Source organism: Pongo abelii, chromosome 10 (genome assembly GCF_028885655.2).
Source record: "Pongo abelii isolate AG06213 chromosome 10, NHGRI_mPonAbe1-v2.0_pri, whole genome shotgun sequence".
NCBI lineage: Eukaryota > Metazoa > Chordata > Mammalia > Primates > Hominidae > Pongo > Pongo abelii.
This window is the reverse complement of record NC_071995.2, coordinates 99,265,706-99,842,421: the sequence shown is the minus strand read 5'-3', so window position 1 is coordinate 99,842,421 and position 576,716 is coordinate 99,265,706. Positions and strand designations below refer to the sequence as shown.

General features: G+C 39.2%; 2 protein-coding genes, 2 long non-coding RNA genes, 1 other non-coding gene and 1 pseudogene across 13 annotated transcripts; 4 read left to right on the top strand and 2 right to left on the bottom strand.

Moving 5' to 3' along the window:
* Window positions 1-30,564: 30,564 nt before the first annotated feature.
* SLC5A8 (solute carrier family 5 member 8) lies at window positions 30,565-85,648 on the top strand. The gene is made up of 15 exons (XM_024257031.3): window positions 30,565-31,305; window positions 36,211-36,276; window positions 38,562-38,613; window positions 45,600-45,667; window positions 46,983-47,137; window positions 50,135-50,275; window positions 53,218-53,347; window positions 56,513-56,601; window positions 57,819-57,931; window positions 60,635-60,702; window positions 72,930-73,016; window positions 74,413-74,618; window positions 79,032-79,135; window positions 82,710-82,789; window positions 83,677-85,648. The coding sequence occupies exons 1-15, from the start codon at window positions 30,955-30,957 to the stop codon at window positions 83,800-83,802; spliced, it is 1,836 nt and encodes a 611-aa protein (XP_024112799.2). The 5' UTR covers window positions 30,565-30,954; the 3' UTR covers window positions 83,803-85,648.
* Window positions 41,380-41,486, top strand: LOC112135887 (U6 spliceosomal RNA). Its single transcript, XR_002917121.1, has one exon. It is a non-coding gene; the product is annotated as a U6 spliceosomal RNA (small nuclear RNA).
* A 19,412-nt stretch (window positions 85,649-105,060) lies between the features above and the next one.
* On the bottom strand, window positions 105,061-535,410 carry ANO4 (anoctamin 4). 9 transcript variants are annotated; one of them, XM_054527543.2, is made up of 30 exons: window positions 535,072-535,410; window positions 518,819-518,902; window positions 512,636-512,887; window positions 345,294-345,488; window positions 318,690-318,794; window positions 301,577-301,713; window positions 298,514-298,672; window positions 269,599-269,699; window positions 266,116-266,160; window positions 253,452-253,583; window positions 214,966-215,072; window positions 198,466-198,521; window positions 195,539-195,660; window positions 193,141-193,275; window positions 191,978-192,074; window positions 187,203-187,263; window positions 154,495-154,577; window positions 149,910-150,050; window positions 146,935-147,099; window positions 139,401-139,437; window positions 137,044-137,155; window positions 135,981-136,038; window positions 135,744-135,841; window positions 133,966-134,108; window positions 123,180-123,332; window positions 122,028-122,175; window positions 116,926-117,045; window positions 113,091-113,196; window positions 106,610-106,816; window positions 105,061-105,839 (listed from the first exon to the last, which is right to left on the bottom strand). In XM_054527543.2, the coding sequence occupies exons 1-29, from the start codon at window positions 535,184-535,186 to the stop codon at window positions 106,625-106,627; spliced, it is 3,459 nt and encodes a 1,152-aa protein (XP_054383518.1). In that variant the 5' UTR covers window positions 535,187-535,410; the 3' UTR covers window positions 105,061-105,839; window positions 106,610-106,624. The 9 variants fall into 9 exon arrangements, with proteins under 9 accessions (XP_054383518.1, XP_054383525.1, XP_054383517.1 ...); XM_054527542.2 differs by having other exon boundaries at window positions 105,070-106,816; XM_054527546.2 differs by lacking the exon at window positions 193,141-193,275 and having other exon boundaries at window positions 105,070-106,816.
* Window positions 165,982-168,977, bottom strand: LOC100436553 (sorting nexin-5-like; annotated as a pseudogene).
* On the top strand, window positions 196,537-210,401 carry LOC134759530 (uncharacterized). Its single transcript, XR_010135820.1, has 3 exons — window positions 196,537-196,577; window positions 196,692-196,857; window positions 210,285-210,401. It is a non-coding gene; the product is annotated as an uncharacterized LOC134759530 (long non-coding RNA).
* Window positions 386,162-393,313, top strand: LOC129049205 (uncharacterized). The gene is made up of 2 exons (XR_008512092.1): window positions 386,162-386,505; window positions 392,863-393,313. It is a non-coding gene; the product is annotated as an uncharacterized LOC129049205 (long non-coding RNA).
* Window positions 535,411-576,716: the final 41,306 nt, after the last annotated feature.

The following is a 576,716-nucleotide window of genomic DNA, read 5'->3' as shown; positions in this document are numbered from 1 at the left end:
TATACCATTCAGCCAAAGCTCCCTTGTTAACTAGAACCACCCTAATTACAAGATAATTTAATGAATGACTGTGTTACCTGAACACACCCTTCAGAGACCCCACCACTTGCATGAGTCAGAGCTCTATGGGCTTCAAGTGACAAAATCCATTCTAATTAGCTTAAGTAAAAAAGGGATTTGTTGACTTACATACCTGAGAGGCTAAGGGTGTACCAAGCACCCTCAATTTCAGATCTACTAAAAAGGACTCTGACTGGCCCTTTTTAGATACATGCTAATATTAGGACCAATCATTGTGTCTAGTTGGATAGAGTTCTCTGAGTGGTTGGCTTGGGTTTCATGCCTACCCTTGTAGTGGGGAAGGGGAGAAGAACATTACATTTGAAAGCCTCATCATGTAATATACAAATAGTTATCCAAAGAAAATTTCTTTTTTTTGCTCTAAAAAGGCAAGAATGTACACAGGGCAGGCAGGCAAAACAACAGCTGTCTACTATACTGCCTACTACCCAGCTGGGAGACAAAGTGACTCCATCTTGGATGCTAACCTGCCATGTTGACTTCTGATTAGCCACAATTCTGTGAATATCTCCTGATTCCTACTTTATTTACTGTTTGTGTGTAAGAACATGTCAACCTTGATGTTATCACACACATTTTTGGCTGTTTGGGAGGGTCACCTTTAATTGTCTTGCTGGAGCATGTATACCATTTTCCTGTGGTACTCATATATAAGCCTTGGGTCTGCAGAGTAACAGTGCAAAGATTTACCTGTCTTGTGGCTGCCTAAGACCATACTTCTATCTGTAAGTTCCCCCAATAAAACACTCTTTGCCAACAAACTGGATTTGTCTGTCTTATTCTTTGGTTTCTCAGCTCCTTTGGCATTTGAGGGCCAATTTGTATATATGGCCCTTTCACAGAACATCAGCATCTCATGAAAATATTGCTTCCCATCACATACAAACTTCTCTTCCAAAGACATTCTGGTAAATGTGGAATATTGGGTCTCTTTAGAATTCCAGTGATTTTAGAAATTTTTTATTGAATTATATAATATTCACATATCCTAACAGTACAAATAGATGAATTTTCACAAACTGAGTTCATCTTAAACCAGTATCCAGATGAAGGCACATTACTGTTATGGGATCTTTGGGATGTCGCTTTTCTGGCTGGTTACCTCTGTGGCCGTTGGTGCCTTTGCCTGAGTTCTTGTCCTGCATCCAGGAAGAATGAAGTGTGCAGACAAGTGGAGGGTGAACAAGATAAAGAGGAGCTTTATTGAGTGTGAGAACAGCTCAGAGGAGACCTGCAGTGGGTAGCTCCTCTCTGTAGGCAGGCTGTCCCACCGAGTGTTCGGCTTTCAGCAGAAAGGAGGCCCTGGAGAGGGTGGCCCTTCTCTGCCAGCAGGTCATCCTGTCATCTCTGCAGCTCTTAGCAGAGAGGGTAGCTCCTCTGTGCATCTGGTCAACTCATCATATCCAGCTATGAGTAGAGAGGGTAGCTCATCTCTGTAGAATGGTCATGCCATCATCTCTCTGTTCTCTGCCCTGCTCTGGCTGAGCCTGGGGTTTTTATGGACCTCAGAGGGGAGGAAGTGCACAGCAACTGGTCCATGGGCAACCATGGATGGGCCAGAAAAGGCACCACAGATCCCCACTCTGGTACGTGGGTCTGGAAGCCCTGCCCTAAGCCTTTGGGCCCTCCCTAGTCTGAAGGTGGAGCCTTATGGAGGACCCGTCTCCTTCTGCCCAGGAATCTGTCTGCCTCCTGCTGCTGTTCATGGCTGCCCAGGCTCAGCCCCAACATTGTTCCAAGATTGGAGCCAGGACCAACAGCACGGAAAAACCAGGCAGCAGGACAGGTGCTTTGGAGCCTGCAAGGGCAGGGGGCCTTCCTAGGCCCACAATAGTGCAGGGATGCCTGAGGCTGCAGCCTGGCCCAGGAGGGTGGGGGTCCCACCTGCCCCATGGAGTTGGAGGCTTGGGTCTTCAGCGGTGGTTTGGGTGGCTGCAGCGGCACCCCAGGAGCTCCTGCCCTAACTTGCAAGGGGTGGGGCTCCTGCCGACTCCATGGAACATGCAGCCCCAGGCTGCCTCCCATCTGCAGCCAGTGTGATGGCAGCAGTAAGCCATCTGGAGTGGCCACTGCCATCATTACTGACACCACAGAAGCCCTGCTTTATGCTTCTTTTCTGTTCTTATCCACATCCCTCTCCCCCATTCCAGGATAACCACTGTCCTGACTTCTACCAACATTGGTTAGTGTTTCCTACTTTTATATTTTATATGAAGGGAACAATACCACATTCTCTGTTTTGTATTTGGCTTTTTTGCTTAACATTATGTTTCTAAGTTTCATCCATATTGTTGTAGTTCTAGATTTGTTCACATTTCTGCATAGAATTCCATGTGTGAATATATGACAATTTATTTATCCATTCTACTGTCTATGGGCACTTGGGAAATTTCCACTTGGGGACTATTATTTAAAGTGCTGCTACAAACATGTTAGTGCTTGTCTTTCTGTGAACACATGTATGCATTGGTATACACATATGAGAATTTCTGGGTCTTAGGGATGGCATGTGTTCAGTTTTAGTAGATGCCGCCAAACTGTTTTCCCAAGAGGTTGTATTAACTTACAATGCTACCAATAGCATATGTGAATTCTGGTTGCTGCACATCTTTGTCAAGACTTGGCATTTTACATCTTTTTTATTTTAACCATTCTGGTGGGTAAGTACTAATATCATCTCATTATGGTTTTAATTTGTAATTCCCTGATGACTGACGAAGATGAACACTTCTTAATAAACATTTTAGCTATTTGAATATCCTCTTGTTTTTTTGTAACTCTTTTGGTAATTGTTCTATTGAGTGTCTTTTTTCTTATCGATTTGTAGAAATTCTTTATAAATTCTGGTTAGGAGTGACTCATCTAATATAATTATTGCAAATATTGTCTGCAACTTTATGGTTGCTTTTTCACTCTTAATGGCTTTTGATGAACAGAGTTCTCAATTTTAACATAATCTATACTTTTTTTTACCTTTTATATTTAGTGTTTTATTGTATCCTGTCTAAGAAAATGTTGCCAACTGCGAATTTAATTCCAGTGATGTTTTATCATATCTAAGTGATATTTTAAGGGCCACATGTTCAGGCGACATCAATCATAGACAATAAGACAAGTTGATAGTTCAGTAACCTTTGAAAGAGGCTTAATTTTTAGATTTACATATAGAACCCAATAGCCAACAAATATGTTTTGGGATGTCACATTTCAGTAAAATATTGCTTTCACCTTACTTATTTTTTTGAGTGAAAACTTAACTGTCAAGTTTAGAGGAAAACTCAAAATGTTCTTTACTCAACTTTTCCTTTCTTTCAGAGACAGCTTGGCCTAAAGAAAAAAGCACCCATTTAGTACAATGGGCTTGTGTCTGATGCTATTCAATAGCAAATCACTTACTGTCTCTGAACAATAGTAACCACGTCTGCAAAAGTTGAAGAATAATTCCTGCTATGTCAATATTGCAGTGCTGTTATGAAAATAACAACAATAACAATAGGATGAAAAAGTGCCTGCAATGCAGTGATACTTTATGAAGTAGTGCACTGACAAGAATGTTGGTGAATAAGAGTGACTATAACACAGAGTCTGAAGCTTATAGCCTATCGGGGTGACAGGAAGGTACCATAACCAAAATTTTCCAGGAGAAAGTTAATCTACCAGAGAATAACTCTTTTGATTATCTCTGGAGAAGTGTTCCTTCTTTTACAGTTCTTCCAAAGCACAGCCAAAGGCTTTGTAAGTTTATATGCAAATAAAATCACACAACCAAATCTGTAAAAGGTTCAGCAGGTGAATGTCAATCTTTAATATGATACTAACATTTATACTGTACACAAACCTATGGCTCTATTTTGTTAGTTCCTGCTCAGAATCTGACTACCTTTCTCACTGATTATTTTGGAAAGCTAACTACTCTTTCAAATCCTGCCTTTTGACTGGGTGCAGTGGCTCATGCCTGTTATCCCACCTACTCTGGAGGCTGAGGTGGGAGGATCACTTGAGCCCAGGAGACTGCAGTGAGCTAGGATTGCACTACAGCACTCCAGCCTGGGCAACAGAGTGAAATTCTGTCTAAAAATAAAAATAAAAATAATAAAATTCTGCCACTGATTAAACCCATTTTCAAAAATTCTTTAAGCATTTCTGTGACAGACAGTTTACAAAACCCATCAGAAAACCTGTCTGTTTACTTTATAGTGTTATTTTTAACCAAAAATGGCATTATCCTTCTTGGCATCAGACTTCACTTTGAAAGACATTAGACTGTGTCTAAAATCACAGCCACCATCCAAGCAAGGTTGGCATCAGTCAAGTTGTTCACATGCAAGTGCACAGGCATAGGGTTTCTGGAGTTAAAAAAAACAAACAAACAACCAAACCACCCCCCTTTTCCATCAAATTCCAGGACACCCAGTTAAATTTGAATTTCAGATAAACAGTGAATAATTTTTCATTATTATTTATGTCCCATGCTTATTCCAAATTCAGATTAACTGGGCACTTGTATTTTGTCTGGCTGCCCGATCCAGGGCTGAAAATAATTCTAGAAGAAGAGTTTCTGAAACTGCTTTGTTAATGGCAGCATTATGAGACTAGAATATAGTCTCTCAAGGCAACAGCCCTCATTTACACATCTAAATTATGAGATCCTTTTTTAGAAGGGGGATCACCTGATCTTTCTGTAAGACTTCATTACATTATAGTCAAGAAAAGGACACATTAGCAGGATAGCAAGAAAAAATATATGTGAATTTCATTAGTGTTCATTATTACACCTTGACCAGTCTCTTAAATTAGCAAATAAGCAGTTCCTTATAACCTTTCCAAAATCTACCTATGTTTATTTGAGTCAGATCAACTGGTTTTACTTGAATATCATAAGGAACAATGAATAAAACAAATAGAAAAGTTATACTACCACAACAACAAACAAAAACGGAAATTCCCCATTGAAGATTGGCCTGTGGGGACCACTTCCTGGTCTTAACTTTGCTTCCTCTGACTCCATTGGTAGAGAGGTACGCGAATTTCTAAGGGAGCACCCTAATGCCTCATAACTCTGTGGTTTAACCATTATCTAGCAATAGCCACCTGTCATTAAAAAACCCAAGCAGTGAAACACTGCCAACACATGGAAGGCATATATAACTGAGAAGGCTGAGGCTGTCAGGCATGGGAACATGTATTTTTGTATCCTTTCAAATATTTCAGTAGTGCTTATTATATAGTCAGTGTCTTCCTGACACAATATGCCTTCTATTCTCAACATGAATTTCCTTAGAGTCCCTTTTCTTTGTGCTTTCGGTAGTTTCCAGTTTTATTTTTAAAAGGGAAAACTTACCTTTCTGTAAAGGAACATAAATAGAAGAATTTTGCCAGAAAGCAAGAAATGCAATAGAGAGTCTTTTCTCATTCTGTCAATGGAAATGTCTTTTTAAAAAAATACACAGGCTTTCTTTGATTAGCCAATTTTTTCCCCCAAGAGTTGTATCTCACTGAGTACAGTTTTTTAATTCAAGAGTTGTATCTTACAGTGAGAAAGAAAGAAAGAAAGAAAAAAAAACTTGAAAGAAAGAAACTTGAAAGAGGGTTGAGAATTGTTACTGATTTGCAAATCTTGAGTTTTGGCCTGAGAGTGGAGAGTAATTGGAACATTGAAGATGAAAAAATTTCTAAGAGATTCAAAAAAAAAAAAAAAAACAAGAAAAGAAAAAAGAGAAGAGAGAGAAACAACTATTAACTCTAGGAAAAGCAGAAGATTACATAAAAAAGCCAATTTCTTCTTAACACATTATGTGACTTAGCTGTGAATAATATTTATATAATCAAAAATAAAATATGTGTTGATTATTTAACAAAAAATTACAACTTACCTCTCTTGGGGAATTATGGAACGGGAAGTATATGTATATGTGTGTGAAGGTAGGGAAAGGAGGCAGCTAGGTAAGAGAGCTAAATTTCCCTAGCAGGAAATTAACAGAAAATACCTAAGCTTTAAAACAACAGGAAATAGCTGTCATACATAGATATGTAGAAATATGGTGGTCAATATTAAAAAGAAACAACTAAAATAATATTTTTTGTTTTGTTTTGTTTTGTTTTTTGCTGGTGACTGGAAATCAGAGGTAGGGACACTATTGCTGTTTTGGTTAAAAGCCTTATAGCCTTACTTGGCTCTTTTGCTGATATACACATATTAGCCTAATACAATTAAAATTTTAATAAAATCAGAGACCCTTCCAAGAAACTAATATTCAAAAAAGCAAATATCAAAATTAAAAAATAATAATAAAACAAGAGGAAACAATTGTCTGGGGCCAGGGTAGGGTACTACTCCTAGTTCCAAGCAAGTTTTTAAATACATGGAGTTTAGGAACATAACCTGTTCATAAGGATGGACTTTCCACGTTTCAAACCCAGTAATGGTAGAAGATCTGCCTTAGGAGATTCTAGATACAGCCTTTCTTTCCCCCAACTTTCCCCACTGTTCGACTGTTTCTCATTATGCTGGGGGTGAGCAGCATCCTCTTGGATGCTTGTAAAGCAATGGCCTGAACAGAGCTAATGTTTTTAGGTCCATGTAACTCCATTTTCCTAGACATAAACTTGAGAGTTAAGTTTTGAGACCTAATGGTCTCTTTCCTAATCTGAGAATGGGTTGGAAAGCTCAGCTCTCCTTCCTTTCTCTGGGCTGCTCCTTTCCAGGTGAAAGGGTTTGTGACGTCGTAAGCGAGGAGATTTGTCAGATTAAGCACACAGGGTGCCATGGAAGATAAATTAAATTGACAATAGATTCAGCTTAATGAGACTTGCAAACTTTCCAAATTCTTCAGTCAAGCTTCAAATTTCCAGGGAAAAGTGAAAGCTCTTAATTTACTGGGTTTAGGTTGGTCTGCCCATGTTTTCCACTTGAGTAGTAAAATCCCTCCAACTTCTAGAATTCGAAGAGCAGCCAGGGCTGAGCTGGGAGCATTTCTCCCATCTGTGATAGGCCAAGCTTCTCAGGAATCAATTATCCTTCCTTTGGCATCAAACACCCATTAGCCAATGACAGTTCCAACATAACCACCTGGTGCAGGTAGCTACACTTAGGAGAAGAAAGTAGCGGGTAGGGGGAAAGACCCCCACAGTGCCTTTGAGCAGAGCTCTTGCAATGTGAAGAGATACTTCTTGCACCTTTAGAGGAAAGGAAATTCCGAACATTTGCTTTCTGCTATTGTTTCTTCTTCTCATCTTAGGGGTTCTGAGCCCATTTGCTTCAGTATAAAGATAGTTCTATGCTGGTTCAGTCACAGAGAGGGCTGGACTAGACCCTTGCCAGAATCTCCAGAGACAAGTGCCCATGCCACACAGGGCCCAAGAGGTAAGAATACCCTTACTACTCTGGTGCCACATTGATATGACATCTCCCTTAGGCATTCCTTAATCCTTGCAGTAGAAGAAGCACACCTTATCTTAAACCTGACATGCAAAAACTGAATGATAAAGTAAATTAAAAAATGAGTATCTGTTTTGAAATATGATCTTTACAAAAGGATTCACCAAAGACTGCTTAGATTATTAGATTGATCAAAAAATCCATTTATGATACATCTTTTTTAGATGCGTATTATATAAAACAAAAGTGCTAAGACTGGGTATAATTGTTAGCAACAACAATACAAGTAGCTAGAACCAAAAGCATACACCACCATGCCCAGCTGATTTTTTTTTTTTAATTTTAGAGATGGGGGTCTCACTATGTTGCCCAGGCTGGTCTCAAACTTCTGGACTCAAGTGATCCTCCTACCTCAAGCCTCCCAAAGTGCTGGGATTACACACAGACACATAATTTGCTTTTCTCATGAGCCTCGTCTGCATGATTAGAATATAAGATCCATGAAGTCAAGACTGGTGTGACCCATTTCTTTTTATCTTAGTCCCTGATACAGTTTGGATGTTATCCCACCCAAATCTCATATTGAAATGTAATCCCCAATGTTGAAGGTGGGGCCTGTTGGGAGGTGATTGGATGAATGATGGGGGCCGATCTCTCATGAATGATTTAGTATTTTCCGCTTTGTACTGTTCTCGTGATAGTGAGTAAATGCTCACAAGATCTGGTTGTTTAAAAGTGAGTGGCACCTCTCCTCAACTCTCTTGGTCCTGCTTTCCTCATGTGATATGCCTGCTTCCACTTTGCCTTCCACCATGATTCTAACTTCCCAGAAGCCTTCCCAGAAGCTATGCTTCCTGTATTTGCCTTCTGCCATGATTGTAAGTTTCCTGAAGCTTTCCCAGAAGCTGATGCAGAAGCTATGCTTTCTGTACAGCCTGCAGAAGCATGAGCCAATTAAACCTCTTTTCCTCTTAATTACTCAGTCTCAATTATTTATATTAGCAATGCAAGAACAGACTAATACAGTCCCTAGCCCAGATCTTACACATAATAGGTATTCAATGTATACTGTGTGTTGATGATATTCACAAATTACCTCCTCTCTTTCTACAAAATGTTGAATAATACCTCCATCAGAAAAACCTGGGATAAAGTAAGGGTATTTTTGTCTATCTGCAAAAAGATAAGCATATTCTAATTTTTCTATAATGACTGCAGGTAGAGATAATCTCTGCCCTCAACAACACTCTTCCCTCCTAGAGGGAAATGAAACTAAAAATGTATTTGAATATAATAATAGTGAAGGAAATAATGTATGCTGTGGTCCGTTTCCAAGACAAAGTGCCTTGAATCAGTTTAGGTCAGCAAACCACAGAATAAATAGAATATACTAGGCCCCTGCTTGGATAGCCAACGCCTGCTTGTCACCACTTCCCCTTAGTTGCCCTCACCCAAACCAAAGAAGTTTAGTCTGAAATGAAAGCTTACTAGCCTGCAAAATAGCTCATTTTTTCTGTTCTTATTAGCCTACCCAGCTACTTAGGTCATACATCAAATACTTGAGTCCCTAAGCTAACTAGGATTGCAATGTATTGTGGGCTGCAACAAAATGCAGCAGGACAACCCTAAAGAAAACACCTAAAGCCACTACCCAACAACCGATAGGCAATGTCCAGGAAGACTGTGACCCCATAGTACTCCGCCTGTGAGGAACTGGGGGAAGGGACCTGTGCATTAGGGAATAAATTGCTTGTTGTAACTGTGCTGGGTGTGCCTGCCCACCAGACACCCAATCTTGCAAGACCATCACGAAAAAATCTCAATTTTACTGTTCTCTGGGTCTCTGAGTCCATTCTTTGGGCTTGGATGGTGAGTTTGTTTCTCACAATAGCAACAAATGCAATAACAACAGAAGCTAATTTTTATTGGGCACTTACTATATGCCAGGATCTGCTTAAAGCACTTTACATGTGTTAGCTTATTCAATCCTAAAAATGATTCTTCTAATCACATGCCTCCACATTGTCTTAAGAAACTCATCCTGTGTTCAAAAGCTGGATTATTTTCCAATTTTACAGAATCAGGTTGACATACTCTACAATCCTAGTCAGCATGATAAAGTGACACTCGTACATTCATTTGAAAGACTTTAGGGACATAGTTACTACATTGGCACAGAGGTGTGGTGCCTCAACTCTGTCATGAAATTAGGACATGTATGTGTTACAAGAAGATGTGTGGATGAACTAAAGAAATTGTTTCTATGAGTAGAGATTTTGAAACAGAGTCCACTGGATCCCACGTCACTGCTGTGTGAACTCACTCACTACACGGGAATTCTCCAAGTACCATCTTGCCTAACTCATTCATCTTATGAAGCACAGAGTGATCACACATGCCCCTGAAATGACTGTATGTAAAGTAAATTCAGGCTGTAACACACAAAGTTTTCAAGGTTGGCCTCATAGCACTGTAGATTCCCCCAGCAGATGGGCAGAGGAAGGAAGCTTACTCTGTCTGAGATTCTCTCGTATTTCCAGGGCAACAAATCATGTGTAGTGAAAGCAAAGCAAAGTCAGTACCAGCCCAGGGCCAGCCATCAACCCACCCAAACCAGAAGGGCAGGAGCCTAATTCATGAAATGTGCTGTGCTTCTTCCTCCGGCCAGCCAGGCTCGGGGTTTCCTGATGTGTTCCTGGAACCAGAGCTAATGGAATCAGGAAAGCATGTTACTTTGCCACTGCCAGTCATTGCAAGTACAACAAAATATATTGCTTTAAAGAAAATTATCATAAAGACAATTAGTAATGAAAACAGTTATGCCTTTCTTTGTTTTTGAGACAGGGTCTCACTCTGTTACCCAGGCTGGAGTACAGTGGCACAATCTCTGCTCACTGCAACCTCTGCCTCCCCATTCAAGCAATTCTCCTGTCTCAACCTCCTGAGTAGTTGGGACTACAGGTACGCATCATCACGTCTGGCTAATTTTTGTACTATTTGGTAGAGATGGGGTTTCAACCATGTTGGCCAGGGTGGTCTCGAACTGCTGATCTCAAGGGATCAGCCCACTTCAGCCTTTCAAAGTGCTGGGATTACCAGCGTGAGCCACCGTGCCCGACCCAGTTCCACCTTTCTAAATTGGCCTCTTAATATTTTAGAACATTTCATCCCTCTGGCCTTGAGTGAAGAATAGAAACTACAGAGGGAAGTATTTGGAGTGGCTAATGTTGGCAGAAGCAAGAATCAGAATTATGGAACTGTGAAGTCCTATGACCTTCCATTTACTGAAGAGGAAGCAGAGGCACAGCAAGAGTGCTCACGAGACTTACCTAATGCCACACCACACAGTAAGTACTGGAATCCGGGACTTGGACTGCCAATTCCATGTGCTTTCATTTGTGACACTACTTTTTTTTTAAAAAAAAGAACAATGTAATGTTTCAATAAAATTTAAAATTTTGGTTAAAAATCACCTATAATCATAACCTTCTGATAACTATTATCATTCTTGTATATTTCCTTCCAACAACATTATTTTCATACATTTAACATAATCATAGCCATTAACCATATGTGTTTCTGTTTTTTTTTGAGATGGAGTCTCGCTCTGTCGCCCAGGCTAGACTGTGGTGGTGTGAGTTTGGCTTACTGCAACCTCGGACTCCCAGGTTCAACGGGTTCAAGCAATTCTCCTGTCTCAGCCTCCCGAGTAGATGGGACTACAGGCACCTGCCACCACACCTGGCTAATTTTTGTATTTTTAGTAGAGACGAGATTTCACCATATTGCTCAGACTGGTCTCAAACTCCTGACCAAAACGAAGTGTTTTCTCACCTACAATTTAAGTAAATGTTTAATGTTTACTCATATTTATTTATTAAATGTTTACATTCACCAGGCACTATTCTAAATAAAAAAAAGTTACCATCCTCACAGAATGAAGATTCTGGAGGGGTCAACATAGAATACGTACATAAACAAGTAACGTACAATATTCCACCATGATGAAGATAATTTGTTCCTAAATAAAGCTCCTTGTGGGTGAATTCTCATAGGCTGAAAATATACCTAACATTCGTTTTGACAGAAAAGACACTCTTTTTTCTTGAGCCCCCAAATTAACACCCATTTATGTTAAAATAACTTCAATCCCATTAAAATAGGTACAATTATCTCAAAGGTAAATGGTTATCATAGGACTGATGTCTGGGCCCACAAAGCATCAAAGCAACCATATGATTCTCCGTGTTTATGTAATTAAATGTTTAATGAAAAAACAAAAACAAAAACATGAGCTCTTTTTTGTGGCACCTTGGAGGCAATTAGCTGCTTCAGGATGAAGCTAAATATCTCCTCTCCAGCCACTGGCTGACAGACACTCATTGGATTGGACAATGAATGGCAATTTCGTACTTCTTATGAGAAGCATATGGCTCAGAGGTTGCTGCTGACACTCTGGAAGGGTTACGTGGTCTGAGTCAGTGGTGGGACCAACGAACAAGGTTTCCTCATGAAGCAGTGTGCCCTGACCCATGGCTGGGTCTACCTACTGCTACTGAGTAGGGGCATTCCTGTTATAGACCAAGGAGAACTGGAGAAAGAAAGTGCGAATCTGTTTGGGGTTTCATTGTGGATGCCAATCTGAGCATTCTCAAGTTGGTTATTAAAAAAAAAAAAATGGAGGGAAGGATACTCCTGGACTGACTGATACTATGCTGTCATGTTGCCGGGGGCCCAAAAGAGCTAACAGAAATGCAAACTTTTCAGTCTCTCTAAAGAAGACAATGCTCCCCATCCATATGTTGCCAGAAAGCCCTTAAACAAAGAAAGTAAGATATTGAGGACCAAAACACCCAAGATTCAGCATCTTGTTACTCTACATGTCCTGCAACACAAACGCTGGTATTGCTCCGAAGAAACAGCGTACTAAGAAAAATAAGAAAGAGCCACAAAATATGTTAAACTTTTGGCCAAGAGAATGAAGGAGACTAAAGAAAAACTCCGGGAACAGATTGCCAGAGACACAAGTTGTCCCCTCTGTGAGCTTCTACTTCTGAGTCTCGTCAAAAATAAGATTTTTTGACTTACTTAACAAATAAGTAAGATCATACCGCCCCCCGCAAAATAATCAATAAAGACTAAAGACATTGATGAAAATGATGGAGATGATGACTTCCATGAGCACTTTAAAGGAGAAACTTAAAGCAACTTGTATAATTTTTAAGACTGCAGAGATGACATGTGGTAACTTATGCGGAATCTGCTCAGTGGCTTCCCACACCCCCAAATCTGAATCACATTCCTTCAATGTGAAGAATGCCTCATAAGCTAAAGTTGAGGAACTAAATAAACTTATTAAGTCTCTGTCTTATGACACCTTCCACCCCCTATCACAGTTCTATCCAGGGCAGCATTGACTAGCATGATAGCAGGATGTGATATGTGGTAGGACAGATAGGATGGGGAGGACAGGGAATGATGTTAGGTGGAGATGGGGAAATGACAAGGAGTCTGGTGTGAGGGAGCCCACTGAGGGAGGGCTAGGTGGTAGAAGCTATTGCTGGCCAGGTAGCCAGGTGCTAGATTAGAGAGCACCTTGCAAGCCACACTGAAGACCTAAGTACTTTGGAAGCCAGTGGAAGCTTCTGAGCAAGGAGTGACACAATCAGACTCATATGTGAGAAGGAGACTGTGGGTTAGGTGACTATCATGGGGTTCAACTGAAAGAGGAGGTAAAAGCATGGGTCAGGGTTACAATGGTGCAGACAGAGAGAAATAGTTATAGTTTATCTGTAGTTTGAATATAAAACCAACCGGATTCCCTTTGAATTGAATATGATACATCAGGGAAAAAGAGGAATCAATCTTAATGCATACTCTATGTCAGGCCTTGTTCCTATGTTTTACATATATTCATAACAATAACAATAATATCAAATGCCTTTCTAATACCTTCCCTATGCCAGATTCTATATGCTTTAATCTCCTTTCACCCACATCACCCTTACAGCAATCCCATAGGGTGGGCACTATTATCATCTCCATTTTCTGATGAGAAACTGAGGCACAGACAGGAAGGGTGATCCACACGGGAAATGCTGGAGCTGATTTTAGACCCCAGACATTCTGGCTTGCAGAGTTGAAATTCATAATCACTGCAAACACTGCATTCCATGGTCACAAGGTTTTGGTCCGAGCAGCTGAGTGGGTGATGTTGCTATCGACTGAGACAGGAATACCTGAGGCAGAGCAGGTTTGGGGGAGTGGATAGCGAAGGCCTGGGTTTTTGGCCATGCTAAGTTTGGGATGCCTGTTAGACCTCTAAGTGGAAATGTTGTGTGGCCATAGGGTGTGAAGAATCTGGAGTTTAGGAAAGGAGCCAGAACTGGAGATAGCTGAGCTATATGGAATGATCAGCTCATGAACAGAATTTAAAGCTGTGGGACAGGATGAAAGTACTGAGGAAGACTAAGTCCTGGTCACTCCAGCATTTACAGTCCAGAAATAGGAGGAGCTCCAGCAAAAGAGATTGGGAAGGAGTGACCTGTAAGGCTGGAGGAAACCAGGAGAGTGTGCTGGTAGGTAAACAATTTCTAGGAGGGAATGCTCCACTCTGTGAAATGCTGCTGAGAAGTCCAGCAAAGGGAGGATGCTGCCAGATGTCATGATGCTCAGTTTAATTGTTGCATACAACTTCTTCAAGTGGAAGAATTCTCTTTTTATCTACTCTTGCATTTTCAACTCCTTCACATATAGCTCACAAAGTAGAGGAATAGAGCTCATCTAATTTCAATGTGAAGTTGTTAATTTGAATTCAGTTTAAATATTTGTTGGGTCTCAGGTATGGTACTAGGCCACAGAGATTCAGGGGTAAGTGAATCACAGAGTTCTTGCTTTTTTTTTTTTATTTTTTAGACAAGGTCTCGCTGTGTCACCTAGGCTGGAATACAGTGGCAATCACGGTTCACGGCAGCTTCCATCTCCTGGGGCCCAAGCAATCCTCCCACCTAAGCCTCCCAAGTAGCTGGGACTATAGGCGTATGCCACCACACGGGTATTTATTTTATTTTTTTGTAGAGATGGGGTCTTGCAATGTGGCCCAGGCTGGTCTCTGACTCCTGGCCTCAAGTGATTTTCCCACCTTGGCCTCCCAAAGTGCTGGGTTTATAGGCGTGAGTCACTATGCTGGGAGGGTTCTTGCTCTAGACAATGGACTAAGCAATGAGAAGGAGGAGGGGAGGGAAAATAAGAGGAGGAGAATGATGAGGAGGGGTGCTGGGGAGGAGGGGAAAGGAGAGGAGAGGGAGAAGGAGAGGAAAGGGAGAAGGGAGGAGGAGGAAGTGGAGAAAGAAGAATACCATGACAATATTAATGATATTAACATTTGGAGGTTGCCTAATGAACTCAGCCAGAACACCCCATAGAAAAGCCCAGTGGTTGACACACCTCCACCTAACAGGCCATAAAGTACTAGGGAGAGAATAAAGGCTTTTTCACACACGCTCATTCTCAAAATAATGATCTCCTGTGCATGCTTTCTCAGGACGCTACTGGATGATGTGCATGGCCAAGACAAGGGAGTATCCAAAGAAGAAACATGAGATTCAGGCAATAAAGAATCAGTAGGATACAAGCCAGAATATTCCCACCATATTTTAAACTGAGATCCCAAGACAACCACTGTGCACCAGGTCTAGATAACAATCAGTCCACATTGATTACCTGATTTTCAAAACATATTAAGTGAAGGTTTACACTCTTGGGGAAGAGTTTGGGAAGGAGATTATGGGGGAAGGTTGCAGGGGGTGTTTCATTTTTGATTTTGTTTCTGAGTATGTAGACATTCCCTTAGTTCCCCAGTGTTCAATACAGGGGCCGCCTCACAGTTACATCTGTGTTCTCCATCCTGGGTCTCCCTGTTAAGTTATGTGAGTAAGACTTCAGTCTGCTGCTAGGCTAGGGGAGGGACAGTTGCCCAGCTGCACAGGGTAGGCAAGGGGATAGGTGAAATGTCTCTTCATACAGATTTGCAACCAACTCTGTTTTTTAAGTCTCTATCCCAACATAGGCCCTGCTTCAAGAGCTATCACAACGTCTAATTCCTGATCCTTTTGGGGCTTCTGAGGTGCAAATAAGCCTGCTTCTAAGACCTTCTCATGCTGCTGGCTTGAATTTCAGCTTTCTCTGCTTTTCTAAGTGAGTCTCTTCTTATTCACCTGCTTTTTGGATCCCAGAATTATATGACTGTGTTTTGTTTTTTGTCTCTTACTCTCTTTATCCTTATGACTAGAGTCATTTTTGTGAAGTTAGGAAGGGAACAAAAAGTAAAATATGTGCTCAGTCTGCCACACTGTTTAAAAAGTGGTTTTCTTTTTAAATTACAAAATATATGCGTACAGTTTAATATATATTATAAAGTGAATGATCATTAGCCAACACTCAAATCAAGAAATAAACATTGCTAACTTCCCCAAAGCCCCCCATATGTCCCCACCTGATAACAACTAGTTCTCTCCCTTTAAATGTGACACGATCCTACCTTTTATGATTACTGCTTCCTTCTCTTCCTTTATGGTTTTACCACCTATCTATCCATTGTGAAACAACTGAGTTTAGCTTTGCCTGCTTTTGAATTTTGTATAAATAGAGACATATGGTGCATATTCTTTTGTGTTTGGTTTCTTTTACTCAGCTCTGTAAAATTCAACCACATCATCATCACATACATCCACTTTGGTTATACATGGATACCACAGACTATCCATGTTACTGTGGGCATACTTTTAGGTTGTTTCTAGTTTGGAGTAAATCTTAATGCTATGAATATTCTTGTACATACTCTTTGTGCACATATACACACGTTTCATTTGGTATGCCACAAGAAGTGGAAATTGTGTGGCACCGTGCATAAACATCTTCATCCTTCTAGATATTATCCATTGTTTTCCACAGTGCTTGTACCAACAGTCTATGCAAGTTCCCAGTGCTCCACATTTGTGCCAACATTGGTATTGTCTGACTTCAGTGTTTGCCAGTATGGTGGCTGTACAACCTGACGTGTTCAGCTGGAAATACCTTGTTAAGTTTTCCATGTACCTTCTATTGCTTCATCACCACACTTTTAGAAAGAGCTTCTAAAACTCCTTTCTTATGGCGGGCAGACCCATAAGGCAACCTACATGTTCCATTGTTTTTTCTTAGAGAAGATTTCAGGTAGAGTTTCTGACAACCTGCTCCAGTCGGGACTAGCTGCTCACTAATTCTGCCTCGATCATCCGTTTCCTGAATCTCATGTCTTTTTTTTTTTTCTGCATTTTTCCCCTGTTTTCATACAGCACATCTTCCAGAAGCTTCATGAGAAATGATGTGTAAGGAAATACTATTTTTGAGACCTTGTATATTTGAAAATATCTTTATTCTCCACTCATAGTCAGTCAATAGTTTGGGTAGAGAATTTTAGGTTGGAAATAATTTTTCATAAAAAACTTTGAAGGCATTTTTATTTTCCTCTAGCTTTCAATGTTGCTGTCGAGAAGTCTGATGCCATTCTGATTTCTGATCTTTGTATATGACCTATTTTTTTTCCCTCTCTATGGAAGATTTTAGGATTGTCTCTGTGTTTCTGACGTTTCACAACAGAAGTGAATTGTTAAATTCACTACACACTTGGTGAGCGCTTTCAGTATGAAGAATATGTTCTTAAGATTTTTGGAAATTTTCCTGAATTTTTCTTTGATAATTGCCTTCCCTCCACTCTTTCTGTAGAATTCCTAGAATCATGTTTTCAACCTCCAGGACTAAACGTCTAATTTTCTTTTCTTTCTGCTTCTATTTTTCATCTCTGGGTATTTTTGTTCGACTTTATAGAAGGTTTCCTCAATTTTATCTCCTAACCCTTCCATTAATTCTGCTCCTATATTTTTTAGTTTCCAAGAACTCCTTCTTATTCTTTATATGTGACATTTTAATAGGGAACTCTTCACATTTCATGAATGCAAAATTGTCCTCCTTTTCTTAGAAAATGATAACTAGTTTTTAAAGGTTTTCTTTTGCTCTCTGCATTTACTGTTTTCTCAATGTTTCTTTTACAGTTTATTTTGGACTCTGTCTCTTATGTGAAAGGTTTTTTCCAAGTGGCTAGTGATCCCTAACTGACCAATTCAAGTGAAGGGGAGAGGCACCATGAGCTAATCAGAAACTTATGTGGAGGGGGGACATACTGATTACAGTGTCTCACTTTAGGATAACCAGGTGGGAGCCCTGTCTTTTTATAGCCTCTAAATGCCAGTTTTTGTTTTGTTTTGTTTTGTTTTGTTTTTTGTCTATTCTTTTGGGCTGCTTGTTTTTTCCAGAAAGGAATTCTCTCCAATCCTGCCTAAAATAGTGTAGTCTGGTATTTAGCATGCTGGGAGCCTGGTAGGGGAAAGGGTGGATGGGTCAGGGATGGAGGAGTGTTGTCTCACTCTTCATTAGACAAACTTCTCTAATTTTTATTTTCCAGTAAAATGCCTTGCTCTAGCCCTTAGCTGTGACTGGTGCCCTCAAGCCAGAGTTTTTTGGTTTTTGTTTAGTTTAACCTCTCCCAAAAGGGTATCTTTAGTTTTCTGTCAAGAAGGGAGGAGCAGTTACCTGGCTGTGCAGTCTAGGAGAGGGGAAAGGATGTGGTGTCTAAGAACTCCGTATATGAGTCCTCTGGTTTTTCATTCTACCTCATGTCTCTGCCTTCAGAGGTATACAGCATATCTGATTTTGGATTCTGTATATGCTTGGCGGGGGGGTATTAGTCCGTTTTCACGCTGCTTATAAAGACATACCCTAGACTGGGTAATTTATACAGAAAAAGAGGCTTAAAGGGCTCACAGTTCCACGTGGCTGGGGAGGCCTCACAATCATGGTGGAAGGTGAAAGGCAGGTCTTACATGGCCCCAGGGAGAATGAGAGGGAAAGAGAGAGAGAGAGAGAGAGAAATCAAGCAAAAGGGGTTTCCCCTTATAAAACCATCAGATTTCTTGAGACTTATTCACTAACATGAGAACAGTATGGGGGAACTGTCCCTATGATTCAATTATCTCTCACCAGGTCCCTCCCACAACATGTGGGAATTATCGGAGTTACAATTCAAGATGAGATTTGGGTGGGGACACAGCCAAACCATATCAGGGAGCACTATAGCACAGATTGTTTTGTTCTTGTTGCCTTTCATCTTTTACGGTATTTAACAAATGAAGAAAGCTAAAATTGAAGTCAATTTCCACTTGTTTATCTGCATTCATTCTTCCAAAATTGTATTGAATGCAGTCGATAAATTGTATTTATCTGCAGTCACCCCTTGTCTCCTTCTCTTTGTCCCTATAAGCTAAACACCTTTTTTATTCCTTTAATGCCATTTTAGTGGAGTATATACAATCCATACATTTTCCCAGGTATTTTTCTTTCTTTATTCACAACTTTCTATATCCAAAAGAGGATTTGAGCTTGTTGCAATAAAATATACATATGCAAAAAAGGTTGAAATTTGGGAAAAGTAAAAAATATCAAGTAGCAAAAGAAAGGAAACACTTGTGGCAGAAATCTAGGCTAAGGATAATAGGCCGTGACTGTACAAAGGTTGGCCCTTACTAAACACCTTGGCAGTTCTGCTAAAAGGAGGAATAGGAGGAATTTCACAGCCCTCATTATCTAACAGGAGGCACTCTGGGGCATCAGATAAAACTTCTACTAAGTTTATTGAGTGAGTTGATTCTGTAACTGAATAAAAGTTCTTGGTGCTCCAATTTGGAATTGATTCTACTGAAGAGATTAGAGTGAGACCCAGATAAGAAAAATAAATAAATAAAGATAGATGTGAGGGGTAGGGATGCTAAGTCTTGATTGATTGGCACCTTTCCCAACTCAAGCACTGTGATGACACCATCTGTTGTTACTCACTCTATATTCCCAGTTTACTCAGGGTTTCTAGGTGGAAGGACATGAAGAAAGTACCCTGTAGAGGAATTCTTATAGTTTTCTCTTTCTTTTCCATTTCAACAGGATATTCTCAGAGCCCTCTAGCAACTGTGACTGTGATTTCAAGGCAAGAAGCAAACAGACAGTAGGGAATTATGTTAGGAGTATATATTCCTTTACTTTTCCTCTCAAAAAGAAAGAAAATAGGCTATTTTTTTTTTTCCTGATAAGAAAGTGTATGAGTAAGCCTAGATTCAGGGCCCAATAAGATCATGCTCAGATTTTCAAATTACAGTTTTAGAAATTTTGGGGAAATTCTTGATGCCAAAAGGCATTGTGAAGTAGTATCAATACAATTGCAGGTTTAGCATTTTCTTTATGCAATAAACAGTACAGGGCTCTGGGGCTTTACAAAGATGAGCAAGCAACAGTCCCTTTTCCCAAGGAGCTTACAGTGTCTCACAGGAGATAATAAAATGACACAACTGATTAATAGAGGAGACAGCTTCAGAATGCCTAGCCAGCTACACATGTCTAGCCACCTGCCTACATGGAGACCCAGTCCCCTTTTCCCACACACAAGGTGAATCTGGGAAGCCACAAACAGGAACCCTGCCCTTCTAACTGCAGCTGATTAAATTAGAGGTCAAGAGATACGTGACCTAAGCCAAACCAATTGGATTTCCTCTCCAAAAGATTTAAAATTAGAATTCAAAGGTGCTAATCAGTCTCTGCTGTCCACTGATTTAAGGGCATAGAAGCACTGGCTTGGATATTTCTGACCAGGCACCAGTGGCAATGCAGAGAAAACACATCTGGAGAGAAAGAGGCATGCAGAGTGGCTTTCCAGTCCTTCTTTTGGCCTCATGGGATCCATGAGATACTCCCATATTAAAAGTTTTGATTCAAACAACTGTAATACAATACTACTGTGAAGACTAAGAAATATATGCTAAGGGGGCTCAAAGAGGGAGAGACAGCACATATTGTTGTGGAGCAGGTGGGATTAGAAATAGTGAAATATTACATGAAAAATTTTGACAACTGAGTTCACCTTAAATGATGGGTAAGATTCTAACAGGAGGAGATAAGTTGAGAGCATTAATTAGTGAAAGAACCATGTTGGGGAGAGAGAAACTAGGTATGTATGTTCCAAGATGCCTGGGGGTGGTTAGGTTTTATGATGAAAATTAAATAGCTCTTGGAGTAGATTCTATCTTTGCATCAACTATGACACAGATCAGCATATTCTAGGTCCTTTCTCCACTTGGAAAGAATTACTGCCAATTATCAGTCCATTTCCATTGGCTTCCCTCAACTACTTTGCTTCAAAAAAAAATGAAAAGTTCATTTATTCCTATAGTTCTATAAAAGAAATCTACTCCAAAAAGATGTGAAATGACTTATAATGCAATACTGTAATTTTTGATATAAACTTCATCTTTGTTTCCTTGTTACAGGATAAGTGGTAAGTAAATATTGCCTAGTAATGTGACGTGAGTAACAGAAAATACAAACTTATTTTCGCCCTAGGGAAGCCTGCTTACTTCTGTTGACCCTCTTCTCAATATCTATCTATAATCTTCAGATATAGCAAAGGGTCAGCAACCACTTTTCTGGGAAAAAAAGATATTTTGCCAAACTTTAAAAATACATGGGACTGAAAAATAGTGCATATATACCTATTGAGTGCAGTGGTCTGATCATAGTTCACTGCAGCCTCGAACTCTTGGCCTTAAGGGATCCTCCTGCCTCGGCCTCACAAAATGCTGGGATTACTGGTGCCTTGCTCTATTGTTTAAACTAACATTTTTCATAAAACACTAAATGTGAATATCTTCCAAAACTTGAAAGAACGATGCAGTTATAAAGCATTATAAAAATAGGCATATTAGATATTTTTATATGTTTTTAAGTTCATTGATTAGCGAGAGGAATAAAACTGAACTCAGTAGAAAAGTTTTGGAGAGAAACAAAAAAGTGAGGATTTTTACCTTATAGCTAACATTATCTACATTATTTAGAGAAGGATCTTGTTTTTATACTATAATCCTTTTAGACAACAAGCCAATGAAATTTTAAATTCAAGCAACTCAAATGATTCTTGACAAGGGTACCAAGACTTTTCAACAGACAAAGGGTAGTATTTTAAACAAATAGTGCTAGGAAAACTGAATATCCACATGCAGAAGAATCACGTTGGACCCTTACCTAACACCATATACAAAAATTAACTCAAAATGGATCAAAGACTTTTTAAGACCTAAAATGATACAATTCTTAGAAGAAAACATAGGTCAAGTCTTGAAGATATTAGAGTTGGCAATGATTTCTTGGGTATGACACCAAAGGAACAGGGCACAAAAGTCAATAAATTGGATTGCATAATGATTTAAAAATTTTGTGCATCAAAAGACACTACCAACAGAGGAAAATGATAACCTACCAAATGGGAGAAAATAGTCACCAACCATATACCTGATAAGTGATTAATATCCAGAATATGTAGAGAAATCTTACAATTCAACAAAAAACAATTTAAAATGGGCAAAATACTTAATAAACACTTCTCCAAAGAAGATATACAAATGGCAATAAGCACATGAAAAGGTGCTCAACATCACTAATTATTAGTGAAATGCAAATCAAAACTACAAGATACCACCTCACACCCATAGGATGGCTACTATTTTTTTAAAAAGAACATAACAAGTGCTGACAAGGGTGTGGAGAAATTAGAATGCTTGTGCACTGTTGGTGGGAATGTCAAATGTTACAGCCACTGTGGAAAACAGTATGGCAGTTCTTGAAAAAAAAAAAAGAATTAGTGTATGATCCAGCAATTCCACTTTTAGGTATATGCTCAAAAGAATTGAAAGTAAGGATTTATGAAACATTTGTACATTCATGTTCTAGCAGCATTATTCGCAATAGCAAAAACATGGAAGTAACCGAAGTGTCCACTGACAGATGAATGGATAAGCAAAATGTGGTATATCCATATGATGGAATATAACTCAGTCTTAAAAAGGAAGGAGATTCTGACCTATGCTACAATGTGGGTGAATCTTGAGAGTATTATGCTAAGTTAAATAAACTAGTCACAAGAAGACAAATGCTGTATGATTCCACTTATATGAGGTATTTTGAGTATTCAAAACCACAGAGACAAAGTAGAATGGTGGCTGTAGGGGGTTAGGGGATGGGGCAACGGAGAGTTAGTGTTTAATGGATATAGAATTTAAGTTTTACAAGATGAGGGATTATGGAGATAGACGTTGGTGATGGTCACATGACATTATGAATGTGTTTAACGCTACTGAACTGTACACTTTAAAATGGTTAAGATAGTAGATTTCATCTTATGTGTATTTACCACAATAAAAAATATTGGACATTATGAATGTGTTTAACGCTACTGAATTGTACACTTTAAAATGGTTAAGATAGTAGATTTCATCTTATGTGTATTTACCACAATAAAAAATATTGGGAAGGCCAGGTGCGGTGACTCACGCCTATAATCCCAGCACTTTGGGAGGCCGAGGTGGATGGATCACCTGAGGGCAGGAGTTCAAGACCAGCCTGGCCAACATGGTGAAACCCCATCTCCACTAAAAATACAAAAATTAGCCGGGCATGGTGGCAGGCGCCTGTAGTCCCAGCTATTTGGGAGGCTGAGGCAGGAGAATGGCTTGAACCCAAGAGGCGAAGGTTGTAGTGACCCAGGATCGCACCACTGCATTCCAGCCTGGGTGACAGAGAGAGACTCCATCTCAAAAAAAAAAAAAAAAAAAAAAGGGAAAAAAGTAAATCATATTTCAAAATATACTCAAGAAATATTTTCTTCAAAGGATCTGAGCAACGGAGTAAGGGGCAGTCCACTGTGTCAAGATGCCACACCGTTCTGGTGCACTCTGTGTCTCTCCATTCTGGGTCTGCCTCTGCCTTCCACTTCACCGTGCTTCTGCCTCAGTGGTCCTAGTGCCAGTGGTCTTCTGAGTAGCTCCCTAGAAGACAACAGCTGTTTGCCACAACAAGGGAAAAACTGGAGACCATCAACTTGAAGTAGAGAAGGTAACAGTAGGAACTGGTTATTGTCATAGTGTTTTTAAATCTGAGAACTTTTAACTTTGCCAACTAAGGATGATTGATGGGGAAAGAGTAAAATATCTGGGAAACTGGTCTCTGAGAAAGAAATTTGTTCAGTGCAGGTTGTGGGTGAGATGGATGCGGCAGAGACTGCTACTCTCCCCTAGGTTCCATTCTCTCCTTCTTCTTTAGAAATAGGACCTTCAGTTTTTAGTTCAGCATGTGGTCCTCTGGTACAAAGGCTACATTTCCCAGTCTCCCTTGCAACTACATGTGGCCATGTGACTAAGTTTTGTCTAATGGGATGTAAGTGGAACTGCCTTGTAAAATTGATGGTAAAAGTCCTTAAAGGGCATAGCTATGCCCCATCAACCCTTTCCTTTTTCATACTACAGTGGAAGTCCAATGTGAGGATAGCAGAACTGTTAAGAGAGGAGTTTGAATCCCAAACAACTTTCTATGGCCTCATCCCCTGACCTATTCCAATCCTGGGCTACCTATTTCTGTACTTTAAATTGAAAGATAATACATTTGCATCTTGTTTAAGCTATTGTTACTTTGGTTTCCATCACTCTCAGCCAAACTCAATACTACTTGATAAAATTGGTAAAAAAAAAAAAAAAGATAAATTAGAAAACTGCTTTATGTCTAATGAAGCTTGAAAATAAAAAGTACTTCCTCATATGGGTTCTCTGTTTTCCCTCCAAAATGTCTATGACAACACAGAAAAAGAAGAAATTTACAACATTAGAAATTAGGACCAGTGCAACTTAGTTGAGAGGATTTTATAATAATTCCTTCTTTTGTCTATTCATTTGTTCAGCATGTTTATTAAAAAGTACCCCTCATGTGCTAGGCTGTTCATATAGTGGTGAACAAAACAGATAAAGTCCTTGTCTTCATGGACCTTCTATTCTAGTGGGAGAACAGAGACCACCATCAAGATAAAAAAAATAAATATAATGTCAGTTTGTATATGTAGGTGAAGAAAAACAAAGCAAGGGAAAGGAGTAGAAAATGATAGACACAAATTGTGAATTGAGTGGTCAGAGAGGGCCTCTTGGAGGAGGGTAACATCTGAGCAGACCCCTGAATGAAATGACAGTGGGAGTCCTGGTGATATCTGGAAGAAGAGCATTCAAAGCAGCAAGAACAACATGTGCAAAAACCCTGAGACAGAAACAGGCTTGGCAGATTCCAGAAATGGTAAGGAAGATGATGTGCTCAGAGAAGAGTAAGTGGAGGAAAAGAAGTGGTAAGAAGAGATATCAGAGCTTGTCGGGGCCAGACAGTGTAGGATAAATTGACAGGAGATAAGTGGATTAAAAATCATACTTTGTGTTCACTCTGAAAAGAAAATGTTGTGAAATGATGGTAAGACCTCTTGTCCCTCCATTACAATCTATACTGGGTTCAGAATCATAACATCTACTCTCATGAGAGAGATGGAGGATTAGTCCATTTTCATGCTGCTGATAAAGACCTACTGGAGACTGGGTAATTTATAAAGAAAAAGAGGTTTAATGGACTCACAGTTCCATGTGGCTAGGGAGGCCTCTCAATCATGGTGGAAGGCAAAAGGCATGTCTTACATGGTGGCAGACAAGAGATAATGAGAGCAAAGTGAAAGGGGTTTCCCCTTATAAAACCATCAGATCTCATGAGACTTATTCACCACCACGAGAACAGTATGGGGGAAACCACCCCCATGATTCAATTATCTCCTACTGGGTCCCTCCCATAACACATGGGAATTATGGGAGCTATAATTCAAAATGAGATTTGGGAGAGGACACAGCCAAACCATATCATTCTACTCCTGGCCCCTCCCAAATCTCATGTCCTCACATTTCAAAACCAGTCATGCCTTCCTGACAGTCCCTCAAAGTCTTATTTCAGCATTAACTCAAAAGTCCACTGTCCAAAGTGTCATCTGAGACAAGGCAAGTCCCTTCCGCCTATGAGCCTGTAAAATCAAGAAGCAAGTCAGTTACTTCTTAGATACAATGGGGGCACTGGCATTGGATAAATATACCCATTCCAAATGGGAGAAATTGACCAAATAAGGAGCTAAAGGCCCCATGCAAGTCCAAAATCCAGTTGGGCTGTCAAATCTTAAAACTCCCAAATGATCTTTTTTGACTCCATGTTTCACATGCAGGTCACACTGGTGCAAGAGGTGGGTTCCCATGGTCTTGGGCAGTTCCACTTCTGTGGCTTTGCAGGGTACAGCCTCTCTCCTGGCTGCTTTTACAGGCTGGCATTGTCTGTGGCTTTCTCAGGCACATGGTGCAAGTTGTTGGTGGATCTAAAATTCTGGGGTCTGGAGGACGGCAACCCTTTTCTCACAGTTCCACTGGGCAGTGCCCCTGCGGGGACTCTGTGTGGTGGTATCAACCCCACATTTCCCTTCTGCACTGCCCTAGCAGGTGTTCTCCATGAGGGCCCTGCCCCTGCAGCAAACTTCTGCCTGGACATCCAGACGTTTTCATGCATCTCTGAAATCTAGGCAGAGGTTCCCAAACCTCAATTCTTGACTTCTGTGCACAAGCAGGCACAACACCATGTGGAAGCTGCCAAAGCTTGGGGCTTGCACCCTCTGAAGCCATAGCCCAAGCTGTACCTTGGCCCCTTTTAGCCATGGCTGGACCAGCTAGAACACAGGACACCAAGTCCCTAGGCTAGACACAGCAGGGGGTCCTGGGCCTGGCCCACAAACCATTTTTCCTCCTAGGCGTCTGGGCCTGTGATGGGAAAGGCTGCTGCAAAGGTCTCAGACATGGCCTGGAGACATTTTCTCCATTGTCTTGGAGATTAACATTTGGCTCCTCGTTACTCATGCAAATTTCTGCAGCAGGCTTGAATTTCTCCCCAGAAAATGGGTTTTTCCTTTCTATTGCATCATCAGGCTGTAAATTTTCCAAACTTTCATGCTCTGCTTCCTTTTTAAAACTGAATGCTTTCAAAGTCACCTAAGTCACCTCTTGAATGCTTTGCTGCTTAGATATTTCTTCTACCAGATATCCTAGATCATCTTCCTCAAGTTCAAAGTTCCACAAATCTCCAGGGCAGGGGAAAAATGCCATCAGTCTCTTTGCTAAAACATAGGAAGAGTCACCTTCGCTTCAGTTCCCAACAAGTTTCTCATCTCCATCTGAGACCACCTCAGCCTGGAATTCATTGTCCATATCATTATCAGCATTTTTGTCAAAGCCATTCAACAAGTCTCTAGGAAGTTCCAAATTTTCCCACATTTTCCTGTCTTCTGAGTCCTCCAAACTGTTCCAACCTCTGTCTGTTACCAAGTTCCAAAGTCTCTTCCACATTTTTGGGTATTTTTACAGCAGCACTACACTGTACCAGTACAAACTTACTGTATTAGTCCATTTTCACACTGCTAATAAAGACAAACTTGAGACTGGGTAATTTATAAAGAAAAAGAGGTTTAATGGACTCACAGTTCCACGTAGCTGGGGAGACCTCACAATCAGAAGGAGAACAGTACGGGGGAAACCACCCCAATGATTCAATTATCTCCCACTAGGTCCCTCCCACAACATGTGGGAATTATGGGAGCTACAATTCAAAATGAGATTTGGGTGGGGACAGAGCCAAACCATATCAGTTGGGCAGTCAGCCGTCTGTTGTTGGGTGATTTTTACCAAAGTGCATCTTTCTCTGTACAAACAGAGGCTGCCACCTCCAGAGAATGTATTATCTTAATCCTCTGGCTGGAAGCTTATGGGGATAGAGTAAACTGGCAGTGCACAGTGAATCTTGGGAGGGGTCATCCTTACAAATAAAGCACTAGAGTTTGGTAGAGATGGAAGAACTTCAGATGCAGTGGATGCTGTAACCAATGGCTTTTATGATGGTATTTCATGGTGATAGTGTGAGAACGCCAGACAGAGGGAACAAAAGAGTCATAGTAAATGCAAATTTACTCTGTCCAAAAGAGTCATAGTAAATGCAAATCTGCTTATCATGCTATTGAGTTAGGTACTAAACTTTGCTATGCCATCCAGTTGTAAAACCTAGAGCCCCAAAGAAGAGAATAATAAGATAGAAAACAACACAACTGATCTTTTGGCTGACACTAAGTCTGGAAATTACCCTTCCATTTGAGATGATTGCCAGAAAAATCATCAATATATATCCTATGAAAAACTCCTGGGGGGCAGAGGAATGGGATCAATGCTTCAAAGACTCAGAGAAAGAAAATCATTATAAAAATTATTTGCTCCTAGAATTTAAAACATATTTTAAGAAAACTGCTTGGCTTTCTAAAGGTGAAAAGACTTTAGAATGAGATTAAAGGGAGAAGATTACTTTTAAAAATTCAGCAACATTAAAAATGTAATGACCAAAGTAAAATCTACATCAGGAGTAGGAATGTAGACTCCTGTAGCATTACTATGACAGACACCAGAGTCAATGACATGAAAGACAAACTTAAGATCGCTTCAGGTATGTGGGTAAAAGAAAAAAGGATTCAAGTAAATGACATAGAGGACTGGGGCTAGGCATGGTGGCTCATGTCTGTAATCCCAGCACTTTGGGAGGCCGAGGCGGGCGGATCACAAGGTCAGGAGATAGAGACCATCCTGGCCAACATGGTGAAACCCCATCTCTACTGAAAATACAAAAATTAGCCAGGCGTGGTGGTGTGCATCTGTAGTCTCAGCTACGCAGGAGGCTGAGGCAGGAGGATTGCTTGAACCTGGGAGGCGGAGGTTGTAGTGAGCCGAGCTTACGCCACTGCACTCCAGCCTGGGCAACAGAGTAAGACTCCATCTCAAAAAAAAAAAAAAAAAAAAGAATAATATAGAGGACTGGATAGATTTATTTAAGAATTACACATTTCTGAGGAAGATACTAGGAGAATTAGAACAACAGTAATTAAAGATATCACTTTAAAAAACAAGACCTGACTATTCAAATTGAAAGGACTCTCCATTCTAGATGATAGCAATGAAAAGAGGGCTATTGTAGAAATACCCTGGCAAACTTTTGGGAATGCAAGTATAAAGAAAAAAATCACATCTATTGGTGTTCTGTCATAAAGCAAGTAATTTATGCGGAAACAAAAATCTAGCTGTTCTCAGATAGCTCTCCAATAGGAAATGCCAGAAGACAACAGGAAAAATACTTAAAATTTTTTGAAGAAAAATACTATGACCTAAGAATTTTCTCAGCTGAATTTTTTTTCTCATATGTGAAGACAACAAATGAACAATCCCATATATTCAAAGGCTCAGGAAATAGAGCATTAATGTATTCTTCATGAAAATATTATTTGGAGACATACATCAGACACCTGAAAGATGTGAAAGAAGAATAGGGTATGGATTACACATAGTTCATGGCATTATGTGAATGTTAGAAAGCAAGATGACATAGCTTGGGAAAACAGAAGCTGTGTCTAATAGCAGTACTTCCAAGCCATAACTTATACTAGCCCAATTCTCAATAAATTGGAAGGCAGCTAAACAATCATACAGTGCTAGTATTTTATAGTGTCAGGGTCTATTCACATATAATCTCATTTAACCCATTTTAATTCCGTGAGATAAAAACCAATATCCCCATTTAAGATATGGGAAACTAAGACATAGAAGGAAGCACTTGGCTAACATATCATGGCTCGTAGGTGGCAGTCAAGAGGTCAGTTTGCAGTCTACAGATTTAACCTCAGACTATTCTGCTTCTAACATGACTACAGAAATGTATTGATCATTAGCTGCCTGAAGTTCTGTTCTTAACTCTAGGTGTCCAAAAGGAGATGAATTTTGTTTAGATAGCATTTCCCATATCTAGGGCTATTGGCTTTAAAGAAGTTCCCAGAAGTGAATCCAATTCCTAGAAGGATCAAGCTGGATTCTTTTGTGTGTTATTCTAATAGGTTGCTTTATATATATATATATATATATATATATATAATTTATATAATATATAATTTTATGTATTATATATAAATATGTATAACATCATATGTAATATACAAATATAGTACATTTCACACTGGTAGGACATAGTTCCAAACCACATATTTGTTTAACCAGTTGAATTACTTGGATTTAGCTTCTGTTTCCCTCTTTATTTCCTTCTGAAAATATTATACAAATAACATCAGTTTACAAAAAATAAAATCTGATATAGCTTTTTTATCATACACTAGGCTAGACTAAATGCATTCTGTGGATTGTTTACCTAGGACCAGCTGGTATATTATAAAGTTGTATACAAATGAACAAGGACTGCCTGAAATAGATTGATAACAGCAAATTTGGCTGGAGCGTCTATTTTAGAAGGAAAACCTGAGAATCATATTATTTGAGTGTGATTCATGTGTTAATAGTATTTCAAGACAAGCCACTTAAAATATGTCCTGAGTGGTGATACTGTAAATGATCTTTTCTTCACTGCTTTCAAGTGTCTTCATTTAAGTGTACACATTTTGCCTACCTATAACACTTATCTACACATTGTGATTAAGAGGGCAAACTCTGAAATCAGACCTAGATTAAAGATCTTAATCTCTGCCAGTTGATTGGGCAAGTGTCTTAATCATTCTACAGTAATTTCTGCATTTGAAAATGCCTATCTCAAGGGTAATGAGAATTGCATTGGTTCACCAAAAGAATTACACTGACTAATATAAAATGTGCCAAGCATGTATGTGTCACATGAAGGCTCATTAAAAAGTGGTATTATTGTTAATCTTCCGGTAACTACTATTTCCAACAACAGGCTGAAGGGACTCAGAAATGTCTGTTGAGTAAAAACACAAGTAAACAGTAGCACAGATTTTCTGCTCTCCTTTATGATCGCTGACCTGTCTAAGGACTGTGATCTCGGTTCACTACAGATTGTCACCTGCATTAATCTACTGTCACCCATTAACCTATCAAATAAGGCAGTCTAAAAACTCCAGGCGTCCCTTTCCGTAAGGACCCGGACTGTTGAACTGGAAAGCTAAAATTCAAGGCGTGAAAATTGCCCTTTGTCCCACATTCCTCCTCCGGTCGCCTGCTTATTTAAATGGTGCGTCCCCTCGGGTACCACTTGAACAAAACCTGCGCAGAGCGCTCCCTGTGTAGATTCGCTGGAAGCAGCTGGAGGCTCCAGTTCTCATCTGCTCAGGTGTCCCTGGAGCCTTGGCGAACTCGGCCACTCCAGTTCCTCACCTGGTGAGCGCTCAGGGCAGCGGGCCGGTTTTCCGAGGTCCCATACCTGGGTTTGAGGGGCGCGGCTCGCAGCGGCGGGTGCAGGGACGACTGCCAGCCCTCACCCCGCCTCGGGGTGCGTTCGGAGGCCGACACCTGGAGGACGCCTCCAGTTCCCGCGGGACGCCACGCCTGCGCGCCGGGGATCGGGGATAAGAAGTGCGCGCCGGGCTCCGGCTGCGCGCCGTGGGGCCACCAGTTTGCGCGCAGGGTGCAGGCGACCGTGCGGCCATGGACACGCCGCGGGGCATCGGCACCTTCGTGGTGTGGGACTATGTGGTGTTCGCGGGCATGCTGGTCATCTCGGCCGCCATCGGCATCTACTACGCCTTCGCTGGGGGCGGCCAGCAGACCTCCAAGGACTTCCTGATGGGCGGCCGCAGAATGACCGCCGTGCCGGTGGCTGTGTCCCTCACCGCTAGCTTCATGTCAGCCGTCACCGTCCTGGGCACCCCCTCCGAGGTCTACCGTTTTGGGGCCATTTTTAGCATCTTTGCCTTCACCTACTTCTTTGTGGTGGTCATCAGCGCCGAGGTCTTCCTCCCGGTGTTCTACAAACTGGGAATTACCAGCACCTACGAGGTAAGGGGCAGGGTGGGCTGGGACCATGCAGGGCGCGGGGGAAGGGGACTCTGCAGATCTCTGGAGGCGTTTTCTTGGGGGCAGACTGTCACTGCCACATCGAAATTTCTCCCCGTCTATCATCACCCTCCCTCCACTCCTCCCTGTCCCCCGATCTTCACCTCGCATCTTTCCCTTCTACTGAGAGGTGTCCTCTAAGGGTGAAAAAATCCTTGGGATTTACTCTCTTGGGCTTAGTGAAAAAAAGAGGCTTCCAAAGTGAACGGATTGCAATAGTAGTGCTCGCTATGGTCCTTTCTACATTTAGCATCTTTGATTCCCAGGGAAGAGGAAAGATTTTTGGGGAAGGTAAGTTCTTCAGGCCTCAGGCCCTGCTTCTTGAAAGGAATACTCTTGTTCCAGGTCCTCAGCGCCATTCACTCTTCCAAGATAGTTGGTAAAGAATTTGTGCTCCCCTTCCTTCGCCTTCCACACACACCCGCTTAGTGGCTAAGGTGTACCAGTACCTGTATTTGGGACCAGATTTTACCACTTACTAGCTGGGTGACCTTGGGTGACTTACCCAACCTTTTGTGCCTATTTCCTCAAAAATAAAATAATATCACCTACCTCATCCAGTTGGGAGGATTAAATGAGATGATGCAAAGTGTAGCATTTAGAATAGTGTTTGACACAGAGTAAGTGCCGGATAGGTATTGGCCATAATTACTGTGGTGGTGCTAGTTGTGGTGGTGGTAGTTATCTTGGGATCAGTAGGAAAATTAGGCAGCAAGGTTCTCAAACAGCTCTGCCTTCTCTATGGAAAGATAATTAAGGAAAACTGTCTTTCCTCTATTGCACAGGTCCCCTGGCTATAGGTTTTCTCAAGTTGTCTGCAAGAAAGGGCTTTGAAAAGACGATGCACGTTTAGTTTAAAGAGCTGTTGAATGGGAAGTGGGGGGCGGGATCAAAGCTCAGGGGAGTGGTGGGGCCCAGTTCAGTGCCTTCAGTGGTCTCCCTCACCCAGGCACTGTTCCTTGAGCTCCACGGGACAAGCCTGCAGAAGTTTGCTCTCTATTAGGCCATTACCCAGAGGACTCCAATCCAGAGATTCTGGCAGGTGGTTTCCTAGTGAGGCTGGTTCAACTGGTGCTGGGGACAGGGCCTTAATGGCACAACAAACATTGGTGACACATTCTGCCTGGGCTCTAGTGACATCTTCCAGGGCGAGGCACCCCTGGGCAGCATTGCCTTCCATTCACTCGGGCTGTGTTTTGGAGAGCTCAGTAATTATCCCAGAAGTGAGCAGGATGCAGTTTCTCAGGTTTGCTCAGAAGTGACAAACTGGCGAAATTCCCCAGACAAAATTCAGTTCTGAGTCTTTTTTTTTTTTTACTTCTCCTTATAGTGAGAAGAAATAAAATATAATTTCAGGCTATGACTTCTTTTGAGAACTCAAAAGGCTGGTGACACTGGGACCATGCTCCCTGTGGCCACAGGAACTCTGAGTTTATACCTATTGCTCTCACTCTCTATTAAACTTCTATATTGAGGTCTTATCTTTGTGTTTTCATGGTTACTGTTTTTTTGGTAGAGAAATTTTTATCTGCATTTATGTCTTTATCAAAAAATGTGAAAGGGAAAATGGACAGGGGTAAAGGGATCTCTTGTTTCCAGGGAGATGTAAGAAAACATATATCTTAGTGGGTGGGAGGAATATTCCAACATGTTAATATGTGAACACCTGGCCACTGTCACTTATGTATGTTACCTGATGGAACCTGCAGGCATCTGAGTCTGTGAGCTGTGATCTATAGCTAACCAATTTCCAAACTTGGAAAGGGTTTGAAGAATCTGGCACGAGGACTTCAGTCCCCACACATGAATGCTGCTCTCATAACCACTGACCCATACCTCTTCGGGGCTACAACATTAACTCAACCAGAAACAGATTTCCCTCATGTTTGCAGTGGTAGAGGCTAAGTTAGCAGGGGTTCCAGCTAAAAGTGTCAAAAAGCAAAAGTTCGTTGAATGCTGAACACATGCCAGGCACCGGGCTGCATTGCATGTTTTACATACATTATCTGACTCACATTCAGAACAATCCTTGTGAAGGAAGTACTATCAAGAGCCCCATTTTGTGGACAGAGACTCAGAGTAAGTTAAGCTGCTAGGAATGTGAAGCAGTGTAGACATATGCCTAGCAGCATACTGGCTGTTTCTGAAGGCTCTGATGAGTCTGTTATAACCCCAAGCAATGCTTACGCCAGTGCAGAGAGAACAAGGGAAGCAATACAGGACGCGTGAAGTTGTGGGCACACTGCAGGCATCCACCTCTAGGGTGCCAGGCAGTTGGGAACAGGGAAGTTAGGCAACATGCTAAGACCCTCCCAACTGGTCATGGCAAAGACTTTCCTGTGGAGTATGTTTATTGTTTTATGCTGAGAGGTACAGAATCTATACAGAATATGCAGTACAGTGTTGAGTGATTGATACCCTGGCATTCTTGCTCAAGTATGAAGTCTCTCCCTGTTGACATTTCTTCAGTGAAAATTAGCTATTCACAAGCATTTTTTTTCATCCATCACTGCCTTCAAAATGTAGTCCTGATAGGTGTTTAGCAACTTCCAGACCCAAGTATAATGCAGGAATCCAATTTAATCCACCAATTCTTCAAGATCCTTCTGGAGCCAACTAAATCTGTGTTTAAACTGAGTTGCTTAGACCTCATGTTTGTTTATTATTTATATGTTTATTCATATCAACAGAAGCGATTCAAAGTTCTGAGGACCATGAGAGATCTTGATTAATTTAGGCACCTATCATTACTCTGTAATTATGTCTAGTCATCTTACAAGTATTCCCTAAGGCTGCTGCACAGTGACTTGGGCATCTGGTCCAGTCTCCGGGTATTTCTTCAGCAGCCTAGTAATTGATGGCTGAGATCATAATAGACTTCTTGGTTCTGTCTTGAGTTGGTCCTTGGGCTTAAATCACAGGTTTCCCTGGATCAGCTGATCAACTTACTTGCTTCAGTTTGGTTCAATTTATTTGGGTCTCCAGCAATTTGGATTCATGTATCTAGAAAAAACAAAGACTTCTCTTCTATTGATGTCCATTCACATGTTTAGTGATTCACAGAGATTTACAAAACAAACCAAAAATAAACTTCTAAAGAAATATAATAATACTGCCTTGTTCCCAGGCTTAATAAACTTCTCCAGTCTTCTAAAAAGGCTTCCAAAATATCCTTGAATGATTTTGACACATGTAATTTATTGAGATTCAATTTTCTCCAGGCCCATTGATATGGATACCACTAAGTTCTTAATATCTTACTTTTTGAGTTTACATTTCCCCATCCGTTTATGTCACTGAATAGTCTCCAAACTGCAAAATGAGAGGCAAACAGATTATTATTATGCCCCTCATTTTGAAGAGAAAGAACCTGACATTTGGAGAATGATTGCCACAAGCTAATGGAGTCAGGCGTGGGACTGGGTCAAAGGCTGGAACTCTTCCTCCAGTGTACTACAAGGCACTGTGTATTTGTCACCCATCAGTGATCTGGGAGTGGGGTCTTACTCTGTGTTAATTTCACCCATTCACTTATTGAGTCTTAAATATGTAGTCAGATTATTTACTTATATATGCAGAATAATGTGCACAGATTTTGGCATCAAAGGTTTTAAATGTGTACTGTGTCCCTGGCAAGTTTGCAAGGTTGTCAACTTGATGTTTTCTCTGAGGCCCAGTGTTCTTCTCTCTAACATGGGTTTATACATGGTACCTGGCTCATAGAGTTGTTGGGAGGACCATGCACACAGCAAGTACTCTGTATGTGTTAGCCATGATCATGGGGCAAAAATATCAGATGTCTTTTCCTCTGATTATTACCCAATGCCAGGTTTTCCTTCCTCTTCTTTTCTACTCTGTGAAGATTGTTGTCAGCCTTGAACTTCTTAGTAATTATATTCAAGTTAAAGAAACTCTTAGATATCAGCTCTGAAATTCTATGATCCTAACTCTGTAATATGTATATTATAATACATTATATAACATAGTAGACAAGCAGACTATGTTATAAGACATAGCAGATTTCAAGTAGAATAGGAAAAATTGGCATGGTCATTGGCGCCGAACAGAAACTGACTTGGGTGATTTAAGTTTAAAAAAACAATTGTTAGAAGGACATGGGGGTAGCTCATTGAACAGAGGGACAAGCTGAGTAAGCAAGCCTTGGAAAGGGCAGAAACCAGGGCAGCCTTTTCAGGCCACTCTGTCAGGATCAGTCATTTTTTTTGTCTTTGTATCCTGCCTTTAAGATTCAAATACCCAATGGAAGGAAAAGCTGATTGGCTGAGCTGGGATGATGTGACTTCCTCTTGGTCAGAAGAGGCAGGGCAATTGACTGACTATTCCATCACAATAGTCTGCAGTCAGAAAGGGTTGATACCCCAAGTGGTCCAAGAAAAATGTATGGAGTAGACACCAAGAGAAAGAGAACAACAGATTGCTCGCTCTAAAAATACAGAAAGTAATTTCATTTATATGACATTCTGGAAAAGGTCAAACTAGAGAGGGAGAGCAGATCAGTGATTGCTAGGGTTTGGCAGTGGGGAAGAGGGCTTGATCATGAAGGGGAAGCCCGAGGGAGTTTTCTGGGTGATGGAACTGTCTTGTGTCCTGATTGTGACAGGGGTTACATGAATCAGTGTGTGTTAAAACCCATTGAACTGTACTCTAAAACAAAAGAGTCAATTTTGCTGTGTATAAATAAAAATTATACTAAAATAAAAATACAGAAACAAATCAGTTATGAAGTTGCTTTACATTTCTAAATTTAAATTTTCTTCTTGAGCTGCTGATTTTAAAAAAGGTATCCAGAGGATTTGCATATTTTTTTTTTTTTTTTTTTTGCAACAGTATTTAGAACTTCGATTTAACAAATGTGTTCGTCTCTGTGGAACAGTCCTCTTCATTGTTCAAACAGTAAGTAGCTCTCCATTTATTTTATCTTTTGTGAGCTAAAATGTTTTTAACCATGGCATCTGGATTAAGCTTACCTGGGAATCACATAAAAGACAAAAAAGAGATGTTGAAAATATGAGGGAACAAAAAAGGAAAAACGCTTGTCACTGTACAGCATCAACCCTTAAGATCATCAAACAGTGTTTCAGTAAATGCTTTACTTCCTGGGATTTAAGTGAATGTTAAATATTACACTGATGAAGCAACAGTCGGAAAATATGCTTTCCTTTATCTGACCTCCCTTCACCTCCACCAAGGTGACAGGAATGGCATTACTACATGACAAAGATATTTGTTGCTGACAGTGGGAATTCTAACAAAAGGAAAACAAGTAGCATGTTCACAATATTTCTGTAACATGTTAATAGGTATGAAAAAATTAACTTCCATAAGAAGACAGTAGGAAATAATTTTCTTTGAAATCATACTTTAAAAGTTGGTGCTCTTTTAAAAATTAGACTATAAGAACCAACTAAAGCAGTCCTTAGAGTGTAAGGACAACAGAATCATAAACTCTGGAGGACTCTTTAAAGCCAAAAACTCAATCTAGTAATTCAAGAACATGCACTTATAGATCTACTGATTGACACAAAGGGAAAGCAAGGATTTGCCAAGTGGTCAGTGACAGAGAATGCTTTCCACTGTTCACCGTGCTTCTGGAAGATTGTAATGATCATTGTCATGATTATTTATATACACATTTTCCTCTTGTCAGTTAAGCACTTGAGGGCTGGATTTGCTAATGGAGGTTGTGGAAGAGATTTGCATTCTTGTCTCTAATTGCAATTCCATTTCTCCAATCAAAAGCTACCTAAGGGCCAGCCACGGTGGCTCATGCCTGTAATCCCAGCACTTTGGGAGGCCGAGGCAAGTGGATCACCTGAGGTCAGGAGTTCAAGACCAGCCTGGCCAACATGGTGAAACCCCATCTCTACAAAAATGCAAAAATTAGCCAGGCATGATGGCAGGTGCCTGTAATCCCAGCTACTGGGGAGGCTAAGGTGGGAGAATCGCTTGAACCCAGGAGGTAGAAGTTGCAGTGAGCCGAGATCGTGCCATTGCACCCCAGCCTGGGCGACAGGGCAAGACTCTGTTTCAAAAAAAAAAAAAAAAAGCTACCTTAGGGTTTGCTGCAGTGAGACAGAGTGCCTTTGTAAATTATGTAACTTGACTCCATTTTATATCTTTGCAAATTATATAACTTAAATTTTATCAGTCCTTAACAACTGCAGTGTAAAAGCAAGGAATCCTTTGGTGTCTCTTAGAGACTTGAGCCTGGTAGCTTGCATTCACCAACTGTTCAGATCCTCACTGGATCTTTGTTAGAGATGCCAACAGAAATCAGAAGTAGGGATAAGTGTTAGGAAGGTGGCCTGTGGTCATGTTTTTAAATCTTCAACTTGGACAGAATAATGACTGTGGAAAGTTAGTTCATTTTTGCAAAAAGAGGGGAGCTTTACCACCTCCCATTTGAAAGACTTCATAGCTCTACTCATGTAAATAATCAAACATTCAAAGGTACTGAATAGATTTTTATTTTCATAATATGCTTTTATGGAATAATCATGGAATTTGCTTTTAGGGGATATATTTGAAAGATCAAATGCAATCAAAATTATATTTTGAGAAAAAGACTGTATTTATCTTACTCACTACTGTACCCTAGATCAATAAATAGTTGTTAAGTGTATGAATGAAAATAATGAATCATATTAAAAAGATTGAATGTGGTTTTTGTTGGCTTTCAGGATTTTTTTAGTGCAAATTTATACTTTTGTTTAATTTATGAATAGTAAAAGTTTAGAAATAGCTTTTCCAAGTTTTTACTATTTTCTTGATTAATTATGCAGGGATTAACAGTTTGAAGACATAATTGAGGGGTCATCCTCTTTTGTATTATTATTCTTTCTTTTTTTCTAATTATTTTAGATGTAGGAAATTTTATTTCAAGCTTGAGTTGGTGGATCAGTGACTATTTGCACTAAGCACCATATAAAAGTCCATATTTTTACATAAGCCGGTCACAAAAAAATATTTGTAACTTATGACCGGTCATACCGTAAACAGAAGAATCAACTTTACTTAAATATTTTTCAAGTTACAAACAAATTTTATTAGGTGTTTTGAAACTGTTGTTTTAATTCATAATTGAAGTTATAGGAAAACAATCAATATTTTATAACTCAGACATAATTCATGAATTTTATAATTCATACAATTCATTTGGCTTTCTTTCTTCCCCCTAGATTCTGTATACTGGAATTGTTATTTATGCCCCAGCCCTGGCTTTGAATCAAGGTACATTTTAGAGTTGCCAGTTAGGTAACTCACATTTTGGGGTTCACTTTCAACAAGACTTATTTTCTCCTTGGGGAGATGGGGAGATGGAGGAATGCTTCTAGTAACCTGCATCAGCTTTACTTAGCGGTGCAGGATGGGTTCAGTGTCTACACTAGCTTCTTTGGGTTTTTGGATGGACAGCTCCAAAGTGTCTATAGACCACAGAGGTGGACTTCTCCAGGTGGTACTTTGGAGTACCATCAGCCCATTCACTCCTTTAGAATTAAAGCCCCCTGTAGCCAAAGTCAGGATTGACGGCATCCCCTCCTGTGAATCTATAACCTGGAGCCCATCTCCAGGAAGCTTCCCTGTAATTCTGCTCGGGCCTGTTGTAAAATCTGGCAGGGAGAAAAGCTTTTCTTCTCCACACTTCTAATAAGGCCCAAAATGAAAGAGAAAGAGAGCCATGTGATTTGAATGATCAGACTGCTCCTAGTGACAAAAGGACAGGTGTCTGTAGTGCCCTTACAAATAAATTTAGGAAGATTGTGCTGCTCAACAAAATATCTATACTCTCTAGATGTGGGAAGATAAATGCGGTGAGGCTGGGATAGTTTATTGAAGCAAACGTTCATGCTAGTCATAGTTTCAAAAGGCTCTGGGGAAACGCCATGCCCTTTGAATTCTTATCTATTCGAAGTGAATTTCTCTAAAATGTCCTTGTAAAATGGACATGTGGACTCTGTGATGGGAAGAATGTGGTACAATTCCTGGGGTTAATATGACATGAAGAAAACCTACTAATTCCACACTCTGTTTTCTTGATTTTATGATAGACATGACAGTAGTTATCATCTAAGTTTCTGAAGTAAACAGTATTATTACCAAGAGGAACTTCATGTATAAGGTGCTCTTGAACTCTGAATTCTGGGCATGTTCCACATCAGTATTACCAACATCACAAGTGGATCATCTCATTTGTCGAGAACTGAGTTATAAACTTCATAAGTTACCTATTTAGGCCTTAAGTGTAATTGAACATATTATGGTTTTAAAGTGCAGTTCTGGGAATAACCAGAGGACTGACTTTAATCTGTGAAGTAATCAAGCATTCTGTTCTTATCAGGCTCAAACCACTCCCTGAGAGTAAATTAGAATGAAAGCGAAGGCGTTTTGATGACTAGAGTGTTAATTGTGTGTTTTACTGTGACCAAAGCTGTAGGTACACACATAGACACAGAACTTAATGTGCAATAGATGCTCAAAAAAGCTTATTTAACTGAATTGAAAATTAACATTCTCTAGGTCTAACCTCTTTTTTTCTTTTTTAAATTTTGGAAAACCTCAAACAAATACTAAGAGAGAATAGAGCCCCTTAATGTGCTTATTCATCACTCTATGCTAATATTTATCAACTCATGGTCCATTTTAATTCACTCCCCCTTACCTCTACTAGATTATTTTGCCGCAAATATGTTATGTCATTTCGTCTGTATTTCAGTATGTCCTTTAGAAATAAAGACTTTAAAAACCATAATCATACCATCAATGTATCTAAAATATTAGTATTAATTGCTTAATTTCATATCAAGTCAGTGTTCACATTTCCCTGATTTTTGTTTTCAGTGTTTGTAAGAATCAGGATCCAAATAAGCTTATGTGATTGCAATCAGTTGATGTCTCTTAAGTTTCCCTTTTCTGCTTTTTAAAATTGAAAATCAGTTTTTCTTTCTTTCTTTTTTTCCTGACCACCTGAGGCCTGTTGAGAAAACTAGTTTTTATTGAGGTATAGTTAACATACAATAAAATGCACAGAGCATAGGGAAGTGTACAGTTGGATGAGCTTTAATAGTTGCCTAATAGCTTGTGTAACTACCACCCAGCTCAAGATATAGACTATTTCCATCATCCACTCTCAGGAATTTTCCTTGCGTGTCTTTCTAACAAATCTCCTATGGGCCCATGAAACCATTTTCTGACTTATGCTACCATAAACTAGTTTTCCCTGTTGTTAGATTTTATATAAGTGGAATCATATAGAGCCTTTTTGTGTCTGGTTTCTTTTGCTCAGCAAAATGTTTTGAGATTCATTCATGCTGCTACATATGTATCAGTATATATATCAGTAGTTCATTCCTTTTTTTTTTTTTTTTCTGGTAGTACTTCATTTTATGCCTCTACCAACTTTTTTTTATCCATTCTCTTGTTATAGACTTGGGTTGTTTCCAGTTTTAGCCTATAGTGAAGTAAGGGTGCCAAGAACATTCTTCTAAAGGTTTTGTGCATTTTGTTTTTCTTTTTCACACCTGTTTTCACTTCCATTGGAAATGAAATACATGGATGTAGTATAAAATTAAAAATATAATTCTATTTGGACCCAGCTGAGGATAGAAATATGTGCAAATTTACGAGAAATTGCCAAACGGTGTTTCCAAGTGGCTATATCGTTTTACATGTCCACTACGCAATATGTGAGAATTCTTGTCGTTCCGTATCCTTGCCAACATTTGATATTATTCTTTTTTATTTCAGTCGTTCTAGTGGGTGTTATCTATTATTTTATTGTTGTTTCAATTTTCACTTTCTATATGACTATTACGGCTTAGCTTATTATTAGACTATTATGGCTTAGCTTATTGTCTGCTGAAATAATAAAGTGAATAAAGACAAATAACCTAATAAAAAGTGAGCCAAAGACTTGAACACTTCACAAAAGCAGGTATTCTTCCAATACATTACATGATATATCTATTCATTTACCTAGGCCTTTAAAAATTTCTCTTAGTGCTCACTTTGGCAGCATGTATACTGAAACTGGAACAATACAGAGAATATTAGCATGGCCCTTGCACAAAAATGATATGCAAATTTGTGAAGCATTCCATATTTTTTGAAAAACGAAGAAAAGGAATAATAAAATAAAATAAAATGTCTCTTAGTAATGTTTTGTAGCTTTGGATGTTGAGGTCTTTCACTATTTCTTAGATTTATTCCTAGATAATTGATATTTTTTATGCTATTGCAAATGTCATTGTTTTATAATATTTTTCAATTATTCGTTGCAAGTATATAAAAATACAACTGACTTTTATATGTTGATATTCCATCCTGAGAACTTGCTGAATTTACTTTTTAATCAAGCAGATTTTTGGTGATCCCTTAGGATTTTCATGTTGTTTATGAATAGTGACAATTTTACTTATTTTCTAATCCTTATAGCTCTTAGTTCTCTTTCCTGTCTTATTGCAGTGTTAATGTGGAAAGTTACATTGACTGAATTTTGAATATTAAACCAATTTTTGCATTCTTGGGATAAACCCTGCTTGCTCATAATGTATTATCCTTTTTATATATTACCGAATTCGATTTGCTAACATTTTGATAAGTGTTTTCAAATGAATTGAAAAGTGTTCCCTCCTCCCTTTTCTGAAATAGTTTATATAAAATTGTGTATTTATTTCTTACATGCTTGGTAGAATTCACCCTGAAGGCATCTGGGCCTACTCTTTGTTTTTGTAGAAAGATTTTGGTTTATGGATTCAGTTTATTTCATAAATACAGAGTTATTCATATTTTAAAAGTCTTGTTGGGTCAGTTTTGGTAAATTGTATTTTTTAGGGAATGCTTCCATTTGGTCTAACTTATCAAATTCATTAGCATAAAGCTGCTTATAATACCCTCTTGTTATGCTTTTAATGTTTATAGTATCTATAGTGACATCCCTTCTAATTATTCCTAATATTGATAAATTTTCTATCTTCTTATCTTGATATATCTTTCCAGTATTCTATTGATGTTTTAAATCTCTTCTAAGAATCAACGTTTTGGCTTGTTGATTTTCTTTGTTTTCTATTTCATTAATTTGTGCTATTTATTGTTTCTTTTCTTCTAATCACTTTGGGTTTTCTAGCTTCTTTAAGGTAGGAGCTTAGGTCATTGATTTTAAATATTTCTTATTTTATAAAGCAAACATTTACAGTTATTAATTTTTTTTGAACCACTGCTTTATCTGCAACCCATATATTTTGATACCTTGTGTTTTTATTTAGTTCTCAAAATATTTTCTAACTTCTCCTGTGATTTCTTTTGCCCATGGGTTATTTAGAAGTGTATTGCTTAATTTTCAATATTTGAGGATTTTCTATCATGTCTTTTTGTTATTTATTCCTAAATTAATACTTCTTTGGTCAGAGAACTAATATGATTTTAATCATTTGAAATTTATGGATTTGTTTTATGGCCCAGGATCAGGTCTATCTTGAACATTCCATATACTCTCAAAAAGAATGTATATTGTGTGCTTGTTGGATGTAATGTTCTATAAGGTCAAAGGTTTAGTTGGCTAGTAGTGTTATCACATCTTTGATATCTTTACCGAATTTTTTTTACTTGTTCTATCAATTGCTGAGAGAAGGATGCTAAAATCTCCAAATATAATTATCAATTTTTCTATTGCTCCTGTTTCTCTGTCAATTTTTACTGAATGTATTGTGAGGCTCTTTTAAAGTCTCTTTTTAAATTTACAGTGTCCCTTCTATTTCTTTTCATTTAAATTGCAACATATTTGCTGAAGAAACTGGGTTATTTGTTCTGTCCAGTTTTCCAGATTCTAGGTTTAACAATTGCATCTGTATGGGGTCATTTAATGTTCACCATTCCTCTGTATTTCTTGTAAACTGGTAGTAGTTTACTAGTAGTAGTTAGATCTAGACTCTTTTTCAGACTCCATTTCAACTTTTTGGAAATCATATTTCATAGGCAGTATCTATAAGTTTATTTCCTTCAGCAGTCCCAGAATGTCATTTGAAAAATTATCAGCAGCTATTGATGATCATTCTAGATTCATTATTTCATTGGGGCTTATAAAATGGAGTATTCTAGTTCTGTGAATTCTTCTTCATTAGTTAGATGGAATACTGCTATAAAGAGAAACTTCCTCTTATCAACTATTTGCTTTCTCTGAAAAATAGTTTGTATGGGAAAGGGAGGATAAATGTCAGATTTTTCCCCTTATGAATTTTAAAAATAATAAATTGGTTTCCTACTATCCCCCAAGGGTGACTGAGATTTTTTAAAAATTCTTATGAACTCATGGATTTAAAGGTTTGCTGTTATTTCATAGCATTATTGTTAGTATTATTATTGATGCTCAAATTGTCCCATTTTTATCCAGCCGGAGCCCCCTTAAATTCCTCCTGATTTTAGCCTTGGCTGCATATTGGACTCACTTGTGGGGCGGCTTTCAAAAATATCAATACCTCGGTCCCCATCACCAGAACTCTGAGTTAATTAGCCTGTTGAGTGGCCCAGTAATCAGGATTTTATAAATTTCCTCTGTTGATTTTAATGTACAGTCACAATTGAGAGCCACGGATGTGATAGTTTTAGAATAGCAACTCTAAGCCATAATGAATGATATAATGGCCTAACACAGTTAAAAATATTATTCTTTGTTGTTCTTTTTTCTTAGGTGTATCTCAGTAGGAATGTATGTTAAATTATTGTGTTAAATATTTTGTGACATATTTCCTCTGTGTGGTAATGTCACAAACTTGTACAGTTAGGTTCCATTTATTTCATTTTGCAATTGATTTTGAGGAGTTTTTTTTTCTAATTTAACTTTATAATTATGTGGAATATATATGTGTTCCAAAGTGAAATCTGTACATCAAAATATGTTTAAAGTAGCCTGACTTGTATCTTCTATCTTCTTTACCCTGTTTTCTCCCTCTCCTAGAAGTAATTTTTTGGCTTTGATTTATCCTTTAATTTTAGTGTATGTACTGCTGAAACAAGCACAATTCTGTTCTTTTAAAAAAATGAAATAAAGTCCCCACTTCTTAGATCAATAGGAGCAAATTATAAAGACTTTTCTCCATCTAGATCCCATTTTGGTAGCACATATCTTAGTAATGACTTCTTCAAGGACTGGTGAAATCGTGTGTTTACATGGACACACAGAGGAGAACAACACACAGTGGGGCCTAGTGGAGGGTGGAAGGTGGGAGGAGGGAGAGGATCAGGAAAAACAACAAATGGGTTAATGGGTACTAGGCTTGATACCTGGGTGATAAAATAATCTGTACAAGGAACCCCCATGACACAAGTTCACCTATGTAACAAGTCTCCACATGTACATCTGAACTTAAAAGTTTTTTAAAAAGCATTACCGGCCGGGCACGGTGGCTCACGCTTGTAATCCCAGCACTTTGGGAGGCTGAGGCAGGTGGATCAGGAAGTCAGGAGATTGAGACCATCCTGTCCAACATGGCGAAACCCGTCTCTACTAAAAATACAAAAAATTAGCTGGGCGTGGTGGTGCAAGCCTGTAGTCCCAGCTACTCAGGAGGCTGAGGCAGGTGAATTGCTTGAACCCAGGAGGTGGAGATTGCGGTGAGCTGAGATCACACCACTGCACTCCAGCCTGGTAACAAAGCAAGACTTCGTCAAAAAAAAAAAAAAAAAAAAAAAAGGAATTACCATTACCTTTATTAAATTTCTGAAATCAGATCTGCAATCTGCAATGTTATAAAGATTACATTTGAATCCTTTCGAGTTGTCTTCATTTGAATCCATACATCATAGCAACTTGATATTGTCATTATATTGTCAGTATGATACATTATCCTCAATTCAGGTATTTGCCACATTACATAAAAATAGAGTATTTATTTGAACCGTGTCTAATCGGGAGAGAGATAAGAAATACCCGTCACAGTATCAAGGAGTTTCTTAGCTTAATTATAATATAAATGCCTTTCCATGTATTGAATTAAGCCAGTGTCAGATCTGTGTGTCTGAGAGTAGAAAATTATCAAATACAATTTTAAACTCCATTTGTTTTCGAGACATTTATGAGATTTGGACCTAGTTTTAGCTTTAGGCAAGTGGGTATAGAGGAAGGTGCCTGAAAAATGATATAGCTTCCTTCTCTGATGATTTTTGAGGCTTATTTTTATTGTGCATATTTCACAATTATATATGCATTCTATTTTTTTCTACAGTCACAGGATTTGATCTGTGGGGCGCGGTAGTGGCAACGGGGGTGGTCTGCACATTCTACTGCACACTGGTACGTCCAGGACATATTTCCCTTTTCACTCTACCCACTTGCTTTGCAAAATTGAAAATTCCAGTTGTTGTATACTGCAATCTGGTTTGTCCATACCTACTCTTCTATTCCCCACCTCCCGCAGTGTAACTTTTTTTGTGTGAGAAATAACCTGTAGCATAATTTGATCCTTTGTAGAAAATGGAGCATAACTGAAATTTTTTCTTTTATCTGATCCATTGCAATGGTTCCTAATCTTGTCTCTTGATTCATGTGTACTGTTGCCAAGTTATTATATTTGTGCTCATACTATTCCTCAGCTTAAAAACCTATCATAGGTCATAGGCACAGTGGCTCCCGCCTGTAATACCAGCAACTTGGGAGGCCGAGGTGAAATGATCACTGGAGCCCAGGAATTTGAGACCAGCCTCAGCAACATAGTGAGACTCTGTCTCTACAAAAAAAAAAAAAAAAAAATTAAAAATTAGGCAGGCATGGTGGCATACATGTGTAGTCCCAGCTACTCGGGAGGCTGAGGTGGGAGGATCGCCTGAGCCCAGGAGTTTGAGGCTGCAGTGAGCTGTGATTGCACCACTGCACTCCAGCTTGGGTGGCAAAGAAAACCCTGTCTCAAAACAAAAACAAATGTGTGATAACTTCCCCTTGCTTATAGGTAGGGGTGACAAAATATGCAAAATCAGTATGGCATGGCACTGATATTATTACGTGTGCTGGTCCTCAGCAGTGACAAAATCTTATGGAATCCTTGATACTCTATGTCTTAACCCTTTAGGTGCTGGATCTTGTAGAAGATGGGGCCCTCAGCCAGGTGCTGGTTCTGCTTAGGTCATAGAGAAACTTGGGAAATTTCTTGTGGTGGCTAGTACAGATCATTTATAGTATATAACAGTGGATATGACCATCTGAGTGCAAACCAATTAAATATCAGCTCTGCCTGTAGGATAAAATTCATATTATTTACTAGTAATTTGACTCGGATTTTTCTTCCCAACAATCTCCCGACACCACTCCACTTCATTCTGTGGAATGTGTCTGGTCACATTCAGCATTCCATGTAGTTTCACTTCTTTATGCTTTTGCCCATGCTGTTTCTCTGCTGGGCGGAACCTCCATCTTTGCCTCTGCTTATGTTTGAAGGCTTGATTTAAATATATCCTTCTGTGTGAAGATTCTCCCAACCTGACTGTTTCCCTTGAGTGCACTTCTTGGCCAACATTCATGTTTTTATCATTTTTGTCCAGCATAGTGTATAAGTGTGTAGATGCTTAATAATGTCTAATAGAAGCGTTAATCCTAATATACTTTCCCCTCAAAGGGTGGTCTTAAAGCAGTTATCTGGACAGATGTTTTTCAAGTTGGGATCATGGTGGCTGGATTTGCATCCGTGATTATACAGGCTGTGGTGATGCAAGGTGGAATCAGCACTATTTTAAATGATGCCTATGATGGTGGAAGATTAAATTTCTGGAAGTAAGTGTCTACTACTTGGGTAACTGAACACATCTTTTGTATTCTATAAAAATAATCTCTTTATTGAAATAGTATTTACATTAAAAAACAAACCAACAAATTGCTAAGGATGTGGTGGAGCAAATTGAAGCAGAGAAGTAAATATGTAAGGAGCCTCCCTCTGTTCTTTAAGGGATTAAACCAGTCAGATGGTACTTAGCCACATAGTGCTTAGAGCAATGTTTCCTCCTGAGAAGGGATTTAAAGCAAAAAAAGTGTTTTATTCCGGGTATTAAAGTCCAGAATAGCTTGAAAAGTGGGACAGGGTGATAAGGAAAGAGACAGTGGAAAGTTAAGAAAAGGCAGCTTCTGGCCAGACACAGTGGCTCACACCTGTAATCCCAGCACTTTGGGAGGCCAAGGCGAGTGGATCACCTGAGGCCAGGAGTTTGAGAACAGCCTGGCCAACATGGCGAAACCCCATCTCTACTAAAAATACAAAAAATTAGCCAGGTGTGGTGGCGGGCACCTGTAATCCCAGTTGCTTGGGAAGCTGAGGCAGGATAATTGCTTGAACCCAGGAGGCAGAGGTTGCAGTGAGCCGAGATCACGCCACTGCACTTCAACCTGTGCAACAGAGTGAGACTCTGTCTCAAAAAAAAAAAAGGGAAAAGGTAGCCTCTTAAGAGACAAACACTAGCATATTGGATTAGCACCTGCCATAAAAAAAAAAAAAGAGACAGAGACAGACACTGAAAGACAGTGATTTCATTTTGACAATTCTTTGTTTTAGGCAACTTCGAGTTTCTCTTTTGATATTGCCCTGGCAATCTATAGTATATTAACATATTAGCTTATGATTATGTATTGTAATTCTATGTATGTGTATGTATTATATAATGAACATTATCTAATATTATTTCTAGAGAATTGACTAGGAAAGTTACAGTCTATGCTTCAAATGACAGTACAGCACATGACGTAACATGTTTTAAACAGCTATTCAGTTTTCATAAAGAAAGAACAATGAAGAGACTAGATATTTCATCCCAAGTATATCACACATTTCAAAAGAATATTGAAAACACCTTCCATTTTGGATCAATAGTGTTGTCCTTTTGCAATATGGAAAGGGACCCATGTTGTCTTGAACTAGCCTATCTTCTCTTTGAGATCGCAGCCCCACTTTGAAATAGGCAGTTTGAAGAAAAAAAACCCATTTTGCACTTGGTGGCTCTTTACTGGTCTTCTGAAAATAAGCACCAAAGTTTGAGAAAAAGCTTTTTCAGAAATTGGACAGGGTCAATGTGTTAATTTGCAGGAATAAATTTTAGTGAATCCACTTCAACTATTTTCAATATGTCTTTCCTTCTTTTAGCTCAAGATTCAGATTCTAAGGAAAAGAGCCTCTAGTTGCCTAGCTTGGACCATGCATGGTTCCACTCCTTGGCCAGGGCAGAACAAGATATTTTGACTGATCGTCAATTGAGACTATTTAATGGAGAAATGGTAGTTTCCCCAAGGCAAACCTGGGTTGCTTTTACCAGAACAGGGAGACGGGAAGTCCAGGAAGTGGAAAAAACCAATGACTACTCTTGATTGCTCTCAAATCTCTTCCTGGTAGGCCAGGCTGAGGAGAGACGGTATGGAACCAATCATTTTTCTGCAAGATAGCTGTCACTTTATATAAAGGATACATATATTGGAGCACCGAAGTGATAGCTTATATACATTAGTAAGAGATTTTTTTAAAAAGATTAGACATTTTTATGACCTTAGCTTTGAAAGTCATTAAGTAACAATAAAAAGCCTTATTTGTGTTTCATACTTTTCAAGAGTATCCCTTGTTATTCTGATATGTTTTGAGAATATGGTAGACAAAATATTGCTCAAGTTAAGATAAATGAAGAGAAGAAGGATATTGTATTGGTATTTTCTGTGTTGTCTGCCATTGGCCTATGTATTCTGTATGGCCTAAACCACTAAACTGAGTGTTTTAAATCTTGTCATATCTCCCTCAGATAGCTTACTGACTCCTTTTGGCTCTTCAGTTAGCTAATATAGTAGCTTCTCTCTCTTGGGGAGAAAGGGTCAACACTCTTGAAACTCTTACTCTTCATGTTAGACATGAAATAGAGGCTCTCACGTTTCTATAAGAATGCCAGAATACGCATACAATTAGAGCACTTCACTCAACTGATCTCAAATATAAGATTTGAAATGAATTTGCAAAATTTCATAATTTTAAGGAAGTCTCCATGAAAACTAACTTTGCAGAAAGTTTTCTAGCTCATATTGTGTATCAGAGTTGAACAAAATCATTCCTTCCAATAAAAAAGATTAAAAGATCTTTCAAACATGGAAGTTGAGCTTTCTCTGTGACAATGTTTTGGACTTATGTACATGATGTCATAAAGTGGCTTTAAACTATTAGTAGTTAGCTTGTACACACAGCATTTTAATAAAGCATGATTACAATGACATGCAGTTTTTAGAAAATGCAAAACTTTAAACTGCATTAATTGACTGATTTGTTGAACATGAATATAGATTAGAACTATGATTACATGTGTTGGGAGAGGAATTCTATACACAAAATGTGTTAATTTCGTGTTCATTTTAGTGCCATCTCTACTGCTGTGGTGCACTTAGGAATGTTTTTCTCTTTCTCTTTCTCTATGTTTCATGCTCTTCTCTGATTATATCATGTCAGATTTGTTTAAACGACAGTTTCCTTAGATCACAGGAGAACAATTTATATAAATGCTCAGAATGATTGCAACATTCATTTCCCCCAGTCTCTTCTAGTATTTCCAGATCTCTGAAAATAATATTTTTTATTTCATTGAACTTAAGTTGGAAATATTTCTACCCTTTAAATTAATTAATAAATTTGTACATATTTATGTATGTGCTGTGTATATAAATATACATTGCTTGCTTCCAAATATAGTCTAAGAGAATTTTTTTTAGTCTCTGCTAATAGTTCAGATTTGTTTTCTGTTTCTTGTCATTTAGTTTTAATCCTAACCCTTTGCAAAGACACACCTTCTGGACAATTATTATAGGAGGGACCTTCACATGGACCAGCATCTACGGTGTCAACCAATCCCAGGTGCAGAGATATATTTCTTGTAAAAGCAGATTCCAGGCAAAATTGTAAGTCATACACCATGGTATATGAATCATTAATAACCATCAGTTTTCTTTATGGAAACTCTTCCATAAGTCACGTTTAGCTCCTGTATGTCTTTTGTGTCATGAAATTCCAAGAGATAAATGATATATTTGGTTACAAAAGGACCAAGAACAAATTGGTACTGTATGTTTTAAATCAGCTATTTGAAAATATTTATAGGAATTATTAATGAAAACAAATCAGCATTTGTTTGCATGTGCATCTGTTTGCATAAGAACCTATGGGGGATAAATATATATGGCCTTTGTCTGAAGAAAGTTAACCTCAAATTAGGAAAATACATGCAAGTATGTGAAAAAATAAAATAATACTGGAGATATATAACAGTTTCATGAAACAATATAACAATAGAGAAAATGTTCCAAAGTATATATAGTGCTTTATATTTCATTTTCAGACACAGTCATGGATTTATAACCCTGCTCTAATATTTGCTACTTGAGTGATCCCGGGCACATTCTGCAGTCTCTTTGAGCTGCAGTTTCTAAACTTGTAAAAGGAGCATAAGAAATACTATACACCTCATGGGAGGTGTCATAAAATACCGTGTTTGGCATACGCATGGTAAAGGCCTAGTAAATGTGAGTTCCTTTTTCCACTTCAACTGATGTGATGTGAAGGTGGAGGATGGATGAGAGTGTAGAATGAATATGAAGAATGATCATAATTTGGGCAGGTGGAGAAGAGTAGGAAGGCATTCTAGGTAGGTGGAGTGATTTGGATGAACGCACAGAGGTAGGAAGGACAGCATGATCCAGAACTCTCAAGCCCATCTTGGCTTGAGAAAAGAGTGTGGAATGGTGGCTGTTTCCTTCTCTGGAGGCCTCACATCACTGCAGTGCTCACCACTCCCTGTGCTGATAAGTAGGCTGACTCTGCTCACATGCTTTTAGGGGCTTTAAAGCTCTAAGGAGATTGCATAAGAGTCCAAGGTGAATAGGGTGAGGGAAAGAGGGACAATTCTATTTCTATTTAAAGGAGAAAATGAAAATACTGTGATGTCATATGTCAGAACTCAATATATTGAGAGTAAATTGGTTTAGAGATTACCTAAATCTTTGAAGAACTCACAGTGAAAAATCTATATGAATACGGATATAATAACTGGATATGGGATCCCCCCAAAATGAACTTAGGAATTCTGGTATTTTACGGAATATTGGAGGAATGTAATTTATAGATAGAGTAGTCTATTGTACTTTTAAATCTATACTAGAGCTGATACCTGTCCCAGAGTAATTGTGGACAAGCTCTTCTTCTCTTCCCTTGGGAACATGAAACCCAAAAAGCCTGACTTGATAACTTAAATAACAGCATTAGAGCTTTCTTGATAAAAATCAATTCCCATAAGCATAGTGGATCTCCTGCATGAAGTAGACTCTCGAAACCCAGGGGACTCATTTTCGTCTGCCTTCTCACACTTACGCTATAGTAAGAATGAATCCCTGCTAAAAAACCAAGACCTACTGATATTGATTGACAAAAGACAGTATGAGATGTTGATAAATGATCAATCTGAACAGCATCAAAGTGAAATAAAACAATATATTAAACTCATATATAAGAGAGAGGAGGTGTTTGGGCAAGAGAGTATCTGGGCATAATTTTCTGGTGGTTTGGAGATGAGCTAGCAATAGCAAAACATACTGCAATGTTAGTCAATTAAAGGGAGAAGGATAAATCTGATAAACACCTTTAGTTCTTCTGAAAGCAGACTCTGAGGTTGAGGTTAGCATGGAAGAGTTATCAGAGAATCGCTATATGTAGAAGGTAAGAAAAGGAAACAGGATTGATGAGACGGAGATGCTGGACTGTAAGTAGGCAGTCTGAACAGAGGCCTCAAAGGGAGCTCTAGAGCTAGGGTGGCTCTTCAGACTAGTCCCATGTTAGGGTGAGGGGACTGGGCCTTTAAACCTCTGAATCCATTTGTCATTGGATGCAGACTCCCCAGGGGGGTTGGGAAGAAGGAGGCATGGCTTCAGGGATGGTACCTCTTTTCCACCTAGGGCAGCTCATCACTGTCCACTACAGCACCAGTGGAAAAAATATGTAGCCATCTTAGCAAGAGAAATGTTTACTATTCAACTGATTATTAAGACATAGGATTCAATAACATTAACACTAATACCAATAACTAGTATTTAACAGGGGTTTATTATGTGTAAGTACCATGCTATATGATATATACTGTTTCATTTAGTTTTATAACTTTGTGACATAGGCATTGCTATCCTACGCTTCAGTGAAGAAACTGAAGATCATAGAGGTTGAATTACTTGCCCAGGGTCACTTATGGTACAGCCAGGATTTATGCTCAGGACTGGCTCCAGTGCTGTGTGTAAACTTTTATTCTCTACTGGAGCACACACAGTATATTACAGTGCTGAACATTGTTTGAGTAGATACCTGTCCAAGGAATATAGATTTGCATTCCTACTTAATGTGTGGTCTTATAAACAACATTTAAACAAGTTTCATGAGTTACTGTGTAAATGTTAACAATGTTTAGCAGTTTACAATTGCATTACTTTTAAAAGGAAAATGAGTAATAGTTAATGCTCGATTGACTATTAAAATCTTTATTTCATGACAAGAAGACCTGAAGTAGTATAACTAGGTACCTTTATAAGCTAACAATGCCCCTGGAGCTCTGACCATGAGCATACACTCTTCCATGGGGAAATCCCATCCATTCAAATATTTCCAAATACACTGTCAATTGATTGGTATCATAAGCAGAATATTAGGCTAGAATAAAATAAGTAGTGTTTTCGATAATCAAGAGATAATGTACATTTATTGAGTCTAATCATGAGGATCTCTTTTGTTCATGTAACAGGTTTCCTAATCTTTGGGACAGAAATTACAGTTGTCTTTTGCTGGTTTGTTTTCACTCCTTTAGGTCTCTCTACATCAATCTTGTGGGACTCTGGGCAATCCTCACGTGCTCAGTGTTTTGTGGGCTCGCCCTGTATTCCAGGTACCGTGACTGTGATCCTTGGACAGCCAAGAAAGTGTCTGCACCAGACCAGGTTGAGTACCATGTCTTTCTTACAGGTGGATTAATAATATTCAAAAAGATTATTAGTTGAGAGGAAAGAGCATTCATATTCTTGTAGAGAAACGGAAAGTGAACATGCCATCATCATCTTACATTTCTATAAAACTTTGTTAAGAATTTATTTTAGCAGATACAGCAAGAATGAAGAGTACTGCATCTAAAATTAAAATATGGAAATACCAGGAAAAAATCAAGTAGAGTGTTAAATAGAAATAGCTCAAGGCTGGGAGTAGGAATGTGAACACAGTTTTTTGTTGTTGTCGTTGTTGTTTGTTTGTTTGTTTTTTAAACTACACAAACCATTGTACTATAGAACATTTTGTGGATGTTTGTTAGAGCATTCATTTATAAACAATTTATCTTCCAATTTTTAAATGATGGATAGATGGAGCTAATAAGCAAATATTTACTGAGTACCAACTATGTGGTGAGATTCTGTGCCAAGAGCTTAACATGCTTCATTTAATTCTCACAACCCTGCAATCCTGATTTTACAGGTGAGGAAATGCTTCTCAGAGAGGTTATATAACTTACCCAAAGTCACATGGCTAATAAGTAAGAATAACTATGAGCAGTTATCAAATACCCACCATGGGCCAGGCACTACCATAATGCTTCATATAAATTTCAACTTTTAATCTTCACAGTCACCCTCTGATGTAGGTTCTGTGATTATCTGCCTTTCAAAGATGAGAGAACTCAGGCCTAGAGAAGTTAAGTGAATAACTAGCTAGTAACCTGGAGCCAAGATTTAAAACCAAGCAAGCTGCCACCAGAGTCCTAACTTTGAACCTCTGTGCCATTTATTGTCTTTCAAAAAGGGGAACTAGAATTCAAACCCAGGATTGCCCAACCCTAAAGCCTGAGTTCTTGCCAAAATTATTTTCTAAGACTTGCTTGCGGAACAAGATCCTAGGGGATTCATTAGAATGAAAATAGATTGAATTCCTGTTAATGCAAATGCATCTCATGCTCCCAGAAAAATACAACTTGGTGGGGCTAGAAAATAAAAACACCCTGGAGCTGTTTCTCAATCCTGTCTTAACTTATGCCCTCCTTTTGATAAACACACCCTCCCTGTTCTCTCTGAGAAGGTAAGAATCACGTTTACTATGAAGATGGAGGCACTCTTCTGTTACATTCCCTCTAATAAAGAATATTTTGTGACTGTTATCAATCTGTATTGTCTGTAGTTTGTATCATGAAGACAATAAGGACTTTTAAAAAAAGTTTTTAGTATACTTTGCCTCTACCCTGGGCAAAAAAAAAAAAAAAATCCCTACGACTTCCTACCTTTGAGACATCTTGTAGAATACATTCAGGGTGTCTTGCCTGCACACGCTTAGAGAGTCCGTGAAGGTTTCTCCCCAACTGATATTTCCAGGACTGTGTTAGTTAACAAGTTAATTCAATTAACATTTCACTGGGGATACCATGCAAATAAGACAGTGGAAGATGGTGTCAAAACCTTATCCTCACCCAGTTGCGGTGACTCACACCTGTAATCTTAGCACTTTGGAAGGCTGAGGCAGGCGAATCACTTGAGGTCAGGAGTTCGAGACCAGCCTGGCCAACATGGTAAAATCCGTCTCTATTAAAAATACAAAAATTAGCCAGGTGTGGTGGTGGGCTCCCGTAATCCCAGCTACACAGGAGGCTGAGGCAGGAGAATTGCTTGAACCTGGGAGGTGGAGATTGCAGTGAGCCAAGATCGAGCCACTGCACTCCAACCTGGGTGAGAGAGGGAGACTGCCTTAAAACAAACAAACAAAAAATGAAAAAAAAAAAACCCTTATCCTCAAGAGAGCAAGGATATGTTTCTCTACGCTCTGCTGGCATTTGCCCAGAGGAAGCAGGCCAGTTTCTAGATATAGTTTTACTATTTTCCTCTCCATCAATCCTATTTCATTGGTTCTACCTATACTCGAGGGGGCCACTCAGATACGAAATAATTACACCACAGATTTTTGAGATAGTTGAAGATAGGATAGAGGATTTTGGACCTTTTTATATCACTATAGATGGAATCTACTTTTGCTATTTGTGGGACATTGTTTAAAGTTAAACCTTTATGATATCTTGGAAAACTGGGTCTTGATCTCATATAGGGATAAATGCTATTCCGTTTTTCTGAGAATAAAGAGTGAATAAGCTTTGGAAAAGTTGAGAACGCAGTCCTAAAAGAACTGAAACAATCCTACCGTTGAAACATTTCCTTTCAACCGTGGAGGAAGTTCTTCCATATCCCATGAGCAAGCACACTATTGTTAAATGAAATTGAAGAGGCTATGGAAGGTGATAAAATAGGACATGTCATCTACTCTGTACTGTGGGAGAAGTAATCAATAAGGGTTTAATGCAAATGAGAGGACACTCTTCGAGAAAATTGTCCACTTAGGACTCTTGATTCGGAAACTGATTTTGTAGAAAAACTGCCATGCAACAGAGTCCTGAAGTCACACACTTGATTATCCTAATTTGATATTTATTTTTTAAAATATAAGTTATCAAAAAGCAAGTTAGTATCAGGAAGTTTTTAAAAGAAGCAAGTTTAAGGGATTTCCTGAAGTCGTTCTCCACCCATCATTATGTCTCGTACCTGACGCACCTAAAATTACATCTTCTGTCCTGGGCACTGACTGAAGTTCACAAAATGGCCTTGAGTCCTCAAGTAAAGTTAAGTGGATGCTGCTTACCTAAGCACAGAAGTGTGTCAAATATTTCCTTAAAGGCAACCTATTATTCTCAAGAATAACAACTACTTTGTTTTGAGCATTTATTATATTCCATATACTATACTATGAGTTTTACATAAATTATCTAAATTAACTTTTACAGCAACTCTATGACGTTAGTATTATTACGACTATTTTATACATGAGGAAACTGAGGCTCAGAACTTCAGTTACAAAAGCTGTATCTGTGTGAATCCAAATCCTCTTTACTTAACTACTGTGCTATTCGTTTCTCTAAGTGTTAGTAGTTAAACAGTTTAATTTTAGGTATTTGAAAATTTCAGTTGTGTGGAATAACTCCTTTCAGTTCCTGAAGGAGACAAGATCAATGATAAACTAGGCATTCATTAATTTTATTCAGTAGCGAAAAGTACTTGGAAATAAATTTTGGAATTTTTCAGCTCATGCCTTATTTGGTACTGGACATTCTGCAAGATTATCCAGGACTTCCTGGACTTTTTGTGGCCTGTGCTTACAGTGGGACATTAAGGTATGGACTATGACTCTAATAACACATGATTTTCCTGTCGGGATATTTCTTTTATTATTAGATACTTTAGCAGGATAATGTGGAGCTCTGGGCACGGACACAGATGGCCCAAAGTAGGCAATCTGCTGCATGTGTCCTCTCTGTGGTCTGACTTGTCTCTATGGACTAGCGTCCTGTTGTCATCAGCTCCACTTTTAACTAGGTCCCTGCTCTCTCATACACCATCATACATCCTATGATGTGATAACCTATGGTCACAATAATGATGATCGGTTGATGGTAGCTTTCACTGGTGATCAAAAATGGGTGCCACAGTCTTGATTGAAAACACACATGGGGCTAAAGCATGGTCAACTGGAAAATTAGAATGAAATCTTCCATTTACGTGTTGAATAATATATACTGCCCAAAGAATCTTACCTTTTGTGATCTATCATTGCCCTTTCTTCTTGTGTTTGTTCCAGAGAGTTGTTATTGTCAACATGTACAGTGTATGTTAGTGGGGATTCAGGAAATTAATATTGTTGATATTTACAGCATATGGTAGGGAGGACTTATGACAGTCCTTTCTATGCACAAATAAAAATATGTTTTAAAGTTATGATGTATAGGAATATGGAGTAATCTATGTAGACTCTTTTAGACACTGAGGATTAACTGCAAGTGGAAGCAACACTAACATATCCTTTCTCTTTTACTGTCAAACCTGTAGATATTGCCTGAATATCATTTTTGGATGATAGCAGTTTCCAGAAAGACAGTGCTGTGATTATTAAAAATAGCATAGTACAGCCAGGTGTAGTGGCTCACACCTGTAATCCCAGCACTCTGGGAGGCCGAGGCGGGTGGATCACGAGGTGAGGAGATCGAGACCATCCTGGCTAACATGGTGAAAACCCGTCTCTACTAAAAATACAAAAAATAGCCAGGCATGGTGGCGGGCACCTGTAGTCCAAGCTACTATGGAGGCTGAGGCAGGAGAATGGCGTGAACCCGGGAGGCGGAGCTTGCAGTGAGCCGAGATCGCACCACTGCACTCCAGCCTGGGCAACAGAGTGAGACTCCGTCTCAAAAAAAAAAAAAAAAAAAAAAAAAAGCATAGTAGAAATCGGGTTATATTTTAGAAGTGACAATTTGTTTCCCCCTTTCTCATTCCCACTTAAAGTATTATCAAAGGTAAAATATTATAAATCAAAAGTTTTATTTTCCCTTAACAGCACAGTGTCCTCCAGTATTAATGCCTTAGCAGCAGTAACTGTGGAAGATCTAATCAAACCTTATTTCAGATCGCTCTCAGAAAGGTCTCTGTCTTGGATTTCCCAAGGAATGAGTAAGTTTCTGTTTTCACAATTCCATTTTAGCTCAGAGAGATGATTTTTTGAGACACAAAAAATTCTTTTCCACTGAAGCTACAGAGGAAGAACCTCTGAGTATGAATGAATATCCACATATGTATGCCTATGACAATGCAGATTTTTAAAAAATGTTTGTATCAATGTTTAATGTTACCATATCTGTAATCAAGGTTTGGGAGACACTTCAAACAATTAATTGTCAGTGAACCACAAAGGACAATTTCCAGGGGACCGATTTAGCTGTCCTTTTTTCCTGTGCCTTCGTCCTATTCTAAATTTGTGTTAAAATTCTTAGCCACACACACAAAAAAATTCAACTATTTTCCTTTTCAACTGTAGTCCACAGTTCTGAGAAATATCCCTAGTTTGTAACCAAGAGCCACACTTTTTCTGTTACCTAAGAAGGCACTGTCAGTTTCAGTTACGTAGTCTTCCCATAAACACTTCCCAAATGTTTACAGAGGATTAGATTAAATTAGATTAATAGATTAGGTGAATTGAAGATAAAGAAGCAGAGTGTTATGAATTTTGACTCGTCTTAGTTGTCTTCTGTCTGCTTATGTACACTGTCCTGGAGATGAACTATAAATTTGTGCAAGAAATTCTCAACTTCTGTTCTGTTCAATTGTAGAGCCTCATTAGGGGTTAAATACCAGCTTGAATAGAGTGGTTTAAGCATCTTCCATTCCCAGATATCTCAAATGTAATATCCAACTCAAAGAAATCTTGCCAATGTACTGCATTCTTCATTTTGACACCTTGAAATGAATGACTAACAAATTCCTTTTCGAGAAAGAATCTTTAACCTCAACACAATAACATTAATAGACTGTCAGAGAAATAGTAAATTATACTCTATTAGGAGCCATAATTCTATGTAAAATTGCCACTACTGTAGCCTGGAATGAGTCCTTAATTTATATCCTTCAGTCTTCCCTAAATTTAAATAGCAATGCATCATTTTATTATGTACTCAATTTTAATCCTGGAACATAATTTCAGAATGATGCAATGCTTCCTAAAGGGTTTTTAGACTGGTTCATTGTGGGATTATTGAAGCTGTGTGGTTTAGTAGAATGAATAGATGAATAGATGCTTTTGAAGCCAGACAAACCCAATCTTCCTTTGTTAATTTACTAGCTGTTAACCTTGAGAAAATCCAGTTACCCATACAAGCCTCTATTTCTCTATATGCAAAATGGGCACACAAATACTTTGCAGAATTGGGTTTTGAGATAATGCCTATAAAACAGGAGGCACTGGCTGGTGCTCATGGAATGATGTTGATGAATGACAAATCAACTCTGCTAATATAGATGAGATTTTCATTCATTTTAAAGGGTACTATGAAATCACAATCTTGAAGTACATGCAGTAAGGACATAGAGAAGAATGTGGCAGATGATTTGAATGTGTTTCCAATAACTCTGAATTCCCAGAATTATAATGGTGACTATTCATAACCTATCAAATGGAGAATCAAACCAAATATATTGAAAATATTATTTACATTAAAATTGAGAGGCATAAAAATCATAGCAATGAGAACTCTTCAAAAAATTAATTTAAAATTTTTCATTCAGATGCATTATTTACTCAATACATTTAACAAAGGTATGAGTGCTAAAATAAGATAGAAATAACATAAGGAATATATAAATTTTATGATGGACAAATTTCCCATTCATTTTTTTTCTGTATATTGAGTTTTGCATTTGGGAAATTATATCAACTGATTTCAGGTGACTTTTGCTGAATGGAAGTATTAAAACAAATGTTTTTTTTTTGCATGATATTTCCTATAATTTAAAAGGTAATACATGCACCTGGAGAAAATTTGGAAAATACTGAAAGTCAATAGAAAAAAATATCCCACAATCTGACCACCAGTGGTGGCTTGAAAACTTTTATAAAGAAGTTTGGGCTGAGCGTGGTGGCTCACACCTGTAATCCTAGCACTTTGGGAGGCCAAGGTGGGAGGATCACTTGAGCCCAGGGGTTTGAGGCCAGCCTGGGCAACATAGCGACACCCCATCTCTATGAAAAAAAATTTTTTTAAAGAAGTTTGGGGAAAACAACTTAGCATTAGGGCAGATGTGCTACTTATCCAGAAGTTGCCTTTCTTTGCTAGTTTAATAGGAAGGGCTTGAGGATACTGATGGAGATTACGAGGGGGCTAAAAGTCCTCCAACACCCCATAGTGTCCATTGCCACTTCCCAAGGGAAATGAATGCTTAAAGTCAGAAGAGTCTAATTTCTGTTTATTATTCCCTCTTTCACCTCGTACAGAGCAGAGCTGAATAGTATTCTATTTTTGGCAAGCTGAAAACAGACACCTGAGCCTTTCTTTATATACAAATGTTTATGGAGGATTAGATTAATAACACAATATAGTTCTTAGTTTTAAATCCCTATAGCTAATTCCAGGAATTCTTTACTTATATAACCTACTGTTGTAACTAATCCTGGGACACAATGTAAGGGCTTTGTCCTCTTGCAACACTGCTGATCCTAGAGGAAAATAGCCATTTCCTTTATTCACTGGCTCTGATGTGTGTGGCCATTCTTCACCACAGTCATATTATCCACTTTGAATCAAAGGTGTGGTGGATTATTCTATTGAGAATTCTAATTCTCTGGGTGTGGATTTTACACTGGCTTTTGTGTTGTCCATTTAGGTGTGGTGTATGGAGCCCTGTGTATTGGAATGGCTGCACTGGCGTCACTTATGGGAGCTTTGTTGCAGGTGAGAGCTGGCCCCTGGAGGTTTAAGTCATAAATCACTAAATCTTTTTTCAATGTTGATGTGACCATCCTTCCAGACTTCTCTCAATATATATCAAGTGGCAGGGATGACTACACTTTTTAGTGTTTTTTTTTAAATTAAACTTCGTGTTTTGAGATAATTGTGGATTTACATGCAATTGTGAGATATAATACAGAGAGATCTCATATACTCTTTACTCAGTTTCCCTTAGTGGTAACATCTTGCAGTGGTAACATCTTGATAGTACAGTATCAAACTCATATATTGACATTGATATAGCCAATATACAATTGATATTGATAGTACAATATCAAACTCATATATTGACATTGATATAGCCAAGATACAAAACATTTCTATCACTACAAGAATCCTTGCTGTTGCCCATTTGTAGCCACACCCACTTCCCTTCTGCCACCACTCCCTCCTTAATCCCTGGCAACAACTAATCTGTTTTCCATTTCTATAATTTTACCAGGTCAACAATGCTACATACATGGAATTACATAGAATGTAACCTTTTTCACTTGGCATAATTCCCTGGAGATTCATCCAGGTTGTTGCATATGTCAATAATCTGTCCTGTTTTATTATCAGATAGTATTCTCTGGTAGGGATGTATCACAGTTTGTTTACCTACTCAGCTGATGAAGGACATCTAAATTGTTTCCAGTTTTTGAGTATTACAAACAAATCTGTTACAAACATTACATAAAGGTTTTTGTGTGAGCATAAGTCTTCATTTCCCTGGGATAACTACCCAGGAGTGCAACTGTCAGGTGATTGCTAAATGTCTACTTTTAAAAGAAACTGCCAAACTATTTTCCAGAGCATGTCATTTTTATATCACTAGCATAGACAAATGGCCCAGTTTAAACCTCATTCTTTCCAGCATTTAGTGGTGTCATTTTTTTTTTATATTAGCCATTCCGATAGGCATATAGTGATATCTCATTGTAGTTTTAATTTGCATTTCCCTAATGGCTAATGATGTTGAAAATGTTTTTCAGCGACTTATTTTTCATCTATGTATCTTCTTTCATACATTATCTCATAATGTCTTTTGCTCGTATTCTAATTCAATTGTTTGCTTTTTTTACTGGTGAGTTTTGAGTGTTCTTTATGTATTCTGTATACTAGCTCTTGGTCAGATGTGGTTTTCAAATATTTTCTTACACTGTAGTTTGTCTTTTTATCCTCATAACAGGGTCTGTCCAAGTGCATTTTTTTTTAGTTTGGATAAAGTCTAGTTTATCAATTTGTCCTTTCATGGATTGTGTTTCTGGCGTAAAGTCTAAGAACTTTACCCAGCCCCAGCTTTTGAAGATTTTCTTCTATGTTTCTTTTCAAAGAGTTTTAGAGTTTTACATTTTATATTTAAGTCTACAATCCCTTTGGAGTTAATTTTTGTATAAAATGTGAGACTTAGGTTGACATTCTTTTTTCCTCTATGGATGTTCAACCAGCACCATTTGTTGAAAAGGCTATCTTTCTTCCATTGACCTGCCTTTACACCTTCGTAAAAGGTCAATTAGGCATATTTGTGTGAGTCTATTTCTGAATTCTCTGTTTTCTTTCACTTATTTATGTGTCTGTACTTCTGCCAATACCACACAGCTTTATAATTTGATTATTTTGATTACTGCAGCTTTAAAATAAGTTTCAAGATCAGGTCGATTGATTCCTCTCACTGTATTCTTATTTTTCAAAATTGTTTTAGCTATTCTAGTTCTTTTGCCTTTCCATATGAAGTCTAGGATAATCTTGTCTGTATCTACAAAAAAAATCTTGCTTAAATATTGATAGCCTGAAAGCTGTTTATCCATTTGAGAAGAAATGACATCTTTACCATGTTGAATTTTCTAAAACATGAACATGGTATGTCTCTTCATTTATTTAGCTTTTCTATGCAAATCATATTTTTTATGTTGGTGTCTATGTGTTCAATGCTAAAATATAGAAATAAAATTGATGTGTTCATATTTATCTTCAATCTTGTGACCTTGCTGAGCTCACTTACTAGTTCTGAGAATTTTTTGTTTCTTTGTTTTATGTTTTGGTTTGTTTTGGTATATTCCTTGAGATATTCTACATAAACAGTCATGTCATCTTCGAATGGGGCAGTTTTGTTTCTTTCCTTCAGATCTGTATGAATGCCTTTTATTTCCTTATTGCACTGGCTTCAACTTCCCCATCATGTGGAATAGAAGTAGTGAGAGTGGAAATCCTTACCCAGTCCCCCATGTGAACAGGAAACTCTATTCCTATTCTCTATTCCTATTTTTTTTCTGAGAGATTTCACCATAAATGGGAGTTGAATTTTTTCAAATGCTTTTTCTGTAATCAATTTATATGATCATGTGATCTTCTTCTTTAGCCTGCTTACATGATGGATTACATTGACTGGTTTTTTTAATGCAGATCCAGCCTTGCATACTGGGAATAAACCTTGTTTGGTCATGGTGTGTAGTTATTTTTATATATTGCTGAATTATATGTGCTAATATTTTATTAAGAATTTTTACATCTATGTTCATGAAGGATATTGATCTGTAGTAGTGTGTAGTGTGTGTGCGCGGGTGTGTGTGTGTGTGTGTGTATACTGCCTTTGGTTTTGATAGCAGGGTTATACTAACTTCATAAAATAAATTGGGAAGGATTCTGTTTTCTGTTTTCTAGGAGAGATTGTCTAAAATTAGTGCTAATTATTCCTTGATTATTTGGTAGAATTCTCTAGGGAAAGCATCTGGGCCTGGATTTTTTTTTAGTTTCAAAATTATGAATTTAATTTCCTTAATAGTTACAGAGCTATTCAAATTATCCATTTCATATTCGATGAATTGTGACAATTTACGTTTTTGAGGAATTGTTCCATTTCATCTAAGTTTGCAAATGTATACATGTATAGTTGTTCATAGTAGTTCTATACTATCCTTTTGATATCTGCAGGACCTGTAGTGATAGCCCCTGTTTCATTCCTAATATTGGTAATTTGTGTCTTATTTTTTTCAGTCTTGCTACAGGTTTGTCAATTTCATTGATGTTTTCAAAGAACCAGCTTCTTTTTTTCATTGATTTTTCTGTGTTGTTTTTCTGTTTTCGCTCATTGATTTTTAACTTTTATCTTTATGATTTCTTTTCTCCTTGCTTTGGGTTTTAATTTGCTGTTTTTGAGGTAGGATCTTAGATTATTGATTTGAATCTTCTCTTTTCTATTGTGTGCATTTATTGCTGAAAATTTCCTTCTTGGCACCAGTTTAGCTGTGTTCCACAACTTTTGACATCTTGTATGTTTGTTTACATTCAGCTGAATGTATTTTTAAGTTTTCTTTGAGATATTCTTTTGATTCATGGATTATTTAGAAGTATGTTACTTAGTTTGCAAGTATTCAAAGATTTTCCTGTTATCTTTCTGTTATTGATTTCTAGTTTGATTCTATTGTGATCAGAGAACACACTCTTTATGATTTCAGTACTTTTAAACTTGTTGAGGTCTGTTTTATAACCTAGGATATGGTATTTTGGTATATGTTCCATGAGCACTTGAAAAGAATGTGTATTCTTTTTTTATTAGGTAGAGTGTTCCATAAATATCAATTACATTCTGTTTGTTGATGGTTGCTGATTTTCTGTTTGGTTGTTTTATCAACTGTTGAGAGGGGGTGGTGAATTCTCCAACTATAATTGTGTATTTGTCTATTTCCCTTTTAGTTCTATCAGTTTTTGCTTTGCTTCATGCATTGGGTCTTATTGAAGGATTAACCTTTTTGTTATTATATAATGTCTCTATCTGTCTCTGAGAATTTTTTTTGCTGTGAAGTCTATTTTTTGATATTAATATAGTTACTTCTACTTTCCATTGATTAATGGTTGCATAATATATTTTTCCATTTTTTCACTTTGAACCACCTATGTTGCTATATTTGAAGTGAGTTTTTTTGTAGACAGCACATACTTGAGTCTTTTTTAGAAATCCATCCTGTCAATCTCTGTCTTTTCATTGGTGTACTTAGACCATTCACATTTAATATAATTATTGGTATGTTATGTTAGGGCTTAAGGGTCAGTTTTTGGTTTTCTGTTTGGTATTTCTGTTTTTTGTTTTCTGCCTTCCTGTGAGTTGTTCTGTGCTTCCTTCTTTCTACCATTTCCTTTCTGTTTAGAAAACTTCTTTTGAGTTCATGTCCTTTGTAGGGACATGGATGAAATTGGAAATCATCATTCTCAGTAAACTATCGCAAGGACAAAAAACCAAACACCGCATGTTCTCACTCATAGATGGGAATTGAACAATGAGAACACATGGACGCAGGAAGGGGAACATCACACTCTGGGGACTGTTGTGGGGTGGGGGGAGGGGGGAGGGATAGCATTAGGAGATATACCTAATGCTAAATGGCGAGTTAATGGGTGTAGCACACCAGCATGGCACATGTATACATATGTAACTAACCTGCACATTGTGCACATGTACCCTAAAACTTAAAGTATAGTAATAAAAAAAAAAGAAAACTTCTTTTAGCCATTCTTTTAGCGTTCCTTCACCTGAGAATGTCTTGAGTTTCCCCTTTATCCCCAAAGGATATTTTTGTTGGGTGTATGATTCTGAGTTGCTAGTTTTTTCCCCCCAGGAGTTAAAAAAATATTTTGCTACTTTCTTCTTGTCTCTATCATTTCTGATGATAAATCTGCTACTATTCTAATTGTTTTCCCTTACAGGTAAGCAGTCATTTCTTTCTGGATGCCCTCAGGTTTTTTTGTTTTGTTTTGTTTTGTTTTTTCTTTAGTGTTCAGAAGTTTAATTATCATGTATCTTGGTGTATATTTCCTTGTTTTGAGTTTTTGATGTGTCTTGGCATGTATTTCTTTCTTTTCTTTTCCTATTTTTTTAGGGTTACTCAGCTTCTTGAATCTTGAATCAGCTTCTTTCATAAGTCTGAAAGAGATTTATGTCTCTTGTCAAATTTGAGAAGTTCAGACATTAATTCTTTGAGTACTTTTCCGCTCCATCTTCTTTCTCTTTTCCTCTGGGACTCTCATGACATGAATGTTAAAGTTTTTTGTTATAGTTCTACAGATCCCTGAAGTTTATTTTATATTTCTTCATTTCATTTCTCTCTATTGTTCAGTTTGGGTTATTTCTGTTGTTCTGTCATTCAGTTCACTGATCTTTTTCTCTGTTCCCTCTATAGTGCTATTGCGCTCATTCATTTAAAATTTTTATTTCAGTTATTGTATTTGTTTGGAGTAATAGTTTCATTTGGTTCTTCCTAATATCTTCTTTTTTTCCTGAGATTTTTCTCTCTATGTATATATTTTTCCCTCTATTTTTTCATTAGTTTCAAGTGAGTTCTAATGGTTAAAGCATTTTTTAAATCATGGTTGTTTTAAATTTTTTATCAAATAATTCTGTTTCTGTAATCTTTATATTTAGTTTGAGATCTTCCTGGTTCTTTCTATGAAAAGTTAATTTCCATTGAAACCTGGGCATTTCAACATTATGTGATGAGACTTTGAATCTTACATTCTGTTTTAGCCAGCTTTCTCTGACACTACGTCAGTAGCATAAGGGAGGATGCTGCCTCATTACTTCAGGTGGAGGTAGAAGTCCAGAGGGAGGAGCTCCTTGTTATGCTGGATAGGGGTGTGTAGAATACTATGAGACATATTGTGGCTATAAGATTAATGATAGTGCATAAGGCCCACTGAAATATCTTGCAGGGCTGATACTACATGTCATGTAGGAATTTACAACCCTGGCTCAGGGATTTCCAGGAAAAAAAAGCCACCTCAGCACAGATGCAGCTTTCATAAACCTTAGAACAAAGCTTACTTTTTACAATAATAGCTTAAATACCCTTTATGAAAGAAACACCTGGTAACTAACCTGGACTAAATACAGGTATAAGAAAGGGAGAAGGACCCCCCAAGGTCTGACAATGGTCTCTGGATGAAGACTCTCCGGTCAGTTCATGATCTGACCCCCTGACTGTATCTGGCCCATGACACCAGCTTATTCTCACTATCCATCTTCTAAGAGTGCTGCCAGAATAAACTGATTAAGCATTAGATGGTGCCTAAGACTCATCTTTGATGTGAAGTGAACAGAAGAGGAGACACTGCCCCTGGGGAAGCTGGTTAACTAGGTCCACCTACAACCTCTGAACACAACTGGCATTGAGGATAGGATAAGTAAGTGAGCAATTGGTGAGTAATGGCACCCATTTCTAAGGAAGGACTGGGAAAGGGTGACTGGGGACTGGTTCTGATCAAGAAGTCAAATGGAGCCCTCCAGAACACTCCGTAGTGTGTCTGGTAGTTTTTATTTTACTTTGTGGCCTGTTGCTGCCTTCTACATACACTTTGTCTGTGTCTCTGTGAAACTGCCACCATGAAAAACCTGCCAAAATTATTCTTAAGACCACTCTTGTCCCCAGTAACTGGGGACAGGCTCTAAGGAGGAGGAAGCAGAGGTGGAGGATGCTCCAGCTTGAAGAGCCAACCGCCGGCTGGTGTGTCTCTGGCTCCTGCTGTGGGAGGGTTGCTCCTTGCCCCCAAGGATCTTGGCATCGTGATGCCACAGACCAAGAAGGCAAAGGTGAAGCTTACCTGCTGAAGGGTTATGTGCTGTTGTCCACCAGCTAGGGACTTAGAAGCATATTTCCCAATAGACCCTTGGACTAACACCACCAGTGAAGTCCACAAGAATCATCAAAAGGCACATTGCAGCTGTTCCCAGCCCACCGTGCACTCCAGCTGAGACAGCGTGGCTTCTCAAGGGGTGTGCCCCAGCCTGTGATGCCTGCTGAGTGTTGCTGGCAGCAGCCCACAGGCAACATGCCCAAGTCACGTGGGCTCACCTCAGAGTCGCGTCATTCTGCCTGGCTGATCCAGAGCCCTGTGATCTGTGGAATGATGATCCTGAGTGTGCTGGCTTACCGCTGGCCACATCACAGGTGTCACCAGTCATCACCTGGGCTGAGAAAGCCGCTGCCACCTCCACAGCTGGCTGAGATGAGGAAGTATGTCTTAGACACCATACAAGTCCGTGAAGAGGTTCACCCCTGATGTGGACAGAAATTCAAAGCCTGCTCAAAGACCTGGTGCAGGAACCCAAAGAGAAAGGCACCACCTGGCTGTGCTGTGTGTACCTGACAGGAAGTGCTTTGCAACTCATAGGCTGAGAAATACAAATACAATAGCCCACAGCTATCTTTAAAGATAATAAGATCATTTCCTTATTTCAAGACCCTGTTGAGCTTATCCAGGTACAGAGTGGAGCAGGTAGACATAACTGTCCCTGCAGTCCGCTGCAGTGGCTATTCAGGCCTGACAAATAGCACCCCCAGCATGAGCCTCTTTTCATCAAGGGCTGAAGGTGGCTGGTGTACACTGAGGAAGAAGGGGAGCTACTGTGGCACTTAGGCATGCTCCAGTGAGTTTGCACAGCTGCCACTCCCATGGGACAGGGGCACAACTAGGAGACCTTGGAACAGGCCACTTTGCACCCAGATGGCTTACAAATGTTTTTAAGGAGAACCCATCATAAGCCAAACCAACTCTCCTAGCCCTGATGGCCACAGTCCCTGAAGTTAATTGAGCTCTGTAGGTCCTCACCACCCTGGAAAATGCTGAAGAATAACTAAGAATCCCTAAGAAAACTTAGGGAACTCACCCTGTACCACTCTTCAGGTCCAGGGTCCCTAGTGGGCTGCCTTCTTTGCACCTTTCAGACAGAACCATCCAACAGTGTTCGCAACAACACCTCGCTCCCTACCCACCACCCAGGACCTTGCAGCCAGAGGTCTCACACTGGGCTCTGCTCTCCCTGGCCTTCTCACACCCATCACCCATGGGATGAGGCCCAGTCCAGCTGTTCACAAGGGCAGAGTGACCTCTACTGGCAGTTACGCTGAAGGGTACTTCCAAATTGGCTCCCATCAGGCAACCCTCATGAATTCCTGCAAACCTCCTTAATACCAATGTCGCCCAATCATCCCACCCACTGACCCACCACCCATCTGGATGGCTGAGCATCAGCTTCCACCTTCGGGAAGATGCCTTCACTGCTAACATTCCTGCCCTGTGTCCAGGATACCCAAAGACTGTCCCACCCACTCTACCTGTATCCCTCCCTGGCAAGACCTTTACTGGTATAATTGCCTAGGGGTCTCTTGGGCCACCACTGTTTCTGCAGCCAGTGCCTCCTAGAGACACTTGGTGCCCCAGTTGTGCCTGATAGCCATCTGGAATGGACAACACCTTGAACTTTGGCTTCATTGGGCCATGTTCAAGATCACGATTTTGGATCTTTGACAGCACCTCAGCACACACAGTGTCCCCAGACCTAATTGCTTAGTTCTGTGTCCTCGTTATCCTTCTGTTTCATTTTCACCTGTCATTGCTCTGTAATTAAGCAACTCCAAGCCTGCTACCACGGAGTCCCTTCAACTCCTTTTACCTGCTTACGTAATCGTGTTTCCAAGCCCCAGTGTGCCCGTGTTCTTTTGCTGCTACTCTGGGTGGCCTGACTTTCCACATCCAACTGTGGCTTCTCCAGACCTATTCACCGATTACTCGGCACTGAGGTCACTGACAGCCTCCACCACATTTTGGTCACCCACTGAGCAGCCAACCTTCCAGCCTGCTGGGCACGCCTTTGCTGGCCTGCCACACAACCATTGCTTCCCTTCCAGACTTGGTCGCTACCTGTCCTCCACTCTTCCCTCATCATTGGTGAGTCTGCCCCAAAGCCACAGCTGAACCCCATTCTCATGATCTCCCCTGACTGCTCAGCTGGACACTAGATCTACTCTATCCTCTCTGTGATGATACAGTTCAATTCCAGATTGTTCCAAGGGCGCCACCGACTCCTACTCACCGTCCTACAGAAGATCCGTTTCTCAAGATTTGACTGACCATGGAGCGCACTTTCAAGCTCGGGCTGCCTCTCAATTATTGACCCCGTCAGGGTCAGGGGTGGAGTGTGGTATACAATGAGATATATTGTGGCTATAAGATTAATGACAGGCATAAGGCCACTCAAGCAACTCAGAGGGTCAGTCCTATCTGTCAAACTTAGCAGTATGAAGCAACCTGGCTGGGGATTTCCAACCAGATTTCCAGGAGACCAGGTCACCTCAGCACGATGCAATTTTCACAAACCTTGGAACAAAGCTTACCCTTACAAGCATAGTTTAATCTCTCTTTCTGAACAAAACACCTAGTAACTGACCTGGATTGAATACAGGTATAAGAAAGGAGGAAGGATCCCCTAAACTCTGAGAATGGTCTCTAGATGAAAACCCTCCTGATCTGTCAGTCATCTGACCCGTGACTAAATCTGGCCCATGACACCATCCTGCTCCTGCTATCCTTCTGGTAAGAGCACTGCCAGAATAAAATGCATGAGCATCAGACGGTGTACAAGACTCAACGATGATGCAAAGCCAACTCAAGGGGAGAGGCTTCCCTGGCAAACTGGTTAACTAGGACCACCCGAAACACCGGAGCACCACAGGGTGGAATTCACTGACATCATGGAGTAGGTGGCTTTGTACTGCTGGGCCATGGTGAAAGTCCCGATTCTCCACTAGGCCTCCCATGGCATTGCCAGCAGGGAGGCAAAGGGTGCCTGGTGACAGGCTGGGGGGATGGAATCTAGGCTGGCATGGGTGTGGGTGGGGTGAACAGATTATTCTGTGGTGTTCGGATGGAATGGAGCAGTTGGGGGTCTAAGAGTTTTCTGTCTTCCTAGGCTGCTCCTTTCCTGGCCCTGTGCCTAGAGAGAGAACAGGACTTTGTGAGGGCTTTTTATCTTATTTTATTTTTTTTGCTTGTGTCTGTTGCCATTTCCAGGCTGGCTTGCTTCTTCAATTCTCAGGCTGGGATACAGGAAGCAAAAACAAAACTTAGGGAACTCACCCTGTACCACTCTTCAGGTCCAGGGTCCCTAGCAGGCTGCCTTCTTTGCACCTTTCAGAGTCTTCTTATGTTTACTTTATATGGAATATCAGGATTTTAAATTTTATTAGCAGGAAGAATAGAGAAACATATGTTTATCTTCTCAGAAGTAGAAATACTTCATTTAAAAAAATTGTTTATTTACCTGAAGGGTCTTTCACCTCCTGTGGCGTTTGCTCTTCTGATTAGAGAGCATTTTTGTGTTGGAAAGCTCCCTGCTGTTCCTGTGGAGCTGTGGGCCTGGAGAGGACAGACCAATCTTTAGAACAGTGTCTTCTTCCTGAACCCTGCGGGCACCTCACTGTCTTCAGCATGCAGGCCTTGGCATAGACTTCTCCCTCAGCCTGCAACACCTTCCTCTCTACTTCGTCCACTGCCTAAGCCTTAGTTATTCTTCAGTTTTCATTTTAACACATTACTTATTTAAAGAGACTTTTCCTATTACCTGGATACATTTGCATTCCCTTCTGTTAAATGTTTCTAGAGCACCTTGTACTTTCTTGATCATCTCCATTATCAAACTGTATTACAGTTATTTATTTAATGTCTGTTTTACTGAATAGCCTGTAATTCATGAAGGTGGGGAAGATGACATCATTGTTCAACCCTGTATCAAATATCTGGTGCCTACTGCAGTGCCCAGGACAAAGCAAGACATTAACAACTTTAGCTTGAATGTTAACTGATAATGTAGTTAGGCTCATAAATATCCTATTATCTGATCACCCCAAGTGCTCCTTGAAATTTCCCTGGCCACTTGGGCTGCTCCTCTGGGATCCTGGACCTCCCTTTGACCTAGAAACTTAAAGGCTAATATTGGCAAAGCAGGGGTCCTCCAGGATCTTTCTTCAGTCCTAAGGCTTGGGGCCATTCTGGTTGGTTGTTGTTTAGGACATAGCAGTTGTTAAAATAGTTTGATCTCATCCCTGATTATATGAATGAATGAATTAGATCCAGAAGCTCCAAGCCTGCCCAGCACTCCTAAACCACAGCCAGTCATACAGAATTTGCCTTCTTCATAGTCTGCATTAGTGCCTGGAGCTCTTATTGTGGTTGATTCCCCTTTTTCCATATATCAGCTATGGCCTGATTATATACAATGACATATTCTAGCAAAGTCATCATAACTCCAAGCCAGTTCATCCTTGCTTCATCTCTAGCCAAGGTCTTATTTCCTCTTGTAAATCTTTTTTGAGTGTCTTTGTAATGTCTCCAAAACTGCTCACAGACCACACAGTCGTAACTTGCTTTGTGGGTCATATGACGTCTTGCAGTGAGGTCTATCTCCCTTCTGACTGGACTCTGTGTAAACTGACTCAGGATCACATCCTTGAGTCCGCATCCTTTTAAGCACTAGTTCTCCTCTTTACTCAGTACCACATCCTTTTCTTCTTCCATGAAGTAGGCCTATTTAAAACAACAACAACAACAACAAGAAGCACTATTTCCTCTAATATTTCCCTGACTTGGTATTTTCTCTTTGATTCATTCATTCTGCTCTATTAAACCCCTTTACTTTCTGGACAAACCAGTGATTCCCTGCTCTTCTTTTATAGTTCTGTCCATTCTTAAGAACTGGGCATTTGATTATTGGGAACATATATCTCTTGGAAGCTTCATTTAGTTGCTTTGCCTCATGCGATGTTTGCACTGTAAATCTTTTTCACTATCATGGATTTGGTATCTCTACATCAAAGCAAAGGTTGCAGTTATCTAATTAGATTTTAAATCTATTTCTACATGACTTGATCAGTCTTTTTAAAATCATATTTCTCATTCTAGTTTCATCCTTAGGGAACCAAATCAGGAATGGCAAATGGGTTTCATCCTCCTCTCTGGTCACATAGCAGTACTTGTCCACCGTTATAAGAGGATTTTGAGATGATCAAAGCACAAAGGAGTGCTGTGATTTATAAACACCTGCAAGAGCAATGCTAAGAGGAGAGGTATCATTCATGATTTATACATTCACATAGGCGCTACCATTGTCTCAGGCCTCTCTATCTTCTTTGTGTTATGTGGCTTTTTTTGAGGCTACCTGAAGAAACAGATGGATAGTTGAGTCTGAGATGCAGAAACTTGTAAGTTCTAATGACTTCTTTTCCAGTGACAAGGCTATCACGACTAAAACTATGATTTTCAGAAGGAGGCTGAATACTTTAAATCATTATCCTGATGAAATGACTTTGAAATATTTCAGTTTCAATTTGAGATTGCTAACTGCTGACGTATTATTTTTGTAGGCAGCACTCAGCGTATTTGGTATGGTTGGTGGACCACTTATGGGCCTGTTCACTTTGGGCATTTTGGTTCCCTTTGCCAACTCAATTGTAAGTACAAAGAATGAATATGGTTGAGGATTACTTTTTGAACTATACTAGTAGCTCTACACTTTTTTCTCAGCTGGTTCCTTTGAGATTTGTCATTAGCTACTTGTCTTGATGACTTAAATTATTTCTGTTGACTTTGGTGGAGTGTACAAGGAAGTACTATGTATGGGGACCCTAAATGTGTGAAGCTCAATGGAAACTTCCAGAACCATATAGGGCAATTTTAAATATTCATAATATAACTAAAGGAGCAACATTTTTCTGCACTTACTTACTTATCCTTCTCAAAAATTAATCGCTAGGATTTAAAAGAGATCAATAGGCTCAGAGATGAGAGATTTAAGAGCAGTAAAACTTAGGATTTCTGTGAATAGCCATAGCACAGCAAAGAGAAGCAACACAATCTTACCACCTTGGCCAGGAATTTTCTACTCCTGACATTTAAAGCTATAGCTCCCACAACATGATTTAGCCCCAAAGGGGTGATCATAATTGGGAATATTTTCCTGAAAGAGGTAATATCTCTGTCCTTCTACCTAGACATATCTGTGCTTAGAAGTGCTAACTTTTGTTTGGAATAAATGAGCTAGAAATTATTTCTCTGAAACCCAGAAGAAAGTCCACTGGTTCAGTCTGGCTGTAAGATGTAGTTCAGGAAAAACTGATAATGTATGCACAGTTGCTTCAGATACAGAACAGCCATAGAACTCTGACTTCACATTTGGAATTCTATTTTCCTTATAAGACATTAGGAATTGGTAAGGCAGATATTAATAAGGACTATTGTGGTTATTATTTATTATCCTCAATGAAATGTTATGTGAAAAGCTACTTTTGTAGGAATTAATCACAATGAAAGAGATTTGTTTGTGTCCACCTCAGAATGTTGAAGCTTGGATTAGACTCTTTGCATGATGAAATGCATTGGTTTGTTAAGTATCAGAAAAATGTATTTGAAAATCAACTTTTGATATTTGGCATTTGTTGCTAGCATGTATTTCTTCCAGAAGAGCTGTAGCTGACTAAGCTAACATGTCCTTTTCTGGGGGCGGTAACGGGAGAATAACATACTATTCTTCCTGACATAAACATTATCTTTTTTTTTTTAAACGATGTCCAGGTTTTTCACCAGCAGATTATCTACCTTCCTTCAAAGTGGCCTTTCTCACTCCTTTTTCCCTCCCTGCCTCACTACCTTTCATTCATTTATTCACTTGTTCATTTATTCAATAGATTTTTATGGGCTGAGCACTATCTTGGGAGGAGAGAGCGTTGAATGTTTCTGCCCTTGTGGGTTTTATAATTTTGTGCCATGTTGAACTTGGCTTTCTAATACTAATTTTGACATCAAAGCAAATTGTATTATTTTTCTTTTAAAAGCATTCTTGTTTTACAGGGAGCACTTGTTGGTCTGATGGCTGGATTTGCCATTTCTCTATGGGTTGGAATTGGAGCTCAAATATATCCTCCACTTCCTGAGAGAACATTGCCATTGCACCTTGATATCCAAGGCTGTAACAGCACCTATAATGAGACAAATTTGATGACAACCACAGAAATGCCATTTACTACTAGTGTTTTTCAAATATACAATGTTCAAAGGTATTGAATTAAGTTTTATTACATTATACTTTAAAAAATTTACGTAACAAGTAGAGAACCCCACCTGCTTTTTGTCTTGCTTACAACACTGTGATTTTGCCTAATTCTGAAATGAGTAAAACCCATGTGGTTAGCTATAATGTTTTCTGCAGCAGTAACAAAAAATGTCGTATTTTCATAATTTCTCTAGAAATTTATGCCTTGTCTACAGATCTAAGAAAACTTAAATATTAATGAGAAAATTCTATTATGTGTAAACTCTCCTAAATACCAGCTCTTAGCTGCATGAAGAATTATCTTTGTCTTGGAAAAACTTTTAAAATGGAAAGCACAATTATAAAATAAATATTGCTTATATAGTCTTTGAAAGATAGATTTTACTGACCAAAAGCTACAATTATTTAAACATGTTAAATAACTGCCATTTGTTCAGTTGAAGATTCCAAATCTTTAAAGCATTAGCAGTGATTGCAGCTGTGATCTTCATGCTACAGATTTCAGTCATGCAGTACACTTTGGAGCCTCTAGATGCTGAAGTTGTCTGATTTAACATACTGAAATAGATGGTAGAGGCATGCTTTATTGTATAGTGAATGTGAGGGCAAGACTTTCTTTAGTGGATATATAAATGTCCAGCTTTAAAGCGCAAACCCTGTGAATATGTTCAAGGAATGCAAAGATGATGCCATTGCCCCTAGAGTATTGCCCCAGTGCCAGCTTATCTGGAATGACATCATTATAGTCATACCTTTGGGGTCAAGACATGGCATACCCCTCTTAAAATGGACACACTCCTGGGAGAAGGAACGTGATCATACATATAGCCATTATTAGCAATTTGTGTTCTGGAGAGAATTCAGCTATGAGAAAGCTAGCCAGTAGGACTTCCAGGGGGCGTTCCAGGCAGGTAAGCTGTATATGGTAGAGTGCAAAGGTAGTTCCAGAGCCTGAGGCATATTTGAGGGAAGTTTTACTAGGTGAGGTGCTGTGGAGAGAGGGGCAAGGATATGTGGAAAGCAGTCTGGACAGGCATGAAAGCACTAATGGGAGGGGGCTGGGAGAGTCATCAGAGTCAGAAAGGGTGAAAAGATTAATTGAAGGTTAAGTGAGAAGACACAGGATGTTCTTCTTGTTTTATGATTTTGCTTAGCATTTTCCTAATTATGTAAATATTTGCCCTTAAAAGTCTAAGGCAAAATGGTTATTTGGATTCCTGAAACAAATAAATTAGCTGAAGTTTATTCTATGCCTGGTACCATAATAATTAGTTTTATATGTTAGTTTACTTATCAAATATTTCAGCTAATAAACAAGAATTTTTGAGCGTGGACTATGTACCCAGCACTGTGCTGGCCATTTATTTAGTATCCATGGAAGAAAATCTTCCTCTCCTAGACACTGTTTCCTGCCCTCCAGAAAATTCTAATCTAGCTGGAGGGAATGTGCAAATATACACAAAACAATAAACTCAGTAAGCATGCTAAGTATAAAAATGAGGGCATAGTAAATAATAAATACTTGATACATTTTTGTTAAAAGAGTGAGTACAAAGTTGGAGGGTAAGTTAGCATGAAGACTTCAGAGATGTGCTACTATTTCAAGAATGCATAGGTTTGGCTAGATGAAGGGGAAGATCTGGAAAGTCATTCTTCTCACAGAAAATGACCAGAAGGGAAATTGGACAAGAAAATAAATTAAAACATGCATTGTGGTAAGTAATATTCACAGGGTATCATGGGAGCCAGAAGGAGGAAATCTGCCTGATTGGAGTCAAGGAAACCTTCTTAGAGGAGAATTGCATGGGCTGGAGTTAGTCAGGTGGCAGGATTGAGCACAGGGACACACGGAAGGAGGAGTATGTGTCGCAGAATGAAGAAATGACAGGTGCAAAAGCATGAAGGACTGAAGAATCAGAGCATCTTAGGAAATCATCCTAGTTCCATATGGCTGGAGCACAAGGGTTGTGAGCCACCCAGCTGAAGGTTGAATGTGTGATGCTTTGGTTGCCTGGATACAAATTGTTTCAATTGCCTAGATTCAGTTTTGATTTTTTCAAGTTTACAATATTTGATGGTTACATTGGTAGCTTGCTGTGGTTTTAATTTGTATTTCCCTTATGATTAATGAAGTCAAATACATTTTCATTTGTTTGTTGGCCATTTGGATATTTACTTTTGCGACTTAGTTATTGAAGTCTTTAGTCCATTTGAAATGGATTCTGTGTCTTTTTCTTACTTACATAGGAGTTCATGACATATTCTAGATATGAGATATGTTTTGAAAATATTTTTCTCCCATTCTATGGGTTGCCTTTTTACTCTTTTAATGATACTTTTTTTGTCAGTCAAAATTTCTTAATTTTAATTTATTTCTGTTTCTCAGTTTTTTCCTATATGGTTAGCCCTTTATGTGTCTTGTTTAAGAAATCCTTGTCTACCCTGCAATCATAAAGATATTCCACTAATTTTTTATTTAAAAGCTTTATTGTTAACCATTTCCATTGGGGAAGTGTAATCCACTTTGGAACTGATTTCTGTGGGTGGTGTGATCAAGATTATTTTTCCCCATGTGGATACTCAGTTAACCAAACACTATTTATTGAAAAGACTCCCCTTTTGCCCCATTGAATGCACTGGCAATGAAAACGATGTTAACCAAGTAACTATTTTTCTGTGGGTCTATTTCTCAATTCTCTACTCAGTTCTATTTTGTCTGTCTTTGGCTCAATATCACACTCTCTTAATTTCATTAGCTCACCTCAATGTGTTCCCCTTCTTTCTGGGTTCTTGTCACCTCAAGTTCTCATTGTTTTTTTTGTTTGTTTGTTTGTTTGAGATGGAGTCTCGCTCTGTTGCCCAGGCTCGAGCTCAATGCAACCTCCACCTCTGGGTTCAAGTGATTTTTGTGCCTCAGCCTCCCAAGTAGCTGGGATTACAGGCATGTGCCACCATACTTGGCCAATTTTTGTATTTTTAGTAGAGATGGGGTTTCACCAGGTTGGCCAGGCTGGTCTTGAACTCCTGACCTCAGGTTATCCACCTGCCTTGGTCTCCCAAAGTGCTGGGATTATAGGCGTGAGCCACCGCCCCAGCCAAGTTCTCATTGTCTTGATCTCTCTGATATCTTCAAAAACCTGCCTCCCTCCCCATGCCCCAGGTTTTATATATTGTTCTCAGCAGAATGATTGGTCTAAATCAAGCAGCTATCAAAACTGAAAGTGGAATCCTAGAGCAATCATTGTAGAAATGATCATAGAATGTTCATGTTACTCTTTCACTTAAAACATTGCAATGAGTGCCATTTTCTGTAGAGTAAAATTCCAACTCATGCCCAGTCCCACAAAAAGCCCCCTGCCTATCTTTCATCTTGTAATCACTGTCTTGCTCACTGTGCCTCAGTCAGCTGGTGTTTAGTCTCTGAGATGTTTTCCTCAAGAATATTTTGTTTCTCAGATCTCAGTTCAAATGTCATTTATTCCCAAAGGTTTTCTCTGACCACTCGTAGTGTAGTTCCTCCCTCTTCACCCTGTTAATAGCACATCATCTTGTTTTACTTTCCTTACAGTGCTACTAGTGAAATTATTTTATTTATTAATTTGTTTATTGTATTTATCTCTCCATTAGAGTATAAACTTTATGTGAGCAGGAATCTTATCTACTTTATTTTTAAAAAATAATTTCAACTTTTATTTTAGATACCTGTGCAGGTTTCTTACTTGGGTAAACTCTTGCCTGTCTCTCTTCACCCTCTAGTAGTCCCCAGTGTCTATTGTTTCCTTCTTTGTGTCCATAAGTACCCAATGTTTAGCTCCTACTTATAAGTGGGAACATGTGGTATTTGGTTTTCTGTGCCTGCATTAATTTGCTTGGATAATGGCCTCCAGCCACATCCATGTTGCTGTAAAGGACATGATTTTGTTCTTTTTTTATGGCCGCATGGTATTCCATGGTGTATATGTACCACATTTTCTTTATCCAGTCCACCATTGATGGGCACCTAGGTCGATTACATGTCTTTGCTATTGTGAATAGTGCTGCGATGAACATATAAGTGCGTGTGTCTTTTTGGTAGAACAATTTATTTTCCTTTGGATATATAACCAGTAATGGGATTGCTGGGTCAAATGGTTTATCTACCTTATTTATGGCTGACTGTCCAATCACAAGAGCAGTGCCTGGGACATCATGCAGAACTGAATGAATAAACATGACCTTCAAGTATTTTAGTATATAGTCAAGGTGAAGTTTTACTTTCAATTCCTGATCTGATAAGATAAAATTAGGACAGCAGGTTATGACATTAAAAACATTATCAAGTGTTATATTTTGACCTTGCCATGAGAATCACTGGTATATACTGGTAGTTGCTAGTGGCATTACATGAAATCTTACCGTTGTGTTTTTGCTCTCTTAGGACTCCACTGATGGATAACTGGTATTCTTTATCATATCTGTACTTCAGCGCTGTTGGAACTTTGGTAACATTATTAGTGGGGATACTTGTCAGTTTATCAACAGGTAACTATCTAAACATTAGTATTGTTGTATTTACCTCTATATCAGTTTTTACTGTATCTGTTTTATAACTATTTATGTTATTTTACTATGATCCTATTGACAACTAGTTTAATTATTTCTTCTGTTTTACTCATGGGAAATCTGAAGGCCTAGACTTGAAAGCAGAAGACTCATTTCTATTTGAATCTTGGTTCTGCCCTTTAGGGGCTGCATGAACTTGGGCAAGTCACATAACTGCACTGAGCCTCAGCTTTCTTATGTGTAAAAGGAGGACAATAATAATCAACCTGCCCATCTCACAAGTTGCTGTAAGACAAAAATAAGATGCTTGAAAAGAACTTCATAACTACTACGATGTTAGGGATTTTACACATATTTTTACAATAACCCAATATGCTATGATCTTTACATGGTCCAGTATTCATTCTTTGTGAACTGTAAAGAAGCATACACAGGTTATATCTAAACATAGTGTGCAGGCTTTTTTTCAGATGTTTATCATTTTTTTAAAAAGTGTGTTCATTTTTAAAAAATCAAATTGATACACATAGTATATAAATTGTTCTCTGGGATTGCTATAGAACGGTTATCTTGGGACTCCATTTTGTCCTCATTCTATGAATTCTCTTAGCCCCTGTTCCTGTGTTGGGTTTTCTACTGCCTGTATTCATTACTTCTCATTCTCATTTACTCCCTTAATTGAATGAAACACATCCTATAGCATATTCTCAAGAATGAGTAGACAAAAGAAGAGGTTTTGGAAACTTTGTGTGTCTGAAAAAAAAATTATTTAATCTATCTTATGCTTGATTGATGTTTGAGTAGAAATTCCTAGGGTTGAAAAGAACTTTTCTGTTTTCTGAGAGGATGTCTGAATTTTTTTCTAGCTTGCTATGTTGCTGTTGTGACAGTGCTCTGCTACCAGCTGACACTTTGCATGTGTCCCATTTTCACAATGACTGCCTTGGCCTAGGCCTTCAGTAGGGCCCATTCAATCTGAAGATCCATGTCCTCCAGTTCTGGATGTTTTCTTTTCTTCCTTTTTATTTCTATTTTTAATAATTTTCTGTGTTCTCTCTCTGGGAACTCCTATTAGTCAAACATTTGAATCAGAATCATGGACAGTTCCTCTAATTTTCTCGTTTTCTCTCTGTTTTTCCTCTCTGTGTCTTTTAGGTCTACTATGAGAGATATTTTTTCACTTACTTTTCCAATAATTCTCAAAGGAGTGCTCTGATCCAATTTTGAGAATAGTCTGTAGGGGAACGAGGGCAGGGAAGAGGCTATTGCAGTAACCCAGGTGAGAGATCACAGTGCTGGGGCCGGGGTAGTGCGGAGTTGGTGAAACATGCTGGGCTCCTTGACTCCCTACATCCCCTCACAAGTATGCATCCATAGCAGCCACGCCAGGGGAAGGGTGCACTGCCTCCTTCAACATGTGTTACAACTAGTCAGAAATCATACACTGTGTTCAAGGATGTCTGATGTCTTTGTTTGCTCCATGCTACAAAGCTGCCAGCACTGTGCCACTTTATGGAATCCTGCTATCATTTTCTGTTTTTTGGCACTGAGATAGCACCATCTCTCAAACTTCTGTAACACTTGTATTTATAATTATAAAATTTGTTGCTATTCATTATTTCTCAAACAGTTGTTGGAAAATATTCTTTCTTTTCCAAAAGGACTGTGCTCTTTCTCAAAAACAAAATTCCCAGTACAGTAGGTTTATTAATTTTTTTGGTCCAGTTTGATATATTTTCAGACAGATTTTTGTTGTTGTTGTTGTTGAGATGGAATCTCGCTCTTTTGCCCAAGCTGGAGTACAGTGGTGCGATCTCGGCTCACTGCAACCTCTGCCTCCTGCGTTCAAGGGATTCTTCTGCCTCAGCTTCCTGAGTAGCTGGGACTACAGGCGCGCACCACCATGCCCGGCTAATTTTTGTATTTTTAATAGAGATGGGGTTTCACCATATTGGCCAGGCTGGTCTCAAACTCCTGACCTCAGGTGATCTGCCCACCTTGGTCTCCCAAATTGTTGGGATTACAGGCGTGAGCCACCATGCCCAGTCTTAAGACAGATTTTCATCTTTTCCCAGCAGTTATTCAGTTGTTCAGATCTGGAATACACCTAACCAGTCTCCCTATACTATTTGCCCTTTGGTCCTTATTTAGCTCATTTTTTAAAAGAAAGTGGCGTATCAGAGTAGCTCCTTTGAGTATTCCTTTTTTTATTTTAAATGCTTTGATTCTGAAAAACCATATACAGCTATATCTTTTGATTCAAGAAGTAACGCTCTACCTCAGTGACTGGGATCCAGTAATAGAAAACACTTTAACTTCATTAACTTCACAAATAACTTATTCCTACTTCACAGAAGCAGTGAGTACCTTGAAAACTATCGAGAAGCACACCATTTTGATGTTCCCTGGGAAACAGATTTTAAAATCTATTGTAGTATACTAAAACTCCCATAAGAGTTCAGGCCTTACAGACTTGGTTGGCGTTTCAGCACTCCCCTGATTTTTACTATGCAGAAGGCTATGTTTTCATCAGGAAAAGGGGGGCAAATAGTTTCCTAAGTAGATCACAAACTGTGGGCGCAGAGATTGTTTTGTTTCTCTGTTTCTCTAGCACCTAGCAGCATCTCCAGCACACAGTAGGTACTCAATAACATTGAACGAATTCATTTAAAATTGATTCTATCTCCAGAACAGCAGAGGTTCCCATAATTAAAAGTCTAGTATTTGTACTAAAGTAGTGGTTCTTAAACTTTAGAGGGCATAAGGATCCTCTTGGAAATTTTATAAAAATCAGGCTTCAGGGATCCTACCTGCAGAGGTCCTAATTTGGTCAGTCCAGGCTAGAGTCTGGGAATCTGCATTTCAAGTACATTCCTTGAATGATTTGGGGAAGGGTAGTTTGAGGACCACTCTTTGAGATACACAATTTTTAAAAGCATCCTCTTTGATCCACAAAAAATACCAAAGCAAAATAGAATTATTATTTTTTTTTTTTGTAAAGAAAACCTTAGGGAAGAGGATTTGGATCAAATGTCAGTCAGCATACTAATTTTCATTTAAATAATTTATTCAGCAGTTCCGAATTGCCTGCATTTCTTCATAGACATGTATATTTGTAGCCAACAAAGTGGGGAAAAGCAGCTCCACTGTCTGAAGCAGGGGCAGATGGTTTGATATTTTACTGATGGCATGGAGGGTGCTTTTAAACCAGTTTTCCTACCAGCATTGGGCCAGATGACTGTTTCTCTAGTTGAGTACCAGATGAAACAGTTGGCTTGCGTTTAAGCTCTATCTCACACACATATATATGATACATATATATATAAAAGACTCATATTTATTATAGTGGGAGGCTTTCAAGACCCGGGGCTAACTAAGGAAAGGGGAATTGTGGGCTAAGTGATCAGTGCTTTTAAGTTTCCCTTTCTCTTTGTGTTTTTTGAATGTATGGAGTTGAACGTGAACAAGTTAAATGCCTCTATAATGGAATGTCTCTGTGTAGTTACTGGTGTCCTTTTTAACAACGTAAGTCATGTACATTTTTTTTTTCCAGGAGGAAGAAAACAGAACTTAGACCCCAGATATATACTAACCAAAGAGGATTTTTTATCCAATTTTGATATTTTTAAGAAAGTGAGTTGGCTTTCATTTACCTTGAGTTAGGAAACTGGGCTTTATTACCTGGAGAGAACACTAATTAGTTCTCAGCCTCTTTCTTGAAAAGTGATGGACAAGGAAGGTATAGACCCTATATAATCTGATGATCTACATAGTTGGATAGCTCTCTATCCTATGATGATCTATATCTGTTTTATAGCTCCATATCCTCTGATACGCTATACCTGTTGTTTATCTGTCTATCCTCTGATGAGCTATATCTGTTGTATACCCTCTTTCCTTTGATGATCTGTATCTGCTGTATATCTCTCTATCCTCTGATAACCTGTTATCTGTTGTATATCCCTCTATTCTCTGATGAGCTACACCTGTTGTATATTTCTCTATCTCTCTCTATCCTCTGATAACCTATATCTGTTGTATATCCCTCTATTCTCTGATGAGCTATACCTGTTGTATATCCCTCTATTCTCTGATGAGCTACACCTGTTGTATATCTCTCTATCTCTCTCTATCCTCTGATAACCTATATCTATTGTATCGCTCTATATATCTGTCTATTCTCTGATAATCTGTATCTGTTGTATATCTCTCTATATGTGTCTATCCTCTGATAACCTATATCTGTTATATCTCTCTATATATCTGTCTGTCTTCTGATAATGTAAATCTGTTGTATATCTATTGTCTGATGGGCTATTTTGTATCTATCTTCTGATAACCTGTATCTGTTGAATATCTCTCTGTCCTCTGAGGAAGTATACCTGTTGTTTATTTCTCTCCCTCAGTAGATTAGAAAGCTGATGTAGAGAAATAAAAATAGTAGAAACAATTATTTAGAATTACATGAATGAAGAGCTTCTTTTTGTTCCTCTAATCACCATGTTAACATTTTCTTTTAGAAGAAGCATGTTTTAAGCTATAAATCGCATCTAGTGGAAGATGGTGGAACTGATAATCCTGCTTTCAACCACATTGAATTGAACTTCTCAGATCAGAGTGGCAAGAGCAATGGGACTCGTTTGTGAAGCAGCTCTGATACTAGATGCCCTTAAATGATGTTTCAATTTTATATGTTTTCTAAGATAATTGGATCAGGTTTTCTTTGTGTGTGTGTGTGTGTGTTGTATCATGAGTGTTTGGGGGATAAGTTTTTGTTAAAACAAAGTCTGGACTATCTTCATTTACTACATCATTAATTGATGTTACTCTGGAGTTTAGAATTCTGGCATTGACATTTCCCTCTCTTTCCTTTATTTCGATGAAGCTGTAATTGTGAAAATTATAACTATATAGATGCTGAAAGGCTAATACACACATATGCACATGTATTTGATTGTCGAAGGTATATTCTTAAATTTGGGTATTATTGAAAATATTTTCCATGCCTTGGTGCTAGCACGTAAGTTTGGAAGTTTGCCAAAATCATAATTCATCTTGAAAAGAGCTTCTTTCCCTCCTACCACATACACCATTCTTAGGGAGCAATGAGGTAACAGGTCTGTGTTGTCTAGATCTTTGCTTTTTATCCCCCTATCAGCCCAGGGCATATACTAGCCTGCAAACTGATTCTGAATCAGGAAGGTGGTAATCAATAAGTATTCTTTCTGGGAAAGACCATGGGCCCAATGATCAAAGTCTTCTTGGTGCTGTTCATTAATTCTTGTGCCTTTTGGCTTGTTTTCTAGAGTTTCTGGACTTTGGCTGCTGATACTGCCTTTCTTAGACTGTAATTTTCATCTGCATGCCCAGTTTCTGACTTATCAACTTGGGTTTTGTTGTGCACTCTAACTGAGCTTGTCTTCATAATTTTCTGTTTATTGCCCTGGGCTTGGATATGTCTCAGGACACTCATGTGAATCATGCCCCCCCAAACCCTGGCTTATCAAGTCCCAGACTATAAATTATGAACTCCCATTAGCTTGGTACTAACACATACTCGATGCAGGTATTTATGGACTTGACGATTCAAGAATATTATATTCTTCAAAATGGTCAAACTCCATGGAGTTAGATGACTACACTTAATGCTATTAAGTTGAACTTTTGAATGTCAACTAATTTGCAATCAATTAAACTTAAAGATACATATGCCTAGAAATTTTGAAATTTTGGTATATTTATCCAGTTAAAGAGCTAAGTTATATAAGCAAACACTACTTTTTAAAAAAAATGTCTGGACTCAAAAAAATGCTTTGTTCCATGTTTTAAAATTTTTAAGTAGCAGTCTCAAAGTTGCTTAGCTGTTTATTTTGCTATGTTCCTAGCTAAGAGTTTGGTTATAGGATTTCATCAATAACTTATTTTTTGTACAGTTCCCACATTAGATACTGTTTAAAAGTTCTTTTTCAAACTTCTCAATTTTTTTAGAAACATAAGAGAAATATTTAGATACATACAAATGTTTTTATGATTAAATAATTTTATGCTTATTTTCTGATACGTATTATTTAGGTAATCATGCCCTGTACATTTAGAGGTTGCTAACTGACAATGTTAAGAAAAAAAAAAAAAAAAAAAAAGCCTGGGCATGGTGGCTCATGCTTGTAATCTCAACATTTGGGAGGCTGAGGCAGGAAGATCGCTTGAGGCCAGGAGTTTAAGTCCAGCCTGGGAACATAGTTAGACCTCATCTCTACAAAAATAAAAAATAAAAATAAAAAAACTTAGCTAGGCATGTTGCCACATACTTGTAGTCCCAGTTACTAGGGAAGCTGAGGTGGGAGGATAGCTTGAGGCCAGGATTTCAAGGCTGCACTGAGCTATGATTACACCACTGCACTCCAGCCTGGGTAAGAGAGTGAAATCTTGTCTCTGAAAAAAAAAAAAAAGAGAGAGGGAGATTTATATAACATTTAAATTAACTACATAAACCTGGGCAATGTGTCAAAACTCCATCTCTACAAAAAAATACAAGAATTAGCCAGGCACGGTGGTGTGTGTCTGTAGTCCCAGCTACTTAGGAGGCTGAGGCGGGAAGATTGCTCGAGCCAGAAGGTCAAGGCTGCAGTGAGCTGTGATTGCGCTACTGTACTCCACCCTGGGTGATGGAGCCCTGACTCAAAAAATAAATAAATAAATAAATAAATAATACAAATAAATTAACTATATATTCATGTATTTCTTATGTGGCCATATGTTGTTTTTAAATCACTATATTTGTAAGCAAATATCAAATTTTGGGGAGTCTTTCTACAATGTTTTAATAAGTAGAAAGATATGTTTGTTTTACATGAATGTGTTTTGAGCTATGGTTATTTGTTTAATAATTCTAAATGCATATGTGTGTAAAATGCTTCAATTTTGGAAATCAAAGTCAGGTCATTTTTTTGTCTTACCTGATTGCCAGGGAGTTACGCCATGTATTCTTAATGAGAAACATGATGTTTCCATTCTTGTTCACTTTCCTTTAGACAGAGTATATTTTTGTGACATTTAGAACTATCAGTATTTTAGTTTTATAAACACAGGAGAATGCCTGCTAGAATTCTTAAGAAAGCAATGTAATACTATTAGCTCAAAATAATTTATCTTAATTTCTAAATTTTTAGATAAAACTAAATAAGGGTAAAATGTTAATCCATTGTCACTTAAATTACATAATCTGCTACTCTTAGTTATTTTGAATGACAAAAACACCAGTGGGGGAAAAGCCATACAAATTGTCTGTCAATGTCTGTTTTGCTGTTGACAAGTTGTATACCCTTGAATTGACCCCTAATCTCCTCTAACAATGGTACATAGCACTAAGCTCCTACCTACCTCACAGGAATAATGTCAGTAGAAAAGATCAGTTTGAGCTCTTTGGCAGAATAGCACTTTACTAACTCAAATAGTGTTACTTAATATTTCAGTATGATTGGGAATCAAAGCTTGAGACAAAAGTCATTTGCCAGTTTTAAAAAATAGAGCTGTTAATTTGCAATATCATGATGTAGAGATAGTGCCTTCTCTTAAAAATGTGTGTCATGGAAATATTAAAATATATTTAGGAGTCAGCAGGATTATTCCAATAGAGGGAATGTAAACTTTAAAGAAAAGTATAATTTGGGAGGCTGAGGTGGGTGGATCACAAGGTCAGAAGCTTGAGACCAGCCTGGCCAACATAGTGAAGCCCCGTCTCTACTAAAAATACAAAAATTAGCTGGGCATGGTGGCACACTCCTGTAGTCCCAGCTACTCGGGAGGCTGAGGCAGGAGAATCACTTGAACCTGGGAGGTGGAGGTTGTGGTGAGCCGAGATCACACCACTGCACTCCAGCCTGGGCAACAGAGCGAGATTCCATCTCAAAAAATATATATATAGATATATATAATAGATAAAATATACATATCTATATATATGTCAGTAATATTCACTCCATAGAAAATGAAAATTTTATAGGTAAGATGTAAAACAGCATAAATTCACATTCATCTAATTAGTTGCTTATGCAATCATTTTCTCTCCAGACCGTTGGTTCTCAAAGGGGACAATTTTGCCTCTTAGGGGATATTTGGAAATGTATTTTTGGATGCTGCTATTGGTATCTAGTGGGTAGAATTTAGGGAAACTGGTAAATATCTCTTGAGGCCTGCAAGGGTGCTCTCCTCCTCCACAACAAAAAATTATCCAGCCTAAGATGTCCATAGTGTAGAGTTTGAGAAACCTTGCCCTGGAGAATAAGGTTGATTTTCCTGAAGTCACACAGCCTGGTTGTGTTTCTTTAGGGAAACGGCCTGAAAATTCTATCTGAATGTTCTCATCTACAGGTAATGATGAAAATGCCACTGGCATATCTAATGTTATGATGCAGAACAATGACCATGTATTTTCACAGCATTATGAAATTATTAAGGAGCATAGAATTGTGAATAATTATTTAAAGAAGTCTTAGGACAGTTTAGAGTCTCCACATGGCTTCTAATATTGACACACATTAGGATGAAGGAAATATTAAATACGTACATGTAAAGATTTTGAATTTTTTTTCAATGGAGTGTCCATGATATAAATACAAGGAACAGGGAGAGGGTTGAGATGGGGGAAGTAACTCTGTGTTGATTTTTATAGGAAATTCTGAGTTTTCCCATAAAGACAAAGAGTTCATTGAGTACATGAGCATTTAGTTACTGAAAATTCACTGTATGCTTTTACGTTTAAGTTTTGTGCTTTTTGTTTATGAAATGCTTGAGAAAGTTGAACATTTCAATGTAAAAACATGGTTGTGAATCTGAATTTTCAACTTGCTGATTAAACTCCCTATAAGTTTCTTTGCAGTGTCTGTTTTGGGGGGATAAATGTCAAATTGAATACAGTTAATTTTATCAGCCTTTAAAAAAGATACTTCCACCCTATTTACAACATAAAGGACTATTCCTAAGTGCTGTCTGTAGATTACAAAAAGTATAAACATGTAGAACTTTTGTCACAAAAGACTATTTTATTTTTTAATGAATTAACACCATATTGAAAAATAAAAAGTACAAAAAAGTACAAACTTTTCTGTCCCAATACATTATAAAACATTTTATTTCAATAGCTTTAGAGGTACAGTTTTTGGTTACATGGGTGAATTGTATAGTGGTGAAGTGTGAGAGTTCAGTGCACTAGTCACCTGAGTAGTGCGCATAGTGCCCAATAGATAGTTTTTCATTCCTCTTCCTCAGCCTCCCCACCTTCTGAGTCTCTAATGTCCATTATACCACTCTGTATGCCTTTGTGTACTCATAGCTTAGCTCCCACTTATAAATGAGAACATGTGGTATTTGCTTTTCCATTCCTGACTTACGTCACTTAGAATAATAGCCTCTGGTTCCATCTAAGTTGCTGCAATAGACATTATTTCATTCTTTTTTATGCCTGAGTAGTACTCCATGGTGTGTGTGTGTGTGTGTGTATATATATATACATATATATGTATATATATATATATACATATATATGTATATATATATACACACACACACACACACACATATATATACACATATATATGTGTATATATATATCTCTCTCTCTCACATTTTTTATCCACTCATCGGTTGATAGGCACTTAGGTTGATTCCATATCTTTGCAGTTGTGAATTGTGCTGTGATAAACATGTGCGTACAGGTGTCTTTTTCACATAGTGACTTCTTTTCCTTTAGGGCAGATACCCGATAGTTGTTCCAATCCAATTATTAATTGGGGTAATTTAATCTTTTAAAAGTTGGTCTAAGTTAATTGTTGATAATATCAGGACTTTAAAAGAGAAACAGAACTTCTTAACCTGAGTGTTCTTTCTTTTGAAAAAATATCAATTTGAAGTTTTAAATTTCTATTTTATATCTCAAAGCTATAGTTTTGCTTGTGGGATATAAAATTAAGTGGACAACTAAGACAGAGAACTTAGGTGCCAAAGATGACCATGTTTATACCCAGTCACCCAATTTGGAGCCACAGCATCAAAGAAGCAGTTGCCAGTGTTCCCCCTAGCATGAAGTTTCCACTTCTCTGTTCTGCCTGTCGGTCATCTCATTTAAAGCACCTACTTACTTCCCATCTATTCAAGTCTTGATTAAGCAAAATGCAGATTTTCCATATACAGGAAATTTGGCATAACCTTTCACTTTGAAGGTCAAATCAGGTCTCTATCATTTAAATTCATCAAAGAAAGAATATTTTGAAGTTGTTGACTTTGTTACTCATTCCCATTGTGCAATCACGTATTGTTATTACCTTCTTCAATTAAAAAGGCTTCTTTTGAGCAGCGGTTTGTAGTTCTCCTTGAAGAGGTCCTTCACGTCCCTTGTAAGTTGGATTCCTAGGTATTTTATTCTCTTTGAAGCAATTGTGAATGGGAGTTCACTCATGATTTGGCTCTCTGTTTGTCTGTTATTGGTGTATAAGAATGCTTGTGATTTTTGTACATTGATTTTGTATCCTGAGACTTTGCTGAAGTTGCTTATCAGCTTAAGGAGATTTTGGGCTGAGACAATGGGGTTTTCTAGATATACAATCATGTCATCTGCAAACAGGGACAAATTGACTTCCTCTTTTCCTAATTGAATACCCTTTATTTCCTTCTCCTGCCTAATTGCCCTGGCCAGAACTTCCAACACTATGTTGAATAGGAGTGGTGAGAGAGGGCATCCCTGTCTTGTGCCAGTTTTCAAAGGGAATGCTTCCAGTTTTTGCCCATTCAGTATGATATTGGCTGTGGGTTTGTCATAGATAGCTCTTATTATTTTGAGATACGTCCTATCAATACCTAATTTATTGAGAGTTTTTAGCATGAAGAGTTGTTGAATTTTGTCAAAGGCCTTTTCTGCATCTATTGAGATAATCATGTGGTTTTTGTCTTTGGTTCTGTTTATATGCTGGATTACATTTATTGATTTGCATATATTGAACGAGCCTTGCATCCCAGGGATGAAGCCCACTTGATCATGGTGGATAAGCTTTTTGATGTGCTGCTGGATTCGGTTTGCCAGTATTTTATTGAGGATTTTTGCATCAACGTTCATCAAGGATATTTAGCCATATGTAGAAAGCTGAAACTGGATCCCTTCCTTAATTCAAGATGGCTTAAAGACTTAAATGTTAGACCTAAAACCATAAAAACCCTAGAAGAAAACCTAGGCATTACCATTCAGGACATAGGCATGGGCAAGGACTTCATGTCTAAAACACCAAAAGCAATGGCAACAAAAGCCAAAATTGACAAATGGGATCTAATGAAACTCAAGAGCTTCTGCACAGCAAAAGAAACTACCATCAGAGTGAACAGGAAACCTACAGAATGGGAGAAAATTTTTGCAACCTACTCATCTGACAAAGGGCTAATATCCAGAATCTACAATGAACTCAAACAAATTTACAAGAAAAAAACAAACAACCCCATCAAAAAGTGGGCAAAGGACATGAACAGACACTTCTCAAAAGAAGACATTTATGCAGCCAAAAAACACATGAAAAAATGCTCACCATCACTGGCCATCAGAGAAATGCAAATCAAAACCACAATGAGATACCATCTCACACCAGTTAGAATGGCAATCATGAAAAAGTCAGGAAAACAACAGGTGCTGGAGAGGATGTGGAGAAATAGGAACACTTTTACACTGTTGGTGGGACTGTAAACTAGTTCAACCATTGTGGGAGTCAGTGTGGCGATTCCTCAGGGATCTAGAACTAGAAATACCATTTGATCCAGCCATCCCATTACTGGGTATATACCCAAAGGACTATAAATCATGCTGCTATAAAGACACATGCACACGAATGTTTGTTGCGGCACTATTCACAATAGCAAAGACTTGGAACCAACCCAAATATCCAACAATGATAGACTGGATTAAGAAAATGTGGCACATATACACCATGGAATACTACGCAGCCATAAAAAACGATGAGTTCATGTCCTTTGTAGGGACATGGATGAAATTGGAAATCATCATTCTCAGTAAACTATCCCAAGAACAAAAAACCAAACACCGCATATTCTCACTCATAGGTGGGAATTGAACAATGAGAACACATGGACACAGGAAGGGGAACATCACACTCTGGGGACTGTTGTGGGGTGGGGGGAGGGGGGAGGGATAGCACTGGGAGATATACCTAATGCTAAATGACAAGTTAATGGGTGCAGCACACCAGCATGGCACACGTATACATATGTAACTAACCTGCACATTGTGCACATGTACCCTAAAACTTAAAGTATAATAATAATAAATAAAATAAAATAAAAATAAAAAGGCTTCTTTTACCCCTTACCCTTGTTTAGGCTGCACCACCAAAGGGCATTGGATATCAATGGATGGGATTCACTCCTGGAGCTCCAGACCCACTCACACGTGTGCATCAAGGATTCAGGATTCTCTCCATTTCTGCTTTCCTCAACTTCCCAAAGCCAGACCTTTATTCTCTTCTGTATTAGGATCTGGTCTGTCGCTGGGCTTTTCTCATTCTATTCTAGAGCTTCTTAAACTTCAGTGTTCATCAGAAGCACCTGGGGGGGCTGGTTAAAACACAGGTTTCTGGGCTTCACCCCAGAGTGTCTGATTTAACAGCTCTCAGGTGGGTCCTGAGAATTAACCTTTCTCAAAATTTTCCTGAGGATGATGGTGCTTCTGGTCTGGGAGTCACACTTTGAAAACTACTGTTCCAGTCCACAGTTGTCTCTTTGGAAACTGAATCTGATGATTCACTCCTCTGCTTGAAGATCTCTATGACTACAGAATAAAAGCCTGTCCCTTAGCCTGATGGGCTTCTCAGAAGTATTTATTGGTACCCTCCTTCACGTGTTACATAGACTTGTCACATTGAGCTTCCCATATGTGCTAAATATACCACCCATTTTCTTGCCTTCTTGTTATTTTACATGCTATCCTCTTTGTCTAGGCTACCCATCCTCTGTTTACTTCTCACATCTTTGTTTGAAAAACACCTGCTCAGTTGTTAGAACTCAGCTTACCTATCACTTCTCTAACTCTTGACACATTCCATGGGTGATTGTGATCTTATACTTACCTCTGGCTCTAGTCATTTTGTTGTACTGTACATGTATGAATGTACACAGCTCTTAGGTGGTACATAGTCTCTATTCCTGATGTTTCCATCCGGGTGGGTGAACTGTCCATTAGAGTAACTTTCTGGATCTCTCTCTGCCCCTTTCCTGCTTACTCTCCCTATGTAAACAGGAAGTGACTTTTGTGATCAGTAAGTCTGAGAGAGGAATCAGACGTGTATATCTTAGTCCTTTCCACTTCCATTTCTCTTTGTCATCCGCCTGCTTAAAGAATATGCATGATCTATGCCTTACAACTCCTTGCTGCCAGATCTCTTTGACCTCTATTACTCCACGCCAGGTCTTGCCGTTCCTTAAAAACATGTTCCTACCTCACGGTCATGTGCATTGCTTACAACAGCCTACTCAATATCCACTTGGCTCACTCTTTCAGCTCCTACAGGTCTTTATTCAAATGTCATCTTCTAGATGAGGTATTCTCTGATCTCTATTTAAAATTGCAACTTCCCTCCTCCATGCGCCCTATCCCCCTTGCTTGCTTTATTTCTCTCCCATCTCTATTATCATTGAACACACTATATTTTACTTGTTTGTTGTATGTCATTCCCCAATAAAATAAAAACTCCAAGAGGTGATGATTTTTGCTGGTTCTGTTTAGTAATTTCTCTAGTAGATGTAGAACATGGAAGGCACTCAATACAAATTGGAATACGTGCTTTTGGTCATGAGATAAGGGTTAGTGATAAAAATAGCCTGCTTCCATAGGGATGCTTGGGGTCTTGACACCAGACTGTGACTAGACGTGTGTAATTCTCAGATTTAGTGTTAGGGAAACTTTGTTGACTTGTAGTTAGTCATGTCTTCCAATCATCCATTACCAATAATATTAGTAATATTGTAATAAATAAGAGACTCATCTCTGCCATCACTGAGTTTATTGTCTAATACAGAAAATGGGCAAAATACAAGTAGTTACAGTAAAGTGTTGTAACCTGAACACAGATGTGCCTGCTTTGAAAACTAAACTAAAGAGAGAAGAGAGTTGGTGGGAGGAAATGCAGGTTTATTTGGAGAGCCAGCAGACCAAGAAGATGGTAAACTGTTGTCCTAAAGTACCATCTTAAGTCAGTACAAACTGCAGATTATTTTTATGTTAAGAGCGGGGGAAGGAAAGGTGGGTGGGATCAAGAGGTGACTGACAACTGCAGACATCTGGACACCAACAAGGGTCTAAGGAGGTTGAGAACTTCTACTTCCTTGGTCAGGTCACAATGCTCCTACAAATATTTAACAAAACATAGTTGTTTACATACTTTCCCTTTAATCCCTGAGTTAGTTTCAAAAACTACACGATTGTTTCTTTGCATATGATATGGTTTGTATTTATGTCCCCACTCCAATTTCATGTGGAACTGTAATCCCTACTGTTGGAGAAGAGGCCTGCTGGAAGTTGATTGGATCATGAGGCCGACTTCCCCATTGCTGTTCTTGTGATAATGAATGAGTTCTCCTGAGATCCGGTTGTTTAAAAGTGTGTAGCACCTCCCCTTTTGCTCTTTTGCCTCCTGCTCTAGCCATGTAAGATGTGCCTCCTTCCTCTTTGCCTTCTGCCATGATTGTAAGTTTCCTGAGGCCTCCTCAGCCATGCTTCCTGTACAGCCTGCAGAATCATGAGCCAATTAAACCTCTTTGCTTTATAAATTACCCAGTCTCAGGTAGTTTCTTACATTTAATAGCAATGCGAGAACGGACTAATTCAGCATATTATCTCACTGCTCTAAAATGATCCTAGCCTACATGCAGGAATGGGTAAAGGCTCCTTAAACAAAAATGGAGTTAGATATGTTAGTTCTTTTGCTGTTTCACTGTTACAGTGTGGTAAGTATTGCAGTTGGAGCATTATAACATGTGCTAAGTGACATAAGTATCAAATGAGGGAGTAACAGGGATGGACAAAAAGGGACCGAATCCAGCTATAGAATACTTTCCTGACTAGGTGAGGAATAAGCTCAGATTTGAAAGACGTATAGTCATTAGCTAAGCAAAGGAAAGGAAAAGAAGAAGTTGTTTAGGCAAAGGGAACCACATGTTCTAAAGCCTAGAGGACTGAGGGGTCATTGTGCATAAGAAGAGTATGTATATAGGGTAGAGTGAATGATAACATGGGCACCAGCCAGACTGTGGGAAGTCATGCTCAAGGTTTTAGACTTTATCCTTATGGGGATAACAAACCACTGAAGAGTTGTAAGAAGAGACATATGATACGATCAAATTTGGATTTCTGAAAGCTCAGTTCACGGTAGCTATAAAGTGAAGAATGGATGGGTGGAAGGGAGTAAGCCTGAGGATCAGGAGACTATTTAGGAGTCTGTGTTGTAGTCTTTGTGAGAGAAAATGGTGGCCTGGATTATGATGGTGGTAATGAGGATGAAGAAAGATAGATACATGTGAGAGGATTGAACTGACAGGACTTGGTACATTATTGGAAAGAAAGATGTCAGAAATCATTTATGTTTTTCTGCTTAAGCATTTTGGGTGGACATGGAGCCATTCATAAGGTAGTTACCATAGAAAACTTGGTGTAGGATAGGATGCTCAGTTTCAAACCTATCAGGTTCCAGAAGCAATTCTCAACCTAGGGAAGTTCTTAAAAATAAAATAAATTAAATCTGTGAGTTATTAGTGATACTAAAATAATAAGCAATTTGTAACCATTTCATTTATCCTTTTCTTCTCCTTCTTCTGCTCCTTCTTCATCATTGTCCTCATCTCCTTCTCCTTCTACTATTGTTTTATTCATGTTGGGGTTCCATAGACTACTAGTAGCTGATTATTTGTGGGAAGGGAAGGTATTTGAGTGGCTTACTAATTTTCTTTTATTAGGTTGGTACAAAAGTAATTGCAGCTTTTGTTAATATTATTTTTCTGACATATTTTCCAGAAACTTCAAATTTTCTGCTAAATTTTTCAGAACATTTGTTAATCTGAAAATGTTAGATTAACTCTCATATGACAATTTATCTGGTTAACAAATTTTAGTTTGATAGTTCACCCAACATTTTTAAATATTCTTCCATTATCTTTTAGTATCTAATCCTGATGTTGAGATGTTTGCTGTCTGCCTAGTTGTTATCCCTTGGAGATACAGTAGCCTTCGATATACGTGGATAATTTGTTCTAGGTCTCCCAACGTAACCAAAATTTGCGTATACTCAAGTCCTGTATTCAGCTCTGCAGAACTCGTGTATACAAAAAGTTGACTCTCCATATATGCAAGTTTCACTTCCTGCAAATACTTCATTTTTGGTGTATTTTCTATCTTCATTCATTTGAAAAAAATCCATGTAAAAGTGGAACCTTCCAGTTCAAACCTGTGTTGTTCCAAGGGGCAACTGTAATCTCTCTTTTTTTGTGAATGCATTTAAAATTTACTCTTTATTGTGCTTTTTCTTTAGTTGTGCCACAATGAGTCTAGGTATGAATTTGTTTTTATTTCCTCCTTGGGACTTTTGTTTCTTCAATCTAGAGTCATACCTTTAATATTGGAAATTTTTTTGGTATTATGTCTGAATATTTCCCCTTTCCCATATTTTTTCTATTCTGTACCTTTTTAATTCCTGTTAGATGTATGTTGTGCCTTTTAAATCCTGTCCTTTATATCTCCTAATTTGGTTCATCTTTTCCATCTTTTTGTATTTATGCGATGGATCCTGGGCAATTTTCTCAGATATTTTCTTTCATTCCCCCTCCCAGCTGTTTCTAATCTGCTATTAATTTGTCCATACAGTTCTCCATTTCAGTGACTTAACTTTTTTTCATTTCTAGAGTTCGATATGCTTCTTTTTCAAAATTTGTTATTCTTTAATTCATAATATTGGTTTGGTTTTTTTCATTATCATTTTCAATCATTATTTTATCACTTCAATAATTTTAACCATGTTTATGACCCCTTAATTTTGTTATAGTATCTGAAATTACTGGAGTGCTAGTTCTTTTATTTGTTCATTTGCATACTCTCTGTCTTGGTGGTTCCTTTTCTTATGTAGTTGATCTTCTTTATCTGGGAGTTTATCTTCAGAAGAGGCTGCATTTTTTCTAGTGACAGTTCCTTGGGCTGTGGTTAGTGAAAGAGTCCCTACGTAGTTTTAAATTAGATTTTGCTGTGCCCTAGTTGTTTCAATGGCCTTCAAACAATTTTACATTATCATCTCAGGTTAGGGCTTTTCTCTTAGGTTCATAATATAAATTTGCATCCTAGACCCATGGCACAAAACTTAAGCACAGGGCTTAAGTTTTGATGCCTCAAATAACTTTTGTTTGTTTCCCATCCAAAGAGTTGGCTAGAAGCAAACTTTCTTAATACTTAATTAAGCCTTTTGGTATACTTTTAAAAATCCCCTTTTAACTGATCAGGCAGTTCTTTAAGACATCAGGCTTTTGGTGATACCTGGAATCAAGTTGTAGCTTCTTACATTCTGTAGGCAGAAACCTCATTTTTCCTCCCATGAAAACATAAGAACTCAGCAGATCTACACCTGCACTTATTCCTCAACAACTCCTGGCTTCATTTCTTTGCTTTGATTTCCTTCTCAATTCTGGGGTTGGAGCTTTTCTTTTATTCTTATAAATTTGACTATGCATTAAAATGTTTATTTTGTGACATTGTACCCAGAATTTCAATGGTTTTGTAGCAGCCAGGAAAGTCTAGCTCTCTCGTTATGATTCTTTTAACTTGTTCAATCCTGGGTTGTGGAGGTATGAGGAGACATCTATCACACATGGCAATTTCAAAGCAACATGCAAAATACAATAATGTAAGCGGAACACGTGAAAGCTGAAGGACAGTGAGAGATTTTTGTTTTTGCGTAATAGCTTTACCGAGACATAATTAACATGCGATACAACACACTCATTTATGTGCAACTCAATGGTTTTTGTATTTACAGAGTTGTATAATTATCACCACAATCTTAGAAAATTTTCATTACCCCCAAAAGAATCCCCATATCCATTTGTATTCAGTCTCCATTTTGTCCCATCCACCCCCTTTAGCCCTAGGCAACCACTAATCTACTTTCTGTCTCTGTAGATTTGTCTATTCCGAACACTTCATGTACATAAAATTACATTCTATGTGGTCCTCTGTGACTGGCTCCTTTCATGTAGCATAATGTTTTCAAGGTTCATCCATGTAGCATGTATCAGTATTTCATTCATTTTTATGGCCTAATAATAAAATCATGCACCACATAATGACCTTTTGGTCAATGACAGACCTCACACTTGACAGTGGTCCCATAAGATTATAACGGAGTTGAAAAATTCCTATTGCCTAGTGACATCACAGCCATTGTAATATCATGAAGTCATAAAGCAACTCATTACCTTTTCTGTGTTTAGGTACATACATATTTACCATTGTGTTATAGTTGCCTACAGTATTCAGTATAGTAACATGCTATACACGTTTGTATCCTAGGGACAACAGGCTATATAGCATATAGCCTAAGTGTGTAGTAGGCTATACCATCTAAGTTTGTGTAAGTACACTCTATGATGTTCACACAATGATAAAATTCCTCAATGATTAAATTCTTAGAATGTATCCCAATTGTTAAGTGACATATGATTGTATTCCATTGTATGGCTATCCTATATTTTATTTATGCATGAATCAGTTGATGAACATTTGTGTTGTTTCCACTTATTGGTTATTAAGAAACATGTTGCTCTGAACATTTGTGTACAAGTTTCTATGCGAGCATATGTTTTCAGATCTTTGGGAGATATATTTAGCAGTAGAATGGCTGGGTCATATGGTAATTCTATGCTTAACCATTTTGAGAACTGCCAGACTATTTTACAAAGCAGCTGCACCATTTTACATTCCTATCAGCAGTGTATGAGGGTTCCAATTTCTCCATATCCTGGACAACACTTATTATCTGTGTATTTTATTATGGCCATTCTAATGCATGTGAAGTGGTATCTCATTGTGACTTTGATTTGCATTTCCCTGATGGCTAATGATATTGACCATCTTTTCATGTTTATTGGCCATTTGTATATCTTCTTTGGAGACATGTCTAATCAAACCCTTTGCCCATTTTTAAATTGGCTTATTTGTTTTTGTTAATTATTGAGTTGTAAGAGTTCTCAGAAGTCTTATGTTTAAGACTTGCAATTAGTATATTTAAGATATAATCCCCTTAGATACATAATTTACAAGCACTTTTTTCCCATTCTTTGGGTTGGAGAGGTTTTTTTTTTTTTTTAATTGAAGTTCTCTGAGTTACAGAGAAAAGTCACAGAAGTAAAATATAATGGGACTTTTGAAGTACAGAAATATAAAGCCTCCTATTCATTTAAGTTGCAGTAGAAACATGACATTTTAGTAAATAAGACATACAAAATACAGTGCAATTTATAACAGGACCAGTTGTGGAAGTGGACAGAGAAAAAAAGGAAACAGATGAGAGAGGTGGAAAGTTAAGAGGAGAGAGAAATGCATAGCTCTGCCTTGTTGCTCAAACCAAGGATGGCATCATTATATAACACTGGGTGGAAGCCAGGATACCCAGGAAGAGCAAGACTGAAAATAAATGGTAGGAGAGATTCAAGGAATGCCTTGTTTTATATGCCTTTGGAGAGGCAAGGGTCTGGCCCAATGAGGTGGGAAGGGAGTCTACAAGGGAAGTGATCAACCAGAGAAGAGCGTGAGAGGGTTCAGAGGAAAGTATAGTGGTGGGATATTCGGAGCATTAACCAATGATCCAAAGTCTAGCCTCTTATGTTGACAATAATAAAACAGCTTGGATGGTAGGAGCTAGGTTTCCCAACCCTAAAGTGGAAATGGATTTCCTCTGCTGGGAAAGTTGGAGGGACCAGGTGAGCACCAATGTATTATCAAGTCTCTGAGGCCTATATCCCCACTGGTTCTTTGTGTCCTAACACCATATGCTGAGCTCTGGGATGGTGGCAGCAAACCACCATCGGTTTGTGGAATTTAAAAGCTGACAAAATCTGTTCCCCATCTTTTGGATAGAGCTTACAGTCACAAGACCCCAGGAAAGACACAGCTGAGTGGTGTTTCTAAGCAGGCATAGGGCCTTGGAAAGTTAGAGAGACTTTACCATGTTTGGCGAGCATTAGAAGAAGAAATTGCTGACTGAGGTATCCAGGGGAATAGGTCTTTAAACAGCCTCACAATTTTCCACCACCCATGGTAGTGGAAAAACAGTATAGTGACTTTCAAGCTCCCAAGGGCAGCATGGAGGTAGGGAAGGAAACCTGCACGGCAGCAAAGCTCAATCAGGCTGAAACTGCTTAGGAAATCAAGAAATGCAGAATAGAACATGAATATTATAAGCTGAGGCAATTTTAAAAAGGCGGATGTGGAGTGGTGATGAGAGGAAGAGATACTATTCTTTTATTCTCTTTTTATATCAAATAGTCAATCAATACTGTACCTAATGATTGATTTCAACCTTAATGCTCTTCCTAATTGTTTCACTTCAAGATAGACACCTGTGTTCACTGCTCTGTTCTTAGCATCCAGAACAGAACTGGCTGGCTCAATAAATATTTAATGAATGAACGAATCCATAGGATTCCCACATCTTAGAGTTTTTGTCCACTTTTTAAAAAAAATTAATGTTGCAGGCTTGATTCCCTGGGAAGCAGACTCTAATATGGAGGGTAGTGTGCTTAGCATTTATTTAGGATCAATATCTATGGAAGAAAGAAGAGGGAAGCAGGTTTGGGTAGAGGTGGAGGTTGAGCTACAATGCAGGCTCAAGCAGAGTGTCCCCACAGAGAGCTCTGAAGTGAGCGGGCCCTTCACATTTGTCCTAATATTGCCAGGCTTTCGTATTTGTGCATCGATTAGTCATTGACATGGGCTGCCACAGAAAGGGGCAGGTCTTGGATCAGGTGACCCTCTGCAATGAAACAACAGTCTTGAGGAGCCTGACAGCTGGAGGGAGTCTACAAACAGCACTCCCAAAAGCTTGGGCAAGACATCTTTCACTGAAGAGGGACCTTGGCAGCATACCATGGTGTCCACCCCATGAAGTAACTATATCTTAGAAAACTTAAGTTCTTTGTCTTACACCTTGGATCCAAACTTAGTTTTGTCTGACTCCAGAGCCCACAATCAGAATAGAGTTTCTCTATTGTACATGTTGATGTAAACTCAGTCCTAAACTGGCGAGGGTGCTGGTTGGACTTGGGAAGAGTTATTCTCAGTGTTCCGGGTTAATGCAAAATGCAGGCCAAGTTGAAGGACCTTTGTGTGGCACTGACCCAATCCATCAAGATGAGTTCACGTCCTTTGTAGGGACACGGATGAAGCTGGAAACCATCATTCTGAGCAAACTATCGCAAGGACAAAAAACCAAACACCGCATATTCTCACTTATAGGTGGGAATTGAACAATGAGAACACATGGACACAGGAAGGAGAACATCTCACACCGGGGCCTGTTGTGGGGTGGGGGAAGTGGGGAGGGATAGCATTTGGAGATACACCTAATGTTAAATGACGAGTTACTGGGTGCAGCACACCAACATGGCACATGTATACATATGTAACTAACCTGCATGTTGTGCACATGTACCCTACAACTTAAAGTATAATAAAATAAAACAACAAAAAAAGAAACACCCTATGCTCCACTCAGCTGAGAGGCCTGCTCAGCAGTGATCTGTATCGAATGATATGATTAACTGATAATTGCTACTGTAACTAAGATTACAGTTTGAAATTGCTGCCCACCTGCCTTTCTACCAGGGTGGTAGTTCACTAAAATATTATAAAATCAGATAAAATGAATTAAACTCAGCTTGAATTGTAGAGTATATTAAAGTGATTCAAATTATGGCCATAAGATATTGATTAGATCAGTAGTTTGCAGAATGTGGCCCCCACCCAATAGAATCAACATCATCTAGGTACTTTATCAAAACTGAGATTTCCTGGTCCACCATATACCTACTGAATCAGAAATGGTGGTGGTGGTAGGGCCCAGGTGATTCTAATGTATGGTAGAGTTTGAGAAATACTGGACTACATGAAAATTAGTAGGAAAAAATAAAAATTGGGTTTATAATTAGCAAATAAATAAATAAATGATTCTTTTAAAAATGATTTGTAGAACGACTACTCAAGTCAAGAAATAGTACATTGCCAGCACCTTGGATGCCTGTTTATCCCTTCTCACTCACACCCCAAAGCAAACACTTTGTTTTATTTTATGCTTTTAATATCTAGGAATACATCCCTGAGTACAAGTTTTTGAAGTCTGTGTCAATAAAATAGTAATAAATATTAAAAAATGATTGGGGCCACGCACAGTGGCTCACACCTGTAATCCCAGCACTTTGGGAGGCAGAGGCAGGCATATCACCTGAGGTCAGGACTTCGAGATCAGCCTGGCCAACATGATGAAACCCCGTCTCTACTTAAAATACAAAAAAACTAGCCAGGCTTGGTGGTGGGTGCCTGTACTCCCAGCTACTTGAGAGGCTGAGGCAAAACAATCGCTTGAACCTGGGAGGCGGAGGTTGCAGTGAGCCGAGATCAATCGCGCCACTGCACTCCAGCCTGGCCAACAAGAGCAAAACTCCATCACACACACACGCACACACACACCCACACACACACACACACAAGATTGGACTATTTCCTTTACTTTGTTCATAGAACTTGTTTTGCATAACGGACCTCAGGCTATCCAAATGATCACAACTTCCTAATTAGTAAGGTCTGAATTAATGAAGGTTCAAGATTGCCTCCTTGGGGGCTAATGTGTATGCAAGTTGCGACCCGCTGGTAACAGCTTTACTATTTACTCTTCCCTGCCAGGGGATTAGTGGAATCTAAATTGAACAGTTAAGTATTTAAAACCACTCATGTGGTTTTAACCACTAAAAGGGTTGTTAAGCAAGTCTTCTTTAATTCTTTTTTTTGTTGAAAATATTATAAAATTGGTGTCTAAATGCTGACAGTCAATGGGCAACTTGGGAAATTACTCAATGTCTGTTTTGGGAAAACAGTAACTGGCACTTACATATCACATGTGATCTGAGTAGCTTTAACTCCTTCTCTAGAGTAGAGGATTATATGAAGTTGAGGTCCTACCCTTAATTCTTTCATGTTGAAATATATAGTTACAGGAAAGTGAGTTTAAATTGATTGCATATTACTGTCTCCCTTTTAGAGTCATTTATTTTAAGAAGCACTGAAATGCCGGGCGCGGTGGCTCACACCTGTAATCCCAGAACTTTGGGAGGCCGAGACGGGCGGATCAGGAGGTCAGAAGATCGAGGTCATCCCGGCTAACATGGTGAAACCTCGTCTCTACTAAAAATACAAAAAATTAGCCGGGCGTGGTGCCGGGCGTGGTGCCGGGCGCCTGCAGTCCCAGCTACTTGGGAGGCTGAGGCAGGAGAATGGCGTGAACCCGGAAGGAGGAGCTTGCAGTGAGCCGAGATCGCCCCACTGCACTCCAACCTGGGCGACAGAGCAAGACTCCGTCTCAAAAAAAAAAAAAAAAAAAAAAAAAGCACTGAAAAAACTTGCTTAAAGGCATCACACTCTGTTGGGCAATGGGGAAGGGGAAGGTGGGTTTCTTGCCCTCTGTCACTGATATGGTTTGGCTGTGTCCCTACCCAAATCTCACCTTGAATTGTGATAATCCCCACGTGTCAAGGGCAGGGCCAGGTGGAGATAACTGAATCATAGGGGTGGTTTCCCCCATATTGTTCTCATGGCAGTGAATAAGTCTCACGAAATCTAATGGTTTTGTAAAGGGCAGTTCCCCTGCACAAGCTCTCCTGCCTGTCATCATGTAAGATGTGACTTTGCTCCTCATTTGCCTTCTGCCACGGTCGTGAGGCCTCCCCAGCCACGTGAACCTGGGAGTCAATTAAACCTCTTTCCTTTATAAATTACCCAGTCTCGGGTATGTCTTTATTAACAGCATGAGAACAGACTAATACAGTCACTTACAAGCTATCTGGGGCTATAAGATGGATATGCATGTCCTAGGTGAGGAATACTGCACAGGGGAAAAAGTCTGAGTGAGAAGGGCAGATTGTGCAATGTGAGGCTTTAGGAGAGCCCAGGGGACAAGACTTGGGAGACACATTTGTAGAAAGGTTGGAGTTTTACAGTGATGCCACTGAATTATCAATGGAAGGATACGATTTCCTTCGTATAAGAAATCTGGAAAGTATATGGCACTTATAGACAGGTTTCCACTTAAAAAAATCAGGCAACATATTATTTTGCCAGTTTAAAAGTTAACCCTGCTTGCTTTTTGTTTTGTTTTGAGACAGAGTCTCGCTCTGTCACCCATGCAGGAGTACAGTGGCGTGATCTCGGCTCACTGCAACCTCCAACTCCTGGGTTCAAGTGATTCTCCCGCCTCAGCCTCCCAAGTAGCTGGGACTACGTGCCTGCCACCACACCTGACTAATTTTTGTATTTTTAGTAGAGGCAGGGTTTCACCACGTTAGCCAGGCCGGTCTCAAACTCCTGACCTCAAATCACCCACCTTGGCCTCCCAAAGTGCTGGGATTACAGGCATGAGCCACCAAGCCCAGCCTGGTTGCTAACTATTTAGATAACTGTTTGAAATCACTACATTCCTGAGTGATTCAGATAACAGAGGTTTTTAAAAAAAACTTAAAAAAAAATTTTATCTTAATAGTTTTTTGGGGTACAGGTGGTTTTTGGTTACATAGATAAGTTCGTTAATGGTGATTTCTGAGATTCTGGTGCACCTGTTACCCACACAGTGTACACTGTGCCCAATATGCAGTCTTTTATCACTCACCTTCCTTCCACCATTTCCCCTGAAGTCCGCAAAGTCCATTATATTATTCTTATACCTTTGCATCCTCATAGCTTAGCTCCCACTTATAAGTGAGAACACACGATATTTGGTTTTCCATTCCTGAGTTACTTCACTTGCAATAATGGCCTCCAGCTCCAACCAAATTGCTGCAAAAGACGTTACTTTGTTCCTGTTTGTGGCTAAGTAGTATTCCATGGTATATATACTACATTTTCTTTTTTTTTGAGACAGAGTCTCGCTCTGTCGCCCAGGCTGGAGTGCAGCGGCGTGATCTCCGCTCGCTGCAAGCTCCACCACCCGGGTTCATGCCATTCTCCTGACTCAGCCTCCGTAGTAGCTGGGACTACAGGTGCCCACCACCACGCCCGGCTAATTTTTTTATATTTTTAGTAGAGACAGGGTTTCACCGTGTTAGCCAGGATGGTCTCAATCTCCTGACTTCGTGATCCACCCGCCTCGGCCTCCCGAAGTGCTGGGATTATAGGCGTGAGCCACCGTGCCCGGCTATATACTACATTTTCTTTATCCACTCCTTGGTTGATGGGCACTTAGGTTGGTTCTGTATTTTTGCAATTGTTAATTGCAGACAGCTGAGGTTTTAATGAAGATTATAGTGTTGAAGTAGGATATTTCTAATATTCTAGTCTTATGAGGACTTATAAAATTGGGTAGATTATCAAATCCTCAAATTACGGCATATTCATTTTGGCTTATATTTAAAATATTCCACCATCAAGACTGGGGAAAAAAGTTCATCAGAAACATACGCTGATATTTGGCTATATTGTTTGTTTTTGCATGCATTTATCCAATAAACATCTGATTTCTTGCAAAGTCCCTCAGATATTCTCCTCACATTAAAGATTCCACTTATTCTGTGATTTCTCTTATTCTATGAGACAAAAATACAGCAGAATTTCAGAAGAGCCAGCTGAAAATATTCCATGTGCATAAATTTATTTTAAATATTGCATCACATTATACAAGCATTAATCATGGCTTCATATTGATGACTATTTAAATGTGAAAATTCATTCATGTCAGTACTTTTTGGCTATTTACAAGTAAGGAATTTCTATGTACTTTATATATCTCTGTATTTGTATGTACATATGCAGGAATACATGACTATACATATGTACACACAGAAATACATCTATGGCCATACACATAGCTATAGATATGTCATATATAATAATCTTCTCAGAAAGGTCTAAAATTAAAAAGAAGGAAAGAAAAAGTTGTAAACAGGGTCTTGTCTGTGTTGTTGGTGACATGGAATTAGGACCATATGATGACATTCTAGGAATGTGTGTCCATGTGTCTGAATACACTTTTTAGCCCAGTGTCTGTAAAATTCACATGGGATAGAATGCAAAAAAGGTAGCAAACAGGCTGAAAAACAGGCCCAGTATACAAGTTCCCCTTGATTTTAAAAACTTGAGAATGTAACTGCCCATAATGTGCATGCTTGCTTGGTCAAGAATGGTCTATGGATAGATAGCAATTGTGTGCTGGACTGCAACGTGATTTCACAGCAGTGTGACTCCAACGCCAGTCCTCTACTGGACGGTGACCCTCCTGCAGCCGCCGGTATTTGCAACATGCACTGCGGTTGCATTTTTAGTCATTCACTTGAGTGTGCTTTTGCACAGCCAGGAGAAGTAAACAGAATTCAGGTCCTTGGCCTGGAAAGGGACTATTTTCTGGAAAGAGAAAAGAAGGCATAAAGATCTTATGTATACACATTGCTTTAAAACATGAGGTGCAATGATTTGTACTTACCATGCACCAAAGGCATTCAAAGAATTTGTAACCCCAAACAGAGTCAGGGATGGTATAAATATTTTTATGCTTGCTTTACGGGTGAACAGACTGAGTCAGAAGGGCAGTCTGAAGCAACATCACATCCTGCCAACTATTAGGGAAATAGAAACAGACAGGCAGATATTATGCTTTCAAGCAAAAATTAGAAATGGCCTTTTTGGGAAGAAAGCAGCCAGTAGTGGTGGGGCCAGAAGAAATTCTTCATCAGTTACTGGTCCTGTAGCCCAGGACAGCCCTGTTGCACCTTGGTCTCTGGCCACTGAGGCTTTCAGGAAGAATTCTCTCTGCTAATGTCTCCCACCCACCTAGAAAGAAGGGGCATGTTTCCCTGGGGATATTAAAGAAAACAGCCCAGCTGAAGGAAAAGAGAGAGGAAGCTTTGTTTCAGGGAACTCCTAGGCCAACTCATGAAGACCTTGACTCATAGGCCAGAGTCTGGCAAGAAGGCAGAGAAGTGTTGCAGAAGGTATGTGGGAAGGGAAGATCAAGCAAAATTTGCAATGATTAAAGTAAAAAACAAGCTTCTTTTGGATTGGGAAGCTTCTAAGGAGTTTATTTTGATCCCTGTTACTGCAACAATGGTAAGCTTTGCTTCAGGGAGTTTAAAGCACCCACTCAACCTCGGACTGGCCTCAGACGCTGAGCACACCTCTCGCCTACATGGTCACGGCCACTCGTTGTGGTGTGCTTTTCCGTTCTTCTTCCTCTCCTTTCGTTCCTTCTGGAGACGTTCCAGTTCTGCTTCATACATCATCTCCTGAATCAAGTACTTCTCTCTTCTCATTCGATCCCTTAGGTCTTTTGGGAGGTCTGGGATCAGATATGAAATGAGGTGCTTTATACAAAACACGAGGTGCTAAAAACACAGAGGAGAATGTAACAGAGTCAGGTCTACTGTGCATCCTGAATGAGGTTAGAGAGTTGGCTGAAGAAGGATGTGGACCCTCTGGGGTATGTGGAGAGTGGAAAGAGGCCAGGAGAGGCATGTGTAATGCAAGATGATAGGACAGGTGAGGCCTGAACTGGTCTGATGGCACCACCTAAGGAATAGAAAGAAGAGTCTGGAAGGAAGGTGGGAAAAGAATGGTCAGACAATTAATTCAAAGGAGAGCCAGAAGAATGTATTCTGTGGAGTCAGAAAACCCAGGCTGAAGCTGGTAGCTTTCACTGCTTAAGGGCTGTCTGTCTACCTGAGGTTGAGTTATTTAATTTATCTGAGCCTCATTCCACTCATCTATAAAATGAGTATTGTGAGAATTATGAGAAAATGTTTAAAAATGCCTTGTAGACTGTCAAGTGCTTTACAAATCTTGGTTATAAGAATTATCAGTGGGCCTAGGGAAATGATCATTTCAGGAAGAGGCTTTTTCTTTTTGGTAAACAGTCACAAATTCTTTACTTGAAATACTAATAGCTGGAATTCTAGAATCACTGTCACTTCTGCTCATCTATATAATGGTGACCAATAAAGTACTAGATGACAATTTAAAGGTTATTACAATTCTAAAGTATTAAATAGAGACTAAATCATGTTCAAATGATACTGCTAAGTATTCTTTGTTTTATTTAAAACTTGATAAATTTGGTGATGCATGGATGGCACAAAATTAAGAAGCTTTTCTGCATAGTTCTCATATTTTCAAATAGTTAATAACAAAATATTAAAAGAAAATGGAAAATTCTATTTGAAAAGCCAAATAACTTAAGGCAACCTTTTAAAAAGTTTTGTCTGACAGATTTACAGCTGAATTCTAACAGAGGTACAATGAAGAGCTGATACCATTTCTATGGAAACTATTCCAAAAAATTAAAAAGGAGGGACTCCTCCTTAACTCATTTATGAGGCCAGTGTCATCCTGATACCAAAACCTGGCAGAGAGACAACAACAACAAAAAAACTTCAGGCCAATATACCCGATGAACATTGATGCAAAAAGCCTCAATATCATACTGGCAAACCAAATCTAGCAGCACATCAAAAAGCTTATCTACCATGATCAAGTTGGCTTCATCCCTGGGATAAAAAGTTGGTTCAACATATGCAAATCAGTAAACATCACATAAGCATAAGTAATTCATCACATAAGCAGAACTAAAGACAAAAACCACATGATTATCTCAATAGCTGCAGAAAAGGTCTTTGATACATTTCAACATCCCTTCATGTTAAAAACTCTCAATAAGCATTCCCCTTAAAAACCGGCACAAGACAAGGATGCCCTCTCTCACCACTCCTTTTCAATGCAGTATTGGAAGTTCTGGCCCAGGCAATCAGGCAAGAGAAATAAATAAAGTGTATTCAAATAGGAAGAGAAGAAGTCAAATTATCTTTTTTTTTCCAGATGACATGATCCTGTATCTAGAAAATCCCATCATCTTGGCCCAAAAGCTTCTTAAGCTGATAAGGAACTTCAGCAGAGTCTCAGGATACAAAATCAATGTGCAAAAATCATTAGTATTCCTAACCACTAACAACAGGCAAGCAGAGAGCCAAATCATGGATGAACTCCCATTCACAACTGCTACAAAAGAATAAAATACCTAGGAATACAGCTAACAAGAAAAGTGAATGACCTCTTCAAGAACTACAAACCACTGCTCAAGGAAATCAGAAAGGACACAAGCAGATGGAAAAATGTTCCATGCTCACGGACAGGAAGAATCAATATTGTGAAAATGGCCATCTGCCCAAAGTAATTTATAGATTCAATGCTATTCCCATTAAACTACCATTGACACTCTTCACAGAATTAGAAGGAACTCTTTTAAAATTCATGTGGAACCAAAAAAGAGTCCAAATAGCCAAGACAAGACTAAGCAAAAAGAACAAAGCTGGAAGCATCACACTACCCAACTTTAAATTATACTAAAAGGCTACAGTAACCAAAACAGCATGGTACTAATACAAAAACAGACACATAGACCAATGGCAGAGATTAGAGATCTCAGACATAAGACCACACATCTACAACCAACTGATCTTTGACAAACCTGACAAAAGCAAGCAATGGGGGAAAGGATTCCTTATTTAATAAATGATTCTGGGAGAACTGGCTAGCCATATGCAGAAAATCGAAACTGAACCCCTTCCTCACACCTTATATAAAAATTAACTCAAGATGGATTAAAGACTTAAATGTAAAGCCCCAAACTATAAAAATCCTAGAAGAAAATCTAGGCAATGCCATTCAGGATGTAGGCATGGGCAAAAATTTCATGATGAAAACACCAAAAGCAATTGCAACAAAAGAAAAAATTGACAAATGGGATCTAATTAAATGAAAGCACTTCTGCACAGCACAAAAAAAACTATCATCAGAGCAAACAGCTAACCTACAGAATGAGAGAAAATTTTTGCAATCTATCTATCCATCTAACAAAGGTCTGATATCCAGAGTCTACAAGGAACTTAAACACATCTACAAGAAAATACCAAGCAACCCCATTAAAAAGTGGGCAAAACACATAAACAGACACTTCAAAAGAAGACATTCATGCGGCCAACAAACATATGAAAAAAAGCTCAACATCATTGGTAATTAAAGAAATGCAAATAAAAATCACAATGAGTACCATCTTACGCCAGTCAGAATGTTGATTATTTAAAAGTCCAGAAACAACAGATGCTGGCAAGGTTTCAGAGAAAAAGGAACACTTTTACACTGTTAGTGGGAGTATAAATTAGTTCAACCATTGTGGAAGACAGTGTGGCAATTCCTCAGTGATTTACAAGCAGAAATACCATTTTACCCAGCAATTCTATAACTTGTGTGGCAAAGGACACAAAGAGATACCTCTCAAAAGAAGATATACAAGCAGCCAACAATAATATGAAAAGATGCTCAGAATCTCTAAGGAGATTAGAGAAATGCAAATCAAAACCACAATGAAATATCATCTCATACCAGTCAGTATGGCTATTATTAGAAAGGAATATAAATCATTCTATTACAAACATACATGCATGCATATGTTCATTGCAGCACTATTCACAATAGCAAAGGCATAGAATCAACCCAAATGCCCATCAATGATAGGCTGGATAAAAAAATGTGGTACATATACACCATGAAATACTATGCAACCATAAAAAGGGGTGAGATCATGTCCTTTGCAGGGACATGGACAGAACTAGAAGCTGTTATCCTCAGCAAACTAACAAAGGAACAGAAAACCAAATATCACATGTTCTCACATATAAGTGGGAGCTGAATGATGAGAACACATGGACACATGGTGGGAAACAACACACACAGGGGCCTGTTGGGGGTGGGGGTGGGGGAAGAGAGAGCATCAGAAAGAATAGCTAAGGGATGCTGAGCTTAATATCGGGTGATGGGTTGATCTGTGCAGCAGATGACCGTGGCACATGTTTACCTACGTAACAAACCTGTATGTCCTGCACATGTACCCCGGAACTTAAAATAAAAAACACAAACAAAAAACCCCAAACAAACAACAAGAAGTTTTGCCTGAAAAATTTTAAGGCAGTGATGGGTTTAAAAATATTTTCTTTAAAGAGAGAGTGTGCCATTGGTAAGCTAATTTCCAGGGAAGAGCAGCTTAATATTTTCTTCTCTTGGTTCCCTGGAGTGAAGGAAAAAGCAGTGATAGAATAGTCTTGAAGTGGTCTAGGAAACTTTAGATCCAAGCCAAGAGGCAACCTTGGCTTTTATTAATCCGGCTTTAATATATGTGACAACAGATGAAATTTCCATTTATGACTAGAGTCATAGAAATGCAAACTATTTTTACAGCAATTTTCTTAAACCCTGAAAGAAAATAGATAATATATTTTTATTGACATATAATATAGACAATTGCTAGACAGATTTTACTTTATAATTCCATTTTGAGTCTTAGCTAATAAATACTTACTTGGATGCTTGAATATAAATAATTCTGTGATGATACACAACCAGAAGTACCACTTGTAATACCCAGTCCCACTGGAAAATGCTTATGATCATGTTGGGAAATCCTGATAACTATTTGAAAATCATAAATTAACTATATGAATCAGTATATTTCAATATGTGTGGTAACGATGGCAATAATTGGAGACATTTAGAAAGAGTGAATCTCCAACTTGACAAAAACAAGCAATGGGGAAAGGATTCCTTGTTCAATAAATGGTGCTGAGATAACTGGCTATCCATATGCAGAAGAATGAAACTGGACTTCTACCTATCATCATATACAAAATTTAACTCAAGATGAATTAAAGACTTAAATGTAAGACCTCAACTATATAAACGCTAGAAGAAAACCTAGGAAATACACTTCTCAATACTGGCCTGGGCAAAGAATTTATGGTGAAGTCCTGAAAAGCAACTGCAACAAAAACAAAAATTGCTAAGTCAAATCTAATTAAACTAAAGAGCTTCTGCACAGCAAGAGAAACTATCAAAGAAGTAAACAGACACTGTACAGAATGGGAGAAAATATTTGCAAACTATGCATCCAATAAAGGTCTAATAGCCAGAATCTGTAAGGAACTTAAACAAATCAACATGTAAAAAACAAATAACCCCATTAAAAAGTGGTCAAAGGACACAAACAGATACTTCTCAAATGAAGATATAGAAGCAGACAACAATAATATGAAAAAATGCTCAGAATCTCTAAGGAGATTAGAGAAATGCAAATCAAAACCACAATGAGATACCATCTCACACCAGTCAGTATGGCTCTTATTAGAAAGTCAGGCCAAGTGCAGTCGCTCATGCCTGTAATCCCAGCACTTTGGGAGGCCAAGGCAGATGGATCATGAAGTCAGGTTAAGACCAGCCTGGCCAAGACAGTGAAACCCCGTCTCTACTAAAAATACAAAAATTATCCGGGTGTGGTAGCGGGTGCCTGTAATCCCACCTACTCAGGAGGCTAAGGCAGAGAATTGCTTGAACCCGGGAGGCAGAGGTTGCAGTGAGCCGAGATTGTGCCACTGCACTCCAGCCTGGGTGACAGAGCGAGACTCAGTCTAAAAAAAAAAAAAAAAGTAAACAAATTAACAGATGCTGGCGAGGCTGCAGAGAAAAGGGGACATCTGCACACTGTTGGTGGAAATGTAAATTAATCCAGCTACTGTGTAGTCTGGAGATTTCTCAAAGATCAAAGGGTTTAACTACCATTCAACCCAGCAATCCCATTTCTGGGTATATACTCAAAGGAAAATACAGCATTCCACCAAAAAGACACATGTACTCATGTGTCAATCACAGGACTATTCACAATAGCAAAGACATGGAATCAACCTGGGTGCCCATCAGTGGTGGACCGGATAAAGAAAATGTGGTATGTATACACCATGGAATACTATGTGGCCATAAAAAAGAATGAAACCATGTCCTTTGCAGCAACATGGATGTAGTTGGAGGCCGTTATCTTAAGTGAACTAATGTAGAAACTGAAAACTAAACACTGCGTGTTCTTACTGTATGTACTTAGAGTGGAAGCTAAACACTGGGTACACATGGACATAAAGATGAGAACAACAGACACTGGGGACTACTAGAGAGGGGAGAAAGGGAGGAGACAAGGGCTGAATAACTACCTATTGAATACTATGCTCACTACCTGGGTGGTGGGTTCAGTCGCACCCCAAACCTCAACATCACGCAATGTAACTTTGTAACAAACTTGCACATGTACCCACTGTATCTAAAATAAAAGTTGAAAAAGAAAAAGAAAAAAAAGAATGAGTCTTACTGGGCTGATGTTTTCCAAACGTTTCCAAATTATGGTCCCAGAATGCCTATAGTCAGAATCATTACAGGGAGCTCATGTAAAACAAGTCACAGACATGATATGTCAGAATATCTGGGAATGAGGATGGAAAAACTGCATTTTTGCTAAAGTTTAAGAACTATGGCCCCAGAAAATTACATTTAGGACAAATGAGTTCAGATTTGTCCATTAAAAACCAACTATGGACTTTCAAATATGTCTTGGAAAAACAAATACTTCAATTAAGAAAAAGAAAAGATCAAAAAGAGGTTACATAATACGATACTACTACTTCTGGAAGTATAGATAATCACATTCAAAATCCCCATCACTTATTTTTATTCATTACTCCTACTGACTTCATTATGTCAAAGGAAATAAAGAATTTGGCTGAGGAAACTTACCTCAAAGACAATGATAAAAGCTAATCGAGCAGCTAGGACATGCCAAAACTGCAGTGTGTAGCCATAGGGCACCAATGAATGAGGCGGGTCACGGTAGTCCCGGTATCTATAAAGACACAGGAAAATGTTGCATTCAAACTATGATTTTTCTGATTCTCAAATCTCTTCCATTCTCATTATATAGTCCTCATTCAATAGGAGGGAAGTTTGAACAGTTTCTCTATACTGGATATCTGTTGTTTTGCTTGTCCAGCATTTTTCTTCTGATAAAATAATATCTCTTCTCCTCTGGGGAATCATCTGTGTGGGTTGACTAGGACTTCCCCCTCCACCTGCCTGATCTCAGCTCAAAAGATGAGCCAGACCTGATCAGTGACATCATCAAGATGTCTGCTAGAACTGTCACTTAGTGAATGATCACTAAGCCCACAGAAGGCAAAAGCCTGGGACTCCTGGTGGCCTTGTATGGAGAGAGAGAGCCTGCTTGAGAAGGAAGTCAAGAAAGCAAAGCAGAGACAGCAGAGAGGCAGCATCCTGCTGACACTGCTTGAGGCCTGGGATTCGGCCATTACTGAAGCTCCTATCACCCCTTGACTCTCCCAGTTAACTGAACATTTTTTTGTTGTTTAAGTCAGTTTGCCCTGGATTTCTGCCACTTGCCACTAGAAGAGTCCTTCCTAATGTATCCTCCAGCTATCACTTTTGAGTTGGCATAAAATTCCACAAATGTTTGCTGAATACCTACTGGGGGCCAGACACTATTCAGAGAACTTTAATCCATGTGACTCCATTAAAGTAATACTTTAATAATATAGCATGCTCTCATAAATCCACTATGAAGCCCAAGAACTAAAACTTTACCAGGAACTTACATCAATTGCTTCCCTTACCCTGAATTTCATTTTTATCTTTAACTTATATGTATATGCATTTGTCTGAATATTGTACTATTTAGCTTGTTTTTGAACTTTATAGAAAGGGTACTATACTATATGTAGTTTGCTGGGGCTTGCTTTTTTTACTATTATGTTACTAAGATTCATTCACATTATTGCATGTGGTTTATTTTTATTGCTGTATAATAGACTCTACTGTGACTACATTATGGTTGTTTTATATAGTATATAAGTACATACTTACAGGCTGGTCATTCTTATATTTTCTTTTCTTTTATGTTGAGACAGAATCTCGCTCTGTCACCCAGGCTGGAGTGCAGTGGTGCGAACTTGGCTCACTGCAATCTCTTTCTCCCAGACTCAAGTGATCCTCCCACCTCCCGAGTAGCTGGGACTACAGATGTGCACAACAACGCCTGGCTAATGTTTTTGTATTTTTGGTAGAGACAGGGTTTTACCATGTTGCCCAGGCTGGTCTCAAACGCTTGACCTTAAGCTATCTACTCACCTCAGCCTCCCAAAGTGCTGGGATTACAGGGTGAGCCACTGCACCTGGCCTCTATATTTTCTTTCACTTTCCCTAACCATGGAAAGCTTTGAAAAAGAAAGCTCCAACAATGATAGACTGGATTAAGAAAATGTGGCACATATACACCATGGAATACTATGCAGCCATAAAAAATGATGAGTTCATGTCCTTTGTAGGGACATGGATGAAGCTGGAAACCATCATTCTCAGCAAACTATCGCAAGGACAAAAAACCAAACACCGCATGTTCTCACTCATAGGAGGGAACTGAACAATGAGAACACTTGGACACAGGAAGGGGAATATCACACACCAGAGCCTGTTGTGGGTTGGGGGGAGGGGGGAGGGATAGCATTAGGAGATATACCTAATGTAAATGACGAGTTAATGGGTGCAGCACACCAACATGGCACATGTATACATATGTAACAAACCTGCACGCTGTGCACACATACCCTAGAACTAGAAGTATTAAAAAAAATAAGAGAAAGAAAGAAAAAGAAAGCTCCAGTCCACTCACTTCAGCAAATTCCCTTCGGGTAAAAGTTGGCTGCAATGCTCTGTGTACCACTTCTTTCTGCCTTAGAATACCAAATATTCTTCCCAGGTTATTAATGTATTTGAGAAGGTGTTTTTAAATTTTTCTCTACATGTTTATATATTTTCAGCCCGAGAAATGATCCAGATGCCTCACCTGCTATATGACTGAAAACAAACCTGAAAATATTATTTTACTTGATTTTAATTAGAAATTTAAAAATGTTTTATTTGGGGGACTTTTAAGAAAAATGCTAAGCAAAACAATCATAATTTAACTTAATGGTGCCAGCATTAACAACTCCATTCATATTAATAATTTCTGGAATATACTTTTATGTTACTATGTGAGACAGGCGGGAAGAATTATGAGCCAGGAAGCAGAAGAGGAGAAAGACTATGTATTTTTATCTTATTTTCAAATGATTACAAAGTTTTTAACTCCAAATAATAGTTGGCATTTTATTTTGAAGCATTTCATACTTAGGATCCTGCATATGTCTAACAATGCTTGCTAAATAATTTCATGTATGAAATGGTCTGGGAAAGCAAGTGGAAAATCTACTGAAGAAAGCATCAATTGTTGCTTAATTGCTTGCTTCTCCACCAGACCCCAACAGAGAGTGACACTAGATTATATTCCAGCCAGTCTTTCTCCCCATCTTACTTGTTACTCCATGTGGGAAAGGAAATAAGCCATCTGATGAGATGTGACAGCCAATGAGACCTGGGAACTTGGCATGAGTGTTTAAAGGGGTGGAGGGTATGCTGTCACTGCACAGAAATGGGGAGCCCCTGGCTTCTCTCACCCTCACCTTCTGTAAGATGAGGGACTGAAGTGGATCATTACAAAAGTCCCTATGTCAAAGCATCTAGGACTCCATGGCTGTTCTTCTTTGTGGCTTTGATTACAGGGAGAACATAGAATGTCATGATGGGGAATCTCCAAAATTCTTTGTTTTGTTTTTGAGACAAGGTCTTGCTCCACAGTTTGAATGCAGTGGTGCTATCATAGCTCACTGCAGACTTGACTGCCTGGACTTAAGTGATCCTCCCACCTTGGCCTCCTCAAGTGCTGGGATTACAGGTGTGAGCCCACAGAATTCTTATAACATCAAAGTATTAAGAGAAAAAGGTGCCATCTGGACTCTTCGAGAGCTGTGCACAAGTAATCTCATTGAGCTTTTACTCAATGGTTTTATCATTTGTCAGATGAGATAATATTGCCTAACTTAGAAGGCTGATGTGACGATTAAATGGAGTAACAGTTTCTGGCACAGAGTAGGTGCTCAACAAATTCTCCTTCATGTATGTTTGTATAGATACACATCAAGAGGCATAGTTTAATTAATTTCCTTTTTAGAGGGAGAGAAAGAAAGAGAATGAGCACATGTTGCAGAGCCTACTGTGGTGGAACCTGAAATGAACTGGGCCTCTTTCCACAGGCTTCTGAGTTGTTCAACATTTAGAAATGTGATGTGATATACTCTGGGCAAGAGAGAGAAGCAGAACAAAGACAAGTGCCCTCAACAGCTGTCACTCAACCCCCTTGGGGATTGTCTGTCCCTGAGTCCCTGGAGCAGGGGTATAACCTTCACCACTATATTTTTAGTTTTTCCCTTTAAGCCAGCAGTTCTCAATTCTGGCCTGCACCTGGTTTCTGAGTTCCACCCCCTGACATTCTGTTTTAATTGGTTTGGGTTGTATTCCAGGCAAGAGAAGGCTTGAAAATTCTCCATGTGCTTTTAATACATTGTTGAGATTGACAGTCACTGCTTTAAACACACTCAGCCAGAAGGGGCCTTCAGAGTAAAACCTTCCCACGGTGGAGCCAGCCCAGCTCAGGCAGAGCCACGCTGGGTGCCACACTCACCTGCAGTACTTAAGAGGAGTCCCCGAGAACTCACTGCCATCAGATTCAGGCTCAGATCGGTTCTCAAAGTCAGAAATTTGAAATACAGACAAGCTGGCATTCACATAGCCAACCATGCACCTATAAGAGGAGGCAAATTCTATCATTAGAACACTGATCACCTTCTCTGTATCCAGTTCCCTGAAGACCCTGCTTTCCAGACGTCCCTGCAATTGTAAATGCCTTTAACTGGCCCTTTCTTGTTAACCAGAACTCAGGTTGAAATGTGCTGGAAAGCCCTGGGCATGTTGAATCAGGAACAAGTTGCTTGCTTTGGTTCTCATCCTTTTTCTGCAGAATCATCATATAGAACATCTCTACCCCAATTAATGTTTCAGTGAAATAGGTAAAAAACAGCATTACATGATGGGCAAAAATTATATGTAAGTCACAGCTTCTTTTGTTGATGATACACATAAACACAGTTCCTCATTAATGGTTTTATATATATTTATAGATATTCTCAAAATGTTCCAAATATGATTGGTGTGCATATGATCCCCCCAACTCATATCCCATGCTACAGTCCTGTTAGACTATATTCCCTGAAAGCTTCTGATGTTTTCATGCCTCTGCTTGTTATCTTTTCTGTTAGAATTTCCTACCTCTTCCTTTACAAGTGGAAATAGTATTTATCCTTCAGCAGCCAACTGAAACACCACTCCTTCTAGGAAGACAACCTAATCGCTCCAGTCACAACATCTCACTCCTTCCCCTCTCTCTGTAGTGCCGCTATACTTAGTTCACCATTACCAGATCGCTTGTACTAGAGTTGGCAGCATACATATATGCCCTCTCCTTTGGACTGTAGTTTTTTGGGAGCACGCAGGTATCTTAGGTATTTATGTATCCTGTGACTTAGGACAGTCTTGTGCAGTGTAGGAATCCTGTAAATATTGAATTGATCTGATTGGAGGAAACTAAAGTATGAGATTCTATCAATCATTCTAGATTGAATGGGTAGATAAAATCAAGGATTTAATCATTCTGTCAATAATTCCACTCAAGAAAAAGCCCATTTTTAAAGTATGATAGCAAGTAGCACTCCTAGAAACATCTTTTCTACAAGTCTCTAAACAGTTTTACATATCGAACATTGTGGTGAACACATGCACTTACTGAAATAACAATGTTTGAAACTTTGGGTGAAATTAGCACTTAGATACATCCTGTATACGTTTTTCTTTAAATAGTGTTTTACATACAAAAGCTTGGGTTTTGGGGTCAAATCTTAGTTCTGCTGGTTTCTAGTCATGTAATATTGGCACATTATATAACTTCTTACTTCTTCTTCTTTTTTTTTTTTTTTTTTTCTGAGACAGGGCCTTGCTCTGTTGCTCAGGCTGGAGTGCAGTGGTGCGATCATGGCTCACCGCAGCTTTGCCCTCCCGGGCTCAAACGATCCTCCCACCTCAGACTCCTGAATAGCTGGGACTACAGGCATGTGTCACCACACCCGATTTATGTAACTTCTTAAAGTGACAGAAGTTCCCACCTCATAGGGTCCTTGAGGGGATTATATTAAACGATGAATGTACAGCATGTGATACAAATCTTAGCCTATAAGTAAGGTAAATGTGAGTGGTGATTATTCATTTCATTTATTTCTTGCATCTAGCAGGGGGTCAATAAATAATTACTGATTGAATGAATAAATCATGATCTTCAGATTTTCTTCATTAACAAGTCTGGCATGATTATTCCAAGCTGCTGAACACTAAACCAAAATGATGACATGAACACAGTTCTGAGAACACATGGGTTCTGCGTGTTATCGTGCTCAAGACAAATCACTGGCTTTATCATGGCCTTAAAAAAAATGAACCAAGCTGAAGGACCCATTTGTCAAGTCACTCATGGGTGAAAACAAATGGTCAGGGGGTGTGTAACATGCCTTAATCCAACTGGCAGCAGGCCTCCCCTACTGAAAGGGTAATTCGGAATGATGTCTCCCTTACCTAGGAACTGTGTAGACCTGGACATGAAAATAAATTAGTGCCTTGAGGATGATTAGCTGTCACAGAGAGGGAGTAAGTTTTAGCAGAGTCTTTCTAGAGATCTGAGCTGTGGGAAGGGAAAGGTGTTCTGGGAACTGGTGAAAAAAAAAGGCCCAGCACTGAAATGGAATATTCATAACACCTTCTATACTCTTATCTCGCAGACCAGCCCCGAGGCTTTATCAAGACTAACGCTACTGTCCATTGGTTGTTCTGCTCAAAAACTCCATTAAGAAAATTTAAATTTAAATAAAACACCTGTTTCATGGGCCTATGCATGTAATGACAGTCATAAATCCAAGTTGAAAATGTGTCTTTAGACGGTGGTTACTCCTGAGTGCAAAGCATTAAATGTGTACCTAGTACATGAACACACAGTTATCAGCTGTGTATGTCTTCCTTCCACATCATTCCCATAATGGGGGAAAAGATGGACGGACGGCTAGACGTTTCACTAATTCCTTTCACCTTTTGTAGACTGTTAGCTATTGTCAATATCAAATAGTGGAAGTTGTCATCAATTCAGGCAAGTGAGATTTATCACATTTTGCTGTATAAAGTTCAGCTAGTGGCATGCAAGTGTCAACTCACTGACCCATTGTTATAGCAGGAAGGTCACAGGTAGTACAGACCCCATGTCTATCACTGGGTTTACTGGCAGGAATGCTATATACCCTCACTGTGACCCACCACCAGCTCTCAATGAGACAGAGGGAGATGAGGCTACACTGATGATCAGGGAGAATTGAGAAGTACCAAGAAAAAAGTAACAGATGAATATAAAAAAGTAACTGTGAATATAAAGTCAGTTTTCTTAAAGGAATGGTAGATGGCCTCTGTAGGCACTTCCAAGAAAGATCTAGAAAATGTCTCCTACCGGGTAGTGCCATTTGGATTAGGATGCATATCTCTTCCATGTAACTTCTGAGAAGACCACATACTCATTTAAATGTGAGAATTCTACCGTAAAATCACTCACCACTTATTATTTTCAATCCTTTAATACATAAGAAAGGGATGAGCCAGCAATCACTGTACTACCCCAAAGGCTTATGACTTTCTATACCTTGACAATTCTGCTACTCTTATGAGTTCAATAATTTCTAAAGCATTTCTAAATTGGAAAAAGAAAAAAAATCTGAAAAGTAATAGAGTGGCCAGTGAGGCAGAAAATAAGATTCATGAAGAAACATACATAAATTTAACTATTTGAAAAAATGAAAAATCACTAGTGGATTAGAAAACAAAAGGCAGATCTATAAATTGAAAGTGGCAGAAGGTTCCTAAGTCAAAGAGAAAGGTTAAAAAAGAAAGAAAGAATAGAAAAGCTCTGAAGAGCCCAGTAAAATTGATATAAGGAGGCTATTAGATACACTTTAATCACTGCGGACATTGACTCAAATCTAATAGGTTGTTAAAATTCTAAAGCTTTGATTCACTATCAATTGTGTACAAAGGTTCCCATTTTGTTTTTGGTTCCCCCTAAAACAAGGTAGATTTCACCACATTTGAATTTGGGAAAGAACTGAAACACCACTGCGACAGAAACTCCAGGGGGTTTACTGTTAAGGGACAGCCCCAAGGGCTGTGAGGTGCGGGATGGAGAGTGAGTCGAGGCTCTACCTTCACGTGGGCTCCCAGAGTTACTCTGCCTTGTGATTCTGGACTTAACCTCTTTTAATCTCTTCCTGCTCCTCAAAGTGAAGATTATGATGCACATCCTCCCGGGGCTGTTTTGAGAATCAACTAAAAACATATGTGAAAGTGGTTTGAGTGAAGGTAAGCTTTTTCAGGCTAAGCCAAGCAGAGAATGTCAACGATAGTTGCAATTAGAAAGAAATGCCTGGGAAAAATAATGTGTGTTCACGTTTCTCTTAAAATGGGATGGTATGCTCACTAAAAGTTGCTAGATAATTAGTGTGTCATGGCTACATGCTTATAGTAGTCAAGAACTTTATAGGAGCCTTTTCAAATAACTGGATTGTGAGCTTTATGACATTCCTCAATCATCCATGCCTTGGCCCATTTATGTAGGATTAATAATGAAAGTGGACCCAGGCCAAGTTTGCATGAGTTCAGTTGATTTGATTTGGTGGCACTTAACTCCTTGGGGTCGATCAGCTACAATGGCTGTAGAGGACGAATCAATCTGGCTCAGGCTAGTAAACCAGGGCTGCTTGTATAAGTAGACAGCAGCCCATGGAGGGTGATTTCTGGGTTATTAAGAAGACCCTGTGATCCCTAAACACACCTCACTCTGACCTATAGACATCAAAATCCCATAATAAGAGTTTAATTATTTTGGCTTTAGCAAAACAGGGATTTTTAAAGCATGTTAAGACTTCTTGCCCTTTCTCCAAGGTACAGGAATGAAACTAGGGGATGTTATAATTTTGACTCATCTTTATCTGACCATATATAGAGTGCCCTGGCTTTGCAAACCATTGAGGCAATGCCATAGAATTGATCCTCCCAAGGAGTTTAGTCCACTCAACTTGCTTGGGGTAATATAGACATTGGTCAGGTCAATACCCAGGAAAAAGTCATTCACTTACTTATTTCACAAATACTTATTGAGGACCTACTGGGTACTCAGTACCTAGTTCCGTATTTCCTATGTAAGATCTGCAGAGTCTACACATAATGACACAATGTAAATCAGATTGTAACTGTCCTTTTGCAAGCTCATAAAATGATATAACTATATATACATCATATACTACTGTTTTGGTATACACAATAGCATATCACACATTTCTAAATTCATAGTGGGCAGAGGTCAGGGGTGGGGAAAATGATTAATTGCCACTCTTACATTGGATTCCATCTAAAACCTGTCTGACTTGTATGTCCTCCAACTCTTTGGTAGATGAGGACATGTTTTCTTTGGCTGACAGTGTTATTATTATTATTTATAATAAGTCATAATTCCACCTCCCCTATCACAGGCCTCTCCTTCTGGGCATGTATTCCATATTCTCCAGTGCAAAGTCTTCTGTCTGAGTGTCCAACCTCAAAAAATGGCTAGGAAATAGAAACTGTATAATGGTTTTATAGCAAACTTACTTTTGCCCAGCTTCTCCTTGGCCTGCACAAGGTCCATACTTATAAGCATACACCAAGCGAGGGATAAAGTCAGATGTTATCGCTATGACAAATGCATTTGTAATAACAGAGAGAATTCCAATGCCTTCAAGAATTCCATACCAAATTCCTATTCAAATAGAAGCATTGTATTAGTTCCATACACAAAACAGAGGTAATAATTATGAAAAAATGGAATTTATTTTTAAAAGTCCTTTTCATGGGTCCTTTCTTCATCTTTCCAAATACTGACAGTTGCAACTAGGAGGAAAGATTTGTGCAAACAGCTTGGCATTGAGTGAGTTTCTATGGGAGTGTCTATATGCTTGTGACTTAATAGTCAGGATCAGACATGAGGCAGAGAATTCTGGTTAATGATAAGATACCAAAATACCATCTGATAGGATCAGCACACATAAGGTCAAGCCCCACCAGACTGGGAGCTCCTTAAGGGTATGGATAGGGTCCCTTCTGTTCATCTTTGTGGGCCCTGCCAATGACACACTGACCCAGGGTAGGTGCTCACAGAATGTGTGTTTGTTTCATGTGGAGGTTAAAAGACATCATTAACAATAACATCCACATGCAACTCTCTTCTACACATATTGGCTGGGTGACTGCCTGCTCTGTGCTAAGCACTGAATGCAGAAATGAATAAAAGACAGTCTGTGATCTCAAGCAGCTCTCATGGGAGCTGCATCTGATTCAACTCAGCATCTCTAGTCAAAGACCAAAGTTCATCTCTGCTGTTAGAAAAACTGGATTATACTTCATGTAAATCAGGCAAACATTTAGGAAAGAACAAATCAAGGTTAAGCAAATGGAAGATCTATTTTAAAAAGGATATAAGTGATAATAAATCTAAATTTTAGATTCTAGAATCTTAAGATAGAAATAATCAAATTGAGACTCTATTTAAGCACAAATTCTCTAGCACTGGAAATTATAAACTTCCAAATAGGCAGCTTTACTTCTTGTCTAATATTATTTAAAACTAATATAATTATTCTTTGCAAAAATTAGGTGAATTATCTTAAATGGAAAACATAATTAAAAATCTAGTTTGTGGCTTTTAAAATTTTATCCACCAGGCGTTTAATAAGTTTTTTAAAAACATACCCAAATCCAACTTACCTATGTCTTTGGCCCTTGAAGCTAAAGGTCTCCTCCACTGTGTGACAAATTTGTAAGCATCAAGTCGAATTTCAATTATGTTATTCAGTAAGGCCAGAAGTGGTGCTAGGGGAAAAGCTGCCACAAAGATAGTTGTGAATCCAAACTGAAGAACTAGAAAAGAAAAAAGGAAAAAGAACAGAGAGTATTGGTTTTCTATTACTATTTTCAAAGGGATCATAATCTGAATATGTTATTATCTTAAGTCCCATTTTTCCCAATACAGATGCACGGGGGATATCTCTTCCAGAAAGATGGCCAGGAGACTGGAAAAAGAGGCACTTCCTGGGCCTGGAAGCAACGGAATCCTGGGAGCTATGAGCACACCTAGGATCCAGATCTTGTTTCCTAAATATCATTCTCTAACCAAAGGAATCAGTGTTCCTTGGAGGACGGTTTGATTCCAGAGCTACGGTAGGGACAATACAAGAGAAGCCTGGGACATCTTGTGATGCCAGAAAGGAAGGAAATGCTCAAAAAATGATGGGGACATGCCAATAGGACACAGAACAAACTTGAAGGTACCCCTAATGGCCAAATCTGGAACAATTTGTACGAAACAATATTAATAATGAAAGCATGGGATTATGACCCAAAGACTAAGTATCTAAGTCCAGACTGATGTAAATATATACTTACATAAGTAAGTGATTAAATAAATAAATGGGAGATAAGGGGTGGCTCTTCCTTTTGGTAGAATTCTAATTAATCAACATAGGAGGAATGATGAAAATTTAAAAATCACCATTAGTCAAACATCACAGTAATAATTTTTGTAGGCAAGAAATATCAAAGAATGCTAAAATTAGTAGGGAGAAGTGTATTGAAGAAACTAGGATATTTATAGATTCTCAAAGTATCACCTCACATAATTTTTACTAATTACAAAACAGAAACTTTTTAGCAGAGGAACCTGGAAAACATCTTTTTTGTTTGGGTTTTTTTTTTGTTTTTTTTTTTTGAGACGGAGTCTAGCTCCGTCCCCCAGGCTGGAGTGTAGTGGCATGATCTCGGCTCACTGCAACCTCTGCCTCCTGGGTTCAAGCGATTCTCCTGCCTCAGCCTCCTGAATAGCTGGGATTACAGGTACCCACCATCATGACCAGCTAATTTTTGTATTTTTAGTAGAGACAGAGTTTCACTGTGTTGGCCAGGCTGGTATCAAACTCCTGACCTTGTGATCCGCCCGCCTTGGCCTCCCAAAATGCTGGGATTACAAGTGTGAGTCACTGTGCCCAGCTGAAAACATAATTTCAACCAAGTGATCAAAGTTAATATCACCAGTAACAAGACATAATGATGTTATACACCCCGATATGATGCACTGAGGAGGGTATGACATCACTTAAGTGGTATTCTTGCCAAAAATGAATAACCCCAACCCAATTATGCAAACGCATGAGACAAACCTGAATTGAAGGAGCTTCTCCAAAACCACTGAAAAATACTCTGCAAATATGTCAAGATCATGAAAAACAAAGACAGACTGAGGAATTGTCATTGATTAAAAGAGACTAAGGAGACAACATATCTAAATGCAATGTTGGATCTTGGAAGTATTGTGAACAAGAAAAAAGTTATTACTGGGAAAATGCAAAATTCAAATAAGGTCTGTAGATTAGACAATAGCGTTGTATTCTTAACTTTTCTTGTTTTAATAAATATGTAAGATGTTAACATTAGCAAAAGTAAGGTATAGAAACTACTCTTTTTGCAACTTTCAAAATAAAAATTTTTTTAAAAGGAGGTGGTTTCTGATGCAAAACAACCAGTCATCATAATGGAAAATAAAAAAGTAAAATTTACTGGGCATCATGGACAAAAAGTATTTGGCTGTTTGAATGACAATGTATATATACATATATGACTGTAAAAATAGTAAAAAATACATTTACAAACTTTATTTTAGAAAGTAACAACAACAAAACAATGACTACACATATATAGCATTTTCTATGTAAAAACAGGCATTGTTCTATTTACTTCATATACACTAACTCATTTAATTTTCATGACAACCTTATGTGGTGGGTACTACTATTATCCTCATTTTACAGGTAAGGAAACCAACACACAAAGAGGTCAGGTAACTTGCCCAAAACAAGTAAGTAAGAAAGGACTCTAATCCCAGCGTTGTAGCTCCAGAGCTCTGCAGAGTCCATCTACCTCATCTTGGTTACACTGCCACCTCCAGGTGTCCCCTGTCTTTGGTCACATTCACACTTAGTGCTTGTGCTAGGTGGCTCTTTACCCACCAACAGATGTGGGCATTCCCTTCTGTTTCAACCTCGGTTTTATTTTTCTCCTGCCTTCTCTCTTTCCTTGGTAAGTCCATCTACTCCCATGACTTCATTATTATCTCTCTGATAAGGGTTCTCAATTCTCTATCTCTAACCCTGACTCTTTTCAGGGAATTTCCAGTCGTCTGTAATGCTACAGAAACAGCACTCCCCAAACCAATCTCTGAACCTCATCCTTGAACATATTTGTCCTTTTATGTCCCTTCTCATTTCCTCTCTTCTGAATCAACTTGCATAAAAACCAGGTCTCAGCTAGCTTAGCCTTCAGAACCATTAGCCTCCTAGTCCTGACAATTACTCTTCAAAAACGTCTCTCATTTCTCCCTCCTCTCCACTGTCCCCACTTGAGTTCAGACTCTGATTTTCTAACTGACTTTTTTGCCTCCAAACTTTCAGCTCCCTTCCCTATCATTCTGCTGTCAGTGTGCCTAAAATGTTGGTTCAACCCCATCACTCATCTCTCTACACAAAATGTTTCAGTAGGTTCTCACTGGCTGCAGAATAAATCCCAAACTTTTCACCATGCCATTCAAGGATCTCAATAAATTGACTCCAAGCAAACTTCCAAGCCTCATGTCCAAATACACCCCACACAGAAAACAGGTTTCCCAAACAATCCTCTACTCTGGCCACACTAGTCTTCTGATTTTATGGGGATACAGCATATATGCACCTAGTGTTTCTATGACTACTTTGATGAAGTAGTCATTCTACCTTCAAGAGTACTCAAATGTACCCTCTTGAGTCTTTCATAATTGTAATTAACTACTACCTCCTCTGTAGCTGCCACAGCTCTGCTCACCACCATAAAACTTACTTTGTCTTGATTTTACGGCGTTTTGCCTTTTTCCCCTTTTGCAGTGAGCTTCATGAAAGTAGAAACAGCAACTTCTTTATGTTTCTTTTTCCTACATACTCACTACAGGGGTTTTGTGTATGGCAAGGACTTGTCAGGTACCAAATAATGCTGGTTCAATGACTGACATGTAATTACAATGAAGGCCAGAACACAAAGAAAACCTATCAGGTAGAAATAAAACTGACAGAGATAATTCTTACAATCACTAACAGTACTGGATGTTATGGACAGAAAAATCAACTAGAGTGTAGTTCTTTCAGGTTGTATTTATAATGAAAATAACTGCAAGTTTAAAAAGAAAATGTGTTTAATTCTTCTGTAGTTTTTGTTTATCTGACACCTAATGAGTTTCATTATCTAGTTAAATATTATGGCCTAAAACCAAACCAACCAATCATTTTTACATAGCACAAAGGCGACCCACATGATATTGGTCTTGAAGTGATTAATGCCCATTAACTGCTGCTTTTTTTTTTTTCAAGGGAAGAGACTTGTAGCATAGAGGTAGATTAGTTTTTAAAAATTCTTTGGAAAAAAACTTTTAAATATTGGAAAGCATAAAGAATGATATAACAAACTTCCATATACCCATGGAAGAGTTAGTACTAACTCTTGGTAACATTTTGTCATACCTGCTTAATATCTTTTTATAAATAAAATAAACACTATATAGATAAAACTGAATTCTCCTCTATTTTTGCTCTTGAGTGGTTTCCTCTCCCTTCACAGAGACAATTGCTGACATGAGTTTTGCATGCATCCTTCCAGTTCATTTATATATACATATATATATACACACACACACACACACAAATATCCATATATCAATAAATTATACATAGTGCATATATCATGTAAATAATTTTTTGTACCTAAACTTTACATGATGATATCATTATTTACAATTTTTTTTGCCCTGTTCATATCACATGATAATTTTGAGATATTATCTTGATCTATATATATCTAGTTCAACTTTTTACTGTTTTATATTTTAATATATAAGTTTACCTCCTTTTAATTTACCCTTTCTCAGACATTACTTCTTCAAATATCACTTTTCCTCATTCTTTATTCCTTTCTGGGACTTCTCTTACAAATATTTCAGCCTTTTTGGCTGTTTTGCATGTTTCTTATGTTTTCTGCTCTGTTTTTCTGTTCTTTTCTCTGGGCTTGTTTGGATTTTCTTTTCATTGACTTGTCTTCAAGTTCACTAATTTACTATCTTATGCTAAGTCAATCTGCTAATTTTTCTTTTTCTTTTTTTTGAGACAGAGTTTTGCTCTTGTCGCCCAGGCTGGAGTGCAGTGGCGTGATCTCAGCTCACTGCAACCTCCGCTTCCTCAGTTCAACTGATTCTCTGCCTCAGCCTCCAGAGCAGCTAGGATTACAGGCACGCACCACCAAGCTAATTTTTGTATTTTTAGTACAGACAGGATTTTGCCATGTTGGTCTCAAACTCCTGACCTCAGGTGATCCACCAACCTTGGCCTCCCAAAGTGCTGGGATTACAAGCGTGGGCCACCGTACCCAGCCTGAATCTTCTATTAAACATATCAAATGAGTTCTTAATTCCAGATTTATATTTTGCAATTCTAGAATTATTTTATAGATTTTAATTCTCTTTTAAAAGTCTCCATTTTTCGATTATTTTTGTCAATACTTTCTTCTATTTTTATATGTAAATTGTAGCTATTTGAAAGTCTCTGTGTGCTAAACCCAATTTCTGAATCTTCTTTGGGTCTCCTTTTTCCTCTTGATTATTAGTCACATTTTCTTGCCTTTTTGCATACCTAGTAATCTTTTTATTGTATGCCACACGTGTAGAGGCTCTAGATCAAGGGTCAGCAAACTATGGCCTGTGGCCAAATTTGACCAACCATCTGATTTTCTTTTTTAACCATCTGTGAGCTAAGAATAGTTTTTACATTTTAAATGGCTATATTTTAAATGGCTGTAAAAATGTCTACAAAATAGCCTTGATTTTGCCATTGGCTCAAAAAGCCAAAATTATTTACTATCTAGTTCTTTAGGAACAAATTTGTGATACTCTGCTTTCAGTGATGTTCTTTTCTACCACAAAGAATTCCTCCTGGTGATGTTAGGCAGATAAGAGAAATCACTTAAAGCTGGTCACAGATTAAGCTGGGCTAGTGCTGGCACAGAGTTTTTGTAAAGCTTACTCCACCTTTGATTTGTTCTTGTTCCTTTGCTGTGATTGAGAAACTGCTGGGTCCCTATCTCCTTAGCTCTGAGAGGCAGTAAGAGGCTCAGTTCTGCCCTTTGAAAGGTTTTAAGGTTAGCTCTTCAGCCTCCTGCCCATCACATCCTCAAAGTGTTGCATTATTCAATAATTACTTTACATAATGATAAAAACATCAATTCAACAGTAAGTCAGAATAATTCAACTTGTATATACATAATAACCCAGTTTCAAAATACATAAAGCAAAAGTTGACAGAACTAAAAATAGAATACGACAAATCCACAATCATACTTGGGGATTTCAAGTATGTAACTAGTAGATAAGAGGCACAATATTTAACAAGGACTTAGAAGATTTGAAAAACACAATTAACTAATCTTGCCTAATTGACATAAAAATGTAGACCATTATACCAAACAACTAACTGCAGAACATACTTGAAACATATATCAACATAGACGGTATAAAGGAGCATAAGGTAAATCTTTATATATATGTGTGTGTGTATATATATATGTGTGTGTATATATATATATATATACACATATATAAATAATCAAAAGCCTGAAATAACATAGAGAATATACTCTGATAACAGTGTAATTAAATTAGAATCAATGACAGAGCAATGTATCAAAACTCTTTAGATGTTTTGATACTAATGCATTCCTTCAAAATGCATAGTCAAAAATAAATTACAAGGGAAATGGAAAATGTTTTGCTAATAAAATACAACATATAAAAACTTGTGGGATACAGCCAAAGCAGTATTTATAGAGAACATTATAGCTCTGAATGCCTATATTAGAAAAAAAGAAAATCTGAAAATCAGCATCTTGAGATGCTGAGAAAACAAGTGAAACTAAACCCAAAGGAAGTAAAGGAAGGAAATAAAGATAAGAGCAGAAATGAATGAAGCAAAAGGCAAATGTGTAGTAGAGAAAAATCAACAAAGACCAAAGTTAGTTTTTTTTTGAAAAGATTAATAAACCTCTAAGGTACTGTTTCAAAAAAGGAGAAAAGCACAAACCATGAAATTATAAGTGAAAGAAAGGACATCACTACACACCCTAGATACATAAAAAGTTAATAAGGAGATATATAAACAATTTTATGCTGCTAAGCTTGAAAATTTAGATGAAATGAACAAGTTTCTTGAAAAAATACATGACTAAAACACAGCTTATGAAAACAGATGCTAGAAGAAACCAAAAACTGAAATAGTCCTATATCTATTAAGTAAAATAAATCTATAATTAAAGTTCTTCCTGTGAAGAAAATTTCAAGTCTGCTACTTCATTGTAAATTCTTCCAAGTATGTAAGAAAGAAATAATAGTAATCTTACATAAACTGCTTAAGAGAAAAATAATTACCCAATCATTTTAAAGGGCTATCATAAAAATGATACCCAAATCTAAATGAAACATTACAAGAAAGAAAAACTACACTACAATATCTTCCATGAATTTATATATAAATATCATAAGCAAAATATCAGCAAATTGAACTTGGTAATTAAAAAAATGCATCATGACCCAAGTAGGCATTTTTTTCCAAGTTTGCTAGGTTAGTTTAACAACTTTTTAACAACAAAAAACAATCAATGAAATCCACCATATTAGTAAAATTTTAAAAAAATCACATAATCATTTCAATAGATTCAGAAAAATGACATGATATAATGTAATACTAGTCATGATAATAACCCTCAGCAACCTAGGGATATATGAAAACTTCTTTAAGGAAACAATAAAAAGTATGTACAAAACAATACAGCTAGCACCACACTTAATGGTAACATATTGAACACTTTCACCCTCAGGTCAGAAACAATGACGTCCAGTATCATCAATTTTATCCGGCATTATATAAAAGGTCTTAGTGCATTTAGGCAAGAACAAAAAGATATATATATAAAGACTAAAAAGGAAAATGTAAAGTTATCATTATATGTGGATGATACAATTATATATATACAGGTAGAAAATCTCAAAAAATATATAAGCAACTCTAATTGATATTAGATGCTAGCAAGTTTGCATAAGCAAACATACAAATCACCAATATTTCTATATATTAATATTAGTAACAAAACATTAGAAAATAAAACAATAAAAACATCATTTGCAGTTGCACAAAGATGCCTAAGGTGCCTAGAAACAACTCTAATCTAAATTTTACAAAACCTATATACTAAAATCTACAAAAAGTATTGCTGAGAAAAATGTAAAAAGACATAAATAAATGCAAAGATATACCATTTTCATGGATTGGGGAAACATCAAATATCTTCAAATTGATGTAGGAGTTCAATTTAATCCCAACTAATATTTCAGTAAGATTTTTATAGAAATTAGAAATCTGGTTCTAAAACTTATATGGCAACAATTCTGAAGAAGAACGAAGCTGAAATTTCTTTTCATTTAAAGACACCATTAGGAGAATGAGAAGTCAAGCCAACAACTGAGAAGTGATATTTAATTTTCAACATATATATCTGACAAATGATTGATATCCAGAATATATAAATAACAAATCACTAAGGAAAAGACAGATACCCACAAAAAAAAATGGGCTTGAATATAAATTCACAAGTTTATCCAAATAACTATAAGCATATGAAAAGGTGCTCAGCATTATTAGTTATCATAAAATTTCAAGTTAAAATCATGATGAGATACTGCTGCCTACCAACCCAAAAGGCTAAAATACGAACGCAAGTTTTAGTAAGTTTGTGGAATAACTGGAACTGTTCTACTATTAGCCAGAGTATAAACTGGCACAGCCCAGTTTTGAAGACTATTTTCAAGTGTTTATTAAAGACAAACAAATGCATATCTATGGCCTCCTAACTCCACTCTTATGTAAATTCTTAATAAAAACATCTACGTATGTTAATCAAAATACATGTACAAAAATGTCGTAAAGGTATTATTTATAAGAGCCTAAATTTGGAAACAACACAAGTGTCTATCAGCAGTAGAATGGATGGATAAATAATAGTACATTCTTTTTTTTTGAGATGGAGTTTTGCTCTGTCTCCCAGGCTGGAGTGCAATGGTGCAATCTTGGCTCACTGCAACCTCTGCCTCCCAGGTTCAGGCAATTCTCCTGCCTCAGCTTCCCAAGTAGCTGGGATTACACACACCTGCCACTGCGCCCAGCTAATTTTTGTATTTTTCAGTACAGACGGGGTTTCACCACATTGGCCAGGCTGGTCTTGAACTCGTGACCTCGGGTGATCCACCTGCCTTGGCCTCCCAAAGTGCTAGGATTACAGGCGTGAGCCACCACGCCTGGCCAATAATAGTACATTATTATTCAGGAGCCTAGAAGATCTGCAAACTCACAAAATAGCTCATCTTTTGGCTCACTGATGTCTTCACTTCTACAAGTGAATTTGCCTTTTTTTTTTTTCCCCGACCCAAGCTTGGCAGAGGCTTTGCTTTTGTTAAAATGCAGTTACCTAGCATATTATTATTTAGAGTGCTCAGGAGTACATTTCATGATATGTGGAGGGTTGAGGGATTGATGGTGGTATGGGGGTCTGTGTGCTGTGTCAGGAAAGCAGGGGGACAAAGTTGGGGCTCATCTGGGAGTGGAAATGCAAACAAAACATAACAAACAAAAAAACCCACATGACTAAGGAAAGATGAGGGTGGGTGTCAAAGACAAACTCCTGTTTCATAATTTGGCTCCTGGTCTACATTCTAGGAATACTATACAGCAATAAAATGAAGTTCTACTACCTGTAGCAACATGGGAGAATGTTAGAAAGATGATATTGAATGAAACAAGCCAAATACAAAGGGTATGTACTCTACAATTACATTTAAATGGAGAATAACAAAGGTAAAGTTAATCTATGGTGTTAGAAGTCAGGAAAGTGGTTAGAGAGGGTGCTATAAATGGAAGAGGGGACAAAGAAGTCTTCTTTGATATTGATAATATTCTATTTCTTGATCTAGCTCACTGGATAGCAACATTTTCTAGAAATAAAGAAGGCTTTGCAGACCAGCCACTTTCTGACACAACTACCCAACTCTACTGTTGCAGTGCCAAAGCAGCCACAAATAATATGTAAATAAATGGGAGTTGCTGTGTTCCAATAAAACTTTATTTACAAAAACAGGCAGTGCGCTGAATCTGACCTGCAGGCAATAGTTTGCCAATCTCTCATCTACATATATTTGGTTACATTTGTGTGTAAATTTTCAAAAACTCATTGGTCTCTACACTTATATACACTTTTTCACTATTATACTTCAGTGAATACATTTTAAAGTATATAACAAAGTGGGGAAGTCATTAAGAAAATAGCAAATACAAAAGAACAGAAGTGAGCAGTTAGAACTCATCAGTCTGCTTGTGATACTTCTGAGATTTGTTTTGTGTTGCAAAGATACTTCAGGATTTGGAGCACTACCAAATTCTAGCCACATAAAAGGTTCTTTTTAAGCACTCAATATACCAACGTTATTGTTCATTGTCTTCTTTGTGGGAGAAGAATCCATTAAGGGATCTCAAAGTGGTTAGTTCTCTTAATGAATTCTCTTTATTAAGTTTTATTTTTAATGTCCAAATTGATTTCTTCCCTAGGTTATATCATTCTTCCATTCTATAATTGAAACTCTAAAGACATAAGTAGATACTTGAACAAAAACAATTTAAGACACATTAAGCATCCATTCTACTATTCCTTTAAATTTCAAATCTGACCAGAAAGAACTGCTTCCTTTAGAAGAAATGGATCTTGCCCAGCCCTTCCCTCATTTCCACTCCTATGTTAGAGCTTAAAATGAAAGGAAATATATACATATTCAATTTAATAATGAAAGAAAATATATACATACTTAATTTATCTAAGATATTTTATTTGCCTTTCCCTCCAGAAGACAAAAAAAATAAGAGAATAATAATGATATAAGTAACACGTACCGAGTACATACTGAGCCAGGCATTGCTCTAAGTCATGTTCATGCATTAACTCATTTAATCCACACAAAGACTTTATGAAACGGTTCCTCTTATTATTATTCCCACTTTAGAGATGAGGAAACTGAGACAAAGAGAGATTAAGTAATTGCCCAAAGTTTCACAGTTAATAAATGATAGGGCTGGGATTTGAACCCAGATAATTTACTTCCAAAGCCCACGGTCTTAGATACATGCTAAGAGAAATAGCTTTGGTTTGATTCTAGAGAAATCTGATTCCTTAAATGTAAGTGTAGCATAGTTTAAGCAGGACGTGCCTTCCTCTCTGTTTGGCTTAGGAATCCCTACGCTCTGAGGACCTTGATGATAATGGGTATATGTTTAGTTGAATATATCTGGAGATCTAAAATTTATAATTAAAAAGATAAAGTAGAATATTTCCATACTCATTTCTAAGTATTCATCGAAGAGTCCATAGGCATTCATCGGCTGAAGGTTATAGTCCTTTTCCCATTGTGGGAAACTTATTTTCCTTTCAGATCCATGTTCTTGTCGTACTTTTCTTCTAGTCCACCAATTCTGAATTAACCTGGACAAAAAGATCAATTTCTTACAAAAAATGTAACTGATCATATGACTTAGGTAATGAGAAAGAGGAGAGTCTGAATACAGAAACAATAGTTTGAAAAAATTCAGGACAGGCTATCAAAGAAATAAAGCCTCAGGTTAGGAAGAAAATAACAATGGAGTCTATACTTCAAGTATTTATATTTGCAAGTAAACAGAATGATTGATGAACTTATTTTAATCATTCATGAAACTGTCTCATGTTGGGCATTGCCTATGAGGGTTGAATAGAGGACTGAGAATATCTATAAATGGATACCCCAGTACAAAGGCAACACCAAGATATCTTGAGGAATATCTGGCTTAAGTGGCTTGATTTAGGACCCTTGAGCAGTCTTGCCACATGGGTGCTGAGCTGTATACTCTGACGTCAGGGGCCTAGAGATCTGCAAACCCACAAAATGCTTCCTCTCTTGGCGCACAAACACCTGTGGTTCTACAACTGGACTTGTTTGCTTTTGGCCTGAGCTCTCCACAGGGGCTCTGACTCTCAGTAAAATGCACCTGGCATTGGTAAGGTTAGCACAGGAACCCTTAGCAGTGTTCAGGAGTGCATTTTGTAATATGAGAAAGCATTGAGGAAATGAGAGATTGGAGGCAGGTCTGTGTTCTGTACAGGACAAGGAAAAAGTTGAAGGATATCCAGGAGTAGAAGGGCCAAAAAACAAAACACATGGGAAATGAAGCAAATAAAGGGATGAATATCAAGGACAAACTGCCTACTTTACAATTTTGCTCTATGTCATTATTACCAGAAGATAAAATATAATTCTCTTGATGTCTATGACATTTTAATTGTGGTTTATATCTTAAAGTAGAATATAATGCTGATAATTTTTGTTTAATGTTTTATTTTAAAAAAGTTTTACAGAAAACATCAAATACTTGGAAGAAGATTTCTAAAAATAAATCTAAGAACAGAAAATTACTGGCTTTGGTTCTGACAGAGAGCTAAGAAAAGACTTTCTGAAGTGAACCAAGTTCCCACTAATTGTTCTGGCTGAGTGGTCCTCCCTGAAATCTTGAGTTTTCTTTGTCTCTACAGAGACATTGAGCTGACGTGGAAACCAATAGGTGTGGAATTAAAGCAGAATAGAAGCATTGTTGATTTATGTCCCCATTCAAACTTAACTGACCATAACTGAGCAAACACAGCAGAATTCAAGGTCATCCTTACCAAGCTGATGCAAGGTTTTGCTCATTGTTGTCAACATTTTATCATCAGCCTTACCATGAGGATGGGAGAGTGGAGATGTAGTTAATGTGTCATACATAGCTAAGGACTTGCAATGCTGGAGCCCAAAAGGTCAGAGGTATCATTTAAAGTGGCTCACAAGCAAGTATCCAATATTTAGGGGCCTAAAGAGTCTCCTTAAAGAATATTCACGTTTGTTCATGTGAATTGTGCTAAATCTCCCAGAAGAGCCAATGTTTATGATTTTCATGGCTGCCTTTGGATGTCTAAATGTGAGCACTTAGTTCCAGGTGCACGCACTGGCTTAACTGCTGAGTCTGCATTGCCTATCTTACTTGCCACACCTAGAAAAGCCAATAATCAGCAATGCTGCCTCTCAATTATTGATACTAAGGTACTTACGGGTAGCCAAGTTCCATGAAATTATTCCAGGTCTGCTTTAGCACCATTATAATACCCATTTGCATACACAGATCAATAAGGCATCCACTAGGGTGGCACTGCAAGGTAAGCAAACACAGAAATTCCAGAATCAATGGAGAGGAAGAAAGGGTGTCTGGTTTATAATCTACACAAAGTTGCCCTAAGGCTGTTTAATGCAAGTCTGTTGGAAACAAGGAATGATGGGAGAATACAGACCTCTTCTAGTCTCCATCTGTTTATCAGCCTCAAGTAGGCACCTGGGTGTCCTGTAAATCTTCAACACACAGAGAAAAACAAGCCATTAGAACTCTAGGTCCAAGCTTTCAGTTAATATTACATTTAGTTTAGCACATTCTCCAATGTGAATGACTGCTACTATAAGTAGTAGGTCTGGGGGAATTAGGAAACCCTCCAGATCTGTCATAACCATAGTTTCTGGAATTCTCCAGGGGACATGTCCCTTCTGGCCTTTCTGTCAGGCTGCCTAAAGCAGAAGCCAGTTCTTGCTGCTTGCTGTGGACTTTCAACATTTTCTGCTGCATATAAATTGCTCTGGCCTGTGTAAGCAGAAGTTTTACTCCTGGATTTAAACACATTTGATCTTTCTGAGTAATAGTCATGCTGTTAAAAAAAATTATTGAACTACTTGCCTAGAGTTGTGTGCTGCTGGAATAGCTAGAAATGAAGGAGAGACCGCTGTGTTGATCTCACCAAAACCCTATACCTGGCCCTTCCTGGGTTCCCATCTCCTCTGAAATGCCTCCAGATATAAGGGAATTCATGCGACATTACCACTACCCAGGGAATATTTCCCAAATCCTCTTAACTGCTGGATTTAAAAGTTACCCAGAATCCTCTGGTATCCCGTTTCTGCCCCCTTTCCTGTCAGGATGTCCTTCCATTTTAAGTGAAGTCAGGAATCCAGGACATGCTACAGCCCCCTCCCTGTTGTACCACCTGCTGTCATAGGTGTGAAAGCCAGGAGCCTGATTCAGGTGCAGACAGAGGCCAGAAGTTTTCAATGCATCATTCACATGCACAAACTATTTTCCTCTGCTTATCTTAGCAACAAAAGGTGCACAGGCAGTTTTGAGTGGAGATGATTTCCCTGGGATGCCAGGTGGTTTTGAGATTTGGGAAAGGAAGGGAGGAGGATGCTCTTCCCTTTTTACACTTCGTATAAATCACCCTAAGGGAGGGCTTCTCTGTCCCCATGGGTCAGTGACCTCTAAGTGTTCTGTCCTCAGCTTAGGGAGGTGTGCAGGGGTCAGGTTCTTACCTTCCGAGGAAGAATGCGATGTAAAATGTGGAGCTGTTCAGATTGACAAACTGAAAAAGAAACATTTTCAGGGTGAAGCTGTTCTCCCACTCAGACTCTGTGCGAGGCTGTTCTGTGGACAAAAGGTGAGCAGAGTTTGAGAGGCTGAATCTCATCCCCTTGCAACTCCCTCTCTTCCCCTCCCCGTACACACAGGGTGGGGACACAGGAGTCCTGAGGAGGCTGCAGGAGACTCCAGTTTACCCACGGATGGCGTGTGATGGAACAGACCACTCACAGGATCCTCAAGCTCACAGACCAGACCCAACAAGGGTCTCATGAGAAGTGGCTATGGAAGAATCTGAGAGAACTGAATACCTAGACTGTTCCACTCTTACAAGATACCCAGAGAGCCAGCAGCATAGACAGCCAGGCTGTCGAGGCCTCATTCCCAGTCGTGGCTCTCTGCAGTAGCCTTTTCTTTTCCTCTTAATCTATGCAGGCGTAGTTCCTCCCAGCTCCAAAGATTTCCTTGGTCTCAACTTCTAGTTCTCATATTATACCAACCTACTGCTTAAGAGGGAGTCAAATGCCTATCATAGAATGCTAAGAGCATTTGACTCATTTGCTTTTACTCTTATCCCCCTTTTTCCATTCTCATGGACAAATATCAAGGAGGTGGCATCATCTTTAGAGCTTTTAATTCATATCACCATCTGTGTCTTATAATTTCCTGACCTCAGTCAGGAGTCAATCTCATCTCCATATATTTCAACCTCCATAAAGCAAATGCTCTTTGGACACAATGGTGTGAACCAAAACATGGATCCATTTGCCCTCAAGACCAAACCTCCAGCTAGAAATCTCATGTCAAATGAGCTTATCCTTTCACAGGAGCTACATTGTACGAGCAAGCAATGTCTAAGGAAATATATTTAATACAATAGCATTTTGCCTGCTTCCACATTCCCTGAGCTTCTAATTTCTCATTTAATACTTCACTTAATCAATTCATTTCCACAAATTATAACTCAAAATGCTTTTTGGGAGCATGTCTGAGAAGGGAAGGGAGAATGGAAGTGAATCTGATTTAAAATGGTTTAAAATGTCAGTTTTAGGACAAGGCCATACTGTTGCTGAGGGCCAAAAAGACACAGGATTCTTAAAGGGTTTTTCTTAAAGGGTTTCACTTCTGCTACTGAACTCCTGGTTACATGGAAAGGTCTCCTGGTCACCAGCTAGGTTCCCAGGTGTCCCCACCGTGGATGGACCAGGACTGTACCTCCAATGGCATTTTTGCTAGCCTGGATCAAGCTACCACAGGGTACATTGTCTACCAATGGGCAGTTGTCTCTTCCATGAACATAAACCCCTTTCTATCTTTTTGGGCAAGAACTGGTGGTGATGGAAGATTTCAATGACATTAAAAGAGATAAGGTAAAATGCCTAGCTCTGTATCCAGCATATAGAAAGTTTCAATAAATGCTATCTATTATTATAATGATGACTAAAAATAGGAATACTTTTGTGAGTTTTTTTGTCCTCTGGACAAGCTTCTTATGGAATGCATTAAAGCAAGCTATGGATGGGAGCATGTAATTTTCTCAAAATGCATAGAGCACAATGACCAATACCTTGTTAATAAAATTGGGACAATTTCTTTATTTTGAAAATGTGATAAATGTACAAGTTATTACTGGTTACCAGATTGTTCTGGAGCGTAGCAGCATGATCATGACTTACTGCAGCCTCGACCTCCTGGGCTCAGGCAATCCTCCTGCCTCAGCCTCTGGAGTAGCTGGGACTACAGGTACGTGCCACCATGCCTGGCTAATTTTTTAATTTTTTTGTAGAGATAGGGTCTTGTTATTTTATCCAGGCTGGTCTTGAACTCCTGGACTCAAGGAGTCCTCCTGCCAAAGCTTCCCAAAGTGCTGGGATTACAGATGTGAGCCACCATGCCTGGCCTTCCAGTCTTCAAAGAAACTAATTTTGCTGTGAGTTTATATACCATAAAAACTTGATACATTTTTAATTAAACAAAAATTATAGGCAATAGAAAATGAACACTTTCCTAAATTATACTGGATACTTTATACAAATGTACTTTTGTAATGCTATTTTTTGTGCATGAAAAGAAAATCTACTTTAAATTACATTAGCTCATGACAGATAATGTTTGTGACAGATTTTAAAGCTTTATATAGAAAAATTACTAGACATTTTAAATTATTCTGTTGAAGGCAAAGAAAAAACTTGTTGTATGAATTTTAAAATAAAGGGAATATTTCTTTCCAGCAGTATTAGAGAAAGGAATCTTTGAAACATACCCTCTAGACCACAGTACAGTTCTGTGAAATAGAAAGGATTCCACTCACCTAAATTCGTCAGAAGCAGGGCAACTTTTTCATAGAGCTGTAAAATAAATTTCATGCATTTAATAAATGAACTAAACATGTTATAAAATCTATAATCACAAAGGAAATAGGCAGTCAAATCACGAGTCAAAATAATTTCATTAAGCATCCATTGCTCAACCAATGAAAACATTGTGTATAGACATCTCAGACTCTTGGAGTCCATTGGTAATGGAGATTGGTGTAATTTTCAGGGCAAGAAAGAAATGTACAAGGTCCTATCTAACTATTTATAAAATCTCACTTCTTATTTTGGGGCAAATAATTTTATGGCAATAAGGCCAGCTGCTATTCATTACCAGCTTTCTAGGCAGTGCTGGGCAGTCATAATATTGCTGAGCCTCTGCATCTTGAATGTAAAAATCTCTAAGTCCGCTTCTAATGGTAAGATCCTGCAATCCTATTCTTTATGGACTGCTGTAAACTCTAGACTACAGCATTCAAAAGCACTGAAGTGATTAAACATTACTGGAAATTCCCAGAGCTTATGGTACTCCACTTTTCCATTGGTGGACCAGATGGAAACTCAACGCATCCTTAACTCACCCAGCCATCTGGTCAATAGATGGTTCTGAGGGTGGGGTATGTGTATGCATGTGTGTATGTGTGTTTGTGTGTGCGTGTGTGTACCAAGGAACAGAGAGTATAGTCTAGGGTAAATCCAGCTCTAGGAGATTCCCCAGAGTGGGTATAATTGAAAGATCAAGTGCTGTTTCTAAAACAAAAGACGATAAGTGAAAATGAAAAGGAAAAGTAGTTTAATAGACTGGAACAATATGAAGATTAAGAACACATTTAGATTAAAGTAGTGAAAACACACTGGTTAAAGTTGCCCAGGTTGGAATTACAGCTTGACCATCCAGCAAGCTACAGGACTTGGGCAAGTTCCTTATCTCTTCTTCAGACCATCCTTTTCTTTATATGTGGGCAGGATGGGTATTGAACTCACTGACCTTCCTGTCCTGCTTAATTTTTGAATTCTTTTATCTGAGATTTCTGCTAATTACAGAAATAAACAACATAATCTGTATGTATGACTCCAAACTTTCAGCAACAACTATGGTTTGCTATATTAGGATATATTAATATGGCATAGGACCAAATCTTGTGTCTAGAAATCTCAGGTTCTTGGAGTCCAATGGTAATGGAGATTGGTGTCATTTTCCATAAGAATCCTTGTGACATAGGTTAGTCATACCCATTTGATCATAAAAACAAAATCCTAGTAAACAACAGATAAGAACAGATGTTCTAATCAAATATATTTTAATATTACAATGTATTACGAAGGCACTGTAACATTACAATTATTTAATTATGTAATTATCAGGGAAAATTAATTTGACTGATGAGACAACCTTTCTCAAAAATACAATTCTTGATTAACTGGTTTATCTTTTATGTCTTTCACAATGATGTATACTTGTCACAGTACCTCACTTTGCACACTTGTCTAAAAGGCCCTCGGAGCTGAGGATATGCCTTTGTTATATGGGTGTGAACACTGAAAACATTGTAATTTTAAAAAAAGGAACAACATAAGAGTCAACATATGAGTAATATTAACCTTGTGAAAAATAAGGTAAAGCATACAGGGACACAGTAGGGATCCATGGCATCTGTGACTACTTCATATATATGTTGAAGGATATATATATATATATATATATATATATATATAAGGATATGGACTGTGAGACATTGGACAGGATGCAGGAGGTAAGGGCACACACACAGAGGGACTCACAGCCGCTCAGAGATCTCCACATGAGTGGTTTCTGGAAAAATGTCTGATTTCTCATTAGACGGTTGAGAGATAAACCATGGGAAGTTTGTTCTGCTAAGAGCAGCGGAAAATCTAAGTTTCCAAACTAGATGCTGCAAATTCTCATTGTGAATATCTGTAACCAGCAGAAAGCTTTCTGATCTTACAGATATGTCCAAAAGGAAGCTATGTGTACTTCTACTTTTATCTTGCCAGTCTGATCAATAAATGTGGACTTGCTCTGATGCAAGCTATATTATCTGGTTTACTTTTTTTTTTTTTGGAAGATGAGATGTGTTTATAGTATAATTAAATATCTGATTCAGATTGGCATGGCTGGATAAAAAGGATGATAATAACTTTTTAGTCTATTCCTGGGATATAGCCTTTGTTGGCTTATTTGGCTTGCAATCACCATACTGGGATGTTTTTTGGTCACCAGTGAAGCAGAACAGAATTGAGACAGTACGATCAGGAACAAGAAATTCCATCCTATTCACTTCTATTCTCTCTATCTTTGAAATATTTATTTTTCAAGACATGGAATAAAATGTAAACTACTAAGTGCCCCTTAACCAGCCATTAAGAGGCATAATATTTCATTAGGACCTAGAGGGTTTTCGTAAAATAATATAAATTTTAAAGTAAATACTATATAAAAGTAAACACATATCATCAAATCTATCAGAAACTTGGCATCTGATAAAGATCTGTTATTTTAGTTAGCACTGGACAAATCTAGCAAAAAGTCAGAAATGGGATATGTGATTTATAATAATTATATTATTTAAAAATCAGAGTCTTTAATCTAGCTCTCAAGGTTTTTATATTTAGTTGATAAAAATTATTAATAATTAATGTCTAAATAATGATTACCTTTGGAAGAAAAGTATGGTCAATATTTTAAGTAGTTGAAAACAATAGACAGCTGTAAAAAATCTATATTGGGTCATGATAATATCTCACACTGAGTAATTTCAGAAGCCACTGGAGAGTTTACTTCTGAACTGGTCAAAGCTATATTACAACCATTAGTCTGTCATCCCTTATGCTGATAGAAAGGACTTAAAATTTTTTTAAGATATTCTGATGAAACCATTCCAACTATATTACACATTTGGTTGCCCTCATAATGGTACCCGCGAAACCTCGGGGACAGGAGTGTAAATGTGTGTGCGGTGATGAGATGTCATCACAGATAGCTGAGGAGGGTAAGGTAACCGGCCCCTGCACAAAGAGGTCCTGGCTGATGCTGCTTTTAGAGTTCTTATGTACATTTTTTCTTTTCTTTCCTTCTCTTTGCTATGGCTTGTTATTCCCTGTTCTCATCAGTATTCTTGCGTTAGCAACCTTATGTTATTCTAGTTTGATGTTGGCTGAAAATCAGAGTACCAAAGATGTTCATGTTATATCTAAAATAAATGAAAAACCACAAGGGCATCCCTAAGAATAACATGTGTTAGCTTTAGAGTGTGAACTCTACCTCATCCATGTTGGCTAGTCTAAAACACTCTGGGAGACAAAAGATGTAAAATGTCTAGCAGCCTAGCTCCCAGCATATAGCAGGTGCTTTGTAACATCAGCAACTATGTACTTTTGCCACTCCCTATGCTCCCATCTTCATTTTGAATTTGTTTACTTCCTCTTATCTAGGCTGTGTCTTGAAGTAGATATTGCTGGATCAATGATTTCCAGTTAAATGAAGTGTTTTACTCTGACAACACTGGTACCTGCTTGAAACATATGGGCAAGTGTGTATTTACAGATTCACTTCCTGTACATAGGCATTTCTTTCTTTCTTTTTTTTTTTTAATTTTACTTTAAGTTCTAGGGTACATGTGTACAAAGTGCAGGTTTGTTACATATATATACATGTGCCATGTTGGTGTGCTGCACCCATTAACTCGTCATTTACGTTTGGTATATCTCCTAATGCTATCCCTTCCCCCTCAGCCCCACCCCCGGCAGGCCCTGGTGTGTGATGTTCCCCACCCTGTGTCCATGTGTTCTTATTGTTCAATTCCCACCTATGAGTGAGAACATGTGGTGTTTGGTTTTCTGTCCCTGCGATAGTTTGTTCAGAATGATGGTTTCCAGCTTCATCCATGTGCCTATAAAGGACATGAACTCATCCTTTTTTATGGCTGCATAGTATTCCTTGGTGTATTTGTGCCACATTTTCTTAATGCAGTCTATCACTGATGGACATTTGGGTTGGTTCCAAATCTTTGCTATTGTGAATAGTGCCGCAATAAACATATGTGTGCATGTGTCTTTATAGCAGCATGATTTATAATCCTTTGGGTATATGCCCAGTAACGGGATGGCTGGGTCAAATGGTATTTCTAGTTCTAGATCCTTGAGGAATCGCCACACCGTCTTCCACAATGGTTGAACTAGTTTACAGTCCCACCAACAGTGTAAAAGCATTCCTATTTCTCCACCTCCTCTCCAGCAACTGTTGTTTCCTGACTTTTTAACGATCGCCATTCTAACTGGTGTGAGATGGTATCTCATTGTGGTTTTGATTTGCATTTCTCTGATGGCCAGTGATGATGAACATTTTTTCATGTGTCTGTTGGCTGCATAAATGTCTTCTTTTGAGAAGTGTCTGTTCATATCCTTTGCCCACTTTTTGATGGGGTTGATTTTTTTCTTGTAAATTTGTTTAAGTTCTTTGTAGATTCTGGATATTAGCCCTTTGTCAGATGGGTAGACTGTAAAATTTTTCTCCCATTCTGTAGGTTGCCTGTTCACTCTGATGGTAGTTTCTTTTGCTGTGCAGAAGCTCTTCAGTTTAATTAGATACAATTTGTCAATTTTGGCTTTTGTTGCCATCGCTTTTGGTGTTTTAGTCATGAAGCCTTTGCCCATGCCACATAGGCATTTATTTGTTAAGAAGATGTATAAATTAAATTTTAAGACATTGGAGGAAACAGATGATAACAATACAGTAGGCATTAATTCATTGCATCCTAACAGGATGCAAAACGTTTCACCTATGGCTGTTTTGTTAATTTCACTAGGAATCACTCTCCACCTACAATGTGTATTCCACAATTAACACTGAGACTGAGTCCTGATGGGGGGTCAAAAGGGGGAGGTACAGGGAGTGCTAACCATCTACTTTCAATCTCCACTTGCTAAGCTGTCACACAAACATCACGTCAAAATGATCAGCAACTGCCCTTTTTTTTATTACTTCTGAGTCTTGAAACTTTTTTCCTAAAATAATAAAGATGTTTTATGTATTTTAATACTAATAATGAGCTACCTGCATTTAATTAGCTCATTGATTACTAGTTAACCTAGGGATCATAAGTTAAGTTCTTTGTTATTGGGTAGGTTGAATTCTCTTAGGACTCACTCAAGTTTTATTGGTTATGGGACTCAGGATTGTTTAAAGAACTAGAAATGACAAGCTAAATAGATAAACCTGTATGGATAATAGTATTAAATTAGTTGGCCTCTGTAAAATCTTTTTTCAAAGATGTAAGCATTTCAGCATTATGGTCCAGATTTAAGATGCAGTATAAATAAGGATAGGGGAACTATAATTAATTAAACATCTACTCCATGCCTAACAACTGTCCTTGGCACTCTATGTACATTGTTTGACTTATTTACACTACAAACCTTTAAGGTCAGCTTTTAAAATTTTTTTAATTTTTTCAGGTCCTTGCTCTGTTACCCAGGCTAGGGTTCAGTGGTGCAATCATGACTCACCGCAGTCATGAACTCCTAGGCTCAAGTGATCCTCCTATCTCAGCCTCCCAAGTAGCTGAGACTACAGGTGTGCCACCTGGCTGATTAAAAAAAATTTTTTTTGTAGAGATGGGGTGCTGGGATTACAGGCATAAGCCACAGTGCCTGGCCATATTTTTATGTATAGGTTGACCTCAGCAGCCAACCATGTCAGGCACTACTTTTGTTCTACAAAAAATAGCAACAACAATTTACAGAGCATCTACTATGTGCCAGGCCCTGTTCCAGACACTAGGGAATAACAACAGTGAAAAACAAATAAACAAACAAACAAAATAAAGAAAAGGTTCTGCTCTTATGGGCCTACATTCCAAAAGAAATGGCAGATAAACAAAATAAATAAGTAAAATATATAGCATATTAGATGGTGATAAATGCTATAGAAAAAAACACAGGCAAGCAGATGGGAAATTGTCAGATAGCAGGAGTGGGCTGCAATTTAAAACAGAGTGACAAGGGAAGCATTTACTAGAGAAGTGACATTTGAACAAAGACTGGAAGGAGGTGAGGGACTAAGCGATGCAGACCCTGTGGGAGGAAAAGGCTCCAGGCAGAGAGAACAGCAAATAAAAAAAGTCCTGGGGTGAGAGCATCAAAAGGACAAGTGCAGCTGGAGCAGGTGAATCACCATGAGTAAAAGAAAAGATGAGGTCAGAGATGTCACACAGACCAGATGAGCGAAAGCCCGTGAGGCCACTGTGTAGATGTGGCCTCGCAGGCTTTTACTGTGAGAGAGAGGAAAGCCACTACACCTTGTGAACACAGGAGCCATGTGAACTGACTTACATGTAAGAAGCTCTCTCTGGCTTCCATGTTGAGCCTAGATTGAAGAGAGCAATGTGGAAGCTGGGAGACCACTTAGGAAGCTGCTGCAATAATCTCAGTAAGAGACACTGCAGACTTGGACCAGGGTGGGACTTCGGGATGTGCAGAAAGTGATCAAATTCTGGATACATTTGGACAGCCAGAGAAATACAGGAGTCCAGTAGAATGCCAAGACTTTTACTTTGGGCAAGTACAATTAGAAAGGCTGTGGGAGGAGCTGATTCTGGAGGGAAGACAGGGAGTTGGGTTTGAAAGTGTTAGGTGGAGATGGTCAAGCAGGCAGTTTAACATGTGAGTATGGGAATTCAGGAAAGAAATCTGGGCTGAAATATGCTATCTGAAAAAGCCTGGAAATCAACAAAAGCAATATGTACCGGCTTGATGGTTTCCTTGCAGGGTTATATCAAGGAATGCTTTGGTTTTTGTTTTTGTGTTTTTTTGAGACAGGGTCTCCCTCTGTCACCCAGGCTGAGTGCAGTGGCCCTGTCACTGCTCACTGAAGCCTTCACTTTCCTGAACCAAGTGATCTTCCCACCTCAGCCCCACAAAGCAGCTGGGACTACAGGGGCACACCACCATGACCAGCCAATTATTATTATTTTTTTTTTCTGTAGAGACAAGGTCCCACTATGTTACCCAGGCTGGTCTCGAACTCCTGGGCTCAAGCGATCCTCTGGCCTCAGCATTCCAAAATGCTGGTATTATAGGCATGAGCCCCTGTACCTAGCCAGGAATGCTTTGGATACTGTCTATCTTCCTATCATTGATAATCAAAAAGAAACAGGAACCAACATTGCAATGCTGTGTCACAGGTTCTGAGTGTTCTAAATTCTTTCTCTAAATTTACTTAAGGGGTGTACAATATAATCTTATTGGATAAATAAGGGAACTAATGTTCAGAGAGGTTATGTGCTTTGCCCAATCTTATACTGCAGAAAATCCCGGAGTCTAGATTTGAATCAAGACTTTTAAGCACCCAGACCCAAGTGCATCTTCATGCCAGGCACTTTGCTGCCAGGACATCAGTGCTATGTGAATGGCCCACCTCTCTGAGGCCAGATCCCCTTAGCAACAGAAGAAAACTGTCACTTGCAGCCCACACATTTTGATCCGTTTGGCTAGCCACTGCAGCTCACTTACCACGTTCAGCAACATAATGATACAAAAGTTGATGCACACAGCAGTTCCTGTGGTTGCAACCTGAGAGTTATTCCTGATTAACGCCCACTTAAAGGCAGCGAAAGTGCTGACAGTCACCACCCGGTAAATGACGATCCCGAACACGGCAGCAATCACCACGCAGATCTGGCAGGAAGACAAGACACCCAGTGAACCTCTTGCTGGAATGTTACAGGAAGAGGATTCACGTTCCTGGAACATCCTCTGATGGGAAAAGGAAGTAACGCCATGGCAGTACTGCTCAAGAGATCATAATCAAATGCATACTTTTCATTGTGGTTAATACTTTCTCTTGCCTTTTTCTATTTTCTTTTTTATTAAAATAAAAGAACTACATTGCTTGAAAGTTGAGAATGTGTGTAAGCTATGGGACAACACTTTTTAATGCAGAATATACATTGAGCAGATGGACAAATATTCATATGGAAATCCTATCATGTCACTCTTCGGTTTAAAATTGTTTATTGGTTTCCTATTATTCTAGGATAAAAGCAAAACCTTTACGCAGCCTGCCAAGACCCTCTCTAGCCCCTTTGGGCACCATTCTTCCTTCCCTCTGGGGTCCCCACATCTTCTCTCATTACATCAAACGGGCTAAGCACCCTTAATCATCAAGACTATTTCCTTTGCCTGTAATACCTACCCACCCAATCTCTTGCCGAACACACACACACACACACAGCCTAGTTAACACCTACTCATCCTTCCTCACTTCTCAGCTCAAACACCACTTCATAATAAAAGTTCTTCATGACTCCCAGACTATTTGTTGTCATATGGGAGCCATACCATATGGGTACATCTTTTTTCAGGACACTACTTATAATTTCTAACAATCTGTTTGACTATTCTCAGGCTCCCCTACTAGAAAGTAAGCTCCATAAGGACAGGGAAGGAGTCTTTTTCGCTCACGTGGTTTCTACAGCACCTTAGCATAATTACAGGTGCATAGTAAGTGCTCAGTTATTTGCTGTTGAGTGAATCAACAATGTGATAGATACATATCTTGTTAATCTGATATTCACACAGACTGAAGCATGTTTCCCTGAAGATTTCATGGCATTTAAGAACAATACAGCATATCTTCTTTCTCTATGAAATGCAGTTGTCCCTCAGTATCCTCATGAGGGATTGGCCCAGAACCACCCCCCAACACCATGATACCAAAATCCACAGATGCTCAAGTCCATTCTATAAAATAGTATAGTATTTGCATATAACCTGTACACAACCTCCTATATACTTTAAATCATCTCTGGATTACTTATAATACCTGATACAATGTAAATGTTATGTAAATAGTTATACTGTATTGTTTAGGAAATAATGACATGTAGCTGTACATGTTCAGTACAGCCACAACTAAACTTTTTTTTTTTTTAAATTTCCATCTGTGGCTGGTTGAATTCATAAATGCAGAACCCACAGACACGTAGGGCCGACTTTAGTGCAAATCTGAGACTCCAAAAAGTTTTGTGACTTTCATTAGGTGATTACCTAATATTAACATGTCTTAGAGACCTTAACCCACTTAATTATCAAAGGCTAGACCTTGAAGCCAGGCCTCAGGAAGGCCTCTGCTGATTTAGAGATTCCTTTCTTCACAAAAGTATTCCTGTTTTGCACAAAATTTATTTTCTGCTTACTTTTAAGGGAGATATGTTCTAAAAGCTCAAGCACAAGTCCTAGCTCAGACTGGCCAAAATAACAATAAAATAAACAAAAACCTGTCCAGATCTTAATTGTAGTGCCATTGATCAGGAGACAGGTAAAATCTATGCTGAAATTCAGACAAGGATGGCAATGAGGTAGGATGGACAGCTGGCTGGATTCAAAGTCAGAGGAGAGATTAGAGCCCTAGTTCAGCTATCACCCAGCAGTGTGACCTTGGGCAAGCTTGTCCTTTCCATAGCTCCAGCCTCCTGTGTTCCAAGTTCCCCATCCATAGAACACGAAAAGCTTAATCTATGTCTATGGGTCTTTGTAAGAAACAATACAATAAATATGAATATGTACATAGAAGGCAAAGCATGACACAATTGCTTAAAAGCAGTATCTGTAGACAGGCATGGATTTGAATCTTGGTCTGAGCCAAGGAGTCTGGGTAAGCTGCCTAGCCCTTCATCTCCCCAGTTTCTTCACTGGCAAAAGGGAGTAGGCTGTCTGGATTTGCTATAGTCTTGTTCTTCCTATTCTAATGGTCTAGGCATATATTTATATACTCATCATTTGAAAAAAGGAAAGGAGGATCCTAATCGTCCTTTACTGTTCTAAAATGACATTTCAGAAACATCTGCGTATGTTTTGTTAAGTAATTAACAGTGTTAAAGTTAATTACTAAGACTGCTTTTTAGGAAAAGCTAAAAACTCAGGTCTGTTTTTCAAACTGACATGATCATTAGTGAGTCAGGAAATTAATTTTAGGAGGCTAATCTGTCATTAAAAATATACTATAATAAAACAAAATCAGAGCTTATGCATATTATAAAGGTGAGCACTGTTTTACTTACACTGTTTTATACATCTATTTGCTTGGCATATTCGGGGTTATGACAGAGAATATATTTCTTACTGTATGGGCATGGTGAAAAGTTTGAAAAACACTACTGTAAATCCTGTCTCACATTTTTGACTCCTTTCAGCATCACATAGTAGCATATGGCAAGAGGATAGAATATCAGATTAGAGGGTCTCAGCTCTTAGCTACCTACTGGCTGACCTTGGGGAAGCCCCATAACCTGTTGGAGTCTCAGTTGTTCCATCTGTAAAATGGGGATAGCAATACCATCCCTGATCACCAAACGAAGTTACTGTGAGGAATAAATAACAAAGTACAAAAATATTTTGTAGAACTATGCAAATGCCCAATATGATTACTGTTATTATGCTATAGGTTTGTACTTTATGAAACAAATATTTTTAAAAAAGTTTCAAACCATAAAAAATATTCCAGATGCAGAAACGATAAGTCTGCTGCATTTATCTGTAAATGCTTGATAAGGTTCTGGCTTTCCAGAAATTGGATTCATCCGCTCTTTCTTGGAATACTTGGCTTCAAACTGGGGTCGTATTTCTTCCTAAAGGACAAGCAGACACATTTTAATGCACTAAAGAGGTGCTCACACAATAAAAAAAGAAATATCATTTTACCCCACCATAAAACAGAGTCAACAGCTGCCACACTAATTAGTCAACCAATGAACTGCCCAGGCTTAAATGTTTGAAAATTGGCCACTTGAAGAAAATCTAAAGAGTGAAGATCAAGATTTACTATCATCAAAAGCAAAGAAATTTGGACTAACAGTTACATTTATCAGTTAACTTATAAAACTATGCTTGAAGAAAAAACCACCCTAAGAATGGTATTTTAAAAGGGACAAGCTGTCCTGTCCTAATGGTTTGGAACAACTAATAAGCTTTTACTTTTATTACCAGAGAGTGATAAGAAACACCAGGACAAAGAAGGCTTCTCTACAGGAAAATGTTCAAAATCCATTTTGTAAGTTATAATGACAATATAATTCTTAGTTTCCTCCAGCAATTTTTTTTTGCATTTTTAGATTTAGTTCACTAAAAACATGGTGAATCTACTTTTTAATAAGTTCCTATAGGAGTCATTCATCTTTAACCAATAGACTTTAGGTATATTCTTAATTCTTAATTGAAAACAAGGTAAGCACGTTTCAAAACCAGTTAAAATCAAGGTCCCTCCAATTCTAAATCAAACAGATTTTATATCATTTAGCTGAGCCTCCTGAATGTGAAAAGCTTCTGACTAAAAACCAATTATGAGATTAGGAAAAGGCAATCAGCAAGATGGTACACTGATGTGGTTCCCGTTAATTAAGCATGCATTATGTTTGAGAGTTTTGGGAGAAGATGGCAAATGAGCAGAAACTCTGCTGAAACGGAGATTGAGTTAATCCAGGCAGAAATGGTCAAGATTCGGATGAAGGTACTGACAGAAAGCAAGGAACGAGCTGATAGAAGAGAGGTCATGGAGAGAGAGCCCAGTTTGGTAGCAGCCTGCCCATGTAGCGTGAAGGATGGCCTTCACATGGCTCAGCCTGGCTCCTGCCACTGAATTAGCCCAAGGCTGGACTTCCCTCAGGGGTAGGTCATGGGTAAGATCAGCAGGAGATACATTAGGAGCAGGCTCTGTCTTTCACTTATTTTAGGCAGTTACACTTGAGGAGATAAACACAGCAGACCTAGAATCTTCTGCTTCTTTGGGAAACTTTCAATTTATTAGGCCATAATTGTCATCAAGAGCCCTTGAGCTAGTCATCCGAGAACTAAGGCCAATCATGGAGACAGGTCTGTGTTCCTGGATGTATGTGTCCATTTTCATACTGCTATGAAGAAATACCCAAGACTGGGTAAGTTATAAAGAAAAAGAGGGTTAATGGACTCACAGTTGCACATGGCTGGGGAGGCCTCACAGTCACGGTGGAAGGTGAAGGAGGAGCAAAGACACATCTTACATGGTGGCAGGCAAGAGAGAGCATGTGCAGGGGATGTCCCCTTTATAAAACCATCAGATCTCACGAGACTTATTCACTATCATGAGAACAGCACAGGAAAAACCCACCCCCACGATTCAGTTACCTCCCACCAGGTCCATCCCCCAACACATGGGGATTATGGGAGCTACAACTAAAGATGAGATTTGGGTGGGGACACAGCCAAACCATATCACCGGGTGTTATAGGCCAAATTGTGTCTTGCTTCCCCCAAATTCATCTGCTGAAGTCCTAACCCCCAGTACTGAATGTGACCATATGTGGAAACAGGTTTTTTTTATAGCAGTAATTAAGTTCAAATGAGGTAATTACGGTGGACCCTACTCCAATATGACTGGTGTCTTTATAAGAAGAGGATATTTGGACACAGAGACACCAGAGGGAAGACAATGTGAAGACACAGGGAGAAGATGGCCATCTATAAGCCAAGAAGAGATGCCTAGAACAGATCCTTCCCTGATGGTTCTTAAAAAGAACCAACCCTGCTGACACCTTGGCTTGGACTTCTAGCCTCCAGAACTGTAAGCATGTAAGTTTCTATTGTTGAAGCCACCCAGCCTGTGGTACTTTGTTATGGCAGCCCTGACAAACTAATGTGTGAGGTTGCCCCAGAAGGTCTGCAGCGAGTCTGGGTTTTTCTGCACAATAAAGTGGAAACCATGGGCTAGAAGTGAGGCATTTCCACAAGGAATCCCAAGCTGGGAATGGCTACGTATGTAGGCTCCTGTACAAAGGTATGCAGAGTGAGAGGACAATTCAACACTCCACGCTTTTTATCAGGGGCTGGGAAGACAGAAGGCTCCACACTTATAAGGGATACATATGTTCCCCAGAAGGGTGCCCACATAGGGGCCCACCACAAATGCCAACAATGATTGTAGACTGGTTTGGTCAAAGTTACTCAAATAGGGCCACACTTTACAGAGAGAAGGGGAAAATTTAGTCCCACTTCTTTTCATTAGAGATTTTTAAAGTCCAAAGGTGAAGTAAATTGCCCAAGGTGATTCCCAGGAAAGAACATTTTCCATCCCACTGGGAACTGTTCCCATGAACACATGTAACCAGAAACAGTAGAATGGCACCGCACAAGAGGAATTTCTGAATGCAGTCCGGCTGCTACCAATAGATGTCATAGTCAGCCTGGGAAGCGTCTTCAAACCTAGAATATATAGGTATACACACACACACATATATATATGTATATATATTTTACATATATATATTTACATATATAAAATAAATTTATTTACATATATAAAAATATATATATGTACATATATTTTTTTAGGTTCTAGGTGTATATATACATATATATAGTTTGAAAATTGGCCACTTGAAGAAAATCTATCTATATATATGTATATGTATGTGTGTGTGTGTGTGTATATATATATATATATACCTAGAACCTAGAAAAAAAAATATATATATACACATATATTTATTTATTTGAGACAGGATCTCGCTCTGTCACTCAGGCTGGAGTGCAGTGGTGCAATCTTGGCTCACTGCAACCTCCACCTTCTGGGTTCAAGCGATTCTTGTGCCTCAGCCTCCCAAGTAGCTGGGATCACAGGTGCGTGCCACCACACCCAGCTAATTTTTCTGTTTTTAGTAGTGATGGGGTTTCACCATATTGGCCAGGCTGGTCTGGAACTCCTGGCCTGAAGACACAGGGAGAAGATGGCCATCTATAAGCTATCCTCAAATCCTCCTCCTGGCCTGAAGTGGTACCCCTTCCTTGGCCTCCCAAAGTGCTGGGATTACAGGTGTGAGCCACTGCACCTGGCCTGGAGAATATTTATAAAAACATGAGAGAAAGCCTTATCAGGAGAACAAGGATTGCTGAAAATCTCAGTGTCATGTATCAAAACCTCCTGTTGTACACCTGAAGTATATTCAAAACCAAACCAAACCAAACCAAAAAACTGCCCAAACATGTTCATGGGAGAAGGGGAACAGGCAGCCATTCAGGAGGCATAGTTTGAAGGAAACAAACAACAACAACAAAAATACCTCTCAGAATTACTTCCTCCACCAAGCCTACCACAGGGCTAAAATTCACATCATTCATATTTCTGAAAGATTCTTTTTGATACATGAAAATATATACATGTGTTCCCTTCAAGGAAAACACATACTAATAGCCATGATCACATTATACATATATGAGTAGTTTATCTGATTTACTGGCACAACAAAGCTCTGAGGAAATGAGACTCAGGAGGGGTAAGAGATAATGAACAAGAGGGAGGAGAGTGGGGCTGAGGCCTGGACCAACTGTCAAGGGAAGCAGGGTCCAAGAGGGGACCGTGGTGACCATGCCCAGTGTGGGTACTTTAGAATTCCGACAGGAATAGGGGCAAGAAGAGAGTATCAGAACCAGACAGGTCAGGAGGAGAACAACGGACTGGCCTAGAAGATGCTAAGGGACAGTGGTGGGACTAAGTCTGGCCCTCCTTGGCAGTTTTTTCTAGAGCTGGCCCTCCATTTAACCACGTCTCCCAAAGTGGCTGCTTCAGAGTGGATTGTCCCCAGCACTGAACACTTGATGTCATACTTCAGAGCCTGTGCACATCTGGGCACTGTCCTGGGTGCTGCTCACAGACGCATTGTCTTTGGGTAATTCTCTTGGAAGGATTGCTTCCATGTACCTGGAGATGTCAAATGAATGCTCTTTTTCTGCTGAAGTTAAAGAAAAAAGGATGATTTTTAAGAAAATGGAAAAAAAAAAGCTGCACCACCAATTCTTCTGGTGCCTCTACCTACAAGTGGAATTCTTCACTTAATCAAGGGATTTGATTCCACTAAGGAATCAAAAATTTAAAAAAATTGTCAGTCCATTTTTATACTGCTTGAAATTTTCTGAAAAGGCAACTGAAAATGCTTTATGAGCACACCTGACTTCCGTCACAGAACAGAGAGTGACGATTTGGGGGGGGTCGTGTGGTTCTGGGTGATTTGCTTTTTACAACATTCTGAGGTAAATGATACAAACCTCCTCTTCTTCCCAGTCTATCAAATCCCAGTCATAAGCAATTACTGCTCGCCGTCTTTTCCAAAACTCCAGGAAAACTGTTGCTGGAACAAGCAGAGAAAGACAAAGACATTTTTGAATAAAAGTAAAACAAGGCTCTTAACTGTGTCACCGAATAATGAAGCCAGTGCCAAGAATGACAGTTGTTAGTGTAAGCATCATCGAATATCAGAATTTCCAGCTGAACTTCATTTCACAAGGACTATTTTCTGAGAATTACTAAGCTTGTGTCAGACATAATGAAAAACAAGAGATTTCACTTAGAATTGAATTAAGCTGATTTACAAGTTGAGGCAGAACAGACTTACTAGAATGACAAATTCTTACATTCTGGGATGTCAGGATTCAGAAAACTGGGTTACCGACATCTATCTAATTGATACAGCATTTATTTTTATTTTATTTTATTTTTTCTATTGCCTAAACATGGGTAAGCAAGCACTTATTTTTTAAAGTGAGAGGCAGGTAGGAGCAGAAAAGTCAAAACGAAACTTGGCAGTTCACATGTATTTGGTAGTGATTTCCTGTCCCTTCAAATCCTCCTCACAGCAAATACCTATGTAAAATATATTTTCCTGTTTTACTGGCAGGAGTCCTGTTGTTTCTCTCTTCTCGAAACCATTTCTTTGTTGCCACAATGAGGGTAAAAGTGGGTAAGTCTATTAAGAACTTTCTCCAGTAAGTGCAAGGTGGCTGGCCTCCCCATGCAGAGAAATCTGGGAGTTATCTTCATTCAGCCAAGGTAATTTTTTACTCAATTCAATGAAAGCATATCAACTTAAATGAATTATTGAGCATTATGCAATAAAAGAGAAACAGAGAGAAAATAAGACACAAGACACACTCCTGCTGCCTTGGAAGGCAAAAATGCAAATGCGGGGGCACACACACACACATGCATACAGACACACACACACTCTCTCACTCACACTCTGAGAATTACTATAAGGATATAACAGACATACCCTAGGAGAGAGAATGGGTGGATATTTCTCTTTTGGGCCTTGTCGTGCAGTTAGACTTACAGAAGGTAATAATAAATATATATTAGGAATCCATTTCATGAAGGAAAGTAAATTATGTAAATGGCCATGTCAAAAAAATATAATTACTTTCTTCTTTTCTATTCTCCCTTGTTCACACATTACCTCCTCCTTAGTAGTATGCAGACACTGAAGACATATTCTTAAAATAAGTAGCTAGAAAGACAGTATAGAGTGACAGATAAGAGTTCTCGGGCATGTAGCCTAGACAGTCCTAAATTTGAAATCCAGATCAGATACAAGCTGTGCTACTGTTGGCAAATCAATTAACTTTTCTAAGCCTTAATTTCCGGATAAGCAAAAGAAGGAGGGTAATACAGGTCCACAATCCCTTATCTGCAATGCCAAAATTCAAAATGCTTTAAAAATTTTAAGTGTTTTTCCCCTAAGTTTGGCAGAAACTCATCTGGTGGGTTAGCCCTGACCTGGACTGATGTGAGGCTACATATAACCTCTATTTATTCTTCTTAGTGAGACTTTTCATGTATTAAAAGTAGCCATACTAATGTATTTGAGTACATTAGTATGTATTCCCCAGGCCTCCTGGGGCATTTAATAATATATGGTATATTCAGTGCCTTTCTAAAATCTGAAAGATTCTGAGTAGTTACAGTTGTTAGGCAAGATACACCTAAAATAATCAAATGTCTTATTCTGGAAGATAGAAATTGAAACAAATATATGTGTTTATCTGTATCAATCGTGAGCAGCTATTTTCTACTGGAGTCCTTCCAGTGAGTCTTGCTGTCCCAGGGATCCCCGAGACCATCCCCAGGTTTGATTTACTAGGAAGATTCACAGGACACAGAATACAGTTGTACTGATGGCTAAGATTTATTACAGTGAAACACTATAAAGCGAAATCTGCAAAGGGAAAAGGTGCATGGAGCAAAATAGGGAGGAAACAGGACAAGCTTCCAAGAGTTGTCTCCCAATGAAGTCACACAGGATGTACTTAATTCCTCCGCAACGAGCCGTGACAACACATGTGAAATGCTGTTTGACAGGCAAGCTTGTTAGAAACTCAGTGCCCAGGGTTTTTATTGGGGGCTGGTCACATAGGCACCAGCTGCTTAGCACGTACTAAAATTCCAGAGTTCCAGAGAGAAAGCATAAATTGTATTGTTGGCACATGTAGTTTATGCATCACGAGTTACCCTTAGCAGTCAGGGTGGTGGAAACTGTCTTGAAAGCCAAGTTCCCAGACACCAGCCAAGGGCCACCCTCGCAAGCAGGCCTTTCTAAAGCAGGCCTGCTGTGTTAACTCTTTTCTGCACGCTTGCCCTCTGCCTCACCAAACTGTCTTTGCACAAAGTCCCTGGGATATTTCCTTTATCAGGTCCTCTAGCTCCTCAAGCAAATGCCACTTTATAAAGACTTTCCCTCCTTGGTCTCTAGGGTCTCCCTGTTCTTGAAGAGACAAATGGCCCAGCCCCTGAATATGTGGCTATTTTCCATGAAAATCAGGAAGGTACCTCCATGAGCATAAAGACACTTGATGGGGGACCATTCTGGGACGGCCTCAGGCCATAGGATTCATATCCAGTCTGTCTTACTGGCAGCTGCTGCTCTCATTACGCCCTACCAACCCTCTATGGTTCTCATCTGAGGGAAGTGACTTCTAAGATGAGCCAGTGGCTGTCACAATTATTCCATCACCCTTCTTCAGTATTCCTGTTGAATCCTGCCTGGAGGAAACAGAGATTCTAACCATTAATTCCCTGTGTTAGTCTGTTCAGGCTGCTGTAACAAAATACCATAAACTGGGTAGCTTCTAAACAATAGAAATTTATTTCTTACTGGTCTGGAGACTCGGAAATCCAAGATCAAGGCACCAGCAGATTTGGTGTCTGGCGAGGGTCGCTTTCTGGTTCATAGATGGCACCTGCCAGCTGTGCCCTTACATGGTGGGAGAGGTAGTTAGCTCTCTGGGGTCTCTTTTATAAGTACAATAATCCAACCATGATGGCTTTGCTCTCATGCCCTAATCACTTTCCAGAGGCCCCCCTTACTAATACCTTCACCTTAAAGAATAGGATTTCAACATATGAATTTGGGGGAACATAAATATTCACACTATAATATTCCCTTTTTTGGCTAATAATCCTCTCCTTTCTTCCATTATAGTACTCAAGAGGAAGAGAAGAAGAAATTAGCTGCTTGCGCAACTGCCATTCCCTTGTCGGTATGTTTGGGTGAAATGCCCATTCATTTGAGGAAGAAGAATCTGCCTCTATTTGTACCTACGAAATGTAATCAAACAAAGACAGGTTGTCTCTTTTCAAGGCAAAGTTCCAATCCCTCATTATGCCATGGTTTAAACTCCCTCCTCTGAATACTCACAGCCTTGGGAGCCCCTGCACTTTCAGTGTGCCTAGTTATACACTGTCTTATGTCATGAGCTCACACTTTCTTGTCTCCTTCAAAGGTGGTTTATGCTATACATATTTTTGTTATATATATATATATCTTTGTTTTATATATATATATCTTTGTTTTATATAAAGATATATCTATATCTTTATGTTTTATATAAAGATATATCTATATCTATGTTTTATATAAAGATATATCTATATCTTTATGTTTTATATAAAGATATATGTGTGTGTGTATATACATATTTCTCTTATACTATCTGGCACTATGATAAGTTTGATTAAAAAGTGTATTTCTTTTATGACTTTATTCTCAAGACGAAATTCCTAAGAGTTTTGTCAAGTGTTTGTTTTTTTTTTCTTTTGGTAGATGGAACTCTTTCCACAAGAATTTTCTCAGCTAAAGCATCAGCATGCTTAGCCTTACTGCTGGCATTTTGAACTCCTTAGATTCCAATCTATCATTTTACGTTGCTAATGATTTCTCTAAATCCAGATCCAACCAGGTGTCCTGGGAATCAGTGGAGCCACATCACCTATAGAATAAAATCTGTTAGAAGCTCACGATGCAAAGCTCATAAGCCCAACTCGCTCTGCCCTGACTTGCACCTCAGACTCCAGGCTAACTCACTAACACTTTCACACATGAGCTGTTTTATACTTTCTCAGTTTGCCCACACCATTTCCTTAGCGAGTAATGCTTTTCCCTATTTGGGTCCATCTGGTCAACTCCCACCCTCACTTTCAGGTTTAGCCTCGTGTGTTCTGTAACTACGCCCCCTGAATCATCCCTGTGCACCCATGCTGAGTTGTGCACACAACTCTAGGTCAGCGCTAATCACACCATTCAGCACTGTAAAAACAAAACCAATAAAAACCCAAACCCGGATCATATCTATGACTAGTTTGTGGACTTCTTGAGAACAGAGCTGTATCTTAGTTGTCTTTATACCTTCAGAGCCTAGCACAGCAACTGGCACACAGAGAGGCTCCGTAAATGCATAAATGAAATGCTGTCCTGAGAATGAAAGCAAATGTGGAAAACTATTCTTAATTTTCCAAATATTTTCATATGCTTATAAGAAATTAAGATATGAATTTGAAGAATATGCAGCTACATTTTCTGAATGCTTTACACACCAGGGCCTATTAAATAACTTAATAATAGTATCAACGTTTGAAACTTATTATGCTTCTCTTTTGGTCTTGCAATAAAAGTGTGATTCTGTTTTAACTATCACTCCCATTATTTGGTTGTACGGACCCCGTGGCAGATACTACCAACTGTCCTCTAAGATTCTTTCTTTCTTTCCTCTACAATAAAATGATTGTTGCTGAGAATATGGTTGCCTATATATATTGTATTATCCAGATACCCTTGCACTGGATGTGACAAAAGGATAGTTCTCAGTAGTGAAATACGAGCACAGGTGATATGATGTGTAGTACTTGCCTGTTGACTTCTTAAAACATTGCAGGGTGCTTTTTCCATATCCACTTTCCCCTTCTGGATGAGTAGAATCCAGGTGACCCAGTGAGACCATGAAAGTGATGACAGGGTCTGGGGGTATGGGAAACGCACTTTTGTAGGAACATGAGTCCCTGAGTGACCATGTGGAGTGGAGTTGTCTGCCAGCCTGGAATGCTCACTTCATACTTTTACATATGATAGAAATTAATTTCTGTGTTTTTTAAAGCCACTGAATGATGTTAGGCCTTTGTGCTACAGTGAGCTAACCTTATCTTAATGAACATAGGCATTTTACCTTAATGGAGATGAAGTCACCTGGTCACCGAGACATTGCATTGAAGGCATGAAGATGAAACAACCTGTCTACCATTTCCCTCACAGATCTTAGAAAAGGACACTCTCAAGCCACAACATCTGACACTCAATTAATTGTATTTACAAGACAGAGTTTTGCATGCTTTTTCTACTCCATTTTCTACCATCACCTCCACCACGCACCTACCTATCCACAAATAAAATCTACCCACAAATAAAAATAAAAATAAAAATCTACTCACAAATAAAGTTCATCTGAGGTGTTAACACCAATTCCAAATAGCAATCTTCTCACAACGTTAGTCGACATATTAGGGAAATCTGAGGATTCCACTCTCTAAGTAAAGGTAGGATCAGGGGTAGTGTTCAGGCAGGTTAGTGTTCAGATACTGGGACACTCTTGGCTCAGAATCACAGACTGTTGAGAAGGGTGTCTCATAAGGCCCATCATGGACACAAAAGGGACAGGACTGAATGTTCTTCAGGCCACACCCTATTATTTTCTTTTTTTTTTATTATTATACTTTAAGTTCTAGGATACATGTGCACAACGTGCAGATTTGTTACATATGTATACATGTGCCATGTAGGTTTGCTGCACCCATTAACTCGTCATTTACATTAGGTATTTCTCCTAATGCTATCCCTCTCCCTGCCCCCACCCCACAACAGGCCCTGGGGTGTGATGTTCCCTGCTCTGTGTCGAAGTGTTCTCATTGTTCAATTCCCACCTATGAGTGAGAACACGCGGTGTTTGGTTTTCTGTCCTTGCGATACTTTGCTCAGAATGATGGTTTCCAGCTTCATCCATGTCCTTGTAAAGGACATGAACTCATCCTTTTTATGGCTGCATAGTATTATTCCATGGTGTATATGTGCCACATTTTCTTTATTTTTTATTTTATTATTATTATTTTTTGCATTTTTATTTATTTATTTATTTATTATTATACTTTAGGTTTTAGGGTACATGTGCACAATGTGCAGGTTAGTTACATATGTATACATGTGCCATGCTGGTGCGCTGCACCCACTAACTCGTCATCTAGCATTAGGTATATCTCCCAATGCTATCCCTCCCCCCTTCCCCCACCCCACAATAGTCCCCACAGTGTGATGTTCCCCTTCCTGTGTCCATGTGTTCTCATTGTTCAATTCCCACCTATGAGTGAGAATATGTGGTGTTTGGTTTTTTGTTCTTGCGATAGTTTACTGAGAATGATGATTTCCAATTTCATCCATGTCCCTACAAAGGACATGAACTCATCATTTTTTATGGCTGCATAGTATTCCATGGTGTATATGTGCCACATTTTCTTAATCCAGTCTATCATTGTTGGACATTTGGGTTGGTTCCAAGTCTTTGCTATTGTCAATAATGCCTCAATAAACATACGTGTGCATGTGTCTTTGTAGCAGCATGATTTATAGTCCTTTGGGTATATACCCAGTAATGGGATGGCTGGATCAAATGGTATTACTAGTTCTAGATCCCTGAGGAATCGCCACACTGACTTCCACAATGGTTGAACTAGTTTACAGTCCCACCAACAGTGTAAAAGTGTTCCTATTTCTCCACATCCTCTGCAGCACCTGTTGTTTCCTGACTTTTTCATGATTGCCATTCTAACTGGTGTGAGATGGTATCTCATTGTGGTTTTGATTTGCATTTCTCTGATGGCCAGTGATGGTGAGCATTTTTTCATGTGTTTTTTGGCTGCATAAATGTCTTCTTTTGAGAAGTGTCTGTTCATATCCTTTGCCCACTTTTTGATGGGATTGTTTGTTTTTTTCTTCTAAATTTGTTTGAGTTCATTGTAGATTCTGGATATTAGCCCTTTGTCAGATGAGTAGGTTGCGAAAATTTTCTCCCATTTTGTAGGTTGCCTGTTCACTCTGATGGTAGTTTCTTTTGCTGTGCAGAAGCTCTTGAGTTTAATTAGATCCCATTTGTCAATTTTGGCTTTTGTTGTCATTGCTTTTGGTGTTTTAGACATGAAGTCCTTGCCCATGCCTATGTCCTGAATGGTAATGCCTAGGTTTTCTTCTAGGGTTTTGATGGTTTTAGGTCTAACGTTTAAGTCTTTAATCCATCTTGAATTGATTTTTGTATAAGGTGTAAGGAAGGGATCCAGTTTCAGCTTTCTACATATGGCTAGCCAGTTTTCCCAGCACCATTTATTAAATAGGGAATCCTTTCCCCATTGCTTGTTTTTCTCAGGTTTGTCGAAGATCAGATAGTTGTACATATGTGGCGTTATTTCTGAGGGCTCTGTTCTGTTCCATTGATCTATATCTCTGTTTTGGTACCAGTACCATGCTGTTTTGGTTACTGTAGCCTTGTAGTATAGTTTGAAGTCAGGTAGTGTGATGCCTCCAGCTTTGTTCTTTTGGCTTAGGATTGACTTGGCGATGCGGGCTCTTTTTTGGTTCCATATGAACTTTAAAGTAGTTTTTTCCAATTCTGTGAAGAAAGTCATTGGTAGCTTGATGGGGATGGCATTGAATCTGTAAATTACCTTGGGCAGTATGGCCATTTTCACGATATTGATTCTTCCTACCCATGAGCATGGAATGTTCTTCCATTTGCTTGTATCCTCTTTTATTTCCTTGAGCAGTGGTTTGTAGTTCTCCTTGAAGAGGTCCTTCACGTCCCTTGTAAGTTGGATTCCTAGGTATTTTATTCTCTTTGAAACAATTGTGAATGGGAGTTCACTCATGATTTGGCTCTCTGTTTGTCTGTTGTTGGTGTATAAGCCACATTTTCTTAATCCAGTCTATCATTGGTGGACATTTGGGTTGGTTCCAAGTCTTTGCTATTGTGAATAGTGCCACAATAAACATATGTGTGCATGTGTCTTTACAGTAGCATGATTTATAATCCTTTGGGTATATACCCAGTAATGGGATTGCTGGGTCAAATGGTATTTCTGGTTCTAGATCCTTGAGGAGTCACCACATTGTTTTCCACAATGATTGAACTAATTTACACTCCCACCAAAGTGTAATTAGTGTAAAAGTGTTCCTATTTCTCCACATCTTCTCTAGCATCTGTTGTTTCCTGACTTTTTAATGATCACCATTCTAACTGGTGTGAGATGGTATCTCATTGTGGTTTTGGTTTGCATCCCTCTGATAGCCAGTGATGATGAACATTTTTTCATGTGTCTGTTGGCTGCATAAATGTCTTCTTTTGAGAGTGTCTGTTCATATCCTTTGCCCACTTTCTGATGTTTTTTTTCTCTTGTAAATTTGTTTAAGTTCTTTGTGGATTCTGGATATTAGCCCTTTGTCAGATGGGTAGATTGCAAAAATTTTCTCCAGTTCTATAGGTTGCCTGTTCACTTTGATGGTAGTTTCTTTTGCCATGCAGAAGCTCTTTAATTAGATCCCATTTGTCAATTTTGGCTTTTGTTGCCATTGCTTTTGGTGTTTTAGTCATGAAGTCTTTGCCCACGCCTATGACCTGAATGGTATTGCCTAGGTTTTCTTCTAGGGTTTTTATAGTATTTTCTTAAATAGAACAATTATTATCACTTTCAAATAAATTTGTGGCAGGCTGCTGTGCATTTACCAAGATGATTTCTTATCCTCCTAGGCATAGTTTAATTATATTTTTGCAGCCTTTATCTCAGATGTGTCCACAAACCAAGTTTAGGCTAATGGAAAGTAAGAAGTGATATATGTCATTTTTGGACAAAGAGTTAAGAAGTAGATGTATCTTCCCTGTGCTCTCTTTATACTTTTAGCTGAATGAACAGACAGAATGCTGAAGATCCAGAAAGGGATGTAGCCACAAGATGGAAGGAACTCACCCACCCATATGAATGATCATAAGGAAAACCATCTGCCAACCAGGAACATCTGACTGGGCTCTATCAACCACCAGGTTGTGATGTTTGTGTATTATAGCAGCTAACTTTACTCATCGTAACTAATACAGGGTTTTTTCTGGAAAACATAGCAACAGTTAACATTCTGCAAATAGGGAGGAAAAAACACTGAGTTACTACCATTCATCATGTTACTAAGGCATTTAGACAGACTTATACAGTTAAAAACTCCCCTTTCAGATGCATATCTTAGGTTCCAAGGAAGGGTTAAAATGCTGTACCTTTTTTAATTTAATTTTTTTATTTTTAATTTTTGTGGGTACATAGTAGGTGTATATATTTATGGGGTACATGAGATATTCTGCTACAGGCATGCAATGCATTGTAATCACATCATGGAAAATCGGGTATCTATCCCCTCAAGCATTTATCCTTTGTGTTACAAACAATCCAATTATTTTAGTTATTTTAAAAAGTATGATTAAATTATTATTAACTATAGTCCCCATGTTGTGCTATCAAGTACTACGTCTTATTCATTCTATTTCTTTTTGTACTCATTAACCAACCCCCCTCCTCTTCAGCCCTCCACCCCCACCACACTATCTTTCCCAGCCTCTGGTAACCATCTTTCTATTCTCTACCTCCATGAGTTCAATTGTTTTCACTTTTGGATCTCACAAATAAGTGAGAACAACATGTGGAGTTTGTCTTTCTGTGCCTGGCTTATGTCGCTTAACATAATGACTTCCAGTTCCATCCATGTTGTTGTAAATGACAGGATGTCATTCTCTTTTTTTTTTATGGCTGACTAGTACTTCATTGTGTATAAGTACCACATTTTCTTTATTCATACATCTGCTGATGGACACTTAGGTTGCCTCCAAATCTTGGCTATTGTGAACAGTGCTAGAGCAAGCATAGGAGTGCAGATATCTCTTCAATATATTGATTTCCTTTCTTTTGAATATATGCCTGACAATGAGATTGCTGGATCATACAGTAGCACTATTTTTGTTTGTGAGGAACCTCGAAACTTTTCTTCATAGTGGTTGTACTAATTTATATCCCCACCAACAGTGTAGAAATGTTCCCTCTTCTCCACATCTCTGCCAGAATTTTTTGTTGCTAGACTTTTGGATAAAAACCATTTTAACTGCAGAGAGATGATATCTCATTGTAGTTTTGAACTGTATTCCTATGATGAATAATGATATTGAGCACCTTTTCATATGCCTGTTGGCCATTTGTAGGTCTTCTTTTGAGAAATGTCTATTCAAATTTTTGCCTATTTTTAAACAGTATTATTAGGTCTTTTTCCTACAAAGTAGTTTGAGCCGCTTATATATTCTGGTTATTAAGCTCTTATCAGACAGACAGTTTACAAATATTTTCTCCCATTTCTGTGGATTCTGTGGATTGTCTCTTCACGTTGTTCACTTTGCTGTGCAGAAGCTTTTTAACTTGACGTGATCCCATTTGTCCATTTTTGCTTTGATTGACTGTTCTTGTAGGGTATTACTCAAGAAATCTCTGCCCAGTCTCATGTCATGGAGAGTTCCCCAATGCTTTCTTTTAGTAGTTTCACAGTTCGAGGTTTTATATTCAAGTCTTTAATCCATTTTGATTTGATTTTTTGTATATGCGGAAAGATAAGGGTCTAGTTTCATTATTCTGCATATGGATATCCAGCTTTCCTAGCACCATTTATTGAAGAGACTTTCCCCCAATGTATATTCTTGGCAACTTTGTCAAAAATGAGTTCACTGTAAGTGTGTGGATTTGTTTTGGGGCTCTCTATTCTATCCCATTGGTCTATATGTCTGTTTTTTATGCTAGTACTTGGCCTTTTTGGTTACTATAGATCTACAGTATAATTTGAGGTCAGGTAATGTGATTCCTCCAGTTTTGTTGTTTTTGCTCAGTATAACTTTGGCTATTCTGAGTCTTTTGTGATTCCACATAAATTTTAGGATTATTTTTTCTATTTCTGTGAAGCACGTAATTGGTATTTTTATAGGGATTGCATTGAATCTGTAGATTGCTTTGGGTAGTGTGGGCATCTTAACAATATTGCTTCTTCCAATCTATGAACATGGACTATTTTTCCATTTTTTGTCTCCTCTTCAATTTCTTTTTTCTTTAGTAGCATGATTATTTTATTATATACTTTATAAAAAAACAAACGCCAAAGACATACACCGTCCCCTCTCCCCCCATCACCTCCCACAGCCACTATGGAAGGAGCTCATACCTTTCCTAATGTAGATCTGGCCATCTTATAAAGTAGACCACATTATCAGTTTCCATATATACCCGTAGATACTTTTCGCCCCTCAAATATTTATATCTCAATTTAAAAAAAGGAGGTGCAAAGAGCACATAAAGACAAATGAGATTTTCTTGCTGTTGTTATAGTACAAACACCAGATGACTACCAGGGGAGTAAAGGGGCAAAACAGAAACACAAACCCCACCTTCAGTGAGGAATGGAAAGTCTGTTACCTGCCTCAAGTTGCTGAATCACCTGCTGTAACTGGCACCTCCCTGACATTCATGGGACATGGGCCAGATGATTGCTTCTACTTGTTTCCAGAAGGCATATGTCTCCTACATCCTTTCTTAGTAACTAAAGACATACTACAGGAGAACTCAGTATTTAGATTCTGCCCAGAGGTATTAAATGCACAAGGAAAAATTAGTTATGTCCAAGTAGCAAGCAATAATATTTTTAAACCAACGTGGTTAAATGTTAAGACTTGTAGAAATCAAAATATTTACTCACATAATTTTAAACTAAAGTTGAAGATAATAAATCTTCCGTTGGTAATGATTTAAGTGCAAGTGATGCTTGGCTTTCTTTCACATTCATTTCTTTTCTTCAGAGTGAAGGCATAACTTGTTCAAGTTATTCTTGAACAAGTCAATACAGCTCTGCAAAAGGGAGACACTGTTCCTCGTACGTTTTATTTCCAGTTCAGACATTTCAATTAGATTCTTTCTAAATGCTGCCACTTTCTTCCGTTTGAAATTTATCAGTTCTTCTTTTGCAGATTTGGAAAGCTATTCAAATTTCTGGCAGCACTCCTCCTAGTGTACCTTAGCCAACTTGACATCTTTGCTCTTTAAACTGGGCCTTATCCAGAGCTTTGTTTGATTTTTCACAGTCAATGAGGGGTTTGGTGCATCTGTGTAAGAGATCCTTAGCAGCTTTGATGTTGAGCATGTAGTATCGGAGGAGCTCTGTTAGCTTTAAATCTTCATCTGATGAGATTCAACCCTCTACTTTCCTAAGTTTTTCAAATAGCTCAGCAACCTTCAATAGATACTTCTTGATGACTGTGGGCTCTTCTAAAGCCAGGCTATGTAAGCAGGCTGCAGTGTGAATACAGTCATCGGCAACATTTTTATGAGATCTGGTCATTTTGTCAGCTTTCACACAAGAATCTTTGATCCCACTGTAATAGTTAATAAGGAAGTAATTCTCTTGCTCAAAGAAGTCATGTACCTCCTTAACTCCAGTAAAAAGGACTGCATCAGCACTTTCACCACACTTTTGAAGAAGCCACCAAACATCTCTTTAGTATTTTTCCACCTAACACTTAGATCCTGATCATATTCCAGGAAAACATGAAAGTTGTGATCTTTACTGAGAACAGGGTGAGAAGAAAGCCACTAAAGAAAGGCTTCATGGGAGGACACAGTCTTCTTAAAAACAGCGAGATACTCAGATTCCAGTTCTTATTTCATCTTGGCAAATTCTTCTTTGGTCATAGACCCTTTACCTTCTCCCAGTTTCTGCATCTTCTCTCAAGGACCATCGAAGTCAGGCTTCGTAGGAGCAGGCGGAATCTGCAGCAGAGGCAGGAACTCATGAGCCTCTTGTCCCAGAAGCGATGTTTTCTAGTTGGTGCCTCATTCTACTCTTGCTGGTCCACAGGAGACAACCACTCCACTCCTATGGGGCTATTTAAAAGTCAACTCCTGTTTTTTCTTAATCTTCCTTATTTCTTCTGGCCATTTAAAAGGAGGTGTCTTCCTGTATTCACTTTGATGGCACTCATTTGCCCAGTTTATCCATTACAGACAATCGTTCAGAACACAACAGTGTCTATACTGCTTCAATGTTGGCCTAAAACTAGTACAACCAATGCTAAACACCAATGATTAGCCATCAAGATTATGAAGTCTCCAGTATTCCAAAGGATTTTTCTCCTAATTCCAAAGGATAATCAAGGACTCTAATTTTGAATGAACAGAACATATCTAAATATAAGCTTCAGTACTAATTTTGTTCAATTATTAAGAAATTGTCATTTGGACAGATTCTTCAGTCTGCATGGCAGGACAAAATGCATGGAAATCTCCTTTAAAATCAGCTAAGTCTCTGTTCCTGCAGCCAAGAATTAATGATCAAGGGCTGAAAACTGCCTCCTTGAGCACTTTTTTGTTTTTGGGAGACAGAGTCTCAACTCTGTCACCCAGGCTGGAGTGAAGTGGTGCAACCTCGGCTCACTGCAACTCCTGCCTCCCAGGTTCAAGTGATTCTCATGCCTCAGCCTCCCCAGTAGCTGGCCACCACGCCCAGCTAATTTTTTATATTTTTAGTAGAGAAAACGTCTCATCGTGTTGCCTAGGCAGGTCTTGAAATCTTGAGCTCAGTAATCCACCCACCTCGGCTTCCCAAAGTGCTAGGATTACAGGCATGGCTTTCTTCAGCACTTCTGAGAAATCTTATCACATACTATTACCAATACTAATGTTTCCTAGAAATCAATTCTACTGACATTGAAAGAACATACCAGAGAAAAACCAAACTTAAAGGTAAATAAGACTAAAGTCATTACACTGTTTACACCACTTTACAACATAAATAATGTAAGCCTGTATGCATTACCTCAAAGCTGCAACACTATTCCTTCACATATTTTCCACTTACCCAATAGTTAGCAAATACTCTAGTAGGTAGATGAAATCAAAATTTTCACAATCCATTATACAAAGTGGATATAAGTCTCTTTAAACTAAATGAATAGCAAGGTAGAAAGAACTAGCTTATTTGTTTTTCTAAAACACTCACAATAAGCCCAGCATAGTCTGTTCTTTCTTCTTTTTTTTTTTTTTTATTATACTTCAAGTTCTCGGGTACATGAAGAGTGTCATGCAGTCACACAAAGTCCTCATGTTGCCTTGTAACAGAAAACTCTGGACTCCAAAATGTGGGCAGTGTGGTCTTTGTGTGCACTGTAAATTTGACCTTATCTCTCTCACTGAGCGCATCAGGTATGTCAATCTGAAGTGAGGGATCAACATTCAGGTCCAAAGATACAGATCTCAGCTTCCTGCAGTCCTCCTCCTGCTGCTGCAGCAACTTGGGAACTGTGGCCATGGTGACGCAGGACTCAAGCAGGTGCCGCCTGACCTTGCTGTGCTCCAAGAGGAGGCCGCCGACTGCAGGGCCGCGATGGGGACACGAAGCCATGGACACTCTCCCAGCAGGGCACCTCTAGAAAAAGCCTCTTCCATTTCTTTCATCAGTGTTCTATAGTTTTCATTGCAGAGATCTTTTGCTTCTTTGGTTAATTCCTAGTTATTTGATTGTATTTGTTGCTATTGTAAATGGGATTACTTTCTTGATTTCTTTTTCAGATTGTTCACTGCTGGCATATAGAAATGCTACTGATTTTTGTATGCTGACTTTGTATCCTGCAACTTCACTGAATGTATCAGCTCTAATAGATTTTTGGTGGAGTCTTTAGGTTTTTTCCAAATGTAAAATCATATCATCTGTAAACAAGGATAATTTGATGTCTTCCTTTCCAACCTGGGTGCCGTTTATTTCTTTCTCATATTTGATTGCTCTAGCTAGGACTTCCAGTACTATGTTGAATAACAGTGGTGAAAGCGGACATCCTTATTATGTTCCAGATTTTGGAGGAAGTGTTTTCACTTTTCCCCACTCAGTATGATACTAGCTGTTGGTCTGTCATATGTGGCTTTTATTATGTTAAAGTATTCTCTTTCTACACCCAGTTTTTTGAGGGTTTTTATCATGAAGAAATGTTGAACTTTATCAAATGCTTTTTTTGTCATCAATTGAAATGATCATATGGTTTTCATCCTTCATTCTGTTGATATGATGTATCACACTGGTTGACTTGCATATGTTGAACCATCCTTGCATCTCTGGGAAAAATCCCACTTGGTCATAATGAATGATCTTTTTAATGTAGTGTTGAATTTTGATTGCCAATATTTTGTTGAGGATTTTTGATTCAATATTAATCAAAGATATTGGCCTGTAGTTTTCTTTTTTTGATGTGTCTTTGTCTGGTTTTGGTATCAGGGTAATACTGGACTCACAGAATAAGTTTGGAAATATTCCCTCCTCTTCCATTTTTTAGAACAGTTCAAGTAGGGTTGCTATTAGATCTTCTTTAAATGTTTGGTAGAATTCAGCAGTGAAGCGATTGGGTCCTGGGCTTTTCTTTACTGAGAGACTTTTCATTATGGCTTCTGTCTTGTTACTCATTATTGGTCTGTTCAGATTTTGGAATTCCTCATGGTTCAATCTTGGTAAGTTGTATGAGTCTAAGAATTTGTGCATTTCTTCTAGATTTTCCAATTTATTGGCATATGGTTGCTCATAGTATCCTCTAATAATTATTTGAATTTCTGTGGTATCAGTTGTAATGTCTCCTTTTTCATATTGATGTTATTTATTTGGGTCTTCTCTCTTAATAATCAATGAAATTTAGATAATGCTATAATTAACAACAGCAGAATATACACTAGTCCCCTTTTATCCACAGGTAATACATTGCAAGACCCTCAGTAGATGCCTGAAACCACAGATACTACTGAACCTTATATATATTTTGCACAAATTTCTGTTTCCTTCTTCACAATTTCATGCATAGAAGATTCTTACCAACTGTTAGAATATATCTTACAGTTGTATATCTTAGCAACTTCAGTGTAAGATTTTTTCTTTTCTTCTTTACTTATTAAGTTGAGAACTTTCACCTTTTCACTTAAACAAAGCACTTTACAGCTTCTCTTTGGCATACCCAAATTGCCAGCATCACTACTCTTGCACTTCGATGACATAATTAAGTAAAATAAGGGTTACCTGAATACAAGTACTATGATACAGTGGCAGTATCTGATAACCAAGACGGCTAAGAAATGACTAATGGGCAGGTAGTGTGAACGGTGTGGATATGCCAAAGAAGGAATGATTCACATCTCATGTGGGAGGGAGCAGGACAATGTGAGATTTCATCATGCTACTCAGATTTGTGCACAACTTAAAACTTACGAATTGTTTATTTCTGGAATTTTCCATTTAATATTTTTGGACCGTGGTTGATAGTGGGTCACTGAAACTGTGGAAAGCAAATCTGTGGATAAAGGGGAACTACTAATCTTTTATTATTATTATTATTATACTTTAAGTTCTGGGATACATGTGCAGAATGTGCAGGTTTGTTACACAGGTATACATGTGCTATGGTGGTTTGTTGCACCCAATAACCCATCATTTACATTAGGCATTTCTCCTAATGCTATCCCTTCCCTAGCCTCCCACCCCCCAACAGTCCCTGGTGTGTGATGTTCCCCTCCGCGTGTCCATGTGGGGAACTACTAGTCTTTTCAAATGTGCTTGGAACATTTGCCAAGATATCATACTGTGGGTCATAAAACATTTCTCAGTAAATTTAAAAGAACTGAAATCACACAAACTATGTCCTTTGAATGAAGTTAGAAACTAACAGCAAGTGGAAATTTAGAAAATCTCCCAAGCATTTGGTAATTAAACAATATGCTTCTACACAGTAACTCACAGATCATAGAAGAACTCACAGAGGAAATTAGAAAATATTTTGGACTGATTAAAAATAAAAACACAATTTGGGGGATATAGCTAAGCAGTGCTTAGAGGAAATTTATAACATTAAACTCATATTTGAAAATGAGAAAGACCTCACGTAAATAATTAGGCTTTCACCGTAAGAAATTAGAAAAAGGAGCAATTAAATGCAAAGCAAGCATGAGGAACAAAATGAAAGATAACAGCAAAAATCAATGAAAAATGAAACATAAAAACTATAGAAAAACATCATTAAAACCAAAAGCTGGTTCTTTAAAATATCAATAGAACTGATAAACTTTTAGACAGAATGAACAGGAAAAGAGAAGACATTAATTACCAATTTCAGGAATGATCAACATGATATCATAACACATCCTATAGGAATTAGAAATATAAAAGAATATTATAAAGAAATTTATGCCAATAAATTCACAAATTGAGAAAAAATAACAGACTCTTTCAAAGGCAAAAAAAAAAAAAAAAAAGATAACCTGGAGAAACTTCCATCCATTAAAAGACTAAGATTGCATTAAAAGCCTTCCTGCAAAGAAAACTCCAGGCCCAGGTGGCATCACTGGTACAATTTACCAAACATTCAAGATGGAAATAATACCATTTCTACTTTCTAGAAGAAAGTACATTTCCTAACTCACTTTATGAGGCCAACATCACCTCAATAACAAAAAGACACTAGAAGTAAAAAGTTACAGGTCAATCACCCTCATGAAGACAGATGGAAAAATGCTGAAAATATTTTAGCAAATCAAATATTGCAACACTCATAAAAGGTAATATATTATGATGAAGTGGGATCCTTGGAATGCAAGATCATCCTATTATTTCATAATGAATCAATTTAATTAATATATTGTCCAGCTTTTAAGAAACAGGATTGAGGACAGAAGATGGCCGAATAGGAACAGCTTCAGTCTGTGGGATCAATGCAAAAGGTGGGTGATTTCTGCATTTCCAACTGAAGTACCCAGCTCATCTCATTGGGACTGGTTAGACAGTGGGTACAGCCCACGGAGGGCAAGCCAAAGCAGGCTAGGGCACTGTCTCACCCAGAAAGCACAAGGGGTCGGGGAACTCCCTCCCCTAGCCAAGAGAAGCCCTGAGGGACTGTGCTGTGAGGAATGGTGCACTCTGACCCAGATACTATGCTTTTCCCATAGTCTTCATAACCTGCAGACCAGGAGATTCCCTCAGGTGCCTATGCCACCAGAGCCCTGGGTTTCAAGCACAAAGCTGGGCAGCCTTTTGGGCAGACACCAAGCTAGTTGCAGGAATTATTTTTCATACCCCAGTGGTGCCTGGAATGCCAGCAAGACAGAGCTGTTCACTCCCCTGGAAAGGGGGCTGAAGCCAGGGAGTCAAGCAGTCTAGCTCAGTGGATCCCACCCCCACGGAGCCCAGCAAGCTAAGATCCACTGGCTTGAAATTCTTGCTGCCAGCACACCAGTCTGAAGTTGACCTGGGATGCTCAAGCTTGGTGGGGGGGAGGGATGTCCGCCATTGCTGAGGCTTGAGTAGGTAATTTTCCCCTCACAGTGTAAACAAAGCTGCCAGGAAGTTAGAACTGGGTGGAGCCCACTGCAGCTTGGCAAAGCCACTATAGCCAGACTGCCTCTCTAGATTCCTCCTCCCTGGGCAGGGCATCCCTGAAAGAAAGGCAGCAGCCCCAGTCAGGGGCTTATAGATAAAACTCCCACCTCCCTGGGACAGAGCACCTGGGGGAAGCGGTGGCTGTCGGGGCAGCTTCAGCAGACTTAAATGTTCCTGCCTGCCAGCTCTGGAGAGAGCAGCAGATCTCCCAGCACAGTGCTCGAGCTCTGCTAAGGGACAGACTACCTCCTCAAGTGGGTCCCTGATGCCCGTGCCTCCTGACTGGGAGACACCTCCCAGCAGGCGTCGACAGACACCTCATACAGGAGAGCTCCAGCTGGCATCTGGGGGTTGCCCCTCTGGGACGAAGCTTCCAGAGGAAAAAATAGGCAGCAATCTTTGCTGTTCTGCAGCCTCCACTGCTGATACCCAGGCAAACAGGGTCTGGAGTAGACAACCAGCAAACTCCAGCAGACCTGCAGCAGAGGGGCCTGGCTGTTAGAAGGAAAACTAACAAACAGAAAGGAACAGCATCAATATCAACAAAAAGGATGTCCACTCAAAAACCCCAGGTGAAGATCACCAATATCAAAGATCAAAGGTAGATAAATCCATGAAGATGAGGAAAAACCAGCACAAAAAGGCTGAAAATTCCAAAAACCAGAATACCTCTTCTCCTCCAAAGGATCACAACTCCTTGCCAGCAAGGGAACAAAACTGGATGGAGAATGAGCTTGACGAATTGACAGAAGTAGGCTTCAGAAGGTGGGTAATAACAAACTCCTCCAAGCTAAAGGAGCATGTTCTAACCCAATGCAAGGAAGCTAAGAACCTTGAAAAAATGTTAGAGGAATTGCTAACTAGAATAACCAGTTTAGAGGACATACATGACCTGATGGAGCTGAAAAACACAGCATGAGAACTTTGTGAAGCATACACAAGTATCAATAGTCGAGTCGATCAAGCGGAAGAAAGGATATCAGAGACTGAAGATCAACTTAATGAAATAAAGTGTGAAGACAAGATTAGAGAAAAAAGAATGAAAAGGAACAAACAAAGCCTTCAAGAAATATGGGACTATGTGAAAAGACCAAACTTACATTTGATTGGTGTACCTGAAAGTGATGGGGAGAATGGAACCAAGTTGGAAAACACTCTTCAGGATATTATCCAGGAGAACTTCCCCAGCCTAGAAAGACAGGCCAACATTCAAATTCAGGAAATACAGAGAACACTACAAAGATACTCCTGAGAAGAGAACCCCAAGACATATAATTGTCAGATTCACCAAGGTTGAAATGAAAAAAAAAAGTGTTAAGGGCAGCCAGAGAGAAAGGTTGGGTTACCCACAAAGGGAAGCCCATCAGACTAACAGCAGATCTCTCTGCAGAAACCCTACAAGCCAGAAGAGAGTGGGGGCCAATATTCAACATTCTTAAAAAAAAGAATTTTCAACCCAGAATTTCATATCCAGCCAAACTAAGCTTCGTAAGCGAAGGAGAAATAAAATCCTTTACAGACAAGCAAATGCTGAGAGATTTTGTCACCACCAGGCTGGCCTTACAAGAGCTCCTGAATGAAGCACTAAATATGGAAAGGAAAAACTGGGACCAGCCACTGCAAAAACATACCAAATTGTAAAGACTATTGACACTATGAAGAAACTACCTCAACTAACAGGCAAAATAACCAGCTAGCATCCTAATGATAGGATCAAATTCACATATAACAATATTAACCTTAAATGTAAATGGGCTAAATGCCTCAATTAAAAGACACAGATTGGCAAACTGGATAAAGAGTCAAGACCACCCATCTGTGTGCTGTATTCAGGAACTCCATCTCCATGCGAAGACACACATGGGCTCAAAATAAAGGGATAGAGAATATTTACCAAGCAAATGGAAAGAAAAAAAAAAAGCAAGGATTGCAACCATAGTCTCTGATAAAACAGACCTAAACCAACAAAGGTCAAAAAAGACAGAGAAGCACATTACATAATGGTAAAGGGATCAATGCAACAAGAAGAACTAACTGTCCTAAATATATATGCACCCAATATAGGAGCACCCAGATTCATAAAGCAAGTTCTTAGAGACCTACAAAAAGACTTAGACTCCCACACAATAATAGTGGGAGATTTAACACCCCACTGTCAATATTAGACAGATCAATGAGACACAAAATTAACACAGATATTCAGAACTTGAACTCGGCTCTGGACCAAGTGGACCTAATAGACATCTACAGAACTCTCCACCACAAATCAACAGAATATACATTCTTCTCAGCACTACATTGCACTTATTCTAAAATTGACCACATAATTGGAAGTAAAACACTCCTCAGCAAATGCAAAAGAAAGGAAATCATAACAAACAGTCTTTCAGACCACAGTGCAATTAAATTAGAACTCAGGATTAAGAAACTTACTCAAAGCTGCACAACTACATGGAAACTGAACAACCTGCTCCTGAATGACTACTGGGTAAATAACGAAATTAAGGCAGAAACAAGTAAGTTCTTTGAAACTAATGAGAACAAAGGCACAACGTACCAGAATCTCTGGGAAACTGCGGAAGCAGTGTTTGGAGGGAAATTTATGGCACTAAATGCCCACAGGAGAAAGCGGGAAAGATCTATAACTGACATCCTAACATCACAATTAAAAGAACTAGAGAAGCAAGAGAAAACACATTCAAAAGCTAGCAGAAGACAAGAAATAACTAAGATCAGAGTAGAACTGAAGGAGACAGACAGGAAAAACCCTTCGAAATATCAAAGAATCCAAGAGCTGTTTTTTTAAAAAGATTAACAAAATACATAGACCGCTAGCCAGACTAATAAGAAGAAAAGAGAGAAGAATCAAATAGGCACAATAAAAAATGATAAAGGGGATATAACCACTGATCCCACAGAAGTACAATCTACCATCAGAGAATACTATAAACACCTCTACGCAAATAAACTAGAAAATCTAGAAGAAATGGATAAATTCCTGGACACATACACCCTCCCAAGGCTAAACCAGGAAGAAGAAGAAGAAGGAAGAAGTCGAACCCCTGAATAGCCCAATAACAAGTTCTGAAATTGAGGCAATAATTAATAGCCTACCAACCAAAAAAAGGCCAGGCCAGAAGGATTCACAGCTGAATTCTACCACAGGTAAAAAGAGGAGATGGTACCATTCCTTCTGAAACTATTCCAAACAATAGAAAATGAGGGACTCCTCCCTAACTCATTTTATGAGGCCAGATCATCCTGACACCAAAACCTAGCAGAGACACAACAAAAAAAGAAAATTTCAGGCCAATATCACTGATGAACATCTATGCGAAAATCCTCAATGAAATACTGGAAAACTGAATCCAGCAGCACATCAAAAAGCTTATCCACCACAATCAAGTCAGCTTCATCCCTGGGATGCAAGGCTGGTTCAACATACACAAATTAATAAACATAATCCATCACAAAAACAGAACCAATGACAAAAGCCACATGATTATCTCAATAGATGCAGAAAAGGCCTTTGATAAAATTCAACACCGCTTCATGCTAAAAACTCTTAGTAAACTAGGTATTGATGGAACGTATCTCAACCTAATAAGAGCTATTTATGACAAACTCCCAGCCAATATCATATGAATGGGCAAAAGCTGGAAGCATTCCCTTCAAAAACCAGCACAAAACAAGAATGCCCTCTCTTACCACTCCTATTCAACATAGTATTGAAAGTTCTGGTCAGGGCAATCAGGCAAGAGAAAGAAATAAATGGTATTCAAATAGGAAGAGAGGAAGTCGAATTGTCTCTATTTGCAGATGACATGACTGTATATTTAGAAAACCCCATCGTCTCAGCCCAAAATCTCCTTAAGCTGGTAAGCAACTTCAGCAAAGTCTCAGGATACAAAATCAATGTACAAAAATCACAAGCATTCTTATACACCAAGAACAGATAAACAGAGAGCCAAATCATGAATGAACTCCCATTCACAATTGCTACAAAGAGAATAAAATACCTAGGAATACAACTTACAAGGGATGTGAAGGGCCTCTTCAAGGAGAATTACAAACCACTGCTCAAGGAAATGAGAGAGGACAAAAACAAACGGAAAAACATTCCATGCTTATGGATAGGAAGAATCAATATTGTGAAAATGGCCATACTGCCCCAAGTAATTTATAGATTCAATGCTATCCACATCAAGCTACCACTGACTTTCTTCACAGAATTAGAAAACACTACTTTAAATTTCATATGGAACCAAAAAAGGGCCCGTATAGCCAAGACAATCCTAAGCAAAAAGAATGAAGCTGAAGGCATCACGCTACCTGACTTCAAACTATACTACAAGGCTACAGTAATCAAAACAGCATGGTACTGGTACCAAAACAGATATATAGACCAATGGAACAGGACAGAGGCCTCAGAAATAATGCCACATATCTACAACCATCTAATCTTTGATAAACCTGATAAAAACAGCAATGGGGAAAGGATTCCCTATTTAATAAATGGCATTGGGAAAACTGGCTAGCCATATGCAGAAAATTGAAATTGGACCCCTTCCTTACACCTTATTCAAAAATTAACTCAAGATCGGTTAAAAAATTAAATGTAAAACCTAAAACCATAAAAATCCTAGAGGAAAACCTAGGCAATACCATTCAGGACATAGGCATGGGCAAAGACTTCATGACTAAAACACCAAAAGCAATGGCAACAAAAACCAAAATAGACAAATGGGATCTAATTAAACTAAAGAGCTTCTGCACAGCAATAGAAACTATCACCAGAGTGAACAGGCAACCTATAGAATGGGAGAAAATTTTTGCAATCTATCCATCTGACGAAGAGCTAATATCCAGAATCTACAAGCAACTTAAACAACTTTACAGGGAAAAACAAACAACCCTATAAAAGGTGGGCAAAGGATATGAACAGACACTTCCCAAAAGAAGACATTTATGCAGGCAATGAACATATGAAGAAAAGCTCATCATCACTGGTCATTAGAGAAATGCAAATCGAAACCACAATGAGATACCATCTCATGCCAGTTAGAATGGCAATCATTAAAAAGTCAGGAAACAACAGATGCTAGAGAAGATGTGGAGAAATAGGAACACTTTTACGCTAATTACACTTTGGTGGGAGTGTAAATTAGTTCAGTCATTGTGGAAAACAATGTGGTGACTCCTCAAGGAACTAGAACCAGAAATACCATTTGACCCAGCAATCCGATTACTGAGTATATACCCAAAGGATTATAAATCATTCTACTATAAAGACACATGCACACATATATTTATTGTGGCACTATTCACAATAGCAAAGACTTGGAACCAACCCAAATGCCCATCAATGATAGACTGAAAATGTGGCACATATACACCATGGAATACTATGCAGCCATAAAAAAGAATGAGTTCATGTCCTTTGCAGGGACATGGATGAAGCTGGAAATCATCATTCTCAGCAAACTAACATAGGAAGAGAAAACCAAACACTGCATGTTCTCACTCATAAGTGGGAATTGAATAATAAGAACACACAGACACAGGCAGGGGAACATCACACACTGGGGCCTGTCGGGGGGTAGGGGGATCGGGGAGACATAGCATTAGGAGAAATACCTAATGTAGATGACGATTTGAAGGGTGCAGCAAACCACTATGGCGCATGTATACCTATGTAACAAACCTGCACATTCTGCACGTGTATCCCAGAATTTAAAATATAAAAAAATAAAAGAAAGAAAGAAACAGGATCATCTTAGTTAATACAGGAAAAGCTTTTGGCAAAATTCCATACCCATTCATGATTTTAAAAACCCTCAGTTCCTAATAATAGAAGGAATGTTCTTCAACTTGATAACAGACATCTATGAAAACCTGTGGTTTCTATCATACTTAATGGTGAAAGACTAAACACATTCCCCTAAGACTGGGCATAAGGCAAGGATGTCTAGTACATAACTTGTATCCAACATTATTCTGGAGGTCCTAACCAGTATAAGGCAAGAAAAAGAAATAAAACTCATATAAATTAGAAAGAAAGAAAACTTATTTATTTTATAAATTTCTTAATCATCTATGTTGAAAATATTAAGGAATCTATAAAAAAGCTAGAAGCACTAATAACTGAGTTTAGTAAGTCGCAAGATATATGGTTAAAATACAAAAGTTAATTGTATTTCTATGTAGTAGCAATGAATAACTGGCAATTGAAGTTACAGAAAAATACTATTTGTAAAAAACTCAAAAAATCCAATATATAGGCATAAATTTAACAAAATATCTGGAAGCCTTGTACATTGAAAATAATGAGACATTGCTTAGAGAAATTACAGAATAGGTAAATAAACAAAAAGCTAAATGACACTCAATCTTTCCAAACTGACGTTGATTCAACTTAATCCCAATCAAAATATCAACACTTTTTTTGAAGAAATTTAAGTGCTGATTCTACAATTTATTTGGAAATGCAAAGAACCTAAAACAGCAAAACAATTTTTGAAAAGAAAAATATGATTTTAACAGTTATTATGCCATAATAATCAAGACAGTGTATTATTGCCATGTGTACACATACACATCAAACATAATAAAAATTCTGAAAACAGACCCATACATATATGGCCCATTGATTTCAACCAAAACATACCAAGAAAATTCAAAAAGGAAAAGAATTATGTTTTGGACAAATGGTCCTAGGAAAACTGGATATCTACATGGAAAGAAATAAATCTGCCCCTTACATTATGCCATATACAAAAACCAACTTGAAATAAGTCATAAACCTAAACGTATGAGCTAAAATGATAAGCTTTTTAGAAGACAATATAGATGAAAATGTTAGAAACTTTGAGTTTGGCAAAGATTTCATAAATAAAACATAAAAAACGAGGGCAGAAAAAAATTTAAATTAGACTATATAAAAAGAAAAAACTCTTGGTCTTCAAAAGGCACCATTAAAAAATAAAAATGCAAGCAACCCAATAACAAATGGGCAAATGATCTGAGCAAACACTTCACCAAGTAAGATGTGCAGACTGCAAATAAGCTCATGAAAAGATGTTCAACATCGCTACTCATTAGGGAGATGCAAATTAAAACTGCAATGGGATAATACTATATACCCACTAAAATGACTAAAATTATAAAGACTGACAATTCCAAGTGCTTGTGAGAATGTGGAACACCTGGAATTCTCATATCATGCTGATATTGACTACAAAATGATACGGCCACTTTGGGAAACAATTTCTTACAAAGTTAGGCATTCACTTATCACATGATCCAGCAATGCCACTTTTAATTATTCATCCAAAATGAATGGCTGCAAAGGCTTTTATGAAAATGTACAAAAAAAAAACTAGAAGAGCCAATAGTTTCTAGGTTTATTTATAATAGTTAAAAATCATACTGAACACAAATATTCATTAACTGGTAAGTAGACGAACAAATTATGACATACCCAGGCTCTGGAATACCACTCTGTACTAAAAAAAAACCAGCTACTGACACATGCAACAGCATAAATGAATCTCAACAGCATTAACTGAAGTGAAAGTAGCCAGACACAAAATGTTATATATTGAATAATTTAATTTGCATGAAATTCTAGAACAGCTGAAACTACAGTGGTAGAAAGCAGGTTTCAGGTTGCCAAGGGACTGACTGCAGGGGCATGAGGAAACTTTTGAGAGGATAAAAATGTTCTCTTAGGCCGGGCGCGGTGGCTCACGCCTGTAATCCCAGCACTTTGGGAGGCCGAGGTGGGCGGATCACAAGTTCAGGAGATCGAGACCATCCTGGCTAACACGGTGAAACCCCATCTCTACTAAAAATACAAAAAAATTCGCTGGGCATGGTGGCAGGTGCCTGTAATCCCAGCTACTCGAGAGGCTGAGGCAGGAGAATGGCGTGAACCCGGGAGGCAGAGCTTGCAGTGAGCGGAGATCGTGCCACTGCACTCCAGCCTGGGGGACAGAGCGAGACTCCGTCTCAAAAAAAAAAAGTTATCTTATATATCATCATTATGGTGATGCTTCCATGACTATATATATTTGACCTAATTTGTTGAATTGTTCACTTAAAGTTGCTGGATTTTATTGCACATAAATCATATTTAAAGGTGAAAAAAATCTTCCCACAATCCCACCACATAAAGCAAACCACCATTAATATTATGACATCATTTCTTTCTGTTTTCATTTACATTTAATATATTCAAAATCATGTTTTACTTGTATACTTTATACTCTACTTTAAAAAAAATTTAAATACAAGCTTTGTATTATCACATGCTTTGAAAGAGCAATTTATAATAGCTGCTTATAATTTACCAAACTGTTCTTCTATTGTTGGACATTTATGTTGTTCCCAAATTTTGCATATTATAAATAACTAAGGCTAGGAAAACATTTTACACATGTGGTTTTTATTCTGGAAATTGGATCTTTTCTGAAGTCAAGTTCTGCGTAATATTTTGACTGAACACTAGAATGCCTTCTAAGGGGCCTGCCTGCCACCAGTTGGCCTCGACTTTCACCTCTCCCTGCACTGTTGCCAGAGTTATTTCCCAAATACAACTGATGATGTCCCTTCCCGGATTATAACTCCAGTTGGCTTTCTGTTGCTTACAGCGTGAAGCCATGTTCTGTTGTAGCACACGTGGCCTGTGATAAGTAGCTCTCAGCCTTCAACAGGCGCTCTGCTATGGGTTGAACTGTGTCCCCTCAAAAAAGGTCCCAGTACCTCACAATGTGACCTTATTTAGAAATAGGGTCAGTGCACATGCAATTAGTTAAGACGGGGTCATAACTGGAGTAGGCTGGGCCCTTAATCCAATATGACCAGTGTCTTGAGAAGAAGATAGCCATGTGAAGACACAGAGACATGGGGCAAATGCCAGGTGAAGACAGAGGCAGAGATAGGAGTGATGCATCTACAAACCAAGGAAGGCAAAGGACCATCAGCCATCACCAGAATCCAGGAGACTGGCATGGAACAGATCCTTCCCTCACAGCCCTCAGAATCCCACTGACATCTTGATTTTGGACTTTGAGCCTCCAGAACTGTTATGCAATAAACTATTGTTTTAAGCTACCCAGTTTGTAGTACTATGTTACAGCAGCCCTAAGAAACTAATACACACTCAACCTCCCTATCACTCTGAACAGCCAATTCTTCCTTTTCAGAGCTTTACAAATACTCTTGTCACCTAAGAATGTTATCTACACCTCCTTCCAATCCCACTACTTTGCCTGGCAAAGCTAAGACTTCTTTCCAATATCTCTTCTTGGGTGAACCTTTTCTGCTTTTCCTTTTGCCTCAGGAAGTTGACTACATAAACCCTCATTGGCCTACTGTAAATTGGACTTGCCCTGTATTATAATTATCTACTCTCCTTTAATATACTGAGATTTTTGAAAGCAGAGATCACATCTAACACATTTTTGTGTATGAGTTAATGAGATCTTAATTGACACACTTCACAGAAGATGCACAACATGGTGGACACACTTTGGAATGACTCTGGAGTGAAATAGACCAGATCTGGTTTAAAGTTCAGGCTCCACATCTTATCAACTACTGGAATCCTGGGCAAGTTGCATAACCTCTCTGAGCCTCAGTATCCTCATCTATAAAATGAGGTTAGTAATTTCTTTCTAATGGGTGATGAGAAATTGATGAGGTATCCTATGTGAATGTGCATACAAACATGGTAGGCCTTCAGTAAATGTGTACCTTTTTCAACATACAATTACCATTTTTTTTTGTTGAACATGTAGATAAGACTATAAAATATAAACTTAGCATAAATATCTAGAAACAAAAGGCTGATTCTTGCAAAATTAATTTTTTTAAATGAGACATACTTCATTCACCGATTACTAACAGGATCACACTAAATAATTACCATCTTGTCATTTTGATTAAAGAGCCTTGTAGATCTTGCTTTGTGTGTTTACTGGGGATAACTTAACTTTTGGCAATCCTAGAAGTAAAAAATGAAAAACAAGGGGGAGAGAGAGAGAAAAAACAAACCAGACCAGAAACAGAACAGAGGGAAATAATCTGCTTCCCCGACAGGTCTCTGCCAACATCTAGTTCCCTGATGACTCACTTTTTTTCCCTCGGGATAGGAGTTATTTAGTCCACAATCATTCTGCCCCTTGGACCTTTCTGAACAAAAATGAGCATTGAGGAATGGGCCACACTGTAATTCCAGCCCAGACCCAGGCTCACAGCATACCTCAGGGATCCCCAGGGAGCCCTGCACTCACACAGATGTGACCTGAACAATGGTAGTAGAGTTCTGTCAGGATTCCTAACCCAACGCCAAGGCCCTCCCAGTTGCTACAAGCTGGTTACAGATGGAGCCTTATTATTTTTTTCTGGTGAACACACAAAGCAAAGGCAACAAAATGAACACGTCAAGCCCAGCCCTTCAGAAGTCTTGTAAACCACTTACATCTGTTCTCATCAGCTCCATATCTAGCAATTTCCTGAAAATAGAGTGCATTTGTTTTCTTTAATGCTGTAACTTGTCAATCGTAAGAGATGATCCTGAGACCATTAAACTGAGCTCCATTAGAACTGACACATTTTTATAGAACATCACTGTCACAAAGCAGGATAAATGAGGCTAAGGACAGGCATAGCAGTCCTTTATTTTAAGGTTCAGGTCTCTAAAACAGAAGGAAATGGTAACAAACAATACCTGATTCTAGCAGTAGAGCAGAGGAGCTCAGACTGCCCAGTTTAACTCTTGGCTTTGCCACTTTCTAGCCACTGCTGCAGTTTCCTTATCTGTCATATGAGGATAAGAACAGTACCTTTTTAAAAGTTTGCTGGAGAGATTAAATGAGATGATACATGGGCAATGCTTAGGACTGCATTTAGTACATAGTAATCCCTCAAAAATGAATGCCATTAATATAACTGTTAATGTTGTTGATTCTTTCAGATTTCTGCAAAAGGCATTATCTCTATCTACAAAGAAACACTTGGGGCAACTCATTCTTTTTCTCAAACTAGCACATTTCTGGGAATAATATGGGATTTAAGCAATAAGTTGTCATCTAAGACAAAGCAATTTAGAGGGCGAATTATTCCAGGCATGTCTTGTCTGGAATGGCCCTAAAATGTTCCTTTGTGCCCAAAGTTTATTATAGAACATCCATCAGAGTCTTACAAAGTATACTCTAAAGCACAAGGGCTGTTAAATCTCCAATCCACCCACTTTCAACCTCAGAAACTTCTCAACTTCATGCTCCAGGCAGCCAGCACCAATCAGCTGAGGTTGGCAAGGGGATAAAACAAAACCTATTTGTCATCCATAACATAAAACACAACTTGCAAAGAGGGCATGCAATCTATTTTATAATGGAGGTAGTGGGGGAGAGTAATAACCTCTGCCTTACGAACAAATGTCATCATACCAAAATTTACTTCTATGTAGTCTCAGGAGGTAAACTGTGAGAAGAAACCATTATTTAATTCAAAGTATATTTGAAATTGGTGAAATATTGAAGTGGGTAAGGAAGTTTTGTGTTTCAATTCTTCCACGATACCATCAGGATACCTCTCTTTATATAGAAGCATTAACTCATTACACAGTAAATTAGCAGCCCCAGGCAGAGCTTCTAAATGACTATGCCAGGAATAATAATAACGCCCCTTTCAACCCTTGTGGCTTCTGAGGCTAGGGTGTTTGGGACAGCCCTATCCATGGCCATGAGCAGGCTCCTCCATGTACAGCAGCATGCTGTGTAAATATTTTCATTTTTATGTGTGCTATGACCTGAAAAGTTTAGGAAATGAATACATTTAGGTTTACAATATACATTTAGTATTTAGGTTTACAGAATACTATATACATTTAGGTTTACAGAATACATTTAGCATTTACAATACTGGTTTAGGAAATGAATACATTTCCAAAGTCCCCTCATTTGTGACCATGGCAAAGCTTAAGCATTATATGGCTTGTCCTAATCATGGTGTATGACACTAATAGATTCTAGGAAAACTAGATACTCATTCTTTATCTGAGAGCTCAGTCCTGTAATCAAAATTCTGTTAGGGTTAGTTTGTTTGCAAGGGACAGAGAAGCATTAAGGGTAGCATGAACAGTGAAAGCTTTTCACAAGGTCCACCAAGGGAGGCAGGAATCCTACAGGAAAAAATACATGGCCTATTCAGAAACAGGACATGGAAGCCTGAAGCTTGAGAGAGGCCTCAGCCACAAGAGTCTGGGTCTTTATCCTGACACTCCACTAATAACATGACTTGGCTATACTCTCTCCTTGCTCCTCTCTGGGGGATTGTCTTGCATTTTCTCCCAGTTGGCTTTTTCGCCCTGTAATTTTTCCACTAGTTCTTTGCTTCTACCTATTTCTAGGTTCTGATTCTCATAACTTCAGCCTCCTAATTCCTCCTGGTCCCTACTTCTACCCAATGGTCAATTTTAATCTTTCTTTTTCTCCCTCCCTCCTGCCCTCTGTATTTTTCAGTGTCAGTTCCTGCTGCTAACTCCCTATTTCGCTTTACTCTCCTAGTCCACATTCTGGGGAATAAGAATCTGGGTGGCCCTACCAGTCCTTGTCTGGGCAGAACCTCAGGCCTTTTCCCAGGCCACTCACCAACCTGTGGTTTAACTGATCTTGGTTCAAATGCTTACTGGCTGAGAGGGACTGGAGTCATGGGGTTCAAAACATGTCCCTTCAACAGAGCTGTGATGGGTGGGACAATTTTCCTTTGACACTCTCTAGGTACAAAAGACACAACATATCAAGAACAAGCTTCCTCAAGTGAACAAGGTTTTATGTTTCCACTTATCAAAAAAGACCTCTTAAATACATTCACTGTATCATAAATAAATACTTTTGGTAATTTCTTTTTCTTTCTTCTTCTCTTTTTCCTTCTTTCCTTCCATCCATCCATCCATCCATCCATCCATCCATCCACCTATCTATCCATTGACCCACCCATCCATCCAACAGAAACTTACTAATTCCATCTATCTCAAAAACAAAAAAAACAAACCATATGAGACCTCTGATAATCATAATGGTCCTCAAGGACCATAAATATACTAGGCAAGACAAGTTACGTGTGAAAATAATTTAAAGTGCCCTAAGAACAAAATGCCATGGAAATTCAAAGGAGAAAGACATCTTTTGGCTGGAGCAGATGACATTTCAGCTGGGGCCTGAAAGATGGGGAAGATTCCAATATTCATAGCAGACATAATGAACAAGATGAGCCTAAGTCTAAAGTTAGTAGCATTTTGTTAAATCAAAATTCAGATTTTGGCAATTAAAGTTAAGGGAGAAAAGTATAACTGTAAAAAATTCAAACCAGACTAAAAATATATAGCATAAAGTTTGTCTCTCATCGTTGTTTACTTACTCTTCCATGAATCTTCCTTTCCAAAGGTAACTGCAATTAACTGCTTTCCATGAATTTGTGAGATGTTTTTCTATATCATTAAATTGAGGCGTTATAATTATTTGACTATTATATATTAGTTAACCCATTTTACAAAGAGGTAGGTTAAATAACTTGCCAAAAATCACAGAGCCTAGTGTGTAAAGGGAGTTGAGATTTCAATCAAGTCCTGTTACTTCCAAGTATTTGACTGTTTCCATCACACCTTGTGTGATGGGGATATTAGCTTGAAATGATATCAAAAAACTCAGTTCAGTCCTGTGAATAGGCCTTGTTTTTAGGGGTAATTTTGTACAGAGCTAGAAGAAAGCTAAAGATGGGTACTCACACGTTAGCCACTTACAATACAAAGTCCTATATATACTGAGATGGTGTTTCAGTTCTCCCCTGACCTAAACTAAAGTTGTACACAAGCTTTATTTCTGTGTCCAACAGAAAGTAAATTTTACTCTAATAACAGAGTGCTAATGACATTGTTGAAGGTTTAAGAGAAATCAGACATGTCTTTCTTCTACAGTATCGTTTAAAACAAACCCAATAAATTATTTACCAATTTTCTACTAATAGGAAAGCCAATTCCATTTACTCAAGCTTCTTTCTTTCACATGCAAAGTGAAACTTCTAAAGGAATATATCACAGGGCATATGAGGAAAACTCAAGTTTTATGGTTATAGAACACTTACCCCAGACTGCCATGAAAACAGCAAAGAAGACAGTGGCTCCATTGTCAAAAAGGTGGGTTACCTATGAATAATAAGAATCAGTGCTGAGCTAATTTCTCATATATGATATTCCAATTCAAATTTTTTCAAGTTCTGTAAAAATAGCTGTGATTATATGATGAGTTTTACAGGCTTTGTTTGGGGTTGGGGGAATATTCCTTTTGAACCATAAATAAGAAAAGCTTCCTCTAATTGCAAGGTAGTTCATATACAGAGGATACAACTTGTTCTCTTTATGTGGTTATCATCTAGTTGAACATTTATCAGCAGCCCCAATAGTGCTACTAAGAATTCCCTTTTGTGCACAACAAAACTCTTATACACGTACATATGTGTATGGATATAGTTATATTTAGGACCAGGAAGGTATTGTTAGTGCTGCTTTAAAGGTTTTCAACTTCCCAAGCACTGTTTTTAATGCCTCATTTATTCACTTTGAAAACATGGCTATTTTGTTTATGCAGTTTTGAGCAAACATTTTCTGGGCTGCCCTCTGGATTTCAGCCTTATAAAAAAGAGCAGAACCATTAACTAAATCCAACTCTACCCTTATTAAAACCTTGGGTAATCACTATATTTACCTACTGCACATAACACAAAGACAGCTAGCAATACTTTATTGCTAGAATAATATATTCTATTGCAAACACCACAGAAGAAAGCAAAAATATCCATTTTTACTGCAAAACTGCCAAGCTCATTCCTGCCTCCAGTATAAATAATACCAATGTCCGTGACAAATTGAAATGATGACTGATAGGTTCATAAAGAATCACCTTTTTTGGGGGTACTTTATAGCTACCTATAAAGTATACTTTATTGTCCCTTCGAAAATGCACCAAATATAAACAGGATTTTCATGTTATATCAGAATGTGAAGTATTTCAGATTATTCCAGAAGTTTCTCTTTCTTTGAATAGAGGAGAGATGGGCAGCACTCAAATACCTACTGTGAGACAAATGTCTGAAGCTTATCTATTTCATATGCCAGAGGGAATGTTAAGCTGTATATTGGGCACTCAGTATCAAACCAAGCTTGAAGGTTCTAGTGGTATTTGACTGGACTGTGCTCTCCATCAGTTTGTTGTTGTTTGTTTGTTTGTTTGTTTTTGAGATGGATTCTGACTCTGTTACCCTGGCTGGAGTGCAATGGCGCAATCTCAGCTCACTGCAACCTCCACCTCCTGGGTTCAAGTGATTTTCCTGTCTCAGCCTCCCAAGTAGCTGCGATTACAGGTACCCGCCATCATGCCCAGCTAATTTTTATATTTTTGTAGAGACGGGGTTTCACCATGTTGGCCAGGCTGGTCTCAAACTCCTGACCTCAGGTGATCCGCCTGCCTCGGCCTCCCAAAGTGCTGGGATTACAAGCGTGAGCCACCGCGCCCAGCCTCTATCAGAGTATTTACTGAGAGTTGCTAGAAAGTGTGGCTTGCACCATCAGTGTCCATTCCAGAATGGACTGCAGTTATCATTGTTTTTGGCTACCCAGATCATCTGTCTTCCATTCTCCTTTCTCCAGGTAACTCCTGCTGGTCCCAAGGGACACATGGCTCAAAACAGAACCAATCAGAGTACTGCCCTGGGGCTGATACACAAACATTTGGAAACAGACAGCTTTCTGCTGCAGTTATCAATTTGACAATATATAAATGAGGAGGGGTAAGGTTATAGGGGCTTCCGGTTCCTAATGAGATGGTCAGTTAGCTTAAGCTGATGGCACCTTCTGCCAAAATCAGTCCTGGAGAAGCAAGGTAGTAGATTCCAGGAACTAACAAAACACAAAAACAAAAAACAAAGACCCTGAGAAACCTCAGGGGAGATGGGAGGTTATCTTGAACTGGTATGTGTGTGATGGTGGTGGTGTGTGGGGAGAGGTAGGTTGTAGATACCAGGTAGAGTGAGAGCACAGGTTAGAGAAATACATAAGCTCTACTCTAGCCTCTCTCCCTCAAATGGCCACTGGACAATTAGTTTCCCCTCCCTCAGAAATCAGCTAAGCAGGCCTCACCACAGGTGCTGGTGTTCCTGGAGCAATATCAGGGAATGCTCAAAGTCCTGCTCTGTTAGACATGGGTGAAAAGCAGGTGCTACCTGGATAGCTGCCTTGGGGCATTCACTCTATGGAGTCCACCTCCTCTTAAACCCCAGCATTGGCAGATTGGCAGATTACAATCAAGGGAAAGTGCCCAATTCTGCTTTGTTCTAAGCAGGTTTAAAAATAAAAATGACCAGAAAAGTCCTCTGATAGAGTGGTAGCACACAGTCGTGCCTGGGACACGCTGTCCTCTCTGTAACTCACCAGGACTGACAAACTTGGCCTTGGCCTCTGACCCTTACTCAAAGTGGCTGATGCCTCCAGAGGACAAGTACCCACAGGCCAAAATAATGAAATATATGGGGAAGACAACAACCCCTCCCCTCCAAAGAAGATTCCCATAGACATAGTATAGCAGCAGACCAGGAGTTTAAAATAAGCACAAAAATCCACTAAAGGAGACAAGGGAAGGAAGACGTAAGCCTGGAGCCAAGGCAGCTGGTAGCCGTCTTTTCTGCTGTACAGAGAACTAGTCTACAGAATGATCATGTGGGCAGGGACAGCAGGGTCCCTGGAGGACCAGTTCCAGGCTGTGAGGCCCTCATGATCCCACAGTGTGAGCCACCCCAGTATCTGTTCTGGCAAAATGTACCATTACATCACTTTCTGCCTAAGCCAGTTGGAGTTGGGTTTCTGATTCTTGCAAACACAAGAGTCAAGGATACAGCATCCCTATCAGCAGAACAGCCACTGATTGGACTAGATCCTAGCTCCAATCTGATCTAATATTTCTGTGTATCCACAGTCCCATGAAATCACTCTGACATCTCTAATAAATATTTCTAAAGGAAACCCTGTATAACTCCAATTCTGTCATTCTAAGGCTTTTTATCTTTCATTTTACTAAGTTTCTAGGCAAGGCCAAATGTTAAATTCAGAATCTAAACATCCTGTGGCTCAGTAGGGCACAGTGGTAAAGAAGGCATGTTTTGCAGTGCAATAAACCAAGGCCCAGCTACTTATTGCTGCATGACCAGGCATGAGTAATTTTTACCTCTTTGAGTCTCTGAATAAAATGGACATAATAACACTTATCTTGAAGTTGCTGTGAGAATTAGAAATAATCAATGTAGATTGTCTAGCTATTATTATAGCTGTAACTATTGTAATTATTATTGTTCTAGGTCTTAAGTTAGGGAGAATAACTCCCAAAATAAGCCCCTATAAAATCTGAGCACTCATAAACTATTCATGATGATTCTTTAAAAGAATTATTAAGGATCTCCTAAAAAGAGAATTTTACTCAAGTATATCTTTCCACATTAAAAAAAAACTAGGCTTCTGCTTTTGGGGTTTCCCCAGAAGCAGAATTTTAAAACCTCAGTCATTCAGGCTTATATCTGACCTTTAAACAAAATTATATTACTGACAAAGCTCTTGATGCTCACCAAATCTCTATGTCCTAAAGTTACTCTGTTAAATTTATCCTCATCCACTCAGGTCTATCTGAGTGTTTCCTAAAGATAGGGCTCAGAGCATTTTGTGCTTTTTTTGTCCCTTGCAACATAAGAGCTCAAATCTTTCTAAAACCACAGCTCACTGCTGCAGTCTGGGCTCCTCCCACACAGACCGGCCACCTGCAGTACTAAAGACATTATAGATAGGCGGGATCCTGGGTTGCCTATCAAATGTTCTCTCATTTAAAATGAACAAAACTCTGCAATGCCAAGAGAGTAATTAGATAGATCCAGGCTTCAGTGATTACCAAAGCTGGATAAAATCTGCCAATGCCATTTATATCTGAATCTGGGCAAGCCAAAAGGCAGTAGCTCTTGGAAAAGTCTTCACAAACCCAAACTTCAGCTATTGTTTTGTGTTAGGGACACCACCACCTAAGTATCAAAAAACTCTAGGAATGTGAGGAATATGTTTAAGAAATAAGGTAAGGCATATCACGAGAAAGAGATATGCAATAACACATAATAGAAATAGTGGTGCCACGTATTTTTTTTTCTCAAAGCACTTTCACATATATTCTCTTCTTTAGTCCTCATGTCATGCCAATAGGGTAGGACAGAGAGGACACATATTTCCTGTATTTTAGAGACAAGAAAGCTCAGAAGACTGAGCTTCTTTCTATGAAAGAAGAGTTTCTTAGAAAGGGGGCACATTTCAGGGCTAAAGAGGTTAAGTGTCTGAGTTAGCCTTAAATGGAGGTCATTTTGACAATAATGATGATGAAGAGGAGGCAAATGATGATAGCTGTCATTTACTGAGGTCTATTTACCAAGCACTATGCTCAGTACACACCTTAGCTCCGTGTGAAACAAGCAACATGGTCTCCATTTTGCAGATGAGAAAACTGAGACTCAAAGAAGTTAAATATCTTATTCCCAGATAGAGCAATGGTAAACAGCAGAGTCAAAATTTGGACCTAACTTTCTCTGACTCCAGCACCGTGCTCCTCACACTGTGCCATGCTGCAGCTCCATGGATGATGTCTAGAGCCATGCCTTCCAAATACATGGACAATTAACAAAGATATCTGAATTAGAATACTGAATGATGGAGATAAGTCTATCCTACAACATTCACTTGAAAATCAAAGACTGGAAATGACAGAATAGAGTTACCCACCATCCCTCAGGAAGCTGTATGTTAAATTCAATTCATCTAAAGTGCTACAGTTTGAAATTACCTTGGCATATACACAGCTGTCTGACAGCCTCATGAATGGACAGTATTTATCACACACAGGACACATGATGATATCTGTAGCTTGGCAGACTTCTTTACTGGAAAAGAGAACAGAAAGGACTGCTTTTTGATGACATGGAACTTTTTTTCTAACTTCACCAGAATGTTCAACTAGTAAATAAGATCCAGTAGGTTAAATGTTTGCCCTTAGAAGCATCTTAGTTTTATCTGTTATTAATGTAAACAAGTTCTTGCACATTTAAATAATTTGGTAAACCTACTTATGAGGCTGTTCCTTACCTTTATGTATTAATAAGTTAAACTCAGGAAAATACAGGAAGCCAAACATTGATTGTTATATCCCAAATTATAGAAATGTCCTTCACTTTTCAAAGGTCTGAAGCAATTTCTTACTGAATTAAGGGAGTAAGAAGATATATAAAGATACTTATCTTGATCTCTATGTGTATAAGTTAAAACTAATATGGAAAACAAAACATAAATGACTAGAGATTCTAGCCCTATCCTGGGGGAAAACTATATTTAACTAACACATTAACAATTTCACCAGAAAGTAAAATGTTTTCATAGGTGGAAGACTTAATCACTCACTTTTATTTTTGCAATCACATTTAAAAGGCACATTTACAATTTAAGATCATTGTCCAGCCTTGCAACAAGATCTCTGTGAGTACCTTGACCTATACTCTGGTGAGACAACCAAGATAATGATCATCGACACTGAACCACTCCCAAGATACTAGCAAGCTGGTGAGATGTCTTTCTGGCTCAAGTTGTAAAAACACAGAATTCATAAGAGAGAATTGTTAGTTCACTATTTTGCAGTATCAGCTGAGAAAAAAAAGTGAAAAACTAAAAAAAGAGAGCACTATAGCCAGTGAATGAAAGTGGCTTGCTCTGCGGATATATAGTGGCTTGTATGTCTGAAAAGGTAACTTTTACTTGCATGGTATCTGAAGACCATGGCAGCAAGGACAATGGATGGAGAGGTCCTAGTGAACTGAAACTTTGAGTTTTTCCATGAGAGGGTAGGAAGTTTGAGTGAAAAGCTAAATGTCTCCACAATCTGTGAATACCCCCAAAGTGCAAACAGCCACCTCTAAGTACTAAACAAAGGCAAACTCATCCAAGAGCTCCCCGTACCTGACTTGGCTGTGATCCAGAGTGGTGACACCATACAAAAAGACAAACAATCCAATGAAGGCAGCTGGGAAGAGCATGCCGGTGTACCAGCCCAACCAGGCAAAATATAACCCAATCTTCTCTCCAAAGTACCGCCTGTTAAAGACACAACGGCCTTGCAAATTACAGTGCAGTGTGTAAAGTTAAGCATTATGAAACTTCGTATAGTCATTTTACTTTGTAGTGGCCTTACGAGGTAAACTGCAAGCAAGGTAAGACAAGATAATAGAACATCCAATCAAATCCAGGATCTGGGCTTACATTTCTTCTACTGCTACTCTATATCAGAACTAGAATTAGCCCTTCCATAAAATAACATGGTTGTATACAAGCTTATTCTGAGAAGACAGAATGGACTGGAAGGGGCCAGAGTGGGCAAGGGGAGACCAACTAGGCACACAACTGTCATAGTCCAGGTAACAAGTGAAGGCAGTGGAGACGCTGAGTTGGGGCCCGACTCGAGAGATATGGTTGAAGTAAAACCTATAGGATGGGAACTGTTTAAGAGATGACATTCCCTAAATGCTCCACAACTTTCATTCTACTCAAGGCTTGGTTGTGCTTTTCATCCCCCTTTATTTGCCCAACATAAATGCCACTGTTCTTCAGGGCTCAGCTCTCCAGAGACTTCCACAGGGGTGCTGCCACATCCGTTCTTTCCATTTTTCTGAATTACCGTAAAACTTATGGCCTCTGTCACACATTTTACCTAATTATGCATGGACTTGTATTTTCTTTTCTCAATGTTTCAAGTATGCGGGGCCTGTGTTGCTAAGGAAAACTGAGTTTTTCAGAGCCAGAGACCATTTGGCGTCTGTTTGGCTTTGCCAGTAGTACTTAGCACAGTACTAGAAACACAATAGACAGTTAATTAATATGCATTGACTAACCAAAACTGCAAAATCTTAATCAAAACACTGTCATGAATGGGAAATGTGTTGCCTACAGCAATTATCTGTAATTTCTAATCAATGTAATCCTGTAACATGGCACTGAGGCTGGGAAGAGAATTTACTTTTGGTTTTCCCCCCACTGTTTATCATACATTGAGTCTGACCAAAGGAAAATGATCTTATCTCAGAAAATATTTTCCATTCACTCAGATTATCTGGATTATTTGTTACCAACACAAGGAATGGATCACAATTCATCAATGCCCTTGGAACACTTGGTGATAAGGGCTCAAATATAAGTGCATTGTCTTTTGTTTGTCCTCCCCTCTGGGCTCATTTTATTTTATGGCCCTGGTATTTAAGTGAAACAACACATCTAGCTAGTCTAGGAAATGAGACATGACTTTCTCTTTAATAAGGAATCCAGGAAGTGTGGGTTGTTGTTACCCAATCTTAATAATCAGCCTCTAAATAAATAATGAGATGTCAGAGAGTAATGCTGCCAAGGCAGGAGGTTGGGCAGATATAGATGGTTAAAAAAAAAACAAACAAACATATATTTACACACATATACACCATGGAATACTATGCAGCCATAAAAAAGGATGAGTTCATGTCCTTTGCAGGGACATGGATGAAGCTGGAAACCATCATTCTCGGCAAACTATCATAAGATCAGAAAACCAAACACCACATGTTCCCACTCATAAGTGGGAGTTGAACAATGAGAACACATGGACACAGGGAGGGGAACATCACACACCAGGGCCTATGGGGGGTGGGGGGCTAGGGGAGGGATAACATTAGGAGAAATACCTAAAGTAGGTGACGGGTTGATGGGTGCAGCAAACCACCATGGCACATGTATACCTACGTAACAAAACTGCATGTTCTGCACATGCAACCCAGAACTTAAAGTATAATAACAATAAAAAAACATACATTTCCACTTCACAGTTATCATAGGTTAAAAGCTGATATACTTTTTTATTTACAGATTAAAACAATCTTTAAAGGTTATCAGTTTTAAATGAAAACTAAGCCTGAAATGTATTGGAATGACAGTACTCCATATGCCCTATTTGCTAACAGTAATAAATATTTTACTTTGTCAGTAATATATGTAAGCAGTGTTACCTTTGTACAAAATGGTTTGTCAGTAAGACTCACATGGGTGACTCGCTTCTTATGAAGTCTTGTGACAGGCCTGGCTGATCTCACATGCCTGTTCTTGGGCCCCTCTCTAAGACTCTTTTTGGGGGAAATTCCACCCTCATCAGAGGGATGGTAGGTTTACCAAGAACAGCTGATGTCCTCAGATGAGTTTCCCCCTTGTGAAGAAGCCAGATATGAGTGAGAGCTGTACACTTCAGGCTCTTTTTGCTTCTTCGAGAGCTTGTTCCAGCTGACAGTCTGCCCTAATCATTCTGTGCAAGCTTTATATTTGCAGCTGATTAAAAACTCACCTTACAAGATCCAAAGGTTGGTATTTATACCACACACCCCAGGAGGCCCAGCACTCATAGAGTAGATGTCGGTGGTTTTCTGCTCCATGGGTTCGAATGGAGTTTTTACTTCTATAACTTCCCTGGGATAAAAACACCACTGCCAGTGAGGTAGTACTCACAAAAGTCACAAGGAAATGCTGATGGTAACATAAGTGTCTTACAGCAGGTGTTGTGATAGGAGTGGTATGAGAAAGAAATGAATCCTCTCTATCAAAGGGCAGGCAGTTTGATGAGTTATTCTGAACATTGTCTTGCTACTGCTGATATCTAGTAAAATGCACGTGCTTGCTATAATCAGGAAGGTTTGAACTGATTTCAAATTCAATTCTGCTACTTTTCAGCTAGAAGATCCTGGATAAGTTCCCTAAATGCTCTGAGCTTTGGTTTCCTAATCCATAGTGGAACTAATAGTTGTCCCATTTGGTTTCTTTTGCGGTTTGAATGAATAAAGTGTCTGGCCCAGGGGCCATGCCCAAGACTTATTAGTTCTCTTCCCTACTTCTTTTTTTTTTTTTTTTTTTTTTTTTGACTGGGTTTCACTCTGTTGCAAAGGCTGGAGTGCAGTGGCGCAATCTCAGCTCACTGCAACCTCCGGCTCCCAGGCTCAAGCGATCCTCCCACCTCAGCCTCCCGAGTAGCTGGGACTATAGGCATGTGCCACCATGCATGGCTAACTTTTGTATTTTTTGTAGGGATGGGGTTTTGCCATATTGCCCAGGCTAGTCTCGAATTCCTAGACTCAAGCAATCTGCCCCTCTCAGCCTCTCAAAGTGCTGGGATTACAGGTGTGAGCCACTGTGCCTGGCCTCTCTTCCCACTTCTTTCAAGACAGGATAGTTGGTAAACAGCCATAGTTGTAACCTTGTCACAATGTTATTGACAAGAAAATTCTAGAATGTAAAAGTTGGAAGTCACTTCAGAATTCTTGTAATTCAAATTTAATTCAACCTCCTCATTGAAGAAGTGAGGAGACAAAGGAGGTGCATGTTTTTCTGAGGTTAGTTTGTGGCAATGATAGTTTCACAAAGAGAAAAGGTACTTTCTGGAGGCAAGCTAATTATTCACATTAAGCAGAGAAGCCCTTTCTTATTTATTTATCTATTTTTGTTAGAGACAATGTCTCACTATGTTGCCCAGGCTGGTCTCGAACTCCTGGACTCAAGCAATACTTCCACCTTGGCCTCCCAAAGTGCTGGGGTTACAGGCCTGAGCCACCACGCCTGATAAGAAGTCCTTTCTTAATGGAAAGAACACAGGGCTGGGAGAAAGAAACTCAGGTGAGTCTCAGATCAACCACCAACTCACTGTGTGACTTAAGGAGGTTTCACCTTTCTCTAAACCTCTATCTAAATCTTTAACGTGAAACAAGGGCAGCAATATCTGACCTTCTGCCTTTTTGCCTCTGAGGTTAAATAATATAATCAAGTTAAACTGAGAGTAAAAAGTCAGAAAAGCAATGATGCAATGATTGCTGCTGCTATTACCAATTTGGAACTTCTCATAGAATACAGGGCTTTACTGAAATAAGAAAGTCATTGTGAAAGGCATGAGTCACTCTGTGGGGCTTTGTAGCTGCATCTCCTCAGACACCCCCATGCCCACCCACCCACTCCCCTGCATAGATGCTTCTGCCACTTACCATCTCTCAGACACTGCCCGTACCATGAGCTGGGGCTGGGAACAGGGAGGATGCAGTTCTCACAAAACCCTTTTCTGGGCAATGCCAACTAATAATGACACGATGAAGCCACATGATGTTTTGGGGAACAGTATGTCTTTAGAGTTCAGAAACACCTGTGTATGGCTCTAGCAAACCTTTGTGTCAAAATGTTTGCTTCTGTCATAGTAAATGGAGCATTCCAAACATGTTTCCTGGCAGTCTAAACAGGGTTTCAGATGGCGGCTTCTGGTTTTCTTAATAAATAAGGTTCTGAAAATTCTACCTCATCTTTTGTATCCTCTTAGTGTTTAAAATTAAGAGAAGTACCACTGTAAGCCAAAAAAAAAATGTATGTTTTGGAAAGACTTGCCATTTACGGAGAGTTGGAACTGTCTTCCAAAGTCTACTGACAAATTATTACCATTGTTTCCAACAGAAGGCTGTACTGAACATCAGCTAACAGTTGCTGCACATTGGCTACTTTGTGAGGTCCCAGAGGACAGAGGCTATGACATTTATCTTTGTATTCTCTGTGTCATAGAGTGAACACAGTAGGGGTGCAACACCATGAAAATGACAATAATCTCTGAACAATCATGAGGGATTATGTTCCTAAAAACCCAGGTGTAGGGGAATTCTGGATTAAATAATTCAAGATCTGTTGTGGAAAGTAGAGCTGGGGTAATCAGCTACACTTGCAAAAGTAATTTATACGATGGAGACTATGTAGGAAATAGAGTCACAGCATTTATACAACTTAGGTAAGCAATGATGAGTACAACATTATTAATTTTTATTTGTCACCCTTTGGTTACCAGAGACTTTTCAAGATGGCTTCCTCCCACTCTTTTAAGGAATAGCTATACATTTATTTGTTGCAAAGACTATATATTTCAAGAACATTCTTCTTGTGGATTTGGTGCCTCATGCAAATTTTCAATGCCTTTTTAATTTTACGACTTAAAGTCTCTAAGCCATTCCTATGAATTCATGCTGAGTGACTCTTGATTTAAGTATTCTCGCAATTACATAAAAAGATATATAGAAATAAATCTATGCTGAGGAAGAGATGTAACAGTTGAAGTAGACCCTCCCTAATTACCCATTGAACAAATTAAATTCATTCTGAACAAATGTCAACAAATTCATTTATTCAGTATCTCTAGAAGCTGATTTTAGTAACAAACAATTGAAAGAAAGATAAAGATTAAAGACAGCACAATACCTCATGCAGGGGAAATGCAGCTTCATAGGAGCCATTGGTAAGCAAACGATTCAGACCTAAAACAGCAAATAAGCCCATTTGAATTAATACAGAGTTTGAATACTCACAATGTTCAAAACAAATGTAAGCGTGGTGCTTTTTGGAGGAAACAATCTAGGCTATCAACCCTCTTAGGGGCACCAAGAGTTAGAAAAAAAGTTCTGCTGCCGTGAAATTGGGATTGAAGGCTGGGAAATTCACTAAAAAAATTAAAATATTTAACCGTCAAATAAAGATTGAATATATTCAAAGTGTATAATGTGATGACTTGATATGCATATACATTATGAAATGATTACCACAATCACATTAATTAACACATCTATCTTCACCCATGCTGTACATTAGATCCCCAGAACTCATTCATTTTATAAGTGAAACTTTATACCCTTTGATCAACACCTCCCCATGTTCCCCATCCCCAGGGCCTGGCAACCACTATTCTACTCTCTGTTTCTAAGAGTTTGGCTTTTTAAGATTCTACATATAAGTGAGATCATGCAGTATTTGTCTTTCTGTGTCTGGTTTATTTCATCTAGCATGATGCCTTCGAAGTTCATCCATGTTGCAAATGGCAGGATTTTCTTCTTTTTTATGGTTGAACAATATTCCATTGTATATATGTACCACAATTCCTTTATCCATTCTTCCATCAGGGGACACTTGGGTTGTTTTCATATCTTGGCTATTGTAAATAATGCTGCAATGAACATGGACGTGCAGATATCTCTTCAAGATACTGATTTCAATTCCTTGGGATATGTACCCAAAAGTAGGATTGCTATATCATATGGTAGTTCATTTTTTATTTTTTAAAGAACCTCTATATTGTTTTTCATAACAGCTGAACCAATTTACATTCCTACTAACAGCACACAAGTGTTCCCTTTTCTCCACCCACTTGCCAACACTTAGCACTTTTTGATAAAAGCCATTCTAACGGGTGTGAGATTATACCTCCTGTGGTTTTGATTTGCATATCTCTGTTGATTAGTGATATTGAGCACCTTTTCATATACCTGTTGGCCATTTGTGTGTTTTATATGGAAAAATGTCTATTCAGGTTCTCTGCCCATTTTAACTTTTAAAATTTTTTTCTTTCCAACTTTTATTTTAGGTTCAGGGAGTATACATGCAGGTTTGTTACATGGGTAAATCGTGTGTTGGGGGATTTGGTGTAATTATTATGTCACCCAGGTAATAAGCATAGTACTGACAGGTAGTTTTCCAATCCTCATCCTCCTCTCACCCTCCACCCTCAAGTAGGCCCCAGTGTCTACTGTTCCCTTCTTTGTCCATGTGTACTCAATGTTTAACTCCCACTTATAAGTGAGAACATGTGATGTTTGGTTTTTCTATTACTGCATTAATTCACTTAGGATAATGGCCTTCAGCTCCCTGGAATTACAACAGGAGCTCTTCTATTTTCATTCAGAAGCTTCATTATGGACAAACCTAATGCCTCTGCATTGGACTAGTGGTATGACTTTGGAAAAGTTCTCTTGTCCTCAGGACTCAATTTCCTCATCCATAAAATGGGAAGGGAGAGGTAATGGATATGCAGATCTTTTTAAAAACAGCTTTATTGAGGTATAACAATCATACAATAGACAGCATAAGTTGTTTAATTAGATGTTTCGACATAGGTATATACTCATGAGACTATCAGTACAACTAAGATACTAAACATATCCATTGCCTCCAAAGTGTTATCATGCCACGCTCTAATCTGCCACCCTTCCCCGTACTATCTCCAGGACAAACACTGATCTGCTTTCTGTTGCTATCAATTAGTTTGAAATTTCCAGAGTTTTATATAAATGGAATCATATAACATTTACTCTTTTTCATCACTCAACATAATTTGACATTCATTCATGTTGTTGCAAATTCCTTTCACTCAATATAATTTGAGATTCGTTCATGTTGTTGCAAATATCAGTAGCTCATTTCTTTTTATTGCTGAGTAGTATTCCATCATATGTAATAATTTGTTTATCTATTCTCCTGATGATAGACATTTGGGTCCTTTATAGTTTGGGGGCTATTACAAATTAAGCTGTTATGAACATCCATATACAAAACTTTGCATGAATATATGCCTTAACTTTTTTAATAAATACCTAGAAGTGATTCCACTAGATCATATAGTAGGTGAACGTTTAACTTTTTGAAAAACTGCCACGCTGTTTTCTTAAGTGGTTGTACAATTTTACATTTCCATCAGCAGCATATGAGGGTTCAAGGTCCTCCACATGGTATGGTCAGTCTTTTAAATTTTAGCCACTCTCATGGGTGTGTCATGATATCTCACTGTATTTAATTCTCATTTTTTAATGAATAATATTTAAAATCATCTTGTGTGCTATTTGCCATCTGTATATCTTCCTCTTGTGAAATGTCTGTTCAAATCTTATGCTCAATAAGATTTTTGAATTCACTGAGTTTTCAGTGTTCTTTATGTATGCTAGAGGCAAGATGTAGATAGATGTCCTTTACTAGCCATATTTTTTGAAAACTTTTTTCTCCTGTGTGGCTTCTCTTTTCATTCTTTTATTTTATTTATTTATGTATTTAAGTTTTGGATACATGTGCAGATATGCAGGTTTGTTACATAGGTATACGTGTGCCATGGTGGTTTGCTGCTCCTATTGACCTGTCCTCTAACTTCCATCCCCTCGCCCCCCTGCCCACTCCCCAACAGGCCTATTGTGTGTTGTTCCCATTCCTGTGTCCATAGGTTCTCATGGTTCAATTCCTGCTTATGAGTGAGGGCATGCAGTGTTTGGTTTTCTGCTCCTTAGTTTGCTGAGGATGATGGCATCCAGCTTCATACATGTCCCAAATAGGACATAATCTCATTCCTTTTTATGGGTGCATAATATTTCATAGTGCATATGTACCACATTTTCTTTACCCAGTCTATCATTGATGGGCATTTGAGTTGGTTCCATGACTTTGCTATTGTGAATAGAGATGCAATAAACATAGTGTATATGTACCACATTTTCTTTATCCAGTCTATCATTGATGGGTATTTGAGTAGGTTCCACGTCTTTGCTATTGTGAATAGTGCTGCAGTAAACATACGTGTGCATGTGTCTTTATAGTAGAATGATTTATATTCCTTTAGGTATATACCCAGTAATGGGATTGCTGGGTCAAATGGTATTTCTGGTTCTAGATACTTAAGGAATCCCCACACTGTCTTCCACAATGGCTGAAGTAATTTACACTCCCAAGAACAGTGTAAAAGTGTTCCTATTTCTCCACAGCCTTGCCAGCATCTACTGTTTCTTGACTTTTTAATAATCGCCACTCTGACTGGCATTAGATGGTATCTCATTATGGTTTTGATTTGCATTTCTCTAATAATCAGTGATGTTGAGCTTTTTTCACATGTTTCTTGGCCACATGTATGTCTTCTTTTGAAAAGTCTCTGTTTATATCCTTTACCCACTTTTTAATGGGTTGTTTTTTTTCTTGCAAATTTGTTTAAGTTGCTTGTAAATTCTGGATATTCAGTTTTTGTCAGATGGCTAGATTGCAAAAATTTCTCCCACTCTGTAGATTGCCTGTTCACTCTGATGATAGTTTCTTTTGCTGTGCAGAAGCTTTTTAGTTTAATTAGATTCCATTTGTCAATTTTGGCTTTTCTTGTAATTGCTTTTGGCATTTTCGTCATGAAGACTTCCCATGCCTATGTCCTGAATGGTATTGCCTAGGTTTTCTTCTAGGGTTTTTATGGTTTGGGGTTTTACATTTAAGTCTTTAATCCATCTTGAGTTAATTTTTGTATAAGACGTAAGCAAGTGGTCCAGTTTCAATTTTCTGCATATGGCTAGCCCGTTTTCCCAGCACCATTTATTGAATAGGAGATCCTTTCCCCATTGCTTGTTTTTGTCAGGTTTGTTGAAGATCAGATGTGGTGTTATTTGTGAGGTCTCTGTTCTGTTCCATTGGTCATGTGTCTGTTTTGGTACCATTATCATGCTGTTGTGGTTACTGTAGCCTTGTAGTATAGTTTGAAGTCAGGTAGCGTGATGCCTCCAGCTTTGTTCTTTTCGGTTATGATTGTCTTGGCTGTATGGTGTCTTCTTTGGTTCCATATGAAATTTAAAGTAGCTTTTTCTAATTCTGTGAAGAATGTCAGTGGTAGTTTGATGGGAATAGCATTGAATCTATAAATTACTTTGGGAAGTATGAACATTTTTACAGTATTGATTTTTCCTGTCCATGAGGATGGAATGTTTTTCCATTTGTTTGTGTCCTCTCTGATTTCCTTGAGCAGTGGTTTGTAGTTCTCCTTGAAAAGGCCTTTCACATCCCTTGTTAGCTGTATTCCTAGGCATTTCATTCTCTTTGTAGTGATTGTGAATGGGAATTCATTCATGATTTGGCTCTCTGCTTGTCTATTGTTGATGTAAAGGAATGCCTGTGATTTTTTCACATTGATTTTGTATCCTGAGACTTTGCTGAAGTTGCTTGTAATCTTAAGGAAATTTTTGGCTGAGGTCATGGGGTTTTCTATACATAACAATCATGTCATCTGCAGATACAGACTCTTTGACTTCCTCTCTTCCTATTTGAATACGCTTTATTTCTTTCTCTTGCCTGATTGTCCTGGCCAGAACTTCCAATACTATGATGAGTAAGAGTGGTGAGAGAGGGCATCTTTGTCTTGTACTGGTTTTCAAAGGGAATGCTTCCAGCTTTTGCCCATTCAATATAATATTGGCTGTGGGTTTGTCATAAATAGTTTTTATTATTTTGAGATATGTTGAATTAACACCTAGTTTATTGAGAGTTTTTAACATGAAGGGATGTTGAATTTTATTGAAGGCGTTTTCTGCATCTATTGAGATAATCATGTGGTTTTTGTCTTTGGTTCTGTTTATGTTACGGATTACATTTATTGATTTATGTATGTTGAACCAGCCTTGCATCCCAGGTATGAAGCTGACTTGATCATGGTGGATAAGCTTTTTGATGTGCTGCTGTATTCAGTTTGCCAGTATTTTATTGAGGATTTTCGCATCAATATTTATCAGGGATATTGGCCTGAAATTTTCTATGTTTTGTTGTGTCGCTGCCAGGTTTTGGTATCAGGATGATCTGGCCTCATAAAATGAGTTAGGGAGGAGTCCCTCTTTTTCTATTGTTTGGAACAGTTTCAGAAGGAACAGTACCAGCTTCTCTTTGTACCTCTGGTAGAATTCGGCTGTGAATCTGTCTAGTCCTGGGCTTTTTTAGGTGGGTAGGCTATTAATTACTGCCTCAATTTCAGAGCTTGTTATTGGTCTATTCAGGGATTCAACTTCTTCCTGGTTGAGTCTTGGGAGGGTGTTTGTGTCCAGGAATTTATCAATTTCTTCTAGATTTTCTAGTTTATTTGCATAGAGGTGTTGGTAGTTTGTATTTCTGTGAGATCAGTGGTGATCTCCCCTTTATCATTTTTTATGGGATTCTTCTCTCTTTTCTTCTTTATCAGTCTAGCTAGCAGTATTTATTTTGTTATTTTTTTTCAAAAAATAGTTCCTGGTTTTGGAGGGTTTTTATGTCTCTATCTCCTTCAATTCTGCTCTGATCTTAGTTATTTCTTGTCTCCTGCTAGCGTTTGCATTAGTTTGCTCTTGCCTCTCTAGCTCTTTTAATTGTAATGTTAGTATCAATTTGAGATCTTTCTAGCTTTCTGATGTGGGCAATTTAGTGCTATACATTTCCCTCTTAACACTGCTTTAGCTGTGTCCCAGAGATTCTGGTATGTTGTCTCTTTGTTCTCACTGGTTTCAAAGAACTTCTTTATTTCTGCCTTAATTTCATTATTTACCCAGGAGTCATTCAGGAGCGAGTTGTTCAATTTCCATGTAATTGTGTGGTTTTAAATGAGTTTCTTAATCCTGAGTTCTAATTTGATTGCACTGTAGTCTTAGAGACTGTTATGATTTCAGTTTTTTTGCATTTGCTGAGGAGTGTTTTACTTCCAATTATGTGGTCAATTTTAGAATAAGTGCCATGTAGCACTGAGAATGTATATTCTATTGATTTGGGGTGGAGAGTTCTGTAGATGTCTATTAGGTCCACTTGATCCAGAGCTAAGTTCAAGTACTGAATATCCTTGTTAATTTTCTGCCTTGTTGATATGTCTAATATTGACAGTGGGGTGTTAAAATCTCCCACTATTATTGTATGGGAGTCTAAATCTCTTTGTAGGTCTCTAAGAACTTGTTTTATGAATCATCTGGGTGCTCCTGTATTGGGTGCATATAAATTTAGAATAATTAGCTTTTTTTTTTTTTTTAGATGGTGACTTGCTCTTTCACCAGGCTGGAGTTCAGTGGCATGATCTAGGCTCACTGCAATCTCCGTCTCCTGGGTTCAAGCAATTCTCCTGCCTCAGCCTCCCGAGTAGCTGGGATTACAGGCATGTGCCACCACACCCAGCTAATTTTTGTATTTTTAGTAGAGATGGGATTTCACCACTTCTTGGCCAGAAGTGGAAGTTTAACATGTTGATCTTTAAAGCTCCTTTCAGATCAAGAATTATGCTACTTCCTAAGATACACCTCAAAGAGGACGATCATAATGATGTTTCTCAAGTGGCTTGAGAGGAATGCTACCTACGCTTTAGATCCTTACCAGAATCCAGAGGTTTAGCCTAACTGGAAAACGGCACTATGTTGGCCAGGATGGTCTTGATTTCCTGACCTCGTGATCCACCTGCCTCGTCCTCCCAAAGTGCTGGGATTTTAGGTCTGAGCCACTGTGCCCAGCCAATAGTTAGTTGTTCTTGTTGAATTGTTCTCTTTATCATTATTTAATGACCTTCTTTGTCTTTTTTGATCTTCATTGGTTTAAAGTCTGTTTTGTCAGAGATGAAGTTTGCAACCCCTGCATTTTTTTTGCTTTCCATTGGCTTGGTAAATTTTCCTCCATCCTTTATTTTGAGCCTATGTGGGTCTTTGCACCTGAGATGGGTCTCCTGAATACAGCACAGCAATGGGTCTTGACTCTTTATCCAATTTCTCGTCTGTGTCTTTTAATTGGGGCATTTTGCCCATTTACATTTAAGGTTAGTATTATTATGTGTGAATTCAATCCTGTCATCATGATGCTATCTGGTTATTTTGCACACTAGTTGATGCAGTTTCTTCATAGTGTCATTGGTCTTTATATTTTGGTGTATTTTTGCAGTGGCTAGTACCAGTTTTTCCTTTGCAGATTTAGTGCTTCTTTCAGGAGTTCTTGCAAGGCCAGCGTGGTGGTAACAAAATCCCTCAGTATTTGCTTGTCTGGAAAGGATTTTATTTCTCTTTCACTTATGATGCTTAGTTTGGCTAGATATAAAATTCTGGGTTGAAAATTATTTTCTTTAAGAATGTTGAATACTGGCCCCCAGTCTCTTCTGACTTATAGAGTTTCTGCTGAGAGGTGCATTGTTAGTCTGATGGGCTTTTCTTTGTAGGTGACCTGACCTTTCTCTCTGGCTGCCCTTAACATTTTTTCCTTAATTTTGGCCTTGGAGAATCTGATGATTATGTTTCTTCAGGTTGATCTTCTTGTGGAGTACTTTAGTGGTGTTCTCTGTATTTCCTGAATTTGCACATTGGCCTGTCTTCCTAGGTTAGGGAAATTCTCCTGGATAATATCCTGAAGTTTGTTTTCAGTTTGTTTCCATTCTTCACATCTGCTTCAGGTGGTACTCCAGTCAATTGTACGTTCGGTCTTTTTATGAAGTCCCATATTTCTTGGAGGTTTTATTTGTTCCTTTTTATTCTTTTTTCTCTAATCTTGTCTGCATGCCTTATTTCAGTGAGGTGGTCTTCAAACTCTGATATCCTTTCTTCCTCTTGGTCAATTCAGCTATTGATACTTGTGTATGCTTCATGAAGTTCTCGTGCTGTGTTTTTCAGCTCCATCAGGTCATTTATGTTTCTCTCTAAACTCTCTCTAGTTATCAGCTCCTGTAACCTTTTTTCAAGGTTCTTAGCTTCTTTGCATTGGGTTAGAACATGCCCCTTTAGCTCAGTGGAGTTTTTTATTACCCATTTTCTGAAGCCTACTTCTGTCAATTTGTCCATCTCATCCTTCATCCAGTTGTGCCCTTGCCAGAGAGTTGCTGCAATAATTTCGAGGGGAAGAGAAACTCTGTCCTTTTGGGTTTTCAGCATTTTTTCATTGATTCTTTCTCATCTTTGTGAGTTTGTCTAGTTTCGATCTTTGAGGCTGCTGACTATTGGATGGGGTTTTTATGAGGACGTCTTTTGTTATTGATGCTGTTGTTGTTGCTTTCTGTTTGTTTTTCTTTCACTGGTCAGGTCCCTCCTCTATAGGGCTGCTGTGGTTTGCTGGGGGTTCACTTTAGGCCCTATTCTTCTGGTTCGCTCCTGCACCCGGAGATGTCACTCAAGGAGGCTGGAGAACAGCAAAGATGGGTGCCTGCTCCTTCTTCTGGGATCTCTGACCTGGAGGGGCTCCAACCTGATGCCAGTAGGATCACTCCTGTATAGGGTGTCTGACAACCCCGATTGGAAGGTCTCACCTATTTGGGTGGCAAGGGAAACGGGACCCATTTAATGAAGCATTTTGACTGTCTCTTGGTGGAGGGAGTGTGCCTTGCTGGGGGGCAATCTGAGCTAAGTCTGCTGGTCTGCAGAGACTGCAGCCACTCCTCCCGCTAGGGGCTCAGGCCCAGGGAGATCCAGGTTCTGTCCCTCAGCCTCTGGCTGGAGTTGTTGGAGTTCCTGTAGGGAAGCCCCACCATACAGGAAGTGAGGAAGGATATGTCAGGGTCAGTGCAACAAGAGGCACTCTTGTTGCAGTCTGCCACAGCCAGTGTGTTGGGCTGTGGGGGAACACTCTTGGGGACCAAGCCATCCAGCCTCCCTGGCTCCAGCAGGGGAAAAGCATGGCCTGGAGCTATAGAGATGGATACCACCCTTCCCCCACACAGAGAGCTTAGCATATTAGGCAGTTATGAGTCCCAGTGCTGGCTGCTGCCCCTCCCCAAAGGAGCTCAAATGGCTTAACCAGCAGGCAGCAGCAGCTGTGGTGCTGGTCACCCCCACCCCAGGAGCTCCACAGGGTTAGGCAGATTCCAGCTGAGAGGCTGTTGAGAATCTGCGTGGCTCCAGGGTTGGCATTCTAGGTCCCAGTGGCGTGGGTTCCTGAGTGGGATCTTCTAATCCGTGGGTTGCACAGTTCCATGGAAAAAAGCACAGTTTCCCTTGGCTGCCTCCCTTGGCTGGGGAGTGGGGGGTCCCCTACCCCATGTGGCTCTCAGGTGGGCTGCTGCACCACACTGCTCTTCCTTCCTCTCTGGATCAAGTCTAGCCACCTAGTTAGTTCTGATGAGAAGACCTGGATAGCTTGGTTGCCAATGAAGGATTCACACGCTCATGATGGTTCTTTTTGACGGGAGCCTCTGATCGCTTCTGTTTCTAGTCAGCCATCTTGGCCCCACCCTTCTTTTCATTCTCTTGAAAACATCATTTGAAAAGGGAAGTTTTAATTTTGAAGTCTAGGTTGTCCATTTTTTTCTTCTTTTACGAATTATGCTTTTACTGTCATATTTAAGAAACCCTTGACTAACCCAAGGTAACAAAGATTTTCTATTTTCTCCTAGAATTTTTATGGTTTTAAATTTTACACTTTGAACTATAATCCATTTGGGTTAACTTTTTTATATGAGTTTTCCCAAATTCATTTTTTGCACATGGGTTTGAATTGTTTCAGTATCATATGTTGAAAAGTCAATTCTTTACCCACTGAATTGACTTTGACCCTTTGTCTCAACTCAAAGACTTGACTTTTTGTTCTTTTTCAGAGTTGTTTTGGCTATTCTAGGTGCTTTCATTTCCCTATGAATTTTGAATTCATTTGTCAATTTTCACATATGCACACATAAAACACCCTCTGGGAGTTTGACTGAATCAATAGATCAATTTGTTAAGACTGACATCTTAACAATATTGAGTCTTCTGACTCATAAACATGGTATATCTCTCCATTTAGTAGGTCTTCTTAAATTTATCTCAGCAATATTTTGTAGTTTTCAGTGTACAATTCTTAAGTATCTTTTGTTTGATTTATCCTTAAGTATTTAATATTTCATATTTGGGGGCTAATTATAAGTGATTTGGTTTTTAAAATCTCAATTTCTCACTGTTTGTTGCAGATTGACAGAAATACAATTGAGTTTTTATATCGATCTTATTTTTTGCAACCTAGCTACATTCACCTATTAGTTCCTTTTTATGGATTCTATTGTGAGCTTCTTTATAGATGATCATGTCATCTGATAATAAGGACAGTTTTAATTCTTTTTATTTTATTGCACTGGATAGTAAAATGAATACAAGTGGTTAAGTGCAGACATACTTGTCCCATTCATTATCTTAGGAGGAAAACATTCCGTCTTTTATCATTAAGTATAATTTTAACTATAAGCATTTCATAGATGTATTTTATGAGGTTGAAGAAGAAAATTTCTATTAGTAGTTTGCTGAGTTTTTATCTGTAATGGATGTTGAACTTTGTGAAATGCTTTTCCCATGTTCATAAATATGATCATATGGTTTTTCTCTTTTAGTTTGCTACTATGAATTATATTGATTGATTTTCATATACTAAGCCAACTTTGTAGTCCAGGAGAAATCCTACTTGGTCATGATGTATTACCCTTGTTATACATTGTTAAACTTTATTTGCTAAATTTTCTTTATGTTTGCAGGAGGAAAGACTTTTCTGAGTATTCTCCTCACTGCTCTGTGAATTATGAGGTGTACCAGTCTTACTGGAAATTCTTTTGGATGGTTCTTTCTCTGGCCTTGGGTATTCTCCTGACATGTATGCACTGATCAGCACTTGCTGAATACTTGAGGGAGATCCTCTGCAGATCTTCAAGGTTCTAGCCCTGTGCAGTTCTCTGCTTTCTGGTACTTCTTTCTGTGAACTCTTGCTGCCTTTTTTTCCCAACTTCTAGCAACAACTTCTCAACTTAGAGAGTCTTTCGGGTCCTGCTTACATTCTCACTTTTCATGGTGTTGTCTAGAAACTACGTCAAGGTGGTAAGACGGGGCCCAGCAGGGCTCATTTCATTTGTTTTCTGTCTCTCAGAGATCCTTGTTTTGGGTTGCCCAATATTCAGTGTCTTGAAAATAGTTGTTTCATACATTTTGTCTGTTTTTTCTTTTGTGATTGTTTCAGGTGGGTGAGTAAATCTTGTGCCTGTTGCTCCATCGTGGCCAGAAGTGGAAGTTTAACATGTTGATCTTTAAAGCTCCTTTCAGATCAAGATTTCTGCTACTTCCTAAAATATACCTCAAAGGAGATGATCGTAATTTCTCAAGTGTCTTGAGAGGAATGCTACCTATGCTTTAGATCCAGAATCTAGAGGTTTAGCCTAACTGGAAAATGGCACATGCACTGATTGACTTTTCATTGATGGAGGATCAGTCAATATTTAGATGCTTTTAATCACAGTAACACATTAATATGTTTTAAGATGTTTGACATTAATACTAAATATCTAAGAAAAACATTTGAAATACAAATATCACAAGGCTTTATAGTTTGTCTAGCACACCGGAGGCCCTCAATAAATACCTTTGTAATGAATTATTATGTAGAAAGCTTTGATTCCCTGGAGTCTCTATTGTGAATTCTACGTATCTCATCAATAACTTTCAAACATCCCAGATGTTAGAAAAAATAGGATTCACAAGGACCTAATAAGAGACTCGCATGATAACTTTTTTTTTTTTTTTTTTTTGAGACAGAGTCTCACTCTGTCGCCCAGGCTGGAATGCCGTGGTGCGATCTCGGCTCACTGCAACCTCTGCCTCCCGGGCTCAAGCAATTCTCGTGCCTCAGCTTCCCAAGTAGCTGGGATTACAGGTGAGTGCCACCATGCTCAGCTAATTTTTGTATTTTTAGTAGAGATGGAGTTTTATCACGTTGGTCAGGCTGATCTCGAACTCCTGACCTCAACTGATCCACCTGCCTTGGCCTCCCAAAGTGCTGGGATTATAGGCATGAGCCACCGTGCCTGGCCTCAGATGATAACTTTTTATAAGTTTATCATAATTTATCAAAGTCCTGCAAAGTGAGAAAGTAGCCAATATTTGAAATCTTTTTCACTTTACTAATTTCTCCTCTAAGCACCAAATTCAAATATACAAATCAATTTCAAGATTTATTGTATGCACCCATATTGTTAAATAAATCTTTGTTGAGCTATTAAATGGCTCTATTTTGAAAGTGGGTTTCACCAGGTTTGACTTTTACAGTTGAAATAAATTCAGAGTGAAGTTGAAAAATGTACATAGTGGCAGTTTACATTCCACTAAAATATCCTTATGAATCATGTCTACAAATCAGTATTTTCATGTTATTTCTAATCGATGTTGGCTCGTGCAAGATGCCACTTTCAGAGTTTCAGGCAGAAAATAATACTGGATAAACACTAGTTCTATCAAGAAATTAAAATTTCTTCTAACATGTTATTTCTTTTATTTACAAAACCAAAGATGACAATGAAATATTGAATCTACAGGCCATTTGTAGTTTTACTCCATGTTTTTCAGCATAATGCTTGGTTGTGGGTTAATAATTTACTATCTGATTGGTTATTTCTAATTAGATATGATTCCAGTTCATCATTACCAATTTTTTTATTATTTTCTTTTTCTTTGTTGTGACAGACTCCTGTTCTGTTGCCCAGGCTGGAGAGCAGTGGCACAATCTCAGCTCACTGCTGCCTTGACCTCCCAGAAGTAATCCTCCCATCTCAGCCTCCTGATAGCTGGGACTATAGGTACTCACCACCATGCCTGGGTAACTTTTTGTATTTTTTGTAGAGATGGGGTTTCACCATTATGCTGGTTTCAGACTCTTGGGCTAAAGCAATCCTCCTGCCTCAGCCTCTCAAAGTTCTGGGATTCCAGGTGTGAGCCAATGTGCCTGGCCTATTACCAATTTTCAACACATGGAGGTCTTTGAATAGAAAACTCCTTATTTCATCAAATGAAAGAAACTTTTATAAAGACCCTTTCTGACTAGCAACAATACTACACTTCCTGTGCTTCTTCAGAACATTTAAAAATCACTGTCTCTGTCCTTCTTTTGCTTATAAAAGCATTCCACATTTTAAGATGCAAAATTAGGCACAATAATTTAAAAGCTTTTCAGTTCAGCACGCCTTTATTGAACTCCTACTATATGCCAGGCACTGTGCTAGGCAGTGATGATATAAAGATAAGTAAGGCAGTTTATTTACAGTTAAGGATTTGATTATCCAGATGAGCAGCATTCAGCTGCAGATTCTTTTTATTTATTTATTTATTTATTATTATTATACTTTAGGTTTTAGGGTACATGTGCACAATGTGCAGGTTAGTTACATATGAATACATGAGCCATGCTGGTGTGCTGCACCCACTAACTCGTCTTCTAGCATTAGGTATATCTCCCAATGCTATCTCTCCCCCCTCCCCCCACCCCACAACAGTCCCCAGAGTGTGATGATCCCCTTCCTGTGTCCATGTGTTCTCATTGTTCAATTCCTACCTATAATACACTAGTGTCTTATAAAGAGTCGTTTTGAGAGGCCGAGGCAGGCGGATCACAAGATCAGGAGTTTGAGTTCAGCCTGGCCAACATAGTGAAACCCCGTCTCCACTAAAAATACAAAAAATTAGCCAGGCATGGTGGCGGGCACCTGTAATCTCAGCTACTCAGCAGGCTGAGGCAGGAGAATCACTTAAACCTGGGAGGCAGACATTGCAGTGAGCTGAGATCTTGCCATTGCACTCCAGCCTGGGTGACAGTGCGAGACTCCATCTCAAAAAAAAAAAAAGAGTCATAAGTTGTACTGCAAATGATAATACCATTATTAGTGAAGATGCCATTTGGAGTTATTTGCATTTTATGAAGTGATTCAGAACAGCTACTGCAATAATAACTTCACTTTCACTCACTTGCTTTCTAGTATGTTTATGGTACAATGTTAACTGAAAAAAGTATGATAAAAAGGATGCATAGCACATCCTAAGTTTGTTTCTAAAAACTGTATGAATGAATAAGAAATTAAGATAAAAAAGTAACTAAGGTAACATTTAAATTATTCAATACGCAAATGTTATCAGTGGTTCTCTTTATGTGGCAGATTTTCACAATGTCATTGAATGTAGTTCAAGACAACAAAAGAAGAGTTGTATATGACTAACTATCAACTAGACTCCAAAAATAGTTGCCATAGGAATTCGGAAGAGGGAAGAATTCATTCAAGCTGGAATGGTCACAGAGGACTTTATTGAAGGAGTGTGTTTCAAGGAAGGATGACTAATGCAGAGAAATGGGAATGTGTTTAACTAAAATCCATCAAAGTTAAGAAAGACCTAAACCAGGTTTGACTTCACCATACCCCCATACATTGACTCTCACAAAACATAATATTCCAGTTGTAATCAGATCTGGACTAGAAAGCTATTTCTCCATGTTATATTTTAATTTATGCAGCTTGGGATCAAAGTAGGTGTGTTTTTTTTTGTTTTTTTTTTGGGGGGCAGTTTCATTATGCTAGTGACTCACACCAAGCTTGCATTCAGCTCAACTCTCAAATCTGTTCCTCTTATGATGTTGAGCAACATTTCTCCCACACTGTACCAAGGTAGTTGTTTTGCTGAATTTGACTGTAAGACTTTACCTTAAAAATTATTTTTTTAATTTTTTACAGTGATATTAATGTAAAATTTTATGTACTTCCTTTTCTATTCGAACAAATGTAAATGCTAAGAATTTGAAAAATCTCAAATCTCATTAATAACCAAATGTATGTTTAAATAACATTTTCACTAAATTAGTAAATATTTTTTAAAAGATTGAAAGGAAAAGAAAATACACATTAGAAATGGTCAGTGCAAAATTATTAAATGTCATCTTGCTGGATTTGGCTGAGTGCCAGCTACTGAGTCTTGTCATTTAATGCAACCTTCTAGTTTCACCCCACCTGAAAGCTTGATTGTGGGGAGCAGGTCATTTGGGCTATGCACCAGATATTAACTTATTTCCCTTCAGCTCCAAATGCACCTTCATTGCCTGCTTTGCAATAATGAAACTATTGTAACTATTTCTTCTTTGTCAGCTGACTCAATGTTAAGCTTTGCCAGCAGAAGACACCGGGAGGGACACTGGAGGAGGAAGGGGTTTCTCTTCCTGATACCAGTATGATATCTCAGCAGGCTTCTGCAGCACATACTTCTACAGTACCCAGCTCCTGCAGTGCGTGGTGGCTGGAAACACACGGTATTCCTCAAAGGCAGATTTCCAGTATCCCCTTGGGGGGCTTCACAGAGTAGTGCTGCTGATGAAGCAACTCCCAAAGAATGACTTCCTTGGAGCCACTCCAGGCAGCTTCCCCCAGTACTCCAGAGTGCAGATTTCTAGAGCCCCCAGCAAACTGCACTGTCATGGCTGTACCTCTTCCAGCAGGATCTGCAGCTTAGCATTGTAGGGCGGAGTCTTCTCAGGGGTGGTAGCGGCTCCTAACATCTGCTGTTCCTATATTCTTTACAGTTATTCTTACCTTTGACTAGCCAATCCTCCATTACTCCAATTCCTGTTATAGTTAATTATTTATATAAAACTTTCTCTGTTCAATTTACTTGTGCTTTTGTCTCCTGATTAGACCCTGACTGATATAGGTCATTATTAAAACTATTGATAAAAAACTTGCTGGAAAAAGAGATAAGAACAAAGCCACCCAACCCTTCCTGATATATAATAATCTGTTTAATAAGGCAGGAAATGTGTAATATAATATGGACACATTCTCATAAAAACGCCTAAAATATATATGGTGGAGGCTATTTAATGGAGGAGATGACTGGAGAAGTTGCTTATGTGGGACAGCTCATCTCCGTGCTTACAGCTCCCTCTGCATGGAACACCCTACCCCTCGATCTTCCCACACTGGTTCCCCAGCATTCAGGTCTCAGTTCAAATTTCAGCTTCTCAGTGAAGCTTGCCCTCATCATCAAATCTCAGCTTGAACTCACTCCCACCTTTTAATCTCTGTATCATCATCCAGTTTGATTTCTTTATGTTAGTTATTGTATTTACTTATTGGTTTATTGTCTGCTTTTAATTTCTTGAACACAAGCTCCAGAACAGAACTATGCATATCTCCCCAACATCTAGTTTAGTGCCTGGCACACAACATTTTCTAAAATGAGAGAATTTCTCCGTGATCTTAGACAAATGAGACAACATGCTATTTAAAGAAGATATTTAAGGATGCGATGAAGATTTTACACTTGTGAATTATTCATCAAAGGATTAGTTAGGGGTTTTATAAGTGACAAGCATTGCTAGAATTGATACAAACTTAATAAAACCAAGGGAAGAAGTCTGTAATTCCCATATGCCAAATGTAGTTTGTTACACTAATATACTACTTACCAATCTTGTTTTTTCCTTCTTCATATTTTATTCTTTGTAAAATGTGATGCACGATTCTACTTCTTGTGGCATTGTTGAAGAACGTTTCTTTGTTGTGTATGATGAAGCTGCACACATATATTAAAAATATAAGTTGAGAATTAATTGGAGGGGAAGAATCTAATTTTTGTTATAATTTGGTGTTGCTCAGATGAAGATGTCTTCAGTCAGTCATAGACAGGGTGTGTCTGAAACAGCCTGAGGGAGCCAGAGATCACACCAGGATAGTAGGCTCATAGGTATGAGTAGTTTTGGTTTTCAGCATCAACATCATTCATGTCAGGAAGGAGCTGGAGCTAAACAAAATTAAGAAACCTAAAAATAAACTAATAGCAAGTCCAGGTCTTGTATCTTGTTTTTTCTCAGTAAGCTCATTATATAAATTCAACTAAAAATTCATTTTGTTTTTCTCTCCTCTTCCCTTCTACCTCAGGCTTTTCCATGGCATAATCAATGGATTTTCAGAAATTTTAAGATATAAAACTGGCTTGGGTGGTGGATATAGGAGTTAGGTAATGAAATGAGCTGCGGTCTGGCTCACAGGTGAGGTGAGAGGCCAGTCTCTGGAAATCACCTCTGCCCTTACCTTTTCCATGTTCTTTCGTGAATAGGATCTTTCTTCTAAAGCACACAGTTAAGACTGATTTGTCTCCCAGCAAGTGCCCCAGCCAGTCTCTACTTTGTCAAGGGTGCATGTGCAGGTATGTGTATGTATGTGTGTGTGTGTGCGCACGCACGCGCGCACACACACACGGCTTTCCAGTAGGTGCTTGTACCCTACTAAGAGGTTTTCTAGGTAGCAGATAGAGCTTCCAGGTTGACATAATCCAGCATGAAATGGCCATGTTTCCCCTTTTTACGAATGCAAAAAATGGTAGAATATTAGAGATACTGTATATGTAACTCCTTCATAAATTATAGTTTATCAACTCTGCAAACTTTCCTTGGGCACCTCCTATAAGCTGGACATCATGCAAAGGCATATAAATGTAGGCATTTTCCCCAACACTCAGCTCAGAAGTCACCTCCTCCAGCAAGTCTCCCCAACCCTCCAACTGCACTTCTGTCCCTCAAAGCATTCAGTTACTCCTTCCTTTGTGCTATTTCTTATTTTGCAAGCACATCAATTTACTGATCATTCCATATTGTCATTTTTTTTTTCATTTGTTCATCAAATGTTTACTGAGGATACTCTCTTAAGGTACAAATTATACAGTGGTAAACAAAACAGATAAAATCCCTGTCCTTGAGAAGCTTACAGTATAGTGGGGAAGCAAGAGCATCAAGGAAATGAATGTGAGTGTATGCCAGAGAAAGGCAAGGTCAACCTCCTTCTGCATGCCTTTCCTTCCATGTAAGACCATGAGCTCATTCAGGACAAAGGGCTGAATCATCACTTCTGTAGCCCAGGGATCCGGTGAGTGGCTAGTACACAGGTATGTGAGGGTCACGGTAATTTATGATGGGGAATTTGCTAAATGTTTTTCTTCAAGGAGATGAATTCTCAGGAGTTGTTCAAATAATGAGAGGAAGAGAAAAAACTGGCCTCAAGAGTGGTCCAAGCATGGGGTTTGGTTTGGAAACAGGCCTGGAAATGTGACTTTGGGATAACAGATAAAGGAGAGAAAGGCTAGGGAATACGGAGACAAAAAGTAAACCATGAGAACTGATTTACTGAAGTATTTTTCTCTCACTTTTACTTCTCTTGGATTCTCTTACTGAATACTGCTCTGGGAGAAAGGTAACTTGAGTTGGTGGATGAGCGATAAACGCTGTGTGGGTAAATGAGGATGCTGCAGCATTTATCTGACATTTATCTCTGAAAACATTTTATAGCATCAAAGAGGAAGAGGAGAAAACCAAGAGTCTCATTGAATGTGTTTCTTTGTATTTTATCCTCCTCTGCTTTTTCGTCTGATTTGAGACAGGCCATTACATTTTAATATGAAGTAAAGCTGTCATAAAGAAATGGACAATAAATAAAAAGCACATTTTGCCTCACAATTCTAGATGATAACTGAAAGCTGAGAAGCACAACTATGCTTGACAAGAAAATTCAAGGCCAAAAGCCCATGTCCCTCCTCCGTTAAATGGTTTTCTGCTTCCTTCTCTTTTTATAGCATCACATTACATTTTCTGAGCACATGTAAATGTTCTCTATAATAAGCACCACAGACAAGCTTCACATTTTTGTTTTTCTTTTCCTTACATCTAGGCTGTACCTGGAGCCTGGAGGTTCTGTAGAGGAATACACACACAGGGCACATGCCAGACACTATTCTAAACAGTCTCAATACATGAAGTTATTCAATCCCATTTCAACCCATAAGGGAAGTAGTACTTATTAGCCACATTTTACAGGTGAAGAATCAGAGAGGTTAAGTGATGCACCCAACGTCACTGAGCTAAAAAAGGGCTGAACCAGCATTTGAACTCAGGCAGTCTGGCTCCAAAGGCTACCCCTGTGATGACTCTGTTTGCTCGCTTGCCTCTGTCTGCCAGCTACTTCCTGAGGCCTGGAGGCTGGGTCTCCTGGAGGGCAGCTGAGAGTTCCTCTGTCCAGATTGCTCTTGTTTCCAGGTTTGTATTCATTTGTTTCCAAATCTCTGCTCAGGCCATATCTTCCTCAGAGGCCCTGGCTTGACTTCCATGCCCTCATTCTGAAATGCAGTGTGGTGCTTGATATGGTTTGGCTGTGTCCCCACACTCTTCTTGAATCGTAGTTCCCATAATCCCCATGTGTCATGGGAGGGACCTGGTGGGAAGTAATTGAATCATGGGGGTGAGTTTTTCCAGTGCTGTTCTCATGATAGTAAGTCTCATGAGATCTGATGGTGTTATAAAGGGCAGTTCCCCTGCACATGATCTCTCCTGCCTGCCACCGCGTAAGATGTGCCTTTGCTCCTCCTTCATCTTCCACCATGACTGTGAGGCCTCCTCAGCCATTTGGAACTGTGAGTCCATTAAACCTCCTTTCCTTTATAAATTACCCAGTCTTGGGTGTGTCTTTATTAGCAGCGTGAGAACAACTAATGTGATGCTATAAAGAAAGAAGGAAGCAAAGAACCACTGATGGAGGAGGAGGAGTGACTTTTAGTTCTGAGTATGCTCAACACTCTGATTTATCTCAATACGCTGAAGTCAGACAGACCTCAGCATATACTCCAGTAGTGCCACCTATGATGTGGTTTTAGGGCTATCCCTCAACTTTTCTGGGTCTTGGTTTCCTCATCTGTGAAATGGGGATAACACTGTAATCACCTTCACAGGGCTATTGTACAATTAACTGAGATGACACGCAGTGCTGAGCCCACTGGCTGGCACTGAAGATGTTCTTAGAGTTAGCTGTCATCATTGCTGTAGCTTCTATTACATTCTGTGAAAGCTGTCCACCCACATGGCCCACTTCCTTGGGTGAGCTTCTTGAGGGCAGAAACTGGCCATGCTCATCTCTGTATTTCCAGCACAGGTAAAGGGCTTAGCACATGATAAACACTTAAAGTTGGATCAAATGAGCTGACCATCTGAAGAACACTAGCTAATGTTGGCGGCTGATATAGTTTGGATGTTTGTCCCCTTTAAATCTAATTTTGAAATGGAATCCCCAGTGTTAGAGGTGGGGTCTGGTGGGAGGTGTTTGGTTCATGGGGGTGGATCTCTCATGAATGTCTTGGTGTTACTCTCATGGTAATGAGTGAGTTCTCACTCTGGTAGTTTACGTAAGAGCTGGTTGTTTAAAAGAGTGTGGCTCCCCACTTCCCCCCTGCCCCATCTTGCCCTCGCTCCCACTCTTGCCATGTGACACGCTTGCTCCCTCTTCACCTTCCACCACAATTGGAAGCTTCCTAAGTCCTCACCAGGAGCAGATTCTGGTGCCATGCTTCCTGTACAGGTTTATATAACTGTGGTCAAAATAGACCTCCTTTCTTTATAAACTATCCAGTCTCAGGTATTTCTTTATAGCAATGCAAATGACCTAACACAGGGGCTATGAGACTAAATCTCATCTCCTTATACCTTGGCCTCTGCTCTTGCTCTTGCCACCTCTTCTAGCTATCAGCTCAACTACTGCCTCCACACTGCATGTCTAAGGATCTTCCTGTGGGGTGTGGAGCACTTTCATTTTCTGGGTCATTCTTTCAAACTGGAGGATTATGAGAAGGAACAGTGATGATTCCCCATATCATGGTTCTCACAGTTAGCCACAGCTTTCTCCAAATGAAGTCTCTCTCTCTCTCTCTCTCTCTCTCTCATACACACACATATTCCCCATCCCCTCATGCACACAATGTAAGCTAAGCAACTCTGGCAAACATGAGACTTGGGGCTCAGTCTCTGAGCAGGGCTTCACATTGGCTTGTAAACTCATATCCACTCCCATGCACTGCTGGGGGGATAGCAAACATACAAACTCTTTAAGGGCCATTTGGTCAGGTCTGTCAAAACTATGCCTATATCTTCACTACATACCATCTAATCTAGGGATTTCTTTTTTTAGAAATGTATTCTACAAATATACTTACCCATGTGCAAAGTGACAGATGTACAACAATGTTCATTATGGTATGGGTTATAATAGCAAAAGCTTGGAAATAACCTAAATAATTAATCAGTGGGGGATAGGATAAGAAAATTATGGTGCAACTCTACAGTGGAATATTCTGCACCTGTAAATAGATTAAGGGCCCTTGGTGTAGATCTAAAAAAAACTCCAAGACAGGACAGGGAGAAAGGTTCAAAACAGTCACACAGCTATTTGTGTCAGAGGAAAATGTGCACATATCAGGAAGTACATGCATATGAATATGTTGATGGACATATTTGCTTGTGCATGCACAGAATGACTATGGGAGGACACATACACCTCGGGAAACACTGGTTGCCTCTGGGGAGAACTGGGTGGCTGGATAGGCAGGAGGAAAACTTGATTGTACATACTTAGGAAATTTTTACCATGTGTAAGTACTATTGCACATTAAAAAAAAAAAAACTGCAATTTTTGGCTGGGTGCAGTAGCTCATGCCTACAATCCCAGCACTTTGGGAGGCAAATGCAGGAGGACTGCTTGAAGCCAGAAGTTCAAGACCAGGGCAACACAGTGAGACCCCATCGCTACAGAAACAAAATGAAACAAAACAGAACAACAATTAGCTGGGTGTGGTGGTGTGAGCCTGTAGTCCCAGCTACTCAGGAGGCTGAGGCAGGGTAATCCCTTAGGCCTAGGAGTTAGAGGGTATAGTAAGCTATGAACACAACACTCCAGCCTGGGTGATAGAGTCAGATTCTGCCTCTTAAAAAACATTTGAAATATTTTTAAAAAGAAAACTTAAAAGGAAAGCACATTTCTGTTCTAGGTTTGCTCTGACATTCCCCCTGAAATTCGGTGAAGAGGGGAATGAACTGCTGGGTGTAGCATCAACTCTGTGATCAAGGCCTATATCCACACATCTCCTTATCCCGCTACTTTGAAAGGCTAATGTAATTTGCCCAAAGTCACACAACCAGCAAGCCGCAAGGAGGAATTCAGAAACCATCTGTTTTGCTCCAAATTTTCTCCTGCATTTGTGAAGGGAACTGTGAGGGGCCCAGGTCTGCCAGTGTGCATGTGTGTGAAGGGCTTTCTGCATGCCTCCATCACGCCCTGTGAGGAAGACCTTGCTGGCCTGCTCACCAAGTAATGGGCAGACCAGGGCCTGAACCTCCCACTGACTCTCCTCTAGGCTCGACCTTTCTGCTTTCTAGGGTAGTGAGCAACCTTGTTTTCACCCAGGGTGGTGGAAGATTGAGGTCCCAATATCCTTTTTGCTAGGAAGGGAGAAATGAGAAATAAATACGCTGCGCAATCAGGTTTTAGTTACAGACCTCCTGGAGTTTATTTGCTCTCTGATTGATAGGTTCTTCCTGTGGCCAACTGTCCACAGTAGTGTTGTAAAATGCTGTGATATGCTGGGTCATTTAACAAGTAAATATTATGTTTGTTCTGTGCAAAGCAATATGTATTGAGGGTGTGTATATATGGGCATGGGCATTATATATTTATATATTTTGAGAGGGGTATGCAAAGGTGAAAAAAACCTAGTTTCCCTCCTCAGAGGAACCTACACTCTTAATAGATAACATGAGAAACACACAAATATTCAAGGGTGTGAGCTGGGGAAAGGTGCTCATTAATGCTGGATCTAAAATCAGCTTATTATAAAATATGCTAATTTTAAAGCAGGTAACTTTCTTTTTTTCCTAAACTTTCCTCTTAGATCACAGCTTTTAGGATAAGACTACACTTTCTTCACAAATTAATATAACTGAAGGGAACATTAGATTAATCTAGACTCCAGCACTGTTTAATAGAAATTTCTGAGATCATGAAAATGTTCTTTATCTGTGCTATCCAATATGGTACTCATGTAACTATTGAGCACTTGAACTGTGACTAGTAAAACTAAGAAAGTGAATTTTAACTTAGTTTGATTTTAATTGGTTAAAAATTAAATTTAAGTAGCTACATGTGGCTGGTGGATACTATATGAACAGCACAGATAAACAACTGCCTAAGTCATGGGTGACGCTTTGAGGATGTGGCACACCCACTGCCTCCAGAATGGTATCTTAAAACCCTGCATCTCCCCTTGATTACAATAAGCAGGAGAGTAGAGGAGGGGTGAGCAGTGCCCTACAGGACTATGTGTAGGTTGCCAGAAGACCTGGTTCAAGCCCTGCTCTTCCACTTTAGCTGTGTGCCCTTGGGTAATTCATTGAGTCTCTACTTCTCAGGAAATGAGGGTCCCCATGTCTTAGCTGCCCAAGGATAGGGTTAGATAGTCACAAAGTGAGACTATAAAGTATTGATGAGGCAAGTCATCAAGCCTTGCTGGTAAATGACTGAACTCCCACATTCAACTGCCTGTTTGACATCTCGCTTGATGTCTAAGAAAAAACTCAAACCAAATATTTCCAAAACAGAACTTTTGATCTGGACTCTTATAAAGGAAAAACCTGCTCTTCCCCTAGGCTTTTCCATCTTAAAAAAGGGCACTGCTGGGTCAAATGGTAGTTACGTTTTAAATGCTTGGAGAAATCACCAAACTGTTTTACACAATGGCTGAACTAATTTACATTCCCACCAGCAGTGTATGAGAGTTCCCTTTTCTCCAGATGTACCCTCGAACCTAAAATAAAAGTGGAAAAAAAAGGAACTGAAGTGCACCCAGTTTCACAAGTCACAAACCTGAGATGCATCCTTGACCCTCTCTCTTATGCCCAACATCCAATCCATCAAGGTCTCTGGGCTCCTCTTCCCAAATATTATCCTGAATCTGACCCTTTCTCACCCTCCTACTTCAAAGTTGTTTCTAGGACTACTACGATAGCTTCCTAACTGTACTATCTAATTTCACTCTCTCTTTTGTCCATCCTCTACACAGCAACCACAATGATTTTTTTTTTTAAATGAATAAGATCTTATCCTTTTCCACTTAAAACTCTTCAATGACTTCACCTTTCCACACAGTCCTTCATGGTTCCTGCCCACATCAATGACCTTATCTCCTCTCTTCTTCCCTTTGCTCATTGTAAACGAGCAACATTGAATTTGTTTTCTGACCCTGAACAAACAAACCCAGACTGTTACTGCCCAGGGCTTTTGATCATGCTTTTCTTAGATTCTTGCACAACTTGATTCTTCCCAACATTTTGTTCTCAAATTAAATGTCACCTCTTCATCATCCTAGCTAAGACAGTGACTCTCCTGCCCCAATAATCTCTTTCTCTCTCACTCTGTCACTCATTCTCTCTCCTCCATTACCCTGTTTTATTCTCTTATGTTTTACTCCCTAAAATTTTTAAAAATAGAGCTGGGATGAGGTGTGGATGTGTCTACATTTTTGTTGTCTGCCCCTCTCCCCCTACAGACTGCAAGCTCTGTGAGGGCAGGGCGTGGTCTGTCTCATGCTCTACTCTAGGTCCCAAGTAAATAAGTAAATCATGTGATCCCCATAGAGAACCACTGGGTGTTCCAGAAATTGTCAGGTTATATTACAGATAAATTTTAACTTTTTTTCTAATTTGAAGATTCTCAAAATCAGTATCATTTTATAATGATGCTTTGTATGTGGTACTACTTTTGGGGAAATAAAGGCAAGGAAGATGGCTTTTCAACTTGTTTTTTTTACATATATTATGGAATTTCTGAGGTGGGTCAAAGAAACAAGTATTCTCAACGGTATGAAAATCTGCACGGTTAAAAACTTCAGGAGGAAGGGGTAACTTTGTCAAGAAGCACTTAACTACCTACAGATGGTTTTGTACAATTATTTTAGAATTATAGTCACATTATTGACCTCTGTGAATCTAAAAATTTAAGGCATGTGGCAAAGTAGGAAACAGAAACAGATAACTAATCAAGGTAGGTTTTTTGACCCTGGAGTGAAGGAGCCTGAAGCATGTGACCAGCTGGTTTTCAGATTAATGTGAATGAGTGACTGCTACAGTCTTCCTGTTGTTCCCCATGTTGAATGGCAGTACCTATTGTAATTATTCTGCCTCTGTTCCATCACTATGTGTTGGAATTGTAGGGAGCAGGTAACTTCTCTTTTTCATTCACAGGTCTCTGGTTCACAAAGAGTGTACACCTGAGGAGTTGTAGCCAAGGGTTTTCATCCTCAACTCACCTGATGCAGAACATGAGATCCAAGACTTTGAACCTGATGCAATATTGGGATGAGACCCATGGAGATCCTGGGATGGGAATGAGAATATTTTCTATATGGGAAAAATGTGAATAAGTTTCAGCCAGACAGCAGTCTGTGGTAGATTGAAAAAAAAAAAAAAAAAGAAAAGAAAAAAACTCCATGATTCCTCTTATGTCTGTATATACACTCCTTTGGGATGTGAATTTCTTGCTCCTCCTATCAAGAGGTAGACTGAGCTGGGTTTGTGAATGGCTTTAATCTACAGAATACAGCAGAAGTAATTTCCATGATTTTTTGGCATAGGTTCTGCAGCTTCCATTCTTGCCCACTTGGAATGCTGCCCCAAGGCTGCCAGGGTAAAGAAGCCCAAACGAGCCTCTTTGAAGATGAGCCATGTGGAGACAGAAATGCAGCCAAGAGCTGGCAGCATCCCCCAGCTTTGTGAATGACAGAGACCATTTTGGACTGTCCAGCTCATTGAGCAAAGGGACAACTGCAGCCCCATGTTGACTCCAGGTGAAATCAGTGGAAGAACTTCCCAGCTGAATCTAGCGCAAATTGCTAAAACAAAAGAATAATAAGCAAATAAAATGTTTGTTGTTTTAAGTCAGTAAGTTTTGTAGTAGATTGTTATGTAGCAATAGATAACCAACATACCAGTCTTTTCTGATGTTTAAAGTTGTATTATTCCATAATACAATAAGGGAAGGTTAATGCCTTAAAAATAAATATTTCAGGAAACTTTCTTAATTAGACTTTTAAATAGGTATTTCTTTTTTAACAAGGAGAAGCAAAGGTGATACAGTTAACTGTCGCTTATATTATGTCCTCAAATTAATGAAAATCCAAGTAGGAACAAAGCAACCAATTAATTTTTTATGTGACAAGGCCTATTTTGAGAGTTTTCTGGGCCTTAGGCAACTGCAGCATAATATCTAACTTCTAATCTTGAGTAGACATTTTATGAGCAAAAAGATGAGAAGATTGTCAGGCCAAATATATAACATTGAAAGTTCTGACTATTTGGTAAAGATTTTAAAGTTTCTTTTTTTAGATCAGGGTGACAGGTTACCGAAATGTAAAGGATTGTGAGTCATCTTCCTTATTCAAATGGCCATTTCTAATTGTACTTCATGATATCATCTTCGTTATCTAAGTGTTAAAGACAAATTAAGAAACATTTGCTCTTGAGCTTCCAAGTAAAGATGGAAAATTAAACATTTGCACACAATTTTTCTGTCTCTCTCAAAATCCCATGAAAATGATAGTAACATGCATAGTGGGTGTGTACGTTTAAATAACAGTAAGAACTCTCAAAGAACAAAGATAGCACAAAACAACAGCATCAAAATGTTGGAAAGTGCCAAGCAGACAGATCTATGTAATAATAGACTTAGAAAACCAGAAAAAAACTGAATGCTAAACCAGCTCTGGGGAAAACCCAAGAACAATAATATTTATACTACAAAATCCCAGGAAATCTTAGAACTGGGGCACACAGTGACCTAAAGAAGTGGGATGAAGGTCCAGAAAATAACTTGAAGAATTCTCCCAGAGCAAAAATATATAGATTATCAAAAAAAGAGGAAGATAAGGACATTAGAGGATCAGCCCAGGAAGTCCAATAACTGAAAAATAGGAATTCCAGAAAGACAAAAAAGGAATAAATCAGCTAAAACATTCAATAATTATTCAAGAAAATTTTTCTGAACTGAAAGACAAGACTATACAGGTTGAAAGGGTGCACTGAGCATCCAGTAATATAAATAAACATAGAACCACATCAAGATACATTCCTATGATATTTTAGAACACTAAAGCCAAAGAGACAATTATATAAGGTTCCATAGAGGAGAAAGGTTACACACAGAGAATTAGGAATTGGAATGTTTTTGAAGTTCTCAGCAGGAATATTGAATATTAATTTTAGAAGTTAAAAGATCAAGAACTTAAAAATTGTGAGGAAAACAGATTTTGGTTTTATACATAATTCTATACCTAGCCCAACTATCATAATGAGTGCTGTATAATGAACATATACTTCATTGCTTGGGCTGTCGTAACAAAGTACCATACCCTGAGTGGCTCAAAAAACAGAAATTTGTTTTCTCACAGTTCTGGAGGCTGAAAGTCCAAGATCAAGCTGTCAGCAGAGTTTTTTCTCCTAAATTTTCTCTCCTTGACTTGTAGATAGCTGTTTTCTCTATATGTCTTCACATGATCTTCTCTGTGTGTATGTCTGTGTTTTAGTTTTCTCTTATATAACAGCACCAGTCATAATGGATTAGGGCCCATCCTAATAACTTCATTTTAACATAATTACCTGTTTAAAGACCCTATCACCATATAAGGCCACATTCTGAGATATCGGGGGTTAGGATATTAACATGTGAATTTTAGAAGGTCACAATTTGACCCATAACAGTATGCATGATCGCAAAAATAATATCATCCACGTAATCTTATTAGGAAGTCACTAGAGAATGCAAAATGAGGGTACAATAAAAAAAGTGCAAGAAATGATACACAGGAAACAGAAGATGCCACAAAAGTGAAAGACAAAGAGAATCCTAGGATATTGGTAAAGGAAGATACCAAGATGATAATTTATAACAGGACTGGAAGGCAAGAGTTCAGATTGGAACTTGTCAGAAGGCTCCAGAGAAATTTTCTCAGGAAGATGAAATTGATTACGTATGATGCATCTGAACATCTTGAAATTTAGACAATTTAGGTAAACTCTGCCAAATAACTGGCAGAATGTAAGATGGAATTAGTAATATGTACATAGAAAATTTTGAAAATTAAAAATCAAGAGAATGAGTTACTCCAGTTCAAGCAAAAATAGCGCAAAAAAGGAAAATGATTCATATTGTACTATATGACCTAGCTCTGGGTAGCATTTGTATAGTCATTATGTAAATAGTGATCTACATTATGATAATGTAATTAAATTGTAATATAACTATGTTGAAAGGATAAGAATAGGTATCTACTGTAGTAAGAATGGTAGGGAAGAAACAAACAGCAAATTCTTATTCTCTGTGGGGGAAGTCAATAGATTCTGCTATAACTGAAAAACAGCAAAGTAATAATAAAATAATTTATTTAGATATGAGGCATTAATTGCCAAAATAAACAGGTAAAAGAGTTGAAAGGGGCTGCTTCTTGGGATGAGCAAATATAAAGGGTTGAAGCATGGGATTGCTGTTTTTCAAAACAAACCTTGTAGGGCTATTTAAAATGTATACATGACTAATTTGAATTTCATTTATAAGGTGGTAGGAAAGGAAGGAAGGAAGGAACCCTTTGGAATAATGTATTTGTCAAAGATAACTAACATTTTAAAAAATTGAATTATTTTCAAAAATAAAACATCCACGTTGAAATAAAGTCAGAATCTTCACAATGATTCTTATTGCTTTTAGGGCTCAGTATTTTATGCGCTAAATTAGACTGACAAATACTGATGTTCCAGCTTGAAGGTGGACTTTTGAGGGAAGTTGCCTCATAGATAGAATTTACCTTTTGTGAGCCCAAGATATCGTAAACATGTGGGCAGCTCGCAATATTTTTTTTAGAAACTCAAGCTGGGTGTGCTGGCACACACTTGTAGTCCTAGCTACCTGGGAGGCTGAGATGGGAGGACTGCTTGAGCCCAGGATTTCAAGGCTGCAGTAAGCTATGATCACGCAGCTGTGCTCCAGCCCGAGTGACAGAGCAAGACCTGATCTCCAAATGAAACAAAAACAAAACTCAGAGTTCTGGGTCACTCTTTTCCCTCACAAATAATACAGCTAGGTTATATCTTATTGGTTGGAATGACAACATCTTGAAGGAATACAATAATATCTACTTTGTTGGTTAAAGAAAAAACAAACCTGGGTTAGAATCTTGGTTCTGCCAAGCACTAACTATTTGAATTTAGAAAAGTAACATCTCTAAGCCTTAGAATTCTTATCTTTCAAATGGGGACAACCATAACACCCACTTCAGAGGATGTTTGAAGATTAAGAGATACTGCATGCAGTGTGGTTATATACACATGATGCTCATAAATGGTAGTTTCATGATTTTTATTATCATCTATTTGTCACTTAAAAATTTTCATTTAGATTTTTTTGAGATGGAGTCTTACTCTGTCCCCCAGGCTGGAGGGCCGTGGTGCAATCTCAGCTCACTGCAACCTCTGCCTCTCAGGTTTAAGCAATTCTCCTGCTTCAGTCTCCCAAGTAGCTAGGCCTACAGGCGCACGCCATCACACCCAGCTAATTTTTGTATTTTTAGTAGAGACAGGATTTCACCATGTTGGCCAGGCTGCTCTCGAACTCTTGACCTCAAGTGATACACCCACCTCAGCCTCCTAAAGTGCTGGGATTACAGTCATGAGCCATGGTGCCCGGCCCACTATTTGTCACTTTTTATAAGATTACTGACTCTCACAGTTCAAATAGGCCCCCAGTGTATAAGTTCCTGCTATTTTGGAATAAGATCTTGTGAACATCTTTTTCTTTTAATAAAATATGTTTAAACATACAAAAATGCACTGGTGAATGACATCAAACTCCTATATACCCACTAACAAACTTAAGAATCAAAAGTTTGCAAATATAATTGAAGTTTCTCTGTGTCCTCCTTTTTAATTGTATTCCCCTCCCCTAGAGGTAACAGCTATCAGGAATGTTTTATAATCCACAACATGCAGGTATTCCTAAAAATATAGTATTGCATATTTTAGAACTTTACAGAAATGGTATCATGCTATAATTACTCTTCTGCAAGTTGCTTTGCTTGCTCAGCATTGAGGTTCATTGATGTTCATACAAGGAGCTCTAGTCCATCATGTTCCCTGCTGCTCAGAAGTCTACTGTATGGGACACTACAGTTTACTGGCTCATTGTCTTGCTAGTGGATACTTAGTCTATTTATAAAGTTTTATTATTATAAGCAATGCTCTAATGAATGTTCTGTAAAATGCACATGTGCAAGTGTTTTGAGGAAGTACCTACTTTAGGAAGAGCATTACTAGGACTAAGGGTGCATGTCCAATAGGACAAGTCTTAAGAAAGAAGCAATAGTCAAATTTTGGGGTCTTATTCACCCATGTGTCACAACATCCTAATAAGACAAAATGGTGAGGTGTGTATTTGACAGTAATGATGATTAGAATGCCAAAATTTGGGAATGATTAAAAAAATAAATTAGAATGGATCATTTTAGGATCATTTTACTCCCAGGTATTCTAACGTGCTTTCTGCAGAAACAGGAAAACATGGGGGAGCATGTTGCATAAGCAAAGTATCACTGTAGAAAAAGGCTGGGGAATAGCCTTTTTCTTTTTATTTATTGGTTGCATCAATAAATATTTTAAAGAGTCAGTTATCTAACAAAAGGATATGCATTAATTGAGCCGGAGGTTGAAAACCTGTTGGTAAGACACAGTAGGCCAAACAGTACCTTTGACATTGGCTAGGTATACACAACCAAGAGAAATGGAGAGGTGGATAGCAATCTGGATAATTCTGGAAGAAGAGGAGGAGGCAGGAAGAGGAAATGATAGGGGAAAAGAAAGGAGAAAGGATGCTATAGAAAAGAGAAGAAAAAAGTAAGAGAAAAAAGTAATATCCTAGAATTGGGAAAACTTCCCACCAATCTTAAATTATCTATCTTTAAGACTGGATCATGAAAATCAGCATTTATAGAATTCATATATACTAAAATTATCTATTTATATATAAGGTTCCACCAAAATTATCAACAAAAATAAAATACCTTTATTGAACATATACCATAAGCACTGATATACTGTGTTGTTAATTTTCACAATATTATATGGGTATTTTTATTGTTTCCAATTTACAGATGAAGAGGTTGAAGCTCAGAATCACGTGCCTTACAAGTTACAGAGCTGAGATTGGGCACCCAGGCCCTGTGTTTCCAACCAGAGCTTGAGTGAGTTTAACCATTAATCCTTAAAGTCAGAAAATGATTCATTCATCTTTGTCCAGCTCTACACAGTGCTTGTCACAGAACTGGTACTTGATGCAGACTGAACTGAAATAGACACTCGAAAATGAAAACAATGCAATATTCAAATTTATTAGAGATTAGTTTCATTTGCTATTCAAAAGTGAGCCAGAATAAAAAGGAAATCTTTTTTTTAATCTATAAAACAAGTTTGGAAATGTTTCCTAATTAATCCTCAGACCAGAAAAATCCAATTTAGAATAAGCTAAGCTCTCAGCTTTCCACTAATTAGGGCACTACTGTAATTCAGTCAATAGTAAGGTTTTGCTTGAATTACCTAGGCAATTGTCCCTGCATAAGTTTATTATTCAGTGACTCATCCATGGCTACCATCTTAGTCTGATCTTAGTCATGGGTCTCATTTTTATATGAGCTGAGTTCTGAGTGTTGACCAAATGGACAGATCCATCTCTGTCCCTGCTGTTCATTTATATTGCTGGGAGCAGCAAAGTCCTAGAAACTCTGCCAAGCATCTGCAAAATCTGGAAGTTGGTAAAATTTATCTTCCATGATCCCCCTGTTTTCATTGCTCTTTTTTGGCCCTCCACCATCTTTGTGGCATCCTCTATCTGCCCCTGCTACAGCCAAAATACCTCATCTGTATCTCTTGCTTCCTCTTCTTATTTTCAATAAACTATTCATAATGCGGTGTCAATAAAGAAGGACATTAAAATTTTCATCTTTCCAAGGGACATTTTTATTTTAATTGAGGATGACTTTAGCCAAAGGATTAAAGTTCAAATTGTAAAATTCCAGGTATTAGGGAGTGTGCTGTCTATTAAGTTATTTCTGATATCCCCTTCCTTACTCTTTTCTGTAATACAATGCCAGAATAGAGACTCTGCAAACTACATTTCTGCATTGCTGTCTGTCTCTCTGATATGCTCTGTTAGTACAGGGCATGAGAGGGAGACTGGAAGGCAGAACAGGTGAAAGGACTTTGGTCCTTCTTGTTTGCCTGCCTGTTCCTGTCAGCAATGATCCTCTGACCTCACAATGGCAGCTGGTTCCAGTTTCCAGCTGAAAAGCAACACTCCCAAACTAGGCTCACTCCATTGCCCCATATTCTTGAGGGCCCAGAACCACAAGGGCAGAATCTCCTCCTCAGGAGTCCGAGGCTCAGCTCCATAGGGCCTCTCTGAGCATCTTGGTTCCGATAACCCCAACCTCTTCATTTTGCTCCCCCAACTCTAGAGGCAGTAGCTGCTTCACTTCCTGCAGTTATCATCTGCGTGACTTCAGTGTTTCCTTTGCGACACTATAGTTCTTCACTTCCCCACAGTATCCTTTTTTTTAAAATAACTGCCAGGTTTCAGTTTTCCTGAATGGAACCTGAGTAGTACAGGGATCTAGAAAAAGAAACATTCTTTGGAGAGGAGACCTCCTTCTCTGAGAAACTACACACCACAGAAGCAGCCATCTACCTATCCTGCTTGGTAATCTCATAGGAATATCACCCAAGTATAAAGATAGATTTTTGATTTGGAATTTTCAAATATTCCAGTTTCAAGTGTGATTTCTAACCTACAGAGATTTTCTCTCTTCTGCCCAGGTCTTCATTAACTTGCATGGAAAATTCCTTTTCTAAAAATATGCTAGGTGTTCAAAACAAAAAAAAATTTTACCATTTCTTTCTAATGAGAATATTTAAAAACTTCTCTTCTAGATATTTTGAAATATACGATACATGATTGTTAACTGTAGTCATCCTACTATGCAATAGATCACCAGAACTTATTCCTCCTATATAAATATGTGCAATTACATGTAAATCATAAAAAAAAGTATGAGACACCATCTGAGCCCTGTAAGCTCATAGACTGATGTGCCATGCAAATGTGACAAAACAAAACAATATTAATATGAGGTATTCCTGAGCATACTGTCTTATTAGTCCCAATTTGCTGCTTTGAAAATATATCTTTACTCATTACCATGTTACTGTCATTCTCCCTGCCTAGAGAAAGAGTATAATTCCCTACCACATTGATACTATGCTTGGTCATAAGGATTGTTTTGGCACACGGAGTGTGAGGAGACGTGATATATGCCACATCTGAGCGGAAATTTCAAAAGTCAGTGTGTGGTTGTGCCATTACTTTTTCCCTCTGCTATGAGAATGCATGTCTTACAGACTGCTTCTTCAGTCCAGATCCCACGATAAAGGAATCATGTGAGGCAGAGCCACAGTTGACCTGTTGCTAATATGTTATGTGAGCTATAAATAAACCTTTGTGCAGGCCACTGAGATTTGAGGGTTGTTTGTTACTGTATCAGAACCCAGCAGAACCTGGCTGACACAGTCTCTGACGCAACAATGATAATCCTGTAATTTATGGCTTCGCCTGAAAAGGATGAGTGTTTTCTTTTTTCCTGATGGAGAAGCTGTGGCAATCCATATAATAAAGCGATAGGAGAGAGGGCTGAGGTTTGTGGGGAGGAGAGCAACATAGGAAGAGGAAAGAAAAACTGTATAGGCTGGGGCAGAGGAGGAATGCTTTTGTCAACAGTAGAAGGAGGATGACGTTTGACTAAGGAAGGAGAGGAAAGGATGATAATAAATGGATGCTGAGGATATGGTTTCCCTTTATGTCCTTTGAGAAACAGTGTGGTGCTCCCTTCTAATTACTTTTGGCTGCTGAATTGGGCTTTGTGTGGAACATAGTCATGAAAACATGTAACTGTGATATAATAGTCAGTGCCATAATTAAAGCATTTACAGAGGCTAATGGGCCCAGAAGTCTAATGCTGTCTGCATGAGACATGAGACATAAGATGTTTCATAAAGAAGATGACACCTGAACTCGTTACTGAGGGAAGAACAGGATATTACCAGAGAGTGAGAGGAAAGAGAGCACACCTTGGGAAGAAGGAAAAATAGTCATGGAATATTTAGGTCACTTCCATTCCCATGCTGCAGGAGCACCAGCCCAAAAGGCTCGGGGGAGAAGGGAAGAAGCTAAAAAGGCAGTTTTGTGTGCCATGTGAAGAAATTTAAGCTTCATCCCAAAGGCCCTGGGGAATCATTCAAAGCTGTTAAGCAAGGAAACAATGTTACTACACATGGCACTACTGTGCATTATTCATTCCTGCAGGTGCACAGCCAAGGGCATGATGAAGGGTTGACCCTGTCCATACTCTGCTTGCCAATCCATGGGCTATGAATATTCCTAGAAGAAGGATGTCCTCCTTCTAACTGTGCACAGGTACTGTAGGAACCAGTGCCAGCAGCCTTGCAAATGTCCTGTGACATGAGTGGGGTAGACAGATTTGGGAGTGAGGAAAGACAGAGGAGGTGAAGAGACTGTTGTAATTGTTCATCGAAGTGGCTGCTTCCACTAAGGCAATGGCAGTGAGGTTAGAAAAGAGGAGAAGGGCCGAAAGGATTTGGTGGTGACGGTGGGCAGCGAGGAAGATGGGAGCGTCAAGGTTGGTCAACACGCAGTGGTGAAATCACTCATCTAGAATGGGAAACACCAAACTGATGGTGTGGGTGTTGTATCAGGGGTGAGGAAAGTGGGAAGTGAGAAGAATCAGGTTTTTCCCCACAGACAAAGACATTTCTAAGACATGGTCTTGAATTAGTGGTTATTTGAATAAACTACCATCTTCACAGTTTACAGATTTAACAACTCCTTCTCCCCAGTGCCACTCCTGGATGTGAGTCAGAAGCAGGCCCAGAAATGACCCTCCCCCAGCTGTTCAGGGTAGTTTCCTACTTTGACCAACTGTGCAACTCAGGTAGGTGACTTACTCCTCCGTGTTCCATTTCTCTAAATGGAAATAACAATACCAGTAGCCTCCCAGGTAGCCCGGTGTCTAGTGGGCAGTCAATATATGTCAGGTTGTATTATGGAAGGAACATGGGTTTGCAATGAGACAGATTTGGGTTCTAACTCCAAGTCTATTTGTTACTGGGTAACCCTGGCTTAAAGTATTTAACGTTTCTGAGTTTCTGTGCCTCCTTCTGTAAAATTATGTTTCAGGGTTTTTGCAAGGGTCAAAAGAGATAATGTGGAGGGCGTGCAGTGCACAGCCTGGCACAGAATACCGACCAATGGGGCACCAGGGTGTCTACCCGCCTATGAAGCACTAGGTTTTCCTCACCTCTGCTCTTCCTTGTCTCCTCTCACCACTGTTGTTTCCTAAGACTTAATGCACAGTGTGACTACATACGTATACTATAGCAACAGATGGGATCCTAGTTCCCTTCCTTCCTCTTAGGTTAACCCCTCCTTATTTTACTGTACCTAAATTTGACAACTCTTCTCCTTTCCTATAGGTGTTTTAAATTGCCTTTTACCATTCTGATGAGGAAAATAGACTCTTGACTATCGAACTTAACATACTGAAGTTAAAATTTTAAATAAAAATATACAGGCACACATAAATATAGATCAACATATTGTATATATTTTTCTACTATAGTACAATATGTGGCACATAATAGGCATTGAAAGTGTTTGTTAAATGAATGAACTGATAAGAAGAAAAACAAACTATGTATTTACAGATAGATAAATGTAATAAAATATTTCCAAGTGACTTATTCACAGATGTTCTCACAAATATTAAGATAACAGACCCAACTAACTACTGGGCCTCCAGATACCCAGAGGTATACTTTTCCCACCTGATTAGGTGACCTCTTTGTCCCTTTAAAGTCATTAAATTATGTCCTACTTAAAAGGAGCTGTATGATCTTGAGAAGCACAAATCTCAAGATGTGTGGCTTTTTTCATTTTCATTTCAGTTTAAGACTTTCCAGAACATAGATATGTTTCCCCTGACTCTAAGGATCAATACAAACAACCTGAATACTGAGGATCCTAATGCCAAATAAGTAACTGCAATAAAACAAGTGTTCAGAGACTGCTTTAAGTCATTGAGGCACTAAAAGAACCTTAATCCTACGTAAATCAATCTTGGTACCTCTGCCTGAAGGATTCTCTAAAGATTTCAGATCGATGAAAACAATAAAAAAAAACTCTCAGTTCTTTGAAACAAAAATACAGTAAAAGGCACATGTTAGAAAAATCACTATCTTCCGATATCTATGCTGAGCGTTTAAAAGCAAATAGTCATATGTTACTGACACATAAAATGTTAAATGGCAAAGTATCTGGAACACTGAGTAACATTTGGCTTATAAGCAAAGCAATTCCAGTTCAGGTCAGTTATGAGCCTTTGCGAAATCAGTCTCTGTCACCTCAAACTTTCCCATTACACACCAACTGCAACTTTGCAGATTCTCCCAAGGATTCTCAGTATACTGCTGGTTTGTGGTAATAATAATAATGATAGCTATCGTTTGTTGATTTGTTGAGTGCTTTCTATCTGCCAGGTACTGGACTAAGTCTTTTTTTTTTTTTTTTGAGATGGAGTCTCGCTCTGTTGCCCAGACTGGAGTGCAGTGGCATGATCTCGGCTCACTGCAATCTCTGCCTCCCAGGTCCAAGTGATTCTCCTGCCTCATCCTCCTGAGTAGCTGGGACTACAGCCTTGCACCACCATGCCTGGCTAAAGTTTTTTTTTTTTTTTTTAGTAGAGAGGGGGTTTCACCATGTTGGCCAGGCTGGTCTCAAACTCCTGGCTGCAAGCAATCTGCCTGCATTGGCCTCCCAAATTGCTGGGGTTACAGGTGTGAGACATTGCGGCAGGCCCTAAGTCTTTTACATATGTCATTTCATTTAATGTCCCCAAATCCTATTACCACCTTCCTCTCTCCCTCTCTCTCTTCTTTCCTTCTTTTTTCCCATCAAAACTTTCCTGTCCTCTGTCCCAACCCTTGGCACTTTTTGGATTGGCAAATTTGTACAGCTGTGATAGGCAATATTATGGCCCTCCAAAGATATCCACATCCTCATCCTCAGAATGTTAAGCAATATGGCAAAGAGGAATTAATGATGCAGATGGAATTAAAGTTGCCAATCAGCTGACCTTAAGACAGGGAGATTACCTGGATTATTCAGATAGGTACAATGTAATCACAAGGGTCCCTAAAAATGGAAGAGGAAAGCAAAAGAATCAGAGAAGAAAAAGATGTGAGGACAGAAGCAAAGTCAGAGTGATGTGATGTGAGAAGGACTCAACTACCATTGCTGGCTTTAAAGATAAAGGAAGAAGCCATGGGCTAAGGAATGTAGTAGCTTCCAGAAGTTAGAAAAGGCAAAGAAATAGATTCTCCTCCAGAAAGGAGTGCAGCCTTGACATGCCTTAATTAGCTCAGTGTCATCCATGTTGCACCCTAGCCTACAGAATTGTAAGATGATAAATTTTGTTGTTTTAAACAACTAAGTCAGTGATAATTTGTTATAGCAGCCATAGAAAACATGCAATGTTAAAAAGGTAAGACTGGGGCCAGAATGCTTGGCCTTGAAATCCAAGCCCTACCACTTACCAACTGTTTGGCCTTGGATAAGTTACTTAACCTTTCTGTGCCCCAGTTTCCTCCTCTGTAAAAATGGGGATAATGACGATACCTTACTCACAGGACTAAATGAGTTTACAACTGTGAAGTACTTGGAACCCACTAAGCACTATATGAATGTTAGCTATCATATTCCTACAATAAATTTCATATGGTTCTATTGAAATGACCTTTTCTGAAATCGAGTTTTGAGAGGGGCCTCCTGGAATGACTGACTCTAATATTGACAACCTGAGTTTCCATAGCTGGCTAGTGTGAGAGAGCTTTCTGTGGGGTCAGATGTTTAGGTGACCATACGATCATGGCTGACGGGCAGCCTGTAGGCCTAGCTCTTGTGATATGATATAAAATGACCAAGGGCTTTATGCATTGACGTATAGAGATGTGTAGCCACTGGTTAGCTTCTATTGTTTCTCAAACATGGAACCATTTTCAACTAGAATGTGATGTTATTTGCTTTTTGATCAGTTTTCAACTTTAATTTTTAAAGAATATAGTTCAAACAACAAAGACAACTAGATTAGTTTGGGTGTTGTATTAGTCAGCGTTCCCTAGAGGGACAGAACTAATAGGATAGATAGATAGATAGATAGATAGATAGACAGACAGATAGATAGATAGATAGATAGATAGATAGATAGATAGACAGATAGATAAAGGGGAATTTATTAAGTATTAACTCACACGTTCACAAAGTCCCACAATAGGCCGCCTGCAAGCTGAGGAGCAAGGAGAGCCAGTCCGAGTCCCAAGACTTAAGAACTTGGAGTCTCATGCTCAAGGGCAGGAAGCATCCAGCATGGGAGGGAGATGTAGGCTAGGAGACTAGGCCAGTCTCGCCTCTTCACGTTCTTTCTGCCTGCTTTATATTCACTGTCAGCTGATTTGGTGGTACCCACCCAGATTAAGGGTGGGTCTGCCTTCCCCAGCCCACTGACTCAAATGTTAATCTATTTTGGCCTCACAGACACACCCAGGATCAACACTTTGCATCTTTCAATCCAATCAAGTTGACACTCAGTATTAACCATCACAGTATTTTGCTGGATACCTTGCCTAAATTCTCACAGAAAGTTATGGTCATGAGCAGTTAAGTCTTCAGAACCATGCTGATGGGACTACCAGGAACAGCCTTCAGAAAAGTCCTGCAAGGCATCTGTGATAAAGAGGTTACCAGGGATACTGTCCACCATATCACTATTTCACTGTCCACTCCAATGACCCTGTGCAAGAATTTTATTTCAGAGTCAAAAAGCACCCCATTACCTATGGTATTGGTTTTCTTCCTCTCTGACAATCAGAATCACATGAGTTACTACGTTTCTCCCTTCTGCTTTGCCCCTTTGCTGTAAAGGTCAATTTTCTGGTTTATTCATCAACCATTATAGATGCATAGGCCACTGAGGCCTACAAATCTGAGCCTACTTTTTCCCTGAACTTGAATGCCTATTTTAATTTATATTCTCCTTGGTTCAGAATATTCATTTATATTTTTACCATTTTATTTCATCTGTCTGTTTAATGCATCTCGAATGCTTTAACAATAAATTCCAAAAGAAATCAGATGTCTTCACATGCACAGGCTTATCCCTAGGGTAAGGCAGTTGAAAAATTGTATTTAGACTCCATTTATGTGGCACCTACAGCAGGTGGCAGCACTGTGGAGAAAAGACACTTTTTTTTTTTTTTTTTGAGACAGAATCTCGCTCTGTCCCAGGCTGGGGTGCAGTGGCGGGATCTCAGCTCACTGCAACCTCCGCCTCCAGGGTTCAAGCTATTCTCCTACCTCAGCCTCCTGAGTAGCTGGGCTTACAGGCACGCGCGACCACGCCCAGCTAATTTTTGTATTTTTAGTAGAGGCAGGGTTTCACCATGTTGGCCAGGCTGGTCTCAAACTGCTGACCTAGTGATCTGCCCGCCTCAGCTTCCCAAAGTGCTAGGATTACAGGCGTGAGCCACCACACCCAGCTGAAAAGACACTTCTTTCTGTTCACTCATCTAATAGTGACCAGAGCAACCATGAGCAAGTCACTCAGCCTCTCTGACCATCATCATTCTACGCTTACCTCACAGACTTGTAATATACCTATGGTGTAACTCTGGAATGAAGGAGTTGTTTAGTAAACACTGGTTGCTATCATTTTTATTGTTGCCATTGGTGCTACCACTGTTTGACTGGCTGATCACTACTGGCTTTAACTTGCTGCCTTTTCTGCTGAGAACAAAGTCAAAAGATAAGAAGACAATCAAAGGGATGTTACAGAGAATCTCAGAGAATCTCCCACTCACTGTCCCTCCAGCAACAATTTCCCATTCTTCCCCCCTGCCCCACCGCCTTTAGAGATGGAGTTTCACTCTTGTTGCCCAGGCTGGAGTGCAGTGGCACAATCTCGGCTCACTGCAACCTCCGCCTCCCGGGTTCAAGTGATTCTCCTGCCTCAGCTTCCCAAGTAGCTGGGATTACAGGCATCCACCACCATGCCCAGCTAATTTTTTGTATTTTTAGTAGAGACAGGGTTTCATCATGTTGGCAGGCTGGTCTCAAACTCCTGACCTCAGGTGATCCACCCGCTATGGCCTCCCAAAGTGCTGGGATTATAGGCATGAGCCACTGCACCCAGCCAACATTTTCCCATTCTTACAAACCCTCCATGACCCCAGCACCAACATTTCCATTGCTAGTGCTTTTTCTTAGGCACAAAGAGCTATGTCATTTTGTTATTCTCTAGACCTTTTTCTTATGCCCTAGCTCACAGCATAGAAGCAGAAAAAGGCGTGCAAGCAAATTTGTGTCAAGTGGTATTTTTATAATGCCCATTCTGTAAACTACACATCACACATAATTAAAAAGTGTGATGCATGAATTAAATATCTTAGTATCAGATGTGAATCCTGATAACAGAATTTAATGGCCGTAAAATGTTTGGTAGGGAAGATAGATTATCAGTTAGCAGAACTGAAGCCAAAACTGAATCAAGTCAAGGGAAAGTTCAAGCTGGACATGGAAACCACAATTGACTGGCTGGTTGACCGCATTTTTCACTTCTCTTCTAAATATTCTACATTTTCGAGATGCTGCATCAAGATCAGAGAACCTGGCTCCAGAGCCCTGGCTCTGTCCCCCAGCAGTAACGATGCCAATTCAGCCTTGCTCCTTTCCTGTTCTCTTCGGTCTCACAAACATTCCCTGGGTGCCCCTTGCTCCCAGGCACATAGCTCCTGCCCTCAGGTAGCTCACAGTCTAGTAGGAGATGAAAGTAGGAGTCTAAAGCCATGTGATTTTATTTCACATAAAATCTGTGCCTTTTAAAGGCAGATTTTATTTCAAGGGGTCTTTCAATAATATCTGTTTCATACATACACAGGACATGAGTTAAAACATTTTGTGTACAACACAAAAGCTTTGCAAAGAAATGGGTCAGTGCTGAGTTATATGTGGCATGTATTTTCACTATTGATTTTGAAAAGATAGAAACTTGAAAAAATATAAAGACATCATGTTTCACATGGATGACTGCAGTTGCCAGAGCAGTCAGAATGACACTGTCAAAAGTTAAGTCAGACCACATCATTCCTCTGTAAAAGCCCACAGGCCTTACAGGATCAGGCTCCCTCCCACGCCTCTAACTCATCACTATTGTTGTTCTCCTTGGTATTTCTGCTCCAGCCACAAGGTCTTTGTTCTCTTCCCCAAACACAATCAGAGCTTCTCCCAGATTAGGGCCTTGGTTTTGTTTTCTGTTCCCCTCTTGGAACTCTCTCTGCCCTTCTCACCTCTTGCAAGATTTTTTCCAAATCACACCTTCTGTAGGAGGCCTGCCTTGAAGAATTGAAACACTGTCTTTTGGAAATACAATCTGCACCCCCACCCCCATGCAGTCCTCCCCATTCCCCTTACCCCACCCTCTTTTTCTCTGCTCCCATAGCATTTATCCCCTTTTCACTTGCTTTTAAATTGACTTCAAAAAATGTTTACCTCAGCACACTAATAGTGACTTTTGAGGCTGGATAATTTTTTGTTGTGGGGAGCTGTTGGGTGCATTATAGGATGTTTAGCAGCATCCCTGGCCTCTACACATTAGACACTAGTTGCAATCTCCACTTCTAACTTGTGACAACCAAAAATTTTTCTAGACGTTGTCAAATTACCCCTCACTGACAACTGCTGGTTTATAATTTATTACCAGTTACACCCAGCTAAAATGTAAGCTCCAGGAGGGCAGGAATTTTTGCCTTTCTGTTTACTGTTGATCTCCAAGCACCCAGAACAACAACTGGTATGGAATACGTGGATGAGTGAATATATATTTAAACATATGTGCACATAGCATAGCATAAATTTCATATTCTTCTCTTAAGAAGTGCTATTTAATTTAACCTCAATTTTTATGGGTGTTTACAAAAATAAAATAATGGTAATGATAAAAATACAGAAAATGCAGGGAGGAACATTTTTCTATCTGTCTATATCTAGCACATTTTTCTGAAAGACAATTAGAATTGATCTATTTCCTAAAAGAATGTTCTGTATATCTATTATAAAAAGTAACATGACTCTTTTTGCATATTTCCTTTTTTCTGTCTACCAGCAGAAAACCTTTATTATGGGTATTGACCTTAGAAAGTAATTGCCTCAAGGGTGTCATCACTAATGCCATTTTAAGAATGAAGGGCAATGATACTTAAGCAGGGCAACATTCACAGGCACAGAGGTGAAGAGAAATAAATTAATTCTTAAATGGACCTGGCTGTCATAGTCATCAGATTCAAATAGAGTTTAATTTATCACAGAGAATGGGTGGCCCTGCCTAAAGGGTGTCATGTGATGAAAGACAGTAGAACCATGGTTTTCAAGTCTGGAGGAAAGGGATGTGATTTTGTACCCATCCCACCACTACCACCAGGGGAAATTTGGCAGTGTTTGGAAACATTTTTGATTCTCTTACAACTAAAGGGCTGGGGAATGCTACTAGCATCTAGTGGCTAGAGAGGCTAAAGATGCTGCTTACTATCCTACACTGCACAGGACTCTTCCCTACAACAAGGAGTTATTCAGCCCCAGTGCCATTAGTGCTGAGGCTGAGAAATCTCACAACAGGGTGTAATGCTTATGAGGGTGAGACCTAGAGCCTCCCTGATCCAACTTGAATTCCTGCTCTATCACTCAGACGGACTGCAACTATTTATTCAGCAAATCTGCTTCTTTTTTTCTTCTGGGCACACAGGTAGACTAGTTATCCCAGCATTACTACATGACTAAGCTCTAGACTACGAAATGTGTGTGAAAGTGCTATATACCACTCTTAGGCCTGGCCCATAAAAATTTCCTAAAAAATCACTTATCTCTCTTTTTCCTTGTCTGTAAGGGATTTGGAGATGGCAGAATAACAAGACAACAGTAGCCTAGGTACCTAAATGACTACATGAATCAGAGACGTATGTATGCCTCCTTCCCCCAGAGTGACCCACACTAAATAGTGCTGTGAACAAGTAAACTTCAATGCTGTTCTACTGCTGATATTTGGGAGTTGTTTAGACAGGTAGCCTAGCCTAGGTGTACGACCTATAGCAGGTTCTTTGACCATTTTATTCCTCAATTTTCTCATCCGTAAATTGGTGATAATAATAATACCTCAGCCGTCAAAGTATTGTTTGAGTATTACAGTTCTTAGAATAGTGTCTGGCATATAATAAGAATTTTTCTACCTGTAGGCCCACCTTGGTAAGCCCATATAAAGTGACCGAGTAGCATTTGTATGTTGACTTGTACACTCACAGGTTTGCTTTTTTCCTACTTAAATACAGATATATTTTCAAATAGAATGCTAGGCTATTTGTTTGTTTGCTTGTTTGTTTGTTTTGAGAGACAGGATGTCATTCTGTTGCCCAGGCTGGAGTATGGTGGCACAATCATGACTCACTGCAGCCTCAACTTCCTGGGCTCAAATGATCCTCCCAGCTCAACCTCCCAAGTAGCTGGGACTACAAGCATGCACTGCCACACCCTGCTAATTTTAAATTTTTGTAAAGACGGGTGTCACTCTGTTGCCTAGGCTGGTCTTCAATTCCTGAGCTCAAGTGATCCTCCCACCTCGGCCTCCCAAAGTGCTGGGATTACAGGGGTAAGACACTGTGACTGGCAGGTATTTGTTTTTTAATTGATTCTCAATTTTAATATTTTTGTACAATGCAGTTAAAGAATAAAGGTTTACAATTAGATTATTCTGTGCTGTCTTTCTGACTTCAATCCTCACTCCTTCATTTAGAAGACAAGTATTGTGTGCCAGTTTTATGCTAGATATTGTGTTAGGTATGGGAGATACAATCATGGGCAAAAACAGATATGGCCTATGGCTCCACAGAGTACACAGTTTACCCAGAGAGACAGGCATTAATCATATGCTACGCAGGGAGGAGCCAAGATGGCCGAATAGGAAAAGCTCCAGTCTACAGCTCCCAGCGCGAGCGACGCAGAAGACGGGTGATTTCTGCATTTCCATCTGAGGTACCGTGTTCATCTCACTAGGGAGTGCCAGACAGTGGGCGCAGGTCAGTGGGTGAGTGCACCGTGCGCCAGCCGAAGCAAGGGCGAGGCATTGCCTCACTCGGGAAGCTCGAGGGGTAAGGGAGTTCCCTTTCCAGGGGTGACAGACGGCACCTGGAAAATCGGGCCACTCCCACCCGAATACTGTGCTTTTCCGACGGGCTTAGGAAACAGTGCCCCAGGAGAGTATAGCCCGCACCTGGCTCAGAGGGTCCTACGCCCACGGAGTCTCGCTGATTGCTAGCACAGCAGTCTGAGATCAAACAGCAAGTCCACAGCGAGGCTGGGGGAGGGGCACCCGCCATTGCCCAGGCTCGCTTAGGTAAACAAAGCAGCCTGGAAGCTTCAACTGGGTGGAGCCCACCACAGCTCAAGGAGGCCTGCCTGCCTCTGTAGGCTCCACCTCTGGGGGCCGGGCACAGACAAACAAAAAGACAGCAGTAACCTCTGCAGACTTAAATGTCCCTGTCTGACAGCTTTGAGGAGAGCAGTGGTTCTCCCAGCACGCAGCTGGAGATCTGAGAACGGGCTGACTGCCTCCTCAAGTGGGTCCCTGACCCCTGACCCCCGAGCAGCCTAACTGGGAGGCACCCCCCAGCAGGGGCAGACTGACACCTCACACGGCCGGCCAGGTACTCCAACAGTCCTGCAGCTGAGGGTCCTGTCTGTTAGAAGGAAAACTAACAGAAAGGACATCCACACCAAAAACCCATCTGTACATCACCATCATCAAAGACCAAAAGTAGATAAAACCACAAAGATGGGGAAAAAACAGAGCAGAAAAACTGGAAACTCTAAAAAGCAGAGTACCTCTCCTCCTCCAAAGGAACGCAGTTCCTCACCAGCAACGGAACAAAGCTGGACGGAGAATGACTTTGACGAGCTGAGAGAAGAAGGCTTCAGACGATCAAATTACTCTGAGCTACGGGAGGATATTCAAACCAAAGGCAAAGAAGTTGAAAACCTTGAAAAAAATTTAGAAGAATGTATAACTAGAATAACCAATACAGAGAAGTGCTTAAAGGAGCTGATGGAGCTGAAAACCAAGGCTCGAGAACTACGTGAAGAATGCAGAAGCCTCAGGAGCCGATGTGATCAAATGGAAGAAAGGGTATCAGCCCTGGAAGATGAAATGAATGAAATGAAGCGAGAAGGGAAATTTAGAGAAAAAAGAATAAAAAGAAACGAGCAAAGCCTCCAAGAAATGTGGGACTATGTGAAAAGACCAAATCTACGTCTGATTGGTGTACCTGAAAGTGACGGGGAGAATGGAAACGAGTTGGAAAACACTCTGCAGGATATTATCCAGGAGAACTTCCCCAATCTAGCAAGGCAGGCCAACATTCAGATTCAGGAAACACAGAGAACACCACAAAGATACTCCTCAAGAAGAGCAACTCCAAGACACATAATTGTCAGATTCACCAAAGTTGAAATGAAGGAAAAAATGTTAAGGGCAGCCAGAGAGAAAGGTCGGGTTACCATCAAAGGGAAGCCCATCAGACTAACAGTGGATCTCTCGGCAGAAACCCTACAAGCCAGAAGAGAGTGGGGGCCAATATTCAACATTCTTAAAGAAAAGAATTTTCAACCCAGAATTTCATATCCTGCCAAACTAAGCTTCATAAGTGAAGGAGAAATAAAATACTTTACAGACAAGCAAATGCTGAGAGATTTTGTCACCACCAGGCCTGCCCTAAAAGAGCTCCTGAAGGAAGCGCTAAACATGGAAAGGCACAACCGGTACCAGCCACTGCAAAATCATACCGAAATCTAAAGACCATCGAGACTAGGAAGAGACTGCATCAACTAACGAGCAAAATAACCAGCTAACATCATAATGACAGGATCAAATTCACACATAACAATATTAACTTTAAATGTAAATGGACTAAATGCTCCAATTAAAAGACACAGACTGGCAAATTGGATAAAGACTCAAGACCCATCAGTGTGCTGTATTCAGGAAACCCATCTCACACGCAGAGACACACATAGGCTCAAAATAAAAGGATGGAGGAAGATCTACCAAGCAAATGGAAAACAAAAAAAGGCAGGGGTTGCAATCCTAGTCTCTGATAAAACAGACTTTAAACCAACAAAGATCAAAAGAGACAAAGAAGGCCATTACATAATGGTAAAGGGATTAATTCAACCAGAAAAGCTAACTATCCTAAATATATATGCACCCAATACAGGAGCACCCAGATTCATAAAGCAAGTCCTGACTGACCTACAAAGAGACTTAGACTCCCACACATTAATAATGGGAGACTTTAACACCCCACTGTCAACATTAGACAGATCAACGAGACAGAAAGTCAACAAGGATACCCAGGAATTGAACTCAGCTCTGCACCAAGCGGACCTAATAGACATCTACAGAACTCTCCACCCCAAATCAACAGAATATACATTTTTTTCAGCACCACACCACACCTATTCCAAAATTGACCATATACTTGGAAGTAAAGCTCTCCTCAATAAATGTAAAAGAACAGAAATTATAACAAACTATCTCTCAGATCACAGTGCAATCAAGCTAGAACTCAGGATTAAGAATCTCACTCAAAACCGCTCAACTACGTGGAAACTGAACAACCTGCTCCTGAATGACTACTGGGTACATAACGAAATGAAGGCAGAAATAAAGATGTTCTTTGAAACCAATGAGAACCAAGACACAACATACCAGAATCTCTGGGATGCATTCAAAGCAGTGTGTAGAGGGAAATTTATAGCACTAAATGCCCACAAGAGAAAGCAGGAAAGATCCAAAACTGACACCCTAACATCACAATTAAAAGAACTAGAAAAGCAAGAGCAAACACATTCAAAAGCTAGCAGAAGGCAAGAAATAACTAAAATCAGAGCAGAACTGAAGGAAATAGAGACACAAAAAACTCTTCAAAAAATAAATGAATCCAGGAGCTGGTTTTTTGAAAGGATCAACAAAATTGATAGACCGCTAGCAAGATTAATAAAGAAAAAAAGAGAGAAGAATCAAATAGATGCAATAAAAAATGATAAAGGGGCTATCACCACCGATCCCACAGAAATACAAACTACCATCAGAGAATATTACAAACACCTCTACGCAAATAAACTAGAAAATCTAGAAGAAATGGATAAATTCCATGACACATACACCCTCCCAAGACTAAACCAGGAAGAAGTTGAATCTCTGAATAGACCAATAACAGGAGCTGAAATTGTGGCAATAATCAATAGCTTACCAACCAAAAAAAGTCCAGGACCAGATGGGTTCACAGCCGAATTCTACCAGAGGTACAAGGAGGAGCTGGTACCATTCCTTCTGAAACTATTCCAATCAACAGAAAAAGAGGGAATCCTCCCTAACTCATTTTATGAGGCCAGCATCATCCTGATACCAAAGCCTGGCACAGACACAACAAAAAAAGAGAATTTTAGACCAATATCCTTGATGAACATTGATGCAAAAATCCTCAATAAAATACTGGCAAACAGAATCCAGCAGCACATCAAAAAGCTTATCCACCATGATCAAGTGGGCTTCATCCCTGGGATGCAAGGCTGGTTCAATATACGCAAATCAATAAATGTAATCCAGCATATAAACAGAACCAAAGACAAAAACCACATGATTATCTCAATAGATGCAGAAAAGGCCTTTGACAAAATTCAACAACCCTTCATGCTAAAAACTCTCAATAAATTAGGTATTGATGGGACGTATCTCAAAATAATAAGAGCTATTTATGACAAACCCACAGCCAATATCATACTGAATGGGCAAAAACTGGAAGCATTCCCTTTGAAAACTGGCACAAGACAGGGATGCCCTCTCTCATCACTTCTATTCAACATAGTGTTGGAAGTTCTGGCCAGGGCAATTAGGCAGGAGAAGGAAATCAAGGGTATTCAATTAGGAAAAGAGGAAGTCAAATTGTCCCTGTTTGCAGATGACATGATAGTATATCTAGAAAACCCCATTGTCCCAGCCCAAAATCTCCTTAAGCTAATAAGCAACTTCAGCAAAGTCTCAGGATACAAAATCAATGTACAAAAATCACAAGCATTCTTATACATCAATAACAGACAAACAGAGAGCCAAATCATGAGTGAACTCCCATTCACAATTGCTTCAAAGAGAATAAAATACCTAGGAATCCAACTTACAAGGGATGTGAAGGACCTCTTCAAGGAGAACTACAAACCACTGCTCAAGGAAATAAAAGAGGATACAAACAAATGGAAGAACATTCCATGCTCATGGGTAGGAAGACTCAATATCATGAAAATGGCCATCCTTCCCAAGGTAATTTACAGATTCAATGCCATCCCCATCAAGCTACCAATGACTTTCTTCACAGAATTGGAAAAAACTACTTTAAAGTTCATATGGAACCAAAAAAGAGCCCGCATCGCCAAGTCAATCCTAAACCAAAAGAACAAAGCTGGAGGCATCACACTACCTGACTTCAAACTATACTACAAGGCTACAGTAACCAAAACAGCATGGTACTGGTACCAAAACAGAGATATAGATCAATGGAACAGAACAGAGCCGTCAGAAATAATGCCACATATCTACAACTATCTGATCTTTGACAAACCTGACAAAAACAAGAAATGGGGAAAGGATTCCCTATTTAATAAATGGTGCTGGGAAAACTGGCTAGCCATATGTAGAAAGCTGAAACTGGATCCCTTCCTTACACCTTATACAAAAATCAATTCAAGATGGATTAAAGACTTAAATGTCAGACCTAAAACCATAAAAACCCTAGAAGAAAACCTAGGCATTACCATTCAGGACATAGGCATGGGCAAGGACTTCATGTCTAAAACACCAAAAGCAATGGCAACAGAAGCCAAAATTGACAAATGGGATCTAATTAAACTAAAGAGCTTCTGCACAGCAAAGGAAACTACCATCAGAGTGAACAGGCAACCTACAAAATGGGAGAAAATTTTCGCAACCTACTCATCTGACAAAGGGCTAATATCCAGAATCTACAGTGAACTCCAACAAATTTACAAGAAAAAAACAAACAACCCCATCAAAAAGTGGGCGAAGGACATGAACAGACACTTCTCAAAAGAAGACATTTATGCAGTCAAAAGACACATGAAAAAATGCTCACCATCACTGGCCATCAGAGAAATGCAAATCAAAACCACAATGAAATACCATCACACACCAGTTAGAATGGCAATCATTAAAAAGTCAGGAAACAACAGTTGCTGGAGAGGATGTGGAGAAATAGGAACACTTTTACACTGTTGGTGGGACTGTAAACTAGTTCAACCCTTGTGGAAGTCAGTGTGGCGATTCCTCAGGGATCTAGAACTAGTAATACCATTTGATCCAGCCATCCCATTACTGGGTATATACCCAAAGGACTATAAATCATGCTGCTATAAAGACACATGCACACGTATGTTTACTGCGGCATTATTCACAACAGCAAAGACTTGGAACCAACCCAAATGTCCAACAATGATAGACTGGATTAAGAAAATGTGGCACATATACACCATGGAATACTATGCAGCCATAAAAAATGATGAGTTCATGTCCTTTGTAGGGACATGGATGAAACTGGAAATCATCATTCTCAGTAAACTATCGCAAGAACAAAAAACCAAACACCGCATATTCTCACTCATAGGTGGGAATTGAACAATGAGAACACATGGACACAGGAAGGGGAACATCACACTTCGGGGACTGTTGTGGGGTCAGGGGAGGGGGGAGGGATAGCATTGGGAGATATACCTAATGCTAGATGACGAGTTAGTGGGTGCAGCGCACCAGCATGGCACATGTATACATATGTAACTTACCTGCACATTGTGCACATATACCATAAAACCTAAAGTATAATAATAATAATAATAATAATAATAATAATAAAAGAAAAAAAAATTTAAAAAAAAATCATATGCTACGCAAATAATTATAGCATTTCAATTGTTAAAAAAAAATGTTATCTAGGAAACATTAACTAAAATAGTATAGAACAGACACCCAATCTTTGGAAGGACTGGTGGGGAGGGAGAGGGTCGGGAGAGGGTCAGGAGAGGCTTCCATAGTGGGAGTCTTTGGAGTTGAGTTCTGGAAGATGAATAACAGCATACTAGGTGAAGAAGGAAGGAATCGGAAGAGAATTCTAGGAAAGGAAACATGTGCAAATGTCCTGGGGCAGAGTATATTCAAAGAGCTGAGAGAGGTTGCATGTGTCTGGATCATAACAAATGAAGGGTGGGAGGCAAGAAAGGCAGATGAGGCTGGAGAGGGGATGGCAGTGCAGGTAGGCATTTGAGAGCTTATAAGTCATAGTAATAATTTTGGTGTCTATTCCAAAGTTTTTAAAGAGAGTGAAGTGACATGATTAGATGCACATTTTGAAGACACCATGCAGTATGCACTTGAGAGAATGGATTGGTGGTGACAAGAGTACAACCAGGGAGACCTGTTATATTATTTCTGGATTTCAAGTGAAATACAATGACAAAGTCTGAAGTATAAAGATATTTAGGATGTAAAATCATCAATCCGTGGAGATGTATAACTTGTAAGAAGTAGAGATGACAGAGGTGTCTAGAATAGCTTCCAGACTCCAGTTTCAGCAACTGGACAAATATTAGTGCTGTTTGCTGAGACAGGGAACAATGGAGGTAGGCTACATTTGAAAAGAAGGTATCTTGGATTTGGTTTGAGATGAGCGTGCAGTCAGCTAACTTCACATCACCTTTATTCTTTACTCACATGATTCTCCTACTTTTGTTTCTATCTATTCATTTATTTTTTCATTTAAAAAATCATTATTAAGCACTTACTATGGGATTCAAAAATGACTGAGAAAGGCATAGTCTTTCAAGGAGTCTCTAGTCTTGGAGAAAGTAATTAAAATGGGTGGTAATATTGGTTCAGGAAAAGAAAAATATTACTAAAACGTAGATGAGTACACCTCAACCAGAACTGGGGGTGGAGGTTGGAAAATCTTGGAAGGTTTTTCAGTGGGAAATGTCTCTGATGAAACACTTACTAAACTTGCAATGTTTTTCTCTTTTTTTTTTTTTTTTACTACTTTCATGCCCTCCTCCCACCTCATCCCCTAACACACTTAAATTTCTATTATTAGCTCGTATTCCAAGAAAAACACAATATGAAACATTCTGGAAAACTAAGAAGTCACATGGGATTTTGGACTATATTTGGAAAGCCAGGAATATCATGTTATAATTCCCAGAGCTTATTAACCAGCTACTTCTGATTAATTTAAATCCATTAATGTCACTCTCAAAACATCCTTAGGTAATTCTTTTCTGATTGTACCCAACAATTGTTTCCAATTTGACAGCCAGCATTCTTCAGGTCACACTTTTACACACCCATCAGAGGGATGTTATCTATGTGACATGGCAATTTTCAAAGAGAAATAAATCCTCGCCACCCATAAAATTCAAGACACTTATTTAATTTTTCACCTCTTATTTACACAATAAAACTGCCTCTATTCTCTTGGTCCCACTGAGGTCTGGTTCTTCGGTTTGCTTCATTCCAGCTGTCCTCTGCTTTTTCTTCCTTGGTTCTCTTGTCTTTATAACTCATCTTCCATTGATCACTCTCTTTTTTCAAACAACACTAGGTCCTCCTCACAAACCTGTGCTCTTACTCACAGAAGGCTACTTGTGGTTCCTCAAAACACTCCATCCTGTTTCACACCTTTGTTCATTTATATACACGTTACTGTCTCCTCTTGGGATGCTTTCCCCCCTTATTCACTTGGGCAAGTCTTATCCTTCAAGACCCATATCAAGCATTCTGTCATGATCAATCCTCATCACTTACCAACCTCCCTCCAAATCTGGAGAATTGAGTATTCCCCCTCTTAAGTCACACCCATCATACTGTTTACAGTTATTTAAAATAGTCTGCATCTTTACTACACCAGGGTCCAGACTGCGTATTGTTTATCTTTATATCCTCTGTACCCAGACAGTGCCTGGCAAGATGTGAACACTAAATTAGTGACTATTGAATAAATCAACTATTTGACAAATTAATACCAAAGCATGTCAAAAGGGCTTCTCAAATATGTGAGAGAGATGGCTGAATATCCCTAATCTAATCATCCCGCATTTATTATATATTTTTAAATACTTCTAAAAATATGATTCTCAGTTCTAGCCCCTAGAAATTCTACTGGGTGTCCAAGGGCTTCTGACTTTAAGAATCACACTGAGAAGTATTGTTCTAAAGCAAGAACATTGTGGAATATAAACAACATGAAGAGAGGAGGTGGGAAACCCTCCTCTTCCATACACCTATAACCCTTTGAAGTGAAACAAAATACCAGAGCACACATCACATACTTCACTAATTTATCCATCCATCTATCCATATATTCATTCATCATTTTTTTCTTCCATTTACCTATATCCCATATATTCTCCCTTTGAAGTGAAATAAAATCCCAGAGTGCATACTGCGTACTTCATTTATTCCTCTATTCATTTATACACCTACACAACCACTCCTATACCCAGTATCCATCTATCCATCCATCCATCCATCCATGCATCCATCCATCCATCCATCCACCCATCCATCCATCCATCTGGTGACCTATCCATGTATATACCCAACCATCCATTCAGTGACCTATCCATATACAGTATCCACCCATCTATTCATCCATCCATCCATCCATCCATCCATCCATATATCCATCCATCCATCCATCCATCCACCCATCCATCCATCTGGTGATGTATCCATGTATCCACTCATCTATCCAGTGACTTATCCATGTATCCATCCATCCATCCATCCATCCATCCATCCAGTGACCTATCCACGTATCCATCCATCCATCCATCCATCCATCCATCCATCCACCCACCCAGGAACCTATCAATGTATCCATCCATCCATCATCCAAAATTTGTGATACCCTTCTGCACTGTGCTAGGAACTCTATCACAAACAGGTAGAAGCACAAGGAAAACCTGCCTGTAAACCAGACATCATTCCAGAAGAATTAGGGAAACAACTCGTTGTCTAAAAAACTTCCAAGATGAACAAGAGAGACATGGTAGAGGTTTAAATTAAAAGTGGGAACGTATCAGCTTTTTTCTGTCTTTTTCTCTTAAGAAAACACCCTGATCTCTGAATTAACATTATGTCCCTTCCAGTTCCCACTTTCTCTCGAGGATCAAACTAAGATTTTGAGGCCGGTCTGTGAATTTCATGTTTGCTTCAATGACCCTTTCAAATGTTCACATACTGCAGCTGGGTTGGCTTCAATCTGACCTGTGGGGATCAGCTCGGCTATTTTAGAGGCTTACAGAGTTGCTTCTCCTGCATTAGACTGCTCTTACTATTACACATTTTTGATTCAGAACATCTATTCTTTGATTTTTCCTTTCCCCTTTGCCCTGCAGGCTCCACAGACTTTAACTGTTTTTCTGTTGCTGAAATATGTCCCCACCTGGCACTCCCTGCAACTTCTTGAAAACTGCCATTTGGTTTACCTTCGTTTTTGGTTTTTCTTTTTTTTTTTTTCTGAGACGGAGTCTTGCTCTGTCACCCAGGCTGGAGTGCAATGGCACAATCTTGGCTCACTGCAACCTCCGCCTCCCAGGTTCAAATGATTCTCCTGCCTCAGCCTCCTGAGTAGCTGGGATTACAGGTGTGCACCACCATGCCCAGCTAATTTTTGTATTTTTAGTAGAGATGGGGTTTCACCATGTTGGTCAGGCTGGTCTCAAACTCTTGACCTCATGATCTGCCTGCTTCTGCCTCCCAAAGTGCAGGGATTACAGATGTGAGCCACCGCACTCAGCCTGGTTTACTTTCTCACAAAATCAGCAACCTTTTTTTTTTTTTTTTAATCCATCACCCCTTTCTTCCCTCCAGGTAAGTCATTTTTATGGAGGCTGTCACTACTGCTGGAGCAGGAGGGCCTGGAATTCCTGATCTTGTTGCAAGGGAGGTGGGGATGACCTGATCTCTACCTCCACTGAGAGGCTGTGTTTCTCCTATTGTTTACAGTCTCCAGCACGCAGCAGGCTTTTCTGTCCTCCTGCCTGCCCTGCCCTGCATCCAGCCATCATTTCTTGTCATCTCAGAAGCTTCAGGGTAAATTCTCTTTCATTTTTGCAGTTCCTCACAGGCTCAGTTACTTAGCCAACTTGTTTTTCCTCCCCACATGTCAAAAGTGACAAATAACCGTTCTGAGACAGTCTGACAGATGAGTCAGCAAGTGGGCTGCCAGGTGATGTGGCTTTTCCTAAGGCAACCCAGTGAATTGCTGAAGAAAGGGGAACTGAGAAGTGAACCAAGATAAAACAAAAACCAGAAAACAAAAAACCCTCTTTTCAATAGGAAAAGGTGTAGGCCACTCCTCTTGTCTGCTGGCTAGATGCAGATGAGCCTGCAGGGGGCTCCGTGCACAGGGGGTTGGCAGAGCAATGAGAATGACAGAGCCTGGGTCACTGCCTTTCTGTGGAGAAGATCATTTACCCAACACACACATGAGCAAGCATTGTATCATCTTAAGCCACTGAGATGCAGGGATTGTTGGTTACAGCAGTTATCTCCCCCTGACTGAAATAAAAGGGATATGAACACTCACAAGACTTTTAGGGGAGAAGGGCACTATGCTGTTCCTTCCTCATGCCGAGGAATCAAAGGTGTGCAGGGTGAGGCTCTACCACAGCTGCACATCCTTAGTGAGACAGGGCTTTAAAATGGAACACTCACTGATGGATCCTTTGCTGGCTGAAAGGGGCAGTGTAGCAGTCATTCTCCTCCAGGTCTGGCAGTGTCTCCTTGTCCAGCCTCATTGGCTTCTTAGGTAACCATCTCCGAAACCTGCTTATTTGTTTATCGATCCTGTGGTACATGGAAGGCAAGACCAAAGGGTACAGCATGTCAGCATTGCCCTGAAACACAGGAGGGAAGTCTCTGCAGAGCCACAACTATCATACCACACATTCCAGGCCCTCTCACTGCACTCAGGATATCCTTGTTTTATAGATGGAAAGAAGACAGCCAGAACTCTAGTGTTGTTTTGATTTCACCAAGTGGCCTCAATATTATTACTGTTTGTAAAATAGCAGCTGTGAGTTAGATGTCCACCCACATGCCAATAATAAATGACCAAGCAGTCCTAACAAGGCTGGAAAGCTCTGAAAAGGATTCCAACAGTCCCTTAAGCAAGCAGCAGAGACCTTAACTTACATTCTGTAGGTTCTAAAAAATTCATTTTGTGTTTGGAAAACATCTGAGGTCAGAGAAGAGCTCTAGCTGTAATTAACTTTGGGCAGGGGTTGCTGGCAGCACACCCTGGGAGTTGTGCACAGAGAGCTCCATGCCATGATTTGCTTCCTGCCTCTCCCACCTCCCCTGAGCAGCCTCTCAGCAGGCAGCAGGATTTTTGGCTTTCATTGATCTCTTTTTAAGCTGGCTCCATGGTTCTTATGGTGCTAGGGCGTCGTGACACACACGTGTCACTCTAATGAAGCCAAGTCAATGAAAACAACAGTCTCCTAAAAGTGGTTTTCAGCCACAGTTTTCTCTCTGGCTATCTCCCTGGTCCCTCGGTTCCACTGACTTCTGCTGATGAAAACATCTGGCTTCCAAGTGAACAGTTCCCAATCACTGTTCACAGAAAAACACTAGAAGGAGCAAAAACCACACCAAACTTTAAAATGATAGCACTACCTCAAGTGTCTATACTAGTGGAAAAAATACCTTCTAAATTTATTAACTGAAAACACATGGAATTTGGTCATGGTTTATTTTTTTCCTAATTTAAACAATATATTTACATGGCAATGTATTCTTTTCAGTGAATGTTATGGCTAATTTTCTGTGTCAACTTGGCTAAGTTAAGGGATGTCCAGATAGCTGGTAAACATTATTTTGGGGTGCGTCTGTGAGGTTGTTACCTGAAGAGATTAGTGTTTGAGTTTGTAGACTTAGTAAAGAAGTTGGTCCTCACCAACACAGGTGGGCACCATCTAATCCATTGAGGACCTGAATAGGACAAAAAAGTGGAGGCAGGGTGAATTTGCTGTCTGCTTGAGATGGAACATCCATCTTCTCCTGCCCTTAGACATTGGCCTTCCTAGTTCTCAGGCCTTTAGACTGGAAATGGGACTTACACCATCAGGTTTCCTAGGCCTCCTTCTTAAAAACTGCAGATTGCGGGACTTCTTGCCCTCCAGAATCTTATGAGCCAACAGTGCAAATCCTGGTCCAAGTCTGAAGGCCAGAGAACCAGGAGCACTGATGTCTAAGGGCAGAAGAAGAGAGATGTCCCAGCTCAAGCAGCAGCAAATTCACTATTCCTCCATCTTCTAGTTCCACTCAATGGGTTGGATGGTACCCACCTGTACTGGGGAGGATCAGCTTCTTTACTAAGTCTATTGATTTGAATGCTAATCTCTTTTGGAAACATTATCACAGATACACCCAAAAATAATATTTTACCAGCTATCTGGGTATCCTTTAGCCCAGCCAGGTTGAACATATAAAATTAACCATCACAGTGAAACTCTCAGCTGAAGATAATATTATTTATGTATCCAATCAATTCCAAACTAAAAAATAATGGTAAACTTCTCTTTCACTATCTCCTTTATTCTCAGCATTGTTCCAGCCTCACCATGATCCCAACTCTGCTTGGTGGTGGCTGTCCTTCAGAACTCCCAAAGGGTCAAACTGAAAAGAATCTCACAGTGGCTCTAGGACCCTCCTCCCAAAGGGAACCCTCCGCCCCAAAAGAAATATACTTAAAATATAGTGAGATGATGGGCTTTAGAGAAGCAGCATGACACAGTGGTTGACAACATGAACTATGGGGCTGGAATGCCTAAATTCAAATCCTGGCTCTGTTAATATTAACAGCACAACCTTGGGCAAGTGATTTAACTTCGCTGAGCCTCAGTTTCCTTATCTATAAAATGGGCATGATAATGATACCCAATTCGTAGAGTTGTGATGACGAACTTATTAATACATATATAAAGTCTTTAGAACTGTCTGCTATACAGGAAATGCTGGCTATTATTACTGTTTTTCTCTTTTTTCCAAAAATAAAAAAATTGAGCAACCAGCTTGCCTCTTAACATTTCTGTTTTTTGCTTTTTAATTCAAAGTTAATTGTGTTTCACCAGCATCTATCACTAGTCTATGTTCAATGATTTAGTCCTTATATGGACTCATAAATTAGACTTCCTCAGCTAAGTTGGTGGCCTTCCCCATGGCTCTTGGCTTTATTTCATTTGATTGCCTTAAAACTCATTCAAGAAAAAGGCCATTGGCCCAAAGGTTTTTTATTATAGAGCTTTTACCTCCCACACATCTCCAGTCTGCAGGACTAATCAGATCACACTTTGTAAAATTCACATTCCCACAGAATCTGGGCTCTGGGTGCAATGACTATGAATTGAATCCAGCTGGGTACAGTGCTCAGCATGGATTAAAAACAAATAAAGCTGTAAAAAAAAAAAATCAGGCATAACTACTCTATAGGAGTGAAATGGCAGCTTTCAGCAGCCAGCCTGTGGCACCACAATTTAATTGAAATGTGGAGATGATGAAAAGAGAGTAGAACAGGGTAATTAAAATGATTAATTAATTGAAATATGGGAAAAAGAGGAAGCGAGAAGGAGGCAAGAGGATGCTGCTTGGCATGGTAAAAGGAAGCTGAGATTTGTAACTGGTGTGGCTCTCTTGCGCCTCAGCTATATGACCTTCCACAAGTTATTTACCGTTCAGAGCCTTCTTTTCCAAGGTTATAAAATAGAGGTAATAGTAACAATTATCATCATTATCATCTTACTGACCTTACAGAGTGGTTAGTGGGCTCATGAAACATGGTGAGTATGAAATGCTTTGGAGAAGCTGCCAGACAGATAGCAAGCATTATTAATAATTTCCTAAGGACCACACAGGACTAACATAAAAGTGATGGAAAGCAAAGGAACTGGGCTTTTTTAAAAACTATGGTGGAAGAAAGACATTCAAAAGAACATCTTAAAAATAAAATCCCCGTGATCTGCCTGCCTCGGCCTCCCAAAGTGCTGGGATTACAGGCGTGAGACCAGCCTGGCCAACATGGTGAAACCCCATCTCTACTAAAAATACAAATATTAGCCAGGCATAGTGGTGTGTGCCTGTAATCCCAGCTACTTAGGAGGTTGAGGCAGGAGAATCACTTGAACCTGGGAGGCAGAGGTTGCAGTGAGCCGAGATCGCACCATTGTACTTCATCCTGGGCAATAGAGTAAGACTTTGTGTCATAAATAAATAAATAAAATCCCCGAGACACTGGTTGCGCATGGGGGTTGGAGGGTGTGAACCGACCTTCACTGAGGAGCCTGAGCAGAAGCAGGTGGACAAAGCATGTTGTCCAGGTTCCATTACACATGGCTGTGCATGCTGTGTGCACTTCACTACGACTAAACCAAACACTCAAACATGGTCAGCAGTTTGTGTCTTCCTCTGGTTACCAGAGTTGCCCCCACAAAGATGTACACACCCTAACCCCCAGAACCTGTGAATATGTTATGTTACATGGCAAAAGGGACTTTGGAGATGTAAGGAAGGTTACAGACCTTAAGATAGGGGGAGCATCCTGAATTACTCAGATGGGCTCAAGTTAACCACATGAGACCTTTAAAAGTAGAACTTTCTCTGGCAGGAGGGATGTGGCAGAAGGAGAATCAGAGAGATTCAAAGTTTGAGAAGCACTTGACCCACCATTGCTGGCTTTGAAGATGAAAAGAGCTAGGAGGCAAGGAATGCAGGCAGCCTCTAGAAGCTGAGAAAGACTTTCAGCCAATAAACAAATGGAGATCTCAGTCCTATGATTACATGAACTGAATTGTGCCAGCAACCTAAATGAACCCAGAAGCAGATTTTCCCCAGAGCCTCCAGATAAAAGCCCAGGGTGACCAACATCTTGACTGCAGCCTTGGGAAACCCTGAACAGACAAACCAGTTGAGCCTCCTCTCCCTGGACCTCTGACTTACAGAATTGTGAGCTAATACATTTGTGTTGTCTTATGCTGTTAAATTTGTGGCAATGGGTTATGACAGCAATAGGAAATGAATACACCTCTTAAAACACTCTTGGTCTGATCCTCTCCTCAAGACCTGGCAACAGCTAGCCAGGCTCCCACTGTTAAGGCTGCATTCCACATGCTGTTCTCACCTCCCAGTTAAGTGGCTCTGGGAACAAGAGTCTATCTCTCTGCAGCAGGATAATAAGTGAGTGCTCCCCTAGTCTGCTCTTCCACAAACACATTCCTGTCTCCAAACTTTGCCACACTCAGACTTCACTTAGGGCCCCCTTCAATCATGCAAGACAGAAGCATATAGTGCAAAAGCCACTAGGCTGGAAAGTGTAAGACTCAAGTTGGACTCTTGATTCTGTGGTCATACATCAGTGTGGCCTGGGACAAGTCCTTTATCCTCACCTAACCTTAGTGCTCTCATCTCTAAAATGATGATCAGCCAGATATTCTTTAGATACTACATGTTGTTGGTGATTTGGGTGATAATATCTTGATTATGTCACTTATGTGATTAATTCAAACTTGAATTAATGATAACCTTTAGTATACAACGTTAGATAACCTTTAGTATACAATGATGGACTTTGGAGTCAGCTGGAAGCTGATGATTCACATTCCAGTTTTATAGACCTTGCTGGGCAAGTAATTAAACCTCTATGAGCCAACAGAATCCATAGAATAAGGCAATGGTAAGGATTAAACATGATCATGGATATCAAGTGCTTACACAATGCCTTGGATGCACAAAGGGCTCGATTGAGTGATAGTTTCTAGGATGAAGAAAATTATGGTGACAATAATGATGAACTTCTACATAGATTGCTCTTTTCCCAATAGAAGTTCAAAATCTGTGAATCTCCCTTGTAGACTGATGTCTGTGTTCCCACCTAATAAACAACCCTAAATAGTTAACCCTGAAATTTACTTAGATATGTTAAAGTCTGGAAACCAACTAACCAGAAAGCACCCCATTTGTTTCTTCAGTATAGGAGTGGACTTTAGTATAGACTTTACTTAATGAAGCCTCCACCAATAGGGAATAGAAAAGAGAAAACATTGGCTTAATGATTTAGCATTGATTTTGGTTGGGTATGTTGTCACTTTGTTCCATTTTTGCTATTTACTGAGCAAAAGCCCTCTTACAGACTACACAGGCAAATCAATAAAGGGAAAATTGATCAGACACTTGGGCATTTCTGGCCTTAACTCGTCAAGTTAATATCTGGACTACAAGGTAAGTTATTTTTATAGAAAGTTGTTCTGATGGTAAGTTCAGGTTTCCTTCATGCTGATTCATGATAGGTGAGATTCCAGGTACCTGGGAAGAGCTGACGATACAGTATAAGCAAATGGGTACAGACTTGCCAGCTCTGCGATGGCTTCCCAAGTTTGGTCTTGGGAAGGTTCTATTTGATCTCTTTGACCCTCAGTTCCCTCAGCTCTAAAGGGGAGATAATCCTATCCAACTTAGGAGAGGTGATGATAAAGGAAAAGGCCACATATGTGCAAAGGATCTTGCTCCCAACATGCTAACCTGTCAGGAGACCTTTATAAACTGCCTACAACGTACAGAGTGCCAACCTGCATGCTGTGGGCATAGACTGAGGAAGTAAAATAAAGGCCATTTCCCTTGAGCCACTAATAACCCAGGAGGAAATGTACACTAATGATAACCTAATCAGACTGAATTAAATGAAGCAGGCCTACTTTGAAGACACCTACTTTTCCCCAGTAAAGAATATTGTAATAATAGCATCATGTTTCTAACAGATTACATTATCAGCGATGATATGCCTAGAGGGAACCTACAGATGAGCTTTCTTTTCTTTTCTTTTCTCCCTTCCTTCCTTCCTCTCTCCCTCCCTCCCTTTCCTTCCTTCCTTCCTTCCTTTCAATAGCACACAGCTCTACATTGCAGTAAATGACACCCTCTTGGAGTGATAATAGACAGCAGGAGGGATGGATTTGTTTTTCATTTTCTTAGAGCCAAGTCTCCGGATTTACAAGCCTCTACCTGGATAGGATTTAGAGATCTTAGAAAGCTAACATTATTCTTTTAGGTCACAGGGGTACTATTTGGAGCATAGCCTAAATACCTTATAGAAGACTCCAAAGGCTTTGGAACATTTACATGTATTAGTTTTTTAAAACGAGGATGAAAATACACAAGCCATTTTGTCCTTTTGCCTGTATGCTCATCTGATAAGTTGTGACTGCACTGAATGTATAATACAATATGGTCCAGCATTCACACTGTCAAGCCTCACCCAGGATCAAGTCAGGCAGAATGCATATGGCGGGTGGAGGGAAGGAGTAGTAATGAGACTCCACCTACAAGCCACCCATAATAATCAGATCTGTTACTTTGTAATCATATCTTCCACAGACTATATTTGCAATATTTTGTGAAGGCAAAAAAAGAGGGCAGCCAAAAGATGATAAATTCCTCCTTTTTATTGGATAGGCAATTTATAATGGCTATAAGCCTGTCCAAAGATAAGAAAGAAAGCAGCATTTAATAGACCAAGTACATGGATAAAAAGAGCATTAACTCCAAAAATACATGTCTCAACTACATGAGTATGCTTTATGAGAGTCAAGTGATTTTTTAAAATAAAGATATTATGAAAAAGTGCTTTATTTCTCTGCCTGCTCAGAAACCTTAGAGATATTAATTCATTTATTCTTAGGAAATAGGTTTGTTTCAGAGATGCTTTCATGGATTAATAAAATTCAATATCACTTATATAAATGAAACTACAAGCTAACTTAAATATCGATATTTCGTACGATGGGAATTTTAGGATATTGGAGGTCAGTGTTTCATTATTGATGTACTACTAGACGGCAAGTTGTATATGTGGCCTTCAATTTAGAATATCAGAGCTGGCTACAAAGAAAAAGACGCTCTCCATCATCTAAATCAGTCCGTTCCGAAATGAAGAGTTAATGTAGATGCAACATTTTCTGACAACGTGGATTTTAAAATGTACACCATACATTGGGCTTCAGAAAGTCACACATCCCAGTGATATCAAAGACTTAATTCTATGTGGTATGCAATGAAGCCTATTTTGAGAGGCCATTCTGAATCTGAATACCTTCGTTGGGATTTCTTTTTCCTTTAGCTTGGCCCAGAGTCTTCCAGTACCTTCCAATGCAGTTGAGATGTGTGCGCTAGAAGTAGCATCAATGTCTTCAGGCCAAAGACTAGTGTTTTGTAAGCCATTCCTTTGGCTTTAAAAAGAAGGATTTCTTGGCCGGGTGTGGTGGCTCACACCTGTAATCCCAGAACTTTGGGAGGCCAAGGCGGGTGGATCACGAGGTCAGGAGATCGAGACCATCCTGGGTAACACAGTGAAATCCCGCCTCTACTAAAAAAAAAAAATTAGCTGGGCATGGTGGCGGGTGCCTATAGTCCCAGCTACTTGGGAGGCTGAGGCAGGAGAATGGCATGAACCCGGGAGGCAGAGCTTGCAGTGAGCCGAGATCACACCTCTGCACTCCAGCCTGGGCGACAGAGAGAGAATCTGTCTCAAAAAAAAAAAAAAAAAAAAAGAAAGAAGGGTTTATTTCTCAAGCTCTTATTCACTCAAAGCCTCTCCTCTGCACACATGGAGAACATGTGATGGGTCACAAGGTCATAGTCTCCTCTGCCTTCCTCCTCTTGGCTCCTGTTTTAAATCCTGTCCCCTCTTTCTCCTTCCTCTACCATGAAACTTATCAAAGTAGCAGTGAACCCTCATTGCCTCTGATTCATCCAGCCCTCATCCTTCCTCCACTGGCTGTAATTTGGTTTCCATTATCCTCCACTCTGTAGTGATGATTCTCAACATGTGGTCCAGGATCAGTAACATCAGCACAGGTGTCACTTAGGATCTTGATGGAAGTGCAAATTATCGAGCCCCACCTCAGACCTACCAAATCAGACACACTGGGGATGGGCCCAGTGATCCGTGTTTTTAAAAGCCCTCCAGATGATCCTGACGCACGTTTGAGAACCACCACTCCATGGAGACTGCTGTCATGGAGATTACTGAAACTTCTAAATATCCAAAATTGATTCTCATCTCTGATTGATCATCAGAAGCTGAAGCACAGCCCTCCTTGTGGAATCTCATTCTTGGTGCCTTTGATACCACCCTCTCTTCATCTCCTTCTACTTCTCTAATTCTTCTTTTTCATTCTCCTCAGGTCTCCCCCATTCTATTAATGCAGATTTTCAAAGGAACTGCCACAGGTGCTCTTCTCTTCACCCTTTACATCTCCTCCTGGGAAATTCCATACACTCCCCTCGCTAAGGTCATGCTGACTCCCACACTGGATTCTCTAGCATTACCACTCTCTTCAGCTGCTTTGCATCAGTTCCAAAGGCCTTTAAGACACCAACACCTAAGAAATCTACTGTTGAGTTATAATACAGAATCAATTTTAAAAAGTCAGCTTCCTCACTACACCTGTATCTCCTCTCGATTTCTAGTCTTCTTTTACCTCCAACAATTTTCCCTAGCCCTTAAGTGTCAGAACCTCATTCTCCTCAACTCTGAATTTCCAAATAGCTGCTAAGTGCTAAGCCCTTTTGCCTATATTTCAGAATATTTCTCACATGCTTTGCCTTTTTGCTCTGTAGATTATTTTTTTATCCATCCAGGGGGCAGAACTCCAATCAAAGAGTGAAAGCTAAAGAGATAGAGATTATAGCTTATTTTAAGGAAGAACTTTGTAACAGTCACAGTTGCCCACAGATGGGCCAGGGAGTTTACTATCTCCAGAGATGTTCAAACATAGACTGGCTGACCAGAAAGCAGAAGTTTAAGTATCTGATGAGTGGTTGGACTTGATGGCATTTAATATCCCATAAAACCTTGAGATTCTATAGTTCCTTTTATCACTGCTTTCTTTTAAGCCCTTATTGTCCATCCCACCCCCATTGTTTGAGCAAATGTTTTCATCCCAAGGCTGTGTCTGAAACTTTAGGCAGACCTGGTTTTTCTATGCTTCTTTTCTTCGTGATTTCCTTTCTCCCTACTCCAATCCTCATACACGCATGTGGAGATTCATTTGTTCATTCACTCCATCTACTATGTGCTTGGTGCTGGAAATACAGAATTGAATGAGTCATCCTTGCCTTCAAATACCACCCAGGTAGGGAGCTAGACACCTACATCATAGATTACAGCACAGGGTGATGGGGCCATAGGATCCCAATGGAAAAGCAGAAAAGAGATCATTTGACAAAAGGCAAATGGCAAAAGGCAAAAGTGGGCAAAAGGCAAAAATGTGGACTGAGTTTTGAGGACTGAGTAGACCTCACCTTGGTGAACAATAAAGGAAAAGGATCTTCCAGAAGGACCACTATATGCAAAAGCACATAAACCCACGTGAGCATAACATATGTTTGGAAACGATGAGCTCAATATGAATGGAGCAAAGAGTGGTGGGAGGGAAGCGATGGGCGAGGACAGTTTATAAAGGGCTGTAATTAAGCTAATGCTTTTAACCTTATTGTGATCACTCAATGGTAGCCACCAAGTGACAATAATCAGATTTGCTACTCAGGAGATGAATAGAAGAGAGTTCGGAAGGGGTCACAAAGGAGGCAGGAAGATAAACTGATGTTTAGGCAAGAGGTGATGGGAGCTCAGCTAAGTCAATGGCGGTGGGAATGAAGAGTAATATATGGACTTTTAGAAATATTCATCTGCACCTGCAGAATTTGAGAGACTGACTAGATGAGCAAGCAAAACATCCAAAATGACCCTTAGGGTTTTTTTATTTACATTTTTAGAGATGGGGCCTCACTATGTTGCCCAAGCTAGGCTTGAACGCCTTGACTCAAGTGATCCCACAGCCTCAGACTCCCAAGTATCTGGGACTACAGGTGTGTGCCACCACACCTGGACCCTTAGGTTTTAAATTAGGTGACTGTGTGGGAAGTAGAGCCAATGCCTGTATAGAGAATATAAATGGAGAAAATGACTACTTGGCAGATAGAACAGAGTTAGTGGACTAGTTGCTAGAGGACAGAAGAAAGGAGAGACTTACAGATGGATAACAAATTCAGAAGCACAATGGAAAGAATAGAAGGATACCCTTATGTCTTTGCATAAGGGTATCCTAAATATTAAATGCAATAATTATTAATAGATACTATTTGTGCACATCAGCTACATACAGGGCACTAAACCTCACATAAACCATACAGAGTAGAAGTTAATATCATTTTATAAACGTGAAAAACTCAGGCTCAGAGAAGTGAAGTAACCTGCCCAAAGTCATCCAGTGCCAACATAGGTTTTATGATCCCAATGTGCTCTGTTCCACACATACTGACTTTGCTGACTTGGCAAGTCCGAACAAGAATAAGACTTCTTCCAACCCTACATTCTTTTTAGAATCTAGAATACTGAAACAATATCATGTACAAACTTGATATTTCCACTTAGCCCTCAAAGTTGGGAGAAACCTCTCTTCACCTTGCTGTGTTTCCTTCAGGTTTTCTTTGATATTGGTTTTTGTTTTCCCGTCCCATAGTCAGTCAAATCCATATTTTAATGGGAAGATGGAGCTTGGCCTATCATACAGACCAATGGTTTCCAAAACATCGTCCCATGACCAGCAGCATTAGCTGCCGCTGGGAATCCATTAGAAGTGAAAATTCCCCATCCCCACTGCAGATCTACTGAACAAGACACTCTGGGGTTGAGGCCTAGAAATCTGTGCCTTAACAAGGTGATTCTGATGATGGCTGGAGTTTGAGAACTATTAATACAGGCTAAACTGTTATATCAGGATTGTATAGATGATTACAATGTGACAAGGTAGCAATCTAAATCATGGTGAATCCAAATGTCATGTCAACTGCTTAATGAAAGAACTGCCAATAAGCTTGCTCACAGGCAATTTTTGAGAAACAACATTTTCACTTCTTTGGAGGTCAGTTCTCACACTGTACTTCACTGAGTAACCACCATAATGTACCAACTACTCTTTTATTTATCAGTCAACATAGCATATAAACAGAGGGAACCTGAATTCTAAATTTGATAGAGTTGAACTAACTAGGATTTTCAGAGAAATTTACTAGTTTCCCAGTTTAACCATCAGCTCAGCTCAGCTCAGGGTGAATGAAAACATAAGATCAATGAAGATTTTGAAATTAGATTCTCCAATGATCACAACAGAATCAGATTAGAGGACATCACCATTGATGCATTCCCCTTCTCCCTAGCGCCTCAAAAAACAACAAGGAAAAATAAGCTTTGGGAGGATACAAAGTATAGTAAATGCAATCTTCATCTGGCGGGTTTTTTTTTTTTTTTTTTTTTTGGCAGAAAAGAGGGTAGGAAGGGCACCTGAGTGAGGCTATACATCTGCATATGTTATTAACAAAATATTACTAACATAGGAGGACCCCACTCATGAAGTCAAGTAGCCAGCAGCTAAGGATGACTATCTGCCCTTCAAGCTTTCAAATTACATATAGTGGAGGGAGGAATTTTTGTAGAAAAAAATAACATTGGCCAGGCGTGGTGGCTCACCCTGTAATCTCAGCACTTTGGGAGGCTGAGGTAGGCAGATCGCCTGAGGTCAGTTCGAGACCAGCCTGGCCAACATGGTGAAACCCTCTCTCTACTAAAAATACAAAAATTAGCTGGGCGTGGTGGTAGATGCCTGTGATCCCAGCTACTCAAGAGGCTGAGGCAGGAGAATCGCTTGAACCCAGGAGGCAGAGGTTGCAGTTAGCGGAGATGGTGCCACTGCACTCCAGCCTGGGTGACAGAGCAAGACTCTGTCTCAAAAAAAAAAAAAAGAAAAAGAAAAAGAAAGGGAAGGGAAGGGAAGGGAAGGGAGAACATCTAGGCCAAAGATATTGGGATTTTTGATAATTTATCTAATAGAATGGGCTAAAAAGAGGGGGTGAGGGATGAAAGACTGCACATTGGGTACAGCATACACTGCTCAGGTGATGGGTGCACCAAAATCTCAGAAATCACCACTAAATAACTTATCCATGTAACCAAAATCTACCTGTTTCCCAAAAACTATTGAAATAAAAAAAAAATGGGCTAAAAAAGCAATAGCCCCAGCACACTTGCAGATGAATGGCATCCCCCCCAAGTGGGGAGAAGTCACTGGGAAGACGCGGAGAGGGACGTTTTCATCTTTTTTTCTCCTCAGGCTAATCAGACACAGCTGATTTTAAAATGTGCATGGCAGCCAACTTTCCCATGTGACACAGGCTCATTCATCTTCCCCAGCTTATAGCTCCTTGTCATTGTTGGAGCACACGGGCCAACAGAAAGACAAACACTGTCAGGACAGAGCGTGCTACTAACCTGCTCATGAACTTGTAACGGCGGGGCAGGTAATAGATTTTTCTCCTGGAAGAACAGCAAAAATGAAGCCAGTCGAGAAGAAAACCCATCGTCAGTTACAGTTTGAACTAGCAAGGAAGGAAAGGAGATTGAAGATAGAAGCCTGTAAGAGGTGAAAAAGAAAAAACTAAAAAGAGATTAACAGTGAGAAATACAGTGGGAACACAGGGCATGCGTTTTTGAGTCATGAAATCTTATGAAACGGTTTCCATTGATATTTCTTCCTCTATCCACTACCATAATTTTTTTTTAATGGTTGCTCCTTGCCTACAAAGCTTATGCAGTATGATAATTTGGAGTGATTGGTATTTGCACAGCTTCAGCTGAGGTCAGCTTTTTTCCCCAGGAAAATGCAAAGATGGATCAGAGGGCAACATACATAATTTAGTGGGCACGCTATTATATTAACTAATATTTATATAGCACTTTAAGTTTACACAGGACACTTCTCTCATGGTATAGACAGGAGTAATATAAATATAAATATAAATATATATATATATATATATATATATATATATGTATTTCACAACCAGTATGGGAAGGACGCTCACTTGTCAGCATCAACACCCAGCTGTACATAACCACACCGGGGCACACTGGCTAACCACTGGCCCTGGCTTTAGGTGAATTAAATAAGTAAAATCAAGGAATTCTGGAAACTATACAAAAATCAGACTTATTCTGTCAGATTGCTATATATCTATCTTTAAAAAATGTTAAAAATGAAAATTCTTGGTGTAGTTTGAATGGAGAATACATGTATTAGATTCTTTATTAAAATGCAACCTCCCTTTCCATATTTCAGGCTTCAACCGAAACTGAATGGAATAATAATGAAACAGGTGCTTTTTATGTATATCCTGAACTGTTACTGAACTCTCTGACTTCTGTAAATGGTAAGTTTATATACCACCAATTTTTCTGCATATTTGTGAAAGCTTTAAAACACAGGCAAAACTATAGAGACAATAAAAAGATCAGTGGTTGCCAGAGGTACAGGTCAGGGGGAGAAGGAAGGTAGGTGAAACACAGGAGACTTTTAGGGCAGTGCAGCTATTCTGTATGATCCTGCCATGGTGGATACATGATATGCCTTTGTCAAAACCCACAGAACCACACACACATATAGAGTCAACCCTAGAGTAAACTATGGAGTTTAGTTAACAATAATTTATCAATATTGGTCCACCAACTTTAACAAATATATCACACTAATGCAAAATGTTAACAATAAAGAAACTGTAGGCTGGGGGAGAAGGGGTATATTGGAACACTAGTATCTTCTCAATTTTCTATAAACCTAAAAATTTCTCTAAAAAGTAAGGTCTATTAGTTATAAAAAATATCCATGGACATACAGGTATTTAAGAAGCAGGTTTTACTGTAATTTCTCATAAGAAATCTATTCCTATATTTCCTTTTAAACATTATAGGGATAAAAATCCACGGAGACTAAACTTGGGATTCAGAAGTACCGTCTACAGAAAATTATGAATACAGGTAAGATTCTTTGCGTATTTAAATTCAGCTAAAATGATGTTTGTACATTTTGTTGAAATGATGTAGTGGGAGAATTCCTCCTTTGGAAATCCATGTATCTCCTTAGACTAGAGTTATTTGTCTGAAACTGTGGACACAATAATAGCAAAAGTTTTTAATCCATCAGGTTACAAGTGAAGCCATGCTTAGTAGGTAAAACTACATCAATATTAATGAGATCAATTAGTGTCACACATTAACAATATTTTCTTATAAAATTGTCCTGCAGGAATTCCTATATCTAAAAAGAAGATCATTGTTCACATTCATTTTCATTTCATTGTTTGGTTCACATTCTCTCAATGCTGCATTAAAAAAGTATTAATGCTGCTTGGAGGCAGCACATTTCTGCTATGTAGTAGGCACGCAGAAGTGTTATTCATGATGCGGTCAGGCCCTTCAGATATAAAATCCTTTGCAGGTAGTAAGAGAATTGGCTTTGCATTAACATTGCTCAAGTTTCTATCATCTCCCTGGGTTCTTTGTTACAGAACTGTGTTCTGGCAGAAGGCTTTATGAGATTTATTTATACTGGAGAGGGGTGTATAGATTTCTATTTAGACATATTTTGTAGGGTTTTCTTTCTTTCTCTTTTGGTTCTTAGGTATAATATGGTATTAATCCACATTAGACACTTATTATATCATTGATAAATATTTGGCTTTAACTATTATAAACATTTTCAGTGGAATCTAAATTGACATTCCTTATCTCTCCCTAGTGGATATATGTATGTATTCCTTTTTTTAAACCTTGAGTTCTCAGATTTTCTTTTTAACAGTTAAATACAAAAATAAATCATAAGATCAGAACTATATTTATTATCCATTTTGAGAATTTTGCCTCCAGGAAAACAGATGCTAGAAATCGTAGCCTCTATTTTGACTTGGTATTAGGACATACAGGCCAATGAACAAAGAAGATAAGATGCACCAGGGAGATACATTACAAGCCTGTGAATGGAAATTGCCTTTCTCTAAATGAGTCCCTAACCCTTCTCTCTGTCTCTATAAATGTTCTTTGTCTCCACAACTTTCCACAGCTCATTAAGAGACAGACTGTAGAGTTGGTACCAATTTGCCTCATTTCTGCCACCTAACGTGGTATTACTGGCAAATTGCAAACCAAAAGTACATTATTCTTTGAGTCCCCTCAGAACTGTCCTTGGGACTACATCCATCCACCTTTTTAGCAGATTCCATTACAAAAGACCCACATATCTTGGCATTTCTAATTTCAGGCTTAATATTTTATTTCTATATAGCAAATGCAGATCATTTTTCCATAATCCATAGGAAAAATAAAAATATTCATGGTGAAATGAAGGTAAATTAATCCCTTTAAATAACTAAGGAATACAAAGCATTTTCTATTCCCCTTGGAACAAATATCAATATTTGTGTTTGCAAAGTATTTATGACTTTTTAAAATTAAAAAAGTTTTTTTTTTTTAAAAAAAGAAGATCACATTGTCATGAAATTTCTTGCACTTGTATCTACAGAAATACATTTTAATGTTTTTCTGGAAGGGACTAGTCAGTAAAGAACATGAAAACATGCCCCTGTGTAACTGCTGCCTGTGGTCTGGCTGTTCAAAGCAGCAGTACACAGGACTTCTAAAAATGGCACTTTGGAAATAAAAATGCCACTTGGAAAATGCTTCTTTATTACAGGCGCTAGAAATAACTACCTGCTAAGAACTGAATTAGCCAGAATTTTTCACAAAAAGCCATGAAATCATTATTGGCCATGAAGGCCTATTTGCATATCCTAAATATTTGAAAGATTCCCTCCTCTAATAGCCTTCCAATCTGCATTTCAGTTTTATTTGTTCTGAGAGAGGAGAACATTAGATTTACAGTGAAGCAGCAGAGAGAGTGGAATAAAATACATTTCCACCTACCTGAAAGGCATTCTTACATTCATTTGTTCTGCATATCTTCCAAGGACTTCCCATGGGGCATGCAACTTCACAAAGATAATGTCACTATTTATTAGAGAGGACTGAAACAGAAAAAAGAAACTAAATTGAAAAGTATATTCAAGGCTCCCACACTTTAAGTTGAGTTGGAACTTAGAACGCATGGACCTGGACAGAATTTATGATTTGGGGCATTCCTCAGCAATAGGCCAGACCCTTACAAGTGCACGTATTCATTTAACAAACATCCCACTGTGTATGTGGCACTCATGTCAGCTGGAGACCCAGCTGTAAACAAGGGAGGTATGAATAACATTTACATTCTACAAAAATGCTAAAGAAGATAGGCAAAAACAAGTTGAAAAGCAAGGATAGGCCAGGCGTGGTGGCTCACGCCTTTAATCCCAGCACTTTGGGAGGCTGAGGCGGATCACCTAAGGTCAGGAGTTCGAGACCAGACTGGACAATATGGTGAAACCCTGTCTCTACTAAAAACACAAACATTAGCTAGGCATGGTGGCAGGTGCCTGTTACCCCAGGTACTGGGGAGGCTGAGGTGGAAGAATCGCTTGAACCCGAAAGGTGGAGGTTGCAGTGAGCCGAGATCGCGCCACTGCACTCTAATCTGGGCAACAAGAGGGAGACTCTGTCAAAAGAAAGAAGGAAGGAATGAAGGAATGAAGGAAGGAAGGAAGGAAGGAAGGAAGGAGAGAGAGAGGGAGGGAGGAAGGGAGGGAGGGAAGACTCAGATAATATTGAGTGTTCTGAAGATAAAGTAATGACAGAAACAGTTATGGGAGGGGGCTACATACTCATTTGGACAAGGGGTCAAGGAAAGTCTCTGTGGAGGTGACATGTGAGCTGAGACCTAAGGAGGAGAAGGCATCAGCTGGGGAAAGAGCATGGGATGAGTGCTCTGGGTACAAAGGCCCTGAGCTGGGAAGCTGCCTGGTATGTTGAGGGAGAGAAAGGAGAGCAAAGGGCTAAGGTGTACTAAGGAGGGAAGAGTGACATCAGAAGAGACTGAGAAAGTGAGCAGAAGACAGAACGTGCAACGGACTTTATTCTAGGAACACTGGGACACCACTTTGATTTAGGTTTTCAAAGATCACTGTGGCTGTTTTGTAGAGAATAAATGATGAGGGAAAAGAAGGAATGTTCTCAGTCATCCAGGCAAAAGCAAAAGTTGGTAGTGGTGGAGATGAAGGGAGCCAAAAGATGTGAGATTGCAATCTGGGTGGGTGACTGGCAAAGCTTTTTGAAAGAGCTGTGTTCTTTGGACAAAGACCTTTGCCTCCTTCGGGGCTTTTTATCAACCCAGAACGTAGGGAAGTAAAATTAGGACTTCACACCCCAATAACCATCCAACAGATTTTGGTCTATGCCTCTGGACAAAAGAACATGAAATATCAGTTAGGAGATTTCTCTTTGGAAGTCACTTTCCACAAGGAGGGGTCAGTTGTAGAAGGAAAGTGAGAAAATATGAGCCAAGCTAGTTTAAATTAGTAAAGTGGCCAATTACTTATCCCCATCTTTCTCATATAGGGTTGATCTGGACTGCATGGCATTTAAGTTTTTATAGTTTAGGAATGTTGACAGATATGTTAGGACTTTGTGCTTTGTGGCTAGACTTTCCTTTGTATAACAATCCTTTGTTGTTTCTTGTTGTTTTTGCACAACTGACAAAAATAGAAGCTCAACTTTTTCCTTTAGCTGGGGTAAATTTGCACTCCAGGAAATTGTTTTCGAATTGCAGATGGATGTAAAGTTGTAATTCATTTATCATACTTTAATTCAGAGTCTTTTTGACCTGAGTTATAAACATTCAAGGCTTATAAATACTATACACAAATCAACTCATCAAGATATTATGAAAATCAAACTGGCATCAACTGCAGTGTTCTCAGAGACTGGTGTGATGCTGAATTTCCCAAGGGTAGGAAGGCCAGGGCCCATCAGTAGTGGGAGGCACTCTCTAATATTGGTCTGAAAAGTCTAACTTTCTGGCAGTTCAGGCTGAAATGAGGTTTTATCTTCTGGCTTGGGACAAGTAGTGCCCTGAGTATAACCCTCCTGAGAACAAGGAATATTTCTCAGGAATATTCCTAGCACAGTGGGCCTTTTGGGCCTAGCACAGTGCTTGGCATGGAGGGACCACACACACAATATTTGTCTAATCCATGAACATGATTAGTGAAATGTGGGCCATTAGACCTGGCCCAGGTGGATATTGTGATTCCTGTGAAGCAGGAAGTGACTGACAATGAAGTAACTCTTAGAGTGAATACTGCAGGTTACTGCAAATGAGGTGCCTGTCCAGGGAGTGGACAAACCAGTAATAACTGAAAATTTGATGGCCAATGCTTTGTCTCTTTGTAAACACTGTTTTCTTCTGTTCAGTAACCTATTATGGTCAGTCTTCCCGGCACAGCTGCTTAGATCAGAGCTAAGTAGTCAGGGGTATGTGAATGAGCTCACAGGCTGCGATGCCCATAGAGAACATACAGAAACATCACACACACACAGTCAGTCCTGCCTCATTTCACGCCCGTGGATGCAATGATGCCTTGGGGATCTGAAATGGTCTCACAGCTTTTCAGCTGAGCATCTGTTGGACTTCACAAAAGATTGCCACTTGCTTTTCAATACACAGTACAGTTTTCCAACTTATAAAGCAGAAGAAAGACTATATTTCCTAAAAATGGTTCCTTTTCTTTATATGAAGATATACTTCAGATCTAGGAAGGCTTTGTGTCTTCCTAAGTTGGAAATTTTAATCATGATAATGGGATTTCTTTAAATTCACTTAGCTTTCCTATAAGGTTCCATATTCACTCATCTTCCTATGAGAGAAAGAGTAAAATTGTGCAAAACAGAAGACACTATATGGAAATGTGATAGATTCACTGAATTAAACAAACGATTTAGAGCAGAATATAGCGCTTAGAGCATACTCTCTCCATAGATTTACTGTAATCGTTAGGTTTTACAGAAAATAAACAATCTAGTGGGAAAATAATCATTTGAAGACTTTTCATAAATGTATGTAAACATTAAAAATATATTAAAATATTCCACTCAGAGAACAATTTAAATACCACATTTCTATATGTAGAAAAGCTAAGTTCATTATCTGAGCACATACTGAATCAACTAAAATTCTGATGTGGGATCTCAACAATTTTATGCATAAAAGGATAGCTGTTTTGATTTATTCAGCCTGATAAAAATCACTTATTATTTAAATAATAACAATATTATTTATTTATTATTTATTTTTCATGCTTTGCAATTGTCAAAGCACATTCACATGTTACCCCATCTTATTCCCATATGAACCTTGTGAGAGTGGTTTTCCTTCAGTTTCTTAGAGAAGGAGAAAGAGAGGTAACAAGTGGCTCACCCACAGCCAAACTGAATGTTTACCCCAGACAGAGGTGGGGTACAGAGGTGAACAAAGCTCACCTCTTAATTTCCTTTTGAATTATACCTGATAACTTCTGAAGTTTAAATAAATCCATGGCTTTGTAAATGCATTTAAGATGCATAGACTCTGAATTGTTGCTTTATCAGTTTATACAAATTCATCTTAAAAGAATTTCATATTTTAGAAAACAAAGCAACAAAAATAAAGAGGCTTTCCTTTATGTAAAGTAAAATTAAGTTACTAATGAACTGAGATTTTATCTGGGGCTATTAAAGGTTTTTTTGATTATCTTGAGAAAAAATATTACCTGAATTCTCTTGAATGGCAATGAATATCTATGAGTCCTCTCTCTCTCTCTCTGTGTGTGTGTGTGTGTGTGTGTGTGTGTCCTCTTTACGTACTTAAGGGAAAATATAGTGTATGGGGCTTATTATTTATATTCAGTTTTTCAAGGAAGAACTGAGAAGGCATTACCTACTGCTTGTTACTGAATGCCGTCTGAACTTCAGCCCTGAGAAATAAATGAGAAACAGATGATTGCTAATTATATAGCCCATAAATCATTCTTTTCTCTACTGCCAAATGATTACACCGCTGTTTCTAGATAGGTCTTTCCTTATTATTAAGTATTCCTTGCCACATAAATCCAAGTGCACAAGAGCCAAAGTGAAAAGAAATGAAAATGATTTTTATGAAACATAGAGTTGTTTCATTAATATACTGCAATACAAATTCCTGGGAATAAAACCTTGGGGAGAGAAAAATTACCACTTAGAGAAGTTTGGAAAAATATTCTTAGAAAAATGACTGAGAAAATTAATGAGTATCATGGGAAATTATCTGGAGTAAAAAGAGATAAGATTCACACACAAAAAATTTTTTTTCTTTTGTTCAGCAAGAACATACTGAAAATCTTCTATTTAATAAATTTTGGTCCATGCCTTGGTATGTAACAGTCACGGTCCTTGCAACAGTAAAGCAGGAGAAATGCCATGCCACTATCTAATCCAAGCAGTCCATCTCTCAAAGGAGTGTGTATGCATATATATATATGTGTGTGTGTGTGTGTGTGTGTATGTGTGTGTATATATATACGTGTGTGTATATATTTGTGTGTGTATATATATATACATGTGTATATATGTGTGTATATATATATGTATGTGTATATATATATAGTATAAACACACACATCTCCACATCTCATGATTCCTGATGCCATTCATTGAGAAGAGGAAATAGAGGCAGACCAGGTTTGGGCATGGGGGATGGGGGTACAGAGGTAGATCATAAACTCAGTTTTGGAAAAGTTAAGTTTGACATGCCCAGGAGAAGACGTCTTGTGGGTAGTTAGACAAATAAGTCTGGAGCTCAGGGTAGAAGTCTGGGCCAGAGATACAAAGTAAGTGTGTCCAGGATAAACATGATATTTAAAGGGCTGGTAGAGGCCACTATGGGAGTATAGGTACAATACCATGTGGGCATCTGTGCCTCAGAGGTTAGCAATTCGGACTGTGAGGTTGGACTTCACATATTTATATTCATTTATCTACCTCTTACCAGCCCTGTGATCTTGAACAAGCTATTTAACTTCTCTGTGCCTCAGTTTGTTCAAATGTAAAATAGGAAATGATAGCAATACATATCTTATTGAATTGCATTAAATGGCATAATGCCGTTAAGGTGTTCATAGTAAATCTAAAAATATGCTTGTTATTATCTCCAAGAGGGGCCACACCATATTGGTGGTGTGGTGAAAAGAACACAGCGTTCCTACTCACTCAAATTATAACCTGAGAACGTAATAAATAAGAAATCAGTATTTTGGAAGGATTTATCAGTCTTTGATTACAAACCCCAACCACCAGAAATCCTGAGATCCAAGCACCCAATTCCTGTCTTTTGTCCCTCAGTATCTTCAGGGTTTCCTGCAGGTTCGTCTATGACATTCATTCAACAACACCCAAAAATGTTCATTAAGTGGCTACTCTGTGTCAGGGACTCTTGCAGGTGCTGGATATACCACAGTAGATAGGATTTACAATCTAGAGTGGGAGACAGACATCAGACAACAAATAAGCATGATTTAAAATTATGAAAAGTATTTAAAAAGGAAAAGAATATAGTTCTGTGGGAGAGAAGAACTGGAGGCACCTGATTAAGATTTGCTGGTTGATCTGTGATTAGGTGACATTTAACCTGAAATCTGAAAGATGAGATGGTGTTAGGCATAGGAAGAGTCAAGTGAGAAGCATTCCAAGCAGAAGAAACAGCAAGAACAAAGGCCCAGAGATTGTTCCGGGAACTAAAAGGCTGGGGTGATTGAACATTGTAAAGTGTGAGGTGGAGAGAGTTACCTAAGATAGGATTAGAGAAGAGGACTGGGAATGACCATGCCAGGCCAGGTACAATGTGGTAAGAAGTCTGGATTTATTTTCTAAGGCCAATAGGAAGCCACTAATGAGTTACAGGCAGGGATCACTTGTTTCCAAAAGTGTGTGCTGCATGTTTTGTAGAGAATGGTCCAGAGGAAGCATAGGAGTGGGAAGTTCAATAAGAAAGTTATTCTAGTAGCCAGGTGAGACAAGATGGTGGTTAGAACCAGAAGGAAAGGAGAAATAGACAGACTTGAGATCTAGTGGAGGTAGGTTTGAAAGAACTTGGAACTGAACAAATAAGGAGGGTGAAAAAAAAAATCCAGTGTCTAGAATGATGCAGAGGTTATTTGGCCTGGGGAACTGGACAGATGGTAGTACTCTTAACTGCAGTGAGGGGCTGGAGCCATCCAGTTTGTCTCAAAGTTGTGTAGGTGACAATGCACCTGTAAATCATGGTGGTCTTTGCAGATAGCCATGAATCCCATTGTGTGAATTGTAACTTAGCATTCACTCACACATCCACTCATCTATTCTGCAAACCTTTACTAATGGCCTGTGAAGTTCTGGGGCCTGTCCTAGGTGCTGGGAATACAGCTGTGAACAAAACAGACCAAATCCCTACTCTTGAGGAACTCAAGCTCTAATGGGGAAACAGACCCTCAATAAATAGACATGTAATACTTCTGATGATGTGCTTTGAAGAAAAATAAAGAGAGTAAGAAAATAGAAAGTAATGGTGGGAAGGAGATGCTATTTTAGATAGAGTGGTGTGGACAAGCCTTTTGATAAGGCGACATTTGAACAGAGACCTGAAGAAAGTACTCAGAGAGGCTGTTCTATTACACAGGGAGAGAACATTCCAGACAGTGAGAAGAGTAAAAGACAAAGGCCCTGAGGCATAAATACACTTGACGTTTCAATTTACTGAGCGTGAAGGATCAAATCAGGTTAGCTACTTGCATCTGCTCTGTATCCCCTTAGGTAACTACCTGGGCATCACTTTTTCATAACTATACTGTTAAGAGGACAAAGCAAAACTCTAAAATTCTGGGGCTAGGAGGAGATATTAATTTCTAATTGGAAACTCAGATAAGCCTCTTGGATTAAAAAAATCATAGTGAATGCAAATGAATAGTAATGCAAATGCAAATGAATGCTAGAGACGGGACCAGCTACACAGTGCCACTACACGTCAGGTGGTGTTTTAAAGCTTTTGCATACATTAAATCATTCAATTTTCACAGCAACCCCGGTTTTTTTATTATTCGAATTTATTGCAAATGAGGAACTAAAGCACAAAGAAGTCTGGTACCTTGGCTAAGTTTACTCAAGTAAGGAATGGAGCCTGGTTCTCACCAATGCAGTCTGGCTTCAGAACTGCTGTTTCACAAGAAGAAAGCTGAGAGGCTCACACAATATATTTGCTCATGAACTCAATTCCACTGTAATTTTATTTTTTGAAGGAATGCTTAATTATATATTACAGTCAATGTACAATGTATACAGTTGGCTCTAACATCCTAAAAATTAATGTAAGGCCAGTAGTAAGAGCAAATCTCAAGCTTGGTTCTGCCATCTGTAGGCACATTACTCAATTCATAAGCCTCAGTTTCTTCATTTGTAAAATGAGGAAAATAATATCTGCCTTGCAGCATCGTTCTGAAGCTGTCATGGTTGTATAGTACTGGTTCAATAAGTGAGAATTTCTTTCTTCCACCCACAGGTACTGAATGCTTGGTGGACGTTTGGGTAACCCCCCAATAGCTGATGCTAGAATTCCTTGATGTGTCTGGAATCTAGCCTGTGAAACTGATGGATAAATGTACATTCCTCGAGGGTTAAAGGGCTCAAAGTAATTGCCAGGCAACTTCAACTCCTCTCAGTGGGGCTATCATCTAATCAGTTGTGTAGCACTGGGCAAATGACTTGTACTTTTATGAGCTCCAGTTTTCTCTAAAAAATGAGGGCATGTGTCTCTAAAAAGAAATTTTTTGCCTCTGCTATTCTTTTCCCTTAGGGACACACTGGAATTTGTGAGTGTAGTTTACAAATGCTCTTCAGCTGATTCGGATGCAATTTCCTCTCTGCAACACATACACACACACACACAGACACACACAGTGCCCTGGTGGAGAGAAGCCTCTTGAAGTACTATATGTTCCTAAATAATTACAATATTCATTCCCTGAAGGTAACATTAGTAACAACAACAAGAAATTGGTGTGTGTGAAATTGCCACTCCCTCCGCCTTAGTAGACCTTTAAATGGAGGTCCCTAAGGACTTCATCCAGGCTCTAGTCTCATTCTACCTGTCCTCCCTGAATGATCTCATCCCTTGTAATGGCTTTAGATGTCACCTATTAGCTGGTATCTCCAAGACTCATATCTTTGGACCACACCTCTCTTCTGAGCTCCAGATCAGTGTAGCCAGTGGTCATTGTGGCACCTGGTACCTCGTGTCTCAGTGGCAGATCAGACACATCAATGTCTATAATGGATCTGCTTCACTGGCAAAACTGCTCTTCTTCTCAGTGTCCCCAGACCAGGAAATGGCATAACCATCCTCTTAGTAGCTCAAGTCCAGGAGCCATCTTTAACTTCCTTTTTCCTTATGTCATATCCAACAAATCACCAAGTCTTATTGATTCTACCTTTTAAACTTCTCTCTAATCTACCCACTTCTCTCCACCTCTACTGCCACCACCCTCCTTTAAGCACCCATCATCTGTCTTCTTGAATACTGCAACAGCCTCATGGCTGGGCTCCTTCCATTGCAGCCTGGATTGGCCTGAATGCATTAGATGAGTCCTCAAAAAAGAGCCTAGAGGTCAGAGAGATTCTCCTGCTCGCTTTGAAGAAATAAGCCACTGTGTTGTGAGAGGGTCTCTGAGGGGTGTCTAGAAGCTGAGAACCGTATCTGGCTGAAGGCCAACAAGAAAATGAAGACCTCAGACCTACAACCACAAGGAAAACTAAATTCTGCCAATAACTATGTGAGAGGACCTTGAGCTCCAGAAAAGAATGCAACCTGGTGGACACCCTGGGGTGGCCTTGGAGGGATCCTGATTAGAGGACACAGTTGAGCTGTACCCAGACTCCTGACCCGCAGAGACTGTGGGAGCATAAACATAGGTTGCTTGAAGCCTCGAAGTTTGAAGTAATCTCTTCAGCCGTGATATAAAACTAATGCAGGTCATATTCTAACTAATGAATGCTCTAAATATAGATTTTATTGCTGTCTCTGTGAGACTGTACACTTCTCCACAGTTGTATTCCCAGCACCCAGCATGTTACTGAGCACACGGTTATTTAGAAGGAATGCTTCCTAAATGAATTTATGAATATCTTGTGATCCATTATTGATTACCTCGTTAAAACACTATTATCAGGCAGAAAAAAATTCATCTTCTTATCACAGAGGTTTCAATGTGGCTAAATTTATGATAAACTAAAGTAAACTCTCCTCTAGGCCACAATTAGGAGATGTTCAGTGCTGAGGGGCTGAACACAAATCTTCACACATTTCATTAGAGGTTCTCTGTGTTGCCATAAAGTGAATCCCCTGATGCAACATACTCTTTGTTACTTCGTACCAACCCTGGTGATTCCCCACATCAAGTCTGGAAAACTTACTTCCTCAGGGTATCCGAGGAAAATCAATGTTTAGTTTAGCAGTCAGGATGGGCTAAGTTATGTTGCATCAATTAATAACCCCCAAATATCAGTGACTTCAAACAGCAGAGCTGTACTGGCAGTACAGTAGGCACCTGGGGTCATTAAACACTTAAAATATAACTAGTTCAAATTAAGATGTGCTGACTGTGGAAAGTACACACCAGATTTTGAAGGCTTAGCATATATACAAAAAAAGAATGTAAAATATCTCAATAATTCCTATGTTGATCATATGTTTAAATGGTATCTTAGATCTATTGGATAAGTAAAGCTATTATTAAATTCATCTGTTTATTTTTATCTTTTATATGTGGCTCCCAGAATATTTTAAATTACATTATTTCTATCGGTTAGTGCCATGATAAAGGTTTATTTCTTCTTCATGCTACATGTCTACTGCAGGTCAGCTCACTGTAGTGATTCAGTGGTTCATGCTGATGGGTCGCTCTGCCAGAGGGAAGGCAGAGCTCAGAGGGCCTCATAAGGATACATATCACTTCTGTGCCCAGCCCATCGAACAGAAGTAGTCATATGGCTACATCTATCCACAAAACCACCGGAAGTGGGAGTATATCTGATACATACTGCTAATTAATATACACTGATATAGACGACCTTCTTCCATCACCTTCTTAGATCTATTATGAAAAGCAAATGTATTATCTGCCTCATAACACAATGACTCAGAAAATCATTCAGCAGACACCTAAAGATGATTTAACTACTGTGCACTATGTCGCCTAGTGCATAGGCCCTAATTGGACCCTCTGGATACAAAGAAGGTTAAGCCATAGTTCAAGATCTCAGGGAACTCAAAATTCAGCAAAGCAATGATGACCCTAATTATAAATAATGTGATTAGTATGAAGAGAGGTTCGTCTAATATCTATTGGGAGAGAAAATACTCCCTTTGTAGGTAATCCCAGTGCTAAATCTCTCCTTAGAAGTAAGCAATGTCAGTTCTGATCTATAAAATTCCAAACATCCCTTCACTTCTTACAGACCATCATAATGTTTTCCCTACTCCTTCTAGATGGTATATGAGATAACCTGAACTTGGGGACAACTTTATCATCATAGTATACTTTTTATTATCACAAAACATCAACCCACTGACAACCATTCACAGCTATGACCCAATCAGTAACCCATGAATCGCTATGCCCTTAGTACACTGCAGAGATTAACAGCTATGAAATAAGCAAGACCCAGAAAAGACAGAAGAATTGGGTGTCTTCTGCTAGTGAGGAAGCAATTTAACTTTGGAAATACTTTCTTTCTTTACTATCTGTCTTTTTATTTTATTTTTTTATTTTACTTTAAGTTCCAGGATACATGTGCACAATGTGCAGGTTTGTTACATAGGTATACATGTGCACTTGGGAAGGGTTATGACATCCCTCCTAAGTCTGTTATATTTATCTCTTGGTGAAATACTGATCAAAATTCGAGGATGCTACAGGGCACACAGCAGTATAGTCTATCAAGTGTTTTTACCTAAAGGTTATACAAAACTGTCAATAAATGGGGCTCTTATGATTTTTAATAACAGAGAAATCTGATAGGTTATACCTCAACTCATATCACTTCCTCATTGGTATGATGCTGATATAACTACCATCACCTACTTTATAGGGTGTGTGTGTGTGTGTGTGTGTGTGTGCGTGTGAATATGTACGTACACGTATATATAAAGTACATTTGAAAACATTTTCTGTGGGGGTCACCAGTGTATCCCTGGCATCGGTTCTCCTCTCCTTCAGGCACAGGGAAACCTGAGCTCCTTGGCCCACTAGGGTAGGCAGGAGCCATATGATGAGCTCTAGCCATTGAGCTGTGAGCAGAGCCTTGAAGTCTGGTGTGTGATTTGTCTTTCCCTGCCCCAAAGGCAGGTGTCTGGATGCAGCTTCTGTTATCTGGGTCCCTGGCTGCAGCAAAGAGCATTCCTCCTCCTCCACCTCTGCCATCCTGAGATCAAAAAGTAAACCCTGCTGCCTGAAGCCTCTGAGATGACAAAGCCTCGAGTGACAGGCAGAAGCTATATAAAGCTATGGAACTGGACAAAAGTCACAGGAAGATGGAGACACAGAAGAAAAGGGGACTCAGGATCAAGTCTTAAAAGACTAATATTTGAAGATCAAACAGAAGAGAAGGTGAGAAAGAGCCAATGAAGAAGGAAGCAATCCAGGAAAGCATGAGATGTCACCAAAGCCAAGAGAAGCATGTTTTTCTCAAGGAGGGAATGACTCACCATGTGGAGGAAAGCTGCTGGTGAGGCCAGTAAGATAACAGAGATGGCATGACTGCTGGATTTGATCACAGGCCACCTTAATAAAAGGGGTTTCTGTGAAATGGTGAGGGAGAAAGCCCAAACTGAGAAGTTTGAAAAGAGAATGGTAGGTGAGGAGATGGAGACAGGACACCAGACAAATCTTTCAAGAAGTTTTCTGTGAAGTGTAGAAGAGAAACGGAGTGATCATCAGAGGAGAGTATAGGAGTCAAGAGATTTATCATCTTGTGAGTTACGGGAGCACGTTTGTAACAACTGAGTAGAGAGGAAAAATGATGATGCAGGAGAGAGAGAGGAAGACAATTACAGGAGCAAAGTCCTTGAGAAGGTGAGGTGAGAGGGGATTCGGCGAATAATAGGAGAGTTCCCGCGACAGCACACACAGAGTGGTGGAGGGAAGGTTGAGGGTGGGAAGTCACAGAAGATCCTGTCTGACCATTTTCATTTTCTATCAGAGTATAGGCAAGGTTATCAGCAGAACTGTGTATGTGTGTGTGCGGAGGGGGGTTGAGAGGGATGAGGGTGCAGAGAAAACAGGTGAGAAGGTTGATTGGGGAGAGAGAGGACAGTGTGAAGTAACAGTGGGCCAACTCCCCCACCTATTCAAGATCTTGGTCACCTTCAGTGAGCCCCCACCCAACACCCTATTTAAAATGACTATCCTTTTACCCTTAGTGCTCTCATACTCACACTCTGCTCTGGTTTTTCTTGTGCCATATCATTTATCACCTTCTTTTTTATTTGTTTGTTTTTTGAGACAGGTTCTCACTTGTTGCCCAGGCTGGATTGCAGGGGCGCAATCTTGGCTCACTGCAGCCTCAACCTCTCAGTCTTAAGTAATCCTCCCGCCTCAGCCTCCCAAGTAGCTGGGACTACAGGCATACACCAATACACCTGGCTAATTTTTTGTATTTTTTGTAGAGACGAGGTTTCACCGTGTTGTCCAGGATAGTTTTCAACTTGGGACTCAAGCAATCCTTCCACCTTGGCCTCCCAAAGTGCTGGGATTACAAACATGAGCCACTGCACCTGGCCCTCTATTTATCACCTTCTAACACACTGTATTATTTACTTATTTATTATGTTTATTGTTCATCGTCTCCCTTACTAGAATCTGAGGGGCTCTCCGATTTGTTCGCTGATGTATCCCAAGTGCCTTGAATTGTGCCACACACTATATGATGATTTAATGATTGAAATTTTAAAATTGAATCAATGAAAGAAAGAAGCAGACAGAGAGAAAGGGGAAAAGAGGGAGGAAGAAAGTTACTTAATTTTTATAGAGAGGAAGAAAGCAAAAGTACCAGGCTCACTGAGCATTCTCTGGTACCTGTGTGAGACTGTGGTCATGATGTAAAGTGAACCAGTCAGCATGTTTTTTTCAGCACATTAAATCACTCAGGGGTGGCCACGAACATGATGCAGTTTAACCAAGGTCAGGGCTTTGCCAGGCAAATAAGTCAAAGGAATAAAGGAGTGAGAGAATTCAGGTGCTTGTGAATGGTCATGATGATGAACTATAGAATCAAAGCTAAGTAATGAGGGACATGAAATAATGATTTAAAAAAATGGTTTTGGCTGGGCATGATGGCTCATGCCTGTAATTCTATCACTTTGGGAGGCTGAAGTGGGCAGATCACCTGAGGCCAGGGGTTTGAGACCAACCTGGCCAACATGGCGAAACCCCGTGTCTACTAAAAAAAAATACAAAAATTATGTCTTAGTTTATTTTGTGTTGCCACAACAGAATACCTGAGATGGGGTAATTTATGAAGAAAAGATTATCATTTAGTTCATGGTTCTGCAGGCTGGAAAGTATAGGAAAGTAGCCAGGCTTGGCAGTGTATGCCTGTAATCCCAGCTACTCAGGAGGCTGAGGTGTGAGAATCACTTGAACCTGGGAGGTGGAGTTTGCAGTGAGCTGAGATCGCGCCACTGCACTCCAGCCTGGGCAACAGAGCAGACTCTGTCTGAAGAAATAAAAATAATAAATAAAAAATGTTTGGGATAATTCAACAGTAGGCTTATTATCACAGTCAATATACTCCCCAATGACATTTTTGAACAATTTAAACCCACTGGCCATAGTTTGGATATGGTTTGTTTGTCTCCACCAAAACTCATGTTGAAATGTGATCCCCAGTGTGGTGGTGTGGAGAGGTGGGGCTTTGTGAGAGGTGTTTGGGTCATGAGGGTGCTGCCTTTGTGGGTGGCTTGGTGCTTGGTCTCACTGGCGAGACTGCATCTGTTCCTGCAGGAATGGATTAGTCCCACAAAAGTGGGTTGTTATGAAGCCAGGACACCTCCCAGGTTTTGCCTTTCTTCGCATGTGTCTAGTTCCACTTTGACCTTCTGCCATGATGTGATGAAGCACAAAAGCCCTCACCAGAGGCCGAGCAAGTGTTGGTGCTGTGCTTCCTGTACTTTCCAGCCTGCAGAACCATGAACTAAATGATAATCTTTTCTTCATAAATTACCCCATCTCAGGTATTCTGTTGTGGCAACACAAAATAAACTAAGACATCATTCAAAGAAAGTTTCAGTTCCAAGTATTTAAGAGTTTATTTAGAACTCCCTTTCCCTAAAAAGAGTTAATTTTAAAAAGGCATTACGGTACAGCTTTGCTATGTACAAATGGGACCAGAGAAAAAAAGGAAATGACAAACAAAAATTCAGTACTTAATTGATGGCTTAACTGTGTTCTGTCAACTAAGTAAAACATTATGTGACATAAGGAATCAAGACTAACAGTTTTTCACTCGACTGGAGTTTCTACAGATACATGCAGTTGGGGGAGATCCCCTTGAACAATCAGAAGCAACAGCGAACAGTGCACGCCTCTAACAGGTTACCCTTTTATAACTGTATGATGTTATCCATGAGTCACTGATAAAAAAGACTAGATTTCAGAAGATTCTCATTAGAGTCTGAGAAACTGAATCAAGGCAGCCTCAGATGAATGCCAAAGTGATTTACTGCTACACAATCCAAAATAATACTCTGGCTGAAGAAAGGAACCTACAGACTGAGGAGGAAGAGAGTCCCCAAGAGGTGACATAATGCACTTCTGAAACTCTAATGGGCACAAAGTCTCACCACATGTATTTTTCTTTCCTGCCTGCTGGACTGCTAAGGTCAAGGAAAATCATGTGTAGTATAGTTTCATTTTTCTGCCTGCTCTACTCCTGGTCTTCTAGAAAACTCTTTTAATTTCAACATGTGTAGAAAACAGAAAGAATGAAGAACAGAGCTGAAAAACAAAGTACTCTAGTGAGCAGTAACACCACCTTCTTGGAAGACCATCATGATCTTGGCTAAGTTTGCAGGTAATGGCTGGTACAGTTTGTTTAGTAAAATCCTTGGCCTGAAAGAAATTGGCATTGAGATGATTCTTATTTAAATATAACAGTGTGATGGATTTGGTTGTAAAGAGGCTAAATGATATTTGGTTGCAACATTTTGGAAAAAAATTACTATAAATTGCACATCTTTCTAGCTCTGTCATTAAGGTCTAGAACAATTGTATCTGATGTCAATTATGTTCATGGGAAATTGCCAAGTGAGCATATATAACGTGAAAGTCAAGACGACATGATGAGCCAGGCACTGTGGACTAGGGAGAAATCCGTGCAGTCCTCATGGGATTCACACTCTGGGAAGCAGAGGTGCACAGAGGAGCCCTGAGGCCTCAATCCAAAGTCTATCATGCCATTGTTTATCTTGTTTCCCATCTGGAATGCCATGCCCTTCTACTTTCCAACTTGGTGAATATCTAATCATCCTTTAAGTCCCAGGTCACCTCTCTTAACCTTCCTGAAATCTCTGCAGAGTATGAAATTCCCCAGGGCTTCCATAGAACTTTTCAAACTGTATTCTATCCATTTCACATCTGCCTTCATTGCTAGTTAGTGAGCTCCTCAAATATGCTGAGCATATTGTGGCAGCTTGTATTTTCCAAAGATGGCCCCAACATTACTGCTCATCCCACACATCTTCTAAAACCTTATGACTCTCCATCAAGAGGTGGAATCTATGTCCCATCCCCTTCATTCTGCCTTTCCCCGTGGAGTACAGCAGAATAAACGCTTCTAGGGCTAGGTCATAAAAGTTCACTTTTACCTTGTTCTCCTAGAATCCAGCCACGATGTCATGAGAAAGCCTAGGCAGCCTGTGAAGAGGCCCACAGCCCACAACCCTGGCTGAGCTTTCGGCTGACAGCCAACACCAACATTCCAGCCATGTGAGTCAGCCACCTTAAAAGGGGGGTCCTCCAGACACTAGTAGTGCTGCTCCAACTGATGTCCCATAGAGCAGACGGAAGCTGTCCCTACCAAGTCCTGCTCAATTGCAGATTTGAGAGCAAAAAGAATGACTATTATTTTAACATACAAGTTTTGGAGTTGTTTGTTATGCAACAATAGATAGCTAGAACATTTATTTTTTTATTCTCCGGTGCCTGGCACAGTGCCCGGAACATAATAGACGCTCAATACACGTGTCCATGAGGATTGATACTATCACTGCAGGGGCTGGATGCAACAAAGGGAATCTTCTTTAATTCCTCTGTGGGCAGTTATGGTGGAAGGAATTTTTAGCTTGTCTTTCCTTGTTTCTTTTCCCTCCCCTGCATCACAAACACAAGAACATTTCCATAGGCAGGCTTGTGGCTGCTGCTGACTATTCAATTAAATATTGGGTCCCAGTGAATTCTACTATGCTTTGAAAAAAGACAGTTGCCTAACATTAGCATCAGAACAAAGATGTGGGTTTCTGGGAGGAACTCTGACTGGGTGATTTACTCAGCCATGCCCATGTTAAAAAACAGAAATAGTTGCTCCTCCATCTCAAAGGCAGGTGTTAGATTTCAGACCTTACAACTTTTAAACCATCTGGGTATTACAGAGATGGGGCTAGCATAGCCTCAAATGAAGGGACAGAGGACAACCTGTTAGGCTGGTGGCTGCACTATATTGTTTGTTGTCACCTTAGCACCTCCTTCTGAGTCCTCTGCATTGCTGAGAAGCTGGGACCAGAACCTGGTTCTGGTTTCCCAGAATCCCCTTCCCCATAAAGTTCTGGGTTAAAGTGTACAATGATGGGTGCTCAGTTGGAAGGTGGGAAAGGAGAGGCTGTTTCTCAGGCAGGTAGTTACAGGCAGATTTGAGGTTTGAAGCAGCTCCAGGTAAGTTTTGAGAATCACATGCTGCAGTCAGGCATTAGTGAGATCCCAGTGGCTTCCACGCCGGCACCTGAGAACTGCTGCTGTAGTGCTTCAGGCTGAAGTGATGGGAGGTGGATTCCCTGACCTTCATGCCCAACCTTTTAAGTGGTCTTACAGTGCTGTAAAATTCTTTATTGAACACTTCATTCCTGGAGGACACAGTGTGGCTTTCCTGCACAACCCCGAATGAAAGAGGGGCTAGGCAGTTATAAGTACTAGGGAAGAATTTTAAAGAAGAAACTTTGGGTTTCTGGGTAGGCAAAAGTGAAGAGGTAGCACCCAGAATGAGAGTTCAACTGATTAATGGAAAAGGACAAATTAGGGAGGTGTTTGCAACCAGGTCGGGCCTCTCCAAAATCCCAACACTGCTCATGCACTTGACTTTTTTCCCTGTTCCATGCCCTGTAAGAGTTCATTTAGATGCAAACACCAGAGTCTACCTCTATCCCACAGCCAAATCCAGCTATTCCCCCTGTTACCATACCCCCCAATTCAGTTACTCCACTTACTCTTCCTACACCCATGCCAGCCTGCATAGGGGTGCACAAAACAAAGGAAACCCAGCAGTGGGAAAATTCTGCAATGCTTTAGAGAGTTGGGTTTAGAAATGCAAATTCCAATTTCTCTTTGTGCTTAATTCACCCATTATCATAGAGATTTTTCTTGAACTCCTGAAATGAAATAGTGACTCCTTCCCAGTATTCCTGTATATTTCTCCACAATACCTATTACATCTGATATATTTATTTAATGCCTCCCTTCCTTCAATAGTAGTAGATATTCATCAGACATTTGATGAATGAATGAATTACTTCATCTGGAAATGGAGTTATTAGATACTACAGACTGCTCTTAAAATATGCCTAAGACACAACAGAAAGTGAGCTAAGCCAGGGCCCTTGCCTCAAGAGGCAGTGCTGCATCATCACTTTTGCAACTAAGGTATGTCAAGTTCAATTAATAACCCTCAGCTTACACTTCATCTTTTTCAAATTTTTCACTTGTAAGGGTTACAAGCTGGAGATTGTAAATGGATTTACAGTTCTCCAGGCTGCTTCAAAGCTTTTAAATCTCTCCATGCCATTAATGAATAATTAGTGTCATATTCATGATATATACTTTGCATAATTTTCAGCAATTTATCATAACATAGCAAAAACAGCAGGAGCAAAAATATCACAAAGAAAGGAATTCAGTTCCTTTCATAAATATAATACAATGCCCACATTTGGCACATAATGATGATTATGCAAAACGTGCTTTATATCAGAGAAGTTAAATTTAGACTGCTGAGAAAATCTTTTAGATTAAGTAAGTTTCTTTTTGTGGGATGACAATAGTTCATAAAATGACTTGAGTTTTTCAGCTGTACCTTGTATAATGGGTATTTTTTTCCCTTAAAGTTGGTCTGTCTTGACTGAAGTAATATGCGTGAGTCATATGAGCACACATGTACCATAAAACCTAAAGTATAATAATGATAAATAAATAAATAAATAAATAAGAAATACATGTTGATTTGGAATAATCCTTTGAGTAAATCAAGATAACTTTGTACTGGTCATCTTGACCTGGCAACAGAAATGTTTTGATTAAACTTTGTCTACCTAAATAAGCAAAAGCAGTTGAGGCAATAATGAGGCCCTTAGATCTTTAAACTGGTCTCAGAAATTAGGGTAAGACTAAGGGAGGGAGGGAAAGGAGGGAGAGCACCTTCTCTCAAACCATCATCAATTTGATAAAACTGCCCTAACAAGATGAACCAGTAAGAATACAGCCCTGATTCTATAGACTGATATGGGGCACTGGTAGGTGGACTGAGTCCTGGTGATGAGGTGGGACTTATCGTTATATCTCTTGCTATCTACCAGGTCCCTTCAGCTTTCCCTAGACACACAAGGACTCTCAGCCCAAGAGGTGACAGGGTTGAATGCTTGAGCTTCAGGAACAGGATGACCAGTGGTTGAAATTACTCCCTTCTTTATCAATACCATCAATACCAACAACAGCCATGCATTAAAGCTGTCAATATGTCCAGACTCTTTCCTAAGCATATTGTAATTTATTAACTCATTTTATCCTCATAATAGCCCTTGAGATAGGAATTATCTGGCACTTAACAAACAAAGAAACTAAGGCACAGAGAGATTAAAAGCTTTACCTAGTTATTCACTTAGTAAGTGGTGAAGTAGTAAGTGGATCTAAATCCCAGCTGTCTGGCTTGAGAGCCAGTCTTCACATACTCTATTCTTCCCCTCAAATACATAGGCCTCTTTTCTGATTCAAGAGTCTGATGTTAAGAGTGCTGAGATAAGTTGGTTGGACATGGATAAAAGAATGGAAGCGCTACCCCCTGGACACTACAACAAACCATATAATGTTGGATCAAGGGTCAAACCCAGGGATTCTCAGCTAGGGATGATTCCTCCCTCCCCCAACACCAGGACATGTGACAATGCTTGGAGATATATTTGGTTGTCATTAATTGAAGGAGGTGCTACTGGCATCTAGTGGGTAGAGGCTAGAGATGCTGCCAAATATCTTGTAAAGCACAGACTAGCCCTCTACAATAAAGAATTATCCAGCCCTAAATGTCAACAGGGTCAATGTTGAAAAACCCTGGAGATGAATTGACTGTTGTTACCCAGACTTAGCTGTGAAAATCAGCTATCCACAATCTTTTGTAGCAAACTCAGGATTCCACAAGCTAAGCACTGTAATAAGTCTTTGGAATGTAAAAACCAGTAAGACAAAGTCTCTTCCTCAAAAAAGAAGACATGTGTCCATGTGTTCTCATCGTTCAGCTCCCATTTATAAGTAAAAACATGCAGTATTTGGTTTTCTGTTCCTGCATTAGTTTGCTAAGGATAATGGCCTCCAGCTCCATCCATGCCCCTACAGAGAACATGATCTTGTTCTTTTTAATAGCTGCATAGTATTCTATGATGTGTAAGTACTATGTTTTCTTTATCCAACCTGCCATTGATGAGCATTTAGGTGGATTACATGTCTTTGCTATTGTGAACAGTGCTGCAGCTAACATACATGCGTATGTGTCTATATGGTAGAATGACTTATATTCCTTTGGGTATATACACAGTAATGGGATTGCTGGGTTGAATGGTAGTTCTGTTTTTACCTCTTTGAAGAATCTCCACACTGCTTTCCACAATGATTGAACTAATTGACGCTCCCACCAGCAGTGTCTAAACACTCCCTTTTCTCCACAACTTCGCCAACATCTGTTATTTTTTGACTTTTTAGTATTAATAATAGCCATTCTGACTGGTGTGAGATGGTATTTCATTGTGGTTTTAATTTACATTTCTCTAATGATTAGTGATATTGAGCTTTTAATATGCTTGTTGGCCATATGTATGTCTTCCCTCAAAGTGATTACACTAGCAACATGGAATCTTTACCTTTTAGAAATAGCATCCTAAAATTAGAAGAACAACTTGACAAATTAAAACAGAAGAAATTCCAATGTGTACTTGTTCTCTCCTCACTTGGTCAAGGACCCCATGAATTTTATGTTTGCTGGCATCTCAAAAAGGGCTGTCTGAATACCACAGATTTGGCAGCATCTCTATGACTAATTCAATACCAGTGGTAATGTATGCTGATGGTGCCCAGAATGACCCTCAGCCAAACGGGCAGTGCCTACCTCTCACCACCTTCACAGACCTCAGCCAATGACTGACTGACGTGGGGGTCTGTGTCTGAAAAGTAGACCAGCTCTGTGCTGCACCTGATGATTACCGAGTTCCCCTGTGGGATCAGGCTGAAGGTAGTGCCCAGCTGAGGCCATGCTTTTGGCTTAGCTGTTCTCTTCTGCTCCTCTCACTCCCCTTTCTCCTGAGATTGCCCCACCCATCAACAACTTGAGGAAGAATTCTCACCTCAAGTTCTGCTTATGCTTTGGAAATCCAGCCTAAAACTCAAGTTAACAGAAAAGCCACCACAAGTGTGGACTGACATTGGTAGCTCCTGAAAGACACTCAAGGAATCACCAGGGCTCTGAGGTTTAGAAGAAAATCTGCTTTCTTCCTTCTTTGGTTATGACTGTCCTAAATTCTCCTTTCTTGTCACCTTAACTTGAGACCCTTGGTAATACAAGTGTGTGACATATAAGAAGATTGAGAGGAGTAAAGTGGAGATTATTGGGTGGAGAAAAGTCTGATTTTTTCTTTTTTTTTTTCAGACCAGAAAGCCCTAGAGGACAGAAATCTGGGTAGTGCACATAGTCCTGACACTCATTTATTTGAGACACTCATCATCATGTTTTCAACTGTGAAGGAAGGGAGGATGTTGTCGTTCTTGTATCCTTGGAGTTCTGGATGCTGAGAGAGCATCTACAGCAATAAGCTGGATGTGGCTGCAGTATATAAATGGGGATGAAATTAGGGTAATTTGGGCAGGAAGCCTACAAGGGCAGAGAGCCATCTGCATGAGATTAGCTCTTTAAATGGGGAAATCTTTGTGAAGATTTCCTTTGAATGGGGGTAAAGAAACACTGGGATGGACAATCAAATACAGTTTTTGTTGTTGTTGTTACTATTGTTGTTTAGCTCTGAATTGATCTATAACTTTATACCCAGATGAATCTAAGACCAAATCCTCTCCAAGCAGATAAACTTCTGAACCTTGATCATGCTAAACTTGTTACCAAATGTATTCCGAGTTCTTCCAAGAGCATTGAATTATAAATCTCATTAATGCATATACAGTAACAATATATGACCCACTGATGTTGCTATTCCTAATGGTTGCATTATAATTTGTAAACTGTATGAAAATTTTTCTTAAAGTTTACCTTGAAAACCATTCCAAAATAAAAGTGTTAACATGTATTTAGCCATTATAACAGTAATGATGATAATAATGAAGTTTACTAAATGCTTACCATGTAAAAGGCACAGAGATAAGCACTCGATATAAATGATCTCATTTAATTAAAATAACCCATGAGATAAATCCCATTATTAGCCTCATTTTGCAGATAAGTTAACTTTTACAAGAGCACACAGCTTGTAATGGTAGAACCAAATGAACACTCAGAATGTGTGATCCCAGACTTTTAATCACTGTATTAATTATCTATTGCTGCCTAATAAATTACTGTAGGCTTGGAGGCTTACAACTACACATATGAATTATCTCACAGTTTCTAGAGGGTGGAAGTCAGGCACAGCTGAGCTGGGTTCTCTGTTTCAGGGTCTCGCCAGGCTATGATGTAGGTCTTGCCTGGGGCTGTAGTCTCATCAGTGGCTCAACTGAAGAAAGATCTGCTTCCAGGATTCTCAGTTATTGGCAGAATTCATCTCCTTGTGGTTGTAGGACTAAGATCCCTGCTTGTTGCTGGATGTCAGCTGGATGCCAGCTCCTAGAGGCCACCCCACCTTTCTTTGCTATGTGGCCCTCTTCATAGGCTGTCTCACAATATGGTAGCTTACTTCTTCAAAGCCAGCAAGGAGGGTCTCTCTAACGCCAGTCTGCTGAGATGAGATCTTATATACCATATAAGATAATCACAGGAGTGACATCCCATTAAATTTGTCATATTCTATGATAGCAAAAGCCATATTCTATTGGTTAAATATAAGCCACAGGTCCCACCTGAACTCAAGGGGAAGGGAAGGTGTGAAAAGGAAGCAGGCATCACAGACCTTAGAGTCTGTCCACCACAAGGACTAGCCAAGTAACACAGAATGCTATCATTCTCGGGCCACCTTCACAATTTTTGTCAAATTTGTAATATCATCTACAATATCTTAATTTTGTATATTTCTTTAAATAACTCACTTTTTTAAATCATCATTTTACAAAAAGCTTTTATATCAGTCATAAATGGAAAACAAATATCACTTGCCATAAATAGAAGGTAGGTGAACAAATACACTGGAAGTAAAACAATAATATGAAATTTAAAAGTAAAAATTAAGAAAAACAAAGATTGGCACTACTATGTATTTGTGCATATATAGGTCCTCTTAATCTTCATCATTTACAATAAGTGATATCACCTTCAGGATTAAAAATGGAAACAGAGATCCATAAAAATCTGATAAATTGCCCATGGCCACTCAGCTTGTAAGTGGTTATATACCAAGATTCAAGTCTATGGCTACTAGAGGCCAAAGTGCATAAGAACCACAGTCTGGGCAGCACCCAACTTCCTTATTCATCCCAATTTTCCTTGCTCCTTTACCTCTTCCTTTTCATAACACTACTTGTCTTCTCAGCCTATCTCCTAACTTCTTTTTTTTTTTTTTTCTTTGAGACGAAGTCTTGCTCTGTCGCCCAGGCTGCAGTGCAGTGGCATGATCTCGGCTCAGCCTCCCGAGTAGCTGGGACTACAGGCGCCCGCCACCATGCCCGGGTAATTTTTTTTTTTTTTTGTATTTGTAGTAGAGACAGGGTTTCACCGTGTTAGCCAGGATGGTCTCAATCTCCTGACCTCGTGATCCGCCCGCCTTGGCCTCCCAAAGTGCTGGGATTACAGCATGAACCACCATGCCCGGCCGGCCTCTCCTAACTTCTTTAACCCTGAAATTCACCTTTAGATACCACAAATCAGCACAATATAAGGGCAAAGAGCAAGTATGCTTAGGTTTTAATACTGGCTTTATCTCTTACTACTTATGTTGTCTGGGGCAAGTTACCAATGGTCTCATCTGTTAAATGGAAATTATAATAGTAAGTGATTAATAAATGTGAGCATAAAAATATTGATAATGTAATTTGTATCACATTACAGAGAAGTATCCAAGATATTCAACCTCGACTGTGCACCCGCATGTGCTCACGCATGTGTGTGTGTTCACTTCAGTTGGATTTTTCACTCCTTCTGAGAGATGAGTGCAAACAGAAACAAACTACTTCCACAAATTGTATTGTTTGTGCATTTCAGTTTTTAAAGCATACTACATTTTATCTCTTTTGGAGGCAATGTATTTGAGTGGGACTGAGCAGGTATGGGGTCTTGGAAGCAAAGTGAAGGGTTGGCCTTACCAATGAGTATGGACAGGACACCCTTAGCACTGGGGAAAGGTGGCATTTATGGGCACAGATGCAGATAGGTGAGTCCATGCAATGGGAGATACTTGTGGTCATTCTTTTCTTATTGCTTCAAGGACATTTCTCTAAAAATTCTTCCTCCACTCTTCCCCAACATCAATTTTCCATCTCAAATATATAGTTTGTATTAGCATGAAAACATGTATTTATTTCTCCCATCTAAAATAGAAAGAACTCTTTATTGACCAAACTTCATACTCCAGTTATCATTCTATTTCTTTCCATTCCTTTACAGTGAAACATATTGAAAGAACTATTTGTATTTACTGTCTCTGTATTTTCTCTTCCCATTCTTTCTTGAAGACACTTTAATGAAGCTTTCACCCCTGACTTCTCCACTGAAACTTCTCTTGCCCAGACCACCCAAACCTGCCATATTGCTAAATCCAATGATTAACTTTCAGCCTTGATCGTACACACTCCATCAGCAGCATTTGACACAGTTGATTCCTCCATCTCTCCTGAACCACACTCTCTAGATTTTCCTTTTAGCTCCTTGGTGACTCCTTCTTAGTCTCTTCTGCTGCCTCCTTTTTATCATCCAAATTGTAACACTAGTGTTCCCCACAGCTCAATCCTTGGACCTCTTCTCATTTTTATTTGCATTTACTCCTTTGGAGATCTCATTCAAATGTATATCTCTAGCCCAGATCTCTCCTTGAATCCCAGACTCTTCTATCTTACCCAACATCTCCACTGGGATATCTTAATCTTAACAAGTCTACAATTTGACCTACTCTTTTCCACATCCCTGTAAGTGGCAACTGTCTTCTCCCAACTGCTTAGATAAATACCATGTGCCAGACAAATAGTCTGTGACTTTTCTTTTTTACACTGCCCATTCAATCTGTCTGCAATTCCCATCAGCGCTACTTCCTACTCTTCTCATATTCTTCTCTTCTATGTGCTTGACCAAGCTACCATCATCTCTTTCCTGGATTCTTGCAACAAATCTCCTAATTATTCTCCCTGCTTCTGCCCTTGCCACCTCCACCCCTCACAGTCTAATCTTACCAGGCAACCCAAATGCCCTTATTAAAACAGAAAACAGATCTTATACTTCTGCTCAAATCTCTCCAGTGGCTTCCTATGTCACTCAGAGAAAAGCTAACATCCCCCAGTGATCACTAAGGCTTCCACTGCCTTGTTGGTGTAATTTCTCACCATTCTTCACCTTGCTCAGTGAACTCCAGTCATACTGGCATCCTCACTGTTCCATGAACACATCAGGCATGCTCCATCCTGTGGAGCTGTTCTCTTTGCACTTGCTGTTTGTTCTCTTTCTGTGGAAAAGAGGCCCACTTTTGCTGACTTTTATAAAATTGCAAGCCCCTCTCAACACTTCCTGCTTTACTTTTTTCTCTTTAGCACTTACTGATACTTGTACATGTTGTACATATTTTTTGTTTAAGTTCCAACAAAGCAGGGATTTTTTTCTGTTTTATTTGTTGCTGCTGAGATCCTAGTCCTTAAAGCAATGCCTGGCATAGAGTGAGTGTGCAATAAATATTTCTTGAATGAAATAACCATCATCAAGATGATATGATTTACCTAATTATATTAGTTTTGTAAGGACTGTAATGATAAAGGTCTTCCCCAATGTTTCACACGATTCTGAAGCGGGAGGGTGCTCCATTAATACAATTGCTATTCACACATTCCAAATAATTCAAAGTTAACTCATCCTCTTACTAGGTATACAAAAGAAAAGATAAATGTCTTATTAAGGACAATGATTTCAAAACAGGTACCCAAAGATCGATAATGGACATAGAATTAAAAATGAAAAAAATCAGAAATAGAAAATGTTAATTAGTAAATATGCGCTTACCTTTAAGAAGGGAATCACTTTAAGTGGATAGATACTAAGAAGTAAATCACCTGGACTTCAATGATATTTTGTTTGGGAACTTTGCTGTGAATTGCCTTCTCTGGGTTATTATGAAAGTTGAATTGCAGAATATTAAAGACCCAGGGTACCAAAGCAAGCACTTATGTGTTGACTAACCAGCCTGGAGCAAAGGTTTTAAGAAAGATTAAACTTGACTATGTCTTCACTTTTATCATGAATTAAAGATTATCCTAGTTATGTTACTTGAAATTCAGTGTTAAAGAGATAAGGATGTTAAACTGAACTAGAAAGCCTGTCTTTGTCTATTTGGAAACATAAGCCTCTGTCTGTGAAACATGTTTTTCATAATTGTTGGGCATCATGACAACAGCTAATTAAGAAGATACTAATAATTCATCAAATGTAGATAGTGCCAAATGTTTCAGATATACAAGGATCCCCGGGGTATTTCTTCTTTTCCACCCTGAACTAAGTTCTTCATTTTATGTCCTATAAAAGGTTGAATTAACTCCTGGAAGCTGAAATCGCCAGTAAAGTTGTCTTTCTGCTGTAGCTGTTTATAAAAAACTTGATTTAAATAAAAGTACTTCCAGTGGTTTCTAAATTTAATAACACAATGTAGATACTTTATATAAAAATTCTGCCACTTATTATAGAGAATAAAGGATGAAGGTTTGTTTATTGTTCAGCCAAGGGATATTTTCTTTTAATTATTTGTGGCAAGGAAAAATTAATTTATCTCTAAGGAAACCTGCGAAGGCCCTTTTCTTGCTGAGCTGACTGAGGCCATGAAGATGCACAGCAGAGCTGGGAGGCTGCGTTAGAGGCAAATTGCACCACTTATGCAAAGTCAGGGCAAGACTGGTGCCAGGCAGCGGGAGAGGTCACTTGTGAAGAAGGTTCCAGAAAGGGGAAGACCTAGCTGTTTGTAGTGTCTAAAAGATTGTGGAGGAAAGGAGAAATATGGAAGGTGATGCCCAGAGAAGAACTTTTGGGGGAAAGTGGGGAGGGGGGAAATGCTTAGATAAGTTTTTATGAAGTTTTGCCATATAGTGATAATTTCCTTTTTCCAATTGCTATTTTTTCCAGTACACATTAAAATAAATACCTGTTAAAAATTTTTTAAAAATTCCAACAAACAAAATTATCTTGTATATAGACAAAATCGTACAAGCAGTCCATTCTTCACAGCATGCTCCACACTGTACTGTGCAACACAACTGTACAACAGGCAGAATGATACTCCTGAAATTCTGGTAGCTGAACACTGCAGTACAGGTGATGCTTTAGGATACACAACAGGACATTTTCCATCACTTTAATGTGCACTATTTGGAAAAGCATTAGGCTTTTTGAGTTCTAATGAATAAATCATGAAATAACATTGAAAAGATCTATACAGAAGAAGCCCTAGGCCTATAGAGAATACTTATGAAGCTTAAAATATAAATCTTGCATTAATTGAACAAAGCTATCTAGTTTTGATGGGAATCAGAATTTTGACAGAGTCAGAATGGGTCAGAGGGAAGACTTCCATTATTTTAGATTAAGCAGCAATTCAGATCTTTTATTTCTTCATATAAAAATTCTGCCACTTAGGAATGAGAATAAAAGATGAAGGCATGATTAAGGAGAAAAATATGAATGTGCTATTAATGTTAAGAAAAAAATGCAATTTTCTTACTGAGACAATTTAGAACTTACAGAGTAAGATTTATCAACTATACACTCAGTTTGTATAGGAATGATTTTCTGGAACTCCACAAAGGTGGAAGAAACAACATTTTTAATTCTGTTTGTTGTGCCAGGGAACCTCTAATTAAGATGGTCTTTGAGAAAGCTGGTTCTTCTTTCCTGAGAATAAGAACCTGTTTCCTTACAGCCACACTCATCTCACCATTTTTCCAATTCTCTTGGAGACATTCCAGAAAAATGCTGCTTCTGTGTTATAAATGTTCAAGAGCTGAGGTCAGCCTAACAGATCTGAAAAAAATCCCATTTATCTGAAGTGTCCCAAGATCAGATAACAAGTATATGCATATTATGCTTCTAATATTTGATACCGTGGCACAACTCGCAGGTTGCATGAACTGCAACTGTATCATACAAAGAAAAACCCGGATGTCTGACTTCAAAGATCTATCCCCTCAGCCTTGAGGAGCAGAATCAGAAGTAAACATCTTAAATTACCAATATGTTGTTCTTACTGACTATAAAAAGCTCCAGAAGCTTTGCACAATGTTTAGGGAGAAGCTGAGAAGAGTTACATAATTCAGTTAATGGGCCAAGTTCTACAAATGTGCACAGTATCCCTGGGAACACCATAAGCCCATCATGGATTACTATCAGAGGCCTGGCTGACCTCTTGTACATTGCTGACTTAGTTCTTCCTTGAAGCTCCCCACGCAGAGAAGGAGGGAAGGGGAAGAACCAAACACTGGTAAGGTCACTCTTGAGCTTGGGGACCTGAAAAAAATAGCCTGAATGTCTCTTAAAACTGGAATCGTTTTTGTAAGTTCCAGCTGCTTTTGGCCAAATTGGCCAGGCAGTCTCCTCTGGTGAACAAGGATGCCCAAGCTCATGATATTTCCTGAAATGTAAAAAGAGCCTCTAGAGAGAGTGACTGCATTTCACTCAAAGTTTTCTTTAATCCATGTGAATAGAACCCTCCGTTTACATACATAGAGAAACGGCAGTCGTAGGAAGTTAGATAAAGAATCACACTTTGAAACAATCCATTTAATTGGAATAGAATATTTTGATTTTCATGGAATCATTTGGCATTAAAATTATCTCAAAAGCAAACTGTAGTGTCAAAGTCTAAATACTGGAACATTCCCCAAACTCTGAAGACTGGAAAACTCTGACCAAATGAAATGTTTGGTTAACATTAAGACTGCTTGCTTATTTCTTATTGCCTCTTAATATGAATAGATAAGTATATATTTTTTTCTCATCTAAGCAAACTATTTACCTCTTTCTCCATTTGCAATCCTTCTGCTCTAATATTTCTTTCAAATACTTCTCTCTTTTCAGTCTGGGGGTTGGATTTTCTGTACACAAGGATGTAGTCAATTCGACACTTTCCATCTCTAAAGTAAAGTCCATTTGATTTGTTTCTTTCTGGCACTGTCTGCACACAAAGAGAAAGGGACCAGTTTAAGTCATTCATCAAACTGAGGTTCAAGTGAGTAATGTTAAAGAACAATTAAAACTAAATAACTTTTTTCAGTTCGGGTGTGGTGGCTCACGCCTGTAATCACAGCACTTTGGAAGGCGGAGGCGGGCGGATCACGAGGTCAGGAGTTCGAGATTATCCTGGCCAATATGGTGAAACCTTGTCTCTACTAAAAATACAAAAATTAGCTGGGCATGGTGGCATGTGCCTGTAGTTCCAGCTACTCTGGAGGCTGAGGCAGGGGAATTGCTTAAACCTGGGAGGCGGAGGTTGCAGTGAGCCAAGATTGCGCCACTGCACTCCAGCCTGGGTGACAGAGTGAGACTCCATCTCAAAATAATAATAATAGTAATAATAATAATTTGTTTCATTGTGTTCAATTACATATTCATTAGCGAAAAATGTAATCAAGAGGAAACAAAATAAAAATTGGAAGAAGCATTGAGTTAAGTGGGTAAAATGTAAAACACCTAAAAATACCGTGTGTAGCCAAGGATGTGATGCAACCAAGGATTTTCATATTCTGCAGGTGGGATGAGAGTGAAAATTGATATGCTCACTCTGGAAAACACATTAACATTATCTTGCAAAACTGAATATGTGCATAACATGTAAGCCTAGAGAAAAAATTCTTGATAAGGCAAGTAGGAGACATGTATATGAATATTCATAGCAACATTACTTATAATAGTAGAAAAATCTTTAAAGTTGGAGTCAACTCAAATGTCCATGAACAGACAATAAATAGATAAATAAATTATAGACAGTTCATTCACTGGATTATACAGCAGTGAAAATGAGCAAACTATAGTTGCATCTAACAATAAAAATGAATCTTAAAAACAACACTGATTTAAAAAAGCAAGTCTCAGAAGACTTCATACCACATGATACCATTTTTTACAAAGCATAAAGTAAATCTAAATATCAGTTGTTAAGATTACAAATCTATGTGGTAAAACGGTCTTTAGAGCAAAAGAATAAAACACAATAAAATTTAGAAAGATGATGCCTGTGGTAGGGTAGAGGTATGGGATTGAAAGTAGCTTCAGTGGTTTTAGGAATATTCCAGTTCAGTGTTTCTCATTTTTTTTTTACCCACAACAAGAAAAACATTTTATCTTTGTGTGCATATATGTAAACATACATATACAAAATATGAGACAAGTTTCACAAAACAATTGTTTACCCTTTCTATTTTCATACACTCCAATATTAATTTTCCAGTCCATTAAAAAACAACTGGAGTTAGTAATCTACAATTAGGCTGTCACTATAATTTGAAAAATAGCATTCTGGTTCGTAAATCAGATGGTGGTTCCAGGTGTTCATTTTATTATTATACTTTGTAACTTACATAGAAGTTACAAATATTATTTTGCAGTAATATTAAAAAGTAAAGAACAAAAGGAGTGGATTGAATTTTCATCCAGGCTCTTCGGGCTTGCTGTACAACATTGAAAGAGATCATCAAGTATGGGCTCATTGGGCTGGAGTCAAATTTCTCAGCCTAATAGATTTCAAAATTGTGTCTATAAACCCAGCCAAGTGGATGGCTGGATTCTATCTTTTCCAATGGTAGTATGAAGAAGGCAAACACGCCAGACCTAAAGGGCCATTGCTAGAAACCACATTCTTGCACAAACCTTAATCGAAAAAAACATCTCAGCTGGGGAAATGGAATGACCATGTACCATGTCTTGATGTAGACATTTTCAATTGATGACCAATCCTCACTATGTTTTGGCTTTTACATTAAGAGACACTGAGGAGTCTACCTGAATAAGCACTTTAGTGACACTTATTTGCCAAGCAAGAAGGCTGTCCTGTGAATTCAGCATATTAGCATCTGCCTTCAAAAATGGCTTCGGCCAAGACATTAGGAGGGTTATTGGCTCCAAGCAGAACAATGAGCTGTGCCACCTTTGGCAAAGCCCTAATATTTCTGATACTGTTTCCTCATCTGTAAGTTACAGGGATGAGACTAGTTGCTGTCTGAGGTCCCTTTCAAAGTCCATTCTTTATGCCACATTACGGTATCCAAAGTATCTGTGTAAACAGATAATAACAGAATCAGTTTTTTTTTTTAATGAAACAAACAGAAAAAAAAAACAGAAAAAGAAACATGGATAGCTGCGTATGGTGTTTGTGGGGTGAAGTCTGCAAAGCTTGGTAAGAGTAAAGAATTTTCTCTGTTCCAGGTGTCACCCTTTCAGCAGTTAACTAGCTCTGCAATGTAAAAAGCATTAGGAATATGCAATAAATAAATTACTCTGATTCGGTGTGCCTATTACCTGTACCCAGTGAATGTACAAAGGAAATATTAAACTCTATTGAGACACAACTTGAGCAAAGGGGAATGCCTCCAACAAAATACTAATTTTTCCAAAATGGCACACAAATAGATGGGTCTATTTACAGTTGCAATGAAGTTCCCAGATTACAGAGGCAAATGGAAACTCAGAGAGACTTCAGACAACACAGTCAACTGAAGGCTGGTGCATTTTAGGTCACTATTCTACCTACTGGGGGATCTATACAAGGAAGACCATCCCTGTAAAGCTTATTTTGTACCAGTGGGAGACACTCAAGAATGTAGGCTATCTTAAAATGATGGACAGTTTAAAAAAAAATGACAGGTTTAAGAAAAACTGAAACTTTGTTTTGAGTGTAGGTAGATTTAGGATCCTTGAAATATGCTTAGACATGGGGGATGTCAAAGGAATATAAAACCTGTCCCTTGTTTTACAAGAGCCTACAGTTCAATGAGATTATGATTTTAAACAGTCCATTGGAACATGCTTCACAGGTTTCTGCCTGGATCATGAATTACATTTGTAAGAAATCATATACTCTTACCTCTCCCCCGGCTTCCAATCTGCTGGCATCATCTGAAGTACTAGTCAGGTTTCCAGGGTGAAGAAGAGAATCGTCATCTTTGCAAGGACTGCTGACAGCTTCTAATTCATCAAAAAGAATATTGACATCCTTGGCCACTAGAACCAAAGTAAATACATTACAAGGTGGGTAAAAATCTGGGATCTTGAAAGCAATGCTAAAAGAGAAAACATCTCCCTTTGGGTTCATATTTTCTCATCATTTCAATAACACCTTGAGTGACAGGTATATTATTTCCTAAAAGAAAAGGATGTCAGACATAAAACATGTTTGACCAAACAGTGTATTCATTAGGCAAGATTAAGGAAAATAAAAAGCAAAGTACCTCCGTAATGTAAATATAATTTGTCTTTCAGGATAGCAGGAGGTGTTATATTTGTTTCGCTTTCCTTCACATAGTTGTTTAGCATAAGGTACTTTGATCTAAGACTTCTAGGTTGGAAAAGGGTTGGAGATGACATATACTTTTAAATTTAATTTAATTTTTTCATTTAAGTGTCGTACAGCTTGCCAAGTGAACCCATAAATGTGCCACTTGCACTGTTCAGTAAGAACTGTGATTTTTTTTCCTCCTTTGTTACTTCTCTAAGACAGAACAGAGAAAACCTAATGCAATAATAAAGCATGCAGTTAGATTTTCGGCCTTTTTTCTTCCTCTTATCCTGAATTGAAATAATGAAGTGAGCCATTCAGAAGCTCTCTCAAAAGACTGTTGATGTTAATAACATGTCAATATATAAAGCGCTGTATATCACGGTTCTAGGTACAGACTGCCACATTCAAATGCAGAATGCCTTACAGCACGACAGAAATTTAAGTTCATCACCAGCAGAGGAAAGATATAGGTTGGGTCCCTTCTTTTTTATCCACTTCAATTATGGGCCAGCATTGCCGTTCACTTTTTCTTTTGATGCTTTAAAAATGGCTGAGGGTTTATAACCTGTCAGAAGCCACTGCACAAAATAATTCATGAGGGATTGGGTTCTTCTTACCCAAGCACATAATACAGTATTCATTCTTTCATTCAAAAACATTTTAGAGATGTGCACATTGTGTGTCAGGCATAGAGCTGTGTGATGATTGCACCTTGGTGAATAAAAGTGACCTGGCTTCCTGCCCTTGTGGCAATAACTAAAGAAAACAAAGATACGTAAATTGTGGTGAATTCTCTAATGAAAAAAGCAGAGTTTGGATGTAGAGAGAATAGAGATGATGTACGAATATGAGATGACCAGGTATAAAGCTATATCTAAGCATGTGATTTTAGGCAACACTTTTAGCTTTTCAAGTTTTTCATCCTGTAAAATATAATGGGCATAGAAATAAAGTTAACATTTATTACTAACTGCGAGAGGGTGAATTATGACCCCCCAAAGGTGATCTAATTCTTAGAACGTGTTAATATCTTACCTTTTTATCACCGAAAGGATTTTATAGATGTGTGAAACCAAGGATTTTAAAATGGGTACATTATCTTAGAGCATATAGATAGGCCTGATGTAATTACAAGGGTCTTTAGAAGAGGAAGGCAAGAAGGCCAGAATCAGAGAGAAAGATTGGAAAATGCTATGCTGCTGGCTTTGAGGATACAGGATGTGGCCACAAGCCAAGAAACGCGGGTCGCTTTTAGAAGACAGAAAAGACAAAAAAGCAGATTCTCCCCTGGAGCCTCCAGAGAGGAGAGTCTTGATTTTGGGACTTCTGACCTCCAGAAGCATAAGATAATAAACACATTGTTTGAGGCCACTAAGGTTGTAGTCATTTGCTATAGCACCAAAAGGAAACTAAAACAATGTATTATAGAGTTTTAGACCTATAAGGCTACAAAGAAAAAAACCATGGTCTTTTCATACAGCCAAGGGTTGTAGCACCTACACTGTGCCAGGTACTGTGCTAGGTGCTTATGGAGAGGAAGTAACACTTTTTGAGGAAGAGTAACATGTCCAGTGTTTTGGGAGGTGTCAAGATCAAAGACAACTTCCCTGACCACTGAATGTAAAAAGATCTCCCTCCCATAATTATTGTCCTCTCATTGTTCATTTCCTTTCCAGCACTTAACACAATCCGTAATTATCTTATTTGTTCATTTATTTATTAGACTTGTTTATTGGATGTTTGCCTTATTACAATGTAAGTTCCATAGGGCAAGGACCTTGTCTGTCTTGACTGATGTACAGAGGCTCTGGCACAGGTAAGCCTTCAACACATATTTGAATGATGACAGAATGATGACCTGAAGATGGTCACAATGTAACAATATCTGAGAGCCCTTTTCCTCTAACATTCTATGGTTCTGGGACTTGGCATATGGTTTTCCTAACATGATTCTTATTCACAAGCCAGGATTCCACGGTTTCAAGTAATGTGATTACATTTTCAAGCAGACAGTGATTAAATTAAATTTCAAGTCGATGTTGATGATATTTGAACAATAAGATAAAAGTATCGTTTAACCAAGTCAGAAGACCTGCTCGCTATTCTGAACTCTGCCACTTAGCTGTGTAAATACGTGCTTCTGTTTCCTCACTGGTGAGACAAGAATAGCAAACTTCTCTCTCAGGGTGGCGAAGAGGATTACATCAATGTGCATATTAGCAGGGTGGCTGACACATGGCAGACCCACAACAAATGCTGATTTGTCGATTCTAGCTAGACTCTGGGAGCTTAAAGTGAGTATTTTGGTCTTATCAATATGAGAAGGCAGAAGAGATATTTACAAGTTGGAATGGTTGTTATGAGAAATGGTTTGGGATGGGGTGTGAGATAAAGGGGGAACAAGGACAGTGAGGTTCATGTCTAGATGACTGGCTCATACTAAGGAGAAACTCTTGATATATGTATGTATCCCCCTAGGCTTTTGCCAAGGATAGAAAATACCAGGTCATCTTCTATCAAAATTACTTTCTGGCACTGGCACAATCAGTTCAACAATGCCCTCTATGTCCGTGGTTCTCAACTGGGACCAGTTTTGTCTCCCAGACCATATTTGACATTGTTTGGAGATATATTTATTGTCATTACTGGGGAGAGGTAATACAGTGAAAGTGGTATTCAGTGAGTAGAGGCCAAGGATGCCGCTAAACATCCTACAATGCACAGGACAGCCCCTACCACAGAGTGATCCAGCCTAGAATATCAATTGGTGCTGAAGTTGAGAATTCCTACTCTTCATGAAAAGCCCAAGGGATTTGATTCTAGAAGGAGCAGTTAACGCGGGAAAGGGAGAGAGCTCTTTCTTTCCCATCAGAATCACTGTCTGGAAGTCATGGGGCTGCTGCCACTTGAGCTCAGGGAAATCAGTCAGTCATGGCAATCTATTAGAGAATAGGTGATACTAAGCGAATCTTATCACTTGCCAGCCTCTAAGTATCTTCAGCAGAGATTAGAAAGTCTGCTGTGAGAGAATGCCCAGCTGAACCCGTGGTCAGTAAGAAGACTGTAGACTCCATAAACACTCCACAGGCATAAAAACCATGTGCCCTTCATCCATATTTCATCACTGTTTCTGATATTATCAGCTATAACTACAAGGTAAGTTTTAGAAACAAAATAAAATCTTTGATTCAAACTTACATTGATTCTCTAAGAAGAAAAAAGCAACTCTCAACTTCCAACATTAACCAATTTTTAAAAATAAATTTTAATCAATAAGTATTTATTCAGTGTCTACCACAGGCAGACACTGAGCTGAGCTAGGAACCGGGGCTGAAGTACTGGAGAGCCCAGGCACAGCCTTGCTCTCAGAGCTCACTGTCCAGTCAGAGCGGGAGTGAGGCCTTTCTATCCATGGGCACGAACATCACAAAGATGCTGTTCATCCAAACAGGGTCACTTGTGAATGAATCCCATCACCTTCCTTAGACTTCTTCTCCTAAATAGAAAAATGTTTGATAACTATCTGCCTGGTAGAATCTTGCTGTTAGGTTCATTAAATGAGAAAGAGAGTCGAATACTCTGAGAAGTCCATTAAAAATGACAGGAAGGATGGGAGGCAAGGCTGGTTCAACACATGCAAAACAATAAACGTAATCCATCACATAAACAGAATCAACGACAAAAACTACATGATTATTTCAATAGATGCAAAAAAGGCCTTTGACAAAATTCAACAGCCCTTCATGCTAAAAACTCTCAATAAACTAGGTATTGATGGAATGTATCTCAAAATAATAAGAGCTATTTATGACAAACCCACAGCCAATATCATATTGAATGGGCAAAAACTGGAAGCATTCCATTTGAAAACCGGCACAAGACAAGGATGCCCTCTCTCACACTCCTATTCAACATTGTATTGGAAGTTCTGGCCAGGGTAATCAGGCAGGAGAAAGAAATAAAGAATATTCAATTAGGAAATGAGGAAGTCAAATTGTCCCTGTTTGCAGATGACATGACTGTATATTTAGAAAACCCCATCATCTCAGCCCAAAATCTCCTTAAGCTGATAAGAAACTTCAGCAAAGTCTCAGGATACAAAATCAATGTGCAAAAATCACAAGCATTCCTATACCCCATTAACAGACAAACAGAGAGCCAAATCATGACTGAACTCCCATTCACAATTGCTACAAAGAGAATAAAATACCTAGGAATCCAACTTACAAGGGATGTGAAGGACCTCTTCAAGGAGAACTACAAACCACTGCTCAACGAAGTAAAAGAGGACACAAACAAATGGAAGAATATTCCATGCTCATGGATAGGAAGAATCAATATCATGAAAATGGCCATACTGCCCAAGGTAATTTATAGATTTAATGCCATCCCCATCAAGCTGCCAATGACTTTCTTCACAGAGTTGGAAAAAACTACTTTAAAGTTCATATGGAACCAAAAAAGAGCCCTCATTGCCAAGACAATCCTAAGCAAAAAAAACAAAACTGGAGGCATCATGCTACCTGACTTCAAACTATACTACAAGTACCAAAACAGCAGGGTACTGGTACCAAAACCAAAATATAGACCAATGGAACAGAACAGAGTCCTCAGAAATAACAGAACACATCTACAACCATCTGATCTTTGACAAACCTGACAAAAACAAGAAACGCAGAAAGGATTCCCTATTTAATAAATGGTGCTGGGAAAACTGGCTAGCCATATGTAGAAAGCTGAAACTGGATCCCTTCCTTACACCTTATACAAAAATTAATTCAAGATGGATTAAAGACTGAAATGTTAGACCTAACACCATAAAAACCCTAGAAGAAAACCTAGGCAATACTATTCAGGACAAAGGCATGGGCAAGGACTTCATGATTAAAACACCAAAAGCAATGGCAACAAAAACCAAAATAGACAAACAGGATCTAATTAAACTAAAATGGTTCTGCACAGCAAAAGAAACTACCATCAGAGTGAACAGGCAACCTACAGAATGGGAGAAAATTTTCACAATCTACCCATCTGACAAAGGGCTAATAACCAGAATCTACAAAGAACTCAAACAAATTTACGAGAAAAAAACAACCCTATCAAAAAGTGGGCAAAGGATATGAACAGACACTTCTCAAAAGAAGACATCTAGGCAGCCAACAGACACATGAAAAAATGCTCATCATCACTGGTCATCAGAGAAATGCAAATCAAAACCACAATGTGATACCATCTCACACCAGTTAGAATGGCGATCGTTAAAAAGTCAGGAAACAACAGTTGCTGGAGAGGAGGTAGAGAAATAGGAATGCTTTTACACTGTTGGTAGGACTGTAAACTAGTTCAACCATTGTGGAAGACGGTGTGGCGATTCCTCAAGGATCTAGAACTAGAAATACCATTTGACCCAGCCATCCCATTACTGGGCATATACCCAAAGGATTATAAATCATGCTGCTATAAAGACACATGCACACATACGTTTATTGCAGCACTATTCACAATAGCAAAGACTTGGAACCAACCCAAATGTCCATCAATGCTAGACTGGATTAAGAAAATGTGGCACATATACACCACGGAATACTATGCAGCCATAAAAAAGGATGAGTTCACGTCCTTTGCAGGGACATGGATGAAGCTGGAAACCATCATTCTTGGCAAACTATCACAAGGACAGAAAACCAAACACCACATGTTCTCACTCACAGGTGGGAATTGAACAATGAGATCACTTGGACACAGGACGGGGAACATCACACACCGGGGCCTGTTGTGGGGTGGAGGGCTGGAGGAGAGATAGCATTAGGAGAAATACCTAATGTAAATGATGAGTCGATGGGTGCTACAAACCAACATGGCACATGTATACCTATGTATCAAACCTGCACGTTGTGCACATGTACCCTAGAATTTAAAGTATAATTTTAAAAAAATGCGAAAAAAAAAGAATGACCAGAAGGAGAGAAAATGCAAAACTACCATGCAACTCAAGTAACAGATCTGCATTTCATTCAGACCCAGGAAGGGCTGTGAACAGAATTAGGCAGCACAGATTGGTCAGGGTAGGTGTATACCATGCATTTGGGAAGGCAAGGGAGATACTCAAATGATTCCCTATTGCAAAGATTAGAAGCTCAGCGTAAAAAACGACTTGGGAACAAAACAGCAAGGACTCACATATTATAACTGAACAACGAGGATTAAGGACCTTAAATTGCCTGGGAGACGAAAAATCAGCTAAAGAGTCTGAGTAAAGCATCAAACTCAGAGATTTATGAGGGCTGGCTCTGTTTATATCATCCCAGGATGGAGGCAGAGCAGAAAAGTCAGGAGAGGACCAGCAGGCAGGCAGTTCATGGTGATCTTTACATGATGAAAAGGTGAATTTACTTTGGTAATACTAAATCTATTAATCAAATCAATATTTGCAATTATTTCAATTATTCCTCCAGTGAAAATCATTTGAGATGTTAGCTATTGTTAATTCCCTATGGATAGAGATCACAAATATATTGCAAGGACTCAAATAAATGAACAAACTAATTAATGAATTGTTTTCTGCCATTTGTTCATTGAACCAAGATTTAGAGTTAAGTGCTGGACATGACATGAGTGGGAAGCCCTCACACTTTCAGGCAAGAGAACAGAGTTTGGGAATCAATGCTATAAAGGCAATGAAAAAAAACAAATAGCAAGTGTATTTTAGAAATAGCCTAGAAGAGTGTAAGAAATACAATCAAAAAAATCAAAGACTTTGATTCATTGCTCTTTTCTTTACTTCTCTCCTATTTTCCAAATGTAGCAAAATAACCCCACTTTGATATTACAGTATAGAAGTTTCAGATATATAAATTTCAGATGCAGAGAAAAGAAGGTGAAATTACAGGTCATTGAAGAAGACACAAGAGGGCTTTGCAGCATAATCCAAGTATCTATATTCATTCTCCAGAGCACCAGTTCATTATACTATTTTTGTCCTAAGTTCCAAGTTATTGCATCTGATACTCAGAATTCTCAAGGGATTACATACTGACCTCAAAGTATCACTTAAAAAAAAAAAGAACACCTCCAGGAATATTTTAGAATGCAAAAAAAAGTTTATATCTCAATTTTAACACTTACCAGACTGTTTTATAACAAGTCCATCTCTATGTCTTTAGACTAAGGTCCCTTTAAGGTGAAGAGCTAAGGTATCTCCAATTCGGCAAAAGGGCTACCAAATAGGAGACGTTCAATATGCATTTTAAGATAAATAAAAGCTAATTGTAGGATGATACCAATTTTCAGTTTTTTCTTATTCTGATTACCTTAAAAAGATGGCTTGAAAATGTCTACTTCTCTCTTAGAATCACAGAGATTAAATACGAAGGGAGCGGGAAGGGAGACAAAGATAGGAATTACAGTTTACTGACAGCCTGCTGTGTGTTAATGATTTTCAGGTCCATTTTCTCATTTCATCCTCAAAACAACCTATGAGACAAGTATTATTATAAAGAAGCCAGATTCAGAAATGCCAAGTGTGGCCATGCAGCTAGTAAGTGACAAAGATGAATTTTCATCCAATTCAGACCCCAAATCCATGCCAATTCTAGCTGGCTTTTGTTTTTGTGGGAAGCATTCTACTGTTCTTAAATCATGTTTGGCTTTCAAGAATGGAAGTCATTTAACCACCAAGCAATTATCTTGTTGCCATTTCAACATTTATCTGAATAAAGCTAGACTTTACATCCGTAGCCTGACAGCTCTGACAACTTTCTAAAATTTAACAAATAGATCCATTATTGTCTTAAAAATTCAGGGAAATACAAAGACACAATACAGCTTTGAACATCTTAGGCTGGGATTTAAGAACTAAACACTATTTAGCATGTATATGACACGAGCAAGCCCAAGACTCTCTAGATGCTCATTACTCTTCAAATGCATCTTGACAGCATCCCTAAGGCAAAGGCTGCCTGGTTTACCAATGAGAAAAAAGGGGGTTTAAGTTTAAAAACTCAAAATAAATAAATAAAGCAATTAGAAAGGACATAATGCTTCCTTAGCTGATTTTACTCCCTTCTAATAGGCCAGCAGTTTTCAATCTCTGTTCTCTGGAACCCTACGGCCCTTTTGAGGAGTTTCAGGGGCCATGGAGAGGACAAAGAGACAACTGAGTGGGCAAGGCTCACCTTCTACCCCTACCTATACCAAACAACTCAGTTTCTGTTTTGTATATTGAAGTTATATGTTGATCATATATTGGGGAAAAATACATTTTACTGCTTTTACAAAAATTTAGAAACTTCTGCTAGTGTGTTCTGGCAACAATTAAATGGTTGTGTTGACATCTCCCTAAAGAACCTGGGGTTCTAGTTATTACAAACATGACAGCAGGAACCTTCCTTCTGCCACAGAAAGTTATTGAGATTTAAAATATGCCTTTGCAAACAAACAAAAAGTCATGAGATTTTAAAAAAATATTCATTTAAAACTAATTTCTGTATGGAACTGGCATAAAAACAGACACATAGATTAGTGGAACAGAACAGAGAACCCAAAAACAAATCCATACATCTATAGTAAATTCATTTTTGACAATGTTGCCAAGAACATGCATTGGAGAAAGGACAGTCTCTTCAATAAGTGATGCTGGGAAAACTGGATATCCATACACAGAAGAATGAAACTAGACCCCTATCTCTCACCATATACAAAAATCAAACCAAAATGGATTAAAGACTTAAATCTAAGGCCTCACACTAAGAAACTTCTAAAAGGAAACATTAGAGAAACTCTCCAGAACATTGGACTGGGCAAAGATTTCTTGAGTAATACCTCACAAGCATAGGCAACCAAAGCAAAAATGGACAAATGGGATCACATCAAGTTTAAAAGCTTCTGAGCAGCAAAGGAAACAATCAACAAAGTGAAAAGACAACCCACAGAATGAGAGAAAATATTTGCAAACTATCCATCTGACAAGGGATTAATAACCAAAATATATATGGAGCTCAAACAACTCTAGAGGAAAAACATCTAATAATCCAAATAAAAATGGGCAAGATGTCTGAATAAGACATTTCTCAGAAGGAGACATACAAATGGCAAACAGGCACATGAAAAGGTGCTCAACATCACTGATCATCAGAGAAATGCAAATAAAAACTACAATGAGATATCTCATTGTAAAATGGTCAGATTTCATAATAAGATATAATTTCATTTTAAAATAAAGTTGGAAATCAGGGCTCACCTCAGTTAAAATGGCTTTTATCTAAAAGGCAGGCAATAACAACTGCTGGCAAGGATGTGGAGAAGAGGGAACCCTCATACACTGTTGGTGGGAATGTAAATCAGTACAACCACTATGAAGGACAGTTTGGAGGTTCCTGAAAAAATTAAAAATAGAACTTCCATATGATCCAGCAATTCTGCTTAGGGGTATATACCCCAAAGAAAGGAAATTAGTATACTAGCTATCTGCACTCTCATGTTTACTGCAGCACTATTCACAATAGCCAAGATTTGGAAGGAATCTAAGTGTCCATCAACAGATAATGAACAGATAAAGAAAATGGTGGTACATATACACAATGCAGTACTATTCAGCTATAAAAATATGAGATTCTGTCATTTGCAACAATATGGATGGAACTGGAGGTCATTATGTTAAGTGAAATGAGCCAGGCACAGAAAGACAAACTTTGCATGTTCTTATTTGTGGGAGCTAAAAACTAAAAACAATTGAACTAACGGAGATAGAGAGTAGAATGGTGGTTACCAGACGCTGGGAAGAGTAGTAGAGCGGAAGGGAGGTGGGAATGGTTAATGGGTACAAAAATATAATTAGATAGAATGAATAAGATCTAGTATTTAATAGCACAACAGGGTAACTAGTCAATAATAACTCATTGTACATTTAAAACTAAAAGTATAATTGGATGTTTGTAACACAAAGAAAGAATGGATGTTTGAGGTGGTGGATACCCCATTTACACTGATGTGATTACTAAACATTGTATGCCTGTATCAAAATATTTCATGTACCCCATAAATACATACACCTACTATGTACCCACCAAAATTAAAAATTAAAATAAAAAAAGATGTCATTGTCATCACCTGGCTCAATAATGGCAATGTTTATAAAACAGCACAGATGATGGTATTGTATGTAACCCCAGCACACCACAATGGGGTTGAGATCATTAACTTGTTTCTGATTTAGCATATTTGCTAAGAAGAGCTTCTCTTACTACTACTTCATTATAAAGAAAAGGTGAACAACTTGGTTACTTCTATAACAAGGAAAATAATGATGATGGCACTTCTTACAGTCCTGGGAATGACATTTAGAGAAGAACTGTGTGCCTAATTCAATCTTTGCTCATTCATTAGCCTTGGCGACCTTTCCATAACATAAAGTGAGGTCATTCATGCTCTGCATAAAAGATCCTCCAAGTCTACTGACCATAATTTCACCTTCTTTGGAAAGAGCATGAGCTCTGGATTCAGACAGACCTGAGTTCAAATGCCAGCCCTTCCACTTATTAGCTATTAGATTGGGATATTTAACTTATTCAAGCTTTAATTTCTTTATCTTCTAAATATGGAAATACAATTTCCCAGACAGAATGAATGATTGAGGAATAAAGACAAAGGTGGTAGCCAACACTTATACACCCCTGACTGTGTACCAGGCACTATGTTAAAGGCTTTACATAGATGTACTATTACTGTTTTCCTTTTACAGATGTGGAAATTAAGGCAAAGAGAGTTAAAGACTAAATAAAATAACATAGGTAAAAGGTCAGCCACAAAATTGCCAGACAAGATTACCTGCTCAATATATGCCAGCCCCCCCGCTCACCCCTATACCCCATACCCTGCCATCTGCTCCTCTGAAATGGCATGACCGTGCAGGTTAAAAATAAAATTGGAAATCAGGGCTAAAGAATTAGATTCAAAGTGACTCACTCGGTGTCACTGAGAAATGACTCAGTCTCCTCAGCCACAAAAGTATACACCACCCCTAATGTAGGCACAGCTATATGATTATGTAGACACATGTGCAAGCACAAACAGACTGCAGGATAACAATGATCCCACAATCCTTTTAACTCCTCAGATCTCATTGCAAACACTATCTTGTGCCCTCTTTCCTTCATCAGAATCTGATGGAATACAACACAATCATGTGTTTCAGGGTATGGATGCCAGTCAAGAGTGTCCCTACAGTCTATATCCAGATATGGTGGGAATCATGAAAGGAAAAACTAGGAGCAAAACAAGAGGGGTGGGCAACAAATGGTAGGGGGATGAATGGTCTCTAAAAAGGGCTGGACATTGAAAATAATTTAAAGCGAGAATGAAAAAGTACAGTATAACCTTTGAATGACATGCTTCACAGTAGCTAGCTAATGTAATAAATACTCACATACATACACACACACATACACCTGATTCATGGACTGCAGAGCTTTAAGACATGATTCTCAATCAAGTTTCAGAAGGAAATATTTTAAAATGCTTACCTCTTAAAATGTTCGGATTTGAAAACTTTGGTGATTAAAAAAGCAGTGTTTTTCTTTTTGTTTATTTTTGTTTTAATAGATGCTACTGTACATAAGATTTGAGTAGGCACTCCACTCCTTAAACTATGGATGGAGGGTTTGAATCTTACTGGATGAACTCAAGAGTAGGAATTGCATTGTAATGTTGTTATCATTGCATCAAACTAAATCTATCTCCAAGTTCCCATTCCACCGGCTTCGTGGACAATTTAATTTCAGTTATTGCTGACACTCCCACTTTCCTGCCTCGTGTATCCAGAACTGTGCAAAGGTCCTAGGAGTTTTGTAAAGAGCAGAACATTTAGAAAGAGCAGTCAGGTGTCCAAGACACACTGGTTACTATTGAGCTGCCCGCTTTTCAAGTCTCCAGTGATTTCACACATTCACTCAATCACTAACAAATATTAGTAAGCACCTACCACACTCCATGCTCTGTTCAAGGCACTGGAGATAAAACAAAGAAACAGGAAGAGGAGACTGCCCCCTTCCCAGCGACTCCTAAGTTCCTTTCTCAGGCCAGGAACTCTCTGTGTGACTGACAGTTCAGGTGGCTCCCGTGAAGTCCCCCAGGCATGCAACATAGCCATTCCCTCCCTTTCCATTCCCCCTACCAGAAGCCTGGCTCCCTCTATGGCGCATCTCTCCTGCAATTTCTTCTTCCATCCAAGCATCAGTCTTGGAAGCTCAGGCTTTCAGAAAAAAAAGGCAGGAACTGTAGGTAACACAAAACTGCTGAAACAAAGGAGTTCAAGGAACCTGGCTACCATCTTGGAATGCAGAGTGAAGGGTGAGAATAGAGAGGAAGGGACAAATAACATCAAGGAAAAGAAACAAACACACATATACACACACACACACACACACACATACCCTTGTTATACTTTCACATGTAAATGCCTTTCCCTAAAAAGCAATCAAGTTGTTTTTGTATTGAACACCAAAACAAGATGTGATCTGGAAATGTTTTCATTTTTCCTGAATTAGACTTTGTACCAAACATCCACCACTGCCTTAAGGTATTATGCCTAGCACAGTACCTGACACATGACAGGCAAGATGGATGGATGGTTAAAATAACTCTTTTCTTTTTAATAAGCTGTACATCTAATACGGAGGATCTGAAAAAGCACTTGAGTATGGCCAGCCACTCTAAGACATATTTAGAACAGATGAGGCTATACTTAGGGTATGCACACTAAAAGATAAAATACTGTAAATGTATTTTACAATGTAGAAGCATGGTAGCAAAGTTCTTGCATGAAGATGTGAAAATATAATACAATTTTAAAAACACAAAGTAGTTCATTTTTCCTAATCATTTTTATTTAATTTAGTATTTAGCAGAACAAGGACTAACATACAATTAAATATTGACTCTATCACATAGTAACCATATATCCTTGGGGAGCTATATTCAGTTTTTTCACCTTTAAAATGGAGAAAATCTTATCTATTATTACTTTGGGTTAAGATTGAAAAGAGATACTTTGGGAAAACACCATCATGGCTGGCCTAACCCAGACACTCAAGAAATGTTTGAAACACACACAGATACACACATGTAAGCATGCACATACGCACTTCTAGCTTGATCTTGAAGGTCTCATATATATATGTGTGCGTATATATATGTATATATATGTGTGTGTATGTATATGTATGTATACACACTATACATACATGCATACTATATATATATATATACACTATATATAAATAGTCACAACATTTGAAGAAAAAAGTGAAAATTTTCCATCATCTTGTTAATCTTAACAAAAAGGAGAGGAATTATACTGATGTTCAGAATTCCATATTCTTTTTTTTATTATACTTTAAGTTCTGGGGTACATGTGCAGAACGTGCAGGTTTGTTACATAGGTATACACGTGCCATGGTGGTTTGCTGCACCCATCAACCCGTCATCTACATTAGGTATTTCTCCTAAATGCTATCCCTCCTCTAGCCCCCCACCCCCCGACAGGACATGGATGACGCTGGAAACCATCATTTTCAGCAAACTAACACAAGAACAGAAAACCAAACACCGCATGTTCTCACTCATAGTGGGAGTTGAACAATGAGAACACATGGACACAGGGAGGGGAACATCACACACTGGGGCCAGTCGCAGAACTCCATATTCTTTACACACTTAACGATGGTCTCTCAAAGCTTTCCAGAAACGATAATCTAAGCTACAGTCCCTTAAAGTACCAAGCTACCTATTTTTATGCTTGGAGATTTCCATGAACTGGCTAAAAATTTCGATCATATTTGGAACCTAGATAGAGACTGAATGGCCCAAAATCTTTCCTTCCAGAAATGACCCAGCCTGTGTGGGCAGCTTCTCAAATCTAATTAGCACAAAACTTGTTTGCAACAAGAAAATAAATTCGTTCCAAAGCAGTAGAAAATGCATAAACTTATAAAGGGCTGGATTTGCATTTTAAAGTCAAGTAACATTTCCTTCTTCTTCTGTTAAGTTCTCATAAATTTATACTCCTCTACCTGTTCATAGAGAGATCACCCTTCTAAACTACAAAACAGTTAACATCAGATACACACGTCTTTACCAAGATCTGGTAATAAAAGTTACTATAAAAATAGTACCTTACTAACCTTTAGCTCATTTTGATGCAAGTTCATTTTAGCCCCCACTCCTTAAATTTAAGTTCACCTGTAGCACTGGCATGGAAGCCAACTTTTATCATTTATTGAAAAAAAATTTAAACTCTTTGAGCACTGTACAACCTATCATCTTTCAAATCAAGTGAAGTAATTACATAATTTTATAACTTTCCATGAAAAGTTATTTTCTCTCCAATGTCTAATAATTTGATTTTTATTCTCCTGTGGAAATTTTTTCTCTTTTATTCATTAATGTAATATAAAGGGATTGTTCAACCAGAATAAATAGCTGATCCCCTTATATTCTTTGCTAAAAACATTTCTTTTAAAAGTAGCCTCATCTTCAGTTTCAGGATCCTTCACCTCAATGTGTTTAAATCCTGTACTGAGCATATTCATGAAGGAATTAAATGAAGGAACAAACAGCCATCATTGCAGTCCGGTCTCCATGATTATCATATTCCCCTGTCACTTAATTTCTTCCACCCTCAGTTGTTCCATCTGTAAGGTGGAGGTAATAATTATCTCATAAGGTCAACAGGACAGTATAATGATAAATGGGGATAACTAAAAAGCATAAAATTATTCATAAGAAAATTAACAAGAAAATGCAATGTCCCTAGGCATGGGCAAGGACTTCATGACTAAAACATCAAAAGCAATGGCAACAAACGCCAAAATTGATAAATGGGATCTAATTAAACTAAAGAGCTTCTGCACAGCAAAAGAAACTACCATCAGAGTGAACAGGCAACCTACAAAATGGGAGAAAATTTTCACAATCTACCCATCTGACAAAGGGCTAATATCCAGAATCTACAAATAACTCAAATAAATTTACAAGAAAAAAACAAACAACCCCGTCAAAAAGTGGGCAAAGGATATGAACAGACAGTTCTCAAAAGAAGACATTTATACAGCCAACAGACACATGAAAAAATGCTCATCATCACTGGCCAGCAGAGAAATGCAAATCAAAACCACCATGAGATACCGTCTAACACCAGTTAGAATGGCAATCATGAAAAAGTCAGGAAACAACAGATGCTGGAGAGGATGTGGAGAAATAGGAACACTTTTACACTGTTAGTAGGAGTGTAAATTAGTTCAACCATTGTGGAAGACAGTGTAGCGATTCCTCAAGAATGTAGAACTAGAAATACCATCTGACCCAGCAATCCCATTACTGAGCATATACCCAAAGGATTATAAATCATGCTACTATAAAGACACATGCACACGTATGTTTATTGCAGCACTATTCACAATAGCAAAGACTTGGAACCAACCCAAATGTCCATCAATGCTAGACTGGATTAAGAAAATGTGGCACATATGCACCATGGAATACTATGCAGCCATAAAAAAGGATGAGTTCGTGTCCTTTGCAGGGACATGAATGAAGCTGGAAACCATCATTCTTGGCAAACGATCACAAGGATAGAAAACCAAACACCGCATGTTCTCACTCATAGGTGGGAATTGAACGATGAGATCATTTGGACACAGGGCAGGGAACATCACACACCAGGGCCTGTTGTGGGGTGGGGTTCTGGGGGAGGGATAGCATTAGGAGACATACCTAATGCAAATGACGAGTTGATGGGTGCAGCAAACCAACATGGCACATGTATACCTATGTATCAAACCTGTACGTTGTGCACATGTACCCTAGAACTTAAAGTATAATAATAAAAAAAGAAAAGAAAATGCAATGTCCCAAAACTAGAAGTAAGAAAAAGCTGCAATGGTTGTTTATACAATGTTCTTCACATCAAAATCCCTCAAATCCAACATGAGATAAATTACTTGATATTAAAAGAGGAGCTTCATCATCTAGAATTAGAGCTCTGATAATGAAATATCAATGGTAATGACTTAGTATGAGACACTGCATCACCAATCCTCAAGGCTAAATATTTAACTTGAGTAAATGTGTTGATTCTGATAAAATTCTGAGTGAAAGCTATAAAACAGAAATAAAATACTCAAAGAAGAGCAAACCTTGATTACTCAAAATGCTTAGAAAATGAGGGTTCACTTCTCGCATGCAGCCCATCATCAACGACTCCAGATATTCATTTTGGAGAAGAAGTTCCTGATTTCACCTTGCTCCACCAACATTTCCCTCTTATTACTTCCATTTGAGCAAAGGAATTGTATTTTGTTTTCTTAAAGGTTTTTCTTTGATTATGATTAATCAAGAAATCTAGAAATTTACAATACTCCGAGGTTTACTAAATATTATAACATGAAATACAATATACAGAATTGATCATTCTGCTATAGCTTTTTCAAAAATTCCACTATTATGTGATTTAATTTCACAAATTAAATCTCACTTTCACTATCTCCTCTAGTTTCAAAATTATTTTGCACAGTATCTCTTTCAAGACATCATTTTGTTAATATTTTTTAAAGCTTGGCATCTAAGGTTTTTAGTTTATTACCCCTCCCAAGTATTATAATAGTTTCTTCTCTCATGGAGAATTTAAAATTTGAGTGAAACTTACTTTCTTGTATTGCATTAAGAATCTCTGAAAAGTCCACATCACTCTTTGGCCCGTCAGGTAGTATTTGCATATCCAGCTGGTAGCCTTGCAAATCCACACCTCCTTCTAGAGAAATGAAAGATATTCATGGAGTTTGCACTGGTTATCAGAGAGTCTGTCATTAGGGTCCCAAGGAGAAGCTATGTCAAAATCCAAAGCGAATGGCTAGCTGGTTTGCCAATGATCCTCCTTCTTAGACAAAGGACTTAAAAAAAAAAAAAAAAAAAAGGAACATACACAAGCCATTTGCATTTTATGGGACCAAAAAGGTTCACTTGTATTTCCAATGCAAAAATAAGGCAACTATTTTTTTTTTTTACAAGGAAACACACTTCATAGTATTTACTGATAATTCCCTAGGTAAAAATATAACATAGCCTCTACCTAAGGATATTTAAAATTATTTTCAGCTTCCACATGGATTAAATGTGACATTAACACAAACACTTTATGATATCAGCTTATTATAATAATTCATTCTTAAGGATGGATTAGATATTCTTGATATCACAGAAAACAAGGTATTAATACTTTGGTCCCTCATAATTAGACCTCCCTGATTCATCATTTATTTTTCAACTGTATCTGAATTTGAAAATTTATTCTATGAAGTAATTAAGCCTCTTGTTCTAGGTTTGTCTGATGTATTTTTGGCATGTTCTAAAGAAAGAAAGTTTTTATGCTGCTCCATACACCTATAGAACATTTAAGGAAGTCAAAGAAACCAAGGTAACAAAAAGTAGCTTTATCACAAACAATAAACCTTCCAAACCTTCTAAAAGCTTCTTTAAGTAACCAGTAAGAACGTCTCCAATTTGAGGAGTCTGCCAGGGCTAAAAAGCCAGTGCTAAAATAACCAGCCTGATGCATAAAATGGAACATGCCCTAGCTTCCAGTATTTTGTAGAAATTTTGTAGAAATCTCATAAGCTTAGGAGGTATACCCAGCCTTATACAAAATTTCAGTTACATTCCTAAAGCTCAAGAATAAGATAACTCACAGCCTCACACGAATGCTTATTCTAGGAGTAAAACACCTAAAAGTAACTTAATATTCTATTATATTTAATAGAAAATAAGCCTTGGGAGGGCAGGGACTTTGTCTGCATGCTATAACCCAAGCACTTAGAACAGGAGCTGGCACAAAGTAGATTCTCAACAAAGTAGATTCTCAGGCTGAATGAATGAATGAGGCCATGCAGTAATTATAAAACCAAAACAGTAGAGCTAAGAGCAAAGCTACAATCTCAGATTCTGGAGTCAAAGAGACCAACGTTGAAATTCTTATTAGATAATGCTGAACCTCTCCAAATTTTAGTTTCCTCCTTTATGAAATAGGGATGATAACATACTCACAGAGCAGCCACTAGGATTAAATGTGATAATACACAAAAACCTTAGTTGTTACATAGTCAACACTCAATAAATAGCAGCTACAAGTATTACTATTATCATCCATAATAATTTATTAAAGCAACACTGGCATTTATATAGAGACAGACTAGGTATTGAACAATGTGAATAATGAAAAGGAAGTCCTAAGTCCATTCCTTGAGACCCCAGTATGCATTTCGGTGACTGTCAAGAACTGCTGTTTAACATTCCAGCCACAGCAGTGAACTTTTCAGATGCACTAATGCAGCTGCCTCATTGCAAAGTCTGAAGCTACCTATGAGAGAATTTCTTAGACTGGACAGACAAAGATGCCTTCCTGCTGGTCCAGAATTAAAATGGGTTATTTGCCTTTTTCTTCCATGGCCAGTTACTTCAAATGGGTAAAGAAAAGTTCTGATGCTTTTCAATCTCAACTAAGGCTAGTCTCAGCTTTGTTCTATTTGATGGCCAAAGACCTCATAATTACAACAATGACAAGAAAAATAACAAGAATATTCAATATCAGCCTGGCTCTGGGCTATGTACTTTATGATATCATTTAGTCTTTAATCTTGAAAAGAAGGTGCAATGCAATGGAGTAATTTGCCCAAAGTCACGTAGCTACTAAGGTGTAAAGATGTAATTGCAATCCATGCTCTTCACTAGTCTTTAAAATCCCCCATATCCAAGCAGTCACAAACACAGGCCATTGGAGATAAGAGAACTGGATTTGCCAAATAAATCCAACATAACCCAATAAAATGATCCTGTTCAGATCAAGACAAAACACATTACATAAGCTAAAAAACAAGTGACTTCCTAAATAGACTAATAAATAGAAGCCCCATTTATTTATTTGTTATTTGTCATAGGCAGGCACTCATAAACTCAGGTAGAAGTAGCTATGACTACTAGATAACTAGAATTTTTAATAACAAAGATTCCAAAAACCTTTGATAATTTTTTTAAATGTGAGAGGGCAGTATAGAAGTATAAGACACAAAAGAAACACCATAAAGGAGGCATACAGGTCATTAAATTCTGTCTTCAAAGAATATTTAATGACGTGGGAAAATGCTTGTTTATAATGAAAAGGTGAGGAAAACCAATACAAGAATAGAGTTAGATAGATAGATAGATAGATAGATAGATAGATAGATAGATACATACATACATACATACATACATACATACATACATACATACATAGAGACATGTCCCAAGTACAGTCATGTCTCACTTAAGGATGGGATACTTTCTGAGAAATGCATCGGTAGATTTCATCATTGTGCAAAGATCGTAGAGTGTACTTACACAAACGTAGTTGGTATAGCCTACCACACACCTAGGTTACATGGTGTAGCCTATTGCTCCTAAGCTACAAACCTGTACAGCATGTTACTGTACTGAATACTGTAGTAACTGTAATACAATGGTATTTGAATACCTAAACACAGAAAGGGTACAGTAAAAATACAGTATAAGAGATAAAAATGGTCTCTCTGTATAGGGCATTTACCATGAATGGAGCTTGCAGGAATGGAAGTTGCTCTGAATGAGTCATTGAGTGGTGAGTGAATGTGAAGGCCTAAAATACTATTGCACATTAGTAGACTTTATAAACACTGTACACTTACGCTACATTAAATTTATTTAAAAATGTTTCTTTCTTCAATAATAAATGTATCTTATGGCAAGTTTTTACTTTGTAACCTTTTAGATTTTTTTTTACTTTTGACTGTTTTGTGATAACACTAAGCCTAAAACACAAACACATTTCATAGCTCCACAAAAATATTTTCTTTCTTTATATCCTTATTCTATAAGCATTTTTCTATGTTTTAAATTTAAAAACTTTTAAAAAACTTTTTTTTGTTAAAAATGAAGATACAAACACACACATTAGCCTAGGCCTACACAAGGTCAGGATTATCAATATCGCTTGTTCCACTGGAAGGTCTTAGGGGCAATAACATGAATGGAGCTCTCACCTCCCATGATAAAAATGTTCTCTTCTGGAATACCGCCTAAAGGACCTGCCTGAGGCTATCTTACAGTTAACTTTTTTTTTTAATCAGTAAAAGGAGTATACTTTAAAATAACAATAAAAGGTAGAGTATATAAGCCAGTAACATTGTAGTTTATTATGATTGTCAAGTATTATATACTATAAATAACTGTATGTGCTATATTTTTATACAACTGGCAGCACAGTAGGTTTGTTTACACCGGCATCACCACAAACACGTGAGCAATGTATTGCACTACGACATTACAACACCTGCAACATCACTAGGCAATAGGAATTTTTCAGCTCCATTATAATCTTAATGGGACCACCATGGTTTATGTGGTCCAACACTGATGAAAAAGTCATCATGCGGTGCATGACTGCATATTAAAAAACATACCATTTATATGACTAGAAAAATATAACAGGAAGAAAATACTCAAAATAGGTATAGAAGTTATCCCTCAGCTGTGAAATGATGGGTAGATTTTGTTTTATACTTTATGTTTTTATGTTTTTGAGAGAAAGTCTCACTTTGTCACCTAGGCTGGAGTGCAGTGGTGCGAACACAGCTTACTGCAACCTCAACCTCCTAGGCTTAAGCAATTCTCCTACCTCACCTCCCAAGTAGCCACGGGCTACAGGTGTGCACCACCATGCCTGGCTAATTTTTGTATTTTGTGTAGTGAAAGGGTTTTTCCATGTTTCACAGGCTGATTTTAAACTCTTGACCACAAGTGATCTGCCTGCCTCAGCCTTCCAAAGTGCTGGGATTACAGGCGTGAGCCATTGCACCTGCCCTTAGCATGAAACATTTTTATAACTTTAAAGACATGTAAGAATTCAAGAGTGGGATAGCAGAGATTAATAATTATTTACAGTTCAGGATTTAAGACTGAAAACAAAGATTGCAGATATTAAACCATAGATGTTAAATATCCAATTTAATATAACAGATTTTCTAAATTCATGTAATTTTTTAAAATGTATAAACCAAATAGCTTCAAAATGCAACATTCTCTTCATGCTAAATATTATGATCACACATAGAATACCCCAAATATAAGATATTTTTCTGTCTGTGCGCTAGAAGAAATACAGAATACTCTTTCATAGAGTATAATGTAATGGTCTGGAACTTCTGACAACAAGCCGTTCATTAAGTCTAACACCACAAAGGAGAGGGAGCTGTAAAACAAGGACTTTTATAAGCTTTCCTAAATGGAGAGTGATCAGTGTACCAATGAATCTTCAAAGATGACAATCTCCACCTTTAACTTATAGTGCCCAAGTGAAAGAGACTATGTGACTTCAATGTAAAAAATGTACTATGTCTATTTCGTACTTCTGATTTTATTTATTGTTATTCATATAGCTTTTTGTTATAATTTCTAAAAACCTAAGAATATGAGTTCTTTGCCGTAGCCACAGATATCTTAGACTTTGGGTCAGAACACAAAGATTTGAAAAACTAGGCAAGATGGTAAAGATACTATAGATTCAAACTGAAGATTCTTTAAAATACAGCCCCACTGGGCATCAGTACTTAACATGCAATTAAGCACAATCCTAAGGAAACCTAAATAAATAAATTAAAGAGGGCAGCTAAGAAGATCCCTAAATATGTGGAAACACATTGAACAATTAAAAAAAATCAAGAATAGCTACAAAATCCATGTGATCTCCATTTTGTCTTTAAGTTTCCCCACATTTTATGGACAGAAGTGATTATACTCAATACTTAATTGTGATTCTGTAACCTTGGTAACAGCACTTACATTCAATAAAAAGTCTTTAGCTGGACAAGTAATATTTTTAAAATTCATTCTGTACCTAGCTTACAGCTAGGTACAGAATTTTTTTTTTTTTTAGACAGTCACACTCTGTCACCCAGACTGGAGTTCAATGATGCAATCGCAGCTCACTGCAGCCTCAACCTCCAGGGCATCAAAGCACTTTTACACAAGAGAAACAACAACAAAAAATGAGTTTCAAACATAAGTTTTTTGATTAGCAAATATGTCAATGCCTTCCCATCCACCTTTATCCATAGAAATCCCTTCTTGCTTTCAAGGCCCAACTAGAATTCTCTGCTTCAGGAAGCATTTCTTGATCCTGATAAGTAAACACCATTTTTCTATCCACTGAACTCACATAGCTCTTTATATTTGGTCTTTTCTATAGTATATGTTTTCTATGAAAAATGAGGTAGAGCACCTAGCACAGTATGAAGCAGACAAAGAAAATGTTAAGTTCCTAGTTTTTCCATATCTAGATTTCTTCCTCATTGCTAGCACCTTCAACTAGACAGTAACACATTGAAGCCTAGGATCAAACTGTATCCCCCTTTTATCTCCTATAAAACCTAGAACAAGGCCTTGAACATATTAGTTGCTCAGTTAATGCTCTTTCACTGCAATTTCACATTATGAGTAACAATAATGAATATAAACTAAGAATATAAACTAAGAATAATGAATATAAACTAAGATGCTTTGATTTTTTTTTAGTCTACAATTTAAAGCATCTTGATAGGTTATCAGTAGATTACTGTGAAAGACATATTATAGATCATAACTTTTTCCTTTTTCAGTAAAATCTTGTTAAATTTTATCAAATAACAAACAAAATATCAAAGTACCAAAGGGCTTAAAATAAAAATCAATAGCTACCCTTTTTGCAATCCCTGTCCTCTTCCTCAGTGGAAAAAGGACTTTTAAGAGTCTCTGTTGGATCCTTCTATGTGTGTGTCCCATTGTTTCATGATTTTCCAATTTTATATACTACATATGGTTTTTCTGCTGTGACACATGACAATGTAACTTACATTACTGCCACTCTCCACTCGCCCTCCACTCACTCACCAAATCACCATTCTTAGTAATTTCATTAGATTGCCTTAGTTTAGTTACTTTAAATAAATCACTTAAAATTCCTTTCCTTGTTCAATCAATTATAGACATATCTCATATGTGTAAATTAACACAAGTGATCGAAAAAGGAGATACTGGCACTAAACTAACCTGGATTTGAATGCTACTTTTATGTGACCTTGACTCATTAAATAATAAACTCAATAAGCCTTATCTTTCTCATTGAAAAAATGGGAAACTAAAATTTTTGTAGGCTTTAGTATAAATGACAGACATTATACATAAATAATTTGGCCCATCATGTTAGATCTAGGTGCTTCACTACAAATTTGATATGATATTCATTCTCTGCAAAACGAGGGCCTACTCCAGGTTTGGGGCCTAGGCTAAGTAAAAACAATTCCACTTTAAAAATCTTGTAATCTGGGACTTGGAATAGTTACTTCATATTGAAACCAAAATAAAGGAAAGTCTGACAAATCAGCTCTTACCCTCCCCATGTCACAGAAAAGATGGGGAGTGTGTAAAGTAGACTTAAGAGGACAAATGATATTTTCTATGATAGCCTCATAATAACTGTTGCTAGAGCTGAGCTTCTGTCTACATTCTATTTATATTCTACAAATAAAAATTGGTAGTTCCTGTCCTGAGAGGTATACTTAATACAAATCCTCAAACACAGCATTTTTTATAGAATAGGTAGCAGTGATATTTCAAAACTTGAGCTACATATCTAAAATAAATCCTCACATGTAATATTTTTGGACTTAAGAGGCGGCAAAGACCCCATTTTCTAAACTGGGAGTTTTGTATTGAACTCCCTGTAGGTGAATTCTGTGTTCCTATGACAGTATTGAGATGGAGAATGGTGTTAAGAAAGGAGGGAGGGCTGGGTGTGGTGGCTCATACCTGTAACCCCAGAGCTGCAGGAGGCTGAGCCAGGAGGACTGCTTGAGACCAGAAGTTCAAGACCTACCTGAGCAATATAGCAAGACCTCCATCTCTAAAAAAATAATATAAAATAAAATTAGCTGGGCACATTGGTGCATACCTGTAATCCCGTCTTCTTGGGAGACTAAAGCGGAAGGATCGCTTGAGCCCAGGAGTTTGAGACTGAAGTAAGCTATGATCATGCCACTGCACTCCATCCTGGGCAACAGAGTCCTTGTCTCTTAAAAAAATAAAAATAAAAATAAAAAAGAAGGGAGGGAGGTCCATTCCGTCTTTACAGACTTTCCCAGCAACAGCCAGTGTTCAAGATAAGTCTTTGAAGAAGAGAGACAGGAAATGAATTCAGCTCTTCTGGAGAATATGAAATTGGAAACCATAGATTTACATGAAGGAAATGCCACTGGTTCTGAAAAAAAAGCTCCATCTTGTTTTTTTTAACATTATTTGTAGTACTTACCAAAATCCTTTTTTTGTGTGTGGCATAAACTAAAAAAGCTTCACAATAGAAGATGCTTCATAAGTGTAAAAAATATTCATGTCATTTTATTAGTATTGTGTAAAACTATAAATCTTATGATGTTGTAAGTTCATTCTTTTACAACAGAAAGCTTGGCTCATATTAGCAGGAATAAACATATTGATTCACCCATACTAGTCACTATAAGGCTAAAGCTATTCCCTCAAATGATTAATGCTGAGTAGTCCTAATGGCCAAGTTCTTTACTGGGTCCTGATGGGAGAACCACATTTGGCTAACAACAGGCAGATATTTCTCAGGTCTAAAATGGAAACAATAATTCTACTGCATCAGCCAGTAATGGCTCTCCTTCAGCAGAATTGCTTCCATGTTTTCCAGGATTGGTAAGATCATGATCTCCTAAGTTATAATGCATCCCTGCACTAAAAGTTCCCTAGAGGGCCTGGAAGTCAGAATTGCAAAGCTTCAAATAGCAAGAAGGATTTGTGAATCACATAGGCAGAATTCTGTGGTGTCTTCCAATCTCCTAGATGCTGAGGTCTATTGTGATGATAAGGACTCTTGCAGATGAGGAGAAGAGACAAACTCAGGATTAGGAGGCATTACAGAACAGAAACTGTGCAATTTTCAGCCTCACCAAATGTTGTTTACTCTTTTGTCTTGAATGATAAGTCTTTATACATGAAGGGCTTGAGATAAATGTGAGAAGGAATATTGCCCTTGCAAAATGACAATCCTCAAAAACGCTAGGACTCTGCCCCTCTTGTGCTTCAACCTGTCAGCTCAAACTCAGACTATCAAGGAAAGTAAAAGCTCACTATTAACTGACTATCCACCATGACTAAGGGCTTAGGCTTTTAAATCTCAACTCTACTAGTTATAGTTGTATAATCCTGAGCTAAATGGTTAAAGCATCCCACCCTATCTTCAGCAGATACATTCCAAGACCCCCAGTGGATATCTGAAACTGTGGATAGTACTGAACCCTATATATATGCTTTTTTTTCCTATACATACATACCTATGATAAAACTTAATTTCTAAATTAGGAACAATAAGAGATTGACAACAATAACTAATAACAAAATAGAACAATTATAGCAATAATGATAAAATAGAACAACTTCTCTCTGTCTTTCTCTCAGAATTCTTATTGTAACTGAAACGATGAAAAACAAAACTATGGATAAGGTGCGCATTGCTGTACTTAAATCTCTTCAAGCTTCTAAAATACAAAATTATTTTAAATAGCCTCAGGCAGAAGAAGCAGTTTTAAATTCCACAAAACACAATGCTCTTTTCCAGAAATTAATCATTTGCTTTCCTTTGTGGCTGCCTTTTTATGGCTCTTCTTCATTCACTTTCTGTGCTCAAAAGGTTGTAAAATGATTTTTCAGAAAATTCCCTCTAAATGCATCCTATAGATCAAAATGTGTGTGTATATGTCCCTCAGTAAAATGAAAAGCAAATGCAAATAAGAGAAGAATGTGGTATGTATTTTTAGAAAAAAAATATTGTTACTCAGCAAATGATAGCAAGGAACACAGATACCAATGCTCACATTTGCCAGGGACCAAAATAGCTTGTTTTCCTAAGCACCCCCACCTATTGACTAAACTCACATCACACATCTAAAAAAACCCACTTAAAGAGGAAGAGATTCAAATGAAGGATAATTAGAGTGTTATTTCTAAACCACAGCACTAACTGTTCTGAAAGGCACCACATTCACCTTCAATGCAATGAGAAATAAAACAGAAGTCCAAAGTAGCCCTTGTCACTTTTTCCATACAATTTTATCTTCCAGCCACACCAAAAATCCATTCACAAATAGGAAGACTGATTATCTCATCCACACTTCAGTTCTGTTCAAGAGAACAGCCAGGTTCCTTAGATCCTATAAGCAAACCTCAGCCACACTTCTCAATAAAGTGTCTATTTTCAGAAAAGGGGATAGAAAGCCCCCAAAATTTCACTCTCAACTAATGCTCATCTTCAAGAAAAAAAAGTTGACACCGTGGAAAAAACACTCATAATAACTTTTTTTTTTTTGAGACGGAGTCTCGCTCTGTCACCCAGGCTGAAGTGCAGTGGCACAATCTCAGCTCACTGCCACCTCCGTCTCCCGGATTCAAGCGATTCTCCTGCCTCAGCATTTTTTTTAATTTTTTTTTTCTTTTTTTTTTTTTGAGACAGAGTCTTGCTCTGTTACCCGGGCTGGAGTGCAGTGGCGCGATCTTGGCTCACTGCAACCTCTACCTCCCAGGTTCAAGCGATTCTCCTGCCTCAGCCTCCCTAGTAGCTGAGATTACAAGCCTGCACTACAATGTCTGGTTAATTTATGTATTTTTAGTAGAGACGGGTTTCACCATGTTGGCCAGGCTGGTCTCGAACTCCTGACCTCAGGTGATCTGCCCACCTCAGCCTCCCAAAGTGCTAGGATTACGAGCATGAGCCACCACGCCTGGCCTCGTAAGAAATTAAATACCTGGGTTTTATTTGGGGTCTCTCAATTGCTAATTTTGTACTTTTGAGCTAGTAACTTCACTTCCTATGCCACAGTAAAACAGGCATAATTCCACCTCACAGACTGCTATGAGGACTAAATGAAATGCAGGAGGAAAATTTGTGAAAGCCCTTTGGAAACAACAGAATATCAAGTAAATGTAGGGTTGCAGTATTATGATTGTTATTCTAAAGATTGGTCATATATTTATCTTTTCCTTATTTTTGTTTCCCTAAAGCATGAGTTTATCCTGACTCTTGGCAGAACTAGGAACAAGTCTTTCTTGGCTGTCCTTCTTTTAAAAGTCTCTCCTTATTGGTCCTCTCCTCTCCCTCTCCCCACAGCTTCTGGTCCTACTCTTTAAAGGGAGAAACAGGATACAGTCTGTTCCCTAATTTGAGACCAGGCCTTGACATTGGTTCCAGAAAGTAATCTTTGAAACTCAGGGAAATAGGAATGAATTCTATTATATGAGAACCCAAAAAAGGGAGGATGAAAAACAAAAGTCCAGAGCATAGTAGACCAAAAAGAGAAGTTACAAAGTGGACATCACTTACATTGAAGGAAATAATAAACTGTGAAGATGATTACACAAGCAATCAACAGAACCTAACTGGTCCCTTCTTTAGTATGGTTTTCTTACGCTAAGGTTTGAGCTACTGCAGGGCTTTTAATTTAAATTTTCTAAGGCTTTTTTACAATAATTTGCTAGAAATGTTTCTGCCAAGTTGTGTGAAGAAGAAAGTAATAGCACATTAAATGAGAGAATAGGAACACCTGAGCTAGAATCTTGCCTTCACCATTTACTGGCTGTATAACCTTAGGCAAGGTACTTACCCTTCTTCACGCCTTAGTTTCCCCAACCATAAAATAAGGAAAATAGCATGAGAATATTATGGGAATTAAATGAGATAATGAATGAAAATAGTTGAACAGTTTTTGAGGTTGGGAATATTGTAGAGGGCTTAATATATTGTAGCTATAATTTTATTATTATCAAACTATGCATTTAATGCCTAAGTATACAGACAGTACTAATCATTCTAGCTGTTTGGAAACAAGAAAATCCTAATGTTTCTCTCCTGGAAAATCAATTATGTCCTAGCATTTAAATACTAGATAGATTCTTAGGGAACAATAATCATGCATAAATGTGGAAAGGGCCATAGGTTTTAAAAAGTGAGATAAAAGAAACTGTATTAGAAATTACTTGAGAATGACACATATCGGCAAAACATTATTTTACAAATTCTAAATGAGACTAAAGGACATATTCTGTGGTTAATGACACTTCTCTAGGATGGTATGATGGGTCTAACAGATAAGGAAAAAGCAATAGAAGAAGTATTTTAGATTTCAGAAAGCTTTCAATTCTATTTTATATGGCATAGTCATTAGCCGGGATAATTTGATCTATATCCACTAAGCTTTATAGTTTCAAACTCAAAAAAATCAAAATCAGTGCTTCAGTTTACTACGCTCTTGAGCCTTAAATTATAGTCCCAAACCTAGTACCATTTACCACTTAAATTTTTGGTCCATAAAGGAAGCAGAAAATAATATTCTTTAATTATGAGTGTCTAAAGGATAAGGTCAAAATGAAATTGATAAACAGGAGAAAGAATTGAAACAATCAGAAGGAAAGAGAAACCACACAAATACAAGATGAAGATGAATGGCTTCTGTATTTACACAGCATAATGAGAGACCATCTTATTGGTATTCTAGCACAAGTTAACTGGGAAACTGCTAAATGAAGTGGTGACTAAGATAACAAGGATTCTGGGGCATAGGTACTTTCAGGGTTCTGAATTTTGCTTATCATGATGGTGACAAGAAAAATGATTTCTTTATTTATCAACCATTTATTACTGAACACCAAGTATGTGCCAAAAATCAAACTGGACATTCTACACAAATTATTTAATTGCCATAACAAGGCTATGTAGCATTGCCAGACACAATACATTACAATACAGGATGTCCTGCTAAATCTGAATTTCAAACAAACAATATAATTTTTTATTATGTGTGTCGTATGCAATATTTGGGACATACTTTCAAAAATACTTGTTTATCTGAAATTTAAATTTAATTGGGAACACTGTATTTAATTTGGCAGCCCTAATACTATAAGGTAGGTATTAATTTCCTCATTTTACTGATGTAGAAACTAAGATTCGGAGAAATTAAGTGATTTGTCCAAGGCTGTAATAGCCATCAGGTGACATATCTAGCTTTTAAACACCTAATGATAAAGCTTGCTTTCAGAACCAGTGTAATGCACCGTTCCTATCACTATGCTCTTTCCTGCATCTGAATGGTCATGCCTCTTCTTCCTGTTGAAATCCTAGTTGACCTTCAAAGTCAAATTGGTAGACCATATGTCTTTTGAGTCTTTCTAAATTCTCCTCAGCATAATAAGGGTATGCTGTCATAACCTTATTTATTTCTCTGTTCCAGCCCTTAATACAGTTTGACTTCTATCATAGCAGCTTAAGCACATGTCCCTGTAGTGGGCATTCTTCCACATAAAGTTTCCTAACATCACCTCTATTTCCTTTTGGGGAAGTCCCTCTCCCTTGCTGTGTGTAGTCAAGGTGGCAGAAGAAATCAAGGAGTCCTACCCTCCCACTATGAAGGCTGAAGGGAGAGGTCTTCTGTCCTATCATTTGTCTCAGCACTGTCTGTCCAACCAACGGAAAAGTGCATAGCCAATAGAACTGTCCTCCTAAATCTTCAAAACGTGAGCCAAACGACGCAAAACTAGAAAAACCGGTAAGAATTCAATCATTCCAGATAGTCAAATAGAAGATATTCTATTCTAATCAAATAGCTATTCTTGATTTCTCTACTCCTTTTCCAAGGTTGGCTCTTTAGGTTTTCCATCCACATTCTTCAAATTTAAATTCCTTCTTTGTTTGGATTAAATGATTAGTTTCTCTTGTTGGTAACAAAGAACCCTGACCGATTGTCTCTCTTGGACATGACTGAGCACCTTAAGACCCATGTTTAATAGAGTTATGCACCATTTCAAAATACTCCAAGGAGGGCAACTTCCCAATAAATCCTTGTTAGTAAATAGTAGGCACTCATAAATGTTTGTAAACTCAAAGGGGGATAAACAAACTGAAATTGTTCAGGCAGATGGACAATTTCTTGCAGAAAATCTACAAGACTCCCAAATTCTCTCTTTTTGTACTTAGTAACCAGTCTGAGTGGGCCTTAGAGAACACTTCGGGAACAGGGATTATTAACTTTGTAAAAAATAGATGAATGACTTAATAGGCCTCAATATGACTAAATTGTCCAAGCTGCTTCTAAGATCTATGACTCACTGCACATAAGAAACTCAGTTTGAGAGCTCTTCCATAATCTCCCAACGGAGAACTATGATGCATTTGTGCAAGTACACTAAAAATAAAGAGAATGGAACTGAAATCATATTCTACCTTGCCAGAATAATATGAGTTTTAAAAATACTTTTCTTAAATAACAAGTTTCTAATTGTAACTTAATATATTTTTTCTTAATTATAATTCTAGGCTAGAGGATTGGCTTTATTTATATTTTCAACCAATACTCGACATATGTAGGGTTTAAGGATCTATGATAAAGTGATGGGTAGATAAGTAAAGTGATTTTTTTTGTTTTGTTTTGTTTTTGTTTTTTTGAGATGGAGTTTTGCTCTTGTTGCCCAGGCTGGAGTGCAGTGGCGCGATCTTGGCACACTGCAACCTCCGCCTCCCAAGTTCAAGCGATTCTCCTGCCTCAGCCTCCCAAGTAGCTGGGATTACAGGCATGCACCACCACGTCCGGCTAATTTTGTATTGTTAGTAGAGATGGGGTTTCTCCATGTTGGTCAGGCTGCTCTTGAACTCCTGACCTCAGCTGCTCCACCCGCCTCAGCCTCCCAAAGTGCTGGGATTACAGACGTGAGCCACCATACCCGTCCAAGTGATGTTTTTAAGGTGAGGGAAGAGACTTGAGATATTAAGTCACACTGTGGGCTGAATTAGCCCATGTTGATAAAACACTATTAGGACATATCTTAATAACATTTGTTTAATTGTATTATAGTAATATCGACACAGGATATCAATTAAAGGAAAGGACAGACTGAATCTACACTGCCTGCATTTGACTTTAATGGAATATTCAATTCTGGGCACTGCATTTTCAAAGAGATAGCAATGAAACAAGAATGTTTCTAAGAGTGGAGAGGGTACAATGGTAAAGAAGTTGAATATCATGTCATTCAAGGAAGCACTGAAGACACTAGGAAATGTTTCACCTGGAAAATAGCTAGGGATGAGTTTCTTAAACAACTGAAGGATTGTCATATGAAAGAAAAGTTAAGATTTACACCATATAACTTCAGAATGCTAACCTATATCTGGTGAGTAGAACAGATTTTGACAAACAACATATAATCATTTATTAAGAACCTACTAGGGACAATGCATGATGTTAGGAGTGACAGAAGATACAAAGATGAATTGAGGAGAGTTCCTGCCTTCTGGGAGAACTATAAGACCACAGAAACAGATGGACTTTGATAAGGCTTCTAAGTTATGTGGAAGTGTGGGGAAGTAGGGGAACAATTCCGACTATAAGATCTAGAAAGCTTCTTGGAGGAAGCGGAATTTGAGTTACATTTTGAGGAATGAGAAGGACTAGTAGACACTCATTAGGGGAAGGGATATTCCAAGATGAGAGAGGAGCTTGAGCAATGGCAAAGAAATGGAAGAGTAAAAGCCTACTTGAGAAATACTAAAAAGCCTGTGGATGCCTGAAGCTGAATAACATGGATAATGTCAGTGTAAAATGAGATAAGCCTGGAAAAGTAGGGAGAGGCTAAATTGGAGAGGGCTTGAAAAGCTGGGCTCACAAGGCTGCACTTTCTTCTGGAGAGCTATAACACTTTTAAGAAGAGGAGGGCTGATACTAATTATCTTCTCTGGAGGAGAACCTTGGTGTCTGAGAGAACCACTGAAGACAATTGTCCAACATCTAAAACCTTCCACTAGGCTCTCCAGAATTCTCTGAATGTCATCAATCTCTTCTCAGATCGCCCCATTCACCTTCTTGCTCTAAGGAAAACCTGGGTCTTCCCAGTGGTCATGCTCCCCTGTGGCTCTTTCACTTAGAACTGTTTTTCTCCAATAGCCCTGGCACCAATGCATCTGAAGGAGGAGTAGATACCTTTCTTGAGTCTCAAATCCACCTTCAGACCATTCTTCTTCCCTCTTCCCCAAACACCTTCAGCCTTGAATCTCAAGTTGTTATACTACATCATCTTCTACCCTTTATCTTTGTACTCTCCTGCTACCTGCCAGATCATGTTCCCTTATTTCTCAATAAAGTTAATGCCTGGCTTATCATTCTTCCCAAAACTACTCAATTCTTGACTCAATCATTTTCACATCTTGGCCTCTCAGTCCCTAGGAATTTTTTCATTCAATGATCTTGCCTTCTACTCTTTATAGTTCCTTATTTTGTACCTTGGCCTAAACCTTGTCACTACCAGTAACAGCATCTTGTGTTGATATTACTATAATAAAATTAAATAAATGTTATTAAGATATGTGCCACAATATTAGTGCCACACATTCCATTCTCTTACCACCTCTCTTATCCTTCCAGATCCTCCTTCTATTACCCTAACCCCAACACTTTGTTGAACCCTCTGGGAACTTCAACTGATTGATCCTACCAACTTTTCACTGTACCTCCTTCCCTTGATGTCTTTTTTTTTTTTTAAACAGCAAAAGGTATCAATTTTTATTATTTTATGCCTTTTTAAAAACACAAATCTGAGAGTCCACAGAATTTATAAATTTCCCCTGCAAACTGCTGTTTTCTTTTTTTTTTTTTTTTTTTTTTTTTTTTTTTCTTTTATTATTATTTATTATTATTAAACTTTAGGTTTTATGGTACATGCGCGCAATGTGCAGGTAAGTTACATATGTATACATGTGCCATGCTGGTGCGCTGCACCCACCAACTCGTCATCTAGCATTAGGTATATCTCCCAGTGCTATCCCTCCCCCCTCCCCCCACCCCACAACAGTCCCCAGAGTGTGATGTTCCCCTTCCTGTGTCCATGTGTTCTCATTGTTCAATTCCCACCTATGAGTGAGAATATGCGGTGTTTGGTTTTTTGTTCTTGCGATAGTTTACTGAGAATGATGATTTCCAATTTCATCCATGTCCCTACAAAGGACGTGAACTCATCATTTTTTATGGCTGCATAGTATTCCATGGTGTATATGTGCCACATTTTCTTAATCCAGTCTATCATTGTTGGACATTTGGGTTGGTTCCAAGTCTTTGCTATTGTGAATAATGCCGCAATAAACATACGTGTGCATGTGTCTTTATAGCAGCATGATTCATAGTCCTTTGGGTATATACCCAGTAATGGGATGGCTGGGTCGAATGGAATTTCTAGTTCTAGATCCCTGAGGAATCGCCACACTGACTTCCACAAGGGTTGAATTAGTTTACAGTCCCACCAACAGTGTAAAAGTGTTCCTATTTCTCCACATCCTCTCCAGCACCTGTTGTTTCCTGACTTTTTAATGATTGCCATTCTAACTGGTGTGAGATGGTATCTCATTGTGGTTTTGATTTGCATTTCTCTGATGGCCAGTGATGGTGAGCATTTTTTCATGTGTTTTTTGGCTGCATAAATGTCTTCTTTTGAGAAGTGTCTGTTCATGTCCTTTGCCCACTTTTTGATGGGGTTGTTTGTTTTTTTCTTGTAAATTTGTTGGAGTTCATTGTAGATTCTGGATATTAGCCCTTTGTCAGATGAGTAGGTTGCGAAAATTTTCTCCCATTTTGTAGGTTGCCTGTTCACTCTGATGGTAGTTTCTTTTGCTGTGCAGAAGCTCTTTAGTTTAATTAGATCCCATTTGTCAATTTTGGCTTTTGTTGCCATTGCTTTTGGTGTTTTAGACATGAAGTCCTTGCCCATGCCTATGTCCTGAATGGTAATGCCTAGGTTTTCTTCTAGGGTTTTTATGGTTTTAGGTCTAACATTTAAGTCTTTAATCCATCTTGAATTGATTTTTGTATAAGGTGTAAGGAAGGGATCCAGTTTCAGCTTTCTACATATGGCTAGCCAGTTTTCCCAGCACCATTTATTAAATAGGGAATCCTTTCCCCATTTCTTGTTTTTGTCAGGTTTGTCAAAGATCAAATACTTGTAGATATGTGGCATTATTTCTGACGGCTCTGTTCTGTTCCATTGATCTATATCTCTGTTTTGGTACCAGTACCATGCTGTTTTGGTTACTGTAGCCTTGTAGTATAGTTTGAAGTCAGGTAGTGTGATGCCTCCAGCTTTGTTCTTTTGGCTTAGGATTGACTTGGTGATGCGGGCTCTTTTTTGGTTCCATATGAACTTTAAAGTAGTTTTTTCCAATTCTGTGAAGAAAGTCATTGGTAGCTTGATGGGGATGGCATTGAATCTGTAAATTACCTTGGGAAGGATGGCCATTTTCATGATATTGATTCTTCCTACCCATGAGCATGGAATGTTCTTCCATTTGTTTGTATCCTCTTTTATTTCCTTGAGCAGTGGTTTGTAGTTCTCCTTGAAGAGGTCTTTCACATCCCTTGTAAGTTGGATTCCTAGGTATTTTATTCTCTTTGAAGCAATTGTGAATGGGAGTTCACTGATGATTTGGCTCTCTGTTTGTCTGTTATTGGTGTATAAGAATGATTGTGATTTTTGCACATTGATTTTGTATCCTGAGACTTTGCTGAAGTTGCTTATCAGCTTAAGGAGATTTTGGGCGGACACAATGGGGTTTTCTAGATATACTATCATGTCATCTGCAAACAGGGACAATTTGACTTCCTCTTTTCCTAATTGAATACCCTTGATTTCCTTCTCCTGCCTAATTGCCCTGGCCAGAACTTCCAACACTATGTTGAATAGAAGTGGTGAGAGAGGGCATCCCTGTCTTGTGCCAGTTTTCAAAGGGAATGCTTCCAGTTTTTGCCCATTCAGTATGATATTGGCTGTGGGTTTGTCATAAATAGCTCTTATTATTTTGAGATACGTCCCATCAATTCCTAATTTATTGAGAGTTTTTAGCATGAAGGGTTGTTGAATTTTGTCAAAGGCCTTTTCTGCATCTATTGAGATAATCATGTGGTTTTTGTCTTTGGTTCTGTTTATATGCTGGATTACATTTATTGATTTGCGTATATTGAACCAGCCTTGCATCCCAGGGATGAAGCCCACTTGATCATGGTGGATAAGCTTTTTGATGTGCTGCTGGATTCTGTTTGCCAGTATTTTATTGAGGATTTTTGCATCAATGTTCATCAAGGATATTGGTCTAAAATTCTCTTTTTTGGTTGTGTCTCTGCCAGGCTTTGGTATCAGGATGATGCTGGCCTCATAAAATGAGTTAGGGAGGATTCCCTCTTTTTCTATTGATTGGAATAGTTTCAGAAGGAATGGTACCAGCTCCTCCTTGTACCTCTGGTAGAATTCGGCTGTGAATCCATCTGGACCTGGACTTTTTTTGGTTGGTAAGCTATTGATTATTGCCACAATTTCAGCTCCTGTTATTGGTCTATTCAGAGATTCAACTTCTTCCTGGTTTAGTCTTGGGAGGGTGTATGTGTTGAGGAATTTATCCATTTCTTCTAGATTTTCTAGTTTATTTGCATAGAGGTGTTTGTAATATTCTCTGATGGTAGTTTGTATTTCTGTGGGATCGGTGGTGATATCCCCTTTATCATTTTTTATTGCATCTATTTGATTCTTCTCTCTTTTTTTCTTTATTAATCTTGCTAGCGGTCTATCAATTTTGTTGATCCTTTCAAAAAACCAGCTCCTGGATTCATTTATTTTTTGAAGGGTTTTTTGTGTCTCTATTTCCTTCAGTTCTGCTCTGATTTTAGTTATTTCTTCCCTTCTGCTAGCTTTTGAATGTGTTTGCTCTTGCTTTTCTAGTTCTTTTAATTGTGATCTTAGGGTGTCAATTTTGGATCTTTCCTGCTTTCTCTTGTGGGCATTTAGTGCTATAAATTTCCCTCTACACACTGCTTTGAATGCATCCCAGAGATTCTGGTATGTTGTGTCTTGGTTCTCGTTGGTTTCAAAGAACATCTTTATTTCTGCCTTCATTTCGTTATGTACCCAGTAGTCATTCAGGAGCAGGTTGTTCAGTTTCCACGTAGTTGAGCGGTTTTGAGTGAGATTCTTAATCCTGAGTTCTAGCTTGATTGCACTGTGATCTGAGAGACAGTTTGTTACAATTTCTGTTCTTTTACATTTATTGAGGAGAGCTTTACTTCCAAGTATATGGTCAATTTTGGAATAGGTGTGGTGTGGTGCTGAAAAAAATGTATATTCTGTTGATTTGGGGTGGAGAGTTCTGTAGATGTCTATTAGGTCCGCTTGGTGCAGAGCTGAGTTCAATTCCTGGGTATCCTTGTTGACTTTCTGTCTCGTTGATCTGTCTAATGTTGATAGTGGGGTGTTAAAGTCTCCCATTATTAATGTGTGGGAGTCTAAGTCTCTATGTAGGTCACTCAGGACTTGCTTTATGAATCTGGGTGCTCCTGTATTGGGTGCATATATATTTAGGATAGTTAGCTCTTCTTGTTGAATTAATCCCTTTACCATTATGTAATGGCCTTCTTTGTCTCTTTTGATCTTTGTTGGTTTAAAGTCTGTTTTATCAGAGACTAGGATTGCAACCCCTGCCTTTTTTTGTTTTCCATTTGCTTGGTAGATCTTCCTCCATCCTTTTATTTTGAGCCTATGTGTGTCTCTGCACGTGAGATGGGTTTCCTGAATACAGCACACTGATGGGTCTTGAGTCTTTATCCAGTTTGTCAGTCTGTGTCTTTTAATTGGAGCATTTAGTCCATTTACATTTAAAGTTAATATTGTTATGTGTGAATTTGATCCTGTCATTATGATGTTAGCTGGATATTTTGCTCGTTAGTTGATGCAGTCTCTTCCTAGTCTCGATGTTCTTTACATTTCGGTATGATTTTGCAGTGGCTGGTACCGGTTGTGCCTTTCCATGTTTAGCGCTTCCTTCAGGAGCTCTTTTAGGGCAGGCCTGGTGGTGACAAAATCTCTCAGCATTTGCTTGTCTGTAAAGTATTTTATTTCTCCTTCACTTATGAAGCTTAGTTTGGCAGGATATGAAATTCTGGGTTGAAAATTCTTTTCTTTAAGAATGTTGAATATTGGCCCCCACTCTCTTCTGGCTTGTAGGGTTTCTGCCGAGAGATCCGCTGTTAGTCTGATGGGCTTCCCTTTGATGGTAACCCGACCTTTCTCTCTGGCTGCCCTTAACATTTTTTCCTTCATTTCAACTTTGGTGAATCTGACAATTATGTGTCTTGGAGTTGCTCTTCTCGAGGAGTATCTTTGTGGCGTTCTCTGTATTTCCTGAATCTGAATATTGGCCTGCCTTGCTAGATTGGGGAAGTTCTCCTGGATAATATCCTGCAGAGTGTTTTCCAACTTGTTTCCATTCTCCCCGTCACTTTCAGGTACACCAATCAGACGTAGATTTGGTCTTTTCACATAGTCCCACATTTCTTGGAGGCTTTGCTCGTTTCTTTTTATTCTTTTTTCTCTAAACTTCCCTTCTCGCTTCATTTCATTCATTTCATCTTCCAGGGCTGATACCCTTTCTTCCATTTGATCGCATCGGCTCCTGAGGCTTCTGCATTCTTCACGTAGTTCTCGAGCCTTGGTTTTCAGCTCCATCAGCTCCTTTAAGCACTTCTCTGTATTGGTTATTCTAGTTATACATTCTTCTAAATTTTTTTCAAAGTTTTCAACTTCTTTGCCTTTGGTTTGAATATCCTCCCGTAGCTCGGAGTAATTTGATCGTCTGAAGCCTTCTCTCAGCTCGTCAAAGTCATTCTCTGTCCAGCTTTGTTCCGTTGCTGGTGAGGAACTGCGTTCCTTTGGAGGAGGAGAGGTACTCTGGTTTTTAGAGTTTCCAGTTTTTCTGCTCTGTTTTTTCCCCATCTTTGTGGTTTTAACTACTTTTGGTCTTTGATGATGGTGATGTACAGATGGGTTTTTGGTGTGGATGTCCTTTCTGTTAGTTTTCCTTCTAACAGACAGGACCCTCAGCTGCAGGTCTGTTGGAGTACCTGGCCGGCCGTGTGAGGTGTCAGTCTGCCCCTGCTGGGGGGTGCCTCCCAGTTAGGCTGCTCGGGGGTCAGGGGTCAGGGACCCACTTGAGGAGGCAGTCAGCCCGTTCTCAGATCTCCAGTTGCGTGCTGGGAGAACCACTGCTCTCCTCACAGCTGTCAGACAGGGACATTTAAGTCTGCAGAGGTTACTGCTGTCTTTTTGTCTGTGCCCTGCCCCCAGAGGTGGAGCCTACAGAGGCAGGCAGGCCTCCTTGAGCTGTGGTGGGCTCCACCCAGTTCAAGCTTCCAGGCTGCTTTGTTTACCTAAGCAAGCCTGGGCAATGGCGGGCGCCCCTCCCCCAGCCTTGCTGCCGACTTGCTGTTTGATCTCAGACTGCTGTGCTAGCAATCAGCGAGACTCCGTGGGCGTAGGACCCTCTGAGCCAGGTGCGGGCTATACTCTCCTGGGGCACCGTTTCCTAAGCCCGTCGGAAAAGCACAGTATTCGGGTGGGAGTGGCCCGATTTTCCAGGTGCAGTCTGTCACCCCTGGAAGGGGAACTCCCTGACCCCTTGCGCTTCCCGAGTGAGGCAATGCCTCGCCCCTGCTTCGGCTGGCGCACAGTGCGCTCACCCACTGACCTGCGCCCACTGTCTGGCACTCCCTAGTGAGATGAACACGGTACCTCAGATGGAAATGCAGAAATCACCCGTCTTCTGCGTCGCTCGCGCTGGGAGCTGTAGACCGGAGCTGTTCCTATTCGGCCATCTTCCAAACTGCTCCCCTTGATGTCTTGTACCCTCTTTACCAAATCACAAAATGAAATCACTATCATCACTCCCTTCCATGCACCTTTGATTCCCTTTCTCTCTTTCCTACTTCCTTGGCAAAACCACACTGCTGTTCAAATCCAACTCACCACCAACTCTATGTCTTTACTCATGTAGCTACACAAAATTAAAAACTACACAATGATGATAACTAGTCCTACTTTAGTTTCATGACTATGAATCTCCAATCCCTTTTAATGTGAGTTGGCAAACATATTTCCCCTCTCCATATCTTTCTTTCTCTCTCTCTTTCTCCCTGTGGCTCCATTCTCATTCTCAGAGATGACCTTGCTTCTCACATTAAAGATAAAGCTGACAACATAGGAAAAGAACTTATTAGACCCTCAGCACACCTGCCAATATCTACATACGCCTCCTTCCCACCAGTTATCACAGATAAACTATCCATGGTCGTATTGTGCATAGCTCTCATCCTCTCACTGATGCCCATATCACAAATTCTCCCCTCACTTGAACACCATAAATTATCTGCTGGAGAGCTGCTATTTTTAAAAGAAACTCTTGACCTTACTTCTCCTCCAGCTGCTGCCCTATTTCTTCACTACACTTCATAGCAAAACTGCTCAAAAAAGTTGCCTATATTCAGAGCATCTAATTTATGTCCTCTTATCTCCCTTAAATCCACTTCAATCAGGGTTTCATCCCCACCACTCCACTAAAACGGCCCTTATCAAAATCACCACTGACCTCCACTTTACTAAAATGGACTAATTCTCAGTCCTCATCTTATTTGACTTTCAATAACATTTAGCTTAGAAAACCATTCTTCTCTTCTTGATAAACTTTTGTAATTTCTGAGATGTGGCACTTCTGGGTTTTCTCCATCTTTACTGGTGGTTCTTTCTTGGCCTTCTTTGCTCGTGGTTCATGTGCTCTTTGACCCTTTATTATTGGAGTGTCCCAGATCTCAGCCCTTGATGCTCTCCCTTCTCCATTTATACTTCTTCCCTTGGTCATCTCTTTCAATCTCATTTCTTTAAATAGCACTTATATGTCAACAACTATTAGTTTCATACCTCTTTCACAGACCAATCATCTTTCAAACTCCAGACATGGAGGTCAAACTACCACCCACAAGATCTTGCCAGCTCTCAATATCATCACATCTATAATCAAACTTCTGAACTCAGCCCCACCTTTGCCCTCAAACCCACCAAATCTGCTTCTCTTGAAGGCTTCTCCATCTCAGCTGATTTCACTCAGGCCAAAAAAACTTTTCAGTCATCCTTTGCTCTTCTTTCTCTTTTACCCTACATACAATCCATTAGGATATTTTGTTGGCCCAGCTTTAAAATATATCCAGACTCTAAATTCTCACCATCACTTCTGCCGTTCCTAGTCAGAGCTACCATCATTTCTCCACTGGATCATTCTGGAGGCCTCCTATCCGACCTTTCTCCTTTTATCCTCTCCTCCTATAATCTATTCTCCCCATAGTCTATATTACATCCTGTTAAAATATAAATCAAATTATGGAATTCTTCTGCTCAAAACCCTGTAAGAGCTTCCTTTCACATAGGGCTCAAAGTCCTTACAATGGCCTATAAGGTCCTGCCCCATCTAGTCCCTACAACCTCACTGAGATGATTCCCCGCCTCACTCACTCCACTCCAAGTTGAGGAGCCTCCATACTGTTCTTCAAATTGCCAGACCCACTCTTACCCTACAACCTGTCCACTAACTGTCCCTCTGCTGGAATGAAGTTGCTCAGACATCCACATGGCTGTCTCAGAAACTTCTAGTCAGTGATTACACATCTTCATGACTCAGCCTACCCTGATCACCATGTTTAATATTGCAACATGCTACCCTCTTCCCCTACTTTCTCTTTTATCCATAATACTTATCCTTTCCCTAAACACTATATATTATATATAGCTTACATATAACTATAATATAGATTACACAGTTGGTCTCTTTAATATATTTATTTATTATCTCTTGCAGCTACTATGTAAACTCCCCAAGGGCAGGGACTTTTGTCTGCTTTGTTTCCTGATGTATATCAGGTACTTGTTGAAATAAAGGCAGACAGAAAAATTCAGAAGCTATTGTAGTAGTCTAAAACACAGCTAATGAAGGTTTTGTTCGGTCCTACCCTACAAATATTTATTGGGAGTACAAAGATAAATAATCCAGAATCCCTGCCCTTAAAGACCTTTCAGTGGACAGATAGACAAGTAATTTCAACATGTTCAAAGATAACAGAGCAAAACCAGGGCATCCTGGGAAGAAAGAACAGCAGGAGCAAAGGCTGGGAGGCATGAAACAGCATCACATATTTAGAGAAGTGAAAGCACATTGATATACTCAGATGTGATGGTCTATTTGATGAGCCAGCTTGGCCAGGCTACAGTCTCCAGTTATTCAATGAACACTAATCTAGTGCTGCAGTGAAGGTGTTTTGTAGATGCAATTAAAGTTCATAGTCAGTTGACTTTATGTAAAGGAGATTCTCCTTGATAATATAGGTCAGTTGAAAAGCCTTAAAAGCAGAGCTGAAGCTTTTAAGAGCTGTGCCCAAGAGTTCCAGCCTGCCCTTGCAGATAGCCTGACCTATGAATTCAGACTTGCCTAGCCATCTCCCACAATGAAAGCCAATTCTTTGTAATTAGTCTCTAGTACATACTTTCTACTGGTTTTGCTTTTTTGATTGAACCCTGATTGATGCACTATAGTAATAAAGCTTAAGGAAGAAGAGGGCAAAAAATGAAGGGTGAAAGCAGTAGGGGCCAGATCACAAAAGGCATTTGTTTTTAACATGCTAAGAGGTTTGAACTGGACCCTGTAATTGGTAGAACAAGCACAGTAATTGATCAGGGGTACAGATGAATCATTCTGGATTTGGTACATACTGGGAAAGGAGGCAAGAGGAGGAGAGAGATGCTGGAGTGGGAGAAACCAGGAAAGTTACATGCGAGAGAAATACGAGAAGAACCCTAAGATTGTCATGGAAGCCAAGGGAACAGTGTTTGGGAAACAAGTGGGTTGTCCGCCTTGGTCTGGCGCATCGGGAAAGTCTGGCAAGCGTCTACTACATTGTGATAAAAGGAGGTCACTGAGGGCCTCAAAAACAGCCAGAATGGAATGGAGGAGCTAGAAACCAGATTGTGTTGGTTGCCCTTGACAGAACAGAGCAATCAAAAGTAAATTATTATTTTCAGCAGTTTGTCTTGGAAGGGAGAAGGAAAAAGTGGCAGAAGAGGGAAAAGGGTACAGTGTTAAATGATCAGAATGGTAGAAGCTTGAGCCTTTTCATAGACTGAGGGTAAACAGCTAGCAGTGTGGAAGGGTGAAAGAGACGAAAACAAGAGGACACATTCTCCTGAGGAAGCTTCAGAAGAGGTGAGAGGTGACCATGACTAAAGGACATGGGTAAGGGCTTGGTCAAAGACAGTGGGAGGCCCCTCATATTCTGAAAACTGGAGGAAAGTGGGGAATGATGCATAAAGAGCAATACATTTGAAGAGAGAGGATAAGGGACCTCCAGTAATTCATGCCCAACGGCCCTGGTGTTTCTTGATGGGTTAGGAAACAAGGTTACAAGCTAAGAGAGAGAAGATGGTGTGACATGAGTAGAGATGGAGGTTGGCTTCAGTAGCAGCTGTGTGGCCATCCACTAGGACATTACAGAGAGGAATCAGGATCAGGTGAGAGTTCTTCTAAATGACTTGTGAATTCTCTCGCAATTTGATGTTTCTATAGAGTCACTTTGCAGGAACATTGCCTTAGTCACTGATATTTCCTTGAACCCAAAACAATGCCTAGCATATAGCTGGCACTCAATAAATATTTGTTCAATGAATGAATGAATACTTAAATGAGCTTTTCCCCCAAATAAGCACATAAGATGTCTTCACTTCATTTAATGTAGAATCATTTTAATATTTTAAAGAGATCACAGATGCTTCCCAGAAGACTTAAAACAATATAATATAATGACTCCAGTCTTCTCTCCTGATCTCAGGAGGATGTGGGCAAGCCAACACAGATAACCTAGGTTTCAAAGTGGGTGTTTTTTGGCTTGAATTTTTTCCTGACCAGTCTTAAAGCAAATTATCAGGAAATGACCAAATATCTATTTTGTTTTATTATATAATGAGCTTTCCTGAACTGAGCAAGAGGTTATGCACTCTGATTTTCATTTAGATTCTACCACTGTGCACATAGCCTCAACCTTCTCTGAACCATCAAGCTCTCTACCCTCTTATTTGTCTTGGTGATATTTACCATTGACTGAGGTGAGCAGAAGGGGAAATAAAACAAGACTCCTAACAAAAGCAAGCTTAGCTGAAAGTATGGCATAATTACATAATAAAAATATAATGCAGGCTGTGGTCAGGTTGCTGCTGAAATGGGTCCCCGTTGAACTTCCCCATGCATCACCTGGGTGGAAGACTTTGGTTTTTCCATTAGTGATTCCAGAAGAGCTCGCCTCCATTTTTATTGACCTTCTGCCTGGTGGGAGTGAGGAATGCCTGACCACAGGCAGGCGACGACGTGACGCTGGGCGGCTTGCCACACTTCGCCGTTGATGGATTTGCAAACACTTTTCAGCCCCATGAATAGATAAACTTAAACCTGGAATGAGAAATGGCACCATTAGACTGAAGAAGTCACTTCAGAATGGCTAAAAGGCTGTTATGTTCTCATATGAAGTCCAGAGAACAGAAGCAACCATGTTTCAAATTCTTAAGGTATGCATCACTCAAAAGTAGACATCCTTAGTAACCAAGACAAGACTTTTATGAAACAGGATCCAATCAGTCAAATCTGAAAATTCTTATAAAAATTCTTTCCAAAATGCTGGGAAAATATGCACATATTTGACATGCTGTTGCCAAAGCAGTAGGGCTTAGGAACCACTGTTGGGGTATCTGGAATTTCAACAAAAACCAAGAACTTTCTCCACAAGATTCACAGATAGGCCAAAGTTGTTGGCTAAACTCACATTTACACTCTTGATAACCTTAGAATTATATGCATCTTGAGAACTGTTATATTTGGAAATATTTCAAACATACTAAAAGCAAAACGAATAGTATAATGAACTCCATGTACTCATCAACCAGTGTCAACAAATATCAAGATTTTTCCAATCTTTTTTCATCAATCCCACTCACTTTGTTGTTGGTTTGCTTTTTAGATGCTGGAGTATTTAAAGCAAATTCCAGACATCATGTCAATCTCCTCAAAAGTAGTATTGATTACATCAGCTTATATAGATTACATCATTAATATGGACTCCATCTACTGATACGTATCAACTGTATAAAGAAATGCTGAGTTCAATGTGTATTTTTTTAAAACACTCATTGATCACCATTGGAGGTTCCTAAGATACCAACTCGTTACTCAGAAGATTAATAAAGGGAATAAAGCAAGCATTTATCCTGCCTTTCCTTTACTAGCCATTTTTTATTAGTTGATGAGGGAAAATTCTTCACTACAGAAGAATTCTTGCTAAGAAACACCAATAAGAAAGAGAATTAAAAATTATTTTGGATTTTTTGTTTTTTTGTCCCTGTGATGGTTTGCTGAGAATGATGGTTTCCAGCTTCATCCAAGTCCCTACAAAGGACATGAACTCATCCTTTTTTATGGCTGCATAGTATTCCATGGTGTATATGTGCCACATTTTCTTAATCCAGTCTATCATTGACGGACAGAAAAAACCAAACACTGCATGTTCTCACTCATAGGTGGGAACTGAACAATGAGAACAGTTGGACACAGGAAGGGGAACATCACACACTGGGGCCTGTCACGGGGTGGGGGGAGGGCGGAGGGATAGCATTAGGAGATACCTAATGTAAATGACGAGTTAATGGGTGCAGCACACCAACGTGGCACATGTATACATATGTAACAAACCTGCACGTTGTGCACATGTACCCTAGAAATTAAAGTATAATAAAAATAAATCAATAAATAAGTAAATAAAAAGAGAAAGAAGGAGGGAGGGTGGGAGAGAGAGAGAGAGAGAGAAGGAAGTAGGGAGAAAAGAAAGGAGGGAAGGAGAGAAAGAGAGAGAGAAAGGCTGGAAGTAGGCTGGATGTTACTATTCCTGACACTTGTAATATTAGTATTTCTGGGCTTGAAATTCTTTTTTATGTAAATCCTTCTTTCTTTCTGAGTGAGAACTGTACTTTTTAATAAAAATTGTGTAACTGTAAGGATTACATTAGATAGTACATGTGAAACATTTAGAAAAGTAGCCCCAGGTATGTCTTAAGTATTGGAATCAGAGTGCCTAGGTTTGAATCATAACCTCTTCCTTTACTAGCTAGGTATTTCTAGGCAAGTTCATTAGCCTCTGAGTCTCAGGTTTCTTTATATGTAAATGGGATATAAAATAGTATCTACCTTATAATGTTGTTGTATGCATTAAAACGGATGTTGAAACACAAAAAAAATGGAATGTAAAAAAATTATTTTAGAGCTACAATAAGAAGTCTACTAAAAACCTAGAAACAGGGAAAATAACAAGTCTGCTAAGAGGTAAACTGCAAAATCACCAATCACAGGTCATGTCAAAGATAAGAAGGGTCACCTTAAATTTTCCCAGGGGAAAAAGAGGATATGACCTGGGCCAATTTGTAAACTCTAGCAAATCTTAAGGAAGGATGACTCAAATCAGATTAGGGCTTGTTAAACCAGGAAATCATTAAAACAAACAGTGTAACAAATATAGGCAGCACCCATCTAAGAAACAGACTAAGTTCAAGAATTCCAATTGCACCGCCAGACAGTCCTGACATACATGATTTTACTCTCCTTTATCCATTTAACTGCCCTCATTCCAACAGTGCTCACCAGATAACCTACGGATTAGGATTGGGCTTCCAGTACAGGAAGAGAGTTTTCACACTAGTGTTCCTGTCTACCTGGCAGCTAGGGTTCTCAGTGTGAGCTAACAGATGGACATCCTTGGCTTTCACACATCTATCTCCACGTGAATTGCTTGGTATGAGTCTGCCCCCAAGATGTTGTTTCTAAGCCCACAATGCTGTGAGCCTAAGCCTTGGTCTCAGGAGATTCACTCAGGTTAGGACTGTCATGCTGGGTGGCCCCTTGGGAGACAGGCTGGCAGGCTGCCCCTGGGCACTCTGATGCTCAGGTGCCTAGGCAAGTATGAGCCTTCCACTCCCAGAGGTCTCTCTCTATAATTAGGACAGACACCACAGCATCAACCACACATGCATCATCCACTTCATGGTGGAGTGGTTTTCTTCCACTCCACCATGCTCTGTGCCACTGGTGCATGTTCCCTGTTTCCACGGAGGTACAAACTGAACCATCTGTAGACCCATCAAGACTCCAGAAGAATGCAAACAGCTTTGTGGGTGACAGATGAAGGGAAGAGGAGAGACATTTTAAGTCAACATCAGATGATACATGCACTCTCAGTCTGCAAATATGAAATAGACTGCTCTCCTGAAAAAATTTCTTTTTTCTTTTTGCAGAGGCTTATTGGGCTGAGGAGAACAGGATTCTGACTCAGCACAGCACTTTTAGCTTTTATATAACTTTTCTGAAGGAAGCACAAAATGACGTAAATGAGAATAGAAATTGTATCATGGAAATAAACGGCATAGGTACTTGAAATTGTGTTTTTAAAATATAATAATGTAGATCATAGCAAAAAATGTTAAAAATAAAAAATAATTCAAGAATATTACCAGGAGAAGATAGGTATGAGGAAAGTGGGTATGTTACATGGAAATATGGAAGGAATCTTTAATGCCTGAGAAAAATCCATGTTCTTCCTCTAGGAATTAAGGGTCCTCAAAGTACAGATAAAGGGCCTAGCGTAAAAGAGCTCTCCTCACACAAGGGCTAAGTCAATGGGAGAAAGAGAGATTTGTAAATAAATAGCTAGCATGCAAGATAGAAAATATACTCTGGGCATTTGAAAATGTTAACGTTTATAGAATATTCTGAAGTCACATCTTTAGAAATGAATTGTCAGCCAATAAATTACATCATCCAATTTGTTCTTAGTCTAAAAAAAAATTGTTGACACTATCTATTAAATGTCAGGCACCACACTAGATATTGATCATTATCCCATTAATGTATCATCACAACCATAAGAGCCTGAGAATTGGTATCTATGTTTTACAAATGGAAAATCTGAGGCTCGAGAAGTTACTTGACCAAGGTCACACAACAAAGTGATTAAATGATATTTTAACCTTGCCTTTTTCCACTATACCATGCAGTCTAATGGATTCAATACCAATATAAACACTCATTGTTTTAAGCCTGCAGTGGTTCTGAACAGTAACTTAACAGAAAGCTATCCTGGGTGGGGGATAGATTGGAAGCCCAGGATGTTGAGATTCCTTTGGCCTAAGCTCTTAAAGAACCATCTGTTTCTCCCCTCTCCCACGCTTGGCCCATGGCATTATCCAAGCTGAAATGTCCTCCTGATTCTTGATCAGCTGTCAAAGACCTTAGTAAGAACTATCTAGAGCTGTACCTTCCCCTTGACACATGTCAGTTCCTCTGACCCACTCCAGTTTCTAATCTTGCAATTAGCCCTCATCATGTAATGCCCTTGAAGTCTCATTCATCTGCCAGTACATGGATGGTCCATTTCTCAAACGTTCAAGAGTCTCTAATGACAAGGGTCGTATTGTGCAGTTTTCTGATTCCTTCCTCATCTCTGAACAAAGTACTTTCCATAGGGCAGGTGTGGGGCAATGATCCCCCTTCAGTCCCTCTTCCCTCTGCACTTTGCACGCTACATGGTGCAGACATCTTGGACATGGACAGCACAGTGCCAAAAGCCAGTCAAGGAAATAACACTGAGCATGCTTCACTGTGCAGCAAATTTTTCATTTAGTGTTTCCTGTTTTATTGTATCCTCACTGTCTTTCCTAGGCTCCCTGAGGTCAGAAACTTAGCTGCCTCCCTCAGCCTCATCAGACAGCCTCCTCTCCAACTCAGCTGAGAAGATGGGGCCCAGGTGATGCAAAGTTCCTGATCTTCCTCCTTTCAACCTCAAATAATCATTACAAAAATACCTTTTCCTCTTGAGACACATCATCTATCTTACTTGATAAAAGAGCCAAAGTCAGAATCTTGGGAAATACACACCTTGGGGGATAAGGTGAGGTCAGTACAAAGTAGTGGCTAAAATGTGGATGCTGTAGCCAGAATTCTGGGCTCAAATCTTGGCCACACCATTTACTACCTATGTTACTTAATGCATTTATTTAAATTTTTGCCTCAGTTTTTTCACCTGTAAAATGGGGTAACAATAATTCATACCTGATAGGGTTTTGTGAGAATTGAGTTTCTACCTGCAGAGTGCTTATGGCAATGTCCAGTATAATGGGTGCTCAGTACAAGTTAGCTGCCATCATTAGCTTCTATCATATCAATGATTCTCCTCAATTTTCATTTTTACCCATTAGGCTCTAGGCTCTAGCATTTACACCATTGCTTCTGCTCATCTGTTTTTAAACTCTTGCTTTGGCTTTCGTTTTCATGACACTTAAGCTTCTTGCTACCTCCCCTTACCTTTTTAAACTCTTTCTGTTCCTGTTCCCAAAGGTGGGTATATTAGTTCCCAAAGCCCCATTTAACAAATTAACACAACCAGGATGGGTTCAAACAGGATTTTATCATCTCACAGTTCTGAAGGCCATGTGTCTCACACCACGGTGTCAGCAGGGCTCTATGTCACTGCTGTATGTTCCCTGTTTCCACAGAAGTGCAGGCTGAACACCTGTAGGCCCATCAAGACTCCAGAAAGGTAGACAGAAGCTCTGGGGAGAATCCATTCCTTGCCTCCTTCAGCTTCTCATGGGTGCCAGCATTCCTTGGTGTTCCTCGCCTTGTGACAACATCACTCCAATCTCTGTCTCTGTGATTATATCACCTTCTCGGTGTTTGTGTCTAATCTCTCTCTACCTCTCTCTTAGAAGGATGCTGGCTGTGACATTTAGGGATCACCAGGATAATCTCCCTATCTCAAGATCCCTAACTAAATCCCATATGCAAAGACTCTTTTCAAACAAGGTAACACTTGCAGGTTCTGGGAATTAGAATGTGGACAGATATTTGGGAGCCATTATCAGCCCACCACAGTGGGCATTTTCCGAAGTTTTGATTTTGGCCTTTTCTTCTCTCCATCCCATCCATCCTTGGGGATCTTATGCACTCCATATCTCCATGTGTAATCTCTGTGTGTTCAGCTCCCCAAGTCATGCCTCCCACTTTACTCTGTCTCCTAAACATCAAACCTACATTTCCTGCTTGGTCTGAGTTTTCTCTCGAGACACTTGATGAGTACATGGGAACACAATAAATGACTAATATTTTAATAAACAAAAATCAAAGGCCGGGCACAGTGGCTCACGCCTATAATCCTAGCACTTTGGGAGGCCGAGGCGGGTGGATCATCTGAGGTCAGGAGTTTGAGACCAGCCTGGGCAACATGGTGAAACCCCATCTCTACTAAAAATACAAAAATTAGCTGGGCGTGGTGGCTGGTGCCTGTCATCCCAACTACTCGGGAGGCTGAGACAGGAGAATCACCTGAACCCAAGAGGCGGAGGTTTCAGTGAGCCGAGATAGCACCACTGCACTCTAGCCTGGGCAACAAAGAGCAAAACTCTGTCTCAAAAAAAAAAAAAAAAAAAAAAAAATCAAAGCTCAGATTTTCTTTAAGGCTCTCAAATATTTTCTTTACTCCTCAAAAATCCTACCAAAAAAGTGAAAATTTTTCTGAATAACATAAAATTCTTAGGTGTTCTTTCTCTCTGGCCCACTTCCAAGGTGCACTATTTCTGGCTTCACTGCACATATTCACTATTTCTGGCTTCATAGCAGTGTGCCTATGTAAAAATGATTTGCTTTCATCCAAATGTCATTTCTGTGATTCAGAAGGACTCTATGCCACAGGAACATTTGTCGTTCTGTCAATGTTTTACAACTCACAGCAATGCTGTCTATGTGTTGCATTACTCTTCTTGTCATTTCTTAGGTAAATTACTTTTCAAAACACTGAAAAACTATGTTTTGAATGTCACCACCACACACAAAACATAAGACTCATCTATTCTTAATTTAAAAAAAAAAAAACCTTGTAGAAGGGAATATTTATTTCTAGTTTCCTCTTTAACTGCAAAGTGGAGGGTAAATCCAGTGCTTCACCTTCGTGGAACATTGACCAGAAGGAAGGTGGGAACTCTCTTGGTTACTCTCAGGTCTGAATTTACTTTTCCAAACTTTCTGGAGCTTTTCTAATATCCTCTCTTATTTGGCTCAAAGGACACTTGACAAAATGTTTATAAAATAGACTGATACCCTCCCGCATCCGAGGAAGGAAAAAGCTCAAACACATAGGTACACATGCAGAAGAGGAAGCACCTCATGTGTCATTAGCTTAGGTATGTTCCCATGAGAGGGGGCAGAATTTGTGCTATCTTAGTTAAGTGAGCTCAGGTGGACTCACAGAAAACAGGTTTGGAGGGGCTTTGAGCATCAGAATTGGTGGGTAACTGAAAGTAGATGCATTTCTGAGAGTGGTATGAGTTCTAACCCATGTAGGACTGCCCCCCCTGCCCCCCACCACCGCCAAACCCGGAGACCTGAAGATAGGGTGTTGCTCAGTCTCAGTAGGGCTGATGAGAGGATTTGCTACTGCCCAACCATCCTCCACCACACCAGGTCCTTGGCCCTGTCATGCCTCCTTTTATTTCTCTTCTCACTTAGTGTCAGGCTATTTGACAGATTAGCATCAGCATGTCACAAAAATCTGGCAGTACCAACACATCAAAGCCAGGAAGAACTTTCTGCCAAGGTGCTGTCCTTTGTAATTCTGTTACAATTACGTCTAAAGCCACGTTAACTGAGCGTTTAAGCGCATTGAAAAGAAACCAACATGCTAAGGACTAGATGTAATATTTTCTAGATCTAACCTTTGGCTCAACATCTATATGAAGAATTTATAGATCAGAAAGGGTAAGAGCCTGTAAGAATGTTTGACCAGCGTTACTTAAATTCAAATAAAGTGCTGCAGTTAGATTATTGGTGCTTTCTCTCCTTCAAATCTTCCTTTGGATTCTTTACAGGCTTTTTGTAACTTATTTCTTTCCTGTTGCTAAGGCTGAGTAAGGATCTCCCTTTTAATCCCCCTGCGACCAAATTCTATCAGGACTTCACTTCAGGAAACCACAGTGGCAGAGTAGATTATTGCCCCCGATTCGTAATTCATACCTTCTCTCTGCCATGTGACTTGTTAGTACTTCCCAATAGAGAGAGAAGGTATATTCCCTGCTCCATTGGTTTTGGACTTGGCCATCATGACTTGCTTTAGCCAAGGGATGTTAGCAAACAGATGAAAGCAGAAATGTGCTTGTGTGGTTTAGGCTTGGTCTCTTTTGCTTCTGCTATTATCATAAAAAGCACATGTCCCGACTAGCCATGGGTCCCAGAAGGAGACACTAAGAACAAACTCAAACCTGATCTGCAACCTGGACCAAGCCTTACTCAAACCAGCCAATATCAGGCAAACAACAGCTGCCTGAAAAAACCCTGAACAAAAAGACAAATGTTTCTGGGTGTGAACCACTGAGATTTGGGTTTGTTGGTTCATAGAAAAAACTTGATGAACACAGCTCCAATAATGGTCTCCATAAGGTGAAAATGAAACAGTGCTGGTGCTTACAGTTTGGTCCTAAGTAGTGAGTTCATGAAAAAAAAAAAAATCCTCCTTCTTGCCTGAAATGCTCTCTTTCATAGCCTTAATCCAATATATTCTCCTAAGATCAGCTCATTCATAACCCTTCTGAAGAAATCCCATTATTCCCAACCCCTAACTCTACCAAGCATCCCCAGAACCCTCAGCTCACATGTCCCTCCCCCGCACTCTGTTAGCACCTGGTACATAACTACACCAAGACCTACCACCTGCACTATAATTGTCTGCATATATGTCCCCTGAATGTGACGCCAGGACTGTGTCTTATTTCATGCCTATCACAATGCCTAGCTCACAGTAGACACTAATGTAAATAGTTCTAGAAAGAAACGGAGGGTGCCGGGGGTGGCAGGGAGCCGGCAGGACAGGTATCAAACAAAGTACAGACGGCCCTCCTTATCTGCAGGTCCCATGTCTGTGGACTAAACCAACCTCGGATAGAAAATATTCAGAAAAAAAAAAAAACTACAATTAAAACAATAATAAAGGAAAATAAACTTTAAAATACAGTATAACAACTATTTATATAGCATTTACATTGTACTGGGTATTATAAGTAATCTAGAGATTATTTAAAGTATATGGAAGGATGCATGTAGGTAATATGTAAATACTTTGCCATTTCATGTAAGGGACTTGAACATTTTGGTATCTGGGGAAGGGAGGGAGGTGGTTATCCAGGAACTAATCTTTCTAGGGATACCTAAGGAAGACTACAGGTAACTAAACTCAAATATTCTCAAATGCCAGACTTCTGTTATGTTGATTTTGTCTGGAGAGTGTTCAGTCCCTGGGAGATTAGCTAAGACCTTGGAAGAGGGGGTGAGTAAGGGGAAGTGGTCAATGAAGACAACGTTGAATAGCTTAGCCTTCACACTCTCCTTTCCTCAACCCTACAAGCCCATCTACAGTGAAAATAACCTGAGATTTTTTTTTAATTCATAAAGAGTGATTTAAAACTCTTTAAATGTTGTAGTATATAGCCAAAGAAGATGAAAGTAGTATGTCCAAGAGATATCAGTACTCCTGTGGTCACTGCAACTTTAGACACAATAGCCAAAATACGGCCATAATATGGAATCTAAGTATCTATCAGTGGAAAAATTGACAAAGAAAATGTGTGGTGGATATATTCAAAGACATTCTATTCACCCTTAAAAAGAAAAACAAGGAAAATCCTGTCATTTGCAATAATATGGATGAACCTGGAGGATATTATGTTAAGTAAAATAAGCCAGGCACAGGAAGACAAACTCCCCATGATCTCCGTTATTTGCGGAATTTTGAACTCATAAGTAGCAGAGAGTAGAATGGCGGTTACCAAAAGCTGGAGGGGTGGAGCTCAGTTGTGGAGATGTTGGTCAAAGGATACAAAATTTCATTTAGACAGGAGAAATAAGTTCTGGGGATCTATTATACAAAATAGCGGGTATTCTTAATAACAATGTATTGTATTCTTAAAAATCACTAACAGAGTAATTTTAAGCGTTCTCACCATAAAAAGTGATAAGTATGTGATATAACATATGCATTAATTGGCTTGATTTAGCTATTCCACAATGTATACACATTTCAAAACTTTATGTTATATATGGTAAACATACACAATTTTTATTTGTTAATTGAAAATAAGTATATAAATAAAATATTAAAATAAAAATAAATCTTAAAAAATAATGTAGATATCATTGGGTAATTAATTGCAAATTAAAACAACAATGAGATACCACGCCACACCTATTAGAACAGTGAAAATCAAGAACACCAACAACATCAAATGCTGGCAAGAATACAGTGCGACAGGAACCTTCATTCACTGCTGGTGGAAATACAAAATGGTATGGCCACTTTGGAAGACAGTTTAGTAGTTTCTTACAAAACTCAACATAGTCTCGCCATACAATCCAGCAATCATGCTCCTTGGTATTTACCCAAGTGAGATGAAAACTTATGTTCCCACAGAAACCTGCACATGAATGTTTACAGCAGTTTTATTCATAATTGCCAAAACTTGGAAACAACCAAGATGTCCTTCAGTAGGTAAATTGACAAATAAACTGTGGTAAATTTGGTAAACTTGGTAAATAAACCAAGATGTCCTTCAGTAGGTAAATTGACAGATATTCCATTCAGACAATGGAATATTATTAAGCATTAAAACAAAATGAACTGTCAAGCCATGAAAAGACATGTGGGAACCTTAAGTGTCCATTTACTTACCTTAAATGTTCAGGAACCATTACTAAGTGAAAGAAGCCAGTCTGAAAAGGCTACATATTACATAATTCCAACTACATGGCATTCTAGAAAAGGCAAAACTATGGAGACAGTAAAAAGATCAGTGGTTGCCACGAGGAAAGAAGAAAGGAGGAAGAAATAGGCAGAGCACAAGGGATTTTTAGGGCAATAAAACTACTCTGTTTAATGCTATAATGGTACATACACATTGTGATAAATTTGTCAAAACCCACAGAATGTACAACACCAAGAGTGAACGCTAATACACACTATGGACTCTGGGTGATGATGTGTCAATGTAGGTTCATCAATTGTAATAATTGTACCACTCTGGTGTGGGAAGGTCATAATGGAGGAGGCTTTGCACATGTAGGGGCAGGAGATACATAAGGAATGTCTGTATTTTGCAGTCAATTTTGCTGTGAACCTAAAACTGCTCTAAAAAATACAGGCTATTAAAAAAGATGCTATTCACTGCTGGTAACATAAGAAAATGGGGGCTCTCAGACATGGCTATCTCACCATTCGCAATCAGATCATTTGACAAAACTAAAAATTTCATACCCATATAAGGTTTCTCTCACAGATATTTAATATATTTCAAATTGCAACTAAATGTTATTTCTTACTACTTAAAAACAGGATCATCTCTTTGGACCCAATAATTCTACTTCTAGGAAGTTATCTCAAGAAAATGATAAGACATACTAAGAGTTACATAAGAAAATGTTCCATTCAAAATTTTTTATAACATAGGGAAGCAATAGAGAGATGGCCTTTTGTGTTGAATGGATATTGGTGCATATTCTGGGTCTATGTTGTAGTAGCTGTGGAACTTCTCATGAGTTATGACTGAGTTACTATGTGAGCTTCAATTTCCTCTTTTACAAAATGGGAGTTTAAATTCATACTTCAAATATTCATAATAAGGGCTAAAAAAAGTGTATGTTTTCACACAGCATGGTGCCTGACATACTCAATACATAGTACTTAGTATCATAATTTTAATTAATACTGACATAACTATAATAATTATGATTATAGTAATATTAGAAACTAGAAAAATAACTGTTAATAGGGCAATAGTTAAATATATTATGGTCCACTGATAGGTTAGAATGCCATCTAGCAAACATGTTGGTGAAAAACGGATTTATGATATGAAAAATTCATTTATTCTTCAAATTAATTTATTCTTCCATTTATTTATTCAGTCAGTCCTCATTGATTGTCTTTCTCATTTGAACACTGATTTATGAAGATATAGAACATTAAGTGTTAAGGCTGAAAGTGATGAATTTCCAAGGTGTTCATTTCCCCCAGTCTGGGCCTCGTTTTCCTCATTTGTAAACTGAAAGGCTGGAGATGGTCCCTGTTCTGGTGACGTTTTGTGGGCCTCTACCTACTTCAAATCCATTCTCCACCTGTTCTGTGTCCTGCGAAGGTGACTTCTTCATCACCTGGGCTCCCTCACAGGCCTCCAGTTGGCCTCAGCCAATGGAGGCACAAGAAGGAGCTAAAGGTTGGGAGGAAAGAGAGGCTGAGTTACTTCTTCCCTGCTCCCTTCCTATGTCAATACTTGTGAGGGCCCTAGCCATTTGGAAAGCCCTCTGCAAGGTCTACTCCTATTGGGTAGCCCCTTTCCCACGGCTCCCGCTCTTGCGTGGCTCCAAAATTGCCCTTGCCTCTTGAGGCATGTTTTATAAAGGCTCCTCACCCTTGCTAGACCCTGGGTGCTTCACCATCTCTTGTCAATTTCCATAACCCAGCCACTCCTTTGTAACATAAGAAGTTTCTTTATTAAAATCTGTTTGTTTGTTGGAATTCTGATTCCTAACTGAACCCTCACTGTGAGAGTCTTGAAAATCCACCCCTTTCCATTTTAACACTTAATGTTTCTACATCCTATAAATCAACTGGAACATACTGAAAACCTCCTTGTAAGGTTCTCAAATACATCACATTTGCTACCGTTTACTTTTATTTCCCAAGATTTTCTCATTTTGTGTCAGTTTGGGTCATCTTTTTTTTCCCTCCCTGCTCTGAATGCCAATCTAAATCCTGAATTTCTCACTTTGTCTCACCCTGTGATACTTAATTTATCTTAAACCTTTACATTCTCACTCAGGGAAATACTTAGGAAGCAGATATTTATTTCCTGTCACCTCACAAAAGTTTAAGGGTTTTCCTTGTGTTCTGTGGACTTAGGCACAATGTAGCCCACCCTTGACCTCCCACAGCTAGACATAAACTCTATATCATCACAACAGGAAATTCTCACAAGTGATATTTAAGGATGTGAACTAGATAGAAGTAGGCAATTGTAAATTTATAGTTTAAAAGTAATACCTTGGGGAAAAGGTTCTTTCTGAGATCTTCAGTTATTTATTGATTTATTCATTTAATAAATATTTGTCAAGAGTTTTCTCTGTGCCAAACACTGAGGATTCAGAAATTAAAAGACAGAGTCCTTGCACTCATGAGCTCACTGTCTGACAGAGGCATTCCCCAGTACTAAAGCAGCAAAGGCAAGGACAGCTAATGCACTTCGCAGGAGGACATGACATCAATACTTCCTGGGTTTTAGAAAGAAAAAAAAAAAAAAAAAGAAACCCAAGGTCATTTGGTTTCTCCTTTAGGAGCAAGAGAGGCATCTCTGGTTTTCCTAAAACAAATTTAACTATTTGGCATTTTTCATAAGAGAGTAGCATGGTCAAATATTATCATACCCTAGGTAGTCAACAAAAATAGCTGAGTAGGAACTAGATATCTACTTCACATGGTGAAACCCATGCATAATGAAAAAGTATACTCTGCAATCCTAAATTTCAGTGGACCACTTATTAAATGAGATCACCAAGTTAGCTGCTTAAATGGCTTAGGAATATTATTTCTTAAGATCCTTGGACTCAATTTTGCAGCTTATCTTGGCAGTCAAAAAAGTGCTTCCCAAAGTGAAACATGAAATGGTTTACTACCAGAAACATCAAATGATAAGCACTAACCCCCTAAAGAGAACACTGCTTTATATAAGATTTTGGTCACTTAGCCAAGGGAGCAAAATTTAGTTTAAAAAAATTTTTTACAGGCAATCTATTGTCCCCAACAACTACTGAGCCCTACCCCTGCTAGGCCCAAGGATAGAAACAAGGATGATAAAGGCAGAATCTATGTCTACAAGAGGAGATCGTTCTTGCCAGGAAAAAAGTTGTGCAGAAGTGACTCTAACAGAAGGAGATGTCAAAGATGCACAAGGTAGACTATGTAATCTCTGAGGGGAGAAAGGGGTCAGCACATTTTTTTCTGTAAAGAGCCAGAGCATAATTTATTTTGGGCTTTGTGGGCCATATGGTCTCTGTTGCAGCTACTCAACTCTGCTATTGTAGACCCAAAAGCAGCCACAGACAATACATAAATGAATGAGTGTGATTGAGTTCTAATAAAAGTTATAAAACTAAGCAATAGGCTGGATTTGGCCTATGGGCTGTAGTTTGCTGACCTCTGACTTACAGGGTTCAGGGAAAGGCTACTAGGGAAGGCTTCACAAAGAGAGTGGTGGGTATTGTCTCTAAGCCTCATTGCTGGGTAGATTTCTCACAGGCAGAGATGGAGGAGAAGAGCATGACCCCCATGGTGAAGGTTCAGGTACAAAAGAACAAGGCTCATTCATGAAAGGAAAAGATGTCCTGTTTCAAGCATGTTTAAGATGCGTGAGCAGTAACTGGCTGTTGAGACTGAAAGCAACAATCTTCACAACATACTTTTATATGAAATTTTTAAATTTTTAGGGAATTCCTAAAGAAAACTCACTTATATGCTACACTGGATGTAGTCTCCATGCTAAGACAGCGGGGAATCACTTAAGATGTGGGAGCAAGGTGGAAGGGAGGGGCAGGTCCGGGGGTGGGGGTTGCATAATCAGAGCAAAGGTTTAAGAATACTGTTCTACTTCAACTGGGGCAACAAATCAGGGTAACGGTCATAGAAGCCTGGATCAGAGCAGTGGAAGTGGGGACACAAATAGATTAAAAGATAGTTTGAAAGTAGTTTCTTTAATATTTGATAACTTTTTTGATGTTTAGTGGTAAATGAGAGGGAAAGAATAAAAATTGACTTTGGATCTAAAGACAGTAATAGAAATAAGAACACGGATGGAATATTTCGGTAGGCAAGATGTTAAGTTCAGCTTTGTGGCTCCCCTGGGACATCCAAACAAAAATGTTCACCTAGTACTGCCAGAAATAAAGGTATAGAGCTTGGAAATGCGTCCAGCTGGAGTTCTTTGCCTAGGGATGAATGCTAAAGCTTTGAGAGAGGCTGCAACTTCTGAAGAAAATACAAGAAATCACAGATAAAGTCTTGAGGGAATTTCTACCAGCAACCAAAAGGAGAGTAACCAAATTCACAGCAACAATGGTTAGCATGTATTGATGGTTTACTATGTCTCAGGCATTGTTTCTAAGAGTGATGAATATATTAATTCACGTAATCACCACATCAATCATATGTAGTCCAGGCACATTCTTTATCCTCCTTTTACAGATGAGAAAATTGAGTTACAGAGATATTGCATAACTTACCAAAGGTCACGTTTATGAGGCACAGCCTAGCTTTGAACCCAGGCAGCCTGGCCAGCAATACTGCTCTCAGCAGGAGAAGAGAGTCCACTGGACTGCATGCTAAAGGAAGGTCAGAGAAAGTGAGAACTGAGAAGAACAAGGTTTAACGTGGACTGAGACAAAAATGGGTGTCAGGACACAAGAAGCTGAAACATAAGAAGATGGGCTGGTAAACAGAGGAAGCGCCGACAGTGAATCCAATACACTGAATTTCGGTTGTGTGGCAGACAGAATGATGGCTCTGCTAAAATGTCCAACTCCTCATCTCTGGAATCTGTGAATATGTCACCTTACATGGGACTAACAGGCACTTTGCAGATTTGATTAAGGACTTTGAAATGGAGGGGTTATCCTGGGATATCCAAAAGGAAGGGGGGCAATCTAATCACATGAGACCTCAAAAACAGAGAACCTTTGGTGGCTTGGATCAGGGAGACATTATGTTGCTGGCTTCAAACATGAAAGAGGGACCATGAGTCTAGGGATGTGGCAGCCCTAGGAGCTGGAAAAGGCACTGAGGCTGGGCATGGTGACTCATGCCTGTAATCCCAGTACTTTGGGAGGCCAAGGCGGGCGGATCACCTGAGGTCAGGAGTTCAAGACCAGCCTGGCCAACACGGTGAAACCCCATCTCTACTACAAATACTAAAATTAGCTGGGCATGGTTGCACGTGCCTGTAGTCCCAGCTACTCAGGAGGCTGAGGCGGGAGAATCGCTTGAATGCGGGAAGCAGAGATTACAGTGAGCTGAGATCGCACCACTGCACTCCAGCCTGGGTGATAGAGCGAGATTCCATCCCAAAAAACAAAGGCCATAAAACAGATTCTACCCTAGAGCCTCCAGAAAGACAGAAGGAACACAGCCCAGCTAATACCTTTTGATTTTGGCCCAGTGAGACCTGCAACAGACATCTAACTCACAGAAATGTAAGATAAATTGGTGACATTTTAAGGCACTGAGTGTGTGGTAATTTGTTACAGAAGCAATAAAAAACTAATACAGGTCCCCACCTCTCCTTAATCTAATCAATATTCTCAAAAATGCCCCTGGTCCATCAGCTTAACCCAGGTCACAGCCACTGATAGGCCTTCCCCAAAGTCAGCACAGCCTCCAAGGCAGTGGTCATGGGGGACCCTGTGGAGGAGGGAGACTGTGAAGCTGGCCCTGTCTGAATTTCCTTAATCGATTTTCAATTTCCTTAACTGACCATAAGACAAATGTTAATTCAGAGAAGCCTAAAAATTTATCAAAACCTCACAATGCAAGCCACTAATTATTTACTGACTACAGTTCTATGCTAATAATGGTGCAATTAGATCTTTAGCCATACAATGTGCCTCTATAGACAGCTGGTTTAACAAATGTTTGAAAAACAAAAACAACATGACATTAAAGTGCATGAACTTTGAAATGTAACTTTTTAATCAAATCTACAATGATTAATTCATAGAACTCATGTATGTTATTTATGTGATTTGAGTTATAAAGCTGATCTTGACTAATTTCAGCACTGACTTAATTATATTTCTGATATGGTTAATAATTAATGAAAATCCCTCTAGAGGACAACTGTTGTATTTTAAGGCCCATTTGAAATGCCTTAAAATATTTAAAAATTGTGTTCCATTTTCCCCATTTAAAATAATTTACCCATTACTTATTTAGCAAAAGGATTTGAGATAGCTCAACAAGGCACATATCCATGTTTTCATTCTATATGATCTTTTTTTAAAAGTTGTTTTGTCAACATTGCTTCCTACTGCTGAAAGTCTGTGCTTAAAGTCAAATTTCAATATATTGAGTCAAGTAGCAGATAATGTGAATAGTGTAAGCCTACACTACCAAATTTTGCCAGTACCTAATTTAGTAAATGTGGAACAGCAAGATCAGGTCTCATTAAAAATGAGGAGGGAAGGAAAAAATAAACATGTCATTACTATTGCTTTTATGTACCTACAAGAGGCCACTGATCCCAAAATTCATTGGCATTAAATACTTTATCAGTAGGCTATCTCTCTCTTAGGTTAGAGGTCAGTAAGCAATGGCTCCTGGGCCATCTGGCCTACCATCTGTTTTTGTAAATGTGGTAGTTAGGGACACAACAGGAAATCAACAAAGAGCATAAACAGAGCTGGGTGCGGTGGCTCACACCTGTAATCCCAGCAATTTGGGAGGCCAAGACAGACAGATCACCTGAGGTCAGGAGTTCAAGACCAACCTGGCCAACATGGAGAAACCTCATCTCTACTAAAAAATACAAAAATTAGCCAGGCACAGTGGTGGGTGCCTGTAATCCTAGCTACTCAGGAAGCTGAGGAAAGGAGAACTGCTTGAACCCGGGGGGCAGAGGTTGCAGAGAACCAAGATCATGTCACTGCACTCCAGCCTGGGGAACAGAGAGAGACTCTGTCTCAAAAACAAACAAACAAAAAAACAAAAAACAGAGTTCCGGAAGACTGCCAAAGGCTCACATCATCTAGTGGGTGGAGCTATAATCATCTTACATCACTCATGGACACAAAACTGAACTGGATGTAGGGTAATAAAAGCTCATACTGAGATATCATGGTTAAAAACATGGACTCAGGAGCCAGACTGCAAGAGTTCAAGTCCTGCCTCCACTACTACCAACTATGTGTTTTTAATTAACCTCTAGAGGTCTCAGTTTTCTTATCTACGAAATAGAGATGATGATATCATCTACCTCATAGGATAGAACAGATTCGGGCATACAGCAAAGGCCATAAAAGATGCTGGTTATTCACAATTATATATTAACAGTGTTATTATTGAGAAACGTTAATGGTTCAGAGTGTAGGCTCTGAAATTGGCTTATGTAGCTCGACAAGTATTCTGGTTCCACCCTATTCAAGTTGTGTGACTTGGGACAAGTAAGTAACTTGATCTAATTATGGGATTAATAGTAACATTTACCCCACAGGGTTGGTTTGAAGATTCTATGAGTTAATACATTTACTAATGCCTAGCACAGAGTATCAATAAGTAACTCAATAAACATTAGATATTTTTAATATTATCTGCATTGGTATTATTATCATTAACATTTTCGTTATTGTGCATCAGGCCTGATGCTCCACACTATGAGATCAGTATTCCTATCAATACCACTTTAAGAATAAAGCAATTTAGGCACAGGGTGGTTAAGTAACTGGTTCCATGCATTGAATTCTTAAGTGATGGAACTGAAATCTGAGCCTTTCTAAAGGCAGAATTAGGAGACCTTTGGGCCTGCATCATAAGAGAAGCAAATTTCTTCAAGGAAAACAGGCTGATTAAGAAACAGTGTTATGTATTAAATAACAGTTTCCATGACAACTGCTTTTCTCTCTTTTACACAATTGTGTTTGATTATAAAAACTCTACAGGTAGAGAATGTTAAGAGTTGGGAGACAGTTCACTGATCATCTACTCCAACACCCTCATCTTCCAGATGAGGAAACTGAGGTTGAGAACAGTGCAATGATTGGCTCAAGATCACACAACAATTTCAGCAGCAGAGTAAAAACTAAACTCAGATCTGTCCTCAACCAGATACCACCACAATCCATGGCTAAGGCTTAATGGAAAAACCTAAATGAAAATCCTGTTACATTATGGTTTATTTGTTATCCAATAGTGGAGAATTTGAGAAGCAAATGCTTGGAGCATATTCTTTTTTTTTCCTAAAGATAAAAACAATTTTATTATAATGTTAATTTTAAAATTAGAATATGAATATGCACTTGTATTATAATATAAAGGAATGGGTTTTTTTTCTTCTTCCATTTCTTCCTGCCTTTCTCCTTTTTTTATTTTATTTTATTTTATTATTATTATACTTTAAGTTTTAGGGTACATGTGCACCACATGCAGGTTTGTTACATATGTATACATGTGCCATGTTGGTGTGCTGCACCCATTAACTCGTCATTTAGCATTAGGTATATCTCCTAATACTATCCCTCCCCCCTCCCCCGACCCCACAGCAGTCCCCGGTGTGTGATGTTCCCCTTCTTGTGTCCATGTAGGGACATGGATGAAACTGGAAACCATCATTCTCAGCAAACTATCGCAAGGACAAAAAACCAAACACCGCATGTTGTCACTCATAGGTGGGAACTGAGCTTGGAGCATATTCTATAAATAAACTCTGAAGGACAGGCATCTACGTTCACAAAATCTGGCCCCTTCTAAGAGTACACTAGACAAAAATATGCATTGTTGTGGGGATACAAAGAGGGGGATTTTAGAGCCAATGGTCCATGCATAAATATCTTCAAAGATCAGACAGACTAAACACTCTCATAGCGCAAAGACCTGGCTAAAAGTTACATTTGTCATATAGACATCTTTTACTGAAGTCTTGCATATGGGCAACAACAGTGAGGACCTAGTGGCAGTGACCTTAACTTGCCCTCCTCACATAATCAAATCATCAGGAAGATAATGATCAAGCCATTAAAAAACATATGAAAGGCAGAAGCAGTGATTCATGCTGCTGTTTGGATTTAAAGTGAGAATGAAGTTCTAATCCTCGATTTTATTATTTTATAAATTAACTTTGCAGCATTACAACACTATATTTTCTGTGTTGTAATATAATATAGTGATTAAGAACAGATTCTGGAACCAGACCCTCTGAGTTAAAGTCTGGACTTGCTCTGTGACCTTGAATGAGGCACCTCTATGCTTCAATTTCCTCCTCTGTCAAATGAGGATAAAGACAATATCTACCTTGTAAGTTATTATGAAGATTAAATGAATCACATGCTTAGAAAGGCACCTGTCTCTAACAAATGCTCAATAAATATTAGCCATTGCTATTACTACCACTGCTATTACTGAGACATGACCTATAGAATTTAACTTCAGCCTTCTAGAAAAGCTCAGATACCAGTCAGTATTTCCTATTTTGAGATGTTCTTCAAACTCTGACCTCTAATAACCTCCCAGAATCACTCTTGTTTCTCAATTCTGTCTATACTTCCTTCCCCTATGTTACCCACTTCTTCCTATAGCCATGCTTAACTAACCCTACAATGTGTACTGTGCGTATCACAGCTCCAAGAACATGTGTGTGCCATCCTCTCTAACTGGAGTGTGTTCTAATATCCTCAAACCCTGGTCCACTTTAACAAATCCCATTCCTCTTTCAATAGCTCAACCCTCATCATCCTGGAGTGCCTTCCCCAACTCCTGAGCAGATGAGGTTCTCCTCCCTGTGAACTTCAGTGAAATCTTACATACTTCTATTATAATCTGTATCCCATTACTTTGTAATTGCCTATACAAATAAAACTGCTCCTCTGGAATGTGTTCTTTCATTAATATAAACCAAGTTTCTGACACTTAGAAGGCATTCAATAAATTTCTGTGGAAGGATGACAAAAAAGGGGGATTGGAGGAGCCAATTAACAGTTGTTGGATGCCTACCATGTCCCTATCATTTTGCCTGATGCTAGGAATACAACATAAACTAGAAATGGTTGCTGCCTTCATTTTTGCTGGTTGGCAAAAATGTCTGTGTATCTTTCTCTAAAGAATAAATAGAATACTTCACTTTTAATTCATCTAGTATTTATGAAGCATTTACAATGCACTGGGCTAGGTGCTGAAATCGATGCAAAAGAGGAAGATCTGCTCTCAACCCTGAGGGTCTCCCAATTTTACAGAGAGAACAATTAGATTTACAAATTCTAATCCAATCCCTGATCCCCAAATGAAACTGGAGCCAACAGTTATCCAAAGTCATCTTCTCCATTAGTGGAAGTTGAATCTAACCTACAGGTCTCCACACTGCTTAATTTCTTGTTCCTTTACCTAGAACATGATTTCTACTTGGAGAGAAATTATATAAAATAAAAAAGCTAAATTGAGTACATAATAATACACCTAATATTCACATCACAAATGTGTTCCAATGGCTTGCTTCACTGTCAGAAACTTTTAATAGTGCTAGCAATTTTAGAAAGTGAGATTCATGGTAATAAATTCAAACACATTGATATCAAGCAAGCTCCTTTTCCCCACTGTGGGTCCATTCCTTTATTCATTTAACACTCTTTCCTGTAATAGGTACCCCAATATAGAGATAAAAGACAAACATCTCCCCTCCAGGAGCATAAAATCCTGCCTCATTTGTGTTACAGAAATAAAACACCTTCCCAGGGGTTGGTTACTTGAGATGCAATAACTCAAGTACCATATAGACCTTTTTGAGATCTGAAGGCTTAGAAATAAATATTGACTGGTGAATCAGAACATGCATCATTGAGAAGGTAAAATTTAAGATTCACCAGTGGTTAATTTGCCATGTTTAAAGAATTCTCATTGCTTTTTGAAAGCAAATAACATAGGAAAAGGAAATGCCCCTTTCATTTAAAAAAATACATTTCAACAGAATAAAATAACTTCCAGCCAGAAAACAGCACGCCTTAGGGAGATTATTCTAGTATTGCCAGTGGACAATCAGGCTAACTTGTATTCATTCCAATAGCTTCAGGAAAAAGTTATATACAGTAAATTTTTACGGGTAGAGGAAGACTCAACTCAGTAAGGGTCCTGCCTTCACTCAAAGTTGCTGAGATTCTGATTCAGTGGATGGGAACTAATTTTTAAATATTAACATCATTGGATATTTACACATGAGTGGGGCCCTCATTTAGTATCTCAGTGAGTGTTGATATTTTCACCAAAACGTGTCATCAGGTACTTGAGGACAAATGGATGGAGAAGGCAAAGAGAATTAACACCTATTAAGTGCCCACCCTGTGTTGGACACAACATTGTGTATATACTATCTCACTGAATTCCCTGGACTATAATTCTTAGGAGGACAAAATTCAATTTCATCAATATCTCCTCAGCATCTTCCTTACTGCTTGGCATACCATAGGTACTCAGTTAATGCTGAACAGATTCTTACAACCATGCTGCAAGTCACATGGCCAGCAGGCAGAAGAGATGGTGATCAAACTCAGTGATACTTTTTCTATCCCATGAGCATATCTTCAATGCACAATATTGCTTTGTGATTCCCAAGGCTGGGATTTGGTAACTAGCTGAGATACCCTTTTTAGATAATGCTAGTAGGAAAAAAAAAAAAGTTGAGATACAAATTACAGTATTGCTTATTCACCTGCTCGCCACTAGGGGAAGGGATAAAAGTTTGCAGAATCTACGCTTATTATTCCATGATATTAAGAACAGCTCTGAAATATGACATAGTGCTTAAGAGCTTGGAGTCGAGGGTCAGAGAAGATTTATGTGCAAACTCTGTCAATTACTAGCAAGTTACTTACTTCTCTGAACCCTAGTCCCTTCATCTGTAAAATAAGAGCCATAACAGAACCAATCATGTCTAAACTCAACTATCCCTCTACTCTGTACTTGCACCTGAGCAGCTGAAAGATGCTGGAGAAAAAAACATCACTCGATGATGTTGACAGCAAATGGATGTTCACAAAATCTCAAATGGCAACTCAGCACAGGATTGCCCAGCAATCTTACCATTTTCTAGTAAATTAACCTTTCAGTTCTGTGAAGTTACTGTTACCAAACTCATGACTCCTCCCACCACCTCAGCTGCTGACCTCACCTCATATTTCATTAAGAAAAAAAAAGCACGTGGTCTAGAACCAACTCCAAATTGCCAACCTTCTGGAACCCATAGACTCTGCTTTCTCTGTTTCTTAAAAATTAAGGTATATTTGGAAAATAAAAATTATATATATTTATGCTATAAAATGTGATGATTTGATATATATATAATATCTTATATTATAGAATGATTAAATCAAGCTAATTAGTATATCCAGCACCTCATACACTTATCTTTTTTTGTGATTAGAACATTTAAAATCTAATCTCTTGGCAATTTTCAAATATACCATATATTATTATTAACTATAGTCATCATGCTGTACAGTAGATCTCCAGAACTTAGCCTTCCTTTCTCACCAAAACTTTGTGCCCGCTGAATAACAGCTCTCCTTTATCCGTCCCCTACCCTCAGCCCCTGGCAATCATCATTCTACTCTCTGCTTCTATGAGTTTTATTTTTTAATATTCCACATATAAGTGAGATCATGCAGTATTGTCTTTCAGTATCTGGCTTATTTCATTTAGCATAATATCCCCCAGGTTCATCCATTTTGTCACAAATGACAAAATTTCTTTCTTTTTTAGATCCCGAACAACCAAGGCAATCTTGCGCAAAAAGAACAAAGCTAGAGGCATCGCATTATTTGATTTCGAAATATATTTCAAAGCTAAAGTAATCAAAATAGTATGGTACTGGCATAAAAACAGGCACATCAACCAATGGAAGAGAATAGAAAATCCAGTGATAAACCCATGCATTTATGGTCAACTGATTTTCAACAAAGGTTCCAAGAACATAAGTGGAGAAAGGATAGTCTCTTCAATACATGGTCTTGAAAAATCTCCCTTCTCTGCTTTTGAAATGGAATCACATGTCTATTCTTACAGCCAACTCCTCCACATGTCCTCCATGTCCTTGACTTACGTACTTTCCCTGTAATTCTTCCCTTTCTCCACTGCATCATCAGTTTCTCCCTCTCTCCTGAATCCCTCACATCAGCAGACAAACATTTTTAATTTCTCTCATTTTTCAAAAACATGCTTTGACTCAGCACAACCTTCCAGCTATCATCCCATTTCCCTGCTCCCTGCAGGGGGAAACTGTGGGCATAGGCAGCTCTCCTCCTTTCAGCTCATTCCAACAGGCTTTGTTGAACACCCTTGGACATGGCTCTTGTCGACGTCACTAGCAATTCCATCTTGATAATTCCCACGGGTTTTTTTTTTTTTTTTTTTTTTTTTTTGTCTTTACGTTCCTTGATCTCTCACAATCTCTTTCTTCTCAAAAGGTTTTCTTTTCCTTGCCTTCAGAACCCCACACTTTTACAAGTTTCCACTGCCTCAAAGAGAATTCCTCCCAGGACAAGCTACATAATTTGTAGGGCCTGGCGAAAAATAAAAATACGGAGCACTTACTAAATAATTTATTAAAAATTTCAAGACTGCAACAGTAAACCATTACATCAAGTGTGGGACCTTTCCATGTAGGAGAGCCCTGTGGGACAGCATGGGTTGCCCACCCATGAAGCTGGCTCTGGTTGTACTTTGTTTAAAAATTAAGATTTGTTTATTCAACTGACTCCTTGGCATCTCCACTAGGATGTCTAAGAGGTATTTCAAACTTGACATGGCCAGAGCAAACTGTTAAGTTATCCCCACCCCCCAACCCACAAAATGACCTCTACCTCAGTGCTCTGATTTCAACAAATGGCATCCTTTATCCTCCCAGTTGCTCATGCCCAAAATTTGAAAGTCATTCTTGAATCCTCTGTTGCTCTTATATCCCAGATTCAGTCCATCAGCAAATCCTATTGGCTTTACCTTTAAAATATATCCATAATCTGATCAACTTTTTACCATGTCTGCTGTCTCCACTCTGGCTCAATGTCTCTGACACATTACAGGAGAACAAGAAATATTTGTCAATAGGAAATTGGGTGAATGAGGTTGTTGTAAAAATTTTGAAGCAGTTTAGGGGCAGTTATAGCTAATGTGATTAATTTTTAAAAGTTTATCATCATTGTGGTTAGTTATTCACCAAACCCAATTCCTTCTTTTCCTGTGGACACACAGCTAGACTACATTTCTAGGCTCCCTTGTAGTATGTGTCTGAGTTCTGGTCAGAAGTGATGTATGCTGCCCTGGCTCATAGAACATTCCTGCATGAAATCACCCACCCTTTCTCTTCATGGCTTCCTGTCTGGACGGTGTACCCTGGGTTTCACTTTTAAACAACCAGATGTCATGAGAAGTCACTCACTATCACAAGAACAGTAAGGGGAAAATCCACCCCCATGATCCAATCACCTCCCACCAGGTCCCTCCTCCAACGCTGAGGATTACATTCCACACGAGGTGGGCAGGGACAAAACCCAAACCACGTATTCCACCTCTGGCCCCTCCCAAATCTCATGTCCTTCTCACATTGCAAAATACAATCATCCCTTCTCAACAGTTTCCCAAAGTCTTAACTCATTTCATCATTAATTCAAAACTCCATGGTCCAAAGTCTCACCTGAGACAAGGCAAGTCCCTTCTGCCTAGGGGCCTGTAAAATCAAAAACAAGTTAGTTACTTTCAAGATACAATGAGGGTACAGGCATTGGGGAAATACACCCAATCAAAAGGAGAAATCAGCCAAAACTAAGGGGCTACAGGTCCCATGCAAGTTCGAAACCAAGCAGGGCAGCTTAAAACTCCTGGCTGGGTGTGGTGGCTCACACGTGGAATCCCAGAACTTTGGGAGGCTGAGGCAGGCAGATGACTTGAGGCCAGGAGTTTGAGACCAGCCTGACCAACATGGCAAAACCCTGTCTCTACTAAAAATACAAAAATTAGCCAGGCAGGTTGATGCATGCCTGTAATCCCATCTACTTGGGAGGTTGAGGCAGGAGCATCGCTTGAACCCAGGAGGTAGAGGTTGCAGTGAGCCAAGATCATGCCACTGCATTCCAGCCTGGGCAGCAGAGTGAGACTGTCTCAAAAAAATAAAAAATAAAAAAACTTAAAACACCAAAATAATCTCCTTTGACTTCATGTCTCATATCCAGGCCACCTGATGCAAGGGCTAGGCTCCCAAGGCCTTAGGCAGCTCTGCCCCTGTGGCTATACAGGGATCAGCTCCCATGGCTGCTACCAAGGACTGGCATACATTGCCTGCAGCTTTTCCAGGCACATGGTACAAGTTGCCAGTGGATCTACCATTCTGGGTTCCAGAGGACAGTGGCCCTCTTCTCACAGCTCCACAAGGCAGTGCCCCAGTGAAGGACTCTGTGTGGGGGACTCCAACCTCACATTTTCCCTCCACACTGCCCTAGTAGAGGTTCTCCATGAGGGCTCCACCCCTGCAGCAGACTGCTGGCTGGACATCTAGCCATTTCCATACATCCTCTAAAATCTAGGCGGAGGTTCCCAAGCCTCAACTCTTGCCCTCTGTGCACACAAAGGCTTAACAACATGTGGAAGCTGCCAAGGCTTATGGCTGGCACCTTCTGTAGCAGTGGCCTGAGATGTATCTGGGGCCCTTTTAGCTACAGCTGGAGCTGGAGCAGCTAGGACACAGGGAGCAGTGTCCTGAGGTAGCACAGGTCAGCAGGGCCCTGGGCCCAGTCCGCAAAACCACTCTTCCCTCCTAGGCCTCTGACCCTATGATAGGAGGAGCTGCTCTGAAATGCCTTTGAGGCATTTTCCCCATTGTCTTGGCTATTAACATTCAGCTCCTTTTCACTTATGCAAATTTCTGCAGCCAGCTTGAATTCTTCCCCAGAAAATGGATTTTTCTTTTCTACCACATAGCTGGGCTGGCATATTTTCAAAATTTTTACACTCTACTTCCCTTTTAAATATAAGTTCCAGTTCCAGGTCATTTCTTGGCTCACAAATATAAATATAGGCTGCTAGAAGCAGCCACACCACATCTTCAATGTTTTGCTGCTTAGACGTTTCTTTCACCAGAAACCCTAAATCATCACTCTTAAATTCAAAGTCCCACAGATCTCTAGGGCAGGGGCATGATACCTCCAACCTCTTTCCTAGTGTATAACAAAAGTGACCTTTGCTCCAGTTCCCAATAAGTTCCTCATTTCCATCTGAGACCTCCTCAGCCTGGACCTCATTGACCATATTGCTATCAGCATTTTGGTTACAACAACTTAACAAGTTTCTAGGAAATTCCAAACTTTCCCCCAATTGTCTTTTTCTGAGCCCTCCATACACTTCCAACTTCTGCCCATTACCCAGTTCCAAAGTCACTTCCACATTTTCAGTTATCTTTGTAGAAATGCCCACTCCCAGTACCAATTTGTTGTATTAGTCTATTCTCACATTGCTATAAAGAATTAACTGAGACTAGGTAATTCATAAACAAAAAAGGTTTAATTGACTCACAATTCCACAGGTTATACAGGAAGCATGGCTGGGGAGGCCTCAAGAAACTTAAAACCACGGCAGAAGGCAAAAGGGAAGCAGGCATGGTGTTACATGTCCAAAGAAGGAAGAAGAAAGACAAGACAAGAGGGAGGTGCTGCACACTTTTAAACAACCAGATCTCATGAGAACTCACTATCACAAGAACAGCAAGGAGGAAATCCATCCCCATGATCAAATCACCTCCCACTAGGCCCCTCCTCCAACACTGGGATTACAATTCTACATGAGATTTGGGCAGGGACATACATCCAAACCATATCAGGATAGAATATACTTTACTTCCCATGGGAACCTCGGGGAAACATTGGATTATGATGTGATAATTACTTTCAATGACTTGTAGAAGTTATACAACTAAGTACTTTTCAGATGGCCAACATGTCCCATTTTTACAAAATTATAGCTGCTGAAATATAAAGTAAAAAACAGGTCATTTTTGTGGCTTTTTCCTAGCATCATACAAATGAACAAGACTCTTACTGTAACATGTTAATTTACTGAAGCTAAAGGAGGAGATAATTGGACTTGCATTTGCTTTTAATGACTTGCTTAGCTGAAAATGTATATTACTTCCATAGCTAATCATCATAATCACTTAGCTTCATAAAATGAAATGCAACTGGCTACCTAGGCACATAAATATATGTTCCCGACCACACTTGGTATATGAGAATTGGTCAGAAAATAAAGCTGATCTTCAGATCATGTTTTCACTCTCCCTGGGGGCTGGTGGGCATCTTTCAGCTCCCCTGTCCCACTCAATCTCCTTTTGTTTCCACTCTGACTATGACAGGATCTATCATGTTGTGATGCAATTGTTTTATTATGTCTGTCTTAGGAAAGGGAAACTGAAGGGAAAGGTGGGAACAAAGTTTTAGTCTTCTTGGATTCTCAAAGCTTAATTCAGAGCTTGCCATTTAGTAAGGTATTCAATAAATGTTGAATGAATGAATGAATGAATAATATTAAGAAAGTTAATCCAAGGCCATTTGGCTACTAATACTAAGACTAGGAAAACAGCATCATCGATACATCATAAATTCAGTAATTTGAGTTATTAGTGGCAATCATATCTAAATGCAATGGCACACCAGGTAAGATTGCTACTCAAAATTTATTCAGTGGCCATGATACACCAAGCAGCCCTTTTTTATAAACTAAATGTTTACAACCCTCCAAAATTCATATGTTGAAAGCTTAATCCTCAATGTGATGATATTAGGAGGTAGGACCTTTGGGAGGTAATTAGGTCATGAGTGCAGAGCCCCCACCCCAAATCAAGAATGGAATTAGTGCTCTTATAAAAGAGACCCCAGAGAGCTCCCTCACCCTTTGCACCATGTGAGAATGCAGTGAGAAGATGGCTATGTATGAACCAGGAAGCTGGCCCTCACCAGACACCAAATCTGTCAGTGCTTGGATATTGGACCTCCCAGCCTCCAAAACTGCAAGAGATAAATTTCTGTTGTTTGTAAGCCACCCATTCAGAGTGTATGCAGAATGGTGAATAATTAACAGTCCTTGCTGTCAGGGCATTCAGTCTACAGAAGGAAAAAGACTTGTAAAAAGATACATTACAAACCACCAGGTGTTCAGTGCTATAACAGAAGGGCATATAATGTGCATTGGGGCACAGCTCTAAGAACAGCTGATTGCCTTTAGCAGTCTCAAAAATCACTGTGCAGAGAATCTGACTTTCATGCTGTAAACTGCAGGGTGCCAACAAGTTTGGCACAAAGTGGGGTGGGGGGTTCTTACCAAACAATATCTCATTTATCTTATATAGAGTTTGATTAAAGAAACTTCTATCTATTTTGGAATATGGTCTAGAAAGCTTCATAGGCACACTGAATTATATAATACCTCTTTGTCTCATCTTGTCCTTCTTTCAGTAAAACAGACATGATAAATGACCCTCTTTCTTTGAGGAACAGCTCATCAAAGATTTAAGGTGATATGAAAACTCAGTAACCACAAAGTGATGAATGCAGACAGACCATCAAGAACAGTCCTAGTAAAAGGATTTCCAGGGGACAATTAATATTTGGAAATAGTGATGTTAAGAGGTGTAAGTGACACCTATTAGATGAGGTTTTTTATTATCTCCTAGCACTAGGTAGGAATAACGAAATGAAGGCAGAGAATAAGTATATCCATTCTCCAGATAAATAAGGACACATCTCAATAATACCTGAAAAAATATCATTGTGAAGAAAAAGACTTCTTTAAAACCAATAAGCCTATACTATTAACTTATGGAATTCTATATAATTATACATTTGGAACTCTAATGTGACTTCAAAAATAAATAAGAAAATAGTTCCTGCCTTGAACAGCTCCTGCATATAGAAGCCTAGATATTGATTTCCTGGACTATAGATCACCCTGCCATACTACAAAAGTTTATTTATTGTCCTCCAATCCATAAAAAAGTTTGCAAACCCCAATTAAAATTTAAATGAAAGCAACCATCAGATAAAAGTGACCCACAGGCTAAGGGATTAAAATAAATTATACTGTGATGGTATTTGAAAGTAAGAGAATAGAGAATCAGGATGGTTTTCTTAAAAAAAAATCCCGCAAATATATGGAATGACAAACTGTCATGTTTCAAGGGCTATGATGTAAAAAAGTTAATGAAAACTTAAAATAAATCCTCGCTATATTAATTTAGTTTTGAATAGACAACCAATGCTGCTTAACTGAATTCCATCAGCTGTAGAATATGATAAGGATAACTAAAGAAAGGGACATAATTATTTTGCAGACTTTTAAAAATAGGAGTCATATGATGCTATGGGGTTTTAAATAAGGTTTACCTTTGAAATAGAATTCGCTGCATAACTGCACAAAATATTAGAGGAAAATGTCAAAAGTGATGACTGTGTTGCTTAACTTAGAATCCCAGCTTCTTTCCAGCAACCCTTTCCACAGTTATGTCTGTCTCCAAGTCCCAGCAACTGCTCCCCCTCATCACTGGGTTAGGCCTCTATAACCCTTCATGAATTTTTCCTCAACTATCCCAATTTGAGCATGCTGTCTTCTATTGAGATCCTGAAGTGGGATTCCAGGATTAGATTGATCATGTTGAGAAACATGGGCAGAACCGCTTTGCCAGGAAAAAACAGAAAACAAATAATCCAGGACAAGTGGTGACATCAGTTACTCAAGTTGTCTCTAGCAGTGGCAGGAGATGAAATGCAGGTGGAAGGGGAGATGCTGGGAGGTCAGTGGCAGAGGCACTTAATTGCTATGGTTACAGCAGTGACTATAAAGACTGTTGAGTCTCTTGGCTTCTTCTCACAGCCTTAGAAGGTATACAAAAGGAAAATGAGAAACTGAAATCTCTGAATATACAATTGAGAGCATGCATAGAAAAAATCAGAAAGTCCCTGTAGCTATTCAGATGGTATAACTGCAGCAACCCCTCATCTTCCAGAGTCCAACGGCAGATATGGCTGAGGACAAAGCTCAGAGCCTAACAAAAGTTGCAGAGCTGCAGCACCAAGTACATGATCAGCTCATACCAGGGGTCTCATATCAAGGGAATGTGACCCTGATAATTGGATTGCGATCATTTGGGCAGACACGGACAAATATGAAAACTTCAAACCCACAAAATCCTCTGGCCCATGGGGACAGATTTGTCCTCCCTGTCTAAGAAGAACAGTTTTTCCATGCATAATAACCTGCTGGTCATTCCCTCAGGACTCACTCCTATCACCTCTCACTGCCTCTTGATCTAAGACTCAGGTCCCAGCACAGCTCAGAGGGAGAAATATGAGACAGCCTACATCCCTTACATAAGAAATCTTTCATAAGATTTATAGAACCTCACACCAGTCTATATTGGCAGGAGCCAGGAGAGAAGGTATGAGTTTCAAAAGGCATTGGATCAATGAGGACAAAACATAAGGCTTGATCTCATTAAATTCACTCATGGGATATACTCACCCGGGATTTAGGATTCAATGTTTTAGCTTGAGTACCAGGGAGTGGCATCAGTAATCTACCTAATTGGACAATTAAAGCCTGGACTCAAGGGTAGCCTGTGTTTATGTGATTCAACTGAACTTCCGTGGCATGCTGTGGAGAAGGGGGTTGGCAAACTACAGCCTGTGGGCCACATCTGGCCTGCTGTCTGTTTCTGTATAGCCTGAAAGGTAAGAATGGTTTTTACAATTTTTAAATGTTAAAACTATCAGCCTTTGGCAAGAATACCTGTTGAATTTTGCCTCTTGGGTCACAAAGCCTAAAATATTTATGATTTGGTCCTGAGCTGATCCCTGCTGGAGAGGAAGAAGTCTGAAGTCTCAGAAATGGGAGTGAAGTGGACCTAGGATGAGCAACAGCCATTCTCTAACCACAACTCCCATAAGGGGGAGGAGGAGTACTCTTGGAAAGCTTGTGGTGGCTGCCCTGGGTGTGGTGGCTTTCTTCTGCAGCCTGGAAAATGGGATGGGGGTGGCTAAAATGGAATCAGTGTCTTTGATATCAATGGAGATAAAGGAACCCAAGAGTGAGGGAGACCAACTGGTTGGCGGCATTTAACTATCAGCAACAAGGTAAATGAAACAAATCACAGGGATGAGTGGTAATCAAAATCTTATTCCACAGGGATCTGTGGTGGTGACTAAATAATCTCAGAAATAGAAACAGAAATAGATGGACCACCTACTAAGGTGCTACTTGGCATATAGAAGAGAAAAAATTCTACTTTCCTGGGCTGGGACCTAATGCAGTCACCATAGTAAGGATTCCAGCCTCTCACCAAGTTCCACTGACCTAGAGCCTCTCAATAGAGGAAGTTTTGGCTGGGTGTCTTTGAGAGGGACCCAACAATGCTGCCTCAGGTGCATGCTGTGACTCGCCCTTCAAGCCTCCCACACAGCATCCTATGGCTGTTTCCAGGGTGACTGTGCACTGAAGAAAGAAAGGCTCAGGCTTTCCCCAGGTTAGCTGTGGATCTAGACTTAAGCTGCTCTCTGAAATATTGCTATGGTACACCATTCAAATGGGAGGCTTGTGGAGACAGGTGACAGAGTCTTGGCCTGAGTCCATCTCAGAGTGGGTCCAACGGCACCAGAGATCCATCCTGATGTTATTTCCCCAGTACCGTATTGTATAGTAGAAGCAGATATATTTATCATCTGGCAAAACACCACATCACTTTACTGATTCATTGCATGAGGGCAATGAAAGAGTGCAAAAGGACACTCCTAAAACTGCCCCTCCCTGTAGAATAAACTAAGAACAAAGCCACACACCTGGAGGAATTGCAGAGCTTGGTGCTACTATCCAGGACTCAAAGAATGTAGGCATAATTCCTATCTTATCTTCATTTAATTCAGCAACAGTCAGACAGATGTGTGCTGGTTAATTTTATGTGTCAACCTGACTGGGCCATGGGGTGTCCATATATTTGGTTAAACGTCATTCTGAGTGTGTGTGTGTGTGTGTGTGTGTGTGTGTGTGTGTGAGTTTTTCTGGATGAGATTAACATTGGAATGAGTAGACCAAGTAAAGCAGTTTGTCCTCTACAGGCCTTATTTAACCCACTGAAACACTGAATAGACCAAAGGGACTGAATAATAAAGAACTAACTCTCTACACCTGACTGTCTTTGAGCTGGAGCATCAGTTTTCTCCTGCCTTTGGACTCAGACTCAGGCTAGACCTTATTCCATTGGCTCGCCTACTGCTCAGGCCTTTGGACATGAACTGAAAATATACCACTGGTGGCTCTCCTGGGTCTCCAGTTTGCTTAATGCTCATCTGGGGAATATACTGATTCTGGTTCTCTGGAGAACCTTGACTGATACAAGATAGTCTGAAGACATGAAGACCGTTAAGCAATAGTCATAAACTGAACCAAGTGATATTGCCAATCACAACTATGGCTCCAGAAGTGATATTTTTATTGCAGCAATCGACAGAGTGTGGTGCCTGGTATGTAGCTACTGACCAGACAAATGTACTCATGCCCTCACCTCCCACCTCCAGCCTCATCAGTAAAGAACATCGAGATCCATTTGCTTACTGCGGATAACAGTACACCTTTACTGTATCAGGCCTCTCTGTCTTGTTAGCATCTAGAGCAAAGGCTCAATTACAGTGGGAGCTAGGAGAGGAGACAACTTCTACAAAGTTGGGCTGCTGTCCCACAGAATTTAGTATATGCATTCAAAAAGCATTTTACATAAACAGTATTTTGTATAACGTATCTCCTCCTCAGCCAGAATGCACAGGACCAGGAACAAGGAGAGGTATCAGTGTTCTTATCCTAACTCTAACCCTAATCACTAACTATTCACTTACAGAATTTTTGCTTCTCATCTCTATGACCTTGAGCTTGACCACATGACCTTGGAAGTCCTCATGTTTAATGTAGAAATGCTTCTATCAGGAAACACAGTCACAATTCCATTGAGTTGGAAGCAAAGACAGCCCCTAGGTAGTTTGGATTCATCATACCACTGAACTAACACAGAGAAAACGACTTACAGAGTAAGCCCAACTACGAGAGAGCAGCTGGGTTGCTGATACAACATTGAGGACCATGCTTGGAACCAAATAACACTGAAGCTATCCAAAAAGGTGGGGGTGGGGGTGGCACTGAGATTCTGCAGAACGAAGGTTTGGGTCACCGCCATCCAGCCACATCCAGCTGAGGAGCTGGAGAAGGTAAGGGGAACGTGGAGTCATGGTGAGAATAGATGCCTTATGCTTCAGAATCAAGAACTGCAGCTGCTATGCCTTCCATTACTCCTTTATTCCCCTGCCACTGGTTTCAAGAGGCAGTATGATTGAAGTAAAATTATCCAACATAGAGCCATAGCTGATGAGACTTCCTGTGTCCTCTGTGAAGGGAACAGGAACTTTTCACTTAAAGATAAGCACATATACTGAGAGGACAAAGAGACAGACTCTTCTGGATAACATCCACTTCCCCTCCGTATCTTCTCTCCTCTCTTGTCAACCCTGCCCTCCACTCTAGAGGCTGACTGGAATGGACTCTGTCAATGGGCTCCCCTGCCCTGCGGCTTCTGCCAATGAAAGGCACTTGTAGAAGACAGGAAAGCTAAGGGCGAGAGATGTCAGAGTATTATTACCCCAGTGGCTTTCCTATGAAATCGTCCACAGCTGGCTGTGTCTCCCCACCAAGTCTGGTAGCTCTGGCAATGGCTGTCTCCTCCTCCAACCTTGGGGGAGATAAACAGAGCTTCATTTACTAGTCCCACAGCACTGTAATGTCCCTGTGCTTTTCTTACACGACACCCACACCTTTGCAAATAGTCCCTTTATTATACTCTTCTTGAATTATCCTAATTTGAGTGTTCCATCTGTTTCCTGCTGAGACCCAGATTTATACAGCATCAACAGGGTAAAATAAAATGCAAATTTTGTTTCCTGACTTTTTAATGATCACCATTCTAACTGGCATGAGATGATATCTCATTGTGGTTTTGATTTGCATTTCTCTAATGACCAGTGATGATGAGCTTTCTTTCATGTTTGTTGGCCACATAAATGTCTTCTTTTGAGACATGTCTGTTCATATCCTTCGCCCACTTTTTGATGGGGTTGTTTGTTTTTTTCTCATAAATTTGCTTTTTTGTAGATTATGGATATTAGCCCTTTGTCAGATGGATAGATTGCAAAAATTTTCTTCCATTCTGTAGGTTGCCTGCTCACTCTGATGATAGTTTCTTTTGCTGTGCAGAAGTTCTTTGGTTTAATTAGATCCCATTTGTGAATTTTGGCTTTTGTTGTCGTTGCTTTTCGGAGAAATATAAACACTTTTACACTGTTGGTGGGAGTGTAAATTAGTTCAATCATTGTGGAAGACAGTGTGGTGATTCCTCAAGGATCTAGAATCAGAAATACCATTTGACCCAGCAATCCCATTACTGGGTATGTACCCAAAGGATTATAAATCATTCTACTATAAAGACACATGCACACATATGTTTATTGCAGCACTATTCACAATAGCAAAGACTTGGAACTAACCCAAATGCCCATCAATGATAGCCTGGATAAAGAAAATGTGGCACATATACACCATGGATGAAGCTGGAAACCATTCTCAGCAAACTAACACAGGAACAGAAAACCAAACACTGCATGTTCTCACTCATAAGTGGGAGCTGAACAATGAGGACACATGGACACAAGGAGGGGAACATCACACACTGGGGCCTGTCATGGGTGGAGGGTTAGGGGAGAGATAGCATTAGGAGAAATATCTAATGTAGATGACGGGTTGATGGGTGCAGCAAACCACCATGGCACATGTATATCTATGTAAAAAACCTGCACGTTCTGCACATGTATCTCAGAACTTAAAGTATAATAAAAAATGCCGATTTTGTGAGGAATTATTTTTTGCTTTACTGAACACACACAATATGAAAACTCCTTGAGGCAAAAGCAGGGCTTATGATGAAAGGTGTCTGTGTGTGGGTGTGTGAGTGAGAGGCTGAAGAGAGGATTCCTGCTGAGAATCCTAAGAAAGGAAGAGGAAGCTATAGTGGCAATCAATGCAGGGGTGAGAACTTCACATCTATGTACCTGATTTACCAAGTGGGAACCCTTTTAGGACAGAATTCTGGATAGGAATCAGAAATAATTGCTTGTAGTACATGGATGTAGCTTGAATATCCCGTATCTATCTCCTCTTTTTCTGCTAACAGCAATCTTAATTTTTCCTGGGGGCTTGCCTTCCCTCCTCTACTTCCATGTAATTCATGTAAAATGGACCTACCCCATACCCAGCTCCAAATGGGGGCAAGTGACCCAAGCCTGTCAGAATTAGAATATTGACTTTCAAAGGCCAATTAGAATATTGCATTAATGTGGCCACTGTGATTGATTCAAGTATGGGCATACGACATTGTTAGAGTCATATTTTGGGACTTTTGCTGCAGTGACCTGGAGAAAGGCATTCAGATGGCTGGAGTCACTGTCAGTCATCTTGCAACTAAAAGTGGACAGCCTGCTGTAGAAGGAAGCCAACCCAGAGGAAAACAGATGGAAAACAGATTGGAATAATTTGGAGGAGCTCTGATGACACTGTTCGAGCTCCCTGGATCAAACTGTGCCTGAAGGAATTTTCTTTTGCTCAAGGCACTTTGAATAAAAGATCTTACCATCAGTGATATATCAAGACAAGGCAGTGAGATCAGTCCACTGTGGGTATAGGCATTACAGGGTACTTTATAAAGAATTTGAAAACAATAATAAAACCCATCATGAGTCACTCTGCTTTTTATTATTACCATTTCTGGCCATTTTAAACCTTATCAAAATACTCCTGTCCCAAAAATCTTTTTAATGGGTAAAGTTTTAAGTAATTGCTGCAATTATTGTTAAGTTTTAATAATATAATGCATGTATATTTGTATATAATGAATATATAATACATAATATACTAAGTTAGCCCTTTTAATTATCTATAAATAAACTTTATTCTAATTGTAAATTAATTCAGAGACCTCTCAACTATATAGTCAGCTTCCAGATATAAGTGAACTCAGCCGAAAGCCTTCATTTCAAGAGTAAGATTGTTACAGAAACTCAAAAAAGGTAGACTCAACTCAGCCTAGGGGAGTTAGGAGAGGCTTCCTAGTTAGAGTCAACACTTGAGCTGAGTATTGAAAGTCAATGCCTTCATTTCATGCCTGAATTATTATCTAACAGACGCCTGACTGGTCACCCTTTTTCTGTTCTGGTGACCAGTTCTTACCACATCAGCCAGATCCTCTTAAGGCATCCTCTGCTCAAAAACTCACAACAGCTTCCCACTTTACTCAGGCTAAAGACTAAATCACACTGACCAAAAAGCCCTACAAGATCTGTATAATCCACTTCAGCCCACCCTGCTCTGATCCCCAATTACTCTGGCCGGCTTCCTCTTCTTTGAAGTTGCCAAGCATGCTCCTGCCTCAGCTCCTGCTGTCCCCTCTGTTGGGAACCTTTCTAGCTCTTCTTCACCCCATGTGCTCATGGCTTTCTTCATCACTTCCTTAAGGTTTCAGCTCTGTTTACCTAACACCTTATCAGTTAGGCTTTTCCTGCCCTGAAATGATTAGTAACACTGTCCCACCCTACTTCCATAAATATAATACCTCTTCCCTCTTTATTATTCACTGTAGCACTTACAGCTGCCTGACTTACCGTATACAGTCATGCACTGCATAATGACATTTCAGTCAATGATGGACAACATATATGATGGTGATCCCATGAGATTATACTGAAGTGGAAAATTCCTATTACCTCGTGATGTCATAGCCATCATAATGTCATAGGGCAATGCATTACTCACATGTTTGCAGTGATACTGATATGAACAAACCTACTGTGCTGCCAGTTGCATAAAAGTGCAGCACATGCAATTATGTCCAGTATATAATACTTAATAATGATAATAAAGGCCAGGCACAGTGGCTCACGCCTGCAATCCCAGCACTTTGGGAGGCTGAGGTGGGCAAATCACCTGAGGTCAGGAGTTTGAGACCAGCCTGGTCAACATGGTGAAATCCCGTTTCTACCAAAAATACAAAAATTAGCTGGACATGGTGGCAGGCGCCTGTAATCCCAGCTACTTAGGAGGCTGAGGCAAGAGAATCACTTGAACTCCGGAGGTGGAGATTGCAGTGAGCCGAGATTGCGCCACTGCACTCCAGCCTGGGCAACAAAGCAAAATCCGTCTCAAATAATAATAATAAGGATAATAACAAACTATGTTATTGGTTTATGTATTTACTGTACTACACTCTTTATTGTTATTTTAGAGTATACTCCTTCTATTTATTTAAAAATTTAACTGGGTGCAGTGGCACATGCCTGTAGTTCCAGCTGCTACTCCAGAGGCTGTGGTGAGAGGATCGCTTGAGCCCAGGTGTTTGAGGCCAGCTTGGGCAACATAATGAGACCCCCTGTCTCTAAAAGAATACAAATTTAAAAATTAAAATTAAATTAAATTTAAAAGTTAACTAGAAAGCAGCTTCAGGCAGGTCCTTCAAGAAGTATTCCAGAAGGCATTGTTATCATGGATGACAGCTCCATGCATGTTATTGCCCCTGAAGACCTTCCAGTGGGACAAGATGTGGAGACAGAAGACAGTGATACTAATGATTCTGACCCTGTGTAGGCCTATGCTAATGTGTGAGTTTGTATCTTAGTTCTTAACAAAAAAAGTTTAAAGAATAAAAATTCAAAATAGAAAAAAATCTTATAGAATAAGAATGTAATGAAAGAAAATATTTTTGTACACCTGTGCAATGTGTGTTTAAGTGAAATATTATTACAAAAGAGTCAAAAACATTTTTTAAATAAGTTTATACAGCAAAAAGAGTAAGCTAAGGTTAATTTAACAGTGAAGAAAGAAAAAATTTAAATAACCTTAGTGTGGACTAAATGTAGAGTGTTTATAAAGTCTACAGTAGTATATGGTAATGTCCTAGGCCTTCATATTCATTTATTACTCACAAACTGATTCATCAAGAGCAATTTCCAATTCCGCAAGCTTCATTCATGGTAAATGTCCTATACAAGTGTAACATTTTTAATCTTTTATACTGTATTTTTACTGTACGTTTTCTATGTTTAAATATGTTTAGATACACAAATACTTATCACTGTGTTACAATTGCCTGCACTATTCAGTACAGTAACATGCTGTACAGGTTTGCAGCCTAGGAGCAATAGACCATATCACATACCCAAGGTGCGTAGTAGGCTATACCATCTAGGTTTAAGTACACACTGTTGAGAGGTGAAGCCAGCTGGACGTCCTGGTCGAATGGGGACTTGGAGAACTTTCCTGTCTTACAAGAGGTTTGTAAAATGCACCAATCAGTGCTCTGTAGCTAGCTAGAGGTTTGTAAAATGGGCCAATCAATGCTCTGTAAAATCGACCAATCAGTGCTCTCTAAAATGGACCAATCAGCAGGACATGGGTGGGGATAAATAAGGGAATAAAAGCTGGCCACCAAAGCCAGCAGTGGCAACCCGCTCGGGTCCCCTTCCATGCTGTGGAAGCTTTGTTCTTTCGCTCTTCACAATAAAGCTTGCTGTTGCTCACTCTTGGGGTCTGTGCCATCTTTAAGAGCTATAACACTCACTACGAAGGTCCACGGCTCCATTCTTGAAGTCAGCGAGAACACAAACCCACCAGAAGGAACGAACTCTGGACACACTGTGATAGTCATACAATAATAAAATCACTTAACAATGCATTTCTCAGAAAATATTCTCATCATTAAATGTTGCATGACTGTATTTACTTTTTTATTTATCATCTGTCTCTTCCAGTGAAACAGAAGTTCGAGGAAAGCTGTACTCACAAGGCTTTGAACAATACCTGGTACAGAGGAGACTCTTAAGAAATATTTGAGAATGAATTAATGACCCTGGGGAATTGCATTTTGGGTAATGAAGAAACTGCTTAGACAGGACAGAGACATAGGAAAGTAAGCTCCATTTAGAGAATCTAAATTTAGGAAGAAAGAAGTAGGCAAGCAGGGACCTGATGACAACAGCCTTGTATACATGTATGTTCCCAGATGCCTGAAATCCTTCCTGGGAAGAAACAGATAAAATAGGAGCTGGCAGGGGCCAAGGAGTAAGGTGGAGCTTTCACTGGACCAAGGAGAGCACACAAAGCAGCCACAATGATAATTTCCCAACACCTCAGAATAACATGTATTAGGCAGTTTTAAAACCAAATGAAACTCTTCAGAATCCCTGGTGAGATAATTAACTTTGAATTAATAACTATACATTGGCCAAGCTTTAGCATCAGAATTTCCCCCTAATTATAACGTCCAGTGAAAAGGTGGTCATGACGCAAGCTCAGCATCAAACTCCAAACCAGTTTACGTGCAAACGTATCATCCCTCCTGCCAAAGTTGAAATAATGGTACTTCCTTAAGTAAGGCTTTAAAGGCCCTGGTGGCAGGAAAAAATACAACTTGAGGGTCCACATTAAATTGCTTCTTTGTGCCTGAAAAATTAGCCCAGTAGCTACCAAGGGGATGAAATGTTGAAATGCACTTTGTACAATTATTTGTGATTGTACAAAGAGAATTTCCAACGCTAATTAACTTTATGATAGGTGCTGAATGAATTTTAATGACAGGTGCTGAATAGTTGGTACAGATATAACAACATTAATATCTGTACAAATATTTATTCAGTACCTCTCATGTGCCAGGCAGTTTTCAGTCCTCTTCACTAATCTAATAGTATTAAGTACCCACTAAATGCCACACCTAGTGCCAGGTACCAGGATTAAAAAAGAACGAGACCTTATCTCTGCCCTCACAGAGGCTCTGAAGCAGTGGCAGATCTATTATATAACACAAAACTATTGTGTGATAGGTTAGATGCTACTATATGGATGCAAACAAAATACATTCTTTTAGAGTGAATGCTTTAAAAACACTTTAAATGTCTGTCTTCTATTATCTTTGATCCATGTATTGGAGGAATTATGAGATTTGAATCTCTTAACTACATGAGATTATACATGCTAAAACTGTTTCAGCGTCTTAGTCAGGATAGACTAGATTCTGCCACCATAACATTACTCCCCAAATCTCAGTGACTTAACAAAGGCTTCTTTCTTGCTCATGTTACCTGGCCATTATGAGTCAGCTGGTATGGGGAGGGTGCTCTGTTCACACTGTCACTTAAAGACTCAAGTTGATAGAGCAACTACTGTCAAAAATAAGACATCACAGTATGCTCTTAAAGCCATTGGCTCTTAAAGCTTCTTCTCAGAAGTGACACCTGTCACTGCCACTCACATTTAACTGGCTAAAACAAGTGAAGTCATATGGCCACATCCGAGTTCTGTGGAGTGCAGAAGAGCCTGGACTGAACTATACTAGCATGGAACTATACTGTACTATAGCCCAAAAAAGGAAGGGAGCCACATACTTGTGAACAGCCTGAAAGACTACCACAAGATGTAACAGAAATGGTAATGTGAAAGTGCCATTCTCTAATTTGTTTATTATGTTACTTTTTTGCCCTAAGATTTGACTTCCTCGAGCATTCCTTTTCTTCTCTGGCAGATGAAAATCCAGACACATAATGACTTCTTTTGTGAAAACCTAGTACGTGGCACTTCCCTGCTCCTATTTGGCAACTGTGGGAATCTTGCTTCCAGTATATGTTTGAGTCACTCCTGTTGGGAGTAATTAGAAAATGAGGGAACTGGGGGTGGAAACAGAAAAAGGAAGCAGGGCAGATGGTAGAGTGGTTTTGCAATGAAGCTACTGGCAAGAAATAGGAAGCTGAGGGAAAATGGACCCCAAATCCTACTATGCCACTTCATATCTGTAAAAAGACAGAAAGCTAAATCTTATGAGAATTCTAAGTCACACAGGCATTAAATTTTTGAGTGGAGAATCAGGCAAAGAAAATAAAAACAAAAGCTCTTTTACATGCAAAATATCTTTAACAAGCAAAAGAAATCAAGAAGGATTTTTTTTAAATTGAGGGAACTTAAAGTTTCTAAGAAGCAAAGGATACTAAGTAGAAATTAATTATACAATCCACACCCATATACATATAGATATTGCCAATCTTCTCTATTTGGTATGAGGCCTACAGTTTTATCTTAGACAGTCATGAGCCTCATAATGACATTTTGGTAAACAACGGACCACATATATGATGGTGGTCCCATAAAATTATAATACCATATTTTTACTGTACATTTTCTAGGTTTAGACACAAAAATACCACTATGTTAAAGTTTTTTACAGTATTCAATACAGTAACATGTACAGGTTTATAGCCTAGGAGCAACAGGCCATACCATGTACCCTAGCTATGTAGTGGGCTATACTAGCTAAGCTTGTGTAAGTGCAGTCTTTCATGTTCCCACAGTGATGAAATCAGCTAACAATACATTTCTCAGACATATCGCCATCATTAAGCAATACATGACTGTATTATTTATACAGGCTTTTATCACCTTCATTTAAGAAATCGCTCTTCCCAACTCATGAAATCCTCAATATCAAATTCTCCTATCACCAGTGATAGAAATTATATTTTCATACATATATCTCTGCTGAGGAATTAAATAGTCACATTTCATTTTCTTTTCTGGTTCTAGTGGTTTGATTTCAAATGAGGTTTGAATATTATCGATATTCAAATATTATCTTTAGTGGTTTGGTTTTGTCTTCTCACATTAACGTATTTAGTAAGAAAATTCTTTCAGAAGAAAAACAGTGATGTAGGTTATTTTATAATTTTGGTTTGAGGAGGCTGTAGTTCTATTACAAATTCAGAGGGCTTCAGAGGCAATCCAGTTTCTTTCTTTCATCCCACATCCTGCCACTCCTCAAACACAGCGGATATAGAGGACTGAACTTCTTATTTTACATGGATAATTTAATGATGTCATTGTTTGACAGCTGAACCCAGAAAATCTCAAAGTGGCACCACACTTGTCTGCATATCAGCTTCACGGGTAGGCAATATGGCCTGGAGTTTATAAATGAGGGCTTTGGAGTTGGCATGCCTCAGGGTTTGCATTGGAGTTAGTGACCTTGTGCAAGTAATTATGTGCTCAGTGCCTTTGTTTCCTTGAGTAAGAATTATGGTAAGGATTAAGTCAGATCACAAATGTAAAGCATTTAACATCCTACATGGAAAACAGTGAGTACTCCATAAATATCAGTTGCTATTATTATCACCTAATGTAATTATTCTGTACTAATGAGGTATACCATCCAAAAAAAAAATCTGATTCTGCTTTGTCTGTTGTACATTTGAGATTGTCCACTTAAGAAGGTTTTCCGAACATTATTAAATGCATCCTGTATATCTTCAAGCTTCTTAGCAACGAAGAGGAACCACTGAAAACTGAACAATGTGCATGGCCTCTGGCAGTGACCTCCAAATGTCCCTGGATGTCCTCTTAGGCATTTCAGGAACATTTGAGTCTCCATATGCCCCATGATGGTTTTTCCACTGCCACCTGACACCACACTGCACGGCTTCTACTGAAACAAAACCACTACCATCTTAAATCTTGATGAACTCACTAACTAGAGAAGAAAGAAGAAGTATACCAGAGAATCATATTTTGCTCTTCTCTCCCTCACATCCTTACTCCCACATCCAGTCAATCAGAAAGTCCTGCCAAGTTTCCCTCTTAAATATTTTAAGATCCTCAGCAGTCCTAAAAAATCAAGCCCATACTACTTACCATAGCAAACACCATCTAGCCCTGGTTTTATATCCTGCCACTCTCCGCCTCACATGTGATTCTTCCACGATGTGAAGCTGCTCTGATTCCCACATCCACCATGCTGTTTCCTACCCCGTGCCTTTGCTCAGGCTGAAACTCCCTTCCCTCACCATGGGTGGGGTATACCTGGCAAGCTTCTTCCTATCCATCCTTTATGATTTAACAGAGCCACCACCTTCCACTCTTCATCCTTCTTCACAAGCTGAAATAGCTTCCCCTCTTCTGTGTTCTCAAAATACCCTTTACTCATTTCTATCATTGTCTTATCCTGCCATTTTACAATTACTGATTTGTTTTTCCCCCAGCTGGCTACAGAAGTTGACCCTATACTGTATTTACTTTCTATCCTCCAAGCACTTACTATTGAGTTACAAACAGATGCTAAACAAATTTTTATTGAAAAAGGGAGCAAGTGTGCCTTCAGATACACTCCTAGTGTAAACTTGGAAAAGTTTCTTAATTTCCATAGAAATTGTTTTCATCTATAAAATAGGAGACTGGTGGGTTCTGCCAACCACAAGCTACCATGAATCTACAGTGCATGCTTTTCTCAAACCAGCATTTGCAATTAGTGGCAGAAATGAAAATTCTGGCTGATTATATCCAAAATCCTTTGGCAAAGTACTTCAAGTCTCCTACAAGCTCCTTTCTCTCACCCATTGTTCCAGCCACACCATCGATTTCAATAGTTTCCAAATGCACTGTAGACTTTTTCATACCTCTGGCTGTTTGTCCACTAAGTTCTCTCAGCCTGGAATATTATCTAGCCTCTCTTTGTACAGGGAAACTCCACCCCTTCCTCTATTCCTGGCTGAAATACAAGTTCTTCTATAAAATTCCTTCTTTGATTAGATTTTGACTGTACCACTTGTTCCATTTATCCTAATATTATAAAAGTTGATAGTATATCTATATCCTTGATTTCACTGTAAATTCCTTGAAACTTGAAGCAGGTCCTATTTGTCACTATGCCACTCAAAATGCACAGAACTTCCCATACAGTAGGTATTAAATTTATGTCGGTATGTGAATTTATTCCTAATGTCACTGTAAAACGAGAAAAGCCATTCAAAGGTCAAATTGGCAATGTGTGGTTAAGAATTTTTAATTCAACATCCTCTCTTCTGAGATTTTAGCCACAGAAAATAATGCAAACACTATAAATGCAAAAATATTCTGGGGAAATTTGTATAAACAAGGAAAAACAGAAAACAAACTCTGTAAGTATGATAGAGTACACCAATTCAAGAGGCTATCATAGAGCCATTAAAATGGTAATTTGAAGATTACAAAGAAATACGGGCAAAATGTAAACCAGAAGAGAGTTATAACACAAAATTAAATATATGGCATGATTGTAACAACAGCACCCTATGAATAAAGATTTGAAGGATATCTAGAGAATAAAAATAGATCATTTTGTCTCAATATGGGATTATGGGGAAATTTTTCTATTTTTTATAAGCCTCTGATGTTAGCATAAAGTTGTTTTAGTAACTAAAAATAAAAGCTAAAGGCAGAAAGTAGAAGAAGTTATTGACAATAAAACAGAAATAAAGGGGAGAAAAAAGGATATGATGAACCAAAATGACATTACTAACACATTTAAATGACGCATGCAAATACAACGAAGAAAGCATTACAAAGCCAAGCTTGAAACTAAGAAATGGAATGCCCCAGCTATAGAAACAAAGAAGGCACTTGATTCCTGACCAAGAGGCAGGAATTGATAGACTTGGGGTCCAAATGGACTTTAGATTTAGACTTTAGAACGTAGGGGTTTGGGCCATAAAGCGTATGAGGAAAGAAAAGAAATGAACTTGGGACCACACGAGGTGAAAGCTAGCATTCAGTCTCCCTACACGAAGCCACAGACCTCAAAATGCCACCCAGTCCATGAGAAGCCAGGACACATGGAATCCCCTCCTCAAAAATGTACATACAAACAACAACTATCAAAACTCCTGCAGAAGAGGAACTCACAAAGAAAAGCTATGAAACACAAAAGGAAATGGAACATGATGAGGAAGATTAAGCAGATAAAAATAGACAATAATTTGTATCCCCACAACTGAAGAAAGGAAAATCTAAAATGGACTATTAGATAAATACGGTGAATGAGTAGAAAGGACTAGGTTATAACTCTGTGGGAATAAAAGGTTGCTTTGAAAAGGAACAAAAAAGACACCAACTAAAGAGGGAGGCAATAAGGGAGGTGATACACCTGGGAAACTAATGCAGAATGCAGCATGGAGAAATGAAGAAATAAAAAATATGAAAGATTCATTAAGAAACATGAGGCATAGAATACTCAATGATAAATTCTAAAAATAAAAGAGGAGAGAATAAGGGAGAGAATATTCAAAGTAATGGTTGAAAACTTTCCATAATAGAAGGGAAACACGGGTCTCTAGTATTTCTAAACATACCACAGCTAACACAACAAGTAAAACTGCACTCTTCCAAAGAAAAGAGGAAACAGCTAAAGCAAACGGAGAAAACAATTATTGACAAAGAAACCATAATTACATTGACAGACTTCTCTCATCAGCTACAAAAGATGATAGAAAGCAATGAAAAAATATCTCCTAAGGACATCCAAAAAGATTATCTTCTAAAAACTAAGAAAAAATAACTATCACTTTAGAATTCTATACTTAGCAACACTATATTCATGAATGAAGCAAAACAAAGATTTTTTCAGAAAGTAAGACAGAGAGATTTTATCACTCATAGAACTGTCCATAAAAGATGCTCCTTCTTAGAAGCGAGACAGAATCTGGAAGGAACATGGAAAATGCAAAAACAATAATACATAAATAAACTGGTTGTCATGTTGTTAAGTCTACCTAGAACTACTGACTGGCTACAAAAACAACAACAAAATAGTAATAATGGTTTATTTGGGGATTATCAGAAAGCAGGTATAAGTAAAATACTGAACAACTGTAATATTATATATAAGAATGGGAAGATTGTAGTTAAATGGTATTTAGATCCTTGTGTTATTTGGGAAGAGGACAGAGATACTATCTTTAGCCTTTGATAAGTATACACGTAAAATATTTATGCATACTTTTGTCAACATTGGAAGTTAATAGGTCAAGGAAGTATGCTGTAATTTCTAAAGTAAAGGTAAATGAAAGACTTTATAGGTTTGGAACTAACAGGAAAAAATGGGGAAGAACCTGCTAAATTTTGGATATCAAAAGTTATCTAAAAACTATGGTAACTAAGAGAGAGTGGTACAGGTGCAGTGATTGACAAACAGACCAACAGAACAGAAGCAAAAGCTCAAAAAGAAACCAATGCATATGAAAACATTCAAATTAGGGCAAAGGTAATATTACTAAGTAATTGTAGAGGACAGTCTTTTTAATAAATATGAAGGTAAAAACAAATCTCTAGAACATTATATTAGAAAATATCTTCATGAAGTTGGAGTAAGGAAATATTTCTTAAACAGGACATACAATGTACTAACAATAAAAGAATGGTAAATTATATAATATTAAAAACTTCTGTTCACGAAATAAATTATTAAGAGAGCTTTGAAAAGGCAAGCTACTTATTAGGAGAAGACGTTTGCCATGCATATTCCAGACAAATGTCTTGTATCTAGAAAATATAAACAACTTCTTCATATTTATATAAAAAGATTATAATTAAGTAGAAAAATGGTCAAGAGACTTGAACAGGCAACTCACCAAAGGGGAAATTCAAATGGTTAGAAAGTTGTGCAAAGGTCCTCTACTTCATTTGTTATCAGGGAAATGCAAAGCAAACCCTCAATAAGATACACTTACATACACACCACATGAATGATTAAATTGTTCCCAGGAAGGTTATACCTCTGGCACCATAAAACATTCCCATTTTACCTATTCTTGCTAACTTTGAGTGTTACCAATTTCTTTAAATAGCCAACATGACGGAGAAAGTGGTAACTGATTATTTTAGTTTGCATTTTGGAATATTACAGATTTTGTAATTTTTATGTATATTGACTAGGACATGTATATTTGTATATTTTTATTTTGAGACTCATCTATATCCATTTTTCTACAGGCTATCCATTATCACAAACACTGTTAGTTCCATCTTCCTTAGTAAGAAGGTATAGCTGGTATTCAAGGCAGCAACGTGCCCACGAGGAATAGTGGTATGACCCAGTTCTGGCCATGAAGTAATCAGAAGCCTACTACTGAACTTCCAGGAAAATGGTTTGTTTCCTAGAGAAAAGACAGTTTCAGCTGTCTTCTGACCTTCACCTTCATCCTGCCTGGGATGCAGAGTGTGGTGTCTGGAGGAAAGCATCAATCTTGTCAACATGAGGATGATGGCCACATACATGTTTAGGACAGTAGAAGAAGCCTGTATCCTGGAGGCCTTCCTTGAGCTGCTGAACTAGTCCTGAATTGCCTTCCTCCAGGTTTCCTGTGATGCGAGAAAAAGCCCCACTGGATTCAACCTCTGCAGTAGGGTTTGTTACATACATCCGAACACAACTGAACTGCTACATCCATCTCTTTCTTATTTATTTGAAATATGGTTTTAATAGATTAGGTATAGATTTTAGCAAGTTTATAAGCAAGAAAGCACAAATTTCAAAAGGAAGAAGGGTATACATAGGATCCCTGTGCCTGGACATTTTCTTTTAGATATCTATGCTTTCTCAAGCAGCTAAAGTAATCCTTTTTAAAAGTAAGTCATGTCAGGCCACTCCCCTATTTAAGTCTTTGCAATGATTCCTGTGTCATTAAGAGTAAAAACCCAAGTGCCCAAAATGGTTTATGAGAGGCTAGAATGCTCCTGCCCCCGGCCTATTCTGAAATTCAGGCCTCATTTCCACCTGCTCTCTCCCAGGCACTCATTCTGCTCCTCCAACACAGGCCTTCCTGATAGCCCTTGAGCTGAGCATACTCCCATTAAGGACCTTTGCATTTGCTGATCCCTCTGCTTTGAGCATCAGGTACATTGGCTTGGCTCCTTCCCCTCCCCCGACAGGTCTCTAGTCAGGTGCATCTGGTAAGCGAGGCCTTCTTTCACAGCCACACTTCATATACCCCCTACTTGATTCACTTTGCTTCTCTGCATTTCCCACCACCTGATACACTACAGAATTACTCCTTTAAGAACTTATCCTTTAATGAAATTATTTTTAAAATAGGAGAAAATATAGATGAATATTTGTCATCACTTTGAATATAGAAAGGATTTCCCAACACAAAAGCAAAGAAAGAATTCACAAAGTAAAAGATAAGTAGACTTCATATAAATAAATTCTTAAATTTACCCAGTCTGAAAAAATTAAAAGGCAAAAAAGCTGGAATTGCCTGGAGAAAATATCTGTGACCATTGAAATATAGTTGATATAGAAAGAACATTAAAATCTCTGGGGTAAAGCAGCAAGTCTCCTAAAGACAGAAATACAAAATGATGGGCAGGGATGGATATTTAACAAAAAGGGAAAGAAAAATGGGTAACAAACTTTTAAAATACTCTACTTCACTAATAATAATGTTTAAAATGTAAACAAGAAGATATAATTGTGCATGTTTTTAAAACATGGGGGACAATGTTAAAAGAATATATGATATGGATAATTTCATAAATTGATGATGGAGGTATAAATTAGAGTCTTACTCTGGAAGCATCTTGACATTTTTGTGTCTAGAGTTTAAAAAATATTGATACCCTTTGATGTGGTATTTCCACTTGCAATATGCATAGCAAGATAGTCATAGACTAACACAGTCACAGATAAAGTTATTAGCTGCAGCACATTTTATAAGAGCTAAAAACAGAAACACAAATATCCCACAATAGGAGAATGGTTAAATATGTTATGTTATATGCATAATATAGAATATTAATATCTCATTAAAATCATTTAAAATAATTTTTAACAACCTGAAAAAATACATAATTTTCATATAGTTGAAAATTCAGGATGCTACATACATTACACAGTATAAGTGTTTAAGAATGTGAAGAAATCTATATAATCAAGATCAAAGAAAACATACCAAATATCAATAATTTCTGCATTCATATAATAAAGGTAGAAACATTTTCTTTCCTTTTCAAAATATAGTTCTGAATTTCCTAAATTTTTATCAACAATTTTAAAAATCCCGGAAAAAAATGACTCTTACTTAAAATAAAAGCACATTTAAAGTGTGGTGTTCATGATCCTAGGTTCTGCCAGTCTCAATAGAATGATTAATATTCATTGTTCATAATAAGTATTTCAGGTAAAATGTATGCCTGAGAAAAAACAGGCATTATCATTTTCTGATGCCAGAAAATTACCTAAGAAAAAAATTTAGAGCCTCAAGACAGAAACGCAAACCAAAATAAAGAAAATGATGGTGAACCTGGCTCCAGTACTACGTGAAATTCTATCAGAAAGTGCAGTCTGTTATGATCCTTCATCAAAATGGAAAGCATAGGAGGAGGAATGATTCTCCTCATTGGGCGTGACCGGTAGGTGTACAAGGAAGAACCATGTCCTCCTAGACCTTCTTTTAATTATTTCAGTCAACTGTCAACTTTGCTATTACTTCCTATGAGTTCCAAATTCCTGACTCTAATCATATATAAGTCCCCTTTCCAAGGATCAATGGCAGAAATACTGATAAAACTCCAATGAGAAAATGTTTACGTTTTATTATTTTATTTAATTATTAACTAAATATCCCTAAATAAATGATTAATTTAATAGATAAACACTAACATTCTGAAAATTCAGCCTCAATGGTTGCTTCAGGTAGCTGAGGTAGCTTCAGAGTTCCAGGTACTCTCAAATACTTTCAACTCATTTCAACCAAATGTACACATTACAGAACATATTGCAGGGTCTGAAAGACCATCTGCTTGATGGCCCGAGCCCACAAGGTCCCAGGTATTTGAGGTTGGTGGTGACAATTAACAGAACAATTGATCCCGAGCCCACAAGGTCCCAGCTATTTGAGGTTGGTGGTGACAATTAACAGAACAATTGATATAATCCCCATTTTGGCAGTTTGGTAATATTACAAAGCACACATTCAATGACCTAGCAAATATAGCTTTAAAAATTTTCCTACATATACATGTGCATGTGCAAAATGACATGGGTGAAAAAATGAATTCACAGATATGGAATTTAAAACAGTCACCTAAAAATCCATCAAAAATGGACTAGAAAAATGAATTGGAATATATCCATAGAGTGGAATACTTTGAAACTATGAAAGAGATAAAAAGAATCTCCTTGTGTACTCACTCATTTATATAGATGTTTGCCAATAAGACAAACCGGTAAGCAAACAGACAGCCTGCAGCCTATGTTACCATTCGTCTTATGAAAGGTATAAAACTAAAACGTTGACTGCCTCTGGGTTAGAGAAATTGGTGGCTGAGAAATGAGGCAGGAAGGAGACTCTTTCTTCCCTGTATACTATTTTATCTTTAGAATTTGTAACATACGATGGTATTACCTATATGAAAATAAAATAAAACACTTGAAAAATACATACAGAACAATTTAACTGTATGTTTCTCTGTTTTTCTATTAATATTCCCAATCTCAATTACTGTTTATGGCCCAGGTTCTTTTCTATTCTAGTAAAATACATGTCTATTGTAATAGGCAAATGTTTTCCAACTCAGAACATTAACTACTGCAGGATCTTTTACCCAAAGGACAAGATTCTTTTATTTTCAATATAAGTTATTAGTTTACATGTTTAACTATGATTTGTTAAGTGCTCTCCACATGCCAACACGTGCACTAGGCCTACAAAGTGGAAAAGATGCAGGTCTTATTTAAAGGAGCTCATAATACAGTAGGAAAGACAGAAAACTGAGCAAGCAACTTATTCCATTCATAACGATTTATTTATTCCCACTATGTGCAGGACAAATCAATACAGTGTGATAAGCAGGAAAAGAAAGGGAAGAGATAAGGCACCAGGAGAGCCCAGACAAGCCCAGCTCTATCAGAGTAGGTGAGAGAAGTCCAAAAGACAATAGGAATTACCCAGGACATGGAGGGGGCAAGACATGTTCCACCATGTCCAAAAGTTAAGAAAATCCATTGAGCAATCAGTAACCTACAGGTAGTTAGCTTGGCTCAGTAGAAGAGTGTGAGGAGGTCATATGCAGAAAAGAAGCTGGAGCAATGGACCAGGAGAAGTCAGACCACAAAGGACCATGCTCAAGGTTTGGAATTTTAGCCCAAAGACACCAAAGACTCACAAAGGTTTTCAAGCATTTGGGATTCCCAAACAGTAGTTTCCAAACTTGGTTATACATCAGTATCATCAAAAGAGTTTGATTTTCAGTCCCACCCTAAACTTATTGAATAAGAATTTTAGGGCATGGGTCCCAGAATCTGCACTTTTTAAAAGTTTGCCTGGTGATTCTGATAGTAAACCAACTATAGGATCTAGGTATCTAGGATCTCTGATATATACACATCAAGGCTCAAAATACCCTCTTAGTGACTGGAAATGAAACAAGGAAAAGTCTCTGCTCCTCCCTCCCAATGCAATTGCTGAGTATAGAAGAAAGTTGGTTTTATTGGGCTATCCCAACACCAGAGACAGAGAAAGCAAAAGGCAGGAACAATGGGATAAATCAAGGCTAGTACTCCGAAGGGGAACATTTATAACTCCTATTCTACGGAGGAAAAAGAAAAAAACAAATGAAATCTCAGTTGACATAGGTACAAAAATTTCTTCTTACTTTGATTATTTTAAGTCAGTGTAAGACACCAAAGCAGAGAGTACAATTTAACATTACTTTTAGCTCAGCCACATATTTGGAGTTTAAGACTCATATTTGGCATTCATAGCCATACAGCACATACAATCTCAATTGGCCTAAAATGGGAAGTTTTTCACCACCTGAGACAAAATGAGAAGTGGCAATTTGCTTCCTGTACCAAGATAACTTGATGCTTACTAAACACTGGGGAGAGCTTCACATTCACAACTCTTTAATGCTTTAATGCACCACAGTAAACATTCATCTCTATTTTGGGTTTGTCTTCCCTGTAAAAATTCATCTTGGCTCACGCCTATAATCCCAGAACTTTGGGAGGCCGAGGCAGGCAGATCACGAGGTCAGGAGATCGAGACCATCCTGGCTAACACGGTGAAACCCCGTCTGTACTAAAAATACAAAAAATTAGCCAGGCGTGGTGGTGGGCGCCTGTAGTCCCAGCTACTCGGGAGGCTGAGGCAGGAGAATGGCATGAACCCGGGAGGCAGAGCTTGCAGTGAGCTGAGATCACGCCACTGCACTCCAGCCTGGGCAACAGAGCGAGACTCCGTCTCAAAAAAAAAAAAAAAAAAAAAAATTCATCTTGGCCACCATTTAAGGTGTTTTGCAACACATAATTACACGGTAATTCTGACATGAAAACAAAAGAAATAAGGAAAACCAAACTACCATACAAAGATATATTTTTAAACATTTAACAGCCTTCAATATAGATGAGTCACATACTAAATAGAAATACCACCCACAGTTCCACCTGATCTGCACAGCGTTTCCTTCCAAAAAAGCGAGCGTATGTTTATTAAATGTATTCATTCACTCATTCAATGGGTATTTACTGGGCATCCACTCTGTGGCAGACACTGTGATAAGTACAATGAAGTGGTGAATAAAGCAATCTTCTCCCTGCCCTCACTTCACATACTGGTAAAAACAGACATTAGACAAAGCACAATAAGGACATGGGGTAAAGTGCTGTGAATGGAGGCCCAGGATGCTAAGGAAACACACCATTGGGACCTAATCTGGTCTGGGGGTTATGCAGAGCTTCCCCTGAAGATTTTGCAAAAGTTGTGTTTTCAAAAATTAAGTAGGAGTTCGGGGGGCGGGTGTGGGTGGAAGGAAAGAAGAGGAGGAAGAATAAGTGTATGTATAGATTGGGAGGCAGGGTAGGAAGGGAATAAGATCGACATGGAGGAACAGCATTAGAAAATGTATAGAAACGAGATAAAACATGGTGTGCTTTTAAAAACTGAGAAAATCATTATGGGTTGGCAAAGAAGGAAAAGGAAAACATAGACAGTATATAAAGAAAGGTGGCAGGAGAGATAGCCAGGGGATACATATGCACAGTATCTAATTAATCTGGAACACTCCCCTGAATTAAGCAGAGATGAGTACTTTTGTCCCAGTTTATAATTAGCTCTAGAGCATAAAAGTTAAGTGCCTTGGCCAAAGTCACCAAGTCAGAGCAAAGTCAGCTGTCTGCGGCACTAGATCCATTTGTCTAATGGTTCCATCAGATACTCAAATTTAGGATACTGTTTTAGCCCCAAATTACATAAAATTGAATTTTCTGATGTTTTAATAGATATTAGCACCAGTAAAATATTTGTTGTTCATAACATCAAATTATTGAGTGACATTTTATTAAGTTTTTCAAAATGTTACCACTGGGGGAAACTGTACACAAGTTCTTTTGGTGTTATTTCTTATAACTTCATATGAATCAATAATTATCCAAATAATTTCTGTTGAAAAATGGAATTACTGATTTACCCAAAAACTAACAGTAAGAAGACAAGAGAGGAAAGTATGATTTTTATATACTAGGATGATCTTCGTGTTTTTCAGCTTACTACTAATTCATTCAAGGTTTTGGGACACTATGGATGTAACACTGATCAAGGGATTTCTATGTGCTAGATGCCTTGCTAGTTAATTTGCAATCTCATATATGCCTCATAACTAAAAGATCAATGTCTTATAATTTCATTTTACAGATTAGAAAATAGACACAGAGAAGCTAAATAATTCACCCAGAGTTTCAAGGTATGGGTGGCAGAGGCAGAACTCAAACCCAGGTCTGTGTTACTCCAAAGCCCTGGTTCCTAGGTTGAAAGCCAGGTCCTAGGTTCTTTCCTTCCATGAGTCATTCACTCCCTTTAGGCATCCATTTCCTCTACTCAATGAAACTAAACCACATGAGCTCTGATTTCATTTCAAGTTCTAAATGTTTGTCAACTTACACTGAACTGGTAAAGTAAATGCTATATATGCTATCTAAAAACAACATTATGATAAAATATGTTACTTTTTTTCATTTATTCCCCCTTTCCTTAGTCTAGATAGCTATTAGGGTGAACTACAGAGTAATTGTGCTTTTTCTTAATTCTAAGAAACTCCATGGAGACACTATATTTATATGATTATGTAGCCATGTATCACACAGATACAGACATATGTACCACATAGACAATAAAAAGACTCTATGGCAAACATCTTAAGCTATAAAAATATAAGCAAATTTATTGGCTCATGTTACTAAAATGTACAAGGACAGGCAAGTTTCAGTCATGGATGGATGCTCAAACAACGTCCTCTTGGGAGGAACAAAAGAGGAAGAGAGATTGTCCTAAGCTAAAAAGAGGTCAGAGACCTTAACCTCAAGTCATTCCTCCCCTTTAAACCCCAGAGTAATTACTATATGCCAGCCAGTCCTCTCCCAGGTCAACTTTTCTTTCAGGTGCCAGCTCAGAAATGTCTAATATTTCTGTGATGACTCATATCCCCTCCAGGTTCCGCCCATTCACAGCTTCTTTGAAGAACTATGTGCACTCACCATCTCCATCTGCTTCCTCACGTCTCATTCACTCTCTCCTTGTAATCTTTTCTCCACCCACCTACACCCCACTCAAAACACTTTTGCTTACAGCACAATGACTTCCATCTGGCCACTATGATGGGCCTTTCCTGCTCTCCGCTTCTTAATCTCCCACTAGAACTTCACATGGTGGACAACTTTCAGAACTTCTGAAAGCTCTTCTCTTGGATTTAGCAATAAAATATCTGCCTGGTTTTCCCAACTCCTCTGCTGTTTCTTTTCAATCTTCAACCTCCTCTTTCTCTACCCACTAATTAATTTCTCCAGGGCTTTGTCCTGGGTCCTCTTTTCTTCTCTATGTTCTTCCTTGTTGATCTCCCCTATTCCCATCATATTAATATTATGAACATGGTAATGCTCCCCAATTTCCCTCTTGCTTTGACTATCCCTCCAGCTGACTATTTTATACCTCCACGTGGATGCCTCATAGGCTTTTAAAGCCCCGACTTTAATTTTTCATTCCTCACTCTCTATATCTATCCTCTGCAAAAAGCCAGCTCCTCTACCTTTCTAATTTCAACAAAGGGTTCCACCCTCCACCAGACAGGCAGGTCAGAAACATCCCTCTACCTTACCACCCCACAGAGCTGTGTCTGCTGGGAGTTCCTGTCACTTCAGAACCCAAAATAAATCTCGACTCTAGTCACTCTTCTCCATCCCCACTTCCCCAACTTTCATCCAATCCACCACCCTTTTTCTCCTGGACCAGACTCTTAACTGGCATCCTCACATCCAGTCAGATTTATTTCCAATACATTATCCTAAGAACACAGGGGAATTGCTGTGAGATGAAATCCAGAACATGTTACTGTCCTGCTTGCAACCTCTAAATGGCTTCTCAATCCATACTGGATAAAATATAAAACCCAGTTTCCCCTCAGAGAACGCTCCCCAGATATGAAACTTACCAGCATTCCTGTCTCTAAGTATCTCATTTCCTCCCTCTTTGCACTACCCATTCCACTATCCTGTTCTCTTTTCTTCACAGGCCTTAGCACTATCTGAAATTATCTTTCTGGCTGATTCTCTTGCTTAAATCTAATCCCCTCCTGTGGAGTGTACACTCCATGAAGGCAGGCACCTTGCATTTACCTCTGTAATTCTAATACCCAGAACAGTACCTGAGATACAGTGGATACTCGATAAATAACTGCAGAACGAATGAATGAAGCACAGACATCTTTGACATGCATCGTCTTGACTTTAGATGAAAGGAATGGAAGTAAACAGGAAGTTTATTTTTAGCTCAGCTTCTATCGGAAGAGAATTATCTAATAACTCCAACACTCTTTCATCCCGGTCAGTTTTTCAACATGCACAACTCATTGTATATTTCAAATTGAAGTCCAAACTCCCACAATCACTCTCAGATTATTCCATTCCACTCTATCAGCATGGGATAATTATTTATTCTAAAATGACTGGTTGAGCCATTCCTCTCTCCTTATTCAAAAGCCTAACCAACTTAAAAGTGACTTTTTATATATTTGAAGGAGTAGTAATCATTCCTAACAATAACAGGATTTTATGTGGTCACGTCGTCGTCTACCTGCCTTCTAAATTACAGGATAATTTTACAGAGTACTTTTAAAGGGTGCTTGTTTGATATTGGTAAGGCCCTTTATTCTGTTGAACATCTTGATGAATGTTTGAATATGTAAGTTTGGGGCGAGAAGTTGAGGACAGTTAAACTGCTGTATAAAAAGACATTGAAGCTCTCAGGAACAGAAGGTGTGAAGGATATTTTCTGAATATAGATTAGAAATATTTTTACAGAGTTACAATATTACAGTTAGGGGAATGTCGACAGTCCAGATACTTGTTTAGTGAATCTATTCATTCTTGACTTAGCTTGACAATAATTTCTTATCTCAGAATCATGATATTGATGCTGATAATGATTATGGTAACCACTAGCAATTATTGAGGACTAAAAATATACCAAGCACATTCCTAAAGCACTTGATGTGCACTATTTCCGTCTTCATAACAATTTGCCTACAGTCAACCCAGAGAGTAAGCGGTGGTGTTGGACTTGAACCCAGATTTTCCCATGGTCTCAATTGCTATGCTATAAAAGAAGATTAACAGCTCCTCTATCATAATTCTAACAAGAAGAAGTCACTAGAAGGTGATGCTGGTGTGACAGAAATTCTGGAGGAAATAAATTATGTCATCCTGGAGTTTGTGAAAGAGAAAGGATGAATTAAGACACAAATTTAGAATATACCATGGTTTGAAAGTTTGTGTCCCCTCCAAAAGTCTTGCTGAAACTTAATCTTCCGTGCAACACTATTAAGAGGTGGGGCCTTTAGGAGGTGGTTAAGCCATGGGAGCTCTACTCTTATGGATGGAATTCGTACCTTATAAAAGGGCTAAAGGGATCGAGGTAGGCCCCTTTACCCTTCCACCTTCTACCATGTAAGGACAAAACAACACGGCACCATTTTGGAAGCAGAGAACAGCCCTCACCAGACACTGAATCTGCTCATGCCTTGATCTTGAACTTCTGAGCCTTGAGAACTGTGAGAAACAAATTTCTATTACATTTACATTACCCAGTCTAAGGTATTTTGTTATAGCAGTGCACTTGAACTAAGACAGGATCTTAACAAAAGTGTTCATTAAAATTAGAAGTAAACTAAGCATGATGTTAGGCTCAGAAGTTCTAAATAGGAACCTACCTACCTCAGAAAGGAATGAGCCTCTAAAAAGCAACATTTCAAACAGGCACACACACACACACACACACACATACACATACACACACTTGCAAACAGCTGTGGAGGGGAGATAAAAGAGCAGGCTTCCAGAGAAAATAATGTGGTCACAGAGGAAACTTTCTGAGAGGTTCAGGCTTCAAAACAACCACATAAAAGATGGAAGGAGAATCATATAACAAAGAATGAAATATAAGAGTAGCACTGACCTATATGAAGAATGTCAGAAAAGTTCAACTAAAGCCAGGAATGAGCTGGAGCCTGTGAAAAATGCCAAAGATGACAAAAAGGTTAGGCTGCAAAAACAAAAAGAAAAGATACTCAGAGCCAGAAAATGAATAAAGAATATTATTGTCCTTGGCTTTCGGTGGGGGGGGGGGGGGTGGATATTTACCAGTAGTTTGGCATTTGTCAGAAGCTACACAGAGAATTTGGCTGAGACATGTGCCAGTGTTGGGCCCACCAATCTTGCTGACTCGCTATCAGGAAGATTCCAGATCCCCAAAGAGGCAATGTACCTCTCTTAAAACACAAGTCCAAAAATGTCATAGAAGATGCGTCCAACTTCTGCACTGTCATCTACAAAGAGCAAACAGCAAAAGTAGACTAAGTATTGTTAAGAAGTACCTGGAGCTAACAGAAGAAAATGAGTTCATCTTTCAGGCCCTAATCAATTATATCCTATATTTCTGAAAGACTAGCATGTCTTGTAAAATCAAACAATGATTTTAAACTAATATGAAAGCTAGCAGTCCAAATTTGTCTGCAGGACTTTGATACTTGCTGTTCCCTCTGACTGGACTACTGTTCACCCTGGATCTTCCTATGCTCCCTCACTTTATTTAGGACTGTCAAATGTCACCGCCTCAGCCTTCCTGACCATTCTGTTTTGGTAGCTTGCAACCCCCTCTTCATTATTCTGTATCTCCTCACCCAGCTTCATCTTTCTTTGTAGCATTTACCACTACCTAAGAGATGTTTCTGCTTATTTATTTGTTGCCTTCTTACCCATTAGAATACGAGCTCTGTGGGATATAGACTTTGTCTTATTCACTACCTTATCCACCGTACCAGGTACTCAATGAATACTTGTTGAATGAATGAATATGTACATGAGTAGGGAGACCTGGGTCAGTTATAATTTTGGGGGATGTCATGACAATATCAAATGATGACAAGATTTGTATGAGCCAATAAAAATAGGTGGTAGCGTTTTTTTAAATGTCATTTTAGGCTTTAGTAGTACGACAGTGGTGTCTCAGGGACACATTAGAATTTTCCAAGTGTATTTACCATCATAACATCCATCTTTGAGCTCTTCTACCCTCATTTCTGGTTCAGTAACTGTATGATGAGGCACAGGCATCTTTTTTTTTAAAGGTGTTCGCATTGCTCACCTTCTATTAAGACTCACTGGCTAGAGAAAAAGAGGTGGTCATTTCATTGGATTTTGTCAACCAATGTTCCAGGCATGCCTAAAAGATCCTGACGAGGGCTGGTGACCTAACTCAAAAACAACATGATCTGGTAGTTTTTCAGGTGATTTATGGTGCATTTAGAGAAGGCTAGCCAAAGACAAATGCAGGAAATAATTAACATTCCATAGCCTAATAGATGCCTTTGGCCAATTCACAGGTAAGAAAGCTGACCTCTGACTCTAGTAAATGTCTTTACCTCTGTCACATCAGGGATCTTTGAGGGGGTCTCTATGTTGCTACAGTCTGGAAAAGAGATATGTTTGGCTTTAAAACAAATAACAACTCATGGTTCCTACCTTCACATGTCTGAGGGACTGTGACTCAGAAAATGGGATATAGGTTTATTTTGTTCCTAATTCCAACCTCTGAAACAATACGAACAGGAGAAGCAAAAATAAAAGAGCACTGAACAAGGAGTCACCCAATCTAGGTTCCATCCCTCCTCTAACATTTACTACTAACTGCTATGACCCAAACAAGTCATTTACTCTCTCTGTGTCTGTTTCCCCAACTGTAAAGTAGCACAATGCCTGCCCTTCCTGCTTCATACTGCCTTCAATAAAGAAAGTCCTCTGAAAATCGTAAAGTTATATATAGATGGTATGATTACTACCAAGTTACAGGATCAAGATTTAATTTGTAATTAAGAACTTTCAACACTTACAAGAACCAATCTAGTAGTGCAAGCTGTTTCAAACTGGGCAAGTTCAAACAGGGACCAAAAGACACAGATTGTTAATGGCACTGAAGTCATTCCTCCTTGAGAAGCAAAGAGAATGGGTAACTAATGTTTTCTAAGCCAGTGGTCCCATTATTATTATTATTATTATTATTATTATTATTATTATTATTATTTTTGGTTTAAGGACTTCTTTTGCATGTCAGAAAATTTCACTGAACACACCACTCACATATATGTATGAGAGAGGAGGTGGGGAAAAGGCCACAGCCTCAGCAGCACCTGATTAGAAAAATTTAAAATAACCAGAAGTGCTGGAGGAGCCAAGATGGCCAAATAGGAACAGCTCCGGTCTACAGCTCCCAGCGCGAGCGACGCAGAAGACGGGTGATTTCTGCATTTCCATCTGAGGTACCGTGTTCATCTCACTAGGGAGTGCCAGACAGTGGGCGCAGGTCAGTGGGAGAGTGCACCGTGCGCCAGCCGAAGCAGGGGCGAGGCATTGCCTCACTCGGGAAGCGCAAGGGGTCAGGGAGTTCCCTTTCCAGGGGTGACAGACGGCACCTGGAAAATCGGGCCACTCCCACCCGAATACTGTGCTTTTCCGACGGGCTTAGGAAACGGTGCCCCAGGAGAGTATAGCCCGCACCTGGCTCAGAGGGTCCTACGCCCACGGAGTCTCGCACAGCAGTCTGAGATCAAACAGCAAGTCCACAGCGAGGCTGGGGGAGGGGCGCCCGCCATTGCCCAGGCTTGCTTAGGTAAACAAAGCAGCCTGGAAGCTTGAACTGGGTGGAGCCCACCACAGCTCAAGGAGGCCTGCCTGCCTCTGTAGGCTCCACCTCTGGGGGCAGGGCACAGACAAACAAAAAGACAGCAGTAACCTCTGCAGACTTAAATGTCCCTGTCTGACAGCTGTGAGGAGAGCAGTGGTTCTCCCAGCATGCAGCTGGAGATGTGAGAACGGGCTGACTGCCTCCTCAAGTGGGTCCCTGACCCCTGACCCCCGAGCAGCCTAACTGGGAGGCACCCCCCAGCAGGGGCAGACTGACACCTCACACGGCCAGCCAGGTACTCCAACAGACCTGCAGCTGAGGGTTCTGTCTGTTAGAAGGAAAACTAACAGAAAGGACATCCACACCAAAAACCCATCTGTACATCACTGTCATCAAAGACCAAAAGTAGATAAAACCACAAAGATGGGGAAAAAACAGAGCAGAAAAACTGGAAACTCTAAAAAGCAGAGTACCTCTCCTCCTCCAAAGGAACGCAGTTCCTCACCAGCAACGGAACAAAGCTGGACGGAGAATGACTTTGACGAGCTGAGAGAAGAAGGCTTCAGACGATCAAATTACTCCGAGCTATGGGAGGATATTCAAACCAAAGGCAAAGAAGTTGAAAACTTTGAAAAAAATTTAGAAGAATGTATAACTAGAATAACCAATACAGAGAAGTGCTTAAAGGAACTGATGGAGCTGAAAGCCAAGGCTCGAGAACTACGTGAAGAATGCAGAAGCCTCAGGAGCCGATGCAATCAAATGGAAGAAAGGGTATCAGCCCTGGAAGATGAAATGAATGAAATGAAGCGAGAAGGGAAGTTTAGAGAAAAAAGAATAAAAAGAAACGAGCAAAGCCTCCAAGAAATGTGGGACTATGTGAAAAGACCAAATCTACGTCTGATCGGTGTACCTGAAAGTGACGGGGAGAATGGAAACAAGTTGGAAAACACTCTGCAGGATATTATACAGGAGAACTTCCCCAATCTAGTAAGGCAGGCCAACATTCAGATTCAGGAAATACAGAGAACGCCACAAAGATACTCCTCGAGAAGAGCAACTCCAAGACACATAATTGTCAGATTCACCAAAGTTGAAATGAAGGAAAAAATGTTAAGGGCAGCCAGAGAGAAAGGTCGGGTTACCATCAAAGGGAAGCCCATCAGACTAACAGCGGATCTCTCGGCAGAAACCCTACAAGCCAGAAGAGAGTGGGGGCCAATATTCAACATTCTTAAAGAAAAGAATTTTCAACCCAGAATTTCATATCCTGCCAAACTAAGCTTCATAAGTGAAGGAGAAATAAAATACTTTACAGACAAGCAAATGCTGAGAGATTTTGTCACCACCAGGCCTGCCCTAAAAGAGCTCCTGAAGGAAGCGCTAAACATGGAAAGGCACAACCGGTACCAGCCACTGCAAAATCATACCGAAATGTAAAGACCATCGAGACTAGGAAGAGACTGCATCAACTAACGAGCAAAATAACCAGCTAACATCATAATGACAGGATCAAATTCACACATAACAATATTAACTTTAAATGTAAATGGACTAAATGCTCCAATTAAAAGACACAGACTGGCAAATTGGATAAAGACTCAAGACCCATCAGTGTGCTGTATTCAGGAAACCCATCTCACGTGCAGAGACACACATAGGCTCAGAATAAAAGGATGGAGGAAGATCTACCAAGCAAATGGAAAACAAAAAAAGGCAGGGGTTGCAATCCTAGTCTCTGATAAAACAGACTTTAAACCAACAAAGATCAAAAGAGACAAAGAAGGCCATTACATAATGGTAAAGGGATTAATTCAACAAGAAGAGCTAACTATCCTAAATATATATGCACCCAATACAGGAGCACCCAGATTCATAAAGCAAGTCCTGAGTGACCTACAAAGAGACTTAGACTCCCACACATTAATAATGGGAGACTTTAACACCCCACTGTCAACATTAGACAGATCAACGAGACAGAAAGTCAACAAGGATACCCAGGAATTGAACTCAGCTCTGCACCAAGCAGACCTAATAGACATCTACAGAACTCTCCACCCCAAATCAACAGAATATACATTTTTTTCAGCACCACACCACACCTATTCCAAAATTGACCATATACTTGGAAGTAAAGCTCTCCTCAATAAATGTAAAAGAACAGAAATTGTAACAAACTGTCTCTCAGATCACAGCGCAATCAAGCTAGAACTCAGGATTAAGGATCTCATTCAAAACCGCTCAACTACGTGGAAACTGAACAACCTGCTCCTGAATGACTACTGGGTACATAACGAAATGAAGGCAGAAATAAAGATGTTCTTTGAAACCAATGAGAACCAAGACACAACATACCAGAATCTCTGGGATGCATTCAAAGCAGTGTGTAGAGGGAAATTTATAGCACTAAATGCCCACAAGAGAAAGCAGGAAAGATCCAAAACTGACACCCTAACATCACAATTAAAAGAACTAGAAAAGCAAGAGCAAACACATTCAAAAGCTAGCAGAAGGCAAGAAATAACTAAAATCAGAGCAGAACTGAAGGAAATAGAGACACAAAAAACCCTTCAAAAAATAAATGAATCCAGGAGCTGGTTTTTTGAAAGGATCAACAAAATTGATAGACCGCTAGCAAGATTAATAAAGAAAAAAAGAGAGAAGAATCAAATAGATGCAATAAAAAATGATAAAGGGGATATCACCACCGATCCCACAGAAATACAAACTACCATCAGAGAATATTACAAACACCTCTATGCAAATAAACTAGAAAATCTAGAAGAAATGGATAAATTCCTCAACACATACACCCTCCCAAGACTAAACCAGGAAGAAGTTGAATCTCTGAATAGACCAATAACAGGAGCTGAAATTGTGGCAATAATCAATAGCTTACCAACCAAAAAAAGTCCAGGACCAGATGGGTTCACAGCCGAATTCTACCAGAGGTACAAGGAGGAGCTGGTACCATTCCTTCTGAAACTATTCCAATCAATAGAAAAAGAGGGAATCCTCCCTAACTCATTTTATGAGGCCAGCATCATCCTGATACCAAAGCCTGGCACAGACACAACAAAAAAAGAGAATTTTAGACCAATATCCTTGATGAACATTGATGCAAAAATCCTCAATAAAATACTGGCAAACAGAATCCAGCAGCACATCAAAAAGCTTATCCACCATGATCAAGTGGGCTTCATCCCTGGGATGCAAGGCTGGTTCAATATATGCAAATCAATAAATGTAATCCAGCATATAAACAGAACCAAAGACAAAAACCACATGATTATCTCAATAGATGCAGAAAAGGCCTTTGACAAAATTCAACAACGCTTCATGCTAAAAACTCTCAATAAATTAGGAATTGATGGGATGTATCTCAAAATAATAAGAGCTATTTATGACAAACCCACAGCCAATATCATACTGAATGGGCAAAAACTGGAAGCATTCCCTTTGAAAACTGGCACAAGACAGAGATGCCCTCTCTCACCACTTCTATTCAACATAGTGTTGGAAGTTCTGGCCAGGGCAATTAGGCAGGAGAAGGAAATCAAGGGTATTCAATTAGGAAAAGAGGAAGTCAAATTGTCCCTGTTTGCAGATGACATGATAGTATATCTAGAAAACCCCATTGTCTCAGCCCAAAATCTCCTTAAGCTGATAAGCAACTTCATCAAAGTCTCAGGATACAAAATCAATGTGCAAAAATCACAAGCATTCTTATACATCAATAACAGACAAACAGAGAACCAAATCATGAGTGAACTTCCATTCACAATTGCTTCAAAGAGAATAAAATACCTAGGAATCCAACTTACAAGGGATGTGAAAGACCTCTTCAAGGAGAACTACAAACCACTGCTCAAGGAAATAAAAGAGGATACAAACAAATGGAAGAACATTCCATGCTCATGGGTAGGAAGAATCAATATCGTGAAAATGGCCATCCTTCCCAAGGTAATTTACAGATTCAATGCCATCCCCATCAAGCTACCAATGACTTTCTTCACAGAATTGGAAAAAACTACTTTAAAGTTCATATGGAACCAAAAAAGAGCCCGCATCGCCAAGTCAATCCTAAGCCAAAAGAACAAAGCTGGAGGCATCACACTACCTGACTTCAAACTATACTACAAGGCTACAGTAACCAAAACAGCATGGTACTGGTACCAAAACAGAGATATAGATCAATGGAACAGAACAGAGCCGTCAGAAATAATGCCACATATCTACAAGTATCTGATCTTTGACAAACCTGACAAAAACAAGAAATGAGGAAAGGATTCCCTATTTAATAAATGGTGCTGGGAAGACTGGCTAGCCATATGTAGAAAGCTGAAACTGGATCCCTTCCTTACACCTTATACAAAAATCAATTCAAGATGGATTAAAGACTTAAATGTTAGACCTAAAACCATAAAAACCCTAGAAGAAAACCTAGGCATTACCATTCAGGACATAGGCATGGGCAAGGACTTCATGTCTAAAACACCAAAAGCAATGGCAACAAAAGCCAAAATTGACAAATGGGATCTAATTAAACTCAAGAGCTTCTGCACAGCAAAGGAAACTACCATCAGAGTGAACAGGCAACCTACAAAATGGGAGAAAATTTTTGCAACCTACTCATCTGACAAAGGGCTAATATCCAGAATCTACAATGAACTCCAACAAATTTATAAGAAAAAAACAAACCACCCCATCAAAAAGTGGGCGAAGGACATGAACAGACACTTCTCAAAAGAAGACATTTATGCAGCCAAAAAACACATGAAAAAATGCTCACCGTCACTGGCCATCAGAGAAATGCAAATCAAAACCACAATGAGATACCATCTCACACCAGTTAGAATGGCAATCATTAAAAAGTCAGGAAACAACAGGTGCTGGAGAGGATGTGGAGAAATAGGAACACTTTTACACTGTTGGTGGGACTGTAAACTAGTTCAACCCTTGTGGAAGTCAGTGTGGCGATTCCTCAGGGATCTAGAACTAGAAATTCCATTCGACCCAGCCATCCCATTACTGGGTATATACCCAAAGGACTATAAATCATGCTGCTATAAAGACACATGCACACGTATGTTTATTGCCGCATTATTCACAATAGCAAAGACTTGGAACCAACCCAAATGTCCAACAATGATAGACTAGATTAAGAAAATGTGGCACATATACACCATGGAATACTATGCAGCCATAAAAAATGATGAGTTCATGTCCTTTGTAGGGACATGGATGAAATTGGAAATCATCATTCTCAGTAAACTATCGCAAGAACAAAAAACCAAACACCGCATATTCTCACTCATAGGTGGGAATTGAACAATGAGAACACATGGACACAGGAAGGGGAACATCACACTTCGGGGACTGTTGTGGGGTGGGGGGAGGGGGGAGGGATAGCATTGGGAGATATACCTAATGCTAGATGACGAGTTGGTGGGTGCAGCGCACCAGCATGGCACATGTATACATATGTAACTTACCTGCACATTGCGCACATGTACCATAAAACCTAAAGTATAAAAAAAAAAAAAAAAAAAATTTACTAAACCTAAAAAAAAAAAAAAAGAAAATAACCAGAAGTACGACGTACTAGCTGATGCAGTCAAATAATTTCCATTTCTCAAGCACTATAGGACTCATGTCCATATGAAGACGGGCAGTGTGATTATGTGTGGAAGACATTACTCAGACTTCTAGGAAGGCAATACACTTTTTAGATTAGTGCACATTTTACAATAATGCATTCATTTTTGCAGACTGTGAAGCCCAGACACAGAATTCTTATTTTTTGCCACACTAAATTAACTAGTGGGCAGCATCCAAGTCCAGTCAGCCTTCACAAATGAAATAAGGTTCTGTCTAAAGGAAAAAAAAATCTTCAAAATGTTCATTTCTCTTAACTCCAGCAAGCAAATTTCAAACAAGCAGTGGGTCCTGGATATTTTACCTTATTTATTTGAAAATGCCACTGATTGTAAGATACCCCATTGCCATATGTACTGCAAATGAAAAAAAGGCCAATTAAACTATGAAAGAATACTTTATCACTTAAAATTTTTATTTTATCTTTATTAAAATGTGCTTTTAAACTTGCCCAGATTGTTTTTTGTAATATATATTCTTGTACCTACAATACAAAGAAATAAATTGGTTAAGGTATCCCTAAACTTTCTTTATTTGCAGTTGGAATCTACTAAATAAACTGTGACTTGGTGTTTTCAGTTTCTGTGCTTCTCCACACAAAATCATTCTCTCTGCCATCAAGAGGGAGGTACTACAGCATCTCCTCAAAGAGAGATCACATATTATCTCCGAGATTTTCTTCTGAGCCACTGGCCCCCATTCTGCAAGTTCTGGTACAAATCCGCAATCAAAAGCAATGATATCACAATTACGGCCTGGCCAGCAGAAGTATAAGATGCATCCCAAAGACAGAATGATGCACATCTTGAAAACAATACAGTATAAAATTCTTAGGAGAATCAATTCAGAAAAAAAAATAGTTTTCTAACTAATAATGAAAATAGGCTTATCTTCCTAAGTACCTCATTGGTGATGTCCTCAGTCTTCTAATCCTCAAGGCAAGATAGGGAACCTGCTTTTAGTCTCCCTTCTGTTTCATCTAACTATACTGCCCATTGGACTTGCTCCTTGCTTCTCAGTCTTCCGTCCATTATCTTCCTTCAGGCTTTAACCCATCTCAAACACTTGATAATTACAGTTTTCTAACTGCCCTTCCTACCTGCAGTCTCTCTGCAGTCCAACATAGTAGGATTAATGACCTTCAAACACCTCTTTCATCATTAATTCCTAGTTCAAGCATTCCCACCTGCTCCATTTTTCCCATGGCTAACACATCAAACTCCTTTGAAGGCCCCATAAAATCTGACCTCACTTTATTTGTGAAACTTTATTTCCCACCTTCCTCTCCACACATCTGACCTGATGCTTGGGCCAGTCTCCTTATCTTTTGTTTTTACCATACATATTCCCAACAGCACATTTTTGATCATGCTACCTTCTCTTCCACCTATCCAGTTGTAATCTCTTTCCCTTGACAAAGTCTTTTCTGACTTTTCCAGGCCCTGTGGACTTCTTATTCTGTATTCCTGTTATGCTGATAGTGAGTATATTTTGATTTTAGACTGAATGTGCATTCTTATTCTTTTTCCCTATGAGATTGTCAGCTTAGAATCATCAAAAACCAAACAAACCTTGAGGCTCAGTCAACTCCTGCCAAGGTGGCACCCCATACCCCCATTCAGTTTTAGTCCATGTTCTTTACAGTCTTTTGCAAGAGTTACCACCTGCTGCTATATCTTTTCTGTTTTGTTTTGTTTGAGATGGAGTCTCACTCTGTCATCCAGGCTGGAGTGTAATGAAGCGATCTCAGTTCACTGCAACCTCCACCTCCTGGATTCATGCTGCTGTATCTTCTCACCTTCACCACCACCAGCCTCAGCCATGTGCATCTTAAATTCATACTCAATAATCACAAGGATCAGCAAGTCCACTATGCCCCCTACCATGGCCACCAACAGACCCTATAGGGGCCTGTGGAATATTGAATAGTCAAGGCTCACTCATGCTGAGCAGGCTAAGCTGGTCTGTTAAAAAGGAAGGGGCAGTTACAAGAAGAAAGGGGGTTTTCTGAGAAATAGAACCACTTAACCATGGCATCTATGATGTTTGTATCAGACAACCTCATGCTGACTTGAAAATCTAAAGAAAAATAATCTTTTGAAGCTCTACCTTTATGTGACTTTGACCACTCAAACCTTTATTGCCCTGACTTTGGGTATGAGCGAGCTTTTTTTTTTTTTAGAGACAAGGTCTCCCTCAGCCACCCAGACTGGAGTGCAGTGGTCCAATCATAGCTCACTGAAATCTTGAACTCCCGGGGAGAGAGCACTTTTTTATTTAATTTTTTTAACATAAGGGATCTCACTATGTTGCCCAGGCTGGTCTCAAATTCCTGGGCTCAAGCAATCCTCCTGCCTCGGCCTCCCAACATGCTGGGATTACAGGTGTGAACCACTGCACCCGGTCGAGAGAGTAATTTTGATAAGACATCTCCCAAACAGTTGTTAGACTATTTAAAAGATATGATAGCAGACAGGGAGTGTAAACTCTGAAGCAAGACTGTTGAAGTCCTAAACCCATTGCTTATTAGCTGTGTGACCTTGGACAACTGACTTTAAAGCCTCTGCATCTTGGTTTCCTTATCTGTCAAACGAAAATGATATTATAACAGTACTATTTATCTCATATGGTTGTTGTAGGATTAAATGAAAAACTCTTAGAGCTGTGCCCAGTACAGAGTAGGTGCTCAATAGGTGTTAGCTACTACTATCATTGTCATCACCATCAACATTTTTATTAACAATAAAAGCATTTCATTTATTGTTATTTATCTTTTACTATAAAGGCATCTCCTGGCAGGCCTGTTCCAAACACAAGGCAAAGCCTGGCTTCTCTGGTATCATTTCTTCAACCTACCCATTAAAATATTGCTTTTCTCTAATGTCTTGTCATCAGCCTTCCTCTCTTTCAATGTAAATTCTCTCCTTTGGGGATGTTATCAAGCCAGCTTCCCTTGTGAGTTCTAGACCTGCAGTCAAAGTTAAGACTCTTACTGTATTCTGATGTCTTCACCTGGATGGTTCATCCACAGGAACCTGGAATATCACATATCTCTCCTGGCTCCTCACTACCTATGGGGCAAATGCAAATCCCTCAGCCCAGCATTCTTGTATGCATCTCTTCAAGTGCCATCATTTTCAAACTCCTAGACCTTGGGTCATCCTATTCCCTTCACCTAGAATCCCTTTTCCTTTTCCTCCATTTGAACAAAAACTCCCTTGGAAGCATTGCCTATGACCTCATTAGAAGACCTCCTCTTTCCTGTGGGTTCTAGAAGCACTCCCAGATATTCTATATCACAGTCCGTATCACACTATATGATAGTTTGTGGCTTCTCTCTTGTTCAGAAAGAGCTTAAAGACACGGGAAGGGGAACATCACACACCGGGGCCTGTTGTGGGGTCGGGGGAGGGAAGAGGGATAGCATTAGGAGATATACCTAATGTAAATGACGAGTTAATGGGTGCAGCACACCAACATGGCACACGTATACATATGTAACAAACCCGCACGTTGTGCACATGTACCCTAGAACTTAAAGTATAATAAAAATATATATATATAAAGACTTCATTTTTATTCATTTTTATATGCTTAATGCCTAGTACAGTGGCAGACACATATTTTTCAAATAGATTAATAAGCTTCTGAGCCCAGGCAAACTTTTACTAGATTTTCTAAATCCTTAACAGATCAACATTTTCACCTACGGGGGCTCCAAAAAATTATTGATAAATGAAATATAAAGGAAAGGAAGTAAAATGTATATGCAAAGACTACTGACTCTAAGATTACTAATAAATATTAGTTTAGCAGTTCAGCACACAGAATATTATAAGAAATGAATTTGCATTTTTCCCTGGCATTGTCATATTTTCTACCCAATGAATAGGGCCTTCAGGCACTGGTCCTGCTGTCACTAATTGAAATGTGTTTTCCTGATATTTAGCTTGTGTTGCTTTGTTGATTCATGTAGCACCTTGCTTAATTAAATAATGTAAGTGCTTGGTTACATAAGGGTACCAAATTTCCACTTCACAATTCAAGAAGTCATCATGGAAGGAGCCACTCAGTATTAGATAATACTAGATGGCAGTAGCAGTTGCAATAGAAAAATCCAAATTATCAGCCTCACTGACATCTGTCTACAGCTGCTATACAATGGTGCGGCTCCGTTTTACATTTTGGTGTTCCTTGAGTACCCTGTAGAGAAAAAGTATAAATACAAGCACAAAACCGTCCACATGGGGAAAAAACAGCACAAATAAGCCAGTAAATCAAACCCCTAAATTGCAGTAAAATAATCAACTACCTTGATGTTGCAGATCATGCAACTAAGATAGACCTTATGCTTACCTCTCAAAAAACCTTTATAGTAGTTTATGTGGTCAATACTTTACAACATCAAAGCAATGATGTCAAGGACAGAAAAAGTACCGAGTAGAGAGAAGACTGCAGAGATTCAACTTTTGGCTTTTCAACCCTCTGTGGCTTTCCTATTTTCCTTGATCTCTTTCCCTAAGCCTCCTCTGTCTGTGATTAAGGAAAATCCTGCTCCTTCTCACACATTATGCCCATTCTATCTGTAATTCAACCACTCAAAGTGAATTCAAAAATATATACAAAAGGTATCTGCCAGGCACTCTACAAGCCACCCAGGATGCAAAATGAATAAGATGCATCACTCCCTCAAAGAGCTCACAGATAAGTAGAGATCTAACCAGGCCCGTCCTCCTGCCTGGATGCAGTTAGCCCGCACCCTCTGCCTAATTTTGGTGCTTGCTGCAATGTACTGAAGTACGTCCTCTCACATCTGTGCCTCCTCTTAGACCACAAGGCCATTGGAAGCAGAGGCCACATCTTGTTCATGTGTCGTATCTGTGGTAGTCTGGTTCCCTCCTACATTTCTGATCTCATCTCCCACTACTTTCCTTCTCCTTCATTCCACTCCAGCTGCAATGACCTCTAGGCTGGTCCTTAACGTGCCAGGGGAACACATGCACCTGTGTTTGCACTTGCCATTCCCTTTGCCTTGATCACTCTTCCCTCATATATCTGCCTTGCTAGCTTCCTCACATCCATCAGTTTTTGTTCAAATGTCCCCTCCTTAGTTAGTGAGACCTTCTCCAATCACTTTTTAAAACTTCAAGTCATATACCATAGCATTTTCTATTGCCCTGCCATGTCATCTTTTCCTCCATCACACATCACTAATACAACCTGCATTTTTCTCATCTTGCTTATTGTCTGCCTCACTTTGCCACCAAAATACAAGCTCCAGGAAGACAGGAATGTTTATGTATACACTGCTATATACACGGCACCTCATATAAATGTTGGTACATGTATACTAAAGGGTTAATAAATATGTCATGAATATATAAACTTTAGGAACTCCAAAACCTAGCATAATTACAATCTGTGCTCTTCAGGAAATGAAAATTTCCAGAGTTTGAAGGGTAAAAATGGTAGGGAACATTTTGGTGGTCTGGCCACTGCAATTCAGTTTCTCCTTCCTAACAGCATCCAGATTTCCTTTCAGGGGCTTCTCTGTCTCCTGCTGTGTGAAGTCTTTGTGGATAATAAGTTCAGGTGCCTGGCCTCCTACTAGGGCAGTCAAAAGGGCAGATCCTTCCACTAACTGCCCTGGTGTAGCCGGGCTGAGCCCATCACACAGTCTCTTCTTATTTGCACCCTAAGCAATTGCCACAACAGTGGAAGAAGCAGTTGGAGTTCATTCACCTCGGTGGTGGTGTCTTGCTCAACAACTGCTCCTGTTATGAGACTGTTCACCAGATTCCTTGTCCCTCACCCATGTGATACCTCTTTGCTTCCCATCCATTCCCAAGCTTGGTTCTCCAGACTGGTGAATCGAGTGAGCTACCTTAGCCCTCCCAAAAGGTCCTCTCTTTACCCATGTCATCCAAATTCTTTCTATTGCTTGTATCCAAAAACTCCAATGATACAACATGAAAAAGAATATAATAAATCAGAGTATTTATTAAGGGACAAATACGTTTCCTTATTTGGCTCAGAGAAGAATGCAAGTCCCATGGGGTCCATGTAAGAGAAGTGATCTGATCTAGTCTTTGAATAATTAACAGGATCACCTGGATGGGTGGAGAAGGATGAGGCTCTGAGACAAGGAAAAAAGAAACAATACTTTAAAATCTTCTACTATGAGCCAGACACTCTGCTAGACACCTTCCTCAAGAATCCACAACTAGTAAGACAAAGGTGGAGCTTAGATTTGAGACAAGATCAAAGTATGGTTTCAAGGGAGTGTAAGCAAGACTGAGATAGAAGATCAAATGGACTAATGGAAGAACCTCTTAATTGGAGGGGTGGTGAATAAAACTTGAGATTAATTATGAGGTAGTAAATGGTAGAACATCTAAATTTAAATCTTCAGGCTATGACTATTCATCCTGACTATGATTCAGGAATCAAACTGAGGCTAGAAACATGAATTGGGTAAGAAACACAAATTTGAATATAAATTAGTGAATCAGTGCTCTGAAATAGTAAGCTAATCTATTTATGCATGTGAATGACAATATCGTCCATTTGTATATTACTCTTTCCATACAATGTTTATCTTGAGCTGCATCAAACCCTAATGATTACATCAGGTGTTAGAATGGGGGTATTAAACTTAAGAAGTAATTATTCTTTTGCTTTTCAGTTTTTAATTACTTTTTGAAAAGATAGATTGGAGGCCATAAGTTACATTTTTTCCATTTTCATTACCCTCTACAGTTCCTGAATAGTTTTTTGAACTGTGTGCATCCTCTCCCCAAGTCCCTTCCATATGGAAGTTCTAGTGTTCACAAATACGTTGCGAAAATAAGCTACAGAGCATTTTAAATATGCTTATTTTACTTGGTCAGAAGTGTCAGTCTCAGGCAATCCGTCTGCTAGAAAGCATAAAAACCAATTCCTTACACAAGAGTTGAAATATTCATTGAGTTTAAGTGTTCAAAGTGTTAGCAGAAAATGAACACTTAATACATTAGAGGTGGAAAAAGTGGCTCTGGGAAAGAAAGCAATGATTGAAATCGTTTTCTTCACTTTCTCTTTATTTAAGATGGTATCTTTAAGACCATATGTAGCTCAAAATGGTGAGTTCCTTTCGACTGTGTTCAGATAAAATTGGTTCCACACATCTTGGGAGGAAAGTGATTTTGACATGGCAGGTGGCCAGCTGAAGTCATTAAGGAGCAGGTCTGAACAAATACATAAGCAAAAGCACAGCAAAGAAAAGAACTATTAGCTGACTATTCCTCAACTAAAGTAGATGCTCCCAACATCACCAACATAAAATAATATTTCCTTAAGCAGATACTTTACATGTTTCTGAGAAACCAGAATGACTCCTGAGGTGATGGGTAAAAACTAGCAAATGTCATCAGTTCTAGATGGATTGGGGTGTTGGGTTATTTAAGGAAACATATGTTTACCTACTGCTAATTCTCTTTAACATGCATTTTCACAGAAACTATTGTTTTGCTTTTTTGTCAACTCACCCCAACACCCGCCAATACCCATCCTTTAGCAGAGACAGTTTTAGTCATGGGTTTTACAGAAAGGATCCCTGTATAGAACAAAAAATAATTTAGGACCTTAAAGGGCCTCTCAGGTACCCTGAAGTATAAGACTACATAAATATTCTTAAAAAGTCATCTGTGTTCTTTCATAACAGTTGGACTCTTCTAGAGTGATCTGCAAAGCTTACACAGAGGATTGGGGGGTGGGGAATGAGCTTCCCTGTCTTCATCAGCCTTCATTCTGGAGGCTGTGTTGCATTAAACATGTGCATACCTGAAATTGGTGGATCTCAGTTCAAACCCTGGCTCTGACACCAGAACAGATTTGGGGATTGTTAACTTACAAATGGAATCATTTGTAATATGGGAATAAAGATGGTACATTTTTACTTCTCAATAAATATTAACAATCAATATTTTCATTAAAATGCAAGTGGCATGCTTCAGGAAAAAAATCAGAAGAGTCTGGAATTTTAGAAATCATCTAATCCCACTCTATCACTCTACTAATAAAGAAGTCACAGGCCAGAAAAGTGAAATGGCTTGTTCAAAGGGTCACAGCTAAGTGGCTGGGTGGCAGGGCTAGCCATGCAAAACCCATGTTTTCTGACACTCAGGACACTGGCCCTCCCACCTTATCACAACCTAATGAAGCTAGAACCACAAGTTTATTTTAATACATTTTATGTAATAAATATGTATTAAACATCTCCTACAGTCAAAGTTTCATACACTCTTTTCCTCTCCACCAGCCTTGTGGTACCACACTCAGGAGCCCAGTGCCCTCCCCAAATTTTCTTCTTTCTCCCTATCCCCAACCAAACAAGCTAATTATTTTTCCACAGGTGGAAGTGATTGACTATAGAACCTACATGGGACTTGTTATATAATGGGAACACAAGAAATACTCATTGAGTGACTTCACTCATGAAATAACCTGTTCAAAAACAGAAAATCTAAAGGAATTAACCTGGAATTGTAGCAAACGTCTATAAGGAAAGGAAACTGATGCAGAAAACTTTTTGACGGGGGAGGAGTCCTCTCCAGGTACTTCTCAAATGCACAATACGCAAGCGTCAACATACTCATGAGGCCCATGCAAGACACGTGCCACCAGGAATAGCAACTAAACTAAATGTCGACTGTGGAGTGTCTGCAACAACCTCAAGGAAAAGTCATCCAGTACAGCCTGACAATTTTAAATGTCACAGCATTTTCTATCAAGTACTTTTATCAATAACCACAGGATCTTTATACAGTTTTAAATATCAGTTCAAAATGGCACATTTAGCCAAGTTATAAGGCATTATAAAAGGTACATATATGTTAAACTCTTAGTGAGGCAGAAATAGATTTTTAAGCTAGTCACTGAGGAATGGGTCTAGCCTACTCTCCAAAAGAGACAGATTTCTATATAATATTTATAAGAGCTTATGGTATACTCATTAAAAGTGAAAAAAAATTAACTTAAAAAAATCCAGACTTTTGTGCTCAAAGTGGATACTTAAGCTAAAAGTGAGCTCACAGTACAGTCACTGATAAACTCAAGTCAAATTAACCATTTCTTATAAATATGCTAGAGTAATGAAATAAAATGTAAGAAACATTATCTCAGCACCTGGATCACAATGATGGCAGGAGAAATATCTGGTATGAAATCCCTGTCTGAGCAGGAAGGATGACATAAGAGCCAACAGAGAGTGGCTGGATGGCCCAGGTGATGTCCATTATTACCCAAGAAGCAGTCCCAGGGCAGTTCATTTGCTGTAAGAGCAGAGGGCTGATGGTCTGTGATGACAGAACCTACACTTTGGGCTTACCCAAAGTAAAGAGAAAGGCATGTTGGGATAAGGTAAAATAATCTTTCTAGGTCCTATTCAATGAATACACTGAAACACTCAAGCAGAAAAATAAAATGGACTCCTGAGCACTGCCTAATTCTCAAAGCACATTAAACATCATTCATCTTCTCAGGCAAATGTAGAATCATCCCCTAATTAATCCCGTATTTTCCCATCTCACAGACCTCTTACTGCTGCCGTTTAGAAAAGAAAGAAAAGAAAGATGGCTTTCCTACAGCATCTTGGGCCCCTTAAATATTCTCCCTTTAACAGCAAACTGTGTTGCTTCAGGAATGTGGTTTGACAAGTGAAAGCAGCAGCCAGAAATGTGGCAATGAGAAACCATCTCCCATTTGGAGAACACTTGAGAGCTCATGAACTGCTTTCATGTATATTCTTTCACTTAAGCATCAATACAATGATATGCAATAGGCATTAATGACTATAGTCCTACTCTTTATATGTGTAAGAGCTGTATCTCAAACAGATTAACAGACTTGTTCAAGATCACACAATTATTGAGTAGAAGAGCCAAGATTTCAATGCAATCCTGTCACCACTCCATCCCAATGATGCTTCTTACACAAACTGTGAACACATGACCTCTGAGACCCATAAAAATATGCTGGAGGAACAATGATTTTACATGAATGATATTAACGTCACTGAAAGCTATGGCACCCACTTCACAAAGAATTAGGTCTTGGCATTTATCAAGCCAAAGAAAGAATTTCATATAGGTTTTGTGTGCAGCTCACTATATTTTAATTGATTTTGCCCATGCTATTACAATCAGGCATAATACTACAAATATACATTTAAAGGAAATATTAAGGGATTACCTTGTACTGATTTCTTCCTTGACATCCACCCAGTAGTAACAAAAATATCTTATTCATAAAGCAAAACATTAACTTTAACTTACACTTTAAAAATTCTAATGACAGAATTCCTACTAGTGATTTACATACACATTGTACTATGTTAAGGGAGGAAAAAGTCCAGTTCAAATTCTTCCACTAGGACTGAGATCTGAGATCATCTAACAGCTAGGTTAAAAATCTTGACATGAAAGTGGAAAGGAATTAACTTCTATAGAGCAACTATTGCATGCCATTCTTTGTGCTGATGGTTATTAAATATGAATATATGTATTTTCCAGGAATCTTCACAATAACTTTATGGGATAGAAGTCATTAAACTCATTTAATGGATAAGAAAACTGAGGATTGAGAGTTAAAAAGTAATTTCACTGAAGTTATCCACCTAATAAGCAGCAGAGTTTAGTTTCAAACCAAGGTCTATTCACACCAAAGAACATGATTTTAACTCCTTTATATGATAACATATGTCCATTCAGCTTTTCCATCTACTAATTTATTTAAAGAAACCAAGATATATGTTTTTCCCACATGAGTCTCTAACAGCAGAGCACACTATAAGGGTATTTCATCCTAAGACCAAAGTTTAAATTAAGATTTTTTTTTTTAAGACAGAGTCTCACTCTGTTGCCCAGGCTGAAGTGCAGTGGCACAATCTCGACTCACTGCAACCTCCACCTCCTGGGTTCAAGTGATTCTCATGCCTCAGCTTCCCAAGCAGCAAGAATTACAGGCACATGCCCAGCTAAATTTTTTGTATTTTTAGTAGAGATGGGGTTTCACCATGTTGGCCAGGCTGGTCTCAAACTCCTGACCGCAAGTGATCCACCAGCCTCTCAAAGCTAAATTAAGGATTTGATAAGCTATACGAAGTTGGAGAGAAGAAGAATGTTATTCGTATATGTATCTCTATCTCCACCTTCCACCCTTTGCTTTGATCTGATTCCTGCTTGCCTCCTGGCAATGGATACTGGTATCCTCATTACCTTTACAATCAATCACGTGTAAAAGATATAAAGAATAAGGTGGCACTGCATGGGCTGTTATTTTCCTAAAGTGGCATGAAACTGAAAACTTGAAACGATAGGGACTCATACGTGTAAATACCAGTCATTTTGAAAATCATTTTTCTTAAAATCTTTTTCCAACACCCACAGGCAGAATCACTGAAAAGACTTTTACGCTTTTTAGCAAAGTGAAGAAATGCTAACGGATGGGGAAAGCACTAGCAGGGACCGAGGGCCTTGACTCTCCCCACATGAGTCACTGCCACTTGGCAAATAGGAATGAGGTTTCCATGATTAAACACAGTTCCTAAAAGCAAGAACCCAGATGCCTCCAAAATACCCCTCTCCAATTGGGGAATATGCTGAAAAAAGGAGGAATGGAGGAAATATTAAATAAATGTTAGTTTTACACAAAAGGCTAAAAAGAATACAAATAATGAAATGGTCTCAAGGTAAGTAGACCAGACTTCTTGCCAAGCCCAATGAGACAGTGGACCCTACTCTGAATATGAGTGTCCAGCACCCCCTAGTGGCTGGTGCACATTAATCAAAAAAAAATTTTTTAACGGGAGTATGTATCACAACCTTGTTTCTGGAACTAAGACTCTAGATATAACTTACCCCTATCCATTTGAAATGGTGTGAAGGGACACCTGTCGTAGCCCCACACCACTGAAAACCTTAAGCTTCCCCCCAGCATATACATGTTAGAAGTGGGGGTGAATAATGAAGGCCAGAAGCGTAGTATTAGGGGATCTCATGTGAGCTTTTTCCTGGGGACCCCAACAGCTCTAGAGCTTCAGCTAAAGGCCTCTGCATCTGCAATGGCTGGACTTCTTACCCATTTTAGCACCTCCAAATACAGAATCCTAACCATAAATCAAGCAATGCTAAAAACGCTTTTATTATCTAAAATAATAATCTGATAAATGATTATAATCTAATATATATATTTATATCATCAAATATTGACATTTATTTCCCCTAAAATCATTCATCTGTTAACATAATTCCATTCATTTAGTCAGCTGACAAATATTTATTGGGCTCCTACTATGCAGGCATTATTCTAGGCATAGCAGTAGACAAAACAGAAAAAAAACAAAATTCCTACTTTCATCGAGCCAACATCTTAGAGGGATAAAAAAACAACAATGATACGTTTAATTTAAAATATAAGCTGTTATGGGGGGGTATTTCTTTCTTTTTAACAAGTTTAAAATATCAATGAAAATCAAGGAAAAATATCAATGAAAAAGAGATTTTTAAATAAAAACCTGAAGAAAGTGAGGACATTAGCTATGCATATAATGATGGAAGATCTGTATTGGCACAGGGAATCGCGAGTACAAAGGTCTTAAAGCAAAAACATAACTGGGTGTGTTCAAGGATCATCAAAAGGGCCTGTGTGGCTGAAATAGGGTACATGAGGAAGAGTCAAGGAGGCCAGATGATGTAAGAGCCATTATAAGGACTTTGCCTTTTACTATCTGACTAAAGCAGAAAGCCATCAGAGGATTTTCAGCAAGGGAGTAATAGGACCTGACATGTTTTACAGGACTACTCTGGTTACTATATAGAGAACAGGCTTTAAATGTGGGCCTGGGGAAGTAGAAGGACATAAGTAGGACGGCCAGTTAGAAGTCCATTACAGGGAGAGATGATGGGGGCTCACACAAGGATGGCCACAGTGAGGTGGTGAAAACTGGTCGGATTCTGAATATATTTTAAAGGCAGACCTGACAGATGTGGGATGTGAAAAAAAGAGTGGAGTCAAGGATTATAAGAAGATTTCAGCCTCAGTAACAAAGGATGTAGTTGCCATTGATGGAGATGGAAGAGACTGCAGGAGGAACTGGTTTGGAGAAAAATAGAAGCTCAGTTTTAGCCAGCTTAAGTTTGGAGATCTCCACTGAGATCTCATACTTAGAAACCACAATAACTAGAAATGTTACTAATAAATTCACATGTTGCATTTACAATTCAAGCACAGTGTAAGATAAAGGAACAGGGCATTGCGGTTGGGAGGAGGAAACCATCCCTAGAATCTCCCAAACACCAGGCCCTAGCAAGCAACGCTGGTCCCAAACACCAGGCCCTAGCAAGCAACGCTGGTCCAGTACCATGGACAGCACCCAACACGTTGGTATGGACCAAATACAAAAAGAAAAACACAGAAGGTGTTAGAAATAATACATCCATGAATAAGGTTAGTGAAACTCAATGCATCAATATTAATGGACACCACTGGGCTTTTTGTAGACATTTTATTAGCTGCATCCATCAAATCACTATTATATCACATCAAAAGAATAAGCTTAGTGAATCTTTTCCTGTGAGCAATGACCATTTTCCATATCTTTTTTTCTCAATTCCATCTTCAAACATATTTATTTATCTGTCTTTAAACACAGTTTCAGAAAATCTGCTTTCTGAAATGTTTCTGTCTTTCATAATTTTTCATATTTCAATTTTTCACTCTGTTACACTGTCTTTTGCTTATAAATATTGCTCCTTTCCCACTAATCTATGTTCATTATAAAATACCACATCAACCACAACAGAGCTGAGAACAGTGAAACTAACTTGCCCATAATAAGAGCTTGGCTGAGTTATAAATAATTACATTTCTCTGGCTAATGATTTGATTGGTTCAAATTCCTCAGTGATGTGCATTCCCAAGCCAGTTGATTTTAGCAACAGCTTCTATAATAAAGTAATTTTGTGCAATTTAAACTTATTTAAAAATTAATAGCTAACATATTATACATAATAACACTTAAATGCTCCATGGAAACATCAGAAAATGTCCAGTCAATAGGTTGTGCATAATTGAAAACCTAGAATCACATAATTCCCTTTGTAAAAGCTGAAGATATATGCAGGAACATTTTTAATCATTTACCAAAATGGTATTAGTGTTAATTATGTGTAAATATGTTAATGTCCATAATTAAGTGTTTCAAATTTTCACATCAAGCTGGGATGCTAGTTACTGAAGACTAACTCAAGATCTAACTTGGTCCAGAAGGGGCCGTCATATGTGAGGCCTGGACATCTTCCTAGTTCTTCTTACTACAGAATCAGTTATGCCTTATCTATCACAAAATGTCTGTTCTGCTCCTTAGACATTTGTGTCTAGTTAATTACATGACATGAGGCAGTGTGGTGCCATTTTGGATGTTCAAAAGGTTTAAATTCCAGATTTTCCTTTTTACTGAGCATCACGTAATGTTTCTTAGTCTCACCTTACGTATCAAGAAATGAAATAATTTATATTTCAGAGTAGTTGAAGGACCAAATGAAATCATGTACATAGAGAATCTAGCAGAGCGAGGCCCAGAGCAGTCCCTCAATAAATATTAGCTCTCCAGATAGTTAAGGGATTCAGTATTTGTTTGTTTTCCTAAATGTTTGACTTTAAGTAGATTGTGAAACTAATTATTGATTTTCCTTCCTAAATCAATAGCAGCTACTATCAGATTCCTTAAGTAAAAGAGTTGGAATAAAAATGTAGACAGTTGGGATATATTGCTTCCTATGTTACTAATTGATACCAGTGAAGTTATTTTGATGATACCACGGTAAAAAGATAATTTATGATAAGAAATAAACAGGAGAAAACACACCATTTTATAACAAAAAGTTCAATGCCATATTGTTTTTCAACAGAAATCTATGCACAATTTGCATGAAATACTTTTGTCCTTCTAGATATTAAAAGTCCTTTTGAAAATAGATATCAATTAAGTTAAAAAATAAAACCAGCACACTCAATTTCAATATTTGTAATATAGCTCCTTTGTCACTGAGTCCTCTTAATCTGACAATACTCAAATTAAAACAAAATATACGGCATGGGGGTTTCTATGACAACTTAAATTTTCCGGTCTATGAAGCCATTTCCTCTGCGAAGTAAACATTCAGAGCTTTGTGTACTTCATTGATAAGATCTTCCCCACTGGCTGCCAATGTTGCTTTAGGCATCACACATTTGGGTGTTTTGGAGAAAATCTGATTTCATCCCCATCTGTGACAAATTGGCATTATTCAGAGTCACATTTCTGTAGAATACAACACTCTTGCTAAACCAGCTAATGTGACACTGTACCCTGAGTCCGGAAGTCATCTTAAGCCCATTTGAGGAAAACTGATATTTAGAAAATCTGTATATCTACAAATTTAAACTAAATAGAATGTTTGGCTAAAGTTTTTGTTTGTTTGTTTGTTTTTAATTTGCAATGCTGTCTTTTTATTGCTTGTTCAAGTTCCTAGTGGAATTTCAGAATCTTGGAAAGGAATCTTTAAAATCTTTGTTCATTCTTTTATTCATTCAACAAACATTTATTGATCCCTTACTCTGCAGTACAGGGTTCTTCTCTTTGAAAACGAAAAGTGTGAGACTTGGGGGATGAGTCACATGACTGACTGACAGTACAGTCAGGTCAAGCACCAGATCTTCCTGCTTCTAATCCAGTACTCTTGTCTCCAGCGGTCTCCTGACAGAGCCTCAAAAGCTCCAAGTTGCACAAAACAAACTCAGGAATCTCCTAGGCTTAATTTTTATGTCAGTGTTATTTTTCTATTACTCATCTGCCCGCTCATATCCAGAAAAATGCTCAAGCAACATTAGAAGGGGTTATCTTTTAATGGCACTTTTTATAAATAAGATTTGTAGCATTTTTACTCCTATTGGCTGACTGGTTACTGTATGAAAAATCTAATTATCTTTGCTATATGTGAACTATTCTAATACAGTATGTGTTTTTGTGAACTGTAATTGCCTACCCGTTTCATCAAATACACATTGTGCACAGATAATAGCTCCTTCTCCAAACAGATTTTATTGCAGTGGCTACCTACAGAGTCATCACAAACTACAACACATAGCTTTTTCAGATTTAACAATTATTTGAAGATTGTGGTTTGTAGTTCTAATCCAAGTGCCCAATGGGGGGAAAAACACGATAGGACATTTATAAAAAAATAGGTTTACTGCTTATACAAATACTAGCTTTAAAATTGTTTAATATAAAATTGTTTTAAAACATCTGGCTTGTGATTTTAGTCTAAGGAAAGACTGTAAACCTTTTGCAATTTCCCAGATTTCTATCTTTTATGTAAAAGTGAAAGATAGCAGCAATATATGTCCCAACTCTCTTGTATGCAAAAACAAAGCAAGAGGGAAAATGAAAGGTAAGAAAAAGGAGAAGAAAATTTAGCATTTAAGTAACAAAAAGGGGTGGCCTTCTACCTGTAAATGAAATAACAGATATTTTACCAATCCTTTTCTTTCTTGTGATAATCCACTTATTATTTCTTGTGACAATCCTTTTCTTCCTGAATTTGGCACAGATTTGAGTTGGCTTGCCTTAGAATTTGTGATATATATATATAAGTAAATGAATTTTAAACTATAAAAAAAGTCATTTGGCTGCCATTTCCTCATAAAGTACAGTGAAAGGTGGTATTTTTATGCCTGCAATAAATGGAATATTTACATAACACAGGGAGAAGGTGGCAAAGATGACATTGAACCTAAGTACAGTTGCAGCATAAAACAACTTCCGTGGTGTTATTCATTATCTGTAAATATCTGATTTTTTTTCAGAAATACACACTTGAATGAAAAGGTTGAGGTTACATTTCTTTAGTGTATATGTTGTTTTAAAGCAAATAATGCAGAAAGAGAAGGAAAAGAAAATACTACGCAGAGCAAAATATAGCAAATGGTGAGATCTGAAAAGAAATAACAAAACAAATGGAAATATATCAAATTTTGCAACGTCAAGGAAGAGAAACATGAGAAACCTAAAGTTACTACAAAGGAAGTACGAGTAAGACAAGAGCCCCAAAGATAAGGGGAACATCTAATACAATTTTTATTGATTCCTACTGGAAGGTCAAGTTTCTTCTACCATCTTCCCCTCCTCACCTCACCTTATCAACTAATAAGCCACGGCTGATCAGATTTAAGACTTACTTTTGTTCTCCTCCCAGTGGTTAAGGTAATGCCCAGTTACCATTCTCTCTTTTCCATCCTCTTTACCTACTGTTTTGGATTTCTTTGGAAAGAATTTGCCTCCTGCCTTTCTGTCTCGCCCTGTGAGTGTGTGCATGTGCGCGTGTATCTACAGCTTTCTCTCTTCCACCATCTTTCTCACACTCTGTGGCCAGGTCCAGGAGCTGAAGTCGCCTTTAAGAAGATATGAACAGGGTGACTGCTAAGTCTTAAAACAAATGGTCTCCGTCACTTGTACACTGGAGTTCTTGATTTTCTTCGAATTGTAGTTAGACTCGGGTTGGGACTTTGGGGAAAGAAGTGAAGAAAAACCTTCTACCTGCTGACTGGTCAAGGAAATCCAGCTTTGTTGAGTAGTTCTCCACATGATCCAGCCTAGCTGACTGTGGCTCGGCGGCACAGAGGAAGCACAGGCCTTTGCTGATAACAAAGGGTCACTTTATTTGCCTTGTTTAGGTTTTGGTTAAGCTGCTCAAAAGATCCACATCTCTTGAGCTGTTTCTTGTTATTTTTATTTTAATTTGTTCTGTTCTGTCCCTAGAGTAAAGTAGGATTCTATTTGGTGAGTGTGGTCAGGATGGGAGCTGTGGACCAAAACACTAAAGATGCCCAAAACTGTTTTTCCATCAAGAAAAGGACTGGGCATTGATGGGGATGTGGAGGAAATGAGCACTTTCATATAGTGTCTTTGGGGAGGAGCAATTTGAGAATATCCATCAAAATTTAAAATATGCCTAACTATGGAATGATCAGTTCCATTTCTAAGCGTTAATACTACGGCAATGTCAGCCTACATACTGTAAGATGTATGTACAAAAATGTTCATTAACTTGCTGTTTATAACTGTAAAACATTGGCAATAACCTTATGTTTATCAATAATGGAAGGCTTACCTAAATTATGGCATGTTGCATCTGTGGTCTGGAGTGCCACACTGCTGCTATGAAGAATGAGGTGGACCTATATATCCTGACACATAACATTCTTCAAGACAAATTCATTGAGAACAGTAAGTTGGAAAATCATATATCTTATGATAAATTTATATTTTTTTAACCTCACATATGTGACTTTGTCTCCATCTCTATTCTTTCTCTGTTTCTATGATTACCTGAAAGCATATTCTCCAAGACTGGTATTGGAATAGCAGAGAAATGAACTGAGTCATTTTATTTTTATTCTTCCATTCCAAATAAATTTTTTAATAACAACCACATATTGCTTTTATAGTTTAAGAAATTAAGTACTCTTCTGGGCATACCTGTTTAAAAACTTCTGTCTAACAAATAGCACTAAGAGAAAGACAAGGCCTTCCTCATTGCTCCAGCCACTGATATCTACCATGCCAAATGAAGCTCCTTCATCACAGTTGTTTTATTAGTTCCTGAAAATTTACTACTAAGTTTTGATTACCATTTGGTGGCATATTAGTGTACCATACGGCAACTGACTAGACACGACTACACTGTGTAAGCCATTTCTATAAATAAAGCCTGTGAAAATTACCTCCAGGGCATCAACAGGTGAACTGGTGAGCCAATCCAAAATATAGGAATGTCCCTTTAGTTCTGACAACCATCAGCCTTTCATTCAAAAGTGTGCTGGCCGTGGCATAGCCAAACAGAGAGTGCAAGGTAAATCAGTTCCAACAACTAGCTATAATGCTGACCAATAAAAATAAGATACAAGAAATGATGCCCAGCTGAGCACACTGCAAATCACCGGACTTTCCATCGTTAATGAGAAAGTCCACCCAGCACAATCAAGGTCAGGATGACAAAGCAGAAGGAAGAGCAGCATCCATCACTTTATCATTTTCCTCATCAGCACATGAAAAAATGATTAACACTGCAACCCAGCATTGCAAACCCAGGATGAATAGGCCTTCAGGAGACACTTTGGGGTGAAACCCACTGGTGGAAGTAGTTCAGAATCTCAACTGCTGGCTTACATTTTGCCTATGCACTCGTTTTGTTTTGAGGGAGGAAATATTAACTGACATAGCAGTAGAGAAAGAACTGTGCAAGTACTACTGACAGCTCTAAAACACTCAATTTATTTTATCATGGGGAGTTAAAGATAAGCTTGCCGACTTACATTTTTCTCAATTCTGAGGCATGCATTTGGCTTTCCTTGAGACAGTAATGCCACAAATACATTTCAACACAGAGTTTTTAAAAATGTTTTGTAATCATTCCCTGCTTGTGCTCTGTCAGTTCTCATGCTACATAATAATCAGGTAGGGAAAGAAGGGCATTTTTTTTTTTTGAGAAACCAATTTTCTTGCTGGGGTGAATGGGGTAAAAATAAAACCAGGAGAATCATAAATTAACTGTTTGAAAGAGTTTCTTTGGTAATAAAATGGAGTAAGATTTTAATAGGTTGAAGAATGAATGGATTCCAACAGTGTGGTAGGCTGAGGTCAGGTGGGAGGGCCCCCCCTTCTGCTCTAAACATCTAGAAATGTTAGATGAAAAGTAGCCACACAACCATAAAAGCTACAAATGCCAAACTAAACTGCAAGGAAGGGAGAGGAGAAGCAGAAAAAAGGGAAATAGAGGGATGGAGGAACCCAAAGACAGAGCTTATAATATGCAGAAAGGTCAAGGGCAGAGAGTTTACTTACAGACTCTACATGCCAGATACCAGGGATTAAAAGACAAATAAGACATGGCCCCACCAACTAAGGAACTTGATTTGGGCTTCAACTTGGGCACCATTCATGGTGATTCAAGTGTGCATGGAGTTGGATTAAGCAAAACAGAGAAGGAGAAATAGGGAGAGGAAACAAGACAAGAAGAGGAACTTACTCAGTTTCTTCTTCTACAGCCACCTCAAATCTCACATGCTTTCATCACAGTTTTTTAAAAAAATTTTTGTCAACAAATTAAAAACTCAGAAAAAATGTGATTGGTATCTATGCTGTTACTTTTGAAACCTGTTCTCAGGTTCTTTAATTCAACCTTTATTTCATAAAAAAGTATAGAGCAGCGAAGCGATCATCACTAATTACCACCAAAAATTTTAAAATATACACTTCCTCCAAAATAATTTAGAATTATACTAGCAGTGATGCTTGTTTTGAACTGGTCTCAAGTCATAAAATTGAGCACACTAAAATGTCATTTTTATACCACTGATGAATCTTACTTTAAATCATAGGGATATACATATATAAATCTCAAAGTTGCTATTAGCTGAAATATAGTTTTCAACTGAATTATAGTATTTAAGCTTTCCAACATTACATAGCTTTTCCCCTTTCCTATCTATATTGCTGGTACCTATCTACCTGACAGCATTGGTAAACAGTCCCTCTACTGAAAGAATAAATATTTTAATCTACTGTGGGTTTTCTACAGTTATATTTAACTTACATTTGGGAATGCTGAATTAGAAAAAGTACAGAGTAGTAAATTTTGGCTATATTTATTCTTCTCTGTTTATGTTATATAAGACATTGAAAATTACTATTGCATCATTTAAAGACCTACTGGACAACAAAATTCATCTAATGTCCTTACTCAGGTTATTTAAAATAGAAATATATACATACATATATATATACACACATACATACATATATATATACATACATATATATATGATCAGCCTAAGTTTGAGAATGATAGATACATAGGGAAGAGGAAGAGACCATCATAAATTGGCTAGCCTCAGTTTTAGCACTACAAAAATTTTGAACTGATAATTCTTTCTTGTTAGGACCTGTCCTGTGTATTGCAGGATCTTAGCAGTAGTGCTGGCCTCTAGCCACTAAATATCAGGAACATTCCCCAGATTATGACAATCAAAAATATCTCCAGATATTGTCAAATGTTCTCTGGGAGGCAAAATCACGATTTGTTGAGAACTGCCAGCCTGTAGATTTGGAAGCTGAATCCAGAAAGGTTTAGCAATTTATTCAATGTCACAAACCTAGAGTAAGGCATCCCTGGGCATAGAGCTAAATGATCTGAATCTTAGACTGTTCTCTCAACAGTGCCTATTTCTCCCATTAAACATTCTATTATTATTTGTTTTAATTATTTATCTAGTTTATAATGATGAAGCTCAGAGCTGACTGCTAAAGTATTATTATTGACACTATTTAATATCAGGAGCTATTCTAAGCAGCACTGTAACTATTTGATTTAGTGAATAAAGTTGAAGGGTAATGGGCTGAAACCAGCACAAAAAGGGGGTTCTGTTACTTGACCTCAACTTAGCCAACCATCTCCATTCCCTTTATTAAACATAAAGACTGATACCCACAGCTCACCAAGCCTCATAGCTTAAGTTGTCTAATCTTTAGAACAATTGTCAATTTCCCTTCACTTTTTAAAAATTATAGTGTTTAACAAGAATTACTTGTGCTCATTTCCAAACCTTTTTATGTCATTCATACTTATTATTGTAACTATATAATTTTAATTAAGTACCATGTAAACCAATGAAATGTAAATGTAAAAAGAAAGTTGGTGTTTCTATTTTAAAAATAAGCTAAAAGTTTAGGAAACACTTTATAAGGCTGAGTCATACATTCAATAATAAGTAATAATAATAATAAGAGAAATCACGAAATCTTTAATGAAATGATTCATTAAAGTTAGAGGAATTCTGCACTAGGATTGTTTTCACAAGTGTCTATGTCCTTATAGGTAATGAATTCCAGGCATGCTTATGCAAAAAAGAAAATGTAAAACAAAAAAAATTAATCAATTATTACTTGAAGTAAAACCCTTAGCCCCCACCAAAATATTAGCAAATTAATTTTTGTTTTAGGTTAAAATAAATTGTTCAAGAAATGCATGTATCATATTGTTTTAACTATTCCCTCATTTAACCATCTTTTTCCACTGACCAACAAAATTAGTCCTAAGCATTTAGGATAAAAGGGCTTTTAATTGTATACCTGGCAATGTTAAGAAAGTTCACAGTATGAAAATCAATGACCAGTTTAGCAGACATAAACATGGGATCCAACAACTGAACAATAAAGTTTCTTTCTGTCACTCATGGCTATAAAGTTTTCCCATCCTTTGGTAAGGAGACATGGTAATTATATTACAATAAAACCCACATTTTGCATATATTATATTTTTTTAGATAAATGGCTAAGTTGGCTGTTTAGTAAACCTGCATATAGCTTCATTAGAATACTGCTTTGAATATTCTCAATTATTTTCTTTTCAATATCTCAAATCATATCCAAACCCAAGAAGACCTAACTAGGCTCTAACTAGGCTAAGCCTAGGCAGGGATTACCCTAGGTTGTGTCTGCTGGAAACCAGTTATATTATTAATATACCATAGATACAGCTAGAGTATAAAATACATGCATGCCTGTTTTAATCTTACCAAAGAGGCAAGTTTTACAAGTATACCCCAGAGCCAGATAATCAAGCATTTTTTAATCTTTTAATATATATGTTGAAAGATCTATATAGCATATACTTAAGGAATTATATAAATGCCTAATCATATTGCTCATTGAATTTTATATCTTCTCACATTCCTACAAAATAATGACCCAAAGGCAAATTGGTATTTCAAATCTCTACATTCAAGAAAACTGTTCCTCACGAGATATACCTAATGCTAAATGGTGAGTTAATGGGTGCAGCACACCAGCATGGCACATGTATACATATGTAACTAACCTGCACATTGTGCACATGTACCCTAAAACTTAAAGTATAATAATAATAAAAAAAAGAAAACTGTTCCTAAGTCATTCCCCACAAGATAAATATCTAAGTTTTTTAAATATCTGAAATCAGATGTTCTAATCTCTATTTTTTAAAAAAATAAAATTTACTCAGCAACAACTGAATTTAGAGGGCTAAGAACTCTGAACATACACCAATGAAAGAGAAAACAATTCTCAATTATAAGAAACTTTAATTGAAAAGTTTAGAAAAGTGAACAGTATTGTAAAAATATACACATCAAAACTTGAAAACAAGTGCAGAAACTTCCTTGCAATGTTCACAGAAGATAAATTATGGTATAACAATCACAGTACAATGTGCTAGAATCCAAACTATCCCCCTTTACAAATAGCATTATTTATCAACACCTTCTCCTTTCTCCTTTATAAACAGTTGAAGTCCTATTGACTCTAATTTCTACTATTTCTTAAAATCCACTCGCTTCTAACTGTACTGCCACTAACTTATTCTAGTCTAATCTAGTGTCTAGTTTACCTCATTTCCAGAATGAATTATTCCCATAGCCTCCTAAATGAGGCATCTATATCCACTCCTTGCCTCTTCCTTACATATTTCATACTCCTTCCTACCACAGGGCCTTTGTAATATGCTTTTCCCACTATCTGAAATATTCTTTGACCCATTCTCGACTGATAATGGACCACTCATCTTTCAGATCTTTCATCAGAGAAGCCTTCCTTCCAGTTAAATTATGCTTCCACAGTTATTCTCTCATGCCATTTGCCTGTAATTCATAACAGTGATCATAATTTGTAATTATATATTACTCATGTGTCTGCTTCATGCGTCTATCCCACTGAACTCTAGATTCCATAAGGACAGAGATTGTACCATATGAGTTCACTACAGTCATTTTAAATAAATTAATGAATTAATGAAATAGTACTATGCCATGCATTCAGTACTATGATAGTTATATATTTTAAATGCTTTGGGAACACGATTTGAAAAATTAAAGAACACAATTAAGAAGAATTAAGAGTTGAGTTTAAGAGGTTTTAAAAATTAACTTCATTCTCTTTAAAAGTTTATCAAACTTCACTCCATAGATCCTACCTGATAATCTACAAGATCTCTTTCTGTACACAAGTTGCATAAATGGATAAAAGTATTATTACTTATTGCAATATTTAAATATGCCAAATTTTTAAGTTATTTATAGTTTTGTGATGGCAAATACTCAGTTTTGTCCTCAAAAGACTTTCATGTTGGCTGGAAAAAATACACATGCATAAATTCACACACACAGACACACACACACATACACACACACATATATGTAAAGTTATTTGCTAAATAAAAAATATTATTTATTAACAATAGTATCTAAAATAATATTATTTGAAGGCTGGCAAATCTGAATTGTATTCTAGAGAAAATCAGAATTACCATTTATATACAATCATTTTCATACACTTTCAAAGTATATGAAAACAGGCCTGTACAAATTTATCACTTATGTAATCCAAATAAGAAAGTAAATGGCAGTATAGTAAATGAAATACCATGGATTTTGCAAAATATTGAATGTTATATGTTACAAGCTTATGGTACCTAACAATGACTTTTAGATCTCTAGCTAGATCATAGATGTTGTCTATATAGAATATTCATATTTATCTACTCATCAATCAGTGTCAAATATCAAAAATACTTTGAAAGGCAAGTTCCAGGACTTGTCAAAGTCAATGATTATATCATTACAACAAATACTGGTCATGACAACTCTGAAAGCTCAGAAAAATAAAGTAACCTGCTGATGGTCAGGGAGAGATTTAAATTCAGGTTTATCAGATTTCAAGACTATACAATAATGTCTCCCAGATGGCCAAATGGCAAATGGGTCATTTTTTTGTCTAATCTCTAAGCACTACATTCTTATGTATCCAGAATAGTTAGGTAACTGATAACCATTCCCCCCACCATCACTTATGCACTTGCTCATGCCCTCTCTCTCTCTCTCTGTTTCTCCCCGTTCCCTCCAGGCGTCCCTCTTGAGTGCATTCCAAAGTTAAAATGATCCCAGAGCATCCACCTGATCCATGATAAAATCTCACACATCTTGGTCCCACCAACTTGCAGCCATCTCCCTGCAGCCCCCTCTCCCACTTTGTTCTTAGCGGCAGCTCTCTCACAGCCTTCCACAGGTTCAGGTGAACCTCATGTCCCCAAACTCCCATCAGGGGATAATGTCAAGCTCAATAAGGATTCCTCTCACTTGGTGTGAAGTGAAGATGGAGTACCCTTCTCCCACCCCCACATTCACCAGGGCCCCAACATCAACCTCATACATATTATGGAGCAGACAAAAACTAACTCCCATACAATGTTTCATATGTTCTAAATGGGTAAGTGATATGGGGGAACCTAATGTAGTATTCTTGGCCATTGGGATCTTAGCCAAAACTGAGATAGACAGAGTCCCGCCTTAACATCTTGTTACATTTATATCAACAAAAACATATAAGGACTAGAGAAGAACATCAGAGTGGTTTTTTAAAAATAAAAATAGAAGATGCTAGCACTCATGCTTCCATAAATGATAAAATTCTGGCCCTGCCCCTCTTGTTTTCCTCCATCCTTACTGCTCTCTATGCATGTTGTCATATGAACTTGTAGCCCCTTAAATAGTAGAAAAACATAGGAACATTCACGTAAATGGGCATGATAAATCGTATTGGGGTGACAAAAATGTTCTAAAACTGATTTATGATGATGACTTCACGACTTGGTAAACTCACTATAACTTATTGAATTCTATACTTGAAATGAGTGAATTATATGATATGTAAATTATATCTCAATAATTTTTTTAAAGTTTGCCTTTACACAAGACACCACAAAAAAATTCCTGGAAACTACAGAGTATATAGTATACCGTTTTCAAGAATTAAAGATCTTCCTATTTGGTAGAGGAATCATGGATGCAATCTGTTAGACTTATATTAAAGTATATATAAAGTAGTGGTAAGAATAGGGAGGGGAGTTATAGCTAGAGGCTGACCTAACACTTGAGGTCGATGCAAGAGCTAGAGGACTGATTGAGAGCCATATGACATGCAGTAGATGAGTGGTCTTCAAACATGTTTGCTCATGCATGGCCCAAAGATTCAAAACAAAACAAAACAAAACAAAAAGCTATGTATCCCCTTCTGAAGGTCTGCCCCAACTCAGTGAAGTTTTAAGTTGACTTCATCATAAGCTTATAGGATTACAAAGAATATAATTTATGGCATACATAAACACTGAGGTTTTAAAACACAACTGTCATATCCCACATTCAACCATTTTTAAGATATCTGACCAAGCTCAAGCTCCTTTTCATCAGTTGGAAAATTTACATCGCTAGTTTTTCTCCTTTAACTCATATCCAGCCCACTTCCCCACAGAGTTTTATCCCAATGTAGCATATGTTTATATTGGAAAGTCTTTTATTGTTCACACTACCATACTTCTCTGCAAAGAAATATTTCCAATTGCTGCTCTGTTTGGTGCCCAGGCTGTTGTTACACCCCTGCACAATGCACTACAGTAAGATTTGAGATGGATAAGAAGGATGCCTTGCTTTGCTAAAGTGGAATAAGAGGGGTTGTAAATGGGAAGGTGAGAAATGAGACTGAGCATACAATCCAGACTCTGGGAATTTATTCCCTTCAAACCTTCTGTACTTTGCTAAGTGTTTGGGTTCCCTGCCCCAAAAGGACCTATTTAAAGCCCTTGGAGAGGATCACCCATTTGTCTGAGCAATAACGTGTGTCCAAACAATTTTCTACGCATAATCCTGGCTGAGCTGCTTGGTTCTCCCATGCTTCCCTTGGAAATAAGGAGGGCAACCTGCTGTTCAGGTAAATGTCTTTGCTAGGCAAGTCAGCTTCCTCATATGGATGCTAACACCAGCTTTCATTTGACACTGCTAGGAAGCCAGGTCTCTCCTTAACTAGCTACACAGAATAGTAGCTACACTGTAGGCCCTTATTTGCTGGAGAGTAATGCCACTTCAAGTTCAATGTTAAAAAACAATTTTCAAAGCTTTATTTGAGATAAACAATACACAGGAAAGATTGCTTAAAGACAAGTAGTCCACCCACTTTTCATATCCCTGGGTCAAACTGACCCGCAGAGAACTGATTCCTAAACAGAACCTTGCCGATTGCTTTTACAAAATTTTGCCTTGAGGCAATGCTATTAACACAAAATTGTCTTATGAGAATCAGCCTTGCAAAGCTTGATGATTTTCATAACAAAACACAGTGTACTCTTCATTGGGACTCCTGGGAGAAATTCTTGTCTGATGTTGGTGCTAAGAGTATGGTTAAAATCATCCTGAGCAAATGGTTTATCTTTACCCCCATAAGCCTGTTCTTTTCCCTCTGGCTGACTGAAAGCTTAAAGCCTTTAAAGGTGGCCTCTGTATCTTACATGTAAGTCATTCCGACACACAATTTAATTGTATTCCTGCTTTCATTTTGTTCCCACCTCTTCTTTACTTCTGACCTACTTTTACTTCATATTATTATGTATGTATACACATTATTATGTATGAATAAGATTATATATATATATATATATATATATATATATATACACATAAATACAAACATACTGGAGTTTTATCCTATAATCTCATGTTGCTTCTACATCCAGAAAGGCAACAGAGCTACTTCCCTATAAAATATGGCCTGTTTTGTAAAGCTTGGAGTTATGAATATGCTGAAGACTGTCACATAAAATCAAATGACCAAGAACACAAGGCACAATCATCAGGGTCTCTAAAGCAATTCAAACCTAAACTAGGTATAGGATTACTTAATCAACAGAACAACAAAGCAATAACAAGAAAATGCAAAACCCAGTTCTAGATTTCAATCGACAACCATGTTTTGAGCTCCTACTTCATGCCAGATGCTAAGCTAAGTGTTAATAATTAAAAGGAAAATACGAATGATTCATGATTCAAAGTGCCTACTACAGTCTGTGGGGGAGAAGAGAGGAATTATGTGTGTGTGTGTGTACACATATATGTGTGTGTATGTGTATATGTGAGTAGGTATGTGCATATGTGTACACACATGTGGTATATCATTAGCACTATGATATAAGCCTGTATAAGATTATACAAAACAGGGGCCCGTTAGTGCTAACTATGGATGGGGGCAAGAGAAGAAAAGCTTTACATCGACTACCATGGTTTATGGGAGTCTATCTTATCCATCACTCTGGCTACAATAATAATTGAAGAGTTATTTAACTTTGTGACTCATGACGACAACAGCAGGTAAAATTAAGAAAGAATGAACCCACCTAATTACAATGAGGACTGTGCATGGTTTACTGTACAGTTAACTAAAGAATAATAATCTGTGTCAAACTGGAACCTTTGCTCAGGTATGGCCAAGAGAACAGTGGCCACTCTCACTCAGTTCTGATTTCATCTCACACTGTGGAAATGTATCCAGTCCACAGTGACTGGCACAGACTGTGGGTATGGTTTCCAACACCAATTTTGCAGGGGAACTCTGAATCCTTATAAGCAGCCCAAAATCCTTCAAAAGTTGGGGTCTGACAAAAGGGGCACCTGGCTGGGAGCCATAAAAAACTTTTACAAATGTCAGTTTCATTATATAACATCACCTGATTTACAAAAATATACTTATTTGAAACTGATAGCACTGAATCACTCAAGAATATTTTCAAAAGCTAAGGGAACTAGCCTGACTCAAGTCTCCAGAACATCTTATAACCCTTTGCTAATGGAAAAAAAGTATCTAGGCTTTAGAAAGCCCTTTCTCTTGATTTTAGCTAAAAGCAATTGGATATGTGAGGTAATTTATAATTTTCAGCTGTATTTAATTCATTGACCCCACATTCCCAAGATCTATGATTTGTGAGTCCATTTCCGTGACCCCCCAAATTATTCCTCTCCCATGTCAGTCCAAAAAGGATGCCAATTTCTTGTATTATCAGGGCTTTGATTACTATTTCCTGAAAATTCTCAGGCTCTGAAATTGCTTAAAGCTAAATTTAGATGTGGCTTCTATAGATTTTATTGCTCAAGAGTAGACACCATTTACGTACTTCTGATTGACCCTATTTAATACATCCTCCCAGAGGCAATTTCAGGAATTCTCTATTTAGTCATGTCACACAATCCAGTGTGGCTCATAAGTATACAAATAATAAAAGTTTAGCCTGCAAGAGTTCATGATGGTGTACTCATCATATTGACCTATTGACCATATGGAGTGCTCTTGCTAAAGAGACCCTCCCTGGCTATACTTCCCTCATCTCCCTTTAAAATACTGTATGTGTACAGTTAGCAGTTATCTAATCTACACGTAGCAGTTATCTAATCTACACTTGCCCATTTTACTTCCTATGCACACTTTCCTGTATCCTTCCAGTACCAGGTTCAAGACAGATCCATAGTTCTACCACCTCTCACCACCTCCAGAATCACTATCCTGGTCCATCATCACCTCCCTTTCTGGACCTCTGCACCAGCCTTGTAACTGACCTACTTACACCCTGACTCCCTCTATTCTCCACACAGCAGCAGGTGAGATCCTTTTAAAGGCTGCCAGTCAAATCATGCTGCTGCTATATGCAAAATAATGCCCTGGCTCCCCATCTCATTCTGGATAAAATCTAAATACTTAAGCCACCTCCTCCACCACTCTGCTCTAGCCCTTTTGGTCTCCTCATTATTCCTTAATCATGCCAAGCACAGTTCCTTCTCAGGGCCCCTGCACTGGCTGTTCCCTCTGTTTGGACACCATTTCTCTTTTGGATACCATTTACCTCTGCTTGGACACCATTTCCCTGGCTCATACCCTCCCTCTCTCCCCAGCTCAGGTCCTGATCAAACATCACCTTGCCCAGAGGACTATCCTGATCAGCATACTCCTAACCATCTTCCCTTTCCCTTTCATCCTGCTGCATTCTGCTTCATCATATACCACTGCTTAACATATCAACTTATATATCACCTTATCAGGCTCTTCCCACTTGAATGGGATGTCTTTGGGAGCAGGGAGCATATCTATCTGGCACACTGCTGCATGCCTAGCATCCAGCACAGAGCCTAGCATACAGGTGATTCTAATAAATGATTGTTGAATGAATAAATCTTCCATAGGGGCTCTCTGTCATTCCTAATGTCACTGTCCTAGTTTAAGAGAAAACAGTCTCTAACTGGGCCCACTGTTATAATCTCCATACTAGTATTCCTGATTTTATACCCACACCCTTCTAATTTGCTCTCCATATGGCTACCAGAGTTATGTAGTCTACAAACTGACCTTTTCTTGCTCACAATTTTCTCCAGTGCCTACAGAATATAGCACAACCTCTTGTGCATGTCATATAAAGCCTTTGAGATCTGGCAGCTGCCTACTGGCTAAGCCTAATCTCCTAAGCCCCACAGACTGAATAACTTGTAACTGATTCATGCCCCAGTGCCTTTGCACTTGCTAGTTTCTCTGTCTAGAGAAGCCTCCCCTGATCTGCCCACCTGGCAGCAACTCATCCAAATGGTCTCAGTTCAGATGCTGCTTGCACAGTAAAGCCTTCTTTGATTGCCCCAGGACAGCTTAAGGCTCTCCCACTCTATGTTCTAACTCTGCCTTGCACATATTTTCATGAAAGCATATTACCCTTTTTTTTTTTTTTTGAGACAGAATCTTGCTCTGTCGCCCAGGTTGGTGTGCAGTGGGGCGATCTCTGCTGACTGCAATCTCAGCCTCCTGGGTTCAAGCAATTCTCCTCCCTCAGCCTCCAGAGTAGCTGGGATTACAGGCACATGCCACCACATCCGGCTAATTCTTGTATTTTTAGTAGAGATGGGGTTTTGCCGTGTTGGATAGGCGGGTCTGGAACTCCTGGCCTCAAGTGATCCAGATCCACCCGCCTTGGCCTCCCAGAGTGTAAAGCACATTACCTTATATTATTATAATTCTTTGTTTTCATCATTTCATTCCATCTCTGAGTAAACAGCAAACCTTTCAATGAAAGGGATCATGTCTCATTAGTCTTCATATTTCTAACATTTGGTCTACAGTAAGCGTTCATTAAGTGCTTACTGAGCTAATTAATTGTCAAATGAATTAATATAAGACAATGATATGGAACACTTTGCAAAAGAATCTCAGCAATTGGTGCTTTGAATTTGTGGGTGTGAAAAACACCTATTAAATTCAATTGCAAATTTAAAACAAACACATTTTTATAGTTAGATCAACAATTCGAAATATAGGGTCAGAAGAGATAAAAGAAAAAATAAATCAATTACATTTACTTATGCAAAGTTTCAATATTTTTCCCCAGGTAATCTATTTTACGGTGTCAAAGAAACATTTCCATTCCTTTTTCACTCCTCAATACTTCTGGAAATATGTGAAGACTAAACAAATACTTATAAACCATGTCAAATAATGTTTTAAAAAATATGTGCCAAGATATATAGGAAGAATATCTTAAAACATTAACTAAGGAGATTCATAAAAGAAGATCTGAATAAATGGGAACATATACCCTGTGTGAGGAAAGGTTGCGTCAGTATCATACAAAATCCTCCCAAATTTTTGCAAACTATACATCTGGCAAAGGTCTATATCTAGCTTCTGTAAGAAACTTAAACAAATTACAAGTAAAACATCCCCATTAAAAAGTGGGCAAAGGGCATGAACAGACACTTTTCAAAAGACATACATGTGGCAACAATAATATGAAAAAAAGCTCAACATCATTGATCATTAGATAAATGCAAATCAAATGAGACACCATCTCACACCAGTCAGAATGGCTATTATTAAGAAGTCAAAAAATAAAGGATGCTGGTGAGGTTGTGGAGAAAAAGGAACGCTTATACACTGTTGATGGGAGTGTAAATTAGTTCAGACATTATGGAAGTCAGTGTGGTGATTCCTCAAAGACCTAAAGACAGCAATCCTATTACTTCAACCCAGCAATCCTATTACTGGATATATACCCAGAGGAATATAAATCATTCTACCATAAAGATACATGCATGTGAATGTTCACTGCATCACTATTCACAATAGTAAAGATACGAAATCAACCTAAATGCTTATCAATGACAGACTGGCTAAAGAAAATGTGGTACATATATACTGTGGAATATTATGCAGCCATAAAAAGGAACAAGATCATGTCCTTTGCAGGGACACGGATGGACATGGATGGAGCTGGAAGCCATTATCCTCAGCAAACTAACGCAGGAACAGAAAACCAAACATCATGTGTTCTCACTTATAAGTGGGAGCTGAATGATGAGAACTCATGGACACACTATGAGGAACAACACACACTGGGGCCTGTCGGGGCGGAGGGAAAGCATCAGGAAGAATAGCTAATGAATGCTGGGCTTAATACCCAGGTGACAGGTTGATCTGTGTCACAAACCACCCTGGCACACATTTACCTATGCAACAAACCCACACTTGTACCCCGAACTTAAAAGTTAAAAAAATTCTCCCTAGATTAAGCTATAAATTTAATTTAACCCTTTCTCCAAAACATGATTGTTTTTTAGAATGAGACAATTTCTAAAGTTTATTCAGAAAAATAAACATGTAGGAAAATCAAAAAAAAATCCTGGAACAAAAGAGTAATAGGGGTGAGGCTAGCCATATCATATATTAAAATTCATAAAACTAGAGTGATTAACACAGTGTGGAACTGCAACAAACTGGAAGTCAAGAAAATGGAGCAGACTCTCCAAAAATAGTTCTAACTACATAAGGGGATTTCATAGATGATGATACCCTTCCATGTCACCGCTGCCTTGGCCCAAGTAAAAATCATCTTTCTCAAGAGTCACCACCTAGCCAGCAAGGAAAAGACACATTGTGCATGAAATGTTTGGAGAGAACTAGGTAGTTGTTGGGGGAAAATAAAATGGAATTTCTATTTCGTTACTAATCCAAAATAATTATGAATCAAATAAGTATGATTTTATTTACATAAAAATACAAAAGGAAATTGTGGAAGCATGAGTTTTCAGAGTGGGTTAGGCTTTTCTGATTATTACACAAAACCCAGAAAGTACAAAAGAAACATGTGACAACTTTATATAAAAATTTATTACGCCTCAAATACCATAAACAATATCAAAGACAAATAACAAAATAAGGGGAAACACTTGGTAAAAAATCATAAGGAAAGGTGAATTTTTCTAGTATATAAAGAGCTCCTGGCCGGGCGTGGTGGCTTACGCCTGTAATCCCAGCACTTTGAGAGGCCAAGGCGGGCAGATAAGAAGTCAGCAGTTCGAGACCAGCCTGACCAGCATGGTGAAACCCCGTCTCTACTAAAAATACAAAAATTAGCTAGGCATGGTGGTGGGTGCCTGTAATCTCAGCTACTCAGGAGGCTGAGGCAAGAGAATCACTTGAACCCAGGAGGCGGAGGTTGCAGTGAGCCAAGATCACACCACAGCACTCCAGCCTGGGTGACAGAGCGAGACTCTGTCTCACCAAAAAAAAAAAAAAAAAAAAAAAAAAAAAAAAAAAAAAAGCCTCCTAAAAATCAAAATCAAAACTCAATATTTGAAAGTGGGCCTGCAAAGGACATGAACAAAGAGTTAGCTCATAGAAGAAAATACAAAGTAAACACATGAAAAGATGCTCAAATTAAACTATAAGATGCTACTTTTCACCCAGCAGATTAGCAAAGATCAAAATGCTTGCTAGTGGGCATAGGTATGAGGAAACAGGCATTCTCTTTCATTGCTGATGGGAGTGTAAACTGGCACACTTCTGTTAATGGTGATTCAGTAAGAGCCATCAGAATTTTTAAACTCGCATACCCTGTGAACCAGGCATTCCACTTTTAGAATTCCTTCCTACAAACTTACTGGCACCTAACTATTCTTCCTTAGCCTCCTGCCCCTGTTTATACAAATCACACTCTCCTGGCTATTCCCTCCAGGAAACTGCAAGCTGTAGCCTGTCTACACTACTCACGACCTAAGGAGACTTCATCTCTAAACCCTCCCGAATGGCAACAGAGAAAAAGAACATTGATCATATTTGCTGTTAGGTTGCTCCTTTTCTCATCCACTCTACTTTTCTCTTTTCCTGCCACAACATCACTTACTGTGACTAGTGGGTCCTCCTCCCAGGGAACTTGTGGCCACATGGTCCTCCAATTCCACTGTTTAGGTTCTGTGATACAGACTTAAAATCAAAGTAAATTCCAAATTATAATAACTATCTAAGAGACTGAATAAAAAAAAGTGAGATCCCTCCAAAAAGATTTACCCTAAAATCATTAATCACAAACAGGAAGAAGAAAGTGATTGCTACAAAGAGAATAAAATACCTAGGAATAGAGCTAGCAAGGGAAGTGAAGGACCACTTCAAGGAGAACTACAAGCCACTGCTCAAGGAAATAAGAGAGGACACAAAGAAATGGATAGGAATAATCAATGCTCATGCTCATGTATAGGAAGAACCAGTATCATGAAAATGGCAATGCTGTCCAAAGTAATTTACGGATTCAATACTATTACCATTAAACTACCATTGACATTCTTCGCAAAATTAGAAAAACCTATTTTTTAAATTCATATGGAACCCAAAAAGAGCCCAAATAGTCAACACAATCCTAAGCAAAAAGAATAAAGCTGGAGACATCACACTACCTGACTTCAAACTATACTACAAGGCTACAGTAACCAAAACAGCATGGTACTGGTACAAAAACAGACACACAGACCAATGGAACAGAATAGAGAACTCAGAAATAAGACCACACCCCTACAACCATCTGATCTTTGAAAAAATCTGACAAACACTAGCAATGGGGAAAGAATACCCTATTTGACAAATGGCGCTGGGAGAACTGGCTAGCCATATGCATAAAATTGAAAATGGACTCCTTCTTTACATCTTATACAAAAATTAACTCAAGATAGGTTAAAGACTTAAATGCAAAACCCAACTATAAAAACCCTAGGAGAAAACCTAGGCAATACCATTCAGGACACAGGCATGGGCAAAGACTTCATATGAAAATGCCAAAAGCAATTTGTAATGAAAGCAAAAACTGACAAATGGGATCTAATTAAACTAAATAACTTCGGAGGAGCAAAAGAAACTATCATCAGAGCAAACAGACAACCTACAGAATGGGAGAAAATTTTTGCAATCTATCCATCTGACAAAGTTCTGATCTCCAGAGTCTACAAGAACTTAAACAAAGTTACAAGAAAAAAAAACAAACCACTCCATTAAAAAGTGGGCAAAGGACATGAACAGATACTTCTCAAAAGAAGACATACATGTGGCCAACAAACATATGAAAAAAACTCAGCATCACTGATCATTAGATAAATGCAAATCAAAACCACAATGAAATACCATCTCACGCCAGTCAGAAGGGTGATTACTAAAAAGTCAAGAAACCATAGATGCTGTCAAACTTGTGGAGAAAATGGACTGCTTTTAGATTGTTGGTGGGAGTGTAAATTACTTCAGCCATTGCAGAAGACAGTGAAGCAATTCCTCAGAGACCTAGAACCAGAAATACCATTTGACCCACCAATCCCATTACTGGGTATATACCCAAAGAAATATAAATCATTTTATTATAAAGATACATGCATGCATTTGTTCATTGCAGCACTGTTCACAATAGCAAAGACATGGAACCAACCTAAATGCCCATCAAAGACAGACTGGCTAAAGGAAATGTGGTATATATATACCATGGAATGCTATGCAGCCATAAAAAGGAACAAGATCATGTCCTTCTCAAGGACATGAATGGAGCTGGAAGCCATTATCCTCAGCAAACTAACACAGGAACAGAAAACCAAACACCATGAGTTCTCACTTACAAGTGGGAGCTGAACGATGAGAAAACATGCACACACTGTGGGGAACAACACACACTGGGGCCTGTCAGTGGGGGCAGGGAAAGTATCAGGAAGAATAGCTAATGGATGCTGGGCTTAATACCCAGGTGGTGGGTTGATCTGGGCAGCAAACCACCCTGGCACACGTTTACCTATGTAACAAACCTGCACATCCTGCACATTACCGCAGAACTTAAAAGTTGAAGAAAAAAAAAAAAGCTCTGCTAAGGGGAAAAATACATATGTACATATGAGAACTTCTCTAAACCACTAACACCAGAGAGACAAGTAATGGTAATAACAGGTTAACAATCGTTAGATAATGCAATCATCTTGCAGGCACTGTGCTAAGGGCTCTCCATGGACTATTTCATTTATCACTCATAACAACTCTGAGGTAGGGGTTATTAGTTAATCTCATTTTTATAATTGAGGACAATGATGCACAAGGAGACCAGCTCACTTGCCCAAGGTCCAAAGGTGAGTAAGTGGCAGAGTAAGAATGGGTACAATGTCTGCCCTAGAGCCCAGGCACTCCACCTCTAGGAGACATTTTCCTTTAAATCCTAATTATTTTAGAAGCAAGGTAGAAAGTATTGCCTAAAGGCTTGCTTGCAGTAAAATGGAACATTGATGCTGAATTAAAGATCCCACAAAATATAGGATGGGAATGTTGGGAAATTTCTAAATATTGTTTTTTATCTCGAGGCACCATTTCCACTAACCAGCTCACTCAGATGTTCTATATTGGGCAGAACTTGTTTTTGTAAATGTTGTTTATTCACTGACATTTATCTCCCTGGTTTTATCCTCCCTACCTCCCTTCCTCCCAAAGAGAAATTCCTAGCTCAATTTTTGCATGTTCACTTTCTAATTCACTCCTGTCTCTTCTCTGAATGAGCTCTGCTCATGGGTGATCCCACCATTTCTCTGCTCCCGGGGTTGGAGTTCCCTATACTCCAAGCTCCCATCCTCTCAGAACACCCCAAACTGCTCCTCTCAGAGTCAAGTGAGGGACAGATCCATTTACATCCCATGTTCCTCTAAATTCTGACAACTTTAGCCTTGAGAAAAATACTAATGGGCTTTGATGTCCATAGTACTTTTCTTTAAATCAATTCAAGAACTAAATGCTTCATTATAACTTTTGTTCACAGTACTCCAATTATTTCAAAAGCTGCTTTTATCTAGGAGGAAAAAACCCTCAAGATGGTGGTTTATCATAGAATTGTCAGAAAGTGAATATAAAAATAGGCAGCTAAAAACAATGAGTGGAGAGAAGAAAATAACCTAAACATAATGCATAAGTTAAATAACTTTAAAGAGAACCAAATGTGAAGATAATAGCAGCCAAAGCATTCTTCATTTTTTTCCCTCCATAGCACTGATCACCATCTGACTTGCTTCGTATTTGCTAACGTGTTTGTCTGTCTCCCCCTCCTACTCTGACCAGAATGTTAGCTCCATGAAGGCAGGAAGTTGACTGTTTTGTCCACTGCTGTTTCTTGCCCCTGAAACACAGTACGTGCTCGATAAGTACTTGTGGAGTGAGCAAATGAATGAATACATGAATGAATGAATGCAGCTTCTTTTCCACCACATCATCTCTCACTCCACAAGCAAAATTTATTTGCTTTCATGCTCTGGTCAAGATATCTAGAGATTTTCCTCCAAATTCTTCAATCTTTTTAGATTAATTTCAAGGTGGAGAGTCATGGTCAGATCTAATTATGAGATGCAGAACACCTACCAACTTACCATTCCCTAAGAATATGTTTACTCATTCTTTTAGGAAAAAGAAAGGAGGGACAAGGCAAGCAGAAATCATATTTTGATGATGAATTGAATCTATTACAGACAGAATTTTCCAAGCCACTTTTTCACCTACATGAAACAAACTTACACACGCATATCTCACTGGTTCATAAAACAACTGTATTCCTTGTAAATAGCATAAAGTTAATTGTCAAATAAAAAAATAACTAAATTTTTACTGTAGAAATACAGCACCAAAGACCCAAGGGGTTTTCCACACGCTGGACAGTTTGTTAACAGGCACCTCAGTGATCTCAATGCTAAACTCCCTTCGGGTCTAAACTGATTGATTTAAGTGAGACTTCCTGGCTTCATTTCCTTGTGATGACTTTGAATGGCAAAGTGTACCCTCAAGGGCAAAAGGGATGGGTGAGAAAAAAATGTGTTATGCAGTTATGTACTGCGCAACTGCTCTCCTTCTCTGCGGAATACAGACTTTTGATTTAATTAAACCTGAGGAGCGATTCCAAACAAATTTCCATTTGGCATTTTCCAGACCCTATTAACTATCCTCCAACTTTCAAAAATAATAAACAGCATTTAGAGTTTCTGATACCATTCCCGTCTCCCCACGCAAGGTTCCTCATCTTTGCTTGCATTTTCCACCTTCCCTCCACCCCGCCCCCCAGCCCCTGCTCCATCAAAGTCACCTGATGGCTGGCATGACCATCATAACTTTAAGTTCCTTCTCAAGCCAGCCCCTCTGTCTAGAATGCCCTTTCTACCCGCTGCCTTATCTGCAAGTATACAGCTGACTACAGTCTCTGTTTATAGCAGTCAGCCTCATTACGAGTCATTGACACATGGGACTAACCCTCACTAGTTTGTGGCTTTCTGGAGGACAGGAATTGTGCTTTTCTTAAAAAAAATATATTTCATTCCTTGGTACTTAATGCAATGCTTTGCTTATAGAAGGCACTTAATAAATTTGCATTGTTTACTTTACTGAAACTCATTTGAAGGCAGAAACATTTCCTGGGGTTTTGAATAGAATTTCTAATGGACTACTAATTTCTAATTTCTAATCAGGATGTCTGCCAATCTCTTTATCCTTCTCGGTATAATTCATAGTCACACTGGTTTGAAAAATTAAACTCTCCACATAGAGCAGTAGCTGCCAATGACAGCACCATAGGTTTTAGATGGTGATTCCCATCTGTTTTTCAAGGATTATTGGTTATCTGCTCTACAGCAGTCACTAAACCAAGATGTGAGGTACAGAACATATAGTCCCTGCCCTCAAGAAACAAAAAGTCTGTTTGAGAGAGAGAGAAAGAGAGAGACAAGTAGATAAACAGTCTGTAAGGTCCTGAGGGATACAGAACAACAGAGATAGTATACCTAGCTCAGCTCTGGGCAAAAGAAGTCAATAAGGATGGCAAGTGTCAAAACACTTCCAAGGGAAATGACATCGACTTTGCTTTGAAAGTTTAGTCTGAAGAGAGAAGAGGAAATAGCATGTGCAAAGGCACTGAGGCAAGTGAGAGCACTGTAAATTTCTGAGTATTGCAAATGGTTTTGGTACTCCTAGAGCATTCCATGGAACTTCAGAACCAGACATAGAACAAGGAAGCAAGGGCTGTACACTGTTATGGGCCTGATATGCAAGGCCAAGGAGTGTGGTATTTAATCTGTGATTTGTTCCATGGACACTGTGCTATCCAGGCTGTCAGTTTAAGATTCTAGGAAACAGGTAAGTTTTATCAAAGACACAAATTGTCATTTCATGAATCACAACAATAGTGCAAATAAGTTTAGCTAATTTGTCTCTTCTGTTCAGTCAGGTCACAAAATCAGAAGCTAAAAATAATGTCTTCGAAAATTGGAAGATATATGTCACAACGACAGCAAAGGTGCCCTTCTATGAAAAGAATTTCTCAACGGAATAACCACAGGGAAAAAAATCTGCCCAAGCAAACTATTTTTCAACCAGATTCTTTGAGAAATTGTGAATCAGTAAATAGAACACTGGCTGACAATGAAAAGACAACCAACTCCATGAAGTGTAAGTAGACTCTGAACTCCTCAAGAGGAGTGGATGTGTCTGGCTGTCTCACCACTAGATCTCTACTGCTTGGCAGTAGGGTGGACACAATAGGTGCTCAGTAAGTAACAGGTAAATGAGTGAATGGTGAAGGAATTAATTCACAAACGTCACCCCCTCTATACAGAAATCAATGATCATTTAAATAGTTTAAGCAAAGGGGAAAAATTATGCATAGTTTTTGTAAAATTCTTTAAATGTTTATAGGAAAAGCAGAATTTCAACATAAAAATGCATTTCCACACAAGCATAAACAAATTACCATAAACATTTGCTTGATATGACTCACTCTGACTGGTACAGCCACGTAATCTGCATGAAATGAACCCAGAAATAATGGACACCAGTGAGACAGATGCCACAAAGCAGATTTGTGAACAATGAATGGCAGTGTCAGCTGTGTATCATGGAAGGGGCCCCACACTGGGAATGGAGCAGGGTCCTGAGTAAATGAATGCACCTTACACTAAAGTCATCCTGCCCAGGTGCTATGTGAGTCTCCAGCCCTGGGGAAGTCACATCACTTCCTTAACTTCTATGGAATGACAGGATTAGGTAAATTGCTCCTGCAGGTTCCTTTTGTTTTTGTTTTTTTTTGAGACAGAGTCTTGCTCTGTTGCCAGACCGGAGTGCAATGGCACAATCTCAGCTCACTGCAACCTCCGCCTCCTGGGTTCAAGTGATTCTCTTACCTCAGCCTCCCGAGTATCTGGGATTACAGGCGCGCCCCACCATGCCCAGTTAATTTTTGTATTTTTCGTAAGATGGAGTTTCACCATGTTGGCCAGGATGGTCTCGATCTCTTGACCTCATGATCTGCCCACCTCGGCCTCCCAAAGTGCTGGGATTTACAGGCATGAGCCACTGCACCTGGCCAAGGTCCTTTTTTTTTTTTTATTTTTTATTATTATTATACTTTAAGTTTTAGGGTACATGTGCCTTCTGATAATCACAAGAGACTTTCCAAAATGTGCCAGGATAAGCAGATAGTCATCATATACATATTCGCCCTGTTCATGAAGGGTACCATGATCACACTTTTCTGAGTAACACTGATGCTCACGTCACTGTCACAGTTCTGGGGGCTTTGCAGGGTCAAAGGAAGTTACAGCCTACTCCCTCCAGGAATGTCTAATATGGGTCAATTGTCTTAGAAATAATCATTCATCTAGTAGCAAATAGAAGTGAATTAATACTTCACAATTTTTATGGCTGGGTTACAGTCCTCTGGGATTATCTGGTCCAAGCTTCATGTAGCAGATACAGAATTTGAATCACACAGCCAGTTAGTGGTGGGGGCTGAACTGGAATTCAAGGGGCTTACAGATATCTCTCTGTGACTGGCTGTGGTCTCTGATGGTCTCCAGACACTCATTCCCTCTCTGACACTCACAGGAGGTCCCCCGTGGGGGACCAACAGGAAAGATGTAAGTAACTGAATTCCTACTGTATTACATTACGTCTGCTTTCTATAAGAATGGCTGCTGGCTCACACACACCAAAAGGTCAGTCAGCAGATGCCTAATTAAGGGTTAAAGATTTCTGTTAGAGAAAAAGCTCACAAAACCTGTCATTATGTGTTTTTACATTTCTTCGCTCTTCAGACTTAAGAGCAAACAGCCTGACTGGAGAATTAAATGCTAAACATAGGAAGAATGTTCCCCTTTCGTCTTGCATTATTTTGGGGCTGTGATTTGGTTCTCCTCCAAAATTCTGCCATCTCCCTCTAACTCCTAAGAAGTATAACTTGCAACATAAACATTTATGACAGTCTGGATAGATTATTATGCTACTGAGGACATGTTTTTTTCCCTGCAAAACTGATCTAGTAACGACAGTCCTAAATGAATTTAGTAGGGAGGCACAGATCAAAAATACAGTATTCAACACAGCTCATGAAGCATTTCTCCTATTTTATACAATCTGCCTGAGTTGCCAATTGAATTGCAAGTTCCTTTCAAAGTAGATTACCAGAGCTGGTGCTAGAAGTAGTTCTGAATCTCTGCTGAAGAATAGTCTTCCCTCTAAGAAGCCTCATGTGGGAGTCACACATAACTCTTTGTACTCTGTAAAAGGGGCTCAAAGAGATGGTAAAAGGGACTATATTGGCTAAATAATATTGGGAAAAGCAACATAAAAATTCAGCCAACATCCTAATGATATGGTTCATTCAGTTACCAAAGAAAGGCTGTATCACATAATCAAATGATTTTACTTTATAACACCCATAAACTCCCCCTCTTAACACAAAGACCTTTTAGACAGTAAACATTATCAAGGTTTGAGGGCAGTCCAACCTAGACAGATCCAGAATGCCATTAATTAAAATGCAAAATGGATTCTATTTCTGGTCCTGGTAATCAACTATGGAAAACAGTTTTGATGACAAGAATGCCTGCAGAAGTATGAGGTTATATTTATACTAACAGAAACAATTTCTTCCCTCAGTTACATGATTATGGTTTCAACATTTGGAGTTTGGTTACTAAAAGAAAAGCTGTAATCAACTCTTCATTAATTGTTGTACATTTTTCACTGTCTGAGTTTGTCTGTGTACATGTAGGCATGTTCACATATATAAAATGGCAAAAGTGAAGAAGCGAGAAAGAAGAAGACAAGAGGACTTTAAAATGGAGACTTGGTTCATAATTTAAGCTGCAAGTTTCAAATTAAACCACCACCAAAAGAAACAGTGAAAGCACAGTTTTGATGATAGTTGTAATTAAAGAGTGTAAAAAAAAAAAAAAAAGAATAACTGCATCTACACCAATCTAGGTGTTTCCAGACCCATTTTAAATAACTTCAACTTGCTAAGTCTGCAAGCAAAATCAGTTGCAAGGCATAGCAGCAAAATAAATACACACAAAATGTTGCAGTGACTTCATCACACCAAGAGGCTACAGGCGCCACTCAGCACAGCTTTTATCAATTTTTCCTGCAGTAGTTTTCTATGTGGCTTTCAGAGACCCTGCAAAGGAATTAACATGACACCATGCTGTGAGACAAGGAAATGCTGAAGAATGCACTCTCCCAATTCAAAGAAATTCTTAAAGGCATTATCTGGAAGTGGGGTCTAGGAAGTGGGGAAATCCTTACCAAAAAAAAACAAAAAAACAAAAAAAGCCAGTTAAAGCAATATCTGAGGAATTTTCCTTCTGTTCTCTAAATGGGCATGCTACAACTATTTTTTTAAGTATATACAATTGACACAGTACAAACAACAGTACATTTGTGTACATGCTTGTATATGTGTATGTATGTATATATACACACATATATAAACAATTGCACATATATATACAATTCTGATTGCATAGGTAAACAATCTGTTTAGCAAAATAAAGGAAACCTAAATAATGTTTTTTCTCAAGGCTAAAGTTGCTACTAATTAAAATGAAATATGTTCTAAATGATTCTGAAATTGCCTGCAGTGAGAAATACTGAGTCTATTTCCATGACACCCAAGCTGATTCTAACTCTTTCCATCTTAATGAGTATCTTCAGTTGAGTTGCCAGGCACTATATAACATCCTTTCAATTAGAAAAAGAGAAAAAAAGATTAAGCAAAGTAAGAACACACAATTAATGATGAAAGTAAACAGCTAAACATAAAATAATTAAAGAGGAAGCAGAGCAGTCTGACAGTCAAATTACAATACAGTATTGCCGCGAACCACAACCGAGTGTAGGGAAGAGTGTATTAGAACAGCTAAGTCAAGCAATGCTGATAATATTTTAAAAATTGTTTTGAATTTTTTTTTTTGCTGTTAACCTCTGTGCTGGTTTTACTCTTGAACAGTGCTAACATGTAAACATCTACAAATTCTTGTTTTTTATTTAAATGTATGCTTTTACACATGCAAGGAACCCTTCACTGAAATAAAAAACAAACAAAAACAGAACAACAACAAACGCATCTACTTTGGGTCCAGAGAAGAGGGTAAAGGCGTATGTCTGATGTCATCACCACTATTTTAAGAAAAATCCACATGAACAGTAGACATAAAAGTAGTGAAAATAAGCAAGACAGTTAGGGAACTTTACATTCCAAACTCCCAAAGAGCAGGAGGAGAGACTGGAAATTTCACCCCACATTTTCCCCCCTCACTTATCACAAAAAATCACATTGTATTAGTTCAGTACCTTATGAATCAGAGACACAGTACCTTATGAATCAGAGACTGAATTACATTTGGCAAGAACCCTCTCTAGAGTGAAATGGACCAGAATGGGAAAACCTACACAAATAAGATAACCCACCTCCAGTCCAAGACTTGAAAATAACTAAATAGAATTACAACTGCGAAGCTATTTTTTGGAATGATGCTTTGACCAAAATAGTTGGACACACCTGCTACCAAAAAAAAAAAAAAAAAAAAAAAAAAATCCCTGTTAAGAGAGACTCCTGCAATGCACAGGAGTGAAACTACTAAAATGTTCTTGGTTTCCTTTGGGCGTCAAGAAGCCGCCAGTAATAGACTTGAAGTTGTGGTGCTCTTTGCAGCAAACCTCAGGAGACCAGGTGAAAAATTAGAGCACTATTGTAAGAGTAATGCCCCTGGAATAAACAATCTGCCACGTCCATAGTCTTCATCAGAAACCTGCTTATGTTCTCCTAGAAAAGTCTAACCATTCTAATAACCTCAAAGTATTTTATCTCCTAGCAGGAGGACAAAACTATGCTGTCAACTCAAAAATCTTCCTGTCATCACTGCCCTACCACTCTCTAAACAGCCTGCAAAATATGGTTTGCAGAACTGGGTACCCTGAGACTCAGAAGGGAAAGAAGCAATGAGGTCATGCAGTCTGCTCCGTCTGCCAGCTCAGGATTCCTCCTGCTGAGAATGTTCCTGCCCAAGTTGTAAACCCCACAAGATACAGGGTCATCCTGGACCCACACGGGCAGGTGCAGAAAACACAGCTGCCCACAGCAGACTCAACATAACTCACACGTGTGTGCTCATCTTTACCGACACAGATGGAAGAGTTTGCTATGTGGGCAGGTCACCCCCGGCCCTTCTGATTCTGAGTGAGTGCCCCCGGCACACTGAGGATTCATCCTGCCCAAATTTGTCAGTCATCCTCCACAGATTCCCTGCACGCTGCAGTTTACCATCGTGAACACATCTCCCTGGCTGCTGCTTCAAGGACAAAGACAGAGCGCTTATATTCGTATCACAGCAGAAGAGTTCACGTTTATGGAAAAAAGATCAAAAGACAAACACTCCAGGCAAATGACCCCTGGCATTTTTGAAGCTGGATCATCCCAGACAAGATCCATGAAAACAGAGGAAATGCAGAAGGAAGGTCACTACGCTTAGCTGGGAAGAGAGGGAACGAATGGTTCAGTTCACTGCAGCAACAGAGCAGCTCATTCAATGTAAGCACTTACCATAAAAATAGAAAGAGTCAACAGAAGGAGAAGGGATCCTTCCTCAGTGCCTTGGTGTCTTCGGCAGAAAGAAATCCACTGTGAACCTCCAGGCTCCAGTCGGGAGGAGGCCAGCAAAGTGATGACAGGCAATAAAACCACCACACACAAGTCCTTTTCAGCCTCCCCTCGGGCCGTATGCAGTTGTTTGTGCTGTAAAAACCCTGAGAAGTCTGGAACAGGACTCTCCCGAGAGCGAGCCGGAGTGAAAGCAGCCTGGTGGATTTCACCACCGTCTCAGAGCATCACGCCCAGGACTGGTCCTCCCCCTCCCCAGGTGCAGGGGAGGCATGGTCGGGGGAGGGTGGGCACTAGGCTGGGCTAGGAAAGGCGAGAAGAGGGATGAAAAGGAGTCTCTTTAGAGTGGAAGGAACTGCCGGAGAGAACATCAGTATTCCATATCAGTTATTGCCAGCGACCAATCAGCCCAGCCAGGGGGCCGTGTCAGTGTGACAAGAGAGCAGCAGATGACAGCCAGTTCTGAGAGCGGCAGGACAACCCCCTGCCTGGAAGAGAAATTTGGGAGGATTGGCAACTTATCTGCTCCACTGCTGCTGTTAATGTTTGCTTGTATTTAACAAAGATCTAAAGCCCCATAGTTACACTAGCCACGCAGGAAGTTTTTGAGGCATCCCACAGCATCTCTGCAAGAAGCCAGACTTGAAGTCCCCTAAATGATGTCTGATGGCATGTCACAGTCCAGACAGCCCTACTGATGTGTCTTCAAGGGGTCATCATGAGTACAGTAATGGCGCTTTGGACCTAAGCTTCTTTATGCCCAAAGTGCAGGATAAGATGACCAGTGACCCGGCTTTCTATTTCAGAAGTGAAAAATTTAAGACAGAGAAGGGTCAAAGGTCTCTCCAGGAAATTGACTGTCAATCTTCATTAGTTTTCTTGTATAATATAGGTATAGAAATATTGTTAGAGGTGAGTTTCTGAAGATAGTTAACATGTCCCTTTTAGAGCTCTTAAATCACCTATAAGAGAAAATATGTGTTTGGGATAAACAATAATAACAATTCATAAGCACACTGAAAATTGAGAAACTCTGACTTACACTAACAGAAGGAGCAAAGGAGCAAATCTCTTGGTGATCAATGAAGGATGCGTGGAGGACTCTAAACTCTTCCTACTTCCGTTTTCCCCTATTCTATTCTAATATTGAACTTATAAACTTTGTCCATATATATTAATTAATTTGTATTTGGTTGTGATTATTACATTATATAGGGATGTAGTTTTGAAGTTAAATGCCAGTTTAATTGGACTCCACAGTAAAACTTCAGAACTTTTTGTAAAATGGGGAGATTGTCTTGGGCCACCTTTTTATCACTGCAGAAAATATAACTCCCTTTAGACAGTCAAGAGTTAACGAATATACAAATGCCCCCGGGTTTTGTTTTCTCTTTTTTTGTGGGTTTTTTTTTTTCCAGGTGACTTACATGATGTAGTTTTTAATTTTAGTTGTCTGTTTTTACCTAGAAGTTGGAATCCCATTTGCACATTTCGCTGTGATCTCTAACCGCAGGCAAGCTGACTTTGGGGAGCCTGAATACCACAGCTTAAAAGGAAGGGCTGGGCTCCAAGGAAGCAGATAACTCAGCACCAAAATGAGTCACAGCAGAAGGCCATAAAAAATGTTCCACATCAAAGATGAACATAATAAAGTGAAATTTTTTAAACGAAGAAGAAAGGATAGTTTGCCAGGGAAGTCCTTGTAAATTATATAAGGAAAACCTGGGAGACTTCGATTCTCAAACGCTGTTTTGTTATTCTCCTCAGTTCAACTCAAATCAGCAAACATTTGAAGAACATCAATTATGCATCAGGGCTACAGAGATGAGTCCTTGCCTTCAAGAAGTTTACAGTCTCATGGACAAATTTAAATCTTCTTCTTGAAATTCCAACACTATGATTCTTGCCAAGACAGAAAATGTTCTACTATTTTAATGTTCTTCAGATTAAACCAATCCATGAGGCTGGACTTTAGCCTCCAAGCTCTGAGTTAGCCTAGTTAGATGTTTGTCATAACCGAAGCCATTCAGGAAATATAAATGCACAGATAATTTTTGAAATCTAATTAATATATGAGAAAGTTCTTTAACTGAATGTTTGTTTTTATCTGCGTTAACGGCTTCTGACACCGTAAAAGCATGGGCAGCATATCAAAGAATATACTTAATAAGGGAATATTATCTAAAACTCCTAAATGAATTGAGATTAATACTGTTGATGAAATGGGTTCATACCTTGAATACACAGCATTATAATGATGCATGAAAAGGAAAATACTGCAGAAATACAAATTATCTAGTGAATTAAGTAACTGCATATCTATATGACAATTGATCAATAAAAATAGGTATTCCAGTTATTAACTCAAACGCCATTAATTTTTAAAGTTTGATCTCTTTATTCCTCTCTACTAAAAAAATGACAGAAAATGCCTCCCATTTCAGATAGCAACAACATTAATTTTTGTAATGTACAGATTGTTTATACAAGTCAGTTAAACTTGGGATGATATCAATGATTGTGTCTTGTTCACTGGTGTAGAACTGGTGTAGTACTTAATATATAATAGGATCTCAATCAGTATTTGTTGGATGGATGGCCATTTGAATGGCCAGAAGAATATGGCTAAAATTCTACAACAGCATGATTTAATGCCTTTTTCCTGACTACAAGATAAACTGAATTATGTACCTATATCTGCCACTTATTTAAAAAGAAAAAAGATAGCTTTTTCAGGAACTTTGTTTCACAGAAGCTTGTTGACAGAGCTTTCTAAAGACTAAAAGACAAGGATTCTTCAAGCTCAGTCTTTCAACACCAGGGTAGACACAGTTCTTGGGAAGTGGATTCTGTGTTCTGTAACTAGCCTAAGGAGAAAAAGTGAAAATATGCCTATTTTCCAGACCACCAAGAGGGTAAGTGGCCACATAATTCCATTTTTGACATCAGAATCTTTTAACGGAGGTATGAGAATTGGGACTTTTAAATAACTTTCTGCCAATTAATGGTTTTGAAAACTAAGTTATAATCTGCATAAGGAAAAGTCTGTGTCTCTTCCATCTAACTTCTGAAAGCCAGTGTCTAAAATAACTAAACCCCACCGTGTGCCAGAGTTGACTCCAATGGCTCCACCTATCTTTCCGGGCCTTTGCAGCACCCATAGTGTAAGTATTATGTACACTGGGGCACCTGGGGCTCAGGGAGGCTGAAAATGCTCACCCAAGTGGCAAAGACAATGTAGGAACAACTGGAACAGCCTCAGAGCTTCCTTTTATATGGAGACACTGATTTGAACATAGGAGGCGGTCCCCCAAGAATGCTTTTAGACTAAATGTATGAGACAATAGGGGACCCTTCCCACCATGTTACATGAATTTGGATGAGGTGGGAATGACACAAGTCCAAGTTGAAGCCGAAACTTCTTTTACCTCAGAGATTAAATGTAAAACTTTTATGCAACAAAAATGAATTCCTAATGCTTATAAATTAAAGAGAAAATAATTTGTATTTGTTGATTTTTGTTTCTCAACTCTGCCCTACAATTACCCTTTTTTTTTTTTTTTGGAGACAGAGTCTCGCTCTGCCATCCAGCCTGGAGTGCAGTGGTGCGATCTCGGCTCACTGCAACCTCTGCCTCCCGGGTTTAAGCAATTCTCCTGCCTCAGCCTCCCGAATAACTGGGACCACAGGTGCATGCCACCATACCCAGGGGGACCACAGCTGCACGCCACCACACCCGGCTAATTTTCTGTATTGTAGTAGAGACGGGGTTTCACCGTGTTGCCCAGGCTAGTCTCGAACTCCTGAGCTCAGGCAATCCGCCCACCTCAGCCTCCCAAAATGCTAGGATTACAGGCATGAACCACCGCACCCAGCCTCGAATTACATTTTAAGGCCAAGAGGAATAATCCTTACTTACTAGAATAATACTATAGAGGGAAAGATATTCTAGAAAAGTATGGGACTGACACACACATTAAAGTATGGTCCCTCACTAAATTCTAAAATCCTAATTATCCTTCAGCATTCAGCAGGAGACCTGAAATGGAGAGAGGATAGGTTGAACTGCTAATGTTTCCCTATCAGAGGTCATTGGCTGCTAATAATTTCCCCAAAGTGCTTAGTAGGCAGGTTTTCAAATAGCAACAACTATTCCAAATAGTAGGTATCTGCAGCACATAAATACAATGAGAGCATCCAAGTCTTCAAAAATTTGTTTGCACAGTCAGCATTCCTTAGCCTGAAGAATCCTATGGGATCATCAAAATCAAATCATACGGAAAGAATCTATAAGATCACAGACTTATAATTTTTTTTTTCTGAAGATAGAAAAATAAATCAGTGGCTGACTTAAATAGTCAGGGAGAATTAGGCTGAGTCTGGTGAAGCCAAAATAAGAAATATGTGTGTGTGCACCAATGTTAGAAAATTAGCATGTGCATTTAAAATCCAACTGGAGTGTCTCCACATCCAATCAGTACTTAAGTCTTACCAATGTTACCTCTATACTTCTTCTCAACACAGAATTAGGGGCTGCAACCAATTCTTTCTCTTAAACTATTATAATGGCTTCTAAACTCTCCTTGGTTCCAATCTGACCTACCTTAGCCATTAGAATTTTCTTTCTAAAATACAACAAATATAATCATGCCATCCCCTTGCCAACAGGTCTGGGATGATCAGGCCATATACAGCCACTCCTGCACCTGACATTCAAAGCCCTCTGCAACCTGACTTCAGTCTACATTTCCAGCATTATTTCCCACCATTACTTCCTATATATCTCATGCCCTGGTTACACCTGTTGCTATTCCCCACAGACACTGTATTCTTCTATTGCCGTAATCCTTTTTTCCTAGAATAGCCTTCCTACTTCTCTCCCTGGAGAATCCCTCCCCACCCTATCATTCATCCTTCAAGGCCCAGTTCAATGCCTTCTTCATGGTGAGGCCATCCTCAAATTCCCCAAAGTGACTTACTTAATCGCTTCTTCCTGTGTTTCCATAGTGTTTTTTCTAGTCTTTCTATCAAATACAAATAGCAGATAACACTGTGCTAAATTAGTACCTTTTAACTTATTTAAGTGGGACCCTTTGATATTTCCAGTGTCTGACACACAATAGGAGCTCAGTAAGTATACAAAGAATAAATCCATCTTTCATGCCTCTTCCTTACAGTCCAAAGCACTTTGAAGAAAGGATAAACTTGTTTTCCAGGAATTCATGCCTACAAGCTTATGAACCATATATATCTCCTCCTTCAACCAGGAGTTTCTATGGTTTAAGTAAAGAGCACTGAATTAGAATCACAACAGCCATGTCCAAGCTCGGTGCCCTGTGTCACCTCAGGCAATCTCTTAATCTAAATGAGAAGCATAAAACTTGTCCTGCTTATCTTTGAGAACTTTTCTGAGCTACAAATGAGGTGCTGTATGATAAAGAACTTTACAAACTATAAAAGCATATGATAGTAGGCATAGTTATTGTCACCATTGTCATCATTGTTTTATAATTGTTATTGTTGCTAATATACCAAAAAAGCCATCGCAAATTTTGTTAAGATAGGTATTCTATGCAAGCAGCCTAGGAGGCCAGTGACTCAGCACTTATGCCATTCCAAGTGCCTTGCTTCAGTCCTGCTGGTCTGCAGTTAGGATGAGGTGGAAAGAGTGGAGTTGGAAGGCCTTGACTCTGCCTCACTCTGTTACTTCCTACCTATGTAGACCTGGTCTCTGAGACCCAGTTCCCTCATCTAGGAAATGAGAATAACAATGCCTACCTGACTATGTAGCATGAGATGGGGTATATATATTCATGTATGGTATACATACATCCATTATATTTATGAGCCTCTAATAAGCATTCCATGAGTGGTGGGAAGAAGGTAGCCATTTCTCCCCAGCTCTATCACATCTACATGCCCTAATCACTGTCCTCCTATTTCTTGAACTCACCAAGATCATTCCCATCCCAGGTTCTGCATATCTGTTTCTTTTGCTTGGAACCCCTCTTCCTTAGATCCTGGAATGGCTTTTCATCAGAAAGGCTTCCCTGACTCCCCACCTCAATCATTTTCCAGCTCATTACTCTCTTTTTTTTTCTCATAACATTTATCTCTATCTGTAACCACTGTATTTGATTGCTTGTTTAATGTCTATCCTCTACACTATCATGTACGCTCCACTCAGGCAAGGACTGTTTCTTCTGCGCTCCTCACTGAGCCCTCAGGGCCTAAAAAGTGTCCAGAACATAATACACACTCAATATACACTCAAGATGGATTTCTTGAATATTTACAGCGTGACCAATGTTTATGCAACTGTTCCCATGTTCTCACATCTGTACAAAATTCCAACTATCTTTGACTATTGAGTAGGAATGAAATCAAGGAGATCACTTAGTATGGAGCTCAGGGTAGTACAACAACGTTCAAGTTTATATAGATATGTAATAATGTGTAACACCCATTAGCAAACATTAAAATGCTATCCAGTGACAGGAAAACCTACAAATAATATGCCAACTCTTGCGCCCTACAGAAACAGGAATGACCAAGAATGGCAAGCTGATCCTCACCTCTATAACTGGAACTAAGGTACTCAGTAAAAATGTTAAATTACATTTATTTAATAAATCAGGAAGTTCAATAGATCCCATTTCACATTTTTCTTCTCTTATTTTATGTTAAAATCGATCTGGTCCAAGTCTATCCTGGGAAGACTTGATCCCTGAATCATCAACTAGCACAAATGACTTCAGGCAGCCCAGAAATCTGGGCAACTTTTCTTTCCTCCCAGGGAGCTGACTCAAATGTGAGATACACAAAATCCTCCCAAGCCTGACCACATCATCCCTCTTTTCTCATTGGCCTAGCCTTAGAGGAGGCCTAATAAATAAATAACCATGGCAATCAGAGATAAAGTATGAAGGTTATTTTCTAATGGTCATTTCAATTAGAGCATTTTCAATTAGCAACAGCATGTCAATCTATCAAATAGGCATATGAATGTATTTGTCATCAGCAGGAAACAGGTAGCTTTGTTTTTTAAAGGAATAAATGCCCTAGACCCAATACCAAACCCACGCTTTTTTTCCTCCAAGCTTGCACTTCCTCTGACTTTCCATTTTTCCATGTAAATGCATCGCTATCTACTCTGTGGCCCAAAGAAAATGGCATTTATCAAACTCCTACATGGATAACTGTTTTGGCCACATTACAGGGCAGCTAGAAATCTCAGTGCCATCCTCACTTTAACCCATTTGTCCATATCACCTCCTGAATATTTCTTTCTTCTTTCTATCCTCACTGTGCTGTCATTGCCCCAGTCTAGATATTAATTTTCCCCAGAGCGAATGTCATAGTCTCAGAAGCAGCCTCCCTGCCTTGAGCCTCACTCTGGCCAACCCTGAGGATTTTTAAATGAAGATGCCATCGTGCCTTCTCCAACAGAAAACTCTCCTCTGCATCTTACTGTGTGCAGGATGAGACCTGTCACAAGCCCCATGACTGCCCTCCTACCTTTCTTCTTGCCATCATTCCCCACTTGCATCCTGTCATTCATTTACATCCTCATACTCAGAGTTGCAAAACTCACCAAGCTGTTGAAAACTTCAGGGTCGTGGCACACGCTTTTTCCAATGCTTGGACTTTCTTTACCCTGCCCTCCTCCTGTGAATCCTTATTTATTCTCCAAGGACCACCCAAGCATCTTTCTCCTCTTCAAAGCATTCCTTGACACTCCATCCCCATGTCTCCAGTGGAGTAACCCATCTCTCCAAGTTTTGGCACCGATCACACAGTAGCATAACTGTCTTACTATGTGTTTCCTTCAGAGAAGTCCCCATCCTGAGTTTTATTCATCTTTGTATCCCAAGAGATAAACTCTCTCTGGAGGCATTCTGGAGACACGATTATAAAAAGACTGGACCTCTCTATGTGTCTGGCTCTCTTACTAGACTATATGTTTCCTCAGGGATGGGAGAGTGTTTTTACCTATCTTTCTAACCTCTCAGCTTATTATGATGCCTGGTACATACGGATCCTCAGAGTATATCTGTAGAATTATTTAGAGTATGATTGGCTAAAAAGAAAAAATTCTTCAGTACAAAGAATTTTAAAAATCCCTCTGAACTGATTTCTAATTAGCTCATTTATTAAAATTTGAATCTAAAACATCTCCTTCTCCTTGAGATTATAAAACACCATAGGCATTAATTTATTCCACAAAGATTCATCCTCTGAAATCCTTGGCTTTTAATGCTAACCCAAGTAATTGAGGCACCTTGGGGATAGTAAAGCATTCCAAACATACTTTCTAGTTGGAATTGCCTGGCAGAGAAATAGGTATTGATTTTTCCAGGCAGAAGGGGCTTGTTGGAGAGATTTCACCAGCGTTCAAATTTGGAGGGAAAAAAGCCCTGTCTTCCTGAGCGCAAAATTTCAGTGTAGAGACTGGGGCTATCCCAATGGGCTGCTGATGTTCCTTGGTGGCCCAGTGCCCTGACCCAATGCAGAGGTACCATTCCAAGAACAGGTGTGGCTTGAAGAAGTAGGGCAAGACTGGGGCTTACAAGGGACCCTTCACACCAGCTTGAGGATTATTTAATTCCCCCCCCCTCCTTTCCCTACCTCACAGGAAGTTAGCTATAGTGCATCCAAAGAAGTGGAATAAATTAAATGCTTCTGCTCATAACTGCAATAACCGTCAGCGCCTAAAGAACTACACTCCCCTTGGTCGGGTTAAATTCAAGCAAGCAAGAAAGCCCACTTAGGCAATTGCAGGGACCCAGCCTGCTTTCCCCATTCCTTCAGTGTTGCTGATCCATAAGCAGAAAATTAAGAATGAACTCTAATATCAGTGCTACAGGAGTGATTAGCTAGTGTGCCATTGCTATTGAATTGTCCCTCATTTCTCTGCAACCAATTTCAAGTTGTATTACTTGAGCTGAGAGGAGAAAGCAGAATGAGCATTTTAAAGGACTGTGACATGCTCATATTTTGGTAAAATAAAACTAGGCCACCCACTGAACATTCTACACCTTTATAGGGATGAATTTTTCCTTTTATAAATTTTTAAGAAGTCCTTTGAACCTCCTAAATCTGCATTGCTGGAAGGAACGCAAAATGGTACAGCCACTTTGAAAGATACTAGCAGTTTCTTACAAAACTAAACATACTCTTACCTTACGATCCAGCAATCACACTCCTTGGTATTTTCCCAAACGAGCTGAAAACTTATGTCCACATAAAAACCTGCACATGAATGTCTATAGCTGCTTTATTCATAATTGCCAAAACTTGGAAGCAACCAAGATGTCCTTCTGTAGAGTAATGGAAAATAAAACTGTGGTATATCCAGACAACGGAATATTATTCAGCTCTAAAATAAAATGAGCTATCAAGCCATGAAGAACATGAGGGAATCTTAAATGCATATTACTAAGTGTAAGAAGCCAATCTGAGAAGGCTACATATGATATAATTCCAACTCTATGACAGTCTAGAAAAGGCAAAACTGGGAAAACCGTAAAAATACCAATGGTTGCCAAGGTGGAAAGAGGAAGGAGGGATGAACAGGCAGAGCACAGGGGATTTTTAGGGCAGTGAAACTACTCTGCATGAAACCATGATGGTGGATGCATGTCCTTATAAATTTGTCCAAACCCATAGAATATACCATACCAAGAGTGAGCCCTAAGGTAAACTATGGACTTTGGGTGATAATAATGTGTCCATGTAAGTTCATTGGTTGTAACAAATATACCAATCTTGTGGGGGATGTTGGTAGTTGGGGGAGCTATGCATATGTGGGAGGCAGAGGGTGTGTGGGAAACCTCTGTACATTCATCTCAACTATGCTGTAAACCTAGAAAATAAAGTCTATTTAAATACAACAAAACTGAATTTCCCTGAAGACTAGGAAGCCTTTTTACTAATTTAAGTTGTCTTATGAAGTAGATACCTCTAGGAAACAAAGGGCTTTGTTTAAAAAGAGAGAGAGAGAATAGAAGAAGAAAGAAAAGATGAAAAAAAATAGTGAGAGGATTCCCCACACCCCACATAAAACAAAGTCAAGTTCTAAGGAATCCACTGGGGCAAGCACACAGACAAACGGCATAGCCCTGCTTTTACAGCACTGAATCCAAACACGAATGTTAGGGGAATGGAATATTCCTGTAATACACTTACCCCGGTCAAGGCCTAACAAACCAGAACACTGGGAACATATTGTGAATTCCACTGAAAAAGTAAAAAGAAACCTATAAACAAGAATTCTTCCTTTTTCCTTTGGAGGATCCTCCCATTTTAGATTTATTTTGTATTTCTGTCTAGGGCTAAAACAGGAACTATGTTAGCAGAGGAGAAAAACTGCATGTGGGGTTCTACGCAAGAGTAAAAACAAGAGAGAATCAGCTAAAAAAGATTTAACTACATCTGTAAATTATTGACTCTCAACTGCAATTACAACAATATGAGAGAGGAAAATGAATATCCTTAGAAGAGAACTGCAGTTGCTTTGCCTGGAGAAAAGGAGAAGGAAATACTGAATAAACCCCAAGGTAAGGGTAGAGGAAGAGTACCACATCAATGAAGGAAACAGTCGCTGTGTTCCAAAAGGGGACAAGGGGTGTTCCGGGGGTGGTTAGAAGATCCCTACAAGAGAGAAGATTTGCTTGGGACTTAGAGAAAGAGTAGGAGGATTCTGGCAGGTAGAAGAAGTTGGTACAGGCCAGGAAGGGCATTCCTACTAACATTATGGCCAGAAGGTAAGAGAGAATTGGGTCAGGAGTGGATTCCTTCGTTCATTAATGCATTCAACAAGTATCTGTTTAGCAACTGCTAGTGACAGAAACAGATGGCAGAAGACAAGGGGTTAAGCAAAATACAACAGTGAAAAACCACACACAGCTTTGAACATTAGATTGCATTTGCCGTAGGCAGCAGAGAGCCTGGCGAGATGGAGGCCATGGAGTGTGTTCTTCCACACTACACTCCGTGGCCTCCACTAATTAGGTTAGGTCCCACTAATTAGTTGCACTTACCTGAGATTTGGAAGGTGGAAATGAGAGGGAGACCATCTTCCTGATCTTTATGGACAGTTTTCTACTTTGACAAGTAAGATCACAGAGATGTAAGGTTTTTCTGCAGCAACATCCAGGGTCCATCATCATTCTGAAGTGAAGAAAGGCAGTTGTGGGCTAGTAATATCATTGCCTTCCCGATCCAAGAACAGCAGATAAAGCTGGAAGTTCCTGACCTCTAGACTTGCAGATCCTTGGCACACGGTTCTTGTGCCTGCTCATCTAGCCACCCTTTGATTTTATAAACCTACACCCCACATTAAATCCTTTCCTGATTAAATACTTAGAGTACCTTCTCTTTCCTATACTGAATCCTGACTGGTATAACCAATAAGGATTTTTAACAAGGGAAATAAATGATCAGATTTGTGCTTCAGGAAGTGATCTTGACAGCTTCTTAGAAAACAAATTGGAAAGGAGATGGATTGACTAGAGACAGATTTGGGAAGGTCTTACGAATGTCCAGCCAAAACGAGGTACCAGGAATACTTGGATTGAACGAAATAGTTATGGTGGGAATGAAAAAGAAGGGATGGAAACAAGATATTTCATAAATTGAACGTAAGATCTATTGAAAATGGGGTGGGTAGGAATAGGAGAAGAAATGTAAACTTGGCCATTACCTCATCCCAACTCTGCTGGGGATCCTCTGAAGTGCCCCCACTGCAGTCTGTCCTCCTGCCATCAGCACCCACCACACTTCCTCAATCAAATTGCCTTTGTCATACTCCTCATTGTACCGTAGGTGCAAAGCACACTGGATGGCCCATAACAGAGTGCTCAAGACACAGTGGTTGGGTAGATAGAAGAGAGAAGAAAGGAAGGAAGGGAGGAAGGAAGCCTTCAACCTCGGAGCCACTGTGAGGATTCAGATTCTGTTAACAATGAAAGTAATCACAGGCTGAGTATTGCTTGAATTATGTTGAGTTTTGGATTAATGAAGCATCCAAGTGAAGAAAATTAGCACCTGGTAGAAATATGTGTCTGGAAGTTGGGAAATATGTGAGCTTGATACAAATTTTGGAGTTAATATACAGAATGAAAGCTGACTGCTTCATGGGAAAGAGAAAGCCTCAGTACACTTTGGATAATACCCTTAGTATTACAAACTACAAAGGGAAGGAAGTCTATAAAATATCAGTTACCTTATCTACACACTGATTATTCTTTTAATCCTTACAACAACTTACAAGTGAGGTATTATTATCCCCATGTTCCAGATAAGGAAACTGAAGCTGGGCAAAGTTCAGCATTGCCCAAGGTCACACAACTGGTGATGAAAAAGCAGAGATTCAACCCTATGTCTGCCTGACTCTAAAACCTATGCTCTTCATTATGCCTCCATGAAAAAAAGAAGGTAGAGAAAGTGACTAAGGACTGGCAGAGGGGAAAGAAGAGAAGCAGAGAAATGCAATGATGCAGAAGCCAAATAAGTAGACCCAAAATAATGAGAGCAGACTAGGAAATGCCAAGAGGAATTCATGGTTTTTAACCATAATCAGGTGACCTTAGATAGGGCCAAGTAGGAAGGAAGTACAGAAGTAAAACATAAGGAGAGAAAGAATAGGTTCTTTCTATGGGCCACATTCAAAAATTTGTAAGGTCATTGGAAGGATAGAAATTAGATGATTATAAGAGGGAGAAACAAAGTCAAGCATGAGTTTCTTTAACATCAGCAAGATGTGAGATGCATATGGGTCACAGAAATAGTGAAGAGTGGAGATCAGAGATGTAGGAAGCAAAGGCAATGAATAAGAAAGGTCCCCAGGAGATAGTGAGAAGGGATGACCCAGCTTTTGAGAAAGGAGAGAAGACAGACTAATGATAAGATTAAGTTGTGGTCCTGAATCTGATGTCCACAAAGGAAGTGATGAAAAGCTGATGAACAGTTTCCAGATTTCCAATGAGACTCACAAAAATTATGTATTTGCCTCTGATCAAGCTGCACACAAACAGAAACCAGTTATTTCCTTTTGACTGGAATTATATCAACCCACTTGTAGTACTGATTATCTCATGCTGATAAGAAGCTCTGATAGAGAGTTGAATTTGTCTTTGGTTAACCAGAAGAAAGTGATCACAAATTAAACATCATTAATTAAATGCTGTCTTTTTTATTAGTCTTCAAAACATGCATCCATGGCAGGGGATAATGAAAGGAGCCCTATGTAGCAAAACAGTTATTAACTGTCATTAGAACTAAAGGCTATTTCTCCAGAGCTATAGAAATAGGCAATACAGTAAGACATTATTTAAATGTTGTGGCCAAAAAACAGAAACAGAATACAATCAAGCAGTAAATAGATTAATTAAATCCAATCTAGTAGGGAAGCAAGCTGGGTGGATAATTACAGACTTAAATCAGACTAGACAAGGTATAACCAGAATCCAAAGCAGGGGGACTATAAGACCATTCTATGGGCACATGCGTATATGGAGACCTCACTGATACAGCATGTACGGAAGACAGGTCTATGCATTGCTTGTAGTTGTAAGAACAATCTGCCTGGATACCTGAAGCCTCTAACCTCAAGAACCAGCAAAACAGCTCTGTGGTTGATAGTGGAAATGCTTCCACTACAGTGAGTAAATATCTACTGAGCCAGGGAGCGCTCCAATACTGTTATAAATAAAATCTTTCTTATCAATATTTTAATGTTTGATATTAAAAGTGTTTATAATATTTAAGAGAGTTTGGCACATTAGAGTATCTAATAAATGAGCATTGTAACTCTAATGTAAATTGAGTGATTGAGTAGCTGAGACTTGTCAGTTCAAGTTAAAAGCTATGACAGAATTTTGCTAAATTTGTTACAAAATCGGAATGTTTAAGAGAATCTAAGTTTCACTGTGTTCATATATTTAATTTACTAGATTTATGAGAATTAGATTTTGTTTGCTAGGCAGGAAAATGAAATTTAAAAGACAGAATATTAAAATTATTAATGCCTTAAAATAATTAGGATAATTTTATTAAATAAATGAAGCCAAACAATGACCAACAGATTCCTTGTGACTATTAACACTTAAAAATTCAAAATTGCGGCTGGGCACAGTGGCTCACACCTGTAATCCCAGCGTTTTGGGAGGCCAAGGTGAGAGGATTGCTTGAAGCCAGGAGTTCAAGACCAGCCTGGGCAACATAGGGATGAGGTAGGAGATCAGCAGTACTTGTGTTCCAACCCTCAGTCAGGACTCTATTGATCAAAACAGGATGTAGCAAAGAAATGGGCCAAAACCAGGATGGCAACAGAGGCAACCTCTAGTTGCCCTCATTGCTCATTATACACTAATTATAATGTATTTAAGACATTCCCACCAGTGCCATGACAGTTTACAAATGCCAAGGCAATGACCCAGAAGTTACCTTATACAGTTCTGGGAGCTACCTAATCCTTTCCCAGACCAGAAAGTTCATGAATAACCTGTCCCTTAATTAGCATATGATTAAAAGTAGGTATAAATACAGCTAGCCAGCAATCCACGAGTGCTATTGGCTGCTACTCTGTCTATGAGATAGCCCTGCTCTGTCTGTGGAGCAGCCATTTTGCTGTACCCCGTTGCTCTAATAAACTTGCTTTCTTTCACTGTCAGCTTGCTCTTGAATTCTTTCCTGAGTGAAGCTAAGAAACCTCCTGAGCTAAGCCTCAATTTGGGGGTTTTCCTGCATTAGTGAGACCTCATCTCTCTAAGAAATTTTAAAATTAGCTAGGCATGGTATCATGCTTCTGCTACTCGGGGGAGGCTAAGGCAGGAGGATTGCATTAGTCCAGGATTTCGAGGCTGCAGTGAGCTATGATTGTGTCACTGCACTCCAGCCTGGATGACAGGGTAACACCCTGTCTTAAAAAAAAAAATTGAAAATTGGAAAATAAAGTTTGTAAGTTAAAAGCTTTAAGAAAAACTAGGTTTTTGAATTTGTAACATTAATGAAATAAATATTAATTTTTTAATGGCTGGGAAATACAAAGCATTTTTGGAGCATGAAAGCCCTATCAAGGATACCAAACAATTCACAATGACATTGATCACTGATATAAAGGGACAATATCTAGAGCCTACATAGCAAGCACCTACTATGTGTCACCAACTGGGGGTACAAAGATGAATGGGACAGCATGGTGGAGAAGACAGAACAGACAAGCAATGGCAACTACGTGTCTGAGAAAAATACCTTAAAGGAGGAAAGGCTAGCATGTTTGGGGAGTTTGGCATACCAACCTACATATGAGGGGTAGAGAAGGTTCTCCTGGAGAGAGCTACACAGTGTGACTGGGGAGCCACCTACAACAGTGGCTGGCAATGGTGTCAATTGAGGCAAACAGATTATTTATAAAGAGATAAAAGAGGTGGTTTTAAGGGCTCAATAATAGAGGTCTGAAACAGCTGCCATGGTAGAATCAGTAAGAATAAAAAAGAAACTGCCATGAAGCAAAGCTGCGTCTCATGCTTCTGAGGTTGTCTCCACCTACACAGTTCTTCTCTGGCTGCAAGCTCATTGTTATGCCAATAGCAGCATTCGGCTGAAGGCCCAGTATGAACCAGGAAGAATCTGGAATCAAACTAGAAGAAGCTGGAATCAATCTACTACAGAGGGGAGCTTCAGGTTGTCACTAAAGAGATTTCATAAACTCCGTGACTATGAAACCCCAGTGGCACTTTAGAGAGGCATAGTCCTGTTTTCTCAATCCTGGCTACACTTCAAAAAATACTAAGCCCCACCTCAGATCTACTGCATCACACTCTCTGGGGGTTGGAGGCCCAGGAATATATGCATATGTGCATTTGTTTTGTTATGGGTTTTTTTTGTTTTTGTTTTTGTTTTGCTCATAGTAGTAGTAATACATGCTCACTGTTAAACAAAAATCTCAAACACAAGTATATAAAGGAGAAAGAGAAATCTCCCTTGTTCACCCTGCCTAACACCCCAAAGGTATATATTCTACAACAGATATGAGTGTGTTAGTGAAGCTTCCCAACTAATGGATATATAAATTGGTACGTGATAAAAATAACTTTAAGACGATGCTAATGGTAGAATCTATGTGGTGGGTGTTCACTGCAAAATTCTCTCAACATTTCTGTACGTTTTAAAACTTTATAATAAAATATTGGGAAATCTCCAACTGATTAGGATACATAGCTGTGCTGACAACCACTGGTCTAAGCCGTAACCCGAATTTACAAATGAGAGAACTTTGGGCAAGAGAGGTAACATTAACTGTCCCAAAGCACAGGTGGAGATCCCAGGAACCCAGATCTTTGGATCTTCTGTCTAGTGTTCTTTCTACCACTCCATACAACCTCCAGCAGTAAGAGACAGCCCTAAACCAGATCCGGAAAGCAGGCTTATGGGAGGTGTCTTTGCTAGACTTTATCTGACTGGGATTCTTGTGTTTTGCATCTTCCTGGTAGCAGAATGCAACACTAAATGTTCTGGAACTAGGCTGCCATAATATTTAGTTTTTATATAGTTAATTAAATTATACTTGTCTACCTTACTACCTCACATTGCCTTCAAAAACCTTAAGATCCCAGAAAAAATTCAAGCATACATTCACCCCCACTTGTCACAAAAGGTATTTAAGTCCACTGAAACTCTTTCTATGGCAAAGAGAAAAGAAAATGATGTTTCAAAAATTTTAAGCATTATCGGCCGGGTGCAGTGGCTTACGCCTGTAATCCCAGCACTTTGGGAGGCCGAGGCAGGCGGATCACAAGGTCAGGAGATCGAGACCATCCTGGCTAACACCGTCTCTACTAAAAATACAAAAAATTAGCCGGGCATGGTGGCGGGCGCCTGTAGTCCCAGCTACTCGGGAGGCTGAGGCAGAAGAATGGCGTGAACCCGGGAGGCAGAGCTTGCAGTGAGCCGAGATCACGCCACTGCACTCCAGCCTGGGTGACAGAGAGAGACTCCGTCGCAAAAAAAAAAAAAAAAAAAAAAAAATTTTTAAGCATTATCTTCCAAAGACAAGAAAGAGTATCAAGACCATTTAGCTCATGAGAGACTCTCACAATGTGATGATAAGAACATTCCTGAACAAAGTGAATATTAAGACAGCAAATCACAACTGTTGAATAGAAAATATTAATATGAGTAAAAGGTTATAAAATAGTCTTTATAAATGCTAAAATTTATTTTGTGAGAGTGGAAAGATGAAGATTAAATTTATAAATCTGAATTCCAAGCAATAATATTACAAAATAGTGGCACTATTTATTGCCAAATTTTATATACAACTTTTTCCTTTTCCCATATAAAACTTAGAAAAAGGGTTTTAACTAATGGCATCTATAAAAGAACCCGAGCTTAGGCAAACTGAATCTTCGGGCTGTGTCTCCCAGCCAAGGGGAGTTTCTAAGGGCTGACTCCTTCTCATGGCTTTTTACTCTACCCAGCAGCAAACAGTATAAAAAATAAAAAGGCACAGAAATCTGGATACCTGGGCTGGGCATGGTGGCTCATGCCTGTAATCCCAGCACTTTGGTAGGCCAAGGCAGGCAGATCACCTGAGGTCCGGAGCTCGAGACCAGCCCGGCCCACATGGCAAAACCCCATCTCTACTAAAAAAAAAAAAAAAAAAGATACAAAAATTAGCTGGGTGTGGTGGTGTGTACCTGTAATCCCAGCTACTTGGGATGCTGAGGCACAAGAATTGCTTGAACCCAGGAGGCTGAGGTTGCAGTGAGTCGAGATCACGCCACTGCACTCCAGCCTGGGTGACAAAGTGAGACTGTCTCAAAAAAAAAAAAAAAAAATCAGGATATCTGGTTTCTAGTCCTGGCTCTGTCACTAAATTGCTTTTCTTCATCTTCCTTAGCTGTAAAAATGAAGACTAAATTGTCTTTAGGGTGCCTTATAACTCTAAAACTGGATTGAATACCCATTGTGCCACCTAAATGACATTTGGTAAGCAATGTCCCTAAAAAGTCACTGTAAATACCACTACCTGCATATTTCCTCATATTCTGTCACTCTTGCACATCATCCTCTCATCCCCAGCCAGTCATCCAAACTCAATCTACAAGGAAAAATTACTCCCAATGCAAAAGAGCAGGAAGTCTTTCTAAAAGGTATTCACTTTTCCTCTTGCTGGCTTAGTATTTACAAAATAAATTAAGGCAAAAGGTCAAGTGACCAGCAGGTGGGCCCTAAAGGTGAAGGAGATTTAAACAAGAAAAATCTTAAATTAATCCTTAGACTAGCTCTTAAAGGCTACCATTATTTTTATGGCAAATTCAAGCAGCCCCTTCACATTAAAAGTTACTCTTGCTCAAACAACGGTCCACAAAAGAGATCTCAACAGATTCTAGCAATTATACTAGAGTCCTTGCCCCTGTATCCCCCAGTGAAAGGTCTAGAAACAAGAGTAAACTGAAATGCAACTCTCTCATCTTAGGCAGGTGGGGCCCTGGGTCATTTCTGATGCTGAATCCCTGGGGTGGTTATGAACCAAACCATTAACTTATCCAAGCTCTGGGGTCGGTCTGGAGAGCTACAAAGAGCCCTCGCGAGGTGGTTCTGAGAGCCTCGGCTCCAGCAAGCACTCCAGTCACTGCTCAGATCAGGCTGGGGAACCTGGGCATCCAGGACATAGGACAAGCCCAGAGCAAGCGTGAAGCCAGACTGCCTGGCCTGGAGTCCTGGGTCTCCTCATTCCTGGCTATGAAAACTGGACAGGTTACTTTACCTCTCAGTGCTTCCATTTCCCCTCCTGTATAGCAGGGATAATAACACTGCTACCTTATAGGGTTTTTTGAGGATTAAAGAAACAAATTCATGAATGAACAGTGCTTGGCATATAGTAAGCACTCACTAAGTATTAACTATTATCATCATTCAGCCTGTTAGCTTTTTTTCTCAGTGCTGCCTATATTCATCAATTGGTAAAAAAAAATCAGTGGTCACAGTACACATTAGTACAGACTACAAATTAAAAAAAAGAAATCATAGGTACTTAAAAACACAACAGCAGGGGGAAAGCCACTAGGTTTTTTTTTTTTTTCTTAAAAAACAAACATGCAAATAAAAAGCTCTTATCTCCAAGAACTCATAATGGTAATAAGAAAAAAAAAATCTGGACTAGGTGTTAGTGGCATCACTTCTAACCTTGGAGTGGCTGCTAACAAGCACATGAATGCCGTGCTCTTATTTCTCATCCTTTTACTACATTCCAGGCTACACGTTAAGACTTTTTATAGGTATTATTTCATTTAATACTTCTAACAACATAATGGTAAAGATCCATATCATTTTCATTATTCAGGTGAGATACTGGAGATTCTGAGAGACAGACATATTCCCAAGGTCACACAATTATAAAGCAGTAGATGTAGGAATCCAGCCCAGATCTGTTTGATAACACTGTTCCCCAACCACTTGTCCCACTATCAGGTATCATTTATATTCTGCTTTAATAAAGAATGCAAAGCAACTAATAAAAAAAGAAATATGCGTTCACACCCATGGATTGGTTTTCTCTTAGACGAGAGGGTCTCAGTTTGGGTCTATGGTCTCCTTCTGATATCAAACTCTGTGAGTCTATGCTCTACATGTCATTTTTAACTAATGTATTTTCAAGGAGGTACACTTCTAGCAACCTCCTTTGGGGATGAAAAAATAATTTTCTGTATGTTTGAAAGACTGCTATTTTAGTGTGCTCAGTTTTTCACTTAGACAGCCCCAAACAAACATTCTTTCAAAGCAAATTTGAAAAGCAAGATGTTTATATATATAATTATTTTTCAGTTGGGGAGGGAAGATTTAAGGAGGCAGTGTAATCAGGCTTTGAATGGTGTATCTCTTTCTCAGATTACAATTCTTTCTTTGCCTCAAAGAAGTACAACAAAAGGTACTTCCTTATGAGCATTAGAGATCTTTAGACTGAAATACAGTTTGCATAAGAAATTACACTTGATTCTTAAAAAATGAACTTTATACAATCATTTGTCTTCAAATGCGTTTCCCCTGTAGGCAGTTAAGTTATTTCCTACTTTTCATATTCATTTACGAGATTGTCCAAGGAAACAAAATTGGTTTTGCTATAGGGAAGGTGACTGATGATTATAGAAAAGAATTAAAGCCAAAAGTTTCTGTGTTCATAGTAGAAAACACGTGGACAGTGGCCATCTCGTTTTTGTCTGTCTTTGACTAAGCATCATTTCTTGTGTCTGTGTGTGTTCACGTGTGTGCAAGTGCATTCACATATGTTGTGGGGGAAGGGTAACTGTGCAAATGTACTTTCCAAATGTCAGTTAAAGAATGATGTGTGCTCTACTCTATTTCCTTCTAGGTCTTTTCATCTACTTGGATGTTTAACCTCTACTCACTAAGGAATAAGTTAATCAAAAAACTCAATCTGTTTCAGGTGTTGCCTTCTCCAGGGATATAATCTCAAGATGTTGATCTCTTTTTCTATTCAATTAGTTACACCCCATGACCTAAAAAAATATTGAGTTGCTCCAGTCTTCTAGCTATAAAATGTTGTTGATGCAATTCAGCAGACCCTTAAGGAGGTCAAGATTTAGAGATAATTTGCTTTGGGTTTAGTTTCTGGCTATTCTTAAGATTTCATTTAAATAGACCATAGAGTTTAATATTTTTGAATGTTATAATTATTTAACTTCCTTTTCTCAACCAGAGAGTCACTAGACTCGTTTTACTGAGAGGGTAAAACCACATAGGATACACAGACGGTTATATTTTTTTCAAGACAGACTTTAGAACAGGAGTTGGCAAATTTTTATATAAGAGGACTTGGCAAACTTTTTATATAAAGAGGCCAGACAGTAAATATTTCCTTTGCAGGTCATTTGATCTCTGATGCAACTACTCAACTCTGCCATTGTAGCATGAAAGTAGCCATAGACAATATGAAAACAAATGAGCATGGTTACGTTCCAATAAAGTTTTATTTACAAAACCAGGAAGTAGCACACAGGTAATATTTTTCCAACCCTTTCTAGATCATATCAAGGGGCTGAATTTCTAAAGGGCTGAACTTCAACCTGGCACCACAATAGAGGTTATTTTAAAATTTACTTGGCTGCTACGTAATCATTCATTATAGTGTACATTTATGTTTTATGCACTTGTCTGCATATGTGTTATATTTCACAATAAAGTTGGGTTTTTTAAAGCAAAGAACCAAGGGATCCAGGGAAGCTGGTTGGTCAAGACTTAAAGGCAGTTCCCTTCGTATACTAAAGGGAACTTTTCTGGATAGGTCAGAGATTTTCCCAGAGATTGAGAAATGTTGGAGTTGGAAGAAACTTATGTAGTACAAGATCCTTCCTAATGTAGGAATTCCTCTTGCAACATTCCTGGCAGGTGTTCAGTTAACCACTGAGGGAATGTGTCTAAATGTGGGGTGTGGGGGAAAGGATAATGCAAAATTGACCCTCTTTAATTATTTCTTGCAATAAATATTCTTGTGCAATGACCAGGTTCAATCTGTAATGCCTGTCTCTCTGAGAACACAAATATCTAGGACACTCTGAGTCCCTTATGGAGCTTGTAGTCTAATTGAAGAAATAAGACAGAACATAAACCCTAAGGTGATGGTATTTGAAGGCAAGGCATTTGGAGATGGGGCTCAGCCTTCATGACTGGCATTAGTGCCTTTATCAAAGAGGCCCCAGTTTCCTTGTCCCATCTACCATGTGAGGACACCCTGAAAAATACCATCTATGAACCAGGAAGCAGGCATTCACCAGACACTTAATCTGCTGGCACCTTGATCATGGACTTCTCAGCCTCTAAAACTGTGAGAAGTAAATAAATTTCTACTGTTCATAAGCTGGTCAGTTTATGATATTTTGTTATAGTAGCCCAAATGGGCTAAGACCACCTCAAATTTAGGAGACTGGATACCTCTAACAGGAGAGAACAAAGAGGATAGAATTGGGGACAGGAAACAGGAGACTTCAAAGGCAACATTCATGTTCTTTTGTTTAAACTGGATAGTGCATATACAAGTGTTTGAGGTCGTGTGATTTTTTACATCTTCCTTACACATCATAAATAATTTCTGTCTACTCAATAATTAATGAAAACCCATTTTTAAAAAGAACTCAAGGGGGTTGGGAGGTTTCTTCTGACCAGGAAGAATGAAAGGCTGAAGGTCATCATGGCAATATGATTTTTCCTTTGTAACTACTTAATCGGTTGGTAGTAGTTTACTGATGAGCTGCCTTGGGATCTGCAGCTGTGTCAGGCTCCAAAGGAAAAATTTTGCAATCAATTAGCAGCATCTGCCCTGGTCACAGATTTCGGGAAATATCAGGACTCCCTGAGGATTTGACATCCCGGGGTTGAGATTTTCCTGCTCCATGCTCACTCCACTATGCCACATGGACTCCCTGGGAATCACATGTCGTCTGCGTTGGGTTTTGAAAGACAAGCAGAGATTTGGCGGTGAGGGGATGTAATGTGCCAGGCAGAGGAGTAGAAGCAGTAGAGACATTTAAAGGAAAGAGGTAGGGAAACATGGGCCTATGTGTAATTCTATAATTTGAATCCACACTAAATGCCCTTTCGATCTTCTAAACTCATCAACAAATACATATTGCATACCTCATACAAGCACATGATCATTCCTTCACATATCTGAAGACAGCTGTAGAGCTATAGTCCCATGTCGTGCTTCCTCAACTAGTACCAACCTGAATGTTCTCATGGTGGTAATAATAGTGGCCTTGAGTTCACCACCTACTGTATCTATGACAGGCCCTACTAAATGTTCTTTAATTGCTGACATACCTGCTTAGCCCTGATATAGTCCAGCTCAGTTCTGGTCCTCCAGGAAAAGAGTCAGTTTCCCACTAAAGCTCTTGAGGAGTCTGGCTCCTACCAAAATCCTACGCGTGATTTTTCATGTGTGATCATAGGCAATGACAAGGGCTTTGCCTAGAAGAACTCACAGGGAATGCTGCCCTCCCCACATCAGACTTGGTGCACAAATGATGTATGGCAGTTTCTGCAGGGAGCTGCAGTCAAGGACTCAGGCCCTCCTGCCTGACCACACTCACGTATACCTGCATTCCTAGCCTAGGCATCTTCATGCAGAAGCCTATTTATCTATGGCCATTGCTCACCCAGGCCTTCCTCAGGTCCTTCTAACAAGACCTCCTTATCAGGGGTTGGGAAAACTTTGAAGATGCTTTTCTCCATTCTGACTCAGTACTCAGTAGCTTTTCACTCCTATCCCTTCCCCTCTCCCTTCTTCTAGCCCCTGGGTCCATAAAACTGCAGAAGTCTTTTATTCAGGGTTCTATCAGCAGTGAGATAGCCCTCATGTCTGCACTGATACACCTGACCCTGGACAAGTATACCAGTCCATGGGGGAAAATGGAACTGGGGTGGGGGGGTGGTGCTTTCTCTAGCTTAGCTGCTTGCTTACACTATTGCAGTAAGTAGTTAAAGCCTTGACTGTTGCTTTCATTTTGGCTTGTTAACTTAATCAGCTACCCTGACACCTGACAGCTCAGCTATCTCCAGCTCAGTTAAGATCATGACAGATCCTTCTGGTCTATGCAAGAGTCAGCAGAGTTGGTTCTGCCTGTCATTTCCATGGTCTAGCTTTCCTGTCCACCCACTGATCTGACCCTAGATGGGCTCTGATGAACAGGTCTGCCATGGCCTCCATCAAACCCTTCTTTCCCGCCCATACCTGCCTGCAGCAGGTCGGTTCACTGGCCAAAAATTGGTAGTTCCAATTTAACCCATTCCTCTTCAATATGTCAGTGATATGAAGAGTATTTGATCATATTTTTAAATAACTTAGATTTGGCTCTAAAATGTGTATTTTTAAAGATCGGCATATTCAATGATATAAGAATTCTCAGTAACTTAAACCAATAGGTTAAATTCGGATTCTCGATGCCCACCAACTCCACTAATTTACCTTCCATTTTTCCATCCTTTCATCTTTCCAACTGTGTTCTAATTGCTAAACACTGTGCTATTTCTAAGAGGTATAAAACAGAGTCCCTGCCCCTTTATAAGAAGGGATCCTACAATCAAACTAGATACAAATAAGTAATGCAAAAAAAAAAAATTCAAGCCAAGGCCTCTTCCACTCTGTTAATTCTGAAATCTATGGATCTCCAGGGCCTTTTTATATCTGCATCATCAATTCTACCAGAAACAGGGGGTTAAATATGAGCTCGCAGGCCCCAGCTACAAGTCCTCCTTCTCACCTCCTTCAATATAAGAGCTGTTTGTGGCCCTTACTTTCACCTAAGGAAAGAGAAAACAAGGAAACTAACAGAAACTATTCTCTTTAGTTTGACTCTATCTTGGTTTCTATAACCTTTTCCCATTGAACTTTTATGTTTTCAGCTATTCTGTCCTTCATACTTCCAAAAAGGCTATTTTTAGGATAAGATAGCCAATATAGCTACTAAGATAGAAACAGAAAATCAAAACCCATGTAATGGGAGGAAGAAGAAAGATCTGAAATCTTAGGCCAGTAATTTTCAAACTTTAGTGTCTAAGAATAAACAGTGTTCTGTCTAAAATGCAGATTTTCAGGCCCATAATAGAAAAATTCTACATCAGTACATCTGGGGTAAGAACCTGAGTCCACATGAACAAGCACTCCAGGTGATTCTGATGGCAGTAGTCTAAGGACAGCCCTCTAAGAAACACTGACACTGGCTAAAGTATTCTATAATTAAAAGTTGAGTTTTGAGTGTCCTGGTAGCCAAAGCAAAAAGGGAAAACACCGCGTTACACAGCTATTGCAATATTTAACCAGAGACAAACATTTTTATAAATTCTAAAAGTAATATAACGTGTTTTACTGCTGTCTGCATAATGAACAATCCCTATGCTGAATTACTTGGAATCAATACATGGTAACTCCTAAAACTTTAGAAAATTTGGCTAAGGAAAAAATTATGTGAAAGTATATCAAATAGTACTTAATAAAATTCAGTTTATTTTACTACCGGAAATATGTGTTAAGCAAATATAACCAACTATTATAATGTTGCCTCTGGCTCCTAGGCTTCCATAAGAGATGGCTTGTGGTAAGTGTTTTAAAGGTCAAGCAACTTAATGCAGCTCTACCATACAGCTATGGGGTGGGAGAAGTAGAGGTCATATTAGATATAATGAGTGAAAATACATCATTCTAGAATGCATCTGCACTTAACTATGTCCAAAGAACTGACTTAATTATTTCCTAGGAATAATCTATAATCCAGATGACCTGCCCTTCTATAATAATCCTTTACCTTGTACATCCTTTTTAAGCATCACGACAATATTATGCAAATTTATAACAGCCTCATTTCACAAATAGAAAAACTAAAATCAGAGTCTATGGGACAAGTCCATGGACAACAACTGGTAAGGGTAGAGGCAAGACTGAAACCCCAGGGTATCCTCTTTCCACCCCAGTGGGATGCCTACACTATAAACTCTCCTTGTTAGATCATAACACCAAAGTAACAATTACATTTCTATTATCTTCATGATATCCTATTTACCTTTCTGCATTATTTATTAAGAGTTCAGATCAATTTCAGGAGCCAGCTAGATCACTAGCATCTTTCCTTTATATTAAAATTACAAATGCATACCTCTCAGGATATTCTTTCATCCTTGATGAGGAAAGTGAGGATGAATAATTTTGTAATTAAACGAATGTAATCCAAAAAATGATTTCAAAAATCTTCCTGTGACAAAATACGGATTTTTAGGCTGAAAAATGATTGTGTGAATAGGTTTTTTTAAAATAGGTTTTTTGTCATTGTATTTTGGTTGTTTCCTGGTTTCAACAGAGAAGCTACTTGACACATTGTAAATAGCTACCTGAACAGATGGTTTTTCACATGTTAGATGCTATCACAGGCACAGAGATTCATGGCATGACATTTTTAATATCTGCTAATTACTTGAATCTAAGAGAGTCAACATGCCTTTGAGATTTTTATAAAAACAGAATTGTGATGCCAAACTTAATTCTACACCCACACTCCCTGAAAGGTCTAACTGCGATATGAACTCACTATGGGAAATATAAAAATTCAGGAAAATTATACCATTTTAAGTTTCACAAAAATATCAAATTTTCTGTTGTTCAGAAATACTAGTAAAACCATTAACATAAAAGTATGGCATTTATGACTCAAAGCCATAACAAACCAAGTAAAGCAATTAAATTCAACAAATACACTGAAGAATTACTATGTAGGGGCACTGTGCAAGACACTGAAAATACAGAAATAAGAAAAAGTTCTTGACCCAGAGACACTCAGAAACCAAATAAAGAGCCAAATATGTTGGCATACAAATTTAAATACAGTGTGGTAGAATGATGTTCATCAGATGGCAGAATAGGACACTCCAGTGCTGGTCCCCCCAAAGAAACATCAATTTAAACAATTATTCACACATAAAAATACCTTCACAAGAGCCAAGGAACCCAGGTGAGAGATTATAGCATCTAGGTGTAGCACAGAAAGAAGATACACTGAGAAAGAGTAAGGACAGTTTCACATTATCCATGTCATCCCTCTCCCAAGCCCAGACAGCACAGTGTGGAGATACCCTCTGAATGGTGGAAGAAAAAGGAAGTGGGCACCCAGCTTGGCTACGGACCCTAGCACCAGTGAAACCTGGCACCAGGCCAGCCCCTATGGCCCCAGGATCCAAGCTTGTTTTCATGAACTCATGCCCCAAGCCTATGCCAGTGCCAAACCAGCTCCAGAGCCCTAGGCTTCAGGCCAACTCCCTCAACCCCAGGCTTCAGACCTGCCCCAGTGCCAGGTCAGCCCCCATGGCCCAAGGGACCAGGGCGGCACCCACAGAGACAGGCTGACTGATGAAGCCCCATGTTCCACTAGATCCAGGGTCCAGGCTTGCCCCACTAGCTCCCCACTCAGCTTCCAGGACTGCTCCCTGAGAACTAGTTTCTAGTCCATCACCCATTGACCCAGCCTCCATGTGAGGTGGGGGAAAGTGTTAAGTTTTTGTACGTGGTCAAAGTAAAGTTGTTATCAGCTTAAAATACACTTTTATAACTGCAGTGGCTTCCCTTCTCCACGGTTTTGCTTTCCAAAGTTTCAGTAATCCATGGTCTAATATGGTCCAAAATTATTAAATGAAAAATTCCAGAAATAAACAATTCATAGGTTTAAAATTGCATGCCATTCTGAATGTATGATAAAATCTTGTGCTGTTACACTTTGTCACACCTGGCAAAATGAATCATCCCTTTATCCAGTATATTCATACTACTGTATACACCAGCTGCCCATTAGTCACTTAGTAGCTGTCTAAATTGTCAGATTAACCATCATGGTATCACAGTGCTTGTGTTCAGGTAACCCTTATTTGACTTAATAATGGCCCCAAAGTAAAAGAATGAGATGCTAGCAATTTGCATATGCCAAAGAGAAGCCATAAAGTACTTCCTTTAAAGGAAAAGATGAAAAAATATTTTGTGTATCTACTACACACATAAAAAAAGGAATCAAAGTATACCACTAAAAAAACAAAAATCAAATCACAAAGAAACACAGTTAAGAGAGGAAGAATGGAACAAAGAAACTACAAAACAGTCAGAAAACAATTACAAAATGGCAGTAGTAAGTCTTTACCTATCAATAATTACTTTAAGTGTAAATGGATGAAATTCTTCAATAAAAAGATATACAGTGACTGAATAAATTTAAAAAGAAAAAATATACCTATATGCTGCCTACAAGAGACTCACTTTAGCTTTAAGGACACACATAAGCTGAAGGCATTAAAACGGAAAAAGATATTCCATACAAATGGTAACCAAAAGAGAACAGGAGTGTTCAGACAATATAAACTAAATCACAAACTGTCACAAGAGACAAATAAGATGATTATATGATGATAAAGAGGTCAATTCATCAAGAAGATACAACAATTGTAAATATATATGTACCCAGTGCTTAGCACTTAAATATATAAAGCAATAGTAACAGAAATGAAGGGTGAAATAGAAACACAACACTAGTAGAAGACTTCAACACCCCATTTTTAATAATAAACTGTTTATTCTGCCAGAAAATCAATAAGAAAAGAGCCAACTTGAACAACCCTATAGATCAAATGGACTTCCATCCAACAGCAGCAGAATTCTTTTAGGTGCACATGGAACATTCTTCAGGATAGATCACATATTAGGCCATAAAATAAGTCTTAAAAAATTTAAAAATATTGAAATCATAACCAGTATCTTTTATACCACAATAGTATAAAAATAGAAATCAATAACGAGATGAAATTTGAAAAATTCACAAATATGGGGAAAGTAAACAACACACTCCTGAAAACCAATGGGTCAAAGAAGAAATCAAAAGGGAAATACGAAAATATCTTGAGACAAATGTAAATGGAAACACAACATACCAAAACTCATAGGATGCAGCAAAGGAGTTCTAAGAGGGATGTTTATAGCAATAAATGCCTACATTAAGAAAGAAGAGAAAGATCTCAAATAAAGAAGCTAACTTTATACCTCAAGGAGGTAGAAAAAAGAAGAATAAACTAAGCCCAAAGTCAGCAAAAGGATAGAACTAAGATCAAAGCATAAAGAAATAAGAGCACAGACAACAGAACACTATATAGCTTTAAAAAGAAAAGGAATTCTATCATTTGCAACAACCTGGATGAACCTGGAGGACAGAATGCTAGGTAAAATAAGCCAAGCACAGAAAGGCAAATACTGCATGATCTTACTTATATGTAGAATGTTTACAAAGTCAATCTCATAGAAACAGGGAGTAAAATGGTGACTACCAGAGGCTGAGGACAGGGTAAAGGGAGATATTAGTCAAAGGGTACAAAATTTCAATTAGATGGGATGAATAAATTTTGGAGATTTATTATATAGCATGGTGACCAGAGTTAATAAAAACACATTGTATATTTCAAAACTGCTAAAATAGGCTTGAAATGTTCTCACCACAAAAAAAAACTAGTTGAGGTGAATATCTATTAGCTTGATTTAATCCTTCTACAATGTATTCATATATCAAAACATCACATTGTACCCCATAAATATACATAATTATTATTTATAAAATCTAATTAATTAAATTTAAAAATAGAAAAGATCAATCTAAGAACGGTTTTTTTTTTTAAATATAAACAAAGGCCAGGTGTGGTAGCTCACATCTGAATTCCTAGCATTCTGGGAGGCTAAGGCAGAAAGATTGCTTGAGCCCAGGAGTTCAAAGCCAGCCTGGCAAGACTTTGTCTCTACAAAAAACAAAATTAAAAATATTAGCCAGGCATAGTAGCCTATGTCTATAGTCCCAGCTACTCAGGAGGCTGTAGTGGGAGGATTGCTTAAGACTGGAAGGTTGAGGCTGCATGAGCTAATGATCATGCCACTGCACTCCAGCCTGGGTGACAGAGTAGAACCCTGTCTCAAAAAAGAAAATATAAACAGAACTGACAAATCATTCGCTAGGCTTGGAAAATAAGAGAATACTCAAATATAAATGAATGATAAAGTATTAGGACCGAGACCACAGAAATACAAAGGGTCATAAGAGAGTACAGATAATTATACACCAATAATCTAACAGAAATAAGTTTCCAGAAACATACAAACTACCAAGACTGAATCATGAAGAAATAGAATCTTGGAACAGAAGAATAACAAGAAAGGAGATTGAATCAGCAATCAAAACCTTCCAACAAATAAAAGCCCAGGAGCTGATGTCTCCACTGGTAAAGTCTACCAAACATTTAAAGGATTAAAACCAATCCCTCTTAAACTCTTTCAAAAAAATTGAAGAAGAAACAATTCCAAACTCATTTTATGAGGCCAGCATTACCCTAATACCAAAGCCAGATGAGGACACTACAAGAAAAGAATATTGCAGGCCAATATTCCTGATGAATACACATGCAAAAATCTCAACAAAATATCAGCACAATGAATTAAACAGAACATTTAAAGGATTATACACCATGATCAAGTCAGCCTCTAATGAGACCTAATATACTTAACTGCAGGCTGCATTTAAACTGTGGGAAAAGTCTCCTAACAGCCATGGACAGCTAAGGTAATTACCAGGTGACCATTTTTGTTTATATGCTTCCTTGGAGCATCATTTAATCAAACGTGCTGATTATGTATAAAGTAAAAACAAATACCGTTGCTCACACTCTTATTGGAGAATGCAAGAGGTGAGTTCAGCAACCATTGCTGATTATATGTGTTAATGGTATTGCTTGCTTGATTATACTGTTATTGTTGCTATTAGAGTTTGCAAGGAGAAAGTGTTCTGAGAAGGATAAAGTGAGTAAAAATGTCAAATTGCTTTATTTACTTATAAAAAGAAATGTCCTGAGATGAAATAAACATTTAGCAAAATCTTGAGTTTTCTTAGAACTCTGAGGCATAAACACATTACTGATGTCCTGACGGCACAGCAAAGTAAACTTCTTGTGGAGGAGTCAGGATCTTGAGCTGGGTTCCTAGATAGTTAAGTTCCAGTTCCAGAACTGCTTTGTCAGAGAATCTTAGACAAATCTAAGTAGTTCATCTCCAATAATGCCATATTGCACTGTATATTAGCTGCCTTTGAGAACCACTTTTATGATAGAAGCATGAATGTTATTAATGTAATGAAACTGCATTTAAAAATGACAATAGCAGAAGATATTCAAGCTCTTATTTGCAGAATGCCTAGATACACACTACTTGAGATCTTGTGGAATTGTAGCAATGGAAAAATATGAGTCTTGACATAGTGCTCACCCAAGTACTACATCCTGCTATTCTCTACTCCAACAGGAAACAAAGGCAAGAATCAAATCCTAAAGGGACCTGAGATACATAACAGTTGGTCTTTGATTTAAAAAATAAAAAAAAAAAAGTGGTTCCTAGGCCTTTTGTTTAAAACCCAGAAAACAAGCTCTCCATGTGACTATGGGAGTAAGTATATTCACCTTATAGTGCCAGGACATCATAACACAAAACCCAACATGTCCTCAATAAAGAAGGATTGATGGATGAATGGAAGAAATGGGGTTATAAGTGGTGGCAAAATTCAAGGTCAATTCATGAAAGCCCACATGACCCAAAATAAAACACCCAAGCCTATGTGAACTGAAAAGGGAGCAGTATACCAGACACCAGCAGCTCCTGCAGCAGGACTGGGGGAGATAAGGAGGCTCTGGCAAGAGCTGCCCATTTGAAAGTCAGCCATTTGTAAACAGGTGACTGTGGATGGAGAAGGGGAATGATGTGTAAGGAGCTGGAGAGCTGGGCTAGCACAGCAAGGGCTAGTCAAAAGCACTAGAGATTCTGCTTACCTGAGCATCAAATACCCTCTGGAGTACTTGATCTTTAGTGTGAATTATCTGTGTCCATTTAACCTTTTTGCTTGGTGGAAATATGCCTATTTTGTTTCTGTTATGGCTCAACTGCTTCAAAATAAGAAAAAATCTGTTACTCAAATCTGTTGCAGGGGCAGTACCCACCGGCTCCTGGGGTGATAGTGCTGCCAGGCCTGTGGGTTTCTGGTCGGTGAGTACAAACCCTTGTGGCCATATGGAGTCCAGAGAAACTAGGCTCCAATGCTGACACTGAGCAAAAATTACAGAAGACAAACTCCCTGCCAGTATAGTAATGCCATATCCAGAATTCTAAAGGCAAGCCAAGCAGGCATGGTTTTCGAAGACCCCTATGACTATAACCAGACAACGCTGGTTCAAATCCCTGCTCACCCACTTACTAGGTTCCATGTCTTGGGCAAATTATTTAATCTCACTGACTTAGATTTCTCATCTGTAAAATGGAACCAGTATCTCATCTAGTACTTCAAAAGGCTGTTCTGAAGACTCAGTGGAATAAATGATTCATTCAACAAATATCCACTGGGCGCCTACTATGTTCTGGGCACTATTTTAGTGCTGAGGACTCAGCAGTGAACTAAACAGGAAGAACTCCCTGCCCACATGGAAACCGCATTCTAGTGGATTAATGCACGTCCACAGACAAGGCATGGCACAGAGTGTGTGTTCAGGACATGTCAATATTAGAACTTCTCCTTGTTTTTCTAAGGCCTGATCCAGAGAGAAATTGAGCAGGTTCTGGAAGGGCCTGAGACCTCCGCCAGCCAAGCAGAGAGCCCACTTGCACTTTCCTTTGACTACAGTATCATCTAGTGTTGAAGATGAGCACTTGTCCCCAGGGAAGTGAGCACTTGTTCTCATGTCACTGGGTTTTCATGTGGAGAACTTTCTAGAATAACTGATCCTTCTGGTCTCCTGTCCTTGCCAGAGGAGCCTTGCTTTTCAATTGGGAAAAGGTAATCTAGTCAAAAGTCGAAAGCACTAGAGATTCTGGTCTCCTTTCTTCCCTCTCCACTGGTACCAGCACATATCAGTGGCTGTTCTATTGGCTCAAATTATGCCTGAGGTGGCTAGTTCTGGGGCCTGGATGGAAAGCGCAGAGGGAAGCATTATCCAATTTGGGCCACATTCTCCCAACAGCTCTATCAGGAAAAAAGGTGATATTTTCATCTCCATATGCTGAGCATCTGCAACCGCCTCTCAAGTAGTTCCAAACTCTGGTGGGTTAGTTATTGGGTCCTGAAAATCCCAGCATTTAGAATCATCTGGAAAGCCTCCAGCACCTTATAAAAATGACTTTTGAATAGTAAGAAATGGAAGCAGGATATGCTCACAATTAAGGGAACTTTGCAAGGTTTCTACTACTTTTGTTACAGCCCCTTTCCTCCAGTGATTAATAATAAAGCCTTTGTGTGCTCAGTGAAGGAGAGGCAAGTACACTGGAGGGCAGGAGAGGTCATAGCTTCTTCCACTATGAGCTTTGGAAAGGAAGCCCAGAAGCAGAGAAAGAAGGGCAGCTTTGGAGCCACAGGTAGGGGTGGGTGGGGAGAGATTCAGAGAACAGCTGAGAAACTAGGACCTAGGTAGGGAAAGAAGACTAGGATTGTGCAGAAAAGTCAACATAACAGGTCTGAGATTGCTTTCCTTAGGAAGGCTTGCTTGCAGGGTTGGCACATGACTGGCATCTAAGAACTTAGATTTCAGAAGGGTTTTCTCAAATCTCTAACTGATAAGAGTGGATCACTGTGCCTAAACAGTTTGTGCAGGCAATGTGGTTTATGCTGAACACCCACTTTCCTGGGATTTTGGTACATGATAAGCAGAGGTACCTACATGGCCAATAAAATCCCTGGGTGCTAAGTCTTTAAGGAGCTTCACTGGAAGACACTTCACACATGTTGTCACAATTCGATGCTGGAGGAATTAAGCTCATCCGGTGTGATTCCACTCTGGGAAAACTTCTAAAAATTTTTCCCGATTTCCTCCAGAATTTGCCCCATCCACCTTTTCTGGAAACTTGGCTGATTTTGTTTTGTATTCTTTTGTTATGATAAATCTTAGCTGTGAGTAGGACTATGTGCTGAGCCTTGTGAGTCTTCCTAGCAAATCACCAAACCTGGAAGTGGTCTTGGGGACCCCTAATGCTAAGGATCCACTGGAAATCACCCCAAGAGATGAGACATAGGCCTGGGGCTTAAGCAGCCAAAACTTCTTCATGCCTTCTAGACAGATGCCTTCCTTCCTCCACCACTGAGGATCTAGGGAGAATTGGGGTTTTGCTTGGAGTGGGGGAAATACACAGTTAGGAGTTGGAAAAAAAGAAAAAGAAAAGGAGGGATGGAGCAAAAGGCACCACAAAGATAGGCTTTGCTGTTAGTGGCTAGAGGCATTAAGGAAGTCCCTGGTAGCCAAAGGGGCAAGAGAAAGAACTCTCCCAGAGAAAGAAGAAGGGAGAAAGTTAAGATACATAGGATGAGAAGCAGGAGAGTGCCTACTTCAACCTTAGCCTGAGTCTCTCTTTACCCAGAAAGGACCATGTTCCACCTTGATGAGTTTCTCCACCTTGACTTCACTATCCAAACAAGCCCAAAAGGTACAGATGGCAAGGAGAAGATGGGCAAGCCAGCTTGAGTATTTGGCATTTCTCACCTCTTGGGCTGGCCCATGATGATGTATAGAAATCTTCCTCCAAGCCTGCAGAACAGAAGAAGAGCTGCAAACTGACATGAGTGTAACCAAAAGGAAGTTCTGAGTGATAAAGTGATATCTACATGAACGTCTTACAAGACTAGAGGGGAAGGGCCTGAAATGAGACTCCACAGCATAAAGCATTTATATCCACAGATTTATAAGAGATGCATAGAATTTTAAAACAGGAAGTCTTAGGGATTGACTCAATACTCCTCATTTTAGAGAAGAGGAAAGATCAGAGAGGTTGGACACTCAGTCTAAATCACACAGCCAGCACTCCTGACCAGCACCCTCTTCACCTCTCATTGAGAGAGAAAGGAGCTTCAATTTGAGGAGATACACATGATGGCGTCAAATAGGTATCAGCTGTTAGACTTTGGGGGATGTTATTCACCATCTCTGCTTTCTATTTTCCTGGCTGTCAAACAAGGATAATGACTCCAAACAGAGATGGCTGCTATCAGTGAAAGCTCATGGAAAACACAGAAGGCAATACATAGTAAGTATTCAATGAATATTAGCCCCCAAAATCTCTCCTAAACGTCACTCCAAATGACCTTCTTTAAAGCCTGCTGAAGTCCAGTGTTCCTTTGGGATCAAGACTGTGTCACACAAGAATAGAGGCAATGAAGTAAGATTGTAAAGAAATGCGTGGGAATGGCAAACTCCAAAGTCAGAACAACAGTTACCTCTGACGGGGAGGAGAGGGGTAAATGGGGGCCTCGAAGCTATCAGTCATGTCTGATGTCTGCAGGTGAGTGCTGGGTATGTGTGTTCTTATCATATTGTTTTTATGCCCTTTCACATGTCTGAAATATTTCATAAAATGTTTACATAAATAAAAAGAAACAAATGTTTGACAAAGTAGCACATGAGACTATACAGTCTTTATATGGGGGGAAGAAGAAAGGAAAACCTTGGGAGCATGGGAAACTACCCCAGCAGGGGAGGCCCAGAGAAGGGGTTAGCAATAGATACTGGATGTTCCATGGGGAAATGGGCTCAAAATGGTACATCACAACCTTGACCTCTAGCACAGCTTCACCTGGCCCTCCTAAGAAATGTGCTAAGAAACTGAAAAAGTTGTTCATATTTACACTTCCTTTCAAGCTTTACGCTTGGCATGTAGGTACCTTCTGTCCAAGGAATGAAGGAAGCAGCATAGCTCCCATTTAGCACGCATGCGGGAGGGGTCTCAGGTCTTACCAAGTCAGCTCAATCACACTGACCACAAAACCCTAGAAGCTAAGCTTTGCCCAGTCCCTCTTGATATCCCTGAAGATGTGGGAAAGAGAAGAACAAGGAGAAAGAAATGACTGAGCCAAGATAAGAATTCATTATTGACTTGCTTTCTCCTGATTCTAGTCTCAGCCACAAAGATAAGAAAGCTCCAATTTTTCAGTCTGTTCTTAGTTGAACAAAAATATATACATTTCATAAGGCATGTAGTAGGTGCTAAATAAATATACGAAAGGAAAGCAACATTCTCACCACACAAAAACACCCACATATTGAGAGACTAATATGATGCAGTGGAAAGCATGTAAGATTTGGTGTCCAAAAACTTGAGTTAGGGTCCATGGTCCAATGTGTCTCTGTGCAAAACACCTACCCTCTCTAGGTTTCCATATCCTCAAATGAGGATACTAATACCAAGTGTGGTGGGTTAAATAGTGCCTCCCAAAATATATGCCCATCTGGACCCTCAGAAAGTGACTTTATTTTGAACAAGGGTATTTGCATGTATAGTTAAGATTAAGGATCTCGATCATCCTGAATTAGGATGGATTTTAAGTCCAATGACAGGTGTTCGTGTAAGAGACAGAAAAAGGGAAGACAGACACTAAGAGAAGGCCATGTGTAGACAGAGGTAGAAACTTGAGTAATGTTGTCACAAACCAAAGAATTCCAGGAGTCACCAGAAGCTGGAACAGGAAAGAAAGGATTCTCCCTCAGAATCTTCAGAGAGAGCAGAGCCTGTTGACATTTTTATTTCAAACTTCTGGCTTTCAGAACTGTGAAGGAATAGATTTCTGTTGTTTTAGGTCATCCAGCTTGTGGTCTTCTGTTGTGGCAGTCCTAAGAAATTAATATAACTCCTTTACAGGGTCAGTTTGAACATCAAACAGGGTCATGTGTGGGAAAGCACACTGTCAATTCTTTAGAGTGATATAAGTGGCAGCTGTCATTATGGGATCACAACACTTAAGAGAATAACAAATCCTCTCAGGAACCAAATTCCAGACTTGCACCTAAGGATACATCCCCAGCAATTCTCTCCAGAGAGGACAGAATGCTGGTGACTAGCTCTAAGGTTATGCCTCCCCTTGCCTTGCTGGCTCCAGACTGCCTCACTCCACTTGCACTTGTGCCTTTGAGGAAGACTGGAGTGTCATCTGGTGCAGAAAGAAGGTGCCCATCTGCTCCCAGACACCAGTCACATGGCAAGCATTACACACCAAGGCCACCATCTGCACTAACAACTCACATCCAAGTACAGTTCAATGTCAGCCTTACTCTAATTCTGAATGAGCTAAGACTGCGGGCAGGTGACTCTGGGGCCAAAATCTTTCCATGAGCAGTGCAATTCTGAATCAGAGAATTGCAGGTAGACAAGCTGGAGGCTGAAGAAGGAAGAACCCGCCACATGGCCCTCAATTGCCAATCTCTGATCCAAAGAGCCTGTTTAGGACATTTCTGGATATGGTGTGATCCTCACGATCTTTTCTGCCTTTTCTTTTTAAAGGAAGTTTTGAGTGTTGAATTTTATTTCTTTATATTAAAATCCACAGTCCTTGAAGGAGTGAACAATACATACAAATTGATCATAGCAGATGGGCGAAAAGAGTAAAATAGACATAGATGGATGAAGACCCACAGAGGAGGAAAAACTACAGAAACCATGAAAGCAAAGGAATCCAAGAGAAAGGTGAGACAATCGCCCTTGATAAATTTAACAGCACTTTAGACTTTACAGTATGCTTGTGTGAAAGTTGGTACTGTTCCACTCTATAAAGAACAAAGAACAGTGGGCAGGTTGGCAGTCTGTGTTCAGAGACCAGACATCCACTTATCAGGAATTAATGGAGCAAGTGGACTCAGTGGCCTTCAAAGGTTTTTTCCAATTTTGAAATTCACTCTCCTTGAATACAAAGTCAGCAGTGGCTCCACCCTCCATAAAGTCAAGTTCATGGTATACGGTATCCAAGGCCTTCACAATCAGGCCCACCTTTGTAGTTACATGAGAGAAAGAAGAGTATGTAGGAGTAATCGAAGATAATATTGGGCAGAGGCCCAATCATGATGCACTACAGAGAATAAACTTTGTTCTCTAGACAACACAACTAGGAACCACTAAAAAGTTTTACAAAAGGAAGTGACATACCAGATTTGCGCTTTAGAGAGATTAAGTCGACAGCCGTATGGAAAATGGGAAGGACTCCAAGGAAGACAAGTGACAAAGTAATGGTCCAGTCAAAGGTAACAAGGCTTTGAACCAAGGCAGGGAGATTGGGGATAGAAGGAGATAGACTTGACAGGCTTACCACCTGGATGTGAGGAGTAGAGCAGAGGACAGCCTATGATTCTGTCTTGGGCAACTGGGTACATTCACCAATTTTTATCTGTCCCTTCTGGAAAATTCAGAAGGGACAGATTTTAAAAACTGTCAGATTAAAAGTTCCACATTTTCCAGAAGGGACAGATAAAAAAAAAAACTGAGGCAACAGGTCGATTTTTGGCTAATCTGAATCAGAGTGCCTGCAGGACATCCCAGATGGAAATGTCTAGAAGGAAGTCAGAGAAGTTCAGGTTGGAGGTCTGAGACAAAAGTACAGAATACAGATTGCAGGTGAAATAGGGGTAGTAGACAAGACCAGGAAAAGCAGACAAAGAGGCAACAGGTCAATTTTTGGCTAATCTGAGTCAGAGTGCCTGCAGGACATCCCAGATGGAAATGTCTAGAAGGAAGTCAGAGAAGTTCAGGTTGGAGGTCTGAGACAAAAGTACAGAATACAGATTGCAGGTGAAATAGGGGTAGTGGACAAGACCAGGAAAAGCAGACAGAGTAAGAGAGAAGAGCCAAGGACAAGCATTCGAGACACACTGGCATTTAAGTGACATGAAAAAGGATTAGGCAAGGAAAAGAAGAAGTAAAACAGAGAAGTGGGACAGAACCCATGTCTGAAGAGCTTCAAGGAGGAGATCTCCCAAGAGTTCAAATATCCACCAAAGAGTCAGAGAAAACAAGTGAAAAAAAAAAGTTGAGGCCAGGCACGGTGGCTCACACCTATAATCCCAGCACTTTGGGAGGCCGAGGTGGGTGGATTACGAGGTCAGGAGATCGAGACCATCCTGGCTAACAAGGTGAAACCCCGTCTCTACTAAAAATACAAAAAATTAGCTGGGTGCGATGGCGAGCGCCTGTAGTCCCAGCTACTCAGGAGGCTGAGGCAGGAGAATGGCATGAACCCCGGGAGGCGGAGCTTGCTGTGAGCCAAGATCGTGCCACTGCACTCCAGCTTGGGCAACACAGCGAGACTCCGTCTCAAAAAAAAAAAAAAAAAAAACAAGTTGAAAACTCAGATTTTTCTAGCTTACTATTCTGAATTTTAGCCAAAGGATAAAAGCATTTCTCATTAAATAGTACAACTGAACTTATGCAGCAATTTGTCTCTCAAGATGGGAAGCAGATTTAGAAAGAAAAAAAAAAAGCTCAAATGTTGGGTGGGGTGGAAAGAAAAGAGGCATTAATTTCTTGTCTTCCTGCTCCTTGTTATGTTAAGCCTTTGACTTTCTGGTCAATACTTGTTCCATCATTTAATCGCATTATAAAATAATGTTCTAGGCTGGGTGCAGTGGCTCACGCCTGTAATCCCAGCACTTTGGGAGGCCAAGGTGGGTGAATCACAAGGTCAGGAGTTCGAGGCCAGCCTGGCCAACATAAAGAAACCCCATCTCTACTAAATATACAAAAATTAGCCAGACGTGGTGGTAGGCACCTGTAGTCTCAGCTACTCAGGAGGCTGAGGCAGGAGAATCACTTGAATCTGGGAGGCAGAGGTTGCAGTGAGCCGAGATCATACTGCTGCACTCCAGCCTGGGCAACAGAGCAAGACTACACCTCAAAAATAAAAATAAATAATGTTCTATACATACATTTAAAATGGTACCTTCAATTTCTTCCTGAATCTTCACTAATCGGCTTATTATGTAGGAAGGCTCCAAAGTAAAGTGGCATTTCAGGACACACAATATTGAAATATTGGCCCTTTTAAGGCTTTCAAAAACATTTTAACAGCCCTTACTATGTTGAAATTCGACACCAGCAGTATAGATGGATAATATAAAGCATTTAAAAGCACTTCAATATAACTTTTAAAATTTTGTAATTGCATTTTAATTAATAAGAAAAATGTATCTGACACTTGAAAAACTAATAAAGGTAATTAAAATAATGACACGTGAAGACTCCCTGACTTGAGATTAAAGAAGGAAAACTACTTTATTTCTCCTAGTGATAACTATTCAGAATGTCTTTGCAAACTATGTCATCCTAAGACCCAAAGATCCTCTAATAAAACAGTAGAAGACTTGTCCTCTGTCACATTCCCCCTAGCACAGAGAAAGTGGTTAAATGTTAAGGTTTCAAGGGACTTTGCATAGGAAAGGGAGAGGAGAGAACATTAGCTGCACTGCTAGCAAACTTGAAAACAGGTGAAAGCTAAGTGAATGCTCAAACTGCCAAGAAAACAAATATTTGGGTTGAGCAGGTGCAAGCAAACTAGGAAGAAATTTGTTATTAGCTAAGACAATTAATGGTAATTAGATGAAGATAATAAAAAATAATTGTAATCGAAGTACAGGCATAGTGATCATTACAGCGTTTTAAATTAAGCATTAGGGACACAGCATTAGCTTCAGGATAGAACCTAGACTTAAATAATCAAGTCATTGAATTCAATAAATATTGATCAACTATTATGCATCATACACAAGGCTAGAGGGATCCAAATTCAAATCAGACATTTTCCCTGCATGGTGCTCACCATCTGGCAAGGCAGAGATACACACTCAACTATGATTCATGGTGGCTAATCATCTGAATAAGGAGCTATGGGATCACACAGGAAGAAGCATGGGGTATGAGGAAGCCCTTGAGGAGGAATTGGCATCTGAACCAGACTTTGGATTTCACCAAGCAAGACAGAAGGGAAACAAGGCACTCCAGGTGAGGGATGAGCATAAGCAAAAATGTTAACAGTACACCAGGAAGAGCTGGAATGCAGGATGCTTGAGAGCAACAGAGCTAAAAAGATAGGCCAGGTTAGACCATGAGGGGCATGAACCCCACACTATGAAATCTGGACTCAAACTACAGGTTGTCAGAGATCATTGATGGGTTTTGCAGGTACAGAAGGACATACATTTATTTTATTGTGATAAAATGCACATAACATCAAATTTACCATTAGTGACATTCAGTACATTCATAATGTGCAACCATCATCACTACCCAGTTCCAAAACATTTTCATCACCACAAAAGGAAACCCTGTACACATTAAGCAGTCATTCCTCATTCTCCCCTCCCTGGCAACCACTAATCTGCTTTCTGTCTCTATGGATTTGACTACTCTATTTCATATAAATGGAATCACACAAGATGTGGTATTTTGTGCCTGGCTTATTTCACTTAGCACAATCTTTTCAAGGTTCATCCATGTTGTAGCATGTATCAGTACTTAATTCCTTCTATAGCTGAATAATATTCCATTGTATGAATATATTATACCACATTTTGTTTATCCATTCATCCATGGATGGACATTTGGGCTGTTTTTACCTTTTGGCTGTTGTGACTAGTGCTGCTACGAACATTTGTTACAAATGTTTGTTTGAATACCTGTTTTCAATTCTTTAGGATATATACCCAGAGTGGAATAGTTGGGTCATATGGTAATTCTATGTTTAACTTACTGAGGACCACCAAGTCCATGATGGTTCATAAGCCGAGGAATCACAGATTCAGATCAGTGTTTTAGGCAATGACAACACGTGGTGGGGGTGGGGGTTGGAATAGACCGGGAAGAGTGAAGATAGGAAGGCCAGCCAGGAAACTACTGCCCCTGCCCAGGCAAGAAAGTAGAAAGACTTGATTCATGGCAATGACCACAGGACTAAAGAAAAGAGCATAGACTTGAGGGACATTTGTGAGGCAGAATGAGCAAGAATTGATGAGCAATTAGATGTGGGAAGGGTGGAAGAGAACACTGTGTTCATAGGTGCACATTATATTGTGAGTTATGTGTTCACAGTTCACCTCCTTTGCTAGATACTGAGCTTCTAAAAGAGAGAGTCATGTCTTAGTCACCCTCACATCCCCAGTTCTTAGCATAGAACCTGGCCCAGTAAATGAACAAAGAACAATTTCAGTGTCTGGTTGAATAATGGTGCCAGCCATTATTCATAAGAGCAAAAGAACTGAGGGATGATGACTGCAAATGAGTGGTTGGTTAAAGATGACTCTGCTCTGTGTTTCAGAAGCAGGATGGATGATGACGCAGCTTGTTGAAACAGGGAACACAGAAGTGGTTTGGACAGGTGCTTGTGGGAACATGTGGGAACACGTCCAATAGACAACCAGGAATTCAGAGCTAAATATTAGGGGAAAAGTTGGAACAAAAGGCCATTTTTGACATGTACTGTAATATTGATAGCTTTACGCATTAAAATCTCTCATTTAGATATCTAATTTCATGAATCAACTAAAACTACTATAGTACAATGCTATAAATCTTTTCCTAGGAAGAACTGCAAAATGGGAGTAAAAAATACAGTGTGGGTTATGGCTTAATATAAATTTTGCCTGTAGCTAGGGTGCAGGTAGGCCCAGGCACATCTCAGATGTTGGCAGAGAAGGCTGCCTGCAAGTGTCTGCCTTCCTAAAGTGATGTACACTGAGGAAGAGAGGGCCTTTATAGGCAACTTCAGGTTGGAATAGGTAAAAGGAGGACAATCTACCCAGGGTATGAGGAGGACAGCATGATGTCTCTTTCAAATAAACATTCCTGGCCCAGCCCAAAGGACTCAGATCTGAGCCCACTTGAAAAAAAGATGGCCTCTTTGGGGTGAGAGAGATAATGTACATGAGATAGAGAGGCTGTGATAGATTGTGTCTTTGGCCCCAATTATTCACAGTTCCCTAATTCCACAGCCTTTCATCATGTGGCTTAGCAGTGTTGCTCCACTGAGAATAAGACATTCTGCCCCATCTTTAATTTTGCGCTCAACCATGTGGCATGGCTTTGGCTGATGAACTATTAGCAAATATGCTGCCATCAGAAGCTTGGAGGGCTTGCGTGATTGGACTGGCCCCTTCTCTGGCACCTCCACCACTGTCATGAGAATGTGCCAGGAAGCACATTCCTGTGCCTACTGGAAGAGGAGAGACTTATGGAGCACAGCTGAGTCATCCCAATTGCTCCCATTGAGGACAACCTAGATCAGCCAAGAGCCAGCCAACTCCAAGATACTGAGTGAGCCCAGCCAAGATCCACAGAGCTCTGGCCAAGCCCCAGCTGATTCTAGATAAATGAGTAAATGCTTAATCCTGTATGACACTGAGGTTTTGGGGTTGTTTGGTATGCAGTATTATCATAGTAATGGTTAATGGATATAGATCCTTTGCCACAGTTCTTCACTGACTCAGAGATGTCAGAACTGCAGGGAATACAGAGCCCTTTTGAGGGATCACATCTTTGCCAACTCTGGGAGATAGTCTCATTGCCATAGGCACCATAGATGTTTTGAAATGAACATTAATAATCAGTCTCAAAGAGAAATAATTTCCTTGTACAACAGACCTCACACACACACACATATTAAAAAAAAAATTGCATGACCCCTATAAGGTTTCCAAAGGATTTCAGGTATTATATTATCTAAATCAATCTTGTCCAAATTATAAGTTGCAATTCATTCGTAAGCAGTGACATCCATTTAATGGATCTTGACTTGTACTTTTTGGGGAACAGAATGGAATGGAATGAAAAATATCAGAGTATGTAACAAATAATAAGAATTATTTCCTTAAATTTTTTTTCAGGTTTGTGTGTGTGTAAGAGGGAGAGCGAGGAAGGAAGGGAAGGAGAAGTAGTAGTAGTAGGTCACAATACATAAATATTTCTTACTTTAGATATTGTTCAAAAATGTTGAAAACCACAAGCTAAAAGAAGGTAACTACATAGCATTTTACTACTAACTAAACCTCAGCATCAAAGCCCAGCACAGGAAATATGAGGAGACAGTTAAGAGAAGGGAGAGAAGGAATCCATGGGCTAGAATAATTAATAGGAAAAGTAGCTCTCGCTAACATTTTAGGATTTGAAAAACACTTTTGCCTATTTTATCTCATTTGAATCTTATAACCGCACCATTTTACAGATGAAGAAATTGAGGCTCAAAGAAATTAAGTCTTTAGTGTGAAGGTAACATGATAAGTCACAAAGCTGGGAAGACAAGCCAGGTCTTTGTCTCCTATTCCACATTCCAACTATATCTTTGCCAGCTCCAACACATCCTTGAGATCTCTCTCAAATTACTACCACATCCTCAGTCTTTCCCCACCTTCAAAATCCAAATTAAATGCCCTCTTTATACACCCCCTAATAGTGTCCTTTGCCTTCATTGAGCTAATGAAATTTCCTTATTTGGGTGATTATGTCATATCTCTCTCTTCTACTAGCCTATCCCACTGTCATTCCATAAAAAAGGAGCCTTGTCTGCTTGGGTCACTCCAGTACATCCAGCACCTAATGTAGTACTGGGCACAAAGTAGGCACTCAATAAATAGCTGCTGAATAAATGAATATGAGTCACACGACCTAGGACAAGGAAAGTGAGCCAACTCTTCCATTCTCCAATTACAACCACAAATCAGTTGTATCCTTATTTGCCTGAAAAAGACAAAAACTGCATAGTTTCCAAAACATATACCCACATAACCAGAAGGAATAGTGACCAGAGGGTGTTCCCCAATCTGTTAGGTGCCTCTTTGCTGGAGAGAACTACAAACTGAACCAGAATCCAGGTACTCAGCAGTTTCTGGGGGTTGGAAAACCTGCTCAGATTATGGGCCTTTTTCTCCCTAGACCTCAGAGCCCTGATCCGCTACTTGCCCTTGGCTAGCAGAATGGTCTACAAGTCTGCTGGTGTCTACAAAGCCAATAGATGAACTCTAATGAGCCAGCACTCCAAAACCCTGGCCTACTTCAGCTCAGCACCTTGACAACATACATGTTGCCAGTCATCTCCCTCTCTCAGCAAAGGTCGGCAGAGATTTTCCATGCTTGCGGTCGAATTGAGAATTCCACCATGCTCTCCCACTTGCTTTCCCGCGTAGATCTTTCTAATCGCTTCACTTCCATCAGCTGATGTCATGGATGCTGTGGGCCCCATGGTACACCCCCAGCTGCTGATGGCTCTCAGCTGAATCTTTCTTGGGAAACTGCCCGCAAAGAGAATTCCCCAGGGTCACATTCATTCCTCGTGGCAGCTTGCATCCAGGCAATGATGGCAGGGTACAATAGCTTTGTTGTGGGACAATGTTGAAGGACTGTCCCAGCTCCAGGTATCCCTGTGTGAGGGCTGAGGCCATGTTTGTGCATCATCACAGCTCATATCTTCTCTCTGCCTGGTTATGCTTCCTTCCCTCCATCCACCACACACACATACCATACACACGGATCCCAACTGCTCTCCCCAGGAAACTTCTTGCATGCACATCTCTGGCTCAAAATCTATTTCCCAGAGAACCAGAACTAAGACAGCTAAGCTCCCTCTTGAGTCAGTACCATGGTTGCTGGGATTTTCATTTGGTTTTTAATATCAAAACAATGTCTATGGAAACGTTAGGACACTTACATATCACAGACAAATAATATTCCTGTAACAGGGCATAAGCAGACTTCCCACTTACAACTGGTGGTAAAGAAAATGTTCTTTATGGAGTGCTGTTTTGGGAACTCAGAGGCGTGTTTTGATAAAAACAGTATTGCCAAGAATCTTTAAGAAGAGGATTATTCCTATCCGTCAAAGCATCTGCCTGTTAGTGACCACAAATTATTTGGTATAATATTTTTTGTTACCTGTGTCTTGTACTAAATCCCAAGCTCCATGACTGACAGCATGGGCATCACTTGGAAGCTTGTTAGAAATGCAGAATCTAGGCCAGGTGTGGTGGCTCACGCATGTAATCCTAGCACTTTGAGAAGCCGAGGCAGGTGGATAACTTGAGGTCAGGACTTTGAGACTAGCCTGGCCAACATGATGAAACCCTGCCTCTACTAAAAATACAAAAAAAAAAAAAAATAGCCAGGTGTGGTGGTGCATGCCTGTTATTCCAGCTACTTGGGATGCTGAGGCACAACAAGTGCTTGAATCCAGGAGGCAGAAGTTGCAGTGAGCCAAGATCATGCCACTGCACTACAGCCTGGGTGATGGAGTGAGACTGTCTAAAAAGAAAAAAGAAATGCAGAATCTCACCACTCCTTGTCCAGACCTACTGGATGAGGATCTGCAGTTTAACAAGAAGCCCATTGGGCTTATATTGACATTAAAGTTTGAGAATCACTGGCCTAAACGATGAAGCTTCAGTACCATATTTTAACCTTACTGAAAATATACGGGATATCCATTCAGTCATATATCACATCCCATTAACTACGAAGTGCTATTGAAGCTATCTCTAAAATGTCCCTCGCATTATCCCTTTTGGACGATATTGTTAAATCCGAACTCAGGCTCTCTTAGCTCTTGTGGACCACACTTTGAGTAGCAAGAGTTTAGATGACTAGAAGAATGGATGACTTTATTGGAGCATCTTAAAGCCATCTGATTTTAAAATTTACAATTATTTGCAAATCAGATTCAACAAAGCTTTAATTCAAGTTCCTCAGTCTCTTATATTAGAAATCCCCAAGTAACTTCACAGCTACATCATTAAATTGACTTGGTCTTCATCATTTCTTTGTCACCAATCATTCCCTGATTCATTGGTGTTTTCAATCTTCTAAAACTAAATAACCAGCACACACAGAGAAAGAATTAACAGAACTCCACTGGAATCAGTAATTAAACAAGAAACGTTCTTGAATTCTGAAAAGAACAATATAGGCAAGTTTAGGAAAACAGAAAATTTGAAGAAAGCTCAGCAATGTATTTCTCTTAGCCAATGCTCTTGTCAAAATGAACGTTTCCAATGATCCTCTTAGTTCTAAAGTCCAGGCAGTTCCCAACTTAGTTTTTCACAGAGAAGTAGAATACATGGAGGTTAAAATTCTGGGCTTGCTTACAAATGTCCATTAACACATGGAATGCACCATGGAAGACCACAGTAACAGCCCCAGAGAACCCAGCCACCCTGTGCGGCAATACCTCTATTGATAACACATTCAGCACTCAACCTCAATGTGAAGGAGACATTTACCCCCAGCTCCTCTGGAATCAGCCTTTGCACACTGTCCTGCTGCTTGGAACGCTGGTCCCTCACCTGAATAGCCTCAACTCAAATTTGCCTTCCCTTCCACTGCGACATCTTCTACCCAGCCAGCATCTTAGGAAACCACAAATTACCTTCCAAAAAGCATAAACATGCCCTACTTGTTACAATATCCTAACTTAAGTAAGTTAACCCTCATATTCACACTCCATATAAACCAAACCAGAAAATTTATTCCATAACATATGATTAAAATCTAAATACCCCTTCAGGGCTATTTTGACAAAAGGGAAATTTTTTAAAGCAGAGACGGAAGTAGGAAGATGACATTCCATTTTTTAAAAATCATATACAATGCTCAATTAAAATCAGAAAAGGCAAGAGAAAAAGCAGGAAAAAAAAAGAAATGGTGAACAAATGCAATAATAGAAAATGGTTACAAACATGGCAAATACTAATTCAACTATACCAATCATCACTTTACTTGTGAATGGTCTAACGACATCAATTAAAAGAAATTGTCAGAATGGATAAAAACACTAGACCCAACTCTATGTTCTCTAGAAGAAACCCACTTTAAATATAATGGTTTAGAGACTTTCTAATTTATATTGCCCTGGTTTTTGTAGAGGGTAGCTGGTCTTCCACTACTCTGTGCCATGGATTTAGCTGAACTAACACTCCAGCAGAAAGGCTCAGGCTGGGCACGTGGTGTGCAAGCAGGGACAGGTCAAGGAGTGCCTCTGGGCTTCTCTATAAGGGAGCACATGAGTCTCCTGGTGAGGTCCAATTACTCTGCATCTTGTGGTCACATCAGTCGTCCAGGTTGCAGGGTCACTGCTTGTGGCACTCTATCTCTGAAATCAAACCTCTGTTTCCTTTGGCATCAGTTCTGAAAGCATCTGGTCACAATTTGTTGTAAGACATTGAATTCATGCTATCAAATGGGTACCTCTTCTAAGGTATTCTATACCCCAGGCAAATTCATAGCAACATAACATTGGGCACTTAAGTTTTCAGAGCTTGCACATATGGAATACCAGTAAGCTCGGTAGGGTCACCAGGAAAGGTGAGTGAACATGTTCCCCCTCAAGACAAGACACCATGCTCTGCTCAGACCTTAGGTGCACAAGTAAAAGCTAGACTCCTGGGAAGTGATCTGGAACAGAAGATAGTCATTCCTCAACTCCTTTCCTGATGAGGAACATATTTGTAAAGTCCATAAGGAATGTTTGGAATTCATTAGTGTTGTTTGTTTGTTTGTTTGTTTTTAAGACAGAGTTATGCTCTTGTCACCCAGGCTGGAGTGCAGTAGCGCAATCTCGAATCACTGCAACCTTCGCCTCCCGGGTTCAAGTGATTCTCCTGCCTCAGCCTCCCAGGTAGCTGGGACTACAGGCACATGCCACCACACCCAGTTAATTTTTGTATTTTTAGTAGAGACAGGGTTTCACCATCTTGGCCAAGCTGATCTTGAACTCCTGACCTTGTGATCCACCCACCTTGGCCTCCCAAAGTGCTGGGATTACAGGTATTAGCCACTGCACCCGGCCTAGTGTTCTTTTTTAGAAACACAATCCCACCAGAAGACCACTAAAGGGAAGATGGTGAGGCCGGAGAAGGAGGGCACAAGGCAAAGGGAAGAGTTCTCCATGATTCCTGCTTATGGAAATGCAGGGAGATTACCAATAGTCTTGAACACATACAGAGGAGGTTTGATTCATGACATAATTTCATAGAGAGGTGGGGTGTAGGGAAGCAGGCAGGGCAAGTGTCAAAGGTGTTACCTGTAGTCTCAAGGGGGAAAAAATCTTCCTCTTTGGAAAAAAAATCCCCCCATGTTTTTGATTAGAGTATGGTTGGCAAAAGGCCCTTGCTAAAATAGGATCAAATGCATTAAAACCCATGAATCCATTATCAATGATTAGGGTACCAGACTTCTGCCACTAAGCAGAGCTTCAGAGAACAGGATCAGACTCTGGTGTAAGTCAGTGGTTCTCAACTGGGGGTGATTTCGCCTGCAAGCATACATTTGGCAATGTCTGAAAACTTTTTTCAGCTATCACAACTGACGTCTGTTGGGTGCAGGCCAGGGATGCTGCTAAACATCCTACAATGCACAAAACAACCCCCACAGCTACGAATTATTCAGCCCAAAATGTCCACAGCACCAAGGTTGAGAAACTGGTATTAGCAAAAAAGAAAGGCCTAGGTGCAGCATGAGATACAATTTAGGGAGAGTTAAAGAACACAGAAACCTGAGAAAGGGGAAATCAAAGGTGCTAATCATACTTCACCAAGGACAGCCCTAGGAGAGAAACGAGAGCCCTGGGAATGCCCTAAAGGAGGGGACCCATTGCAAGGGCAAGGTACTACACACAGGACAAGAAACTCCCAGGGAGGAAGGAGAGTTAAGGATTGACAATGAACATGGGACAATGAGTTAGGGACCACGTCTTGTGCATGTAGGATGATTAGCAGTATCCCTGGTGTCCACCCACTAGATGCCTGTGATACCTCCTGCCAAGTTGTGTCAACCAAAAATATCTGCAGACATTGCCAAATGTCCCCTGTGAAACAACATCATCCCTGCTTGAAAAATCATTCTTTTAAGAGGGATCTTTTGAATTTTTACATACACATTTTTCTTATTATTTCATCGTTTCTTCTAGATTCAAGATCATTCTTTTTTTTTTTTTTTTTTTTTTAATAACAGAGTCTCACTCTGTTGCTCAGGCTGGAGTGCAACGACACCATCTCAGCTCACTGCAGCCTCCGCCTGCCGGGTTCAAGCAATTCTCATGCCTCAACTTCCCAAAGAGCTAGGATTACAGGTGCATGACACCACGCCCGGCTAATTTTTGTATTTTAGTAGAGATGGGGTTTCGCCATGTTGACCAGGCTGGTCTTGAACTCCTGACCTCAGGTGATCTGCCTGCCTCAGCCTCCCAAAATGCTAGGATTACAGGCGTGAGCCACCATGCCCAGCCAAGACCCTTCTTTTCTAAACTAGGTTGTTTAGTCATTCTTTCAGGAGGTGTGCATAGAATACATTTTTCCCAGTCTTTTTCCAAATAATTTCTTATGCTGACCTCCCTCTCCAGTGATCACTTAGCTGTATCTGGAATTCTGAATTGACCTTCATTTCCTTCAGCACTTTGAAGATATCAAGCTGCTGTTTTCCAGCCTCTATCATTACTACTTGAAAGTCTATCCACAATTTGTTTCTCACTTGCAGGTAATGTGTCTTTTCTCTCAGGTTATTTCTAAGATGTTTCTGATTTTTGCTGACTCACCATATATTTACATATGGATATATTTTTATTTATTCTACTTGGCACTCATCATGTTTCTTACATCAAAGAATTTGTGTCTCCTCATCAATTCTGGGGAAACTTCCAGCCATTGCCTTTTCAAATATTCCTCATATATATACATTCTATTGTCTTAAAGCAGAACAGAATTTCTATTAAATGGATGTTGAGCTTTTTCATTCTGCTTTCTACATTTCAATCTCCTCCCTCTTGTTTTGTATCTCATATATCTCTGTACTGATATTGGGGTAATTTCTTCAGCTCTATCTTCCAGGCCTAATTCTCTCTTCAACTGTGTCTAATATGCAGTTTCAATGGTCATAGAAAACATACTTCCTACATGCCAAGCTCTGCACTGAGCAAACAAGTACATGATCAAAACATTAATTCCTAACTCAAGAACTTTATTTACATCTATTGTGGTAGCCATATGAAAAAACTGTATTGGAGTACAATAAGAGCAAAATTAAATATGTGCATAAGAATTGCCACCAGAAACAGAAAGAATAACAAAATATGCTGAGGCAAAAAGGGAAAGAATTCACAAACTCTTAACTGAGTATGAAGAATAAGAATATTCTAGGAGGAGAATGTAAGGAAAGGTATCAAAGTAGATGGCACAGATGTGCAAAATCATGAGCTTTTAGGGAACAGTAAAGAATCAAGTGTAAGTACTATGCTGACACATCCGTACAGAGCAGTGAGAGATGCTGGAGAGTCAGTTGAAGTTAGTTAGGAAGGCCCTTACGTACCTGTACCCTGTATGAAGTGTTTAGACTTTATTCTATTGTCAATGGAATATTTTCAAGTGGAGGGCAGGAGGAGGTGGAAAAAGAGGAAGAAAAGGTGGGCGAGGGAGGGCAAGAGAAAGAGGAAAAGAGAGAAGGGGAGAGAGAGAAAGTGAAGGGGGAGTGAGGGAAGGAAGGAGGGAGAGAGATGAATTGGGAAAGCTAAACTATGGTCATGGAAGAATTAAGATTCAGGAAGACTTGTAACAAGACTGCTAGCAGCACTAGTCTAAGCAGAGATAGTGAGAGCTTGAGGAGAAATAATGTCAGTAGGGATGGAGAGGAAGCTTTGAAGTAGCAATATTTCTAAAATAGACATAATTAATATGTTAGCCGGCTGGCTGTGGAGGCTGATGGGCAGCAGAAGGTTAAGCATGAGGGGGTTAACCCAAAAAACTGGATTAGGACTGTGGATGATGCAATTAACTAAATGTTTGTGTCTCTCCAAAATTTGTATGTTGGAATCCTAATTCCAGCGTGATGGCATTTGAAGGTAAGGACTTTGGGAGGTGATTAGGTTATGAGGGTGGAGCCCTCATAAATGGGATTAGTGCCCTTATAATAAGAGGTCAGAGAACCAGCTTGCTCTCATTCTATCCTGTGCAGGTACAGTGAGAAGACCAGCCAGCTAGAAACCATGAAGACAGCCCTCACCAGACGCCAAATTGGTCAGTGCCCTAATCTTGGACTTCCCAGCCTCTTTCTTTTCTTTTCTGTGAGAAATAAACGTTTGTTGTTTAAGCCACCCAGTTGTATATTTGCTATGGAAGTCCAAACTAACACAATGAGACTATGCCAGCATTAAATAGAATAATAAATTCAACTTTGAGAGCTACCAGAAGGAAGTTCCATTCAGGGTATATAAGTTTTGATAGTCTGGGATATATCCAGGTTGAAAGTTCCAGTAGGCACTTATAAATACACATGTGAAACTTGTCAGAGAAATCAGACATGAAAATATGGCTTTGGGGGCAACAGTATGCAGCTGGGGATTGGATAGAAAGAAAGGGAGTGATTGAGGATCAGCTGGGGATACAGGAATGACTAGAAAGAGAAGTTGTGAGGTGGAGGTGGTAGTGGTGATGGAAGTTACAAATCTTGATTATCAAAAATTGTGTGTTAACATGGACACACAGAAGGGAACAATAGACACCAAGGCCTACTTGAGAGTGGAGGTTGGGAGGAGGGTGAGGATTAAAAAACTACCTATGAGGTACTATGCTCACTACCTGGGTGATTAAATAAATTGTATAACAAACCCAAGCGAAATGCAGTTTGGCCATGTAGCAAACCTGCAGTGTAGCCCCAAACCTAAAATAAAAATTGCAAGGAAATAAAGTGAAAATATTTTCTATGACACTCACTAAGCAGGAAGGAGTTATTTCCATTTTAATTTTTAAAATATCTTTCATGCCTTATTTTTGTCCTCAAAATATTTCTTGATTTAACCAGAATTCTTATAGTATATCCCAAAGTCCAGTATCTAGTAGCAACTTTTTGAAGTGTAAAGTTTCTAATTGTTTTTCTCTTAAACCAAAGCTTATAAATTATTTGTAATGAATTTAATATCGATTAAATACTATCATCATTTACTTTTTTAAAAATTGTGTGTCAAACCTACTAAAAGTATCTGAGATAGAGATCATTTCCAAGCTTTCCTATGGTTCTCTCAAATTTATCTTCTAATTGAAGAAATAATTTAATAATATATTCTGCATTCAATGTATTTGTACTAATATTTTAGTTATATATTTAAAAATATTTTAATACTATTAGCATTTTAATAATATATTAATTAAATAATTTAAAACAAAAACATATGTGTGTGATCACATCTTGTGAAATCATCTATCTTAACACCACACTGAATCAGAATGTTTGCCTTACTTGTCTGCCTACTCCACTAGACTCTGAGCTCCTGAGATAGAGGTGATGCCTTACTTAATTTTCTCTCCCAAGGACTTATCACAATACATAACATGGAGTGGTAATTTAGTGTATATTGGATGGATGAATGGGTGGGTGGATGGATGGATAGACGGATGGACCAAGCTGGACACGGGAAACAGTTTTTCTGTCATTAGGAAGAACTACATTCAGGACCACTATGCAGTTTCACAAGTTGTTCACTGCATAAGGTGACAAGCAGGGTTAAGTAAAGTCTAACACAAGAGAATCTACTGTAGAAGTTAGTCACAGTGAGGGGAGAGGATGATGGAATAGGATGGTGACAATAGTTAACACAGCTAAATAAAATGAGAGCTCAAGAAGCTCTAGTCATTTAGTTAGTGTTCTGCTATTAAGCATTCTTTCTAGGATTGCAGAATGGTGGGATTTATAAAATGGAAAAATTATCTTAAAATGTGTTTGAGAAATCCTTAAACATAAGAAAATTCTCACAATCCATAAATAATTGTACAGTTATATTGTGCCTAAAACTTGTCAGCTCCTCTATATCAGTCCAAAAGTTTATAGAGAAGAGAGATAGCTTAGAATTGTGAAGGGATATCTGGCAAAGTCTCGAATTTGTAGAGTATCCTAGTATAGCTGAACTGACTTATCTCACCTTAGAGTTTTCTTCTAACTAGCAACAGAAGCAAAAAATTAAGTATAAATGAGTAATAAAACTGTATTTTTAAAACAAAATAAAATTAACTTTATTCTTTAAAACACAAATTAAAAGAAAGGAAACTATAAGCTTTCACACAAAAATACATATTAAAATCAACAATTTGTTTTCAGAAATCAAATAAATGTAATAATTGGCCTACAAATAATCATTGTTGAGACTTACAGAAACTATACCAGCATCTATAACTTTCTATGATAAAATGACTATCACATGCTTGTGTCGTATATATTTGGATGTCCAGACTTACTTTGTTAGGATACAAATAGTAAGAATAATAATAAGCAGTTGCTTGGAAAAAATCAATATTTTATTGCTAATGGAAAGTTCCCAGGAATGAAGAGAATTACAGGCTTTTGTTTGTGAAAACCTCCAAGTTAAACATAGAAACCTTTTCCAAAAATCAGATTGACTCTGAGTATAGGGCTCTATGGAGGAGAAAAAAAGTCAACTAAGGGAACCATGATACAATGTTAATCTGGCAGCTGCCATTTCACAACCCTCTTTGCCAAAAAATGCCATAACCTTTCAGCTACCCTGGGCAAAGGAGGTACTTTATATATTAACTTCTGATTTTATTAAACTAAAGCAAGAAGAGTCAGCTTTCCTTCACAATAAAAGCAAAACCCAGAAAATTTTAAACTTACTATACAGAAACATTTTCAAGCCCCAGATAGTGATTTTTTTCCGCTGTCAAACTGACCTTCAACAACGACAGTCAGAAAGATGGTTACTTTTGCCATGTGCAGAGCTGATGGTATGCAAATGTGCCCTAGTGCTCTTCATTACCAATCCCTGCTATTTCAATTCAGCCATTTGACTAAAGAGCCTTTGGAGGGGGTCCTCCAGGTATGTTTGTGAACCGCAGGAATCAAAATCCCAGGAAGGAAAAGCCTGCCAAACGCAGATTGCTGAAGCTCACCCTGTGCCATGGACACAGCATCCCCTGGGGTAAGACCCAGGAATCTTCATTTTTAACAAGTGCAATGCTGATTCTTAACATTTAGTGAAGTCTGCAATCTACTGCTTTAAAGATTAGTTTTGATAATCTGGAACTTCTGCAACCTCAGCATCTCACCTCTAGGTGGCAGCATCTATGAATTGTTGAGTGTCGTGGTATCCCTACATTCAAAGATTTATTTCCAGAACCAGAATTACACATTGGATTTGGCTGACTAAACCATTATCTCTAAGTGCTGTATCTATAGAAGGAAAACATGGCAGGATAGATTTTGCATAATTTAAACCTCCAGCTCAGATTTTAGAAATAAAAACAATTAACTGGCCATCCTTGCATGGCCATTTCTGCAGCTATTTCCAGTGTGATGTAAGTGATAAATTTTAAGGCAGGATATTGTAAGCATTCTTCTTGCCCTGACTGTTTAACACATGACTTCCAAGGATCACATAGATCAGCAGTCAGCAAACATTTTCTATAAAGGGCCAGATAATAAATATTTCAGCATTTGCAAGACGTACAGTCTCCGTCACAATTACTCAACTCTGCCACTGTTACGTGAAAACAGCCATAGACAAATACAGAAATGAATCAGTGTGGCTGTGTCCCAGGAAAACCTTATATATAAATACTGAAATGTGAATTTTATATAACTTTCATGTGTATCAAAATATTGTTTAAAAACTGTTTTTCCAACTATTTAAAAATGTAAAAACTATTCTTAGTTCTCGGGCTGTACAAAAACAGGTAGCCAGCCAGATTTGGCAGTAGTTTGCAGACCCCTGAAATAGATCAATTTGGTGGAGCAACATGAATTGGTATTAACTACGGTATTCAAAGATGACTTTTTGATGACTTTTTTGAATACACGACTTTAGTCCAAGATAGATATCTTGTCACTAAATAGAGCATTCAATAAATTAAAGCCATATGACATATCTTGGAATTCTGATTCAGAGTTGATTTCTAGATAACATTTTACCAAACAGAACTAGCACTTAGGTCAAATATTTCTATACACATCCAACCTTCCTTCTGGTATAGCAAAGCTATTAGAGGCCAGTGAGAGCTGGGCATGGTGGTGTGCATGCCTGTAGTCCCAGCTACTCAAGGGGCTGAGGTGGGAGGGACTGCTTGAGGCCAGGAGTTTGATACCAGCCTAGATAACATAGTGAGACCCCATCTCATTAAAAAGAAAAGCCAGTATGAACATAGAGGTATTGTTGGGGTCCATCACATCACACAAGCAGAAATACAAATGCAATTTATTCAGCAGGCAAATGCATGAAGGAATCTTATACACACCCCGTCCTGAATCTCCAACAGGAAGCCAACACTTACCTGTTGTGTCTTGACTCAGGGTTTCCTGGCTGCTACTGCTGTAAGAAGGCACTGGAGTGATAGACAGTGAGGCTGGACAGGACAAAGGTGTGGCCTGGTCAGTCTTACGGGTGAAGGATCGGTGGTACACAGGGATGCCTGCATCTTTGGAGACAAAGAGAGGCAGATCTGATGGGAGGGTTGGTCTGCCTTGTACGTATGGATTTTTCCAGTGGGTAAGCCCAATTGCCACAGGCCCGGCAACGTCATAACCTGGTGAGATAAACATATTAGGTGAGTGGCAGCAATCAAAGCCATATAGCGTGCTTATTTTCATACTTCCCCAAAATCTTAGCTGTTAGTCAAACCAAATGCCATTTGAGCTAAGAATGCATGTTCATAATAAACAGGCAGGCATCATCCCTCCTGATGGCTCTTGTTCACTTAATCAACTTATGTTTATTAAGCACGTGCTAAGTGCCCACTCTGCCTTCAAGGAGCTCAGAGTCCAATCAATAAAGGAAATAAGACCTGTGTTCATAATAAAAAAAATTACTTAAGGCCTACTATAAGCTAGAAACTGCAGAACTGATCTAGAATCCTCACAGCAATTGTATAAGGGGACTACTAAAATTTCAGTTTTACAGATGAGAAAACTGGATCTCAACCTGGCCTACATCAAGTTCCAGAGGCAGAACTTCAGCACAGATTTGACTCCAAAATCTATGTTCTTTCCCATAAACTACAACTAACTACAGTACAAAGCAAGATGAAAGAAACCATTTTAAAGTAGATCAGAAAGTGCTCCTCAGGAGTTCGGGGGAGAGAGCCTTTCTAGGGATAGGGTCTGGGACATGGGGAAGGTAAAATGAATTTGGATGAACCTTGGGAATATTATGCTAAGTGAAATAACAGAAAATAACTTTATGATCTCACTTATACACAGAATCTTTACATATATAAATTTTATATGTATAAAGATTAATTTACATTAAATTATAAAGATTATATATATAAACTTTATACAAATTATATATACATATATATAAAGATTTAGATATATATAAACAAAGAGTAAACCGGTGATTACCAGGAGCAGGGAGGATCAGAAGATGTAGGTAAAAAAGTACCAAGTTGTAATTAAGTTATGTAACATGAATAAGTCTAGAGATTTAATATACAGCATGAGAACTAGAGTTAATAACTTCATATTGTGTGAACTGGAAGTTTGCTAACAGTAGATTTTAGGTGCTCTTACCACATACACCTTTAAAAAGGTAACTGTGAGATGATGGTCATGTCAAGTTGCTTGACTGTAGTAATCATTTCACTATGTATACCAAGACATTATATTGTGCACCTTAAATATATGTGGTTAAATATATAAATACATAGTATCTGATTCATCATACACACTTAATAAATAATGTTCTTTTTCCAAAAAAAAAAAAAGTCTCTAAGGAACTTTGGACTCTCTAAGATTTCAGGTTTTAGCATTTCTTTTATAAAATTATAGCTAATTTATAGCAAATACTTAATTTTGAAAAAATATAGTTCATACAGCTAACAAGTCTTTTTTTGTTGTTTAGGAAATTTCTACATCATTTACTCTGAAAATGGAGTTCATTAGAAAATATTTTAATCCACATTATTGATATAAATGAGCTATGACAAGATCTGCATAATTATGATGGAATATAAATAGATGAGTCTCAATTTAAAAGCAACAATGAAGCCACAGTATTTTGAAGAGACAACCATCCAGGGGAACAGCTGATACCCAACGGGCAAAGAATAGGAATGTCACACTGGCAGCATTGATAGCCTGCTCATCCTCCCTCACCCACCATCATGTCCCCTCTTGGGGAGGGAGGCAGGAACAGGGGTCTCAATTCCCACTGAACCCAAAATTGTGAAGAAAGAGATAGAAAGAACACCCCAAATTGTAAGCTGTCTTGGGAAAAAATAATGTTAACTATGTGGTTCTTAAATCTCTCATACATGGCTAAAATGGGAATTTATCTAGAAAATAAGGAGCTAATTGAGTATCTCATGAATAAATAGAATAGTTTTAGGAGTCGTCTTTCTTCTGTTCCCTGGATTTTTTGACCCCCCTGCTTTGGACAAGACATAGGTTCATCTAGGAACCACATTACTAGGAAATCCACACATATGCTATTTTCCTAAATGGAACACCCTCACAAATGTGACACTTCTGTGTGAGCTGACTATTCTGTAAGAGAAGGACTGAAGTACAAGAAATGAAAGAAAACAAAGGAGATTTTAGAAAATAACTCTTGGATGATCCATACATCTGTCCTCCCTCTAGTACTTTGAGTCTAAGGTTGTAAATTATTTTTGTTCTTACTATAAATATTGCAAAAGTGCTTTGCACTGGACAGACTGTGAGCAGTGGATATTGCCCATTGCCTATGCAGAATCGTTCCCCTCCTCCCTCCCAACAGAGCCACGACTTCATTTGGGAATCTGTCCCACCCCACACAGTCTTGTGACCCAGGACACAAGGCTCCTTCCCATCCTCATCCCTGTCCAAAGCCTCAGGTGGGCTGATAGGGCTAAAGACAATGCCGTCTCCCTTGTCAATGATTGGTTCAAGGATGGTCTTGGGACGCAGCCCTGCCCAGTGAGATAGGAGGAATCGTCAAGGAGCTGCAGGGGAAAGTTTCTCAGCTCCTCAAGCAACGGCCTGAGGAGGGCACCAAAGCTTCTTTCCCTGTGATCACTGTCAGGTCTGAATGCAATTCCTGAAACCCTGCAGCCATGTGGCTGTCACCATGAAGATAAATTGCGAGAGGAAGGCACAGTGGAGAAGGCCTTTCACAATGTCACTGAGCAGCTTAATCAACCCATCCTAAAGACGGGCCTGCCTCTGGTGTCCCTGTTATGTGAAATAATAAATTTCCTATCGTTTCGGCCAATTTGAGCCAGGGAACTGGAGCAGTATTCAAGAGCCTTCTGGTTACGCCGGCACCTTCTGGGAAGATTAAGCATCCGTCATACCTACCTCCCCTTCAGAGGTTAGTTTTCTAGGGCTGCTGTGACAAAGTACCACAAACTGGGAGGCTTAAAACAACAGAAATGTATTCTCTCATGGTTCTGGGGGCTACAAGTCCAAAATAAGGTGTCAGCAGGGCTGTGCTATCTCTGAAGGCTCTAGAAGAGAATCTGTTCCATGCCTCTCTCCAGGCTTCTGGTGTTGCCAGAAATCCCAGGGTATTCCTTGGCTTGGAGATGCATCACTCATATCTCTGCCTCTGCCATCACACAGCTCTCCCTGTATGGTCTCTGTGTCTCTTCCCTTCTTATAAGGACACTAGTCACATTGGAGTAGGGCCCACCCTAGTCCAGATGACCTCATCTTAACTTAATTACACCTGCAAAGACCCTATTTCCAAATACGGTCACCATCACAGGTACTGGGGATTTGAATTTCAAAGTACCTTTTCGGGGGAAACATTTCAACCCAACACCCTGAAATGGTAGCTAAAGCTGACTGGACCAGGGAAGGCCACTTGGCCCAAGTCTGCAAGCTGTCAGGTAACAAGAGTGTCATCCACTAGGAGCCCAATGACCTGAGTTCAAATCGCAGCTCTTACTCTCATATGTCGTTAGGCAACTCTTTACCCTCTCAGGAACTCCTCCATCTCCTCATTTATAAAATGGGGAAAAATGACACCGTCTACCTCAGGATCTTTTTGAGGATTAAATGAGTAAATACAGAAAAAGTAGTTAGAAGACAGTGCTTGGCAAAAAGAAAGCTCCCCAAAAGTGTTTGTTAGCTACTGTATCATCCTCACACTATCTACCCCTCCATTTTCATTGAAAAAAGTGCCTTAAAAGAGAAGTCTCTACTCACAGCCCTCCCCTCCCTATTCAGAGCTCTGCAACGTGGCTTCCATCCCACCACCCACTCACAGGGCTCTCAGGATTGTCACCAAGGCAGACTTTAATTTTCAACCTCCTCAGTCTGCCCTTCTAGAAATTATCTGGGCTTTCCAAGAAAGGTGCTTGCTTGGTTCTCCTATCTCTGTCATTATTTCTACCCTCACCGTGCTTCCCCCAAAGATTGGTCCTTGGTCCTCCACGCACACACACAACGTACTAATTCTCACTCTTATTATCTCATCTTCTTCCAAAGATGTGACTGAACTCTCTGTGCAGATAGTGCCAATATCTTCATCTCCTGAACATGTTCTCCAAATTTCTAATTTTCCATGAGGCATTCTGAGGTGAGAAGTCTCACAGGTTTATCAAATCAACACATCTAACCTATCACCATCACATCCTCTTCCTGACTTCCACGTTCCTGGAAACAGCTCAGACTCTGTCACCCTGATGCAAAATCTCAGGGAACACTTACTATCCACATATCAGCCAATGACTAGTCCTGCCAGCAATTCCATCCCTCTCCCCTCAGACCCACCTCTTCATCCCACCTCCCTCATTGATTTCTGTCTCATGTCAACACCACAGTCACAGCCACTAACTCTGTTACAACACCAGATTCTCCCATATGAACTCCATCCTGTTCACCAGCAGAATAATCTTCTCTCATCCATACATTTGTCTTGTCATCCCCCTACTGTGAACCCTAAATGACCTCCTACTACTTATCTAATGTTTAATGTCTCACTAATGTCTCTGGGAATGGCATTTTAGGTTACCCAGTGTTTTCCAACAAGGGTCTACGAGCTCTCCACGAGAATTTTTAAACTTTGTTTCTCATTTAAAAGTTAATCATTTAAAAATTAATACAAGCATATTCTGAACCAAGTCCTGCCACGTAATTTTAATGCCTGGGTTTACTTTTGTGTTTCTATCAGGTTTGGCACCAATTGGTACAATGAATGAGAAAAGGGGAGAGATGGATATGCCGAGGTATATTCGTGGCAAATGAAGATTCAATAACCTCACATCAGTGAGCATTAACATTGATTTCACAGGGGGTTGAACTCAGAAAGGTGGCAGCAATGCGGAGTCATCATGAAGTCCCTAGCAGTAAAACTGTACTGCACTCAAAGAACCAACATCACTGCAGCCAGCACCCCGTTGCATTACAAGCAGTGACTGCATTTCAGCAAAATAACAACATCATACATCATATTCAATTAGTGTGGTAAATTTGTATTTTTATTTGGGTTACAGAATTTTAAATCTCATCTGCAAAATCAATTTTAATGGCTATTTGGAATACAAGGTGTCTATATATAGTTCTATGTTTGAACACACTTAAGTAACCTCATAATAAAAAAAATTTAAATCCATTTTAGAGGTTCATCATTAATGCTTTGTATAGGCATCCACATTGCTGGAGTTTGAGAAGCCATGGCATAGTGTTTAAGAGTATAGGCTTTAGTGTCAAACAGACCTAGAATGAAATCTTGCGTAATTAATTTCTAGCTGGGTGGCAAAGCACAAGTTTCCTCATCTGTAGAATGGAGAAATAACAGTAACTTTCTCATAGAGTTCTGATTAAGTAAAATAATGTATGCAGGAGTCAAGAGCAGCTGGCAAGCAATAAGTGCAAAATAAGCATAAGCTGTAACTATTATCTTCGCTTTTCTTTTCTGATCTCTAAGTCACTGCCCAACATTCTAGAATCAAGAAAGTTTTGAAAGGAAATAGAAAGAAGAAGGATTCAACCAAAAGAAAAATGGCACGGGTCACTCTTCTACTTTTGACCAAAGTAACCGGTGTTTAAGGTTGAGTGAGCATAACAAGGAGAAAGTCTCACTTTGATTTTCAGCATCACTCTAACACTTGCTTAGCATGTTCTCCAAACAGCAAAGAGTAGACTTTTACCATGTATTTTCAATTTGCACTTATTTCTTTTAAAAATAGATTAATATAAATCTTTAAAAAGTAATTCGATTGTACTATCAAGTGCATAATAGTACAGGTGCTACAAAAACGAAAGGGTTAAAGCAAATGGTGAAGATCTGGGAAAAAGAGATGACTTCTTATCTCCCTGGACATTTCCATCTAATTCTATGCAAAAGCAGTAAAAATCCACAAGAGGGCAATCCAGAAAGGTGAGTCCACAAGCAATTGCTCTGATTCTGAAAATAAATGCCTATGCATTTACATTTTCTTTCCTCTCCTTCCCCAGCTGCCCTCTCGACCTCCAGCTTTTCCAGGCAATAATATTTAAAAAAAAAAAATCAAAATGACACTAGTGCTCACCTATGGTGATCTGGCTGACACAACTGTAGTAGCTGCCCGTTGTTGCAGAGGAAAGGTTATAACTTCCGCTGCTCACATCTTTGTCTGTTAAGAAAATAAAAGACAAGAAGGTTAATTATAACCTAGTAAACACCATGACCACAACGTAAATGTATGACTGGTGGTAAATAAACCAGCTCTCCTTGTCTATGACATGGGTAGTCTCATACTCATTCATTGGTTCACCCATCAATGTTTAGGGAGAGCCAGGTGGCAGACCCTGGGATGGGCACTTAGAACATTTCAATAGACAACCCAGACAGCCACACACAGGCAATTGCAGTTTCATGTCACCATTATTACAATGGGAGAGTGAAGGGTGCTTGGGCAGTTGGGGGCAGGGAGTTAGACAGGAGAGAGGGTGCCTGACCCAGACTATAGACTAAAGAGTATCAGGTAAGGTTTCCTGGAGGAAATTCAACATCCTAATGGAAACCTAAAAGGTGAGTACTATCTGACTGGGCAAAAAGTGGATGAACTGAGGGAAACGATGCAGGCAGGGGAGCTATCATCCCCATCCTCCATCCTCTGGAGGCTGAGAGGCCACAGGCAGCTTCGTGGGTTAGCAGCTGAATGCAGTAAGGGAAGGAGAGATGAGCAGCAGCCAGGTTGCAAAGCGTCTTGTAAACCAAGTTAACAAGTTTGGCTTCTGCCTAGAAAGCAGGATCCTATTTTTGTTTTAGAAAGATCACTTTGTGGCAGTTTCCAGGACGGATTGGAGGACACTGAGATGAGACTAGAAAGACTTATTTGCGAGGCTGCTGCAGTATTCTGATGAGAAATAGTGGTGGTCAAACCGTGGGAGAAGTGGCAGTGGAGACAGAGAAGGGTGGATGCAATGCCCTCAAAAGCTAAAAGTGCAGCACAGGCATCAGTTTCCTCATTACTGTGAACAGAAAGTGTTCTAGGCAGAGGGGGGGCAAAAGAAATCAAAGCCTCACAGGTGCATTGCATATCAGCATTTTCACCCACAACATTTCATGCACGAGGTAGGCGCCACCCTCACATCTCTGATGGAAAGGCTGAGAATCCAGGTGGCTGAGTGCCGTGCCCAAGGTCACACTGAGAGCATGTGGCAGAAGAGAGCTCAAATCTATATCAGGAGTACTTGAAATTGTTTATGAAACATTGCAGGAACACAAAATTTAAACAATCCTAGAAGATAACATAGGAAAAACAACTAGATGGCAGTGATGTTTTACATATAACGCCAAAGACAAGATCCATGAAAAAAATAATGGATACACTGGATTAAAAACTGCTACTCTATGAAAGATAATACAAACAGAATGAGAAGACAAGGCACAGACTGGCAGAAAATATTTGTAAAACACACATCTGATAAAGGATTGTTACACAAAATATACAAAGAACTCTTAAAACTCAACAATAAGAAAACAAATAAGCTGACTTAAAAAATGGGCCAACCACTTTTACAGACACATCACCAAAGATGATACAGATGGCAGATGTACACATGAAAAGATGCTCCACGTCAGAAACCAGAGAAATGCAAATTAAAACAAACATAAAATACCACTACACATTTATTAGAATGGTCAAAATCTGGAACACTGACAAGACCAAATGCTGGCAACAGGACCTCTATTGCTGGTGAGAATATAAAATGGTACAGCCACTCTAGAAGACAGTTTGGCAATTTATTACAAAACTAAACATACTCTTACCATACGATCCAGCAATCACACCCCTTGGTATTTGGTATTTACCCAAAGAAGCTGAAAACTTATGCCCATCCAAAAACCTACATACAGATGGTTATAGCAGCTTTATTCATAATTGCTACAACTTGGAAGTAACCAAGATGTCCTTCTGTAGAGGAATGGAAAATAAAACTGTGGCATATCCTAGCAGCTTTATTCATAGTTGCCATAACTTGGAAGCAACCAAGATGACCTTCCATAGAGGAATGGAAAATAAAACTGTGGTATATCCAGACAATGGAATATTATTCAGCACTAAAATGAAATGAGCTATCAAGTCATGAAAAGACATGGAGGAATCTTAAATGCATAATACTAAGTTAAAGAAACCAATCTGAAAAGGCCAAATTCTTTATGATTCCAACTATGTGACATTCTGGAAAAGGCAAAACTATGGAGACAATAAAAAAAATTAGTGGTTGCCAGGGGTCAGAGTGGAGGGAAGGAACAAACAGGAAGGGCACATAGGATTGTTAGGGCAATGAAATTAGTCTGTATGATACTACAATGGTGGATACAAGTCATTATTAAATTACCCAAACCCATAGGATATACAACAACCAAGAGTGAGCCCTAATATAAACTACAGATTTTGGGTGATTATAACGTGTTGATGTAGGTTCATCAATTGTAACAAATGCACCACTCCAGTGGGAGATATTGATAACAGGGGAGTATATGTGGGGACAGGAGGTGTTTGGGAACTCTTCTGTAACTTCCTGTTAATTTTGTTATGAACCTAAAACTGCTCTAAAAAAATTAACTCAACATAGGGTATAAGTGATTTTAAAATATTACAATAAATACATGTTGTCTAATATAAGCCACTACGGGTTAGAAGAGTCATATTAAATAGTTGCAACACTGGTCTAAAGGCAACATTTGAACATTATGTGACAATAAGAAAATTCTGATCTATAATGGTGAGAAGTATAGGTCTGAGGGGAAGAAATAATTATTAGGATTAGTCAAATGCATCCAGAGAGAAAAGGTGCCTAGAAACATATCAATTCAGACTTTAATGGGAACACAATGTGGATTGACAGAGAAGATGGCTTTGTAGGTGAATGTTCTTAGGAGGAAAGAACAGCAGGTACCTGGACAGAGAAGCCAGGAAATAGGAGTCATCTTTAAGGGGTTTTCTATAGGTGCCCTTGGTTTGAAAGCAGTTGGGAAGTATTGACAAAAGCAGGTGGCAAGCCAGAGGACAGAGAAACAGTGGTGGCTCTCAGAGGCCAGTGCACATTCACAAACAGAAAGGTAAATGCTAGGAAATATTTTTAAAACTATTTTTAATATGGGAAAACTAATTCTAGCAAGTGTATGTGGCCAACTCTTTCCCTAAGAAACATCTCCAAACCGTCTCCAATCTCTAGAATGCTTCCTGAACAGCTAGCCACACCTCCAATAATAGCACTGGGCATGCAAGATTGCACTGGTTTACACATCTCCTCAACCATGAGCTTGTCCAGGGAAGACCCACGTTACCCAATTTGCAATTTCCGGAGTTTAGTGCTGTGGCTGGCATAAGGTAAATGCTCAATGAATGTTCGTTGGTTTTAAAAAAGGAAGGAACAAAATTAAAGAAGGAACAAACAAATAATTAATTCTCCTTCCTATTAGTTTCAGAGAGGTTGCTGTGATCAAAGAGAAAGCACTGGGCTGAGAGTCAGAAGACCTAAGTTGGAAGCCCAGCTTTGCTACACATAACCTCTTTGAACATGGCTAAGTTGTTTAATCTCCTTAAGTACTGATTCCTCCACCTGCAAATGGTGACAATAGTGCTTATCTCACTTTTGGGGGGTGGGGAGGAGGTATGGTTTAAAAAAATAAATCAGCTACATAAAATCTATAGTTAGCAAATAATCCTGTATATATTTGTGGAATTTGCTGAATCAGTAAAATTTAGACTTAAAACATATCAGACTAAGTACTCCAAAGTTGTCATTCCTCATTCTTTTTAAACCCTTCTCTAGGGATCTATCCTTATAAGATTTTGGAAGGAAGAAGACTTTCACAGGACAGGTCAATGGCATCAAAAAATGTATACAATCAGAGAGAGACAGACAGAGAGATTTACAAACACAGAAATGACTGTGAATGGGGAGGAGAAAAGGAATGAAGAAGAAAAGCATAATGAGAAATTAGTAATCAACAAAGAAGCAGAATGCTTGAATTAGGAAATGAATGCCTAGGAAGAGGCTATGAACAGCAAAACTATGGCAATTTGAGTCAAGCCTGAATGGTAAAACCAGGGCAACAATTTTGGTGGCAGTATTTTGAAAAGACTCCAAGAGCAAAAGTACAAAGAGCTGTAGCAATTGCAAGTGCAAAGTGATGACATGAAGGAAGGTGTTCTTACCTACTGGTAAGAACATTTAATCCTTTAAGAATCACCTAGAGTTAAATGATAAAATCATGCAACTAGTGGGAAAACTTGAGACTATGAATGAGATTAATGAACATCGTGGGTTCTAGAGTCAGTATCCAGATTAAACAGTCTATTCCAACCCCTGGACACATTACTTCTTCTCTATGTGGCTCTGTTTCCTCATATATAAAATGGGAATAATAAAGGCACCTAGATTATAATATTATATGAGCATTCAATTATTTAATACATGAGAAAGTCTTTATATAACAGTACCTACAACATAGAACGTGTTCAATTAGTGTTACCTTTTTTTTTTTTTTTTTTTGAGACAGAGTTTTGCCCTTGCTTTTATTGCCCAGGCTGGAGTGCAATGGCGCGATCTCAGCTCCCTGTAACTTCCAGCTATATTTTTATTTCATGCTTATAAGAAACAAGATATCCATAAGATGGAATCCCATATAGCAAAGGAAATTAAAGTGAAGCTACACAAAATATTATGAATGAGTCTCACAAGCAAAATATGAAATGAAAGGAGCAAACTGAAAATAATATCTGTGAATCTACTTATAAAAATTTCAACAACAAACACAACTAAATTATATTGTTTATTAATCCATAATGGATGGTAAAACTATAAAGAAAAGCAACAAAATAATTAGCACAAAAGTCAGCATGGTGGTTCCACTGATGGGGAAGAAGTGAGTTTGCGTTATGAAAGAGTATGGGGCAGGGGTGGGTTCGGGGATGCTGGAAGTGTTCTGTTTCTTAACCGAGGTGGTGGCTACATGGTATTCATTTTATAATTATATATTACATTATATATTTTTCTTCCTCACTTGTCTACATGTATATTATAGTTCACTATAACTTTTTTAAATAAACAGAGAAGTACAGAAATTATGGCAGGGCAAACCTAGAATACAAATTCTGTAAAAGTACCTAGGAAAAAGAAAAGGTGGTGGAATTAGACACCATCAGTTACTGAGCACCCACTCTTTATCAGGCACTATGCTGAACATTTATTATTTCATTTATACCCATTATTTAAGCTTCAAAACAACTCTTTTAAGGTATAACTCTATTATGCAGATGAGGAATTAGGGGCTCAAAAAATTAAAGAACTTGCCCAGAGTCACACTCACAGGAAGTCACAAAGCTGGAATCAGAATCCAGTTTTGTCTTACACTAGAAAAGCAATTGAGAGCAGAGGCAAAGACAGGAGGAGGACAGATTAATATCACAAGTTGGGTTAGGCAGGTTCCTCCTGTATCTGGTGTTACATCTTTGACAGTCAGTTATCTGATGTGCTAAGCATTGAGGCTCCATAGAGAACAAGATCTACTGTTTTCAGAGGACTGCTTAGCAAAAAAGTGTGGACAAAACTAACACACATTTTATTTATCTCATATTATTTGGGGGCATGCTCATAAACAATACAATCTTATAACAAAAGAAAATAAAGCCCATCTTAACACTCAAACTATCTTACCTTTCATCCTAACCACCACAAAAAAGAAAGCACAGTGCCTATGTATGTCTTTCCACTGAATGTGGAATTCTTGTAAATATGTGGGCAACTCTACTGTCAATATAAAATAATAATTTTAACGCCTAATGTAGGAGGGTATAGAAAAAGAATAAAAGCAAAATACTAAACAATAATGGAATACACGCCAGGAACTGGGTGCTCAAAGTATTGTTTGGAGGAGAGGTTAACATATTAAATTTAGAGTTAGTTAAACAAAATATAATGAATAGGTGTAGAATTTGTTAAGCAAGATTGAAGTAAAAGTACAAGGGCAATTATTAAAACAGCAGAAATAGACTACATTTCCAAACCAGTTAGTTGTGTTCAAAGGGGTAGGGAAGGGGTAGGGTGGTGAGGAACAGTGGGAGAAGGAATATAACAAGTTCAACTTTGATAAGGGAAATAAATGAGGGGGAAAATCATAGGAAAAATACAGAGAAAGTACAAAGTAAAATGGTTAAAAATAAGTTCAAATATAGTAGTAATAACAATACACGTAAATGGTCTAAATTTGCTATTTAAGAGACTATGAGATGGATTTCTAAAAAAAAAAACAAAAAAAAACTAAATGCTGTTTGTAAGAGAAACATCTAAAACCTAAGGACACAAATGTTGAAAGTAAAATATTTATAAAGATGCAGCAAGCAGATACTAACCAAAATAAAGCCAGGGTACCTAATTAGTTTTAGGAAAAAGGCTTTAAGACAGAAAGCATTATTAAGGATAAAGGTGGTGAGTAATAATGATAAAAGGTTCAGAGTTCAATTATCCAAGAAGGTATAAACAAATGTTAAATCTATATGGCCAGAATAAAATAATCTGAAACCGATGAAGCAAAAATGAACAGAACTACAGGGAATAACAGACAAGCCTACCATCAGAAGAATGATTTTAACATACTTAATAACTGATTGCTTGGGCAAGAAAAATTTTAGTAAGAACACTGAAAATTTGAACAGTACAATTAATCTCAATTTAATGGACAGTTATTGAATGCTTCATCTGACAGTCAGGGAATATATATTCTTCTTAAGCCCATGGTGAAGTATTATAAAACTTGACCATACTTTAGACCATAAAGCAAATCTCAACAATTAAAAAATAAATCAATATCATTACAGGCCATGTTTTTCAACCCTAATTAAAAATCAGGGTAGAAGTCCTTTTTAGGGAATGGAGGGGTTCCTGGGGCAACTATTAAATATTATTATCTGTGCACTTTTCTGTGTGTGAAAAAAATTACCAATTTTTTTCAAGGTTTTTTTAATGTTGCACTACTGGCCAAACAAAATAGAGAATATAGCAGATTTCTATCAAGCAAAACACAATCAAAAATGTCTAAATTAAAAGAATAAAATTCCAAGTCTGGCTCATTTAACCAGGGCCACTTTATACAGTTTATATGCATAAGTCATGGTAGCAGTCGCTATATAAGCACTAACTACTGTTCTCTACCACCCTACTCCTCCGAGTGCAGTCTCTTGAACAGCAGCAACTGCACCACCTGAGAGTCCATTAGAAATGCAGAATTCCAGGCTCACCCCAGAGCTACTAAATCAGTATTTTCATTTTCACAAGATGTCCAAATGATTTGCAGTCTCATTAAACTGAGCAGCACTGATCTACAGCTTAACTTTAAGGCCCATAAGCAAAACTTTCGAGGCCTTAGGAATCAACCAAAGCCTTTTTAAGGACCTGTATGACCTGTCCTGCACTAGGAATGGGAGAACTAAGAGTGTAATCAGGAAAGGAGAAACACAAGAAATACATTAGTTCAGAATATGCATAGACTGAGGCTGAGGAGAGAAATGGCAAGCATCGTGTAATTCAAAGAGCTTCTTTTTAAGAAAGACCTGCCCCAAGGCAGAAAGGCCTTAAAAATAAAAAGAAAGGACTTTTTTTAATTGAAGTTTAACACAGATACAATAAAATGCCCAAATCTCAAGTGCACAACTCAATGAAAATTATCACAAAATGAACACATCACGTAACTACCATGAGGAGACCATCTCCAAGTAATTTCAGGTGAGAGGACATTACTTGAAAGAATTACTTGAGAATCATAAGAATAGGAAATGCTGAGTGGCTTTCGCATCACAAGGTAAACGGCAAGTTAGACTGGCAGCCAAAACCAGGCTGGGTTCTGAGGGGTGACCACTCAGATTGCTAGAAATACAAGAATGATGGGCCGCTCCCCTTTCTTTTCTACTGAGGCAATGGTACCTGGAGTGTTAAGTCATTTGCTCTTCATCACACAACTAGAAAGTGGGAGAACCAGAACTGATATCCTGACATGAGTCTAGCCCAAGAAGTAAGTAGCATTTACTGAAGCAATTGTTTTAAGTTATTCATCTTCATGTCATCCATTTCACTCTGATTTGGGGAAATTTCACTAATTCTTATAATTGCTTGATTATTGTTTATAAACTATGAAGCTCCAAAGTCCTTATTTTAGGTATAGGCCAGGTTGACAGTTAAGATACCAGTTTCCGGCCGGGCGCGGTGGCTCACGCCTGTAATCCCAGCACTTTGGGAGGCCAAGGCAGGCGGATCACGAGGTCAGGAGATCGAGACCATCCTGGCTAACACGGTGAAACCACGTCTCTACTAAAAATACAAAAAATTAGCCGGGCGTGGTGGCGGGCGCCTGTAGTCCCAGCTACTCAGGAGGCTGAGGCAGGAGAATGGCGTGAACCCGGGAGGCGGAGCTTGCAGTGAGCAGAGATCGGGCCACTGCACTCCAGCCTGGGTGACAGAACATGACTCCATCTCAAAAAAAAAAAAAAAAAAAAAAAAAAAGATACCAATTTCCCTGACAAAGACACAGGGACTAGAAGCTGAGGTAAAGCCTTCTCCTGGAATCCACAATTCACAAAGCCTGAGCAAACAAACATCTCACTCACAAGAAAGTAAGGAGAAATTTTACAAAGAAAAGGTTTTCATTAAACCTTTCAAAACATATTACAAGCCTGCTTATATACAGGGACAGATGAAACCCAAGAACTTACCAAACAGAAGAATGATGCATAACTACTGACTTTGCAAAAATATTCACCATCTGATTCCTTTAATAACTACCTACACTGGCGCATTAGAAATACCATTTAATTTACAAAATATATGTTTATTGTATAGAGTGAGTTATAACTACTTACTGCATCTGATTTTTTAAAAAGCAATCTAAATTGTTTATAAAAGGTTCTAAAGAACCGACTAGTAAGAAAAAAATGTAGTTCACTTGTGTATGTACATGTATACATGTGGGTGTTCCTCAGAAATATCAATGTGTTGATTTAGTCCATGTTTGCTGTGTAAGTTAATATTCAAGACCTATTCTTTCCTCCTAGCTGGGTAATCTCTATCTCCTCACCTAACCTCCCTGGGCCTGGACTTTTTGTTGTGACTGAAATTCATCCATTCAAAAAATGGATGACACAGGCTGGTCCCAGGTAGAAAGTGGTGGCTTGGGAAGTCTCTCCCTAAGGTGCTGAAAAATCAATCAGAGGATATAAAGTGTGTTTCCACTGGAAAGAGCTTTTCCTAAACAAAGAGATCTCCTTATTACTATTATAAAATAAAGACAGTATTGCTGTTTTCATAACGTTTTTTCATTTATTATGTGCCACTTCACTAGAAGACAGGCAGGAGAGATACTAGTTGACGTAGTAATAGTTCTAGTAGTATCCTCCTCTGCAACCTGCATCAGACCTGAGTGAGACCCAGACTCCCAGAGGGGAAAGCCATCTTTTACTCATCTTGCATCCTCAAACCCTGCCCTCAGCCTAATGCATAGAAGGCACAAGAAATGTTTGCCAAAGCCTCCAGTAAGCTTTCAAATACTTGAATCACCTTTCCTGCATTTTAAATACTGTGTCTGGTGCTCATTATCCCGGCTTCCCTTTGATTCCACTTCTAGCAGCAGGCACTGTGACAAAAGCCCTTTCATGAACCCTAATTAGAGAAAAGCCTTTCCTTTCCTACTTACACCTACTTGATTCACTGTTGAAAATCCTATATTCTGTTTTCATTATCTTCAGGAGGTAAAGATTCATGCCTTATTATTACATCATAAGATCCGTGAAACAGGCAGGGTTTTTTTTGTTTGTTTGTTTTTTGTTAGTTTTTGTTGTGCTTCCTGAACCTACAACAGTGCCTGACACACAGTAAGCACTCACAAAGCCTATTTTAAATTGTTTGTTCTAGAAACTTCTTTGGGAGCTGTGGACTGTGTGTCTAGGACTGCATTCTAGTAGAAAAATCCACACTGCTATTTATTGCGAGCTGAATGTGTCCTCCCAAAATTCATACGTTAAGGCCCTCACTAACCCCCAGTGTGATGGTATTTGGGGATGGGGCATTTGGGACATAATTGGGTTTAGATTTTAGATTTTTAAAAGCACTCTAAATTGTTTATAAAAGGTTCTAGAGAACTGACTAGTAACAAAAAAATGTAGTTTACTTGTGTATGTACATGTATACATGAGTGTGTTCCTCAGAAATATCAATGTGTTTATTTAGTCCACGTTTCCTGTGTATTTTATAGGTTTATGAAAAAAGTTAATATTCGAGACCTATTCTTTCCTCCTAGCTGGGTAATCTCTATCTCCTCTATCTTCTTGTTCATGAGGATGGGCCCCTGGTGATGGGATTAGTTTCCTTATAAGAGACAGAGATCCCACTCTGTCCCTGAGCACACACCAAGGAAAGGCCACGTGGGTATCCAGCAAGAAGATGACTATCTACAAGCCAGGAAACAGGCCCTCACCATACATTAAATCTGCCACCACCTCCATCAGGGACTTCCAGCCTCCAGAACTATGAGAAATAAAAATATGTTGTTTAAGCCACCCAGACTTTGGCATTTTGTTATATAGCAGCCCAGAGCAGACTATGACACTGTTACAAAAAAAAATAACGTTTTAAAGGAAAGAATTAAAATGCTGCTTCTCAGAATCAAAAAAAAAATTTAATTTAATTTTACCCCACAAAGAAATTTACAAAATATGAAGGGCTGAAGGTCAAAAAATAATCTGTACATGCTTTGCTGCAGCTTCTTAATCAAAAGGATCCTAATCAATGTTGACCATGAATGTCTTGGTTGCATAATAACAAGCATGTCAGGTGGTGTAGGGAAAAAACAAGAGAAGTCATTAAAGAGCTCCTTGGATTTATCTAGTAGCTAAAGCATAAGTCCCAGCCAGCTAGCATGCACCTGATCTCACCATGTAGTCTGGATGCTTTTATTCTTTTGCTTGTTTGTCTTTTCCGAAGGGTAAAAGTTATTATGCTTATTATTTGCAATAGGAAAAAGGAGGTTTTAAAACTTCTGCATGGGGTACTGCCCCCTACTATACTCCATTCAGTCCCTCAGTCAGTCACACACCCAAGTACTGGTCACCTACTATGTGCCAGGCACTGTGCAAGGCACAAGGAACACAAAGATAAAATAGCTGGTCCTTGCCATCTGAGTTTTACAACCCACAGAGGGGATTACTCATTGCAATACAAAATTAGAACCTGCTATGGAAAGGGCTTACCCTAAGAAGTCCCAGGGGAAGCACCAAGTCAGATAGAGAATGTCAAGGGGAAAGGAGAGGGGGCCTCGTAAAGAAGGAGGGAGTTGTTCAGAGCATGCATCAAGGTCCAGAAACCTGAGAAGGCCTCAAACAACCTCCCGCCCAGAGGGTGGGATGCTAGGGTCAAAGGCAACAAGAGAGAAGGGCAGGAAGTTCAATTTTTACCCCTACACAGAGAAAAGCCATTGAAGAATTTTAAACAAGGAACAACAGGATCAGATTTGCAAGTGTAATTCAAAGGAGCCAGGACTAGAGGCAGAGGAACCAGTTGGGAGGCCACTGTTGCAGCCAAAGTGGGCAATGATGGTGGCCTAGACTAGCATAAGAGCAGTGGGCAGGGCAAGGAGAAAGCAAAGTTGAAAGATGTTAAGGAAAAAGGACCAACAGGACTTGGTGATTGAGAGTATACTGGCTAGGAGAAGGAGTTGATAATAATACCTAATGCTTACTGAGTACTACATACTGCTCCTGCGCACTTGACAGTACTATCGCATTTTAACTTCTTAGTGACCTCATTTTACAGATGAGAAAACTGAGACACAGAAGGTGAATTAATGTGCTCAAGGTCAGGCCAGGCGTGGTGGCTCACACCTGTAATTCCAGCAGGGATTTGAGAGGCCAAGGCAGGAGGATCGCCTAGGAAAGACCAGCCTAGGAAACATATCAAGACCCTGTCTCTACTTAAAAAAAAAAAAAAGTAAAAGTTAGCCTGGCATGGTGACCCACACCTGTGGTTCCAGCTACTATGGAGGCTGATGAAGGAAGATTGCTTGAGCCAGGGAGGCAGAGGCTGCAATGAGCCAGGATCATGCCACTACACTCCAGCCTGGGCAACAGAGCGAGACATTGTCTCAAAAAAACAAACAAACAAACAAACAAAAATTTACTCAAGGTCACTGTTAGTATGTGCTGGTAAGGGAGGACTCCACAATGACTTCCAGGATTCCAGGGTGACTGGGTAGAGCATGCTGGCCCCTTTCAACCTCTAGCCACTCTGTTTCAGATGTCATGTTCCACCTACCAGCACCATGCTACTAGCGGCTGCCTTCATACCCCTGACATTTCTCCCCTTCATCTTCGTTCATGTTGCTGTTGCTCCCTGGAATGACCTCCTTCTCCCAGTTGGCCTTCTCCCAATCTCCTCCTCCAGGAAACTGTTTTGGCCCATCCCTTACCCTACCCAGCCCTTCCCTACAACACTGCATTATAATTCTCCATTTAGGAGTCTGTCTCCTCCAGCTGACTCTGCCATCTGTCACAGAAATAGCAGGAGATCTTATTCGTTCTAGTAACCCTGGGTTAAGGCTAGAGCCTGGAACATAGTTAGAGCTCAGTAGTTGGAGATACTCTATAGGAAACAGGGACAGGAGAGGAAGATGGGGGTTGTTTTGGACACATTGAGTTTGTGATGCTAACACAAAGAGAGAAGAGCATACAGGTAGTCTGGCAGCTAACTATACAAGCATAGCACATGCAAGAAAGAAGTTCTGAGTGGTGACTTCTATGTGGGAGTCACCTGAATAAAGATGAAGTCATGGGAGGGGAAATGATGTCCTAGGCTCTCATGTCTTCTCACCCCATTTGATTCCCACATTCCACAGTTAGGCTTAGCTCTCATTACACTCCCTAAATAAGTTCCTTAACCTATCTGTGCCTCAACTTCTTCAAATGAATACAAGGCTGACTTTGGATCAATGTCTTAAAAGTTGCTGTGAAGATTAACTGAGCTAATTCACATAAAGTGCCATTATTATTATCTTCATGTTCAGGCACACCCCACACTTCTACTTACAACTCTGAAAACTTTCTTGCTGCAGTTTACAGGTCTCCCACTACAAGACTGAGTCTGCACATGGGGTCGTTGTTTAGCATCTGGGAGGTATCTAACCAATGTCATCCAAATGGTTGAGAGTCAAATTATTTAAAAGGTTGAGAGAACCCAGGCAAACATCAGCATTAGCAGAAGGCGTCCACACACAAAAAAATCAAGAGGTAGGAGGAAAATGAGGGGAGAGGAGTTATATAACAACACTGGCTCAGACTGCACTGTCTTCCTGTCTTCTACTTGCTCTCACTGCTCTAGCCACAATGACCTTCTAGCTAGCCTTGAACATGACAAGCTCATTCCTGACTCAGGGCCTTTGCACTTACTGTTCACATTGCCAAAAATCCTCTTTCCCCATGTAATGGAATGCCTCATTCCTTTTCTTCATTTAGTTCTCTGCTCAAGTATCTCCTCAGAGAGGGCTTCCCTATCTGAAAGAGCCACCACTGTGCTCTATCAGCTCTTTCAGCTCCTTATTAAGCCTCGTCAGGGCTGACAGGTCCAGGCCAGGCCTGTGAGTCTAACCACAACGCCCTTCCTGGTTCAGGTGGGGACACAGCCTCTGTGCCTTCCTTTGCATGGCCAAGAACAATTAAAGTCCCAGTCATTTCTCTCTAAAAGATACTTGTCTCCCATCCTTAGTCTCATGCGCATGGTTATTTAATGAGTTAAAGTGGTTAAGAACCTAAACCATTTAAAGGACAAGAAAATAAATGTCCGTGGTGAGTATAAAGGGTTGAGGCCTTAAAAACCCAGAATTGTAAAAATAACATCATTCATTGAACATATTTTTACCGGTGGGCATTACAGCTATTGATTACCCTAAGCTCATTTCTGATTTCTAGAATGTGAGACTAGATGGTGGCCTGAAAGTAAAAATTCATACTAAAATGCGGAAAAAGCAAGCTCAAAATACAAAAAGAGCAGGATCAAAATGCAGAAAGAACAGGATCAGAAATGCATATTAGAAGGGAAGCTAATGAGGATTACTAGAGGCTGCTGCTAATGAAATGCCTACATAAGCCAAATTTCTCTCTCATCTTATGAATCTAAAACACGTGGTCTACAGTGTAACTGTTCATTCTCTTGGCACCCCCTGTGCTAAAGATAAGAATAAAGCATTTGTTAAATCAGTCAATTAAATATAAAAATTGAACCCTATAAATTCCAGGCAAAAAGTTTAGATCATCCCCCATCATGATGCCTAAACCCAAATCCAACAGAATTGGCAGGGGACATTTTTTACAAGGAATTCAATTGTCAAAGAAAAGATTTGTGGAAGGTTCCAGGGCTGGGCCAAGCTCTCATCAGATAATGATCTCAATAGTATCCAGTGGGTGAAGAATGTATTAAATGTGCTCAATGTTTTTCTCCTTAACTTGTTCACTAGGTTGAAAGCCCTGATGGACTAATTTATTCTGTCATGGTTTAGCTCACACTGCTACAGATGTAAGAATTCATGTGGATTTTGTGGCCAAGTATATGCATCATTTTAGGGATGGATGCAGGAGGAGAATGTGTCAAGCAGAAATTCTAATTGATATTTTTATTGAAATATGCTTCAGTTCTCTTTAAGGGTCTAATGAGAAACTTGTGTAATTCTTAATCACCAAAAACAAAGATCTGCCACCTTTTTCCTTTAATTACTGAAATATACTTCTTTTCAAAATGATTTCACTTATTCTGACTTCATTTTCTCCACCTGGGTGCCCAATTAAGCTTTTAAAGCTTCTAGAAATGTACAGAACTGATCATTATGTAAACTTATTACTGACAGTATCCATGGGGCAGCATACAAAATCTAAAATGATGTAAAAAAACAGAAGTTAGATCCCTCTGATAGGAAAAGGTGTAAAAATAGATGTTTTGCCAATGAATATGCCTAAAATGCCATCAGCATATTGAATTATCCCCAGATGGTAACCCAGGAACCACAATGTTGAGTGTTAAATGTGCGGCAGGTAAGAACAACTTAAATCCCAGCAAAAATGTTCTGAGCGCGGGGGAAGGGGATTGGAGGAAAGAAAAAATAGGCCACCAGACTGAAATTTGTAATCTGCTCACAATTTGTTACTGGTTCCCAGGCATCAATTGCAAACCCTCTGAGCCACCTGAATGATCATTTTAAACAATTTAAATCCAGAGAAAGAGACTGACCCTGTTAACCTTGGTAAAATGAGCAGGGGACATCACTGGCCTAGAGAATGAAGATTCCACACCAAAGAATAGCAATTTCCGTCCCACCCACCCCAGGCTTTGAGATGTCCCTGCAGAACATTACCCATCAATTGCTCACAGCCTTCCCGTTTAAAATGCCAAATCTAGATCTTATCGCAACAACTGACTGCAAGCAAGAGGAAGGGAGGGAGGTCTACTTGAGTTTCTGCTTCCCATAATCAAGTCTCAGCAGTATTTCTGATAAAGGGCTAAAGAGAATTGCTTTATCCACACAAGCAAGAACGTTGATAAGAAGCCTTGCTGGCTCCCCCAGCGCGCTAGGATTTCTAGCTGAGCCCGAAACCTTCACACAGTGATTTTGTTTTCCTTCAGAACCATGCAATACCACACATGTATATATGTATATGTCTATTCATATATATTTATTTAACAAAACAATGGGCAGGGGAACGATGAATGCCTTCCTTTTTCATAAACTTTTATTTCCAAACTGATTTCTTTTTTTGCACTAAAAACATGTTACAGTGCATATTATTTTAACTACACAGCATCTGTCAGAGAGATGTTCTCATCTCTCATTTACAGACGGAGAAATGCAGGGGCTCAAAAGTTTAAATAACTTGCCCAAGGTCAGTCAGGGACAAGATAAGCGCTGGCTGAACGCACATCTCCCAACTCCAAGCCTCACTCCGCTAGAGGAGGACTTAACACCCGCGTCCCTTCCCCTGAGTGGTCGGAAGCGAGGGGAATGTTTCTGGAGTCCCGAAGCTCCCAAAGCCTCCCACATTTTGAGGCGTTTTTCCCGCAGACACCCGGTTCCCGGGTTACCCGCGGCCCGAAACCCCGCGGAACGCCGGCCCCTCAGGAGCTGCGCGCACGGCCGCCGGCTCCCTCCCTTCCAGACCCCCCCGCAGAGGCGAACCCCGAAGTTTCCCCGGGTGTTTCGACGGCTCCCTGGGCCCCTCCCTTCCGCCCCGCCGCCCCAGGAACCCGCGACGGCCCCAGTTACCGTATGCGGTGAGGGAGGCCATCCTGGCCCGCGTCCTGCCCAGACTGGCCAGGGCGTCGGCTAGAGCGGCCCCCTGCGCGCTGCGCCCCTGGACGGCCCCGCCCGGCGAGTGCATGCGCTTGGCTCCAGCGGCGCCCGGGCGCTCCGCGGCTGAGCACGCCCAGTCAGTGCGCCGCGCTCGCCCCTAGAGCTGCCGGCGCGCGGGGGCCCCCGGCCGGGCTGCGCTGCGAGAGCGGCAGGAGAGAGGGCGTAGACCGGCAGCTACGCTCCGGGTCCCCGCCGAGATTGAACCAGCCCCGGAGGACGCGCGGCCGGGAGAGAGGAGGGGCGAAGCTGGCGGTGGGAGGTGCCCGGCAGAGGCGCGCCGCGGATTTGGCCCAGCGCCGTCGGCGTCGGGCGAGATCCCTGGTGGATTCACGCCAAACGGGGTGGCAGGGATGTCGCGGCAAGGGTCGGGGAGTCCCAGGCGCGCCACAGCCTCTCGGGACGGTCTCCTTTCCTAGGGAAGTTCCACTGGAGAGCGCGCCTGGGGACACATGGGGTGGGTCTGGCCGCCGGTGACTCTGCGCGCGATCCCAGCCCAGAAGACAGTCTGGAGAAGGCTTTGCCTGTGAGACCAAAGCACAGGGGAGAATAGCAACCTTCTCCTGCACACTTCTATTAGTGAAGTCGGTGACTACTAAGTACCGAACTCTGACCCCAACAGTTCAGACCTGTCCCAGTACATCATCTTATCATCTCTATTTGTGCTTCTGTCTTCCCACGAGGCGCTCACCGGTGTCCTATTCCTGCCCAGCATCTGATGAGGGCGCGAGCTCACACAAGGTTGAGTGATGGAATGTCCCAGCTGGTCTCAGCCCGCCTTCCCTATCGTGCTGGGTCTCCGTCTGGAATCAGCTGGCTGAGGAGAGGGAAAGGAGTGGGAGAGCGAGAACGAGACCCGATAAGTCGGTGGCACCCACTAAGGGATGAAGCAGGGGGAAGAGGAAGGCCGCCCAACGCCTCCTCGGGTCAGGTGCAACCCTGACCCCGTCCCTTGCCGCGAGGCTTTGCCATTCCCAAGTGTAAAGTTGAGACCACACCAAAAGGGAGGCCCAGAGGCCTCCTGGCTGGGGGTCGAAGATCGTGGTCACCAGGCCTTGTAAAACGCCCGCGCGGGAGGAATTGGGGGGCGATGCTGTCAAGGCATTAACTGCTTTTGGGGTTGCGCCTACTCGGGTGGAGGCACCGAGGGCAAATAAATCTGGCGAAGACAAAACCCGGCGTTTGTTTGGAAGCTTCCCGCGCTCTCCAGCTCTCCAGCCGTCAGAGTTGGGCGCTTCCAACCTCCGCGTCCGCCTGCCTTCCCACTCTTCGGTGAGGGCAGCCAGACGGCGGCGGGCGACCGGTGCACGAGGCTCTAGGATGTAGTGTCGGGGCCCACACTTACCCATGTGAGCGCAAGGCTGAGACTGCGGCCGGCTTGAGGAGCCAGCCCCTAAGGAGGGCCAGGTCCGCCCAGGATAGTGGGAGCGTGGGATCTGGTCCTTTATTGGCCCTCGGTCAGCCGGCGAGCAGCCGGGTGACCCTTGGTTAAGACACCGTCTCTAAGGTTCCATTTCCCCATCTGTAAAATGGAGCTAAGTATTGCGGCTGTGCTCACCTCGCAGGGCGGTTGCAGGGATGGGGTGGGACAGGGACACTATCAGAACCAGAACTGAGGTCTTGGTGGCTGCTCCCTGCCTTGGCCTTGCCCCTTGAGGGCCCCATTGGCCTCTCCCGCAGGTTTTTTCAACCTCACACTCTACCCAACCCCAGGCTGAAATTGCAACCGCCCACCCTTGAGCCTAAAGTGACTGGGAAACCTGCTCTCAGCTCCTGCTCTCACCTAGCCTGGGGGCCGACGCAGGCCAGGCTTGCCTTCTCCGAGTGCTCCAAGCACCGCCCCCAGACCTGGGCAGCGCCTCTGTTCTCCCTTCACCATCCCCACACCTCAGCAGCCTTGTCTGGGCACTCGTCTTAAAGTCTGTTCCACCTCTTGTGCCCCTTCCTAAGCCTGGAGCGAATGCTTCCCCAGTCTCCTCTATGCCCGCACTGGGCCTCAAGGCCGTTTGTAACTTATGGTCTGACATCCAGCGCTTTCTCCTCCATTCACCATCGCTGCCGCTCGGATGGAGTCATGAGGAAAGGCCATCATAATGAGTTACAAATTGCACTTTAATTCTTCTTGGCAGTTCTTTCTAATTAGCAGGAACCAAAAAGTAGCATTTAATTAATTAACCTCTCTTAAGGCTACCTGAACTTGTCCCCACATAACACCATTCCAAGTCCTTGAGATATTCAGTGCCCACAGCAGAATTAAGACTGAGGGGACCTGCCTGTAGTCCCAGCTACTCGGGAGGCTGAGGCAGGAGAATGGCATGAACCCGGGAGGCGGAGCTTGCAGTGAGCCGAGATCGCCCCCCACTGCACTCCAGCCTGGTCAACAGAGCGAGACTCCGTCTCAAAATAAATAAATAAATAAAAGACTGAGGGGACCTGGCCTCTTTGGGAGGAATTGACGGACAAATAAACCTCCTGCCTTCATGGGTTTAAGAGCCTTCCAGTTGTTCTCAGCATCTGTGTTGTCAGGTGGTAATGAGATCTTTAAGCCGCTACCTGTGTCCTGGTCTGCAGTGGGAAGGGGTGGTCTCCACCTACCTCACATTCTTGAGGGGGACAAAGGTTAAGGAAGAATTATGACACCAGTGATGAAATACAGGATGTTACAGAAACTCCAGGAGGAACAAGTGGTTCTGTCTTAGCAGGATTCACACACGACTTAACTAAGGCAGTGACATTTGAAAGATGAGGTCCAGGATTTGTGATTTTGCCAATAAAATTTCATAAAGACAAGCTTGTCATTCAAATTTCCTTATGTTTTATGCATTCTCGATAAAATTTCAGGAGTAAAATATGAACTGCCACAACTTTGATGAAAGCTGTGTTCTAAATCTTTCCAAGAAAACACTTTTTTTCAGATGATAGATTGAGAGAAACTAGTTCTTCTTCCCTTTTCAGCACGTTCTGAACTTAAACTGACTTTTATTAACTGCCTTAAACATTGCATTGTATTGATAGTAGAAGGGGCTGACTCTCTGCAGTTAATATTTTTAATAATTCGTTTCAATTTTGTGGCTTAGTAACTATTCTGCAAATACTCATTTTTAAATATATCTGAAAAGTATTTTAGTTTCCAATTGCCTACAATCAACTTGATGTAGAATTTGATCCATTATTGAAAGTTTACTTAAACATTTTAAAATATTGCTGCTGTTGGACTCTATATTCCCATAAGTTTTAATATCTTTATTATAACACTTATCATGTCATACTGTAATTTATTTATTTATCCATTTATTTCCCCCTCCCCTGGAAAGCAGGAACCATGTCTTATATTTCAGGCTATCCCAACACCTAGCACAGTACTTAGCCCACCTTGGGTACTCTATAAAATATTAATTGAATGAAGCAGTGCATGGGAGGAAAAAAATATTTGATTATAGGGGTTAGGAAGGGATCATTGCTTAGGCAGCCTGAATTGGGGTGAGTTTTATTCTGTAGAATAAAAGCATCTTCCTCACTAAGGGAAGACTATTGCATGGAAATCATTTTACAAAACACTTTGGCTGGGGCCAGAGACTATGTCAGAATTCCAGTGTCTACTCTGATAAAACATCAAAAAAGGGGTTCTTATCCTGAAAACTCTTACCCTGATCCATGAAACTCTCCCTGAACTAGAGGATTGGGGAGAGGGCCCGTGAATGGGCTTCCTGAGGTTCATAAGTCACCTGAAAATTACATTTGAAATAGGTATATATATGCAGATATACATACATCTATCAAAACATCTATATATACACACCTATTTTGGTTTTCTCAAGTGCATCAGGGCCAGCCAGTTGGAACAAACTGCAGAAGAAGTAAACATGAACAGCAAGTTCTTACCTCAAGGAAGAGAATGGATTATTCTGGCTTCCTGGTCTCCATTTCTCAAGTTTTGTGAAAATCTCTCTTCAATTTACAACAGATAACACTTTTACCTGTAAGACGGGTTTGGAGAATGATTCATGAATTCTGTCCTTGTATGAAAAGCCTTTTGTAACAATAATTATACTCATGACAATTTAACCCAATTTCAAATTGAATATATATATATATATGTAAAATTTTTTTTCTGAGAAGAGGATTCATAGTGTGATGGCTAGTTTCTGTGACACAGACCATGGGATTCCCAGATATCTGATTAAACATTATTTCTGAGTGCATCTTTAAGGGTGTTTCCAGAAGAGATGAGCATTTGAATTGGCAGACTGAGTAAAGTACATGGCCTTCTCCAATGTGGGTAGGCATCATCCCATCTGTTGACAGCCTCATACAACAAAAAGACAGAGGAAGATTGAATTCTCCCCCTCTCTCTCTCTCTCTCCGACTGTTGAGCTGGGACATGGATCTTTTCCTGAAGCCCTCAATGCTCCTGGTGCTCAGGCCTTCAGACTTTTACTGGAATCTGTAACATTGGCCCAGTGGCTCTCAGGCCCTCGAACTACACTGGCTTTCCTGGGTCTTCAGCTTGCAGATGGCAGATCGTGGAACTTCTTGGCCATTATAATAAATCTCTTTGTGTGAGATTTTGTGTGTGTGCATGTATATGTATCCAGCATCCATTAGCTATATACATACATATATGTATATAGCTATATATACATATATACATGCACACACACAAAATATATATACATATATACATATACATGCACACACAAAATCTTACACAGAGATTTATTATATACATGCGCACACACAAAATCTCACACAAAGAGATTTATTATATATGTGTATATATACACACACATATCCCACTGGCTCTGTTATATATATAAATATTCTATTAGTGCTGTTTCTCTGGAAAACTTTGACTAATATACATAGTTTTCAGCAGATTTTTAGTAGTAAGCCTGACCCAATAGAGATAAAAAATATAATGAGAGAGCAAGTATTTTGCATCTGAAATGCACCGGTAAGGAAAACTAATTATAATGATGGAGTATTATAACTAAATATTATATCCTTTTGTTATAACAATAATAGCCCCCTTGGATCCATGCTATAATTTTCTATATCTGAAGAAAAAGATAAAATAAAATTACAACCTTTGCTTTTTAAAATCCCAAAGTTAAATGCATTTAAATTATATGAAGCAGTTAGCCCCTCTCAGTTAGAGTTCTCAAAATGGAAATGTCCTAAAATCCTCAATTAAACTATTTCTCTATTAAAGAAAAAAAAGATGTCAAAGAAGCAGATACAACAAGTTTATATTTTGAGACTTTAAGTGTTTTTGTAACATATCCTCATCAAATTTCCCAGATTTATAACAATGAAAGTAGCTACAGTTTATTGTGTACAATATAAAACTTAGAAGTAATATATATATGCTTTCATTACATACCTATTTCATAAACACACACACTAATGAAATTAACACTATTGTTACCAATATTGGCAGACATGAAAACGGAGTGATAGCACGGTTAATTAACCACTAGTAATGGATAGATCCAGAATTTGTAACTGGACTCCATGGCCCATGTTTCCTAGTCCTGTTGAGTACACATAAACCATCTGATTGTTTTGCCTTCTAAATCTTCCTTTTATTTAAAATTTCAGTTTAGACAATTTTCTTTAAAAATGAAGAGGTAGGCCAGGCCTATTGCCTCACACTCGTAATCACAGCACATTGGGAGGCCGAGGTGGGCGGATCACCTGAGGTCAGGAGTTCAAGACCAGCCTGACCAACCTGATGAAACCCCGTCTCTACTAAAAATACAAAAATGAGCTGGGCATGGTGGCAGGCACCTGTAATCCCAGCTACTCAGGAGGTTGAGGCAGGAGAATTGCTTGAACCCAGGAGGCGGAGGTTGCAGTGAGCCAATACCATGCCACTGCACTCCAGCCTGGGCAACAGAGCGAGACTCTGTCTCAGAAAAAAAAAAAAAAAGAGATAAATTGTACTGAAAGGAAGTAAGGTGCACTGGTAAAGAAAAGTCTAAATAGCCAGGCATGGTGGCTCATGCTTGTAATCCCAGCACTTTGGGAGGTCGAGGCGGGTGGATCATGAGGTCAGGGGATTGAGACCATCCTGGCTAACACGGTGAAACCACATCTCTACTAAAAAAAATACAAAAAATTAGCCAGGCATGGTGGTGGGCGCCTGTAATACCAGCTACTCAGGAGGCTGAGGCAGGAGAATGGCGTGAACCCGGGAGGCAGAGCTTGCAGTGAGCCAAGACCGTGCCACTGCACTCCAGACTGGGTGACAGAGCGAGACTCCATCTCAAAAAAAAAAAAAAAGAAACAAACAAACAAAAGACTAAATAAGATATTCCCAAGTACATCAGGGTCAACCAGTTGGAACAAACCGCAGAAGAAGTAAACATGAACAGCAAGGTCTTACCTCAAGGAAGAGAACAGATTATTCTGGCTTCTTGGTCTCCATTTCTCAAGTGTCATGAAAATCTCTCTTCAATTTACAACAAAAAACACTTTCACCTGTGAGATAGATTTGGAGACTAATTCATGAATTCTATCCTTGTATGAAAAGCCTTTTGTAACACTGATTATACTTATGACAATTTAACCAAATTTAAAATGGAATTTTTTTTCCTTCAACTTTTATTTTAAGTTCAGAAGTACATGCGCAGGATGTGCAGGTTTGTAACATAGGTAAACATGTGCCATGGTGGGTTGCTGCACAAATCAACCCATCACCTAGGTGTTAAGCCCAGCATCCATTAGCTATTATTCCTGATGCTCTCCCTCCCCCTCCCCTACCAACAGGCCCCAGTGTGTGTTGTTCCCCACCATGTGTCCATGTGTTCTCATCATTCAGCTCCCATGCAGTGTTTGGTTTTCTGTCCCTGTGTTAGTTTGCTGATGGTAATGGCTTCCAACTCCATCCATGTCCCTGCAAAGGACATGATCTCATTCCTTTTTATGGCTGCACGGTATTCCACAGTGTATATGTACCACATTTTCTCCATCCGGTCTATCGTGAAGAGGCATTTAGGTTGATTCCACATCTTTGCTATTGTGAATAGTGTTGCAATGAACACACGAGTGCATGTATCTTTATAATAGAATGATGTATATTCCTTTGGGTATATAACCAGTAATGGAATTGCTGGGTTAAATGGTATTTCAACAGATGCTGGTGAGGTTGTGGAGAAAAAGGAACGCTTTTACACAGTTGGCAGAAGTGTAAATTAGTTCAACCATTGCGGAAGACAGTGCGGCAATTCCTCAAAGACCTAAAATGGAATTTAAAATAGATAAAGTAGAATTTGCTTTTGAGGAACATGCCTTGCATTGAGTCTCATGCATTAATATGGAGAAAATTTGTTATAAGATCCATCTTATTTACCATATTAAATGTGCTTTATTGTATTATGTTTTATAAACAATGTATGTTTTTTTCCTGAAAACAGACACTTATATCTCATTCTCAAATTCTGGGTGTTGCAATGGCAAATGTCATCTTGAATTCCCATGTGTTGTGGGAGAAACCCAGTGGGAGGTAATTGAATCATGGGGGGGAAGTCTTTCCCTGCTGTTCTTGTGATAGTGAATTAATCTCACAAGATCTGATGGTTTTATAAAGAGGAGAGATAGCATCTCTCCCTTTTTGCCGGATGCCATCCATGTGAGACGTGAATTGCTCCTCCTTGCCTTCTGCCATGATTATGAGGCCTCCCCAGCCATGTGGAACTGTAAGTTCATTAAACCTCTTTCTTTTGTAAATTGCCCAGTCTTGGGTATGTCTTTATCAGCACTGTGAAAATGGACTAATACAATACCTCTAAACAGCTTTTGAGTCATGGGACAAATACAAAAAAATAGAAAATATTTTGAACATAATAAAAATTTTAAAAACATCATTATCAAAATGTGTATGGTGTAGCTAAATCAGCACTTGGAGGGAAATTTATAGGTTCCATTACTTATATTAGAAAATAAGAAAGATCTCAAATCAATGCTCTAAGTTTCCACCCTAAGACACCACAAAAATAAGAATAAATTAAACCCATAGCAAGTAAAAGACAGGAAACAATAAAGATAACAGTAGAAACCAAAGAAATAGAAACTACAAAAGCAAAAAAGACAATCAATAAAACCAAAACTGATTTCTTGGAAAAGATTAATACAGCTGAAAATATGTAGCTAAACTGATCAAGAAGAAATGGAAGAAGACAATTACCAATACTAGGAATGAAAGAGGAACATTATTATACACCTTACAGATATTAAAAGGATAATTAAGGGAACATTATGATAAGTTCATACCAATAAATTTGACAATATAATTGAAATGGACAAATTCCTTCAGAGACACAAATTACTAAAACTGAACAAAAATTAATTCTATTTTTATATATCAACAATAATTTTTTAAAGTTCCATTTGTAATAACATAAATACTTAAAAATGCATTTAATGAAAGTTGTGTCAAGTATGTATTCTTAAAACTAGAAAACATTGCTGAAAGAAACTAAAGAAGGCTTAAATGGAAGGATAGACTATGGATAGACTCAGTATTGTTGAGATGTCGCTTATCCCCAAATTGAATTGTAGATTTATGTAATCCACCATTACATATGAAAATCCAGCAGGCCTTTTTGTAGAAATTAACATGCTAATCCTAAAATGTATATAGAAATGCAAAGGACCCAGAATAACCAAAACAATTTTACAAGACAAAAACCCATCTTGGAAGATTTACACTACCTGATTGAAGATGCTAAAACTACAGAATCAAGAGTGTGGTATTGGCATAAGCTTAGACATATAGATCAATGGGACATAATAGAATATCCAGAAATAGGCCCACACTTATACATTCAATTGATTTTCAGCAAAGATGGCAAGGCAATTCAACTAGGAAGGGATTGTCTTGTCAGTAAGTGTTGCTGGAACAGTTGGACACCCGTATGAAGAAAGAAAGAATGAAAGAACAGAAGGAAAGAAAGTAAGGAGGGAAGAAGGGAGGAAGAGAGGAAGGGAGGAAGGAAGGAAGGGAGGAAGGGAGGAAGGAAGGAAGGAAGGGAGGAAGGGAGGAAGGGAGGAGGGAGGGAGGGCGGGCAGCCCTTACCTTTATACATACCATATACAAAATTTAATTTGAAATGAATCACAGCCTTAAATGTAAGACCAAAAACCATAACATCTCTGGTAAACAGCATAGGAGAAAATCTTTCTGATCTTGGGGTTCGTAAAAATTTCTAAAATTAAACATAAAAATTATGAACCATATAAGATATCGATAAATTAGACTTTATCAAAATTATAAAACTTGCTATTCAAAAGACACTATTTAGGAAATGAAAAACCAAACCCCAGACTGCAAGAAAGTAAATATTCATAACACTTATATCTACTGAGGACTTGTATATATAAAGAATTGTCACAACTCAACAACAAGGCAAATAATTCCCCACTCCTCACCAAATGGACAAAATATTTGAACAGACTTTTTCCAAAAGAAAATTGCAAATGGTCAATAAGTACATGAAAAGATACTCAGCTTCTTCCTAGCTCTTCCCTGATGCCTACAATATTCAGCATTGGACTCAATTCTGGGGTCTAAAGACAGTGTCTTTCAAGTCTCCCTATTCATTTTAAGCATTTGAGAAATACTCATTGAGTACCTAATTACAGGCACATTAAACTATCACAAAATTAGTATGTTTTAAACAGAGCTAGAGAAAGTGTAAAAGGAGAACTACCAGAGCATGGTTGTAACTGGTAGCACTCTCTTGCTGGCCAGTGTATCAGTTAGCTTTTGCTGTATAACAGCCTCAAATCTTACTGATTTAAAACAGCAATCATTTATTTGTCTCATGATACTGCTGGGATGTATTCCTGGTGTGAACAAGGTTTGGCTGATCTCTACTGGTCTTTTTCATGTATCTGTGGTCAATTAGTGAATCGGCTGGAGCTGACTAATCCAGAATGGGCCATCTGGAACAATTCTCCTTTGCTCCATTTTATCTCACATTATCCAGCAAGGTGACCTGGGCTTCTTCACACGGCAGCAGTGATGAGGGGTCCAAAGAGTGTCAAGAGAGAACAAGCCCCACTGTGCACATACTTTCCAAGACCCTTCTGTGTCATGTTGTGGGCACCTCTTTGTCCAAAATACATCATATAAATAGGTCCAGAATCTGAGTGGAAAGGCCCTCAAAATTATACATCAAGTGGATATGAATACATGGAGGGGAAAACCTAGTGGCTATTTTTGAAATCTACCACTACAAGTAACACATCCCAGATCAACCCAGGTTAAGTAAAAGGAGAAATTATGGTTCGGGTTATTGAAAATTCCAGGGATCCACCAGTGGCTAAATCCAGGGTCTCAAATACTATCAGCAGAACTCCATCTCATTCTCACCACTGCTGGACTCTCCTTCTGCACTGGCAGCATTCCTGGAAGGCGCTCTCTTTGGTCATATGCTGACCTTCAGCAGATGTGGATTTTTCATCTTATTCTCTCAGCAACCTTAACAGAGAAAAAGAAGTGGGTTTCCCCCCCTTTCCAGCGCAAGTCCTAAGACTGAGTCTTCCTGGACCAACTTAAGTAATGTACCCATCCCTGAACCTACCTCTGTGACTGGCAAAATAGAATAAATTGATTGTTAAGGCTTTCATTATATGCCTGTCCTTAGTGGTTGAAGGATGGGAGAAATCCCCTATAAATCATATGGACTGAGATAAGAAGAGGTGAATTCCCCAAGAAGGAGGACTGGATCCTGAATTATCAAAACAATGGATGTCCTGGGCTATAAAAATGTCCTGGCAAAGAAGATATTGTTGATGTGATAAGATGATTGGTAAGATGCTACTGTCGCTGCTGTTGTTAACCTCCTATCACTCACTGCTAGTCATCATGAATTTGCTTTTGGCCAGGCAGTAAGCACTTTATGAACCTTGTGTCATATGACTCTGGATCAAGAAAAGCCAAATTTGGATCTGAAGTATGCTTCATCCTGGACTCTGAGTGTGAGGTGGTGGTGAAATGGAGTTATTGGATTGTCTCCTTGGGGAAGGCAAAAATGGATTCTGTCTGCAGCAAAGAGAGCACATTGAAAAGTGATGAGGAAAGCAGACGGCAGTAGGCATTAGTGCTGTTTACCAGCACGTCCATTCTGGACACACGGAAGCATTGCATTGTTCCAGCTTGTTGAAGTTAGGCATTTCCATGGAGCTGTTTATTCGTTTAAGAAAAATGTAAGCACTTCTAAGTCACATGATATGTGTCACTACTTAGTTTCCATGGTGATCACACAAGAACGTGTTAATACGCAGGTGCCATGAAATTAAATGCTGAGCCCTGGGGAGTCACCCAGACTCACAGCTGACTTTCCATGAGTGACACATGGACTTGTATTACAGAGGCCACTGAAATTTTTGTTACTGCAGCGTATTTGTTACTGCAGTGTAATCAAGCCTAACTGACCATTATGCCCTAAATCATACTATAAGGCAAATGTATTTACTTCAGTTTTATAGATGAAGAAACTGCAGCATAAAAAATGTAAACAAGCTGAATAGGGTCCCATATCTAGTGAGGGGCAGACCCAGGATTCAAATCGGTGTCTGTCTAATTCTCAAGTCCATGCATTGAAACTATTTGCCTCCCACCTTCAGAAAAGAAAGAAGGAAGGAGGGAAGGAAGAGAGGAAGGAAGGGAGGAAGGGAAGAAGTTAGGAAATAAAAAAAGAAAATAAAAGTTATAAATAAGGGCAATATTTTAAAATAGCTCATCTCCTCAACCTATCCTCAGGCAAATATACACAAAATATAAAAATACAAAATATAAAAGGGAGGATTTTTAGACGAATGTATTTGTAGTTCACTTATATGATCTGGATATCCATTTTTAGTGGGAGAACTCATTAGGGTAAGGATAAGAAAGCTCAACTTCGAGTTCTGATTATGTGACCATTTCTGTGTTCTTAGTTGTATCACTTAACTCTTCTGGTTATAATATGTATTTACATATATTTTAAAGCTAAAGGCATACCAGGTCTATTCATAATAGATAAATGATCAAAATGCCTCTCATAGCTGCCTCTTCTGGCTTTTTCTTCTACTTCTTTGCCCTGCCTGACCTCATTCCCATTTTCAAATTGGCCTGTAAATTGACTGCTCTCACCAAATGCATCAGTTGTGACTGGAACATAGTTTTACTTGTCCCAAGATTTAGGAAGGTGCTAGTATGTTCCAGGCACATTCATCACTGTATATCTGTGCATAGATCCATCTTGAATGGTCATTAGGGTTGAAACAAATAAACACTTATAAATGTATCTTAAATAGTATGAAGTTTTCTTTTTCACTTTTCTGTAGTTTCAAATTTTCCATAAAGAACATAACCTGAAATTTTCACTAACTTTTTAAAAGGAAAGGATAAAGCCTAAACAATTTAAAGATTTGGAGTAAAGGTATGAGGGAAGGGGGAAATTATATAATATAAATGTATGATACTAGACAAATAGTTCTATTCATTTTACCCATGATAAGCACACAATTAATTTTTAGTAGTATTTTAAAAATATAAATGAAATGAAAGCTACAGATTTAAATTGTAATTTCTGACAAAGGTAGTAAAATACCATACATATGAGAAAAAGCTCAGACAGATACTCACTCAACTTCCACAATCTTATCTTGTTCTGAAGATGGATTTTCTTTGCAGAATCAGGGTCCAAAAGTTCACATTGCAGGCATCTTCATAAGAAACTCCCGAGGCATGGCCTATTTTATATTGCACACCTCAGGACTATAAGATCTATTTATATTTTGAGTAAGCTCCTGATGTAGTTTGAATCTTTTTTAAAACTTTGTGAATTTGAGGACAATAAATTTCAGTGAATTACAACTGCCTTTCAAACAGATTCCAGCGGTACTTTCCCCTAAATATAACCCATTGTGTCAGAGAAATCAGAGAATTTAATAAGAATTTCTGTTATATTCTGTAATTCTATAATTGCAGGTAAATCATATTGCCAGGACATTGTTATACCAAAAATTTCTTCATGACTAAAAATATGATTTCTAAGTTTTACCACAAATATTTCTCAGTATAGTGGAAACTTAGAGCATTGTGGACACCTCTTGTAAGTTTGTTGTGATGCATTATGATTGCCATTATATTTACTACAGCATTCCTTACTCCTCTCATTCTTCCCATAATGAAAAAGAAAGTGGATCCAAGTCATAAACATGAGTTACATTCCTAGGCTTGCCTCTGAGAACAGACAGTGTTGGTTGCCTTCCCAATATATTTTCTCTACTTTTCTTTACTAACAGAATCCTGTCTGTGTCCAGGAGAGTAAGGTGCCCAGCTAAACACATAATTTCTCAGCTTCCTTTGCAGCTAGGTGGAGGCCACATGGCACAGTTCAATCCAGTGCTCGGGATCTGCTAGTTCTGCCTTTCCCTTTCTCCTTTCTCCTCCTTCTCAATTTGACTTTGGATATGATCATTGGAATTCCTATAGCCATTCTGGGACAGTGAAAGAAAGGCCAAAACAATCTCTGGGACATAAAGGACACCATTAAGCTGATAAACCAATATAAGCAACCGTCTGTTTGCTGACTTCATTTTATATGAGAGAAATAAGCTCCTGTGTTAGCCACTGAAGACATGGGACTTTATTGCCTTCAGCTAACAATGGTCTTAACAGTTACCCCTCCTCAGTCCCATCTTTTTGTGCAATCAGGTAGATGGTGTAGCTTTTCCTTAATCCATAATAGAAATCAAGAATGGGGATTCCTGACACATTAATTAAAACAGCTGCCCTTGCCCTGTCCCACTAATGAGGCACCCCATAAGACTTGCTGTCAACTGTAAAATCAGTGCTCCAATAAATAATTTCTATGATTCCAAAAACTGCTCTACACCAAAGCCTCAAACCCCTAAATGTGCCTGAAATAGTCATCTATTTGAGATGGGGTTGTGTAAATAATAGATTTCTTCTATTCTTCGTGTTGCTAATATGACCCTAGTCTGAGAATTAAAGACAAATTGGTTGTGAAAGGGTATTACACAGGAGAGACACACTAGGGACAAGATTATTCTAGACAAATAAATGAAAGCTCAGTTGGTTACAAAGGTCTAAGCTCAAAGAAGCAGGCATATATTAAACATAGGATGCAATTTTTATAGAAAGACAAACCATATAATTTAGAAAAAGGAGAAATACTATCTCCCTTCCTGATAATGTAAGAGTCAAGGACATGAAATACACTATAAACAATCTTTTGGTTAGAACCAAAGATGAATACACAAGATGAAAGTAAGAATGACTAATGATAGCTGGCGCGGTGGCTCACACCTGTAATCCCAGCACTTTGGGGGACTAAGGCAGGCAGATCATCTGAGGGCAGGAGTTTGAGACCAGCCTGGCCAACATACCAAAACCCTGTCTCTACTAAAAATACAAAAATTAGCTGAGTGTGGTGGCATGCACCTGTAATACCAGCTACTCTGGAGGCTAAGGCAGGAGAATTGCTTGAGCCCAGGAAGCAGAGGTTGCAGTGAGCCGAGATAGCACCACTGCACTCCAGGCTGGGTGACAGAGTAAGACCCCATCTCAAAAAAAAAAAAAAAAGAGTAATGATAATAATTCCAATGAACTTCCGTTTAGCACTTGCTCTGAGCCAGGCTAAGTACTTTACATTCATTTTTCTCATTTAACCTTCACGATTACCCTATAGAGAAGTCATTATGGGCTGGGCGCAGTGGCTCACGCCTGTAATCCCAGCATTTCGGGAGGCCGAGGCAGGCGGATCACAAGGTCAGGAGTTCAAGACCAGCCTGACCAACATGGTGAAACCCCGTGTCTACTAAAAATACAAAAATTAGCCGGGCATGGTGGTGCCTGTCTGTAATCCCAGCGACTCCGGAGACTGAGGCAAGAGAATCACTTGAACCCAGGAGGAGGAGGTTGCAGTGAGCCAAGATCATGCCACTACACTCCAGCCTGGGCAACAAAGCGAGACTTTGACTCAAAAAAAAAAAAAAGAAGTGTATGGCCAGGCACAGTTGCTCATGCCTGTAATCCCAGTACTTTGGGAGGCTGAGGCGGGCGGATCACCTGAGGTCAGGAGTTCAAGACCAGCCTGACCAACAGGGAGAAACCCCGTCTCTACTAAAAATACAAAATTAGCCGGACGTGGTGGCACATGCCTGTAATCCCAGCTACTCAGGAGGCTGAGGCAGGAAAATTGCTTGAACCCAGGAGGAGGAGGTTGTGGAGAGCCGAGATCACATTGCACTCCAGCCTGGGCAACAAGAGCAAAACTCTGTCTCAAAAAAAAAAAAAAAAAAGTCATTATTAGTGTTTCCATTTTTTAGATGATGAAACAAAGCCTTGAAGAGGTTATGTTATGTTCAATGTGCCTGAGCATGTGCAGCAAGAAGTAGCGTAAGGACTCAAACCCACATCCATCTGATGGCAGAGCCCAGGCTCTGAGCACTGTTCTGTAACTACTGACTTGTACTGCCTCTACTGTGGATCAAAGGATGCCAGACCTAAGAGACCCTGAGTGAGCATCTAGCCCAGTGGCTGCCAATATTTTCAAGCATGAAGACTCTTAGCAACCATTCTTATAAAATTCACCAGTTGAACACATACATAATAATATAAGTAGCTATAAATTCGACAAGGCTCTGAAATGACTGCACTATATTTATAAACCATATTCATTGGGAAAGTAGCAGTTCACATAAATGTGAGACCTAGGATTCATAGAAAGCTAGAATAAAGAGTGTCTTTCGGACACTGCTTGTTGAACATGGGAAATTTCTGAACCCTTGGAAATATTTTCTCAACCTCCCTAAGATGGACTTGGAGTCAGTTCTGGTTCTCTAAGCAGCAGAAGCCAAGCTATGATTAGATGCTCAAGAGATTTATTGAGAGACATTTCTGTGCAGGATAAATTAGGTGGGGACAGGAGTAGGCTGGGAGAGCTTTCAGATCACAGCATAGGTCCAATACCAGGGAAAGAGAGAGGGAAGGCAGGATTGGGTAGCAAGAGCCTCAGCCTGGAGCACAGTTCTGAGAAGGCCTTGGCTGTTGATGAGGAGTCCTGCAGCCCAAACTACTCATTAGGGGAATTGCATTGAGTCAACACCAGGACCCCTGCCATGCCCAGTCACTGGCTAGGAGCAGCCTGGTGTAAGTGTGACCTCAGGTCGACAGGGCCAATAGCTGGGAGCTGTCACTCAACCATGCTCCCTACAGGAGGTTAGGTGAGGGAGTGGCATGTTTCCAAGGCAGCCACAGATTAGGAATGGCGGATACAGTCCAATACCCCCATTTTACAGATGACGAAAATAAGGCCCAATTATGTTAAGTCACATAATCAAGATGAGAATTTACCTGCTCCAATTCTCATGTTAGCAAGTACTTAAAGACTTTAGGGTTAAATTCACCTACAAAATGCAAGACCTTGGGCAAGTTATTTAATTTCTCTTAGCCTCATTGTGCTCCTAATATTAGAATGATAATAGCATCTAACTCATAATACTGTTGTGAGTTTTAAAAGAGAAAATACATGTAAAAATGATTAGCACAGTACCTGGAACATACTTATTACTCAACAACTGGTAGCAATTATTATTTCCAATGCAATATTTTTTCTAGTTTTTCCTGCTAGATATAGATTAACTAAAGATGAAAAGAGCATCTTATGTCCTTCTGCTTCCTACCCAATGTGTCCTCTGCATTTTTTTATTGAAAAGCAATCCAATTCCATGGGAATTATTCCTAAATTACTCCCCATGTTTGCAAAAATCTTTAATGTTTCAGAAAAGTATCCCAATTATTATATCCCAATTATTATATCCCAATTATTATAACTCAAATGTCCTCTGTGCTCAGAAGAGACAAATGTATTACAAATAAACAATTTCATTTTAGGAATACTTATTCAACAAGTACAGACTGTCCCCAACTTAAATGATATTCCACTTATGATTATTTTCCATTTAGGATGGGTCTATCAGGATGTAATCTCATCATAAGTTGAGAAGCATCTGTATTTAGAGTTGAATCATTTTGTGCTTTCAATATTAATTCAGTTGTTTTACGAGAATAAAAACAAGCCTCTGGTGTTTAAAATCCAACTCAATGCCTTAAAATATTTACTAAAGTGAAAGAGAACAAATCAATGCTGCACCGCCAAGGTCAAGCAGGAACGTGCATATTCTTGGAGAGTCACTGCTGCTCCCAAGAGCTCATCTCTGGCCTTTCACTGAGCTTCCTGAAAGGCAAAGGGAAGCCAGCAGAGCTTAAGTTGGGCTGTCTCTGGGGGTACTGTGTGATAATGAGAAAGGAGAGCTTTATTAAAGACTATGAGCTCTTCGTTCCAGGGAGGGCATGATTTTTCTCTTTGGCTTGAAGACCTCCTTTACTCTCAACCTTAAAAAATAATAATAATGATAATGGAGAAGGGTATGTTAGGGGTGCCGGAGGGATGAGGGACATCTGTACTTTCTGCTTAATTTTTCTGCAAACCTAAAACTCAAAACTGCTCTAAAAAGTAAAGTTCATTAATTAAAAGATAAATCTAAGTGAAATAAGTCAGACACAAAGGGCCACATGTATAATTCCATTTATATGAAATGCCCAGAATAGGTAAATCTATTGACACAGAAAATGGAGAGTGTTGGCAGGGAATGACTGCTAATATGGAGTGTCTTTGGGGGTGATGGAAATGTTCTGGAATTAGATAATGGTGATGTTTGCACAATTTTCTGATTGTACTAAAAATCACTGAGTTGTACACTTTGAATGGGTGGATTTTGTATTATGCAAATTATATTTCAATAATAAAAAAACAGTGCACTAGGTATAATGAAGATGATATCTTTTTTACATTTAATCAGGAGATAACAGAATATAGAACAATGGACTACAGAGGGAAGGAAACCAGCAAAGGTATTTTACCCGCCTGCCTCAGGGCTTTGTCCACCACCCTCTGAAGAGCTGCCCTGATGCCAGCTGCTGAACCAGCTCTCAACTCTCTTCCCCTTTCCTAGTTCCTGTGGTTGTGTGTTGAAAGGGGCTGTGGTCTGCTGATGTAAATAGCTTTTTCTGTGTGCTCTCATTTCTCCTGCTCTCAATTTATCTGCTAACTACATTTTCCCATTATTTCTTGACTTCTCTTTGCCTGACTTTGTGAATTTTCATTCTAAGCATGAGTATCTTAGTATGCAGCAAAGACTTTACCTCTAGTTTTCTTTTTTGTTGTTGTTTGTTTTGTTTTGTTTCGTTTTGTTTTGTTGTTTTGTGAGAGGGTCTCACTCTGTAGCCCAGGCTGGAGTGCAACAGCGCTATCTCGGCTCACTGTCACCTCTGCCTCCTGGGTTCAAGCAATTCTCCTGCTTCAGCCTCCTGAGTAGCTTGGATTACAGGCGCTCACCACCACGCCTGGCTAATTTTTGTGTATTTTTAGTAGAGACGGGGTTTCACGATGTTGGCCAGGCTGGTCTCAAATTTCTGACCTCAAGTTATCTGCCTGCCTCGGCCTCCCAAAGTGCTAGGATTACAGGCATGAGCCACCTTGTCCCACCTACTTGTAATTTTCAACACTGTTCTATAGAAACGCTGATACCCTGAATGCTTGATTACCTATAGTCAGTGCTTACCTTTTGGTATCCATGTTTAGTCTTTTCTGACCTCTGCTTTAGTCAAGGGAGTGCCCCAGAGGGTAGCTCTTTTGCATCCATCATGAGAAATCCTGAGTCATCCATTCCCCTCCATTTCCAACCCTGTGTGCATTTTTTAAATGATTTCTAAGGATAGCTCTAAGCCTAATAGAGACTCGATACTCTTTGTTCCTGCCAATGAGTGACGGTGGTTTGTGGAGTAGAGATGCGTGCACTCTCTCACCTTACTTCTTTGAGAAGGTGATTTTCAGATCAATAGGGAAGCCGGTAAGCTATTTTTTCTCCGTTTGCTTGGCTAACTTCATTTGTGGACAAAGCACATTCATCTTTTACTTTTTACTTCAGAAAATCATGCTGACAGAGGGCCAATCTGATTCCTTGCAGAGCAGTTCATCCCATCTGAAGAAAATGGTCTTGATTTCCCAAATAAAGACCCCTCTTGCATTTGGTGGTCTGGTTTACTACATGGAAGGTTCTTAGCAGGGAACTGCTTAAGGAAAATTGCTGAGCTTAGCAACCATTACAGAAACTGGGGAAAGTTCAAGTTACATTCTGGATAAAAAGAAAAAGAAAAGCAAAGATTAAAAAGCAAACAAACATAGAACTAGCTAAGTGAACAGACCTATCAGACTATAATGTTTCCACATGTCATTCCTACTCTGCCAGCCCCCATCTTCATCCCAATATTCCTTCTAGGCAAAGTGTAAGCAGAAAGCAGTTCAAGCTTTATGTGACAACTTTGGACTTCTTAGAATGTTTATTAAATGCTTATAAAGATGGTACAAGCTCCTCTCAGCCAGTATTGATAAGGTTCTACCTAAAACATTCTGTTCAAGGTTTCTAACAGCATCTGACAAGACACTTCTTGTGTATAATTGCAGGTACTCCCGTATTTTCCAGATTAATACGACTGTCTTTCAAACTGTTCCATTTCAACAGTAATGTCCTTATTCTTCTTGAGCCTTTCAAGATCTGTTAGGATCAAATAAGATGACTTGTGAAAGTCTTTTGTAAATGCCAAAGTTATAAAGAGAATTTGGTGATTTTGGGTATAGGCATTAAAAATCTACCCAATGGTAAAAGATAAGAGCAGGCAGGTCACACAAAAAGATACACAAATGGCCTTTAAATATGTAAATAATGATCTATTTTGCTCATAATAAAAGAAATATAAATTAAAATAACACTGAGATGCCATCTCTCAATTATCCAGTTGGCCAAAAAAAGTCAAAAGTTTGACAATGTACTCTGTGGCAAGGCTATGGAGAAAAAAATATTCTCACATGTTACCGGTGGGAGAGCAAAGGAATACAACCATATGGACAGGAATTTGGCATTTTCTAGCAAAATTACATATACATTAAGCCTTTGACCCTATGATCTCACTGCTAGAAATTTACCCTAAAAATATAACTTCACACATACAAAAAAAAGTGTAAGTTATTCACTACATTATTTGTAACGAAAAAATTTTAGCAACAACCCAAATGCCCATCCACAGAGTGTGAACAAATTATGGTTCCTCTATACAATGGAGCACTATACAGCCATCAGAAAGAATGAGGGAAATCTCCATGAATGACAGGGAGTAGCAGGCAGCCAAGTGAGAAAAAGCAAAGTGCAAAAGAGTGTTCAGAATATGTTATTTTGGGTAAGAAAGATAGGGAAATAAATACAAATTTGTAAATATTTCCTTATTTTTGCGTAAAGAAGGTCAGGAAGGATAAATTAAAAACTAGGTCAGGCACAGTGGCTCATTCCTGTAATCCCAGAACTTTGGGAGGCTGAGGTGGGAGCAACTCTTGAGTCCAGGAGTTTGAGATCAGCCTAGGCAATATAGTGAGACCTCGTCTCTATATATTCACCATGCCTGGCAAATATATATAAATATGTTTTCATTATTTAAATATTATATATTTAATTAATTTAAATATTATATATAAATATATTATCATAAATATTACACATATATATATTCGCCAAGCACGGTGGTGTGCACCTGTAGTCCCAGCTACTTGGGAGGCTGAGGTAGGAGGATCACTTGAGCCCTGGAAGTTTAGGCTGCAATGAGCTGTGATTGCACCACTGCACTCCAGCCTGGGTGACAGAACGAGACCCTGTTTCAAAAAAATAATAAAAATAAAAATAAACTAATGAATATAGCTGTCAACAGGAGGTTGGTGGATGGGATATAGAGAAAAGGGATACAAGTAAGGCTTCCCTGATTAGAACTAATTTCTGGTTTTAACTTTTAAGCCATATAAATGTTTTATATATTCAAAATATAAAATTAAAATAAAGATAAAAGAAAACCTTAACATTAAAGAAATTACTCTTACTTTGTACTTGATAGATGACACAGTCACACGGTAAAATGAGTTAATTCAAATAACTTGTAAATACCATTTAGTATGGTATATATATAATGTATATCCTTAATAGAATGCATCTTCTTCTTTTTTTTTCTTTTTTTTTTTGGAGACACAGTCTTGCTCTGTCGCCCAGGCTGGAGTGCAGTGGCACATTCTTGGCTCACCGCAACCTCTGCCTCCCGGGTTCAAGAGATTCTTCTGCCTCAGCCTCCCAAGTAGCTGAAACTACAGGCGCACATCGCCATGCCCGGCTAATTTTTTGTATTTTAGTAGAGACAGGGTTTCATCGTGTTGCCCAGCCTGGTCTCAAACTCCTGAGCTCAGGCAATCTGCCCGCCTCAGCCTCCCAAAGTGCTAGAATTACAGGCATGAGCCACCGCTCCCGGCCTAGAATATATCTTAAAATCGAAAGAATTGCAAAGAAATCTTGAACTTTACTTAATAGGTTTATTGATAGCAGTATTATTGGTTATTGTATTCTGAAACTATTTTTTGTTTATTGTAAGATAGTATAAGCAAGTAAATATATTAATGTTGGAGTATTTTCACTGTGGAGTAAGGAAAATGCATATGTATATGAAATAGTGGAATTGGGTTTTAAATTGTTTTTTATTTTTTATTTTTATTTATTTGTTTATTTATTTATTTATTTATTTGAGACAGAGTCTCACTCTGTTGCCCAGGCTGGAGTGCAGTGGCCCGATCTCGGCTCACTGCAAGCTCTGCCTCCCGGGTTCACGCCATTCTTATGCCTCAGCCTCCCAAATAGCTGGGACTACAAGCGTCTGCCACCACGCCTGGCTAATTTTTTTAAATTTTTAGTAGAGACAGGGTTTCACCGTGTTAGCCAGGATGGTCTCGATCTCCTGACCTCGTGATCTGCCCGCCTCGGCCTCCCAAAGTGTTGGGATTACAGGCGTGAGCCACCACACCCGGCCTTAAATTGTTTTTTATTTGAATTGATGAATCATTAGGAATTCATCATTTAATTGTTTCTGTAGCTCTGTCTATAAAATGTCCCAGGAACAATCATACTTCAGCAGCAAGTAGTACACCTTGCACTCAGTTCTTTGGTTCTAAATTCCATTTCCCACTCAAAGAAACCAGGTTTCTTAGATTATTAGTTTCTTGGTTGGCTCTAGGTCTGGGACAGGGAAAGCAAAAGGTGATATTGAGATATCTTGCGTCAAACATCAAGGAAATGTTCATAGATTAATGGAGCTATGTCAAAAGGACAAAGAAACATTGACTTTGAAAAAAAAAGGTGAGTCCATAGTGATACTCAAAAAAGAAGAGAGAGAGGAAGTTCTTTTTTGTGAAGAATGCCAGCAAATAAAGCAAAGAAAGAAAGCAAGGAAGAAATATAAGAGAAAGAGAAAGGAAGGAAGAGAGTAAGCAAGGAAGAGAGGAAGGAAGGAAGGAAGGAGAGAGAAAATGATAGAGAAAGAAAGAATGAAGGAAGGAAGGAAAAGGAGAGAAAAGGAAAAGAGAGGAAGAAACAAAGAAAGAAAGAAAGGAAGGAAGGAAGGAAGGAAAGAAAGAAAGAAAGAAAAGGAGAGGAGAGGAGGGGAGAGGAAAGGAAAGGAAAAGAAAAGAAAAAGGGCAAGCAGGCCAGGCACAGTGGCTCATGCCTGTAATCCCAGCCCTTTGGGAGGCTGAGGCTGGAGTATCATTTGAACCGAGGAGTTTGAGACCAGCCTGGGCAACATAGTGAGATCCTCTCTCTACAAAATATTTAAAAATTAGCTGGACACAGTGGCTCATGCCTATAATCCCAGCACTTTAACAGGCGAGGCGGGTGGATCACTTGAGCCCAGAAGTTCATGACCCGCCTGGGGAAGATGATGAAACTCCAACTCTACAAAAAAAAAAAAAAAAAAAAAAAAAAAAAAAAAAAATTAGCTGGGTATGGAGGCATGTGCCTGTAGTCCCAGCTACTTGAGGGGCTGAGGCAGGAGAATTGCTTGAGCCCAGGAGATTGAGGTTGCAGTGAGCCAGGTTCACAGCATTGCACTCCAGCCTGGGCAACAAAGACCCTGTCTCAAAACAAAAACAAGAATGAACGAACGAACGAACGAACGAACGAACGAACGAAAGAAAAGAAAGAAAGAAAGAAAGAAAGAAAGAAAGAAAGAAAGAAAGAAAGAAAGGAAGGAAGGAAGAAAGAAAGAAAGAAAAGAAGGAAGGGGGAAGGAATGGAAACAGATAAATTAAAAAAATTAAGAAGAAATTATTATTTGTCCACCTTTAATATAGTCATCAATTAAGGCAAGTATCCTCCATAGATGTTAAAACCATTGGAAGAAAGATGTTAAGAAACAAGACATCTGCAAATTCTCAAAGTATCATCCCACAGATTACTTATTACAAAGGGAAAGTAACCTTAACAATGAAGAGATCTGTGGTCATCATGTTAACAAACCGCATCAGCAGTAGTGCAACAACCTGACATCACATGCCTCCTGATGTGATGCAATAAAACATCACTTATGGTGTATTCCAGACAAAATTCTGGAGGCAGAATCTATTACGAGAAACAACAAGACAAATCCAGAATGTGGGACATTCTACAAGACAACTGGCCCAGACTCTTTTAAAATGTCAATGTCATGAGGGAAAAAAAGTAGAAGTTTTTTTCTGATTTGAAAGAGACCAAAGAGACATAATAAGGAAATGCAATGTGTAAACGTTGATTTGATCCTGGATTAAAAATAAAAAATTTAAAAAAAAAGGGCCGGGAGCAGTGGCTCACTCCCTGTAATCCCACCCTTTTGGGAAGCCGAGGCGGGCGGATCACAAGGTCAGGAGTTCGAGACCAGCCTGACCAACATGGTGAAACCCTGTTTCTACTAAAAATACAAAAAATTAGCCAGGCGTGGTGGCGCATGCCTGTAATCCCAGCTACTCGGGAGGCTGAGGCAGGAGAATCCCTTGAATCCAGGAGGTGGAGGTTGCAGTGAGCTGAGATCGTGCCAGTGTACTCCAGCCTGGGTGACAGAGCGAGACTCCAACTCAAAAAAAAAAAAAAAAGAAAAGAAAAAAAAGAAAGAAAAAGAAATGACAGACATTTCTTTTTTTCAAAGAAAAAAGGAATAACAGACATTCTTAGGCAAAAATGGGGAAATTTAAATACAGATTATATATTGGAATATATCTGAGAATTGTTCATTTTCATTACTGTGACAGTAGTACTGCAAATGTAGGAGAATGTCCTTTTTCTTAGGAAATGCATGTTCAATTGAGTGGAATGTCATAACTCTGCAACTTATTTTCATATGATTTAGAAAATATCTATCTATCTGCCAAGAACATAAATTGGGGAAAGGACAGTCTCTTCAATAAATGGTGCTGGGAAAACTGGATATCCATATGCAAGAGAATGAAACTAGACTCCTATCTCTCACCATATACAAAAATCAAACCAAAATGGATTAAAGACTTAAATCTAAGACCGCAAACTATGAAACTACTACAAGAAAACATTGTAGAAATTCTCCAGGATGCTGGACTAGGCAAAAATTTCTTGAATAATACCCCACAAGCACAGGCAACTGTATTAGGCCATTCTTGCATTTCTATGAAGAAATACCTGAGACAGGGTAGTTTATAAAAAAAAGAGGCTTAATTGGCTCATGATTCTGCAGGCTGTACAGGAAGCATAGGACCGGCATCTGCTTCTAGGGAGGCCTCAGGAAGTTTTCAACCATGGCAGAAAGCAAAGTGGGAACAGGCACTTCACATGGAGAAAACGAGCAAGAAAGAGGGGGGTGGATGGGGAGGTTCCACACACTTGTAAATGACCAGATCTGGCAAGAACTCGCTATCACCAAGGACAGCACCAAACCATGAGGAATCTGCCTCCATGATCCAAACATCTCCCACCAGACCTCAGCTCCAGCACTGGGGATTACAATTCAGCATGAGATTTGGGTGGTGTTTTAGTTTGTTCTCACATTGCTATAAAGAACTACCTGAGACTAGGTAATTTATTTACAAAAGAGGTTTAATTGATTCATAATTCCACAGGCTATACAGGAAGCACGGCTGGGAAGGAGGCCTCAAGAAACTTACAATTATGGCAGAAGGCGAAGTGGAAGCAGGTAAGTCTTACATGGCCAGCAGGAGGCAGAGAGAGAAGGTGGGGTGCTACACACTTTCATACATCCAGATCTCATGAGAACTCTATCTTGAGAACAGCATGGGGGAAGTCTGCCCAAATGATTCAATCACCTCCCACCAAGCCCCTCCTCCAACACTGTCAATTACAATTTGACGTGAAATTTGGATGGGAACACAGAGACAAACCACATCATGTGGGGACAAATTTCCAAACTATATCAGTAACCAAAAAAAAAAAAAAAATGGACAAACGAGATCAAATCAAGTTAAAAAGTTTCTGCACTAAAAAGTTTCTGCACAGCAAAGGAAACAACCAACAAAGTGAAGAGACAACCCAAAGAATGTGAGAAAATATTTTCAAAGTACCTATCTGACAAGAGATTCATAACTAGATTGTGTAAGGAGCTCAAATAATTCTATAGGAAAAAAATCTAAGAATCTGATTAAAAGTGGGCAAAAGACCTGAATAGACACATCTCAAAAGAAGGCATACAAATGGCAAATGGGTGTGTGAAAAGGTGATCAACATAATTGATCATCAGAGAAATGCAAATCAAAACTACAATGAGGTATTATCTTATCCCAGTTAAAATGGCTTTTATCCAAAAGACAGGTAATAACAAATGCTGGTGAGAATGTGAAGAAGAAGGAACCCTCATACACTGTTGGTGGGAATGTAAATTAGTACAACCACTATGGAGAACAGTTTGGAGTTTCCTTAAAACACTAAAAATTGAGCTACCATATGATCCAACAATCCCACTGCTGGGTATATACCAAAAGAAAGCAAATTAGTACATCAAAGAGATATCTGCACTTCTATGTCTATTGCAGCACTATTTACAATAGCCAAGATTTGGAAGCAATCTAAGTGTCCATCAGCAGATGAATAGATAAAGAAAATGTGGGTCATATACCCAATGGAGTAATATTCAGCCATAAAAAAGAATGAGATCCAGTCATTTGCAACAACATGGATGGAACTGACGATCATTATGTTAAATGAAATAAGCTAGGCACAGAAAACAAAGTTCACATGTTCTCACTTATTTGTGGGAGCTAAAAATCAAAACAATTGTACTCATGGAGATAGAGAGTAGAAGGATGGTTACCAGATGCTGGGAAAGGTAGTAGGAAGGTGAGGGGTGGGGGAAGTGGTAACGGTTAATGGGTACAAAAACTAGAAAGAATGAATAAGGCCTAGTACTTGCTAGCAAAACAGGGGGACTATAGTGAATAATAATTTAATCATACACTTAAAAATAGAGTATAAATGGATCATTTGTAACACAAGATAAATGCTTGAAGGGATGGACACCAGTTTTCCATCATGTGATTATTTGAATATATACACTTACTATGTACCCACAAAAATTAGAAATAAAAAAATTTTAATAATTAATTCTACATTTTAAATAAGAGTGTAACTGGATTGTTTGTAACACAAATGATAAATGCTTGACATGATGAATACCCCATTTACCCTGATATGATTATTACACATCGTGTGCCTATATCAAAATATCTCATGTAACCCATAAACATATACACCTATTATGTGCCCACAAACATTTTTATAAAAAGAAAGTACCCATCGATCTGTTTAGAGAAATGGCACAAATGTGGCAAAATGCTGACAATTGGTGAATTTAATGTTTACTACTTATTTTCATGTGATTTAGAAAATATTTATCTGTATAGAGTAAGAGTGCAAGTGTGCCAGAGTGCTAATTGGTGAATTTAGATAAAGGATATGTGTGTGCTCAACTTTTTTGTAGTTTAAAGTATTTCAAAATAAATTGTTAGCAAGTTAAAAAATCCTGCCTGCTACAGAATCCATACCCTCACAGTCTAAGTTTACAAAAGGAAAGGGGATCCTCTTTAAATGCAGAAGTACTTCTCATCTAAGGCAGTGGTTAAATGCTTGAGCTTTGGAGTCGAATCCAGGCTGGAGATCTATGCAAGTTACTCATACTCTCTAAGCTTCCATTTCCTCAACTATAAAATGACGTTAATAATAGTACCTACCTCAAAGGATTGTCATATGGATTAGTGAGATTATCCACACCAGGTGTGTAACCTGATTTCCAGCATATAGTCACCACTCACACATACTGGCTCTGATTTTCAGAGTGTGATGTTTTGGCACAGCCTTGCATTTGCATGGGGGAAATAGAGGACAGCAGTGCTTCTCAAACTTGGGTTACATACAAATCACCTGGAATTCATCTTGCTAAAATGCAGATTCTGATTCCACAGGTCTGGGGTGGGGCCCAAGACTCTGCATTTCCAACATGTTCCCAGATGATGTCTGATCCATGGACACTCTTTCAGTGGCCAGGAATTAGAGGAGCTTTCTTGTTCCATTGCTGTTCTCTAATTTATCCTTAAGCACATTATATGCCTTCTCTGCTAAAAATGACTCTCTCCTATCTACATATTGATTTTTTGGATTCACTCATTTCATATATTTTTACTAATAAAATTCATTTTGGTAGTTTCTCATTAACACTTAAATATTTTTCCATGAAATGCCTTAGACCCAGATTAGAAATATTAGTTTTGGCTGGGCGCGGTGGCTCACACCTGTAATCCCAGCACTTTGGGAGGCTGAGGTGGGTGGATCACAAGGTCAGGAGATCGAGACCATCCTGGCTAACACGGTGAAACTCCATCTCTACTAAAAATACAAAAAAATTAGCCGGGCGTGGTGGCAGGCTTCTGTGGTCCCAGCTACTTGGGAGGCTGAGGCAGGAGAACGGTGTGAACCTGGGAAGTGGAGTTTGCAGTGAGTCGAGATTGCACCACTGCACTCCAGCCTGGGTGACAGAGCAAGACTCCGTTTCAAAAAAAGAAGAAAGAAATATTAGTTTCAACACTACCCATTTATCCATTTACCTATTTTCCAAAGTTTTCTCTCAACAATACAGAATTTAAAAAATAATAATAATGATAAATGATAAGAAGATCATGTTGAGAGAATATGGAAGAAAAGATGTCACATCCACATTTCCAAGTGTAAGTTGGCAATGGGGGCAGGATGACAAAATAAGGGCATAGTTTGAAGTCAAATGCTTAAAATTTCCAAAAGATAGGGACAATTTCAGCAGATCTTAATATTCAGGTGGTGATGGGGGGTGGGGGTGTCACAGAGTCCATTTAGAATCCAATAGGCCCACTATCCAGAAAACTGAACACAGTGACATGATCCACTCAAGCTAGGAGTTTATGAACCCTTAGAAGCTTGTCCATGAACTAAGAGGTGAATATTACACTTTCATCCCCCAATACTTCCAAGTAAGACATCTACAGCTCTGCCCTTGGAGAAGCACTGTGCTACTACAAGGAAAAAACAAAAGAATCTCCACAGAATGTGTGTTTTGCAAACAAATTCAAAGAAAAGTGAGCTGGATCAAAAACACTAGGACCTTGGAACTGATTCTCTTAGGTAACAGAGACATGTAAAGGAGAACAGAAAGCAAGGTAAAAATGTCCTGCTTACATAATGCAGACAGACAGGATTAGGCCTCAGGTGAGACCAAATTCTGGGCTGGGGCTGATGGTCCTGTATTGCTAACATGGAGAACCTTGACTCTTATCCTCTCACAGGGTCCTCCAGATTGAGAATCTGTATTCAACAAATCTGAAGAGCTTCTTTAGCTCAAGAATGCTTGTAGTCAACAAGATGACTTATTGAGAGAAACTGAACCTAATATGTCAGGAGAACTATTTATAGTTCTGGCACATACCCACCATCCGCACTATGCAATGGATGCACAGTGGGTTCCATTAAGAGTTTCTACCCTTCTTCCTAAGGATGTGGTAAGAGAGCTTTCTCAAGGCAGGTTTTGTCCATATCCTCATCTGTGCCTCCCACATTGCCCTCGTTACCACAGACCCCTTATTAAAGGACTTAATTGTTCCTCCAGCACTTGCTCAAATTACAGCTCTCATTGAATTGGGTCTTTATCCATTGATTCCTATAGGAAGCACTGAGTTCCTTCAACGTGCCTGTAAAGTGTTGACCATGGATTTGTGACAACAGCACTTTCTCTTTATGCTCCAGCCCTAATTCTCTTGGCAGAATGGTATTTCCTCAGCTCCAGTGATGGCATTCTCTGCATTTTGTCAGCAGGAGGAGCATTTTATACTCTTTTTGGCCAGAAGAGTTATTTGCTGCTTGTGGTCTCTCCAAAAATGGATCGCCCATTAAAAAGGAACAGGAAAGTGATGACACTTCCTATGTAGCTGCATTAAGTTTCCTCAGAAGCCATTGGTCAAGCTGTTACTCTTTAATCACTTCATGACCAACATCATGTGGGTGCACTAGGTGTTCTGCTTGCTCTGACATGGCGTCATCCTAAGTGGAGCCAAATCCATAAAATCTGGGTGATAGGAAAGACAGTCCAAGACATCCTGCAGCTTGCCTGGAATGTCTCTTAGGCTCAGCCAAGTATATTTCACAGGTGTCCTGGAGCTAGCTCATATAATCTCACAAGAAGAGATTGCTAAATGTTCAGGAGTTTTGCAAGCCTATTGCTGAATTGTTGGTAGCTTGAAATCAGACTGGTGGAAATATTTACATTGAGGAAATTGGCAAACACTAAAATTCAGAGCTTTTCCTCCAAACACCTGCCAGCTAAATATTCACCAGCACACTATTATTAGTAATGGGAACTTAGTGCACTATAGCGTGGTGATTACACACATGATTTTACAGGTTGATTTGAACTAAAGTCCTAGCTGTATGCTTATTATATTACTCAACTTTAGTTTCCAAAAGTAAAAGTGATATTTAAAAAAATAAACTTTACCAGTCATATTAAATTAGAGAAAAAATTCCTATTACTGGATAACTGATTTCCCATTCCTCATGTTTCCATTTGCAGAACTTCCATTATGGTAGAACTCAGGGATTTTCTGTGATTCCCAAAGAAGAAGGAGTGCCTTACATGACTGATGAATTTAGAAGAGCTCAGCATGGGCGACTGCCATCCCGGCATATGGCATCACACCTCATGGCAAGATAGTTGCTTTAGCATCCCTGTCATGTATACAGGACAACCAGCAGGAAGGAGGAAGGCACAAAGAAGTGCATGCCACTTTTCTTTAAGTACACTTCCCAAACATTACACATGACACTTGTGTTTCTATCCCACTGGCCAGAACTTAAGCATATGGCCACTCAAACTGAAAGGGAAGCTGGAAATATTTTTATTCCAGCGAGCCACATGCCCAACTAAAAACCAGGATTTCTTTTAATATCAAAGAAATGCGTTGAATAATGGAAAATTGGGAAAATTAATAATCTCTGCCACATCATGTAAACATTAGACACAGAGCTTTGCTCATAGTAAGCTTTCAGTGAATATCACCCATAGTTATTTTCTTATCAAAAGCATCCAAGTTATTCTGTACCTATGTGCCTATAATTATATGGAATGTTCAAAGCCAAAATCTTCCTTTGGCTAAAGATTTTTGTTACTATTTTCTAGAGACTGGTGTTTAAAATTCAAACACCCCTTAGAAGGGCCAGTACACTGAAAGAGAGAAGTGTTTAATGTATTAGCATTTCATATGGTTTTGCTATGTCACCACCCAAATCTCATCTTGAATTATAGTTCCCATAATCCCCATGTGTCATGGGAGGGGCCTGGTGAGAGGTGATTGAATCATGGGGTGGTTATCCCTTTGCTGTTCTTGTGATAGTGAGTGAGTTCTCATGAGATCTGATCATTTTATAAAGGGTTTTCTCCCTTTTTGTGGCACTTCTTTTTCCTGCCGCCATGTAAGAAGGACATATTTGCTTCCCCTTCCACCAAGATTGTAAGTTTCCTGAGGCCTCCCCAGACATGCAGAACTGTGAATCAATGAAACCTCTTTCCTTTATAAATTACCCAGTCTCAGGCAATTCTTGATATCAGCATGGGAACAGACTAATACAGTAAACTGATAGTGCAGAGAGTGTGGTGCTGCTATGAGGATACCTGAAAATGTGGAAGCAACTTTGGAACTGGGTAACAGACAGAGGTTGGAACAGTATGGAGGGCTCAGAAGAAGACAGAAGAAATGTGAAAAAGTTTGGAACTTCCTAGAGACTTGGAGGGCTCAGAAGACAGAAAGATGTGGGAAAGTTTGGAACTTCCTAGAGACTTGTTGAATGGCTTTGATCAAATTGCTGATAGTGATATGGACAACGAAGTCCAGGCTGAGGTGGTCTCAGATGGAGATGAGGAACTTGTAGGGAACTGGAATAAAGGTTATTCTTGCTTTAGCAAAGAGACTGGCAGCGTTTTGCTCCTGCCCTAGAGATCTGTGGAACTTTGAACTTGAGATAATTTAGGGTATCTTGTGGAAGAAATTTCTAAGTGGAAAAGTGTTGAAGAGGAAGCAGAGCATAAAGGTTTGGGAAATTCGCAGCCTGACAATGCAATAAAAAAGAAACCCATTTTCTGGGAAGAAATTCAAGCCTGCTGCAGAAATTTGCATAAGTAACAAGGAGCAAAATGTTAGTCACCAAGACAATGGGGGAAATGTCTCCAGGGCAGGTCAGAGAACTTTGCAGCAGCCCCTCCCATCACAGGCCAGGAGGCCTAGGAGGGAAAAATGGGTTTTGTGGGCCAGCCCCAGGGCCCCCCCTGCTCTACGCAGCCTCGGGACATGGTGCCCTGCATCTAAGCTGCTTCGGATTCAGCCATAGCTAAAAGGGGCCAAGGTACAGCTCAGGGTGTAAACCCCAAATCCCTGGCAGCTCCCACGTGGTGTTGAGCCTGCAGGTAGACAGAAGTCAAGAATTGAGGTTTGAGAACCTCCGCCCAGATTTCAGAGGATGTATGGAAATGCCTGGATGTCCAGGCAGAAGTGTGCCACAGGGGTGGAGCCCTCATGGAGAACCTCGGCTAGGGCAATGAGGAAGGGAAATGTGGGGTTTGAGCCCAAACACAGAGTCCTCACTGGGACACTGCCTAATGGAGCTGTGAGAAGACAGCCACCATCCTCCAGACCCCACAATGGTAGACTCACAGACAGTTTGTACTTGGAAAAGTCACAGACACTCAATGTCAGCCTGTGAAAGCAACCAGGAGGAGAGCTGTGCCCTGCAAAGCCATAGGGGTGGAGATGCCCAAGGCCGTGGGAGCCCACCTCTTGCATCAGCTTGACCTGGATGTGAGACATGGAGCCAAAGGGGATCATTTTGGAACTTTAAGGTTTAATGACTGCCCTATTGGATTTCAGACTTGCAAAACTTTGTTTTGGCCAATTTATCCCATTTGGAATGGGTGTATTTACCCAATGTCTGTACCCCCATTATATCTAGAAAGTAACTAAACTTGCTTTTGATGTTACAGGTTCATAGACAGAAGGGACTCAAAGGCAAAGTCTCAGCTGAGGCAGAGGATTGGGACTTTTGGATTAATGCTGAAATGAGTTAAGACTTTGGGGAACTGGTTGAAAGGCATGATCGTATTTTGAAATTTGAGGACATGAGAGTTGGGAGGGGCTGGGGTGGAATGATACAGTTTGGCTATGTCCCCACCCAAATCTCATCTTGAATGGTAGTTTCCATAATCCCCACATATCGTGGGAGGAACCCAGTGGGAGATAATTGAATCATGGGGGTGGTTACACCCATGCTGTTCTCGTGATAGTGAATGAGTCCTCATGTGATCTGATGGTTTTATAAGGGGCTTTTCCCCCTTTGCTTGCCACTTCTTTCTCCTGCCACCATGTGAAGAAGGATGTGTTTGCTTCCCCTTCCACCATGGTTGTAAGTTTCCTGAGGCCTCCTCAATGATGCTGAACTGTGAGTCAATTAAACCTCTTTCCTTTATAAATTACTCAGTCTCAGGCAGTTCTTTATAGCAATGTGAGAACAAACTAATTACCCTTGTGTGTAAAAGTCTCCATAGGAAGCAGGGAAGGAATTTAGGCATTTTAATCAAGTGGGAGATTAGAGTTGTGGACTTGGGGTAGACATTGTCCAAAGCATGCATTCATAGAGGGTGAAGGGGAGGGATGAGAGTACCTGGGAGGGCAAAGACCACAGAGGCTGGATATTGAAAGGGGAAAATACATGCTAATTACAAACTCCTTCTAATTTCTTAGTTTGCATAAAGCTGGCCCTGAACTTTTAAATCTGGACCTTTGCTTTCTATTCTATAAAATGAGGTTTTCCCTTATTTTCTTCTCCTTTTATTTAGCTAAGACATGATTTAAAAGCCTTTCTTGACTTAGCCTCCACCATCCTAGACTGTATCTTTTATTGAAGGGAGGGCTTGCCATGTGCTACCTGTGTGAACTTGAGCAAATGGTAAAACTCTCTGTGTCTCTTTTCCTGGATAAAAATGGAGGTAACAATAGTATCTAGCTCATAAAGCTGTTGTGAGGATTAAATGAGTGAATACATGCAAAGCACTTGAAACAGAGCCTGGCACTAGTAAGTGCACATGGATTTTGTTGTTATTAGGATTAATTCTGGCCCATATCACATAGTACCATACTTTTCTAAAGGTAGAGATTTTTATGTCTTATAAACAGAATGGTGTCAAAATGATAGGTGTAATCATCCTAATATTTTCTCCTAGGAGGTTATGAAGGTTAATCCCGTAAATTCCATCATCATCAATATGACATAAATGCATTAAGTATGGCTTGGAAAGTTCCTGGGATTATCTAAGTTCATTTCAGGTACTATATGTCCTTATGTAGAGAAAGGAATGACTCATCCTTTTGCTAATTCAACAAGCACTTTGCTAGGTACTAAAGAGATATTGAAGCACAGGACATGTTCCTTCCTTGAGAACCTCACAATTTTGTGGGAGAGAGGACATCCAGTATAGTGAAAATAGTGCTGATTATTGTTTATAACATCTATCTCTCTATATCTATCTCTATCTATCATCTATCTATCTATCTCACAGTGAGGAAGGGTATATTTAACAGAATGCGCCCTATTGCAAATGATTGAAATCCAACTTAGACTCGTTTAAAGGAAATAGAGAATTTATTGGCTCATTCACTGATTCAAAAAGAAATAAGCTGTCTCCAGGTAAACTTTTCAAGAATTTCAAAGCTGGATCCACATCTTTAGAAACCCGCCTCTCTTTCTCTCTCCCTCTTTGCTCTGCCTTCTTCTGTGTTGGTTTATTCTCAGATAGGTTCTCTGCATGTGGACCAAAGGTGACCACTAGATTGGTCTGCTGGTCTACCAACCTCATCTGAAACGGGGAGCTCCTTTCTCAACAGCTGTAGTAAATGTCCTGGAGCTGCTCTTCATTGGTCTGGATGAGTCTTGTGTCCATCCCTGAGCCACGCACTGGGACTCTGAACTCGGACTTTAAAATCAAGCACCCACTTTGTGAAGCTGGAGGCAGGATCAGTCTCACCCAAAACTTATGAACTAAAAGTGGGATAAGTGATTTCATCAATGAAAAGTAGGGCACTATTACCAAAAGAAGGGCAATTAGACACTGGAAAGGCAAAAACAAAAAAAGTCCACAACTGTAGATCAGCTCATCAGTCCTAGGGGATGAAGTGGGGAATGGGGTTTCAAGGAAGACCCCATGGAGGAGTTGATATTTGGAATAAGTTTTAAAGGGCATTTGGAATTCAGCTGACAGATCAGAGAATTCAAGCAAAGGGAAGAACATGAATAAAGACCACAAGCTGTAAGAACATGTGGCTTATTTAGAGAAATGTGTAGGGTTAGGATATGATTTGTGGAGAAAACAGGCAACAAGACAGGGAAGATGAGCAAGTATGAAGCCAGCATGAACCGAGTATGAAGGCCTTTTTGTGCCCAGATGAAGATAATGAGGGCATACATCTTCAAACCTGATGGAGATTTTTGCATGTTATTTCATTCATATTTCAATAAAAGAAATTAACACAAAAAAGTTGAAGACATGAATTGTGATTTATTTATCCTTGCATATTCATTGCCTAGCACAAGGGCCTGATAAATGTTTATGGATCTGAAGCTGAAATGTAAGTTTGTGTAAATGTATGTAAATTTGTGTTGAACATACCCACGTGGCATAGTGCCTGGTACATTTTAAGTGCTCGAGAAATGTTAGCTATTATATCTTAGTGGTCATTAAGTCAATTTTTAATGCATATTTATCTTTTATTATGTCTCAAACTTCGGCTAATTCATGTTACTTAATCTCAGAAAATTAGAGCAAGACTTTGTAATGTATTTAATTCAAAAACATTGTTTTGCAACTTGTACCCAAATCAGCAGACCCAAAAAAAAAAAAAAGCTCAATACTACTGCCTGATGACTTGCAAAATAAAATATATAAATTAAACTGTATTTTGAAACTCTAAGAGAAAAATGGCTCACAAAAATCACACAGGAAGTGGATCTTTAAGCTTGGTGAGGATTATTTTTCGTTTGAGTAAGACTGAGGTCAGTTCATTCTTCCATGAGTTTCTCAGTTAATTAATTTTATGCTCTTGCTGGCCTACTCTTTTCACTCTCCTAGAACCCCTAGGACTATATGAAATAATAGATAATCATGCTAACCACTCCTCTTGGATTATTATTCTATATTATTTTATATAAATATTGTTATTACCATAAGCACATGGTTATGAAACTAAACTTTAACTTACAGAAAACATGGAGCCAGGAAATGGCATATAGACACTGGAATGCCATTCCTAGTGGGAATCCCTATCTGCCTGTGGCTTGAAACCTCATGTCCAAAGCCTTAATATAATAGAAAAAAGAGGGGAAAAACCACATATTGTTTATTCAACAAATGTTTATCAAGCACCTCCTGTGTGTCAGGAATGATTCTAGAAACTGCAGTTACAGAATCTCTGCCTGGAGATAAGGCAGAGAAGCAAGTAGGAAATGGAGGGACTGGGCCATCAGGAAAGGGATCTCTTGGGAAGGTGAAAGGGAGTTGAAGAAAGACCAGAAGGAGATAAGCGAGCAGTTTTGCTGACATCAGAGGGGAGACTACTCCAGAAATGGGAACAGCAAGTGCAAATGTTCTGAGGCCCTTATGTACCTGGTGGGATAGGGGATGACAAGGAAACCAGTGAGTCTGGAGCAGAATGGACAAAAGGGAGGGCAGTAGGGGATTAAGTCAGAAGGTGGCAGACTGCATGGTCCCTGAAGGCAGCTGGGAAGATCCATCATTCTTTTTCTTTGCAGAATGCCCTGTCTCCTCTGTGTGCTGCTGTTTTCTCTTTCCCTTGCCTTTTCCTTACTCAGCAGACATTTTTCTTTCTCTTTCTCAGTACCATTTATTACTTTTAACTGCCCAGAATCCCATCTCTTATAGAAGCAGCAAGGTGATTTGGTTTTGGGAAAAGTATCTCCTCTGGTGTTTGTGTCCATCTAAGTTTTCCTCATTCCTGCATTGCAGCTCAGCCAATCAGATTATCTCTGTCCCTGGAATGAGACTCACCAGGATGGAGAAGGATTGAAGCTGAATCAACCTGACTATAGAACCCTGAAAAGATTGTGTGTTTGTTTCTGGTCTGCAAAGCTGCTGTGGTTTCTGTTCTTTCTGGGACTTGCCTGTCCAACTTTTCTCTCAATTTCATAATCTGACAAAGGCCTTCCAGTAAATTCATTTTTAACTTAACAGAGAGCCCCTAACATTGTAAATCCACCCTGGCCCCTCTTCCTGTCATGACCTATATGCTGTCCCCATTAATGCTAGTCCATAGACTTATGGGAACATGTCCTTGCACAACTATAATAAATTTTTCATTATAAACTTAATTTTCAGTCTGAAGAAATTGCTAGAGTTATGTATTGGGTTGTCAGGATAGTTTTTGTTTTAAATTTTTAAGCAAAGTAACTATTTTTTTCTATGATTTGACACATTAGGAAAAAGTTGGTCACTACTACAAGAGACAGAATAAAGAAAAAAATAAATTACTAAAGAGAAGGAAAGAATTAGAAAGTCATGATGAAGTACACAGGTTCTGGAATCAGGCAGTTTGCATCTGTAGCTCAGCTCTGCCACCTGGTAGCTATACAGTCTTAGGCAAAGACTTATCTTAGTGTGGTCAGCATCTAGAAGCAGGTGCTGACATGAGGATTCTACTGCAATAGAAGGTTCATTATCAAGAACCTTGTTATGTGGACCACTGAAGCATAATCCTACTAGGAACTTCCAGAAGCCAGTGTGGACAATGGATCTCAGTACTCTCTCACCCAAGCAGCAAGGGAGCTGGGGTATTTATACACCAACTCCCATTAGTCATTAGCTAAAGTCTGCTGAGGTATGTGCCAGGGTGGGAAGTGGGCATTAATTTCCCAGAACTTCTAGCCTGCTCTGGTGGCCAGGGAAGGCCTTTAGGCAGAGAGACACAGATCCTGGCAGCAGGAAGTCAGCCAGTGTCCCATTGAAATAGGGAGGCCTTGAGGGACTTGGGAGAGGCACTGACAGTATCCACTATGCTACTTAGCTCTGAAAGCATCAGTTTCCCCATTTTGTAAAATGGGAATAATAATAGCACCACACAGGGTAGTTATGAAGATTAAATGAGACACATGTACTGTATAGCACAGAGTTCAGTAAATATGAGCATTATGAAAGACACAAAAAGAGAAGCACGTAGAAAGCCCTGGAGGGGTGAGCAGGGAGAAGTGGGAGGTGGTAAGCTGGAAAAAAAAAGTAACCTTTTTTTTGAGACAGGGTCTCACTCTGTCCCCTAGGCTGGACTGCAGTGGTGCAATCACAGCTCACAGCAGCCTCAACCTCCTGGACTCAAGTGATCCTCTCACCTCAGCCTCCGAGTAGCTGGGACTACAGGTGCACCACCATGCCCAGCTAATTTTGTTTTTTTGTTGTTGTTGTTGTCTTTTTTTATGTTTTTTAAGAGACAGGGTCTTGCTATGTTGTCCTGGCTGGCCTTGAACTCCGGGCCTCAAGTGACCCTCCTGCCTCCGCCTTCCAAAGTTCTGGGATTACAGACATGAGTCACCACACCCAGCCAGAAAAAAAGATAACTTTTACAGTCCTCAAGAAAGGAGAAATGCCCTTCATCACATTCCAGCAGCAAACAGTCTGTCTATAAACAACTTAAGCAAAGGAATTTTTTTTTTTTTTTTTTTGAGACAGAGTCTCTGTCTGTCACCCAGGCTGGAGTGCAGTGGCGCAATCTCTGCTTGCTGCAAGCTCCACCCCCTGGTTTCACACCATTCTCCTGCCTCAGCCTCCCGAGTAGCTGGGACTACAGATGCCCGCCACCACGCCCAGCTAAGCAACTATTTTTTTACTGTGGAGTCAGGAAGAAGGTTTGAGCAGCAAAATTCTCCATGCCCTGAAGGTTGGTAAATACAGTGGGAGGAAAGGGGAGAGAGGAGAAAGGACTGCTTTTCTGAGCTGTTTGTTGCTCTTCCTCGCTGTCTCTACTAATGAGGAGGATAATCAGCTCTTTCAATACAGCAGCCTCACAGGCTTCTGACGTTTCTAAAGATGAGGGAAGGGAATTTGGGTCATAAGGCATTCGTTCTATTTTAAATAAAAGAAATGAAATGAAAGCTCTTTTATTAATTTTAAATTAATTTATTTTGTTAATTTACTTTTGATGGGCCTGAGCTCTGCTTTCTTTTGTTTCCAACAAGCTCTGCAGCTCATACCTCCTTAGATGGTCTTACACCTGCTCCCTCCTTAGTTCAGATCCTCCTCGCTCCTGGCATAGACACTTCATTCAACATTTATCCACTTCACTAATATTTATTGCAGACCTCTATTGTGCCAGCTGCTGTTCTTGGCACTGAGGGTCATCCCCAACAAAGTCCCTGCTCTGATGGAGTTTACACCCAAGAACGTTGTGGGTGTGGGTGGGAGAGAGGGCTGGATGGGGAGAGGAGAAGAAAGATGATAGACAATTCACTATGCGTGACTCAGGAGGTGTCAAGCGCTAGAGAGCAAACCGGGGGCGATCAGCAGTGTGAAGGTGGGTCTCACCTTTGGGAAAGAAGGTTCTCTGATACGGAGACATTTGAGACCTGCAGGAAGTGAGGGAGGCAATCGTGCAGGTACCTGGAGAAGAGTATTACAGGCAGAGGGAAACGGCAAGCACAAAAGCCCGGGGCAGGAAAGCGTCTGGTGTATTTGAAGCTCAAGAGGAAAGCCTGCGCAGCTGGAGCAGAGAGAGCAAGCGGGAGCCTGGAGGCAGCTGAAGATGACTGCGGAGAGGCCGAGGTGAACGTCTGGGGCAGAGAGGGAAGGGCAGAGGGCAGACCAGGAGCAACTTGTAAAGATGTGGCGCTTTTACTGCGCATGAGATAGGAAGTCAGGAGCACGATAACCAGCAGAAGAGTGACGTGATCTGACTTTTACACTTAGTAGGATCCCCCTAGCTGTTTTGAGAACAGACTGACAGGAAGCAAAGGTGGAAGCAGGATGCCCAGGTAGGGATGCTCTTACTGTAATTCAGGTGAGTGATGACGTGGTTTGCACCAGGGTGGAAACGGTGGAGGTGGTAGGAACCAGATGTGTTCTGGATCTATTTTGAACATACATCCAACAGAATTTGCTGATGAATTGTCTCTGGGGTGTATGAGAATTGACAGGAATCAAGAATGACTTAATGTGGCCGGGCGCGGTGGCTCACGCCTGTAATCCCAGCACTTTGGGAGGCCGAAGTGGGCGGATCACGAGGTCAGGAGATCGAGACCATCCTGGCTAACACGGTGAAACTCCGTCTCTACTAAAAATACAAAAAAATTAGCCGAGTGTGGTGGCTGGTGCCTGTAGTCCCAGTTACTTGGGGAGGCTGATGCAGGAGAATGGCATGAACCCGGGAGGCAGAGCTTGCAGTGAGCTGAGATCTCACCACTGCACTCCAGCCTGGGCGACAGAGGAAGACTCCATCTCAAAAAAAAAAAAAAAAAAAAAAAAAAAAAAAGACTTAATGTATTCAATAAAATGATGTGTACCACATGCCAGGCACTGTCCCAGACACAGTGAATGAAACAAACAAAAATCCTGCCCTCACGAACTTTCCCTCTAGTGGGAAAACGGAACACACAGAAATAACAAATTTAAAGTAGGCTGGATGGTGGTAAGTGCTAAGAAAAAAACCAAAGCAGGGATAAGGTTAGGAAACATCCCAGGTAGGGGTTGTGATTATAAAGAGGATTTCAAACAAGCCCTCACCAAGGAGGTAGGATTGAAGTAAAGACCTGAAGGAGGTGAAGGGGTGAACCACGTAGCTATCCTGGGGAACAGCATTTCCAGCAGAGAGAACAGCATGTGCTAAGGTCCTGAGGTTTTAAACACATTGACTTTGAGATATCAATTAGACATCATAATGGAGCTGTCACATGGGTAATTGTTGACATACAGTCTGGAGTTCAGGGGAGATCACTGAGACGATCTCCAAAGTAGTCCTCTTGGCATTGGGCCCACCCTACTCCAGGTAGTTGTGAGCAACTATCAAAGTTTCCCTGGGACTGATGGGTTTGCCAGGATACAGAACTTTCAGGGCTAAAACCAAGACAGTCCTGGGTAAGCCAGAGAGTTGGTCACCCTAATTGCAGGTAGTCCTCCATCCTGCTGCCAGAAAGGTGCTTCTCAAATGTAATCCTAAAAAACAATGGCTCCTGAAAATCTTTCAGTGGTTCCTTCTAGCATGCAGGATAAAAGTCAACATACTGAAGAGCTCAGTGCAAATATCCCTTCCTATTCTGGCTCCAGCATCTCTCCCGCCCCTTCCTCACTGCACCATCCCTTTCCCCCTGCCCCTGCCAGCCAGCAAACCTTTCTCAACAACAATCCAGCTCTCTGGCATTCGCGCTTCCTGAATGCATGGTGTATTAGTTTGTTCCCTGCTAATAAAGACATACCTGAGACTGGGTAATTTATAAAGGAAAGAAGTTTAGTTGACTCACAGTTCCACAGGGCTGGGGAGGCCTCAGGAAACTTACAATCTTGGTGGAAGAGGAAGCAAACAAGTCCTTCTTCACATGGCAGCCACAAGGAGAAGTGCCAAGCAAAAGTGGGGAAAGCCCTTTATGAAATCATCAGATCTCGTGAGAACTCACTCACCATCATGAAAACAGCATGAGGGTAAGCACCTCCATGATTCCATTGCCTCCCACTGGGTCCCTCCCATAACGTGGGGATTGTGGGAACTACAATTCAAGATGAGATTTGGGTGGGGACACAGCCAACCCATATCACATGGGGATGTTTTAAACCACCTCAACCCCGGTCTTCTCATAGCCTAATTTCTTTGTCCACCCTTCCCCTGGCCTTCCACTTCTGTGTGTAGTAAAAATTCTTCTCTTGCTTAAATCTCATGTTGAACACACCTCCTGGAAGCCTTCTAGCTCCACGACCAGGGTACTCTCTCTGTCCTGCTGAGGGCTGAATCCCAGCTTGGTGGGTCCAGAAGCTTGTACAATTTGGGGGCAACTTTAAG

What these genes read in the sequence shown, in the direction of transcription:
- SLC5A8 (XM_024257031.3), top strand. Translation starts at nt 30,955, where the DNA reads ATGGACACGCCGCGGGGCATCGGCACCTTCGTGGTGTGGGACTATGTG. An exon ending in TTCCCTTTGCCAACTCAATT is followed by an intron (nt 73,017 to 74,412) that starts GTAAGTACAAAG and finishes CTTGTTTTACAG; the next exon opens with GGAGCACTTGTTGGTCTGAT. An exon ending in CAAATATACAATGTTCAAAG is followed by an intron (nt 74,619 to 79,031) that starts GTATTGAATTAA and finishes TTGCTCTCTTAG; the next exon opens with GACTCCACTGATGGATAACT.
- ANO4 (XM_054527543.2), bottom strand. Translation starts at nt 535,186, where the DNA reads ATGCACTCGCCGGGCGGGGCCGTCCAGGGGCGCAGCGCGCAGGGGGCC. An exon ending in AACCAAAGTCTTCCACCCAG is followed by an intron (nt 318,795 to 345,293) that starts GTGATGCATGGG and finishes TCATTTCTCTAG; the next exon opens with AAGGAGGTGTGGATTTGCAA. An exon ending in CTGGATCACAGCCAAGTCAG is followed by an intron (nt 192,075 to 193,140) that starts GTACGGGGAGCT and finishes TCTCTTTTCCAG; the next exon opens with TAAAGAAGTCTGCCAAGCTA.